This window comes from Meleagris gallopavo, chromosome 1, assembly GCF_905368555.1.
Source record: "Meleagris gallopavo chromosome 1, MGAL_WU_HG_1.1, whole genome shotgun sequence".
NCBI lineage: Eukaryota > Metazoa > Chordata > Aves > Galliformes > Phasianidae > Meleagris > Meleagris gallopavo.
Genome location: NC_139404.1, coordinates 12308154 through 12884869, shown reverse-complemented (window position 1 = coordinate 12884869; position 576716 = coordinate 12308154). Strand labels below are relative to the sequence as shown.

Genomic DNA, 576716 nt, shown 5'->3' with positions numbered 1-576716 from the left:
AAGACAGACTGAGGTAGCTGGGTTTGTTCAGCCTGGAGTAGAGAAGGCTCTGGGGAGACTTCCATTACTTCAAGGAAGCTTATAAACATGAGAGAGATTGATTTTTATTTTTTTTTTACATGGATAGATAGTGATTGGACAAGAAGAAACAATTTTAAACTAAAAGAGAAGGGATTTAGGTTAAATGTTAGGAGGAAATTCTTTACTCAGAGGACAGTGAGGCCCTGGCACAGCTGCCCAGGGAAGCTGTGGGTGCCCCATCCCTGGAGGTGTCCAAGACTTGGTTGGATGGGACCCTGGGCAGCCTGAGCTGGTGGAAGGCAGCCAGTCCACAGCACTGGGTTGGGGCTGGTGGGCTTGAAGGTCCCTTTCCAGCCTAAACCATTCTATGATTTTATGTTTAGTTCTATGTAATTTAGTTCTATGTAATAGTTTTCTTAGCAGTACCTTAGGATTCCTTCAAACAGTGTCCAGCACCAAGAGCTCCTAAGCAGATTTCCATAGTCTATAAGTACTGCTTATGACCAAAAAAGTAGGCCCTCCTTTGTGCTAAGAAGTTATTTCGCTGTTGGAAATCTGTAGAATGTTATCTTCATGAGCCTTCAGCTAGGTCTCACTGTTTGCAATTTCTGCTCTAAGCTCACCCTTACCCATTTAAACCCCAGCCTGCTGTGGGGATGATAATGACAGTGTGATACACAGTGTTGCATCTGAGGTTGTTAAGCCCATATGTTTACAGATGGCTTAACCTCCTAGTTTGTGGAAGTAATGAAGCTGACCCAAATTTCAAAAGCATTCTGTGTTTTGAGCATCAGCATGGCTTGCAGCAGAAGTTCCAGCTACTGTATTAAATACAATAGGTTGCTGTAGAAATTACTTTGGAAAATAAGTATTTTTTATATTGCTTTTTTTGCTAGTCATCAAACAGGTATTCTATAATTCCAATTGTCTATACGTATATTCACTGCAACTTCTGTTAGTAGTGGAAAGCTTCTGAAATACAATTATCGATTTGAAAGATTTAAATTCTGCACAGTGTTGCTTTTTTGGTATTTTGATCTTTAAAACATAATTTTGAAGCTGTCTGGCAGAGCTGAACTGAACTAGATTTGTGTAATGACGCTTAATTAGCACAGTGGCAGTGTCCACCTATGCAGACAAGGTAGGAGAATTGAGGCATGGCATTAGCACATCACCTCTGGAGCGGGAGCACTGGTTCCCAGCACAGCTCCTGGGCACAGTCTGGGCCTCGGTGCTGCAGCAGACAGCTGAGCTATTGAAAGAAATTGGAAGAAACATTCAAGGAAGGAGATGTGTTTTTCTGTTTGAGTACGACTTTTCCCACAATCACCTGATGATTACAACTCCTTTCTGGGAAATTTTAAGTACCCTGTTCCCAAACCAGTCTTTTCATGCCCATATGTTTAAGCCGGTTTCTAGGAGCTGACAAGTGTGCCAGTGCATGAACTTGAAATATCACACTGCACAAACACTGCAGAACATAAAGGCTGTGATTGAGAGGCTTGGTTACCTATTTAAAGCATTTGCAGAAAACCCATGATAAGAATTATGGAAATATTGAATAAACATTCAAGATTACATGGTCTTCTGTAGTATTCCTCTTGCTAGGGGGGAAGGGTGTATATTGTTTGAAGAAGTCACATTCTCCTGGTAAACCACTTTGCTAAACAGTCATTTAAGGCAGTGTTTACTGTTTTCTTTCACTTGTTTAAAAAAAAAAAAAAACAAAAACCCACAACCTAAAACCCAGCCTCAAATGAAAGAAATGCAGACGATTAACTTCAAAATTAGTATATAATGGTTTACTCAGTACTCAGTGGTAGTACAGACAGGTATTAAAAATGTAAACAGAAAATAGCAAATATCAGAATGAAGTTCCCTTGTATTTATGTTACCACTCAACTCCTGAATATATGATCGTTTAGATTTTATTCCTCGCATTCTTAGGAAGAATCAGAAATTTTTGTAGCATCCTATTTGTTGCTATGATTTGTAACATTTGCAGTCAGTTAAAGAATGTCTCATAAAGCACATGGACACCATAACATATAGGTGGCCTTGGCTCTGGGTTCTGTGAAGCACCAGCTCCCTGCGTCAGTCTCTTGCTGCAGTTTATTGCACGGTAGTAGTGAAGCAGGGTATTTATTATCAGTCTTTTTGCTGTTGGTATATCAGTAGCCCTGTCTGAGACAAGGATTGTATGAGCAAAAAGTAACAGTCCTTGTTTGCAGTCAAGGTAGATTTGACACGTATCCATATTGCTTATAATTTATGCTCTATGGACAAAAAAAAAAATCCTAATTAATTGTTCCTTCTGATGTGTTGGTTTAGAGGAACTATGAAACTATGAAGAAAAATTGCTTCTTTGCTGTTTTCCACTTCCCTGGATGGAGGCATTGTTGTAATGTCAATCAGCATTATGTGTAACATTCTGAAAATCACAAGCCAGTGTTTCATTCAGATCTTGGCTCTGCTTGTGTCCTATTTTGATGTGGTGCCCAGATTAACTCCTTCATCCTCTATGTTTGTTAATTTCCCAGTGAAATCAAGCACTATGCATGGAATCACTGTGACTCTTCTGAGTATAACCCCAAGCAATATAGACTCAGCTGATTGTGGAGAATTACAGTTTCCTTGTCTATTTTGTCTCACTTTTGTCTTTTTTATGTGGTGGCAATGCAAACAGAAGATCAATGAGGAATTCTGTGTATTTTCAGAAACATCGTTCTGGTCTAGCACAAAGTGTACTGTGATGAGGGAATGTTCAAAAGAGTTCAAAGCAAAGGAAGAAAATAATGATGGACAATGCAAGCTGATTGCACCAATTTCAACTCCTTAAAGGCTTTTCCAGTTTCAACTTTGGATAGATATACAGATATCTCTCAATAGGTATTTATGAGTGAACCAAATATGTCTAATTCCTTCAACAGTTAGTTGAGGTGCAATTCAGTTACAGAATTGCAGGCAGGTAAGACCTGACATCCAGTTTTATTTACATTTAGAGGGAGTTACATGCAGGTCTAGCAGGTTTCTCTAGCTCTAGTTGTTTCCTTTGGACATCTCAAGTTATTCCAGATGTGCTCAGGAAGCAGAATCAAACCCTAGGTCTTTGCTAACTGTAGTGGACCATTAGCTACCTAGTGTCCATGTAGACCTTTCTACAGACACCTAAAGGTTTTAGTCTGTATCCCACACAGACAAACTCAGCTGACTAAACATAAGTGCCAAATACCACATGAAGAAAAATTAGTCCTTCATTCCCATCACTGTCAATAGTCAGTATCTTAGTCCATGTCAGGAATTTCCAGTGAGTTGACTGCTCAATAGTGGGAAACTGCTAAAGTGTATAAGTAGAACAGGCAGCTCTGTAAAGTTCAAACCTTGCATTTTTTCTTACTGTCTGCTATCATCTTCGGAGAGTGACAATCCTACTAAATGCCCACTAGAACAAGAGGAATATCCAGTGCTTAACATTTTCTCCAATCTTGTAGAGAACTGGCCATTTGCTATTTCAGACTCCTCATGCTGCATAAGTACAAGAAAAGCATTATCAACAAAGTCAGGAATAAATGAACACGTGTTAAAAAGAAAAGCACATGACAATTCAATTGATAAATTAGTTGGGCTCAATTCAAAAGATGAGAAAAAACATAAACTTTCAACACTGGGTAGTGTCAGAATAGAAACTGAAAGATGGTATTATATTAGGATTGGGTTTTTTATTTGTTTGATACAAATTTAATAGATCACATACTTGTAGTGTATAATAGCAGAAAGCAACTCAGTATGGCCTTTGGCTACTCTGATAAGAATTTGGCATTGTTCCATATAGGACTCTGGCACTTTCTTCATGAAAGAAAATAAAATTCATTTCTGCTGGTATTATCTAAATAATAAAACAATCACTATAAGAATTATTTCCCTTCTTACAAATGTTCATTTGGCAATTCTAGAAGAAGAGACTAGATTTTACTTTCTTCCCTTTCTGTGCACTGTACCCATTATTTTCTGCACGAGACCATCAATTTGCAATCTTCAATACAGTTATCAGTAATTATGTTTAGAATTCTCTCTTGAATTTTGTTTTGTTCTCTCTGAAACTTAACTTCAGGGTTATTTTTCAGAGCATATTTTAGCTCAAGAGCATAAATCTTTGTTTCATGCAAAACGGTGCTTTTTCTTCTTCCCAAGATGTTTTAATTTTGAAAACATGACTAGAATATAAAATATATTACACACACTCCAACAGTTTGCTTCTACTAGTAGGTTTTCCTCTGTAACAAGAATTGAGTGAAACATCTTCTGACAGCCAATAATTGATTGATAACAAACCTTTTTAAATGAAATCTCGGAAGAAGTATGTTTAATGAAATCAGCATGAAATAGTTTTTTGTGAATTCTTTTGGAAATGTTGGTTATGTGAAGAGTGAGTTATTAACACACACAGAACTGTTCTGTCAGGATAAATATACAGTATAAAAAGCCCTACTGCAGGCATGGGCAAAGAACAATCATATCAGATGTTTTGGGAAGCTAAATTTCGGTACTGTAGGCGAGTTCTTACAACCGAACATTGTATGTGCACGGCAGCCTTTGTGGCTCTGGAATGTCCCTCTGGTTGACTGAGAGAGTCTGATCATTTCAATGCTGTCTCTTGAGTGGATAGTGCAACAAATGTCTAGTGCATGAATGAATTTGAGATAAGTGTATTGTCTGTATTCTTTGGAAAGAACTTCTTGCAAGAGGCTATTACTAAATAACTTAGTGAAAAGCTCAATTCTGCAAGATGCTGAGCACTGGCCTTGACCCAGCAGAGCAATCAGGCATTTCCATGCTGTCATCAAAGGCACAGACAGAACTTTTTGCATTTTTTTTTAATTTCATATCTTCAAATTATTTGTATATACAGAAGCCTAATTTCAAGCAGCAGAGGACATATTAGGATGTGCAGTCCTTATTCCTAGTTCATGCAAGCTTGACTTATTTTCTCTCCTTGTTTGTGTAGATGAACTCTAATACGGAAATCTACAAGGCATTATTTCGTGGTGCAGTAATATCCAGCAAGACTTCGTGTGTACTATATATGGAATGAGAAAAGTTAGGGAGCAGGTAACTATAATACAATATGACAAGAAAAAAATTTTTCTCTCTTTTTCAATACTAAGATGTTATTCTCACACCTAAAGGTAGCAGGAGTCTAAAAACAAAAAAAGAAATAATTCTTGAAGATATCAAAAACAGTAAATCAAATTCTGCTACTCACATCATAGGAGAAATTGGGTTTCAGTATTTAGAGTGACCATGAGCTCAAACTAAGTGACAGAGTGGACTCTGTCATATTTGTTTTGACAATCCTTGATAATTATTTCTTTAAACTGCACCCAACAATAGGGCATATACTTCCCAAATCTGTTACTAGTGATTAGATAACAAATAGTATCATAGAATAAATAATAAAATATAATTATTCTGTAACATCAACATCTATATTATAAAAATGTCATCAGGATAGAGCTGCAGAACTGTGAGCTTTATGGGGATAGGGACAGCACTGCGGCAGTAACTTTTCCTCAACAGCTCAGTCACAGGAGCAGAAGTCTCAAATACAGAGTGGCACCCACTTTCATGAGTGACATACGGCTGGCAGAGTGGTGGATGTCGTGATGATGTCATTATTGTAGCTGTTCCATTAATTGTGTTCCATTCACTTGTGATAGAGAAGAGCAATCACCTAGGAGAAGGCTTGGAGAAGCTGCACCAGTTCAAATAATAAACATTTCATTCTAAAAGGAAACAATTTAAGTATTTTACATGCTGTTTGCTGCCTGTTGTTGCTGCTTAATGACTTTTCTCATAACAATATTTTACAAACATGATACCACCACAGGTTTGTGAAAGTGCTTTCCTAACTAGCCATTGCTTTCCTTTATCCTCTCAAGTGTCTTGGGTCTTTCATTTCTCATAAAAATACAACAAATATAGCATGTTACATTGAACACCTCAAAATATGTCTCTTAGCTCAACATAAGCTGTTTGGTTTAAATTGTCGTGCATGTTTTCTTGTGATATTTTCTGTGAAATAATGCATTTTTGAATCCTTAAACAATAGGCACTCTGCAGCAGTCTCTGAGATTTCCCACCAATGTAGGGAAGAGTTTAAAATAGCAAGTTCAAAGGAACAAAAGGAAGAAAACCAATCGTTTTCTTTTTTTCCAGTACTTCACTAGTCTCGAATCTTGCCCACATATAACACATCAGTTGCAGACCAAAAGCGTGCCTCTAAAAGCTCACCCAGCTCCTATCAGCGTTAGTGTTTATGCAAAGGATTATAACTGATATGAACAAATTACTTTGCAGAACCTACTTACGCATTCAAAAAGCATGTTCTAAATGCCTTAAAATACAAAAGACAAACAGTAGAAACACTTTCAATCAGTATCACAGACTGCTTTGCAAGGCAGGGAAGATGTTAGGGCCATAATTTGACTGACGATTTTAACAAGCATATATGGAGAGAATGTGTATGTGCGTTAAGCTGCACAAAGCCTTTCTTCTAAATCCAGATGTAGGCATTAACGCGCATATTTGAGATGGCATGCTTATTTGCTAAGTGCAAAGATGGTTAGAAAAAGGCTTTCCTGACAGAGGATAAAAGCTGGAGTACTCTTTAATTTTGGTTACTGCCAAGCTTATTTCAACAACCACAATAGTTATTTGGCTCCGTACCAAAAAGTGGCAATACAGTACTTACATGTCTATGGATCAAAATTAGATGAAAAATTGCTATTTCTCATCTCCAAAGCCATTTGCTGCACATTTTATAGGCCTCAAGATGCCTTTTGTAATATGTGATAACAGAGCCAACTGAAGCATCTGCCCGGGAAGAGATTACTTTAATTATGGACTCAATGTCCTATTTTCTGCAAGTGTTCCCCAGAGAATTTCGTACTGCTGGATGAGAGGTGTTATGATGCACATTAAAATCTGCAAATCAAACAAAAGAGGTTGTAAAAGTGAGACAAGGACAGCCATTAAGTCTCCAGTCTTGTATTCATGGTTTAAAAAAAGTACCCCTGAATTCTGTAATGATAACTTCCTAATTAATCTAACACCTGTTAAAATAAATTTCCAATAGCATGGAGAAAAATGGATATTAAAGAAAGTTTTCCTTCTTTCATAATTCTATTATATGCTGTAAATTGATTGATCCACAAGTCTTTGAAATACTTGTTTTCCTTTTAATTTTTTCAACATAGTGGTAGTTACTAATGATGTAAGATGAAAAATCCAGCAATTAGGTTTCTTGTTAGCTCCTATTTTTATCGCATGTAATGTTTCTTGTCATTAAGAATTCATTTGCTTTTCACTGTAGTATCATTGATCACAATTAACTCACTTGATATTAAAGTGGATGTGCTGTATGCTTCTATAGAAACTGTGTAAAATACCATTGATTTAGTACTGTTTAATGGCTATTTAAAATATTTGTCATTCTCTCTTTATCAATTAAAAAAAAGAAAAGCCTAGAAATCTTCATTAGCAGCTGCTGTAATGATGAGCTAAAAGTTTTTTTCTTCACACAAAATATGATGGAAGAGCTCTAAAGGCAGCTTGAAGATGCTGTGACAGCATGTGAAGTACTGGGAAACTTCCCTAAAATTTGTATGATTGCCAAAATTAAAAGGGAAAATGACATTTTCAGAAAATCCTGAAGTTAAAAACCATAATTAAAAAAAAAAAATCTCAACCTATTTGAAGTGCATCTTAATCAGATGGTCATACGAGAAGATAGCATTTGGAAGTACTGTCTCTTTGATATGTAAAATATTAGGAAGGTTAACTCCCTTAAAACAGTGGAGTGAAAGCAATGCTTATCCTCTGTAAATAGCACTAACTGATATTAGGGCTTTTCCACTTGCTAATTTTATAGCAACTTTGTTTACTGAATCAAAATCAAGTATGGAAAGGATGTAAGAATGAGCTTATCATGCAGCTCCCAGACCCAGCAGGGGCTCCTTGGAGAGACAAGCTTGTTTTCTTTTCCTCTTGGTTTCCAACACCATTTAGGATATCCAGGGAATACCTGCCCCAAGTTGTCCCACTGCAACCATATAGCCTAAGCTTGTAAACCTGATCACAGCATGATGTGTGCTGAGTATGTCTTGGCAACCCTGCCCAGGCGGTGAGGTTGGAACTACAAGATCTTTAAGGTCCCTTCCAATTCAAGTCATTCTATGATTCTATGACTGGAGACACCTGATCTGGATTTACAGAATTGAATTAGGCTTTAGAAGATAATACCTACTCTGTCTGGACTGTGGGTATCCTCATTATCCCAAATGACAAAGATGGAGAAAGCTGAACTACTCAAGGCTGGCTTTTCACAGAATCACAGAATCACAGAATTGTAGGGGTTGGAAGGGACCTCTAGAGATCATCGAGACCAACCCCCCTGCCAAAGCAGGTTCCCTACACCAGGTCGCACAGGTAGGCGTCCAGGCGAGACTTGAATATCTCCAGAGAAGGAGACTCCACAACCTCCCTGGGCAGCCTGTTCCAGTGCTCCGTCACCCACACCATGAAGAAGTTCTTATGCACATTTGTGCGAAACTTCCTATGCTGCAGCTGATGGCCATTTCCCCTCGTCCTGTCTCCACGTACCACTGAAAAGAGACTGGCCTCACCACTATGGCTGCCACAACTCAGATATTTATAAACCTGGATCAGGTCCCCTCTCAGTCGTCTTTTCTCAAGGCTAAACAGACCCAGTTCACTTAGCCTTTCTTCATAGGGGAGATGCTCCAGGCCCTTCACCATCTTTGTGGCCCTCCGCTGCACTCTTTCCAAGAGATCCCTGTCTTTTTTGTACTGGGGAGCCCAGAACTGGACACAGTACTCCAGATGAGGCCTTACCAGGGCAGAGTAGAGGGGGAGGATCACCTCCCTCGACCTGCTGGACGCGTTCTTCTTAATGCACCCCAGAATGCCATTGGCCTTTTTGGCCACGAGGGCACACTGCTGGCTCATGGCCAACCTGTCGTCCACCAGGACGCCCAGGTCCCTCTCTGCAGAGCTCCTGGGTGTAGCCATCCTGGGCTGGGAGAAACTAGAGCACAGCTCTCTGCTGCACGTGATGTGATATGACATCCTGAAGCCTTTGGGCTGGAAGCATCCATGCAGACTCCAGCCTCATGGAGGAATTACGAGTTGAAACTCAGATATCTAATCTGTCGGCTAGGTTTTGCATTGCAGATTTTTTCTGACTCCTTCCTCTGGCTGTGAGAAGTTGCCTGGTGCCTGGGTGAGGGGCAATATGTGGGAAAATTCCTTGGAGATCCTTGGACCCAGGTGGGAACTTAATCAATACCAACTACTTTCAGGCTCCTTCTTTGCTTTTTGGTCTGTTACTGAAAAGGTGGAGAAAAGGATCACTAACAGCCATAGTTTACTGAACTGATTGTGGAGCCAGTGCTGGAAGCTGGACACAGGGTCATTGGTGAGAGGTAGGGGCACAGGAGTATGACTGGTCAGGTACCTGTGTTCCTAGATTTTTGGAGGGACTCTCTGCCTTGGTTGGGCTATGGAAACTCCATGTGCCTGAGTCTCTATGCCTAGGAGACTTTCAAGTGAGGGACTCTGGTGCAGCTGAAGCTGGAATCACTCTGCTTTTCTTCTGGGCCTGTGTGTCCTACATACCACCAGATCCCCTTGCGGCACTCAATTCATACTGGATATCATCTGAAATTTTGTAAGAACAGACATTCAGCCTTGAGCATCTTCCTTGCCAGCAGCCATGAATCTGTTTGGATATTTTCCTCCTTGCCAGAGATAGCTGACCTTTCCTTTAGGTGAAGTGCCCTGCTGTGGAGCCCATATCCCTTTGCTCCCAGAGCTGGCACCGTTCTGTGGGTTGCTGATGTTGTTGGCCAGATATTTCTGTTTTAAAATAGCATGGGCAATTAGGTCATCATTCCAATTATCTATGTGCAAATTTTTGTCTTTTAGTTTTGTTTTAGCAAGTCTATTTTGGAGTAACCTTACAAAAAAGGTCTCAAGAGGTTGGACTTCTGTTATTACTTAACATGATGAAAACATCTTTGTTTCAAAGAATGGTGCTGTGTCTGCTATTGTCTTTCAGCAATAGGTTTCTTCCTCTGTGGAGTCTTTAACTTGTTAGTGGAAATTTTCCATCGTTCTCAGCAAGCAGTAGCCAGAGTCAATGAATGAATCGACGGAAATCTGCTTCTGAGTTGCTCTTCGCAATACCATCACAAAATCATTAGGATTGGAAAAGACCACTAAGATCACCAAGTCTAACTGTCAGCCCTTCACCACCATGCCCACTAACCTATATCCTTCAGTGCCACACCTCCACATTTCTTGAACACCCCAAAGGATGGTGGCTCCACCACCTCCCTGGGCAGCCTGTTCCAATGCCTCGCCACTCCTGAGAAGAAATTGTTCCTAATATCCAACCTGAACCTTCCCTGACACAACTTAAGGCCATCATCTCTTGTCCTATCACCATTACTTGGAAGAAGATGCCAATCCCCACCTTGCCACAACCTCCTTTCAAGCAGTTGTAGAGAGTGATAAGGTCTCCCCTGAGCCTTCTGTTCTGTAAACTGAACCATCCTGGTTCCTTGAGCTCCTCCCCATTAGACTTGTGCTCCAGACCCTTCACAACTTTGATGCCCTTCTCTGGACATGCTCCCTACTCATGCTGAGTAAGAGAGGAGTTTAGCCTTCTGCTCTTGGCTGTCTCATTAGTTTCAAGGAGTTATGAAGGGCTGGACTGTGAAATCTGTAAGGCCATGACTACATGAAGATGTCACCAGATGCTGCACATGTGGAGCATGTGAGGGCTTCACTCCACACAAATTCACACAGGCACTCTCTTGCCTCCCATGTAACCATGCTGCAGAGATCTCAGCAACTTCCAGCCAGCCAAGAGCAGGTCTTGGACATGCTTAAGCCCACTAAGAGTAGCACATAGTTGAATGTTCTGCTTTCTTGTGACCCAGTTCCTTCTCCTCCTTTTCAATGCCACATGAGGGCCTCTTGTCTGGGAACTGTTGTCCATGCTGACAACATGATTTTACTTCTTAGGGTCCTCAAGAATATGTCATGCTTAAAAAAAAGTGCAAATTAATGCTAATTTCCTGAAAATGAATACAGCCTTCATGTATCTATTAGTACATTTGTTTGTGCCTTCAAAAAGAGGACCATTGGATTATGGAAACCAAATTTAAATCTAAATTTGCAGTGCCATATGGCACAACCTTCGGGCACTAAGACTCCAGGAGTTCATGCATTAGATTGCCAGACTGATGTTGTGGATAAGTAGATTGTCATAAAAGTCATTAGTTTCAGTGCATACAGATTGCACTTATCTGTTTTTACTGTTAAGCTTTTAAGGGCTGATCTTTTAATGCTTTGTTTGATGCAAAAACTAAGCATCGCAGGAGGACACTCTATGAGTACAAATTGTTAGCATGTTTTAGCTGAATGAAATACAAATGACAAAAAGATCTCACTCTTGCTACTATCTAGAATATGTCAGGAATGTTTACTTACATTTGTAAGGAAATTTCCACAGTTTATTTGTAACCCACCGTGGATCTAGCCAGTAGCTAGGATTACTGTTTGTAGCAATGTTCGGAGCTCTCAAATAGCTTTGTTGTCTTGGTAGTTTTGTTTCTCTTGTTCCCAGTGGACCAAGAGAAGAATTAAAAAATAAAAAAAAATAAAAAAAATATATATAATCAGAAACCAATATTTCTGAGACTAATATAAATTTTGTAATTGGTTAAAGATGACTCAGGTTTGTCATTAAGGATAGTTTAGTGACAATGGTTTAGGTTGGTAAATGTGATTTATTTGCATCTGCAGGCCATAGCCCTTAATGTTCACCTATTATCATAGGTAGTTAAGCTGAATCTCAGAAGTGGGGTTTTGTCCATTTTTTTTTTTTTAGTAGCAGCAGGATTTTTTTGCTGCATAATGTGACTTGCAATGTGAATTCTCTGATGAAGAAGGGGAGATACAGAGGTCAAAGCCAATGATTCCGGGAGCTGTGCCTGGAGCTGTGCATGCCGCAGACTCTCAAAGGGTTTTGGCACATGTCTGGGGGCTGCACAGGAACTTTGGAGAGTGGCTCATGGGTTGAGGAGCACTGAATGCCTCTAACACCTGAGGAGTAGAAATCCCAGTGGAACTATGAATGTTAACATAAATTTATGATGTTTTCATGACCTTCATTGGATTTTCCAGTATAGTAACAAGATCACAGGGCAAGTGAAGCCCAATGCTGGCCAATGCTGGAAGCTTTCTATGACTCGTAATCAGTGCTTTACTTTTAAATTTAACTTTCCATCTATCTTTGTAAAACTTATATATAGATTTTTAATAAACCTGGTTGGTGGGTTGTTGTTGTTGTTTTTTTGCTTGTTTGTTTTAAATTGGCAAAATAATTATAATGCTATTAGGATGTATTCTTTGTGTCAGAAGTTCAAGCAAAGAATACATTTCACAGTTGATTCATGAACCCTTCTGAAAATATGGTTTATAATGAAATTCTAACAGCTCTGTAACAAAATTAACATGACAAGTAGCAATGCAAGAATACCTTTCATGCTTGTGCACTCCTGCAGACTTTCTCTTGCTAAGCACTTGCCAAAGGCTGAGAGAACTTCCAGGTGCTCTGGGCAGCGCACAACAGAGTGCAGCTGAAAGCTGGCTGCCTGCTACATGCATGTGGAGTGTGCATTCAGGGTGTCTGTATGGGTGAAGTTAAATCAACAGTAGCGTTACCAAAATAGCACCAAACTAAGAATAGCTGCCTTCAGCTACAGGGCTAGTGCTGGTCTACTAAGGCAAAATGTAGGAGGTGTAACTTTTGCTGCCGGCAGTACTTTATTTTAAGGTTTTGTTGGAATCAGAAAATATAGCTGAGATAGCTGCTAGAAAAAGCAGTGATTATTTGGACTGTCATTGTTCATACAAATAGCCTATATTTATCATTATATTTTAAAGGTTTATTATGATTAATTTTACAGCTGAACCAGGTTTCTGCAGACTGAAACCCCGACGCTCTGCCTGTATCTAATATTTGCAATATACAAGATTAGATTCTGCTGCTGTGTGTCTTTGGGACCACTGTGCCAAAGCTGGATAACTGGGTCAGAATCAGGATTTTTAATGTGGAAAAGTCTGGGCCTTGGCCATCTCAGATTTAACGTGTGTAACACCAGTGGTTTGCCACTAGGAATTTTGAGGGCATTATGCTGACCTCAATCTGCTCATCTAACCACTGAAACAAATTAAAGAGCGAGAGCACTCTACAGCTGTTAGCATGCAAAGGGCTGTTGGAGATTGTAGAGAAAAAAAACAAGGAGATACTGCAGAGATGAGCATCATCTTTGGTCTTCCAGAGACTGATACACAGTTCTGGATACATGAAACTAAATTTTAACATTGAGGCTTATATATGTAGAATATAATTACACCTTTACTCTCAAAACATAGCTAAAACAATGTTAGACTTAAGTGGTTTCTTTTCAAAGGAAAAGTTAAAATAGGAGATATAATTCCAGATGGGATAGTTAGAAAGGGCTATTTGCTGCGTTTCCCATTGGCAAATTCTTAGGGTTATTTTGGGAAATGCAAAAATGCCTGGGAACAGAGAAAACAACCTGGGAAATCAAAAAGAAAAGAAAAAAAGGAGCGATCTTGTGGTGAGACAGTGAACCTCGTGAGGGTGTGGGCTTAGCCAAGCCTTGGGAGAGTCTGTGTGGACAATGAGCATTCCTGACCTAGGCTTGACACAGACCCTGTTCCAATAGCTCCAGCAATTTTATTGCCTGTTTAAGCACTGTTTGTTAATTAAGATTAAAAGAGATTATGAAGTGGTTTTATCGTGATGTGTACGAAATAGGGACAGTGGCCTCCTCGTGCACTCAGCCTCAACTTCCTCACTAAGATTTAGGAGTGGAATTTGTCCTTGCAGTTAATAGATTTACAAAGGAATAAAGCACACAATTTGTCAGACTGCTGTTTTTCCCTTTTGACCAGTTAGACTAAGTATCATGAAAGAGCTCTATTTGGGCACCAGCCAGTACGATTGGATGCATGGTACATTAACCAGATTTCTTGGGTTTACAATCTTGCTCTTTTGAGCACAATTACTTTTCTCTGATTGGGTTCTCTGTAGCTATTAGCAGGTCCAACAAGGACCATGAGGCATCTGTGCACAGCTTTATGAGAGGGCTTCCCTGTTGGGGTCATATGTCAGGACTGGGGTCCCAAAGTTCCTGGGAAAGCAAATTTCTTCTTTTTCTGGTCATTACATCCATCGTACCACTCATGGCCCACACAATAGGGTCACAATCCAGCTCTACAGTTTGCACCTCACAAATTGTGAAGGATATGAGATTGGATCCCTAAAGAAAGTTAGAATTGATAAGTACAATTAGAGGCATTTTAATAGCTTCTCAGACACAGACAAAAAGATACATAACTCATGCTATGCCACTACAGAAAACTAAGTTCTCCCAAATTCTAGAGATTGGACCTTAAGAAACAGCTTATCCAGCTTTCTCACCAAAGGCTTGTACCTTCACTGTCTCTTGACCACCTTCAATGCCATATGTTTTTGTTAACTCATTACTCATTGTACACCCACGGGATGAGCTCTCCTGGGCCAGGGCTGGTGGCTCAGGTGCTCCCCGCTCTTTGTGTGCAGGCATTTTGGCAGATGCCAGCAAAGTCACATCACCGATTCACAGCAGCAGAGGGGTGATTCAGAACTGTGGGCACTGGGAAGGGTTTGCTGGAATGTGCGTAGCATCGAGGATAATGCAGCTGCAGTATTTTCTTTGCAATTTGCTTCTTGATATAAAGAAATAAGTTCCCAGGTAAAAAATAATAATCTAAAGTTTGATATATGTGGTATCATTTGATAAAATTTCTTGGTCAGAAGTTTCACTTTTTTACAGAAATGTCAGGCATTTATAATTTGCTGCACAAGTAGTTTAAGTATTTTAGCATAATTTAGTGAGAATTAATGGCTGGTTATTTATTGCCTTGTGCTCTACAGGAGTGATTTATAAAGCCATGCTCTTCACTGCTTGTTACTTTGCATTCCCTGTGTTAGCTGTACCATCAATATCATTAAATGAATTCCCAGTGACATTGCTCTGGAACTATAGTTTTTGATACCAGGGTTACAGAACATAAATCAAGAATTATGTTTAATTCATAAGAGGCACCAATCTCTCATTTAGGTGTAAGTTGGGCCTAGAAGGTGTCAAAAATATACTTTACAATACCTCTTCTGATTGCATTCAGACTCTATATATGCCCTTATGTTCCATGTGAGAATAAAATATAGCAATACAGGGCAGTTTGTCAAGCGAATGACATTTGTGTTTTTATTTATTTGGGTACAAATTATATCATTATTTTCGCCACAAACTAAAAAGGAATATATTTATATGAATATATTTTAAATGATTAGTAAAGGAATTAATAAAACTAAAAATAAATATTTGCCTATTCTGCGTTATAAATGCTATAGTTGATTATTTAAATTACAATTTAAAAATCTAATGCTTTTAGTATTATTTGCTGTTATATTCATTTGTCTCCTCACAGAAATATAAATAAACACTCTCCTCGTTATAGTTTTTCTTTACTTGTCTCTTTAAATTCCTATTGAATTGCTGCATTGAAATCCAGAGCACTGAAAATCCTGTAAAAGCATTTATCTAGTATTTATTTACTTATTAATTTTATGTAAATATTTCTGACCCCTTTAGCTTTTGTTATATATATACAAATATAAACATTATGTATATGCACATATGCATACATTTGCAAAGCCTAAATTTGGGATCAGATCTTTGAAATGTGGTTTCACCTCAATATTATTCAAAGTGTACATGAACTCTTAATGATATCACTCACATATAAAGGTAATTTTGAACAAGAAGGTTTAACTCTTTGTGCTGTAGAGGCAGTTAATTACCACTGTGGGGTATGGGAGACCTGTGAATGACTCCAGGGCTGTCGCTTACTGTGGGTTTGTTCACCTCCTGGCTGTAAGATGAGACACATTCTCTCTTGGACATTTTTTGGAGTCAGCAAAACAACCATAACATGTTATGATCACAAAGAATCAAAAGCTAAAATGTTCACTGAACAGATAATGTTTGACTTGCCACTGAGATTAGAACATTTCTGCTAGAATTAGGGGAAAAAAATTAATTTAAAAAATTAAAATTCTATATACAAAGCTGGAACTTTTTTTCCCTCCATTTTCATATAAAGTTATGCAGGAATAAAATTTTGAATAACATTATCTTTTTAACCTAGTTCTGCAAATCAGGCTATTCTATCTAATTTGTAAAAAAGACTTAAGACAGTCTTCTTGAGGAAAAAAAAAAACAACCAACCAAACGTCTATAGGTGCAAAATAAAAATTACTTTTAATGTCTGTTTGCTTTCAAATCTTCCATAAAGACTTCATCTGGAACATCTCTTTGGTTCATTCTTCCCTTCAGTGATGGCCTATTGGCTACCTGACACGTGCAGCCCTTGCTCCTACTGTTGGTCTGGGTGACACTATGTGATGGGTGGGTTTTGGAATGATCTGTGGATCTTGAGGAATCTCTTTGTCTCACAGGAGAGGATGACTCATGGATTTCTAAGCTTTCCAGCACTCAAGCTGCAGCTTGGGATGATTTGGTGGCAGATCCTTCCAGGAAGGATGCTAAGAACTTGAAGGGAAGGGAGGGAAAGTGGCTTTGGTGCCTGGTGACCCCAAGAAATGAGACTAAAAAATAATAAGCTTAAGCCATTTCCTCAGTTTCACAAAAAAAAAAAAAAAAAAAAAAAAAAAGTCTTGTTAGTTCTCAGGCAGGAGCAAAAGAGCTATCATGGAGTTACTTAACGTCATCAGTGTGTTCGAGACAACAGAATTCCATTAGGATCAGGGGTTAACAACTGCAGGAACTAACTTCAAGCTCAGAATTTCACCTTGTAGTAGTTCTGAGATAGCACGACTAGGGGTAATTTTTCTTCATTATTTTGTGTGACATTTGGTTAGGAAAGTTATGTTTTAAAATGGGTTACTGCACTGCATGGTGACATAGTACAGAGCCAATTCCCGGGCAGCTGTCCAGTTTTCAGACAGGCAGTAACATTAAAATTTGCCATCACCGGCACCAAAAGGTGCCTGTGCTAATTAAAAGCAAGTAAAAAGAAAACATGCAGGGAAATTGAATGTAACATAGGGATGTTTAGCTTTAGGTACATGGTAAGAGTGATAATGCTGTCTGTCAATCCACCCTTCTCTCTACACAAATTATTTTTGTACTCATAGATCTGTTTCACTGAAAGCTGACAGCAGCTTAAGTGTCTTCAGTGTATTCACTTGGGTGCTTGAATGGGGAGGACCTTGCTAAAGGAAGCTCTGAGAGTGCTGTCAGTTGGGAGAGTCTCAGTTGGGAGATCAGAGACACGATGCTGGCGTGGCTGTAAGGGAGGACCATGGTGGAACCAACAGATCAAAAGTCTTATTTCTAAACTTTCTGAAAGACCAGGTAACAGCATGGAAAATACTGAAAAGCAATCCTCCATAGCACTCTTGGCAGCTGCAAAATAGAGAGATGTTTCTCTACAGCAAGGCAACATAAAAAGTTTTGCAACAAATATAAAAAAAAGGATTTGTTAATGAACAACTTCTGTTACCTAACGGTATCTGAAATATGATAATTTCTGTTTCTTTCTGTTTAGGAAGTCTCTCAGTTTTTCATAACATTTTGCTCAGAGTCAATAGTGCAGTAGAACAATGTTTAGGTTCATTATATATTGAGAAATAGAAATAAATATATCATTTAAAATTCTGAATTTAAAAGGTACATGTGGACATATGTCCACTGATTATGATTCTTATATAAACACATCTTCAACTTCAGTGCAAGGGTATGACTTGAGATCAAAAAACTCAGAAAAAAAAAAAAAAAAGAACGTGCAGTAATGTCTTGCAAGGAATCCAATCTCATGATGAGCAATTTGATTGAGGGCTCCCCAGAGATGAATGTACCTTGAAGCTAAAAGAGGTGGTTCACCAGCTATATTTTAAAACATTGTTTTTGTTGATGGCAATATATTGTTTTTCATGGTCTTCCTACTAGAATAACATAGCAGAGTTAATCTCTGCCAATGAATGAAATCTGTTTCCTCAGCATGTGCCAAACAAGTGGTTCTGCACAGTTAGGGCTGCTATTTTTACAGCATTGTTTTTAGATGCCGTTCTCAGAGATGTCTTATTTTCTTCTAAATGGATGATTGTATTTTCGTCATATATCTGCCTTTACCAGTTTACAGTTTGCTGTTGTTTCTGCCATCTGTTTGATGGGTATTGCTTCAAGCCTTTTGGCTCCCAGCCACATCCATCTCATCTATAGGGGTAAAGCACCTTATTTTACATTGTACCTTATGTTACATCATCTCTTTGTTGTTTTAGTTGTTCAGGATTTCAGCCATTCTCTGTGCAAACGCGAGTTTCTCTTTAGAGATCACTAGGTGTTTGGTAACCACTCAAAAAGGGACAATTCCATTTAAAATGGGAAATACTTGTGTTATATGATGTTCCATCAAATCTGGTCTCTGTTTTAAATCCATCCACCACAGTGATGCTCAGACATTTAATGTCAATTGTACATTGAACAGGAAGATTTAACTTCGAGATGGGATGTTATTGCTTACCATTGCCAGAGACTCTAATAGAGCCAGTACTCAACACATTTCTTCCAAAGGAACTCCTCAGAACTGCAAGGGTGCTAGAAAATCATTGTCTGATTTATCCTGACACTCTGGAATTTGTCCTGAGCAGCTTGTGGGATGTGTCTCTTCCCTAATGAAACAGGGCTTGTACCTAATGCAGTGGTGGACCTACTGCAAAGTTCCTTGGTTGAGGATGAGAGATTCACAAGAACAAATCCACCTTTTATGTTGTTTATTTCATGAAGACATAAAAAATAAAACCAAAACAAAACAAACTTAAAAAATGTGGCTTTATGAAAAACCATTAACATATTAGTTTTGAGATGAGATCTTATTTCATCATAAGTGTTAGCTCAAGTTTGCTGTTTTATTAATCAACCATAAATGTCTTAGATTTACAAATTAGTCAAGAATTTCCCTAATATCCAGCACCATTCTGTTATGTACACCACCAGATGTGCAGGTCTCCAATGAATGCCTTCATCTGGAATCCTTAGTATTTGGGATTCCAGGCACAGCAACTTCAGAACCCAAGCAATATTTCATATAATAGAGCAATAATTATTTGTGCGTATTTGAAAAGTTCAACTTCCTGGCTACACTGCTGAACTGAATTCCCAATGTATTCTTTTTTATTAGAAACTGCCATTAGCAAATAAATAAAGACTCAAAGTCTGTTTGCGTTTTACCCAATATCGCCTTTTTTCGTTGTTCATTTGGAACACAGGGAACCCAGAACTGCAAGTGTGCAAAAGAGTATCACGATATCATCAAGGTATTTTCCTGCTAAGATTTGTTCTAATGCTGTGCTTACTCTGCCAATAATTTCTGAAAACAAATCTGTGCTCAGAGGAAAAATGAGTCAGTAGTAAAGCACTGACACCATCTCCCTTGGAAGTACGTACATTATTACTTGCAAATTCTCTGTTTCTTTGGCTTCTTTCAAGGCAATGGTTATAGATCCCATCATTAATACTCCATTTTAAGAGAAGGGCTTTTAGAGCTTGATGTCCTTTTTTTAATAATAGGTTTAAAGAATTATTACCAACACAGTATCAAAAGGAGATATTATGGCCATGTAGCTTAGTGGGTAATTTATTTACGAGTGAGATAAATCATGGATTGCTTCCTAGTGAGAAGCATGCGTTCAGACTCATTACTGTCAGAACAGTATATTACATGGGATGTTGCTGTCCAAATGAGCTGTAAATTTGAAGTGTTTATGACTGTGCCAAGTGACTGACCAATTCAAGTTAAATTCACATAGCACTTTTTGTTTAAAATAAACTTGATAACTTTAGCAGTATTTCATTATGTAAAAGCATTCACAGATATCAGAGCTGTGAGTCTGGACATGCTGTTAGACATTTTGAGAAAAGCCACTGCAGGGCTGTGTGCATATGATTAGTGTGGCTGATGGCTCTGAGCAGGAGGTTGGCCTGGGGAAATCCCGAGGTCCCTTCCAACTTGGATTTCTTATCATCCTATGATCTTCTCTGGGAGTGATGATGAGTCTGCGTGGCCAGACACGGGCTCCTAGGTGGAGGAATCAAAAATTCTGCCTATGGCTCAGAAGTGGCATTACAAAAATGGGCATCTCTAAAACAAACATGTTTGTTGAAGAAACACCAAGCTGTGCCATGAGCAGCAGAATCCATAAACCTGTTTTGTGCCCCTTTGAGCAGTGCGTCCCCACAGCACCCACACCATGGTGCTCTCACAGGATATCTCAGCCCACTCTTGCAGTGCCTTCCGGACATCTTCCTATCCCTCCCCTGTATACCCAGATCCTATGATCAGTGCCAGACCTCCTCACTGTAGTCTCTCCAGTTTATGCCATATTCCTGATGTCCTTCCACCTGCTTTTTTTGGCTAGAGTTCTGCAATACTTAACAAATTTGTCATTTTTTTCCATAGCTGACGGAATTAATTACTCTCCTAAGGCAGTATTTCACTTGCCTATTTCTGTTTGTAAGCTGGTATGGTCTTACGGGATATGTGCTTTCTTCCACCACATAAATCTGGTTGAAAATGAAAAACCAAGGAAGAGAAATAACTGTCCTTTGTGTGATTAGTGACCCTGCTTTTTTATTCCAGGAGATCTGTTGTATTCCCCTCATGTAGGAAGCAATAGGAGCTGAAATTCCCTCTTCAAAATGCAGAGAACAGTTCTTCTTCAGTAATGACTGTAGCAGGTCCTACCATTATGTGGTTTGTACCAATCTGTGAAAGGTTTGTGTACTTCATTCTTTTCTCAGTCTTCTGAAAATATTTAGGACAGTGGGAAGTGTACAGAGACACATAAGATAAGGGGAACATGTCGGTGTCCAGTTAAGCTATAGGAATCAGAGTCGTGTACCATCAACCATGCACTGCAGCCTGTGGACATCCTTTTACTTAGTTTCCTAGCTTTGTAATCTGCCTTACATATTGTGGATGCACCAGTTGCATCTCTGTAATTAGTGCTGAATTGAGTGCTTGTTAAGAAATGGGGTTAATTTGGCTATGTGAGGATTTCCCTGTGTGGGTTGTAAAGCAAATACAGGGCTGAGGTTCCAGAATTTCATATGGTCCAGCTAATCTGCAGCTGCTGGCAGTGTCTTTTGGGGACTATAGGCAGCAAAAACAGGTTGCTGCTAAGACAGCAGGCTGCTCAAACCCAAACAGTGAAATCACAGAATCAATGAAGAGTTATAAAGGTTGGAAGGGGCCTCTGGTGATCATTTAGTCCAACCCCCTGCTAAAGCAGGTTCCTTACAGTGGGTTACACAGGAAACTGCCCAGGTGGATTTTGAATATCTCCAGAGAAGGAGACTCCACAACCTCTCTGGGCACTTCTATATATTTCATAGGATCACAGACTGTCTTAGGTTGTAAGGGACAATTAAGCTCATCTATTTCTAACTCACTGCTGTGGACAGGATTGTCATCAGATCAGGTTGCCCAGGGTTCCATCCAAGCTAGTCTTAACAAGTATTTACACTTTTAGAGATGTTGGGTACTTTGCAAATCCACAGTGAAGTTTCATTCTGTAATACAGGAAAACACACAGGTGCTTGTCGTTTTTTTGTTGTTGTTGTTCTTGAAGGATAATTTAGGCGATTGAAAGACATTTTGATTAAATATACACTTTAGAAGATTATTCAAGCAGAATTTGGTGAGAACACTTTTTTATCTCAAAAAGATATAATACGTCCATTAGGATAGAGCTAAATATAGATTTTAAGTGTTTATTAATTCTCAACACATTAGCAGCCCAAAATACATACAATCAATGTTTCACTAGATAATTAGGCACAATAGGCTGGAAAGCCTAAGACAAGGACAGAACCCTCTCCCAAACATGGGAAAAGGTGAAAAACAGAGACCTAGTTGTTGGCACTGTGTCAATATACAGACAATGGATGCTTGTTCTATTATTTATATGAACTGACTGCTTGGCAGATGCCACTGCAAAAACCTCTATTTTTAAAGAGTAGAAAAAAATAGAATTTGCTTTCCTTTATAATCACACAATGCAAAATACTAATGAAAATGTTGGGTTTCCTGTAGCTGGGAAGAAAGTATTGTCCTAATCTGCTTTCAGTCAATAAGAGGCTCTAATCATTCTAGTCACATCAAAGTAGATAGAAGTGAAAAAGCATCTTTTTATTCTTTTAGATACAGGGGAAAAGAGGATGGAAATGCTTGCATACAGTTGAAAATGGTAATTCCTAATATTTTCTTCTTTGATAATGCATATTTACTGTTTTGTTGTTAATCCATTCTGTACTCAGTCCTTGCAGCCAAACAAAAATGTGGTGTGTTTATAGTATTACAAAGGAAAATTCTCACAAATTATGTGTTGGAGCTGAGGCTGCCTGCACACCCTTCTGCTTCCAGTGCTGCAGCCGTAACTGTCTCTGTAATATTCAGGAAATGCAACTCTAGAATTAAATGTTCACCTAATTTATTTGTCTACCTGAAGACTTTTTTCTAGTACAAAAACTTGGTTAAAGAAAGCACTTAAATATGTATTTAAATCAACCCCTTAATCAGAGCAGCACTTCTTAAGTGCATGCAGTGTAGACAGTTTTTCAGTGTTAAACCATAAGAACTTAAATCTACTAATCAGCTTGTTCTTCAACTGATGTTATCATTTGACTGCCATATTATTCCTTTCATATTTTCTTCTAAATTTATCTACAGGAAAACATCATATTTTCATATTTTCTCTCTCTCTTTTTTTTTTTTTTAATACCAAAAAATGAAAAAGAAACCCACCTCACCTTTATTAGAGAAATGGAAATTGTTTCCAAGCTGGCTCAAAACTCATGTCTCAAGATGGAGGGTGGCTTTCTCAGCTCTTCCAACTACACTAGAAGAGACTGAACATGAAAAATTAATCAGTACTTTTGAGAAAAAATAAGATGGCAAAAATGAATGGCACATTATATCATTATTTCAACTAATATATTTGACTGAAACAGGAGGGAATTTTGCATGTTTAGGTGGTAGGCACATTACAAAATATGTGCAGAAGATGCTTAGGGATAGATCTTGGATCCCTGTTCTCTATATGTCTTGTAGGTGTGCACTGAACCATGTACACAGTTGGAAATGTAATGCACACATCAGGCCAACATACAGAAGGGAGCATGGACCACTGCACATTTTGAAAGTGCCTCATCTGGAGTGTGGTTGAAGTTGTAGGTTTAAAAATGCACATTTTGCATGGGGTGCGCTGAGAGAAATGTCCTGCAGGACTGTCTGCATGCAGGCTGGGGCTGGCAACAGGAGAAGAGTTCAGTGAGCCCCTTAGAGTGCACAGATGGTGTGTGGGAGGGGGAATCAGCCCATGCTGCACATGTTGGTTTGTCCCAACAAGTGGAGGTTTCCACCAGCCTTATCCACACTTTAATGTTTCATTAATAGCAGAGCAGTCTCAGCTAATGTTGATTGATATGGACACACATGCACAAATGCTGCCTTAACACCAAAGACATCCAAAAAATTGATATGTTGACAGTTGGACTAGATGATCATAGTGTCATTTCCACCCTTAATGATTCTATGATTCTATGAAAAGGAGACTTTATTTCCTTATTGTTTACTGGATTTTTCTGAGAAGACTTTTGACCTTCCTTCTGCATTTTCTTCTCTTGGACAGAAAACTTTCTGACTTTGTTGTTATTTTCAAAATCTCCACAAATATGCTCATTCTGCCCTTGTATTGGATTCCCAGTGCCTTTGCCATATGGGCCATCCCTGGAGGTAAATTCAGAGGCAGGAGATAACAGAAGAGGTCTTTGTTCCTCTTGTTCTGTATGTTTTGGGCACCACAGTAGAAAAAGGATGTAAAACTATTAGAGAATGTCTAAAGGAGGGCTAAAAAGATGGTGAGGGGTCTAGATGGGAAGAAAGGAAAGGCTGAGGTCTGCTGGGCCCAGATAAGAGGAGCTGAGGGGAAGGCTCATGGCGGCTGCACCTCCTCACAGGGAGCGGAGGGGCAGCACTGAGCTCGACAGGGCCCGAGGGAACGGCATGGAGCTGTGACAGGGGAGGGGCGGAAAAGGGGTTAGGGAAAGGGTCTGCACCAGAGGGCGGTGGGCACGGCCCCGAGTTGCCAGAGTTCAAGGAATGTTTGGACAATGTTCTCAGACATAGGGTTTGAATTCTGGGTGTTCCTGTGTGGAGCCAGGAGCTAGACTCAATGATACTTAAGGCTTCCTTCCAATTCAGAATATCCTGTGAGTCCAGGATTCTATGACTGTGGCCCACAGACTTCAGGCCAGTACAGCTACCCTGGCTGGGTTGGTTGTTCTTTTGCTTCTAGCATACACTGCCTTCTGCTGGCCATTTTAATCCTTCCCCTCTGAAGCTTTTTCACTTCTGATACAGGCTTTTAGAGCAAGCATGCTAATTCCAGCCTCTTGCACTAATGTTGACATAAATAATTGCATCTTACTTGCCAGATCTCCCTGGCAGTTCCCACTGAATATGGCCAGCACAGCTGACTTTTTTTGTACCTCGGGGAAGAAACAGTTGGTAAAAGGGTGGGGGGGAGGGAGGGGGAAGGCAGAGTCAAAACCGTGGTTTTAGAGTGCACAAATGCGCACATCTAACTCCTGTTCTTTAACTAGTGTGTTTTTATGTCAAATGGAAGCTGAAGTGCTCAATCCTTGAAGGCATTCAGGGGCCCTGGGCAGCTTGATCTGTTGGTTGAAAATCCTGCCTGTGGCATGGGATTGGAGCTAGATTAGTTTTAAGGTCCTTTCCAACCCAAACCATTCTGTGATTCTACGATTCTATAAGCTTGTTTTCCAGAATCCTGTTGAAAACCTGTCTGAATTGTCTGTCATGAAATGGGGTAGTTTACTGCAGGAAATCTACATTCCCAGTTGCCTCCTGAAGACCTCTCTGCTGGTACTTTCCCCTCTGAGGGAATGATGCTGCCAGTCCCTGTAAGAGCAGAGGGAAAATGGAAGTGGATGCGAACATCTCTAGACTTGTTTCTCCCAAACTGTCTGAGGGCTTGAACAATTTCTATAATTGCTCAGGGGACAAAATCATGTCACTTAGGCTGAGCACATGGGAGCTGGCAGTATTGCATATGAATAGAGATTTCAAACTTGTTAGTATGGTGGTCCTCCTCATCCTCCTTCACAGGTAGACATAGACTACATATAATTCAAGTGTGGATTCGGAAGATCATGTTTCTTTTCTCCTTTTTGGTGACAGTCTGAAAGTCTTTGTTACCACCTGTTTTTACCTTGAGGAAGTGAAGTTTATTACAGAATTCCTAGAGACAAAGCATGGAGTTGGTGATGTCTTGAAATGATAGCAAGCCTCTGAGCCAGATAGAGCATTCCTCTGCTCAGAGTCCTTTTGTCCTCTCTCAGCAGTTTATCTTCTCTGGCTACTGTTAAAAACACATTTTCCCTTCTCTCTTACATAGCCCCAAGCAGACAGATTCATCTAGGCTAATGGAGGTGTGAAGTTAATGTATAGAGGAATCTTATTACCTCTAAGTTGTTTTTCTTTCAAAGCACTCACTTACCATGTCAGGATGATCCTTTTCCCATCCATTTCTCTTTTATTATTCACCCCTTGGGAAAGACTGGTTCATAGCAAGGAGTTGCCTTGGGGCACAAGGACTGTGCATGCTGCCTTTCGGCTGTGCTTGGTTGGTCAATTGGCCATATGTTGGAAGTAGTTACCATAGAGTGACAGCAGGATTACAGGTGGTTTGGAGTAAAATCAATTAATATTTAGCAAGTGCTTTCGTCTAAGTGATATTTAACTACACTGAAGACTGTACAGAAACTTTTGAAAAACAGTACAGAAATCAGTTATAGGCATGTATAACAAGAAAACAAACCCCTGTAATTAATTATTGAAATAAATTTCTTTCTCTGCTAAAGCTGTTTTAGATGTTGCCAATGTTATTTTTATTATAATTCCCATAAACCTTATGTAGCTTTAGACCTGAGAGTCAGTCTAGGGACCAATATGGTTTTGGGTACATTACACATTTTTTAAAGATAAATATCCAAATTCATGATCTCTTTCTGTTAAGCTACACATCAGGGAGGAACTAGGTCTACTCTGGTCTACCTTGTGCTGGTGAGACCTCACTTGGAGAGTGTCCACATGTGAAGTCCTTTGTACAGGAGAGATATGGATCCATTGGAGCACTTCCGGAGGAGGATCACGAAAATGATCCAAGGGATGAAACATCTCTCCTACGAGGACAGTCTGAGAGAACTGGGGCAGTTCAGCCTGGATAAGAGAAGGCTTGGGGAAGACCTCAACACAGCCTTTCCGTATCTAATGATTGGGGGGGGACTGTAAGAAAGAAAGGGACAGGCTCTTTAGAATGTTTGGCTGTGATAGGAAAGGGGAAATTGCTTCAAACTAACAGATTTAGACTGATGTAAGGAAACAGTTTTTACAGTAAGGGTGGTGAGGCACAGGCACAGGTTGCCCAGAGACGTGGTGGATGCCCCATCCCTGGATACATCTAAGACCAGGCTGGACCAGGCTCTGAGCAACCTCTTCTAGCTGTAGGTGTACTTGTTCATTGCAGGGGAGTTGGTCTAGATGACCTTTAACGTTCCCTTCAAATGATTTTATGATTTTATAATCATCAACAAAGGCAATTCAATGCAGGAAAGGTACATCTTGCACTCCATTCTGAAAGTATTTTAGTTGCTGAATAATTGCACCACATTACTGGCATTTGCTCCATGTGTAATGCATAAATAGAGAGAAAAGCAAGTAGTTAGTGCTGGAAAAAAGACAGAAGCAATGCCCTTCATAATTCTCTGAAGCTGCTCTGGCTCTGGTGCAGAACTCACACATATCCCATTGCAAAAGTGGAGCTACCGTGAGTGTGTGCTGCAGGAAGTGGTGCCTATCCTGAAGAGCATTGCTGACGCTGGGCACGGATTGCTGCTGCTATAGAGCAGCAATAATTGGCTTCTGTCAGCTATCAAGCAGGGGATAATGGGCACAACAAGATTTAGACTATACTGGCTTCTGACTCTGTGTTTGAAATCCTAAAATAGTTCCATTATGAGCATGGTAGGGACCAAAACTTTATACTAGGAACATGATCCCAGCTCTGTGCCCAAAATAATATCACTACCTGGTGAGGCTTCTCTCCAGATTCTCCTATGCCTCTGAAAAGTCCAAGCTGCAGAAAAAACAACATGTACAGAGAAGGGAGTAGCCTGAGTGCCCTAAAAGCATCAAGTGGCCATAATATTACTTTTCTGGACATAGGAGTACAGGGAAATAGAATTTTCCTAATTGAGCAAGATACAAATTAGATCCCAATGGAGTTTTCATTTACTTCTGTTTGGTAGCTTGCAGATGGGTTTTACCTTGAGGATCCACTGTATTTGAAAAACGTAATATTAGATGTATTTTATTGCTCTACCCTGTCAGTGTAGCTGGCACAATAGCTGAGGAAAAAACTATATATGTTGAGTTTCCTCTACAGACCAAGACATTATGCTCTTTCCTGACAGTTTCATAAGCAAGCCAGGTGTGATCCATTAGAGGTGGCACAGTTGCCTGAAAAATCATTCTCATAAAGTTGCTTTCAGTATCTTACTGTTGGCTGAGACTGTTTCAAGGAATAATCTGTTAATTATTTCAATTACTGAGTTGGAAAGGGTGAAGAACATGTATGAAGAGTGTGTATTGAAAGGACTTTGGCTGCAAGAAACTGGAAATCAGAGTCAATACTGATGAATGCTGAAATGTTTTGAAATCAGCAAGTTGTAATGAAGTTGTAACATCACAGTTAGGAATGAGAGATGAATTAAGCAATTGGAAATAACAAATAACTAGTACTGTTAGCATAGCACTGTAAGAGAAGAACAAATCAAATTGCATTGGATTTCTAGCTGATTAGAAGAAAACAAAATTATGCATTTTTCTTCACAGTACATTAACTGGCCTGTTAGCTGTGAATTGTTAATTGGAAATTAACAAAACTGATAAGACCTCAAGTACAGAAACTCTCTGTGCAACTGCAGGTGTATCACTTCCTCAGAGATGAAGATAGAAAGAATGGGACAAGCAGAGACCAAGAAGGTGGTGTGTTGTTCAGAAAGTGAACAGTCAGAGGATGAACAGTGCAGATTCTCCTTATTTGGACAAGTTTTCCTTGTTTTCAGAAAGGATTTCTGGGAACCGTTCAATCTCTGCCTTTCCATCCAGCATCTAACAGTACTAACTGTAACTGTAACTCTAACAATATTGCTACAGCTCACTGGATCATGTGAATTTTAATTTTCAAGGGCTGCAACTTTGCAAACATTTCTTCTTTTCTGCTCTGAGGCAGATACTTTCTCAGGCAAAGCGATAAGCCAAGTTCTGTGATATGCCTGCTCTTACTCATGTCTCTCACTGAATGCCTGTGTGAGTGCTTTAAATTATGAACATAGCCATTTTGATTTAGGAATTTTTCTTTTGCTACATACGGAAAAAATCCTGTGAATTGTTCTACAAGTTTAAAAACAAGGAGTGAAGAAAGAAGAGCACGGGCAGAAAGTAGAATCGGACTTCTGATTTAATTACTCATGCATATGCATATATAGATGAGTATGCTACATTATTTATTGTTGTCTTTTTTTATGTCCACAGGGCTACAGCTACTCATAGGGGCCAAGTTATATTCAAGGATGCCTTAGCACAACAGCTGTGTGAGCAGGGAGGTAAGAGCAGCCATTATTTTAAAAATATGTGGTAAATGTGGTTTTCCATTGTACTTGCATGCCAGTGTTACTCATCACAAAAGGAATTTGAGAAAATTATAGCCAAGACCTTCCCTGTATTCTCAAAACCAACTCTTTCTGTGGTTCCACATCTCTGATTATTGATCTGGGAAACCCAGAATTCTGACCTGTCTGGACATTGAAGAATAACCAGAAGTTGAAGTACATCTTATTGCTTTATACCACTAAATTCAGCCTATAACAACTGTCTTTGGTTTACTGTCAGCACCACAAGCTGAGTTTTAACTATAGCTGCATTAACAAGAAAAGAATGCAGCATGCCTACAGCAAAAGCTTCATTTACCATCCTGCTCACGAGCAGCTTTGCGAAGAACCTTCCTTCCCTTTTTGTGAAAGTAGGCCATCATATTTTTGCCCTTCACCAACAACTTTTGATCATTTTTATAGCAAAACAAAATGTTTGACTTACACTGAAAATCTATTTGAAAATCTAATTGCACAGCTTATCATATATAGGCTTTTGATGAATAACCTCAAAATAAGTGTCCTGTTGAGAGCTGTTGCCTACCAGCGATGCATGGCTTTGAATGTGCTTCATTAAAGCAATGGGAAGTACAGAAGGTATCCATCACTTCTGGTAACTACTTCCATACTCTCCATGGATAGGAGAGAAAGGAATATCTGTGCTGTGTGATTTCTGTGATCCAGTTTTCTCTGCAAAATTTCAGTGATATTTCCAGATGAAGAGAGACGTAGGCCAAATCAGTCTAAAATAAACATTTCAATATTACAAATTTGTTGTCATTGAAACAAACGAGAAAAATTAAAATACATACTTTTGGGCCTACTTAGTATTTCTTTTTCATATGAGCTTGGGAATATCTGTGCCATAGTTTTGTAGCCAGAAGTTGTTGGACATTATTGAGAAGGATTTATTGAGGTGTGAGTAAAGTATGAATTGTACCTCTGTGACAGTGAGGGCAAAACATTTCAGTTTTCAGTTCCAGTATGTGAGTTTTCAGTATTTTAATATTTCAGTAGGAAATAGGGGAATTCAGAGAAGTGACTGAAGATACCAGCTAACAAGCTCAGAAGTTAGAATTAAATACGTTTTGAATAAATTAGAGCAGTGTGACACAGGTGTTGGCAATCAGAAGGAAGTGTGATAATGATGTGGATGGAAGGTGATTGGACACAGCAGGTATCAGTGTTTTACTGTGTGGAAGGAAAAATCTCTGGTGAAATTACAAAAAAGTCTGGTATTCAGAACAGGAGATAAATTGTACAGGTGTCATGTTTTGGTGGCTGGTATAAGGAGATTTGAGAATAGGAGTACTGTCAGGAATGCCATTTGGGATGTGTTAAGGAGAATGGTGAGGATATCTCACACGGGCTACTTGCTGAATAGACATGAGAGTGAAAAAATCTATATAGTTATTAGCATAAAATTGTAAGAAGTCTCATATGGAGGTGAATTTCTCTATTGTTGCTGCATAATGAGCCCAGTGCCAAAGGCAGGGCCTGCAGTGGTCAGAACAGGAAAGGAAAGGACACGTAAGTACAAGAAATATTGAGGGAAAAGTGAGAAGGAGCCAGAGTGCTGGCAGCACAATGAAAGCTATAGGCAAGCAAGACAAAAGGAAACATATGACCACCAGTATCAGAGCTGGCAGTGTAGTCAAGGAGAATATGGGCAAAGCAACAGGATTCCCCCTGGCAGAAGAAAATACCTTGATAAGCAGAGAGTAGTGAGTAAAAATCAATCAGTACAGGTTTTGACAGCCCTTGTTTCTGAGATGCTATACAAGGAGTCTTTGCTAGCAGAGCTGGCAGTGTACGCTGTAATTCTTTCCCTCTGCTGTTTTACACTTCTCCAATTTCGGAGCATAACTCAACCTTAAATCAACAATTTGACAATACTTGTGTGGATTAGAACAGTAACTCCTGATGATAGTATATGCTGTCTCAGAGCACACAGGGACTCCACAGCATAAAGAGAAAATGGGATTTGTTTATTGGCTGTGTGCAGGGTATAGAAGACGATGAGCTGTGCCAAACCTGGCCTTCACTGTGGCTGTGCCTTTGCCTTCTCCACCACACAAACACAGAGAATCATGTCCAGCACCATATCCCTCAAGAGGCCTCCAGCTTCCCCTTCCTTCGTGTTTTCATCTCCCAAATCCTCAACAACTTCTGTGTTGTTTTTTTTTCCATAATGTTCCCACCAATTTTCTTTACTTTGTACAAAGAGTACTAAATAACTGTGGATTTGTATTCTCCAAAATATTTGAAAATATGGTGGTAACTCCACTACCATCAGGTTTGTCTTAATCAAGGATCATCCCAAGGTGCAGTTTTATAAGCAGCCTACAGCCTATGGCAGCCATGAATAAGTTAATTCCTTTGAAATTCCAGCATGCCAGCTTCTCAGAGCTTTGGACAGATTTCTGTCCAGCTGTCAGTTTTCCTGACTCATCTGGTCAAAAACTCTGTTGCCTGTTGTCCTTCCAGTCCTGTCCAGCATCAGGCTTCCCTCTGCCCTTTTCTTATTTCCTAAGCAGTCAGTGTGCATTGTATTGGTCTTTCTTACCAGTGAGAACTATTACAACTCTTACACTATTAAAATTGATTTTCCATTTTAAAGAAAAGATGCTTTCTTTGAAGCAAACCTCACTTTAATTCCATGCAGACAATCACAGTCTCAGCAACTTTAGTAATATAAACAAAGGATTATTTCAGAAAGAATTAGTGTTTTTATTTAAAAATGAAGATAAAAATGCAAAACAGCAAGAAAGATTGACGGAAGTGGGGTTTTAAAGTCTCTTTCTGGCTCTAAGCATTACTTAACTGAAAGGTTGAAGTGAAAAATGTGGCACATAAAACCAAGGGGAAACTTTATAGATTTATTACAGAACATTTTTATAATAATTATTCACCAGAGGTGATATCAGCCTTCATAATAACTAGTACAAAGGATATACATGAAGACATGAAACAAGCACAGAATCTCAGAAATCATGATTGCTGTGGTTGTCTGCCCTTAGATGTGCATTAGTAAACCCTAATAGAGTTAATGGGATTTGTGCACTGAAGAGGAAGTGTGTTTCTTATTTGGAAGTGAATTAGAGGATGATAAAGGGTAGTGTTAAGGAATGGCAATGCCAAACCAGCAGCCCTATGTATAATGTAAATGGAGTAAGGAAAGACACCACAGGGAAATACACAATCACTTGAAAAGCTGTGTGTTCAGTGTACAATAAATATTTTAAGAAGCTAGAGAGATCTTTGAGAACTGATGTGTGCTTTAAAGTTTATATGAATCTCGAAGAAGATACTAAAGAGGAAAGGAAACATAAAAACAGACAAGAAAACAAAAAAATTTACAAGCCAAGACAGAAAATGTAGATGCGTTATAAATACTGGTAAGGAAAAGTAAGTGTGTTAATGACTGATGATAGTTATCATCATCATGATACTGTTAATAGTATCTTTAACAATATATTTAACTTGTTCATCTAATAGCAAAATGAGTGGAAAACAAGGTAACCTTACAGATTGGTAAGGTAAACTAGTACAGATTTATTCATATTTATTCTTGTCTTGTGTGGAATAAAAATCTTACACTAAAAAAACACTAGTGTAATTAAAATGGAGCTGGCAAAAGATCAGACCTGGCTGCACTGCGCTGTGGAACTCAGGGGAAACCATTAGCTCTGTATGAGAACAGCGATGGTGTTGGAAAGCTCATGGTGCAGGGATGGAGGCAGTTGGCACCCACATCACACTGACTGGTGTGGAAGGGCTAAGGGACCATTGTCCTGGGTCCTCTATATACCTTTGGGTAGTAGTACAGTTCTTTGGCATAAAGGCCATGCTGTGAGATTTGTGAGCATGTTATAGAATCATATTATAGAATGTCAGCTTGTCATTTAGTTCTGCTTGAGTGGAGGAGAATCAGAACCATAAAACTTATAAGATGGAAATGAAGAAGGGTATTGTTACTCCCTTCCAGTGCAGAAACACTCCTTTCAGAAAAATTTCCAGAATTTTATACAATCTTGTATTCAACACCACTAATGGTAGGAGTGATGTTCCTTTCGTAAGAAACCACTGCCTGCTCTGAGATATGTCTCCATGTGAAAGTAAATGATGAGAACTGGCCCAGGTTCCCTTTGATTTGATAGCTTCTGCCTGAATGTTTGCAGAAGATCTTTTAGGCATGTTTTGTACCTTGTAAATATGGATTGAAGAACACTTTGAAAAACAAATATGAAACAGATTGCAGGCTCTCCGGCCTGACCAGAGTAGTACTTTACAGAAGAATGAAGTTCAAGGCTGACATATTGCTCCTTGGCTTATGTGTCAAAAAGAATAATGCAGCCCTCGGGCAACACGCTGACTCTCTCTAGGGGAATGCTCTGCCTCACTTTCAACAGCAACTTTGCTTACCAGTGGAAAGTATTGTCAAGATTCTAAACAAAAATATTTGTGGCTTTTTTTTCATCTTCATCTGGCTGCTAATGAGCAGATTCGATTTTTCATAATCTGCAAAATATAATAAATCTTTCTGCACCTTTCATTTATGATGAATTGCTGAGTGACGTCTAATGGCTGCTGATTGTTGAATTTGGTGTTTGATGCTTTTCTGGGACATTTGTGTTTCTGTAATTAGCTTTATATTGAAAATAATAAAGTCCAAAATTTAAAAAAAAAAAAAAAAAGAAGTATTTAATTTGAAGGAGTTTTAGGAATGTTTTTGGAATATCTTCTTAAGCTATATTTCCTACCTATCTCTGTACACTAGGTTGACCACACAGGTCTATAGAATATGTGTGTCAGTGGTACAAACTGATGTAACTGGCACATATGTTTAATTTCTAATATGTTAGCTCTTCTTTTCAAGTTGAACATTCATTTTGTTTAATCATTAGCCATTATCATATTTCATTATTTTCATTCTGATTTTTCAGGCCCATCAACGAATCTTGTTTCCCTCCATATATACCAGTCCCTCTAGAGTGAGCTGACACTTCCTTGCAATTTCTTTCTTATTTTCCTCCCCTCTAGTTCATCCATACTAGGACATACTTTTGTATTATTTTAATTGTTGTTAACCTTTCATTAGCCTTACTTCATCCACAGAAAATGTTAACCTTTTACTCCAAAAGATGCCTTCATTCTCCATCATTTTATGGACACAGAGCCCCACAATGACCCCATTGACTTTTGAATTCCCCAATACTTTGAGTTTCTCACGCTTCCAGTTTGACTGTGGCCTTTCTTTCTCTGAATCACTTTGTATTGTATACTTTTTTTTCTGTGCTTTCCTTACCAAAAGGATTGCCTCGCCTTAAAAGGCAAGCATCCTACATTTCCTTACATTTTCTCGTATTGTATTTGTTCATGCCTCTTAGACTGTGAGCTCTATCGAGCTCAGTTTCCTTTCTTTGCCCAGTACAATTCACCTCTTGTAAAGCTCTGTATGTACCTTGGGTACTGGTTTAAAATCTAATCATAAATTTCTTTACTTTAAAATTTCTTAAAGGGATCAAATTCTCATTCAAGTTAATATACACTGTTAAGCCACACAAATACTGATTCTAAATTTCAGACCACCCAATCATGGATCACTATCTAAGTGAATCATAGTTTAAAATGTATATTACAATAGCCTTTTTTCCTCTCTCAGTCTGAAGTACTGCAGTTTTTTCTTTTAATTTTGATCTTTGCAGTTCTTGGTTACTGTGCACTGTATAATAGTTTTTTAGCTTTCTCATTTTATGCAAGGAAATTCTGTTTTATTTCAGTCATATTGTATGGCCCACTGTATAATCTGCACTGTTTTAAAACAAGTAGTTCTATGAATGGATGAAAAAAAGACAGAAGAAAATACTTCTAATTTTCTGTGATGTTCTACATTTATAATATTTTGAGGACCTTAACTACAACACTTGAGGACAAACATAGTGGTGTTTTGCAATGAAATGTAAAATGTAATACAGGAACTATTCTTAGGGAGATTAAAGTCTAAGATCATCACTCATTAAGTGGTAACTTCACAGTCTTTTGTTGTATTCAGCTCTAGAAATTGAATTACAAATTAGATGGAGGAATACCTGAGGCAAAAAAGCTTGGGCTTCTCAGATCCTATAGAGACTTGGGGAACAAAATCAACCTCCTCCTCATAAAATCTTTATTTGTAAGATCAGCCTTTTGTCCAACACCAAGTGTTTGATTAACTGCACATGTAGTTTTTTAAATGAGTGGTTAGTAGTAATATTACGTATGTGCACAATTTCCTTCATTTCAGCCTACTGGTAAGCAGTTTTGTTTTGCAATACACAATGCATATAATTGAAAAGGCCTTTTAGGAAAAATCAAATGCTGTACAAATGGCTAGTTATAATTTAAAAAATAATTTAAAAAAAATAAGGCAAAGAAATTTGTAAATATAAAAAAATACAAGTTTGTCCTGAGCCTGTACCTTTTGGCTGCATAATTTTGCATAAATTCAGAAGTGATAGTGTGCACTCGAGGCTCAGCTGCTTTCTGCAGAAAGCTTCCAAAGAGCAACACCAAGCAACCTGAGATGAATGAGAATTTAGTCTTTCATTTAATTTTGAGGTCTGAATTGCTTTTGTTGGAGAGGAACGTCTCTTTCAATTGAGTTTCTCTCGCAGGCTAATGAAATTTGCTCAGCCAGCTAACAAGTCTGTCCGTGACCTGGCCTGACGTGACCGTTCTTCTCGTAGAAGAGCACCAGCAGCGGCTCTCAGCCACGCCTGTCCTTACAGATCCCTTCTTGTGATGACCCAGAACTAATGAAAAGGGTTAATACAGAGCATCAGAGACAGAGGTTTTATTTTAGGCTTAACCACTAGCAACATCAAGAGTATTTCAAATCTCATCCCACAGTGTATTTCCTTTCCTGCAGGCAAAAAAAGAAACAGAGCAGCTGCATTGTTCTACCTAGGAAACAATTCATCTAATCCAAGTTAATCCATTTCTTCTATGCAGAGTTTCTAAAAGTCTTCTAAGAAGTATATACATGCCTCCATGGAGAAGAACAATGTTTGGGAGTGCAAGATACAAATGCTGCCTTTTCCTGGGCAGTATCCACCAGCATTACCATGGAAGCAGTGCCAAGATCTAGCTTGCAGTTGGTTCCAATTGCTCCACCTTGTATAAAGTAGTGATGAGAAGCCTGGGCCACTGCTACTCATAATTAGCATTTCTTCTCAGAAGACAAATTGGCTGCTTCTCACACCTTTACGTGGATCATTTTCTTCTATAAAAATACAGTGTGTTAGAATCATAAAATCACAGAATCTTTGAGGCCTTTAAGATCCTTAAGATCATCAAATCCAGCTATTACCTGACACTGCAAATCCACTACTAAAACATGTCCCTAAGCACCACATCCACACATCTCTTAAATTCCTCCTTGGTCAGATATTGTGACAAAAATTATAGTATTTCAGTAATTTTTTTGCCATATTATAAAGAAATCAGAACTATGATATGATTTAGGTCAGTGCTCAACAAGAAACTCAGAATCATCTTTTTTCTTTTACTTGTGTTCTGTTTTCTGAAGTACAACACACAGGTAGAAATATAGCCACTTTTATGAGGTACTGAGAGGCAAACAAGACAGCCGCTTCCCATGAGCTCACTGTTATGCACTCTTTGAATGACATGTAACATATTTGGGATTTAAAACTGGGTGAAGTCGTTGATGTAGTAGCTACTATGCAGTATCTAGCACTCTGTTCTACCTTTCCTGAATTCTTTGTTTAAATACGTATTTATGTTCTGTTTTCATTTGTGTAACTTTACACCAAGATTCCTGTTTCAAAGTGTTAGGAATTGACTACTCAATCAAGTTTAGTCATTTCAAACGCACATACCCATATATAGTGTGTCATTAATTTATTTTACTATTTTATGAAAGAATCTACCAGGGAATCAGGTCAGCAGTGCATGCAAAAATGTGCTCAAAAATAAGTGTTTGATTCACTGGTATGCTGAGATAATCCCTTTTTTGTTGCACTAGGTAAAGTAGGATTTTTCCTTCCAGCAATGTGCCTAGTAAAATGTTGTCTTGAGCAGCATAAATGGTCAAAGTATGGATTTTTTTTGCGTCTTCTAGACTGTATTTCTTTTATTCAACTTAATTTCCACTCTCCTAGTAAATTATTAAATTACTGAATCTTACTCTGAGCTGTTTCTAATATTTCATAATCCTTGACTAGAAGTAATCTTTCTTACCTTGCTGTACAGCAATTTATATATTTCATTTATTATTGGGTGCTTGTTTTAATTAGAGAATATTTATTTTTAGCTCCTATTATATTTGTATAACTCTTAATGTGTCATATTTTTCATAATTAAAATGTCTGAAGAGTTAACTTAGTAGAACATACTGCTAGAATTTGTTTTATGCCAAACTGATCTTTAATGCTGCAATTAAGCACTGATCACAGCAGATATTCATGCACTGTGTGTCTTTGTTCTCCACAGCTCCAACAGAAGCTCCATTACATCCTCACCTAGGTAGGTGATTTGTCATTACTACTAAAACTCAGAAACACTAACTTTGTTATAATAAACAATCCGTAAGGTCACATGAAACTAGCTCTGGGGAATTCAAATAAAAATGAAACTCACATAAAATGAATTGAATTATGTCTAACTCTGATTAGTTGCTTTTTCATTGTGATTTTTATTGTTGTTTATTTATTGCCTTTGAGCCTTTGCAGTGTGAGTATATCACGCTGCAGAGATTTTCTTTCTAGCTCTACATTAGAGCATCCATTTGAATAAGGACAAATAACCTCCACTGTAGGAGAACGCTGCCACACCAGCAAAGGGTTACTGGGAAGGTTTTATCCCTGTGCACCTCCAAGGTGCACCCAGCAGCAGGGCAGTTCCACAGAGCACTAACTTGCCTCATCAACAGCTGAGCCGTAAGTTGGTCATTGCAGGTGAGATTCCAGCACTTTTGCTCAGTCTGAATAGAAGGTGATAGTCACTTAATTTATTTCATGCAAACATTTGTAGAAAAAGTGTCTGTTTAATACAACTACTGGAACAAGTTTCAGGGTTTGGATGTTTATAAATGAAACAGTGAACTTAGGGCAAAAGCTGAAATCCGAAGCTTGCAGGTTAATGGTTGGAAACACTTGTGTAATCTCACTCACAGCTTAGGCATCTTGAATGAATCGGCCTTTACTTCCACCTCCACTGACTGCAGCAGAAAAATCCCAATGAACTCATGGCTTTTTGCTTATGAGTTACCCAAATGGACCTCCTGACTTTTAGAAACAGAGTACTCTCATGAGGACATCTCATCTCCCCTTGTGCCAGTGCTTCCAAATTCTGGATTTGGAAGTTGTTTTTTTTCCTGAACTTTCAGAAGAAACAACAGATGTTAAAACATTAAGCATGTATTTGTCAGAACTGGAAAACAAGAGGTGATTACACTGAATTTTTTCATATGACACTTTCTTTTGTTCTAGCTGAAATGCACAGTGACAGCATCATCCTACGAGATGACTTTGACTCTTACCATCAGCAAGAATTGAATCCTAGCATGTGGTGAGTTTCAGACTTTTTACACACATCTTAGTAAATTAAAACATTCCAGTTATTACAGAGTATTATTTTAATTCCTAGGTACCTCAGCTCACATTGTTATAACCTTATGTATGTCTTTGTTCCTTAAAGATCTAAATATACTAGCTTATTAATTTCTTGATTAATGATTGAGTGAGAAATTCTTAAGTCCATTGAAGTGAGCAGAAAATTCTTATTCAGTTCAAATTTTGAATTAATCCAAAAATGCAAGGAGTAGAGCACACATGATTTTGTGTGAAAATGTTGATTTCTTTAAATCAAAGCATTTAATGGAAAAGATAATGAATTTGAATGCTTAAATTTTGGTTTTTTTTTAAATTATTTTTTCATTTCCTGTTGACGTAATACGTGTTTCTGGTGAAGCTAACTATAGTAAAACTCATTTTAAACTGAGATAAAATACTTCCAAAATATTCAAAGTAGAAAATCAACTGGAGTTGAAATTTATTTCAGTTCATTTCAGTTCAATTCATTTCATAAATGTAACTAATTTCATTAATTTCATTCATACAAGACAAGGATATTTTAGTGAGTTACTTTATCTCTTTCAGACAAAATGTGCCTTTTAGCAGTTACTGCATTTGTTATTTAGGAATACATTTGTTCTTTTAAATCTGATTTAGTTTTCCTTTTTATTAAGGTCTCTCACAGTTTCCCATACGTGCAGGTCTTTTGCATTTCAACATCTCATGTGAAAAGATTATGGTTTATGAAATGCTACAGATATTTTTCTTTTGCATATATTTATTGTAACAGGTTTTAGTATGTGCCTACTATTTTTCCTCCTTTTGTTCCTTTTGTATTTTCTCTTTAAATGTTTTTCTGGACGGACGCATTAAGGACATGGAATGCTGCAATATAAAAAATAATAACCAACTCTTTTTTTTTAGGGGAATGAATAGATCAAGGACTCTTAATGGGTAACAGAATAGCTGCCAAGGTAGATAGCTTTAGCAGCAGCGTGTTAAATGGACTTGAGTGGAAGGAAATGAGAGGAGGCATTATTTCCCTGCAGATGTCTCATAACTCACAGAGAGCCTGTCTGTTGGGAGCCTCCATAATTTATTTATTCATTGCTCTCTTATCTTCAAATTCATCCTTGCTTTTCAGAAGTCTCAACAGAGAAATTTCAGTCTAAAAGAGGCCCTCGTGTCTTGCTCTTTTTGTCTCTGAGATTTGGATGTGATCTCTATGGAATAACCTTGACCCACCTTGGCTGGTGGGTCAGTGCATAGAGGTGTGTGCTTGGAGAGACTCCTAAAACTGACTGCAGTCCTGCATTGGGTGCCTTGATATTCTTGTAATGACACCAGAAAGGCAGTGTCTTCAGCAAGGCTCAATGGGAGTGGAGCACAAATAAAACTATAATGAGGTGTCATGAGCTTTTCTGCATAAAGGATTTTTACAGTAGCTCTCCCTCCAGTGAAGAGCTGCTTAGTGGCAGGAAGCTCACACTCATTTGGTTGTCTTGTGGGAGTTAAATCAGGGATTATTAGCAGTTTACACCATCCCCCCTAAAATTGCATTTTTCCCCTGGCAGCTGCTAAAATCCCATCTTTATCACAAACAATTGCAGTGAGTGCTGGAGCAGGATTTCCAGCCCCACTCTGGCCCTGCTCCTCTGTGCTCTGAGCGCAGGAGCAGCTGCCTGCTGCACCAACCCTCTGGCAGCGCCTTGTCACCAGGGGCCAGTTAGACTAAGCCCCTCTAATAATTTCTGAAGCCATTATTTGTGTAAAGATGAAAAGAGAGAAGTTAATATTTTCCTCTGGCCTTTTCTTCCCAGATCCTATGCAACATTGGCTTGGTGTGATTAGCATTGTCACAGCTCCTGTACCACTCTCTGCACACACAACTCCAGCAAGATGTGTATAGTCCAAGTGCACAAGCAAAGCCTTTTGTAGCTTATGTGTGTACTAATTCTGAGTCCCAGCAGAGCTAGAGTGCCACCCCACATCAAATAGCTATTTTGCACAATGGCACTGTATGATTTTGAGAGTGTCTACTTGTTTTAATATAGATTTCTGATCTTTGAAATGCATTACAAGACGCATTCTACCCAGCAGCCATTTGTCCCTTCATAGGCTCAGGAAAGGAGAGGAATAGCCATGGGTGTTTCTGGAGGTGTGAGGTGAAAAGAAAGGAAGGGATGGGATAGGGCTCTTTGTAATCAGAAAAATCACAACATCTGGAAATGGGTTCCTGATAAAAATCACAGTTTGGTAACAGAGAGAAAACAGGAAAAATTGAAGTGGGAAAGAAAGAGGAAAGGAAGAGGCAGCAGGCAAGAAAACATAAGGTGAAGGAGGAAACAGGGAGGGCTTCTGTACTGGGGATGCAGGAACTGAAACATCTTTCTTTTCTTTCATTTTCTTGGGACTCAGCCAGCATGGAGATTTCCTTATGGGGTGTGTCCTACTGAGTTTTCTACTTCTGTCTTCCAGCAACCAATACTGTCAGAATGTGGTTGTTTCTAAAGTTGCCAAACTTTAGAAGCATATAAACTTGTTTATTTAAGCAAAGATTTCCTTGCTTTTCCATGTGCTTTACAAAGATCTTGCTTCGTTCTGAAATAATATGACTCTTGGATTCATGAATACTCAATGTATTTAATGTCTAACATGTATTCGATGTGTAAGGTAGTTAAGTGAGTCCTACTCTGTCGTCAACACACCACATGCTAAGCAGTTCACAGCTGACCTGCAGAAGACCATAACTTGTATTGCATTTTTCAATGAAAAGTCTAATAGCACAACTGCTTTGTGGTCTATATGCTGTAAGCTGGCAGGAGTGTGTTAGTTCAGAAAGCCCAGAAACCATGGAAATAATTGATTTCCTCAGTAGATAAAGGAAATTTGCATCATGTAAATTTAAATACAGGAAGCTCTTGCACAGGGAAACCTGCTCTCTAGTCTTTAGGGGAGATAAGGCTTAGTAAAACTTTTCTAAAGGCAGAAATGCATGTTTTTGGAAATGTAATTTGCTTTTATGATGTCCTAGTTGATATATAAGATGAATACTTTGTAGTAGCGGCAGACAAAGAAGATTTTGGGCATTTTCTAAACACGTGGTCTGTGCCTTGGAAGATAAAAGGCCAAATGATATTCGGATGAGAAAAGGATGAAGGACCTATATAGGTGATATGTGAAAAATAGTCTAGCTCATTGGATACATGCTTTTATGATCATCTTGCTTCTATATAACTCATAACAGAGAAGAGTAAAAAATGATGCTATATAACAACTAAAACAGTTCAAACAAGAACAAATCTAGAAGATATTTTTATACTGAATGAATTAATCTTGAGACAAAGTGAGGGGGGAAAGCAGATGCATAAATTAATAGTGGTTCTGGCAACTCTATGCTTTAACAACAGGGATGTAGATAACAAAGAATTCAGTACATTTGAAAAAGAAAAACTCTACGTGGAAGCTGTTGCTGGCTAAACTCTCTCAATTTAGTGCCATGTTTCATCTCAGAGCCCATTGACACTCCAAATAGCAATCACTTACAAAAGATAAACTCCTCAAAGACAATTTGAAGAAAAGCTGAGCAAGTAAAATCAATCAGCAAGAAACAGACTCCATCACTTCTTCATAGCATATGAGAAATGAAGAGGTACAGTGATATTTCCAGTGGCACAGAAATGGCAGAGAGCTTTGTGACAGGAGAGAGAGGTCCTAAAGTGATTTCCAAATTGCACTAAAACTGTGGGATTAAACTTCAGAAAGATTTATGTTTTAAAATCTCGTGGCAGTTTGAGATGTTTACCTTCTTTATAGTCCAAACATCACAAAAGACATCAGTCAATATAATGTCCACAAACTCAGATATTGTAGAGGGAAACGAGATGACAAATAGTGATGAGGAAGCAGCAGATGTTTCCCCTTCAGCAAAGTGAAGAACAATAGCTGGGAGAGATGGGACTCTAGGCTGGGGATGAGAGTGATGGCAGTCTGCAGAGAAGACATCTAGATGAATATAACAAACGTCAACAGTGCCAGTGAGAACCAGCTGTGAAGAGAAAGCTGAAGTGATTTTAATGTGCTAAGACTTTATACCAGGCAGGTGAGAAAGCAAAAAGCTACACCTAGACAGAGCGATTAATACTGTCTCCTGGTTATATGAATGGAAAAGAAATTAACCTTACTGTCTGCACCAGAGAAGAATAAATTGCGTCATTTCTAAACACGTAATATGATGATGATGATGATCTGAGGAACACCAGATCAATTACCTTACTCTTCATACATTCCTGTCAAGCTGCTGGGCAATTTGTTGTCAGAAGTGATGCATTTCAAAGAGAGCACAAAGGTTTGAAGAAGGATTACCAACAGTCATACAATTTCTAATGAGAGGAGTCATCCTAGAGAAGATGAGTGGTGATGAAAGAGCTGTATTACATTTGTATATTCTACAGGAGTAGAATAAATTAACAGCTAAATCACTTTATATTTTTTGATATATGATAATGAAATAATTACATTATCACTTGGCTTAAATAGTATGTCCTTTTATTAGGGTGTAAATATTCCCTATGTAGTATTTGTAGGTAAGGTTTTCCTGCCATGTATGTGTCTCTGCACATATGGAGATTTCAGGCAGTTACTCTGCTATAAAACCTGAAAGCATAGGAGCACATAATATAAATAATAAAATAATGATTATAAGCAGCCAGAATACTACAGAATTCCAGGTATTCTTATTCTCGTTCCCATGTTCTTCAGTTACCAGAGTTTAGAGATCAAGTGAAATTTAGATAATGAGAAAACATACACACTCTAAACCTTGTTTCTTTGCCTTCTCCTAAGGCACGCTTCAGCTCACTTGTATACTCTCTTCTTGAGCTATACTGAAAAATAAAATTATGGGCCAGCTGTAGCTTATGTAAGTAAATATTAATTCATTGAAATCAATAGGAACTACATTACTTTATTAGAGGATTCAGTTTTGCTACTTAAATCCTAAATACTAAATGCTATCATTGTGATTTACATTGATGTGAATGACCTTAGTTAAATATCCATACAAGGAAAAAATCAAGGATGTTTAGAATCTGACTTTATTCTGGGAACTGGAAATGAAGTTTAATAAAATCTTAGAATAAGGGAGTGACTTAAGAAGTGGGACGAGGTCTTCATCTTTGATTTCTGTAATGGACTTGAGCACATTATAGCCAACCCTGCATTGAGTTGACCCTGGATCAAGTGAAGAAACCCAAAATAACAAGTGCAATCAATTATTCAGTACATCTGTGCATCTGAAAGTCTAACATCTATCCCTCAGCCCCAGCTCTCTGGGTAGATTTGACCCTTTGACGATGCTGCTGGACCATTCCCAGCAGTGCAGTCAGAGATTTAAATTGTCCTAACAGGGCCCATGGTGTGCTTATGGTTTTTAGACACTCAGGAATAGAAATATCCTGCTTCAAGATGCTTCCAGAAGGACTTGACAGAGGTTTGGCATGACATTTACCAATGAAAAGACAAACAAGCCCCATAACTTAGGAAAAGAAAAAGATCAAGGAAATTTATGTAGGAATTAACTGTGATCACTGCTATGATCACATGTATCAACAAGCCCCTATCTTGTTGAAATCTCTTTCTTTTCATCTGATTTCTGTTCATTCAGAAATTAGCTGGAGAATTAAAAGAGTGAAATCAAGCCTTTGCAAATTACTAAACTATGGGAATGTGTATTTTTGTGGCACACTGCATCAGAAAAGGTAGGCAAGCCAGAGGCATTTTGTGTGAGAGTAGCCAAAGAAGAAAAGGTCTAAGCACCCCTTACTGAAGTCCATTTCACTTTAGGCTGTAAAAATACCAGTTATCAAAGTACAGACAGAAACTGGAAAGAAATGAGAAGGTTTGGAGTGAATTCACCATTGCTTATAATGGATTTGTCCCCAGAGCAAATGTTGTCTCTACATTTGATTTGCAACAACATAGATGGCAGACATTGAACATTCCAAGCTCTCCTGCGACAGTGCCACCTCCCTGCTTGGTTCTCACCTTCAGCCTGCCTTTAGAATAGATAACCCTGCAGCTGGAGAGTTCAAGGTTTCAAAATCCACAGTGTCCATTCCTGTTCCTGTTTGGAGGAGTGCGACAGCCTTGTCAGGAGGAACTCAGTGAGATGCCTGAAGGCCAAGCTCTGTGCTAGGCCTTGGTCTCCATCCATGCTGCATGAGGATAATAGAGGACTGAAGGCACACTAAGGCTGGTTGTCTCTCCAGACCAGAGTGTTTTATTCTGTTCATTTCCATGAATGAGATTTCTTCCCTGAGAGAAAGGTTGTAAAGCCAAAGTCATGCAGAAGTGATGCAGGAAAGCAGGAAAGTGGTGTTTCGAGTTTTGCAAACTAGGACACCTCTGAATTACTTACTGTCCCTGTGATCTAAAGTGGCATCATAAAATCACTCAGCACTGGTTTGTTTCTCTGATCTGATCCTACCCATGTTTTGCAGTAAAGAGCAAGTATCTATCTACCTACCCACATGGTCCTTTATCAAGAGGCATATTTAGCACCCTGGACTTAAAGGTGCTTGACCTTGTGTTAGCGAAACAGTGTGATTTGAGTGCCAAAATATAACAGTCTTATTTTACAGTCTTTGTGCCTGATGCTGTCTCCAGTGTGTGGTTTCTTGTTTCCATTTTGAAAATGTTCTGTTCTTCCTGCAGGTCTGAATGCAGCAATTGTGAGATTGGAGAGCAGTGTGGTGTGATTATGCACGGCAGTGCCATCACTTTCTGTGAGCCATATGGTCCCCGAGAGCTGGTAAGTGCTTTGCAGGTTTAGTGTTCAGCAGACAGTCTCCTTAGCAAAGGTGATAATGCCATGGAAGAACACTACAGGAACATCCAAAATAATAGATAACTGATAACTGATAACCAAAAATTGTTGCAATCTTTTGCAAGGGAAAATCTCTTGATCCGGTGAATATTCACCGGAGGTTGTGGATGCCCTGTCCTTGGAGATGTTCAAGGCCAGGTTGGTTGGGGCCCTGGGCAGCCTGGTCTGGTATTAAATGTGGAGGTTGGTGGCCCTGCCTGTCATAAGGGGCTTGGAGATTCATGATCCTTGAGGTCCCTTCCAACCCAGGCCATTCTGTGATTCTGTGAAAGGTGATGTAACAGAGCTTTGTTATCAAATTATTGTCATCCTCTTTTTATTTCCAACAATGAAATGAAGACAAGGTTCATTTTTCTTCTTGTATTCTATTAGCTCCGTTCCCTTTTTTTTTTTCTTGTTGCTGTTGACAAATGTTAGTTTGGTTGTAAAGCAGCACTTGAGAACAAGGCATCCTACAGATTTAAATGCAGCCTGGAGCAAGCACCTGCCAGTCTAAGGAAAGTATATGTAGCAAATTGAGTCATGATGAAGGTGACAGAATTAATTTCATTGGGGTGTAGTTTGGCCATAAAATTGCTGAAAGAAACAACATGATGCAACTTGCATTAACTTGGGATCATCTGGGTGGGGGAAATTAATTGAAAGATATATAACCAATGCCCACATGCTGCAGCTGACACCAGCAGTTAGCTGCAGTGATGTAGATAAAATGGGAAATTCTGAAAGAACTGAAAAATTACAAGAGCAGCTCAAAGCCTGTATAATTCAAAATTAATTTTCATGTTTTCAATAGTATTCTGAATGGAGGGAGAGGCTAATGAGAGCTATTTGAAGAAGATAGATGGAAGAGTGCCATAAAACAGAAGTGGTTTTGGCCAAGAATCTTCTCCTTGTTTGAGACACTAACAATTCCTTTAATGGGATTAATTTTACATCTTTAAGTGAGATCAAAATTGCACAAATGCAACGAAGATGTTGCTGGTGACTCAAAGGCATAAACAGATTTAAAAGCAATTTATTTATTTTATGGGTAAAGGAGAGTTTCAGTCATTCCCTCCATAGCCAACTCCAGCAGGGAAATCCTGACAGTGCTGCTAAATTGCCTCTCTGCTACTTTGAATCCTATCTGAACATGCTAAGCTTCATTAACTGCCTTGAGAAGAGATGCACTGTTTTATGCCTTGTACAGAAATGAAGTCACAACACTAGGATGCTTTTTCCACACTAGGATGCTTTTTCCACACTTTTTTACTTATTTTAAATTCCAGTATTGCATGTAGGTAACACTTCTTGAAAAATAACTTACTTGCATTTAGCAAACCAAGGGCCCCAAGTAGTTCAAAATGTTGTTAATTAGATGTCTTCTTCCTGCTGATATGTAATTCAGCCTACCTTTATTAATCACAAATTGACTTAGAAATCCAGCATTGGACTGTATGTCTTGTACTGCCAAATGCAAAATGGCACTGTCCTAGCATCAGGAACTTGGGAGAAAATGTATTATGATGCCTAAGTGGTGTGATTAAATAATCAGCTGAAAAAATAATCATGCTTATAAACAGCTCTAAGCCTAACAATGGAATTATAAATATTATGGCAGTGTTGCTGAAAAATCAAATCCTTATGAAAGGTTTAATATTTGGGGTGAGCATAGGACACGCTCATACCACAGGTCTGACCTGGGTTCATTTTCAAATATGGACATATATTTTAATCCTAATATTCTTTGAAATGACTTGATATTCATGTGTAACCATCTTTCAGCATCTAAACAATTTATCTCTCCCTGTCAAAATTTTTAAAACCTTTTTTACTTCTCCAATCTTTATCTATTTTTTGAGTCCCATTCTTGAAATTGCTCTTGAAATCTATTTCTGTTCATGGCTCCTTTTTCCACATTATTGCTTTAAAATACTAAGTGGAGTTGAATTTGCAAAATGTATTGTATCAACAACTGTGACAGCTACTGGTTTTCTTCCTTGACTTCCGTCTCTGCTCCTTATTGCCTGTAGCTGCCTGCTGCTGCAGGGAGAGGTTTTTTAATACCAACTGTCTGTGTCTGTTGGTGAGAATTTACCACTGGTAAAATCCTGGAAAGATATTTAGTGTGAGGGATGTTACAGAGAAAAATAGCTACTAAAGACTCCCTGCCTGCTCAGAAAAAATGTAGGTTTCCTTTCTGCGGTATCTGAACTTACCAGTCCTTTACAAGACTTTTCAAAAGTTTTTTGAAGATCAAATGTTGTCATTTTGTTTTTTGTTTTCTAAAACATTACCTGAACAACTCTCAACATATTCTCTTTTGGTTTTTTTTCCTGAATGCCTTTTGGATAAATGATAACATTTAATTTCTTGGTAATATGAGCTACTGAACATTGATAAAGTGTTTCATTTTGAATTTAGAACTTGCACGACATAACATAATTAATTGAATGTAAGCTAATATAATAGGTACTCATAACTCAAGTCAGAAAGCACTTTATTACTTGGCATGATAAAAGCGATACATAATATTGAATCAATCCTGACAGAATGAACATAAATTGGGACAATTACAATTTTAAAAGAGCCGATATAAATGCAACCTCCTTGGTTTTGCTTAAAGACTATAATTGCTTTTTAGAAATATTCCAAGGAGAGAAAAATTGTATTTTGTAATACATTGTAATGTACAGATAATTGCAAATTTTCAAATAGTTTTGAAAACTGCTATTTGAGATTATTGTGATGGTTGAGAATCTGTCTCACCAAATCTGTTCACAGATCGTTAATAGCTGTGATTAATTACTTAAATTTTCATTCATCCTCCTAAAGCACTTGTAGCCTTATTATCAGTTAATCTTTAGTGCATTTCAGTAAAGATCCCATTTGTTAACACTTACGAGAAAATTTCCTCTGCATTCAGAGTGTATGTAGGAAAAAAAAAGACATCAAAAACTCATGCCAAAACAAGCCATTTCATGGACCTTTTTCTTCTCATCGTGGAGGAAGGAAAACAAAGATCTCTCTGATGTTCTTTGACATTCAGTGAAAAGCTGCTTGGATAGTACAGTCATGCCCCATGCTCACCTACACCCACTGGAACCCAGGATCAGGTCTCCGTCTATTATAAATTCACAAATACCTTAACTTGGTTCAGCACTGGACAAAGCTGAATCTCTTTTGCTCTTCTTCTGCACCATTGCCTGAAGGCAGAGATGCTATCCATACAAGCACTGGTGTGCTGCACAGTAAAAATGCTATTTGTAAATGAGTCCAGGTTAAAACTAACTTGCAAAAGAAGAAGACCATTTGCTTGACTGAAATCAGCTACTCAAGCTCATCTACCTCTTACCATCTAAATGCTGATGTTAATACATGGAAGGGAATGGTGAAAGCTGTCCTGTCACCCAGGAATTTGTTAATCATATAGATGTGAATATGCATACATATTCTGATCATGCATTGGCAAAGATATGGATATTTTTCTGAAAGTCGCCAAAGACAGAAGGGCAGAAACAGGGAGCTGAGAGACAGCATTAGTTCTGCATCACTGGAGTCCTAAGTAACAGTCAGAAAACATCTGCATTTTGGATTACCTTTTGTTCATTGTCATGCAGCAATGTGCAGGGAAATAAGGGAGTTCAGACATGAGAGATCTCTCTCCAGTTTTCATATATATCTACACAATAGATAATTAAAGCAGACAGGAATACCCGATAATGGAAGAATCTGTGCTTTTGCTGTGTGACTTGGGGAAATTATACAGAAAATGTGCTTTTTGCCATTCAGAAATGCTGACAACATTGCCTTTGTAATAATGCCATAGTAGGATCTTCCAAGTAATTGGGTATACTCTTTAATTGAGTGCTGTTTTTTTTTTAAGAAAATGACAGTTTGCCCATGAGCTCCATTTTTTATCTGTATTTTGTAGTTCAACAATTTTATTATTATTGTTGCTGATCTTCTATTCAATTTCCTCTCCATCACTCAGGGTATTCAAGTCCTCCAGGTATTCTACTTGTAGCCACCTTCATGCAAGTCCCCAGCTCAGCACTGGCAGCCAAAGCATAGAGCTCTGCTAGCCCCAGACCTTGCTTCTGGGATTGAGTTTGTTCTGAAGTTTGGCTTCTCTTTAGCCATATCCACATTATGATGATCTGAATGAGTGAGGATCACAGATTTCCTAATGGAAGAGTCCATCGCTACTCTAATGGGAAATTACGTGAAGTTTTGGTCTATGGGTTCTGACATGGGAGGAAAACTCCAAGGTCTTCAGATCCAAGCTGTAGGCACCACTGGCAATAAATATCGGATGAATTTACTTAGGGCATTTGCTGTCACTGTTCTTCTAATTAAAAGACATTTTTAAGATTGCATAAACTTACTGTCTGCTCTTTTTTTTTCCTTTTTTCTTTTGTTTCTTCCCGATGTGGTCTTTCATTTTGTACATTTTTCCTTTTTTCACTCTAGCCTACAATGTCTGCTTATAGTGACAAATCATATCTCTGCTGGGTCTTTTGCAAATGTGAATGAACCAAACTTTGAGTCTTTTCTTTTTGGGACAATGATCCAGTAGCTCTTTCTCTTTGCTAAATAGTTGCTATGATTTTTCAGCTCCTCGACAAAATAACTAGATCAGGCAGTGTCTTTATAGTAGTGCTTTTGGCTTGCTTCTCAAATAGCAGTAGTGTTAAGCTTAACTTTCAAAATGTATTTAAAATAATTTTGAAATAATACAGGTGGTTCTATCTTCTTCACAATACTGTAATTCTTTTTATCTCATAAAATTGTCCTAATTTGAACTACTGAAATATGAGGGTATTGAATAGGGAGAAAGAAAAGCAACACAGGTGGGCAGTGTCCTGAATACAGAGTGACCTACTTGAAGTTTTTTGCCTGTCTTTAGGTCTTGGTTGGATGGGTAGATGCTGCTACAAAATTTCATGGTATATATTATGCTGTATCACCAAGTTTTTGTTTGCTTTACTGATGAAGACTAAGATTATATTATTTCCTCTAAATATTTCATTTTATTATTTTATATTTATTTAATGTTATTTTCATCATTTATTTATGATCATTTTTGTTTCTTGTTCTGTGCTGAGAGAAGTAAATAAAAAGAATTACATATGCACATGTTTATCCAAGCTGGCCATAGATGATGACGGGGTTGTTTCATTTTTTAGATCTCCTAACACTGATCGAGTACCAGCATTTCACATCATTTGGCAGACATCAATACAGTAAAAAAAAAAAAAAAAGGAAAACAGCTATGACATGTGATGAGATATCAATAATCAAAATGACATAACAGCAGTGTCCACAATCACTCAACCTGAAAGGATAGGAAATTAATAGTTTTATTCACTGGAAATCTAGGTATCCAGAGACCTTCCATGCTTTCAAAGAAAAACAAGTGATGAATGTACTGTTTTGCTGAGCTAACACGATCTCTCTGCTGTTTGCTTTTCTTCCTGTAGACCACCAATGGCCTTAACACAACCACTGCATCCGTCCTTCAGTTTTCCCTTGGTAAGTTTAGCTCAGTCTTTCACCTGAGAAAGCGTAAAAAGTCATTTTTGCAATGGAAAATGACCCTCAGTTTCATCTTCATTGTTTTGTTTGGTATGGCACTTGACATGAGAGATTAAAATAATCTTGTAAAAACTACAGCACATTTATTCATCTCTTGATAATCCATGAAACTCCCAGTGCAAACTTTGAAAAGGAGCAATTCCAGTGGATACTCTGATGATGGGAGGTGTAGTCATGGAGTAATCTTTATCACATCTATTTTATAACCCAATGGCAAATGTTATAGTCACTTGCTCTTTCTCTAATGTGTTTGCTGTTTCTAAAATAGAACTAGCAAAACTGGATTTTTCTTCTTTAATATTTTAAACCCTTGATGTCTTCCAGGTTATGGTTGGATAAAGCTGTTTATAACACATCTATACAAACAGAATAGATAGCAGGACAGAACAAAACTAGATGCTGTCTGATTCTAATTATTTACAGGGGGGTGGCATGCTCTACCACCTAGAATGCCTGCTGTAAGTTACTGCAATGCGTGGTTTGGGCTTTTTGCAGAAGCTGTGGCTTGGACTGAGGGCAAATTCGGAAAACACTTACTTCCTTAACTTAGATCTCAGTGTTCAAAGTATGAAGTAAAAATGTTTTTATGACACAAATAGTTCAATAAAAAAGCAAGCAAGAAATATAGCTGCTTTCTCTGTGGACTCCTGGATATATATTTCCAAATTATATACCTATTTTTAAAAAAGTAAATCACTAGAAGTATCTCAGCAAAGATGTGATTAAAGTCCAGAAATCTCAGTTGGAAATAAGAGCTATCAGGCAGCTTGGCAGGCTGCTTCTTTTTTTTAATGGATCTGAAATCAATATCCTAGAAGGCTCAGAAACACATCAGTTACATTTGTTTCTACCTGAAGTCATTCATTTGACTATTTGAGGGCAACATTACTTGTCACTGTGCAGTTCACAGCAGTGTTATTAGTGCTAACGATTGGTATATGTGTTTTTATATAGAATTACCATTTTTAAAAAGCTAGCAAAATGTGTCTGTTCCTAAGTTAAATTGCTGCACAAAAATCCAACACTTCTAGCAGAAAAACAGCCTGGAGCTGCCCTGTAGCTTCATGCAACCAGTGGAAGGGCAGCAGTTCATTTGCTTTGTTAGGACATGCTGTTCACCCACATTCCTGGGGTTTTTAAAGCCACACATTTCTGTCTCATTCTCCCACCTGTGTTTGTACCATTCATCGTCAGTGAATGCTGTTCCAGCTTGGCAGCTGGGTCCTGCTACAGGTGGCATACAGAAAACTGCATTTCCCACACCCAGAATTTCTCTAGTAGCCTTTGGTCCTATCATCTAGGAAGGTCAAATAAAAAAAAGGTCAAAGAATGGCCAAGTAGGAAATATCATATATGGTAACAATATCCTGAACTGTACCAGTAGAAACCGGTAAAATCCCCCACATAATAGAGCAGGAGAGGGGTGATATGTATCTGAGTAAATAAAATTTCAGCCTAAGTTCAAATTGTATCACATTACCTGCATGCCTATGTAGGGCTTGAAATATAGCACAGATTGGTTTTGTAACTGATAAAAACCACTGTGAGCCGGGAGACTTCTGCTGTGCTCAGCAGTACTTGGCTTTACAATCATAAAACTGAACAAGGCATTTGCCAGTTTCCATCTTATTCCCAAATGTCCAGATTAATCATAACCCTATTTAGAGATTCATCCAAGAGAATTACCTTTTCTTAAAGAAGGTTCAACTTTCTATCTGCCACTGAATACCTTAAGCTGAAATCCTTTGGGATTGCCTTTATATTAGATTTCTCACCTAGCTGTGACCACATGAAAGTGCATATCCTTTGATTTCTGTCATCACTAATTATCAAATGGAATTCTGTATTTGCAGCTATATCAGCAGGTGAAGATTGGAAAATGAAGCAAAAAAATTGGCTTTGATTACATCACGAATCCCTGTATGGTCAGAATGGATAAGATACTAGTGAATTTTTCATTAGTTGATATTCTGTGTAGTTTTCTTAATGTGCTATGCATCTGGTAGTCTTGTACTCTGAAGGGCAATAAAGTTTAAAAGGAGCACTAAGGATGAAGCCTTAATTAGCATGGAAAGGTAGTTAGTAAGCCCTGTTTAGCACGCAGGACAGCATTAATGCACAGTAGCTTTTCTGAGCAAGAGCAATGTCTCTGCCATACTGCACTCACTCCATTGGCATTGCCTTGTGGTCCAGGGCTGGGGCGATGCTTACATTCATGAGCTGTAGGCCCAAGTGTGCAGAAGATTTCAATTCCTTCAGATATCTTTAATCACCCGTGACTACATATCTCCAAGATAAAGCACAGATATGGGAAAGACAAAATCTGGCAGTTTCCTCAGTACTCAATAGGATTGTTGATATTTAAAGCAATACCTTTGCACTCCCATGGGCCATGGATCGGCCAGGTATGTTCAACAACTTGGGATTGCAGGATATTACACAGATGTTAGCTTCAGTTATTAGCTGGAATATTCTCTATTACTTACTCCAAAGCTTAGGTTTTTCCCCTTAGTTAAGTCCCTAGATTTCTCCAGGGATGAACGTAAACTGTCATTCATGTAGGTCCATGTGATTGAAGGTGACTAGACAGTAATGAGAGATTAATAACTGAGGTAGAGGTGGGAAGAAAGTTACTCATGGAATCCTGTAAAGGGAATAGAAAAGGTTTTAAGGGAGAAATGCCAAGGTGTCAGGTGTGCAAGTGGCACTGTTCCTTGGGCATCCTCTTCAAGCATATGCTTCCACGTCTGTGATGCATGTGGGCTGTGCATACTCTGCGTGGGCGTTCAGCATTGTCAGACTATTTGCAGTCCTCCTTCTTCCGCAGAGCATGTGTCAAACACCAAGCTGAAGCTGATGAGCATCAACACTTAGCATGTCCTCCCATGCAGGTGCTCCTTGTAGCCATGTGTGTCTCAACATAAAAACTGTTTCTGGAGAACGTTCAATTTCCCTGAAAAAAATTTGTTCCATAGCTCCTTCTTCATGCTCTAGTATTGATGGGTCATTTTTGACTACTGAAAAAATATTGGAAAATAGGAATAATTGATAAGGAAAGCACTCTTTCTTCAGATTGGTTCATGAAAACTCTTAAACACTCCTCTACAATCAGGGTGTATTTGACAGTGTCATTGACTGAATAAATGCAAAATGTTTGTAAGGAAGGATCATATCTTAAAATTCTTTTCAACTTTTATGGTATTATCCAAAGATCCTCAGTCATTACTAAAGCATGTCATTAATTGTTCCTCCTCTATTTTCTAGCAATATATACAAATTGTTAATCTCTTTTAATATCTTAATAGTTCTCTGTAGAAACAGGAAGTTCCATTTGAACAGGATGCCCAGAGAGGTTGTGGGGTCTCCTTTTCTGGGGATATTCAAAATCCTCCTGGACACTTTCCTCTACAATATACTGTAGGGAACCCGCTTTAGCAGGGGTTGGACTAGATGATCTGCGGAGGTCTCTTCCAACCAAACCCAACAATTCTGTGATACTCCCTATTTTTTGCTTATTTATTTCCTAAGTGAAAATAAAATATTACACTTTCTGCTTTTACATGCATAAATATTTCATTGACAAACTCATCATTTAATCACAAAAAAACAAGTAGCAGAGCTAATCATTTCTCCAAACATGCTCAAAAGTGAAAGGTATTTCACTCTTTCAATTTTATTTGCTGGCAGAGCAGTCACCACTGTCTTCCTTTAGAAGTCTTGAGCTTTATAAATCCATCTGACTATGAACACTACTTAACTGAAGAGTAATTGTGTGTTGAGCCTGTGTTGACCTTTATATTTATAGCATCATTTCTTTTTAAGAGGAAAGGTCCCTGTGTAATGCACATATCAAGAACTTCTATGTGGTTTAGAATATTTACAGTCTATTTTTAATGCTTGCTCATTTCACAGTCTTTCACAAGTGCAATAGAGAAAACAATTTAAAATATGCTATTGATTGCTTTTGATTAGTGTATGAGTAAGGGTCATTGATTGGGATGCAGATCTTTGACATAACGGTTCCAAAAGGGTTTTCATGTCATGCCCTGACTTGCCTCAGACAGCAGGTTAGTGAATCATTAACACAGCAGCATCTATTACTCTTTTTGAACCACCAAGGTCCCTAGGGTCAATACCAGAGTTGATTTACTCTGTAAATCTACGTACTAAGGATCTCACTGATGTTTGTTGAAGACAAAGCACAGATCGTTTTCAACACCTTCACTGAAATAATGCATTTTTCTTCAGGCTTAGGTTTCTTCATTTTTGAAGTGGCAGTTTGTTATCAGTCTGAATCCTAGAGAATTAAACTACAAGTAATTGATTCTGTAGATAAGGGAAATACTTCTTTTTTGCTCTGATACATATTCAAACTAAAATAGTAATAGTAGTCGTAATAGTAGTTTTTAAAACAGAATTTATGAATGTGCCTTTTAGATTAGTAATGACTGCCAAGCTTTTATGCTTCAGCAAAGAGAAGATCATAATGGACACAAATTACTTTACAAGAATAGCCTATAAATATAAAATAGTGCAACTGACTCATTGACCCCCAGGTATGTCCATGGAGAAAATAGTTTCGCTGTGTGCTCACCTGGAGTAGTGTCTGCAGGGCTCTGCAGGACATCTGCAGGAAGGCAATTCCTTCTTCTTCCCTCCAGAATCATAGAATCATAGACTTGCTCAGGTTGGAAAAGACCTTAAAGATCATCAAGTCCACCTAAACCTAACCATACTACCCTAACTCTAACAACCCACCACTATATCATGCCCCTGAGCACCACATCCAAACAGTTTTTAAACACATTCCAGAATGGTGACTCAACCACCTCCCTAGGGAGCCTATTCCAGTGCTCAATAACCCTTTCTGTAAAGAAGTTCTTCCTGACATCTAACCTAAACCTCCCCTGCACAACTTGAGGCCATTTCCCCTCATCCTGTCAGCAGTGAGAAGAGACCAACCCCGTCTCGCTGTAAGCACCTTTCAGATATTGGAAGAGAGCAATAATGTCTCCCCTCAGCCTTCTTTTCCCTAGACTAGACAGCCCCAGTTCCTTCAGTCTCTCCTCATAGGGCACATTCTCCAAGCCCTTCACAAGCCTTGTTGCCATTCTCTGAACCTGCTCCAGTGCCTCAGCGTCCTTTCTGTATTGAGGTGCCCAGAACTGAACACAGAACTCAAGGTGCGGCCTCACCAATGCTGAAATATCCCTATACTGCTTGGTTCAGCAGCGTGTACAATGATGAACTCATTTGATTCCATGCAACGATCCAAAGACTTGTCATTAATATTTTTATTATGTTTTAGTTCATTTCTAGTGGCAGCTGTTTCAGCGACAGTACTGCTTTTACACCATCTATTTATCTTCTGCTTGGATTCAGATGACCCAATAGAAATTCACACATCCAAACATGTTTTGTTGAATATGCCACAGCTTCAGCTGGGAGGAACAATTGCTGACTACTTGATCTTAATTTTCATGTTTGCTTAGTTTACAATTAGCAAAAACTATCCAGTGATTGATAAATGCTGTAGTAGCCATTTTATGAGGTAGCACTGTACCTCAGCTGAACCAGGCATACATAGACATTTCTTTTCAGAATTGCTATGAAAATTCACTCGTGTGTCTCTAGAGAAATACTAAAGTGAAAAATAAGCCCCTTCTGAGGACTACGTGGAAGGGTATTTGATCTTTAAAATCTCTCACTACCTCACTGAACACACAGTTTTTGGGGCCACATGTTTTGGACATGTTGAGCCGCCTCCTTCATTTTAGTCACCTGTATGGATGACTTCCCTCAGCACACAGGTCTCTCCTTCTCCAACACCTTCCAGGAAACACCGGATTTGTGTGCTTGGTGCATTTATAAGGTCATGTTGACTGTGGTATAAACAGTGAAGGAGAATTCCTGAGGCACACGGTGGAGGAAGGGAGATGGTGGCCACAGGACAGAGAGATTATCTTGTGTTAGGCAAACAAAGGGCACTCCTGGGCTAGTTTTTGAAGGATTTCATACCAGGTAACTGACTAATAAAAATGTGTAAATGCTCTGCCTGAGTTGAGTTTAAATAGCGCATAAGAACAGCTTTTAACCTAGGTAATTTGAAGTACTAATTCTGTAAGAAATCAAAATTATAAAATGAAGCTCAGTTGTTGCTACATTCAGATCCATTCCTTTCCTAACAGTAATAACATGTTACATCCCAACACCCAGGTTGTTTTATCCTTATTTATTTCCTACCCATTTGGAAAAAGCTTGGAAATTTGATATAATTAAATGCAAAAATCAATGTAATTTGCCTTAGTCTTTCTTCTGTTTGCTTCATTTCCTATCTTCCACTTGATAAAAGAACATCAGGATTTTTTATTTGCTTCTCGATTTGTCATTTTCTGTTACCTGACATGAAACCCAGTAGCTTTCACCTTTCTGGCAGAGAAGTCCTTTGTGTAGATACACTGGTTATAAATTACCTCTAATGTGAAAGAGGAAGACAGATAAGTAACATCATCTAGCACACTTCACATAGCATGAGAGGAGATGTGAGGTGGTGTTTATTGATTTTGCTGAGTTATCCAAGAAAGGCTGCCTTGATAATGCCTAGGTCAAAAAAAGGGCTTAAAGTTAATGCCATATTGGAAAGACATTTTAATGGCCTCGTAGTGAAATGATTTGTGTTGTTTTGGCCAGTTCAAGGTTACAATGAAATATTGTTTTTATTATTTCTGTACCACAGTTTCTCTGCCACTGCTATGAATTAAACTGTGAGCACTACAGATTTATTGTGCAGTGAAAAGCAGCACAGATAAGGGAGCTGGGTCCTCGGCTCTGACCGAGGGCAAGTGCCAGAGCCAGCTCCACACAGTAAATGTGGGCCATTACCGAATTGGTTGCTGGAAATAATAAATGCCGGATTACAGGCTGACTTTCATCTTAATCCTGCTCATAGCATTGTATTAGGATAACAGTGGTGTACGATTAAAATTGTCCATTTTTGAATTAACTCCAAACCAAAGCATCTGCAGCTCCTGGGGGAAGGGGAATGGAAGCCCCCTGCTCAGCAAAATGCCCCTGGGTCTTTTTCTGGTGGAAAAGGGAGCAGGGGCATCACTGAAAGCAAAAGCAGATAAAAATGAAGAAAACCCATCAGGCACTGCAGAAAAAAAAAAAAGCTTTCACCCAACCAGTTGTAAGCCACCTACATATAAAGTTAACAACACGCAATCTGTTTTCTAGGCTTTCAGAAATGAACAACACCTTAACTCCAGACTTGGCTTGAGAAAGAAATATTTCCCAAATTTTCCTGGTGAAAGGAAATAAAGCAGGAAAGAAAACTACTTTCAAGTCTTTATATTCAAGTTGCCACTTTTCACACAGCAGTTTTGGGACCACTGTGTGCTTTCAGTACAGGTCCTCTGAAATGATCTACTATGGGATCTAAACAAAATGCTACATACCCTCCTGTATTTTCACATCCTTGTGGAGTTAAAGTTACAATAACTGACCTTTGCTCAGACTGCTCATCAGAGTTAAGCAATAGGTCTCTTCTTCTTATCAACACATGTTAATTTACCATTTAATAGCTACTTTAAGATTGAAATGGTGTAATTTAAATTTTGCCCTTCTTCATTGAAAGGTCACCCTTTCAGGGGACCTCTCCATAATCTGACATTAAGCATTTAATGGCACTAATATTGAAAAATGCAATAAGAGAATATGAGTAGAAAATGCTTACTTACCGTAGGGTTTACTACTTGGTCAGACACAAGGACCAGAAAGACACAAGAGTCTTTCTGGGGAGTTAATGACATTATTGTTTCAGTAGCTGTAATTAATGGGTGTCCATTACATCCAAATCTTAACAGATTTACTCACTCTGCCTTCAGCAAGGAAATCTAAACAATATTAGTGCATTTAAGAATGTGGTTAAATTTAGAAGCATCATTTAATTATTTATTTGACAGCAGACACATAACCCAATCATATACCTGCTGGCTGTAGCTCAGAAAGTTATGCTAGATTGTAGAACATCAGAATAAACTGGAAATTGGTAAAAAGGAAAAACAGCTTTCTGCTTAGCTTATTTTTCTTTTAACATTCTCAGCACAAAAAGCAATAAGAACTGTGGTCTATCTTGTTCATTAGAAGAGAACAAATTTTTGTGAGCACAGGAAGCGCATCGTATCTCTGAACATAAATAGACCAAGAGGAAATTGAGGCGGAGAAGTATTTCCTCAGACTTTTCATACTTAATAGCTGGATTACTTCACGAAAAGTACATTCACTGTTATTGATAACCCTGGCAGGACATGGATGGAAAGAGGCAGTGGAAGATTCCCTGCACTGAACAAGGCCGCCTTTTGGGTGGGTGCAGCTTGATAATGGCCCCATCCAGTGGGGCTCTGACCTTTATTTAATCTTTAGGACTTCAGTTCCAAAGTCCTTCTGATTAATGCGTTTACTAATTGAGAATGTATTTACAAATTTTAAACATATTTATTAATTTCTCTTCCAATTTACTAATTGTTCTTTCAGTCTTACGTGATTTCATGATGGAGGCTAAAAGCATGTTCATTTAATTTAGACAACAGCCCAAAGCTGTCAGTGGAATAAAGTTAGCTGTTCTCTGAATTCTGCTGAAAAGAACAGTTGAGACATTGCATCTCAAGATGCATAATTAAAATCAGAGTTAGAGTAGCTCTGATTTTTACCAAGGGCCAACACCAATGACGTTATTGTTTCCTCTGTTCAGTTGTTTATTCTGGATTGTCTGTCAAAACATACACAGTGGCACAGAGAGCCAAAATCTTGTAAGAGAGAAACAAGTAGTCAGCAATAATAGTATTTAGTTATTTTCAAGTAAAGAAGTAGACTAAAATTAAAACATAGAACCCAGTTGTTCTTGCAGTTTTTAATTTTAAGATTTTTTTTACCTTTAAAAGATTTATCTGTAAACTTGATTCTATAATCAAAGACACTAATGATCAGAAATGTATCCTAATTAAAAATCACACTTGAAACTAAGTTCAAAATTGTGGTTTCAAGGAAAAATAAAAATATTCTTATGACCTTCTCTTGAGAAAGTTATCAGAGGCGGTATGACATGAGTAGTGAGTTGCACATTTTTGTATCAGAGTTCCAGTATAATCAGGACAAAATATTCACTTTTTTTTAACATGGTTGAAATCATCTGGCTCTTGATTAGAGGCCAACATACACATATACTAAAAAAAAAAACCAGCACAGTTTCCATTGAGTGCTCATTGTACCAGACTGTATGGTTCATTAATTTGGAAAAAGACTATTAGCAAGCCAGCCAAATTCAGCCACTATATTATCCTGTCTGGCTGGCTTAATTCAAGCGATATCAGAAATCATAATTCTTAGCAAACACTAACCATTATTCAACACATTAACAAAATGAAAAAAAGCAATCTTCTGGTACTGGATAAACCGTATTCTTCTGAGCTCCCATTCAGACTACAGTTAGGACATAATCAAACCCTTCTACAAATTTTCATGTGAGTTTTTCTTGCACAGTTGCGCATTAGACTCATTCCTCTTAAAGCCAGCATTAGATATCTCATCTGCTTATCCACTGAAGCACTTGCAGGAACTATCAAGAGGTTGTCAAGAGGCAGAGGACGTCACAGTCTATAAAGAGGAAAAATATTGCTTCCTTTGCAGATGGCACTCAGTTTTATCTCAGCAAAACACCAGCTTCTAAACAGTGTTGTTAACAAATCTTAGAGACCAACAGCCATGTGACTCGGATTTATTTAGATCTGACACAGTCGAAGGCAAAGCTGTAGTGATTCTTGAATTAATTTTGCCTGCCATTGTCAGTCTGGATACAAATACACTAGTACCTGGTGGCAAATACCTGTCATGAAGTGCCTTCATAACATTCCTCCTTAAATATTCTTAGCACTTTACCTCTATGATATTTTAAAAAATAAACTGCATAAAATATTAACTAATAATGGCACTGAAAGCATTGAAAATGAACTTAATGAGACTTCCAGGAAAAGAAGCCATCTCCATCTCAGGTGGGTGCTTTATGTGGTCAGCGCTAGTCACGTCCTGGCTACATGTTATTAAGCCTCCAAAGCATGTAGGAAAGCAATTGGGAAGCATAGTTTTGGTTTAGGTAGGACTAATGAAGCAACAAGCAGAAGCTGCTCAGCTTTATTACACTATGCCAGTCAAAATCATCTCCTATCAGCGTTGGTGTCTAGATTCAACTTTAAGTAAATTTTATTTTATTACCCTTAGGGCAAAAGCATATAAAGTGTAGGCAAAATAAATTAATGTTTCAGATTATGCAGTGTATGGAAGTAGTTGGGGCTTATAATAGAACCTGTTTTACTGCTTATAGTTTCCACTAAGTCAAAAATTGTCAGAGCTTCAAATATATCACCTAAAATGATATCCATGAAGGTTGTCTCTACCTCAGCATTTTTCAAAAGTTTTAAAAATCTGCGAATTTCAGTTAAAAGCCTATGAAAAGGAGTAAAATCATTGCAAAAAGAAGAAAATACTTAGTTCCTCACACACAATCCTATAACTACGGAAATTAAAAATAGAGTAATCTGCACATGCATATACCTTAATATTGAAAGTATGACTGTAAGTCTTAGACAGTTAGATTTAGCTAACTAGCTGATTAGCTAAATCTAACTGGATTTAGTTTGATTTAGGCAGTAAACACAACAGAGCATTGGATTTACTGTGATCTACTTGCTTTAAGAAAGAGGCAGCATCTTGCTTTCATGCAGTAGTTTACTGATATAAGCTTCTTTATGGTAATCATTCTGCATGTTCTCTTACCTGTTTTCATGATTAATTCAAAACCTGAGCATTCTTAGTTTAAAATGACTAAGGTCTAGGCTCATTCATAAGGTCTGAAGTCATTTGTACAACTTTTTATTTGGAAGATGAGAGGTTGTGAAGATTTACAGTGTCACATACTGCAAGGGTGGCTGTGCTCAGTTAGCATCTTTTAGCATCTCTAGAAGTGGGGTAAATGATGCCTCCCCTTTCCTGGGCAAATTTGCCTTCAGTTTCTGCTATGTAACTGCTTGCATTTTAATCACCTGTTTGCTCATGATTGCTTTGTTGGTCAAGAGAGAAGCAAACATTCAAACTGCAGATTTAAAAAAGATATATTTTTAATATTTCTATTTTAGAATTACTCATAGTACAGTAAAATGGAGTAATAGGGATAACATTAATAATAATTTTGAAAGTCATATTGAAAATAATGACATACTGAAAATTACATGAAAAGACATTGTTTTTCAATGACATCTCAATAAATCCAGTTTTGGAGAACAGTTGTATTTCATCTTTCTCCCTTTCCTTGGGGAGAAGCTATTAATACAAGTTGGATTAATACTGGTTTTGTAAAAGAAGCAAGCACTAGATCCTTGTGGTTCCTATATATTTTAAAAAGACTGTTTTAATGACAAAGAATAATGCCTAAATGTATCTGACAGTTTTTCAGATGTGTTCATTTCTGTTTTTCTATTGTCAAAGTTTTACAGAATTAGATGCTCAAATAATAAATATTTTACATTCTTATGATTTTGAGAAAAGAATGTACATTAAAAAAAAATTGATAAAAGCAAATATTTCATCATGGTAGTAACTACTACTTACATTGACCTTACATTGATCACATTCCCAAACTAACTTACTCTTAGTACAACCAGACTGATTATTAAAATAGGAATAGAATCCCACTCTTGTCATTCCTCTTTGCTTTGTGTGTCTGCTCCTCTCTTTACAGGAACATGGGGGAAGCACCACATCTGCCTTGCAACTTTTCAGTGGTGTTTTTTTCTTAAAAGCAAGAACTTTTGTCTTCTTTGCACAGTCTGAGAGTGTCCAGATTTAAGAGAGAACATTCTTCATAATATCATACGGATGGTATTGTCAGCAAATATGTCCGTCTCCACTTTTTGGCAGGACATTTTGATTTGGCTTTCTTGAAGAGTGCTGTACCAAGAGCTGATTGCAACAGTAACAGATATGGCACGTTATTAAGTCTATATTGCTAGTTATTTTTCCTGTTTATGTTCCTGTCATTTTTCTATGAGTGAAAAGTCAGTATGTTGCAGCTTTGCCTCACAGCCTCCTGCCAACCAAAGTGGTTAAACCAGCTGAAGTTCATTGGTTTTGATGAGTGTGATTAGAGCCTGGAACTCCTAAAAGCCACAGAAGTAGAAACTGACAGCAGATGCCACTCAGTAGAGTAGACCATCTCAGCAGATGGGCAAAAATGAAATGTAAAGGCTTTTCCTGACATCATTTTGTTTTAATATGATAGAAATAAAGTGCCTTGTCAGTAAATTATACCCAAAGAGTTGCTTTGTAGTCATTTTGGGGATATGTTTGGTAATTCAGAGTCCTGCTGCCTTTGCAGGATTAATTATTCTTGCCTTGTTACAGCAGAATACGTATCAGAGCAGCTGAATGTGCCCCACACAGCTGTAGTGAGTGGATCGGAAGTATCTGCTGCTACGTTTGCAATATAACAGTAGTAAAAGATACAAGAAGTTGACTTCGTCGGTCATTTCCAGAGTGCTAGTTGGTGTATTAGCTGAAATTATGGAGATGAGATGTAATCCCACCTTTTGGTTATTTTTCCCTCTGTGCGTGATGTGTGCCACAGAGTGGGAAACCAGATGTGCAGCACTGCTGAGCTGAGAGCTATGATGGGAGCTGCCTCGGGGCGCTGGGGCTGCAAGCAGTGTGTGACATTCCCACTCAAATGTGCAGACTGATCCCTGATGCAGGTGGTTGACATCTTTTTAATCGGACCATTTCTTTTATTACAGCAGTAATGTATCCCAAGTTGCAAAATTTTATCTCCAGCATTTTCTTCATTTGTATATTTAAACGCATATATGTGTGTTCTTTATTTATGTGCATCTATATTTTATATAATTTATATTATTTAATATAGTACCTTTTCTATAATATATATTTATATTTATGTACATGTATATGCATGATTTTCATTGTGACCAAATATACCTACAGCACACACAAGCATAACACACCACATGTACCACCCATAATTCATACCCCTACTGTGAGCAAAGCTGTGTTATGCACCCAGCAGCAAAATGATGCGATCAGAGGTGCTGTTTAATTGAGAGCAGCTTCTTTTAATTTGGAAGGTAGCTGCTATCTGCTGCCTGCCCTCCTTTAAGTCTCATATTTCAACCTGTCTCTGAAGTAGACATGTTGATCTCTGAAGCACAGCTTAGGATTTATCTGTTTCATTGGGTGTTGAATTTCCTGAGGGATGAATTACTCCATATTTGAGGGAAAAAAATAGTATTTTTAGTGTATTTAATTATCACTCAGATTGTTTATCAGTTTGGTAGGTTGCATTGTTCAATCTCAGATTTTATTATTTTGACTGTTCCCGTTATTAATTGTTAAGCTTATCATTCATGACAGCACCCAGAGGCACCCTTTTATAAATCAAAAGTAAATATATTACCCTACCTTGCAGGGGTGCCATAGGGCTTAATTAGTTCATTTTTGTAAAGTGTTCTGAGATTCCCAGATCAGCATCAAATGTTTATCATTAATTATAGGCTCTAGTGAGTCTATGGGATGATATCTTAATTTAATTCTCTTTGGGCATCCTTAAAATAACTAATTTTGTAATATCTTTGTTCTTTCAAATTCCTGGAGAACATTTGCCTGTGGCTCAAGTAATTCTGATCTTCCTATCATTTACTATATTTTTATTTCTATTTTTTTTCCTATGTACCAGTACAAAAATCAGTCTTTTACTATTTTCCCTATAAATACTGCTATGTGGATTAAACTCTAATAACAAGAATTTGTTTAAATATTATATGGTGGTGGGTTTGGTTTTTTGTTTGTTTGTTTTTAGTTTTTGTTTGGTTTGGTTTGGTGTTTTTTTTCCTGCAGTGGGGGAGTGTTAAGCAATTTATTTTGCTTCCCTTGGGAAATCTGCAGAGATTACACAGCACGGCTGTGATTTATCATTCCCACTTTATTTCTGACTCATAAAGCATGCATTATTTTGTGTTTACCTGAAGCAACAGATTCCAGGGGATTACATCATCAATGCACTTTAAAATACAGAGAAGTGATGATGTGACAAATGCACAGACAGTAGTGATTGTTACTGGACATTTATTGTTTGAATGTATCATAACTCTTATGATTTCATCACTTTTCCTAGGATCAGGTTCATGCCGCTTTAGTTACTCAGATCCCAGCATCACAGTGTCCTACAGCAAGAACAGCTCTGCAGATTGGACTCAGCTGGAGAAAATTAGGTTTGTTACAGCTTTTTAATCACTTTCGTGCTTTCTGGGTGAGCAGGTGTTGATTAAGCTTCAATCTTTTATAACTTTTTTGATTGCTAACTTTTAAGTTCTCACTTGTTTAGGCATATTAAAAACTGAGGGATGAAATTGTGGCCACTAATACTAATTGCAGTACTGCCATTGCTTTTGGCAAATCACAGTTCCATCTACCTCCTGTGTGGGAGGTCAGGAAGGTAATGACTTCAGAGTTAAAATGCAGCTCCAGTAACCAAAAAGCTCAGTCTGTGCTGTAGGCTTGTGTTTCTGGGTCTCACCAATAGCCATGCCAAACCTTGCTGAAGTGAGGAGGTGAATGCTGGGGTGGGTAACACAATGTTTTTTATCAAGAGCGGGTTGACTGTTAAATCATCAAACTGTTCTTACATCAAAGGTTAGCAAATGCAGTGACATCCTTAAGAACAAACCATGAGTTGATAAAAACAAAAAATAAAGCACATTTCATAGCCATAGACACATCAATCTGCATTATGTACCAAACACCGAGAAATAGGGCCTGTTGTGCTCTCCTTGTGATTACTTCATTGCAAATCAACACGTCAATGGCTTTTGCATTTCAGCATCATTTTTAATCTCAGCAGGAACAATAATGTATACTGTTGCGAGTTTCTACTTTGGTAGGATAAAATGATCCATAAAAATATATAGTTTGATGTGGATGTTTGGCTCCTAACAAGATATGTTGAATTATGCCTTGTTTTTTAATAAACTGATTTACATGAAAGCACCAAGGATTACAAATGAGAATCTTATAATCTTTTCTTATGGGGCTCTTCAGCCTGGAGAAAAGACTCTAGGAAGAAGGACCTGAGAGGTGCCTTTCCATATCTAATGGGGGGTATGAGAAAGAAGGGAACGGACTCTTTAGCAGAGTCTGTGATAGGACAAGGGGAAATGGTTTCAAACTGAAAGAGAGGAGATTTCAACTGGGTATAAGGAAGAAGTTTTTTACCATAAGAGTAGTAAAGTATTGGAACAGGTAGCGCTGTGGTGGATGCCCCCTCCCTGGAGACATTTAAGGTTAGGTTGGAGGGGGTTCTGAGCACCCTGATCTAGCTGTAGATCCCCTGATCGTTGCAGGGGAGTTGGACAAGATGGCCTTTAAGGATCTTTTCTAATTCAAATGGTTCCACGACTCTATTGTGATGGAGCAAACACAAGCCTTTGAAACCCCAAATTTCTGAAATTAATGCTTGTGTTGTTTGAATGGTGTTGCTTTAACTCTGACAGCTGGAGCTGGCAGCAGAAAATAGGTCAATAGAGCAATGTCGTGCAAAGCAGAGAGGAAGATGAATTATGAAAGGATGCTCATCTCTCCTGTGGTTCCTATGAGTTATAGTGTTTACGTGAATGTGCTTCAGCAGCTTTCTCTCCACTGCAGGCAGCTCCAGGGAGCAGAGAAATTGGGTAGAGTGGAACAGAGATGCTGATGGTCAGTGTGCTGTGCAGGGACAGTGCCACGTGGTGCTGATTGTGCCATGTTGGTGTTGTTTCAGCACAGGCAGGGGAAGGATGTCTCTTGGGCAAGGTGGGTGCTGGGCGTGAACGGTCCCAAAGGCTTGGGGAGATGTGGCACATGAACTGTGACTTCCTTATCATTACCTTTTTGCCATACCTGCAAAATACCAGACACTAGCCAGTCACCTTGGAAGTGTGACCAGCATCAGGAATGAATGCTGCCATGCTGTATGCTTCTGCTCTCCAAACATCTCATTGATCTGTTCCTCACAGCCCCAGCCTGCAAGGTCTCTGCAGTGGGGCTGCCTTTGTTTGATCTGTACGTACACTACTGAGGACAGTGGGACTCTGCCTCAGGGCAGATATTTTCTAATCTCTTTATAAGATTTACCATCATACGAGTGATATCAGCATAGCTGTATCACACTTAGTAAACATGTTAAATGAGTGAAAAGCGTTCCTGGTTATGGCTTATGTTTGGTCTAATTCCATATCACTCTTTTTCAGCGCTCCTTCCAATGTCAGCACAATCATACACATCTTGTACCTTCCTGAGGATGCTAAAGGGGAGAATGTCCATTTTCAGTGGAAACAGGATTATCTTCATGCTGGAGAAGTGTATGAAGCCTGTTGGGCATTGGACAACATCCTGATCATCAACGCTGCTCACAGAAAAGTTGTGTTAGAAGATAATCTTGATCCTGTGGATACTGGCAACTGGCTTTTCTTTCCTGGAGCCACAGTGAAGGTTAGTTTGAAAATAAATAAATAAATATTTGTAATGGTTTAATTTCATTATTTTTATGTATGTGTATTATTATTTATTCCAACTCAGGATATTTTATGATTATGATCTAAAACTTAAGGACAGTTAGGCCCTTCCATCTGTTTGCAGAACTGAGTTCTGTTACTCTGTTTTTACCTATTTCCTATCCCACTGGGGCTTCCTAAAACAATGCAACTTTTCTGCCATTACCAAAAGCAGATGACAGTTTATAACTACTGCCATGTCAAAGATCATACAACAGAAAATGGGAAATGGCTTCCTTTTAGGAAAACAGAACAGTATTTTTGAAACAAATTCAAGTCAGGTATTTTGAAATCTACCTGTTAATTTATCTCAGTGTTGTTTGGTACTACTAGTTGATGATATTCAGCACTCTCTTTGTCACAAGTCATCATAAAAAGCTCTACTTTCCTCTTTTTCTGTGAATATCACCTCTGCTCCAGCACACGTTCAGGTAGTGAGAGCTTCTTAAAAGTCTCTGTTGTGGTGAGACTCTGATCTGATAAGTGGGATTTAGCAAGATCATACTACCTTTGGAAAAGCCCTAAGGAGATTTGCAAGATCTCTGTGCATACAGTTGCTCCAAATACGGAGTTCTTCTATATCCTAAAATCAGTTGTATCCTTGCTTTTTATGTTTCCAAGCAGACAGAAATTGAACAGTTAATGACGTTCAGTTTTCATCCTATTTTTCATTCACAAAAAAGGGCAGCTTTGTTGTCAGAGTTCATTTATGAAGCTGATAGTTGTTTTGGCAGTCACGCAGGAAATAGGTGTCGTGTTCTCAGGGCAGAACAATGTTGACTGTGGCTTCAGCCTTTTCCCACAGAATCTAACCTAAAGTTAATCTTCTTAGAAATAATCTCACTAGTCTACTCATAGTACCAGCATATCAATTTTTTAAAGACCATTTGAACTACAATGAAAACTTTTTTTTCATGAGATTTTAGATCAAATTGATCTTAGATCAAATAATGTACTGATTATTTAATGATTTTCTATGATCTTTTCATGTTTGTTCTGATGTCCATCTTACCTATGGATTTCAAAATCCAGTCCACAAGTGAGAAGGTATGAGAACAAAGTAGTGATTAATGTGCCATAGGTACAATCGCATCTTTCAAAATGGCAAAGCCCAACATCACTTGCTCCTTCTAAAACATGCATAAACAGCATCTATACTTCATCAAGTAAATATCTCTTGGTTTGGTTTGTTTTGGTTTGGTTTGTTTATTTAAAAGCCAATTTAGTGTCAGTACTCAAGTGTGGTCACTTGAAAGATGAGGGGCTTGAACATTGAGATCAGGTAGTTCTCCTGGACAGAAATATCTTTGAAACTCCAACCTTGTGTGAGATAAAAGCAAGGATTCACAAACCTGCCATTCCTCCAAGGCTGTCTTCTGTTCTATGGAAAACTGGAATGTGTTTTCTAAATATGTTTCTATACCTACAACATTCTGCTATGCTGAACTCCATTTCAAGCTAATGAGACCTTTCTCTAACATTCAGGACTGTTTGTGCCATACACATTTCAATTCATATCCACCTGTCCTCTGTAAATTAATATTTCACACAAATTATCTTTCTTGACTTCTTTTGATACTTTTCTTTGCAAGTTTCCCTGACAATGCTAACAAACGGTCACATTTCTGGATGTTATTTTTTGTCTAACACGGTTTTAACTGATGCATACAAAACTGTGGGGCATAAGCTCCTTTCCAAAGTTGTGCTATAAAGTAATGTCATTAAACCAAGGGAATTGTTCAGAAAAACATAAAGAAACAAAACAAAACAAAAACAAAAACAAAAAAAATATTTTTTTTTTCAACTGGATTTGTTTTCTACATTTATCCTCACTTGCTCACCACCTCTCAGCACAGAGAGAGAATGATTGACATTTTACTTTTGGACTATTCCAGTAGGCATTGTTCAGACAGTGCAGCCTTCTCCTTGGAGACTCAGGACAGTGAATGAGGCAAGCAAGGGATCTTTCACACCTTAGCTGGTACAACACTCCCATGCTTGGTTTTGGCTTGTGCTGTCTCCCAGATATTATTTCAAGGAATGCACAGGCATGGATGGGCCAAGATCTGTTTCCAGTAAGCAGAAGGAATGACTCCACTCTGCAGGGAGGAAAAAGTTTACCCAGCTGGATGCAAACTCTGCTGTGTCATTTGTTGTCAAGGCCTGAGAATGGTCCTTGGCCGAATTTGGTTGCTGTCACAACCCCAGCAGTTAAAACTGCCCACCTCATCAGTCCCTTCAACCATCCCAAATCTTTTCAGACAGTTCTCATTGAGTTCCATTGTATTGCCTTAGTGGATTTTTGTTAAGCACTTTATTCATAAGGATAGACATTTAGATAAAGTTTGCTGTAGTTTACAATAAATGTTGGTGCAGCTCACATAGGTAGTGATTGTTCAGTGAGTTCTCCCCCAGTCGTTGCCCAGGAGAAGACTTTGAGAAGTGCTTGTTCTGTCTGGTACAAGCTCATGTTGGATGCTTATCAAGCTGCAAATAAAGTATATTTTTTTCTGCAGGAATTTTTCTTTGGTAGTACTTGAAGTCTACAAAATTAATAGCAAACCCTATAATTCTATGATCTCTGCTGGTAAAAGTACTCTAATTCATAGCTGCTCAGACAAAATAAAAAGGCATTGAAATGAAGAAATGTGATATCATGAAGGCTACTATGTAGGTCCTGATTTAGGTTCTCTGGTAGATTCAGTCACTGGAGAGGACAGTGTAATTATACACTGATATGCTCACTCCACTTTGGTGGAATCAGGCTCATTTCCTAGATGAGCACTTGTGGGAACTTGCCTATGTCCAGTAAGAAGTGATTCCTTTTCCTTCTCCAATCTTTTGGAGCTTGTCAGAATTTTTGTTTTGTTTTGTTTCTTGCTGCGCTCAGGAGTGGTTGTTGCTCGTTTGAAAGCACATGGCTGGTTGCAGACGCAGCTGGAGCTGGCTATTGAGATAGGAGGCAAGCTGAGAGATAAGCCACCAAATTTGTGTGTTTCAGTTCCAAAGAAGACAGCAAAAGACAAAAAAAAGATGCTGTTAGCAAGGCCAAACACCCCTTAGGAGATTAATTGGATCCACTGGAACGTATTTATCTGTGTTGGACTGTAAGGAAGGGTGTTGAACAGGATAAATTCCTGACTGCATTTCAATATTTGCAGTGACAGCTCTGAGTGTGAGCATGGTGTTGCAAGCAAGCATGGCTAGGGTATAACACTGGTGGCCAAGTCTGCTAAACACACAAAGCACTGCTGTGCTCTGGGCACTGTTAAAGGTCTGTGGGCCTTAACACCTCACAGCTAATCAGGAGGAGAGATGAAATCTTCCTTCAGTAATGCTTCTTGGATATTTACTTCTAAAGAGCAGAGAGCAATCTCATCTTTCAGTGGATGCTTCATATATTTTGTAATTTGACCATAAATTATTGTTGTCTTTTGAGGTCACCCTCTGCCAAGTTTTCTTGTTTTCTCTGATTGCTTTGGTCTAAGTTTGAATGTGCAAGCTCAAAAGCTAACGTTGAGGTGGGAGCCAGCTTCAGTAGTCTTATAGTTCAAGTTGATTTCAGGCCCAGACAGTAGTATCTAAGATGTGTGATTCACCATCATGGACATTGCCAATAAATCCTGAAAATATCCCAATGCCATTATCCTGATAACATCAGCCTCTGTTGTAAAAGATGTGCTGAGGTTTGTAAACTCATCTTTTTTTTTTTTTTTTAATGATCCTCAAGTGGATTCCAAGTGTGTTTTGTCTCCAAGGCATCCAAGTCAGCACGATCCCTGTTTTAGCTATGTTGCCTCACTTATCAATATATTGATACCACGCAGTCACGCCTGCTTGTGATAGTTAAGCAGCACGTCATCACCACTCATTTCAATTTCTCAGAAACACAATAGAACTTAGCAGAAGAGGAAGCTTACAAAGAAGAGAGTGGGAGAACTGAACATTCACATTCAGAAAATACTCTGAAAATGTGTCCATAAAACTTTGTGACCTTTCACCATACTCTGAGCACATCAGGGCTATGAACATCCTAGATCTGTGAGTCCTTCCTGAACATGTGTTGCTGAGGGTGACTGAGCACAGGAGACATATGGGCAGGCCTAGAAGTTTGGCAAAAAGAAATGTTGATTAAGCTATTCCAAACTTCCAGTTCCAGAGCAGATTTCCAAATTTCTGAATACTCTGTTAATTAATAGGAATGGCATTGGATGGTCTTTTTTCAAAACAAGTATCTTAATATTTCTATATATTTTTGTTGGTTTTAATTGCTTGTACTCAAATGAACTGTTTTTTCCTCTTTTTATCTTGTTCTTGAGGAACTTATTGTCTGAAGCAGATAAAGAGTATTTGTCTGCATAAAGAAGGGTGATTCTCTAGCTATGCCAGTGTGAAAATGACAAATGGAAATTGCTGTGACTCTATGCTGGGCAAAGATACATGAACGTAGTTGTTTCTGACAAGACTCTTCTTTCTGAATAAGATATAGCAAGGCACGTTTTGCTTTGTGGGCCAAACCCAGCCTTCTAGCCAGCTGCTTTGCCTCGCAGGAGCCACTACCTACCACATCTTCCTGGGAAGAGATGAGCTGGCTTCCAGCTGCACCTCAGCTCTGAGCCTTTCTTGCTTCTCTGCAGATGGATGGAGGGGTGTGAGAAGGGAGGAGAGGTGAAGACAACAGAGTAGGGTGCAGAAAACCTGTCCACAGGCTCCCTTTAGTGAGAATGTGATCACTACATAATCACTAACATCTATAGGACTGGACTTAGCCCATGCGTGGAATTGTTCTTGTTTTGTTGTTATTTTTTTGGTGTTTTTTTGTTTTTTTTTTGTTTGTTTTTAATAATCACTGTTTTAATTAAAATAGTAATAACTTAGATTCAGTGGCTTGGAGTTCCTTGGAACTTAGTTTGATGGTTGTGCTGAGTTGTTCGGGCAGCTGAGCAGAGCTGTGGGCAGCAATGCTGAGCAGGCAATTTTTTCCATGCCAGTTCCCTGTGGCTCAGAAGTGTGGTGTAGTGTGGCAGGGAGCCAGATTTAGCACTGAGCTAGCATCAAAACACCAGGGGTGTTTCCTGCCTCCTAGAAAGAAAAAATTTGGTCTTCACAGGTCACTGTGAGATGCACATTAGTAAAAGAAGTGGGGATTGACCCATTAGATGCCAAAGAGTAGAAATGGCTTTGGCTGATTCTTTCTTGCTCAGATTTTACACTGCCATTGATACATCATTACTTTCAGAAGAACAGGTGAGGTTGTATCATGCCCACTGCAGAGTACTAGAAGCATCAACAGTTTCCAATAATATAGAGGAATAGTTCAGTGCATGCAAGTTAAATAACTCATTAAGAAAATCAGTCATCACCAGAGTAACCGATGTTATACAAACATCATGAAATGTCCCAGCAGCCAACAATGATACAAATTATACCATTTGGTCAAAAACAAGCAAAATGTTTTGAGCACCAGCCTTTCGATGTGAGTCTATAATTGGAAATGATTTGTAAAACCACACATTATAGACTGTTACTACATCACAGAACAAGTATCATCCCATTGTTTTTTTGCAAAGGGAAGGTGCAGAATAGCCTTCCTTGCACCTGGCCTGCTTGTACAGAAGCAGACAACTCCTTTTATTTCATACTATAAAATAATATTCTAATCTCATTGTGGTTTTTCCTTTGGTTGAAGAATGGACTTCAGACCAGAAGCCTTAGTAGCCAAATCCACAGAATTTAGAATTTTAATTTTGTCATTGTAACTTCACTTGCTAAGAAACTTCCTACAGGGAACAATTTTATCCAGACTGCGTCTATCCTTCTACTTGCTATCTTTTCAAAATCTAAAAACTTGGAAAACCTACAATACCCTTTCCCAGAAAGACACAATATCTAATTTATGGCTCCATTGAAAATGCTGTTTTAATTAATTTCCTTCATTTTATTTCTTGTTCCATTGCTTCTCACATTTCATCTGTTTGCATTGCCTAGATTTTAATTAAAAAACCCCTCCTCTCTGAGGAGCAATACGAAGTGGCAAAAATAATCACTTAAAATATTACAGTCATTAAAAAATTGGCTGCGGTCAAAGCCATGCATTTTCAATTTGCCGACAAACTATATTTTTGTTTCCTTTTAAAGCATGTTTTGTATTTGGATAGCACACGCCAACCAGCATGGCTATCGGAGATGCTCCTCCAGCTGAGTGGGCTGTGTGACAACTCCTTAATGGGGGAAATTGATGGCTCTCTGCTCATGTAGAGGTGAAGGCATACTGGGCAGATTTCTTTCCATCTGCCACCAGCCCTTCGCAAGCTGGCACTGTCCAAATGCCCAACACACTCATTCCAATGCAAAAAATGTTGCCAGAAAATAAATTGTGAGGCTACAGCTGTCCGGAAGAATCATCAGGGCCATTAGGCCCGGGAAAGATAATATGAAGAGGTGCATCAGTGTTTGCCTCTGATAAAAGCCTAATTAAATGATGGTAAAGATGACTGTAAATACTTTGAAGGCACAGAGATAAAACGCGTTTTCATGGGAATGTGGATGAACCTTGGGAAGATGATATGCAACATCTCAGCCAAAAGCCTATCACACCAAAGAATTTCATGCGGATGTTTCCTGTCGATGCTTTTCTAAATGGCACATTTATACCATTTAGTTGCCCTCTGTTTCTGCTCTCCAAGAAGTTCAGTACTGCAGAGCCAAAAGGTATTTATTGATTCAAAAATTTCACTTGAATAACTGGTACAGAAGCTGATTTTGATGAACTTCAGAGCTTCTTTTTACATTCCCAATCTGTGCCTTTAAATTTTCTAACAGTATTTAGGTCTGCATCCTCGACTGTGACTGCGGTGTAGACTGATCTGCTTGCAGAACTAGCTTGTGCTCAATCACATGGCAGAGGGAAGTGCAGACCTCCAGAGGTCCCTCCCATCCAACAGGTCGCACAGAGTACAGCAGATGTCTCCTAATGCAGTGCTCTCATGAAGTTCTTTAAAAATATGGACATTCTTCAGGCATGCCAGCAGGATGTAGGACCTCAGATCTTACTTAGGTCCCAGAAAACACTTAGATGCTATTGTAAATTAGTCTGATTTTATTTATGAAAACATAAGTGGGTCCAATTGGAAGGCATCTGCTTCACCAAATCCATTTTCCCTGCTTTTGCTTTCAGTCCTAATTAAAACCCTTCTGTGTCTCAGGTGATCAGCAGGCTTTCCTAAAAGCAACTACAGAGAAAAGGTAAAAGCTGGTGGTAGAAGATGTAGAATTTAAAGAGTATAGAGTAGGACAAAGAGGGTGAATCAAATGCAGACTTTTGACAAAAGTTAGGTTTTGAAACCATGCATCACTGTCTCCTATAGTCTGTATCTTCCAATTACGAGCTAATACCCTCATACTATATAGTAAGAGGTTCACTAGAATAATCCGACTTGCTGCTTCTCATAGAAATGTTTGCTAAGAACTATATTCACAGACTGGAAATACATATAGGTAATTTAATTATTTCATTTTAGAGGAATGCTTTCTCTATCTGATCTAATATTCGCTTGTCAAGCTGATACTGAAAGCCATTCACCAGCTAAGTGTTTGGTTTGTTTAAGGCATAGCTGCTGCACACTGCTTTCTTGTGGGGTACAGTCTGGTATTGTATAATAAAGCTGCTGAAATAGAAGGAATTGACTTAATACATCAATTTATCTTTAGTAGAATTCCAGAATGAAATCTGTTAAAATAGAAGGGAATAAATGAGCAATTTCATCACCAAAACCAAAAGAATTTCTGTACCATTGTAGCAACGAGGAGCCCTGAGCAATGGGTATACTATAATTGCCTTTTTAGACACAAAACAAAATGAAAGTGTGTCCCAGAAAAACTATCATCCATTTGTAAAGCAGGAGATCAGCTGAGGCTGGGAAGATGAGGGAATGAAAGGAAGCATGCAAGAGGGAACAATGCCCATCCTGGTAAGCAGTGTTATTTTTCAGTGTGATGATTGATAAGGTTTGTTGAGGGAAGTGCTAAGGAGATGCCTGAAGGACATCATCAGGTGAGGAATTTTCCAGGTAGAATGGACAGAATGGGCAAGGGCATACAGGTTTGGTCATCTCACCTGCAGATGAAGCAGCAGTCAGTGAAAAGTGAGCCAAGAGGTGGTGAAGGTAGGTGAAGGTAAGATATCACAGTGCCTCCAGAGTAGGTGAAAAGCAGTAATACTGTAACTATACAGCAGACAAACTTTAGAAACAGAAAATTCAGAGTGAACATTAGATAGAAAGTAAATCCAAGCATGCTGAGCTATGGGAATGCGTCCAGACAATTTTCATTTTGCTCTATTCATGATAAGCAATAGTTTAACAATTGCAGCTAGTGAATAATAGTACTGGTAGTGCCAGATTAAATTAAACTGATTTTTTTTTCCTTGGGATGACCACAGTCCCGGAACAGTTCTTGGCTTCTTTCCATTTGGCAGCAGTGAGTGTTGTTTGTTTAGGAATACAACAACAGTGTACTTATGGCAGGCTTATAGTCCCACTCCTGTTGCAAACAATAGGAAACAGCTACTCTTGTGAAGTGTCAACACTGAAGTGTCTCAAGGATCGTGTGCTCTGTTTTGTAGGTGATTTGGGAGAAAGCTTTGTTTAATGAAGGTTATCAGATTTGTCAAAGGATTTTTTCTCTAAATTAATTTTTCCTCACAAATTAGTTAACCTTTCAGTGTTGTAATTTGTGCAAGGACACGTTAAATGTTCCTTATGCTTATAATCCCTCATTAAATACAAAATTGAACTCTGCTGTAGTACTGGACCTTCAGCTGATGCTTCCATGGTAACAGGAAGAGAAATTTTCTACAAGTTGCTGCCATTTTGCCTTTTTAGTTACCATATTTTACTAAGTAACTTAATTTGTTCATACCTTTAAAATCATTTACATGTAAATAAAAATGAAACAGAGAGCAAATTGTGTCTGATATTCGTAAGAGAGAACGCTACGTCTGCATAAGAGATCTGCAGTATCTCCAGTTTAGGAAAGAACTTAATTGCATTAGTTTCAAAAAAGAGTACATGTTGATTTCAGATTTTTTATCAACTTTAAAAAAAAAAAAAGAGAGAAACCTGTGAAATTTAGTCCTTCAAAACTGAACAGATTACCACTGAAAGTGTAAAGTCATTAATTCAGGAAAAAGCACAGTACTTGAGTTCTTCATTTCTAAAGGCTTGGATTCAAACCCTGGGTTGAACCCAAGAGAAAATGAGTCTCATGGTTTCAGTTCAGTCTCTGATCTGTTCAACTCTATTGCAAAACCACAAAATAATCCAGCAATCAGCAGCCTCTTGGATGCCGAACAGGACTGACGAGGTTGTTGGGAATAATGCCAACAAGGAATCAACTCTTATGGAGTTTCCTTTGCCTCTGGAAGATTTTGATGTTGTTTGCCCCCCCTGCAGCCCATTGGGTGAAAAAGAGCAGTAAAAGCAGCAACAGATAGAAACTGCTTGGAAAATGAAAAGGAAAATATGGAAGCAGGAAGCTAAGTGGGACCCAGAGGGTGATGATTATAAAGACAGGGAGATGTGGCTGGCAACTGGGAAGGGATGCAGGTAAAACTCATGCAGGAGGGTGCTCCTCTCCCATGGGCATGCCCTTAGGGTCCCAAATGGTGGTACTGAGCAAAAAGAAAACAATGGCCCTCTCTCAGAACTTTGATAGAAGCTTTACGTGTGTTCTGAGCATCTTTCTTACCTCCTTTAAAGATAATGAGCTTCTATGACTGTTTTTGTTGTCATGTAAAATAATAAAAGCAGTTAAATTCCAGTTTGAACTTCTCCTCTGCAGAGCTGTTTCACATGAGGTTCAAAGCTAACTTGGTCAGAGGTTGATTTGAGCCATATGTTATGTGGTTAATTAACACATAAAATCAGCATAAAAATACGTATTCATTGATCTTGTGTAGCTTTTTACAAAGCATAAAGGTAATTTTATAGAACTAATGAAATAAGTTATGCTTCTGTATCCTTTTGAGCATTCATAAAATGTTGATTATACACAACTATACATAATTACATATTTGCCCTTTTGCCAAGCTGCCCATTGATTTATCTTGACAACCTAAGTGGAAACTACCAGACACACTTTGGTAAATATTGTTAGACAGCAGGACATACAAACGTGAAATGACAACAGGCCTGTATCTGTTTTGTGTATTCTAATAGGAGACTTTCATCAGCAAAAGATTACTAACGACATCTCCCAATATCAAGTAAACACTTACATATAACTGAGCAGCTGAGAAATAAGTACAGCCTACAAAGGATTTTCCAAAGCTTGTATGCAATTGTACATTGCTAGTTCCATAGGATCTATTTGTTTATTAAGAGATGAAGGGTTACATATAAATTTGAATTATCAGAAGCTTTACTCCAAATATTTATTCTTGGTGCATTTACTCGGCTGCTTGCAGGTAATAAGGGTTTTGTGGTAGATTGATTGACAGATGAAGGCTATTTCATTTCTGTTCAGCAAATGAAGAATATTCTGAAAACCAAGGAGCAAAATTATTTTTAGAATCATGATATTAGCAACACCTGTGAGCATTAATGCAAAATAGTGAACAAAAGCCATTTCTTAGTTACAGATAACTGCACGGTACACACTTTTTCAGACTGGAGTAAAATATAAAACTGTTTCATTATTTTTTTCTAGTTATAAAATATTTTTATAAACATATAGTAAGTATAATTGTGACAAAATCTATGTAATTTCCGATAATTTCTCAGCACTGCAACATCTTGCTATTGTTTTGACTTTCATGTAGAAGACAAATGCTTTAGGAGGGATTTGTTTATTTTATCATTTGAAACAGTCCTTACACTTGTATAGTGGGTTTCTTCAAGTGGTATTTTGTCAGAGCTATTAAATGCAGAGCTGTTGTCATACAGATGAAGACCAGAAAGTCTTTACATTCAATCAGATTCCAAGTACATAACTTTTTTTTCTAATAATGTGTACACACCTCTAAAAGAATTCACATTTCATTCCTAAGTATAAGTTTAATTGCTAAGTTACAGGCAAACATTTAAAAATTATCAACAGAAGAATTTCAGTTATGTTTTTTTGCACTGATAAATGAAAAGAGGAATAGACATAATGCAGCATTTTGTACTTTTCTCTTAAAATCACATAGATAAAGGTGCACTGGGCAGTTTTTTGCTTCTTGCTGCGTTTCTTTTTAACCGAAAATTTAATTATTAACTTATGTGGCACTGCTATGACCTTTTTAAACACAGATGAGGTGATCATCACACTTTCCCTTGGTGACTTCTGAAAGAGTTCAGAGACAAGAGCAGACTGCATAGATGGTGCTCAAAAGGTCAATGCAATTTGGCATTATTGTATTTCTTTTTCAGATATTGAACTGTGGCAAGAAAGGAGAATTAGTCTAATTAGTCATTTCTTATTCCAGCTCATAATTCTAATGTGACCAGATTTTCCAAAGAAGTGTTTGAGATAATTATTACTTTTATCAGTATTTGTTTTAATATGAACAGTTTAGTATAATACCAAGTTGTCTGTGTTAAGGTCAGTTAGAGCTTCTTTAGTATCCCTTTCAGCCATGCAAATTCCAGAGACTTACCAATTATCAGATAGACGTGAGGATAAGAGTAGTACTGGCAAAAGAAGACAATCCATATTGTAACCTGCATGCCATTTTGTAGTCTACGTGCAATATGACCTATTCACAGGCTCTATATGGAGTGCTGTGGTGGTCAGGGCAGTTTGAGCAGATGTGGGGCTTCATTTCATGCTGCTGAAGTCATCTATGCAGAAATGCAATATGAAAAGCAGACATGTTCACGTGGGCAGACTCAGCACCCTGCGATCAACATGTTACAAGAGCTATTTGCCTACATAGCTATTTCCTGTGCTATTTGCATAAAATTACAGCAAACAGCCTTTTCACTCATACATGTCAGCCCTGAAGTTTGCTATATGGCAGAGCAATTTTACCTTCAAATACCTCTGCTTGAAAAAATTCAAGCATGAAGATTTGACATGTTTCACAGCATGAAACTCTTCAACCAACAAAATATCCATATCAGTAGTGCTATTAAGGTTATTTGTACACACAGTTGTGATTACTGGTCCACGGCAGACATAATGGCTAGGCTTTAAAATAGGAATAAACACACAAAGGTTTGGTACGTATCTTTTCTAAGCAAACACAATTTCACAATGGTTTGAAGCGCATTTTTAGGGAAGTAGATATGAGGTTAGGATACAATCACATTGGGGTAGGCCAAGAAAGAGGAAAGGTGATAGTCCATTCGTTATCTGTATTTCATCTCAGACATTGGTGAGTGATTTGTTAATTTGCAGCTTGCTCTGAGCTCAGGCAGTGTGAGAGCAGGATAACTGCCTTTGCCAACCACTGTAACATCCCCTACTCTGTGCTCCTTTTGTCTACAGCACAGCTGCCAATCAGATGGAAACTCCATCTATTTCCATGGGACAGAAGGCAGTGAGTTCAATTTTGCCACAACTCGGGATGTGGACCTTTCTACAGAGGACGCCCAGGAGCAGTGGGCAGAAGAATTTGAGAGCCAGCCCAAAGGGTGAGTGCCTGGGTAGGGCTGGGAGCTCTCTGCCAGGGATTGGGAAGCTGGGTAAATGTTACTAGGAAAAATAGCAACACCGTAAGTAACAGATAATTGGAGATGTTGGGAACAAGCAAGTCAGGAAAGCCCAGAAGCAACAGCTTCCTGACCATTCTGTCACCAAAATTTTCAATGTTTCAATGAAAAAAATCGTGCTTGCATGACATTTTTTGAAATGTCTTTTGTTGCACCTGAGAGCCACTAACAATCTGTATCAAATCAGATTCCTCCCAAACTCAGCCTCTCCCTGAAACTGCTGTGGGTCACACTTTGGCCCCAGGACAGCACAATAGGAAGTCATGCCACTTTTACCGAAACATAAGTGAGCTTTTCAAAAATAAAAGTGGTAGAGAGATACAACTTTATATTCTGTCATTTTGTATACCTCACTGCATAAATTCTGACCAAATAAAAAGAAAATAAAAACTTCAATATGGTCTTAATTCTTTTTTATTTTTAAGAAAAGGAATTTCAGTAGTGGCTGTAATCCCCGAGAAACGAGAAACACACACTACTACTTTACGGGTCTCTGCTGAATGTTGGTTTTAACCTACAAAGTACTTCAGATCATTAGCAGCTGATTCAAATGCTGCTTGTGCTGTGCTGAAAGCAAAGAGCATCTTTTGAGAAATACATGCTAAAGCAAACTGTAAACTCTTGGATTATTTGGGACTTACAGAAACAGTATTCCTCATGGACTCCTTCGCAGTTTGGCGAACCAGCCCATGACATGCTGGATGCTGAACTATTGTTGCTATGTCCTTTCAGCAATTTCAGGCAAATAAAATGGATATGTGTGTGCTCTGCGTTAGGTGACCGTGTGGGATATCTCTGAGATGTTGTCTCAGTCTGTTTCCATCTTGAAAAAGCAGGATATGTATGTGACCTCAGAACATCTGCCCTGCCTATAGCTCCTTGCTCTGCTGGACCAAGTAGTAGTTAATTCGAGCCAGGCTCCTCCTCTTCAGTGGTTCCTAATCAGGGCTTCTCCTTCCTTGATAATTAGTAAACTATAAAAAAAATTATAGTAAATTCTGCATCTGAGTACAATTCTTGAAGTCAATTATTTGTACCATAACCCAGTGAGAAAGTGCACAATTTCTGCAAATTTTTGCATTTTGGGTTTCACGCAGCATTGGACTCCAGCTGCAGCTACCACTGCTCTCAGCCAGGAGCAGGGCAGATACTTTTTGCATCCCATTCACAGGAACTTGATCCTGATTTTGTTTTTTAATTTTCAAATTTAAAAAAAAGTGTTTTTTTTTAATTTTCAAATTTTATTCTATATGTGAAACTTCCTTTTTTCAACTGTTGTTATAGGAACAGAGGTTTAAATCACATGCAGCCATGAATAAACAAACACTGAATTCTATTGAGGTTACAGAAAACAACTTCATCATATAAAACTATTTAACATTGTCCCTCTTTGCACCATTTCTGTGGGGCTTTGTTTTGGGAACTGTACAGAACTGCAAATACAAGTGCTTCCTTGACTTCTTCCTAGAGAAATATTTCTGAATGCTCTTTGAACTGTATTTTAAATATTGTTCGCTGTATTGAAACTGTCACAGGAACATGAAGAACAGATTACAGGGTGCAATTATCCACAGCAGGCCTGAACAGAAAATAAAAATTCTGTTTTGTGAAAAAATGTGAGATTTAGAAGACTGGTGGTTTGTTTTCTGTATTGGAAAGAAAATAGGCTTTTCAAGATGTTGTTCAAAATAAAAGGGAAATAGTTTAGCAAAGACAACAGATTCCTGGGGCATAAAATATTCCATTTCCACCTCTGCTGGCAACAGGATGGAGTAGAAGTAGAGCATCTCTCTCTGACATCCAAACTGGATATTCAGCCTCCTGCATCTCTGCTCACAAACTCTTCATGAGATCAGAAGATATTTCCTCAAGAACTATGTCTTTGCAAAAACTTTTGTTAAAGGTAGTCAACATTTTCTGACCCAAATTCCCTGTTTCTATGTCATTTCTGATACTCAAGAGTATCAGATGTATGAGGGCTGCTCTGAAAATAATGCCCCCCATTTTATTATGTTAGCCCATAATAATCTTGATCAGAAGTGGATGTTGATGATACGTAGTAGAGGTTAAACCTTCCCATCAATATTCCATTACATGTTGTTGCCACGTGATAGATGGCAGCAGAACGGAAGTCTGACAAAATGGTGTCTGACATGGAAGTGCAGGTGACGCACAGGTGTTTTATTGAACTCCTCCATGATGTAAAAATTGCACTCATTGACATTCATGAGTGCTTGCTGAACATTTACGGAGACCAACCAGAGGATGTGAGCACAGTGAGAGGTATGTTTCAGCAGTGGTGACAGTGATGTGAAAAACAAACCACATTCTGCATTACCATGCACAGCTGTCATACCACAAAATGAAGATTGTTTTGATCAGCTCATCCACAAGAATCAGAGAATTATAATCATGGAACTGTGTACAGAGCTGAATGTTGGCTTCAGTGCACTAGAAATGATGGTGGCAACATTGGAATACTGCACTGTTTGTGCCAAATTGTTCCCACAAATGTTCATACAGGAACAGAAGGAACACCACATGCAGTTTGTCAGGACCTACTGAACCAATACCAGGCTGAAGGTGAAAGTTTCCTGGATATCATCATTACCATGATGAGATGTGGTGTCACCACTATGAGTCAGAACAGCAGTCCTTTAATCCTCATTAAAAAAAATAAATAAATAAATTCAGGACACAACCTGCAGAGGAAAAGTGATAGGAAAGGGGTGATCCTGACTTTCTTGGAACATGGACAACCATCAACTCTCTCTGCTACACCACAACACTGTCTAAGCTGAAGGACCTAACTTCCAGAGTCAGGCCAGAGAAAAAGACAATCTTGCAACATGATAATGCCAGGCTCCATGCCAGTTTGAAGACTGTGGAGCACACTGCCAGTCTTGGCTGGACGACCATATAGCCTGGATTCAATGCCTTTCAACTTCCATCTGTCCAGGCTGATGAGAGATGCACTGAGTGGGCAACATTTTCCTAGCTACAACACCATCATAGCATCGTAGTGGGTAACCTCTGGTGCAGATTTTTACAAGCATAGCATACAGGCTCTTGTTCATCACTGGCAAAAATGCACAGATAATGGTGGTGACTATGTTGAAAAATACTGTTTTGTTGGTGAGAATTTGTTCTATCAAACAGTGTTATTGTGCTTTCTGTATCTGTTATGGTTTCCATGAAAATAAATAGGAAGTGTTGTTTTTGGAGCAACCTAAGTATGTTTAGTAATCATAATATAAAGTGGAAGGAGCCTTACTGCCCTGCAGTGTAAGACTCCAGTTCAACCTAATACAATGTATTCCACTACTGACTTTTCTATTTACAGAATTCATTAGTAAATAAGGGTTCTTTTCTTCTTTGGTATAAATAACATGGTGGCTTGGTGGATTGTGCCTCTCTTCCCTTCTTTCATTTTGGGAATGTAGGAAATACCTGTATCAAGAGAAAAACATGTCATTGAGGACATTGTTTATGAACAGGGACAGCTGCAGGTAGCTTTGCCTGCCTCACCTTCCTCTCAAAGAAAAAAGCAAAAGCATCCCTCATATGAGAGAGCAAAGGGAAGCTCACGTGTGGATTATCCCCATCTTGCTCTGTGCCAAAAGCACTCTGAGGTGAGACATCTGAAAGAGCCCAACACTGAGGACAGAGAAGCTTATTATTATTCAAAGTGACTAGTACTTTTTACATTCCCAATATAGAATAATAGAATAATAGAAAGGCTTAGGTTGGAAGGGACCTTAAAGCCCATCCAGTTTCAACCCCCTGCATGGGCAGGGCTACCACCCACCAGATCAGGCTGCCCAGGGCCCCATCCAACCTGACCTTGAGCACTGCCAGGTATGGGACATCCACATCTTCTCTGGGCAGCTGTGCCAGTGCCTCACCACCCTCTGAGTATGGAATTTCTTCCTAACATCTAACTTAAATCTCCCCTTTTTTGTTTAAAGCCATTCCCATCACTGTAAGAATTCAGTTTCCCTACTGTTTATAAGCTCCCTTCAAGTACTGGAAGGCTGCAGTGAGATCTCCCTGGAGTCTTCTCTTCAGGCTGAACAAGACCAGCTCCCTTGATCTTTCTTCATAGGAGAGGTGCTGCAGCCCTCTGCATATCTTCATAGCCCTCCTCTGGACCCACTTCAACAGCTCTGCATCCTTGTTGTTCTGGGTACTCCAGGCTTGGATGCAGTACTCTAGATGGTATCATATGAGGGCAGAGCAGAGGGGAACAATCACCTCCCTTTCCCTGCTAGACACCCATTTTGATACAGGCCAGGATACTGTTGGCCTTCTGGGCTGCAGGCACACACTACTGGTTCATGTTAAGTTGTTCTTTTACCAGAACCCACAAGTCCCAATCTGAAGGGCTGCTCTCAATGAGTTATTCTCCTTGTCTGTACACATATCTGGGATTGCCCTGACCCAAGTGCAACACCTTGCACTTGGCCTTGTTGAACCTCACTAGATTCACATGGGCCCACTTCTCAAGCCTGTCCAAGTCCCTCTGGATGGCATCTCTTCCTTCTGCTGTGTCAATCACATCACTCTTGTGTCATCAGAAAATTTGCTGAGGGTACGCTCAATCCCACTGCCTATGTCATTGACAAAGATGTTGAAGAGAACCAGTCCCAAGATGGATCTCTGGGGACTCTTGTCACTAGACCCCACTTTCTCATACAGCCATTGACCACAATCCTGTGGCCATCCAACCAATTCTTTATCCATTGAGTAGTAAATACATCAAATCCATATTTCTCCAATTTAGAGATAAGAGTATGGTCCAAATCTATGTAAAAGGCTTTGCACAAATCTAGGTAGGCAACATAAAGCAGCAGGCTTCATGAATAGGATTTGCTATTAGTACTATGCATCTTTCTACTGTCATTCCGTTTCTCTTTAATTACATAAGTTAGGTTCCTAAAAATGAACCCTAAAAGTGAACAGATCTTCATATCTGAGGATAGAGATATCTCTGGTGCCTCTAGCACATGTACTGCTTCTTTGAATGTCCATGCTTATTAAATCTAATGTAGATCTGTGTATCATCCTGTAATTTCTTACATAGAGAAGAATTTCAAGAGTCATGTAAGGGATAAATGTATCCAAATGTACTGTTCAATCAAGAAGATCTGCATCTCTGTCATGCCATTACCAAAATATCTCTATTTATCTTTACAGACATTGTTTTCATTTATTTTTCTTTAAGAGCCAGTTATTTTATGTTGTAGAACTTTCTAGTTCCCATTATAATGCTACCTAAAAGGAAAGGATCCCTGGAAACCTCCATGATCTGCATCATTCATGACCTCAAGTTGTTTTGTGGGTCATCAAAGAGACTGTTTTAATTGAGCTAAATAGAGCATACAAAAGATCAATGGAGCATTGTGAGATTTTGTCATGTAAGTTAAAGTAAGCACAACCATGTTATTTTGTGCTTGTCTTTGGCCCAGGAGACCCATTTTCAAAATTGTATTTTGATTATATTGCACATTACTTTAAAATGTCTGCACAACTAAAATAGGGTTAGGTTAAACTCTGCTGCCATTAACATATTTATATTTGTGTCATAAAAGCTTTTCAGTGACGCTAATCTTGCTAATTCCTGTGTAAATGACTGACAGTTTTAAAGGAGGATTTTCAAGCAGGCACATTGTTAGTCTGTCACAGCTTAGGTCAATAAGAAAACTGGCAGCTCTTAAGAAGATCTAAAAATACATTTTGAAATAGTGTGAATGGTTAAATTGATAAGCTGACTGCTAAACTGTTGAAATGGCAGTTTTTGCAATCTTCCTACTCCACATTGGTGGTAGAGATTGTTTCTGCTAGAAGTGGACAGGAAATGGTTTTGTCATCCCTCAAAGACTTCAAATCGTAAACGTTTTCTCATTCTCTGAATCACTCTAAATGGTTGGGTTATCAGATATGAATGATTCTACATGTTGCATTGCTTTACTGCCTTATATCTTTAAAATACATCATTATTAATTAAAACTTCAATATGAATAATGATGTATTAGACCAAAATAATGTAGTTATATTCAAGTTTCTATCAAAATATTTTAATCAAGTTTTAAAGAAACCAGTGTTTTCATGATGAAAACATATTTTCAATAGAAATATTTAATTGAAAAATTCTGCAGCAGCTCTTTTAATTATCACTGAATAAAAAATAAGAAGAAAACTGACATTGATCATCTCATCACACATTAGAAGAAACCCAGCAATTTTTGTTTCATTCTCTGCTCATGTATTTGTTAAAAGTGTAACCCTAAGCACTCAAAAAGATGAAAAGAGTATTTTTTGTTATTACCTACATATTTAGTGGCTGGCATAGTAGATATGGAAGACGTGCTTTTTCATGTTTCTTCGCCTGTAAACATTCTATTACACAATATGAACAGAAGGCAGTTGTGTTTTAAACATTTTCATGCCAGAAAAATAATGAAGTAATGGAACAACAAAGCACTAAATATTTGGTAACAGCACTAAAAGCTTAATTTTTTTAGTAATTTTAACTTTTCTACCAGTTTGTTCATTATTATTTATATTAGTTTTGTTTCAGACTGAATTTAAAAATTACTATTGAATAAGCAAGTACATTTTTCAGTACCTGATTTTGAAAAGTGCACTGTGTTGTGATTTTATTGTACTTTCTAACAGTAGCATCAGATACTCCTTTTGTTTTGTTTGAATTTATCAGTAACACTGCACATTCTCTGCCCACTGTTGACCTCTCCAGGTGGGACATACTAGGTGCTGTCATTGGTACTGAGTGTGGGACGTTGGAGTCCGGCTCGTCTATGGTATTTCTCAGAGATGGGGAAAGAAAAATATGCACTCCGTATATGGACACTACTGGATATGGGAACTTACGATTTTATTTCAGCATGGGTAAGTGTGTATTCCCAATAAAATAGAAGTAGGATATGTGAGATTTAGATTTCACAGTGCATGTAAGAAATATTTTAAACACTTCTTGGAAAAGGATGGCTCAGATTCATCACAGTTTTGTGTCTACAAGGACGTAAGACAGACAAATCTTGGACTGAGGGTCTGTTCTTCTAACATTCACAGAAAATTGAAAACATGGTGAACACACAGATAGCCCTCCTAAAAATATTCTTCCAGATATCACTGATTTGCAGACCTTTCTTAGCAAGATGGGGCATTCTGGGTTTAGTAGTCCTTAATAGACTTCTTTTTCCATGGATATATGTAGCCAATTTGACTGGTATAAATAAATATTAGTTACATGAAGGTGTCTCTATGCGAGGTCAATGTCTAATTTTCCTCTGTAATTAGAGATGTGATGAGTAAAGTTACTGAAAAAAATCACTGGGTTCAACGTGAGACACTTGTGCTAAACCAGCTGAGCTATTCTCTGGACTCCATTGACTTCATGGGTTGGATATCCCGTTACATAAAAGGAAGCTTACACACTTGCTGCACACATAGTTGTGGGCTTACACTTTTTCAGTCCTCAAGCAGGGTTCACAATGCAAACACAGGTTGTTGTTGCTACTGGAAGTGTCCAAGAGTACCTGAAAAGTCAACATAGTGCTGGCAGATATAACTGGAGGCATGGACAGCCACAACCTGCTCGAGCACCTTCTGCTCAAAAGCCCTTAGTTTATTACTGTATTCAAAAGCATTTTGTTCTGATGTATTTACCCAGGGTGAGATTCATCTCTCGTGCACAAGATACACCATTGACCATTATAGCCTAGAGAAGGCCTCTCTGCGTCATCCCTTGTGGAAAGAACTGATGTGGTGCTAGCATCTTCTCTGGACCTTCCTTTTAGAATGAAGTGTAACTTCAGTGATTTACTAGGGCTAAAAAAGCATTTAGGAGCAAACTTGTGCTATCATTGCTCCTTCCCACTGCTGTGATCAGTACAGCTGCATTAGTTTGGTGTTGTAACTAACCAGAATTACTATGGACATTGTGGCTATCGTTCAGTACCTTACAGTGTTTTTCCACAACTTTTATTTTGCACATAAAGGAAATTGCATTATGTTATTCTCTCAACACCATGTTTAGAGTAGGTGAGGATTTTTGTTTAAAGGTAGAGAATAATAAAATAATAAAGGAGGAAGCAGATACTAAACTTATGACCTCCAGAAGCTACCTTCTGAAACAACAAGAAAAAACACCCTGTATTTAATGAGTGGAAGGCCTCATGTTATGGCTCTAAATTGTTGCACATCTCCTCTGTGTTATGTGAATTACCAATAACATGCAGGAAGAAAAGAATGCTATTTGCCAGTTCTCCCAAGCATTACAGCACCTGCAAGAGAAACAGGAAAGAAATTTGCTCAACCTTCTGAACCTACAGGAGAAGTTGTCAGCACATGCAGGCACAGAGGATAGTGTGTTTTCATTAGCAAATGTATTTTGTTTATTCATACGTTAAGTAGATCACAGTTTAAACACTCCAGCAAGCAGAGAATTTGAATGAACACGTGGATATTTCTTACTGCAGTATAATAAGCATAAAAAATGCACATCTTATCTAGCTTTCTAGATTGCTTTGCCTATCCTGTTCCAGGAGCTGGGCATCTTTAGTGAAAAGACGTAGAGAAAGTAGTTTGTTTATGCAACCTTCCTACTTTATGGATAGTTCAAAGAAACTTCCTCATCCTGTTTTTTGCTGCTTTTTTTTTTTTCAATACCTGTGATACCCACAGTGTACAGGAAAATGTCAGGCTTCCTGCTTCAGTTACAGATATTCTCTTTTAAAAATATTTTCCAGAACACCTGACTAGTTTGGTGATGTCCATTTTGTAACTATTATGTCATACTCACTGCACAAACCTGCCAATGTATCTGCTCTTCCAGAGAAGGTTATTAAGTGTTTTTAGATTCTACCAAATGAAACTGCATGAAATCGTGCCTCATTCCAGTGAGATTACCATATCACACACATTCTGCATGATACAATAGATTCAATTCATCCTATTTAGGATATGGTATAGACAATAGAAGAAGCAGCACAATGAGTAAAATTTGCAGCAGTCTCTCCCCTTTCCTACTGAGAGCAAATTCTCAGATGCCAAACTATCAGAAAATTATTTGAGGTCCTCATATATTGTGAGTGGATGCATGATGTGAGTACTAAGTAGCAGTTTGCTGATCTCCTTCAAGCAGGCAGGAACTCAGAAAGCAGAACATTTCTACGTAAACAGGATTTGAAACACACAGATAAAAGTATTGTTCTAGCCACAGCATTTTCTATTTGAATTGTTTTGATGAGCAGATTAAGAGAGCTGCTTGAGGTTTTCTTAATTGTCAACTCCCTTGATCTCTGACATGGTATATCAGATCAAGTAGTTCTTATACAGTATGTCCTTAGGGCTTGTCTTTTGTTTCTTAAGTTAAACAACGTATGATAGTGTTATTTTAGTAAGTTTGTCGGTGTAATATGATCCCATTTTCCAATAACAAGGACTTCAGTTAATTTTTTTCTCCCTTAAATGTGTGTTTGTATAGGGGGCACCTGTGATTCCGGAGAATCCCATGAAAATGATGTCATCTTTTATGCCAAGATTGAAGGCAGGAGGGAACACCTAGCTCTTGATACTCTGACCTACGCTGCATACAAGGTAAATCATCTTAAACAAAGTAGATGGATAGGATGGATAGATCAATCTCAGAGGTGTGCAGTGATGAGGATGAGGAGTAATGGCCTAAAACTTGAGCATAGGAAGTTCTACAAACTTCATAAAGAAGAAATTCTTCACAATAAAGGTGATTGAGCACTGGAACAGGTTGTCCAGAGAGGTTGTGGAGTCTTCTTTTATGGAGATAATCAAGACCCATCTGGATGCCTACCTGTGCGATCTTGCAATCTATTGTAAGGAACCTGCATTAGCAGGGAAGTTGGACACAGTGATCTCTTGAGGTCCCTTCCAAAGCCTGTGATTCTGTGATCTATTTTTAAACCATATCATTGTTGTTCTATGTTGAATTCCACATGGGCAAATATGACTTTTCCCTCATATAATTCATACATAGTTCTTGCAGTGAAAGGATGCCTTTGCAACACAGCTCTTTGGTTGTTGCTGAGCAATGCTGCATGTTGGCTAGTGCTAGGATAACAGGCAAATGGGCAACAGGCAACAACACTCCATCATCAGCTGAGAACTGTGCTGCTTGTGTCCCCTTGGCAATAATTACTCTTCTCTCTGTTCAAGGTCCTGCTAGCCACAGTCCAATATGCAGGAGCTCTGACCTGAGTGGGTCAATCCTGGTGCGCTCAGTGTCTGGGAGAAGAGTGATTCAGGAATGCCTGCTTGCCTTTCCTGCACCTGGCACAGAAAATGACATGTTTTATACATTTTCTTTCCATTTTAAATTCAGCAGTGTGCCCTTTTGAGACAGAGCAAAAATCAGTGTACAAATACACATGTAACGCATACGCATGTGGATGTGTTACAGTTTCAAATGCAATATGTTGTGGAGGAAATTTGGTGGTACATATGCAGCTGATTTTAGCCACATATCCATGTGCATTTTCACTGTAACCGTACCATTTAGAGAAGTGATGTTTACAGTTACAGCAGGGTTTGACCTGAATTTGGTTGAGTCATTTGCATTGTTTCATTGTACATAATTTCCCTCCTCTCCTGGCTCTGTGTGAAACACAGGGTAGGACTTTTTCAAAACTAAGGAAACCATAATTCTAAAATAATAAAACATTAATTGGAGAATTCAGGGAGAGACAGGATCTGAAATTACGCTGAATTCATTGTGAAGCTTTTTTTAAAGCAAGCAGTCTTAAAGCTGACATCCTCCTTTGACATAATAAAGGTCTAATTGCATTCCTTTCGGACAAAGGCTGGGCTTCATAAAGCAAAGCTTTCATTTATTTTAGCATTACATCCTCCCCACACGTCTGTGAACTCACACGGTTACTTTCTTCTCACGTACTCAGACCTGCAGTTACACTGCATTTGTTCTGTGAGCTGAGAGACTGCAGGACGAAGAAAAGTTAACAAACAAGGAGAGAAATGGGCATGTTTCATTCAGCATATTTAAAGCCACTTCTCTATTTTAAATAGGACTTTTCCATGTAAGCCTTTTTCATATTACTTCTTTTATTTAAGCCCGATTTAATTTCTTTTAAAGGTTCCATCTTTGGTTTCTGTTGTCATTAGTCCGGACCTGCAGACTCCTGCAACCAAGTTTTGCTTGAAACAGAAGAGTCACCAAGGCCACAACAGGAATGTCTGGGCCGTGGATTACTTCCATGTCCTTCCAGTGCTCCCTTCCACGGTGACTCACATGATCCAGTTTTCCATCAATTTGGGTTGTGGAACATATCAACCTGGTAACAGGTACAACAAGCAAGATTTCTCTTTCAATTATCAGCGTTCTGGTGCTTTTTTTTTTTTACAGAATCTATTTGTGTGTTTGTGGGGATTTGTATTTTTTTTTCCTCAGAAAGAATGAAGCCAACTAGTGACAAGTATAGGCTGCTTAAAAGTGAATGTTTCTCCTGATTTCCACAGGCCCAGGCTGATATATCTCCCATGCAATAAAGAGTCTGTTAAATAGTCCTCCAGGTCAAAGCATACTTTCTGTAGTCCATTATTCTGAAATATGCCTATGATTTCAAACTGATGTTTACTCCAGTTTCTAATGGCTATCGGATTCATTTCTTAATTAAGGTGGAAGGTGTTAAAGACAGCAGCCTACTGACCTCCGAAATATTATTCATGCCACAAGCATAAATAATTCTTGTAAGAGTGGTGATAAATAGCACTCATCTTTGAATGCCACCAGTGTGAGAACTGCTTGCAGCCTGACCACAAAATTCTTTTGTTAGCTGCACTTCCTTGAGACATTCAGTGAAGTTAAGGGGAAGTGAAAGAGAAAGAATGAAGTCATTTGCTTCTTTTTGTTTTATAAAATCATAGAAATGTTTGTGGAAAGTGACTTTCTCAGATCATTTAGTGAAACCTAATGAGATTACTGACAGTATAGGTCAGGTCAGACAAGGCATTGCCTATCCATGACTTGAAAATTTCCATGGATGGACATCACCTAACTTCTCTGGGAGACATGTACGAACAAAAAAGCTTTCCCTAATGTCCAGTCCAATACTCTGGAGCCACATCTTTATGGACGATATTCTTGCTATTTTGCCTGCCACCACTACTATTCTCTGTGCAGAGAAGCTGCGGATGCCCCATTCCTGGAGATTGGATGGGGCCCTGCGTAGCCTGAGTTGGTGGGAGGCAACTCTGGCAAGGTGATCAGAAATGAATGATCTTTAAGGTCCCTTTGCAACCCATGCCATTCTGGGATTCTATAATTCTATGTTGGGATCTCTATTAATAGAATTTCCTTCACAGTCACCATCACCTTAACCCTATATACATATGAGACTCTTTATCCTGATATTTTCTGAGGTTTAAGTTGCTTCATATATTTTTCAGAGTAAGAGCCAAGAAGTTAAAGTAGTTGTGTACATCTGCTTCCACATCCATGCCCCATGGCATCTTCTTCCATCTGGAAAGAGCTGCATTATTTATTTTCAGTTCTAGCAGCCATGCAGGGCAGCAGAATTCAAGGGGCAGCAAAACTGAAGGCAGCACACTTATTTGTGATAGGAAGGGAATACAGGAACATTTTTCCACATAGAATGTGAAAACTTTGACTGCAAACACTCCTAGCTTTAAGCATACTGTATACAAAGTCTCCATCTTAAATATTCTGTTATCAAATGGGGATTAGTATATATTAAGAAATATTAGTTTCTTTGTTACAAAAGAATCACTAGATTTCTGTAACCACTATTTGTATTTCCCAAATACAGCAGCATTTCCTATCCTCTGGTCTAAAGCATTATTTGTAATGCCTTCATTACTGCAAATGTGAGAGACTTGTTCTGCAGATATTCAGTAAATATAACCCTCCTAGGTATCAGTACGGTTAAATCTTAAATGAATTAGTCAAAAACTCTGTAAAACATTTCAATACGCACTTACAATATCACAGTGATGGTGTACATTAATGAAGTGATATTATCTGCAAATGATAATGAAAAGGACAAGTTATAATTTAGTACTGAATTTATGAATTATTACTTTTATAATGTTCCATTGATATTACTTAAAATAAAACAGAATATTACTAGCTAATTATGTGGTTGAAATTGCAATAGTAGAATACTAAGTCCTTAATAAAACCAACACTTTTTACATTACTTTTTCAAGAGCTTCAGAATGTAATATATTTAAACATTTGCTAATATTCCAGATTCTAAACACTATTTTGCTAAATATGTAGGGAAAATGGGACAGAAAATTTTAGTAATAGCTTTCTAAAAACAGATTTTCTGAACTTCTAAAAGTGTGGATTTTATAACTTTTTGTCATAGACTCAGTGGATGCTCTTATGGATTTTCTGCTTCTGTCATTATCTGCACACAGATGTTTGGGTTTACTGCTAGTCTAGGAAAGCAGAGAAGAGCAGGTTTTCCTGGAAAATACAGAGTTTTCTTATACAATTACAACCCTATGACTTATAAAACTCACCACTGAATGCTCCAGGCTCTGTGATGTGGAGGAAGCCTCCAAAGACCATTGTGGCTGGGCAGCGTGGAGGCTCCTGCATCTCCTGGGCCTCTGCCTCCCTTGGGGCTTTTTTGGAGGCGGTCTTCCCCAAGTTCCTCCACCCTTCCAGTTCTGTGCCAAACCTGACCATTCTCACTGTTCCATAGTTCTTTTCTGTTCTCCATTTATCCATGATGGGAGGAGTCCAATGGAGTTAGGGGAAGAGACAACCAAAGTATGAGTAACTTTGATTTTAACACCATTAGTAGCTGGCAATTATCAGCGTTCTCTTCTCACATATTTCTGTCCGAGTTTTCTCATTATTTTTGAAACTACCAGTATGATTCTAGATGAGATATAAGAACAACATCAAAAAATATATAAAAACACTGTCTAGATGGTGTCCAATCAAGGTCTAAGGGCTAGGAGAGTCCTCAGTTGTCTGTTTTTTAAACAGTCAGATTTGTTTTGTGTTTGTATTTTCAGGATTTTTCATACTGAAGATCTACTCAATATTAGTTCAGATTGAGGGCTTTCTCTGTAGTGGTATTTCTGCCTGCCAGTCTTTGCTAGGTATGCTCACAGTGCCTTTCTTCTTTCTTTCCTTCCAGTGTCAGCTTGGAATTTTCAACCAACCATGGCCGCTCCTGGTCCCTGCTCCACACCGAGTGTTTGCCTGAGATATGTGCTGGGCCCCATCTTCCCCACAGCACCGTCTACGCCTCTGAAAACTACAGCGGGTGAGAGTGTTCTCTGCAATCCTATCTGAGATGCAGGATTAGAGAAGGAAGTGAATTATGGGTGACAGGAGGGAGAAGCAGAGCACACAACCCTGTATCATCTTTCATTTTTGACCAGCTGAGCACAGCAAGGGAGGAGTGTTCTGGTCTTCCTGGCTGCCCAGTAATGAAATTTGAAAAATATGAGACTGCTTCTGTTGAATAATATTTTTTTTTCCTGATGCTATGGATAAATTACAAAAAGAAAAGGGGAAGGGGGGGAGGAAGACTGCATGCTGGTAATTAAAAGAAAAGTTATAGTCTGTCAAAGCTGCAGAAGTTTTCTTTTTAGTCAGAGGAACCATCAGTCAAAACCATATTTACATCCTCAGACACATTTTCTCACCTGGAATGCTGATGTTGAGTTACAGTAAAATGCATCGTCTTCAGCAGATGAAGTATCTTCAGTACTGCTCTGACTGTAAAATGAAACTGTGCCACCTTGTCATCCTACGGCTTCCCAACTTCCATAAACACTTCAGAACCACGGGTGTGACCTTAAGAAGAAAATGTAGCTGAAGCACAACATGAGGTGGTGACCTCATTTCTGTATCATCTTCGTAGCGACTGTTAGCCCTGGTGTGTGCGATAGGTGCAGAGCCTGTGGATGGCATGAGAAACAAGGCACAGCTGGACAGTGGGCCACATCCTCCATGTCCCGCTTTCCATTCCCAGGAGTTTCCACCCAACAGAATTCAGCTGCACTGAAAGGTTGAATTCAGTATGCAATTTAGGTGATATTCACTGGGATGGAGAAGTTGCTGTAGTGATATAGGTGAAGATCCTTACTGACTTCAGATATTCATAAAGGGGGAAAAAAAACTGGGCTTTAGAATCTAGTAATTAACATTCATATATTGTGTGAAAATATTGCAGGCCATGCTCTGTTATATTTTCATTTATACTTTCTAAAGCTGCAGTAACTTACTTCAGTGAGCAGATTTCAGAATTAAAAATTCTCACCAAGCTTTTGCAGTGCAAACAAACACATTCAATCACTTAATAACAAGTGGTGTAAAACATTAGAATTTGTGTCATATGTATTTCAGGTGGAACCGAATAACTACTCCTCTTCCCAATGCAGCATTAACAAGTGACACCAGGATTCGCTGGAGGCAAACAGGACCGATCCACGGAAATATGTGGGCAATCGATAACAGTCAGTATTCTTATCCACAATAATTCTACAACAGAAGAATGCATTTTTATATGCTGCTCCAAGAAAATATTTTCCAGAATCAGAGATCACATGATTCTCAGTTTGTTAAAATTGTTTTCTTCTCATGTTCACTCAGTAACAAGTGCATTTAAGGCCAGAGGGAAATTCTGTCTTTTGAAAAGACAATACACTAGTAGATTATTCTTTATTATTATTATTATTATTTTAATTGAATGCTTTCCAGGAAAATGTATTGGTAGCAAGCACTTAATATTTAGTCCAAATGACATAAATAGGTACTACATTGTACTATTAAGGACACATACTGTGCTAGCCTAAGTAGCAGTTACAGCATCTGAGACATATTTTTTCCTTCTGGATATAGAAGACCTTCATAAAGCAGTGCTGCTACCAAAGTACTGACAAAACTTACATTGTTTACACTGTCTTAAGGGGGAAGGGTCATCAGGGATTATGTCTTCTTTAGAAAATGATTTTTCGCCTACCTCTTTTTTAAATGGATGTAAAGTACTGAGAGGAGCTTATAGTTATTCATATAATTATAAAACTTACTGTAGAGGATAGTGTAGGAAAAATTTAAAGCATGGATAAACACTTAGGAATACACGATAAAATACATAAATTGTATTAAAAACAGAAATAAGTAAGAAGGAAAGAACTAAGTGTGAGAAGGTGCAAAGTTTTTAGCTTGCTCCTTAGCCTCAAATTTTTGAGACTATGTAAACAACATTCAGACTTTGTTTTGTTAGATATATGAAATATTATATAGTTAAGTATGTAATAAAGATTTACAGTGACGCACAGTAGGCTTGTGAAATTTTGTAGTGGTTCCTATTTTGATACAGAGCCTGGCAATAGTAAATATCATTACATTTTGCAAAATTCTTAAAATAGATTAATGCCTAGTTTTGATAAGAAAATTCTTGAAGCCGCCTGAAGAGTGCAATGCCACAAATGAAAGTTTTTCACCAAAAGTATAATGACTCTCTTAATCACTTTGATGGCATGTGGCACTGTCTTGACATTTTGGTTGAAGTATTAATGCTTTAGACATGATGATTTGCATCAAGAAGAAAATAAAAAAGAAGGGGAAAGTATTGATATGTATATGTAAGAAAGTGTCTGATCATCTGCAGAGTTGAGTTGCTACCTAATGAAATGTAGAATATAACTGCTGGAGGAATTTACAGAAGTTTACTGAAACAAGTGCAAGATAAAATCCAAGAATTTCAATTCTTTGCAACAGAACCAAACAAGAATTTGAATATTAATGTACAATTCATATATCTGCACTACCTCTGCTTATAAAACCAAATAGTGAGAGCTCTGGCAAAGAGTGCTGCCTGCTCAACTGTGCAGCATCGCAGAGGCCCCTTTACTAACCATCTGCCTACAATGTGCTTGCACCAGATTTTGATTGAGATGTAGAACTACTTTTAAGGGAATGAAGTGTTAATGATGAACGCCTTCCTGAGGTTTTGCATTCCTCTTTTGGTAGATACTAGTGGAACTGAAGCTTTAGAATGCATTGTAGAAAAAGACTTTATAAATATTGGCAAGCCACTGAAATTCTTGAAGAGAGACTAAAAATGTCAAGGATTCTGCACTCTGACTTTTAGCTTCACAACTGTTTCTTCTATGAATTAAGTTTTAAATTCAATCTGGAAGCTGGCCATCTTTTAGAAACTCTGGAAAACTGCCAGTTTTTGTAAAGGTTTTTTTATAGTAAAAGACATAATTACGTCTTTAACTCTTCTACTTTTACCATCCCCTCAAAGGAGGCAAATAAATCAAACAGCAGAATTTTTGCACACTGGAAAGTGAGAAAATCTAGAAATTGAATGAAGTCCGATAGGGAGTTAGTTACAAGGAGTGACTTGTAATGTAAATGGAGATTTACAGAGTGTCTGCCAGAGTGTCCTGACACATTGCTATAATTGAATCATAGAATGGCTCGGGTTGGAAGGGACCTCAAGGATCATGAAGCTCCAACCCCTCTGCCGCAGGCAGGGCCACCAACCTCCGCATTTAATACTAGACCAGGCTGCCCAGGGCCCCATCCAACCTGGCCTTGAACGTCTAGGGATGGGGCATCCACAAAATCTCTGGGCAGCGGAATAAGTATTGCTTGTTAAAGATTATTTCAAATTGGTTATTTGGGTAATGTTCCAAAACAGTGCAAGTAGGTAACTCCAGTGCTCATTATTCAGCAGGAAGGGTAACACTGAGTCTAAGGCTTGTTTATCACATTCTGCTGAAAGAACATTGCTGCTAAGTTCTTGTTTTGGGCTATACTCAGATTAATGCATTTCTCTGTAATGAGATGCAGATTATACTGAGATTTGCGAATCTTTCCACCCCTCATATGATTCACAAGATACCAATACTGTTGATTAGGAGTCATTGGGGGAAGATGAAATAAAAAACAAGTCTGAAATGTTTCTGAGTGCATATTATTTGGAATTTTATTGCATTTGTGCATGATATTTCCTTGTTACTTAAGACACATCAGGGCAGATTCCAATTCCAATAAATGCAATGAGGTTAAATGAGTTAGTTTCACTGAAAGAAGCAGTAGCACATTTAAAAAAATTGACGAGAGTACTAGTGGAATATACTAATACGTATACTGGACTATATGTCTAAAATAAAATAAAGATAAAGGAAGGCAATACATAGCAGCTCATCATATGTTTCAGCAATTCTAGAAAAATCAGGTACTTGATTTAGATCACTAGGGCCTCAAGCCACAGGCAGACTTTACCCATTACTTGGTTCTACAGAAAGGTATAATTAAATGCACTTTGTTCTTTTGTAGACCTCTTTCAGTTAGTGGGATTCAGATAAATGCAATACCTATATGACAGTAGTTTTTTGTATTCATTATACTCAATTTATCACATAACATAACCCTTCATTTGACTAATTTGTTTTCTCTGCAGTTTATATTGGTCCATCTTGCCTCAAATTCTGCTCAGGCCGAGGACAGTGTACTAGAAATGGCTGCAAGTAAGAGTTATAATTCAATACTTGTGTTCAATTTTTGTCACATAGTTCACTTGAAGATCTGAAAGTTGATTTCCATCTAAGCTCTTGCTTTTTGAGATGACTGAGTATAAAATAACATACCTCACAGAACACATTAAAGTCACTTGAGTGCTACAGATCAATCTTTCTTAACAGCAGCATATTTAATATCTTTTTTTATAATTTTCTTTTGGTAAAGAGTCTAAGTTCCACTTCACCTTAAACTGTGCTACAGAGCCCATTGAAATGTCAGTGATGCATGTTTTATACTGTTTCTTAGAGGTGATTTGGGGCTGTATCATTTCTATATTAAATTTCAGAGAAGAATCTATGTAATATCATATAGCCAAACAGACCTTAAGGTCAGAAGGTCAGCACTCCATTTTTTAGGAAGTATGGCTTTTTTTAAACTGTTTCAGCTGAAAAGTAAAATCAAGAAATGTTTTCCAAATTATGATGTCACTATTTTTAGGTGCTGCAGAGAGTGTGACCCACAGGGCCTTCTGTTATGTTGCACAGCTACTGGTAATCACATCTGACATGCTACAGATAAAATCATTTGACACATGAACAATTGTAAATTATGCCTGGAGTATTTTTGGTCTAAAAATGAATAGAAACATTTATATACTGCATATTATATGTAGATATTGAGTGGTTGGTGTTCAAAACTTTTTTTTTTTTTAATGGAAAAATCATTAGTTAGAAGAAAGCTGTTGGCCCACTAAATAAGGTCTAGAGAGGTTCTTGGTCCTCAGATTTGAGAGGGACTTTGTAGGTATGGTATCATCTGTTTTTGAGAGATTTCAAGCATATGCCAGGCCGCAAACCACCTCTAAGAGAAGATGGGTCCAAGAAGAAGGCATTAACTACACCATTGGATCTCCTTCACCCCCAGATGTGACCCTGGCTTTTCAGGGCCTGCATGTGAGACAGCGTCGCAGACCTTCCCAATGTTCATCTCAGAGAGCTTTGCCAGCTCCCGCCTCTCTTCCTATCACAACTTCTACTCCATCCGTGGAGCCGAGGTCAGCTTTGGCTGTGGGGTTCTGGCCAGTGGCAAGGCCCTGGTGTTCACCAAGGATGGGAGACGGCAGCTCATCACTGCCTTCCTTGACAGTTCCCAGTCCAGGTGAGAGCAAAAGAGCAGCAGCGTGAGGTATGGAAACAGGGGAATTGTGCTGTGACAGGAACTCCCCCCCTTTCAGAAATAGCATTGTGTATTATTAAGGTGATCATTTAGCAGGAAGAAAAGTTTTTTAAAAAACTCGCAGTGGCATAGTTTAATTCTGAGTTCATAGCTGTACAGCCTATTTTCATTCCCTGCTTTGTAAACAAGAGAGCCCAAAATAGACTGGAGGGAAGTTATTGTACAGTGAGGCTGGAAAATATTAAATGTTAATATCAAACTTGAGTGTCAAAGCCAAGTGCTAATTAATTATTTATAAGGATGTGTTTATTTGACAGCTTGTGGCAGCTGATTAGATCCATTCACTATCTCTCCCTCTTCTTCAGTGCCTAATAAATAATTAAATGCTGTACTGATTGGCATTTTGAAAATGTATGTGCCACACTGCATTACTTGATAGTAAAAACAAAATCCGCTCACAAAAGCGCATAAATGATATTTATCAAAATTTGTCTAAATTGAGAATGATCATAAATGAGCTAGTTAGGAACAACAACCAAAAAAGAAAAACACCATGTAAATGTTACCCTCAAATATATGTGTAATTCTGCTGCAGGTTCCTGCAGTTCACATTACGCCTGGGAAGCAAGTCTGTGCTGAGCACCTGCAAAGCTCCTGATCAGCCTGGGGAAGGAGTGCTGCTGCACTACTCCTATGACAATGGCATTACATGGAAACTCCTGGAACACTACTCATATCTGAACTACCATGAGCCAAGGTATACATATGAATGTGATGAAGGGTGTTATCTGCATGCAGTTAATGCTGGTCAAGGTAGCTGCTGCAGTGCTGAGTGAAGACATCTGCCCCAGCACAGGCACATGGTACAGGAGTGGAGTGACAATCTTTTATTGCACACTGGAAGTTACTGTTTTGGCTAAATATGTGCCACTGTTCTGAGCACTACTGATTTTTGTCTGCTTCTATAAAAATTGAGTGCATGGATTTGGCAGCAGCCAAGTCTCAGGTGACGCCGCAGAACAAGCAGTGAGGGATGACGGGGAAGAAATTTACTTGTGGGAAATAAGGATGTGTCTTATCCCATGAAAGCATCCACTTGTAAAGAAAAATTAACATAAATTATTTGTAGCTTTGAAGCCATAGATACCTTCACTACATCATCCTCTGGGATTAGGAGTTTGCAGGCAGCATAGGACAGCTGAGATGAAATCCAGTCATGAGGGCCTCTCTGGGTCAGCAGGGAAGTTGCTCCAGCTCTGTTCAGGAAAGAGATTATATGACAGAGCCTGTGCTGGGGGTTGGGCACAGGGCCCTGGGAGGAGCTGATGGTGGCTGTTCTTGGGTATTGTGCAAATCATAAAGAAGCCAAACAAAGGGTTCAGCTCATCTAGCAGCACCTGTATATGGCACCAGATTAGAGGGAAATGCATGGAAAATAAAGAGAAGAATATACTCTCTACTGTTACATTTGTGAGACCATGCAAAAGTTTTCATAAAGCACATGCAAAATTAGGAGTTTCTATAAGCATAACTGTATTACAAGACCAGAACTGCCCAGGCTGGCTCTTCTCAAACCTGTCCTAATCGGGAAGCAGCCACCCTCAGCAGTAAAGCCAACACATATTAATGAAAGAAGATGCTCTATGAGTGGGCAAACAAAAGGCAGAACCAAGAATGGAATCACAGGGCTCTCCCCACCACTCTGCTCTGCCCAAGGACAGCTTTGTACCATGCGTGAGCTATCTTCATTTTGTTAATACATCTATTACAAAATATTTTTTAAGAATATTGTAGTGGAAAAACAAAACAAAACAATCAACCTTCTAACCTTACATACATTTCTCAGGATCAATAAGAAATACTCAAAAATCTGAGAAGAATGACTGTATTTGGTAAAACTGTAGTATATGTAGGCTTTTTTTTCTGAAGTTTTAAGTGTTTCTGAAGGAAAGATCCTATGGAACACTCATAAACCTTCAGAATATCTTTTCCCCATCTTTTATTGTAGTCACATATATATTTTATATGGCCCTGTTTCTAATTTGTAGATTGAAGATTATAACTGTAAGACCTTTATTTCCCTAAAGGTTTTTAATATATAGCACTATTAATTTTTTATAACAAAAAGGAAAATACACATTTTAGTGACTGATTTTAATGGTGTTTAAGATATCAGTGTAGTAAATTCTACTAGTGCCAGACACTTCTTTTCCTCTTTGCTGTTAGGTATGAAAGAATATATGTTGTTCTCACAAGGCAGAGAGCTAAGCACAACATATGCAGATTAGAAAGCCTTTGCCATTGGATATATAGAAAAATGGCAGACATACAAATGCGAAGGTAACGCTGGCAATAATTATGATGAAGAACATGAAGAACACTTCACCATTTTGTATTATGTTGTCTAAAAATATCAGCATTTTTGGTAACATAAATGAACTGCTATGAAATTTGGCAATCAATCTGTATCCAGAAATTTAATTAATCTTCAGTCACACAAAAAATAATTACACATTTAATGTTCTGCTGAAAAGGCGCATTTAATCTGCTAACATTTGACAGCTGCATTTTTCTTCTCAGTAGAACAGCGGTGGCTTTTCAATATTAGGTATGCGCATAGCTTGAAAGAATAAGATCAGAGCAAAGGTCTCCCAGCTGGTTTTTAGGAAATCTAATGGTAGCTGGTAATGTTAGTAAGAACACTTTTCTTCTCTGCAGCAGAATAGTCATTAGCAAGGATCCCCCTCCCTCTCCATCTGTCTCCAACAAATCAAAGTCAGACAGGAGAAGCTGTTATAACTGGAGATGCAGTCAGGTTCTGCATACTAACATATGTACCAAATATGGTGGTTTGTACCAGTGTTTTTAAATTGTTTCTTTAATCCCCTGGGATGAGAAAATTGTTTTAACATGCGTTAAATATTTTAAAGTCCAGTAGGTATATCAGCGGTGTATGTCAATTTAGGATTTTCTGTAAATAACTGTCAGTGAGAATTACTGTCCACGTGGGAGAGTTTATGAGAGCTTAAGAGTGAAAAGAAAGTTGCAAGCATCAGTGACAGCCACAGATACAGAAATGTGTCCAAGGTTATAAGAGAGCGTTAGCTCATGTGAGTGCCAGCTGCCTCCTGGCACATGTTGGATGCAGTGTTCTTGCTAGCCAGGGTGCCAGTTTCCTCAGATTTGCCCTGTTGGCTAATGAAAGGCAAAACCACCAGCTCCTTTCAGCATCAGCAGCAACTTAGAGTCAATGGTGCCTTTAAAAATTGGTCACAAAGATGTAGAGTTGCTGCTTATTATGGAATTCTTGACAAAAAAAGGTTAGCCTTGTGGATTATTCACATACTGGAGAGAATTAGGATTTAGTCTTTCACTTAGAATGGTATGAAATAGTTCAAGCATCTGTTTATTTGAGTGGCAAAATAAATTCATCTGCCACTCACTAAGCTTGTGCCCTGCTGGTTCATTGCCATGGAGGCATGGCAGCATCTTCTCTGGCTGTCCCTTGACACTCCAGCCTATGGACAGCAGGAAGCAGCTCCTAGAAGTACCAGTCAGGACTTCTTGAGCCCTTCCCACTTGATTAACCGAGCCATTTAATTTTTCTTGCTAATTGCTTAACATATTCCTATTTAAAATCAATATGACATTACACAGGAGTACCATACTTTTACTCTTTAGAAGGCCAGTTTAGGAAGCCATTTTAAGAGTGTGATTTTGCACTAAGAGTGCTGAAGGGACAAGACTTTCATAGGCATTACAACAAGCAGCTTAGGATGCCCTAAATCTGGAAAAAAAACCCTTGGTTTTAAAGTATAAAATGATTTTTCCAGCTTACCTGATCAGTCATTTTACTCACATTTCCTCTAAAAGAGAAGGAAAAATATCAGCTACATGATGAGTTTGCCAATACTCCTTTTGCCAGCATGTAATTGTACAGTGATGGAGACAAATGTCCCTCTTGCTCTTGTGCTTTACAGCTCACGTGCTTTGCATGGGGCAGTCTGGCCCTGGTGATTTATGGAGCTTTCAAGAAAGTGTCATTGCTGTAGCAATTAATGTATGCTCCCTGCTGCTGTGTATGATAATTGCTCCTGGAAATCAGATATTACTCTTAATTTTCTTTGCAGTTTGTCAATTATAGGTTTGGTGACATAGGTGCCATGACAAATTGGGTGGCCTTGCATACCAGGAGAGCCTGTCCCTCACATCCAATAATATCTTTATGCAACCACACAAGAAATGCGTGTGCCATAAAAGACTACACAAGATCACACTGCCAACAAGAAGAAACTTTTCCACTTAAAAGTGACAATTTATAGAGATGGGTTCTTCTAGGGCAAGAAAAACACAGGCATGACATCAGTGCTGTGCAGAAACAAGCACAGATGTAAAGATGCATTTCTTCAGATCAGGATAAAATCTACTGTGTCTGAGAGGGTGGAGGCAGAATTTGTAAATCTTGGTTAGATGATCATTCTTTGTCAGTCTAAGCCCCTGACCTGCAGCTGGGTTTTTTCTAGCAAGGAAAATCAGCTTTAAAAATTGAACAGAGCTCTGATGTAGAAGCAAAATTTACATCATTTTTATAAATTTTCTTCTGTGGCTTTTTCACATGGCTCTCTATCAACATTGCCTACCAAGAGAACTAATGATCCCCGTCCCTGTCACTATACCAGTAGAAAGTAAGGATTTATGGGCTTCATTTAACCTATGTCTTTTAGGATTATTAATAAATAACCAAAAAAATACATCTCCATGGAATTATTGCCAATAGCGAGACTTTCTACAATAATTTTGTTTCATTTTTCAGAATAATTTCAGTGGAGCTGCCAGAAGATGCGAGACAGATTGGCATTCAGTTCAGATGGTGGCAACCATATCACTCTTCTCAGGGTGAAGATGTGTGGGCAATCGATGAAATTGTTATGACCTCTGTGCTTTTCAATAGCATTAGCCTGGACTTCACCAACCTAGTTGAGGTCACACAGTCTCTGGGATTCTACCTGGGAAATGTTCAGCCTTACTGTGGCCACGACTGGACTCTTTGGTGAGAGCTAATTCTGTTCTAATTTTGTTTTCTTTATCTATTTGTCCTACTGAGAACTAAATGTTTGTTAGTTGTGAGTCATTTTGGTAGCTATTCAGAGTATGTGTTTCACCATCACATTATGGACAAAATGACAGTCACTGATCTAATTGCAATTAGAAGTTTTTACACATTATTGCACAGAGATTTAGGTTTGATGGGAACTGTGAATGTAGTATTCTATCCCCGTAAAATATTAAAGAATCTCCAAATAGAAACAATTTGTAAAATTTCTATAATAATCACTTAAAATCCAGTTGGATTAATGTAAGTATTGAGATTGTAGAGTACAGATGCTGAATATTTTTTGTGTATGTTCATATCTGCTTATATGGCCATTATATTATACTTTAAAAAAAAAAAGGAAAGGCGGCATAAGGTTGGTAGAATAGCGATAGCCATTAGCCGTCATTTTGCCTGTGATATCCACTGTCACTTACACTGTGGTCAGCTTTATCACATATTACCACTAGAAGAACATTAAGGCCCTGGAATGTGTTCTGAAAAGGGCAACATAGCTGGCTGGTGAGGGGGTGGAGCACAGGTCTGATGGGAAGTGGCTGAGGGAAGTGGGATTGTTCATTATGAAAAAGAGGAGGCTCAAGAGACCTTATTGCCCACTACAGATGCCTGAAAGGAGGTTGTGGTGAGGTGGGGGTCAGCCTCTTCCCATTAACAGCAGTAGGACAAGAAGGAATGGTTTCAAGTTGTGCTAGAGGAGATTCAGGTTGGATATTAGGAAAAATTTCTTCTCGGAAGGAGTGATGAGGCACTGGCACAGGCTGCCCAGGGAGGTGATGGAATCACCCTGGAGGAGTTCAAGAAACGTGGAGATGTGGTACTAAAGAACATGGTTTAGTGGGCAACATTGGTGGCAGGTGGATGGTTGGACATGATAATCTTACAGGTCTTTTCCAACCTTAATGATTCTGTGTTCGGCATATTGCAACGATATCCAAAAATGTGCTGTTTATTTAGAAATAAAAAAGCAAGAAAACATCATTTGCCCCAAAGCAATTAGTATGTTCCTTTAACAGTGAGAAAAGAGAAAAAGCTGAAAAAAAATGGAAAAGAAAATTATGTAAGAGCTGTTTAAAAATAAGATTTTTTACTAAATCACGAACCTGTTTAAAAAAAAAAAAATCTGGAGTACATAAGTGTAACATTAGGAATTAATACTAGGTAAAGTCAGTTTAACTTCTGTGTTTTGATTAGGAGTTTTTTGCTAGTCTGACCAACATGTAAACCCAGTATTGTTTTAATTGGCACAGGTATATTTATTTGGAGAAACCTCAGTCACAGTAATTACAGAAATCCTCTAACAAATATAATTATATAAATAATTTTAGCATCCCCATGGACACTGAGAGAAACACCGTTGGAATTTTATTAACAAGTACCTCTGAGTAATCTGATTTGACTTTCTGATCATCTGTCAAACTAAAAGGAGTTGGTTTAGCAGTAGTAACAACACAGAACCCATTCTGACAGTGATAATGAGACAGTAGAAGCACCATTAAGCACTTTAATAAGGACGAGGAAGGTACTCTGCTTATTAAAATGAAACAACATGTTAGGGCTCAAATTGTTTACATCTTCTTCATCAAAGAGTTGAAATGGAAGCATTTTAATGACATAGTTTTTCCTTTGTTTTTCTAAGACTGGTTTATTATTGGGTGGCAGGTTATTTAAGACAGCAGAAGTTCCTGTTTTCCTCCTCTGGCTCTCAGACTTAGAAAAATAAACGCTATGCTAAATTCTCTATGCCATGTATTGCCTAGGACTTGAAGTGCTCGGTCATAAGTGGTAATGTTGAACTTTCCATGCATCAAATAAAGAAGTAATGCCTATGTAATATTCCCTTTCTACGTATGTATAAGTTTTCTCATTATCACTGGAAGACATGAACTCTATCCTTCACTGACCTTGTTTCTCTCAAGGGAAATATTTGAACTTATACAAAGTCTCTACAAATGGATTCTAGTTAAATTAATTATTGTTGGCTTTTCTCATTTTCTAACTCATGACTTTATATGAGAAGAGTTTGCAGTAGCACTGACACCATCCTCTTGAGAAAAGTCTGACAACTGCTTTTTCATTAGTAGAACTATGGTAAATACACCATAAATCACTCTACAGGGTGTCATCCCAAGGCCTATTTTTGCTGGATTTTCTTTAATTTTCTGCTAGGTCTTCATTTCCGCCTTGGAATCTGTAAATCTGAAATATTTATGCTTAAAATTGGGGAAAAGTTTTGAAGAGGGAGGTTGTTCTTTCCAGTATCTGGTTTCCTTCAGAAAGAGGGATTTGTTGATAAGTATGTGTTCTGAGCAAGGGTAATTTTTAATTGTTTTACAATGACTGATTTATAACTGGAACAGTCACTTGATTTGATTCTTATTGTCAACATTTGGTTTGACTTTGGTTCTAACTGCAAGCGTACTGTGTGTTCTGAAAGCCTGAAGAACACACTTAAAATGAAGTAATTAATGGTCTACAATAATTCATCACCTTTCCAAAATACTCATACACAGGCCGTGTTTTGACCCAAATGAAAGTGCATCATATAAATAAAACAAACATTCTTCAGTCAGACTATGGCATTATGATTGAACTTCATGTAACAGATGAGAGTGTCCTATTACCTCTGAGCTGTCAGGAGAAAAGACTGTAAATCTAGTTCACAGTAAACTACCATCATGGAGCAATACAACAGTCTCTGCAGCTTGATAGCTTGTCTTTTAGTTTAATTACTATTCTGTAACATGCAGGATTTTTCTTTCAGGTAATTAACTCAATTAAAATGCATTAATACATTTAGGAATTATCTAATGAAATAGGTATGATGTGATATAAAAAGACAAAAACTTCTGCCTTTGAAGCAAGCAGAGCTGGGGCCAGCATGAGCATTTGGCTGGCACGTCAACGTCCTCTGTTAGTGCAGCTTTACAAAATCAACTGCATCCACGTGGCTTTTCAGTATTCCTGAAAGTACTGGCCTTGAAGATGTGGTAACTCTGGGAATCCCAGAGCAGTTTGGAGAAGTGCAGACTGGCTGACATTCGCTGTGATATCATTCCCAGAAGTACCAATTAGTTGGCAGTGCTTGGAGGGAGAGCGATTGTTCTGAGGGTACCTATGGGTATTGTGTTCCTGCTCCTCCACAGGTCTAATTATATACAGGCTAGAAAACAATTCACAACTACATATTTATACAAAAATGTGACCTCTGCATTCTCAATTCCTGAAGGTGGTTTTTTTATTATTATTTTTTGGGTAGGGTTTTTTTGTTTGTTTGTTTTTGTTTTTTTGGCTAATTATTGCTATGCCAGGGACATTATTCTGGTTGTACAAAATCCAGAAATGTATTCCAGCTGTATGACTCCTACATTTGGTATTCCAGCAGAAAAGCCTACTCCAACCACGTACACAGAAGAGCTGGAGAGCAAAGAAGTAGCAAGTAGGGTGGAGGACCCATCTTTAATGCTACCTTTGTTCAGCTGGAGGCAATTTGTGGATGATAAGGGCCTTTGTGAACACATAATGTGATTTCCTCCCCTGAAAAGAGCTCCGTGTGGAGTATCAGAGATTGTCTTCATCTCCTCATTAGCATTCTTTTTCACATTTATTTAATATTTACTTTCAAGAGCTGTTTTGACTTTAAACTAATGCTCACTGAATGTACTGTGTACAATATCCAGAGGCTAAATTATTGCGTTAAAATGAATGCTGAACTTAGAAGGTACTAATCATAATTGGAATTGCCACTAGAAAAGGAAAGATACATTTTTTGTTGATTTTTTTGCCTAATTTTATGGCAGTGTTATTGAATTGAAGAATTTTTTGTGGTGGCAATACAATCTAAAAGCTCTAATTCTTTTTCCTAGGCTGAGTACTACTCCTTCACTTAAACCACTTTGGGAAAGACAGCTTCTAAACAGACTTCTTATCAAACTGTTTTGTTTCAACTTTTTCATTCTGTTTAGTAGAGCTTTAGGTAATTTATGCATTACCTAAGCACAGTTGTGTTGTTTTCAGAACTGCAGTGTTAAATCATTATCCAAATCACCGTCATATGTAACTTTCAGCTAACTATACTGCATGCAGCTGACTGATACCTGAAGAGCATGGTTGTTGTACTGGCTTTTTTAGAACTTTGATTTCCCACATCAGCCATGAAGTTCCAAACTGCACTGCAGAAATTAATAGCAAGTCAGCTTTAATTATTTCAATATTTTTATTTTAATTTAAACTGCTCTCTCTAGATAGAAAAAAGAGTTGGTCGGTGAATTTAGTTCAAAAGAGTGCTATGTAACTGGTTTCTAATCCTGTCTTTACACTAACAACTTTAAGACCTTAAATCTTAGAGAGGTGAAAGCCAGTAAGTTTTACTGTGCAGTATTGATAGTTCAGGAGTTTCTCTTTTCAGATGATAAACTGTAGTTCACTCAACCATAAGGATGTTCCTTAACAAGGTTATTGTCTTCATCTTCTCCATACAATATGTATGTCTTTATTGTTGCATAATGTTTTGCAGGGATTGTCTTTAAAAAATGTGATCTCTATCCCAAACTGTTTACATTTAAGAAAGGGCTTGGAAAATGCTGAAGCTGAACAGACTACAGTACTTCTGAAGATATTACTTGAACATCTCTAAGTGAGGGAGGAAGGCTGTTCTCATTCCTTCTGAACATTCTGTCTTGTAGGATAGTGTGCAGGATTTAAAGTTTATGCCATTATTACTTTCCCTTTACATCTCTTTCTCTCTACATCTCTTGCATTTGATTCTTTTTTTTTCTCCTTTTCAATGATACATTTAAAACAAATAAAAAAAGAAACCCTGCATTTAATTTGAAATTACCTTATAATTTTAAACTGTATATTGTGTTACCTTGAATGTGATAACTGGGTACCTTGTATCATAGATGAGGCCTGGTGTATTTCAAGCATTATTAATAATTATCCCCAGTCCACTGGATAATGTGTTACAACTCTTACATCCCACAGACAAGAAGCTGAAAATAAACAAAATTAAATCAGAAGCAGTCAAAAGTCAGTAAAGGCATTGCAAATGGAATCAGTTGAAAAATTAACGAAATGAAAAGTCTAGTTAATAAGAATATTTTAAACTAAATTCAGTGTATCTTTACTGTCCAGTGTTTGAATGAAATTACAGTTGTTACTGTGGCATGACTTTAGGCAACGGATGCTCCTGGGGAATGAGTTTTGGTTTTGTCGTGGGGTTTTTTCTGTATGTTATCCTTTGGTTGATTTTAACTTGATCCTTCATACAAAGAGCGTAGAGTAAGAACTAACAGAATAATTCAGTGTTTCACACTCTGGGATACATCAAGGCCTTCCTGGTAATTTACAAAAGTATCAACAGAAAGATCTTTCTGTGCATTGTCATATCCCATGTGCTAATCAACAGAACAAAAAAGTAGTAACACTATTTAATGCATACCTATTCATAATATTGCCTCCTGACTTACTTTGGAGATGGATCCTTATTCTTTCTTACATCTCTCAGTTTTACAGGAGATTCAAAGTTAACTTCTAGCATGCGCTATGTGGAGACCCAGTCTATGCAGATTGGAGCTTCATATATGATACAGTTCAACCTGGTAATGGGCTGTGGCCAGAAGTTTACTCCTCATATGGACAACCAGGTGAAACTGGAGTACTCCACCAATCACGGCCTCACGTGGCATCTTGTTCAGGAGGTGAGTTTGGGAGCATGGACCTTTGTCTTCCATAAACACTGCTTATTATTATTATTATATTATTCATCTGAGATATACTTGTGGCACAGGACAAAGGAAGATGTTTCTCTCATTCCCTTTTCTATGAAAAAGCCTTCAGTCAGAGTCAGTAAAAATGACTAATAGAATTGCTTTAACTATTATTCATAATATTTGGAAGAAAGTACCTGAAAGTCTGAAACATAAAATTGTGACAGGAATGGACCAGGTCTGGAAAAAGAATTGTTGTGCTAGACAGAGCCATAGATCTTTCCTGAGCTATTGCTTTGTTTTTCAAAGTAAAAGGCATTTACTGTTTCCTGGAATTTAAATGGATAGAAATTATTTCTGCCCCTGTGCTCAGATGTTTCATAAATGGAAAGCATATTCCTTCTGGGGATTGTAATGTAGAGCCTTTCATCTCCCATCCCTGGTTCAAACACAGTCCAGGGCAGTAATGACCAATGGTTTTCCCCCCTTCTCAGGTGAAGTGCAAATAGCAGTGTTCAACACTATTTCCCTGTGTGGCGTAGCTCTGTCTCAGCACAAACATGAATATCACATTTGGCTGTAATTTGTGCTTTTGTCTTCCATCTTAGGTGGGAAACTGGAGTTTTTCTGACTTCAGTTTGAACTAACAAACATCATTCAGCTACCTCTGACCAGGTTCAGAGAGTGTCAGGGAACTGGTCTTGATGCCTTTTCAGTGCCTGTTCAGTGCCTGAACATACATGTTCACAAAGGCATTTGAATATACAGTCCAACATCTTTTGTAACTAATTAAACCATTTCCTGCTTTGTGTTGTTTTGCCACATTTACTTTGGAGTGCAAAGTAGAGAAATGTCAATAACTGAAATTTTGAGCTTTACAGATCGAAGTAATGCTTTCTTTTCTTATACAGAATTAAGAGGAAAGCTATAAATACTGTATTTCAAATGATTTTCATCTAGCAGGCATCACCATGGTGTCTATGAATAGTGGTAGATGTTTGGGGCTTTACTTTGTCATCAATGAAAGATCAGTTGCCTTGAGATTTTAGTGCACTGTCTCAGTGGAACTGAATTCAGAAAGAAGGCCTTGCAGCCCAATCATTTTCCTAATACCATCCAGTTTGCTGTGATTAAACAGTAAAAAGAAGGCTATTTGTAGTATGCTTCAAGGATGTAATCTGGCCAATACACAAAACACTAACTGAGATATTTGAAAGCCTTGTTTGCTTCACACACACTGATCAGATCCTATTTTCTAAGATCTTTTATGGGAGATGACTCAACAAAATATATTTGAAAATGGTTGGAAAAGAAACTAATCCTTTAGAAAGTCTACTGGGGAAAAAAAAAACAGCAAAAACAACAACAACAACAGTAAAAAAACAGAATAAGATATCAGATCTCCTTCTAACATTCTAAGATATTTGAGCAATAATTTTTTTTGTGAAATAATAACATATTCTGCTCTTCCTTATATTTCACTATATAAATATTCCCAATTGTTTTAACTACCACAGAATATCATTGCTTTGTTATTAGTTTCATAGCAAAGCATAATACACAGAAAAGTGAAAGTTCCTTGTATCTGACACATCTCATGGGTATGAGTCCAGCAGAGAAGACTGTGGGAGAGCTGGAGATGATCTGGAAGCAGCTATACTGAGACAGTAGTAGTAGAATGGATTCCCCATGGATTCTGAGCCAGAAAAATTACACACAAGCTTAAATGCGTTACTAATACTTCATCAAAGCCGAACGACAAAAATCTGGGATGCTACTCTGATAATATATAAAAAAGTAAATGGAATATTGAAGAAAAATAGAGTAACAAGGAAAGAACAGTTCTAGAAAGTGGTTTAATGGACTGTGTTCATATTTATTACAATAAAAAATAAAAATAAAAAGATGTGTCAGTGATCAGATTTTCTGAAAAGAAGGAGGATTTTGGGAACAGACCTGTCTGGGAATCTCGAATTAAAGATTCAAGATCATAGAAGCAGAAGGAGCAAAATTGCATCACTTGCTATTGGTTTACAAAATGAATACACCTGCAGAGATAAGGGCATTTAGATGCAGTTTTAGTGGACTTCAGCTGGGTGCCTAAAACTGATGCTTTGGGGCAGCTATTGGTCCCTAATGCTCCCACTGCAGAGAGAAAGAGTGTTGTTCCCAGTTGAGGCTTTGCATGTAGATCTCTAACATGACTGCTGTAGAGGTAGGGAGGTCAGTTATATAGATTTATTTCATTGTACATTTGTAGACCTTATCCATTGTTGAGCTAGGTGCTAGGGTGAGAATAATATAAAAATGAACTAGACACCCTCATGGAGAAAAATAGAATATTACTAGACACTAACATGAAGCATAGCTCTCTAAATGGGTCATATGGGTTCATTCTATCCTAAATTGTCCATTGCTAGTTTTTTGAGAAATTTCTCTGGAGCATGCCAGGGTTTTTTCTAATTGTGGGTTTTTCACTCTGACATCTGGACCCAGATAAGCTTCCAGTTCAATGAATGTTTAAACATCACTTTTGTTCCTAAATCTGCCTCAACTTTATCCTGGTTTTGAAATGTGTTATTTCAAGGAATGTCTTCCAAGTATGCCGAGCTGCCAGGAGTTCACCTCAGCAAGTATTTACCACTCCAGCGAATTTACTCAGTGGAGGAGAATCACTGTCCTTTTACCACAGAAGACTTGGTGAGTCTCTTTCCCTCCCTCCCTCCTCCCTCCTTTCTTCCTTTCTTCCTTTCTTCCTTTCTTCCTTTCTTCCTTTCTTCCTTTCTTCCTTTCTTCCTTTCTTCCTTTCTTCCTTTCTTCTTGTTGGAGGGGGAGGGTGCAGATAGTTCATGTGCTTTGTCTGCTTTTACACTGCTACAAAGATGAAGTCCCATGTAGATCATTCTCAAGACAATGGGTGGTATAGGGGCTAACTCAAGTCACTGGTATTTAACATAAAATGCCTTCCTCATATCATTGGAATGAAATGCTGCTGAAGTCACTAGAAACTATTGTTAAGGATTGTTTTTAACGTATACTGTGACTTCTAATAAAATTCATATCCTTTCAAAAATAGTGGCTTCTCTATAAATGGGTCATTGGAGGAAGTGTTTATTTATATTGTTAATTTTTATTCTTAACATTCCTTATTGTTTACATCTCCAGACCAAAACCTTGCATAAACAATAACTAATTATTCATTTCTGGGTATTTTTTACCTTTTGTTTCTTTTTATAGCATGTCTTCAAAAATAGCTTTTTAAAAAAAGAATCCTATTCACCTTACTGTAATAAAACCTTTTTTTGCCCACCCTAACATTTTAATTTAACTAAGTTATTTCTTCTGTTATTTATTTTAAAAGCTTTCCTATAATGTACAGCTAGAAGGTTGTTGTAAATCTTGCTAATCTTCAGTCACTTCCTGCATTATTATTATTATTCCAATGAGCCGCTCCTCACTTCTGTTCCACCTAACAGCAACTACAATGAGAACTTGCACAGATTAAGTTGTCTTTGTGTTTTCTTTCTGTTGCCATTTTTTTCTGCACTCTCCACAGCCCCAGCATAACAAGCAATGTTACCTGCCTCCAAAATACTTACTATTCTTTCAGTACAGCCAATTTGCAGAATTTCATAATTACAGACAAAAATTGAATCTTTAAAGGATGTCAAGTCAGATAATACCAAATGGCATGCATTAACCTATAATTATTATGTACTAAATCTTACATGCTGATTTGTACCATCAGCTATAGAACCTATGGATCATGGAGGCACTTAGAAGTTTTTAAAAGTGTCTAGAATTTTTTCAGGATCTATTCCAAAGTAGATTCTGAACAGAACCCCAAAGGGTTCTGTTATTTTAAAATTAATTTAAATACTCAAGGTTATTATACATTTTATAATTGAGGCTAATACTGGTGTTGTGGAGCTTTTATTCTTTAAGATCTAGTAATTTTCCTCAGCAAATGCGTTGACAGAAACAAATAATTCCATTTTAATTTAGGAGACTGTGGGGAAAAATTATGGTGAAATAACAACCAGGTTACCATTTCATACTGTGCACAAATCATAAATATTTCATATTTTGTCTTGTATCTGAAAGGATTCCCATCTGTTATCAGAGTTTTGTTTATAATTAAGGTACAAATTACCACTGAACATTACTTCGGATTTCATAAAACACATTTTCAGTATGACTGTGCTGTGCTACTGAGTAGTCAGGGTGAGGAGGATGAATGGCTGCATAACCCCCAGCAGAAATAATCTGATTCACAAAGCTGATCTCAGCCTCTCTTCCTCTCTCCTCCTATCATCAGCAAGGTTTGGTCAGTCCTTGGGTTCTGACTGGAAGGAGAAATTTTTGCATTTTTGAATCTACTGTATACCACATGTACAGTAACAAACACTGGGCAAGTCTCTGCCGAAGGTTTGCTGGTGAACATATGACAATCAGATTCCCTCTGGCACATGGCTTCAGAACTGCCTCTCACTTCCTTCTGTTCCCTTCCTGCTCACTGCAACAAGCACCAACTTGCAAAACATAGATAATGGTCACAAAAAACAGTGCAGAAGTGCTGCCAAACATGGACCTGGACTTGAGGTCTTAATAGTCCCAATGTGATGGTGGCCTCAGTATGCCTTCACACTCTTACAGCTCCAGTACAATTTCCTGAGGTCTCATTGTTGCATGCAAGTCTCTACTGAGAGTTTGCACCTTTGGTGCATTGGAAGCATCAGGCTTCCTTACTGTGCACCAGAAATTCGCTTGTAACAGTAACTAGTTCTGTTGTAAAACTTTCTGGGTGTGTTGGTATTTTTGTGTGTTTGTAGATGTTCAGCATCTGGCACACGTGATGGTCTTCGTGTTATCCAAAATTTGGTGCAGTAGGAAATCTGCTGCAACTGTGAGAGTTTTGTTGGACAAATGAAACGTATGCACCTGCTCACTGAAATTGTATTGTACTTGAACTGAATATTTCTAACACTGATGAAAATTAATTTCAGTTTTATGGAAGACATTTACATATGAACAGGCTTTAATGAGATACAAGCAGCTGTCAGTTGCTGACTTCATAAACAAATCAACACCTAATGACTGAATGAGAGTTTCAGGATAATTGGGTAAATGTAATTATGGTAACTCAGAAGGTAGCAAATGTAATTGTATCAACCACAAATTTGCGTTAAATCTTCCGTTTTTTTAATATCAGGAGAGAAGACAATGATTTTATTTAAATCACATATCTGAAAAAAAAATTATAAGCTTCATTTCACTTGCAAGACATCTGGGACTCACCACCATTTCCTTTTGCTCATGTAAAATTACAGGCAACAGCAGTGACTTCCATTTGACATCAGTCCAGTTTAGATACGGTGTCATCAGAAGTCCAGAGAACCTTCCAGTAGCATTTTAACCTTGTAGAAAAAGCTGGGAGGAAATAGAGAATCACAGAATCATTTGAGTTGGAAGAGACCCTTAAAGATCATCTACTGCAACTCCTGTTGAAGTATTGGAGAGGTTTATTTTGCTTGTAATAAAATTATTTTATAACTCCTTGATACATGCTTCCCATTTGAGTAGATGTCCATCCAAACGGTGGCAGTCCAGAAAACTGAGAGTGCAGCTAACATTCAGCTTCTTTATTCCTTAATTAACATGGTCTTTTTAAATGGTTGATTACAATTTTTAACAGCATAATCCTCTTAAGCTGTTGTTCCTTTGCAATGCAGAGCAGTGCTGGAAAGCTCTCACAAGCAGCAAGGACTGGCTTTCCAGAAGAATTGCTTTTTGCAATGGAGACCTCAGCCCACAGACCTCACCTTCAGCCAGGCCTCCACCACCACCCTGTGTTCTGGGGGATAGGGATGTGTGGTGGTGAAGTTCTTTTTGGGGGAGACCTCTCTTTGCTTGATGCCCTAATTACCTCCATGCAACTCTGTATACCCCTGTGTAGATACTTCTGGGCCTGCAGGGTTGCACACCTCTGCCCACACATCGCCCCTAACAAAAAACAAGGAAGCCACAGCTCCCATTCCTTACAGACAACATGATGCTATTTTTTTTTTTTCTGCTGGGAGGTCTTTTTTTTTTCTTTGTATGCATAAAAGCCTTTATTTTCTTTCAGTATTGCTCTTTTCCTCAGTGCACACCAGATTTTATACCCGCTACCACAGCTCTCCAGAGCACAGTCTGTGCAGAGCTCCCTGAGGCACTGTTGATGCACTGTAGTGAACATGAGCAACAGCACTAAGGCAATGTGCTGGCTTCAGAGTACTCAGAAAACAACTGTGATCAGTGTTTACTGGACATTGTGTCTATTGCATGTTTAGGAAGTCCTTAGTGGGCAGATTGCTGAAATTGTGTACTTTTAATGAATAATTCATAGCTCTTGTAATGTAACCCATCAATGCATTGTATCCTGAGGGAGTATTTAATCTGTAGATCTGCCCTCAGATTAGCTCTATAATGCTGTAAAAATACTTACAGTACTTACAATATCAAACAGGTACTGAAAAAAGAAAACAAAGGTCATTGCAATTGAACATCAAGCCCTTGGGCAACCTTATTTCTTGTTTTTTAAAGAAGTTCATGTATTTGAATTCTAAAAAATTATCCAAGCATAGATTAATTTGATCTTTTTATGCTTCTAGTGTGTAACTGCCTGGGTAACTGCTATGCCATACTGTCCATTTTAGCTACCCAAGCCTCCCATATTCATTCTTCCTCTTCCAAGCATATGAGCAGGTGACTCAGCCACGTTTATTATGTTCATCTTAGCATCTTAATCTATATGATTTCCAGAAAGTGAGGAAGGGTTTTTTTCTTAATTTAGAATAAGAGCATTATATCTCATGCCATCATATCATAGTCATGTGGCTCAGAAACTTGCTTGGAAAAAATCTCCTACTTCTTGTAGAAATTTCCTGCTGCTCCTCCTTTACCTGCCCTGTCAACCTTTGGCCAGACAAAGCTCTGGGTAGCGTCTGAATTTTTTTTTGCTGCTGTTCAGCTTTGCTTTCCCTATCTATCGACTCTATAGCACTATAAGAAAGCTTCATTTCCCACATTGCCTCAGCCATCCCTTTCTTTCCCCAGATCTACCATGCAACCAGCACAGCTCCTTGTACTCCATCACAACAATTTCCCATTTTTGTTTCGCTTCATATGCAATATCTTTTCTCACACTCCCAGCCACTTCTGTATGAGCGTGGACAAGATTGCATCCATCCCACCAGCTGGTTGGTGTCACATTGTACCAGTTGGCAGTAGAGCTTGAGAAGGCTTGGTGGTGACAGTCTTTTTCAAAAACTGATGATGTAATGTCACCATAATGTCACTAGCATAATCCAGTTTAGTATCATTGTCTGTATCCTATCAAAAACTGTCAACTTTTTGAATGGAAATAGCCACTATTCAAAGAAGAGAAATGCTTAGTTGCAAGAAGTTTAATTTCAAAGATTATTTTTTGAATAAATATCATATGAAACCTTTTTGCGTGCATTATACCATATTAACCATCCAAAAATATAAAAATTAAGGTCACACTCTTGATCCAACTTTCTTGTTTTGCAACCTTACACCCTCACAGGATGGCACTTAATAAAAATCTGATAATATTCATTGATAGATTTGTCTTAAATTAATGTGGCCATTAAGCATAAAGTTTCTGTAGAATCTCTGTAGTCTTCCACAAAAACGTCATTATTAACAGCCAAGTCTTTTATGTAACCCTGTGCAGTAAGCACCATCATATAGAAAGCTCACTTGTAAGACTCTGTCTTTGGTTGTATTAGTTTTTACAGTCTGAGCAATGACTGCAATACCAATTTGACTTTTTATAGTTGTATTTTTTGCCTGCAATACTGTAAAGCATCCACATTAAAGCACTGTTATTGCTTTTTAAGGTCCAGTGCCACACGTTTCCGCTGGAGTCAGTGTTACTACACAGCACCGGATGAATGGGCCTTAGACAACATCTACATTGGACAGCAGTGTCCCAACATGTGCAGTGGACATGGCTGGTGCGACCATGGCGTTTGCAGGTAGAGAGCATTTGCCTATTTGAGAGGTTACTGCTATCTTGGTACTTAAGTATTCCGTTACTCTGTCATTTTGTGTTTTTTTGTTAGTTTGTTGTTTTCTTCTTTTCAGATTATAAAAACAAAACACACACACTATGAGGGCTAAGCCATTAAAGCGTCATTAAAAGCTGGTTGTTCCACACCCAAGAGCCCATAGCCTTGGGAGATGCAGGCAGTGAAAGGATTCTCAATGTCATGGGGATGCCCTGCTGCAGATGTCCTGGTGACTCTTTGCTCAGGACGCTCTAGCACAGGGCTGGAGCTGTTTCACTGGGGCAGAAAGAAATAAAGATCCAGAAGATCCAGCTCAGAGCTGCTTTGCAGACTCTCAGAGTTACTGGAATACCGAAGGCAGAGTGCTGCCTGCCAGCTTTAAACTTTCTGGACACTGCATTATTTTTTAAAGTAAAATATAGCTTATTTCCAGTTATCCAGGTATCCAAGCTTGTTTCTAGCATCCAAAATTCCAATTCCTGAATAACTTTTTCACATGCAATTTTAAAAGGTCTTAATTATTGTATCAGATAAGATCTTTAAAAGCTTGTTATGCTTATGCTTTCTTCCAGGTGTGACTCAGGGTTTCGGGGTACAGAGTGTCAGCCTGAAAATCCCCTTCCTTCAACTGTCATGTCTGATTTTGAAAACCCAGATGTCCTGAAGACAGAGTGGCAAGAAGTTATTGGAGGAGAGATTGTAAAGCCTGAAGAAGGCTGTGGGGTCATCTCATCTGGCTCTTCACTATACTTCAACAAGGTATCAATAAGGGACAGGAGACTGAGAAAGGCATGTGGTAATGTCAGTTTTAATGGAACAGGATGGGGTTATAAGGAAAAGGAAGGTAGCAGAAAGCACTGAGGCATAGCAAAGTGCAGAATGAAAAGTGCATTAAATAGCACAGCTGTGCTCTGCAGGTAAAAAACAAAGCAATCCAAAGAAATGGAGAGTGACATTGGATATCCAAGAAACACCAAATGTAATGGTAAAGCAAACTGTCAGCATGCTGAGAAGTTCACAAATTAATATTATTATTAATATTATGCACGTTCTGTTTTAAGATACAGTTCTTTCTCAGCAAACTCAACTTTCATTTTTTCTGTCATGTTCTGGATGAGGCATCAAGAATGGTTAGCTTTCAGGAGTCACTTTGAGAACAAAGAACCAAAAATAGTGAAAAAGCAACCCCTCTAGCATTTAGAAAGTGCCTGGTTAGCCTGCAGGAGAACTCTCTTGTATGACTTGGATGTGTTACAGAAAAAAATAATACAGCAAGAAAAAGATTTCTGCAAATTGATAGCAATTGTAACATAAAAAGAGATCTTTGTGATCAGATGTAAGATTATGGGTTATAATCACAGATTTGTTTTCCATTGTTGCTCCTCAGGTCTAATTCTGTTGGAATGGATTTTTTTTGTTGTTCTTAATTGAAAGGAAGAGTATAAGTACAGCTTCTCTTTTAAGGGTTTGATCAAACTGTCACTGCTGTCGTGAGAACTGGATTCGTCCCAGTAGAATAACCCAGTGTGCAAAGCTGTGTAATCACGTGTTGTTAACCTCATTACAAATATCTAACTCATCAAATAATTTTCAGCACTCCTACATAGTCTCACATCCCCCTCCCTTGAAAATGCAGCTCTGTGCTGAAAAATTCATAATCAACCGATCAGTCTAACTAGCTAATTGTGATAATTGGATTTTTTAATATAATTGTCTTATCTATTAAATGTTTCTCCTTCTGGCTCAGTTCCTTATGCCAGGTTTCTCAAAGAAGTTTGCTAAATTATAATTAACCTGCTATGATCTTTCTTCTGATTTCTGCTAAGGAGGAGTGAAAATCTCATTTAGAAATTCTTGGCTTCTTTCTATTGATGTCTAAGGATTAGGTTATCATTCATTTCTTGAGTAGTAGCACTCTGTGTGCCATCAGCTGAAGGTGGCTTATTTAATTTCTGTTCAGGTCCTTTTCAAGGTGTCTAGTGGCCATGGTGATAAACATTACAAAAATTATTTTCATAGCTGCCCGATAGTTCTATATTGTTTTGGGAGCTCATATTCACATGTTCTGTTTCTTTCCAGTTCCTCAGCTAGCCACTTTTTATTTCAGTGTCTAATGTTTGCTGCCATAGTCAATCACTGCTATCAGAATTAATGTTGCCTTTGTTCTGCCAACTCTCTATCTTTTGTTTCACAATTAACTGTAATCAATTATAGGTATGTTAGCAATTAGCCCCTGCAATTTCTGTGAGGTTTTAAGTAACTCATGCCCTTTCTCAGTTAACCTGGTTTTGTAGATGGCTCTTTAGCAGTCAGTGCCAATTTGGAGGAGGGATGATGTAGATCTGAAAAACATCCTCACAATACAGCCAAATCTCTGGCTCTCAGATGGGACGTATTTGCCCATGGGACAGCAACAGTGTTGGAACTTTTTGGAAAAGGTTGATTTGGTTAAAACAATTTTGAATTCCTGTGGGTCACTGAAAACAAAAAAGTTGTGAAAGCAAACTACCAAAACATTATCAGTGTCGTGTTGCAGTGCCTTGGGCCAGTAGTAGCCATGTTGGCCTGCACAGGGAAGCTTGGGACTGCATCCAAGGCTGTGCCCATCTCACAATCATGGCACCATGCAAGATGGCTTTATTCAGCTGGAAATGAACAAACAAACAACAAAAAAAAATGTAGACAGTATTCAAGACTCAATCCATATGGCTGTATCTTCAGCACGTTTTCCAGAAATTAGTCTGCCAGCGTGATGTGGCCTATTTGGTAGAGTCTGTAAATGAACTATGGCTGTAACACCAGCAAAAAAAAATATTCTGTGAAAAAAAGCAATTAATGTATCTTTGTTCTGAGTTTACCCTAAACTGAGTAGGAATGGGAAATAGTTAATAAGTGGAATATAATTTAAATTCATCTATCATCTTATAAGAAATATAGATTGTTTTTTAATTCTCAGCTCGTAAATCTTATTACTTATGACTAGGTAGATCAGTGCTATTTGTTTATTTCAGACTTGAAATTTGTAGGAGGATCATGGATTTACGAGACTGGGAAAAACATAGATATTGCTTTAAACAGAAGCATCATTTTTGCAGTTTAGTCCAATTTTATCTTTTTAATGCTTTTTTGTGCTTGAAGATGGAGAGGACATTTTAGCAGGGTCTGTTGTGATAGGACAAGGGGAAGTGGCTTCAAACTAAAAGAAGGGAGATTTAGACTGGATATAAAGAAAAAGTTTTTACACTCAGGCTGGTGAGGCACTGGAACAGGTGGCCCAGAGAAGTAGTGGTGGATGCCCTGTCCTTGGAGGTATTCGAGGTCTGGCTGGATGGAGCACTGAGCACCCTGATCTATCTGTAGGTGTCTCTCATCACTGCACAGGGGATGAGCTAGGTGGCCTTTAAAGGTCCGTTACATCTTAAACTATTCTATGATTTTTTGGCAATTCAAACCAGCTGGTGTCTTGTCAAGTCTGCTCCATTCTGAGAGGATGTTTTCACTGTTAATGCCAGATTGCAGCTAGTTTTGATGAATGCAGAAAGACGATCCCTGTAGCTCCTCTCCAGCTGCACACCGTGGTTTGTGGAGGCACAACTGGGGCTGGACTGGGGCAGGGCTGTGACAGGCAGGGTGTACGTGGGGAACTGGAAAGAAACTGCGCTTGTCCTCTGTCCTGTCTCACCGTGGGCAGCATTGTACGTGCCTGTTGTGGAGCCCACAAGATCAGTCTCGAGCTGGGAGTACAAGGGGAAAGGGAGAACTGCAATTACGGTAAAAGATTTTTGCACCTGAGAGCATCTTTTAGATGAATATCCTCTATCTTCTTTTGTCAGTAAGTACAGAGTGACCACATGAGCCACACTACAGATGCCCAAGCACTGTTTCCTGCTAGTACTCAAAAACATCCTTGGAAATGCTATTCACTAAATTTAATGAGCCTATTTTTTCTCTCTGCTCACATAAAACTGGAACTAAATCCGTAGGTTTTAGATGAAAGACCAGGGTAATACTAGAAAAACGTTGCTTTGTGAATGAAAAATCCTACCCATGTGAGGCATGAAAAGAAAATGCCCCTCCCTTGTTATTGTTTAGAAGATGAACTACACTGCTGCAAATCTTCCATGCACTGCTTTTGTAGAGGTAACTGGAAGGAAAACTGTCGAATGGGCTGACAACATGTGGGAAGGCCATTCTTCATGCGAATAGCACTGGATTAGCAACCAGAGAAACAAATGCCACAGAGACAATCACAAAACAAAGGACCTTGAATGCCACTAATACTAAAAGACTGAATAGAAAGTGAAGTCACCCATCTGTGCCAGCAGAGTGGACCAAAGGGAGAGTGGAGATAAAGTGCTTACGTGAAACAGAGAAAAGTGTATGCTTTTGGATGTTGTAAGGGTCTTGATGAGACAAGACCAGGTTAATCAGAGCCTAAGATGTATGAAGATATTATAATACACAAGGATCTGATCATAACTGAGTTTGATTGCTAGGCAAATGCAAGACAAAAAATAAATGATGGTCAGGCATCTGATGCATCAGCTGTACTTCCCTTCCCTGAAACACAGTAGGCATTAGTGATGGTATAATTCCAGGTGTCCCAGTAAAAAAAATGTGGTCAGAAATGCCTTTTTATTGCTTTATACTTTATGTCTCCTGAAGGCATTTGGTACCATCAAGGAGTAAGGGGGAAACGGAGCAATGAAAATGTTGTGTTAAAATTGTGTTTGAAAGTTGTGTGTTGAAATGCTGCATCTGTAATAGTAAAAAGGCTTGTTGGAATGCACCTGAGAGATTAAGCCCTAAAGGATGGCCAAGGAAAACCGTAGCTCTAGGAACAAGAAAAGTCATGTTAACACAGACTTCAGTGTCTTCTGTGTTCCTGTATAATATTCATCTGTGCTTGACTTTAAAATATGTCAATTTGGTGTGAAGGTGTCATATTTAATATTATTTTTTACACCTCTTTTCATTCAATTGTAGGCTGGAAAAAGACAGCTGGTAAGCTGGGATTTGGACACTACCTGGGTGGATTTTGTTCAGTTTTACATCCAGATTGGAGGAGAAAGTTCTTCATGCAATAGACCAGACAGCAGAGAAGAAGGTGTGCTGCTGCAGTACAGCAATAATGGTGGTATCAACTGGCAGCTGCTAGCGGAAATGTATTTCTCTGATTTCAGCAAACCCAGGTAAAATTTTTGCCTAAATTAAATCAGTTATGTTCATACTGCCTCATCTCTTTAAGAAAACTGTTTCTTAGTCTGTGTAAACATGAAGAATCATTTCATGCTATAGTGTTTAAAAGCTGTCCTTATGTGGAAACCCTTTCAGGCTGCCACAGTAAACCCTTGTCATTATGAAGGAAAAATCTTATTAAAGATAGAAAACCTGAAGATAGCTTACCAATGCCAAATGAAATTGCAATTGTCTGTATAGCTAGTAACATGATTTCTATTGCTATAGCTGATTTCTTGCAGTATATAAACATGTGAATAATTTTATCCTCCAAGCTCCTCATTTTGCCTTCAATACACTATGGTTTCAGAAGGACTGTTGTAAACTTGGAAAACTCTTTTTCTAAAAGTAATCTCAGCATTTGAAAGTATAAAACTATTTACTTTGCCTCTACTTTGATGAAATTACAGGAAGCTTCCAACAAATAAGGATATCCCCAGCTATGCCCTGGAATCTCCATTGCCTGGCTATCCAGTGCATTAGTTTTTGGCAAAGTATTTACCTCCCTGGAGTAAACAAGGGCAGTGGTCCTTACAGAGTATGTTGCTGTGTATGTCTATTATTTATACTGCTGCTCCAAATCTTATTTTCAAGTTACTTTCTGACACATAAAACTAGGAACCCTCTGAAAAAGATTCTACATGGCCCCAAATGATTTTTTCACTTCTATCTGCTGAAGAGGCAAGATCTAGGAAGTCTAATGATACAAAGTAGCATGATGTTAAGAAAGAATACAGGAAGGAATATACACATAAATGCATATATTTAAGTTGTGTGAAATAATACTGAACAGGTAACTGATAGTTGTGGTTTTATAACAGTAGGCAGCTCAGCACCGCATAGTCTGGCTTTCCCTAAGTGGGATGGGGGAGAGAACCAGAAAGGTAAAAGTGAGAAAACTCATGAGTTGAGATAAAAAAAAAATAGTTCAAAAGGTGAAGTAAAAGCTATATGCACAAGCAAGGCGATATAAGGAATTCATTCACTACTTCCCATTGACAGGCAGATGTTCTGGGAAAGCAAGGTCCATCATACTTAACAGTTTCTTAGGAAAAGAAATGGCTTTCCTGCTTCTTTTTCACATTCAGCGGTATTTCTCCCATTTTTCTATGATGTTTCCTTAGCATTCTACTGAATTTCTTTTCTCAGGTTTGTCTATCTGGAGCTGCCAGCTGCAGCCAAGACTCCTTGCACCAGGTTTCGGTGGTGGCAGCCTGTGTTTTCAGGAGAAGGGTACGATCAGTGGGCTATCGATGACATCATCATTTTGTCAGAGAAGCAGAAGCACATAATTCCTGTTGTTAATCCCACATTACCACAGGTAATTAGCAAGAACAGCCTGTGAGCATCAATGTGAATTGACAGTCATCTTCTCTGTTGGTAGAAATTTCTTTGAATTTGATTTTCTTTGAGAATATCAGGTTATACTTAAAGAAATATTTGTAATATTTGCAGCTGTGTCTCTCTCTACATGGCACGAACTTGGCTCTTATCATATCACTGTAGAACTCCTAACTTTTACAATAGAGAATGTATGTGTCCCTTCAAAAGTTGAAGCAAATTTTGAAAGTTACAGTTTTGAGGTAATTACAGAACATGTAAATGGCAAAATTGGAAAACTGATAATTTTGGAAAACTTCTGAAATCACGCTGCAAGGAGGTAGTACTTCTTTGTGTTGCTTTTCTCTTCATTTCTAACAGAACTTTTATGAAAAGCCAGCATTCGATTACCCTATGAACCAGCTGAGTGTGTGGTTAATACTGGCCAATGAAGGCATGACCAAAAATGAAAGTTTCTGCTCTGCCACCCCCTCTGCCATGCTCTTTGGTAAATCAGACGGAGACCGATTTGCAGTGACTAGAGATTTAACACTGAAGCCTGGATATGTCCTTCAGTTCAAGGTATTCTTAATATATAAGCTCCTCCAGATCACAGTGTATCAGTGAAACTCGTTTTTTCGATACTTGCAAGATGCCATTGGGTCACCATAAAAAACAAGGTAATACATTATAATGCTGTCTTGAAAGATGTGTGGAACACAGCTATGAATTCATACAGTATAAAATATGATTCTGCCAAAACCTTGGTGCAGGAGAGCTTTTTCCCCCTCTGGAGAAACTTTGAAGGCTTATTGTTCTTTAACAAGTTTCACAAGCAGGTTGAAGTGACTGTCAGTATATTTGAGTCAGCACTTGGAAATGGTAGGAAGTGCCTTGCAAGGGAAAAAAGCTTTGTCTCATCTGGGGCTCCATGACTACAAAAGCTCCAATGTGATTTGCGTACATTTTTTTATATTAAAGTATTTAAAGATTTACAAGCTTCTCTGTACTTCAGTGTGGTTTTATTCAACTAATTTTTTATTTTGTTAAGGAATGTAGGCTCCAATTAGCATTCTTATTTATAGAGCTTACAAGAACTTTAGTGGTCTGAAAGTCCATCAGAATATGGGCTCCAAATAAAGTGTATTTGCTTTCACAAGCTCTTGTTTCCAAACTCTAATCAAAATTTTATTGAGTTTATAGTGAAATCCCATTGGTGAATTCTGGAGGTTGGTTAAAATGCAATTTTAATGAGCTCACCACAAATACATGGTCTTTACATAATTGGCAGATACAGACACTGAATAATTTACAAGTAGAATTATTAAAGAGATCTGATGTTTACAGGCAGCTTTTCAAATATAATTCCCACACTTCTGTAAATAGGGAAGTTAGTTAGAAGTAATAGGATTTATTAAAAAAAATCACATTTCATCTAAAAGTTATGCTAATGAAATGCTATACAGACTGAGAGACTGCAATACAATTTCTGGATGAGTATGTTGTTCATAGTTTTATACCTTAAACTCATCTAAAACCCGAAATGCCATATATAAATACTATTTAGCTTGGAAAATATGTTATTTGCTTCTTGACCATTTCCTATTACTTATCATAGAATCATAGAATGGCCTGGGTTGAAAAGAACCTCAAAGAACATCTAGTTTCAACCCCCTGCCACAGGCAGTGTCGCCAACCACTAGATCAGGCTGCCCAGAGCCACATCCAGCCTGGATGTGTCACTTCAGTGACTAAGTCTTCATTCTCCAGGTTTTATGATCAACAACAGTTCAAAAATTGTTTAGTTTACAAAAGCAGTGCTTGAAAAGATTTCATGCACCTTCCATCACTGAAACCCTTGGCAACGTAATGTAAATATACAAAACATCAACAATGTGTTTCAGAAAACAGGGAGTTCTTCCATTATTTAAGGCCTTAATTTATACTCCTCTCTTTTTTGGAAAGCACAGAAATGTGTAGTCCTATTTGCATGCCTTAATTTTAAGCATATGGTTAAATGTTTCTTCAGTTTGTGAAATTTCCATTTTAAATAGATGCCTAGCATAATTTTGCATTGATAAACTCAAAGACAGTAGTTTGTCAAAAATGTTTCAGCTTATATGAATCATTTTGTTATACATTAGTTCTGCAGCTCAAGTAGAAGTTCTGCAATGGAACAAAACTAATATTTTTCTGAAAACGTAAAATGAAAAATTGATTTTTGTATTAGTTACGATCTCATTTCACATTTTTATATTTCTGCTACATCCAATTTTGCTCTTTACTGGGAGCAGAATTGCAGTGCCAGCTCTCAAACATTATTTTGCAAAGCCAGTGACTCAGTTGTGGTCAGGAGTTGCAGCCCTGGGGCAAGGGATACCTCGGAGTCATCAGGCTGATCCTCTGGGCACATCAGAGTGCACTGCAATGGGCTATGTCTCTGTAATTCCCTGAAACGAGGTTATAGTGAGGTGGGGATTGTCCTCTTCTCCTAGGTGACTTGTGATAGGATAAGAGGTAATAGCTTTAACTTTTGCCAGGGGAGATTCAGATTGGATATTAGGAAAAATTTCTTCTCAGAAAGAGTGGCGAGGCGCTGGCGCAGGCTACACAGGAAGGTGCTGGAGTCACCAGCCTGGAGGTGTTCGAGAACCATGTGGAGATGTGTAACTGAGGGGCATGGCTTACTGGGCATGTTGGGGATGGGTTCATGGCTGGACTATGTAGTCTTAGTCGTCTTTCCAACCTTAATGATTTTATGATTCTATAATTCAGGGGACACAGCTCTTCTCTATTTTCCTGGGCACGCAGGTGCTTGTGTAGAGTTTGTTCTTTGCAGCCTGCTTTGAAGAAGGACCTTCAAAAAGTGTGTTTTACTGAACCCATCAAGTTAAATGAAGAGAAGTGGTAATTTTTAGAGATAAACGTCATGCATGTGTGGGACTCAGACTTTAAGCATCAGTCATTGTTTGCCAGCATGGTGCAAAGGAAATGCTCAGAACTAAGCATTCTAAACTGAAAAGTGAAAGATAATAACAGGAATTAAAAACCAATAATATTGAATTATAATAATAACCAATCACAGCCAATAACTGCAAATAATAGCACAGGATTGTTTTTTTTCATCTTGTATCTGATACTCTGCTTTTTTTACAGCTGAATATTGGCTGCACTAACCAGTACAGCAGCTCTGCTCCCGTTCTGCTTCAGTACTCACATGATGCTGGGCTCTTTTGGTCACTTGTGAGGGAAGGCTGCTATCCTGCATCTCCAGGAACCAAAGGATGTGAGGGAAGCTCCCGCGAGCTGAGCGAGCCAACTGTGTATCACACAGGGGATTTTGAGGACTGGACAAGGATCACTATTGTTATCCCAAGGTCGCTTGCAGCCAGGTACTGTACACTGTAAGCCCGTGGTGCCAGTGGTGAATGAGCTGCCTGCTCTTTGTGACTATGTTAGGAAAAAGTTGCAAGCTGTGAATAAAATCAGTGTTAAAAATCTGAAGGTCTGGGAAAAAAATACTGTGCTCTCCAAAACAGGGAGAAGCTTTCCATTTTAAAGTTGTCAGAACCATATATAAAATTAAATTACAGGAGACTACGACATATTCATTTGACTTCAATCTCTTCATCATAGTGCTGTCTTTCTTTAGCCATGTCAGTTAGGTTAGAGGCACAAGCAAAACGGTGATAAGTCACTTCAATCAAATAAGCCCTTTCAACAGGATTAATTTTATAGTCCATACTGGGCAAAAAGGCCCTTGAAGGTTTGATTTGCTGTCTGCACCACCCTGAGACTGCTGGCTCCTGTTAATCTCTCTCTCTGGGCAGAAGTTCACATAATGCCCTAAGGTTTCAGTCCATCTTCCTGACACAATCTCCTTATCTCTGGGTCCCAAAACAGAGTTTCAGGATGCAGCATATTGTGTAGCAGAGAAGCTGGTACCTTTGCTGCAAGGAGCTGAAATAGCAGCATGTACCATAACAAGTTTGTCTTTTCTCCAGTAATTAGCCAATAAAAGCAGGTGCCAAATCGCACAGATCTGACACCAGCTGATTTGATTTCCCCAAAACAAGCAGTACAGAATCAATAGGAGCAATCTGTTTGGCATTATGTTTTGTAACGTGATCAGGAATAACAAGCTCATGGTAATGTATTAAAAATGTAAGTATTGGGAGTATGATGAGGTGCCCAGCATGCTGAAAACTGTATTAGTTATGGTTCATTTTGGAAATAATGGTTATCTTGAGAGCATCCCTTTTTATCTGTTGGTACAAAACACTTAGCACACTGATCATCTTACCTACCAAATCCCAGTGAAAAGTTTGTTTGTTTGTTTGTTTTAAAAAAAGGTGATAGGTATATTATACATTACACAAAGCAGAAAGGATTATCTTGGTTAATCCCTTGGAGTGAGAACCAAATTTTAAGCCAATTCCCCCCTCTGGAACACATATAAAATGATTCAACTAGAAGTTAAAAGCTTAGAATTAAAAATCAAAATATTTTTTCTTTAATAAATTCCCTGTACAGTGGGCCAACTGCAGTAACTTTGTGTAGGCTGAAGTCTCTGGAGCAGCTTCAGTTGCAGAGATTAAAAATTAGATCACTGTTTTTCAGGAATTTCATGTTGCCATCCAAGCATTATATCTTTGTGTTTCTGTCCACATATTCTTTAGGATTTTTTGTGTGACATTTTTGTAGATGGTGTATGATTTTTCCTATATCTACTTTATTCAATGGTTTTTTTAAAACCAAAATTGTAACATCCTATGAGCTGCATCACTGTCATTATTGAGTAATTTTCGTAAGTACTGTAAGAAATGTATTTCTGGGATTTTAAAATGTAATTAGCAATTTTGGTTGATCTGAGTACCAAAACTCATCTTTAGAGTCGCATCTAATCTTTCACTCTTGCTGATAAAACCATGTTATCTGTTCTTTGCGTCACACTGGTGGATATAGGCTAGAAAAATAGAGGAAGTCAAAATACATCAAAAAAAAATATGGAAAAAATGTTCATAAGCGAAGTCGCAGAAGCCATAGGATGTCAGAAATATTTTCGAGGCATCCACCTGCATCTTATTTGCACATAGCCAATTTAGGAAAAAGCTCTTTTTTCTCTTAAACAAAGAGCACGGAAAGTATGCAGTAGGTTTGAAAGCTGGGAATAGTAATACCGTGTCATTATTGTTCCTTTGCAGTAAGACTCGATTCCGCTGGATCCAAGAGAGCAGCTCCCACAAGAGTGTGCCTCCCTTTGGTTTAGATGGTGTTTACATTTCTGAGCCTTGCCCCAATTACTGCAATGGTCATGGGGACTGTGTCTCGGGAGTCTGTTTTTGTGACTTGGGCTACACAGGTAAGATGTTTTTTAGATATGACGATGGTAAACACTGGCTGTGTTGATGTTGAAAATCTAGCTCTGTGTTTTTCCTCTCCAGGAAAAATACATGTTGACATAAATTTCATGGGCTGCCAGCAAGAATATTTTCTTTCTGTTGAATAAAATTTAGCACAGGAGTCTAGTACAGATAAAATAGAGCAGCTGAGGACAGGAGACATCGGTGATGTTTCTGGCAACCACAGTCCATGAACATAGCCATCTGTATGAATGGAAAGGGACTAGCAATAGAAGAGAAAACAAAATAAAATATTTTAAACTAAAAAGTCTGTTTAAAAACCTTTGGACCATCTTCAAATGAATTGCTTCTGTTACTGAGTCCCCTGGCCATCAGATGGCATAGGACCAGGAAGGAACATATGTTCTGACAGGCCTTTCTGCGAAAAATTCTGCTCACTTGTGGTTTCTGGGGCTTTTCTGCTGCAAAAATAAAGGGGGGGAAAAAAAACAACAAACACAAAAAACGCATTCTTGGTTAAAAAAGAACAGATAGAGATTGACACTACCAGTTGCATACTGCACTCTTTTCGACCCTTTGTACCAACAAAGCAATAAGCTAACATTCTTCTGTTCAATTTATTTATAAAGGACTAAAAGAATCATATTTTTCTGTTTACATAAAATAGCTTATCTATATAAGGCATATGTTTTTCACCCAGTGAAATAAGCCATCTTATTGTTTAAAAGATGAGGATTTATTCTGATTACAGAAAAAATATGGAGGGCTTGAAAAGGTACAATCCTATCTCCTTGGCATTTCCTCAAAAAAAAGCACAGTACTTTCTCTTGTGTGGGTGCAATACAACTGTCTGCCAGTTTTCTATGTCTGACTTTTGCTCTCTTCAGCACAGTTTCAACAAAGCATCTTCCATATTTTTTTTTCTTTAAGCATCACATGGAACCTGTGTATCTAATGTGCCTAACCACAGTGAGATGTTCGACAGGTTTGAGAGGAAGCTAAGCCCTCTCTGGTACAAGATAACAGGAGGTCAGGTTGGAACAGGCTGTGGTGTGCTCAGTGATGGAAAATCTCTGTACTTCAATGGACCTGGCAAAAGGGAGGCGAGAACTGTTCCTCTGGACACCACAAATATCAGGTCAGTCATCAGTGCCGCCTCTCTTCCTTGTATATCTCTGCTATTATAAGCATGGGCAAGAAGATGTGGAATGTTTTTCTGGTAATCACAACCCATACAAGAAATCTTAGACTGATGAGTTAGTTTTTTCTCATTCTGGTCTAGTACTTCCTTTTCTGGAGAGGGAAAACTTAGGTTAGAAACAGAATAGCAGCACAGGAAACACAAACTGTTGATCTTTGTGGGATAAAGGCTTTGCACTGTGTTCTAGATGACCAAACTGAATATGTGGTCTTGAGACTGCACAAAAACTGAGAGCCTGCCAATAGCTGGACAGAAAAATTCCCTTTCCACTGTCTGCATTGAATTGCAGCATGCCAGTAGTGCAGCAAATGAGGTGTTGTTTACTTGCCAGATACTGTGAATTAGTCCACTTGTAAGAAGTGTAAAAAAAATGGAATATGAATTGTTTCTCTGCAGTCAAGAGGCTGACAGGCTTTCACCTCTCTCTGTGCTATCACTGAATTCTGCTCCACTGGTAGTAATTATCCTCTCTCTCTCAAATTGTCTAATTGATTCATGTAATTAGGATAAACTAAGGACGATTATTTCTAACCATTATTTATCCTAGAGTTTGCTGCTTCTTTGTCCAGTCTCATGAGGGATCATGCATCTCAAACCTTGCCCACCCCACAATTATATCCATTAGTTTAATAAAACATATGTCTCCTGTCAAATCCTGCTCCAAGAGCAAGTGATGCACTGATTTTGTTGCGTTATTTAATTTGTGGAAACATTCTGCAGAGTGGCCACAAATTAGTCTTCCCCCTCTTCAGCTCAGCCCAGCAGCTTCTTAGGGCAGGATGGGTGCTGTGGCTCTCAGGACATCCTTGGCTGCTCTCCAGCACAGTGTTACACAGCAGCTGCTGCGTTTCCTCTTCGTCCTGCCTGATTGACAGATTCTCCTCTGACAAATACTTGGTTCTTTTATATACCGAAAATTGCTTAATAGTTAAAGTAATTTATTGTTTGACAAATACACTTCTGACAAGCATATGTTTGTGCTTAAACTTTGGAAAGATCTAAACACATTTTCTGTTCCACTGTCCTTTTAAATCTCATGGTATCAGTACAGCAAAGTGTAATTTTGGAGTAACTATGTTATCAAGAAGTCTATGTTCAAATGATGGTTTGGGGTTATTCCTTCTTTCCTGCAGAAATTTTTTTTATAAAGAAAAGTATTTTCTTTAGCTTTTGGATTACTTTGAAATCATTTTCAATGCCAGATATTTGTATTTATAGATTTGCATTTTTATAGAGTTTGAACCACTTGAAACACCAACAAAAGTAAAATACTGAGTGATGCTCTTTCGGGACTATTTCCAGTCCATTTTCATTTTGCATAAGCACATCTAGGGTCAGCTAGAGTCTCAAAACTGCCCCAAGGATCTAAATGACCAGAGAGACACCTCCTGGTAAAAGAAACTAAGATCCCCCTTCTGAGCACATGCTCAGTGGGTGAGCTTTTCTACTGCTAAGAGTGATCATTTTAGCAAAATAAACCAACACTGATGCTTTTAATAAGTATCACAGTGAATATGCTAATTTCCTCCAACAATTAAAATTTGAAGATGCATCCGTGAGCAGTTTGCTAGAGAGAAAAATGATCTCAAACACGAATGGGACAAACATGATTTTGTCATTTTTTTCTCAGTTTTCTTGAGCACAAGTTCTCCAGAATAGGATCCACCTCATGAAGGTCATCCAGAACATAGGTATTCTAGATTACTGCAATTACCCCATGCTTCTTATATTCTCAAAAGAGATAAATAACTACTTCTAAAGAGCAATGCAGTTAATCCTAAAACAGCATCTAGCAAAGACCACTGTTTCGTATTTTTCCTTACTTTTATAAGGGAAGCTGGGATGGTCATATAAGACATCGATATCCAGCCTTTACACCTTTAGACATCTTCACCTAGAAGAGGTGAATACCCACTATAATGCTTGAGGCTGTCTCTAACATTAGCTGGATAATTTCTCCTAGAAGCTAGAGCAGACTAATTTTGAGAGAGTGTGAGGAGTAAACTGAAAAACCCATATCCTAAAAGAAAATCGTACTCCAGCCTAGAAATGTTTTCTGTTACTGGAGCTGAAATTAATGTCACTTGAAAGAGGAGATTAGAGTGAAGTTTTTCCCTTTTGGGTTTTTCTTTTTTTTTGAATTCAGTAATGTCTTGCATAGAATTAGGTTATATTATTAGGGGTCATCTTAGCCCATGCACAGTTATATTTTATTTATGAGTAGGTTTTTTGGCTAGGAGTGGCTTGGTTACTGAGTAAACAGGAGGAAAATGTGACATACTATTAAATACATGGATTGAAGACTGTGAATAGGAATGCTGAAACTCCTCCAGTAGATTTTTAAGCTGCTTATTTTTGGGGTTAATAATGTTTTCCCAGACCTTTTAAGGTCTTGTGTCATAAAATCAGGCATGGAATAGCAAAAAAAAAAAAAAAATATATATATATATATATATATATATATATATATATATATATATATATACAGCAAGACATTAAAGTTCTTTTTTCATTCTGAATTCCTGCACACCCATCTATTCGTATTTGTATCATTCTGTTTTAGTTACAGCTTTTTATATGCCTAGGGTATTTTTTATGTAAAGAACATAAATAATTCTATTTCATTTTTGTAGTAAATCTAGTTCATAATTCTAGTTCCAATTTTTGTAGGAAATAGAAAGATCTTTTCCTTCTTACCTGTATCTTCCTAGCAGAGCAGAGAACACCAGGACACAGTGCTCCTGGTTCACTCTCCTCCACGGGGGTCAAGATTTGTCAGCCCTTGGTGGTACTGCTAAAGGAGAAACCTAGAAAAGCAATGCTAAACTCAGCTTTAGTGCTGCAAACTTTTAAAACTAAAACTCAATCCCCAAGACTAGTGACCATTAGCATGCACTCTATGCATACACTGCACTGTCATATTCTGAAGCCTTATCTGCCCTTTCATCTTATTCCTTATGTAATTGATTACACTTTTTATAACAAACATAATGTCCCATAGTGCTAAGAGAAAACTGTCAAAATTCGTTTTGCCCAAAACATTTTCTGCTCCAAGCTTCAGAAACCCACTGAAGTCTCTCCTTCCTCCTCTTTTGCATGGTCCGGTGCACTAAAGATACAATTTTGCCAGCCCTGTTTCCATCCTCTTGACTGAGAGTACAATGCCTGGATTCATTTCGGTTAGAGATGCCTCCCATTTTGATGGCCTCTCCCTCTTCACTATTTGTTCAGTGAGAGCAATCACACACAGTGCCTACCTGGCAGCTAGATAAAAACTGTGCAATATATATTTTTCCAAATAGCGACATCTGGCTTGTTAGCTGACTTAGCTTCCATCTGCATTACAGACATTGTTGCTAATGACCATGCAACCATTTCAGAGAGCTGTTTTGGGTCAAACTCTTCCAGATCAGATGAGCTGATTCACCCTTCTGCAGAAAGAAGACATTTTTTTTCTTTTGTTTTAATTTTTTACTTCATCTCTACATTTGGCAGTCCAAAAAAAGAATTTCATCATAGAAAAAAATATTTTCAGCGCTGAGACTGCATTCTACTATTTTACTGCCTGAACACTGTGTCAGGTTGGAAAGGTGCAGAAAACACTAAGACACTGGCTAAGCAGTGTAACACTGAATTATTCTGTTCTCGATTTATAAGGTTATATTAAGAATGAGACTGATGAGTAAATTCTGGCTCGTTTAGACCCTATGGATATACGAAACATCTCACATAAGAAACATCAATTTCAGTGCAGTGCGGTTGGCCTTAGGATCAGAAAAGGGTCGTAATAATGTGTATGTAGTGGTGAGATAGAAATTGGAATCATAGCTGCATCTCACTGGCTCTGTCTGTAGTCCTGTGACTTGTCTGTGGTTTTTCTGATGTCGATACCAAATCCTCTAAAGAGAAAAGAGTTATTCTTGTGAGGAATTATCTGAGTGACAAATCAAGCCTTGTTTCTTCACACAGAGCCGTAAATCCACCTTGAAAACTAGTACTGAAAATGAAAAGCTATCTGCAAGTAGTGGAGTTAACAAAACCTAGTTTCCTTTCAGTTTGTGTTCTTCTCTTCCCCAAGCTTCTGCTTGGCAATAAGCCCACATCTCCCCATGTGCTCCACAAAGACACCCCCCAGCACAGGAAATAAGCAATTGCTTCTCAAAAATATCAGTGAGTACTACCATAACACAGCAGGTGGACATCAGTATAAATCAAAAGCTGTCTAGGAAACAGAAAGGAGAATGGTATTGCCAACTTTCAGTGTGCAAAAGCTCAAGATGGAGATGATTCCAGAATCTCTGCTCAATTCTGGCCCTGTTTCAGGTGTGTACTGCAGACAACCCATGAAGTAGGTGAAAGGGTGGTGGCTTTCTCAGTCATCTCAATGCTCTTTACTTTCATTATGGCCACATAGGACTCAGACGAATCTCAGAGAAATGTAATGAAATTTGATGAGAGACCAACAGGACATTAATTAACATAAATTGGTTTTATTAGCAAAACAGTGCACATCTAAGAGAAAAATGTGAACTACTCTGACACCACAGAATCACAATTAACAATTCAAGAAGTGTAGCAAGGTATTATTTCAGACTGTGATAAAATTGACAAGAGTTTAGAGCACAAGGATGGGTTAATCATTGTTTTCAGGGATGTTCCAGGCTTGTCCAAAATTCTGTCAATAAAACCAGTTATACTGTCTCAAAGGATGCTGCAGCTTTAGAAGGATCCTAGAAAATGGCTTTGGGAAAATCCAGGGGCATGGAGGAAGTTTCATGCAAATGAAAATGTTACCATGATTTAACGTCGAAAGGATGAAAGTAAGGAGGTGGTAAAATAAATAACTACAAGATACAAAACCAGCAGATCATAAATGCTTCTTTCCCTCATAACATATTTTTACATGAAGAATTTAACAGTCAAAAAGAGACTGGTGTTTTAGTGAGAATATAATAATTCTATTTAAACTCTAAAACTGTCTTCTAAGGCTTACACCACTTTCTAGTTAGAAGTGATCAAGGTAAGATCTGATGTAAATTGCAGATTTGGCTTCTTAAGCGTTTTTGCATCTTCATGTGAAGGAAGGAACTGTTAAAACATCCTGTTCAGTTCAACAATATATTAATTAGGCACTGGATCAGTAAACTACATCACCTTCTTCTGTTTTGGGTCCTCCACTGTTTACTATGGCAATGCTTGATTTTAGTGGGAACACCACCTGATCAATAAGCCTGGACTAATTACCTAATTGAAAATGCCACATCAGTTAAGGAGAGTTATTCTGACTGATTTTGTTCTATCAGTTGATAATTACATTTCTCTTCTACCTTGATGTTTTTTAACAGGCTGGTTCAATTTTATGTACAAATTGGAAGCAAGGCTACTGGCAATTCCTGCAACAGACCAAGATCCAGGAATGAAGGTAAAGCCTCTTTTCCTTATAGTAAACTTTTTGTATCTGGAGTCTTCTATAGCGATTTCACGTTTTGCTGTCTTTACAAAATCAAATGATTGTTTCATTTGATTAGCTGGTCACTTTTCATAAACAATAAGTCAACTTTGAATTTTAAAATGTAACAATAATAATTTAATCTATGTTTGCGTTTATATTTATTTTCAACATGTCCAATGGTGCTTTATCAGTAGCTATAGCTCTGTTGGATCTTTGTCGGTTTAAGAAAGATTGACAAGAATAGGTGAAATCACTTTTATTAAATTATTTGATAATGTTGGAAAACAGGTAAATTCACAAGTACACAAGTCTTCAGGTAAGAAAGAAGTATGTATGAAATGAAGTATGTATGAAGCAATGTATGAAGAAATGAAGTATGTATGAAGAATGTAAGTATGAAATGTATTCATTGTGAGGTGTGAATACAATGAATACATTTCAATTTCAGTATCAATTTTGCAGCTTCAATTTCTGACTTGAAGCACTGTGTGCCCAGAAATTTTTTTCATCTTTTCATCTCCATCAGAGGGTCTGATAAAAATTGTCTTTCAAACCATTCCCATTCATAATTTACCTGAAGCTCAAAATTATAAATCTGCAGCTGGAAATTTTAGTATGAAGAGGTTGATCTCTCCCAGCTGCATCCTCTCTTATTTTACCTACAAACTTAGAATTGCTGTGATGGAGACAGGACAGATATCTGGATTTGGGAAGGATCAGCAGAGTTTTAGGAGCAGTACAGGGGTCTAGTTGCATGAGGAAAGATCAGTGGTATTTAGAAGATATGACACTTTTTTTTCCTTTCAGTATAAACCATTTAACATCAATGGACTGTTTTTTGGTGCATAGCATTTATATCGATACTGATTCAGAACTGTCATCATTCTCTAATTTGCATTGATATATAAGGCAAAGAAAATCCGTTATTTGAAAGCACTCTAGAGTTTCAAGAGGAGAAATATCCGTAAGAAGTGCTTATTTCTTGTACTGTCCCCTGTGGTGAGCTCATAAATGACTTCAAAATTCTGCTACATGCTAGTATTTACTGTGCTGTGTGTACGATATGAATACTGTCTTAAATTATCTAGATATTAAGACAAATCACTCTTCAGGATATTTTGAGCATTGTGTGCTACTCCTTATTGGGAGCCCAGCTATCAGAATTACAATTTAGTGTCCTGCACAAACAGTAGGAATACTCCATAAGAAATAAATACTGATTATAATAAGAAAGTCACATTATTCCTATGGTTTCTGTGGTACAACCATTAGTTTCACTGAGGTTGTAGACCCTTCACTAAGTTAGAGATTTAATCCTTTGGGTTTGGTGAAGACAAGCAACATAATATGTAGCAGATGGTTAGACTTTGTCACCTTCGCAACAGGACTTTGTCCACAAAATGCTCCTGGACCAGGAAATGCTAAGTGAGAATGGAAGGCACAGTCACATCAGTGGTATACATTGGATGAGGCCTGACAACTCCTGACTGTAGGCTGAGGAGTTGGCCCTCTCTTTTCCACACAGCCTGACTAACTGCCTTGCTTAATGTTAACTACAGGTCTCGTCGTTCAATACACAAATGATAATGGGATCACCTGGCATTTACTGCGAGAACTGGACTTCATGTCATACTTGGAACCCCAGGTTGTTTCAATAGACTTACCACGGGAGGCCAAAACCTCTGCCACAGCTTTCAGGTGGTGGCAGCCACAGCACGGTATGCAGCACCATGCTAAAAATTCATTTAGTGCCTTTACCAACCCAGAACTGTCAATACTTCTCAGTGTGGGCATGTTCTGCAGAAATCTCTGGTTACAAAAAAATACATTGAAGTGAAGAATTTGGATGCTGTAAGTGTGTGTTTAGATATTCCTTAGTCATGCTGCAGGCATGATTTTCTTCTATAGCACCTGAGAGCATTAATATGTGAGGACTTACCTGAGTGTAAAGTGACTGGCATGTAAAATGGCCTACACATTTTATCTCATTTTTTGTCTAATTTTGGAGGAGAAGCATAAACTGACCTTGAATGTGCCTGCATAGTGGCTCCCATCTCCCTGAATTAACATCTCCACACACAAAGACTCCTCCTGTCATCTGTACCTTCAAGGCCCACTCAGGTATTTCCTGCATAATTAGGTGAAAGTAATGCCATGGTGCTGACTGGCATTTACAGCTCCTGCCTTGCACTGCAGCACATTATTACAATCGAAAGTGTCCTTATTAAATTTTTCACTCTGTGCAAAGCAGCAGCTCTGGATCCCTGCAGGTGTTACTCAGGCATATAGCAAAATACATTTTAGCAGCAGTTCCTAGGGGGAGAAAAGAACACATCTTATATTCATGTAATTATGGTACAGAGCTTCTTGGCTATCATCGTTTTGATGTCTGGTTTTTATTCATACATTTTTGTACAATACACATACTGGAGTTGATTGTCCTCACTAGACATGAAAGCATCTAGATGATGTCTTTCTCTGCTGAGAGTGATCACGGTAAGACTGCCAGCAGTCCTCTGAACCTCAGTAAGAGAGAGAGAATTTGTGACTGGGGGCTGAAATACAGCCTTCCATACCATTGCCCACTGGTGACAACCATTCCTCATTTTAGATATTAACTTCTTTGTAGATTGTTCTTTATCTGCCATAAAGTCAGTGCAGAGTGGCCCTATCAGTCATTACCTGTATTTCTCACAGTGGCAAGACAAAAATCCTGGCACATCATTGTGAGCTCACAAGTTAACAACAAGCTCTTTCCTTCTTCTTCTGTAAGGGCACAAGAGTGATTGTACAGTAAAATTACATTTTCAGCTTGCTAGTAGGAAGGTGAGTTGAGATGAAAGACTGGAGAAATATGCTGAAGATGATGTGACTGTAGGCCAGAAAGAGGATTCCAGGAAGAAGAGGGTGAACAGCATCTCTTTGACTGTCCTCTATATCGTCCTATGTCAAGAGCCTGTAATGTTTTCCCATGTGCACGATCCTCTTCCAATCAAAAGGTATTTGGGGAGCTTGTTAGAAGCCTTTCTAATTTAACTGTGAGGATTGACAGGAAAGTTGTGACTCATAGAATGAAAATCTTCAGTTTAAGGGTTCATGGAGTGTCTCATTCAGGCACAAGGAGAGTGTATAATGATAAAGACATTGAAGCTGAAATAGAAACATAGCTCATACTCCAGGTTCCTCCTTAAGAAAGGTGTTAGACATGTTTAACAGTGGTCAGTGTATGTGACTGACCACAGCTCACTAGGTCAGTGCAGAATGTGGACTAGGAAAAAAAAAAAACATCTATGACTCCACTAACTCACCCATTCTGCTTTTTATAGGAAAACATTCAGCTCAGTGGGCTTTGGATGATGTGCTTATAGGGATGAATGACAGCTCTCAGACTGGCTTCCAGGATAAATTTGATGGAACTGTGGATTTACAAGCAAGCTGGTACAGAATACAAGGAGGTCAGGTAGACATCGACTGCCTATCTATGGATACAGCTCTCATGTTCAGTGAAAACATTGGTATGTATCACCAAATACTGATAAATTTGTATGTGCTTATTTTATAAATCATGTATGGGTTGTGTTTTTACAAGATGGGAGGTGTAGAGAAATTTGAATGTATAGTAATCTGCAGGGTAGGGAAGCTGAAAAGAAGGTGAAAAAGCAGATAAAAAATCTGAACGAAAGTACTGAAAACACATGCATAAGGCATACAATTTTATATTTTTTTGGTTCTCTCTTTTGTTAGAAAAACCTCGTTATGCAGAGACTTGGGACTTTCATGTGTCAGCCTCTACTTTCCTGCAGTTTGAGCTGAGCATGGGATGCAGCAAGCCATACAGCAATTCTCATAGCATTCACCTGCAGTATTCTTTAAACAATGGGAGAGACTGGCACTTGGTGACAGAGGAGTGTGTGCCTCCAACGATTGGCTGTCAGCACTACACTGAGAGCTCCATCTACACTTCAGAAAGGTTCCAAAATTGGAAGAGAATTACGGTCTATCTTCCACCCATAACCAAGTGAGTGCTGTTCTGGCAGTTTAGCATGAATACAGAGTTTGCTGATTTAATTGGAGCAAATATCCCCCATCTTGGGAATTTTCTGTATGTCTTTTAAATTATTAAATGTGTGTTGTCACGCCATCAGAATTTTAAATTTAGCTTCAGAATATTTCATCAGATGTAATGTTAACTGCAGGAACTTAGCAAGTAACAAATTTGGACAAGTGAATTTGTACGTCTTGCCCACATACTGTGGCAGCAAGAACAAGAATGCTAAACCAAGCTTTTCTAATGTCTATCCAGTAAGAAACAAGAATTCATGCATTGACCCATCCTTTGATATAAGGTATTTTCTGTTATTGCACATAAGTAATAGGGTTATTTGTCATTCAAGAGTTAGGCACATTAATCACAGCATTCAGCAAGTTAAAATGCTTGCTACTAGATGTCCCACCTTCACACTTTTAACTAGAATTAGAGTTCTGCCTGCCTCCTGGTGATATCACATCATTGTAAATGAACGTGGCAGACAAGCTGGCATCCATCTTTCTGAATAAAACCATACTCTTGTTCAGAAATGACAGGTGACAATAATTTTACTTACCATTAGTCTGCATATTTCTATAATTCTTGATAACTTCCTCACAACATTGTAAATTCCACCGCCTAGAAAATAAGGTGGTAAAAATGGACACACATTAGAAGAATGGGGACTAGGATTCACATTTTAGTTTCTAATCCCATAGTTCATTCCCCAGGGCCATGCATCTTCTTGCAAAGAATCTTCCTCACAGATACAAAGATTGCCTGACCCTGTGAAAGTCAGAGGGTATTTCACTGTGCAGTGGTTTAGGGTCAGCTCCACAGAACGTCATACGTCATAGGATCATAGGATCTTTCATGGGATCATAGGGTTTTTCATAGGATCTTGAAGGATTTTTTCCCAAAGTACTTTCCCCATCTGAGCATAGCAAGACAGTCGGCAATTACAACATTGTGCATGCAGGTGCATGTTTGTACATATATTTGCATACTGTTATACATACATATGAATGTACGTGTTTTTTTTACATTAAGTTAAGCATACAGGAACATTCACTACTTCATACTTTACTGAAGCAATCATATTATTTCAGCACTACTAGAAAAATGTAGAACGGTTGAATGCTAATGTAGCTAGCAGTTTCTGCTCAACAACCCTGCTAGCCAGGAAGATTGACAGCAATGGTGACTTTCTCTTGTTTAACTTTGGGCATCTTCCTTTAGATCTGCTGGAATTTTTCCTGAAAACTCACCTGACTATAAATCTTCTAAATGCAAAGTGTTGTGCTTATTAAAATGATTTTATTCTCCTGAAATATACAGGACTTTATTATTTAGCACGTTGTGGAGCAACATTTTGTAGCCTGAAATGCATTCACTTTGTTGTTTCTAGCTCTCCTAGAACACGGTTCAGATGGATTCAATACAACTATGCTTCTGGTGTTGATTCTTGGGCTATTGATAATGTGGTGTTGGCTACAGGATGTCCTTGGATGTGCTCAGGCCATGGTATCTGTGATGCAGGTCATTGTGTGTAAGTAGTGACTTGCTTTACATGCATTATATAAAAATGTGTTTTACCCAGGCCAGATGGATAATACCTTTTCCTCCAAATTTGTTGCTAGGTGTGACAGAGGCTTTGGTGGTCCGTACTGTGTCCCTGTCATTCCTCTGCCGTCTGTCCTGAAGGATGATTTCAATGGTAACTTGCATCCAGACCTTTGGCCTGAGGTCTACGGTGCTGAGAGGGGAAACCTGAATGGTGACACAATCAAGTCTGGAACAGCTCTCATTTTTAAAGGGGTCAGAGATTCATTACATTGAAAAAAAAAAAAAAAAAAAAAAAAAAAGGATTAAAACCAGTAGAGTTAAGAAGAGAAAATAAATTTTTTGTTGTTTCCCCCAGAAGTTAATTTCAAAGTCTTTAGGCTAGAATTTGACATTCATTTTTCATGTGTTTTTCTATTCTAAATATGCACAGTGTTTGTCCAGATTGTTTTTAGGAGCAAATGCCACTTTTTGACTATTTTTTTTTTTCATGATGTAAATTCCTCCTTACCTTCCGAAGGAAAAGAACAAAACTGTGCAGTTGAGTTTCTTGAGGCCAAGTGAGTGATGTGGAAATACGGTACACATTACAATCAGTAATGTCTCTGTCTTGAAATACTTCAACAGTCTTTTGAATATTTTGAATGGCATTATTCACCTTAGTAGTCAGTGTTTGTGTAGTTAGAATATGTTTCACTTCTTTATATTTTTGTGAAGTGTTCTTTACTGAGTGTTGTTTTGTTTTTTTTTAACAAAAGGTCTAAAAAATCAGGAAATACTGTATTTTCTGAATATTCAGTTCTTCAACAAACCAGATAAATATCTGTACCCTTGAAAGACTTTTGTTCAAAGAAGTATACAAATTTTAAGTTTACATGAGTTTTTTCATTTGACATGGTAAATTTAGGTGGCCCAGAAAAGCAAACTTTAAAAACTTCATGTGTAGAAATGATTTCTTTTTAAAAATGTCTTTGCAAAACCTGGACTCCAGTTCAACCTCCTCAGCTAATCTAAATCACAAATCAGAGAATGTGAATTGTCTAAAACTTGAATTGGTTGTTCCTGCAGGTTCAACTGTTCATCCTGGGAAAGGGGTCTGAGAAAGAGGGAATCTCTTGTGAGGTGGAGTTTGCTAGATGCAGAACAGGGATCAGGTCTGTTTCTAGCATCCATAAAACACTGAGCTCATGAATAGAGATGGACAGGACCTTATAATGTCACTATGACATTACCTACCTGCTCCCTTTCCTTACTAAGGGAAAAAGAACACTCCCTTCCTAAGTCAGGAGATAATAATCTTGTATAAATCTTGTAATAAGATGTTTTCTATAGTACAGAAAAGAGTCTCCTCTTAGAGAGAATACTTCCTCCCTGGAAATTAGAGTGCTTGGCTGCTGTATAGTTTGCTGAAAGAATGTGTATATGAGCTTGAACTCAGTGTTTGAATAAGTCAGCTACAGTGCTTGCAGATCAGAAGACATCCCGGTGATTAAGAGCATAGGCTGAATGAGCTGTAACTGTTTCTGTCCCTGAGCACGTAGCTGTACCTCTGGTGTTTGCAGACCCTTATCTAGCACCTGCCATTACTATGCCAAGGTTATCACTATCACCATTTGTAGTCTGAGAGAAAATGAGGGAGGACAGAGAGCTACTTCTTTCACTGACACAACAGTCAATAACAGACAGCATCCAAACAATTGTAAGCTGCGGAGAATCTTTGATAATGGGAATTGTTACTCACAATCCATTCTGTATTTGCAGGAGGGACTGAGAATGCTGGTTTCAAGAGATCTAGATTGCACTAATACTGTGTACATCCAGTTTTCATTTAAGTTTATAGCCAAAGGTAAGATCACTGTTGATTTCCTCTGTTTCCACTGTTGATTTGCTACTGATGGTGATGATAATATCTGGTACTTGGGAAGAACAAGCAAATAAACACTGAATTGTCAAAAAAATATCTGTGGCATAAGGAGTTGTTTTGTTCTAATCTAGAAAATTATGGCAGTGAAATATGTTCTCATCTAAGTAAATTAACGGTTGTCTGTACATATAATAAACAGCAATGTATATTTACTCCCTAATTCTGTAGCAGAGAGGAAAGCACAGGAAAGCATAGGGATACATATGTTTAATACACATATAACCTCTAAAAACTCTAAAATTGTTATAAAAACATGTTTACACTCTATAATAAACACCTGAGTAAGCTCATTATAATTATACTTGAAGAAATGATTTTGAACTAGTACTTTTTAAAAATAGATTATAATGGACAGCTACACTCTTCATTGGATAAAGAACTGGCTGGAGGGGCAGGACTGGAGTGTGATAATAAATGGAGTTAAATCCAGCTGGCAAGTGGTCACAAGTAGCGTTTCCCAGGAGTTGGTATTGTGGCCTGTCCTGTTTAATGTCTGTATTGATGACCTGGACACCTGGATGAGGGGACTGAGTGCACCCTCAGTAGGCTTATAGATGGCACCAAGCAGAGAGGAAGTGTCAATCAGTCTGGAGATAAGAACGCCCTACAGAGGGATCCAGACAGGCTGGATCACTGGGCTGAAAGCAATGGAATGAAGTTCAAGAAGACCAAATGCCAGGTGCTGAACTTTAGCCACACCAATGCCAGGGTAAACACGAGCCAGCAGTATGGCCAGGTGGCCAAGAAGGCCAACGGCATCTTGGCTTGTATAAGAAATAGTGGTGCCAGCTGGATGAGCAAAGTGATTGTTCTCCTGTACTCAGCACTGGTGAGGCTGCACCTTGAGTACTGTGTTTAGTTTTGGGTCCCTCATTACAAGAAAGGCATTGAGGCTTAGGAGCGTGTCCAGAGAAGCGCAACAGAACTGTGAGGTCTGGAGCACAAATCTTATAAGGAGTGGCTGAGGGAACTGGGATTGTTCAGTCTGGAGAAGATGAGGCTTAGGGGAGACCTTATCACTCTCTACAATTGCCTGAAAGGAGACTATGGCGACGTAGGGGTCAGCCTCTTCTCCCATGTAACAAGAGGACGAGAAGGACTGACCTCAAGTTGTGTCAGGGGAGGTTCAGGTTGGATATTAGGAAAATTTTCTTGTATAAAAGAGTGGCAAGACACTGGAACAGGCTGCCCAGGGATGTGGTTGAGTCATATCTGGAGATGTTCCAGAAACGATTAGACATTCTACTAGGGAACATGATTTTGTAGGGTAATATTGGTGGTAGAAGGATAGTTGGATTAGGTGATCTTGGAGGTCTTTTCCAACTTAGTGACTCTGTGTTCCTATGATTTTAATGAACATAAATATACGTCCTTCTCATTCCAGGTACCCCTGAGAGGTCTCATTCTATTCTACTGCAGTACTCTGTCAATGGTGGCATCACTTGGCATCTGATAGATGAGTTTTACTTCACACAGACTACAGATGTCCTCTTTATCAATGTTCCTCTGCCCTACACAGCCCAAAGCAATGCAACACGTTTCAGACTCTGGCAACCTTATAACAATGGTAAGGAATCAAGGACTGTGGGACACCAGATCAACTTGCAAAGCTCATGTCTGTAAAAGGCTGGATTTTTGGACTCAGCAAGAATAGAGACTCTCAAATCTTTTTTCCTTGTATTTCAAGTCCTTCAGTTAAAATTGTCAGATTATATTTACAGTTCTTCTAAAGCTTCTGTATGCTTTGAAGTACCTTAACCTACTATCTTTGATGGTGTGCAGCTTTGGTCCTGGATGGCTTGGGAAGTCAAGCAACAGCAATAAAGTTCACACATGTTCTTATTGTTTTTAATGCACCTGATTTGCATTTACACTGAGGCTCCATTGCAGTGCTCAAATTATAAAACATGTCCCAGGTGTAAATGGGAATTGGGCCTACCTTGCTTGGAATTAACTAGGCATTAAAAATACATTTAGAAAGAGAATGTACTGAGCAGTTAATCTTTAGATTAAATTGTAAAGGACTGTAGAAAACCACAAGAGGAGCACAGCTTATTGGTCCTAATTAGAGGGCATGTGCCAGCTGAAGAAAACTCTCTTCTGCTCTCAGTTACTCTGAATATCTCTTAGCAGAAGCTATCATTAAGGACTATTAAGAATTCCAACAGCCATTCAGACCTGGTGATAAAGAAATTATTTATGCCACTCAGGCAAATTCCTACTGCAGCTCTAACAAAAAAGCAAATTCAAATCTAGACCTAAGAATCCAGTTCTAGTTTATGTTACCAATGGTCTTACCTAAAACATTTAACTAGATTTTTCTTCTAAATATCATCTTTAAATAGGAATTTCATTTAAAAGAAGCCCTTTAACTTTCTCTGAGCAACACGACGATTTTTAGACAGATTGAAAAAAAAAAAAAAAACAGTTCCACAAAAGATCTGGCATCTAATCATTCCACTCCAGTTTGAAAGCACCAGTTCTGTAACACATTCAAATTCATGATCCATTTGAAAAAAGGTCACTCAGAGTTTTCTTCTCTCTTGAAGAGCTCTTGGCTGCCAAACATAGGCTCATTTAGATGATGACACTGATGCTATAATTTCAAAGCAAATGTGATTTCAGCAGGAGATATTCACTCAACATAGGTTTTTCAGTCTTCAATTTGTTGAGACTTCTATAAATTTTAGAGGAATAAAGTTTAATTTGGTAGAGCAGTATGGGCAGTATGGAAAAATTGCCTGTGGAGTCTCTCCTTTAGCACCTTTTTTTCAATTTAATTCACAAATACAGGTTATTAATCTACTTTTTAGTAGTAGTTTTATTAAGTTTTAATAGAGGTGTTCTCCTTTTTTTTTGTAGGCAAAAAAGAAGAGATCTGGATTATAGATGACTTCATTATTGATGGAAATAACCTGAAGAATCCTATTATACTTTTGGATACCTTTGACTTTGGTCCCAAAGAGGACAATTGGTTTTTCTATCCTGGGGGAAACATCGGGCTCTATTGCCCATATTCATCAAAGGGAGCTCCGTAAGCATCTCTCAGCAATAAATTAGTAAGAAAAAAATGACTGGAATAAACTGATTCTAAGATATTCCTTTCTTGTTTTTTTCACAGGGAGGAAGATTCAGCTATGGTATTTGTTTCAAATGAAGTTGGAGAACACTCCATTACAACAAGGGATCTGAGTGTAAATGAAAACACTATAATCCAATTTGAGGTACTTGTCCTCAGAAAATTACTTTGCATTTTACTCTAGGAGTTCTCGTTGTTCAGGTTCTTTGGTGTATTTGTCCAGCTATTATGATTACCAAGCAGAGATGTCTCTCTAATTTCCTTTGTAATTGCTTTGATATTACTTTCCCTCTTGTAGATGTATCACAAAGCTTTTATCAGAGGGAAATTTCTGCCTCAAAGTCTCCTGTTTTCTTGTCTAAATTACTACTTTGTCCATGCATATATACTTGCACTCTTAACATAATGTACTACAAGCTGGAAATTCCCACTGGTAGACAAGATGATGAACACCACAATACACAAAGGTGTAGATTGCCACTTCACAACCTGCTCAGGATAAGTGTAGTTGCAGTATTTCCATGATCTGACCCAGTGGAGAGCTACAACTTTCTGTGTCACTAGAAATTATTTTCTTACAGGCTGGCTTTACCTTGTCCTGCTTTCCTTTTGCTTGCACTTGTGCTTTCATTGAAGCTCCTCTGGAAGCTGTTCTTTGCCACAACAGTGTGAATTCATTCCATCTTAGGAAGTAATCTAAATGTCATGAATAAGGAGCATGTTTTTTGTGCTTCCCATAAAACCATTAGAAACCAGAACATCCAACAACAGCATGTAGTCTAAACTAAATTGTGTTTCTGGTTTATCCTAAACTCTAAATTGTGCACTGGTTAGAACAAATGCTGTGAGAAGTAACCTTTTAACCTATCCTGTATTTGTTTAGGGAAGTCATTAAATGACCATTAAGATATTGTAAAATAATCTTTCTTGTAAATGCCATAATTACGAAGCTGATTTCAACAAAGATGTAGCAGGCTGTAGCATTAAACAGCAAATGATACTGGTTTATAAACAATTACTGAAATGATACTAATAGTTATCCAAGAAAACTTGGTTTAGCTATGTACTCATGCATGCTTCAGTTTGTCATGCAACTAGTTCATAAATTATTGAAGGCAAACCATTTTCTGTTTTAAAATATAGATTACTGCCTGTAGAACAAAAATGTTTCAGGTCAGTTTAAGATATTCGTAAGTCTTGAGAGCATTAACTTCATAAAATCTCCATGCACACTTCCATATGTGATAAGAACATTGTTTTAAGGAATTTAAATGACTTTAGCTGACGTTTTTGAGGACATTAGTGTAAATGAAGAAGCTATACATAATGCAGAAGAGTTTCTTTCTGTGTCTCAGGAGTCAAGAACTATATTGGGTCAAGCATGTTTCTGAGCTTCCAGATGAGTAGACAACTATTCAAATGTAGATTGATGGCTCTCAAGTGTGCTGAAGAATGATGAGGGACATTCAGTGTAGGATATATATTTTCAACATTAATGCATAGTTCTGAATATTACTGGCTATAGTAAAAATATTTTTGTTGTGGAGCAGTATGTTAAAAAGATACCTATTTTGTACTACAAAGATGCATGAACATACAAAATGTGTCATATTTCAGCTGCAATGGGTTTTTATTTATTGGATGGTATATATAGTACATTTTTTTAATACGGTGTAGTCATCCTGCAAGGGAACTAATTCTTCCCTTACAAAAGCAATCTGAAGCAGAATAAACATCTTAATGTCATCATGACAGAAAAGCAGACCTTTGCAGTAGAGGCATGCCAAAAATTGTCTTAAAATTTCTCAAAATCTGTATAAAACATGTCTTATTTATTACGGGCAACTAGTATTAGCACAGCTGATCATGTAGATTTTTTCTTTCTTCATCTTTACTGTTCTGGACATCAGGAACCTTGTCAGAACACCTGACATTTGATTCTACCAAATTATGTTTTGGTTTGACACTCAATCTAAATCCAGTCCAGCCATGACACTCTTCTCTGTGCTATCTCCTCAGGCTTTGTTGCTATACATGAGTGGAAAGAGTAGTGAGCATTGAAAGCTAAGGAACATATTGAAATGAAACAGCACATGGCCGGAAGTGTAATCTCTCTGACATAAACATTTTTTTTGAAATGTAACATAAAGGAAGACTACAATGCAGCTCAGTAATTTAAGAGAAGTTTATGTTTGCACATTTTGGTTTAATATTTCTGTTTTTAAAAATACACATTTTTTTGGTGCTATGCATTTCCTGACAGAGAACTGCATAAGCCGATGCGTTTGTTCCAACCACATTATCAGCTTTCTTCGTTTGGAATTTTCTCTAATTAATTTTCTTTTTAGTGGTAGTATTTCAGAATTCCGTATCAGATTAATTTTACAAAAAGACAGAGTGCATTATGCCCATGGACAGGTAGGATAATGTTCAAGAGTTCATGTTTATATGCATGGCCAGAGTTTGTCATCACAGTTGTTAAATTAATTCCTAAACTACCATCTTCCTGAGCTAAATACATACAGCACCAGATAGGAGAGGCTGACGAAGATGAGCAGTGATTAAGTGTCCCAGCCTGCCCTTTGTCATCCTCTGCATTTCATGTCTTGGACTCCAGATCAATATTGGCTGCACCACTGACAGCTCTTCTGCTGACCCAGTAAAACTGGAGTTCTCACGAGACCTGGGAGCAACCTGGCACCTCCTTCTGCCCTTGTGCTACAGCAGCAGCAGCCACCTCAGCTCCCTGTGCTCCACTGAACATCACCCAAGCAGCACTTACTACACAGGAACCACTCAGGGTTGGAGAAGGGAGGTCATTCACTTTGGAAAACTGCACCTCTGTGGGTAAGTGTCTGGCTTCTGTGCCACCCACCTGCATTTCTGTTTTTCTTCTGTTTTCCATTCAAAATATTCTCCTAGAATTACTGATCCATAAGAACTGTGGCATTAAGAAAACCAAATGACAGGAGTTTCTCCACTTTTTGCCCTGAATGGCGGTTAAAGTTTAGCTGATTCTGAAAAATATGCTGTGCATAATGCTAATATTGAATGCTAGTATTTTCCATTTATCCTCATATCTGTTTGGTGACATTTTTATGGAAGTGGATTGCATAATAAAAAACTCACTGGCTTTAAATGCTTTGAATGCTTTTACTGAATGAGACATTTGAATTCACCAAGGATTTTTTTTTTTTTTTGCATTAAATCTGATATTTAGTAGAAAATACAGTAAAAGGTAGGCTAGTACAAACTAGATTCTACTCCAGTGTAGGTTTTCTTATAGTCACAAAGTTCTGTGATTCTATTAATTACTTGCTGCTCTCATTTAGGTACTTCTATGTTCATGGGACAAGTTACATTGGATGATAAGAGATATACAGCATGGAAAAATACTATGTGTTAGCAGGAATGTTAATGTATAACTTTTCAAAGTATGTAACAATACCGTTCACTTTTTCAGAGAAAACTCTCTGATAGCATCAAGACAGTTTGTGTAAAAGATCACATTCTTAAGGATTAACTGTAGTATGTATGAATGAAAATGAGCTATGCAATTATGTTTATGAATCTACTGCATGCGGTGGTTCTTCCACTGAATAAGTGGCCTTAAACATGCCTCTGAAAGTATGAGAAGACCTATATAAGAGATGAGAACCAAATTTGGAAAGCCTAGATATTTAATAATTGAAGAAAATGTTTAATTTTTAAACTTGAATATTCTATTTCATGACAGTTAACATTTCAAACATGGAATAGTTAACCATCTCTTGCAGCAACTCAGCTGTCTCTTTTTTAGCCCCAATTTATTTGACCCTTTACCCAACTACCTATGTAACCCTCCAAATGAGAATGTTGACAATGCAGACTCCTAACTCTTGTAAACTTTCCAGTTATTTTGATTCAGTCCTCTGTCCCATTTGCCTGACTTCCTTCCTATTCCTTCCTTATTGATGGGTCAGAAATTAGTTGTTGATAATCACCTGAACTCAGCATCCATGGAGCATTTAGTCCTATTCTATTCTAGGGCCAGAGGGCTGAAGAGGAGTTTTCTCCACCAGAATCCACCAAAGTGACAAGAAAAAATACCAAACATGACTCTTTGTATAATGCTTAAAAGAACCAGTGTTTTCATCCCCAAGGTGTCAAGTGATTTATTTAAATGAAGATATTTTCAGTTATTTCCACTACGCGTGCTGTTTTGGGAATCAGTGTGTGCACCCAGCAGATAGCTGTAACTAAGAATCAGTACTCCAGCTCGGCCCTGAAGGAAAACTGACCTGTTGGGTCAGTGAAGAAACTCCTGCCGACTTCATCAAAACCAGCATTTAATCCTCTGCTTCAGTTACAACACACACTTCATTCATACCAGCAGGGAGCCTGAGACAAGGAACTCACTTGGGGTGCAATGAATCCAACCCAAGGGACAGAGATTTCCTCTAGAGAAGGGTTTAAAACATTTTCAACTTCACACTTACATCCTTAACCACAGGGCACAATAAAAAGAATGTTTTTTTACTCCCAGCAGGATGTTGGTTTATGGGTTTCTTTCCTGAGACTGCTAGCAGTACCCTCTTACCACCTGAATCACATCATCAAGATTCCTTTTTAGCAAATAAAAAGACAAACACTTGTCAGCTGCCTGTGCTATTGATTCATCTGCAGCATTTAAATGTTTCTAACAAGCTGTATAAAACACATAATGCAATTAAGCTCTTTTCCCTTCTAACTCTTTTAGTTTCCTTCCTTCTTTGAAACGTTTTCTCATGGGGAATAAAATTAGTCTCTCATGTACTTTTCCCCTGCTCAGTTTGTTTTCCCTCCTTCCCCAGTCTCTTTACATGCAGCATTGATGCAAGTAGTACTTATGCAGCAAATTAAAAATGACAGGCCAGCACCCAAAGGAGAACGTAGTTTAAATTAACAACTTGCACTATCAGTCTGTTTTAAGATTGAGCTGTATGAAAGCAAGCTGAATACCCCGTGACATGGCAGATCATGTTTTCTGTCCATGTAATTGAGGGTGAGATTTTACCAGCCCAGTTCCACAGGTGGTCCATTCTGGAGGCAAGGTGGCAGTGTAAAGCAGGATTTCATTCTCCAAAGGAGAATGGAAGTTGCCTGGTCTGACCCAGATACTGTAAACCAAGGCAGAAGGAAATCCATTTGACCATGGCCAGTTATCCTCCCCAAGAATGACAGAGAGAAGAGTGGTTAGATTTCAAATCGCATTTTCAAGTCTGTCATTCAGTTTTGGAATTACAGCAAATGAAAAATGTTATTTCTATTTCTGTCAGTATTTGCATTGAATGTCAACATGAAGATGACAAGATGAAGGAATTAGATATAGCAGTCCGTTTCTAGAATTAAATTATTTATTAAGTCAGCTCCACCAAAAAGACTGCATGCATATATATAGTATAGTATATACATATAGTATAGAAAGAAAAAAGAAAAAACTATCACTTGAATTAAGTACACTCTACACCTTTTCAGGTTGGCAAGGTTCAGATGGTACCAAGGATTTTATCCTGCTGGATCCCAGCCAGTGACGTGGGCCATTGACAACGTGTACATTGGTCCACAGTGTGAGGAGATGTGCAATGGGCATGGCAGCTGTATCAATGGCACAAAGTGCATCTGTGACCCAGGGTACTCTGGGCCAACCTGCAAAATAAGTACCAAGAATTCTGACTTCCTTAAGGATGATTTTGAAGGTATCTCTTTTTATTTTTAGCCTGAATTTTGCCTGTATATCTTAGTGGAATTAAGGTCTGAAGAGATGAAATAGCACCATCTTCCTCACCTTCTGCATGTTTCTCAATCTGATTTATTCTGTGGGACTATGAACTTCTTTAAATGTAGTTCTCAAGCATGGCTTATGAGTGTCTGATGGCTACCACTTGCCTTTTTTGGAGAATCTGACCCCGTGCTTAGTTTTTCATGCTGGAATATAAAATCTTTGCTGAAACAAATTTTCTTAAAATTCTACATGTGAAAAAAGGATCGTAGAAGGAAATGTTGATACACAAAATTTTTTGAAAGAGGTATGTCAGTCTAATTCTAGCAAAACGTATATTTATTGTTCAAGTAAATATGATTGGGTAGTTTGACTTTAGCACAGACAGCACACATGCAAGTGAAGGAAACAGAGAGGCTTCAGGGCTATGCAGTTTCTCACTGCAAGGGAAATTTGAGTGGCCTTCACAAGGCAAACATTATTTCAGAAGAGACCTCATGCCTGAGCATGAATAGCAGACCAGGACCCCAAGTGGAAAGTGCCAGGAAGAAACTCAAAGCCCCACCAGTACATGAGTGTAAGCAGCATCCATGCAAATACCTCTAAAAACACCTCGAGGTTTCCCTTACTAACAAGCATTGCGAGAACGTTGAATGAAATAGCACCTGGGAAGCAAACTCCTCCATTCATAGGTGCTACTGTTCATTTCAAGTTTCTCCAGCCCTGGATCGCATGCTAGCATATGGCATGCAAAGTTTCCTTATAGAGGTGGATACATTGCTGTTGTCGTGCAAAAAAAAAATGAAAAGAAATAGGAAATCCTGTGAAAAACTAGAGACTAAGGTCCCAAACTTAATACTTCTGTTTACAGTTTATTTTTGGTTTTGAATTGTGGCAGTTTTCTAGAAAGCATTGACTCAGAAACACTGGCATGAATGTTTGTTCAATCTGCATGTAATGTTTAATTTAGCTCTCTTCCTCTGGAAATAGTACTCCTGCAGTAGGAGCACTTCAGAGTAAATCATAAATATGTATTTGCTGTGTATTCAGGTCAGCTGGAATCTGATAGATTCCTTCTTGTGAGTGGTGGAAAGCCATCAAGGAAATGTGGCATCATGTCTGGAGGAAACAACCTTTTCTTTAACGAAGAAGGTTTACGTATGCTGATGACTCGAGACCTAGATTTGTCACAAGCAAGGTAACACAATTTAAGTCCTTTCAGAATGTCATTGAAGAAATACTGTACTGAAGAATAAGACATATGTGATACTTCTGTGGTAAGGACAAGCTGATAGTCTGCCTTCTTTACTCTAGCACATTCTCCTTTTTAAACACTGTTACCATTTTAAATTTAACTTGAACTTGAATGGGATTAACCATTTAAATGCTACTTTTTTCCTTGTATAGGAACTCCAGGATCTGACACCACATCTTCAGTAGTTCATGCTTTTATTTCTTAAATGGATAGCATGAGTAATTGTTTGCACATTGTACACTCTGCTTGTCTTATGTTTGTTGTATTATGAGCCATTGTGAAAACAGGAGGATCTGCTGCCAGTGTAACTGTTACATTCATCAGCTCATAATTCTTTCATTTCTGAAGCTTAATTTCTTCTTATTGTGCACATTTGTTTCCAATAATTCACTGAGAAATTCCCATCAAGCTGTCACCAACTATACTGTAGACAGCAACAGAAAAACAAACACTTTTACTGTATTTAGAGACCATGTGGTATCATTACCAGTGAGGAGATATTTAATGAGAGAGACATGCTAAGCAAGCCACATTAAAAAAAATGTTACACTCATATAAATTCAATCACATCCTAATTGCGTGTGTGCTGACAAATAGGCATTGTTTTCTGATTTATTTGGTATCTTAGCGTCTGTCCTAATTTTATTACTTTTTACCATGGGTGCCTTGCAAACTCCCTTCTTTCTAAAGTTGTGTGGGAAACACTTCAATGGGCAGTTTATCTCTTTTTGCCTTCTTGTCTTAATTAGCATTGAGCTTCTAAATAATAGTTTCATTGAAGAGCCTCATGATCGATAAGGAAGCCTAATTTCAAACCATTACATTTTTAGATAAGCAATTAGCTGACCTTCAGTGAAGTGCAATAGTTGAGATCCCTGTATTGAGTTTAGGAGATTACTCAAAGCAAACTTCTTTCAGAACTTAGTGAACACAGACGTCAATATGCTGCAGTAATTTGATTTCCTAGTTTTCCTAGTTCTGAAATTAAAAGATTGTTTAACAAAAGATACAAGGGATCCTGTAAGTTGCTCCGTTAGACTAAATGACATGTTTTTGTTATTGCTCGTGTTCAAAGGGACGTAATTTATCTCTTTTCCATGAAATCCTGTAGCAGGATTTGCATATATTGACCTCAAGGTGTTATATGGAGATAAATGGCTCCTGTCCTAATAAAAGGAAAATAGAGCATTATGTTCCATTTTTTGTGTATGCCATGAAAAATAACAGTTATCAACAAATAACTGTATGTCTTCCTCTGAACAGCAAGGTAGACTGTGAAGGCGTTGCTTGGGACTGCTCTTTAGAAACGTAAAGGAAATGCAGTAGGATTTACTTAATTTTCAGTCTGACTTTATCAGCCACCTGCAAAACAACACAGCAGATTTGGCTTTGATACAGACATGTCAAGTTCTGCCTGGGACCTGGGGAGAGGTTTCTATTTATGCCAGAAATGACAGGAACCAGCGAGAACCAGCATTTCTAATAGATCTTTTAAAGAGTGCCGGACTCAGTAATCACATTAAAAGCCCTTCGCTTTTCTTCTTAGAGATCCCCTGAAACACGCAGCTGAGCAGTGCTGTCAGTCCTGTGTGCCACTCTGCATGGGGGAATTTAAATCGAATGGACTCTCCAATCCAGTATCTGCCATCATCATCTCTACATTTTAAAGAATGTAACGGGGACAATATCTTGCCATTACAGTGATAACGGCAGCTGAAACTACACAGCATGAAGTATCAGTAGGGATGGTTATTTTAGGTATTACGTCTGATCAAATCCCTTTCAGTTCTGAACTGCTGGAATATCGATGAATTTCAGCATTATTAGATCAATAAGAAAACTTTGCTTATCCTTTCCAAAATAGGCAGAACCTTTGCAAAATATCTTTGGGGTGAGAAAAGAGATATTTAAAACTACTAGCTTTTTAATAAAGATAGTTAAACAGAATGTTACCTATGATGGAGAGAGTTATTACTACGCTAGTAGAAATTCAGATGAAAGAATATTAACCCATTGAGAGCAGATTCAACAGAGAAAAGACCACTTGGGTTTATTTCCTTTAAATAATGTGTTGAATGTCAAAGAGAGTCTGTAGAGGAACAAAGGCTCGCCAGCAGTGAGTCCAATCCATTATAGATGCTGTGTTGATCCATGAGAGTCCCAGCACTGCTTTGCAGCAGAAGCAATATGTTATGTCTGGGATATGGAGGTAGATATAATCTATAGCCAAAGAAGTTATATATAACTCCGAGAGAATGGTGAGTCGCAGTGAGCACTAGAATTAATTGACTTGTGGATCTGGTATTTTGCTGAGGCTTTGTCTCTTTAGCACCTCTGCAGCCCTCACTCCCAGGGGATATACCTGCAGATCAAAACTGAACAGCACTTTTGATACAAAACTTGTTCTGCTGGGTTTCATTTAACCATGAGCCAGGTAGCTCTAATGCAATCATAATTAGAACAGATGGAGTGCTTTAAAGCTGTGCAAGAGATGTGCAAACATGAATTAATACTTGTAATATCCCTGCCAGTCAGATGGGTAAATATCATTACAGCAGTGGTTCCTCCACTCCAAGTGCATTGGAGTGCTATTTATAAGCACCAACTAACAGGAAGAATTTCACAGTTTGATACAGGTCTATCTATTGTACCTCTTTGGAGCAGCCAATTAAAAAGAGGATGAAAGCATTCCTGTCCCTGGGTGTCTACAGCTGGCTTCAGGGAAGGCAGCACGTTTAAGTGGTGTGATTTAGACAAATTTCCCATGCTGACTAAATGGACAAAATGATCCCTGAGTGAAACATGCTTTGTTCTCCTATACTGTTTTTTGCTAGTTTACACCACTGGAAAATCAGTTTTTATTTTGCATTAAAGCATTTCAGCAAATTCATAGCAAAATATGATCTGTGAGGGCTGCTCTGAAAGTAATGCCTCCTGCTTTATTCTATTGGCCCACAACTTCAGAGGTAGTATGGCAGTAGAGGCTGAGCTCTCCTACCAGTATCCCATTTCACATTGTTGACATGTGATGGATGGCAGCAGAGGGGCAGTCTGACAGAATGGCGTCTGACAAGGAAATGTGGATGAAGCAGAGGTGTGTCTCTGAATGCCTCTACGTGGAAATAGTGGCACCTATTAACATTCGTTGACACCTGCTGAACATTTATGGAGACCATACAGTGGTTGTGAGCACAGTGAGGTGGTGAGTGGTGCATTTCAGCAGTGGTAGAAGTGACAGTGGTTCATCTCTGCTGGTGCAGAATTTTACAAGCACAGCACACAGGCTGTTGTTCGTGGCTGGCAAAAACACATAGCTAATGGGTGGTGAATATGTTAAAAAATAGTGCTTTGTAGCTGAGAATTTTCTCTATCAAATAGGGTTATTATGGTCTTTGTATCTGCTGTAGTTTTCATGCAAATAAATAGGAGGTGTTACTTTCAGAACTACCTATGCACTTAGGGGACTGTCATTTTTCTGCCACTAAAATCTGTACTCAGAGGTTACAGGATAAAAATTTCACCCAGGATTACGTTTCTGGTATTTGCAACACCATCTGCTACACACACAAAAGCTCACAACATAAACAACCAGCTTTGTTCAGCACCTGACAAACTACCAAACAGGCAAAATGAATTTTTGTCATCCCACCTGCCTGTCTAAAACCATAAGGTCTCCTAAAGTTAATTCTTATTCCAAGGAATTATGAGGCTTATCTCTCCAGTTTGCTGCATAGGATGTTGGAGAAAAGAAACCTTTACAGTAATTCCTCCCACTGTTAGGTTTGTGCAGTTCTTCATGAGATTGGGATGTGGTAAGGGGGTGCCAGACCCCAGAAGCCAGCCTGTACTTCTGCAGTATTCTCTCAATGGAGGTCTCACATGGAGCCTTCTCCAGGAGTTCCTCTTCAGTAACTCAAGCAATGTAGGACGATACATTGCCCTGGAAATCCCCATGAAGGCCCGTTCCAGCTCCACACGACTTCGCTGGTGGCAACCATCTGAGAATGGGCATTTCTACAGTCCCTGGGTCATTGATCAGGTAAGCACTCTTTGTTTTGTTTTTAATATAAGTTTATTTATATAAATATATACACAGATTGTGAATATATTTATGTATATAGCAATTATGCGATATAACACATGCTGTGTTATCTTAATGTTTCTCTTTTGTTGGTTTATGTCATTTCTCTGGGTCATCCAAAAATGTGTTTTAGAAATATATTCCGAGATTATACTAATCTGTAGTATAAGCAGAATTACTGTTTGCTAATTTTGTGTTTTTAATTCATAGTTTCCAAGTTGGGTACCAAATGTCTATTTTGGAGCTAGGAAGGTCTTATATCATATCATTATATACATAGGTAGAACCACATGGTTACATTACATTAGTCCTTATCATGCAAAATCCAGGTCTGATAAAATAAAACTATTTCAAATCTATAGAAATATGGAATTTCCTTAATAGAATGTAATAGAAAAAGCTATAGAAAAACTTCAATTCATATCAATGCAGTAAAAGTTTTCTTTCATATTTGAGTCCAGTACACAGTATTACATCGCTTTGTATGACTTGGTGTAAATCTCAAGAAATTCCACTGAAGTCTTTGCACTAAAAATAGTGTTATTGGGCTGTCTCAGTTGAATTTGTTTAAATATTTATGAATATTTTTCACAGCCTTTAGTTAGGAAGAAAACAGATGCTGACCTTCTAGCCATATTTAATGGTGTTTGATTTTACTTTCCATTCATCCATTTAAAAACGAAAAAAAAGTCTTATTCTTTCATTCCTCTATCTTCACTGAATTTAGTTAGTCATATTAGTCCAGGACAATCAGTAATCAAATGCAGAATAGCAAATTAGTTCTGCCTTACTTATTCAATAGTAAAATCCTCATCTCTGAAATCCACTGGTAAAACAGAATGTTTCCCTATTTCAATCATCAGATGCAATCAGATAATAGTGCTCCAGATTATGGTAGAGCTGAACAGTCAGTAGGAAAAATGTCAATGTAGTCATTTTGCTCCTACCAACACTCATTTTTATGAGTAGTTTTGCTTCATCCAGGATGAAGTACATTTCCCTAAGCTAAGACAATCTCTTTAGGATGCCTCTATAGGAAAGATCTATTCCCCTCCCTTACAACATAAAACACAAAGTAAATCTGTCCATTTTGGACCAATAGAATACATGTGCATGGATCACTAAATCTTTTCCTCCTACAGGATTTTCTGTCACGTGCATTTGTGAAGACTTCTAAACACAGTTTCATTTCAATAACGATTCATTATATGACATTTCAGATTCTTATTGGAGGAAACATCTCTGGCAATACAGTATTAGAAGATGACTTCACTACACTGGATAGTAGAAAGTGGCTGCTCCATCCTGGTGGAACAAAAATGCCAGTCTGTGGGTCTACTGGGGATGCTTTAGTGTTCATTGAGAAAGCTAGCACCCGCTATGTTGTAACTACAGACATCGTCGTCAATGAAGACTCCTTCTTGCAAATAGATTTTGCAGCATCCTGCTCTGTCACAGACTCCTGCTATGGTAATGAATTCCTAGTATATCCTGCACTTTCTCTTCTTCTCTTGCACAGGAAAATTCACTTGTTTTCTTCTTCCATTATCCATCATAACAAGAACTAAGAAACAAAGGAAAACCACATGTTTCTATCAGGAATTGTAACATCGGCATTTATGGCTGGTGTCTGAAACCTAAGACAAAACTAAAGCGTGTTTTTCCCACTAAGCAGTTAAGTTGCAGTTCAACTCATTTATGAAAACGACTATCAGCTGTCTTACTCCAATCCCTTTGCCACAGTGCTGTATCCACTGCTTGGGATGTTGTTCTGGTCTTAATAGTAAGCAGCTAGGAGCTTCCCACACATGTGTTTGTTCTGTGGGTTTGCATTTCTTGCGAAGTCTCAGTTCACATTTCATTCTCATCTGAATAACTAAGAGATCATATATATCAGCCTACATCTCACACAAGTCAGCATCAATTATGAAAATGTGTATAATCCATAGGAAAGAATAAGCATGAATATATATGTATGTATATATGCATGTATGAATGTGAGCATATATCTATGTGCAGCATGCACATATAAACACATATGCATATATATACATATATGTGCATGTAATAATGCAATTTTTAATAGCTAGATTCCTGTTTTGTCCATTCAATGCATATTCAGTGCAGTGCATGTTTTTACACATATATATGTACGCATACACTAACAGTTATATACATACATTTACCAATATAAATTAAAACCTGCTCTGGATTGAATAGACATCACAGGGAAATTAAAAATTGTGTTATTGTGTGGATTTTAAGGTACACAGAAATGGGTATTCCTAGCTTTTGTATGCTTGCTTGTATACATAAAATGATATTCTTTAAGCATAGTTTTTTGGGGTGTGTTTCTTTAAGAGAAGGTAAATGTAGTATGATGGAGCATGAAGCATGTGTAGATTGACTGAGTTGCTGGAATTCTCTGGAATTCTGCATAAAAATGGAAAACAGTTTTATGTGAAGTCTCAAAAGTGTCGTTTCCATTTTTGCTATTCTGAAGCCTATGGAATTAACCATGGTTTTCTTCACATATTTGAGATTTGTTGTCTTTTGGTATTACAACAGCATCCCTAAGAACATCTCTGCTATGTTTAAAAGTGCTTTGGCTCCTTAATTATGTGCTAACCAAAAAAGTTTCTTCTTTTTTCATGTTATTTCTTCATCTACTACACTTACTGTTATCTGACCTTGGTAGAAAATCAGGTAGGGCTAGGGCTAACTCCCTACTACTGGACTGACTCCCTAGTCATGCTTCCAATCGTGATGAAGATCTAATAGTAAAAATTCACTTACCCTCATTTGTATCTGCTTATCCTTGTGTTTCTATAGCAGCGTTCTGTGGTTAGACCTGAAGTAGAACTGATTGGGTGATTAAAGGTCATTCTCTGTGTACGAGAGTAGGAGAAATGGGCCAGTAGTAATCAAGAAAGATAGCAAATTTACCACCCCTGTCACTGAAACCACACTCCGTTTTTTACTCAGCTAGAATGCCTGGCAGCTGGAACATTCACTTCAAGTTCTGTGCCTATTATTTACTTTTTAATGACTGCATAAAAGTTTATCTTGGAGTTTTTAGTGAGCTTGACTAATCTTTGTTTTTCATGATAAAAGTTTATAAGCCCTAAACTGCTAAACAAAGAAATTGCTGATTCTTGGTGAGAAATGAATACATTAGTTTAATATGGCTAGATTGTGTCTGAATGAAAACAAGCTCACTGTCTAACAAACTCATTTTAAAATTGTTTGTGCTGGATACTGAAATGATCTGGTCTGGAGTGGATTGAAAATATGACTAAACTATCTTGTTGAAGAGCCAAAAGTTTGAATTTGAGTATTGCTATGCTTTACACAAAGATTACAGCCAGCTGAATCTCATCATTCAGACTGAAAAACAAAAAAGTTCCTGGTCATGATGCTGTCACATCACTTTCTTGTACACAGCAGCTACAAGAAACTGGCTTGAATTAATCCTGGTGACTTGACAGATTATCTTTGCACCTGCAGTCCTTTGCATTGGGTGGCTGCTGTATACTGCAGCCTTCTGAGTTGTACTTGCTCAGCACCATGCAGCACATCCGTCAGCATTGCCACTGAAGGGGTTATCTTCATGCTCCTGAAACGAAGTTTTGGAAAGCTTTGAGTGGTTCTTTTGTCAGCATAGTATTGTGACTAAAGATCTCTGGGCTTACCAGCTAACCTGTTGATGCGGGCCTCTACATTAGCTAACTTACCAACTTTCCACCTTTAGCCATTGAACTGGAGTACTCCGTGGACCTTGGAATTACCTGGCACCCAATTTTGAGAGACTGTCTTCCCACTAATGTGGAATGCAACAAATACCATCTCCAGAGGATTCTCATATCAGACACTTTCAACAAATGGACCCGGATTACTTTGCCTCTGCCTCCCTATACTAGGTATGTCTTTCTGGTTTTCTGCAGAATAAATCCAAATACATGACTATGTATCGTAGTATGAAATATTCTAGTGTTAAAATAATTGTACCTTGCCATTTTTTGCAAAGTTACTTTTTCTAGTAACTTAGAAATAGGAAATTCTTGTCTGCCTTGTCCTGTGAAGGGCAGGAGCAGGGGGAGCTCTTAAAAGAATCTCATAGTATCGGCATCCTCACTATATTTGGTTGTTTTGATGGCTAATATTAATTGTCTGAATCCCCACCTGCATCCTGTGCTTGCCGTTGTTGGCTATAAGCTGGTGTTTTAAAAGTAATGCTTTGCAGGCTTCTTGTTTTTCTGTGCACTCCTTGTAGCCTTTGCATCTCTCTCAACTTCTATGCTCATGTTTTTACACATGCCTCGTTTTCACCTTTTATTCCTTGTTGTACATTCTTTTGTCTTTGGGGTAAGAAAACTTAAGGGATTTGCTGGGAGGCTTCATTTTGTGCAGTGAAAGGAGCACTGACTGCTGCTACTTGGAGTGCAGTCACTTCACAATTACACCCTGAAAACAGCTTGATATTTTGTTGGTGGTGGTTTTCTCTCTGCCAGAAAGATCTATACAGAGCTAGCTGGGTAGTTCAGACTTCCAGTTCATGTCCTTCTTGATGCACTGTTTTGCAGTGCTAGCTGTGACTGTCCCCCATGCGGTCATACCTGATAAAACCAGGGCAAAGCTAGCCCAGGGTAGAGCTCTGCAAACAAAGGCAGTGTGGACATCAGGCCCTCAGCACAGCTTCATTTTCCAGCTTCTCTCCTAGAGTTGAGCCCCGTTTCCTAACACGAGCCTAGGCTGAGCTAACTGCAGTCACAGTGCAGGTGTAGCTTATTCTTACTTTCTTACTTGAGAAGTTCAAAGAATGCCAACTACTGCATATACAAGTTTGGAAACAGAGACCTGTATTTTTCAGAAATTGTACTGAGAGCATCTATGCAGTTGCCACAAGTTTTGAAACTGGCAGTCCGTGTTCTGCTACTAACTGTTTTGACATCTAGACTCTTCCCTATCTCCATTGCAGTGCTTTATGTCAACTAATAGTACATGCAGGGCTTGTTCCCCAGCAGTGATCTCCTCTGCTAACTCATTTACACTGCTTCACTATGTACTGTCTGTAAAGTCCATTAACATGGCAGTCTTTGTAAGAAATCTGTAAATATCCATGCAGTGAGGGCTTTCTAGGGCTTCACAGGATAAATAAAAACTGGGAGTAGTACTCCAAACCAGTTGAATTTGGACCTGAAAGGAATATACCACCAGATATTTACTTGGGTTTATGCACAGTGTGCTTTTACGGCTGAGATTTTTTTGGCTGCCATATGTCATCAAAGAAGTCTGATGTCTTTCTGAGGCAAAAAAAAAAAAAAAAAGCTGTTCTCTCCAGTCTAATAACTACACATCTGGGCTCAAGTAATATCATTTCGCAAAGACTGTAAGATAGGGATTGTGTGAGAGAGGTTATTACATCCTTAGCTCACAAGCAAGAAAGATATTAAGCTTTAGTATAAGGAATAGTACAGCTAGTAGTAAAGTTAAGTGCATCTTTAGTAAAAGAGCAATGTAATTTTTGTGCTATTTAATTACTTCAGGCTGTGAAATAGCATGTGTATTTCTGACTACTTGTATCTATATATTTTAGGGACCTGAAGGCTACCTGGTGAACAGCTTGGACTGGCACACAGCACACATAATGGCAGAGCTTTTTAAGGCTCATGTTCCCCAGAGGGCTCTATAGCCTGTGGCCTGCAGAACACAATGAACGTTTAGTTATATCTTAGAGCTGATTTTAAAATGCAAACACAAAGCTTCTCCCAGCAGCTGTAAACTGTTAGTAAAGTGCAAAACCTAATGTAGGTAGAGTGAGATATAGGTCCTTCACTCCTCAAGGAATTCTTCATGATTTAAATATTTCTTTTAAAAACACTATTTGGTAAGCACGGCAGTAGATTTATTTTTGGATAAACTTGTTCTCCATTCACTTCATCTAATAAGCTTATTAAGAAATAATTCATAGTGTAACACTGACCTTATCGTAAAGAGTCTACTTTTAGGCTGAATAAATTTGGGGGGTTTTGCTGTTTCTTTCTTCTGAGATTTGCAGCTGAGTTTTGAAAGAAAGCAGACTATACAAAGTTCAATGCTGCCATCTAGTGCTGTACTGCAAGTCGTCGACTACTTTGAATTTGTATTCTTGAAAAGTTACAGAAGCTCATCCCTTCAGAAGTATTCACATATAGGTGTATGTGGCTGTGTGAGATGAGTAGCTATTTGGTGTTCCCAGACTGTTTTGGCTGGGTTGCCACCATTTACCCTGGGAGATGAAATATTTAATATAACTGTATCAAAATAAGGTGTTAGAAAAGAGACCTATATTCTATCTTTAATCAATAAAATGAAAATGGTTTATTGAAAGAAGTCAGGATCACACCTAAGATAATTTTTTACTATTTCCAGCCAAACCCAGGATGGAGGACAGGGAGGAAACGACAAAGCAGGGTCACACCACCACTGGCCTCACCAGTTCCATACAGGGCTTACCTACCCCTGTAGGTTTATAAATACAGCATCTAGTATAGGAGCCAACCCTCTGTCTACAACTGTACTATGTGACTGTAGGAAGGAGCATTCACAGAGGAAAAAGTCAGGTTAGTTCATTGCCAAGAAAGTGAACCTCAGGCTTGGGGTAAAACCTGGAAGATTAGGGTGATCACAGCTTGATCCAGTTCTCAGCCTCAGATTTGTGCCAGAACCCAGCTAGGAGGCCCTCCTTATCTATTACACATTTCAGGAAGCCACCTCTCTGTCTATTATTATGCCAGTCAAATCCATTTAGCTTTGGTGCAGCTCAGTGGGAGCTCTCATCTTTGCCTTTGAGGGACCTTTCTGCTGCCAGGAATCAGCCCTAGGTTATGCTGATATCAAATAAATCTTCCAGGAGCAGTCTAGCCACAAGACTGACAGTTCATTTCAGTCGCAATAAGGGCTTCTATTGCCTAGAAGTATTACCCTTCTGTTTTCCTTTCTTTCCCAAAGGTCTCAAGCAACTCGATTCCGCTGGCACCAGCCTGCTCCTTTTGATAAGCAGCAGACATGGGCAATTGACAATGTCTACATTGGAGATGGTTGTATAGACATGTGCAGTGGCCATGGGAAGTGCACACAAGACAACTGTGTGTAAGTGTACTTTTTTCCCTGTCGTACACAGCACTGCAGCATTTCACTCCTCTGTAATTATAACAAAATCACAGAAAAGGTTAAAAATTGTATCAAACAATTTTTAAGTGGACTTAGTTAAAACTGAGCAGGGCATTGCAACCACTTGGGAACAGAAATTTCAGGAGTCTGGGTAAGTGCTGGGGTTAGTTCTGGCACATCTCTGCCTGTAAGCACACCACGAACAATGCTGCTGGTCCTTTCCTCACACACTGCCTCTACTATTGGCTACACTGCAGCTTGACTCTCCTCTCACGAAGGAGGGAGAAAGGTCTGCTTGAGGTCACACGCCCTGCTGGGGATATACAGTTCCAAAGCTCCCCAGAAGTAGTCCCTGATTCCTAAGGGGGTTGTCCCTTTGCCCTCATCCTGCTGCTGGATGCTCATCCTTGCTGGAGCTCCAGGGCTGGTAATGGAACACGTGCTAAGTGGAAGAATATATGCCAGCTCTTCATAAGGCCAATTTTTGCCTTAGAACTAGTGTTGGCTTGATGGCCTGATGCCTTTGCTTCATAAGTGAGTTTGCCCATGGCAGCAGACTGATTTGATCCTCAAACTATCAGCCTAAAGGCATACATAAAGCCTTGCAAAAGTACCAAACAACAACCAGACCTCCCCAGATTTTTCTGTTTGGCAACAGAGAAATGTCGTCCAGATGGTTGTATTGCTTTTCCAGTCACAAATGGTAACAGAAATGGGAGAATGGTGGTATAATTTTACTGTGACTATGTGTACTAGAAATATATTCCACTGCAGAATAGGTATATTATTGTGTTGTTCTCTATCCCAACAGTACTGAAGTACCAAGGCATGATCTTTGTTGAAATACACATAGTAGCAAAGCACATTTCTGTGCTTTTATCCAGATTTCAAGACATTACAAGGTTTTTCGAAGAGGAAAAAAAAATGAGGACTGTATAAGGGAACAACAGGAAATTATCTATCCATTTTACAGAAACTCATGTAAATTTAACATTAGTTAAATTCTTAGGCTTGGCACATCCTTTTAGTTTAGTCTATCAAAGTAAAATCTTTTTTTTCTGGTAACATGGTGTTGGAGTACTTTCTATTAAGAAATAGAGTGGGAAAAACATCTACATAATCCTATCCTTCCTAAAATCAATTTTGTTTCATACTAACAACTTCAAAAAGTGGCAGATGTTTGAAACCCCTATATGCAAGTTGTGAGCTAGTGAATGACACAGACAGTCTCTGTGTGGAATAACATTGCACCTTGATGTGGGATAACACGACATGGATCAAACCTCTGTGCATCGCCTTTGCCAGCTGAATTTTGCATTTGTTTTCCTCCACAGCTGTGATGAGCACTGGGGGGGGCTGTACTGCGATGAGCCAGAGACTCCCCTTCCGACACAACTGAAAGATAACTTCAATCGCTCGCCATCCAACCAGAACTGGCTGACAGTGAATGGAGGCAAGCTGAGCACAGTGTGCGGAGCAGTGGCCTCCGGGATGGCTCTTCACTTTAGCGGGGTTTGTATTCAGCACAGACTTGCTGCTTTCGATCTAAAAAGTTAAATAAAGAGCAGTGTGTTAAAAAATATTAACACAGTAAACATAAAACATATTAAAAAAATTATACCCTGTTGCTAGCTGAAGTGCAAAGTCAGATAGGTTCTATAGTCCAGCGCCAGCCAGATAAACTCCAGCAAATCAGATAGCATGATCTGGGCATTTTCCAGCTTTTCTGCAGCCAGGAAAATGAGTAATGGCATGGAGGCCTCCTGAAAGTAGCTGTGGTGGGGCCTGAGACAACAAAGCACAAAATTTGTTGACTTTCAGACCCACCCAGTGATAATGGCCTCCCTGTAGTACTTAAATTTTCCACAGGGACTACAGTTCGGTGCTGCTTCTGATAGGCCACAGAGGTAAATGAATAGCTAGATATTTACGTGCTCTTACCATGCACTTATTCCATGAAAATACATCCTTCAGATATTTCATTGGCTTTTTATTTATTTTCAGTGTAAACTTGGAGTAAAATTACTTGTGCTTTAGCTGCATACATAGCTGCATAACCCGGACTGCTGCTGAATTGCAGTTTGTTTTAGATAACCTCAGGGCTATAAAAATGACTAGATGGAAATTTAGAAACATAAAACTTGTGCTCTTTCATGCCCATTTATAACTAAGTGCAAATTAATGCAAGTTTTCTGGAGTAAACTAATGGAATTATTGCATTTCCAATTCCTTCCAGTATGACTAAGTAGGCACCATTAATTAACAGTAAGCAAAGTATGTGAAATATACAAGGCATTATTGGAAAGCACATATATTAAAATTTACTGTTCTGTGGTAGCTTTACTGTTGTTATAATTTGTAGAAGTTGTACTATTCTGGAAGATATTACAATATGTAATTTTACTAACAGCAACTGCATAATCTTACACTTTTTCTAAGTCTTACCAGATAGCACCAGCCAATATAACTTTTCATTGTTTTTAAGGGCTGTAGCCGTATGTTAGTTACAGTGGATCTGAATCTCACCAGTGCAGAATTCATCCAGTTTTATTTCATGTATGGTTGTCTGATAACCCCTAACAATCGCAACCAAGGAGTGCTGCTGGAGTATTCTGTGAATGGTGGAATTACCTGGAGCCTCTTGATGGAAATTTTCTATGACCAATTCAGCAAGCCTGGGTTTGTAAATGCTTTCTTTTGCATATATAATATCCTACACTAGGTCAGATGGTCTTGAATGTTTTATAACAACTTATTTCTTGTATTACTGCTTTTGTCAGATCTTCAAGAGACAGAGTCTGTCCAGCGCTGCAGAAATTTCTGAATGGCTTTAAAGCATGTGCTTGAGCAGCAGCATTAGTTCAGATGCAAAGCCATAAGTGTAGGGAGATAGCTACTGCAATGATCCTGTTCTGCAAGTTACTTTCACTTACAATCATGCTCCTTACTGACTGGCTCTTTGAACTTGTTAGAAAATGGTGTATAGAGGAGAAACTGAATTTCTACAGATAGCCATTAAGATGTCTACACTGCACTCAAACACTCTTTTCAGACATTTGTGAGTTTCAAAGCATGTACAGATATAGGTGAACCCTTTCCTCATTTATTAGTTTAAAAGACTCATAGAAACGGGGCTGGGAAGGACATATGGCTTGACGTTTAATTTGAATACATAAACAAACCATTAGCATTTTAATTGGACAAGTGATTTAAGTGTGCCATTGACTACTATTGTAATGGAAATAAGAAAATTTCACTGAATGGCTTCAGGCTGAAAATAGTAATTATTATTCAGCGCTTCCCTTCTTAACATTTCCCTGGGATCTTATGTTCATAGACCATTGCATTTTGTTCCTTAAAGCAAATTTGAACAACTCATGCCATAGACTGGCTGCTGACCCTCTTCACCTTACTGTGAGTCTCTGGGCAAGGGATGACATTGGGATTTATGAGGGTTCTTTATTTTGGCAGTCTCTCATGGGAGAAGATAGGCTAGATTACCTAACCTTCTCAATTTTCCCAGTTTCCACTTGCTCTAAGAGACAACAGGAGTGGATCCAGTCAAAGTACCCAGTACAGAGCATTGAGAAATGGCCTTCCCCTGTGGGTTTCCTACAACTAATTTCCACACTGTATTTCAGTTTTGTGAACATCCTCCTTCCCTACGATGCCAAAGCTATTGGGACGCGCTTCCGCTGGTGGCAGCCTAAACATGACGGTCTGGACCAGAACGACTGGGCTATCGACAACGTGTTGATCTCTGGCTCAGCTGACCAGAGAACTGTGATGCTGGACACCTTCAGCAGCGCTCCTCTGCCGCAGCACGAGCGCTCCCCTGCCGATGCAGGGCCCACCGGGAGGATCGCCTTCGATATGTTTATGGAAGACAAAACCACAGGTAAAAGTTTTACATGGATCTGAATAAAAGAGGAAGCAGTCAGTACAGAGATTTCTGGTTGTTGCTGCACCTCTGAATCTTTGTCCCCTATTACAGATGTCATAGACAATGCTGTCTCTATGAGTATCTTTGCTTCTTTTTTTTTTTTTAGCTTTGTTGTTATTGTTGTTCACAAAATGCAAAACAAAAATATGTAATGTAACTTTTCCTTTTTCTAATGAGTGAATTTACTTAGATGATGAATTTGTCTACAAAGAGAGAAAAAAAAAAGGATGGAAAGAAGCCAGGTTATTCTAGGTAGCTTTCTTTACCTATTTGTTTCCTATTTGCTAACTGGCTTAAATATCCTTTAGGAAGGTTAAGTTACATTTTACAGATAAATTTCCTGGAAGAGGAAGTACTTCAGAAGGCTTAGCAACTAGCAATGCCGGGTGCTCTTTGTGCAGGCATGTAGTCAACAAACATTAGAAAGTTCTTCTGTAAGATGCAGTGCAACAGAAGTTCATGTTTTCAGTAAATCTCAGACCTGTACATCATGAACATTAAAAAATAATGCCATGATGCTTATGTAAGAGAGTTGTAAGAGCAATGAATGTAATAAGTGTATACAATTGGGAAAGACATTAACATTCTCAGAAGTACTAAATAATTTGCATGTAGGCTGAAAAATAACATATCATTACTGTTTAACTCTACTTCCTGATTGGTTTCTTAACCCATGTTGTAACTTACTGATGTCCTCATTTATTTTCAAGTGAATGAACACTGGTTGTTCCATGATGATTGCTCAATTGAGAGGTTTTGTGATTCTCCTGATGGTGTTATGATCTGTGGGAGCCATGATGGCAGAGAGGTTTATGCAGTCACCCATGACCTGACTCCAACAGAAGGCTGGATTATGCAGTTCAAGGTAAAATCACTGTCTTCTACATAAATATTCTAAAAATCATTTTTCTCCAAATCTAAGTAGATTTTTCAAGAACTGAGATGATGTCTATACCTATTCATGAGCCATTCCCTGCAGGGGAAAGTGTTAATTAGCTGTCTTCATTTGTCTCATCTGTTACTTCTTGGCCAGCTTTAATACTGCAAACCTTTCTCAGAGGTGGCACACTGTTCTCTTCCAGCACAGAAGTTGTATGGACATCATGTAATAAGGTTATTAAACATGCATAAGGTGCCTGTTTTGTTTTAGCTGCTTGGTGAAGTGAAAAAAAGTCAAAAATGGCCACACCTCTCCTATGTGGGCATGCATTCACATCAAAACTGCAACTAAACCACCCTTCATACATCCCTTTACCTACAGAGAGGAAATAATCCAGCAATACATGAAAGTTGTAAGATCCTTTTGCACTTCTCTCTTAAAAAGAAGGTCATAAGGATATAAGAAGAAGGTCATAAGGACATAACTGACCTGGGTGGCCTCCTCTGAAATACTCAAATGTTAGACTTTATGGGAGAGGAGAATATCAATTATGAGGTACTGGGCTATGAGGCAGAAGTGACAAAACCTGGATATCCATAAAGATGAACTAGCAAGGAAAAAAAAAAAACCCCAAACTCTGAATTTGATGACTGTTCCCAATCTTGAGAATACTGGGATGAGATCTGCAGGTGACAGTAGCATACAAGAACTGTTACTGCCATAATTTCAAGCAAAATTCTGCAGCCTCTTTCCAAGTTCAAATATTTTATAAACTCTACTCACTACCACAATTCTAATTTACGTATGCTCTCTTCTTTATTAGGTTTCTGTTGGATGTAAAACCTCGGAAAAACTTGCACAAAATCAGGTCCATGTGCAATACTCCACTGACTTCGGTGTTAGCTGGAGTTATTTGGTACCTCAGTGTTTACCTGCTGATCCAAAATGTTCTGGGAGTGTTTCACAGCCGTCTGTCTTCTTTCCCACAAAAGGGTGGAAAAGAGTAACTTACTCTCTGCCTGAAAACCTTGTGGGCAAGTAAGTATGAGTTAGCTTCTCGTTTTATCTGAGATTCTTGGATTTTCACCTCCTGAAAAACAACAGGGGGCACACGTACCTATTCATTTTCTTCCGAGGAAAGTACAGAATAGAAACATTTACTGCCTAGTTTTGTTTCCTGTCAAGATTGATCATGACTCTTGTTCTGAACAAATGGAACAGTCATCCTTGCTTTTCTGAAGCCTACTTCAGTGTAGCGTGTTCTGCTGTGTTCAAACAGCTGCATTCAATTAGAGAGTAAATTTATGGCCCTACTGAGTGGAAACGTTCCCCTATTGTCTGCAGTAGTCCACACATATGCAAACTATTTGGGTTGATTTTTTCTGCAAAAGTGAAAATCTCTTGTATCTTTGAGTAATTTGCAAAGAAAGTATAACCAAAAATGAAATTCAGGGAGCTGAAATAGACTTTTCCTGCTTTCATGGTGTCCAGATATCGTAGTACACTTGTGAAGGAGAAAACATGGGTATGTTATTTCAACAGACACTGCCAGATATTACTTTTAGAAGTTTGGAGAATAGTACAGTCATAAGTACATTGCACTTCAACTACTTGTGTTGTTTGAGTAAAGTTCTTTCGCAAATGTTTGTTTTTCTTTGTTTCTGTATAAAAAGTCCTGTGAGGTTCCGGTTCTACCAGAAATACTCAGATATGCAGTGGGCCATTGATAATTTCTATCTGGGCCCTGGTTGTCTGGAAAATTGCAGAGGACATGGAGACTGCCTGAAAGAGCAATGCATCTGTGATCCTGGATATTCGGGTCCAAACTGCTATCTGACCCAAACACTGAAGGTAATTTTACTGCACATTTTAAAGAGTGAATTTAGATATGTGTTTGACTGAGAGAAGGAGGTTGAACACACTGGAAATTGAACTTTGGTTTCTATCAGTCTGAAGATACTCAAGTCCATTTCCATCTCTTTTATCACTTTTTTAATGAAACTATTACTGCAGTATCCAAGAACTGTTTTTTTCGTTTTCACATAACACTGCTTAATAAAGCCACTCATTGTTAATCCTTAGATTATCATTAGATAAAAATCACAATTGCCCATGGTTATAATTGATCAAGGCCTGTAGAAGGATCATCTTTATCATGAAAGAGCTTACTGAAGCAAAAAATAAAGAGTCTTGACATTTCATTGCAGTACAACTTTTGCTGGGGAGAAAATGTAGAGTAACAATATCTACACATATACTGGCTACATGCTGGAGTGGCGCTATATAGTTTTAAATGACCACACTTATGAAATAGACCTGTTCCCTTCCGCATGCAAATTCCGGTGTGCTGGATTGGCTCCCCAGTATGTTAAAATCTAGCCCTAAAATATTTGCATGTTTAGTCAATTCAGTTCACTTCTGGTCATCCACTCGGGAGAAAAAAAAAATCTTTGCAGTCTTCATGAGCCTTTCAAGTATGTTTTGAATTTCAGTTCCAGCTCTGTTCGTCAGAAAGGCTTAAGACCATAACGGCTTTTCCTTTATGTTAAATACCTTTGTTACAGACTTTCCTAAAAGAACGCTTTGACAATGAAGAAATTAAGCCAGATTTATGGATGTCCTTGGAAGGAGGAAATACTTGTACCGAGTGTGGGATTCTAGCAGAAGACACAACTCTGTATTTTGGAGGTCAAACTGTGAGGCAGGCTGTCACTCAAGATCTGGACCTGAGGGGCGCAAAGTATGTCATATTATGTCATGGGGAACTCTCTTAAACTCTCTTAAACACTCACAAAGCAGCAGGCAATACCATTTGTAGCTCAGGGAATTCTTAAGCAGCTACAAGCTGCTCTTGGCCAATCAGTCCTCAGCATGTACCATTGCAGGAGATTAGTCCTTTCCATAAGGAGGATTTTGTGTTTGTCCTTGTTGAATTCCATGAGGTTCCAGTGGGAATTATAAAACAATGTTTTTTGAAACCCTTTTTCTACTTCTACGTTGGTGTTCCAACATGTAAGAGTTTTTGTATTTGGAACATTTTCAGCATATTTGTTAACAGAAAGCAAATTTCTAGATCTATGAAGTGTGTTACTAGATGTAAATCTGTACGTTTACTCTTAGATTTCTGCAATACTGGGGAAGAATTGGGAGTGAAAACAACATGACAACATGCCACAGACCAACTTGCAGAAAGGAGGGAGTGCTGCTAGACTATTCCATTGATGGAGGCAAGTACATCTAAGTTTCATCTAAACTGCAGCCTTGTTCAGTATTCAAACACCATAAATATCTGAGAAGTCATCAGAAAGACACAAATCAGTAAGACTCTTTTTTCATTGAAAAGGTATTTTTCTCCATCTAAAATTTCCATCTCTTGCTTGGGCGAAGTTTCCCATAATCCTCCTGCTTGACTTTATTAACTGGTGGCTTCCAACCAATTGATTGTTTTATACAATTACAAGATTATTCTCGTAATGAATAACAGTCACCAGGCTACCCTTAAAAGACCATAACTGTTATTCCTGATTTCCTATTATCGCCCTTCAATCTTTTAGAAGATTCTTACACTTGTTTTTATTACAAAATCTGCATCTTTTCATTCTAGGAATAACTTGGACTTTGCTTCATGAGATGGATTACCAAAAATACATCTCAGTCAGGCATGACTACATCCTTCTCCCTGAACATGCTCTGACCAACACAACCCGCTTGCGGTGGTGGCAGCCTTTCACCATCAGCAACGGGATTGTGGTTTCAGGCCCTGATCGGGCACAGTGGGCTCTGGATAACATTCTGATTGGTGGAGCAGAGATCAACCCCAGTCAGCTGGTGGATACGTTTGATGATGGTAAGAAAGGCTGTGACAGATATTCTGTTGTCTGCTGTGATTTTATTTGAGAAAAGTCCTGTGAACTTGCAAACATACTTTTTCTCCTTTTTGAGCTATGCAAATTTTTCACGTTGTAGACAACTACTGTTTATATCCTGATGTGTAAATACATATATGCACATGAATTCAGGTGTGTTTGTGTATATGTATGGATATACCTGTAAGAAAGGCTTTTTTTTTTTCAGTCCACTTCAATTCATGTGAATTTTTGAACAGGGAAATATTATTTGATCATATTTTCTGAAATGCTATTATTTTAAAATTGAAATTAGCTGTCTGGAGCTGATGTTTTTACTGTGTCTCTTAGTAGCTTACTTACTGCATGTCACAACAGTGAGCAGAGATTTAATGTTTATAACTAGTGATTCTGTGGATTCATTGCTAAGCCTTGATATTTACCAAGACAACACAGTAATTGCATTTAACTCATGTTAACAGAAGGCACCTCTCATGAAGAAAACTGGAGTTTCTACCCTAATGCAGTCAGGACTGCAGGGTTCTGTGGAAATCCTTCGTTCCATCTCTACTGGCCAAATAAGAAAAAGGACAAAACACACAACATCCTGTCCTCCAGGGAGCTCATTATACAACCAGGATACATGATGCAGTTTAAAGTAAGAAATGTTCTCTCTCTACAGTATAAAGTATGCAATGAAAAAACCATCTAATTTCTCTCCAGAAATTCTCCTTCTTCCAGCTATGAAGCACAATTGGATGAATAAAGTATGACTTTAATTATTAGAATTTAAGAGAAATGTTCAAGTGTAGGTAATGAGTACCTGAAAAGTTGCATGAATGCTAAATGACAGATAATTCTGATTGCCTGTATCCTTTGGGGGTTACTGAGAGAGACTGGCAGTCTAATCCCTTTCTCCCCACATTACTGGATCATCAGATACAGTGAGAGTTATTTTCTAAGATGAGAATATAAGACATGCAGAATAAACCATTTCTCCAGCTGGTGAATAAATAAAAAAAGCAACACAGAATTGGACTGGAAACAAGCTGGCTTACTAAAAACGCAGAAGTGCTCAGTGTAGAAGAACACCTCTGCTTATTTGTGTAATGGACAGTGTTCTAAATAATCAGAGTAACGTTTCTGGATATTTTACTTTGTTAAAGTAGAATTCTGAATACAGACAGTGGCAATAAGAAAATACTTCTGTAGTTGTTGCCTGGAAATGTTCTAGGTCCTTCCCCAGTCACCATCTCTTAAATGAGCTGAGAAATAACATGAATGCCAAGTTGTAAAAATAGTTGTCTGTTTTCTTGTTATGATTTTTTCTTGCTTTTTTTTTTTTTTTTTACAAGACAGCTCCAGGATTTCCTATTTTCAATCAATATTTTCTCAGCACTGTTGCCTATTTTATATTGACTAATATACTCCATCAAAGCATTGCTGTGACCACTTACACACAGTATGCTGTCTTTAAAGAAATTATATAAAAGTGGAGTCTGACATGCTAGATCCTATGGCATGCCAAGACCCCTCCGAGCTGCTGCTTATTTTAGCCAGCGTATCACCTTTTTCCTCTATTTTGAGGGCAAAAATTAAGATAACCCATGAGCATTGAATTTTTTGCATTATTGAGTAAAGTGTTTTTTTCTCCAGACTCTCTCCTCTTTTCTCTTCCCCAGACACTGCAAGGATTTTATTTCTAAACTAAGAATGCAGCTCTAATGCATGGCTGCCATTTGGTTTTGAAATACTTAAAATTTAGCTTTGTGTTACCTCTTCAGTACTACATAAAGGATGCTGTAATCTTTCTATTCTAACATGGCACAAACATGGTTACTTCTATATACATGCAGGATAATTCTGTTCCTAAATTGGACTGGCTTGATTGCTCATCCCCATTTTAATCATTATGATTTAAAAATTTCATGGATAATTAATACGAAGTTAGGTATTTCACTTTCTCAAATGCTGAGGTACGCCCACCTCACTGTGTGCCAGAAACAATGTTTGTTTAGGTAGCTATTTGAAATTTGGGATATCAGTGTCAGGATTCTCTTTGAAATTAACAGCGCGGCACAATTGAGCAGTACCTGAAGTGCTGTGTCTTTTGTTATCCATCCGCTTTTGATGGATTTTCTCAAAGGTCTAAGTTTGCAAACTCTTTTATGCAACCTGTAAGAAATAAAAAATAGAGCAACACTTCATCACATATCACATTAAATGTCTACCTGACTTGTTACAGGTATTTTATTTGCCAATTTTATTTGTGCTATAGATCGTGGTTGGCTGTGAGGCATCATCTTGTGGGGACCTCCACTCTGTGATGCTGGAATATACGAAGGATGCGAGGTAAATGAGAGCAGAATATACAGACTTAAAAAATACTGTGCTATTAAAAACTTCAAGAGCTTATATTTATTAAAGCATTTGCTTTGATATTCATCTTGTAATAGGATCTGAACAAATTCTGTTCGCAAGCACTGGGATTTCTGTACATAACTCCCATAAATTCTCTTTATAATTTATCCCAGATGTTGACAGAGCTTGCAGTTGCAGTCATGCACGTGTTACTGTTAAAAATATGTTCACAGAAAACCACATTCATGGGATACTGTTGTTTTAGTCTTGTACAGGAGTGTATATTTAGGACCAAACTGTAATCAGGCGGAGGTTATTTAATTCTGATTTGGTCTTTAACTGACAATCAATAACATTATTTCTGTAATAACACTGTGCTGTAGCATAATCGTGCATTATAATTTGTAAAATTGATGGCATATTCTGTACTTTAATGCTTGTAAGTAAATACACAGCATGGAAAGTCTTTCATGGCTGCACCAGGCTTTCATCCTCTCAGCTCTTGTCTTTCTGTGGCTGCAAAGTGTACAAAAACTATTGCTGACAGTACTTTGGATTTGTTTAGTGAGATTGGTGGCATCATGACCTTTAGAGATTCCCTGTTTCCCTTTCATTATTCTGTCCATAGTTCTAAAAACATAATTTTTTTGTTTCTTATAGGACAGATTCATGGCAACTCGTACAGACACACTGTCTTCCTTCCTCATCTAATAGCATTGGCTGCTCCCCATTTCAATTCCACGAAGCTACCATCTATAACTCTGTCAACAGCTCCATGTGGAAAAGAATAACTATCCAGCTGCCTGATCATGTCTCTTCCAGGTAGGCTACCAAAAGGTCAGCTCACTGTGGGCCTATGAAATGTCAGCTGTCTTGCTGGCACTGTTAGCTTTGGAACAACTGGTGAATTTAAAATGCTTCTTTATTGCTGGATTTAGATCTGATGTAGAATTAATGTTTTTAAGAAAGCTTATTTAAATAGAAGTGGCTACTGCCAATAATATGGTTGCAACCCATTCAGGCTGGCTCTTTCTGGTTATTAAACTCACAACCCTTTCATGCAATTTTTTTTTTTTTTTAATTTCATCTTCTGCTGGCAAATTTGAAGTTCTCTGTACAAATGTGTTTAACTTTTAGGTATCATAATATCATATTTGGGTTTTGATATTTGCAGTGCAACTCAGTTCAGGTGGATTCAGAAAGGAGAAGAACTAGAGAAACAAAGCTGGGCAATCGACCACGTGTACATTGGGGAAGCATGCCCTAAGCTCTGCAGTGGTCGAGGATATTGCACAACTGGAGCTATTTGCATTTGTGATGAAGGATATCAAGGTTTCTTTTCTTCATTTTCTTTCTTATACAACTGCTGCAGTCTAATATAGCCCGAAGTTAAACAAAAAGATAGAGTGATATATCCTGTCTTAATTCATCACAGGAGTGCTTGATAACAGACTTTAAATTCATAATTTAACAGGGCTGCAGGTAACATCTCTTCCCTTCATTTATTCTTCCTGGATGGAATCAGTAGTCTCTGCTATCTGGCACTGTATTTAAAGCCATTCAATCTTCATTGAAGCTAGGAGGTGGCTACCTGCTTATCCAGATATGGCTGTCAGCCTTCTACTCCTTCCAAGGGTGCAGTCACTCCCAGGGGAAGTGTACATGGGATCCAGAAGTTGATGGCACCTGTAGGAGATTAAGCTCTGCACACAATCACAAAAGGGTATTCTGCTTTAATGCCTCAATCCAGATAAGCACATGTCTAATGGTACCTGAGTGTCCTCATTACATCGTAACTGCTTTATGGGAGTGGAGCCAAAGTGTTTAGAGCCTTCCAGGGCAGTCTCATAAATTTATGAGGTCAGATTCCTTCTGAATTTTAAAGACATTTCCCCTCAAGCATCAACTTGAGGTTTCTTATGTTGGCACCAATGAAAAATGGGGAAAGCTCTATTGCAATCCTTGAAGTTGTACTGCTGTGAAAAATAATAGATTGGCAGCTTCAGTTTCATAAAAATGAATGCTGTGCAGCAATGTGCACACTATTAATGGATCTGCTGAAACTTATTCAGCCTGTAGTCACCCTGTGTATTGAGCCAATAACTTGCATGTAATTACAATGGATTGTAACTGAATTTTCTCAATTATTTTCATTTCTTTGTGCTTTATAACTTTGTTGTTTCATTTTTAGGTGATGACTGCTCTGTTTTCAGCCATGATCTACCCAGTTATATTAAAGATAATTTTGAATCTGAAAGAGTCACTGAAATAAACTGGGAAACCATTCAGGGGGGAGTGATAGGGAATGGATGTGGACAGCTGGCACCCTATGCCCATGGAGATTCACTCTATTTTAATGGATGTCAAGTACGACAAGCTGTGACTAAGCCTCTGGATCTCACCCGAGCAAGGTAATACTTTGAGCATAAAATGTTCCTTCAGCAGCTCATGAGAAAGGAAATTCTTTCTATGCGTGTGGAGCCATGTGAGGCAGTATTGAAGAGGATAAACTAACTTGGCTTTACCATGCAGTCAGATGTGGTTGGCAGATAAACAGAATGCTTTGTGACTTTGATTTGGGAGATAGAATGAGGAGGAAGCGATGTCAAATGAAAAGGTCAGCTGTTTTCATCATGTCCAACAGAGAGTTGCCTTGTAAGCCAGAACTGACGATGAAGCCATTGGCAAAGACTGGATACCAGACTGCCTGGACCAGTGCCTGATCTGATAAAACAAATGCCACGTTTGCATGTCTTCCAATGGCAGTCATGAGTGAAGATGCTCTCAGTAATTACGGACTCATTTTCCTGTTTCAGTTGTCAAATAAAATTATATTCACCTTGAAATGAAAATGAGTATCTTTTTCTTCTGTTAAATCTCTTTAGCCACAGATAAACAAATGTAATCAGTCCGTGCTGACTCTTAACAGAGTGACAGCTTTCTGGACTGGTTTTGTCTTTAACTGTCTAAAGAATTATTAGAAGCAGAGTGAATCAGCAAATGGGCCAGATATAAATCAGACTCTTTGTTTCTTATTTGAATGCCTACGTAGAACATTTGAAATCCTGTTGGTACTTTGTTCAACTTTTATTTGCCCCTTTTCAGCTTTTCATACATTCACTTGCATGTTCTATTTGTATATCTCATTTGAGTGCAGGTACATTGTAAAATTGGATCTATTGCCTTCAAATATATGGAAATATGCTGTACCCAACAAATTATTACTTTGAAAGAGGACCTGTGTTTTAGATGTGAGAAAACTTATTTTACATATTAAAAGTAATGATTCTTGAGAATCCTGAAATTTTTAATAACTGCAATATACCTGGAAGTACAATTGTTCTTGTCTGGATATTTTTTTGCATATTGACAATACCTTTTCTCTCTGTGTTTTACAGCAAAATCATGTTTGTTTTGCAAATTGGAAGCATATCGCAAACAGACAGCTGCAATACCAATCTAAGTGATCCTAACACTGTAGACAAGGCAGTGCTTCTCCAATACAGTGTAAATAATGGAATTACATGGCAAGTAATTGCACAGCATCAGCCAAAGGACTTTATACAAGCCCAAAGAGTGTCTTATAATGTTCCCCTGTGAGTACCCAGTCACATTTCATTATGTCTAAATGCACAAGATACATTTATGGTAGGAAAGACTCTATTTTTGCATCGCTGCAAGAAAAAAAAGGTTGATGAGAGGGTAAGCAAAAAAGGAAGTTTAAGGGGAAGGCTGATTAAGAAAGAACAGGAGAGTGCTTATTAAATACTTGGGAAAAAGCATAATATGTGTTTAAAGGATAAGAGGAAAGTATACTTAATTCTTCCTTTTGAGTTTGCAATTGTTCACCATTGAATATTTTGTGCCTACAGGCTGTTGATGTTTAGGGATCTACAAATAATGCTTTGTCTTTGCTCTCAGCTCCTCTTGGGGGGAGACAGAGAAGTGTAAGCCTTTGTAGTCTGGAGCTCTCACAGGCTCTTGTGTTTGTGATGACAGGGAGGCACGAATGAAAGGAGTCTTATTGCGCTGGTGGCAGCCCCGTCACAACGGAACAGGTCATGATCAGTGGGCTTTGGACCACGTAGAAGTCGTCCTGTGAGTATCAGCTTCACCTCATCCCACCCATCTCAGAAATACCTCCAGCATGGCACAAGTGTTAAGCTCAGTAAGAATCATTTCGGCCCAGGGAGACCTTTGAGAATCAGTCTTTGCTAATGCTTTGCCCTGACTGCAACCAGCAGCAGCTAAGATGGCAATGAAATACATGGCACAGCAGGCGTAGGTGTTGTGCCTCATGGAAAAACAGGAGGGAAAGTGGGGCTTTATCACCACCAAGTGTTTGTGTGTTCCTGTAGTGTAGCAATGACTGTGAGATATATTGTGCTGGAGCATTAAAAAAAAAGGATATTTCTGTTCAATACTGTGCTGCCATGTAAGGCTGATTTATATCCTTTCAAAGATAAAACAGTCTGCTGTATTGCTCTTTGCACAGAGTAATGTTGTTGTGCCTCTGAAAAGTTTGCATTAGCAACTAATGCCTTATTCATTTCCTTTTTTAGTAAGAAGGATACTGTTCAGAAACAGGGTTCACTATATCAGGTTCCTATGGTCCGAGCTATATTCATCCCCTTGTCAAGATTTTACCAAGTAAAGTGTCTTCACTCTCCTGGTTCTCCCACTATTAAGATGGGTTTCGCTCGCAGCTAACCCATTTTCCTGTGTTACATCACGAAGAGATGACCTGCTTTTTCTCTAACAATTTAGTTCCAGTAGAAGTGAAATGCTAGTGGCTTCACGGGCGGGAACTCATCGCTGACAGTGGTTGGCAGAGAGAGGCGTGCCTGCTCCATAGATAGGTTCAAACGTTCCTTTTATTGAATAATTCACAAACCAACAATGAGACATCAGGCTTGAATAACATCCAGAATGTGTAATTATAAGGTTTTTGTCTTTAAATCTGAATTAGCAGAGAAACTGCAAGTAACATTTTGTAATAGTAGAAAAGTGGATTATCTGATTGCTAGTTAGCCCTGTACTTCTTTCCACCAAGCAGCACCAGCTTGCATGGCACTCATATCAACCCCAAGCCAAACTGGTCCCAACACTGAGTAACTGCACACGCTCTGCTGCTTTTACACCCTGCTGGGCTCTGCTTCCATAACATTAAGCTTAGAGCTTGAAGGAACAAAGGGATGGATGTGATTCCTGCTTTAGTTAATCAGTGGCTGTAGGATGCTGCACCATTAAAGACAGAAAAAATCATAAACCTGCAGGAGGTTCACAGTGTTCAAGAAACCACAGATAACAGAATTGCTGGTTATGAAATATTTCAATTTCTTTCTGCCTTGCAATTAAAATAAAATAAAAAGAGAATACACATGTGGGGAAAAAATAGTGACTAATATTACCCATTAACCTGGGAAGCATAAGTAGGAATGTGATAGATTTATAATAAGGAATTCTTAGGCTGAATTCTGAAGAACTTCTTTGACTATGAAATTGCCAGGTTATAAACAAAACAGACAAATTGACTTGTGACAATTCAGTCATAAGATTTGTTTTATGTTAGAATGGAAAAACAATAGAAATGTTATAGCAAGCAATCACACCTTGTCTAGGGAAGGAACCAGGTGGACAGGTAGTGCCTCTTCCCTTTTTTTTTTTCTTCTGTCTGTTAGTCTGTTAGCACTAGCTCTAGCTGATCCTGTACACACCAGGGCTATCAGCTATGTTAAGACATGTCCTGAATCGCAATGATAGGACTTAGCTTTAATTCTTAATATTGCTTCACTTGCCAATGACCAGTGTGGGCCTTAATCTCTGGATTTTCAATGGTTGTAAGAAATAGAAAAAAGTGGGCAAGGAAGAAGAATCGTCTTAGAAAAACTCATCAGAGGCAGCTTGAGCCTTCAAGCAGCAGATGCTTTGCCATTGCCAATCTCTCTACCTCTCCCCATGAGTAGTATAAGGGCCTGAAGATACCTAAAATACAAAGTAAGATGCTGTGAGTAGAACCAACATGTCAGCAGTTTTCTGTTTTCTGGACACATTAGTCTTCCTTGCCTGCTCTCTTGGGCTTTTTCCCATTCAATTTAAACTGGAAAAGAATTAAAAAACAAAACAAAAACACAAACAACAAACAAACAAACAAAAAAACCAGAGGTTTAGAAGTGAAAGTGCTAGAAATGTCACCGCAGGCACAGAAACTCCACAGTCCTGGGGCAAACAGGCTGACTCACTGAGTCAGCTCTCCATCTAGAGAGGAGGCAGTGTGTTCTCCTCTTCACCCACAGCAGAGAGGCATGGCCTGGACTAAAATCATTTAGCAGGGTGATGTCATAAAGTAATTTTCCATTGATTTTAGAGGGAGTCAGTAAGTTTCTGCCTGGCTTATTTTTCTTAAAACTGAGATACTTTAAGAAACTTCTGTAGTTCTCAAACTGGAAGTTACCTCTGCTGGCACTCTGACCTTGGCTCTGGGAGGTGTTGGTGCTCTGTTTCTTACACAGCCCGCTCTCTGTCCTCTCATAACCCTCCCACACCTCCACTCACCTGAGGGACTCCAGCTAATGTACACAGACGTACACCCCTCTGGCCACCATCCAGATTATCCTCTTTGGCCCTGTGTGATGTCTGCTCACAGATGTTGTGGGTTTCATGCTTGTTTGTGCTCTACAAACCCACATCACCACAGCAGACACCTGTGTGGCATTATAGCAAGAAGCTGACCTGTAACTGGAGGTGTGGTTTTGGCCACAGAGAAATCCCTTGTTTTCCATACAACTCATCTTGTCAGCCCAGAGAGTAGTGGAAGAATCACAAACATTTTCCCATATTCCCCGTACCTCTTTGGCTTGGCTGCCTGCAGACCCAGCAGTGTGCAGAGTTCTGCCAGTTTTCCCTCAGCCCAAGGGCAAGTTAGCTGTGCTCACCTTGGGCAGACTATGGGCTGGAGTAGGAAGGCAAGAAAGGAAAGCACCTGCTGCAGATAGAGCGGGTCAGTAGGGTTGTAGTACTGCCCAGGATTTTCATGATTTTATTCCCCAGTTGGTGTGAGGAATATCTCTGCTCCTCCTTACAGTCCTCCCCAGAGACTGTCCACCTAGGGACAACTATGTGATACCTTTTTTGCATGCCTCTTCTTAGCTATCCAGAGATTTGAAATTAATTCTGTCATGAGCCCAGCTGCCATGCCGTAGCACAGATGCAGCCCACAGGTGATTCACAGCCAGTGTCACAGCACTGTTCAGTCTAATTGATTTCTGAATCAAGGGACATCCTCCTCTTACCAGCAAACATTTTCAGGAAGCAGTCTATTTGCTTCCTTTTTTTGCTGGGGGGATTGCAGATTATCTGTCCATGCAAAATAGATAGCGATGATAAGAAATGGATGAGTGCTTTTGTACGTTCCTTAGAATCACCCCACGTTTTAACTAATTGTTTGAATCGCTCATTGAAAAGCAGTATTTTTAATGCTGTACTGCAGCTGCAAATAGTGCTCACATTGAGCACCTCTTTCCAACACAGTACCTGCTTTGAATAAGGGTACATAAATCGATCTTTCCAACTAACCATTGGCCAACTTATTTTAATAACGGTTCGTATGTATCGTATGACGGAAGAAGACATTAGTTAGCAAGAGGTCCCTTTAAAGCTAGTGCTGATAATTCCATTTTAGTGCCACATTTTTTCTCTGCAGCTGTAAAGAAAGCTTTGGGCACAGCCCTCACGTGTTCCATGACTGTGGCTCTTCTTAGGATAAAAAAATGGATTTTACTCCACACTTAAGAGTGTTTTTTTGTGTCCCTGTATTTCTGCCCTAAGAACAGCCCATTTCCAACTCTGCATTTCATCTGCACATTGTTCCTCTCTCGGAGAGCTCACAGCCTGTCTGCTGCACAGATACCACACCCTTCTTTGCATGTGCACTTGAACTGCCATTTCTTTGTATATAGGGAAGGCCTTTATTGACTTCTTCAAATCTGAATTCTAATAAAAGATATTGAGAATAAAAGGACAATGATAAACTGAATACTAATGGTCTGGTGTTGCTTTCTTTGTACCCCAAAACTCATGATGTAAACCATGGGAATTGGAGCTGTGCAATGAATGCAAGTAATATTACCCCACCTACTTTATTATGGTTAATTGTTGGGAAACAGAACGAATCCCTCCATGGCCATCACTCCATGCTCTTCATTGTCAAGATATTCTCACACTTTTGGCACAAATGATTTAGTGAGGAACTCAGTTGTATTTGGTGCAAAGGATGCTTATCCTTGTTTTGCAACATTAAAATATAAATTATATATCCCAGCTCTAGCAAAGAGTGTTTATGTGGAAAAGCGTTTTCATCTGCTTTATTTTTTAATAAAAAGCAATTATTTGAAAAATGCATCTAAATTGAAGTACAAACGCAGTTATAACAGAGAACAGAAATACTAAAACATTAGGTAATTATCTGAATATTCACAACATTTATGCCAAATTTAAACTGATGCAGTCTGTGCTTTTATGACATTTTTATTATGTTTCTAAAAAGTGCATGCTGAATTTTATAGAAAATAAAAATGTAAGCATTGATTTGAAATATCAGGAAATAATTTGTTCAATTTTTATTTTCAAAAGAGATGAAAAATCCTATATTGCCTCTAAACCTCATCAGGGTTTTATGACTAATCACAGTGCTGCATGCATTGAAAGGCATTTTCTAACTTGTGTTGTATTTCATTGTTTGCTGTCATTGGTTTTACACTAGAATAAGGTAAGTACTTTCCCTGAATCAATATGAAATATAACTTGCTGCTACAGCTACAGTACTTTCACAAAGTTTTGTGGGTGATGGGTCCATGGAAAATCCTTTGTGTTCTCTGAGATGTGCCACACCGTTCTCTAGGGCCCTGATCCTGCAGCTCTGTCCCAGGGAGTATCAGGGATAGCTAACATTAGCCAAAGGTGTTCAGCATCTCACCACTGGACAACATCCGTTTTACTGGAGCTGCAGCACAATAAGCTGTACAAATGGAGGACACCCGTCCTATTGCATGGGCAATCTCTCAGCTCCAACGGGGAATTCCCACTTTTTTCTGTAATTAATGACTACAGAGCAGAAGCCTTGGCCAGGTATCATACGTCAGTGAATCTGTCTGGTGCCTAGGCATGCATGTCTCTTGGACACACAGTAAGATTGTGCCTGGTGGTTCTTGTTACTTGTAGTTATGCTGCTGCGTGCTGCCTCAGTTAGATTCTAATAGCCAACACCATGACTGAGCTGTGGGTTCAAGTCTTGATCTTACTAGAGCCAATGATCACATCGCTTTTCTCTTGACTCTCCTAATGAATAATTTGTAATTCTGCCACAAAATTCAACAGAAGTGTAGTCCTGAGACCATGCCTTTGCTGTTTTCCTTTCCTTTGCTATCCAAATATTTTTGCTTCTGTTTCGTTCCTACTGTGCCCTGTCAATCAAAAAGAAAAACATGAAAAATGAGAAAAACATGAAAAAATAAGTGACATTAGATAAATTAATTTTTGACTGTATTTTTCTCATTGAATTTGGCTATGTCCTATTTTCACAAGTTTTAAATTGCAGGCTTTAGTTCAGACGATGCTCTAGAAAATATCCAATAGTCAGAATGATCTGCTAAAGAGGCAGAGTGACTCCTCCTCATAAACTGTGCTACAAGTCTCTGTAATCCAGTGCTTCTTCTCCTACCAGTAATTAAAATTAATTCAGAGAATGTATATAGAAATTAATATAGAGAGAAATTAATGTGGACTTATTTTGTGAATATCAGCCTACACCTACAATACGATACTGTACTGTATTGTATAGGATACACTAATTTATCTCTAACAAGAGTGAAAACCATGCTGCTTTCTATAGCAGACATGAAGTTTTTATGTATGTACCATTCAATCCAGCAGTTGGGAAGCCTACCTCAGGTTTTGGAGAGAACAAGTTTGAACCATGTCAATACAAGCAAAAAAAACCAAAGCATTTAGTTCTAGGGAGTTTAGATTTTTCTTGTTTTTCACACATTGCACTGCTGTGGTGTTCCATGCAAGACGAGGAATATATATTTTCTTTGTTTGTAACATCTTGATCATCTCATAAAATAACAAAAACAGTCTGAATATACATTAAAAAACGATCACTTTTAAATTTTAAGTAACCCTTTATTCCTTTTCTCATGTATTTCTTTTCCTCTCTTTTTTTGTCGTTTTTGTCTTTGTTCATAGTTTTAAATGTCCTCATCACAACATGCGTGCCAGTTACAAAATGGTTAGGCACTGCAAGAGAAATATAGGTCAGACATAGCTAGAAGTGTCCAAAATGGTGAAAACCTCCGTTGAGCTGCAGCTGAATGAGAGCAGCGAAAGGCAGCAGGGTACCACGTGGGGCCAGGACCAAGGACAGCAACTCATTGTGCCCGGGCTGCTTGAGGGTTTTTTTTGTGACTACGCTGAGGATCTCACGGCCAAACTCAGTCCTGAATTTAATTAGTTCCAAAAGGGGCAAATGTTTCAGCCAGACACGTTGCCAGGCTCCGTTCTGTGCCACGTGCCCGCAGCAAGGCCAGCTGGGGTTGGTGTGGGGCACTGAGCACACTGAGGGTGATGCTGCATAGAGTATGTGATTAGAATAAACGCTGGCCTTTGATGCTTCGTTGCACTTAAGCTACCAAGTAGCATTAAAACCATACAAACTGACCATTGTCACTCTCTCACACATAACTTACAAATTAGCACAGAACTTTTCAATTGAAAAAGTCATGTGAAATTCAAGGACAAGTCAAACTCAAGTGCTCTAGAGCACTAACTTAAGCAAGAGTGCAAAAAGTTGTGTTGGATGCATCCATTGTCATCAGGAGCTGGGCTTATTTCATTCTTGTATGTACGTTCCAGTGGCAAAAAAAAAAGTAGTTTCATTTTTCCATAAAATTGGATGAAGAAATTTTCAAACTAGTTGGGAGACAGCTTGCAATTTATGGGTGGCTTATATTCTAGATTTTGACCCAACTGCTTTTATTTAATTTTATCATTGAGATTCTAGATTAGCTGTTGAAAAGGGTATAATTTTGCTACACATATTTTTGTAGATGACGTTATCATGGTACAAAGCATAAGGTATCTTTGCCTTTGGAGGATCATACTTATTTTGCAAAGCATGCAATTTTTCTTTTTCCTAAGGGCCATATTCACTAAAAATAAGCTTATGCACTTGAATGTGTAACCAATTACAGCATGTGTATTTACTTTTTACGGACTGGGAAAACTCACAAATGACAACCTACTGAAGGTAGGATCCAGCCCTTTGGCATTAGATAGGTTTCAGGTATCAAAGTCCCAGGCTGAGCAGTCTTGTGTGCTGCTGCCCTCTCATGGCTCTTTCTTCCCTCAGTAGAAGCAGAAAACTTAACAAGATGACATGATTCTTCTCCACACAGGTGTTAACACATGTCTCTCCATCGGTCAGGATGCAGTCTCCTGCCTGCTCTCTTCCCATGTAATGATGCTGACTTCCCAGATCTTTTTTCAATTTGAGATGAGGAGTACAGGGGAGGGAAATATTAAATCTGCATAAAAGCATTATACTTCATTTCCTCTGTGGTAAAGGTGGAAGATAATGAAGTAAAGCTTTTCCTCTGTTCTCAAGTTACAGCAACCAATGTTCTGAGACAGAAGGTGACTGGAGTATAAGACTGCAATAGAGAAACACCCTATATTGAGAGGGTATGAAGTGCATATAGCTTTAGTGAATATGGCCCCAGACATCTCAAGCTTTAATTAGCTGAAAGCTCTTAACCTTTCCCCAAGATAATGAACAGTAAATAAAAAGCAAAGTGGGACAGATTCTCGATTGCCTTGTACCTTGTTGTACCAAGGGTGTGCTTTACACTACTTTACACAGGCTTCAAAAATTATGCAAGAAACAAGAAGAATCTGTCCCACTAACTCATTGCTCCAGAAGAATTCAAGTACCTATAACAAACTGACATTCTTCTCTTCCTCCCCTCGCCTTTTGATTTTAACAGCACTCGCAAACAAAATTACATGATGAATTTTTCACGGCAACATGGGCTCAGGCATTTCTACAACAGAAGACGAAGGTCACTTAGACGATATCCATGAAGAAATGAGAAATTTATTTTTTCCTCCCAATATGTGATGTGTTGCTTCCCATTCTTTAAACCTAGCACTGCATCTGATTTCAGGACTTTTCTGCAACTGGCTTGATGAATAACTGAAAGCCTTTCTCAAGACAGAGTGTACACCACTTTTTCGCACTGTGAACTAATGAGAAGTGACTTATTTTCTCATAGGTAAATGTTTTAATGTTGACGTGTCTGTGAAAATTGTGATCTGTTGTAATATCAGTTACAGTGGCAGTATTGGAAGTAAGCAACTAATTCTGTTTAACAGGAAAAAAAAGTTTAAGCACAAAGACTTTTCAGATTTTATGTTTAAGAATGTACATACTAAGTACAGAATTTAACATTTTTTGTCACATAGGTATTTAAGTGCACTGTATTTCAGCTCTGTGTCATTTTATATGATTAAGTTATCATTGTTTGTCCTCTTTGTATTCTACAAAATGACACATTGGCACTGTATTTACTTGTTTTGTTGTTGTAATATTTTTGCTGCTGACTTTTGGGCTATTTACCTTCTGACAAAATGTATTAAAAAATCAAAGTACCTAATCAAGAAGATAATTGCAAAAGTAGTTGTAAAGACGTTGATATCTTTCAGTCCTATTCTTTTATATGTCTGTTGGTTAGCATTGTTTTGTGGATTAAAAAAAGAATGCTTGACATGAAACCTTTTTCTACTAAGCAGTTGTGGATGAAGCCCCAACCAGAAGTTCCGTTTCCTTCTCTAAATGTAGTCAGTTCTCTGCAGCTGATTTACTTACAGTAACTGCCATTTGGTGTCCGTAGTAATGAAGTGGTTTGTAAACAGTGAACGTTTCATTGTGTTCTCTTAGGTGTTTGTTTCTCTTGCGGGTCATGTTTGTATCTTCTGATAAAGTTGTATTTACACCAGCAACGTTATAATGCCCCTATAGCCCTAAACTGTCTATTATCATAAATAAAATGCTTCACTTTATGGTGAACCAAGCTAAAGATCCATGCTTCAATAAAAATAATGTCAACAAATGACTCTGATGTTAGACTTCTCGAGCCGTGTGGGCTTCCCAAGAAATCATAAACCAAACTCTTTTACTAAATATCTGGGCTGTAATACAAATATTGATGGTATTTTTTTAAATATATACTTAGTACATCACATCACTTTGAAAACAGCAGTATCTGCAGAGGCAAACAGAGAGATCTTCCCAGGCTTGCTGGAGCTTGTCCCAGTGCAAGGAATGAAATAGGACCATGGACCAATACACACACTCACTTTTCTCTGTCTTCAAACCCAACACAGAGGTGTCATGCACCAGTGGCATCAGTTTACACCTCACAGCTTTGTCCAAGCATAATGCCATTCAGGATGAAAATACGACACAAGTCTGAGGACAGATACTGGTGTGAATTGGTGTTTCCAAGCTCTGGGTACCACATAGCACAAAAAGGGCTCAAAAGAGATAGAAGCCACTATTTCTTCACACAGAATTAGAAATTACATACATGGCAGGCCTTGATAAATTGTGTTGCAGTTATGAAATGCTTTCTGAGATTCAAGAGGAGACTAACAAGTACTTGGAAAAGAAATCCATGCACGTTACTAAGTAAGCAAACCACAATACATTCAGGAAATCTCCTGAACTAATGATGGCAGAGGCAGGTATGGGCAAATATCAAAACAAAATATCATACACATGTTATGCCCTTAAATCTTCTTGCACATCTGCTTCTGGCCACTAGTTTTGGCACTATACTGGTTTGAACGAGTACAGCATTTGTTATAAATCTATGCCAGATAAATAAAATGTGTTTAACCTTTGAGTTTTTTGGTCAATAGAACCTGAGGAGTACAGAAAAAAAAAGCAGGTCATTCAGTGACCAACAACTCAAAACCTTGGCTTGACCTAAATTATGCAACCAGCCTTTGGCAAAACAGGAAACTTGTGCAAGAGCCCAGCTCATGTGTGCTTCCAGGACTTGAAACAAGGATCTATTCAGGGAAAGAACAGGAAGAAATAAGTGATTTTATTAAAGGACATAATATCTTAATATTTGTGCAAGAGATTTTAAAATATTGTAATAGAAAGTTTCACCCATTAAACAAACAAAAAGGCAAGATATTAACAAACACTCATATTTTTTAAGATAATCTTATTTGTCCTAATATGCCAATACATGAGTAATATGTCAAACTAAATTTGTGTGCAGCTACTGTGTTGGTAGGGTAAGGAATTCATTTATTTTACAGACAGCAAGATAGATAAAATGAGGCAAATAGTCTGAGTTCACTTTCCAGAGAAGAGGCCAGCATAGCCAGAGAAGCTGCTTTTCACAATTGTATTTATTTCTCTTGAATAGTGTTTGCAATCATGACCACAGAAGGATCCCTCAATGCATCTCATTAGAGCTGACTATAAACTATAGACATGCTTATCTCAAGAAAATCATCCCCACTGGTAGACTTCCAAGTGATTTTGTTGTTTGTCCTTTCCAAATTCCATGAAGTTAATCCTTAATTTTCTTCCATTCCTACAGCACACAGAGCAGCATGCACATGCGGTGTACTCAGTATATGCACTATTTTATTTTTCCTCCCATGTGACTGAAAGTAATGAATCATCTGATGTTAAATAGCTTGCGAAATAGCAAGGGTGACACATCACATAATCAATGGCAATAAACCAGTGACAGTGCTATAAAATGTACTGACAAGCTTATCTACTGATATAAAACTTTGCCATGTGTAACTATGAACACTGATACCTTCAGGATGCCTTATGGTCTTTCCCATTTCCCCAACAGCACATGAACTCATATTCCAGGAGAATAAGGAAAATATAAGAGAGATGAAATAAAAATATAGAAGAATGACGTTCTTGCCTGCTGGTGTTCCTAGAACAATGGAAAACCAAAGTTACCATAATTTTGCCTCTAAATAGTCTTCTCTTGATTTTGCTTCATTCAAAGCTGGTGACATTACCTCAGCCATAAGAAAAGAGTGGAGCACAAGTTTTCTGAAGGACTGAATCAGGCTTTGCATGAACAGAACAATTTAAAGAAATGGCTAGGAATGAAATAACAAACTAAATACAATGAAGGACAGTATGTTGTCAAAGAGGAAATGAGGTACCTGCACACTGAGTAAATACCTGGCTTGACAGCAAAACCAGGGGAAGAGAATCAACAGCATACAATATATTAAAAAAATGTCATTTTGCACTGTATCAGTAGAAGCATTTATGGTAAAATACAGGAAACACACATGCAGCTGTCAGTGCTGCTAAAGTAGACAGCAGTTATCAGCTGCTGAGCCCTTCGCTTAAATATAGATGTAAACAAACTGAAGAGATTTCAGAGTACAGTGGTAAAAGCAAGATCCATAGGACCGCAACTTTCCAAGTAGAGAGTTTGTTTAGTCTAGAAAAGAAAACACATGGGAAAAAACATAAGAGCAGCTATAAACATGGTTCTGTTTCATTCAGTTGCTAACCCATCAGAGCAAATGCCACTGGGTAGACTTGCTGCCCCAGCACCATCTCATTATTTATTCATCAGTGAGCAAGCAGGATCTGCATGAGGCTCCACTGCAGGACGCTCGGTAGCAGCCACACTGTCAGCCATCAGCAGCCATCCAAAGGGCTGCAAACTACAGCATCTGGCAGAAAAACCCCATTTAGTTCAGCTCTGGAACCACAAGGCTTAACCAGGTGTGAGCTCAACAAGGGCTTGCATTAAGAGAAGCATGACCAGCAAGTTGAGGGAGGTGATTCTACCCTTCTACTCCCATCTGGAGTGCTGCATCTAGTTCTGGGGCCCCCAACACAAGAAGGACATGGAGCTGTTGCAGCAGGGACAGAGGAGGGCCACGAAGATGACCAGAGGGCTGGAGCACCTGAAAGAACTGGAGCTCTTCAGCCTGGAGAAGAGAAGGCTCTGGGGGTCCTTATAGCAGCCTTCCAGTTCATGAAGGGGGCCTACAGAAAAGCTGGGGAGGGGCTTATTGTACGGGCAGGTAGGGACAGGACAAGGAGAAATGGCCTTAAACTGGAACAAGGCAGATTTAAACTAGATATTAGGAAGAAATTATTCACTGTGAGGGTGGTGACACACTGGAACAGGTTGCGCAGAAAGGCTGTGGATGTCCCCTCCCTGGAAGCATTGAAGGCCAGGCTGGATGGGGCTGTGAGCAACCTGGTCTAGAGGGAGGTGTCCCTGCCTATAGCAGGGGGTTGGAACTATGTGATCTTAAAAATCCCTTCCAATTCAAACCATTCTATGATTCTATGATTCTATAAAGGAGTGACCTCAAACCCGGGCTGCTGAGGGAGTCTCAAGCCCAAATTAAACCAGTAAGGGACTGATCTGGCAGCTGCCCTAAGAATGTAGGCATGGCTCATTGTCCTGTAGCCTGATGGGAAGAGTTTGAGCCAGTACCCAACAGGCAAGTGCCCAGTAGAAACAGTGTTCCAAGAGTGGAGGAGTTCTATCCAGGAGGGCATCAGTAACTGCTGGATTAATAGTCTGAATCTGTATTTATTTTGAAAGAAAACAAGTTGATAAAACTTCCTTAGTGGAAAGGAAAAAAAAAATAGAGGGAGTATAGGGTTTGTGCTTTGTACCGCTCAGACGAGATTTATCAAAGAGTTGGTGGCAAAGAAATTCTTGCAGAAGGGCATGGCTTCTTTCCTGATTGCTTCTGGGCCAAAGGCACTGGGCAGAGTGATGGATTTAGTGGGTGCTTCTATGTTAGGCTGCTGCTGACAGCATGAGCTGGCTGGTAGCCCCAGGTCCTCCTTTTCTTATGCACTGACAGCCTTCTGCTGACTCATTGCTCCAACTGTCTAGAAGCAGCACATGCAAAGCTACTCATCTGGTTTGTATCCGTCACTCCATACGAACTAACAGGCATACAGCTTTGTTTAAAATCCAGTCCTTCTCAGGGGACATTTTAAAGCATTTGCACTTATACACTTTCAAGGAAGTTTTCATGGTGAAGAGGGAAATATCCTCATGTGCAAGCCTCCTCTAGGATACCTGCTATTACACACAATGATAAAGCCTGACATGAGTAATGTATCTGTACAGGACACAGGTAGTCACTAATTAACAGGAGTGCTTGGAGAACCAAGCCAACTGCCACTGAAATCAGGAAAATACCCATCAATCTTAACATGCTTTAATTCAAACTAATCCTCTAAATATCCTCCTCCACTTTACTAGTTTGACCTGTCCTAGCATGTTCATGAGGCTCCACAACCAAAAGCATGAGTCTTGTTCTGCCTTATGAAGTTGAACCAAGAGAAGAGTCCTGGGTCTAGAAAGGGAGAGGACAGTTTGCCATCTGTCCTGCGTGGGAAGCCCACCCCAATGAGAAGTGCCAGAAGTCTCCACTCCCACCCTTCTGGCTCCCGGGACCACAGTCCCCTTCACTGGTTGCTTGAAGAAGAAGGAAGCTGAGAATGGCATGGTCCCATGCCTGAAGCTCCAGACAGGGAATGCTGGGTCTGACCTTCAGCAGCACCTTGCAGCTCCCTGTGTCCTCCCACTGCTCTGCAGCCCTTGGTGCTTGCACTGGGGCCCTGTCACTACCCAGCACAGATGGTGTGTGCCATGAGCTGGCTGCCCATAATAATCCTCCACAGGAATGTTTCAGACTCTCCAATTGCCCATGTTGTTTTTCCTGTACTGACTTCCCCTCCCATCTTCTGCTTTGACCAAACATCTACTTTTCATGTTGTTTCTCCTGCGTTCAGCACTTCAGCATTGAAGCGTCTCTTACGAGTTTGCCAGACAATGCTGGAAAGAAGCAACAAAAGGAACTATTAACATTCCCTTGGGTCACGCTGAAATGCACACAAGAAATTAAAACCAGCTTTAGCTCATGTATTTAAATACAGCTATTGGCACAATGAGTTTAACATAAATCTCACTGTGGATTACTGTAAGGTTTAAAATGATTTATACTCTTGTGGATTTTCTAGCAGGAAAATTTTTACACTGCTATTTCCCTGTTTAAGTTTTCTACTTTCCCTCTTCTTTGTGCAATATTTATTCTGTGCTAACTCCAGTTCTACAGCTCTATCTGTAGTGTGTTACTGCAATGCGTGCTTTATTGGTAATAAAGCAGTTCAGAACTTTAGTACATCAAAGGTGATGTCACACTTCCCTAAGCTCATTGCATCTCTGCTCTTACGCATTCTACTGATGTCCCAGTACAAAAAAAGACAAACTTTTGGGTAAGTAAAACTGCATCAGACAGATATCTTTCCTGAAGTACCTCTATTTACTCCAGTTCTGTATCCCCAGCATCCAGCACCACCCTAAATGAAGTCTGTTGAATGTGGTGCATTTCTATTACTCTGATTTTTTTCCTTTAAAATGCCTTTTTGTTACACTCTCTTGGGGAGAAGACTGCTTATAACAAACCTCTTACTTAAAAAGCAGCTTTTGAAATGTTCAGACCTTGAAATTTTGCAGTTTGACAAAACTGAAAGGACCGTACTTCAGTTTGAATTAATTTAATTTATAATTTCAAGCTACAAAAAACAACATCAACAACAACAAAACAACTCTAATTTGAGAGGGAATCATTTTAGGTTTTTCAAAATAGTACATTCCAGTGGACACTCATTTCTACATTTTTTTGTCATGGTGTCAGTGTCTAAGAACTTTCAAACTTTTATCATCTTCCATCTCAAGCTAGAAAAACAAGTCTCAAGGAATAGGAGAGGGGTGAAAACATTCTCTCCTGTGTAACAGAGAGATGTATATTTGTGCTGTAATGCATTTATAAATCAAGGGCTAAAGGCTATGATCAGTGTGGACATCTCACTACTATTCCTGCTTATTCACAAAGCAATCACAGAATCACAGACTGGTTTGGGTTGGAAGGGATTTTTAAGATCACGTAGTTCCAACCCTCTGCTATAGGCAGGGACACCTCCCTCTAGACCAGATTGCTCACAGCCTCATCCAGCCGGGCCTTCAATGCTTCCAGGGAGGGGACATCCACACCTTTCTGGGCAACCTGTTCCAGTGTGTCACCATCCTCACAGTGAATAATTTCTTCCTAATATCTAGTCCAAATCTTCCAGTTTAAAGCCATTCCCCCTCATCCTGTTGCTACATGCCCATACAAAAAGTCCCTCTCCAATTTTCTTGTAAGCCTTCTTCAGGTACTGAATAGCTGTGAATCCTCTACAAACTGTAATGAATACAAAGTCACATCCTGTCACCCAGACTGCTTAGATCTGGCTGGAGAGGTGCATTCCTCAGACAGGGGCAGCAAAAATCTGCACCTTAAAAATGAGAAAAAGAAGTGTGTCTGTGAGTGTTGAAGTGTTCGACCAACAGGAAACACTTCAGACCTTTTTTCTGTTGCACTGATTTGCATTACTGGCACATGTTCCTGATGTCTAATGTATGTAGTACACTTCTAAAAGGACAGAACCCCATGTATGGCTCCAGGCTTGGGGCAGAGTGGCTGGAAAGCTGCACGAAGGAAAAGGATCTAGGGATATTAGTTGACAGCTGGCTGAACATGGGCCAGCAGTGTACCCAGGTGGCTAAGAAGGCCAATGGCATCTTGGCTTGCATAAGAAATAGTGTGGTCAGCAGGGTCAGGGAGGTGATTGCTCTTCTGTACTCAGCACTGGTGAGGCCACACCTTGAGTGCTGTGTTCAGTTTTAGGACCCTCACTACAAGAAAGACATCGAGACTCAGAGCATGTCCAGAGAAAGGCAATGAAGCTGTGTAGGTCCTGGAGCACAAGTCTGATGGGGAGGAGGTGAGGGAAGGGATGGTTCAGTCTGGAGAAGAAGAGCAGGGGAGACCTTATGGCTCTCTTCTACTACATGTAAGGAGGTTGTGGTGAAGGGGGAGGGTGGTCAGACTCTTTTCCTGAATAACAGCAATATAATGAGAGGTAATGGCCTCAGGTTACACCAAGGGAAGTTCAGGCTGGATATCAGGAAAAATTTTTTCTCAGAAAGAGCGGTGAGGCACTGGCACAGGCTGCCCAGGGGGATGGTGGAGTCATCGCACTCAGACTGCTCAGGAAAGTGGAGATGTGGCACTGAGGGACACGGGTTAGTGGGCACGGTGGGATGGGCTGATGGTTGGACCAGATGGTCTCAAAGGCCTTTTCCAACCTTAATGATTGCATGATTCTAACACTGCTGCCTGCTTTTTTCAAAACAACCCTGGAAAACAAAAATAAACCCTGAAGTAAACCGGGGCTCCCAAAGCCAGCTCCCTGCACTTGGACACTACTGCTCCCGCACGCTGTGGGCGCCATCCCGCACCTGCTGTGAGGGCTCAGCCCGCCATTTTCCGCTACCGACAGAGCGGGGAGCAAGAAGATGAGGCAGGTTATTAAAAAAAAAAAAAAAAAATTAAGTAAAATAATAATTTTTAAAAAAAAAAAAAAAAAAAAAAAACAGGAACGGCAGCAGAGCGGTGAGCGCCTGGCGCTGACGTCCCCATAGCGCCCGATGGCTCTCCCGGTGACAGCCGCCCACCGCAGCCCGTCCCACTCCCGGCCGAGGACGCCGGGCACCCCTGAGGCGCCTGAGGCCGCGGGCACCGCCCGCCCCGCGGCACGCCGGGACGTGTAGGCCGCAGCGGGAGCGCGAGCGGCTCCGGACGGCGGGGGGTGGACTACGAATCCCAGCCGCGCCCGCGACCGCCCGCTGCCGGCAGGAGGAGGGGCGGGGGCCGGAGTTGGCCGCTCGCCGCCGCCCGCCCCGCGCCCCAGGCGCTCACCTTGGGCGCGCGGCTACCGTGCCCAGCCGGGCGGCTGCGAGGAGCTAACGGGAGGAGGTGAGCGGAGAGCAGGGAGGCGTGACCGCGGGGGGAGCCCGAGCTGAGGGGCAGCACCGCCGGGCGTCGCGCCCTCCCGGTGCCCGCGGCTGCCGCTCGGCCGTCCCTGGGCGGGGAGGAACCGCGGAGCTCCGCGGAGCCCTCTCGCCCCGGCCGCCGCGGTCGCCGAGGAGATGCGGTGCGCGGTGAGCTGTGAGACCGGCGGCGGTGCGCCGAGCGCGGGCGGACCGCGAACGCGAAGGGGGGAGACGGAGGGGGTCCGTCATTTCCTCGTGCGCTGCCCGTCGGTGCGGGCCGCGTGGCTCCGAGCGGCCGTGCGAGGAGGCGTTCGGCGGCTGCGATAGCTGCTTTGCTTCCTAGCGCTAGCTTCAGCACACGCGTCTTCCCAGCTTTGCCAGCAGCTCGATTGATCTGTGTTTTATCCCGTGTTCTGGCTAAGCGCAGAGCCGTGCCTTTGCCCACTCAGCGTTTCTCAGCTTCCAGTCTGAGAGCTTTGGGAGCGTTGGGACCCCGTCGAAGGGATGAGGGGAAGCCGCTGCGCTGTCTGCATCGCGCCCTGCCGTGCAGAGGGCCAACAGCTGCGGCAGGACGTTAGATAGTACTAAAGTAACGGTAGATAACTATGAAAAAAGTACTCTTACTGTTGTTACTTAGTGGTGACTCAGCAGAAAGTACCTTCATAATTCTTGTATCTGTTGCAGTCACACGGTGTTGGTCTGGTTGGGGAAGGCTTGCACCCAGGTCTGGCTGCTGGCTTGGTTTTATAGCTGTTTTTTGTTTTGTTTTGTTTTGTTTTGTTTTTTTTCATGAAGTTTTCATGAAAGAAGACAGATTTTCAGAGAGACTTTTGAAGTATCGTCTACTCAGTGTGTAATAGAATGTGTTCTGAGTGAATAGATGTCTTTATGTCTCTTACAGAACTTTCACAAGTCATATGTTGCTTCGTTAGCTGCTGCAGGAATAATAAAGGTAAGGTGATTAAAGGTACGGCTTCAGGCGTGTGGCTTATACTGAATGAACTCTCTGGAGATAAGCTCTGCTCTCAGGGTTCCTCCAGTAGTCATGCTCACATTTTGTCATACTTGGCTTATGGCAATTCCACACATTCTCAGGACACAAGACACTTGTTCCAGTGCTGTTTCTGTCAGTGTTTCTGAACTGAACTGTTTTATTGATTGATATGCAGAGCACTGCTAAGCATCTCTGAAATGGAAGGAGTGTAGGGAGAGAGTGGAGTTTCACCCAAGCAGAGCAGCTGTTGGTAGCTGATAAAGCATGTTGATTTGAGATAGCATATACTTCATTGTATAGACCTGAGGGCCTTGGCTCAGCAGGATTGTGCTAAAAGCTTCATTAAGCTTAAAATTAGATTTGTGGGGGGAACTGGGGCAATACTGGGATATTAATGGAATCACATTTCAGCAAAGGAAAGCTCTAAGTCCAACAGGAAAAAATCTACTGACAACTTCAAAGCTTAAGCTCCGATCACTACATCATACTACTGCTGCCTGAGTGATCTGCCTAGAGTTGGTGTGCCTTTGTTAGTCATGCTGTACGAAATTCTGTGGGCAGGGTAAGTTTGCTTGAAGCTTGTTTAATATAGTTTGAAAGGTAAAGATGGCTGAGCACGATACTGTGAATTCTGCAGGAAAGACTGAAGTCTTCCCAGCCTTTGTCACAACTTAGCCTGGTTCTCTGAGGTGGGTGCTTCTTAAGGGGTTCTGTTGGGTTCTGGCCGTCAGATCTTAGACTTAGGGCACTAAGCAGCCATCAAGTGTTGCCATTTGGTAGGCATTCTGATCTCTTGCTGTGGTTCAAATCATATTTTTAGTACATTGCTTTCCAGAGGTGTAACATTTTGTCCTCGAGGGTGCTGAAATATTCCAAAAACACATGGTTTGCCTGCTCATCTACTTAAACCTTTCACTACAGAGGAGTCTGAGGTCTGGAGCCCACTGCTTTTCTGCGTCCCAGGGAACTCTCCCCTAAGGAACATGAGCCTCGGTGCTAGTGTTGATGTTCTGGTTTGTTGTTGTTGTCTTGATTTCCCTACACAGGCTGATCTAGCTGAGCTGGTTGATCAGCTTTCACTTTGGTTACACCGGTTGTTATTGAGCTGGGGCTGTAGCCGTGTGAGGCAGTAGCAGCCATAGGTAGCATAAACTTGACAGGCCGCAACTAGAATCATTTGGGGAGATGCTGAGACCCAAACTGTGTCTGATTTATGTAATGTGTAGCTAATAAGGCTTAAAGTACCATTGTCCTTGAGTCTCCTGTTTGAATACATAGTGACTAAAGTGTTTATGTTGTGGTAACTTTCCTGGCCACTTCTTGAGTGTATCCAGACAGTCTGTGGTAACATCTGACCTGTAGCTGAGTAATAGAAGAACACTGGACCTCAAGGAATAACACAATTATGATGACAGTGTGTCTGTGCATGTACAGTAGATGTCAGTTTGACTATTGAACTGGAGTATCCAAGATCCCTAGGAATTGAGTTATTTCAGCTGCCCATTCTTCCTCCTTTGACATTAACGCACAGGGAGAAAGCCATCAGGACTTTCATTCCCACCAGTCTCTTACACTCCTGCAACACCAGAGCAGGTTGCCCTACTCTCATGGGTCCCCTATTAATTTACATGAGGGTGACTCGCCCATGACCCAGTGTTTGCATAATTCTGCATGTGATGAACTGCTGGCTGCTAATTTTTCCTATATTTCATTGCTGATAGAGTTTTTCCATGAGAACTTGTTCTTCTAAAGCATCAATCTGTGACTTCGAGCAGAAGCGTGCGCTGTAGCTACAGTTCTCAAGCTAAAATCAACCTATTAATTTGAACCCAGTGGAGTTTAGTGAAATAACTGCCATCCTTATCCTGATGAATCCTGATTTGAGAGCTTCTCAAATAATCTTTCAGTACTAAAACATGGACAGAACTTTCTGCTCTGAATAAGAGTCTGCAGTGTTTGTTACTTGAAACAAACATCATTGCTGGAGTCCAGTCCATTGGGGCTGGATCAGATTAAGGCATTACAGATTAAGGGTTGGCATTATAAAATTTGAATTCTGGGCACCTGGTTTTCATGGAACAGAATTAAAATCTTATTATGCTATGCAGCACAGGGCTTGGATTGCCTGAGATGTCTGTCAGGGAATGCTGCCTGTTCCAGTTGTGGCAGGAACACTGCTGGGCTCAGGCATGTCTGAAGAGATGTGTAAGTCATGGCTGGAACAAAGCCACAGGTCGTTTTCATAGATGCAGGGATTTGTAATACCTTCTTTAAATGCTTAACTTTTGCTGCTGCTTTCAAACCTTTTTGGCACAATGTGCTTACAGTCCTTTTCTGGACAAAGCTAGAACTGAGTCCAGTTGCTGCTTCCTCACATTGATGTTTAGCCCCACGTATCCTGCTCACTGGAACAGTGCCCTAGCTACAGAGTTCTGACTCCAACATTGTTTTCTAATACCTTCTTTTTTTCTGTTACTTTCCTTATCTCCTGTCTCTGGTCTGTTTCACGGTTCACCATGGAATTTTGCACAATACTTATTTGCTCATTTTCTGATCTGCATTATGTTTGTGTTTCTTTGTTTTTCTCTAGTTTCGTGTTTAAAATTGGTGCTTATGATCTTTTGATGTTGCAGTGCTCCAGATCCTGCTGTACTTGTGTCCATACTACTAACAGATGACCTGGGGCTTTTGTATTTGTACTGAAAGTACATTCTTGTAAAAGGAAGTCAGGCCAGAAAAATAACTCGATGAGCCTTTCTTCTTTTCCTTTGATGGTCCTCACCCAGGGATTCATATTGTTCTTTCAGTTCCTTGGTCATTGTGTCCTGTTTGGGTTATTTCTTGAAGGAATCCATTTGTGCTGGGAATCAGTTGGAGGACTCTTCTACCATCTGTACAGATTGATATTTTTACTGATCTGGTATAGATGACGATTCGATAGGTGGATGCCTGGCCTTCCTGTGTGCTTGAATGGTGAGCACCACTATTTTCTTAATCTTCTTCTCGCAATATACGTATCTTCAGTTCTACCTTATAAATGCTGCTGATTAATGAAGACCTCATCAATGCTTCTGAAAAATCAGTGCTTCAGTAGACTCATCAAATCAAAGTACAGTGGTGAGTGCAAGAGTTTGGCAGGTTATTTTATCATTTTTGTTCCCTTCACTGGAAAACCTTCCAACATATGAAGGTGTTCATCACAAACTGATAATGAGTCAGTCCAAGACAATTTCTGTATGTTATCCCATCTTAACTGCACTGTTGTGATTGTGGAACCACTTTTTTTATGTGGATCAAGTTTAGTAGGTACCAAAGAGCAGACATACACTGTGACATACTTGTTATATGTCAGCTGTTGTTTAAGCTCTCAGGAAGCTTAGACATTTCTTTTTCTATGAGCTATGTAATCAGCCACAGAAGAAATGCTAAGGCATAAGGTGAGTCTGCAGGCGCTGGTGTGAAGCTCTGAAAAACCTCTGTCCATCTTTGGTTTTCTTACTGTGAATTTTAAGTATTTCAACAACAAGCAGCATTGGCCATTGCACACTTGTGGCCTTTGTGCATAACCCTGATGTCAGAAAGTCGAGGAAAGTCATTTCCACTGACTGGCAATCTCCTCAGAGCGTGAGGCAACACCCTTAAGTACATAGGAGTCAGGAAGACGCTATCGCTTGGGTAACAGAATCTCAGCCAATTAGCAGTTGCATAAACTGGGGCAGAATATGTCATAAGTCAAGTCCTGCTTGCTGCTCATACAGGATTTAGTTTGGTACCTAGTGCACAACATACCCTGAAAGTCTGTGCTATAATATCAGCTGACAAGGAACTATCCGTTTCTTCTGAATGCATCCTCATGTGAATGCAGAATTTGAACTTCTCTCTCAAAACTATAGGAAGAGAATTGCAGCTTGATTAAATAGCTATCAGTACCACTTCCCAAGAGAATATCTGCGCTGTGCTGGAGCTCTACATTGGCTTTTTCAGAAGCAACAGTTCTTTGGGAATTTCTTCAAGCACGGCACTTGTTGTACCCTGTTCTGCAGAGGGGCAAATCCTTTCTGAAAGCCCCAGGAAGAGAACCTCCCTACAGGATCCTTGGAAAATTCAAATCCTTTGTTAGTTAATAAGAGTTATTTCATGCCTTGTTGTCAACCGTGAAACTGGAATATCCGTTTATACATTTGAAACCCTCTGTTTTCTTCCCTCTTTCCAACTCAGTCATTTATTCCTGTAACCGCGGTGTGATTCGCTATCCTCCAGCTTCCCCTCTGGCTTCAGACATTTGCACTATAAATATGATCACTGAAATTATTGTGGTTATAAACAGCAACCTTCTGCTTTTTTTTTTGTTTGTTTGTTTATTTTTAACTTGATGTAGTCAGTTAGGAAGCTAGTAGTGTGTGCGTAAGCAGGTTTGATGAATCAATCTATGATAGGAGGACTTGTTGGGTGCTTTCTCTACTGAAGAAAGTGCAGCATGTAACTGTACCCCGCTACATGATCAGGCACTTGTTTGTTGTGTGCTTGTTCCACTTGGCTAGAAGAAGATGGATGAAGAGTACCAGGTCATAAACAGTTCTAGTATTCAGCTGGAGACCATTAGTATTCCAATGCTACATGCACTGTAGAAATGATTCTGGATTAGCTTGTTATGTTGATCCATGTTTTCTCTTCTGATCAGCATTTGGATGGCTGCAATGAAGCTTGCTCCAAAGCAGTTTTTTTGTCAGTGGATTTCCCCCACAGAAGTGAACCTAGCTAATGGTTACCCAACCTGAGGTGCACAGAGGGCTGTGCATCCTTATCAGTTGGCACAAGATCAACAAAGTGGTCTTTGGCCATGATACCATTATGATTAACTTGTCTGATTTTACTGTCTGTAGCTACTGCTTTTGGAGTTCAAAGGGAAAGTTGTGAAGGGGTGGATATCGCAGATTCATACCCAATGTCACTAAAGCCACAAACACAGAGATGAGAATGATGTCCTCGAGAACCCGTGTAAATATGATCAAAGCATATGCACTGGAAACAAGCCATCCCTTATCTATATCTGGCAGGGGAGACCAGCTCCTCATAGTGCCACAGGCGTCTGCCTTATGTGAAACTGATTAAATAGTTCAATCACAGGTTTCCAAAATGTTATCTTGTTGACAAGTATAAGATTGCTGTTTGATAGGATATAATGTTAGATACTAATAAATAATCTATGGAATAAATCCTTAGAGGCTAAAGTCCCGAGTGTTATTTATTTACTTTTTCTCTAAGGAGCATGAGGTATAAAATATCTCTATGCACAAGGGGTAAGTTTCATAGTCTTTTTAAAATTATCTAGCTAGTTACTGTTTTCTGAGACAAGGATCTCAGTGCCTCACATCTTATGATTACATCCTTTTCACTGAGTAAAACATCAGTTTGTTAGGGGAAAGTTATGCTGAACACAGCAGTCTGAGGCAGTGAGGCTGTTGCTGCTGCTGCACATCCCCAGGTCCCATGAGTAGGCACACAGAGCATACACAATATATTTATATGTGTGACCAGCTACATAGATTAGACAGACAGCACCAACCATCTCAGTCTCCTTCTCTGTTTGAGTAGGAAGGAGGTCCACATTGATAATAGGTATAAATTAATAGATATGTCCATATATGTTTGTATCTCCAAGGTGGATCCCTCTAGCAATTGCACTTAGACACTGAGGTCCTGCTGCTAGCTGCTGCATCCCTGTGTCCCCAGTTGCTGCCAGCTGGTCACATATGCCCCAGAGCCTCCTCCAGTTGCTGGAAAAGTTATCTGTATACACATATGTTTGATCAGGATTCTCCAGCTCCTGATAGCTGTCCTGCACCAGGCCCCACTGCTCTCATCCCCCAGAGTGGGCCCAGACTCCCCTCGTCCCAGTGCTGATCCCTGTGCTGCTCTGGGCTTGTGCAGTTGGGCTGAGAGCTCCTGTGGTACAACTGGAGTGGGTGTCCAGAGGAGCTTTTGACACATATGCAACACTGTGTATGCAGGCATCTTCAACCTTTCATGTGGAAAAGAATGGAAGTTTTCTGTCTGAAAGCTGGATTGGTCCTGATGGTTAGATTTTTTTTTTTTAAAGTCTCCCATGAAAACTTCTGCATTTCCTTCACCAACACAGCGAAAGCTCTGTTTGGTTCACAAGTTATTTCTGAATTTGTGAAGCTTTACCAGAAGACTGCAGTTCTAAGACATCTATTCATTAGTGTATTTAGTGGGAGTAGCAAAGGAGAAACAAGGATGATAAGTGCAGTCCAAGGAAACTAAGAAAACCCATTCTGTACAACCCCACCCAGTCATTTTACATCTGCGTTGTGCTTGTTCAAAAAATAATTCAATTCTAGCTTGGTATCATTTTATAATTACTTAAGATGATAAGTAAAAGGGCATAAGGGCCCTGAGGAATGAGGTCAGAGAGAGAAGAAAGGAATGAGAAAAGTCGTGGTTCTGAAAATTGGCTCCTGGGATTTTAGCAACAGACCCTGCAGTAGCTCTGCTCTTCAGTGCCCCTTTGGTGGAGCGTGTTTTCTGAAGAGTGAATTCCACAAGCCCTTTGGCTGATGGCAGTCCCCTTTGTCTGTAATCTTAAAGGTTCTTAAATACTTGATCAAACTTGGAGTTCCTCAGCACAGATGCATTTCTCTAGTGTAATACTGTATTAGTAATTTCACCCATGCTTTTCCAACTTCCACCAGAAGGAAGGCTTTCTGCTCCTTTAAAACAGGCAGGTCAATGGATCTGTCATCAAACGCCTTGAGTTGTAGTAGGCAGATTCAGGTACATTCATGTTAGATACACGAGGTTAGTAACAGGAGTGCCCCATTCTGAAATTATAACCCTCTTAAGGCTGTGATGGTGGTGCAGTATGTCGTTCTTCATGTCTCCAGTTTTTTGTTTTTTTTCTTTCATACATTGTATTTTGAATATAAGGAACAAGCAAGTATCCGCTGTATGTGTTTGAACGTCCACAATAACCAAATATAGTTCCTTATAAATTTGATGGCTGTATTCTCATTTATGTAAACTGGATCAAAAATTACTGTCATCTGCAAGATCAGTGTAGGTGGCTTTACAACTCTTCTTTATCACCTATGATTGTGAAGAGAAGTGCTTGATTACTAGTGATGGTGTTATAAAGTGATATTTGCTTCCCTTTTTTTTTTTTTTTTCTTTGACACCTTCAATTTGATAGTAGCAGTAAAGACATAAGAACAGGTCTTTATCAGTCAGATAAAGAATTGCTAACTCTTAAGTCTTTTGCATACAGCTTTTAGCTACTTTAGCTTAACTTTTATCTGCCTGATAAGATTACTGGCAGCATTTCTTAGCAGCATGTTAATTTTATCCTTGCTATGAAGTTCAAAGGTTGTCCAAGAACAGTATTCCACTATTAAGTAAGGCTCACAAATGCTGGAAGATCACCTTTCTCTTCCTTAAGCTGAGGGTCTGGGAGTTTTCAGAAATCAATGTGTAATGCTGTGTCCTCGTGGGAATGACTCTCACTATTTTTCTTCTTCTGTGAGCATGCTGAGAGTGAAGACCAAGTCTGAATTTGTTAGTCCTGTATATCTCTATTGGCAAATCATAATATTGGTGGTCAACAGACATTTGGAGGGACACAGAACTAGTCACAGAATGCCGCTCTCTCTGAACTCCTCAGCTACTCAGTGGACAATGTATATTATCTATTATAATATTGTCTTTATCTGCACAGCTTCTTTCCAGATGATTAAATCCCAGCATTTACAGGTGCATGGAGTAATTTCTCTCACAGGCAGGACTTTGTGCTTCCTTGTGTTGAACTCAGTGAGGCTCCTGCCTGCCCATTTCTCCATCCCATCAAGGTGCTTCTGAATAGCATAGTGGCCTTCTACCACTCTTGCTTGAACTCCTGTTTATTGGGATGGACAATTCTAGAATTTGGAGGAGGTGATCTTCAACAATCAGCCAACTCTCTAGGATCCTTCTCTCTGTGACCATATCCCATGGCTCTTCCAAGGCCTGGGACTGTGATTCAGCTATATGTCTTGTTCCATTCAGGATCCTTTTAGTGAAGCACTGGAACAGGTCATCCTGAGAGGTTGTTGATGCCCCGTCCCCAGAGACATTCGAGGTCAGGCTGAACAGGGTTCTGATCTTGCTGTAGGTGTCCCTGGTCATTGCAGGGAGTTTTTCCAGATGACCTTTAAAGGTCCCCCTTCCAACTCAAATGGTTCCATGATTTGATGATCCTGAGCTCCCCTATCTCATGGGCACTGCAGCCAAAGCTTCTCCCAAGCTTCATGTTTCTGACAAGTTCTTCCTTGTTGGTAAGCATCAGGTCCAACAGGGCACATCCCCTTGTCAGCATCTCCATCACCTTTATCAGGAAACTGTAATCACTGCATTCTGGAAAGCTTCTGGGTTGCTTGTGTTCTGCTGTGTTACATTAGGGCAGTTAACATTTCAGTTATTTTAGAGTTCATGCCTGTCTCACTGTCTGGAACAGAGCAAGATGTGTAATGGGAAGTGGTATTTGTGGGTAGGTAAACTTTGGTGCAAAAAAAAAAGTGCTACAGATGTATATTTGGCTAACATCTTAATATGGAAAGTAATTGCTTGCAGTATGTGATAAGATACATCTGGTATCATGAAGGTGGTAGAACAATCCTGTTCTAATGTTGACTGGACTCAGATTTGAGAGCAATAATGTGAGAAAATAAAGTGTCATTCAGACTTCTCAGTGACTTGAAACTATGTAAAGATGGGAAAGAAGCTTAAAATGCATTTCAAGAGTATATAAAGCTAACATGAGCCTTGAGTGGAAAGTTCTAGCACCTTTGTCAGACTAAAGGCTCTGGGAGTAATATTGATGCTGGGCAGACTGTATTTGCTGAATCAGGACGTTGGACTAGTCGTGGTTCGCTTTGAGCATTCAGGTGGAGCTTGTTTAATTTCTGTGCAGTAACTCTTTTCTAGGAAAGTATTGATGTGCAGTCTAAAACAAAGTACCTCTGGGTTAGCTCCCTTGTTTAAAGGCAAACATGTGCTTAAACACCTTGCTGGACTTGAGCCCAAAGATGTAGTTCACAATTAGGGCTTTACCCTATTATTTAAAGGGATCAAACCATATGTAACATCTCTACCCAGATTAGAATAATCGTGGTAAGATTCAGTTTAAAATACATGTATTTTTTCCTTATTAATTCACAGTGTATCAAAAACATCAGTGTCATCTCTTCTCAAATTCTGGGTTACAAGAATTTAACTGAAATCCATCTTTTATTTTTAAAGGCAGTTTGGAACTCACTTTTTCCTAGGCTTCACTTCACTGTATTTGTGTGCACTTTCTGTCTTTAAACGTAGTGGTAGCCAGCACCCCTACTTAATGATGTAGTGATTCTGTCGTTCTGCTCCCATAAACATGGGGTACAAGATGACCAGGGGTATCACCCTGGAGAGAAGAAGAGTCCAGGAGAGCTCTGAATTATGAGTCAGAGTTCAGATTGTGAATAACAGTGATTCAGAGTTACGTTTATAGAAGTAGCCACCACAGGACTAAGTAATGAGCAGAGCATGTAGCATGTTCTGGTGTTTATGGCAGTGGCACCCCATTTTAGTGGGTGTAGGACTGAGAACAGCAGTATCATAAAATCATAAAGTCATTAAGGCTGGAAAAGACCAGTAAGGCCACCTAATCCAACTGTCAGCCCGTCATCACTGTGCTCACTAAACTGTGACCCAAAGTGCCATATCTGCACTTTTCCTGAACATCTCCACCATCTCCTTGTGCAGCCTGTTTCAATACCTCACCACTCTTTCTGAAGAAACCGTGCCTTGAAACAACAGTTCTTTGAAAGCAGTGAATTGTATGTCCTTCAGATACTTGCTGTCTGGAAAAAGAAGCCTCTGAAAGAGGGAAGAGGGAGCAGGGTGGAGGTGCAGGAAGCACTGGTTATCTGGAAAAGGAAGTAGCTTTTCATTGTTAAAATTGAAGTTCTGTGTTCTGGAGATGGGTGTTACAGTTTGTGAGTAAGCAGCAATAAAATAATCTCTCTTCAATATTCGCATTTCCTTTAGAAGCTGAGGAGGAAGAGGGCAGATAAGCCCGAACATACCCTTCCATTTTTGCATTTCTGCAATTATTTACAGAGTAATTAATGCAAAAGCTTTCTTCACATAGGAGAAGCATAAAAATAATGGTTTCCCAGTAGTAAAGATAATGAGTGTAATTTTTTTATTTACTGTTGCTGACCATCTAATTAGTGCTTTTAAACTTTATTCATAATTCTGCTACCTGGCTCGTCAAAGTGCACTCTCAGAAAGGAAATTCCAAATGAGAGGTTCAAACAGCAACGTTCACTGACCAAACCTTTTTTCTCTATTGCCAGGTTTTGCCTTGGAGACTGTAGAGCTCTTCTTCCTTGGCTCCTGTTCAGTGAGATCAGCTATGGAAGATGCTCAAGAAAGTGGAGGCTGTCTTGAGCAAAACCAGAAGTATTGTGTGGAGAGACCAATATATAACCAAGAGATCTTGCAAGGACAGCTGCACAAACGAGAAAGAACACATCAGAGTTTGAGGCAGAAAATTGAGCACTCTTGTCGGTAGGATTTTGCATCTTATCTTTGTTTTATTGGTTAGAACCATTCTAATTCTCTCTTCTTTTCATACACGTAGGTGGTAGTTCCTTCAAAGAAACCTGCAAGATAGAAGCAATAGCTCTAGTTTGATTATTCATCAAGACTGTGATGAAGCTGTATACGTGTTTTTATACGTAAATATGTAACTGTATTACAAACTGCTGGATAAACTAGTTGAATTACATTCATTAAAGTGAAAAGGAAAAATATGCAGAATAGGAATGCAACACATAAATTCATAGGACCCAGAAAAAGTCTGTCCTTTTTATGTGGAAATACAGCCAAATTTGCACTTCACATGAGCATTTCACGGAAGAGTTGGAGTAAATGACAGCTATGTAGAACTTAAGTTTTTAGCTAAATGAGGATGTAATAGAGGTACTTTGAGCTTTTAACTAACTGCCTTGCAATCTAAGTATCAGATGGTTACATGTAAAATGCCTTTAACTGTGCAACTCTAGCTTCATAGTGCCTGAGGATAATGAAGAAAAGCTTCTTATACTATAAGTTTTCATTATCTTTATGTTTATCAGTGCTTCATCTGCAGAGTTGACTGTTCCTTGCCAGAATGTTGTTCTTCCTGACTACTTGTCTGTAAAATATTTGTGTCCCCAAGATTTGATGCTTAGAGGTCTGCTTTGGTTAACTGAAGGATTATTCTAATGATATTGGGGCACCTAAATCCACTCCCAAAGAACGTCCCAAGTAAAAATTATGTAGTTCAAAATCTACAGAGGAGAGGGAATTGCAAGAAGTGTGCATGATTAGTTTTTCCCTCTCCTTAACAATAAATTTCTTCACTATGCCATTTAGTCCCATGGCAGTTTGGGATTATTAACAAATTTCTGCAGTACTCTCACAGTTCCTCTACACAGAGGAGCATTTATATGTTTCCAGTGTTATATTTTTACGCAAGGTTAAACTTTCTTACCACACTGGAATCAACATATGGTGCATGGTAGTGCTGGATAGAGAGAGATATTTCTTGGCTCTATTCATTTGTCATTGGTCAGGGTTTCAAAAGGTTAATAACTGCTGAAAGACACAAGGATCAGTATTGCTAACTTCAGTGCTTTTCCTTTCATGGTAAAGGAGGACTATATTCTCAGTTAGTTTTAAAATCAGTGTATTGGTAAAAGTGATAGTAAAAAGAACTAGTAAAATAATTTAGGGGGAAAAAAAGTGTCATAATGTCAAAAGTTATGATAAAAAGTATAAAACATCCAGACTGTAAGTAAGAATAAGAAAAAAAATTACAAAGTATCTTGAGATCTATGAGGGAAAAACACTATCTGAAAGCAAGTTATCCTCAGGGATTGTTAGTAGACAAATGATCTCAGACAGAAGTGTTGTGTGACTGCCCCACTGTGCATAGACTTGAACAGTTTCACTTCCTCAGAATTCCAGCCTCACAAGATAAGGCCAACATGTGATAAAAGGCTGAAGTAACCGGAGTCATGATTGTTTGTGCTTAAGCTTTGTACAGAAAACACTGTAATCAGGAATCTGAGTCTGTGCTTAATGGAGTTGTTTTCTGCATAGAGAATAAAGATCTTAATTTTTTTTTTTTTTTTTTTGAGCTGCTAGTGTCTAACTTTTTCTTTCTGCTTTGTCTTTTCAGTTGTTCTTCTAAGAAAGCCAAGTCTCATCTTTACAGTTTCTTACCAATTTTAAAATGGCTTCCCCGTTACCCAGTGAAGGAATACTTATTAGGAGATATTATCTCAGGTATAAGCACTGGAGTTATGCAGCTTCCTCAAGGTGAGTATCTCTCTGTATCTATTCATTCTCTGCTTTTCTTTTTCTGTGTTTGCTTTTATGCTAGTGATTGGCTTCCTGAATGGGTGCCCATGAAAATGGCATGGGTCTTTCAGGTGTGTGTCTGGAGGTCAGTACAGCATTCAGCAGACCAGTCAGTAAGGAGGATGCCCTCAAAATTGCACGTCACTGTAAAATATACAGTGAACTCTGAAAGAATAACTGTTTAGTTTAAGTGCATGTTTAAACCTGTGCTTAATGCACCTAGTTATCTTCTTATCTCCTCATCATGAAAGTTGTTGGAAATTCCCCACAGAGCGTTGCAGTATCCAATGGACGTAGTAGGAATCATACTTCAACAGTAGTTCTGGCAGGATATTCCATAGAAGAGCAACTGTTGTAGAGTAACCAAACTAAAATAATTCAGAGAAGAATGTGCAAGAAATCAGAGACTTCTGTCTTAAGGATAGAAGCCACCAGCTTAAGCTACTACCACCTATTAGATGCATCACTTATTAGATACATCTCTGCACTGATGTAGTAGTGGACAACAGTTGGCACGGTGAAAATAAATCGAGAGAAACTTACGTAACAAGAATGAAAATCTTTGGACTTTCCATTAAGTTAGTTGGACGTTTCACACCTAGTACAGCCAGGCTTTTAAGCTGGAGCGGACTCTGTAGAAAAATAAGAGGGAAACTATATTCATTGTTCTTTTTTGTTCTTGGTGACTGGGCTAGTGAAGCCTTTTGTTAAGTCTGACACTATCAGCAATTTCAGAAATGCTGCACTGTTAAAAACTGGCATCATTTTTATTGCATTGTATGCAGTATGGGGTGCCATTACTTTCTTGGGAATGGCAACATCATGACGACAGCTACTGTCCCAGTAGTTCTTGGATTAGAGAGGATCCTTGATTTTTTTTATAGAGCCCCGTCCAGCAGGATCCTCATGTTAAGGATATTAAAGTATACATAAGTTTACGTAAGTTTAATTAAGCTTTGGCTTATTTCCTATTTCTGCCTCACTCATTCCCCTTTAGGCTGAGGCAGGTCTGAAGAATGAGTCTGTAAATCTTAGAAATCTAGATTTTTATGGGATGATCCATTAGGGTAATGAAATATCCTAACTTAGTGCAATTGACCTTTTTAATTTTGCAGCTTACCAGATATATGCTTTTTTTTTTTTTTTAATAATTAAGGATTCTTCCTACACAAACATAAACATCACGTAGCAGGGGGGTTGAAACTAGATGATCATTATAGTCCTTTCAACCCAGGCCATTCTATGATTCTATTCTATGATTCTATCTTAAACAGATCAGTGCTGTGGTAAACTGTTAGAGAAATCTGTCATGCATTAGGCACAAACATCACCATGTGTATACTGAGGCACAGTTTATGTGATGGACTAGATAAGGGCACTAAAATGTAAGTGGTCAGCAGTGAACTTTAAACTTAATGTTGTAACTTTGTTTTAAACTAAACATTATTCTTTTCTTCAGTGATTGCAGTCATACCCTTGAACTGCTCTTGATCTTTCCCTTTCTGAAAAGGCATAAGTTGAACTCCTGTTTTTCTGGAAAGGATGTCATTATGGCAAGAATGAGGTCAAAGAAGCCTGGGAATTTTGCCAGGTTTGAGCAGTGAACTCCTCTCATGTCAATATCTCTTTATTTCCTTGGCACTGACGATATTTAAAAAAATGCCAGTACAAGTGAAAAGGAAAGAGAATAAAAGGCTATTCATAGACCCACCTTCCTACTTTGACACCACTGTTTTTTAGTTCTAGCCACTTTTACTGGTAAGTTCATTGCAATATTAAAGGCCAGGATGTTATGGTACAGGATGTTCTGTTGATGCTCTTGGTGTGAAATAGCCCCTGGGACAGAGAGTACATGTGAGGTGAGTTTCAGAAGTACTTAATTAAAAGCTCATTGCTGCAAGAGAATAACAGTATCATCAGTCCAGTTCTGTTAGGAATATGAATTCTTGAATTGAATTGGTAGGTCTCAGACATTTTGGGCATCAGCAAGTCCCTGTGAGCTACTGCATTGTGCAAGACTACTTGGATGGCACAGAAAATTCCTTCCTGGTCTGTTCTTTTAGGATAATCTCGTGCTTTGTCTCTAGATTTAAAAATACATTAATAGAGAGGTGTTATAGAGTGTCACTAATTCTCTTTTATGGGCAAAGCACTGAATCCTTTAAGTGTGATGGACTTTTGAACTTTTCAGACTCAGACTGGAGCAGTTCACCAGAATGTGGTAGCAACACACAGCTTCTTTGTGTGTTGTGACTCTGCACTTGTCTAGGTGAACTGGAGAACAAATCAAGCCAGGGTACAGCATGTCATACAGATGTAAAACTCATGTAAAACTATTGGATTTGCTGAACTGCTCAGGACGGTTACTCTCCATATTATGAGATGCACACCATTTGCTAGTGAGCACAGTCCCATGGTAAGCACTCATGCAGTCCCATGGAGTGAGAGCACTGTGAGAGGTGTTCCTCCCTGGCTTCCCTCAATGCTGTTTTCCCACAGCTTTATCCTCATGCTTGCCAGCTCCATCAACAAATGGGAATATTGTGGATTGCACTTAGACTGCAAGGGATTGCATGTCTTAATAACAAAGCAATTTCATTTACTGACTATACTGGAAGGAATACGGACTGTAAGCTCTTTGTCTTAATGGATCGTAAACAATACTCCCTTGTTTCTTATACACTCAGGAACACGTTTTATGGATATGTGAAGCGTTATGTAATCCCACACATTCTGGGAAGAGGAGAGGAAGAAAGTGTTTGGTCAGTTGTGAGATGCCATGAAAATCATGTCTGATTAAAAAGGAGGAGAAAAATTAAATGTGTTCTGGATTTATAATGATGGAGTGTTCACTAATTTTTTGAGAACAAAAGACACAAAATGTGTTTGTTAACTGTTTTGAAATACTTCCAACCTCAAAGACACGTGCACACAAACAAACATACTCATGCACATCTGCAATGCCTGTAGTTACAGACTTGTGGTTTCCTGAATTAAATCATTCAAGTTTCTGGGCACTGTCTTAAAGTATTATGTGTATTTATTTAAGAATATTCTCTGCAAGACTTCTCTTTACCTGTGATAAATCTCTAATGCTCATATTAGATGAGTTCAGCTTCAGTAGACTTGAATCCTTTTGCTTGAAATTGTTTTGTTCTGCTAACATACGTATTTGTGTTTGTTTTCTAGGTTTAGCTTATGCTTTGCTGGCAGCTGTTCCCCCAGTATTTGGCCTATATTCTTCATTTTATCCTGTCTTTCTGTATACTTTTTTTGGGACCTCCAAGCACATATCAATAGGTATAACTGTATGCATAACTGAAATTCTTTGTGTGTTTGTGCCTAGCAAAACTCTAAAAATTAACTTATATAAATAGAAAGTGTAGTGGTTTTCTGTAAACTCACATTTAAGTGAATAAGCGATACACAAATGTGTTGAGCATGAGCAAGTTTTTTTATTGCTAATTTATCTATCCTGCTTAGGAAAGAATAAAGAGCTGGGGGGAGAGGGATGTGGTTACGTCTGAAAACGTGTGTTATGAACTCCTGAACTATGATTTCATCTCTGTTGTCAACCATCTGTCTGGCCATGGGTCTCTAATTGCATAATAGAAACTGAGATAGAAAAATGGATGATGTTTTCTTACCATAGAGGTCTGCATTCAATATCTAAATAGCTTTAGTGATGCTGAGTACTGGAATAACTTCTGGGATTAAAAAAATATGCTATTTAGATGGAAGAATCTATTATCAAATTATTCCATGGATCTTTGCAGTAGTAAGGAAGCCTATAGTAGTAAGGAAGAACTGTTCCTTACACCTGCCAGAATTTTAACTTATTATTTTCCTTTCCCCCTTATTTCAGGCACTTTTGCTGTGATTAGTATGATGGTTGGTGGGGTTGCTGTGAGACTAGTGCCTGATGAAGTGACCTTTGTAGGCTATAACTCAACTAACACTACAGATGCCTCAGATTACTACAGTCTTAGAGATGACAAGCGCGTACAAGTAGCTGTGACCCTCGCCTTTCTTTCAGGAATTATCCAGGTATGTGCATACATACCTGTTTGTTGTAAGAGCTGCTGCCGGACTTACAGCTGCAAGGGGCAGCGGATCTTAGTCAACAGACTTATGCTTCAGTGTGCTGTGTAGAATGCAGGCTGCTTCACGGCAGCCATGTAGCAGAAGTGGCTTGCAGAGAGATGCGTGGGAAGCAAGTCTGTGTCTGGGCATCTTGGCTTGACTGGCAAAAACAGGACCTCCCCTTTCATTTTTTCCTATCTTGTCAGAAAAGAACTCTACATGATGTTTCATAAATGCATACAAGCACCTGTTTACTTGTGTCTTGTGTTGTACCTGCCAGTTGAATGGAAGATTTGGTGCATTCATGGCTACTTACTGAAACGAGGTTATGAAAGGGCCTGGTTCAGGCCTGCCTCATTTGGTTTGGGGATAAGAAGATCTGTCTGCTATGTTGTGCTGAGATTCAGATTACAATGAGAGTCACACGGTTCCCTTTTCTCTTCTTCATTAGTTGTGTTTAGGCTTCCTTCGATTTGGGTTTGTCGCCATCTATTTAACAGAGCCTCTGGTGCGAGGATTTACTACTGCTGCTGCAGTTCATGTCTTCACATCACAGTTAAAGTACCTGCTTGGAGTAAAGACTAGCCGATACAGTGGACCCCTCTCAGTTGTGTATGTAAGTAACTACTTTCACTAAATATGCAAATGCCACGTTGTCGTGGTCTAGTACTTACGTCCTTTTCTATTAAAAAAAAGTATTTTGGCACTGAGTAGAACAGTGCCTTAGTATTCAAAACTGGGTATCAGATCCTTAAGTGTTAAAGCAATATTTGAGCATCTTAAAGTGTATCTTGGGTGAGAATAAATCAGCACACTCCAACATGAGCAGATAAAACTCATTGGAATGGGTCTCTTATAGGAAAACATCTGTTCTCCTAGTGAAAAAGAAGCCTGAAGCTTTGTATGACACGTTTTACTGTAAACCAGAGATGTTTTGCAAAAGTAGGAAATGTTGTTCTCAGAACCTTGTCCGGTCTGTATTTCTTTAATTTCACACACTGTTCCTGATGGCTGTATTCTTCATTTCCTGTCTGTAAGCTGTTTTGCAGTGTGACTGGACATAAAGTGCTGTGCCATCATAAATGTACCTGTTCTTTAAAGCAGTGGAAGAGAACTATTTTTGAAGCAAGGCACTCCGTGTAAAAAGTACAATTTATTAAAGACTATAAACATTAGAACTGATTGTTTGGAGCATACAGTGATCCAGTATTTGGCATAGCTCATACATAGCCTTATTTTCCACACACCTTCTGTCTAATGCACAACATTACAACATTTGATTCATAATTATAGAAGAGAAACTATGCAGAGTAAAGCTGTTAATTGGTTAATATGATTTCAGTAAATCCAAATGCTTTTGTTCACTTAAATTTAAAATTGACAGTTGTACTTGGAAAGAAACTTAACAGATACCTTACACAAAGTATTGTTTAAAGGGACATTTCTAATAGAAATCATAACCAAAGCATAAATTAAAGCTTTAGTTATGATTCCAATTAGAAATATTGACAGTGACTGAGCACTGGCTCAGATGCCCAGAGAGGTTGTGGTGTTTCCTTCTCTGGAGATATTAAAAGCTACCTGGACACAGTCCAGGGTTATGTGCTCAAACGGAACCTGCTTGAGCAGGGAGAATGCACTAGATGACCTCCAAAGATCCCTTCCAACCTCAACCATTCTGTGATTCTGTGATTACTTTTCTTGTTGTTACGAACAACAGAGTTGAAATGCATCTAGAACTGATTTACCTACCATTCTAGGAAGCTCCAAGTTTACATAATCAGTGTTCCAATTTTGCAGACAAAAAATCTTGAGTAGAAGGATAGGGAAAGTCTGAAGTATCTATGAGATCCAAAGCTTTTAAACAGATTGAAGCTTTTTTATTGCTGAGCAATCAGTATTTCAGTATTTCAGTTCAGTGGTGAAGGCTGTAGGAAATGTTTCTTGGAAATCTTTCTTGTGTAATTGCTCAGATTCAACAAACCTTTTGGAAACAGGGCCACACAGGATTGCTAAATTATTTTGCTAAATAATTACTTGCTGAATTTACTGTTTAGTTCAGTAATATAGATATGAGAATACTAACTGCCAAACAATTCGGAGGGAAGGTGTGCATTCAAAGTGAGCTGCCAGGACTCTGATAATATTCCGGTAGTTGCTGTAATTCTCCTAATATCTAATGCAGGATATGTGTCTCTTCTTTCAAAGACCTCTCCAGGGGTCATTTATGTCATCTTTTTAAAATGCTGTGGAAGAAGATGGAGTAATGGTTAAAGGATTTATTTACCCTCTAGTAACTTTTGTGTTTCAGAAAGCTTCCTTTTCTAACACCCTTTCTAATAGTGTTTTTCAGCTGAAAGAACTTTGCAGTAATGGCCAGTTGTTGCAAGATTGTTGTTATTTAATCACATTGCTATAGTAACTTCAGTGGTGGTATCAGCAGCTTTATCCTTTAGAAATGGCTTTTGCAGCTCTGAATAGATGTGACTTGCCAAAGAATACTTGAAGGTATTAGAAGAGATTGGTATTTACTCCTTTCAGGTCGATGCCTGTATGAAATATGTGTGAAAATGCTGAGCATAAGAGATTTTGGACTTTTCCCCCCATGATAGCAATTGTTCTCAAAGTTTTGACCCATTTGAGTAAGATTGATACTATAAGTGGTTGCGAATCTATTTCCCTCATTGAAATACTCTGAACTTCTGTATTTTGTTGGAACAGTGGGGATTTGGGTGAAGCAATGATTGGCTGCAGTTATAGATGTAGAATAAAAACAGCAGGCAAATACCCTAAGAAAATAAATTTGAATAATTATGATCTTCATGGAGATACTCCTATTGTCTTACAGAGCCTAGCTGCTGTGTTTTCAGAAATAACAACAACCAATATTGCTGCATTGATTGTTGGATTAACATGCATTGCTCTATTGCTGATTGGCAAGGAAATCAATCTCCGCTTTAAGAAGAAACTGCCAGTTCCTATTCCTATGGAGATCATTGTGGTAAGTCAGTTGTGAAATTCTGTAGCTTAATCATATACCTCTTCTAAAGTTGTAGAATTGATCTCATTTTTTATCAAGTCTTGTGGGGCTTTCGGGTAACTTCTGTGGAATGTAATTTGTTTGAGACTTGGTCCAGTTGAGAGTTTGGGTGCTCCTGAGATTTAGGCACTGATGTACCCAAGTTTTAGGCAAGAACTCCCAAATAAGAATTGAGCTTTGGCAACTGAGTGAGTCTCGGCATGACATGCCTCTGAGCAGCATGGAGTACAAGAGTTCAGAATCCCCTCCTGTTGAAAGGTGCTTACAGATGCCTGTTCTAGAGATTCTGCAGGGCTTGCTTTCTTTTTAAAATGCAGTGGTAGAAAGAGGAGCAGGAAACAGCGGGACTTGTTCCTTTCTCTATTTCTGAAACTGCTCTATGCATGGATTTTAGTGTAGTTTTTAAAAATACAATCAGTCCTGCAGTCAAGTATCAGACCATCTTACTAGTCCACATCTCACATTAACTTTCACCTTTAAAAGTGTTTGGATTTAAAAATGAGTTCTCAGATAACTAGAGCTAGCAAACAACCTGCACAAAATCACAGCCAAGGGAGTAGCTGAAGGCATGGATACAACCTGCATGAGGAATGAAGAAAAGAGGTGCTTCTCAGAGATGATGGAGGAGATGCTTTAGAGTATTGTTTAATAGTAAGGCAATAGCACCACAATCTTAGACCTGTAGCTTTCATTGCTCCCGCACCTGTTATATTTGCATACTCTGCACAAGAAAATATGGCAGTGGAATCCTTCTCTTGCACTGAGTTTCCTAATACATGCTATTCTGTGGTGCTATTTGCATTTCCCAATACATGCTATTCTACCTGGGCTTAGCTCAAGCAAAGGGTGTTTGTGTGATTTGGATCATACCACAACATGATCCATTTAACTGTCTCCAGCAAATGAAATCAGCAAGGGTTGAAGGTGATGAATGGAAAACTTTAGAACTTCCTCCTTTTATCTGCTTCTATAACCACTAACTCTTAGAAAACTGATTGACAAATGAATGTTATCCTTTGTGTATTACTTACAATAAGCTATTATTCCTTCAGACATATTTATCTCTTCTTAGCCCTTCATGCATTTGCGGGTTTTTAGGTCATTATCGGCACAGGAGTTTCAGCTGGAATGAATCTGACTGAGTCATATGGAGTGGATGTTGTTGGGAAAATTCCTCAAGGGTAGGGGTGTTATATTCTCATTCAAACTATACCTTTTTCATATTACGTGTAGCTTTTGTTATAGTAATTGTAACCATTTATTTCTTCTCCAAGGTTAAGTGCACCATCAGTTCCTGAGATTCAACTCATCCCAGCAATATTTATAGATGCAGTAGCAATAGCAATAGTTGGATTTTCAATGGCTGTATCTATGGCCAAGATCTTTGCCCTTAAACATGGTTACACCATTGATGGGAATCAGGTAAAAGTATTTGAATTTTTCTATGGAAAATGTTCACTGTCACCTTCATTTCTTTATTAAAGCAGAAAGACATATTGGACAAGAATGGGTTTTTCTTTCACTGTGGAATCAAGTTTTTGGCAGCCTACACAATTAAATGCCAGGAGTTATTTTAAGCTCTTGTAGCTCTGTTTTAATGACTAGTTACACTTATACCTTTGTTTTGGGAAACTTTGGTTAAAGTTGGACGTGTGCACAAATAATAATTGTTGGGACAGTCATTACTTAGGCTACTTTCCTAATAGGCGCCTGTTTTACTTCTGCATTCCTTCACAGTGGAACATTGAGTTCCCATGTGATAATGTATCATCTTCTGTACCAAAGAACTATTATATATGGTTTTAGAAATTCCAGTCATGTTTTACTTTTTATTTATCCATTGCAAATAGTTGGTTTGTTTCCTGTGGGTGGTAATATAGTTGTTGTTTGTTTTATTCTTAATAAATAGATATTTTAGAGTAGAAAGCAGAGAACATTATTTGTATGATAAACATTTTTGATGCAATTTTAGCATTAAAATTCAAGTTATCCATGAGTTGAAAAAAATTCCTAAAAACAAACAATTCTATCATTCATTTTAATTTTCAGTCTCACTAATCACAGTAACGCTTAAGGATGAGAAATGTCTCCAGCACTTTATCAAATACTTCATTTAACAGATGATTTAATGTGCATTAGCTTGTACTTGTGGTTCTCTCACATGTACAAGGTATGATAAGGTAGCTATAAAAGCACTGTAAATAAGAGGTAGTTGTTATTATGTATGGATAGATCCACCTTCATACAGTTGCTAGGCATAACTGCCTCTTGTTTTGTTCTGATTTTTTTTTAACACAGGAACTTATTGCATTGGGAATATGTAACTCTGTGGGGTCGTTTTTCCAAAGCTTTCCAATCACTTGCTCAATGTCCCGGAGTCTTGTTCAGGAAAGCACTGGTGGGAAAACTCAGGTATGTAAACCCAAATTTAGAGCCAAAGCTTGCTTTCTTTTTTCCTTTTTTTTTTTTTTTCTTTCCAATTTTTGTGCTCCAAAGCTGAAGACTGGAGTTTCATTAGACTGCCTTTCTCTGCCTTGGCCAGAAGAAGTAACTGCAGTTTCCCCTGTTTCATATCCTGTCTGGGTCAGGATAGGAGGCTACATGACAGTGAGAATGGACAAATTTTGTGGGAGGGATCAGAAATGACTCAACCAGCCTTTTGGGAAGCACAGGAAGCGTTAGCTCATGAGTAATACTGCCCTTTTGGGCCATTTCTGGCTATTCAGATGTCATTTCTTGCTTATTTTGTTCAGATTGCAGGTGCACTCTCTTCAATTATGGTTCTGTTGGTAATTGTGGCAATTGGATACCTCTTCGAGCCACTTCCACAGGTAAGGTAGTTTTGCCTACTAAGCACTGCATGTTGGTGAACAGAAGCCAGCTAGTATTGCTTACAGCAGAGATTATGGAGTGGTTGATAAGTGAGCAGTCAGTTAGAGCTTGGTTCAGAAACCCTTCAATTTTGTGTAGATTCTTGCTGTAAGTTAGATTGACAATTAATAAATATTTTGAAAAATACAGCATGCTGTTGTTTTGTTATTGTTTTTAATATTGAGCATTCTGGACTCTGGTTTTAAGACATAAAATTAATATCTTCAAATGATTCCACTTTTTTTTTTTTTATTTTGCAGGATAGGAAGGCTGGAAAGTTAAATGACAGTTATAAATCAGCTGGAGAGGGTTGGGGTTTGGTGATGGCTCAGCATAATGAGTTGAAGTAAAACCAATTTTACTTATTTCTATTAAATTTTATTCATGTGAATGGATACACACTGATTAAAAAAACCAACATGATTCTGATGACATGCATGGGATGATATACAATTCCTGTTTTGCTGTTTTTTGTTTGTTTGCTTTCTTAATACGAGATGTATATTGGCTCACACCCATAAGAATTTTTACAAGATATTGCAGAGAAACTTGAATCTGAGATTACAGCTGCTTCAAGTACTGCAGGCATTATAACTGCAGCAGCCTGAAGCTCAGGGATACACGATTTCTCTTGCTGGGAAGGAGAGTAAATCAAATTGTACTGATTCTGGCTTGCCATTTCTGTAACAGGAAGAAAAATATATCTCCACTGAATACTTGAAAAGTTGTTTTTTAAGCTGAACATCTGCAGTAGACTTACATCAGTTTTATGAGAACAGAAAACAGTTATTTTGGATGCTTTGAAGCAGGTATCTTTTGCTTCTGAAAATAACATTTTTGTAATTTTCCTAGACAGTGCTGGCTGCAATTGTAATGGTGAACCTGAAAGGAATGTTTAAACAGTTTGGAGACGTCGCCCACTTCTGGAGAACCAGTAAGATTGAATTGGTGAGTAATGGACAGCTCAGAGCATATATTTAACTGTACTAAAAGTTTTGCTCCTCCCTATCCTCCAAAACAGTGTAGAAACTTAGCAGGGAATTACAAATTGCATTGTAAGACATTAAATACCCTTGGAGAGTGATCTGTTGCAGACAAGAACGTTTTTGTGCTTGTTCAACAGCATTTAGCTCAGGTCAGGAGTAGTTTAGTTGTGGTAAAAGCAAAGCTTTTGCAGTGTTGCTATAGGAACTGTACTGAAGGCTGTAGTAATGTCTGAAAGGAATTTGAAACACAGAGTAACAGAAAACTACATGAAAGCATTTGTCATCTTCTAAGATTAACCAAAAACCTGTCCGTAGTGATTTTCTGGATTAATGTTAGTTTGTTACTGACTTGAAGTAAGACGATTTGTGATTTGTAGCAGTGTGCTTACTTCTGGGGGAACGTGGAGATGTGGCAGAGACCTCAGTGTACTGACATATAGGTAGTACTTGACCCCATGGGTCAGATACCCAACCTCAGGAGTTAATTGCAGCCATATATATATATGAGGATTTCCAAAATTCTGGACAACCACAGAACTAAATCCTTGAGATCATCAGAATAAAATGGTATGTCCCCATTATTGGCTTGAGCTGCTCTTTGAGATCTGTGAAATAGTTCTGCTGGCTCAGAAATGCAACTAGTTTCTATATGGTATGGCACTGAGTTCTTCCTTTTTTAGTAGCAAGCTCTTCTCAGTATATGTATGGAATCAGGTGTCTCATCCAGGCAAAGACGATTAATTGTTCAAGAGTTCTTAGGCCAATCCTTCTTTGTGTGTTTTATTTATACAGCTTACAGTTCACACTGCAAATAGCAGAGTTTGCAACAACTGCTCTGTAAAAGATGGAAATAAATGAGAGCTACTTTTGCATACTTTATGTGTATCTTTATCCTTCAGCATTGGGAGTCTCCTTCAGTATTCTTTGGAGAATAGGACTTAATATATTTATTAATTTTGGACAATTTGTCAGATGTTATGTTAATGTGCCTTGAGCTTTTACACCCTTTTCAAAAGTTAAGGCAATTACAGTCTGCTATCATGATGAATTACATCCTAGCCTGTTCCTGAGCAGAAGAGATATATAGACTTCAGGCTGAACTATGCTATTGTTTTTGTGTTAACAGGAGATGCATATTAATTCAGAACTTTTCTTTGTTTTAGGCCATCTGGGTTGTAGCTTTTGTGGCTTCTCTTTTCCTGGGACTAGACTACGGTTTGCTTACTGCAGTAGCATTTGCAATGATAACTGTTATTTACAGAACACAAAGGTCAGATTTCTTCTTTATTAACATCAGTGTTTGTTGGACTTCTGTGTGGTTTTGTTTGTTTAAGGGATGCAAATAAGCAGCAGACCTTTCCTCTCCCTTCAACTGCATACAGTATAGAATCTGCTTCATAATGTAGTTCATGCAGGACATGACCCATGGCCCTGATCTAGGGTTCAAATTTTATTTTTCTGAGAACAAAATTTCAGTCATAGATGGGAATTTTGATTTCTTACTTAATTTAATCTTGTTTGTATTGTTTTTAATGCTTGGAATTCAGAACTTCAAACCTGTTTGGTGTTAGATTCAGTAAATGATTACCTTTTCTGTGCACTTTCACAGTCAAACTAAAGAAGCTGTGTCAGATTATCACTAGCTAAATGTTTAAGAATTTTATAAAGAAGTCCTAAATCATCAAAAAAGTATCCATGCCCTTCTAGTTTTTCAGATCACTTCTTGCTCTCAGTACAAAGCTTTTAGTTCACAGTAAAAGTTGTCTTCCAGATCTAGAGCAGAATGATTTCTAGCATGTGTGAATAGGACTTCACCTGTTACACAAGGTCTCTGTGCTCAAGGTGTTGGTTATCTAGATGGAAAATCTGTAGAAGTCTTCATTTCCATCTGCGTTGGAATGAAACCAAATCCTGAGATTTCCACTCTGCATAAATAAGTGTATTCTTCTGCCAGCTGTACGTGGTTTGATCCTTGCAAACTTCACAGTTCTTTGCTGTCGTACTGCCTCTCAGTTGGGAATGTTCATCTTCTCAGGCATGCTTGACCTGGCAGCAGGCTTTTTGGAGCTGCAGCATATTTTGTGCCAGTCCGAGCTGCTGTACTTATAAGATAGTCAATGAAGTTGCACCAGTTCAAACCAAAGAAAACTTACTCTGTAACTCCGCATGCTGTGGCCAATGCTATTCGGAAAATGGCAGCACTACAGTGCTAAGTTTCGGGATTGTTTCTGCATTGACAGAAGCAATTGACATGACTTATCACTAAATAGCCCCTTAATGGCCCCTTGGTTTTGTTTCTTCCACAAACCACCACTGCATTTGAGCACATTTAGATAAAATTGTGGCAGACAGAACGACTATTTAAAATAAGATTCAAAATATTTAAGTACTCACTTTTCCACTTTTTAAGTGATAATAGTGAAATGTTTGCCTCCATTTCCCTCCAGACCTCAATACAGAATCCTTGGTCAGATTCCTGACACAGATATCTACTGTGATGTGGAAGAGTATGAAGAGGTAGGAGTGTATTTTTGTGCGTGGTTTTACGTATTGGAACAAAGATGACTGTGGCAGTTGTCTGATATGCACCTGTGATATCTTTCAGGAAGCAAATAAATGTTAATAGGAAAAGCCATGTTGTTTAGAATGCTACCTTCTTGTCCTGCATATATGTTTGACTAGGAGCTGATCAAAAGTAACCTTTACACTAATTATCATTGCACTGGCCTAGTACAGAATGGTAAGATTTGTAGAAATGTAAATGCTGAACTTCCTGTGTACACAATTGCAATCAAGGCCAGCTTCTTTAATTGTGTGACAGTATTAAATGAAACCTATAAGCACCAGGACTGTTCCAGTACTGGAAGGCTGGAACGCCAGGCTGAACAAGCCCGACTTCCTCAACCCTTCTTCACAGGAGAGGTGCTCCAGCTGTTTGATCATCTTCATGACCCTTTCCAACAGCTCCACATCCTTCCTGTACCGTGGGCCCCAGGCACAAGCTTTATTAAACAGCATGTCCCTGCCTTCATCCTATCCCCTGCTCATTAAACAGACTTGATTAATGGCATAATTGTTTGCCATGTGCTTAGCTTCTTATAAATGTGATATTGTTCAACCAAAAGCCTGGCAAAAGCAGTATGTTTTGTAAATACATAGGATCTAGCAATAATGGAGCTAAGCATGCTGCATTTATTCACAAACCACAGCTACAATTTCCTGTATGCTTTGCCATGTTCTCATAGGTGCTGCTTTGAAGGCTACATCCCTCTTTACTCAGGAACCAGTTGATAAAAACCCATATGAAAAGACCATGCAGTAACCTAAAAACATTCTCTCACCAGTAGTTCTGGTGATGGAATGGGGTGGGGTGGGTTGGGAGGGTCCTTAAAGATCATAGAACTACAGAATGGGATGGGTTTAGAATATGATGCAAAGCAAAAGTATATACGGACATGCTTAATAGCCATATTCAAAGAAGAAGAGACTTTGTTTTTGTTATACCGAGTCCAATTTGCTTTTGCTACTCCTGTATAAAGATGAGATTGGCAGCATAGGATCTCTGCTGCTGGTCAGGTCGTTTTCATGTAAAATGTCAGAGTGCAGGCTGCTCAGAGATTACTTAATTTAAAGTAAAGGTAAGAAGTGATACTGAGACCTACAAAAAGGCCTGTTTACAACCAAGATTCTTAAAGGCTAAAACTATAGGCTCTTGTTTTGGTAGCTGAGGACACAGGAAAGAAAGAGAAAGAAAGAAGGAAATCATGCCCATATAAAGGGAGGCTAAAAGGAAGCGTTCCTAAATCTGCATGATTTCCTCGTATTAATATCAGCTGCAAATAGAATCATCAGAGAACTGTAAATACTTCATTCCTTTAGATGGCTATATCTTTCTTTGAAACAGAAGAAGTGTCACATGATGTTGATTCTGTGCAGTATGACACCTGAAAGGGAGGCTCTGATCTTCCAGTTGGCTTTGCTCACAGCACTGCTGACTATCCTTGATACATGCCAATAGCCATTCTGAGTTGGCTTTTCGGCTGTGTGTTTACAGGTATCCTCATGTCTTGTACTTATGCAGGCAATATTTAACACATCAATGTTTGTTTTTTTTCCTTAGGTTAAAGAATACCCTGGAATAAAAATATTTCAAGCTAATACGTCACTTTATTTTGCCAATAGTGAGTCATACACAAGTGCACTGAAGAAAAAGGTGATTAAAGCAAAATCTTTAATACCCATGTCTTGAAATTTCAAACTTTTTTTTCTGAAACACGTTCATCTTTCAGGGCCTTCAGTGTAGCCCCTAATGCAGTGTTTCTCTGGTGCCCTCCGGTCATCAGTAAAATATGAGAAGGTGATCTGCAGCCAACTGCACATCATTTTAGCAAACAGCAACATGGGGAGGGAATAAACAACATACAGAGTATGCTTCACCTCCTGCCTAACCCAGGTCTGACTGAGTGGAAATGGCAGTAACAGAACTAGCTAAGGACAGAACTGCCTGACTGGTAACAATTACATCCTTACTAATTTCTGAACCATTTTTCTGTAGCTCCCTTGACGAGTCTTACACAAAAGAGGTGGGTGGTACTTCTTCAGAAAGCAAGAGGTATTAGCAATTTGTGTCCACGCACACTTATCTCCCCTTCACTTTCTGCACTCAAATCAGCATTCTGTTGAAATATGGCACCTCTGACCTCAAGAGAGGAATGTTATGCATCTCCTCCTCATCTTAACACAGTGCTTGCGAAGATTATTCCTTCTTCCTTTATACTGTTCTCACCACCACCAAGGAACACTGAATAATGCAGGCTTCTTCAAAATTTATGGCAGTGACGAATTCAGCGCTAATTGATACTGCAGTGTCATCCTAACAAGCTGAATCTTGTCTGATCGTGCTTTCTTTTCATGCCAGACTGGAGTGGACCCTTGTGCCATATTAGCAGCAAGAAAAAAAGCCCAGAAGAAGCATGCCAGGGAGGTAAAGAAGGCCAATAAAGTCAAAAAGAAAGCTGTACTGAAGCTGGTGAATTCTCCGGTAAATATTTACCTCTACTTTATCATGATGCTCTCTGGTGTTACCATTCTTGTTTATACAAGATACTGGGTGTTACTCAGGTAGGAAAGCTTGGAATACAAGCACTGTAAAGTGTTGTGAAGTGTAAAGGACAGACTACTAAGGAATACTGTGGGTCAGAGGATCATGACTGGAATGGATAATCATGTTGAACCTTAGTTACATTCAGGTGCAGCATTAGTGGAGCAGAGCCCTTCACACTGTCATACTGTAACAGCAGTGCTGTGAGCAGAAGATGGAGGATTCTACTTCTGCCCCTCTCTCCTTCACGCTTGGAGTAATCATGTGGAAATAGGATATAATAAAATTAATTCAAATGAGAAGCTGTAATAAATAGATACCACACTGTTGATTCTGGCATCTGGAAGAACGTGTGTGGAGAGGAAGGGGATCTACATTGGATGAGTGCTGGCTATCATTTAATTGTATTTATCTTCTCTCACAGACCAATGATGTGGAAGCGAGCGTAAAACATGAGATAGCAAATGACGGGTTACCTGTAAATGGAAAATTTGCATTTGTGGATGCTGGTGTACAAGATGGGTCTCCTGATGAGCTTGAACACTTTGTGGAGCCCAAAACAAACATCCATTCTTTAATTCTGGATTTCACCCCAGTGAACTTTGTGGATTCAGTTGGAGCAAAAACATTAAAATCAGTAAGTCTGTTTGTTTGTTTGTTTGTTTTTCAAAAACATAGTTAATATGTAAATTAAGTACTTACCAGGAAGCCTGTCCTGGGATGTAAATGTCAGCTGGGATACAAGACCATATCTCATATAATCATGACTTTAATTCTCTAGCTCTGTAAGTTTCAGTTGAATACTAAGGAATGTGGAAAGTGCAGCTCTCATGGTAACAAGCTTACATCTTCCAGAACTGCTATGTGCACAATGATATACCCATGTTTAACTTCAGTTTAACTCTTTTGCAGGTTATAAAAGAATACAAAGAAGTTGGTGTCTGTGTCTGCATTGCCAGCTGTAGTGGTGAGTTGAGCTTTTTGTGTGCCTTTGTAGGAAAGACTATATTTCATCTCTTTTCCTCTGGCCTTGAATTTATTTTCTGCTGCCAGGTGCCTCAGTAGTATCAGTGCTAATTTTGCATTAAAATTGGATTTGGGAAAGAGCAAGCTCCTAGAGTCTTCACTTCACTGGAAGTGAAGCATTGATGTAATGAGTTCTCTGAGGACTAGATCTTGCTCTCATTTTTTCCAGCTGGCAAACTGTGAATGACACACATTGTAGTTTGCACTTGTTCTAAATAATGTAATAAGAAAAACTTGAAGTGTTCCCAATATTTGGAACTGTAGCATCTTCAGCCAATAACAGACCTCTCTGTATAGCTAGAAAGGAGGAATACTTTCTTTTGGAATAGAAGAGTAATGATTCGTCCGGATGTTTTAAATGTTTTAAGTAGTGACAAGTAGCACTCAATAATTCTTGTCAGTGTCTTCCTGACAAGAATTATTTTTTGTTTTCCATCCTTGTACTTTGGTTTGTGCACTGATGCCGTGTTTGTGGGGTTTTTTTATTTTGTAGGCCCAGTTATGAATGAGCTGACCAGACTGAATTTTTTTGATAACACTGTAACAAGAGAGTTGGTGTTTCACAGTATTCATGACGCTGTCCTTGCTTGCCGAGTGAAAGACAGGTCTGCTTCACAGACTGCCCTACACCACTGAAGAGTGGCAACTGGCAAAACGGACATTGGATTTATGCTGATAGAGACTTTGAATATTCAATTTGCACAGGTTAAAGAGTATCTAAGGCTGTCTGTATCTACGGGTATAGAGTGGGGCTTACTTTCTGTAGGAAGAGTGGACAAAGAATTGGAAGCCTTCATGCTCCTGAATTTTTTCCTTCAATCAGGGTATTGCCGTTCAGTGACATGACCTTACAATTATGCAAGATGAGAAAAGTTGTTGTATTATGCTACAATCTGATAGACAAGGTGACATTCCTACTCCTGTTGAGAAAATGGGCACTTTAACTCACTTGCAGAAGATAACTGTTCTGCAGTTCCAATGTACTGTACCAGTGTCTTTACAGAATTTTCTTAAACAGCTTTTAAAGCCTGATGTCAACATCTGCATACCACAGATTTTATATAAACTAGTACTCTGCCAGCTGGATCAATGAATTCACACTGGTAACATTAGCTGCTGTTCTTTTTAAATCTTGATGGTACCATTTTGTTTATTTTAGATATCTAACCTGTCTCAAATGTGCTGATCTCTTCATTGCCCACGTGTTTTCACTGTGAGTTTCATATTAGAAAACCATTGTTTAATTATTATGTTATCAATATGGTACTCACACTGCCAAAACCTAGTTATACCTTCTAGAAAATAATATAACACATTTTAAGCAAAAATTATGTTGTCCTCATGTTTGAAGACAAGAGCTGTTTATGCCAGGAATGAGGTCTGATAAAATGGACTTAAGAACTGATGCCCTATATGCAGTCTCTTAAGCTGGAATAGAAGGTTAGACAGTCCGAAGTCTCAGAGGTCCAAAAGAGGAGTACTTTTCCATTGCCTGAGATGTCTTTCTACCTACCAGCACAGCTGCTTCTGCCTCAGCTTTTAAGTTTTGTGAAATAGATTTCAGTAGAAATCAAAAATGCATTTGGCTATTTTTAATGAAAAAGTAGGTTTTTTTCTTTTTTCTTTCTTTTGTCTTTACAACCTGGCCACTATAGCACTGTTTAACTTCAGGTTAAAACATAAAATTTGGAAACACTTCAAGCAAAATAATGCCTGTTATTCCCTGAACTATCAGTATGAATCTGATTAGAGGTAGGAGCCTGGAAGTGTTCCTCTGTGAGCTATTTCAGTAGCACATGGGCAGTAGAGGAGGATCAGTGCCATTTTGTTTTGCACCCTCAAAGCAAAGGTCCTGTGCATGCAGCAATTCAGATGATTTCCTCTCTTCTTAGTGCAGAACTTGCTATTTTTTATTTTGGTTCACACTGTTGCAATTATGGTTTGCTTCAGGCAAACCGAGTTTCCCAAGAACCAGGGGCAATAGGAAGATGTTTTCTTTCCTCCAAATCCCCTGCCACCAGGGATAGGAAGCTTTCTGCATCAGAAGATACTGCTTAGCTGGAGTTCAAAGTATGAATGCACGTTAACACAGTGTGTGTTTACTTAAACAACTTTGGGTACATTTTATAATGTTTACTAGTTTAACAAGCCTTTGTATCTGCATACAGTGTATATTTTTCTACTTCAGCTTGTTGCAGCTTCGGTTTTTAACTATGTAGTCTCTTCTGTTCACATCAAAATCCTGTCGAATTCTAAAATAAAGTAATTATCAGGACTTGTCGAAACTCTCCACTTTGTCTCAGCAAGACACTGTATGTGGGACAAGCCAACACTGCAGAACTGATGTCTGTTGTTAAGGAGTGGGCTGGGAAGGGTTACCACTGGTATGCAGCTCCTTCCAGGCATCAAATCCGGCATGGAAACATCAATGCTTCTGAAAAAGAAACCTAACAAAAATCTCTCTCTCTTGCTCATTTTAGCAGCCATGCACAGTCTAAAGTTGGTCTGGGGAAGTAGCTGGTGGTGTTTTTCTTTCCCTTCCTCCTACTTGTGCACATCTTCTGTTCTTTGACTGAGACTTTCAGAAAAGCTATAGAAAAGTTATGCCTACTTATGGTTGTACTTTAGTAATCTGTAGCTTCTGGGCAACAAGTGCTTTTCTCAGGCAAGATACCTTTCCCTACAACTGGTCAGCTGTACTTTGTGACATCAAATGAGCAAACAAGTGCGCACATGTATGTGGGATTAGGTTAAAACAATACAACTGTTTGTACACCAGGCCACACCATGGTGCAATTAATGCTGCTTTGCCTGGGGAACTGCTGAAAAAATGGATCAAAAGCCTTTGCCAAGACCATCCTACATGCCGGCCTGTGCAGCACTAATACTGTGCAACTTGCTCCTGATTATTACCAGCACTGTCAGTAATCCATCCAGCAACATAAAATCTGGAAGCTTTTGTTGAGTCTCACATTCCTGTGCTTTGTTGCTACCAGCTGACCCAGCGCTTCCTACTCCAGCCCATTACCTACTGAAAAGCTCATCTTCCCACTGCTGTTTAGATAGGATTTAACTTTCAGTTACCTTAAACTTGTCAGTGCAACATCAAACAAACTCACATCCTTTAAACTCAGGAGAGGACTCCGCTCTTTCTCCTCTTCATTACATTTAGATCCTCACTGCTGCAGCCTCACGACAGCAAATAGCACTGCACAACCCAAGTCTCAGTTGATGCTGAGATGCTACTTAATTCTCAGAATATTCCCTTCCCCCTATTCTCTGCAAAAGCACTGATTATACAGGATACCTGATCAGCTCCAAATTCTTTGAACATCCTTCACTCATCCTGCTAAAGTAGAAGATGCATTTAATTTCAAGCACTGTATTGATAATCTGATATTGAATCATTGCTACTTTCTGAGCCACTTTACTTTCTGGCTCAAAATGGCAACATTCTCTTCCTACCACTAAATCTGCACCCCCCTCCAAAATGTTCTTACAAAAATAACCACTGAGATCAGTTTTTGGATCAGACATGGGCAAATACACCAGAATGCCTAAATTTGTTTATTAAGGCACTGATGCTTTGGCCAAAAGTCTAACAAAATCCATTCACTGCATACACTTTCCCTACTGCAAACACTTCTTTTGTAAGAAAGCCTGATATAACTTTTCTCACATTTAAGATGTAACAGTTCCCCATAAGGCTTTACATTCCCATGTTCCTTCAAGCTTTTTTTCTGTTTTCATGCAACGCTTGAAAAAAGAGAAAATGAAAGGCTGCTTTTCAGTGACCAAGCTGCAAGAACATGGTAGATGAATAAAGATCACCCTTTTAATGCTGTCTGCTACAAAAGTTGTCTAACTGTAAGCTATGAAGGATGAGTACCCAATCAAGGTCACCCTCTGTGTAATGACATATCAAAACTTAGGAAACACTGCACACACTTTAGGAATGCTGTAGTGCCTCTACAGCAGAGATGATAGGTTTGGGGGTATAAACAGTGACTGGGGACCTAGCTCAAGATTGCCTTGTTTCATGTATGTACATGCTTTAAAAAATATATTGCTGTGTTATCAGACTTCGAGATTTCTATAGCAGCAAGACTCCACTAAATGCAAAACACATCCATAAGGAAATCCCACCTGTTGTTCGGAACACTTCATTTATTTCTAGCTTCCAAGAACAAGCCAGGAGTTACCACATACGTACAGATTTTGGTTTCACAGAAATTTAACTGCAGAAACAGGAAAAGCACTCCAAGATATCAGTTGTAGGTCATGTAGCGGGGAGTAGCACTGAATTTTGCATAGGATTTAATGACTTTGTTCACTGCTTCTAAGAAGTCTTTCTCAGTTGCAATTTTTCGGCGTGCTCGGATTGCAAACATGCCTGCTTCTGTGCAGACACTGCGAATCTCAGCTCCTTTCAAAAAAAAAAAAAAAAAAAAGGACAAATAAGTTCAACACTGACCACCAGTGGTGACGAAGCATACACAAAATGGCTAAATGAAAATTCAGCTTACCTGTGCTATTAGGACACAGTCGAGCCAACAGCTCAAATCTTATGTCCCTTTCCACACTCATGGAGCGAGCGTGTATCTTGAATATGTGAGTCCGCCCCTGGAAAAGCACAGAAGGCAGAAGAGTTCACACAATGAAAGAGGTGACGACTTGACCTGCTCTCAGCACAGCTGTCCTCTTCCCCAGCAAGGACAAATGGAAAATAAAATTCTTACTTGGTACCTGACTACCGTTTCCTACGTCTGGACTAGAATAACTGAGCAATAAAATACTAGTTGTCCATGAAACTTAATTATGAAAATACCTTACAGAGTTCTACTGGGAGGAGTATTTCAAGAAACCTTTAAAAAAGAGATAAATAAAACAAACTCCAGCTTAAGAACTAAATTATAGAACCAGTTAATAGATTACCTATCTATTGAAATAGAAATATACAGCAAACATAACTACAGGTTCTCTGCCAGGGATGAAATCTGGGCAGTGTGAGAAAACTTTCCTTGGCACATACTGAATCCCCCAAATTTCCATGGAGTTTCACATAAGTTAGGAGCGCTGCTTTCGGTAACTCTTGTAAACTGCATCCAGACAGTAATGCCCCAACTGAAGAAACACTCTGATATCAGAAAATATTTGGCAGTGAAAGAAAGCATTCTGACCTCAAGATCAGGCAAGCTAAACTCTATCTTCCTATCCAACCTCCCAGGCCTCATCAGAGCTGGATCCAGAGTATCAGGCCTGTTTGTAGCCATCAACACTTTGATATTGCCTCGTGGGTCAAAACCATCCAACTGGTTGATCAGCTCCAGCATCGTGCGCTGCACTTCATTGTCACCCCCAGCACCATCATCAAAGCGAGCACCTGGACAGAGAGAACACAGAACAGCAGAGAGACCTTCAGAGCAGGCAGATATCAAAGCTGCTGCGTGTGAGAAAGCAGGAGAAGTGTATTTAAATTACATACAAATATTTGTGATGAGTTGAAAGAAGATATGAAGGAATTAATTCAAAACGATACACTTCAAATAAAAAGTGAGTATCTGTAATTATAATAAGCGCCGTGTTTAGTGGGAAATATTAGTGATAGGTGGACAGTTGGACTGGATGATCTTGGAGGTCTTTTCCAACCTTGGTGATCCTATGATTCTATGATTCACCCTTAACATTAAAGGGCCCACTTCCCTGCCTAATAACAGGCCAAACTGCTGAGATTTATAAATGGGTTGGATTCCTGTTTTAACATCTCCCCTCAACCACAGTCTACTTTCTCAGGACTGAAGTACTTCTTTCTTCAGGGGAGAGAAGAGAAAACGTGATTTTTAGGTAGTAGTAAACGTTTGCTAAGTAGTCTAGAACCTGAAGGGGGTTTAAGTTAACAGTACTTCTTCCAAACACAGATTTATTTTTTTTTACTAACGTGCTGGTAGTAGTTTTGCTAAATATTTAGAATATTTAGGTATTTACAAGCATAATTCTTGAAATGCAGCAACCAGGATAAAGAATTAAGGCACAAAAGGAAAATCTGCAATTTCTCCCATGAAGTCAGAGCTATGCATACTACAGACATACCTCCAATGGCATCAATTTCATCAAAGAATATAAGACAAGCTTTTTTAGTTCTGGCCATTTCAAAGAGTTCGCGAACCATTCGAGCTCCCTGAAAGCAAAATGAATCAAGACTTTGTTACAGACTCAAAGCATGTTAAAAGGAAAACTTTCACGCCTCCAAACAATTCTAGTTTCCAATGATAAAACTCCTTTATTAGTATAAACCAAACATAAGATATAAATCTTATAGCAATTTATAGATGAGAGACAGATTACTATTCTTGAACTCAGAAAAAGTACAGATGACATCAGGGCCAACTGAAAAATAAGTGGTAGAGCTGGAAACAAAATCCTCATTCCGGAGTCCTCCCAAAACACAGATTACACTCTAAACTGCAAAATTCATTTCATTGGTGACAACATAGTTCATGTTTTGTAACTGACTGCCCAACCTACACCCTCTGCCCCCCTGTATCTTCTGTACGTTCATCCATTAGACTTACTAGGGTGTTTCATCCCCAGGACTACAGGCCTGTGATTCACTCCACATTTCATTAAGAATTGGCTCTTACCTCTCCCACATACTTCTGCACCAGCTCAGATCCAATGACTCTGATGAAGCAGGCATCAGTCCTGTTAGCAACAGCACGGGCACAAAGTGTTTTGCCTGTACCAGGAGGCCCAAACAAAAGCACTCCTTTGGGAGGCTCAATTCCCAGGTTAACAAATCTTTCAGGCTGCAATGGTGAGAAACAGAAGGCATCAGAGATTAATGCAAATTCAGAAAATCATCAGTGAAGAACAAAACGAACCAGGCTAGACTGGATTTCATTTGTCAGAACTAGACCTCTTTTCCCTTGACTTTTTACACACTCTTTTCTTGCTTTTTCAAATGCTAAAAGATGATCAGCATAGCTTTAAAACAATTAAAATTCCAATCTGAAGGTTACTTACATGAAGAAGAGGGGTTTCAACCACCTCTCTGAGCTTTTCAATCTGCTCTTTACAACCACCAACATCACTGTAAGTGACATCTGGTTTTTCTTCCACCTGCACAACAAAAAGATAAGCGAGCAGTTAACACCTGGATGCAGTATATCTCTGTAGGCTTTCAACTGCCACGAATAAAACTGTAAGTAATCAAAATTAGTAGAGAGAACAAAGCAAAGTAAAATCAGCAAAGGCAGTTCTTACTTGCATCATGGTGACTGTGGGATCAATCTTTGGAGGCAAGGGGATGTGGATTTGATACTTGTTTCTGTCCACTCTGGTGAGAAAGCGTAAAGAACATTTATTTTAAAACCAGTTAATAAAACTGTCATGAAAAAATAACTGCAAATTAGAAGAAGCTGAATTCTTAAACCATTCTTTTCTCTGGCAACAAGATAACCCAGCCCTTAAAGCTAACAGAATGGCTAGAGACTGGAATTTCCTCTGCAGAGGATCTTAATATTTCAAAATATATTAATTCCAAAATATTTTAAAAACTAAATATCAAAATATCCCAGAGAACAAGTTGGCAAAATATTGATTCTCAAGATAACTGGCTTCATCTCTTCAGCAAACATTTCCTGCAGCTGCTCTGTGTGTATCTGCCAAGACAGCCAAGGTGGAAGCATGCTGCTCAGGCTACCTGAAAGTGGGGACTATTGAGGCCCACACTGAAAGGTTTCAGTCTCATGCACTGAACTGACTTTCACCAGAATGACATCAAACTCAAAATATCCTAAATAGAGCATGCAGATTAGCAACTGTCTTCCAACAGAAAGACCTTACTGGTATTTCAGCCCCTGTGACAATACCAAATGACAGTTGCTGAGCTGTCAAACTAATGGATCAGATGAGAAGCTTGAGTCTTCAGTAAAACTGTAACACAAAGGATTTTGCTTACCCAACTCTCATGCCTTCTTCTATGTCAGTAGGTGCCACCTGGTCACTGAGATCCACCACAAATTTGGCAAACTGCTTGACGTTGATAATGTACTTGGGATCCTCAGAGTCTGCATTGATTATCTTCGTACATCTAACACACAACATACAATTAACATCATCAGGAAAAGAATTAACTGCCTATTTGTGTAAACATCGGGATAGAGATGGTGGATATATGCTCCCAACACATTAAAAGAGCTACAGAACTTGTGATTCTAATATTATAGCATCATACAACAATAACAGAAGCACAAGTATGAAATAGATCTGTAGGGAAATGGTTTAGTCAGGGCTTGAACTGGTAACTGAGCACCTGGTGAAGGGGTGTGGCTGGCCTAGGGAGCAAGGCAAATTGTTTGCACTTGTGCTCCCCACATGACCAGAAGGGGTGGAGCCACCCTGGGTTCAGATTCGGGCTAGGCACTGAAGGCAGAGCATCTCTTAGACCTAGGCTGCTTCCTGAGAAGGAGTGCTGTACAGCCAGAGAGCCCCTTCACCAGCTGGATGAGTTTAACTTTTCTTTCTGTATGTGACTGTTGGCCTACCTGCCAATACCTTGCCTGGTACTGCCAAGAACCTGTCAGAAGCAACGCTGCTTCTTTGTAAGCAAAACATCATATATCACATTTTATACACATTTTGTATGCTTTTTGATACAATGATAAAAAAATACTTTCAATTTGCACAAAATATGACTCTTCTTCAAAAAGAAAAACAGTATGTGAATTATAAATTGCTTTTCTAACACTATGCAGCTCTACTGTAAGGTCAAAAAAAGAATCCACCCACCTGGCAACCTGTAAAGGCTGCTCACTTTGGAGAGTTTGCTTATCTGCAGCCAGATCCCAAAGAGCAGGAGGAGCCAGGCCAGTGTCGGATTCCTTAATTCCTGCGTACAACACAAACGAGGTGAGAAGGAAGAAGCAACTGGTATGTCTTCAAACATCAATAACTTTACACACAGGCCAGCAGGAAACTTCCTGAGATCTCTAATTAAATGCAAATGCACAACATTAATGAACTTCAAGATTCCTAAAAGATACAAGACTGTGCCAGCTGAATATGCAAATGCCAGGCTATCCACGCCACTAAGCTATCTGTTCTACTATGCTTCTCTTCATTGGGCAAGGAGTGGCACCACTACTTACTGATAATTTGTTGTCTTTCTGCAGTACACAGAAGTTCACTCATGATTCAAATGTAGTTTGACACAAGCCGTAAGTTAGCTAGTGACAGAGAAAGGGATTTGTTCCGCACTACTGTAATGAACAGGCTTACAACTTTAAATGCAAATTTGTTAAACTACAAAACTACAGATGTATATGTGCAGCTTAGCTCTGCCCAATCAAAAGCAAGACCATCACCTACAAAATAAAAACTGCCTGTTACAAAAATAAAGAAATGCAGCCTTTGGCAAAAACTAAAAATCATCAATGAAGAAGTGGTTTGAAATCAGCTTCTTCAAATACTCATTTTCGTGGCTCTTCTACTGAATGCCATGTTAAGAAAGAAAGATACCAGTGAGCTCATTGATTTTCTTAAGCAGTTGTTGAATATCATCTTCTACTTGCTTGATCTGCCTGGAGTATGTGCTCTGGCCCTGGAAAAGAAACATCACATTGATTTTTGCAAATCAATAATTTCATGTTTAAGAAAAAGTGCCAATAACTGCTGAGCATCAAGATATTCAGTAGATGGGTTTGGTATAACAAAAACTACTGATCACAACCAAAGACAACACTATGAAGCTCATATAAACACATTTCTGTTAATTACGAGCAGTGTGCAAGTGGAAGTTTTTTCACATCTTTACTCACAGATTTGTTTTTCCTTTGGAATTTGTTTGGTTTTATGTTTTTTTTAACCATTCTTAAGTTTCAAAACAAGTCTTAGTAAAGATTAGGTCCAGGAGGAGTTCTGCAAACAGCACAGAAATGAAAAATCCTATTTGCATGAGTGCTTTTATTTCCTCTCCAAACTCTCTACCATCTCCAAATCCAGCAGAATATTCATGGTGCAAATCAGAAGCCATATTCTCATCTGTGATAAAATATTTTACTGCATTGCCCTGCCAAACACAGGCAGACCTGGATTTGCTTTACAAGGTCCCCCTTGTATCAATTTAGCAAAAAAAAAAAAAAAAGAAAAAGAAAAAAAAAAGCCATAGTGGGCTCAATCTGTAGTTCAGGGCCCTTACGCAGTTGCAGGGTCATGCAGTCAATAAAATTCAAACTTCTGACAAGCATATCCACGTCCCAACATACACTAAGTGGCAAGTTTCTTTATTCTGAAGAGTTCTTTTACAGACCCACTGTAGAATCATTTACGGCTGGGAAATATCTCTAAGATCATCAGTCCAACTTATGTCCACTAAACTACATTACACATTTTTTGAACACCTCCAGGGATGGTGACTCCACCACCTCCCTTGGCAGCCTATACCAGTGCCTCCCCACTCTTTCAGAGAAGAAATTGTTCCTAATACAACTGAACTTCCCCTGGAACAACTCAAGGCAGTCCCATCTCGTCCTATCGCTGTTACCTGGGAGCAGAGACCAACTTCACCCCCCCCCCACAGCTTCCTTTCAGGCAGCTGTAAGCAGTAGTAAGGTAGTAAGGTCTGCCCTGAGCCTCCTCTTCTCCAGACCGACCCATCCCAGCTCCCTCAGGCGCCCCCCATCACAGCTGTGCTCCAGGCCCCTCACAGCTCTGTCGCCCTTCCCAAGACACCCGCAGGGCCTCCACGTCCTTCTAGCAGTGATGTCCCACGCAGCACTCGAGGTGCGGCCTCAGCAGTGCCGAGCGTTACTCAGTCAGCCAGCAGCGTTCGTGCGTTACTCACGTAGGTTTTCAGCAGGGCGATATCTCCTTCATCCAACGCTGAAACAAGACAAGAAAGGCTTAAGTCGCCAATCACAAAGACAAGACAGAAGCTCGTTCCGAGGCCGCATCTCCGTCTGTGCCTTTGCTGGCGAGGATCCCCGCGCCCGACGGCCGCCCTGTCCGCTCCGTTCCCGCCGCTTACCGCGGATGGGTTTGTCCTCCTTCTCCTCCTCCTTGGTCTTGCGCTGGTCCGCTCCCAGGTAGTCCGGCATGGCGAAACCTCCCAGCTCCGGAAGGCCGAGCGCTGCTGCGTAACGCTTCCGGGCCGCGCCGCCGCCTTGCCGCGGGCCGGGGCCGGCCGTTCCCTCCTCGCCTCACGGCGCGGCGGCGGATCGCGGGCCGCTCCCGGCCCCGTATCGCACACAGCCGCGCTCCCTCCCCCCGGCGGCGGCCGCTCCCCTCGGCGCCGAGCCCCGCTTCTCCCCCGCGCGGCCCCGCGGATCCCTCTCGCCGCCGCTGACCCGGAAGCGCTCCACGGGCGCCTCCACGCGCCGGCTCCCGGCAACCGGCGAGGCCAGGCCGGCGGCTCCCGCGGTCCAGGCCCGGCGCGCGCTCCCGCCGAGTCGCCATGCTGCGCGGGGCGCTCGAGGGGCAGCTGACGGCGGTCACCGGGGCGCTGACGGCCGGTAGGTGCGGGGAGGGCGGCCGTCCCGCGCGGCGCCGGGCGCCCGGGAGAAGCGGGGGCCGAGAGGGGCGGTCTCGAAGCGGCCGCCCGCGGAAGCGCAGAAGTTGGGGTTTAGAACCGAACGGGGGGGGATTCGTCTGCCGAGCGCTCGGGGCTTTCGTCGGGGTTTGCGTGTGAGGCGACAGCAACAGGTGCGGCCGCTGCGGAGGGAGCGGTAGCGGTGCCTGTGAGAGCCGAGCTGCGTAACGGCTGTTAGCTGGGAGCGGAGGCGCTTCTCGGGGTTTGGGAACACGGCCGGGTCTGTGGGACGGAGCGCCCGCCGTCCTTACAGCTTGCGCGGCTAAGCGTGCGGTCTGCGGCCGAGCCTGGGGCTCCCGGCATCCCAACACGGGGGGATGTCCGGCTGGGCGCAGAGGAGGGCCGCGGGATGCTCAGAGCGCTGCGGCGTGTCTCCTGTGTGAACAGCCTGAGGGAGTTCGTGTGGAGAAGAGAAGGCTCCGAAGAGCTCCTCCAGCCTTCCCTTGTGTGGTCTTAGAAGCAGGAGGGGAAAAAAACTTTTTAGCGTTAGGATGAGGGGGAACTGTGTGAAACGATAAGAGGGGAGATTGGGGATTAGAGGTTAAGGGGAAATTTTTCACGGATTGGGTGGTGAGGCACTGTCTGCCAGCGAAGCTGTGGATCTCTGGAGCTGTTCCAGGCCGGGTTGGATGGGGCTCTGGGCAGCCTGAGCTGGTGCCTGGTGGGTGCAGTGCCTGATTCGGCGGGTACCGACCTACCTGCAGCAAGGGGGGTGGAACTCAATGGTTTCCTTCCAACCTAACCCTCTTTGTGATTCTGTAACTTGGCAATCTGCAGCGTTATGTCATGTAGTACTTTGATGGTACTTTAACAACAGCAACAAAAAAGTAAGCCACAGAAGGTGAAGTTGCTTTTGTGTTTTTGCTTATAGCATCAGTGCTCTGTCAAGTGGAACCTGTGGGAAGATGGTTTGAAGCATTTATTAAGAGGAGAAACATAAATGTTTCTGCCTCTTTCCAGGAGTTAGAAGATGAAAAGGAACTTTCTGAAGAATCAGGGGATGAGGAATTGCAACTTGAAGAATTTCCTATGCTCAAAACCCTTGATCCCAAGGACTGGAAGGTATTCTGTTGGCAGTGATAATGTTGATTTGATTTTTGTTTGATTTGTAGGTGTTTGTTGTTGTTGTTGTTTTGTTGTTGTTGTTGTTTTTTTGTTGTTGTTGTTCCTGGAGCTCTCCTGACCAATTTACCTGCCACTCCCAGCTGCTTGTGACCCCCTCCTTACCCCAGTCTGAATCTCTCTGTGTCTATCAGCATTAGACTTGACTGGTTTTGTGTTTTCCGTGCGTAATCAGTTGAAGACAAACTCAAGACCTCATGGGGTGGGGGTTTACTCTTCTGTGTTCTGCAGTTTTGTTAGTGGCCTTAGTATTAACACAGCAATTCAATCAAACTTTCTAGGATCCGATCCAATACTTAAATACTATTTGGGTTGAGGTACAGTATAGCAACCTCTAAAAGAAATTGTTCCTATGGGCTTTTTCAAATGTTTATTATGAAAGAGAAAAATCCTGCCTTTTGCTTTAAAGATATGCTTTATTAAAGATGTTGCTTTACGTGTGTTGTGCCTTCTTAGATCACATATGTCAGTGTTTACCAGAGCTCTTTGTTCTTCGTTCCTCAGAATCAAGACCATTATGCAGTTCTTGGGCTAGGAAATATACGATACAGGGCTACTCAGAAACAAATCAAAGCAGCTCGTAAGTATCCTTCCCTCATAAGCATACTTTTCTTTCAGAAGTACAGCTTTGTTTTCTACATACAAATACAAACGTGTCACAAAGAAGTTTTTTACTATTTTTACAGACCTGCTCTTTGATTCCAATTGCTTACCAGTCTGTAATTTCACTTCACAGTTCTGAAATCCATAGGTCCAAAGCGAGTGAAATGGAAAATTCCACTGAGTACACATCTTGTTTTCTTATCTCAAGATTTTTGGTTAAAAACAAACTACAACAACAAAAAACAAGCAGAGAAACAAATCCCAACACAGGCTGTAACTGTATATTTCTGCAGCCAGGCTCAGTGGAAGGTTGAGAACTATGTCTGGCCCTGCCCTGCCTGTTTCTACAAATTATTACCTTCAAGCCCCCTTAGAATTGTTAACTGCCATGTTAATGCTACTGCATGTTTAGGAAGTATAGATACTGCTGTTATCTTCCCAAGTGGTAGGCTCAGGCTTTCATGGGAACGGAGTGATAACTGTTAAATTTTCATGCATTTAAATATTGTACTAAAAGTAACTCAGACCTCTGAGAAGTTCAGTTGTGCTCTTCTTTGGTCATTTTGCTGTAAGTGTGGAGTTCCTGTTGCTGAGTGCTGGGGCTCTTATCAAGCCGTTAAGGATGTGTTCCTGTAAGGTTGCATTCCCTTGGTGTTTCAGATAAGCAAACAATAGCCCTTGGAAGTGCAGTGTACTGCTTAATGGTATCATGGGCCTGTGTCAGAAATCATGAAATGTGAAGGTTTACAAGTGCATTTCCGTTATCAGGGGTATTTTTTGATACTTACACACCAAGAAACATCATGTCAGGCTTCAGAACTTTTATTTCTAGAAAGCAATGTGACCAAGAGCTGATTGCAAGTATTTGTTTGAAGATTGAAGTTGATTGTTAAATTCCCTATGAAATAAGCCATCAGCTTTGTGAATTGATCATGCAAACAGTTACATAAAAAAGCTGTCCCTGTATGAGTAGAATCACTGTCCTCAGTTAAACCACAGGTGAAGGTTAAGTTACTTGCAAGTGGGTAGAAGGACTCAGTTGACTGAGCTAAGGCAGTGTGCCAGCCTGTCACCTACCAGCAAAGCCATGGCGAGCGACTGTGTGGTCACTGAGAGCACAAAAATAGAAATCATTCTTCGCTTACAGCTTGGTCACATTACCTTATGTTTGGAACTGGCTTGGGCAGCACATGTAGCAAGTTACTGACTTGTACAGAAAATTATGTTGCAGTTAGTACGTGGTCATATGTTGGAGTTCTTAGCAGTGCCACTGTGAGTCCTGTGTTAGTACTGCATAGAGCAACACCTGGCCTTGCTAATGTTCTTGAGCAAGAACTGGGGCATCTCTCTCCTGGTGACTGTAGAGCTCTAAGACAACTTTGATAACAGATGACGTTCTGAAGATAACCAGAAGTTATCTCTTAGGATTTAAGGCCTGAGTAGAGAACTTGACCAGAAAGACGTGTGTGTGTTTGTGCTGAAACATTTCTCAATGTTATGCATCTACTTGCCAGATAAATCCATGGTTCTGAAACATCATCCAGACAAGCGAAAAGCTGCAGGGGAGCAAATAGGAGAAGGTGATAATGATTATTTTACGTGCATAACTAAAGGTAAGTCATTGACCTCTTTTATGAGCTTTGTCTCTCTTGCTACTTTTAAAGAACTGTACAAAGCCAAAGAAGTTCTCTTCTGTACTGGCAGACTTCTTTACTCAGCAGCCATCACTGAAGTGTAACTTCTCTTTGGGTGGAGGCAGTATGGAAATACAGCTGACCGACCTTTGCCACTTGGTGACAATGCAAAAGTTATTGTGAACTCTTACAGCAGTGTATGCAAGGGTGAACCACTAGAGGTTGCCACATGCCTAGAATAAATGAAACGCTGTAAAATAACTCCTGCAAGATGCCAACAGCAGTAGAAAAAGTCAGAATTCTAATGCTCTTACTCTGCCAACAGAGTCTGTTGATTTCATCTGGGATATCGGTTTTCTCAGACGCTTGCTTTTGCACACAGATGACCAAGTGTGACTGAATGACATTTCATTCCTGCCTACAGTGACCTAGAATGCTGCTGCTGGCTAATGGCAGAAACTTAGAGATTAGTTTAGGTATAGCCAGATTTATGCTTCTAGTAGTGCTTTTATTTTTAAACAAATGTTTTCAATCAATAAGGGTAGGGGAGAGTATCTTCTAATCCTTCTTCTAAGTGACTTGTTAGTTAAAGTGTTAGGAAATGTTACGTTAGACGAGCTAATGATGTTTACAGTCTTCTATAGAGTTGTGCTAAAACTTTTCAAAAATAAACAATTGTGTTGTTGAGGCTATAACAAAGAAAGAGACAGGCTCTTTAGCAGGGTTTTTTGTGATAGGATGAGTGGAAATTGTTTCAAACTAAATGAGAGGAGATTTAGACTGGATACAAGGTGAACATTTTTTTCACAGTAAGGGTAATGAAGCACCAGAACAGATTGCCCAGAGAGATGGTGGGTGGCCAGCCTTGCAGGCATTTGAGATCAGACTGGATGGAGCTGTGAGCAACCTGATCTAGTAGTAGATGTCCCTGTTCATTGCAGGGGGGGGGTTGGGCTAGATGACTTTTAAAGGTCCCTTCCAACTCAGACAATTCTGTGTTAACAAATATCAGAATAATTGTGACTTTGTTTCAACTTGAAACAGAAAAAAAAAAAATACTAATATCTGAAAATTAGTAGGGAAACCTGTTTCCCTTCTGTTCTAATTAGTTACTCGCCTGTTGTCAGCTGTTGGGAAAAACAGCTTCAAATAGAAATTAAGATCTTCAGGCAATATGGAATTGCATACAAAGTTCTGCTGCTGCCTGATTAGTCCGAGAAACATTTTGTCCATTTGTTCAGTGTTGTTGCAAACTGTCAGATGTGAAATACAGCATATTCCTGAATTCAGCCACAGGTGCCACTAGGGAAATGGTCTGAGGGTTGTTGAAGCTCCCATCTTGTAATGCAGAAGACAACTGATGTCATTTAGAGTACTGGCAGAGGCAGTCCCTTTCCCTGGGGGCAAGGGAAGATTGGCATGCAGCAGTTGATTGTTGTTTCCTTGCATTCATTCCTTCCTCAGTTTACAGAACCACAAAGCATCAAGGTCTCCAGCTTATTATCACTTGCAAGATGTGACCTTCACGGTGTAGCATTCTCTCTCCAGGGAAACAGTCAGAGAAGCCCACTAATAATTGCAATATGACTTTGATTTCCTTGAATTTCTACTCCTAATGAAAAATAATAGGTATTGTAGATCTGACAGACAAATTCCATGCTTCCTTGAGAGAAAAAAAAAGCAGAGTTTACTGGAGCTGCAGAGTATGATTTCCAGGTTATAAAGTTGTGATGTGCTGTTCCCCCAACTGCAGGACTTAGAAGACTGTTTGTTAATTTGTCTGCAAGGATTTGGTGCAAGATAAAAGCCTGAAGATGTCATGCCCAAGCTATCAGTGACAACTGATTTGAGTGCTTTGATTTTTTTAATATAATCTGTTACATTTTAATAGTTAAATATGTTGTTTTTCATAGACTTTTTCATCCTGCTTAGTTAAACAGGAATTGCCAGCAATACAAGTTGAGATGCAACCAAAATAATTAAATTTCTGGCTGTAGAGAATCAAACACAAATCTGGGTGCACATTTTAAACATGTAGAGCCTTTTCTGTTAGCATTCCCACATTGCCAGGAGAACTCATCTCAGTCTCGTGTTTGATGTCTGGTAACTTTTCAGCTTATGAGATACTGTCTGACCCTGTGAAACGACGAGCGTTCAACAGCATAGATCCTACTTTTGATAACTCTGTACCTTCCAAAAGTGAAGCAAAAGAAAACTTCTTTGAAGTTTTTTCACCAGTTTTTGAAAGAAATGCCAGGTAAGCCACGTCCTACTGCTTTTGAAGCGCAACAGAGTCAGTATTTGCAAACTCTTCTGGCATTGTGTGTAGCAGGTGCAATTTTTAAGGGATGCTGGGAATTTGATGCTTCTCATCAAATTAACACAATTAAAATGGAGCATTCTCAATGATTTCTTTTTAAAATAATCTCCAGTGCCACACCAGTGACTGGGTTTGACCCATGAGATTTTCTTAAAAAAGACAAGACTCTTCTCAGTTCCAAATTACACACTGTCCTGTTTGTACAACATTGCTTCATCTTCAAGTAATTTACTATGCCAAGTGTGTGTATGCTACTGCCTAAAAATTCCTTTTTTTATGATATTCTTATGAGGATGAGACATTAACAATAGTTATGTTCACAATTAAGCTGGTTAGGAGAGAAGATATACATAAATGTCAATATTTGGTGATTCTCTTTTGTAAGGTGTGTGGCTTTTCCTGCATTTGATTCATGCTTGCCAATTAACTTTGTATTAAGGCTGTCACAGGTCTAAACTCAGTTTATTTAGCTTTTTTTTTTTTAACATGAAAAAGTGTTTTATGATATGAGGCACTTTACAGTGCATTCTCAGTGACCTACTGCTTATTTTAGGTAGATTTATTAAGTGTCTTAGTAAGCAATCCAGAGATTCAGACCTGGTTTAAGGCTGTCAGATGATCTCTTCTCTGTTGGGACATGGATTCTCTGTCATGCAGTAACAAACTCTAGAGCCTATGGAATAGTTCCCTCCTTGTAGGAAAGAAATTGCGTGCAGGCAGGGCACGTGTTATTCTCTTGTACTCTGTTAGAAAACATGGGAAGGTTGTTGTAGCTTACCACAGAGCTGAGTTACTCACAGAGCACCTGTTGTTCGTTCTCTGTAAGCTCCTCTACCAGGAGGATGTGTGTGGAGAATTGAGGCCCTGTTGCTAGTGTGGTAGCTTGTGCTCCATCAGGTCTGCTTCTGTATGTGCCAAACCTGGGAAGCAGGAGGCTGTTTTTCTGGGAGAGTTCCCCAAACAAGGCACAATCTGGAGGATATTTAGAGCAGACAATCATGATTTCTTCCTCTTTCCCCATGATCCATTTGTGTGATGGGAGGGAACTCACTTTTGGCATTTTGATTTGTACTTAACGGATGCCATTTTATGAAATAAGATTGCATCTATATTACTTCTTGAACATTTCCATTTATTTTCAGGTGGTCAAATAAGAAAAATGTTCCTAAACTTGGGGACGTGAACTCTTCATTTGAAGAGGTAGATGCATTCTATTCATTTTGGTAAGTTAGATGATGACCTCAGCTGTTCTTCATAGTGTTCAGGATGTGCAATATGAAGGGTTTGCAGACCTGTTTGTATGTAGATAGTTGCCCTGTGATTTGTTCTGGCTGTGTAAGGTCATGACATTGCTTCACAGCTATTTGGTGCCTTCCACAAACCATGCTAGATTTATTCTAGCTAGAACACCTTTGTGTGCATTGTGAATTTACGGTTGCAGAGGGCTTTTGGACAGTGCTTGGCCAGAATGGCTGCAAACTGAGCTGTCCCAGCCAGTAGGAGGGGGGGTTTGTTTCACTTGTGTTTTCATTCGAGGTGTTCAGCAGGTATTTAAGCTGCCCTAGTTAAAGAGGGTCTGATTAGTCTGAGAAAGTCACAGAGCTTCTGGCTTGGCTCATCTGCTAAATATGGATGCCTACATAAAGATTAAATGATTTCTCTCTTAATGCTGCTGTACAACTCCACTGCCTATACTGGGAGCTTAGACTGTGAAGTTGATGGTCCTGCAGGAATAGGAATTATTAGTTTCGATAGCATTGACTTAACACAGTGGTATCACTGTAGATGCAGTATAATTATAAATGATACCTTATAAATTGTAAAAGCTGTGTAAGTGCCTACCAAAAAAACCTAAATTTGAAGAACATTCTTTATTTCTAATAGTTTTGCTGTTTTCTTTTATATTTTTTAAATTAATTCTTGTTATTTTTGTATTTAATTTAGGTATAATTTTGATTCCTGGAGAGAGTTTTCTTATTTAGATGAAGAAGAAAAAGAAAAAGCAGAATGGTATGTAAGTAAAAAGAAATTTGGTAGGAGAGTGAGAGACTAATGGCAGATTGGAAAGTCTTGCTGTATTCAGACTATAAAAACAGAAGAGGAAAGGCTGCTGAGCTGAGATGGGGTTCTGCTCTCCCAGCTCAGTAGTCAGCTGTGGACTTGAACTGGACTGTGGGCTTTTGGGTTTTGTTTTAGTTTGCTTTTTCAGTTGTGAGATTGAATAGTTCTTGGGGTGTTTCTAACGTACTTTGAATTTGTTTTGGTTGGGGAAAAAAAAAGTTTAAAAGCATCTCCTGTGTGTTCATTGAAGTTCTGGCTTGTTATTCTTAACCTGCCTGAAAAGTTGAACCAAAACAGAATAGATGAGTAAGCAGATATTGTTTCTTTCTCCAACTTCATGTTAAACTGTGCTAGGACAAGCAATGCTTTCTGGAATGTAGAATTATTTTATATTAGATTAGATTAGAATAGGAATATTAGAATTATAGGCTTGATGTTAATAAAAATTGCCTACTTCTTGGTATAGCGACAGTAGCTGAATTACCCAGACTGTGTTGCTGTTGGAAAATACATTCTAATTCTATTCTTATAGACACAGAACATTTAAAGTAAAATAAAGCACTGAATCATTTAGTCTGACCTGTATTTCACAGGACACAACCTTTCACTCAGTCACTCCTGTATCTCCATAATTACATAAACCTCCTGTTCCAAGTCTGAACAGAAACCAGTTTTGTAGTTAGCTGCAGCAGTTAGCCAGTTCTGTCTCTAACACTGGTGCCATACTTAGACTCTAGCTTGTTTCTCTTATGCCTTTTTCTGCACTTAATTTCTTTTTTCTCTTTCTGGACTCAGTGTTCTCTTCTCCTGTGAAGGTTCTGTGAAGGCACTGTAATCAATTCTATACCAGTTGCATTTTTGATAAATTATTTTCTAGGCTTCTTATTGGAAAGCTCTTGAATTATTTGCATAGCCCTGTATTGTACTTAATTCCAGTCATTCAGTGTCTGCTTTAAAAATGTTTAGACCAACAATTCATAGCAGGCTTCCTGTTCTTCTTTTCGTGATTCTTGTCATCCTTTCTTGGCAAAGGTTATGTTGCACATCTGTTCTCATCCTTCAGTCTGTTACTGACTTCTGTACTCTTAGGGGAATTGTTTCCTTTGTTCTAAGGGATATTTATCTGCCTTTGGTTGTATGGATGAGTAATTCATGGAAAGAGTTCTATACACACACGTTCACTTGACACAGCCTATTTTCTGTGAAATGGTGATAATTGGCATTAATTATACCACTGCCCTTTAATTAAACTATATACTAGCATTTCAGTTGTTTTGCTCGGGCTTAATGTTAGGTCAGCAAATGGATTGTATTTTGGAAACAGAGTCCATGAGGCCATTCCCTGTAATGAGAGGTGAGACGCCTGTTTTGTCAGGTGTTGGGAAGGGTTGTTTGATTGTTTAAACTCTTGGCACTTGGAACACTGTCTTGGGGCCTGGAAGTTCTTTTTTTGAAGCTTGTTGTTGAAGTATTCACAGAAAAGCATTTTTGTGGGGAAACTCTGAAATAGTTTGTTGCTGAATTTCTGACAGTTACAGATGCTGTGTTGTGCATTAGTGCTGAACTAACTACGCTCTCCCTTTGCAGTCGAGATGAAAGAAGATGGATTGAGAAGCAGAATAGGGCCGCCAGAGCACTGAGAAAAAAAGAGGAGATGAACAGAATTAGGATACTTGTTGGTGAGCATACAAACTGCTCTTGTAAAAGAGACTTGTTAACTAACAGCAGAAAAGCTCTGTTTTTCTCTTGTACGTGATGTGTCCTGTCCTCTGCCAGACAATGCATATAGCTGTGATCCCAGGATAAAAAAATTTAAGGAGGAAGAAAAGGCAAAGAAAGAAGCGGAGAAGAAAGCGAAGGTAGAAGCAAAACGAAAAGAACAAGAGGCAAGAGAAAAAGTAAGTTAACCACTTGGTTTATTTTGTTGAAAAAGCCTGGTTCATTCACAGCTGATCTAGAGGCTCCAGCTTCCAGATGTGTCAGAAAGTTACTGTTAAAGTTGTATTAGGCTTTACAGATGCATTGTCCTTGATCCCAGTGTAACAGGCAGTAAAGGCTGACAGCCTTCTGAGAAAGAGATGAAAATAAGGAGCCTGGATCTGAAATGAAAAACTTACAGAATTGGGTTTTGTTATTGCATACGCTCCCTCTGTCTTAAAGGCAGTCACTAACTTCTGTGACCTGCCTTCCTCTAACATAAAGCAAGCAGCTCTATCCACTTTATGGGTATGGTCTGCAAGCACTTGCTTGCTGTGAAACACTTTGAGGTAATATTACCTACTTGATTAATATTAACAGCTTGGAAAATATGTCTCTGGAAACAGTATTCAGAATGAAAGGCTTGGGAATTGTAGGGTACTAAAAAGTACTTTCAAAGACAACACTGAAGTATTGCTGTACTCCAAAATATGGAAACTGCAGATTTTAATATTGAATGAGCTTATAACAGCATGACTTTGCTTTGAGTGTATTTTTGTGTGTTTGTTTTGTGTTGTTGGTTGTTTTTTCTTTTTGATTGCAGCAAAGACAAGCAGAATTAGAAGCAGCACGGTTAGCAAAAGAAAAAGAGGAAGAAGAAGTTAGGCAACAAGCATTAGTAGCAAAGAAGGAAAAAGAGATACAGAAAAAAGCAATCAAGAAGGAAAGGCAAAAATTGAGAACAACGTGCAAGGTACTTCAGTGTTACCATAGTGAAATACAGGTTATGTGAGTGAAATTATTATTCTTGCTTAGATCAGAGCTTATCATGCGCTTGTTCTTGTGGTCAGAGATGGGTATGGAGAGTGGGTTTGCTAAACAGCAAAATGCTAAAATGCGCACTTAGCGTGCAGTTCTGAGTAAGGCTGACCGAATAGGCCGAAGCACAGCAGAGACTGAAGAATGCTGTGTGTTAAGATTTTGTCTGAAGGGTCAGGACAATAAAGTTCAAGAACTTTGCAGAACATGTATTTCTGCTTCCAGAACTGGAATTACTTTTCTGATAATGAGGCAGATTGTGTTAAAATGATGGAGGAGGTGGAAAAGCTTTGTGATCGTCTTGAGCTAGCAAGGTAAGTTTTCTTGCTCCCTATTCCTGCTCGTTTTGATATCCACCTTTCTACTAGCGATGCATTGTAACTTAATAATTTATTTTTAGTCTGCAGTGCTTGAATGAAGCACTTACATCCACAACAAGGGAAGGAGGAAAGGCAGCTGTAGTAAAACAGGTAATTATGTATCCCCTAGGAGGGGAATGAGAGCAATCTCAACCAATTCTTTTGCAAAAGAAAAATCCTGCCTCTACTATCCGTGACCTGGGACTGGATCCACAGAAGTTTTAAGATGCTGTAGACACATGGAAGGGCCAGAGGGTTGGATGCCAAAGTATAGGAAAAGCAAGACACTTGTGCTCAAGATTCACGAACCTCCACAAGGATCTGCTTCAATTTGCCAGGAAAGCAAATCCATTTAGAGTAACAAGGCTGAACCCATGTCTTGCAGAGAGAATAAGATGCTTTCTCTCATCTGCTTTTGAGTCCCCATCCCAGGGTTAGGTTTTCTCATCAGACAACTGAAAAATTAAGACTAAAATCTCTCCTGCATTGCGTATGATTTAATCTGGTTTCTCAGTATCCAGGAGAGTATTCCAAAATAGGATATTGACCTTTCTGTTCCTCTTTAAAGCTGTTCTGCTTTAATAAAAATTATCTAAGGTAGTTTTCCTTTTGCCAGGAAGACTTAATTAAGAGATAGTGAGCATTCTTCCAACAGGTGTAAGCGTGTAGATACGTGAATGGTATTTAACTGCTGTCTCAAGATGTGATTACAGTTCACAAGGATGTGTGATAGATAAATTCAGTTCTGCTTGCTAACAAACTGTACATAGGCCACCTAAGCCTGAGTAAACAGTGAGTAGCTGAAGTCTGTGTTGTTGCAGTCAATGCTAATTTAGCTATCCTATTAAAGCTTTCACTTGAATTATAATTGTAATAATTGAGAATTTCTGGCCTAACCAGGGTTAGGTAGCAGTTTTACTGGAAGCTTTGGGAGTTACTGTACTCAGAATGGATGTTGGACTGCCCCACAAGCCAGTTTAGGTTCTTAATCCTTTTGTGGATCTGTCTCTTGGTGTCAGATGTTAGTGTGGATATTCCCATTGCACTCAGAAATCTTGCCTTAATCCTTGGATGGACTTCTACTGTTGCTGCTAATCTGGGATGTCTACATTTGTGCACACAATGGAGGGAAATAATGCTGAATCAGATGAGCTCTGTTTCTTCCTGCATCATGTGCAGAACAGAAACTAAGCAAAATTCAAGGCTCAAAGCAATTCCAGAGAGGGGGCTTTGTAGCAACATATAATGTTTCTTTCTTAAAAATGAAAATGCTCATTTACAACCCCTCAGATAGAAGAAATAAATGAACAAATAAGGCGAGAGAAAGAAGAGGCAGAGGCTCGTATGCGCCAAGCAACAAAGAGTTCAGAGAAGTCAACGACAGGTGGCGGAGGTGGGAGCAAAAACTGGCCAGAAGATGATTTACAGTTATTAATTAAAGCAGTGAACCTCTTCCCAGCAGGGACTAATTCAAGGTACTTCTTAGTTTTGGTGTTAAAAAGCTAACTAATAATTTTAAGTAAATAACAAGCATAATACAACTTATTGTCAGACCGTACCAAATATGTCAGTAGGACTCTTTAAGTTTCCTTGTTTTCCTTGATTGTTGAACAGCCCCCTTTTCTTCTGTTAATACTGTGCTGTAAATGTGTCTAGAATTACTTCTGGGCCCATTTATTTCACTTAACTGGACCTCAGTCCATAACAAGATTGTGCCCTGCTGCACGTTTGCATAGGGCTCATGACAGGCGCCAGTCATTAGAACCAAGAACAAAACTGGAACAGTGACTGTGATCCAGCAGGATGGGAACACAAGTATGTAAGCTACTTGCAGTAGTTCCACAATGAACGTATTTCTGTTTCTCTTCTACGTGTTAGGAGGAAAACACATAGAAAGAGCTAAGTGCCTCTTCTCTCTTTGTGAGAGAGCTGGCAAAAAAGGAAAGGCTGGGATTGACAGAAAGCAGTGCTGGTGATCACTTTCTCGTGCCTTAAATCCTTATCTTTCCCAGGATTGAAATACCTTCTTTCACTTAGGATTCGCAGATTTGAAGCCTCTATTACCAGATTTGGATTTCTACTTTAAACCAAAAAAAATCCAAAAAACTGAAGCTTTCATACTTAGGATAGTGATAGGTATGGCACCAGTATTTGTTTCTGCACTGTGTATCAGCAGTCAAGAGCAGCAGGAGCTTGATAGGCCTTGATCTGTGATGCTCCTGTCTGATCAGGTGCACATCTTCTCCGTTTTCTAAGATGCACTTTGGATAATTCAGGGGCTGGGTTGTTCCAGCTTTCTGCTGCTGAATCTCCTTTATCTGGTGTTTAGGCCCTCTTTCAAGGGGCATTGGAAAAAGTGTTAATAGCATCCCTGCCATTTCAGTGGCAGTGCAGTATTTTATGTTAGAGTTGTTTAGGGAATTCAGGTAAGCAACAGCCGAGCAGTCTCAAGGACTGTAGTTTTGCACTTCCACACCTGCTTTCTACCCCCATGCCTTTTATGTCTGAGAAGCCAAGAACCTCACACAAGCTGACTGAATTCTTAACAGAAACATACTATTTAGTGACTAAAAACTTTCCATATTAGTTACTGAAAGTTTTCATGTGTTTAAGTACTAATAAATTTAACTTAAGAGTTGGTATATGTTCAGCTGCATACAGAAGCTTAATTGTTGCTTGTACAAAGATAAGCAACTATATTATGTGCTGTTTTCCCCTTTTTGTCCTTGCTTTAGGTGGGAAGTTATTGCCAACTACATGAACTTGCACTCTACCACTGGAATAAAACGAACAGCAAAAGATGTCATCAATAAAGCAAAGAGCCTCCAGAAGCTTGGTAACTGTATTTGCTTATTTTTGTACTAAGATGCTCTGCACGCTTCTGTACAGCTCGATCTTCTTCAAACAGCACAGTGTGTCTCTTGGGAGAAAATGCTCTGTATATCCCAAAAAGAAACATAGCTTAGGTGGAAAAGTTAGAGGAGCATTTCTGTGACTCAGTATTTCCATCCTAATAGCTATCACATCAAGTCTTTACCTCATGAGTGAATCCCTGAAATTCTTTTAATTTAACTCGATGCACCTGTAAATGTCTAGGCCCTATTTCTATACTTTGGGTGAGAGGAACTGTCCACCCAACTGTGAGATTCAACACCAGTCAGACAGCTAAATTAACATAGCTTTTGTGGGCTCTGAGAAAAGGCTTTGGATTATGTTCTCAAGGAAAAGCAAAACGTGCTACTATAGGGAAAAAAAAAAAAAAGAAGAACAAACACAAAATAACAGCATTAAAGTTGTTTCTCTGTGCCATGTATCTAGATAAGGAGGCAGGAGACTGTCTGTGTTCTGACTGCCCCTGCGACACAGGTAGTCTGGGTAAGGCAGGAGATCTGTGCTGCAGTCCTTACACTAGACAATCCCTTTCAATCACACTGAAGCAGCACTTTCAGGCTTAAGTTTACATGGAGGAGGTATTTATTTCAGCAGCATAAAGTGAAATAGGAACTGGAGGGCCTGACACTTTGAGAAAAATGTACTGGGCCCTGAACAGTATTTTTGTCTACCAACTTCTTTGCCATCATCATAAAGGAAGCATGAACTGGGGCTTTTATTTTTTGTTATTGTGTGCCTGTTAAGATATCTGCTACAATGTTTTTACTATTATAGCTGGCTTCTGTTTTGTTGCAATAACTATTCTGTTTCTCATAGATCCTCATCAAAAAGATGATATCAACAAGAAAGCATTTGACAAATTTAAAAAGGAACATGGTGTGGTGCCTCAGATGGACAGCGCTGCCCCCTCAGAACGATTTGAAGGTAAAGGTGAAAAGGGAGCCCTTCTTGCAGAGCTGTCTCCTCTGTGCATCTTAATAAGAAAGTAATCTATAACTTCAGACTTGCTTACAGAGAAACTTTAGTAAGAAGGTGATGCAAGCTCAGTTACTAGATCTATTTGATAATTTCTCGTATGTTTAGTACAAACCAAGGTTAACTAAACAGTGACAGTTTGAAATGCTTCTTTGTGAGGCAATAGATTAAATCTGATTTTGAGATCATCTGCTCCTCATTTTCAGGAAACAGTAGGCATGAGGGGATGTCTTGAAATATAGGATCATCCTACAGCTAAGCTTTGGTTTCCTGCAAAAGCCCAAACACCTCTAATCAAACCTTCCAGGGTCTTGCAACAGACTCTTCCCTTACTGAAAAACAAAAGGAAAAGCAACATCGCTGCCCTAAGGATGTGATTTCACAGGACAGCTATGGTTATCTAGCAGCTGCTTATCTAATACCTTCCAAAGATTCTGTGCTGTATCCAGAGATCACACATGCCACTTGGCCAGTACTATAAGGATTTAAAATCTATGATTTTTTAATGGTATTATGCATATCTCAAAAGTTTGTTACTAAACTTTTTTTGTCACTTTTGCGTTTGAAAACAGGATCACCTTTAGATTCATCCCCTTGGACTACAGAAGAACAAAAACTTTTAGAGCAAGCACTGAAGACTTACCCAGTAAATACTCCTGAAAGATGGGAGAAAATAGCAGCAGCCGTCCCAGGCCGGTCAAAAAAAGACTGCATGAAGCGATATAAGGTAAGGTTTTCTTACCCTGTCATCTAGGTCTCATTAGAATCTATTGTGTTTACTGTTGTCCTCCCTCCCAGGCACTGTACCACTGTATAAGAGGAAGTTAGCACAAAATGGAGCTTTAGAGAGAATCATTTTTTTTGTAATTTGGCCCCAAAAGAGCAGTAAGGACTAGGTTTTCTTTCCCTGCAAGTAGTGAAGGTGGAAGCTGGGAACAAGAAACTTGTCTTAAATGTGATAACATGTTATTAGAGATTCTGAAGTCCAATCCATAGTCCCCTTTGTATTTTGTGTTGTACTACAAGAGAAGTGGATGAGTGTTGACCTTCAACACCACATCAGTATTAATTGGTTTCTTTCTAGGATAAATTGTATTAAACTGTCCAGATTGCTCACTATCACAGAATGGCCTGGGTTGAAAAGAACCACAATGATCATCTAGTTTCAGTCCCCCTGCTATGTACCACATCCAGCCTAGCCTTGAATGCCTCCAGGGATGGGGCATCCACAACCTCCTTGGGCAACCTGTTCCAGTGCATCACCACCCTCTGTGTGAAAAACTCCCTCCTACTATCCAACCTAAACCTTCCCTGTCTCAGTTTAAAACCATTCCCCCTTGTCCTATCACTATCCACCCTTGTAAACAGCCATTCCCCCTCCTGTTTATAAGCTCCCTTCGAGTACCGAAAGGCCACAAGGTCTCCCCAGAGCCTTCTCTTCTCCAAGCTAAACAATCCCAGTTCCCTCAACCTTTGCTCATAGGAGAGGTGCTCCAGCCCTCTGAGCATCTTAGTGGCCCTCCACTGCACCCATTCCACGAGCTCCATGTCCTTCCTGTACTGGGAGCTCCAGACCTGGACGCAGTACTGCAGATGGGGCCTCACAAGAGCTGAGTAGAGGGGGACAATCACCTCCCTCTCCCTGCTGGTCACCTCTCTTTTAATGCAGCCCTAGCAGAGTGTTTCAGGCTGCCTGCATAGTAGTTAAGCTGAACATTTCAATAAGTTGTGTGTTTTTTTTTTCTTCCCAACTCTCCAGGAACTCGTTGAAATGGTCAAGGCAAAGAAAGCTGCTCAAGAACAAGTGATGAATGCTACTAAAGTCAAGAAATGACTTTTACTGACAATCTTTGTTTTATAATAAAAATGCAAATACTATACGTTTTTTCATTACTTCCTTAAGTATACAAATATGCAGGACTACAGTTGGTGTTCGAGTTTTAATCTTTTCAAATGCATTTCTCCCAGCTCAAAAGCTATAAGGAGATAGTAGTATCCTCTTTACTTTATTCTTTTTTTCTTTTGAAGCTCAAACATACTGAAAGTTCTTGTCATCCACTACTCACGAAGCCAATACATCCCACTGCAGATCTTGTTATACTCCGGAAGTTGTTCAATTGGACCTGGAATTTAAAGGAAGTTGACCATGAGATGACACATTCTAAACTGTTAAGGAAAGCCGTAGAGGGGGTTACAATAGGGGAACTTGGCAACGTACCCAGGGCAGCAACTGCAGGATGCTTATTATAGATGTACTTTGTGCAAACTTCTCTAATAGTCTGGGCATCAATAGCCTAAAATAATTAGAGATTATCAAAATCTTCATTACCAACCCTAGCCAAAAAGTTATTAGCAGCCCAGAGGAACAGGCAGCAAAACAATTAAAACTTTCTGAACAGTCTAACCTCTATACTGTTACTTCCTATAACAATTAAGAAACTTAATTACTACAGTAGGGGCCTAATTAAAAATTTACAACAGGGGTGCCACTTACTTCAATTCTTGCCTCAAGTTCTGGAATCGGAATTCTGCGCTTATAGCACAGCATTTGTCTTCCGATGTCTTCACAGATTGGGGTGGAGCCTAAACCAGGAGAAAATAAGCTTCAGTTATCAGCATAGAAATGCAGAAAAGTTAAAAAAAAAAAAAAAAAAAAAAACAACACTAAGTCTCACCATCAAGTTGTAGCAGCATATTTGTCTTCAGAAGATTTCTTGCTCGAGCTACTTCATTTTCTGTGACACTTGTACAAAGTCTTATCCTGAAAAATAATTTGGATCCAAAAGCATTACTTAAAGCTGACCTGAGGCGTGCAAGAGGGCTGTGTGCCTCTTTACTGCAGGCAATCTACCCAAGCACATTTTTTCTATAGGCAATGCTGATAAGAGTACTTGATATGAAAACAAGCCACAGGATATGCAGAAACAGCATGATAAAAGTAGGGAAGGTTTTGGAAGCATACCAGTATTCAGCCTAAGATCAAGCTTTTCCCCTTAGATGAGCTGTTTCCTTTTATTAAGTGAATGTTTTCAGCCAAGTGTGGTCCATGCTTGCCAGTTTCAGAATGGCTGCTGGTAAGCTACCAGGAGCCAAGCAATTAGAGGTAATTAGCCCAGAAGGCAATCCATTACTTCCTGGCTTTTGGTAAGATAGCAAACAGTGTAACTACATCACACTACACAGAGAAGACTCTTAGAAGGACAGAAGGATGCAGTACTCTTAACCCATTACTCCAGCACAGTAAGGGCTCACAGCTTCTCTGGTGTTAAGCTGCAGCATACAGACAGCTAAAGCAATGATGTTTTTATCTATGAGCTGTTTACAGAGATCTCAGTAAATAACTAAGTGCTACACGATGGAAAAAAACTCATTTTGTTTTCTTTCAAGTTCACCCACTTCAAGCCCTTAAATAAGATCTATCTCTAATTACATCTTCAGTTCAGGCATTAGAATTGCAGCTACGATCATGTTTTCAATTTAGATATAAGGTTTTAGATGAATTAAATTATCTGTAGTCCCGTGTTTCAAGATACTGTATATAACAGCTCAGCTACTTTTCACATCATTCTCCTAGGTACTTCTAACGCCTGCTGCGTCATGTGGGACAGTAACTGCAGGATCATTAACTAGTAACAGTATTTAAAGGTAACTGCCCATTCATTATGCTCATTCATTATGCTGAATATTTACTCTTTCACTTGTCAAACATGCAGTTCATGGCACTGCATGCTGGCTTAGCAGCATTCTAAAAAGTCTGACATACATTTTCATATCTGCTCTCACATGAAAGTCAAAAAGAAAATCATTGCCATTATCTTCCTTGTAAAAGCACTGCTACTACCTACAGTTCACACTTATTTTTCTGGGGGAGAAAAAGAAACCTAAACCCAGAAGTGTTCATTCTAAATAAAAGTGCCAGAAACTGCCTGCTGGGACTGTGCATCTCATGTGCCCAAGTTCAGAACCAGATCCAGTTGTTTTTCCCAGGCAAGCCTAAGCAGAGAAATAGAAATATTCTCTTCAGAGAATGCCTTTTTCTTCTAAAGTATATTTGTCCACAGCAATGTTGTTCTTAGGCAAACAGTTGTTTGCTTACCATTCTCTCTGAACAAAATGCACCATGTCCTGTACAGTCGATGGCTCACAGACCATATAGAGCCCCCACAGCCCTGTGTCAGTGTAGCAGGTGTTGAAGGACTGGAAACTATGACACAGGTTACCATGGCAGGCAATCTGAGCAAGTTTACTGGATAAATTCTGCTGAGACAAGAGAAAACACATTTCATGAATTTTCTGAAGGCTCTTTAGTGTCTTGTTTTCATTTCTATCATGACAGAACATGCAATGGTATCAGAAGGTCCAGCAGAGGCTACATAGTCCAGTATCAGCTCTTCATTGTCACTTCTTCCCTTGCACGTAATCTCACACTTCCAAATAATAGCCCAGATTTTAAGCCAAAATCATAAAGCTACACAGGTTCAAGAAAGGGACAACTGGCAATAGCCACACATTCTGATAATGTGTAAAGATGAACCATTCTGCTTCTGATGAGGACTGGCAGGCCTCAAATCACCTCTATTTTAGTGATCTAGAACCACTTCTTAAGATTTTCATAGATCTTGGGCAACAAATCCTCTTTGACTTCCAGCTGGGTCTCCCTCATCCTGCTTTAATGAAGGACCTTCAGAAACAATATTGTAAAGTAACAGCAACACCCTCAGATATGCTCAAATCCACCTGTCCTGGCAGAACCCCATCAGGCAAGTCTCACCAGCCTCATTATAAGCAGCAGGGTGCTTGCAGGTCCACTTACCACTCCTCCTCCAAAGGAACGATCCCAGTTACCTATCAGAGTGTTTGCTACCATAAGGGGAATGGTATCGGGGTCAGACCAGCCAGCTGCTTCTACAGCGATGGCAATGTGTGCCAGGGGCATCTTGTCATCTCTTATACGAATCTGTGGGAGCACATGAAAGCAGATGTTGTACAACCTGCACGTGGTAACGGACGTGAGAAGTTAAGCATTAGGACACAGACATCTCCACTACACCAATATCGCAAAGCAGGCACAGGCAGAACCAAAAATTAAAGGGCACAAAGTTACATTTAACATCAGCCTTAACTAGTTGCACTCTGGACATTTTGTAACACTTTGCCACCTACAGACAAAAGGCACTACAAATTGTTTTATAGAAAGAGGGGGAAGGAAAGATAATGCCTTTTCAGGATCTGAATACAGTTGGGAATGTAACACACGTGTCTCCATGTAACACATTCCTCCATATCCCCAACAAGAGGAAATGTTCCAACAGTGAAGGCAAGGGAACAAAAGGAAAGAAGCAACAGGAGTAAGGGAAGTATTCTTCCAGGAATCGATAGGGCAGAGAAAATGGTGGAAGCAAGGCTTGCCAAAAAGAAGTTGGTAAGTAAGTGCTGCTTTGGAAACTACGTATTCCTGTTGCTGTCACTGTGTGCAAAACAACTGAGCTCTCCTCTGCACGTGTCAGTAGTGCTCCAATGGGATAAAGGGCGGCTCAAAAAGCCACCAGACAGCTTACCTCACTGCCTGTGAAGCTACATGGTGGAAGGGGTGGCAGTCCTCCTTCTGGAGCAGATGGCAAGTTACCGAAATGGCATTTTGCTAGGTCAAGTAGCTCCTCGTGACAGACCCCTGAACAAAGGTTTTTCACATACTTTGTAATGCTACTCTACAAACAGTTCGTTTAAATTGCTATACCAAGCAGTAAGGTTCTGCCCTCTAATCCCACACTTTCAGATTGCTCACAGCACTGTTACTCAGCATAAAATCACAATCATATTCCAAATCAAACCGCTCTCAACTTCAAGCCTAAACATTTTTTCTCTTGTTTTTTTTTGCTACTCCCTTTTCACAATGACCTCCTCCTCCCAGGCCCTTCTTTTCAAACTCACATAGAACAATGACCTCACCCTCCAATTCAATTCTCCTTATTGATTCAAGAATGTTTCTGGAATTTTACTGAGGGAAAAAGGGAACAGAAGTTCAAAGGCTACAGAGGCACAAACTGAACAGGCAGGGCTAACAATGAGCATCTGGGACCTACTGAACAATGAGCAATTCACCGTGTTGTTCCCAGGAACTTAAATAACCGTGGTTTTAAGCACAGTTTCACATGATCCAGGGTGATAACTCATACCAACCTCCAGCAGCAGCCAGGACTATTCGGGGTCCTTTGTAATGTGTTGTTATGTACTCCACCAAGTCATTACGGTTTATGGATCTGCAACAGTCAAGGAATCATCACTACCATGTCAGTAAAGTTTATGACAAGATGAAGAAAGTACAGAATGATATAGTATCAAAATAATTATAAGTTCTGCCAGTGTACAGAGCAAAAAGCTACAATAAGGGCGACTTCCTAAAAAGGAAATAGGAGCTTCATATATTTTGTCTTTCAAAGTTCATACAGCTTCCTGATAAGGAGTAAGAATTACAACTCTACTCCAAGTTGATCTCTGTCAGGTGGAGCCAGGATCCACCAATGATCTCATGTCAGTTTTAAAATAGCATGTTTGGTGATCTCCTCATCTGCACTGCTGTAAACAAATGCAGAAAAGAACAGTGTAAACACAGGTTTATTTACAGCAGTGCCTAACACCCGACTGATGGGAAAAAAGAGCACTTCCAATTTTGCATCAGGTGTATTTTTAACAAATAACAAATGGCACATAATGGAGCTGTGCAGTAGACACGTGAAGTTCACGTACACTTTTATGACTGCATAAAGGGGCAATAGGGAAGTTCTTACAGTCACATCCAGTGCAATTTCATGCATCTTCCAAGGCCAAAATTTAAACTAAAGTCATTCCCTGCATTTTCACAGGAATCTTTTAAATATAGAAAAGAGACCCCACAGCTGAAGATGGCCACAAACTTGGACATACTTGATGTTTTCAGTGGGTCCTAAAATTGTCCTTCCGAGGGCTGTTTTCTGATAGGCTGTGGCATGAAGGTAATCAAAGACAACTTCCTGTAAATTGGTTTCAACCTCCTGCATCTCTCGGAGTATAACTCCTCGCTCACGCTCAATCTCTGCTTCTCCCAGGGTGCTGTTCTGGATTATGTCAGCAAGGATTTCCACAGCTAATTGAAAACAGAGATGGGAATAGAAACTGAATTTTCAGACTACGAGAAAAATCTGGTTCCAAAAGTAAAACTCAACTCAAAGCAGGGGTGGCCCAACATTCCCTAATAAGAGCTGTGGTTTGGAACTTGAAAAATTTTAAAAATGTACAAACTCAAAAGGCACTTCCAAGGGCAAGTCTAGCAGAAATACTTGTAGTACCAACATCGCTTCTGCCACAACCCTTCCCAAACCTGCACTCTCACATTCCTATAAGTTTAAGAAAGTACTTTTTGCCCAAGAAAGGCGGGATTGTCAGGCAGCAAAAGCATCGTTCTCATGCTCCACCAGGAGCTGGATGTTTGTTTTGTTCTTTGCTGCTTTTCAGATTAACAAAAGCAGTTACCTCTTGGTAAATCTTTTGAAAAAGCCTTTGCATAATACACTGTTTGTTCCCTTGATGTATACGCATTCAGATGAGCTCCCATGTTCTCTATCTCCAGTTCAAGGTCTAACTGAGATCTCTTTTTTGTACCCTGAAACAAAACAATAAGGAAGTCAAACTAAATCTTTGAATCCACTTGCTGACTATTAATACTGCTTGTCTGCAAAAGTCAAGGTGAAGAGAAAGAGTCTTCTGAAATGAATACTGGTACACTAATCTCTCCAATATTTAGGCAGATCTAAATCCTACTATGCTCACAAATTAAAATGAAAAGCTGGATCTTCTACAAACATTTTTAAAAATTAAAAGCAAGTTAAAAGTAGACCTGGTACAAATCTATAGTTCTGTATCAGCTACACAGGACTAAAAATTTGGCTCTGCTTTCTATGTGGAACCAAAATCCAATCCCCCTGATTTGTAAACTGTATTTAGAGAATTCTGACTAAGTTCCTATCACTGATCTCTAAAGATAACTAACTTAGAAATTTGTTGTAAATTTTAAGCCAGTACTCATACTCACCTTGAAAGCCATATGCTCAAGAAAGTGAGCAGTTCCATTGTTCTTCTCATTTTCATATCGGCTTCCAGCATCAATCCAAAGTCCAACCTCAATAGGGATAATAATTTTATCAATCAATAATGCAACTTTGCTGTTTTTCCTCTATGAACTACACTTAAGATTTTTTAAGACCTACTTTTAAGTTGCTTTTTCTTTAAGTGAACCAGAAAAAAGATCTTCGCAAAAAAAAAAAACACTTGCAAAAGCCTTATGAATCCTATTTCTCTGCTCCTTTTAAGAACAATTGCTAATAAACATTTATAGACTCCAACAAAGTTCCATAAAGAAAAAAACAAGTAGTTATGAAAACATGTACGAAGTTATGAAAAAACATCCCCTTTACAGGTTACCTACTGTGCATGTTGAAAGCCCAGAGTCTTCAGAAGCTACCTGCAGACCATTCTCCAGAGGACTCACACGAGTCTCAGGAACATTTAAGACTACTTCTGTTGCTGCTTGGGCAGCTCTGAATCTGCCTTTTCCCACATGTACACACTGTAAGAAAAAGACATCAGTCATACTTAGATTATAAGTTATACGACAGACTCGTTTCAGTTGGAAGGGATTCTTAAAGGTCATCTGGTCCAACTCCCCTGCAGCAAGCAGGGAGACCTACAGCTAGATCAGGTGCTCAGAGCCCCATCCAGCCCTTGGGTGTCTCCAAGGACAGGGCATCCACTACCTCTCCGGGCAACCTGTTCCAGTGCCTCACCACCCTTACTGTAAAAAACTGCTTCCTTACATCCAGTCTTAATCTCCTTTTTAGTCTGAAACCACTTGCCCTTGTCCTATCACCACAAATCCTGCTAAAGGAGTCTTTCCCTTCTTTCTTACGGCCCCTCTTTACGTACTGAAAGACCACTCTCAGGTCTCACAGATCATTCTCTACTCCAGGCTGAACAGCTCCAGCTCTCATAGGGGAGATGTTCCAACTCTGGGATCATTTTTATGACCCTCCTGCTGGCACGCCCCAACAGGTCCATTTCTCTCCCATACTGAGGGCTCCAGTCCTATCCTATCCTAGAATGCTCTTCCTAAAATGTATTCCTGAACTTAAATGTAAGTTCATGGCTCCTTCTTTAAAACATGCATTTAAAAAAATATTTTTCTCTCAAAATTATTTGTCAGTACCTCACACAGGAATACATTAACCAACTCAGAACTAAAAAAAAAACAAGCATCACAGAATATCCCAAGTTGGAAGGATCCACAAGGATCACTGAGTCCAACTCCTTGATCCAGACAACGCCACCCAAAAAAACAATCATATGTCTGAGAGTGTTGTCCCGATGCTTCTTGAATTCTGGCAAGCTCTGTGCCTTGACCACAGCCCCACTGAGCCTGCTTCATTGCTCAGCTACCCTCTTGTGAAGAATATTTTCCTCATATCCAACTTGAGCATCTCCTGTTGTAGCTTCATGCTGTCCCCTTGGGTCTTGTTACTGTCACCAGAGAGCAGAGATTGGTGCTGCCCCTCCGCTCTCCTTATGAGGAAGCTCTCCTCCCATTCCCTGGGCTGAACAAGCCAAATGACTTCAACTGCTCCTCGTACGTTTTAAGGCAACTAAAATGGATTAGATTCCACCTGCTTCCCTCCAACTAAATGTTGGGGCCTATGCCTAAGACTGCAATTCACAGTCATCTGCTGTCCAGAATAAAGCCAAATATTGAAATTGCCACCTTGTAGTTAATCCAGAAGAAAAGTTATAAGAAATTAACATTAAGAAATCATTAAGAAGTTACAGAAGAGTCTTGGGTTGGAAAGGACCTTAAAGCCCCCCATCCCCACCCTGTGTGTGGGCTGGCTGCCCCCCACCAGCTCAGCTGCCCAGGGCCCCATCCAACCCGGCCCTGAGCGCCTGCAGGGATGGGGCACCCACAGCTCTATGGGAAACTGTGTGCCAGGGCCTCACTGCCCTCTGAATAAAAAATTTCCTCCTTACATCTGATCAAGATCTCCCCTTTTTTAGTTTTAAAACGCATCACTATCTGCCCTTGCAGGAAGTTGATTTCTCCTGTTTATGAGCACTCTTTAAGTACTGGAAGGCCGTAATGAGGTCTTTCCAGAGCCTTTTCTTCTCCAAAGGGAAGAAGCCCAGCTCTGGTTTGGCTTTGTTTGCTCAGTTGGTCTCAAAAGCCTCCTGGGCCGCACAGAAAGCAGACAACCCCTCCCGACACCCCCCGCCTCTGGGGGCAGGCAGCCGGGCGCTGACATTCCCGCCATCTCAGAGCCTCAGCTCCCACGCTAAGACTACAACTCCCGGCGTGCGCCGCGACACGCGGCCTACAGCCCCCCGCCCCCACCGCGGCGGCCCGAGCAGCGCAGAGAGCCGTCGAAGCGCCGGTGCCACCCGGAACTCCTCCCTCTATCCCCGCTCCGCCGCCTACCCGGTTTCCCGAGCCGGACGACCGAACGAGGCGAGCGCACCAGGGCAAGAAGATCCGCCGCGCCGCTAAGCGCCCAGTAGACGCCGCCATCTTTGCCAGCCGGCGGGGCCGAGGCTCGCTTCCGGCGGGCGCTGCGCAGGCGCAGGGCGCCCCGGCTGGTGCTGCCGAAGGCCGGCTCGGCGCGGGGAGCCGCTTGGCAGCGTGGGGCGCTGGCGGGTTTGGGCGGGCTGCCGGTAGCCAGTAGTCTGTGTTCCTCACAAAAGTAATGCTTCGTCGTAGTTAATATCAGTAGGATGCTCGAGCAAGCCATGTTCAAGGTCAGCTGCTCCAGAGCTGGTCAGCTGTAAACTGTGAAACAGGCTTATCTTAACCACTCTCCCAACCAGTGCTGCTCCACAGAACTGCACTGTTCAGGACAGTCGGTTTTCCTCCTAATAAACTATTATTGGCAGTTTCTCTAACACAAAGTTGGATGTTTTCTCTGTGCAGTGCTGTGTGTAGAGCTGATGCCTGCCGAGCTTCCTGTCGCCAAGCAGCACTGAGTTAGGATAGCTCGTTGTGGCATTTCTCATCAGACAGAATCAATCCAACTAGGAAAAGCCAGGCTAATAATCTGAAATCTTGTTTTACGAAGTGTTCTGAAAGTAAGGAACATGTCCAAGAGGCTGGACTGCCAGGAGGCTTCATCCATGCCAGGAGATGCAGTTCCTGACACAGGGAGCAGCCCCGTGCAAGCCGTGCTGCAAGCAGTCCCTGGGCACTAAGGGCACCAAAGCTGCCCAGCACTGGGCATGGCCTGCCGGAAGGGACCTTGGCAGGAGCCAGGGTTGGGCTGGGAAGGGCTGTAGCAGTGTGATAGTACACACAATTCCATCTCAGAGCCACGCATTCCACGTTTCTGGGCATGCTTTGGGTGTATGGGTGTAGATAAACATGCACAGACATGCAGAAAGCAGTGCTGTCAGTTTTCATTTCCTCTTTAAAATGCTTACTTTTTCTGCTGGATTTAAGGGCTTTTTACTTAGCTTATCAAATTCTCTCTCAAAAGTACACTTTTTTTTTTTTTTTTTTTTTGTACTATTTTCCTAACTCAGGATCTCCCCTCTGCCTCACATTGAAGCACACTACTTGTCACAACCTCTGCCTCAGTACAGACACCATAAAGCTTTTCTACTGCTGTTCTGTGCTGCTCCAGAAAGAAGGCCATTCATGCCTGCATTCTGTGCCTCGTATTTTCCTTTTTAATATATACAGCCAGTGTCTGAAAGAGCTGAGTGCTAAGAGAGGGACTACAGCCCTCAGTCCCTCTGTCTCTTGCCCACAACTCTGTGAGCATGTTGAGTCTCAAAAGTGGTGAGAACTGAGGATCTCTGTGCTCAGTGTAAGCTATCTCCTACATCTACCAAGATCCTGTCATTCAGAGTTAATTCATAAGAGTTGTCAGAAGTGGTGTTCCTTCCCTGCTGAAATGTTAATTTTAATGTAGATTTTAGGTCACACTATTACCAGAAATTATTGTCACAGCAATGACAATTGCTAGTAGTTCCTGAACTGTCTCAGAAGCTAATGATTGAGAAGGCTATTGACAGTTATTTACATTGCCAGACTCCAAATCATGGGGCAATGCCAGAAAAGTCGCCATATATAATTTTTTGTTGTTGTTCTGGAATATTTTTTGCGTGTAGGCAAATCCCTTAGCAGTTCATAGTGAAAATATACTGAATGCCCTAAGACCTTTGCACTGTCACTGCATGTGCTGTGTGCTTAAGCGGAAGCCTTGATACTGCAGGGGGGATCCAGTTTCTGTCACAAGGACAGAAGCGCACAAGGACTGCATTATAACAGTAAAACCAAAAGCACAATGTACTGCACACATTTAAAAATGAAAGTGGAAACTGTTGTCAACACATTTATTAAAATACAAGCCTAAACACCAAGAAACCAGGTGTTTCTGAATTCGACAGGGAGCCCTTGATTGAATTTGTAATAGTCTCTGTGATTTAAATTCTTGCTGTTACTGTTATTTTGCTGCCCATACTGCTTTAGTACCCACATAACCTATGTCAGAAGCATTTTCAGCTGCAGTGTAGGCACATCCTTTCAACAGAGAATTTGCATTGGAGGCAAATTAGTTTCCGTGGAATAGAAAATCCATCTCTACATGAAGCTAGCCACACTTTTTTTTCTTTTTTCTTTTTCCCGTTTGGTTTTTCCCTTTTTAGTTTATGCATATTCAAAAGATCCTTCCAGTTCCAGCATTCCTTGTTTCAGATGCATCTCTGTCAAGCTGTAAAATAAAAAAGCAAAGCATCAAACTGTGCATTTGAAAATTAAAATTAAGCTTCTCTTCTATTTTACAGTTAGATCTAACTGATCTCATTATGCTGGGATTTATCTCAAAGATGTTTTACCAGACTTCACTGAGCCATTAGCTATCCTACAAATTTGAATCCTTGCTAGACAGAGAATTACAGCTTAAGATAAACTGATTATCCTCATATTATGTCTCCTACTTAACAAAATAGCAATGTCTCATATGTAAATGCAATCTAAAATTTAGCATTCAGCAAAGGTCATTAGTGAGATGCAGCTTCAAATCAAGAAATGTTGCTATTCAGCTAAAAATGCAATAAAAGAAATCAGATACTGGTGCTTTAACTGTATGATCTGAATATACGAACACAATCTAAGCACCTCTGAAACACTACTTTTCAAATGGTTTTAACAATATCTTTTTACAATTAGACTGCTATTATAACAAAGGGTGCTCACAATATCCCTATGGTTTAGGCAAACAGTATTAACTGCAGCTTCCAATGGAGAAACCTTCCTTTATATCTCTTAAACATCTAACTCAAGCAACAATGAAGCAGGAGGACCGGGATTAGCAGGGGAAGGTCTGAATAAACAATGTCCTTGTAATTTATCCTGCATTTATCTATGTGGTACATAAACAGTTCCATGCAAGTTTCAGGATGCCATGTAGCCTTATGAGGTGGGTAGATGATAGAGATGAGATTCTCAGAATGACAGTCTGGTTCTTTCAAATTCAGACTGCAGATTTCACCCTAAGAAAGAGCAGCTTTGCATTTTACACTAAGTAGCTCTTCTAGATCAGTATTCCTCGTGAAAAGTACAGCACTTTTGGTTTTTGAGCAGGCTTTAGTGTCCAAACTGGTAGGAATTACACCAAAACCTGTAATAAAACATGGTCTGAATTATACAATTCCAGCTAATTTTCTGGGGAAATGAGGTTTCTGTGCTCGTTACTATACAGTAGCAATCAAACTGAACACAGAGTACTCAAAGATAATGTCATTCCTATGTTTCATGAAAATGAGTGGCCAGGAAACTGCAGCCGAGGAAGAGGCTGTGGTATCAACTCACATTGTTTTAGAACCCACACTGGGGAGAGATTGTGTTACAAATATCCAACTTAAAAAAAAAAAAAAAAGATCCAGCTGCTCCCAGTGCCCATATATCTGACTGGTTGCTCACAGAGAAATATTTCCACCTCATAAAAAAATGCCATTCAGTAGCAGTGAAAGTGATATAAATTGGAAATCTACATGTTCCTACCTGATTCATGTGATAACCAGATGTCAACACAGAGGCTGAACACCACACTTTGAAACCAGCACGGCTTTACTTCTGAACTAGAATGACAATCTTGATATGAGTAAAGTATGATTATACCAAAGGGATTTTCTTTCAATTGTATAGATAAAATACTTCTTTTAAAATAAAGAAGTGCCTGTCAGCAGGACACACTGTCACGATCAGGTTGCTATGGAGGTTGTCTGGAAGCACTGTCCTGACTTGCAGATTGATTCAACTTCAGTCAGCAGGCAATGGCAACTCAGCATCAGAACAGCACTGCTCAGGAGAAAGACCTTCAAAACTGCTGAAACCAGCACACAGTAAAAGCATTAACGATTGAAATTGCCTGCAGCTAAACTACTGGTTAGTGCTGGGTTGGCTTTTGTGGAGTCATCATGTTCACTGCTTATTTACAATTCACTATGTTTTTAAAGCAATGATATAGTATTGCACTTAATGAACATGCCGAAATGCTGCTGCCAGGAATTGCATTTAGCTTAGCCAAGCAAATAGAATTCAAACAAGCCTAAAAACTTGGGCTAAAAAATGATACTTTTTTGGAGAGGAAGTTGCTATTTTGTGTGTGAATAAAGCTATGCTGAGTATATAAATCAAGCTCTATGTATGATTTTCATGTCAGCTGCTCACTGGCACCGAGCTAATTATTTTTATCATTACTACCTATAGATTATCCTCCAGCTGATTAAATTGCAAATAACTTTTCAATCCCATGGCTTCTGGGCAATAAGCGTAAGTGCCTACAGGCCATTGACATCAGTCTTTTGCGCTCTTGAGCTGTAAGGAAGTCTGCAAATTCAACATGAAAGCCATTGGCTGAATTTACAACATTTCATTTGCGCATTAAGAGAGCAGCTCCTTTGAAGCTGCTGATTAAAAACTTTCTTCAGGGAATATTATAGTATTTCATCTGACTGAAGTTCTTTTTCTCTTAATAATATTTGTGCTCTGAAATAAGAAAGGAGGATCTGTCACCAACTACTAAACAACTCACTACCTGAGTTCTGAAGACTTTTATCAGAAAGATAAAAGGAAGGAGTTTGGATAGTTAATAACAAAGTTCTCTTTCCAAGAACAGTATGCCAAATTCAGTCTGATACAGCAACCCAGTAGGAAATTACTGTGAGTAAGTTCATCTGATTTAGCAAAACAGATACGTTTCTTCTCAGCTTTTAGCAGGCTTATTACAGAATCTTAGAAAACAGTTCTTTTTTTTTTGCTTTTGTTGGCATTCTATAAAAGTGTTGCTTCTGCACCTTTCCTTGGCTACAGACAAATTCAGGTGAATTGTTTTATATCATTATTTTAATTTGATGGTGGATAACTTCCCCAAACTCCAACATTCATTTCAACTTTTTGCCAATCTTATGGAAAAGTCACTTTAAAAAAATATTTTCTCCAGAAAGTAATCAAAAGGGCACACAATTGCTAGAATAATTCAACAGCATTCCTTCTATGTTCAGACACCATGCAGGTATCAATGTTGTGAGCATCTTTTCTTAAGGATCTGTGGAAGGAATCCTACATTTTTTAGGAAAAATGCTGTTAATGCTACTCTTCGCAGCTTATGATATAGCACTTAAACTTTCAATCTTTGATCTCTGTAATCTCAGTAACGTTTAAGAAAGTGTTAGCAATCATAAAATTCAGACTATATATTTTAACATAGCTAATAATACAGCATGAATACAGACCTATCCATAGTAGCAACGGATTCAAGGCAATTTTTGTTTAGCTACCACAGTTCCCCATTGCAACTGAACTGGGGAAGCAACATATATAGGTATTCTGCTTCATATCTCTATCCAACTTCTTAGCTAGTTTAAACCTTGCACTGATTTCCATAGTGTTGTAAATTCTCTGAAGTCCATGATGCCACTATGGACTAGCTGAATTTAATATCTTTATTGATTATCTGGATGAGGGAATTGAGTGCACTCTCAGTAAATTTGCAGATGACACCATGTTGGAAGGAAGTGACAACCTACCTGACAATAAGAAAACCCTACAGAGGGATCTGGACAGGCTGGATCACTGGACTGAGGCCAATGGGATGAAGCAAGACCAAGTGCCAGGTCCTGCACTTTGGTGACAACCTCATTCATTACTACAGGCTTGGGGCAGAGTGGATGGAAGACTGTGCAGGGGAAAAGGTCCTGGAGGTGTTGGTTGATGCTTAGCTGAACATGAGCCAGCAGTGTCCCAGGTGACCAAGAAGACCAATGGCTTGTGTAAGAAATAGTGTTGCAAGCAGGACAGGAAGTACCTGTACTCAACTCTGGTGAGGCCACATCTTGAGTACTGTGTTCAGTTTTGGGCCCATTGCTACAAGAAAGACATTGGAGCGTGTCCAGAGAAGGGCAATGAAGCTGTGAAGAGTCTGGAGAAAAAGCCTGATGAGGAGCAATTGAGGGAACTGAGATTGTTTAGTCTGGAGAAGAAGATGCTCAGGGGAGACCTTCTTGCCCTCTACAACTACCTGAAAGGAGGTTGTGGCAAGGTGGGGTTCAGCATCTTCTTCCAGGTAGCAGTGATAGAGTGAGAGGGAATGGCTTTAAGTTGTGCCAAGGGAGGTTCAGGTTGAACATTAGGAAAAACTCAGAAATTGTGGTCAGGCACTAGAATGGGCTGCACAGGGAGGTGGTGGAGTCGCTGTCCCTGGAGGTGTTCAAGAAATATGTAGATGTGGTACTAAGGAACATGGTTTAGTTAGGCAATTTTGGTGGTAGGTGGACAGTTGGATTAGATGATCTTAGAGGTCTTTTCCAACCTTAATGATACTATGAATAGGAGTTCTCATCCATCCCTTTGCACTGGACTAACAAGCTCTTTCAAACTAGTTCTCCACACTCTGAGTAGCCAACAGGTTAGAAACAAGACAGCTCCAAAATGTGGTTATCCATTGTACTCTGGAGACCTCTGTTAGGATGGTTACTCAGAAATGTCTGCTGGTGGCACTTATCTCTGAACTAATGAATAGTTCAACAGGTAAAGATAGCCAACTTCAAGGCAGATGCCTTTGGGCAAAGCAAATCTTATCCTGAGCTTCAGGCTAGTAGCGCATTCCAGACCTCAATTATCTGAAGATCAGATCCATACATTTTATTAAATTATTAGAAGGTATTATACAGACTGTAAATGTATTTACTTAAGGGCACAAAAGGCTGAACTTATATTTTGTAAGGATCTCCAGCAATGTACAATAAGCTGGAAATTCAGTAGTATCTTTATTAAAGTTCTTATCAATAATTAAATATAAATTAAAACAGTTGAGTATTTTCTGTGATATTTATCTTTACATTAAGTTTATGTTTTGATGCTTGCACATATTCAAGATAATATAGCAATGGTATTTTTTGCCTTTTTTTGTGTGAAACAATTAACCACACTGTAGAAACTATCAAGAGAAAAACTAAGAGTGTTGACAGATGCCTGGAAAAGAAAAAATTGAGATTTTTGCCACTTGAAAAGCCAGCAGAAGGAGCTTGAGAATGTGGAAGAAGATTGGTTAGATATTTCTCACATACTCAAACAGCTAACTCATTGAAGTTGATATTTCTAAATTTCAGTTGAACAATCGAATCGCACTGAGTTTATTGGTGCATATCTCCTAAGGTCTTTTTGTAGATTTATTTCAGATTCACTGGCCATTTTTTATAGCTTTCTGAAAAAAGAAAAATTGGAGCTTTTATAATCTACCATGCTCTCATGTCCCAGATAGATGCCTTTCTCAAACCCTATTACAGCCCAGAGTGCCAGGCCAACCACTTTTTGTGGGAGATGACTGCTTTTGCTGATTATTTTCTTCCCTACCATTTTCCCATGTTTTTCAAAATCCCAGATGTTTGGCAGCCAGTGCAGAGCAGGAACAGCAAGCAGGCTGCCAAACATCTACATGTCCCACACACTGTGTATGCAAAGGCTTGCTGTGTATTTTATGCGCACTGCAATTCTATAGAACGCATTCCATCTTCTCAGAATCCATGCAACTTGAGTTGCATATTCTCATAAAATTCAGGTCTGCAATGCAAGAATTTCAGTGCCTACACATTACTGAGTTGAGCTGTAGACATGCAGTAAGCCTGAAATACCCAGGACATGTTCAAATAGATACACATGTCTAAAGATCCAGAATACCTTAAGCACATTTGCTTCTTTTCACCTCTGGAACTTGAGATAGTGATTAGGAGGTAGAGAGAGTACCTGTGTATCCCTAGAACATACTTTTCATACATCCCTAGAACATTTCTTTTTTTGAAAATCCAATTAACTAAGTATATAAGGCAGAATTGGTTAATAGAAGAGGCTTTAGAGATCTACCTAAGAAGCATTTTTAAACATGACACAGTCTTCATGGCAGATGAGCTGCAGTATGAAAACAAAAAGGCTTGGAGTAGGAATCCAAGTGACAACTACTAAGTAGTTCAGCAGAATGAGGGGATGGGACTGGCAGTTATTCTTCAGCTGGTTTTAGTCACTGATTGCATTGATTCTATTCCATCAGAATTCCATTAGAATAGTATTCTATATTTTAAGCTTTAGTGATAATCTTGTGTGTTTCTGACCACAGCTATCAGTCATCCTGCTAGTCTGTTAATGAAGGCAGATCTTTTTTCTATATTATATAACATTCATTTTATTCTGAGACATTTGTCCATGGTCAGATATAAAAAATAAAACCAGAAAGCCTAGGAACTTGCTGCCAGATGCAATGAGCACAAATCTAACCGCTATTCCTTTTAATTTCCCCACTTTTCTCTTTTTTTCAAGCTATAGAAAGTATAAAACCATAGAAGTATTTTCTAGTCTTGGCTTTTTAGCAGTGAAGTTATTTACATCTCTTCTTTTTAAATTACATGTTAAGCATCGGGATTACTTTTTAGTATAATGGTAGATATAACATGATTTAAAAGTATTTTTTGAGAAACTGAACTCCCCAGAGCTTCTTGAAACTATTCTTTTTATTATTTTTCAAGGTTTTCAGCAGGCTCTGGATGAATAAAAGGAGTATGTGGCATTTACATGAAATTTTTATTTCATCCATATAAGGTCCTCATAAATTTCTCAGAAATGTATGTATCCTCTCTCTTTTCCTACCCCAAATCATGCATACTTGAATATGGAAAACCCATCCTCCCACTTTGCAATAAAGCATGAGGATCTATGTGCATAGTTAAGATTCACTATCTGGTCTTCACAGGCAGAGATTTTAAAGGCATGAATCAAAGTTCAGCAGAGTCAATGAGACATTCTGATGTAATTCAAAGCAACCACATTTAAACAGACAGATTGCATAGGATGGTGGCTGACTTACAAACCAAGCTGTATTCCCAGTTCCCAAATTACTGATTAACTTTCTACTAAACCCCAGTGTGACGTAAATTTCTTTTTTTTTCCCCCCATTTGTGTTACTGTAGAATACTTCAGCCTTGGCTAGTGTCACATCTTTATTGGGCTTCTGCTGTTATATTTTCAGTGTATGAAACTCATACTGATTTCTTCCATTACAAACTTTTACAGATTTCAAATACAGAGAATAAAATTCTGCCCAGAAAGTTTGTCCTTTTGTATCAGAGAGGCTGCAGATTTTTATCCAACACATCCTACTTCAGACTCCTAATTACTTCATGTTAGACCATATGGTCTAGCAGGGCATTTTAGTCTAGTGAAAGAGTCAGGTCTGAGTTTATTTCACCTGCCTTTGAAACATAAATAAAACATAAGAGCTTTGTGTTGCCAGTAACATTCTTCAGTAGTCATTGAAGAGAGAAGAAATCCTCTATTTCATGCATTAACAGTTCCCATTTATACAAAATGGAAGATACAGTCCTGGAGGAAATGCCGTTGTGATTCTGTCACTGTGTTGTGAAGTCACAGAGATCTGCGTTTTTCAGACAAAACAAATTACTATTCTGTAATAGGTAGGGAACCATTGACATAGCGTGGACCTTAACCACAGCTTATACTTGAGGCTGAGATGTTTTTTTCTTTAAGAATTAAGTGGAAGGTACATTCTGTGCGGCCCTTCACGTAAGTGTTTTAGCAAACGTTTTTCACCCCAAATATAACCGCTGTTTAAGATACAGGAAATATCAAGAAAAACCATAGTGAATCATGTATAAGACTGTGATTGATTTCTTAGTGTGAACTAGCCCATTATCCTCTTGTCTTAGTCTCAGCTGGGATGGAATTGTTTTCTTGAGTGTCTGGTATGACGTTTTGGTTCTAGGAGAAAAACAATGTTGATAACACGATAACCCACCAATGTTTATAGTTGCTGCTAAGCAGTGTTGTTCAGAATAGAGATCATTCTCAGCAAAGGGCCCAAGGAGCTGGGAGGGAGTAGAGTTAGGACAGCTGACTTAAACTGGTCAAAGAGATATTCCATACCACATGACATCAAGGAAGGAGTTTTGACGGGAGTGGGAGTTCATCTCTCTCTCTTCTGCTGCTCAGGGGTTAGCTGGGCATTGGCTGGGTGGTGGTGAGCTTGTGCATCACTTGTTATGTACATGTATACACACATATATATTTGTCATAATTATTATGCTTTTCTTTTTCTCTTTTAGTAAATAGTTTTGTCACAAATGAGTGAGCAAACAACTATGTGGTGCTGAGCCACCTGCTGGATTAAACCACAACACCTCTTTTACTGAGAATCTGAAAAATGCTAGTCCTTATCCATATCACCATTCCTGTTAAGTCTCATTTTCACTTTGACTGAAGCCTTCCTCTACAATCACTTCTCCTACTATCTATTGTATTTTTTAATTATTTTCTTGTTTTTAACCTTTCTTTACCTCCTTGCTTTGACTTCTGCAAATGCTTGCATATCACATATTGCTTTGATATATAAATTAGAAAAGAAGGGAATAAGACTTCCAGGTAGAAAAGAAAAGAATAAGTAAAGACATCATAGATCAATTAAGAGCTCTAAATTTTGTCAGATTGATATAATTCACCTATTCATTCTCTATTATTTCTCAGAAGTAGCTGTTTCATTCCTGCTCTAAATAAGGAATGACTAAGAAGAAAGGAAATGATCAAACATTCAAATAGGAAAAAAAAAGAATTCAAAAGGCAGTTCTTTAGCTTCACCTTCTAGTTCCCTTTCCCATATAACAGAAAAAGTAAAGCATTCCTAAGCATCTATACAAAGAAAAGATTATTAAGATGATGGAACTGGGCTCTACAAAGTGCTGTATAGTGGGATGGTGATAGACTAAAGGCATAAGTTCATAGAAGAGATAGTTGAACTGGAATTAAGGGAAAACATTTTCATCATGAGGCAGTCAGAAAGTGGTAGCCCAGAGAGTTTGTGAAGTCCTGAAAGTTTTCAAAATCTAACTATCTAGTATAAAGTCTAGTCTGAACCCAGTCTGACCCTGCTTGGAACAGAATGTTGGACTAGAGACCTCCTGTGGTCCCTCCCAAACTAAACTATCCAGTGATCCTATGGTGATAAGTAACAGATAATACAGTTTTATCAAATACCAATCTTGTGAAAGGAGCCTTCTAGAAGTGGGAAATGGGGTCTGCAGAATAAGGAGAAGTAATAGATACTTCATATTATTATGCCAGAAGCAGTTATGGCTAGCTAAAGAAATATTCTGGATCTGTCTAGGGAACAGATTCAATTTTCCATCGAAATTGTCCCATCTCATGACCCACTCCTGTTGTCCTCTCCTGGGGGCCACACAGAAGTGGGCAGAGTGGCCCTGACATACATGGATAATTCCAGTTCTGTACACAGCCTTTTCTTGGGGGACAGGGAAGTGAACAGCTCACTCTCTCATCACACTGATCTAAATGTTATGCTGCACAGTACATCACATCTATCCCAGCTGTGAGAATGGGATCTGTGAGCCCAGGGCTGAGGCTCCTGGCACAAGAAAGGTGCAGAGCTGTTGGAGCAGGTCCAGAGGAGGGCTTTGAAGATAATCAGAGGGTTAGAGCACTTCTACAAAGAAAAGTTAAGGGAGATGGGCCTGTTTAGCTTGGAAAACAGAGTCTCTGGGGAGACTTCATTGTTGCCTTCCGGTACTTGAGGAGAGCTTATAAGCAGGAGACTTACTTTCTACATGGGCAAATAGTGATAGGACAAGGGGTAAAGGCTTTAAAAGTAAAAAAAGGGAGATTTAGGTTGGATGTTAGGAGGAAACTGTCTGTTCAAAGGGTGGTAAGGCACTGAACAGACTGTCCAGGGAAGCTGTGGGTGCCCCATCCCTGGAGGTGTTCAAGGCCGGGGTGGATGAGCCCCTGGGCAGCCTGATCCAGTGAGTGGCAACCCTGTTCACAGCAGTCTACTCAGAGGCTCTGCAGCCTATACTGGATAATCTGGCTGGTGCTGATCCAAGTCAAAATTACTGTAAGGTAGTTACTTATGAAGTCATTACCCCATGCTCTCTGTCAGCTGTAAGAACATGGCAAATGGAGTTCTGAAGAAGCCTGTCCTGCACCTGGCACTGTTAAATATTTGAACTCTTGGCTTTGATTACAGGGAAGAAAAGATATTTAATAAAGTTTAGATGACCCTTGTACATACAGAAATTACTGGAATTCTGAAGAATAGGATCAAAATTAAAAAATGGTAACAGACCAGAGAAATCATCTGGAAAAAATAGGATGTTGTTCAGAATGGAAGACACTACTTAAAAAATAATCAGCTGCACAGAAAGATGATGAAGTGATACTAACAAGCCCCTCCGAAAAGTGTCTGGGGTACTATTTCACCGTAAACCCAACAAACCAATGCTGTTATGACACCTCATACTGTTGCAGCTGGCAAATGGGATATGTAAACAGGTGTAATAAAAGACACACAAAGCAACATCCTGTTCTAATCAGCACTGATAAGAAATGGAAAAAGATTTTGGATAAGTCAGTATTGTTTTATCTAGTGTTAGTGTACCCCTGAAGTGAAACATACATGAAGCTGTGTTTTGAAATAGTTGTTTAGCTTAAATCACATAAGCAGTAGGGATAAAAGAACCCTTTGATTTGTAACTACTCATTTTGTTTAAATGACAGGAATGGCAGAGATAAGAGAACCCTTTGTTTATCTTTTTCTGTGCTGGAGAACATCTCTTACTATTGCTCTGTAATCATTTTATCCAGGTCAATTTATGCTTTCTAAACTTCCCAAAAATCTCCTTGTGACACAGGTCCACTGACATCAGGATTTAGTTTCCTTTCAGCTAGCCTTGAAAGCAAGATCACAATCTGACTTCTTCATTTCAACTCCAAAGAAATTTGGAGGTATTTTCCTACCTTTGTGGAGATCTTGGTGAAACTAGGGGAAGTAGCACTTGAAATTTCCACTACTTCTATGATTAGACAAATAGTGGAGTTAAAAATCAGTAAAAGAACACTAGTCACTCACTACTTTTCCACAAAGAAGTAAATCACTTGGTATTCATCTACCTCCAAATCCATAACATTGTGGTTTCTATCAGCTTCCATCTCAGGAGGAAGAAAGCTTCCTATTTAGAAGTATTTTTTGTTTCCATTTTACACGTAGTTTTATCCTCTGCTTATGTTGTTCAGCTACTTTTAATACCGATTCTTATCATTCATTAATTATCACAATTATTTTATAATCTGACACCAAAAGAATTTTCATTGAAAGAAGCTTACCATTTTGCAATACAGTGCTGTACTCCTGAGTCAATTATAAAGTTTTTGAAGAAAAAATCTATACTAGAATATTTAAAGAAGCATGATTCATCTCACAAGTTATAAATAAAATACATAATCATTACATCCCATTAAAAAAATAGAGAAATAGAACGACACTAATTACCTTGAAAAACTATTTAAGTTACCTTCATGGAGTTTACTTTGCCCATAAACCAGCATCAACATTTATTTATGCATTTTAAATAATGACTGTGCACTTGTGTTCTTGTTTTGCAGATACTAAGTGGCTTAGTTCAGATTCATCTGTTTTCCAGTGATATCTATGATTGCCTTCTTTCACTTATTCAGTGAACCAGCTGTGTTGACTGATGTCTGAGAAAGTTCACTCCCAGAAAAATTCCAGTCATCAATTTAGTTGCAGCAAGAACTAGTTTGACCCATGGAGCTCAGTATATTCTAGAAGGTCATGCAGCTGTCAGTAGCTCAGGCAGGATTTAAATAGAGGATCCTCCCAAACCTCAACTCAAATGAGCCTCTTTTGACATCATCATCATGTCTACACATAAAGTGACATTTTGTCAAATGCTACTCTGAGCATTGCTCATCTGTTGGCACACCAAACAGTGACCTTCCTGGCTTTTGTCACATGACCTCATTCTTCATTTGCATTTATTTATAACCCTTCCCTCTGTTCAGTGCCAGCTGTTAAAGTCAAAGCTGATTTCCTTTCCCTCTCCCTCCTGGGAGCTGTGGATGAAGGAGAGGTTTCAGCTTCATTTCAGTAGGGAGGTCAGCCTGGGAGCCCAGCAGCTTCCATCGGTGCCACAACAGCTTCTTAGCAGCTGAAAGCAGTTCCTGCAGCACCAGTATGCCTGTGTGGTGTTACTGACAGTTATAACACTCCAGTTACATGAAAGAGCCTTGCTGAATGGAATGGCTTGGATTACAGAATGACTTGAAGTCTCTTCTAGCCCTGTATATATGTCTGTGATGTATGTACAATAATGCTGCAAAAACAGTTTGCACAGGCAAGAAAAAGGATGGTCCTTGACGGAATATTTACAGGAACTCTCAAGGAAGCTTTGACTTACCTCACTGTTTTACACATTCTTTTGTAACTCACATCTATTTTCCCTACAGTAACTCTACTGAATTTAAAAAGTCATTGTTTTCTCTTGTTTTTCATTTCACTATATAGTTTTCACTGCAGTATAAAAACTAACTTGAAATTACACAGAAGTTCACAGCATTAGCTGATTCTAACCAGGTCAGACTTTCCAGTCAATTTCAACAATATTGAAAAGAAGGATTGAAATCTGAAGCACTTTTAATGGATTACAGAATCCTAGAGCATTCCTTTGCTTCTTAGTAAAAGTGGACAACTCAGCTACCTTCCAGATCTTACTGGGATTTCTTCATATTGGTCCTTTTGCCTGTGGGCTGGCTTTCAAAGAAAGTAATCATAAAAAATGTGTGTTTGCTGGGTTGTTCTAAAACATTTGTTCTGGTGAGTCAAATGACCAAAGCCTCATAACACACAATAGTGCATTCCAAAAGTAAGCCTAATACAGTCACAATTATTTAAATTCCTATTATTTTCTTCAACATCAGTAACTAGACAGTGGAAGGAGACTCAAATTATTCTCCAAAGATGAAAAATGTAGGTAGAAAACAGCAGTGTGTGTTATGCTTAGAGGCCAATCAAACTGGCTGGGATCATGCTGCCAGCCAGTTTACACAGGTGACCAACTGGATTAGCAACAGCTCGTGCTCTCTCTTGCCCAAGGAGATGGTGAGGAAGACATGGAGAGGGGTGAACTCGTATTATTGCATTGGCAGAGCGAATGTACAGAGCACTGAGTAAAAGTGAACAGAAAATCCAGCTTCCCTAGCTTCATTCTTTCTGAAATAGCCTACTTATGTAGGACTCTATGGTTTGATCTTTCTATATAAGAAATATAAGATCTTTCTATATATCTAGAAGCATACCAGTAAAAAGTAGCCCCAGTTCTTCCATAAACATCATTGATTTTATTCTGCATTGTTGTTAGAGGTACTAAACTGGCTTAAGTTCAAAAAAAGAGAGACAGCATATTCAAGTTGTTCCAATCCTAGGCTCCTGGAATGAATATGTCACTATTTAGCAGGAAATAAACATCTGTAAACCTCCAAAACAGAGTGTCTGTAAGACTTACAGGTGTAATGTTCAAGTATGAGAAAGAAGAGGGTTCTAGTGCTCCACAGCTTTATAGGTAGCTCCTACAAATCTTGTAGAATAAATAGCTGAATTGACCTGTCTCACTCCCAGGCCCATTCTCTTGGCCCTCTGGAAATCATCATGAGAGCAATCTATTTAGGACACTGCTGGTGAAAGTTCAGGCCTACGCACTCTTCAGGCATCTTCCTTGGTCGGTCTAAATATTCCTTCTGCAGTCTATGTATTTCTTCTGCAGATGTATGCAGCCTGGAATACCCCCACCAGCACATTTTCACCATGAAGCATGTCAGAGTATATGCTTCCACAGACCCATACTGTGCCTCCTTCCTTTCCTACATATCTGTGTTCTGTCCCTCCCTAAGCACTTCATAGCACTTCCAGTTCACCTACCCCCTCATTTTGCAGTCTGGCCAGGCTAAACTTGGCAGGATGTATTTTTCTCCCACATCACAGAGGACTGTCTACAGGCCAAAGAGTTACACTCACAGCCATTGAAGGCAGCCAGACCATCTCAAGGATCCATGCCCCTCACTCCTTTGCTGATGAGGTTGTGGGATGACAAATATCTTTATTTACCACTAGTAAATAGAAGCACAGAACTAAGGCCAGGTATTTCTTAGAGCCACACATCAAAAACAAACAAACAAACAAACAAATCCAAACAAATAAATAAACAAAGTTCCTGCGAAGACATAAGTGACATGAGAATAAGGTTAATAAGGTCATTAAATGTACAGTGATCCAATCATACCAGAAATCCATCTAGAGCATATAGTTAAGATCTTAGCAATTACTGACATTCACGTTCAAGCCATAAGAGTAAATGTAAAAAATATTTCCTGATGTAAAAGATAGATACAAGCTCAATCCATTACAGTATGAGTCTAAAATAAATGTCAGAAGGGCACCTTCCAGTGATGCATTTAGACACTAAAAACAGTTTGTTGTCATCTTGCCTACTGTGAAAGCGGTACAATGATCTAAGATTTCTAATTCATAATTGAAAGTCAAGTCACTCATAAAAATGAAACCAGGCAAGGAGCTAATATATATATTCTTAATGTTTCTTTTTTTTTTTTCTCCCCTTTTCATGCCAAATGTACTTTTTCCTATTTATTAAACACGTTAATATATCCTACTCTAGTTACAAATTCAGTCACAAAAGGACAAGGACTGTTCTGTATGCTTAGTGCCACTGAAAAAAGAATGCAAAACTGACCAGGCCTTTTAGACCCTGTAATAGAATTTTCTAAATGAATTTTAATCACAGTTATTTCAAACAAAATGTTAAGCAATGTTACAATTCATTACAGGTACTAACCATAACAGAATAAAATCCTAGTGCTGTGTGTTTGCAATGAAGTTGCCAAGCTTCACTGATTTTGGAAACAAATGCAACAGTTTTAAGTTCCTCTAAGATACAAAGTTAAATTTTAAATCAGGCATTATCTAAGACAAGATGTGTTCCAGTACAAAGGGGCAGGACTTCAAACCATCAAACCGTATACATTTATGTTTTATAGAGTTTGAGTACAACTCAAAACATCTATAAGTCCTGCTTATCTTTAGACATGCTGATAGGAAACAAAATGTTCAGGAAAAGTCAGGTGAGAAGAGTCAGGAGGAATGAACTGGGATTTTCCCTCTCATAAATCAGCAGCAAAACTGCTTGACCAAAGGTAACCAATAACACTGGTTTTCCTCATTCTGAACAAGATAACGTGGCAGTATTAGACTTCCTCACCTTAGAGAGGTTAAGGGAATGACAGATTAAGTCAAGATAAGGCTTGTGTTTCTCTTCCCCCAAGATGTTTAGACCTTCACCTCTGATCCTATGTGAGATTTTCCAACAGTCTCATCATTGATTTCTGAGCTTCCAGATAAGGTGCATATAAACATGTCTGAACTCCAGGTAGCCTCTGAATTCATATTGCCTCTAGATATAGTCTCTTTTGTATCATACATACATAGCTCTGTTCTCTACCTTCCATTGTATTACATCCTTAAGGAGGTATGGAAAGATTGCAGAAGTACCTGTTCTACTTCTCTGAGCTCCTCATTTCTCTGGACTGGTTCCTCAAAACCTCACACTTCCCACTGGAGCCAGGGATGGGAAGGTGTGAGGCAGTGGTCTTCATCCACTGTGTGAAGAAACTGTCAGGAGAGGAAAGAACAAGGGCAGTGCACAGACCTGAGACCTGTGCTTTGAGATGCAGGACTATGTGGCTGAGCTCCAGCAGTACTGGGTTCAGGGAGCCCTGGTTTTCTCTGATAATGGTTGGCACTACTCCTGAGATACAAGGTTAAGTTGCAAAATCAGGTATGGTCTAAGGCCAGACGTGTTCCAGTAAATAGGGCATGGATCTTGAATTCAGCTGCATTATCACTAGGAATTATTAAATCACTACCAAGGCTTAACAACCTGCATTTTTGCTCGTGCCAACAAACACTCTCCCATATAGTGCCCAATTACAGCTGAGGCATTAGTGGGGTGAGGAAACACTGAGCAGCAAATGAAGCCACCTGCTCTTCTGGGCTAGGAAAATATATGCACTGTACAATTTGGCTTCAAGGCTGAAAGATGCTCCTGGACCATTACTAGTACAGATGCAATCTAAATGTCTCTATTATGGTCCCAGTTATTGTCTTCCTCCACTCATAGTTTGGCAGCCCTGCCTGTGGCAGAGGGGTTGGAGCTTGATGATCCTTAAGGTACCTCCCAATTCAAGCCATTCTATGATTCTAGCTATCTTCTAAGTAGAAAGTAAAGATACCAGCTCATCATTAGAGAGTATTTCACTTAATAGTTAGAAGCATGGTGATTTTCTGGTTTTTATTTTTTTTAGTAGTTCTCTAAATTCCTTCTCTGTAGTCTCCCAAATGGTCAGCTTCTTCACCATGGAAGAAGTTTGGATCTGTAACAGTAACCATGACATTTACAGTTACTTCATTAAGTACTGTATATTGATTCTGCATCAATTTTGTGACTGTGTCAATTTAAAGCTGCCATTTAAACTCTAACAGGCTCTTTTGCCAGGTCTGTATCCACTGATCATTCTTGAGTTCTTGAGCCATTTTTCTTTCTAGTTCCTGGAACATCTTTCAGCCATCAGGCTTCTGAAATGTGGAATAACTCAGAAAGATTTTCTAAAACACATCTTAGAGCTCAGTGAGAATGTTAACTTAACTATTTTTTAAAGGGCTATGCCTAGATTGGAGAAATATTTTATGTTTAGGTGTGTTTTAATTATACGTTACTGTAAAGCACTCATTGACTTTATGTATATGCATTAGGTGGCAGTGTACCCCTCTTTCACAGGATAACTTATCATCCAACATGTTCTGAAACTGCTTGCCTCTGCCTGCACCATGCCAAATATCTTTTCTTCTTTGACTTCTCTCCAAAACAGCATGGGTACCATGAGAATGGTTTCCTCCCCACATTATAATTAGAAGGGCTAGGTTAAATCTTTCCATTTTATCCCAGCATGGGACCAGAATTTCACCAGAGAGACTTTTACTAACCTAGAAGACTTCCTTTTGGTGCAACATTTATATGCCAGTAAGAAATTTAGTAGAGACACTATCAGAGTGGTGAAAAATGTCTTTGCTGGGACAGTTTATTTCACTGAGAGATCCAGCTCAGACTATTCCAGCGAGTGTGCTTTCCGATGCTACAAACTGCATCTGCACTGTCAGAGAAAATGTTGCCTAGTTTATAGTGAGCCTAAGTCTAACAGGGTTTGATGATACCAATATTCTAATGTTAACTAGAGATGACAGAACATGTTTAATTTTACTATCTTTGAGGGTTTTCACAATCAAGATAAGACACTCAGGTACAAAGCTATAAAAATGTTTCATTATAAGAATTTTGTGTTTTTTTTCCTTCTTTAGACTGTGCTTCCGTTACTGACCAAAACAGTAGCTACCTTCCTCTGACACAGCTCAAGTCAACTAACTAAATTACACTTTGTGAATAAGATATTAATTCTACACTTCTGAGTTCTAAACAAAATATTGACAAATTTCTGCTGCATTGAAAGTGAAACCCTTCATCAAGAGAAGATTTATAGTCAAGTTAGTTGAGCTATCTTGCTCATGATTAATTCATGCTTTATCTCCAAGGGAAATATACCACTGTGGATACAATTCATGAAATACCAACTGCATGATTCTAATTAAGATATAGGTTGTTGTATTAAGCAGTTTAAGCTATGTTAAGGAATATCTCCTTCCAAATGGTTAATGGAATGATATACCATAAAAACTTCCTCAATAAAACCGGATTCTATTTCAGCTGTTAAATTTCACTGTGAGAAAATAAAATTCACCGACCCAGTAATAATCTGTTTGATTGATATTCCTCAGTATCTGTGCCTCTCCGCAGTACAAAGTGGCTTCCCAATCCATTTATAGTGGACATACATAGGGCCAGCCTGAACAGTAAAATTACCAGAAATGCGTGCCACTGAAGAAAATAAAATTATTACAGACTAGATATCAAGAAAAACTCGTACCTCATTCAGATGCCTGGAGCCTCCCCATCTGTTAGTTACTTCTGGCCCCCAACTTCTGCAGAATCTGAACATCAGTCCTCTAAGCACATTAGCATGTCTGTGGTATTTTACAAGTCAGACTGATCTCTGCTCGGAGTTTGCACAACTTGTTGAGCACAAATGTACCATTGGGACTTTTCCTTGGTTTAAGTGCATACGTGCACACAAGACATTGAGAGATCAAAACATACCAAAGCAGCAGGACCAGACTGAGATCTTAGATGGCTTGTGGAGGTAGTGAAACAGGAAATTAATTTAAAATTCTGGTTCTGCTGTAGAACACCTCTCAACTTTAATTTTCTCATGTTGTGCAGACCGGTGTGGCAGAGTAGGTGATACACATTAGATGCAGGCTTTCAGCTGTGCCAGAACATACTTGAACAACACTAGAAAAAGAGATGTTTCCCTTTCAAATTAAACACTGTGAACACTGTGTGTTGTACAGACACCAGTTGTCTTTACTTACAGCCTTCAAATGCTGACATCTGTATTTGCAGTAGAGATAAAACATGATAAAGCACAGCCTCCTTCAGCATGGCTTATGTAGCACTGGTGATATAGAAACAACTTCCAAATGACATGTGCATGCAGATTTGCCTACAGGGAGACATTCAGCTGACCTTCAGGATAACCATCCCAAATCCATTACTGTTGGCAATCAGATACTACCGGTCTGGAGGCGCTTGCCTGCTGGATTGCACAAATTGCTATGCATAGGCGTTAATTATTCCTAACCTAATAGGCATTGATTGTAGCTATGAAGAGCAGCTTTATCATCTAACTCATGTAGTCAGCCTTAGATTCTATAAAGTAAGAGTAGAAATAACTTCAATCTATATACATTTATGTTGAATGAAGTGTGAATACAAATCAAAACATCTATAAGGCCTGCTTATCTTTAGACATACTGACAGGAGATGAAATGATCAGGAAAAGTCAGTTGAGAAGAGTCAGGAGGAATGAACTGGGATTCTCCCTGCCGTAAATCAGCAGCAAATCTGCTTGACCAAAGGTAACTAATAACACTGGTTTTCCTCATTCTGAACAAGATAATGTGGCAGTATTAGCCTTCTTTACTTTACAAAGGTTAAGGGAATGATAGATTAATAATAAGAAAAGTAAGACTTGCATTTCCATAGAATCATAGAATGGTTTGTGTTGGAAGGGACCTTTAAGATCTTGTAGTTCCAACCCCCTGCTTTAGGCAGGGACGCCTCCCTCTAGACCAAGTTGCTCACAGCCCCATCCGGCCTGGCCTTGAATGCCTCCAGGGAGGGGGCATCCACAGCTTTTCTGAGCAACCTGTTCCAGTGTCTCACCACCCTCACAGTAAAGAATTATTTCCTAATATCTAGCCTAAATCTGCCCTCTTACAGTTCAAAGCCATTTCCCCTTCTGTCACTACCAACCCTTATAAAAAGTCCCTCCCTGGCTTTTCTGTAGGTTCCCTTCTGGTACTTGAAAGCCATTTAGCCTTTCCCTCAGACCCTCAGAGCCTTTACTGCTCTAGAATGAAAAGCCCCAGCTCTTTCAGCCCATCTGCACAGGGGAGGTGCTCCAGCCTTCTGATGATTTTTGTGGCTCTCCTCTGGACCTGCTCCAACAACTCCATGATCTTCTTGTGTTGGTGGCCCCAAAACTAGATGCAGTACTGCTGGTGGTGTCTCATAAGAGCACAGCAGAGTGGCAGAACCAATTCCCTCAACATTCTGGTCATCCTTCTCTTGATGCAACCCAGATACGGTTGGCCTTCTGGGCTGCAAGTGCACATTGCTGGCTCATGTTGAGTCTTTCATCAACTGACACCCCCAAATCCTTCTTCACAGGGCTCTCAAGCCATTCTCCACTTAGTCTGTATCTGTGCTTCCCCCAAGATCTTTAGACCTTCACCTCTGATCCTACGTGAGATTTCCCAACAATCTCATTATTGATTCCTGAGCTTCCAGATAAGGTGCATATAAATGTGTCTGAACTCCAGATAGCCTCTGAATCCATGCTGCTACTACATACAGTATCACACACACATAGCTTTGTTCTGTACCTTCCATTGTCTTACATCCTTAAGGAGGTACAGAAAGATTTTATAAGTACCTATTCTACTTCTGTGAGCTCCTCGTTTCTCCAGACTGGTTCCTCGGAACCCCCCGCTTCCTTCCAGGTGAGGACTGCTCATAGGGGCTTGGCAGCGGACTAAACTCACTGTGTGAGGAGTTTTAATTTCCTAAAAGCAAAGGAAAGAACGAGGATAATACAGGGATGTGAGGGCTGCTCTGTGCGAGGAGGGTCCGTGCGTCCCTGTTCCAACGGTGCGGGATTGAGCGAGCACCAGTTTAACTTTGGCAGCGGTCGGTGGCCAGGCTCCCAGTTCCTGAAAGAACCAACTTTAGGAAAGTTTTCGCTACGGCACCGGTGAGTTAGCGCACGCACAGGCTCCCAGACGGGGAACGTTTACAAACTATCGGGATCAAGCGCAGGACTTGGCCGGCTCCCAGCCCGACGCCGCCCGCTTCAGGCGCCGGGCCCCGCCGCCATCTTGCTATCAGCGCCGTACACGGCCGGGCGGGGGCGGCCGTGCACGCGGGGCTGCTGCGGCATGGTGCGGGGCAGGGCGCTGTGGAGCTGCTGCTTGCAGCTCGGTACGCTGCCCTCAGCGGTACACTGCGCGGGCGGGAAGCCGGAGCCGTTCGACAGCTCCTGCTGGAGAGCCGCGGAACCGCCGCGGAGGGGGTGGAGCGGCACCATGGAGGAGGAGGAGGGAGAAGAGGACGGGACCGCTCAGGGGCAGCGGCCCGGGAGGTGAGCGGCGCGCCGGGGTGGGAGCCGCTGCCCCGCGCCTTCCTGTGGGCAGGGAAGACTCTGCGGGCGGGACCGAGCGGAGCCGGCATTCCGGGAGCCGTGCGGAGGGAGCACCTGCGCGCCCCGCCGCCTCCGCAGCCCGGCCGGCATCCGAGCGGCCGCAGCGGCGCACCTGCTGCCGGGAGGGCGCGGCGGCACCGGCCGACGGTCCGGTACCGGGGTCCCGCCGAGCGGGGAGGGAGCGGGGCAGGGCGAGACCGGGCGGCCGCTTTGGCGAAGTTGGGCGTGGGGGGAGGGTCCTCGGGCCGCAACCCTACCGCCGGCCGCGCTCCGGGCGCGCTGCGGTGTCTGCCGGCGCGGGGCCGGGCTGCGGACGGGTCACCCCGGCTGGGGGTGCGGATGCTGCCACATCCCGCCGCGGGGCTGCGGACCGCGTTCTCCCCGAGGAGGGTGACGTGGAAGAAGAAGTCCTACTTCAACCCCGCCGCCCCCGTGGCCGTGCTCGGGTTTCCCGTGAGCGGACGGGAGGTAACGCTGCAGCATCGCCCCCGGAGCGACGCGTTATGTAACTTCCCGGCTAACGCGCTCCGTGGAACTGACGCCTCGGCGGCCGTTCCCGTGGAAAGGGACGCACGGACGGGCGTCTGAAGCCGGCGTTCCTCCTGCGCTGTGTGATGCAGACGTGAAGTGGTAGATATTAACAAAGTAAGCTAACGTAATTAGCTCAGACAAATAATCTGAATGATCGGCAATTATCTCTAGTAAGGGCTTAGGCAAAATATTCCTTGAATATCTTGGCTGCATGCGGTTGTGTCCGTGTTAGACTTCAGCTGAAGAGATTTTTCTAGCGATGATTGTGATTTATTTTCACTTACCGAGTAAGTCACATATCATAGCAAGTCTGAAGCAAGTTCTCATCCTCTCATTAAAGTACTGTTTGCATTTAGGACTTTGCTTTTTATTTTTCAAATGACACCAAAGAAATGACATCAAAAATTAAAGATCAGAAAAGCAAAGTAAGTCATTTCATCACTTTTCTGACAGAAGGCTTTTAAAAATGGCCATGGATTTTTCTTCACAGTAGCTACTTTGCCAGCTAATGAGGTAGGAAGCCTGATTAATTTTACAGATATGAACCACAAACCACAAATAAGATAAATCCCATACTGCTTTGAGAATCGTTGCAACAATTGCTTGAGAAATGCCTGAGATAATCTGAAAATGGAATCCCTGTCACAAGAAGATAATGGGCGGACTGGGAAGCCCACTCTGATGTACACAGTGTGGTGAGGAGGAGGAAGTTAGGGTTGGAAGTGGAACTGATACAAATAGCAGGAATGGGGCTTTGGCTTGGTTCAAATCGAAAGAGATCTGTGGCCTTTTGGAAAGGAAGCATTCTGGTATTGTTATTTTCTTCCCTTGTATAGGCTAAGTGGATTTGAGGAATTACCTCAGCAGAAACCTACTGTTCCCTTAACCTCTGTAAGCCCAAGATTGCAACAGAACTGCTAATTCGCAATTCAGGTTTTTTTTTCTGTAAATAAGAAGGCAAGTGTTTTATCTGCGATGAAGAAAATGCTAATGCTGTCATATTAATTAGTGCCTTTATGTATAACACATGCAGTAAAATTATTTTTTCCTTTTGGTTACATCTGTAAGTTCGTGATATCAGTTTAATTTTTTGATCGATTGCTGTACGTTTTTAGCTTGTAGTCAGGATCCTCATTCTAACATGCTCAGAGCACAACTGTGATAAATCACTTGGTCATCCAGCCTCTACATGCAGTTGGAGGCTTGAATGAAAGGGATTTTTCTGCATGGCAGACATTGTACATGGTTTGAATATTCTTAGAAAACCTTGGAGTTGAATCATATTATTTGTTGTTTGCATGTAATATATTAGTGCATATATTAGCAGCTATAAAAAGGAGGTATAATATGGATTTAGATAGCCTATAACTGCACCGAAATGGATAGCTCTCACAGAGTTGTTCAGCAAAGAGAACTGGATGTTACCAAGTGACACCATGAGGACACCTGGCTGTAGTCCTCTGGTGTCCCCGTTGTGAGAAATAAGGTTTGGTGTGGTGTTATGCAAGGGAGTGATCAGGTGGTGAAGAATAAGGCTGTGGATGTATATTGAGAGATTTTTCTTGGGGTAAGACCTGCCTGCGCAGTTGGTACTGGTGGAACTGTCTGCTAAGCAAGGTTTGTTGTAAGGTATCGATTTTTCATTGCTTACAATGTTTGGAAGTAATTTAATTTGTTTACGCTGACGGCTCCCATGCTGTGGGCTGGTTTTTGAAGGAAGTTTTCAGTGCGGTTCAGCTATTTCTGATGATGAAATTGTGGCAATAATGAGTTGTTTGTGAGCATCTATTTAGACTTGTTAAAATGAAACACTTTGTCTCCTGAAAACTCCTACGTATTTAGAATGGTGCCTTGAGAATTAGTAATCTCACATTTATGTTGGAAATGTGCCTTGCCTCCTTCAGAGGGGGAAAACAAACAAACAGCCTTAACATGAATGCTTTTGTTATTGACTAACAACAGAAGCACTTCGCATTTCTTTCAGGGTACTTGGAGAGGCCTCACGACCTGTGGTTGTAGGGATAGAGAAAAAAGCTGTTTGTATATGGGGGAAAAGGCTGATGCCTTGTGATGTTCTCCATTTCCTTCCGTATTTGTGTTCTTCTGTATCTGTGTTCTACTACTTATCATTCAGAAATTGTGTGTTTGGGAAGGCTGATCATCTCATAGCTTAACTCTTGTGAAAGGTGGTCTTTGAATAGTTTCATTCAAGAAAAACATTTTTTCAGTAAAGAAAAACTTTATTTTCCTTTCATTAAATGATGCGAAGATGATTTATTTGGATTTCAACACATCTGAGGTCAAATGTTATAGTTTTGTCAAATCCATATGGCTAATGGGAATGTGTATGTACATAGAGAGAAAAGATGTTATTTGGATAAGCAGAAATTGAGCATATGATGAAATCCAAGTGTGAAAGTAGATTAGAAAAGAATTTGAGGAAATATTTTTATATTACATAGAAATCACATTGGATACTGTGTGCTTAGACTTTGAACTGAAGAGAGGGAATTAAGTGAACCTGCATTTAAATATGTATATAAACAAAAATGCGTGTCTGTTGACTTAGCAATGAAAACTTGTTTAATGCTTAGGCATTGCTGCACTTCCTGGTTAACTGAGGCTTTGCAGGCTTTAAAGGATTATTTTCATTGTGTGCCTAGAGAAAGTTTGCGTAGCAGTTTGTTCCTTTCTGGCATGGAGAGAGAGAAGGAAAAAAAGAAAATTAAAAGGCTTTGTAAATGAGGTGGGGATAGCAACTGAGGAGCTGCAGACATAAAAATACCGGCACTGAATTGAAATAAACTGCTTCAGGTCCTGCTTTGCCATGTGGATCCTATGGATGAAGGTGTTGGCAGGACTTCTATGTGCACTTCTATGGAACAGTTCTTACCTGTCTTTCTTTCTACCATAGTATGTTCAAATAGAGCCTTAGTCTCGTTAAGTGTGCTAGTGTGGTGTTGTTTTGCTTTAGTCCTATCTAATTGACATAGGATGTTAGGCAGGGAGCCCTCTGCCCTTAGGACAGAGTGCAAGCCTTTAAAACTTCATTGTAGTTGAGGAAAACCAGTGCTAACAGCACAGCATCAGCATCACATAATGGGTTAAAATACTAAACCCAAGCTGTGTTGTCTGTTAATGCATCTGAGTGGCTAAAGTGTGTTTGTAAATACTGAACTTTAAAGTTGGATCATTTCTTCTAACTGTAAGCTTCGTGCTGGAAGGGTTTGTGTCTGTGATTAATTGTGTTCACATCAGGAGACCAGCTAATGAACAGCTCATCCACTCCAGCAGGCATTTATGCAGAGCTGATGCCAGAACACAGAGCTGGGACTGGATCCTGTGGCTGGATGGGTACAGTGAAGGGTTTGCTCGTTTAGAACAGCTTCATTAGAATTCCTTGCAACTGTGAGTGGCTGTCCATGGAGATTATCCTTGCTGCTGGAGTCCAAAGGTTATCTGTACTCAGCTGTGTGCATGGGCTGTCTTCTGGTATTTTTCTGTTGACTTTAAAAATCATCTGTGTTTTGAGTCACCATCCAGTGGTTGTCTTGCATGCCGTACTGCAGCCATATTGCATGAACTTTGCTTCTGTGTGTGGTCAGCTGGAGGCCTGTGTAGCACAGCAGGCAAGAAAATTTTAATTACAGCTCCAGAATGTGCATCCCCCATTCTTCCTAATGCATTAAGTAGAAATAGGAAATGGGTTGTTTAGAAAGAGAGAGTACAGTAAAACACTTCACAGTAAAAGGAGAATTGATTCCTACTTTCCTTCTGCCTTCCCCAGGAACAGCACAGAGCAGCACTGCTCTTACACTGAATCTTAACAATGGCCCCACGTGTGTCCAACCCACAGCTTTATGTTTTTGTTGCCCTCTATTTTTCTGTGTGTGTGTCTCTCTCTATAATGCATGCTTTAATACTTACATACATTAACTATATTCTGTATTTTATATGTGGTCTAAGACAGTTCCTTTTCACTCATCATTGTCCAGGCAAGCCAAAAAGCTGACCACTCATGGTAGACCGAGTTTTTAAATGTGATAGCCATATGCCTGTGCTTGGAAACAGAGATTCAAAAGATGAGGCTAGAGAAGGAAATAATTAGTTTTAATAGGCATGTGTAGGTAAAGACACTGGAGGCTGAGTCTGTCATCTCTGTTCATATGCATGGTTCTTATAGGCAACTACTATCATGTAGAATCATAAACTGTAGAGAATGCACGTGTTGCAGCAAAATTCTGTAATGTTAAATACAAGGCATGAACATGTCAGGGGCTATAAAACCCTGTCCGTGTTGGACAGGGACAGTCAGCCAGCTGGGGCACCTGGATGGCAAAGCGATGGTTGCTGCAAGTTATCTCAGTTCCAGGAAGAGGCAGCTTCATGCAGTTTGTGCAAGTCCAGAGCTGATCACAGCACAGAGAAATAGCTGGCTCCAGGTACTGCTGGTGGATCTGACTAATGCCTGTTAGCATTTGTATCTGAGGGCACAGGAGGATGTAGCTGATAGCACCTGTAATTGCTGTGAATAACTTCCTGTTGGCTTGGCACTCTCCCCTGCCTGAGCCAGTTTGTTGGTGTAAATCCTTGAGTTCTTATGCAGTGATCTGGGTGGAAATAAGGGCTTCTGTAGGAGACTGGATGGTAAGAAGTGACTGTCTGCTGTATCAGCTCCTTGGGGGGTTCACCATGTGGACATGTGTTTGTTTTTTTGTGTTTTTGTGTGTGTGTGTGTTTGTTTTTTTGCAAGCTAGAGGAGTACTGAGGACAGAGGTGGGTTGGCTGGCAGTGGTGGCTGCTGAGACAATACAGTTATTGTAAGTTGCATCAAACTTGCTTTATTGGTAATTAATTTTTTTTTCTCAGTAATGACTAAATTGTATTTTTGGTCCTCACATCTAGATTCATCCTAGTTAGAGGTTTTCGTAGAGAGGGCTATTTTTGCTTCTGTTATTAACTCAGTTATTCGTCTTTCTGTAATATCACACAAAGTCATGATAGTCAGGATACTTGCAGGTGGTTCATAAGAGTAGGGAAGGAACAGCTTGCAGCTTACACCTGTGCGTGCAAGAAGGGAAGAAGGCTATGATAGCATGGGTTTGGGGGAGGATTGTGGTTAGTTTGAAAATAACCTGGGGAACAGGATGTCCCACAGAATCTCTAGCTGGGTCTTAAAATATCAAATAGTTTGAATAAAACTTCTGCAGCGCTTGTTCTTGCTTGCAACTTTTTACTGGGAATCTCAAATAATAAAAGTAATCGTAGATCAGCTAGTTGCAAGATTGAAATCTTTGTGTGAAATCTTAAGACCAAGAAAATCTGGAATAACTGCTGTTGCGACTGGCCTGGACAGCCTGAAGTACTTAACAATAAAGGTTTAAAGGCATTCAGAATTTTCCAGTCTCAAACTGTTCATTAATTAATGCAGACAATTTCAGACTTAAAGGAAAAATAAAAGCACAGCCAGAACTTAGCTGGCAGTGACTTGATATTTTAGCATGCAGAAGGCTTTTTTTTTTTTAACTAGTGTGCTGCACAGTGTTTGCAAATACCTCTTAGTTGAAATCCTTTTTTCAGTTGCAAGCCAAAAGCATACTTTTTGCAACCATGAAACATGTATATTGAAAAGCATTTTCTGAGTTGTGTAGCAATACACAGCTTACAGAAAGTTCTCACTTTGATAAGACTGTAGTTGTATGATAAAAGCAGAAACCAACTCGGTTTGCCGAATACTGTGCACTGTCCCTTTTAGGTAATGCACAGTGCAGCCCAATTCTAGATGTGATCTATATAGAAAGACAGCAGTTAGAGATGAACAAAGATCAATTCTTCAGAAACAGAGATTAGTAAGGATATTTGAAAAGCTGGGGAATGTTTGCAAGGTAAGTATGATGTTTTGTTGGATTCCAGTAAACCGTGGTTTCATAGTAACTCTTTCTTTTCCTTTGTGGCTTATGAATTTGTTAAATAAGGACCACGTTTCTGTGTAGAAAGGGATGAATTTGTTCCAGCAGCCTTCATAGTTGGCGTGTCATGTACATATAGTACCTTGTCACGTAGGGACTGATAGAGAAGGCTGGCTGGAGGAAGTGGAGACCTGTGCGCTAGTTTCTGCATTGATGCTTTTCTGCTAATCAAGTTAAAATGATGTGGCTCTTAAATCTCTACAGAGAGCATTGTAAAATAAAAGTTTTAATGACAGTGCTTCTTGTAACTTCAGTGTATCCTGCTTTCAAACTTCTTTTGGAACAAAACTGAGGAACTATTAGAATGTTTACATAAGCTGTTAATGGCTTTCCTAAATATAGAAAAGGCTGAAAGCCAAAATATTTCTATCCAAGCTTTCAATTATACAAGCAATGCTAAAAGAAACAATTGACACCAAATCCACTGTCATAAGAGCTTTATCCTTTTTTTGTTTTTCTCCAGGAACAAGCCTGTTTATCAGAACGTAAGGCCTGATTTTCCTTGCCATGTCCTGCCTCATCTACAACTTCTTTGCTTTGTGGGTTCACAAGGGCCCCTTAGTGCTTGCTGCTAGAAAACCAGTTGTGTGAGCTTTGCATTTTGATTCATGTTATGTTTCATCCTATTCATCCAAAAGGGTTGTTCCCCTCTGTCTAGGGTACCTTCTGGCACCATGAGTTTGGCGTGACTCATGGGCTCATGCACTAGTTTGTACGTGATGATGTGTTTCTTTTTCTGAGTGAAGCTAAACTGGTGAAGCATCCCTGCGTGTGGAGGTCACAGAAGCACAGAATCATGGAATGGTTTGTGTTGGAAGGATCCTTAAATACCATGTAGTTCCAGGCCACTCTGGTGGGCAGGGTTGCCGCCCACTGGGTCAGGTAGTTGTGGGATGGTCGTGTTTCTTCCTGTCTGAAACCTCTGGGTCAATCCCTTTACCCTTTTTTGTGGTAAGTCACCTCATCCTGAAGGATGATTTTCATGTGTTAAGAAATCAGTTCAGTGCTTCTAAGTAGGAGCTTTCCTCTCCCCTTAAAAGCATGAAAAATAAAGATTTCTTATAGGTCACATGATCAAATACTCACCAAGAGCACAAGCCCTTCCTCCTGCTTCCTTCTGCCCCCACAGCTCCAATTCAGTTTGATTTTGTAGTACCTCTGTCCTCATAATTTGGTTGGCAATACAGTACTTAAATTCTTTGAAGCTATTTGCCAAACCATTATTTTTCTTGGAGAAGAATTCATAAAAGCTGGTTGAAATATCAGCTCATTCCTGATTGCTTAATTTTTAGCATTTAAAATATAACTTCAGAATCTCTTTGTTAGAGGCTTTCTTTTGCAAAAAGAGTATGAGTCTCCTTAAACTAATGACTGATTGAGTTTCATTTTAAGCTAATAGTTGAAACATACGGGCTTTCTAGAAATGAGTCTATGTTTTAATAAGAAAAATCAGAGTTTTTCTACTGCATTCTTTAAATATACTTGGAAACATTTTACCAGTATAGGTGAAACAGAAGTGATCTGGTGAGACTGAAAATTCAAAAGAATCTGTGGTTCATCAGGAATACTTTGTCAGTTAATAGCTGGTAAATTTGTCCTTATGCATCTAGAAGAGTTTGAAGTATTCTGTGAGCACTGATGTCTTTTCTCCCTTCAGTTGCCAATGGAATACTAATGAAAGTAATGTACGTACATCATGTGGAAAATATCTTGGCAGACATATACCTGCAGTGCCTTAAATGCTTTGGCATTTTCTTTGTTTAATCAGCATCGTTGATCCTTTCTTCCCCTAGAGGCTTATTCTTTCAGAATAAGATCAAAGGTTTTATAAAAATGTAAGCAAAAGCAGAATTCAACTATTTCAGAGATGAATGAATAGATAAACAAAAGCTTGAAAATAAAACCTTAGGCACTTTGCTCTCTAATATAAAGTGTCTTATAGGAATAATAATTACAGTAGTCATATATATTTAAAAATCAGACTCCAAGATGTTAACAAAAGAATATTCCTGGAATGAAGTATCTACCTGATTAAACTTCTGTGGGTTGTTTTTACCACGTGTTGTGGAAGAGTAGATATGATATACTGAGCCTGTGTGCTTTGCTAAATTAATAAGTTGACTGGGCACTGGAAATGCTCTTTGAAGAATGGCACAAAAACCCTCCCAAGTTAAAGCAATAGTTAGTGTATCCATTACAGTTTCCTCATATATTCCATTTAGCAGTTTGTGCTTCTTACCACTTATATCTGTTTAAAATGGCATAGAGAAAGCTGGACGGCTGTTGAAACGAAGGCTGATTCCAGCAGATATTTTATGGAACAGAGAAGACAGCTTGGGAGTATCAGTGGTTACAATTAATGTTGTGATGCAGATGTGATACTATTGCTAATAGAAAACACGTAATAAAGTGGTTTCAGTAAAACTACAGGGAAACCATAATAAAAGGCAAATTAGTTAAAATGTGGTTATGACCAGGAATGTTACTTCTCAGAAATGCGATCAGGAATGTTGTCTGAATGTTGATTGAACAGTTGTTGTGTATTCACAACTGACACCTCACCTGCTGTTTTTCAGTTGATCCCTGCTGAAGTAGCAGGGAAGAGCTCTGCGTTTGAAGTTGGTGCATCACAAGGAAATGCATTTGAGTTTAATTTGATGACGCTTCTTATCAGTTAGCAAAAACCAAGCTGTAACGTTGCAGTAACAGTCTATTTTTTTTCTGTGATTATGAACTTAAGAGGGATGCAGTGAGTCCTTCCTATTCAACTACTTTAAAAATACCACCTTTAAGGAGTAATTTTTAGGAAAACCTCTGTATTTACTTCTGTTCTCTGAAAACTTTGAGTGGAGTGACCTTGGTGCATCTGACTGGTGCTTCACATATGAGTATACCTGCTGAAGCCTGAATAGCTGAGTTAATGAATTATTAGACAGTCTAAAATGCGTGCTGGAGAAAATTTTCCACAGAGCAGACTTCATAATTTCTAATTAAAACTTGAAAACTTCCAACATGTAGGCAGCATATCACACTGTCTGTCCACTACTAGTCGTCTTCTAGTTCTTAACAGATAGAATGTGTAACTACTTGAAAGGAGATGACTTTTTAAAAATAGCAACTTGTTTTTTAAATATTGTCAGGATACTGAAATGTTGACATTAAATATAGAAATGGAAGCATTTAGCTTGATTGAATTCCTTTTAAAGTAAAATCTGAATACTTGTTTTCTCCACCTTGGACACACAGAGGTCAATGGAACTCAGTACTCCTAAGCTCTCCAACAGTGCAGTGCAGTCTGGAATAAGAGCTTCTGACTGCCAATGTGAAAGTTTTTTAAGAAACGCCCCACATGTATGGCTTCAGAAAAACAGTCTTTTCTGTTATTTCCTCACTTCTTTTTTTTCCTCTTCATTTCACAGTGGGATTAAGAACAGGCATTGCAGACATAATTTGTGATATTCCAAGCTTCTGTGGCCTTTCATATGTCAGTTCAGTCAAATTTTTATGAAACTTTGAAACAGTTAATCTTGCTGTTACTCCACTGAAGTTTACCTTTGTTTCAGACAAGATAGGACCAAATAACTCTTGTTATTTATTTATTTATTTATTTATTTGCATGCATGTGTGTGCATGTGTTGACACATCTTGTAGTCAGAAGCAGTGTCATTAGTGCTACATGAAGCTGCTGCTCTTACTACACAGCAGTCACTATGTGGGCAAGTCCTAAGGTGCTCTGTAGTTCCAGCGTCTCTTGGACGTGCTTGAAGGATCACATTACATCAGGCACTAAATGTCAGAAGTGGCAGGACGGACTTAACTATTCTTCCCACATGTGAATTAAGGACCCTTCCCCCAGCTCTTTGCAGTGGGTAGATAATAACACTTGTATCCCAACCGGTGCATACCAGGGAGTAAAATTCTGCCTGAATTACAAAGAGATCTGATGTCTACTTGCCACGGCATGTTTCTGATGTCTTTTGTGTAATAGCAACAGTTCAAGAAGCTTATTTTGTTGAGAAAAATACAGTAGATCATAAAATGGGTAGGCTTGTTTCTAGTGTATGAGAACATTCAGTCTTACAAATATTGATGTTACTCCAGAAAAATATTGATTAATTTAAAATGTATTTTAGTTCTCAAAAAAATATGGATAAGAAAACAGAAGAGCCTGTTCCATCTGCATCCAGCCAATACCCTAAGGAAGCAGTGAGGAAACATCACAACTCAGACCGAGGATCCAGGGGCAGTGACTCTTCCAGAGCCTCCAGGAAAAGCTTCAGGCTGGACTACAGGCTAGAAGAAGATGTAACGAAATCAAAGAGAGGCAAAGATGGGAGATTTGTCAACCCATGGCCAACATGGAAGTCACCAACCTTGCCCAATGTTTTGAAATGGTGCCTCATGGAAAAAGATAACAGCAATGTGCCATCTTCGAAACAGGTAAGCGCTTACATGTTCTCTGCTTGTGATTCAGATTGTTTTTTCCTCTACTGTAACATCTAAAGCAGGACAATTTCCAACTAACCCATTGGACAGCTTCAGGATATTCCTCGTTGGTGTTGTTTTTCTGATTTTGTAATTGCTTTCTTTATACTTTTCAATAGGAGGGATAATCCTTTTTGCTTCTTCAACTTTTTGCCTTTCAATTAGTTTCTCAACCTTTGATTTAGTTAGTTGAATTTATGTTTATGAAAACAACAAAAATAACCTGACTCAATCATAAACGACAAACAAGTGTACTGTTTCCATTTTAATGGGCGTTGCATTATGAATCATACAATAAAACATCATTCATATTGGACAAAGTAGCTGTGGTATGTATCATTACAATTTTTTTTTTCAGACTACCTTTAAATAGATCTTTTTTTTTATATATATACTTAATAATTCCTTTCTTTTACTTATGAAGTGTTTGCAAATTTATGTTTCTGTTTCAGTAAACCAAGAGAAAAAAATGCATATATTAAAACTAACCAGAACAAGTAATTGTACTGAAATATTAAAGGTACAGTGCCAGTTTACTGGGAAGCATCATTATTTGTTCTTTGTGCGTTGCTTCTCTCAGATGTGGTGTATAAGGAAGGCCTTAAAAAGCAGAGGCTGGAGAAGAAACCTCTGAGAGATGCTTCATTGCCATGAAGAGAACTGGATACTGGAAACCACTGGTTATCTATGTGGCCACAACAGTGTTAAGGTTCACAGTGTTATGCTAAGGTTTTGACAGGGTTACTTCTTTGTATGTTTTCTAACGTGTTTTCTTGACCTACAGAAAAGCTGTGCAAAAGGGTACACAACTAGGGAAAATATTTTTGAACCAGCAGGAGTTAGTAATGCTTTTAAGCATCCTAGGAATCAGCCATAAGCTATAAATCTCCCAGGCAGTGTTCAGCAAGTAGCTTACATTTTTCATTTGTTATCTTATGCGAATTACCTATGAAGGAAGTTATCTGATCAGGTTTCTGACTGGGAATTTGTGTTACTTATTAACAGGGCCCTGAGAAAATTTGAGATTTCTTTAAGGTTATGTGGCACAGAGCATATTTAAGGGAGAATTAATCCTGGATGTAATTGTTCTACAGTAATAATAATTCAATTTCAGAAAAAAACACAACAAACCTATTTTGGTCTTGGGGTCCCCTCCAGTGATTTACTCTTTTTAAAATGGTATCCTGCTTCTATACATTATCTGTATTAACAGCAGTTGTCTGAGTATGTTGAACTTTAGTCACATTTATGTACAATTCACAACTTGGCTGGTTTCAGTTGGCTTTGACTACTGCCCTGTTCTGTATGTGTGCAGTAGCAGTAGTCATTGCTTCAGCTCTTGTCAGCACAAGTGAGAAACCTCATCAGTGACTGAGCTACCAAGAAGGCAGTGCTCAGGTTTACTACCAAGTGCAGAATGCACAGCTTTGATGGCAGTGGAGGCCTGCAGTGCTCCTCTTTAATTTACTCGTTATCCCTGCAATAAAGGATGATTACAAAGAAATCTGCACTGTCCCGGTTGTAAAACTCACTTGTTCTCTCTGACCCAGCTGGGATTAATTTTGGACTAATTTTCTTGCTTTGCATCTGAAATTGTTGGATTAAGTAACTCTAATTATTTAGTAGCTTGGTGAAATGCATCAGAAAAACCCAGATAGGGATCAATTAAATGCACTCTTTCGGTCCTCAGCCATTTTGATGCTTGTTCCAGCTACGTTTTGTCCACACCTAAATCAAGCTGTAAAGCTCTTTTGAGCTTGTTTAAAATTCAAACTAGGTGCTCCATACTTTATTTAACACTGCTAGATAACAAAAGCCTTAAAGAGATTCCTGCTCCTGTTTCCAGCTTTTAGCATATTTGGTGTCTCCTGTACTGAGCAGGTTCAGTTTATCTGTACCAAATGCTTTGTGTGTGTTTTTAATAAGTAATAATCCAGGTTCTTCACTGTTGAAAAACTGTGTATTATAATCGTGCTTTTTCAACAAGCTTCTAGCATTATCCAGAATTCCAGAATGAATATACTTTGTGTATGTTTATTACAGCCATTATTAAAAGTTCATTCTTTTTTTTTTTTTTTCCCCAATGCCATTGAAGTGCCTTTTAAGTATTTAGGATTTGGATTAAAAATATAAATTGTTCTTATTTCTGTAAAATCCAGTGGTATTCCAGTATGTGCTAAGCACCAAAAATCCTGAGCTAATTAGCTAGTCTTACTGAGACCAGTCATGTGTTTCTCCTTGTAGGAAGGAAGGAAGAACTTGGGCTGGGGAGTATGACACAATGAAAGAAAACATTGTAGAAACATTTTCTTATTCTAGCAATGAAGACAAGATGGTATTAAGCACATCTGCCTCTGCTGGTAGCTGACTTGAAACTGATGCTATATTTTAAAATTCTGTTATAATTCTTGTAATATTGCTGTTTCTGGTTGGTTTGATAGAGAACAAAATGTGCTGTAGCAGGATAAAGGTTCTATAAGATTGTGTATTTTGTTTGTTATCCCATTGCACAAGTTTTAAGAATTTCATATGAAGTATACTGCTAATAGAACTTGTGGTTTAGTTTGTTCTTACAATTTGAGAAGTGGTTACTTTTACTACCTGTCTCCTTCCCTTCTAGTTGAAGTGAAGATGGCCCTGAGAGGAGGAATTAGGTCTTGTAACTGAGTCTCATCTTGGTTTGTTCAGAATGAAAGTGAAAAAAATTTATAAGCAGGCAGCTCCTTGCTTAGTAAAATCACAGAGTCACAGAATCACGGAATTGTAGGGGTTGGAAGGGACCTCTAGAGATCATCGAGACCAACCCCCCTGCCAAAGCAGGTTCCCTACACCAGGTCGCACAGGTAGGCGTCCAGGCGAGACTTGAATATCTCCAGAGAAGGAGACTCCACAACCTCCCTGGGCAGCCTGTTCCAGTGCTCCGTCACCCTCACCGTGAAGAAGTTCTTACGCACATTCGTGCGAAACTTCCTGTGCTGCAGCTGATGGCCGTTTCCCCTCGTCCTGTCTCCACGTACCACTGAAAAGAGACTGGCCTCACCGCTATGGCTGCCACACCTCAGATATTTATAAACCTGGATCAGGTCCCCTCTCAGTCTTCTTTTCTCAAGGCTAAACAGACCCAGTTCACTTAGCCTTTCTTCACAGGGGAGATGCTCCAGGCCCTTCACCATCTTTGTGGCCCTCTGCTGGACTCTTTCCAAGAGATCTCTGTCTTTTTTTGTACTGGGGAGCCCAGAACTGGACACAGTACTCCAGATGAGGCCTTACCAGGGCAGAGTAGAGGGGGAGGATCACTTCCCTCGACCTGCTGGACACGCTCTTCTTAATGCTCTCCAGAATGCCATTGGCCTTTTTGGCCACGAGGGCACACTGCTGGCTCATGGCCAACCTGTCGTCCACCAGGACGCCCAGGTCCCTCTCTGCAGAGCTCCTCTCCAGCAGCTCATCCCCCAGCCTGTATTGGTGCATGCAATTATTCCTCCCTAGGTGTAAGACCCTACACTTGCTTTTGTTGAACCTCATCCGGTTTCTTACTGCCCAGCTCTCCAGCCTGTCCAGATCTCGCTGAATGGCAGCACAGCCTTCAGGCGTGTCAGCCAATCCTCCCAATTTCGTATCATCAGCAAACTTGCTGAGGGTGGCCACTATCCCCTCATCAAGGTAATTGATGAAGATGTTGAACAAGACCGGACCCAGCACAGACCCCTGGGGGACACCACTGGTTACAGGTCTCCAGCCAGACTCTGCACCACCAACGACGATCCTCTGCGCTCTGCCAGTCAGCCAGTTCTCAACCCACCTCACTGTCCACTCATCTATCCCACACTTCCTCAGCTTTGTTATAAGGATGTCGTGGGAGACAGTATCAAATGCCTTTATACTTAATACTGTCAGGCATTACTAGTACTAGCCAGAAAATTGGTTTATATAAATACTGAGGCCAATACGTAGAATGACTTCACTTTTACTCATCTGATGGGAAAGCCAAGTAGTGAAACTAGTCTCCTCTCCAGTGCAAAATAATTTGTAGTCCAACTTTAAAAACAAGTACCTAAAAAGAATGTTGTCCATAACAATGCATTTACTGACATAAATTGTGTTACAAGAATTATTACATTTCATACCTGGCTTTAATTTCCTTGACATAAACTGATGTATTGGCTTAAACACATCTAATTTCATGAGTTTGACTAATTCCTGTTCTTGAGATTTTATGCTGCTTCTGTGTACTTAGAAGAAAATGTTTCTATTTCTTTCTTAGGGAATCAGTGGCTTTTCTCAGTCTAATAATCATACTTTGTTCATTCTTGTATGAGTTAATTGACTGTTCTGCACCAACCATTCAGTTTTGGAGAAGGTTATCTGTACAGTAACTTAGTATATGTCTCTTTCCCAAAGGCAGTAGTGAAACTTTTTCAGTAGACATGTCTCATCCATTAGCTCTCAGAAAAGCAATTTCATGAATATTTAATTACTTACAGTAAGATTTCAGTACCTTCATCCCAACGTATGCCCTCCAAATCAATAAAATATTGCAGGGAAAGTAACTTCCCTGAAGCTCTCAAAACTGTTTTAGGAAAGAAAACCCTAGATTCCTGAACTGTCTCAATGTCAGCTAGGCTTATAAGGTAGCAGGAGCTTAGCTCTGTATAAGCTATCTGATAGTGTTAATCTAATGCTAGAGACAGAAGACAACAACCATCACAGGGAGAATCTAACCAGGATCCAGAAGTGCTGGGACATCAGTATCAGCATGAGTAGGTTTCTTAGCCTCTCTTGAACTCTCTTCTCTTGAGAAAGGGAAGTGAAAATGTGACCAAATAAAAGATTAATTTAGAAGGAACTTGCTAGGAAAACGGCCATTAAAAAGACATCTGTGTTGCAGTTCTTAAGTTGCCTAAAAGCATAAGCAAATCACAAGTCTTGACTGTAATGATTTGTGCCTTGTATGAAGTTTTTGTTTCGCAGCCAAGTACATTCTGATATGTCTCATATTTTGTTCTGTTTTCTGATAGGAACTTGACAAAGAGCTTCCAGTGTTAAAACCATACTTTGTTCAAAACCCAGAACTTGTTGGAAAAACAGGAACTGGTATGCGAGTCACGTGGTTGGGACATGCCTCAGTTATGGTGGAAATGGATGAACTGGTATTTCTCACTGACCCCATCTTCAGTCAGAGGGCTTCTCCTGTGCAGCTGATGGGCCCCAAGCGCTTCCGACCACCTCCGTGCACAGTTGACCAGCTCCCCAAAATAGATGCTGTTGTCATCAGCCATACCCACTACGATCATTTGGACTACAACTCTGTAAAAAGTTTAAATGAACGCTTTGGCAGTGAGCTGCGCTGGTTTGTGCCTCTAGGGCTCTTAGACTGGATGCAGAGATGCGGTTGTGAGAATGTGATTGAACTGGATTGGTGGGAAGAGAACTGTGTCCCCGGTCACGATGCGGTGACTTTTGTCTTTACCCCTTCTCAACACTGGTGCAAAAGGACTGTGACAGATGACAACAAGGTTCTGTGGGGCAGCTGGTCTGTCTTGGGACCTTGGAATAGATTTTTCTTTGCAGGAGACACCGGATACTGTGTTGCTTTTGAACAGATAGGTAAAAGATTTGGACCTTTTGACCTTGCAGCAATTCCCATTGGAGCTTATGAGCCAAGGTATGAAAACCTTATGTTTTGGTCAAAATAGGCAAAAGAGACAAATTGCCCATTTTTCTTAGTTTTGTCATTCAGCAACCAAAAGGTGGAACTGAAATGCCTGATTCACTTGCCTGTGTATTTGCATTTCTCAGAGATTTTATTCTTCAGTCTTAAGTATAGCAAGGATGAATCGGCTGAGTTCCATGAAAAATGTTGAGTCAAAATCTGGAATTACTTGGTGGCTTCTTCTCTTAAATAGCATTTCTCAATCTATGTCATTTAGGTGCATACAGGTTGCTGCATTTTTCCCTTGCTGAAGTCCTTATGCTGCTTTTGCAACTTATCTGGAAACGAAGATGAATCCTTCCTAGTGTGTGAAAGCACTATTTGTTCAGGAATCCTTATCCTATTTACCATGGGGTATCTACATTTTTTAGATGGTAACATTCATATCATGCTGGAAGCAGATCACATATAGTCTGGGAAAAAAAGATAAGAATCAGAACATGGTAAAAAAAAAATATATAGTGTTTTTCAAAAATGCCTAGGTCCCCTTCTCTACTTCCTCACCACTCCCTTTGGCTATCTTTTGAAGCACATATTTTCGTGGCATGAAATTAAGTGTAATTTAAATCTGTGGTCTTAATGCCCCCAGGTATCAATAATATGTCCTTATGCTATTAAAATTATAGGTAAGAAAATAACTTTCTGGGGAGTAAAGCTGATGAGCTGATGTTTTGAGAGTATGTTGGTATTTTCCAGCCTGTTGATTTTGAGTGTTCTGTATATTCTTAAGACATGTATAGTTTTTGGGCAAATGTATATTTTTAGATTTCTTGCAACTTACTCCATGAAGGTAAAGAAGAAATCTGGTGACACAAAAAATTTACGTTGTGTTTTGGTAGGTGGTTTATGAAACATCAACATGTGGATCCTGAAGAAGCAGTAAGAATCCATATTGATGTTCAAGCGAAGAAGTCTGTAGCAATTCATTGGGGAACCTTTGCTTTAGCAAATGAGGTAAATTTAAGCACTACATATGAGCTCAGATTTTCTAACTACACAATCACTACTGTTACTTCCTTCATGCAATTTAACCCATGTATCTATAAATGTATAATTAAAATGTAATATGAGTGAAAAGCTGTTACTATGTGTACTGTGCATCAAAACAATATGTAGTTTTTCATAACTAATGTGTAAAATAGTTAAGATTAATTTTAAAGTATAAATATTAAAACACCTGGAGATCTATTGGCATTATTTTTTAGTGGTTGAATTTCTTTCTGATAGAAAATCTTGCCAGACAGAGGAGCATACTGGGAATCTTATGCTATGCAGCATCTTTGAAGTCCATTCTTTGTTGTGGAAGCATTTAGATACAAAGAAATAGTTACAACTATATTCCTTCTGGTTTAGAGAAAGTAAATATATTGGGTAGTAGAGTTCTCCGATTGAGCACCTTATTAGTTAATTTGCCTACTTTTTATTTAGCATAAAGTTAAAAAACAAAACAAACAACACTATAGTGGGAAACATGGGGTAGAGAAAAAATTGAAGCAGACAAGAAAGTTAGTCTGTAATCTGGCATTTCAATAAGTTTCTCTTCTCTGAAGTTTGAACCTTTGAGTCATAGATTGATTCTTATGACAGCTCCTCTGTGTCCTTTCATCTGAAATCTGTGAAGAGAAATCGATGCAGTTCAGAAACCTATGAGTCTTTGGTTCTGAACATTTCATATTGAAAATAAAGTAGATATGATAGTGCACTAGCAGTCGTTATAGAATATTCAGACAGAAAAAAAAAATCAGCAAATATCTTCTGAAGAAATAGTGTTTTATAGGGATTTAAATAGCTAGAATATATCCTGTAGAGTGAATAATAAACCCGATGTCTGACAGCTGAGGAACAGGGTAGACAGGGAAATTCATTACCAAGTTTACTTTTTTATTGCATACATCTCTTGGAAGCCATAAGAATTGAGTGCCCTTAGTTCAGGATAGTTTTTATGCACCTTGTCAGTCTAGTAAATGCATTGAAGGCTGTTTTTGATTCATGATTAAATATCAGCTTCTTTTACTGGCAAAACACGGAAAAACTTGGTTATCCTGAATTGTTGCTGATTTCTGCCCTTGCTCTCTATCACTTGTAGTAATTAGTTACCTGAATACTGTAACAGTGACTAAAAATGAGGTGAAAGGCAGGAAGTCTACATGTACTTGGAGGCATCTTGTCTGGTAGCTGTTTTTCCACCTTTCTTTGCAACAGTTGCACTATTACTTCTTGTAACTTTCTTCTGCTTCTGTTAACTATGTTTACTTGACTCCTAACATTTTCTATCGGAGACACTTTTAATGCTCTGTCATTAGTACTTAAAAAACAGATCAATTACCTCAAAACTGGATTATTCTCCCTTAAGATGCCTTTTTAAAAATGTAACAAATGCTGTCCCCCTGAACTTATATTTATTATATTGAAATGGCGCTATTTTGTAAACATTAAGACTGACAACTTTGTTTTACTAATGTGAGAAAGCGCCATCTGCTGCCTACTAGCATTTCCTTCTTTGTGTTAGGAGTGAGTAGTGACTGTTTTTCTTCCAAGAGATCTATTTACATTGAAAAGGACTGAATTTTGGATGATAAGTTATGCTTTACTAGATACTGGATGAGTGTAAATCAGTATTCTTATTCTTTAAAATCTAAAAATGAAACAAAACATTTCAGTTCAATTTGACAAATGTATTCCTTTTCCTTTTTAGGTCATAGTTAATATGTAAGGCAGTCTTTTAGAGTAATGATACTCCTTTTCATTTTCTTGCCCACTAAATGTGGTAGTGATGTTTTTTCCTTGTATTGTTATTTTTCTAGTATTACTTGGATCCTCCAGTTAAACTGAATGAAGCTCTTGAAAGATACGGCTTGAAAAAAGAAGACTTCTTTGTCTTAAACCATGGAGAGTCACAGGTCTTGAGTACAAACGATGGGTCTGAATAGTAAACCAGCAGCAATTCCTTGTAAGCCTTGTTTGATTTGAATGAGTATTTAATATTACAAATGTTAATTTGATGTACTTACAGAGTAGGTTGAGTTAATTGGATTTTTAGATTCCAGGTTTGTCAGTTTCATAACTAAAGTTCTCATAGAAATTTCATTTTACTGTTGTTTTTGTTTTCATTTTTCAGTTATATTCATTTTAGAAGTTTGTTTACAAATTTTGGGAAGTGATCCAAACACTGGTTAATATATGAGATATTGTTTGGATACAACTTGCAGTTTCAACTCTTACCTGCACCAATAATAAACATTTATTTTTTTTTTAAACTCTTCATCTTGCCTATAACAGCAATAATACCTTCAGAATAGGACACAGTCTCATAATTAATGGCTGATATTAATTATTCATTGTTATATCTCACTCCTTAATCATTGATTTTCAAATTATGTCCTGTTCCTCGGTAGCTTCACAACACGTTGTATGGGGCATCTCCCAGTACATCTGTGTTATTAAAGCACAAGCACAGTAAAATCATTATTTTACTGTGTGCTTCTACATTTTAATTTACTGAGGAACCACAAAAGCTGAATTTTAAAATGATCTAAAGGAATGTGCCTTTAACAGAGAGAGAGAGCTTCGATATTGCAACATCCATGTGTAATGCTTAATGATGACCAGAGTATCTGTGCACTTTCATTGTTAATGTTTTTAAGTTAGGCCTGAACATGTCTAAAATAATTTCCTTGTCAAATATTGTACATGAAATGGAAGAGTCCATTAGTGGCACTTTGTCCTTGCATCAACTCAGCCAATTAAATACTTTTTTTTTTTTTTTAAAGTGAAAAGTGTTAAGGGCTGTGGTAATTTTTCTTATAGCTTCCTTATAATCTTCAAGTTGAATGAGAGACTACAAAACTACTTACTATTGTAATACGTTGCTGAACGTCTCTGTATCACATCGCCATGCTCATTTACAGAATTAAAGCCTATTGTTGCCAAAAACAAAAAGTAATAATGGTGGTTGTTTTGCTTCATAACTCATAAATACTTTGAGATATATATATATATATATATATATTTACTTTTGTGTGTTATGTTTTATGTTTATACTCCACCAAGATCAATGAAAACAATAAATTCCCTGTGATTTTAAGGCATTGACTTCTGCCAACTAATTAAAACCACTTGAGGAGATCTCATGCTGCAAGTAAGCTTCAGTTTGCAAAGTTACCTTTTAGAAGCCTACAGTAGGAAGTGCTAGAAATCTTAAAGAACTTAATGCCAGCAAAGAACAGCACAAGGAGACAAAGATGAATTAGCCTAAGTTAATGCTGAGGAAGGCTTCTGGAGTAGGTAATTAAACTATATGTAAGCAAAAGTATCTTATTTTCCTGTAGTGTAATTCATATTTATCAAGATTTCTTTATTTGAAAAGGGATTTTTACTATGAATCTAATAACCAGAATGTGTTAAAAACTGGTTTAAAACTACTGCTAATAGTTCAGTGTTGATTTCTGCAAGCATGTTTCAGACCAAGTCTGTGTTGGGCCTTTTATTTACACAATAGCTTCAGTAATGACTTGGATATGTAGTGTCTATTATGTGTAATATTTTGGAGGAGACCAAGTTGCTGGATATCTTTGAAGGATATTATTAAAACTCAATTGTTGTTTTTTTTTTTTTTCACTTCAAAACTATTAGACTGCATTGTGTAAAATTCTGTATTTTAGAAAGGAAAAAATGAAACTAAAGGAGTGCCTATTGTATATAGATAAGCAGCAAGATACAAGGATCGGAGCCTTAAACGTCAGCAATGGCATATGTTTTGGTTTAGATGTACTCATTTACAGTATTTGTATGTACAACAGTGATAGCTGTTCTGCTTGGTGCTGCTAAGATTCCACCAGGTATAGGGCAGGAGATTAAAGAAAAAAAAAAATTAAGACTCTTTCATGAAGACGCATTAGACAGTCTTGCATTATTTCAAAACACCTCAGCAGTATTGTTCTGTGAAGAATAGATTTTAAAACAGGTATGGACCAGAAGAAGACTGAAGCAACAATGCAGTGTTTCCTTGTATTTTAGATAAAGAGGACAATGGTCGTTTGAATTCATTCGTATCCTTTGGCGGTTGACAGAAACTGATTTTTAAGTTGGAGAAGGTAGAGAGGAACATCAAGGCATCTCCACTGCTGAGATTAAGAAAGGAAATGTTGATAAAATCAGGTGATATATCAAGAATAGACTGATATCTTCTTGTCTCAGAAGACAACGAAAGTGGAATAAGTGACTCTTCAGTGTCTGACCTAGACTTTATCTTTGCTAAATACAAAAGAGTAAGAAATATATATATGTATTTTTATATAAATATATATTTCCATTTGATATATATAAAAAACTAGCAAAACATTAAGTGATTATAATAGAATTTGTGTATTGCAAAATGGACTGGGTTTGGACCAGGGGGAGGGAGAAAGAAAAGCTCACTATATGTGCAGTGATGGACAGAGTTCTATTTGGGATTCCTGTTGATGTTACTTCTGCCTTAATGGTATTCCTGTTGAGTTAAAACTACTTGTACAGGCTTTACCTGCTCATTGATCAGGGCACAGATAAAAGGTATTTTCCAAGTCATGTTTTTCTTGCAGTTTTATCTATTTGGAAAGTGTTGTCTACTGAAAATAAGTAAAATATCTAGTGAATATACAGAAAGAAAAAGGTAGTACTTTATTAACAGTTAAGTGTATGTATTATCTTAAAGATGAAGCATTTGGTAACAGCTTAGGTAATGCACTTCTCTTAAAAGAAATAATACAAGGCGTCTTCACAATGTGGCATTCTGGAAGTTTTAATAATTTTGTTTTAGTGTACAGTATTTTCTACTACATGTTCTTTGTTCATCAATGAAACTTCCTTCAGTTTCCTTTGCAATGTTTTGATATATTTCATTTAACTTTGAATTAATGCTGCAGAGATGAGTGAAAATGTATGGGGGCTAACTCAACAGAAGCACTTGTTCTGATACCATTCCAGGAACAGAACTCTCCATGAGCTCTCATAAAGCCTCTCCATGCAGGCTTGAGGGCTGCTACAGAACAGGAAGCTTTTGTAAAAATGTGCATGATACTGCTCTTCCTGGCTTCTTTTAACAAAGATAATTGAGTTGCATTTGCAGATTCTTTGACAGTAATATAATTTGAAAAATATGTATGCTTTCATTTAAAGCTATCAGTCCTCCAAAGGAGATAAAAATCCTTTGATTTTGTTGAAGTATAGAAATGTTTCATGTCGTGTCTGACTGCACTGTAGTTTAACTAAATGGAGTAGAGGTACTAAACATATGGCTACATAATTTTAATATGCATTTTTCATTGAAAATACTGTTTCTACAGGAAGTCAGTGATAGTTTGGCACTGTTTTTCAGATTTTCTAATATTTGCCTGCAGCTGTTTAACAGGTATCAGAGTAATAAAATGAAAACAACTAAGCACTGATTGCTGAATCTTTAATGCATCATTATATAGATGCTTATTCAACAGCTGTAAATATCTAAGGCACAAAAATTCTAGCCTTAAGAATGTAGATAGACTTTATTCATGAATTAAAAATGTTCACTGTACATGTAAAAGATTCATGCTTTAAAATGTGCCTCCCTCTGTTTACATATACCAGTTGTATAGTGGTTTCTCAGTGCTAAGTAACCTGTTTCTTATCTTGCTTTTTACAAGAAATCTGTTATACTCCACAATGTGTTTAATATAGAGTCTCTTGTGATTGATTGCCAAGTACAATAGCAATATTCAACATTTTTTTAATATCTAATCTTAAGATTAGACATTTTTCAGTCACTAGTAAATTACTACTGTGTTAGTAGTCTCACAACTTGCTCTTTCACATCTGTGTCAGGGTGATGCAGTAAAGATGCCAGCTTCTGAGCAAATGCAGTAGAATCCCTGCAGAGTATAGAGAAAACGGAGTCTTCACTGTATTCATCCTCCATCATGATGCCATCTTCACTGTTCATGTTCTTTTTCAAATTTGCTGCAAATACCAGGGCTCTGAGCAGAATATCTGTGTTTATACAGTTGTCAAAGAGTAACAACAGCGATGGCACCTAGGACATTAAATAAATGATCCATATTTAATCATCAGTGTTAAGTACATCTAGCTAAATCTAACTTTAAAAAATAGAAAAGAAATCTGCACCTAAACAATCTAAGTCAGAAATCTTGTGAAATACCAGAACTACATATGCTGAGATATCGAGCAGGAAACCTGCACAGCATTCATGTTTACTCTTTTGAAAAGATGTGTGTCATAAGCTAATTAATACTTCATACTTTCAGTTTCTAAAATAGAGTGGTGTGGAAGCTTTCTGTCTGTAAGAGAGCCTGTTTTTCTTCAAGTAATGTTACTTTTGCCTTCTGTGGTAATCTAAATGTTTGTTAACATCTCTGATAGAACTGAACATATGCCTACCCTAATCGTGTTTTAATTGTGAAAATCCAGTAGTATCTAGACTAGCTCTGCTTCTGGGAAATACCTCAGAAGTAAAAAGTTTGCTTTTTAAAAATCAGCCACTGCATATTTTAAGAAACATATTTTAGTGAGGAGGAAGAAGGTGCAGAACCATTCCAGCCCCAAACCTTTTGTTTTTGGTATGAGAAAAGGATGTAACTGAAACAAATGTGTATGTTAAGCCAGCAATGGGAAGTGTCAGATAAAGTTCTCCATGAAGACAAGTGATGCACAAGATAAGTTAATTCATAATGCCTAGAGAAAAAGATTTATGGGTGCATTTGAATAAAGAGGTGGGGGATTTCAGTGGAATTTAATTTTATTAGGTGCATTAGCAATTGAAAAGGTGAAAAGGGAAAGTGAGAATGGGCTTCTCCACCTTACCCCTGTTTGGCTCTAAACTAAAAGAGGTTTGGATTAGACACTAGGAAAAAAATCTTCGTTATGAGAGCAGTAAGGCACAGCTGCCCAGAGAAGCTGTGGATACTGCATCTCTGGAACTCAAGGTCAGGCTGGATGGGGCCCTGGGGAACCTACTGGTGGGTGGCAAGGGGGCTGGAACTCTATGATCTATAGAGGTTCTTTCCAACCCAAGCTTTTCTGTGATCCTATGATCTGGAATATTATACAGGAAGTATGACTAAGTGCTTTCAAGTACATATGCCCTGTACATTTGCAAGTAATGTAATCTGTAATATACCACAACCTAGAATGCTAACCTGTGAAAGAATGTATACTTCTAATTATTTATATGAACCAGTTACTTACTAAAACTTTACTTCAGAGTTACATATAAGCTTGGATTAGAAGAATTTAAACATATTACACGTACACATCTACATACATACACGTAAATAATTGCTAAAAAAAATAAACTAAAACCTTACTTGAGCTTTAAGAAAGTGTCTTGTTGTGGCTGGGTTTGCAGACAAGTTCACAAGGACTTTCAAAACTTGTATCTGAAATGAGGAACATGCATGATCATTGCAGTCTCCAGAACCGGAATGTGTGAGCAGAGATTAGTGCTCCCTGGCACCTTTGGCATGCCTCTCTACTCCAAGCATACCCACCACTTTTTAGTGTAGCCCACTAACTTCTGGTTTCCTTTATTCTGATAATCTCAAACAAATTCTCACCTTCTTTCAGAGAATCTGGATTTTTCACTAAAGCAAGGAATTTCATGAAAATCATTCTTTTAACATGGTCACCAGACTGTAAGGACTCCAGTATAGTCTGCACTGTCTTCTTTTTTTAACATGAAAAGAAGATAGATTTTGTTTTTTTTCCAGGATTTAAGCTTTCACACAATTACATCAGCAAGGCTTATATAAGTTTGAAATCTAGGACTGAGCTTCCTTAGTATTTTAAATGTAGGAGGTGAGACTGTGAAAGGAGATGTTAATCTAAAGTATAAGCAATAAGGAACAGGATGCAGAGCTAAAAAATAAACAAGCGCTTAAAACGTGATCAGAAGCACACACAAACACAGCTTTGTCCTTTCCTGGACTTTGTGGCACTAATCTTTTATATAAACACTGGAAAAAGGCCAAATACTATTTATTGTACTTCAGTGAAGTATATCTAGTAACTTTAGTGGAACTTTGTACTGCTGAAAGTTATTTTTGATCTGGTAGAACAATTCAGTGCATTGATATTGATGGAATATCGCAAGAATTCATGCATCCGTGAGGCCTTTCAAATGCAGATCTTTCTTGCCCTGTTGTGCAATTGCAGTGTTTGGTAAGCAGAACTCTAGAGCTGCTGTAGTAGATGAAGTGAGCAAAAACTGTGCACACAGTAGGGTTTTGCTAGCTACAGCTCTAGCCCAATAACTGCGCTATCAAGATTCTCTTCCTTCCCTCTCTCCATTCTTCCTGAATTTATGTGGAGTAAGTAATATAGATATGCATATGTCATTTTTTATGGACTGTCAGCTATTGCCAATAAATCCTTATTTTTCTAAGCACACTCTAAACCATGTTACAAAAACAGTAGAAAGGAGGCAAGTAAAACAGCTTCATAAACGGTTTATAACAATACAGTACTCAATACCTGTGTCCTTTCAGATCCTTCTGAAAGCAAATGAAGAAAGCATGGAATCTTGTTTATCATCTTATAATGATAGTCATTGGTAACAGACATATTTGTCAACAATCGGAGTCCAGCTAGCTGCAGATCAGAGTTCAGAGGAGCTGATTCAATGTTCTTACAAACTTGCATAATATATACCTTGGGAAAAAGAAAAGATGAAAAGGAAAGACATTTCTTTGAGACAAGCAGATTTTCTATTCACAAATAGCATCAACAGTCTAGCAACAGGAACGTAAATACCTACTGAACACTGCTTGTTGAATACATAATCTGATCAAGGTACTTAGAAACAAGCACTTATGTTTTGTTTCATTTTTAATACATACAAATTCTGTGACCTGATAGAAGCAGACAGGCCAGACTTACACTCCTTAACTTTCCTGAAGCATAAATTACTCTGAAAACTTAAATTGCTTTGACACCATCTCAGAAGTGGCGCATTTGCTTCAAGGGGTTATTTTGAAAATCACCTACTTAAAGCAACTAAGGTCTTAAATGTTCAGAACAAGCCAAGGATAAGGCTTGGAAAGAAATCCTTCTTTCCAATTACATGGTCCATTCACTGGAATACATCTCAAGAATGGTGATGACAACTGACACTGGCAACTATTATCTACAAAATTTTTTTCTGAATGACATCACACAGTGAACTTTGGAGCTCTAAGAAAAAAATTACTTTGCCTTCGTCAAAGGAGTTGTTTTCTACCTGCATGTCTATATAAATATTTGCCACGGGCAAGCACTACTTTAAAAAAAGTTGCTCAGCTCTAAAGATGCTATAAATGACAGTGTATAATCAAAGTGTCTTTCTATCATGCTAAAGAAAAGGCTTCCAAAAGTCTTCAAATCTGCATGTAAGCTCACTGCTTGGACACTTCTTGATCAAGTAATGCCATAAGAGGCTTTTTCTGATGGCTGGTCCCATCTCATCTGTACCATCTACTGTATTTATCAGCAGGACTTACTACCATTATTACAGATGGGTTTTTTTAAAGAGTAAAACACCACAGACAAGCCCAGAGGATCAATTACCATTTTCTCATCCAGTTCCCTTGCCTAGGGAGTCATGTGAGACTCAGACTGCTACCCGTCTTATTGCACGACCTTACTGATGTTCTAGGGATATTTCGAAATCACTTTGCCTCACATTATTTCCCTATAAACCTAACAGCAGTATCTCTGTTTAGCAGCACTTGGTGAAAGCTAAATACAGCCTGCTTAGTTTCCTTGGTGCTTTTTCAAAAAATAAATTGCCAGTGATACAAATGCATTAAGTTATCCATTTGGCCTTAGGGTGCACAGATCATCTACAACTGATGACTCTTATGTCTAACCTCAAGACATTTTAGCATTCTCCCTCATATTTTAAAAATATGCTGAAAGCCCCACACTACTTCCTGTGTCTCAACTACTTGTATTTTTTCCCTGTAATAAACTTACCTGTATCTCTTCCTGATTTTTAATATTCATACTCAAATTATTAAGTGCATTTAGTGCTTTTTCTTTAACTGTGGGAACACAATCCAAGAGCATCCCTCCAATTACAGAAAGGCCATCCAAATTTCGAATTATATCCTGAAATATAAAAGGTACTCAATAAGACCGTTGCAAATTTTAAATTAAATGCTGAAAGCTTTACTCAAAGTTTCTTTTTGTGCAAAGGAAATTGTGTGAATTAAAACTTTCGGAACAGACTACTCTGTTTAAAGTCTTAGTTTGTTATTTTTTGTATTATGATTGCATATAAAAATAAACTATGGTATTTATTTTAAAACTGCCACCAGCTCATAGTCTCAAAATTGCATTGGAATATAATTTCATTTGAGAGACACCAACAGCATACAACCTTCTATAGAGTTGCCCATAAAATAATAGAATTTTGAAGAGCTTGCAAATTAAGCAAGCTCCTAAAGCACTCAGAATAAAACCCATTTTGCTAGTGCTTAATTGAAGAAGGATTTGATACAGCTTGTTAATTGTAAGACATATAATCTCTAAGATGCACTTTGACTTGGAATCTATTAATTCAACTGAAATTTCGAACATGCCTGCTTAGAGCCAAAGCTTTTCTGCATCATATTTCCAACTGAATCAAAGAGAGCTGGATGGCAGGGAAGCTGCTGCAAATGGCACACAGCTTTGTAAACATCAAAGCTACTTGAAAATATTTCTGTAGTTTTCAGATTGGATCTGAGATTATCTAACCTGTCTCAAATTCAGCCTTTTAATTAACATTATATAACTGAAGGCAGCAAAAGACATATTTACAGCACTTTGAAAATACAGGACATTGTACAGAGTTTAAGTACATTTAATGTATACAAATATTAAGCACAGAAATCTTGTGAGGCTGATTAATTGCATTCTTTGGACTAGCATGAAACTAAGGCATAAACATAAAACAAAATTTAGAATACAGGTTAACCCAGCTCTCAATCTTGTGACACTCGTAAGCAAAACAGCGTCCTTCATTTTCCATACTGATCGGTAGTGAAATGCTGTTGTTTTCTACAGAACAATACTTACTTGATTTACAGAGAAGGCAGCACTGTTACTGAGAGTGATTAAAGCTTGCTCCTGAATTAATGGATCATCTGTGGCCTTGAGCAAATGAATAAGCTTCTGTAGAGCGTCTGCATCCATGCTGTGGGGTGATGGAGGAATTTCTTCCATCACTGTTTAAAAATTAAATAATACTAAGTTTGAGACATTTCACTTAGTTCGCAACGAATGCTTTTTTAGCAAGTTGAGTTTTAACTCTGTTCCAGTTTCTCCCTATTGTCCCTTGTTCTATTGCTGCACGCCACTGAAAAGAGTTTGCCCCCAGTGACTTGACTCCTGTACTTCAGATATTTATACACAGTGATGAGATCCCTCTCCAGCGTTCTCTTCTCCAGGCTGAACAGCCCCAGGTCTCAACCTTTCCTCACACAGGAGGTGCTCCAGGCTCCCAGTTCATGACCCTCCACTGGACTCTCTCCAGCAGTTCCCTATCTCTTGAACTGGGGAGCCCAGAACTGGACCCAATACTCCAGATGCAGCCTCACCATGGCAGAGCAGAGTGGAACAATCACTTCCCTCGACCCGCTGTCCACAAATACATACATAATCTATGTTTGATTGTACCCAACAACCATATAGTGGCAAAAAGATTTTTCTTTACCACAGCACGACTTTCATCTTTTTTCCTGAATGCAGTGACTACTTCTTCTCAAGGTATAAAAAGAAGGAAAAGAAAAGGAATGCGTAACAAGAGCTTGAGGTGTATTTCTCTAAGGTTAATTAACAGCAAACCTTCCTTACAAAATTACAGGGAATGTTCACTGAACGTTAACTTTTTCCTTGTGTTCCACAAGATGAAATGTGGAGATCTGTCTGGACATTGCAGGGAAAGTGAATAAGCCTTCTGATTTGCAGCCTACTGCTTGCAGAAATCATGCTGGTGACGCTGTGCCCGCGTACTGCGCTCCTCTCACAAAGCCACAGCCCAGATGTCAGGAACGGCGCTGCTCCGTGATGGAGTCCCGCGGTGAACAGAGAAAGGCCGTTCTGTCAGGATCACAGAACCGCAGGGGCTCCAAGCCCTGCAGCAGCAGGCTCCCTACACTGCGTTACACGGGAAAGCGTGCAGGCAAGTTCTGACTTTCTCCAGAGGAGACTCCGGCTGTAAGCCCGCCCCGCAGCAGCGGGCCTTCCCGGCGCTCACCGCGCTGCCGGCCCTGCCGGCCCCGCCGCGCCGCCCGTCCTCCTTCTCCTCCCCTTCCTCACCTGAGGGCGGAACGCAGGGCGCTGCCCTCCGCCGCCCTCGACCCACCGCCCGCCTCCAGAGGCGGTAGCAGTAACAAGCGCCGGCGCCGAGCACCAGCCCCAGCACGGCCGCTCTCACGATACGCCGCTCGCCCATCTTCCCCGCCCGCGGAAGCCGATGCCGCATCCGGCGCCGCCCCGCTGCTCTGAGAGCTGCGTGCCTGGCTCGGCTTGTGAGCCCGCCCGGTTCGGCCGCGGCTCGGCTCCTGCTTCGGCTCGTTCTTACAACAACAACAAAGTGAAAGTAGCGCCGTCTTAACAAAGTACAGCGCCGTGTAAAGCGCATGTCCCAGGGACACGCGTGAGCGCTGACCAAAGCGAGAGGCACCGCGCTCCCTCTCCAAACACGGACACACCCCGAGGGCTGCTCGCTGCCGTCTTTTTTTCACGGGGAACCAACGCGTGTGTGGAAGGGGCGGGGCGGGGCGGGGCGGGGCGGGCAGGCCCGAGGCAGCACCTCCATGCCGGCCCGTTGCTACGCGACCGGCGACGCCTTGCGGCCGTGGAGGCCCTCCGCAGCGGCGGCCCCGAGCTCCGCGCCTGGGGCGGCACGGCCTCGTCCAGGTCTACGAGGTAAAGGCCTCTGCGCGGCCTGACGTGGGCCGCGTCTCAGGTGCCGTGTTGGGACGGGAGTAAAGAAGCTTCCGTGAAGCGTTGGGGAGTGGGGCTGTGGGGCACACAGCGTTTTCGACTTCGGTATTCTTCGCCATTCTGTTCTATTTGTTTGATTTCTTCCCGTTTTACCTAGCACCTGTGTTTCAGTCTCCTTGAACAAAGATGACGCACAAAGGAGTTTCAGAGGCTCCCTGATAGTCCTCAGGTACCAAAACAGACCCGCTTGGAGGCAACTCTTACAGCCAGGATTCCCATGGAAACATTCGTAAGGAAATCTTGAGCCATTTAGAATAATTACAGAGCAGCACACCGGGCAGATTGAGCACTTCTGAGAATCTTTCTCCTGATCATTCCTTTTGGGTTGTTTTTCTTTAAGCTCAGAAAACCAAAAGAAGGTGAAACCAAAAATGAAATAATTAAGGTTCAGAATAAAAGGGGTTACTTAAGGGAAAGAACTAGTTACAAAATCAGCCTCAGTAAGATCTTTTCATCCTTTTTTATTTTTATTTTTTCCTTGTTTCTTAGGTGTTGATGCTCACTGGTACCTATAAGAATTTTTTTTGTCATTGTCATTTTTTCTGAGGTTCCAGTATGCTTTGTATGGAGATAAATGAGATGATACTGGTCTCGTTATTAAGGCATACCATAGCTAAGCTGAGTTCTATAAACATTTATGTAAACATTCTCAAAATTTAGAAGGATATGGAGTTCTAAAGTGGACATTTGCTTAAGTCATTTATGGTTATGTTGTGGTTTGGACATGATCCACGCACACTTGGTGTCCAAATAGTCATGTCCAAATAACTCAGGATTCCCTGCTGCGTCGGATTCTTTCATTCCTGTGTGATTTCTCTTTTTCAGATCTCATCCAGATTTACTTTAATCAATAACCATAAAACATCAGGCAAAATGAAATCCAGCAAGTTGTATGCTTAACATGACTTCACTGTAGCTGTGTTCATGCAATGTTTAGATTAAATGTGGATGCATAGCTTTTCTACCATATGACTCAGCTGAATTTTGAAGGATAGGTTGCTACACAGTTAGGAATAGGAATGGAAAGGTCAGGGATTACAGCTGGAATGGAGAAGCTTGTGAGAGAAGTCAGGCATCTGGTCAGGGATAGCGAAAGACTGAAGGTCATGGCTAGGCCTCGTGGTTCATACACCCTCCTTTTTCCTTTTGTACTGACAGGGATAGCAACTGTAGGCGAGACTTTGTGGGCCGCCAGAAGAAACAATGTTGACCGTAGTTGTGGCACATTTGTAGATCTATTTTGGAATCGGTGTTGCTTTAGGCTGCAGCCCACCTACTTGGAGCTCTTTCCTGAGATGCAAGCTTTCACTGGCTTTGCCAAAATGCATCCAGTGTACAGTGTAGTCTTCTATTGCAGGTAGATCTGAAATAATAACATGTAACATTTATGATACTGCATTGACATTTAAGCAAGGTGTCATGGCGTATGTAAAATGTAAATGTTAGTGTAATTTGAATACGCAGTGAACAGCAGATCTTCAATAATATATATAACAAAACTGCTGATTGTCAATAGCTGTGTATTCCACACAAGGTTATTGTGTGGAATAGACTTTAAGGAGTAAGAATAAATTTGAAGGTAGGAGTGTATTTTTATCAGTTGTCCAATGTATGCAGAAAGGGAGAGTAAGTTAAAGAGAAGCCTTGCAGACCAGCCTGTATCACAGAATCACAGCATGGCCAGGGTTGGAAGGGACCTCAAGAATCATGAATCTCCAACTCCCCTCCCACATGCAGGGCCACCAACCTCCCCATTTAATACCAGACCAGGTTGCCCAGGGCCCCATCCAGTCTGGCCTTGAACACCTCCAGGGACGGCACATCCACAACCTCTCTGGGCAGCCTGTTCCAGCACCTCATCACTCTCTCTGTAAAGAACTTCCCCCTGGCATCTAACCTACATCTTCCCTCCCTCATCTTAAAACCATTTCCCCTTGTCCTGCAGTTATCAACCCTTCCAAACAATTGACTCCCTTCCTGTTTATAGGCTCCCTTTAGGTACTCAAAGGCTGCAATGAGGTTACCCCAATGGCTGTTGTGGATTTTCTGTGTGTTAGACCTTTCAGAACATGAGAGGAAAAAAAAGCTGTTGTATTCACATCAACGCAAAAAAGAAAACAGCATGAACTAAACTTTATACTAATGACTGGAATTCATATGGCAGACAGGTACTGGGTTGATCCAGGAGGGGGAGTAGCTGAACAGCTTTGGGATTGGCTTTGGGAAATCTGTCCATAGGAGAACTTTCTAGGAAAGTTATTTAAATGTCTAGATATTATTAAAAATTGTATTATTTGTCATGAATGACAACAGTAACTGTTAGATTTATAATATTTTCTTAATATATTCCCTCATCAAGGTATACATAGAAACCTGTGTTTGTATTAAGAACATCATGCTAAGGTTGTAAGTAGTGGGTTGATAAGTATATTCAGTGTGTAAACTGAAGACAGTTACCCTTCATTGTCTGTGCATTAAAAAAAATGTTTTGTTTTGCCTTATTATAGTGGTCTTGACTTCTAGGCATGTAAAGAAACAGCACAGACTCATGGCCAAAAGTCTCCATTATTGTGCTTCTGTGTTATAACTGTCAGTGATCTCTCTCCTGACTGCTCTGCAGTTACAAATCCTTCTCAGTTGAGTTGTACAGTGAGAAAGCCATTACATTCAGATATTGAGTTGATCCAGCACTGTATGGGGCTGCTGAATCATGGCCTGAACCTCTGATCACCTGAGGCGAGCAATGAGTCAGCCATGGGAGCACAGGTGAAGGCAATTCACCTGTGCTTCAGGAAGGGGTGGAGCCTGGCTCCACCTCTCCTAGACCCATTTAAGAGCTGACTGCCAGTGGGGAAGGATCTCTCTGGAGATCCACTCCATCAGGAGTTCATCTTGTGAGCTCAGGACAGGGTGAGTGGCTTTCTCTCATTACTCCGATATAAATTATATTAGCCAAGCTATACAAGGGGGGTGGGGGTGGGGGTGGGTGGGTGTGTACATATACATGTGTGTGTATATATGTATATACACATACATACATGCTGTCTGTGTATCTATTGATTAAACAAGCACATATATAGCAGTTGCTTCAGATGCATATATTTTAAATATATAGTAAGATATATATATTTCTAATATAGTTATTCATTTATGCATATCAGTTGTTTTATAATAATAACATGAGAAAATCAACATGTATGTTGGAAAATGAAGTATTTTTACCCACAGGGTACATATGTATGAATAAATGGTTTGGAAAAAATTAAAGATAACTGTCAGGGGAGTTGAAACTTAATGATCCTTGGGGTCCCTTCTGACCCAATCTATTCTATGACAGTGAGTTGCACAGTCAGAATTTGGGTGATGGTCTTCTGATTCTTAGACCAGATTCTGAATGGCAGAAATTAGACAGAGAGAGTTAGCACCATCCAGCTGCATCGAGGAGAACAGCAGTAGTGGGAAGTGGGATGAGACAAAGAAAAGCAGATTTTTAAGGGTCAGGGCTGGAAGAAAATCTAAAAATTCAGATGCTGCTTTTGTGATAACTGTTGAGAGCTATTTTATTGATAATCAGCAGAGGGAACTGTAAACATAGAGTGCGTCCCAGGATAACTTCTTTTGCTTTAATGTGGATTAATATCTCATTAAAGATGCACGGTCATGTTCTGAAATTTTTGTCTGGAAATAGAAGCTTTCTAGTTCATAGTATTAATTTAAATAACCAGAGTTTGCTCATATGCTTTTAAATATAATTTAGGAGATATGTCTGTATGTGAACTCACAATCCAAAAATAAACGAGCTATAGATTTTAGATGAAGATAGCTGAACACAAGTGAGAAAAACTGTTCATCAGTTATTCTGCAGCATTACTAAAATGCAATGCAAATTTGAAACTCTTAGTATCCGTATTTTGTTTTCAGTATTGATTACTGGATTGATATCTGGTTGTGCATTCTAATTCAACATATTCTATGCTGCACAGAATTAATCTTGTTTTACATTCTGTTTTTCATTAGATAAATGAAATTATCCTGTTTTATGGATGTTCTTTCTTGAATAAAAAAAAATGAAATTTTTAGTAGGAATATTTATGGAAATACCATGTATTTTATTACTGCCCTAAACCCAATGCTTTGAAGTCTAGCAACTGAAATATTCTGATGTATGCAATATTCTATTTAAGATATAAATGAAATGAAATGTAAGTGATAAAAAATTTGCTTTTATTTTACAGTATTTTAAAAGTAAATTTTAATCTTGAGTTTATTTTAATGGTTTCACATCTAGATGATCCTTTACTGTTACCATGAAGGCATTAACTTACAGTTTCTTTTTCAGGCTCTACTTTGTGGTGTAATTGTTATGTGTCCAGAAGACCCACTTATATTTTTAGAGGAAAAGCTCAGAGAAATAATGGAAAAGGGAATAGATGCTGTTTTATGGTATGTATTAAAAGTGTGCGTGTGATGTGGTTTATAATGTTGAACCTGGCCTTTTAAACATGCTAATGCCACAGCATCTACTGCTGACAAGAAGTTAAAAGTAAATATTAATGGCCTATGATATAGCAAATGCAGTGGGGCCAATATTGGCAGTATCATGAAAACAGGATTTGGTGTTTTGCACTAGTTTTGAATATTTAAGGTTGTGTGTTCTTACTCTTTTTTGGAAGTGGAAGCTCATGTACAGCTCATGTGGAAGCTAGTTTCTCCTCCTGTTTTAGCTTTCATGTATAATTAATTAACTTCATGGTTCAGATGTGTTTCTGTAAGCATACAATCTCTGAGATTACAAATTCCAATCTGATGAAGGTTTTGAATGTTGGGAAAACGTCTTCAATTGGTGTAAAGGAAAGAGAGCAAGCTATACTGATACTTACTTTGACAAGAGTCACTAAGAAGATAGAGTACCCTCTTTTTTACTAACTGGAATTCATTCATGCAGTTCATTTGTAGGTGTCACAGCTGTGCAAAAATTGCATGGTATCATCAGGGTTGGGCCATGAGAAAAGCTTTGAGTATTGAGGAGAATTTCTGAGATTGTAACATAAGGGAAGAGGAAGAGAGGAAAAAATGAACAAAAGTTTGTAGCAATATGAACAACCAGAGACAAAAATTCAGGGAACGAAAGGAAGGAGATGGAAAATGTTAATGAAATATGAATTAAATTTTGTCTTACATGAAAAGCCTATGCTATATATATATATTTTACTTTATTTTCAATTTAGCTGAATTGGATTGTCTGCCATGGATATAGCCTTTTAGTAAGGAACCACTCTGTCGATATACTGAGTTAAGCAAAATGGCTCATAGTTGTCAGAAAATTGCCACTGAGTATTTGCATTAACTCTGTACTGTGGACAAATCTGCCAATCTACCGAACCAGTGAAGCATTCAAGAACTTCCTCATATATTCTGTGCATGTGTCACTTCATTACAGGTTCTTTGTACGAGGTGGATCCTTACTCATTAGGCCCACCTATGAAGGGATCTCAGGCATTGCCTGAAGCCCAGCCATTCTGAGTGCTTTCGGACTGACTTTGGTACCTTATGATCACAGATGAAGTCACTGCAGTGAGTGATGCAGATTTGTGCCCTTACTGTGTCCTTTCCACAGCATATCAGAATTCCTCATATCACAGGGTATGTCAGCAGCCTGAACTGCAATGATGAGATTTTTATTGCTAATGTTTATGTTGTCTTTCCTGTAAGTTGAAAAATGACTTGATTTATCCTTTAATTTTGGTAAATACTTTTCTATGTTTCTCCTGAACATATAATGAACTGTGGTCTTTTAAAATTTATTTTCACTTTTGATTGTGTTGTCTGCATTTTAAAATGAAAAGAGAACACTTTACCTGCCTAGACACACCATCGTCTGTCTGTAAAGGAAGGAAACATTACTCCAAGTATTGAAAGTTTGAGATGCCTGTTAATTCAATACTAAGATAAGAAACAAAACAGTATAATCTGATTGAAAATGGCTGACGTTATATTGAATGTATTAAGCTCTGACTTTCACAGTATTTCAAAAATTGCCCTAAGAGTAACAATAAAGTATAGTCATTTGTTTCTGTATTCTGTAAACATTTTAAAATGTCTCCTATAGTCAATTTTAATTAAAGTGATACAGGTCTTAATCTTTTTATTAATAAAGTGTATTTTGTAACATCTAGTAACTACAGAGAAAATATTTGTTTTCTTTTCAGGATACTCGTATGTTCAATGTAATTTGGTTATGCTTAATGTAATGGTTATATTTAATGTAATTTCTTTCATTTTTGAAGGTATCTGTACTGATTCATCTTTTACACCCAAAATTAAAGAGGATTTCAGAAACTCACCTGGACACACTTTTTGGATTAGATGCACAACTGGTAAAAATCATCGAATATATTATATGCATTAACCCTGTACTGTAAACAAACCTTCTAATACCAAATAACTCAAATTCTTTTTTTTAAGATCTTATGTTATTTTTGTTACATCTGATGTTGGAAAAATGATCTTTTGTATTTCTTTCTATTGATACTGATTTATTTGGGGAGATATTCTTAAAATAAAAGATCATTACTCCTAGTCTTAAACAACTTTGATTTTTTTTAGAAGTTCAAAGAGGATTATTAAAATAAATATGGATTAAAATCATGTAACAAATGGTGTACATTCTAATGGATCAAGGGAAGATTTATGCAGAGAGCGTTCATTTAATTTGCTCAGTTGCTGGATAAAGTTGATCAGCTGAAGAGAGGATATGAAGGATAAAAGACAATTTCAGTTAGATTGAGCCTTCCTCAAGAAACATATTATTTTTGCTTCACATGTGAAGTTAGCTTTTCCTTTAATTCCGTGTATAAAAACTGGTATGATTTGGCAATGGACGTACTTCTAAGTGTAAACAGAAAATAATGTGAACATTATTCTCTTTAAAAATAGATACTTTAATTTGCACATAGAGAATATTAACATAAGATTTTGTATTTTTGTCTGATTTTTAAATATTCATAGTACAGAACTGTTTTGTGTACTACTGCCATAAATGAATTCTTTAGATGACTGAAGAATTATGTACCAAAGCATGGAACTTTTAAAGCAGAAACTTAATGAATTTTGGGTAAGTATTGCTTTTTACATATGAGTCAGGAACATCTTATGAAACATCTTTTATCAAAAGTGTGCCTATGTAATTCCTTTGGGCGAGAAAATGGTTTTCATTTTAATGGAACAAAATAAAGAGAGCTCAGACTTGAATTTGGTTTCACTTTTCTTCAGCAATGTTATTTTATGTTAACGCTAGTAAATGTCATTTCAGACAGGATCAAAGTCCACTGACACTTCTGTATTTTGATCAACTGTCTTTGTTAGGGATATGTTAATGCACCCAAGAATAAAAGTATCGTTTGAGTTTTGATCTGACCATAATATATCTGGGTTCTCTTCTGCTCTTTATTCAGTTTCCTTTGTGCTTGGTGGTAGGTAATTTATGCTTTTGGTAATCCCTCTTTTCCTCTCAAAGAATGAGGATGGTACATAGGTATCTTTTAAAATACAGTAATCACAAATAAAGATATTCATTAGTTTCTTTGTTATAGACATGTGTATCAAAATTTAATGATCCTTCATTTAGAATAGATTAGATCAGAGATTTAACAATGCCATTTTATTTTGGAATCATAGACTGCTAATTATATCTGATGTACAGCTCTGGAAGCACTAGTGTAAATTCTGACAAGGGGTGACAGCATCATAAGATTGGTAGGGAGGTCAACATTTTACAAGCTGTATCTGGATTAGGCTTGGTGAGTATTTTTCTGGGCTGATTTTAGTGATCTTAAAGATCACAAGTGTTGGAGACATGACAGTCTCTGCTGGCAGTTTATTTCAGGACTTCATAATCCCTTCTACTGGAAATATTTCCTCATAACTAAATTTTCCTTGCTGCAAGGAAATTTTTGTCTTATACACCAGGGACATGGACAGTTATTCCTTTTTCATTTATGACAGCATTTTGAAGATTGTCTGAGCTAACAGTTATTTTTAATTATAGAAGTTGGACAGGAGCAATAGAACGTTCCATTCATTAATGCATCCATTATATATTTTAACTGCAAAATGAGAGAGCTTTTTGCAAATGGAAGTGATCTGATAAGATCTAATTTATTCAATAGCCCTTTCAGAAAATCAGATGAGGAGAAATGCTACATTTTAATGTATCAGCGACATTAAATGTAATCACATCTTGTTACTTCACATGGAACAGAAATGAGATTTTTAGCAAAGTTCAAAATTGGTAATAACAAAAAATAACCCTTTTAGTTGCCAATTCGGAGGAACACTTAAGCAAAAGCTTGCATTTATAAGTTTATTTGTATAAATACTCAAGAATCCTTTCTTAAATATGGACCAAACATTAAAGAACAGGGGCTGACAGCATTCTATATGATGGTGAAAACAAGCAGGATTTTATTGTGTGATAATGTAGAAATTAAGAAAAAAACAATTTATTAAAATGAATAACCAATACATATTTTATTTAAATTAAATAAAAAAACAGCTTTTATATTCAGAAATTTATATCGATGAGCTTGACTGCTTTGTGTTTCCAAGTAAACTGCAGTTTTATAGATTTTACTGCATTCAAGTTGAGTTAGCCATGTTAAATTATTCATTCTGTTTCATAATTCAGAGGATGGATAAAATACAGTTTGCTGAAAAAGAACAAAAGAAAAAAGGCAGAACAGAAGATGGCTCTGGCAGTAGTTCATTATGACATCCAAATATTAAAAACAGTTACACAGAAGTGGAGCATGTGGGTTCGGATTCACAAGGAAAAAATTGCATGCAAGTCTACACAGTTATTCTGCATAAGGGAAAAATCCATGTCATATAAGAGAAAATAAATTAAATATGCTTGGTCCAGTGATGTATTTATCTTTTTGCTGGGTTGTATTGCAAGATGCTGTTTGTTGACTGGCCTGTGGCTGCCTGGTTCCATGAATGCTACGAAAGGCAAAGTTTCTCTGAATTGCTTTGCTGGGACAAGTGATGGTGGTACACTTCTGTAAAGACTGAGCAGTGATGCTGATGAAAAGCAGGCGTGGGAGGTGGTAGGAAAGTGGAGTGTATGTCTAAAATACAGGGTGTTGTGGGCCAGTATTCTTTTCTGGGAAGAGTACAGTGATAGGGATAAAATGGGAGGAATCACAGATTCCTTATTATCTTGGCTTCAGCTAGAGCAAATCTTCATGGGAGGTGGACAAGGAGTGAAGACCAAAATGAAATGTCAGAAAACAGAAAAAAATAAATGCTTTATTTGCTCTGCCTGAGAATTTATGTTCCACAGATCCTGTAGGTATATTGATTGATTTTTATAATGTTTCCACACAACAGCTACTTTAAAGGTAGATACCGTTAACATTAATCTTTTCAAGTAAAAGTTCAGTAAAAGTAAAGATTGGGCCAAAAGTTCCACCTGTACCTATGGGCTTATGCTCAGGTAGTTGTGTATGGCTCACATATTGCTTTTACAGAGTTAGAGTGCCATGCTATTGTCTCCCCTGTTCTTTCCTGTTACTAACTTCTTTCTTCTCTTCTAAATATTACTTTCAAACAAGGTAGCTTTTGTTAATTCCAAATTCACAGGAGCAGGGGAGTCATCTATAGGGCGTAACTACACCATATATTCCCTCTATGACATATGGATAAACTCCATTCAGTGTGCCGGTACCAACATAAGTGTCGGGTTGCACTGTAAACAAGTTAACTGGAATGACTGAGAATTAAGAAAAAGAGAAGGAGGAGTAGAAAAAGTGCTGATTTTTTTTTTTCGTTGGATAAACGTTGATGACTTCTGGGGTCTGTTTATAGTAGAACTCTGTTACACTGTGACCCAAACCAAGGAAGGAGTGACATATAGAAAAAGTTCAAGAGTGAGCCAGGTGTTTTGAGAAAGTGTTAGAGGAGGGTGCCAATGTGCTGTTAGACCCTGACTGATTAACACCAAAGCATGTCAATGTAGGTGCAGTTTTAACTTGCTTTGCAGTCCTGAGAGTTTTTGTCTGCCTCCTTGGGTCTTCTAGATAATGAAAGTTTGGCATTATTTTGCAGGAATTTGGACTGCAAATCTTTCTGGTTTCTTTAACTGACAGATTAAATAGCATGAAAAGGTAGTAAAGTTTATAATTAAAGTGTAAAATGTACACTTGCTGAGGTATATAACTAAGTAGTATCTTACCAGAGATTTCCTACAATGCATTAGCGTATGAGCATGACTCATTTAACAGAAAACAGATTGTTAACATTTTGTCAGATTTCAGACACATGGGTAGATTTTCCACAAACAAAAATGGGTCTTAAATATTACTTTGTCATTATTTAGTTTATTTTAGTAGAATTTCAAGACTTTTTTTTTTGTTGTTGTTGTTAAAATAATAGTAGATAAGTGATTCTATATTGTCTATTTAATGTAACCAATTTTACATTTTACACCTCGAATGATGACTGACTTTTTTTTGGCAGAAAATTGCGCTAATCTCACTTATCTTCTCTCACCTTTTAGTGGCTATGAAGAGCATTTTTCCGTTGCATTTGCAACACATTTTACATACAGACTACTATATGGGTTTGGTTTTTTTTGTTTGTTTGCTTGTTTTTGTTTTGTTGTTGGTTTTTTTTAGATTTGTGCCCTGGACTAAAGAAAGCTCATTTTTTTTCAAACTTTTCTTAAAATTACTTTTTTGTTGTTATTGTTTGCATTAATTCAGTATGAACTTGTGATCCTTCATATACTGCTTTACTTGACCTTAACATCCTCCATTCTTTTTGTATGTTTAATATTTTAGTATAACACTTAGTACCTACTTCTACTGTATTTATTCTTTTGACTTGAACTTCTATGCTATCTGAAATATTATTAAAGTTTTCTTCATAGTATTTGATTTCATAGAGATCTCTATGTATCTTGCAGCTCCAGTATGAAATCACTGAATAATGTGGTAGTTCAGACTGTAGATCAATAATGTCTTACACACAATTCTGATAAGTCGGGATTATGTCATGTTTATGCTTTGCAATCAAACTCAAAATCCTATTGCAAATGTGTTAGTTGTATCTATTGTTGAGAGTTGTTACTTATTTCCTTACAAAAGCTGAACTGAATGGTTGGGGTTTTTTTTGTTAATTTGTTTTTGGTTTTTTGTTGTTGTTGTTGTTGTTTTTAATAAATTTCAATAGATGGTCATTCATCTAAAGCATTCAAATGATACCCTTCTTTTTACTTATCTTCAAACTGATTATTTATATTTTCAGTAGCAGCAAGCAGACTGCAAGATATCTTTAACAAAATAAGTTTAAGTGCTGTCTTGAAAGCTTGGCATGCAGAGGCCCACAGCTCTTCAAAAACAAATGCACATTTTGCAGTAAGTAATGGCACATTTTAAATATAAGCTCAGTGATTAGTGATTACCTCCATTAATTCCAACTGTTACAGAAAAGCAGCTAAATTATTATTAAATGAAGTAATTTACTGTACTACTGCTAGTACCGATGTTTAGTAATTGTGATGTTAGGGAAGCAGAACATTACCTCTGTGATCTAGATTATCATCACATGAGCAGAAGTATACTTATATCAAAAGCAGTAAAAAGAGTGGACTGTTGTTGTCTATTATCAGTGATGTCCCTGGCTTAGATCAGATTGCTGATGTCTTAGGAGAGCGTTACCCACTGAGATGATAATCAGCAGTGAAGATGCTTCTGGACTTCAGCCCTAGAATCCAAGAGATGTATACACATAAAGAGCAAGGAAAGGCCTCCGGAACCTCCTTCACACCCCAAAAGGATGTGGTAGCCAGAATGGGGAATCACCTGAGAGTAGGCAGCACATGAATAGCCCAGTATGCCTCACATTCCAACAGCCCTATCTAATCTCACTGTAAGAAGTAGAGTCATACTTGTTATTTCTGGGGAGATTTTTCCTGTCAAGAAGAGAATGCTATAGTATGCAGTGATGCTCAGCAGGTACTGCATGTGGAAGGAGAGTGATGGGAGCTGTAAGACCCAGTCATGGGTGGTAGCATGGAGATTCCAAAAATCGTGCTCACACGGATAGAATTCTTCTACTGTTTGGCTCCTTTTGCTTCTCCACTTGTAGAAGGATTGGTCAGAATGGAAAAAAGCTTTTGACTATTTACGCACTGCTGGCTACCAGGCACCAGTTGCCAAATCTTTTCTGGTGAAAGCCTATCTTCAATCTGGATTCTTCTCTATTATCTCAAATTAGTTAGCCGACTCTTGCTTTTATATTTATTTCTTGTCCCTCCCATACTTCTGTTTTCTAGCTGATATCTTAACATGCTTAAAAAGTTTGTCTGTCTGGATTGCATGCACAGAAGACGTCCTGTTTCTGGGCTGTATCAGGGCATACTCAGGACATAACATTCTTGTAATTCTTTCCTAACATTCCATTTGTAACAGCAGATATAAGGACTGATTTGACATCCATAATAGAATCAGAATGCATATAGCAGAAAGCATATAAATGAACCCAAGTATTTTGATTACTGTAGAAGTTTGTATTGTGTGCAATACTACAAACATTTTGGGTGCAATTATGTTGCCTAAATGTAGACTTCTGATGTAACTCAATATGCCTTTGACATTGGGAAATACTTCTCCAAAAGAGTGGTCAGGTGCTAGAATGGGCTGCCCAGGGAGGTGGTGGAGTCACTGGGCCTGGAAGTGTGCAAGGAACATTTGGACATTGTATTGAAGGACATGGTTAATGTGAACTATTGGTGATGGCTGGATGGTTGGACTGGATGATCTTAGAGGTCTTTTCCAACCTTGGTGATTCTATGATTCTGTGATCTCAGGCAAGACTAGACTAGACATACCTCCAGCTCTGTGCTCCAGAAGTGCAAGAATCCTCTATGAATCATGTAGATTTGCAGAACACCTTTTTTTTTTTTTTTTTTTTTTTTTTGGTAGGTAGGTATTTTGGGTAATCCAGGACATCTGAGATGATCCTGATTGACTTAAAAAGTCAATTAAGCATTAATGATTATAATACATACTAAATTTAATGGGCCAGAAGGACTTATTCCTACTAAGGATCAAAAAAATGTTCATAATGAAAATGACAGTCTGATTTTGATTCTCTTTGGCTTTCCCTTTCCACTCTTTTCTTCCTTTGCATTTTCTTTATTCCCGAATTTTCTCTTCTTCCATATTTCCTCCCTTTTTTTCCCTCATCTTTTCCCTGTAGCAATATTCAAATGAAAAAGAAACCAACCAACCAACAAAACAACACTTTATAACCCCTGAAGCTATCCTGTTTATAGAACTAAAATATGGGGGGGGGGGGGGAAGATTAAATGTTACTCCTATGTAGAGATTATAGCTGTTCAGAAAGAGCATTTCATGTTGATCTTTTCTTGCATTATATGTTGTTGGATACAATATAACAACAGAGAGATTTTTAGTAGTGTTATCTTTTGAAGTCTTGTCTTAAAAATGTGCATGATTCTGTCACGTTGTACACACAAACTAGTTCACAATGTTATAATTTGGAAATGCAGATTGTTTCTTGTTTGTCTATACTGCATTATTGCTGCAATGCAAAATCATAAGGTGTGCTCTAATATTGTAATTATTCTCAGTAATAGCAGTTAGAAAGTTTCACAGTAACCCTTATGTTACTACATCTAATTATATCTAATTAATTAACTATATCTAATTTAGCAGATTTCATTTTTTCATTATATTTCTGAATATCCAGAAGTATTCAAAAGTTTGAACCTGCCATTATAAAACTGTACTTCTCTTGTATCGTCTTTTTCAGAACCTGGCAAAGGAAAGTCAGAAAGGCTTTTCTGATTCAAATGGTCTTACCATCAAACATAAAACATACCATTTCCCAGAAAAAGCCTTATTAAAGGTTTGTGATTAAATAGAACGCTTCTGATGTACTAATTAATTTTTATGTGTATATTTAATTTTTGATGATATTTTTTATTTTAATTTTGTTGATATGCTTATGTGATGGAAACAAAGCATCCTGACTACATTGTTCTAGCTGCTTCAGTTTGAGTCAGGTGCAACCTCTGAAGGATGGAGGTATTCTTTTTCTTCCGTGTCAGGTGAGCATGTATTGCACGCCCCATTCTGACATCCAGAAGCTTCTACAAACTAAGGAGGAACAAGAAATCAGGAAATTTGTCAGGGAGATGGAGACTGGAACTCTTGAGAGAAGTAAAGGAGTTTGTTTACAATGGGTGGGAGCTCTTAATCCAAGCCCAGAAGATGATAAAAAGCAGTTTATTTTCTCAAAGATAAGACTGTATGGAGATTATGCAGCTCCGTAAGACTGTGTAAGTCTTGAAAGCAAGATTAGAGGAGTAGAATCTACTGCAAGGGCACAGCTAATAGGGAGAGATTTCTTTGAAAACATTCTAAACCAGTTTGTTTAAATTTGTTTGTTTGTTGAAAAGGTTGCTTTGTTCATTATTTTTGTGCCTTTACAAAATGTAGCTTGTTAATATACTAACTTCTAGAAAAGGAGGTAGTTCTGTCCAGATAAAAATGAGTCTTTATACTGGTAACAGTGTATATAATCAGTAGTACTTAATCTGTGGCAATATTTAAGAAAAACATCAAAACTATTAAATATTAGATGTAAGGCCTTCAGTTTTAGAGGACAGTTTGGCTACGTTACAGATTTGTTACTGCAAGTAATTGCAGTTGGGTGATATACTGTAAGTGCAGGTAAAATGTTTTTTTTCTGTAGCTTATGTAGAAGCTTTTATTTGTCCTATCATGTCTCTCTGCTAATTTAACACTGAGAAAACATTTAAGTGGTATTTCAGTAAGACAGAATGTGTTTTTCTTTTATATATTGTGGACTGTGGCCTATAGTAAACTCAGAATTTGGTTTTTGTCCAACAAAGCTTAAAACTCAAAAACAGATACTTAATTTTCATCATGTGCCTAAGGCCACTGAAGTCACAGGAAACTTGAATCTGTAAGCCTTTCCTAAATCGTGTACGTAGTTCTAGTGCTGTCATGCACATACAACACAGGGGGAGACCTTAGTCACCACAAAACAAGATACTTTAAGTCTTATTGATGTCATCTGTATGATTTCCACTGTTGGTGCATATGGTTTTCATGAACGTGAGATTGGTTTATTTTGGCCAAGTCCATCAATGGAGTCCATCTGTGCTATTTTCTTACTACTGGCTCATTCAGTAACTAGTGAATTTCTGCTGTCAAATGCATCAGCCACGGGCCCCATCCAGCGGCAGTGATATGTCTCCTAAAGAACTTGGGAATCATAATACTCATACCTCTAATTTCTCAGACACTGATGCGTGTTAATGAAGACTCTCTAATCTGAACTCCTCTTCCAAAACAAAGCACTCGAAAGGAAATGTTTCCTCCCATAGAAGTGTAAACTCCAATAACACAGAGGGAGAGATTAATTTTTGGTATGAGAAGTAAAATGAACAAAATTTGGTCTACAGGGCCACATCATAAGTTTCCGTTTCCTAGTAAGATAATGTGATATATGATAATAATAAGATTATATGCCAAAATGATTATATATACTACCACAACAGATAATAAAGATAATATTATATAAGATAATATAGATAATAGATAAAAAGATAATAGATAAAAAGGTAATATTATATGAGACATTATATATTACATGTGTCTACACCTATCAGACTTTTCATAACTGTGAATAAGTAATTCACAGTTATTATCAAGTTCTCAGAAAGACTGAGGTCTGCAATAGCATTTTTTCTTATTAAAAAAATTCGGTGGTAATGTAATCTTTCTGTTAGTTCCATAATGAACAATAACAACAGTAGCCCTCCTTATTTTCCAGTCTGGGAGGGAGTTGCTTCTTTCTTCTTAATCCTAAGCCCTGTTTTTTCAACATCCAAATCATGAGGTCAAAGTGTGTTATTCTTGTACCTCTTCTGTTTTGACTTAGAGGCACTTATCTCAAAGCAAAATTGACAGCAGTTACTTATGGCTTAAAGTTATTTACAGCTATACTGGACAGTGTATGTAAATCTCTGTCACAAAATGTGGGATTCAGCTTGTAGGCTGAGACCTCAAAAGACAAAATTCTATCAATAAGCTGAGAACTAGTCAGCTGAGCAAGTACAGCCGTTGGTGTGACCTGCAAATAAGCAGCGTGGTGTAGTGGTTTTAATCTGCCAACTGCATCTCGCTTGAGAAGTAAAATGATTGTTATTAACAGCTCAAACAAGAAAGAATAGCTATTTATCATACACTGCCTGTAGTTCTTTGGAGAGGATAATGTTGATGGTGCATTCTTTTTCTTAGTTTGCTGGGATTCTCAGTACTTGAGGGCAGGGTGGAGGAGTGGTGAAGACTCAGTCATATGTGGGTGCTGCTGCTGCAGAGAATTAGATCACACATAATTAATATCTTTGCACACAAAAGCCAGAATCCACATACAAAATTTCTAAGAGGGACAACTACTGTGTGGTATGCAGGCATTCTTTTTGATTAATGCTACAGAGCAGCTGTAAAAATACAAAAAATAAGATTTATCTTCTGTTTACATATAAAATTAATTTTATAGCCATTATAAATCAAAAATACTGTCAAGTGTTACCTCAGTGGCTTAGCAGAAAACATTAATGTTTTCCACTTCTCATGCAATTCCAACTCTGAGGTCTGGATCTGAAAAGCAAGGTAGTTTGCCAGCCTAGACATTGGTCCCAACATAGAGAATGATTTTATGTGCATTTGTGAGGAGAATCGAGTAGAAGATGAGAACAATACTGATTTTTAATAGGAAAAAACAAGGTGTAAGAAAAAAAGTTGAATAATTTACACAGTTTTAACCCATATTCCCATGACCCATATATGAAGGTGTAACTGTAGAAAGAAGAATTATTTTTGTAATTATTTAAATAGTGTTTGCATATCTAAAATCCAAAAGAGATACTTATTAAAATTGTATAATAAAATAAAATCATAGAATCATAGAATCATTTGAGCTGGAAGGGACCCTTAAAGGTCATCTAGTCCAACTCTGATGCAATAAATAGAAACATAAAGCAAAATTACTTCTATCAATTGAATTAATTAAGATCCAGCCTCTAAATTTAAAACATATCCATACAGTGATGGTTTAGTATTGCTTAACCATGGTCAATCAAGTTTTCAGTATTCAAATTCCTCAGAATGTCAGGTTTGCTGAGGATCATGGACCTGCAACTGTAGTTGAAAGGAAACTGTCTCAGCCCTTATTCTCATTCATTCATTCTTACCCCAGTACTGTTCTCCCCTTCGTGTTCATTATGGTTGTTTATATGGCTTTGTAGTGATCTGCATTGGGGAACAAGTGTGTTCAAAAAAACAGCCATTTTCTCCATCCATTGAATCAGTTGATTCAGTTCCTTAGTCCAGCTGCACAAGCACTTACTTGGTACAGGGGAAGAGATGGTGCATGAGTGGTGAGGAAATGGGTGAAGGGGTGAATCTGCATCTTACGATAGCAGCTGCAGATTTTGCTGATGGAAAAGTGTGTGTCTAACTTAAGCTTATTGGGATCCATCACTGAGACATTTCTTAGTAATGAGGCATGCTGAGCTGTAGTGGGCTGTGCTGTGATGTGTGGGAGCACAGCTGTAATACATCTTTCTGAGTGTTAACCCAAGTGAAGCTGGGACGCAGAGCAAGGGAGCCAATTCTCTCAGTTTTTGGTGTAGAGAGGGTTAAGGACTGGAATGAACAAATACAGAGATATGGAGGCATTCCAACTAGATGTGCCTAGATGTGACTTGGAAGTGTGAGGCGTTGGGTTGCACCTCTTGCAGGTTGTCTTAAAGCACATATGGAAGGACAGATGGAGACAGCTGTGTTGGAAGTATTTTTGCAAGTATATTTTGTGTGTGTGATGTGAAATAAATGGTACAAGCTATTACATAAGTGCTCTTGAAGGTGCCTGTGCCAAAAAATAATGGCTTTATTTATGTGTAAATTGTAGAGGGAACAAAAATTATTACAGAAGAACTGGGAGCTGTCCATATACACTGAGAACTGTTGCTATGGAGAAAGAATACCAAATCCTAATTTAGATGCTTCCATTTTGTATTTAAAAAAAAAAAAAGAAAATACAGCTTTCTGGTTCCAGAGAGAAGTGCAAACCTGTATTTCTGTCACCTAGTTGTTCTTTCTTCAGCTGTGTTATATTCAGTGCAGTAAATACAGAAAGAATTCTTCTGTTTGCTAGCAACAACTTCTACTTGCTACATATCTGTGACCATTTGACACGGTGGAAGGAAGGGATGCCATTCACAGGACCTCGACAGGCTAGAAAGGTGGGCCTGAGTGGATGTGATGAGTTTCAACACAGCAAAGTGCAAAGTTATGCACTTGGGCTGGGAGAATCCCAGGCATCCATACAGACTGGAAGGAGTGGTCCTTGAGAGCAGCCCTGTGGAGAAGGACCTGGGGGTCTTGATAGGTGGAAAAACTCAACATGAGCCAGCAATGTGCCCTTGCGGCTCAGAAGGCAAATGGTATCCTGGGCTCCATCAGAAAAGGGGTGGCCAGCAGGGACAGGGAGGTGATTGTCCTCTCTACTCTGCTCCTGTGAGGCCCCATTTGGAGTATTGTGTCCAGGTCTGGAGCCTGCAGAATAGGAAGGACAGGGAGCTGTTGGAGAGGGTCCAGAGGAGAGCCAGAAAGATGATCTCGAGACTGGAGCACCTCATCTATGAAGACAGGCTGAGGGAACTGGGCTTGTTCAGCCTGGAAAAAAGAAGGCTGCAGGGTGACCTCATTGCAGCCTTTCAGTACTTAAAGGGAGCCTACAGAGGGAAGGGGAATCAACTCTTTGAAAGGGTAGATAGCGGCATGACAAGGGGAAATGGTTTTAAGTTGAGGGAGGGAAGATTTATGTTGGATGTCAGGGGGAAGTTCCTTACAGAGAGAGCGGTGAGGTACTGGAACAGGCTGCCCAGACAGGTTGTGGATGCCCTGTCCCTGGAGCTATCAGAATAGCTTTTACATGTGGTGTTTTAATGTAGATGAAACGAAACAGCTGACAGTCCATGGAAAACATCAGTTTACAAACTCATATCCATCTTTCTCCATCACAGTTTTTGATTAAAGCTATCTTTTCTTATTCTTTTTTAAGGCTGTTCATAAGAGCAATTATTGACATTCTGCCCACATTTAAAGGGTGTTAAAGAGCTTAAGAATACTAAGAAGTATTTCATTTGAAATTAGCTCCTGGTTGTTTTTCATCTTTTTAGAATAGATGGATGTGTATGTATCATTTACTGAAGCTGTGCTTCCTAATGAATAGCTTTCAATACCATGTTTGTCTGTTTTTCTGACATAGATTTTCCATTATGTAAATATTGCTGATCTAGCAAGATGTGCTCAAGTTAGTCAAGCCTGGATGCTACTAACTCAGAACAGTTAGTTATGGAGTGATGTAAGTAAGATGATAATTGTCAATATTTTATTGCAATTTCATTTACTTTTTTAAAAGAATATAAAAAGGAGGCAGGTTGTTTTAAGAATGCTGAAGGCCTAGGATATAAATTTGATCCCACAATTTGACCTATTCTACTTGGCTTTATGAATAAAAATGTTGGAGCAACTGAACCAAAGTTGCTTGTGCAATGTCATTACGAAACCAGTGGAACTGAAAGGACAATTGGCCACTAATTCTTGGCTACAGTCTACTAAATTTAGACTTTTAAGTGAAGTATTTTAATCTCCATCAGTTGTCTGAACAGCTGCTTGCATTTCCTACTTTCTGCTTCAAGGCAGCTGCCTGTTATCTGTGTAAGGTGTTTTTTTTTTTTTTTTAATTGAACTTCTGATGTGTTTTATTTTTGTGTATATTTTGAAAAGTGCCTGTTCAAATTTGAAGCACCAACACCTAAAAGACATTGCAATGTCCAGCTTCTACGTGCATGTAGCCTTTATTTGGTCTAATCTTAAATTACTGCGATGACTTCATAATCTTAATGAAAAATATTAAAATTCCTGTTAATTTTAATGTAAGAAGAACAAAATCCTAATAAAGAAGTGGAGAAAATTTGAAATTGCTGACTTTCTGACCTGATAATGTCTTCTAAGTATTATCCACAAAAATAATGGTGATTAATTTATTGAAGTATTTGGGTAACAAGCATGTATTATAAAATACACAACAAGCAGATGCAGTGTAGTTGTAGCAGATTCTACAAAAAGGGAAGAAAGAGCTTTCCTTTTTTTTTTTTTTTTCCTAAATGAAAAAGAAGGCATGGAAAAGTCTCCTCCAAAAAAAGAAACATTTCTTCTTAAACTTTTTTATGTTGTCTTTCCCACTATTATTTGAAATACTTAGTAGTAAAACAATTTTTAGCATTTTTTAAAAACTTCTTCAGCTTGAACTTTTCATAGACACTACGAAATATAATGTTTTTAGTCAAAGATCTAGTTATTCCTAGCCTGCAGCTTAAATCAACAAAGGATTCTTCTGCTAAAACTGAGATAACAGGTTGCCGCTTCTTGATACCTCAATATATCAGTAGGCCAGTAATTAGGAAAAATAATCTTAAACAGCACTAGGATTTTTTTGCATCTTAAAGACAAAAGATAAAGTAACAATTCAACTTCTTATTTTTATTATTGATTTTCATACTTATGTATATTTTGCATATGCACACATATTTAGTACTGAATTACATATGAATTGCTTAAATTTTTAGATCAATTTTTCATCAGTAAAGCATAAGATTCGGGGAAAAATAGTAGTAAATATTATTGCAGAAGAGGCATCCTTCTGTACTGTGCTTGAACCTTCGAGGTTGCTATTCTCTTCGCTGGCCAAGCTTTAAAACCATCAGTAAGTACTACACACACACACATACATATTTATTTATTTTCACTCTTTCTTTAAATTAGGTTTTCACTTTAGCTCATCCCATTTCGCAGCCTGTATTCTTTTCTAGAGGTCGAGCCATAATGAAATAATTGAGTATGGGATCTGTAAAATTAATTTAAATTTGTCTTCTCAACACAATCTGTAAGCCCAGAACTATCCAAATGGCTGAATATTGCAGAGTAGTTTCTATTACGTGTGAAATGCTGTAACATGACAAATAAGATTTAAATGCAAGTGTATGCAAATATCAGAGTGCCAGAATCCAGCTACACTGAGATAACAGAATTGCAGAATCTCAGGTTATCTGAGGATGGCAGGGAGTTGTGAGTCCATCTGGCCCAACCTCTGCCCAAGAAGGGACACCCAGAGCAGAGTGCCCAGGGCCACATTTAGCAGAGATGTTTTCAAGCTGTGTGGCCCCCAGCATGTCCTGGTGCTGGGACTGTTCCTCTCCAGGTGCAGGACTTTGCACTTCTCCTTGCTGAACTTCATGAGATTCTTGCCAGCCTCTTTCTCCAGCCTCTCAAGGCCCCTCTGGATGGCAGCACAATTCTCTGTTGTTTGCTTGGGGAGGAGTAGCTGGAAAGCTGCCTGATGGAAAGGGACCTTGGTGTACTGATGGACAGTTGGCTGAATATGAGCCAGCAGTGTGCCCAGGTGGCCAAGAAGGCCAATGGCATCCTGGCTTGTATCAGAAATGGTGTGGTGAGCAGGGCAAGGGAAGTCATCCTGCCCCTGTACTTGGCACTGGTGAGGCCTCACCTTGAGTACTGTGTTCAGTTTTGGGTGCCTCAGAACAGAAAGGACATTGAGGTGCTGGAACAGGTCCAAAGAAGGGCAACAAGGGCTTGGAGAATGTGCCCTATGAGAAAAGATTGAAGGAACTGGGGTGTTTTAGTGTGGGGAAAAGGAGGCTGAGAGGAGACCATATTGCTCTCTTTCCGGTACCTGAAAGGTGCTTACAGCGAGAGTGGGGTTGGTCTCTTCTCACGGGTGACAGGTCACAGGATAAGAGGAAATGCCTCAAGTTGCACCAGAGGAGGTTTAGGTTGGATATCAGGAAGAACTTCTTTATGGAAGGGGTTGTTAAGCACTGGAATAGGCTCCCCAGGGAGCTGGTTGAGTCACCATCCCTGGATGTGTTTAAAAACTATTTGGATGTGGTGCTCAGGGACGTGATTTAGTGGAGGGTTGATAGTTAGGGTAGTATGGTTAGGTTGTGGTTGGACTTTATGATCTTTAAGGTCTTTTCCAACCTGAGCAATTCTATGATTCTGTTTCTATGATTATTCCAAAGTTCAGATGATAGCTATGTAACAACCTAAAGTCAAGGTCAGGAGATGAAGTTCACAGAAAGTTTTGATTCCTCAAATACATTCCTTTTTTTTACCCCAAAGAAATAAGAACAGATGCATAAAGATCCGCTGAAACTGTATGGTAAGAATTCATCCTTGTGTAACTTAGAGATGATAACTGTTGGAAATCTTTTAGAGAGGTGACTGTGGAATATTTACAGTACACTATGCTTATGGCAGTTTAAGATCAAGTCAAATTTTGTCTACCCTAGATCTTCAAGTGTATTTTTCTAGACTAGAAGAAACTGAGAATCCCAGAGTTGGCCAAGATATTAATGTAGTGCTTGAACTTTTGTACAGATAATAGGTACTTGATTCTGCTGCCCAAAGAGTTCCTCTGGATGTGGAAAAATATCTTATTCCTTCCTGATAATATACATTGGAGTACCTATGACCATGTGATCAGAAGTTAATTCTCTTTGTGATAGCATTTTACAATAATTTCAGGCCAGTCATCTTTTTCCCAGGGCAGCTGATGTCTTCATTAAACAGGTAAATGGGCAGGGAAATAAAAGCCTTTATGATCAGTGTTAAAGGTTCAGTACTAGCTGTGAAAGTGTGCTTGGTTCATTAGGAGTTACCTGCATCTTAATCACTATTCAACTATTTTATCATGAATAGTGCTAAAACATCTTTATAGTGTTTCCATGGGAAAAGTAAGTCCTCTGTTGCAACTTTGTAAAACCCCAAGTGATGTTTTTGATTGCCCTTTTCTTCAGTGTTTCTCTAACAGTAGAGTATTACCAATGGACTCTTTCCTAGATTGTGCTTTAATTGAATACATATGCATTAAAAAAAAAGGAAAGGAGAATGTTTTTATTTTCCAAAAAAGTATAATTTGATGTTTTGAGACTACATTTGAGTGCATTTATTATTCTGTCAGATAATACATTATTTAAATTGTTGATTTCAGTGTGTTTTCTTTTCCTTTAGAGAGTGATTGTGTAACTGTGGATGAGAACAATTTGCTCTGTCAAGTGGTGATGGAAAAGAACAGTTGGCCAGGAATAAAAAAATATTTGATCATGGTTTTGGCTTTTAAATCAGAGGATAGAATAACATTCTCGATGATATCAGCCTACAAGTTACTTAGTAAACTAATTGATTTAATTATTATAATGAACTTTGGCAGATAATAAAGCCAGAAAGCTAAAATGAATTATACACAGCCACACTGTTTCCTTTCTGGGCACTGCACTTTGAAATGTTACATCCTTTTATGATGTTGTTTTCCTTATGCATATGAGTACAAAACTGAACCATAGTAGGGTTTATTGTATGACATTTCCTACACTCTAACATTTGCTTTCCAGAGTGTCTTCTGGAAAATGTGTCCATTAGTATCCTATAGTAATATATTCTTTTAAATTTTATGTGTCATTTCTGAATTCTCTCTGAGTAAAAAACATTGTTTCATACTTTGCCTGTATGAAGTTCTGGGAACTAATCCTTCAGTGCTTGTCATAAGAAAGACAGATCTTCAGTTAAATTTTCACGAAGAGAATAACAGAACTTCTCTTATTCTATTGCTATTTTAGGACACTGTGCTATTGTTAATAACGTGTGGGTTGATATAAATCTAGAATTTCATGGCATTAGAGTTGTTCACAAATGTATGTAATGCCAAAAAGCAATGACATGAGTAAGGAGTGGCTGTAAAGTGAGAAATATTTCTCTCTGCTAAGAGAGGGATTATAAAAGTCTGGTAGACTGACATGATCAGATTTTTGAGTTGAATACCTGATTGTGACATTAACTTTCAAAATTTGCAGGTTATATATTTCATAGAGTCATAGAATCATAGAATGATTTGAGTTGGAAGGAACTTTTAAGATCACGTAGTTCCAACCCCCTGCTGTAAGTTGGGACACCTCCATCTAAATGAAGTTGCGCACAGCCCCATCCAGCCCAGCCTTGAACAGTGTCTCACCGCCCTCACAGTAAACAATTTCTACTGTCTAGTTTAAATCTGCTCTCTTCCAGTTTAAAGCCATTTCCCCTTGTCCAGTCACTACATGCACTTATAACTGAGTTGACTGAAAAGGGAGTCACAAATAAACAAAAAAAAAAAAGGATAACTTTTTCAGCATTTTTGAAATGTATTCTCAAATTCCTTCATGAGAATGAAAAGCACAGCTGCATATTCTTTGCTGTTCACAGGACTATGATCAACCAATGTTGATCATAGTCATAAAATTGAGCTGGCACTACTCTGGGCCCTATGCCATGGCTTCAGCCCAGACAGGGTTCATAGTGCACCAGTGTTTGGTTGGTACTGAGGCTCAGTCCAGGCTGCTTGGTGGGGCAGAGCTGCCATCATGATGGCTGGGACAAGGGGCAGCCACAGTGTGAGGCCTGCTGGCCATGGGTTGGATATGCCTGCTCTAAGGTGAGGTTTGAAGATAAAGGCCTGTATTAAAAACAGCTCTCCTCAAAGCTAAATCCATATGTTGCCGTAGCATTAAACTTCATCTATGCACTGCCTTTTCTATCACATGGCTTAAGTGATTCATATCTAGATAAAACGATTGAACTTAGAAACATCAGCACGTTGGTTTTATCAGCTGGAAAATCAGTATGGTGGTTGCCATAATATACAAGGATCATTATGTACTTCCATCTTTAATAGGTTCAAAATCAAATATAATGTTTATTTTCATCTACTCAATGCTGTTTATTTTAAAGTAATCGTGGTAAATCATGGTCTGCAGGGCTTTTAGAAAACAGTGAAGCTGTTTCTTGTAACTTTGAAGATACCCAGTAATTCCTTCTAAGAACTAAAGATATTTGTGTCAGTGTACTATTGCCAATTAGAGTAATAACATATTTCTTCCATTAAAAATCATTAATATTGATCATACATCCTATTCAATGCCATTCTTTTGAAGCTCTTGTAGGTGACTTAAAATTGCTGCAGAATGATTTCTCTCTTTCCTTTTAGTGATTGAATATCATATTGAAATTCTCTTCCTTTGACATTTCTTCAGCTAATAAACTGCCTTGAACTGTCTGTTCAGTTATATGCTCCAGATGTTATGATCCTTTCCATTGGAGCATCCCCCAGCTACAGTTCTGACCTCATATTTCTGAATAAATCCAAGATTACACAGATTTTGGCAATGGATTTTTATTGTTAATGCTAAAATCACAACGATGTTAGCTGCTTTTTAGGTCTGTTTGCCTTGGTAAATTTTTTGTTTGTAAATTAACTGCAATTTTTAAACATTGTTTTTATTTAAAGCAACTTTGTTATGTAGTGTATGCACATAATGCTAATCATTATTTAATGTCTACATATGAATGTTATGTGATTCCAGCCCAGACTGTCTTTGGCAAATGAATGTGTTGCTGAGCCAAAGAAAAATGAGTACATGAAATACGTGGATTATAGCTCAGCTGTTTGTGGTGTTACTCCACCCACTCAGGGATTTTAGAGAATCGTTTCACCTCCATGCATGACTGGGAATCGTGTTTAAAAACTGCCATTCATGTTCATAGTGCAGGATCTGGGATTTCCTCAGAGGAATATGAAGTGATTTATTCCCATTAGTGGTCAGAGTATTGACATATGAATTCATTTTTCTTTCACCTGGTCACAGCCAAAAGCAATGCAAAATAATCCTTTTTGTGTTTAATGTGTGCTGTGCAGAGAGGGGCCATGCTGCTTTAGAGTAGTGTAATTGTTTCATCTGGACAGCACTCCTAGTGTATACCATATTTCAAGAATACTAGCAGCACTATTGTGCAATTATTCCCTGGGTATAGACAGAGAAAGAAGGGGAGATTACCAAAATAGACTTAAAAATCCTGCAAAGGAAGAGAAAGATCCTTGGGCTGCTTTTAGATATGAAGGTGATCCTGGAGCCTTTGTAATTAAAGAGTAGGGAGATAAAGAAGTTTCAAGATTAAATTGTGACTTGTGAATGTGTTGTTTCATGAGAGTATACTTTCATTTACAGTAAATTCCAGAGAAGCTCAGAGGAATAAAAACTAGGCCTGTAACGCTGACTTGCTTATCAACTGTTGCTTGCTTGTATTTTTTTCAAATAGATTTTTGTTTCTTACTGTGGGCTGCTTCATTCTCTACTATCTTCATAGTTCCTATATATTTTTCCTGTTCATGCAGTCTCTTGTCCAAGAATTTGCTACTAGGCAATGTCCAGAGAACATATACATACTCCGCATGTGTTCTTGCTCTTCTCTAATATTTCCATTCCTCTATTCCACTGTCTATTTTGACACTTCCTCAATATGAAAATGCTAACGTATGGAAAATTGCTTTTTTTTCAGGCCCTTTTCCTCTCTCTCCCTTAGCTCTTTTTGTTTCCCCAGTGGGTTGTACTTAAAAGTGTACAAATTCTAGTTACTTGTTTGAAGCTCTAGAGGCCATCTATGGAAAATAATGGCTGTGATAGAAGTTCCGCATTCAATACTTCAGTCCATCCTTTGATCCACTCTAGGTACTTGAACGTCAGTTTGGTATAATTGCATGAGTCTTTCTTTACTATCCTCCTGGAACTTGTGGAATGACACTGATTTCACAATTACACACTGAAACTGTTATTTGCAAGATAGTTGTTGAACCCTGATCCCTTCCTGTGTGCATTAGTATGTCCTTCACTTACACACTGCATGTCTCTGAGGCATCACTAAACATCTGGTGCAGATAGATACAGACAGCATGTTCAATTGATTACTCTCTTGAATCAAGGATCAGCAGATGCAACATTTTCTGGTACCAGTGTTTGAGAACTTGTTATTTCCAGCTATTACACCACTATTTGTGGTCTTCAATCTTATTTCACTGCTTTTCCAACTGTAAACAGCCTGCTGACCAAAGATCAGAGAACTCTCACTTAGCTCTCCTCCTATACTCTTTCCCTGGATTGCCTTTCCCTCCTCTGACTTTGGCCTATCTCAAGCTTCTTTTTTTCTTTTTTTCTTTTCTTTCTTTTTTTTTTTTTAGCACTGACTCTGTGCAGAAATTATCCTGACATGGTTTATAAACTCATTTTTTCCTACTCAGCTTTTCTCTCTTGGCTGTATTGCTGCTAACAGATGTTCTACTGTGGTTCCATTGTCTGTCCTTTTCAATCATTCCCAGTAGTTCAATTCTGTACTGAAAAAATCCTCCAGAATTTGAGAGGAGGAGTTTGTTAGTTAATGCTGACCATGATAGTTTTCTTTCTTTTGACACTTTCAGAAGTTTCTAGAAAATGTCCAATTCAGTGAATATTATTGGCCAAATGGGAATTTCATCAGTGTTCTATCTTCCTAGGATCATCCTTTAAAAATTAGTATAATGCTTAGGATATTCCCAGAAACAGAGAGGGAGGTAATATATTGTTGTATTTCCTATACAATTTTTTAAAGGTATATGCAGATACGATGTCTACATTATTCAGTTTATCTGCACCATTAAATAGATTTTATCTCAATAATGGAGATAATGAACAAATACAGTTAATAATAGCATGTTTTTACTTAAGAATTTTTTGGAATTTTTACCACGTTTAATTTTTTTCTGAAATTTTCCTTTATGCTGTGCTTTTACTTCATGCAAGCATAAAAGTGCTGAGTACTTTGTATTACACTTCTAAACCAAAACATCTGACTTTTGGATTGTTGCTGGAGAACCAGAGGAGCCCACAAACACCACACTTGTGTGATGAGCTTTAAAAGAACAAGATTTCTCTCTGGAGTGTTGCAGAATTTCTTTTATGATGGCCAACAGATATTTAAAGTTTTGGTCCTGAATCTCTATCCTGCACTGCATACTTATTACTTGATCTAGGATTTCCTTGAGCTAGGAATATTGAAGTTTTAATCCAGCATCCCCCTACTTGTCTGGGGAGTTACTTATCCTTTTTATGTGTGGAAGAGTTTATAATATCTGTCTTTAACAGTAGGTCTAGTTCAACATTAAATGGTGCAGAAATTAAAAAAAGACAGAGGCATTATGTAAAAACTAGTAGGAGTCTTTTAGTAAAAGTAGCTCTTTTTGGTAAAGGAATACATAGCAAGGAACTTTAGAGATACTGGTTAGCCAGGGCATTTCCATGGCTAGAATAATCACAGGTTTTTAAGAATATGCGTTCACATAGGCAGCTGTGTGATGAAGAGATGCTACAATGTGCATTTTTACAAATGAGTTTTGGGAAGGGTAAGCTGTGAGAGTGCTCTTCTGCGAGCACTTAGATGCATACTCACCTTCAGTTTGTGTGGGCATCAGCACGTGGGATGCAGACTGCAGCAGCCTATGTGCTCTTCTTGATCTAGGAGGGAGGTTGTGTAAGCTGATATGACCACTGAAGTGCTTCCTAGGAAGGCTTCAGCAATACGAGCATGTGGAACTGCATCTTGGAAACTAACCATGCCTTGGCTACTCCTATTTTCGGGCAGCTCATATACAGAAGAGGCAGAAGCTGGGTTGTTGAGTTAGGACAGAATAGGAACACAGGTAAATCAGCAAATAGAACCCAACTTCTGGGTTTGAATGTTAATTAGTATAACAACTACCATTCCTGTTCTTCTAGAACCGTATTTATGATTTAAGTCTTCAGTTTTGTTGTTGTTTGTTTTGTTTTGGTTTTTTTTTATATATACAGTAAAACAACAGGAGGCTGATACAAAATCTTAAAAATGTTTTCTGGGAATATTTTAGGAAACTGATAGATACAAAGAACTGGCAATGCATTCAAGAAAGTTGAGTGTTGGTCACAATCCTGCAGCGACTCCATGTCAACACATAACCTGCATTCATACATAATGTTCATGCACAGCTCCTCCCCCACATGTCTACATTTGTGTCTATCTATTTTTAATGCATAGTTTTGAATTTCTACCAGAAAATTTCACAAGAGAGTGCAGAACAACCTGTCAGAAACAACTACTTATTGAAGGATTCTGTGTAACTAATGCCATTCTGTACTTATTTACTGCATTAAACAGAAATCCTTGTAGGTAAATAGTCTTGCAATCCGTATAATTAACAAAAATGTAAACAGTGTGTTGGGTTCCTTTTTTTGTCAGAGTACCAAATATTTGAATTTACTAAAAAAAACCAACAGGGTTTCCTTATTAGCCTAGCACCGTGACAATTACACTGTGCTTTTTAACTGTTTGAACTGACTTTTCTTTGTGTCGTTCCCATTCCTCATCATCTTTGTCCAGATCAAAAGTTTCTGGATAAATGGGCAGCTTGTCTTTTGGGCACTCCTCGTAATAACTCCGAACATATTTTCCAACAGACCATCCTTTGTATTCCTCAGGCATTTTGCATTCTAGGCCATTGTAGTGGACGTTGTAGTGATGCTTCAACCAGTAGAAAAGATAGTGAATGTTGTAATCACATCTCCAAGGATTCTCTCTCAGCCACAGAACTTTCAGAAAGTAAAGATCTTCCAGTACTCCATATTCAAAATTCTGCAAGCTGTTGTTAGATAGATCCAGCTCTTCTAAGTTACTGAGCCCTGAGAAAGCAGCTTGTCAAAAGATAGATATTTATTTGTAACTTGTAAAGATGAATTAGAGAAGATATGCTTATTTGCAACAAGAAATAACTTTTTCATAACTTTGTTTGTTTTTACTAAGGGCTACAAAAAGACTTTTCAAACACAGATCTTTATTAAATGGTTTGTACCCTGAGCATTGACAGATATTATCCTGAAAATTAGAGTGGTTGTATTGCTGATAAAGTCATAAAATGCTTATGAAAATGCATGAGTGTAATATAGTGCCAAAGAAGATGAATGAATATTTGATTTACTCATAGAATTCTTGTGTTCTTTCCACGACAAAGAGTTCTGAGTCATATTTCAGAGAGCACTTCATACTTTTTGCAAGTTTTTTCTCATGATAGAAGACTTAATTTAAATAAGCATGTTGCTAAACCTCAGAAATACCCTTCTACTGATATTACCAGTTTCTCCTATTTAATCTCTAAAATACTACTAGAGAAGGCTCTACTGCTTCATTATTTCTATCTCTCCTTGTGTCTGCTCTCATAATGAAAAATCAAATACACATATACAATAAGCAAACTGCTAAGCAAGGTCACTTGAGGTCTAATAATACATAACTTAAGAGCAACTATGGGTAGCATTTTTTGATCAAAAAGAGTTTTAATTCTTTTGGTCTATTACTTCATATCCATTATTATTTAAAAGCAGCATTCATTGTATTACAGATTTTTTTTTAATTGGAAATCATAATTAAGGATATTCAACTATTTGGCACTTTGGTAAACGGTTAACCTTCAGAATTCTATTTTTGCATTGGCTTGCTTAGTGTTAAAGAGCTGCTGAAATCAGTCACTCTTCATTGACTTGATGATTTATATATCCTTTGTGATGATCTATACAACCTTTGTGAATTGAATGCTACATAAGGTTAAATTTGCACCAACTCCTAAATTTTTAGGTCCTTTTTTCTTGCACATTTTTGTATGACAGAGACTTTACCAAAGTTTACAGTTTATGAAACACAAATAACTGTAAAATGAATATTTAAAATTATTCTTACCAGGATCAATGTACGATATTCCATTACTGTTTAGGTTTAATATCTTCAGTTCACTGACGTCTTCAAACTCTTTGGGTCGTAGCTGTCTAATTTTGTTGTTGGACAAATCAAGTTTAATTATATCTGGAGGTATGTTACCTGGAACTTTCTTTAAATCTTAAAAAATGGAAAAGAGAGAATTTGTATCATTTTTAGGCTATTCTTATTGCTTAGGTTTCACACTTGCACACAGCTTTGTTGGTCTCACGTTATTTCTTTCCCTTTCTTTTCCCCCATTACTTCTATCAATATTTTTTCAGCATCTGACTTTGGCTGCCTTTTTCTTTTCCATCTTTACATTTCATATGAAAGTTGCATTCTTCACTAGTGTTTATAGCAAAGCCTCATTTGGTGTTTTTTATTTTTATTTTGATAGTTACCATATTATTCATTTGTGTAGGAATGGGGTAGGTAGTAAAGACACTAATGAAAGGTGTGTGTGAAACTTGTAAATAGAGAAAACAATATGCCGAGTAAATAAATGTTCATTGCTATGGGAACATATTCCATAATCAAATTACAATGTGGTCTATTACATCTTTTGTTTTGTGTTGCCAAGAGGTAAAATTTCATTAGCAATAAAGTGGTAGTAATCCTAGTATTTAGTAATAGGTGTAGTTATAATTGTACTTCTATAATTATAGTTGCTTATTATTTATAAAAATACATATGTTTTGTTACAATACTTATAATTATTTGCCCAGGTGACATTTCTAAGTATTCTGTCTACTTCTCTACCCTACTTGTATCACTGGCATTTCCGGAGTAGACAAGCATGTCTCAGTCATTATTTTTAAAAGTTCCTTTTAAAAGAGTTACAGGAAGAGCAGCTCCTAGGTTGGTAGTAAGGGCATGTCCTTGAGAAGTGCCAGGTGTGGTCTGAATCTTCCCCAGATAAAGTTATTAACCTTATCTCCAGGCTTTCTGTCTACTAAATGTAGTGTTCTAATCCTGGGCTGTTATAACAAAATGAGTGGTAGTACCCCTTCTTTAACTGTCTTTAAATAAAAGTATAATCCCCGAATCTGTGCTGAAATGGTGTCAGTACACTTCAGAATTTTGAAGACGTCTCAAGCATCAGCATTCTTGAGACTAAAGCAACACATCAGAGACTTCCTGCATTATATTTGAATTTCAGTAGAGCTTTGGTATGATAATACCTGTATTATAAATATGTAAATATTATAAATGCTCCTGCCTGCTCTGGTTGGAATGTTTCCTGCTTGTGCAGATGTCAAAGTTTAGGGTCTAATTATTGCCAAATGAATGAAAATAATGCTTGAATTTATAGACATTAACATACTTTTCATGTCTGTGCTTTAGAATGCGGATTTTTTCAGCTGTTTTTGTGAGTCCAGATAATTTTGCAGAAAAGCAAACAACTTTTTTTTATTTTTCTTTTTTTTTATAACAGTCAAGGACACAGGATGTTTTTGTTCTGAAGCGCTGTCAGTCCTGGTGTATCACTGATCTGATGAGATACGAATAAGAAGTTCTTCAAAAAGGAGGAAATATATGTATTTATATATTTATTTTTAAGAAATATTTACATTTTTGACATGTCTATTGCATGAGCTTTCTGGCATTAACTAAAAGCTCATGACCTGAGGAACAAAGTGCAGGCCTTATAATTTCTCTACAGAAATTCATAGTAATGCTATTCTGCTTGTCTCTCTGTCCCCTCAATTGTAAAGAAATAATGCATTTCAGCTTTTGGGGGCATCTTCTGATTTGACAGGTGATAAACTCTCCTCCTACTCTGAAATCTTGTTCATATGGATTTAGAAGAAATTTTATTTTTTGCCAGGAATTTGAGTCCATCATACTCTTCTTTCTGATGAAAATTCCAGTGAAATTGTGCATCTGCTGCACAGTAATCATACGCAGGGACAGATAAGTATGATGCTTTCATCAAAGATTACCATATGTTCAGAAATCCCAAATTTTCATAAGATTTGTGCATCCAGCTGTCAAGCATATGCACCGTAGATCTGGTACTTCCTAAATGAGACTTACTCAGGGTGTGCATGCTAGACATTCAGGAAGTCCAGGAGTGATAGAGCTAGCTCTTGACCTGAAGGAAGGAGTCCTGTACCCTTATACACCAGGACTGTAGTACACTCCTGTGGGTGTTGATTTAACTTTATTTCTTCACCAGTAATTTATTTTTCATATTCTGTGAAGCTGCCATGAAGAGCAGACATGATTGAAGGTCACTATGGAATTAGGGAAAAAAACGTAACATTTTTCTTGCCCAGAATTTTTGAGTACATTAAGGTATTCAGCTCATCTCTTCTATACCACTGAATGGGAAGAGATAGAAAGTCAGTATTATATCAGTATTTATATTATAATAAATGTATATGTATGTATGTATATGTATGTATGTACATGTATAATATATGTATAATATATGTATATAGTGATGAATATACATAATAATATATACCTCTTTTTGTTCAGCTTTTGTTCAACACTGTTTTCTAGAAACTTGAAGTAATTGATGATGTAATTAAGATCATGTGAAGGATAGTTAAGATCATAATTTGTGTCTAATAACTAAGCTCTTATTCACAAGAGGAAAGATAAGGGAATATCAAGAAATTAATAAGTGTTAGCCAATAAAAACATAAATAATTAATAAAAAGACATAGTAAGAGAGGAATTTAGCAGTGAGAAGAAGGTAAAACCATCAATATTTTTTATAGCATATGTAACAGACGAACCATGTCATCAAATGCTGAAATTATTAGTTCTTTATATTTAGGTAGCATCTCCAACATTGAAGTTCAAGAGTAAGAACTCACTAAGAGTTATATAAGTCTTTGTTAAATAAATAGAAGTTTAGCAAACACATTGCAAGATACAAGTAGACAAAACTGCAGTGATCTAATTTTGCAGGATATACTTTGCAAAAGTTGGGAAAATAGTTCTCCCAATTTGGGCTACCTCAGGTAATGCTTTTTAGTTCAGATTTTATAATGCTAACGGACAACTCTCTTCAGAATTGTTTTGTACTGTATTTTGTTTCTTTGTGGTATAAAATATAAGAAATATAAAGCGTGAATAAATGTGCATTTTCATTTTGACACATGCCACAGCTGGTTTACCCTTAGGGCTTAACTATGGCTTTTAGGAGACGCATTTGGGAATGGAATGGATCCAAGAGACTGAAAAATATTTCTTAAAGACACTTCAGCTTTGAAGTTGGGTTTCAAACCCAAAGTTTGTTGGGTACTGAGAGGAAGAACACAGAGGAGATATTTCTTTATGAAGAAAAGTATACAATTTCTTCCTTCAGAAGAAGAAATCATGCAAATACACGTGAGGCTGCAGTGACCCTTCTTTGCGTTTAGGTTCCTATGGGGATTGTTAGCACAGCTGGCTGGTCCAATCCTGTTTCACAGTTAACTTTTGTGAAATCTTTGTGTTTATACACTGGAAAAAGAAAAAAGAATGCTCCATGCTTATTTTTATCAGTGCAGTGATTTTTGCACAGCTGCAATATGACTGATTAGTATGCTTACCATTGTAGTATCAGACAGTTGAGGTGCTGATGGTTCAGTAATTTAAGCATAGACTTAATTTTAACTACTGTTGATTTTCATTGGATGTGTTATACTAGTGAACTAAAGAATGTTTGTGAGAAAAATATTTATGGTAAACAGACAAAAAAGTATTAGTTAAAGTAAGTCAAGAAAGAACTGGTGCCATATGGATTTGTCATAAATAATATGTGCAGCAGTAAGAGGGCAAGATTATGAAAATAATTCATTCAGTTAGAAGAATAGATACAAACCTTTTCTCTTGCAGTTCAGGGTTGGTACAGGAAACACATACATGTGGCACAAAGAAGAATCAAATTCTGGTTTGGTAGCTTCAGGCTTCTGTTTTATGTTTCGGGGATCTTGCCTGTCCTCTTCACTACATAGCTGGTCAGCTTTTATCTGTTTTAGCTTCTGATTTTTCAGTTCTATTGGGTATGCACACTTGGCATAGTTTCCCAAATTTCTGTTTGTTGGAACCTGTAGCATTGTAACAAGAGTTTCTAGTTCACAATTGCAATGCCAGGGATTATCATAAAGACGAAGGTAGTTTAGACTGGGAGTATAAATAAAAATCTCCTCAGATAAACTCTTAATTTGGTTATGCTGGAGTAGGAGTGTGGTAAGTTTATTCAAACCAAAGAAAGCCTGGCTCTCAATTTTTGATATGTCATTCTGCTGTAAATCCAGACTTTTCAATACTTTATATTTAGAAAACATATTATTCTTCAATTTACGAATCCTGTTTCTTGCTAGCAGCATGTGCTTCAAATCCTCGGGCCAATCGGGTGCCACAAAAACCAATTTTCTTTCCTGACAATCTAGATATTTCTCATGAAGGTAAACATATATATCACATGGTTGGGCTTGGGCGTTGCGCTTAACGGTGCTAGACGCTCTTCTTAAGATGTTTTCCTTTTCATTTTTTCTCAGGTTCCTATTCCTTGTCTTCCTAAAGTCAGATGCTTTACAAAGAAGAAGTAGTATTATAATAGTAACGACTTGCATCCTGACATTCAGCTTGCCCACTTATTTTTTTGTGACAACTGGGAGAGAAGAAATTTTTGGTTGTCTTAATCAGTGTCGTCCAGATCTGAATAGGCACAGCTGGGGTATGTGGTATCCCTGTGGTTGAAGAAAAATAAAGTATTAGAACAGATGAAATAAGCTTTTTCATGGAGGCTTGTGCATAGTGTGCAGCTTTCAGTAAAGTACTCAGTCATTATACTACTTAAAACTTCAGTTACTTTGATAAAGTTGTGTCCTTTTTCATTGCTCTTACTGTCTGTGACCTACTGTCATTTATTTTGCTGATGCATGGAAAATTAGGCAGACTACTTGATAATTGATTTTTGTCACAAGTTTCTCAAGTGTTTAAGAAACACTATCGGACAGAATGTTCTTTGTATTTAAATTCATCTTGGTAGATAAGCTTGAAAAAGGACTTGAGGCTGGTATTTTCCAGCTTTTTGGATACTGACCTACTGGATGTTCCAGTAGGAAAAACATCCAGTAGGATGTAGAAATTGACCTGCATCCAGTGTTTCTATCTCACAATATGAAGTGCATTTGTTTTCTGGTTGACTCCCATTTTATCCCAGCCAGCTCTGGTACAACCAAGTGTCTCTCATAGCCCATGTCAGGTAGACAAAGTTGCATAGACTGTTCTGTGAAGGACCCAAATGTAGTAGTTTTCAAAAGCATATGAGGTTATTGCGTCATCTGAGGGTAGGCAGGATGCAAAGGAACCTGAGGAACCTTATCTGCATGCTGCTCCATAGTATCCCAACCAGCTCTGATACTATCAGGTGTCACTTATGGCCCATGTCAGGTAGTTAAAGTTGCATAGACTGTAGTTTAGAGGGGTATACTCTAGACCGTGGGACCTGTGTCAATATCAACTTTGAAAACCCCTTAATTGGATTCTCTGTTTTTAATGCTATACTTGCCAGTTCTCTATTGGCATTCAGATTCTGTTAATTTGTAGTGTGCATTACTGTCAACACATTAACTCTTTAACTCCCAGTGCACTACATGATATGATGTGGAATACCAATAGCCAAAGATCATAAAACCAAGACATTTACACTGATGACTTTATCCCTCACATGAAAAATGAGATTTTTTTCAGACTACTTTTCAGAAGTTATATACTAGTCAGTCTAAGTAGTGCGTTTTAGTAACATCAGTCATAACTGGGATCCTCTGTGTTATTTTAAACTTCTCAGCATTTTTCAATATTCAACATTCATATCCATGAGCGCTTGGAATTAGAAAAAGATAAGAACTTGATGAGGAAAGATAATAAATAATTATGAAATATTCTTTCTTATTCCTTTCCATCTCCTGAATCTGAATTGGCATTTGTTACCAGTATTATTCTGCCATCCAATTAAATTTTGCTCAGCTGTAATATCAAAACAAGCAACTCTTTTCAGTAGCATTTACAAGTTCACGTGTAAAATACGTCTCCTTTAGTCTTAGGCCAAGAACCATGTAAGAGGTATGTCATTTCTGTGGCTTAGCAGGCTTAATGATATTTGAACTGCTTAGACTCTTTTGAGTTGTGCAATCCCTGTCAGGGATCTTGAGGGATCAAGGTCCTACTCTTGTAGGACAGACCTCTGGTTGGTCTAATGCTTGACTGCAATTGAAAACTTGTATTTGCTTACCATGTGAAAGTGTTTTTTAAAAATAATTTTTATGTACTTCTTTTACCTCTATAAACATTTCATACTGCATTTTCCATGTTAGGTATGTGTATCAGGCCTACTTTTTATTTTCATTTTAGTTTAGTCAGATTGGTTATTATTAAAGATTGGATTAAGGTAAAAATCATTATTACATAATTACCTTTGAGGATAGACTTAAAATTTGGCAAAGAGAGTGGTTGAAAGAATGTGTAAGGGCTGCTTCTAGTGTCAAACATCCACATTTCATTATATAGTTAAAATTGCAAAGATCTCTGCAAAGTAGTTGTTATAAACAAGAAATTAAATGGACACAGAAGACAATGTCTCAACTAAATTCTCCTAAATTCCATAGCTGCAGAATATAAGGAGAGCAGTTTGTATATTAAGTCTAGTTACTGTTCCTCTACTTGTTCAAGGAAAAAATAGTTCATTTATATAATCAAATATTGGTATCACCATGTAACAGTGGGATGGAACAGACACATTTAGAAAACTTTATTCCATCATTTCCTAACACTAAATTTCTTAACTAAAGAGCTTTCTTATCTTTTGGTAATGTAAGACAAAAAGCAACTTGATTCCTAAGCCAGATATTGATGAAGTGTTAAGAAGACATTTTTCCTCTGGACAACTTCAGCTTTGTATACTATTTTTTTTGTTTGTTTGTGTGTGCTTTCTTCTCAGTAATCTGATATTGCAATAGTTTTAAGTAGGATATTAGCCTAGATGGACTGAATCTGTAATAGAAATTCTTAAGTTTCTATGGCACTCAGAGAATTCAAACTTTTAACATTCAAAATGACTTTGTTTTTTTTAGGTGAATGTAGGAACTTACAAGATTTAAATCTCTCTGAATGTCAGGGGTTGAATGTAAGTAACACAGACTTTATCCACATACCTATTACAGATGAACCTGGCAAATCAACCATCCACTGTATTTTTTTCAAATGAATTAAAAAATAAGAAACTTTTCAACAAGAATCAAAATTTCACAATAACTATTTTAGGACTATGCTTTTCAGGATTATCCAATTATCCAGAGGCTAAAACTTATACTATATTAAATTAACCTTGTGAATAAATATGTTCTTGTCATGTTCAGAATGCTCATTTGGTATGGTCTTAAAATTTCTGATTGTATGCAGAATTCACATAACATAGACCTCAACCATCTCCTAGATATGATTAATTTCAGCATGTCTCTGCAAAGAGCAGAAAAAAATTGCAACTCTTCATTAAAATTTCTGTCATCTTTTTAACAGGTATTAAATGTACCTGCTTATCTGTATTACTTCAGATGTGTAGTTTGTCATAGAATTTGGACTACTTGTTCTAAAATGTTAGAATTTTAATTATGCCTAATAGGGCAGTGGCTTCTTACCAACTATTACATAGTAAATTTTGAAAGAAAAAAGAAAAAAAAGGAAGAAATCAACAGTAATGACATAACCACAGTAAACTTCCTAATATTGTATTTTGGGAAACTCAGAGGACTGGTAAAATTGGTGAACTGTTAATATTTGGAAGTAGAAGATACTTAACAATATTTGCAAGGAGGAAGACATATTGACCCTTGAGGGATGTCAGTTGCCACAAGACACTAGTGGTACTTAGCAATACTGGTGACAGTGCTTTGGCCTAGCAGTCCAGGCAAATTTTCAGTCACTTTGAAATCCACTTATCCAGCCTATATTTTTCCTTTTGACTATGAAAGATACTGTGTTGAAGGCCTTGTAGTAGTCAAGATACACAAACTACTGTTCTCCTCTTATCCAAAGAGTTTGTTATTTCACCATAGAAAGTTATTACATCAGTGAGGAATGATTTGTACTCAGTAAATTCTTGCTGGCTGTTCCCTGTCACCTGTTTATCTTTCATTTGCTTGGTCACGGCTTCAAGGAGGATCTGCTAAATAAACTTCTTAGGGACTTTGGTGAGGCTGAAAGACTCTTGTTTCCTGGATCCTTCTTCCCATTTCTGAAGGTGAATGTGACATTTCCTTCCTTCCAGTCATTTGAAATCTCCTGTTATCCAGACCTTCGAAAAATGAGGGAGGACTCAGTGACAGTGAATATGCAAATCTGATATGCTTCAGCAGATGTGTTAAAAGTCCCATGTGCTTAATTCAACTAGGTAGTGTTAAACATTTGCTTGAACTGCAATGTTAAATTCATCTTCATGTGAATTAAAGTAGTATCATATGTTTCTTAGTATTCTGCTTAGAGATTGAAGAAAATGACTTTCATTTGTAATAATAAATATGATGATTTAAAAATTCTTGTTGAGGTGGGGTTTTGTTTTTGCTATTATATAAGGGCTCTTCTGAAAGTAATGCCTCCTACTTTATTATGTTGGCACGTGACATCAGAGGCAGATGTTGATAGTATGACAAGAGAGGCTGAAAAATATCCAGTTATGTTTTATTGCCATTCTACTCCTGATAGCAGGGGTGCAATCTGACAGAGTGGCATCTGGCATGGAAATGCATAAGAAGCAAAAGCATGTCACCGAATTCCTCCATGCAGAAAGAATGGCACACACTGACATCTCTGTCAACATTTTTGAACGTTTATGGAGATCAAACATCTGTGCAGTGGGTGCAGTGAGGTGGTGGGTACTGCATTTCTGCAGTGCAATATTGGCAGTGGGTCACCTCCGCTGGTGCAGGTTTTTACAATCGCAGTGTTCATCACTGGCAAAAATGCAAAATGCTAGTGACAGTGACTGTACTGAAAAATAATTTAATAGCTTTTTGTAGGTGAGACTTTGTTCTGTCAAATAGGGTTACTGCACTCTTTGTAAGTGTTGTAGTTTCCATGGTAATAAATAGGAGGCATTACTTTCAGAGAAATCTACGTATATACAAATGTAAGATAAATTAATGCAAATATAATTTTAATGTACATTCGGATTTCTTTTATTATGCAGGATGAATCAATGAGATTCATATCTGAAGGTTGCAGATCTCTTCTCTATTTAAATTTGCCATATACAAATATTACTAATGGAACACTACAACTTTTGTCAAGGTGAAGTTAGAAATAAATGTTATAGTATGTTTGTTTTACTCATACAGTAAGCTTAGAGGCATGTATTGTAGAAATACCCTTTTAAAGAGATTTACAGATTCTGTCTGTTAGATAAAACTTACAAAATACTCAATACATTTGACTTAGGTGACAATTCTTTTTTCTTTTTCACTTTTTATTATAATTTTATTATAACTAATATATTCCAGGCCACTCTATATATTTCACACATGTCTGCAGAAACTTTCAAGAGAACATGGTATTTAAAATATTCTGTGGCATGTCCAGCTACTCCTGATGATACAAGAAGTTTGCACAAAGGAATGTTTATAAAAATTCTTTTTTGTGAGAGAAGATTGTGGGTGGGTCTATTGTGTGAGCCAAATAGCTTTGTGCCAACTGCAAGAGAGTTATTCTAAGATCTAATTTGGAAGATCGGTGTATGGAAGACAAATAGTTAACATTGTTAGAGGTCTGTCGTTCCTGTTTCGATGTGTCCCTCTGTAAGACATGAAGATTTGGTGAATAAGAGGTTGGTTGCTGCATTAGAAGCTGACATAAAGGAAAAGCATGAGGGTCAAGGATGTGCCTTCACAAAGATGTATACAGATTCTGAAGATAGATGTACAATATTTCTCTTTCCCATGAATAAAATTAATGCCATCCTTTCAGCGACACCCCACAAAGTCCAAAAATCTCTTTTTCCTTTACACTGTCATCACAGTTTTTATTCTTCTCAATTTTGTGTGCTTTGGCGAAAATTTCTCTTGAGTGTCTCCAGTCTTGCCAGTCACCTTTTCATCAGTATTATTTTCATTGTAATCTGTGTTTTGTCCACAGTGGCTGATATTTTGTCTTTTTACATTTCCACATATTTTTGCTGTAGTTTGGAAAAGTTATTCTATAGGTAATCCCAGTCTATTTTATTCTAGTTATCTAAGTATCCTATTACTATCAAGAGTCAGAACCATATATTTCTTTTGATGTGTAAATCACATTTACAAAAGAAAAATGTCTCCAGAGTAGACAAAACTTTCAATGCAATAAAATGAATAAAACAAAAAGGCAACTTCAAATACTAGGATATATGCAGTTAAACTTCTACCTCATAAATAGTAAATTTTCCTTTTCACACATGAAGATTCTGGTTTGAAAGTATAAAATACCACTCTTTCTAGAGACCATTTTTGGGCAGAAAGCAAGGCTCACTGTTTCCAAGTTTACAAGGAGATAGAAAAAGATGCTGTCCTGTGAAAGATTTGCTAGAAGACACGTTTCATAAACACTTCATGTGCCATCTGAAAAGGCACAGCTCGCCACAGGTCTTGTATAATAGTGTAACTAGTACAGAGTTCTTAAAGGTGGCAGTGTTGTATTTTGTAGTACTGCACATGAGGTTTGCCATTGGATATCAAATGTCCATTACTGGAACAAGGAACTAGTGTAGGCTGAATGTGCTGAAAGCTATTTGGTGATTTTTGATTCTCTCCTACTTTTCCATGCTTTTCCTCCATATTGACACTGATTATTGGGTACATTTTCCCTCTGAAAAGTGCTTCTTTATATGACAGGCATGAATATTAGCTATTAAGAATAAGCATGAGATGGTGATTTTATCAGATTGCATTAAAGAAATGAGCCTGAGACTGTTAATACCAAATTAATTTTTAAAAAGCCAGTATGAGAGCATTTCTGCAGATTTCACACAAAACAAGCATTTGTAAGGAGTCTATTGTGCTCAAGCTTAAATTCTAAGAAAGCTGTCACTTTACAGATGGCAGAAACAGTCAACTAAAATTCCCAAATCATAAAAATGAGTCATATGACCTATGAGGAAAATCATTGTCTCTTCAAGAGTACTGGATGGTTTTGTTCACAGGTTTCAAAATCCAGTAAGAAAGGCTTCCCTGTATCTTAAGTTATGCAACCTTGTAGCACAACCTTGTTTATAGAAGTCCATTACTTTATTATCTGTTTTGTTAGATGCATTTGGAAGCATCTAATCACTTGTAGTGATTTTTGCACTAAAATGCAAAAAAAGAAATATATTCTGTCAAGAAATATATTTCTGGATTCAAGAAGAAAGAAATGTTTCTGTTTAATAAAAAACAAAAAATCAAAACGAACACATAGCCTCATATTCTCAGATCTGGCCTTGATTTACATTGCCTGTCTTCTGTAGTGTTTTCATGAAATATAATCTTACATTTATTTTTAAAAGGTTTGTTATTATCTTTTTTTTTTTTTTTAAGGTTAACATTATTTTCCAGCTTCCTATATTTATATGTGTATCTATCTATATATATGTACATCTATACATATATATACATAATGTATTTGCAGTTCAGTTTAAGTTACCACGTTTCCCCACTCTATGTGGAAAGCATAAAGTCAGCTCTGAAAATCAATGCCACTCCCTAGGTAGTTAACTCCTCAGTGGGTGTTCCTGTGTTTCTTCAAAATGCTAATTTTTGCTGACTTGCAGATCTGCAGCACTGTATGCCTACAACTAAATATCTACCAGAGCAGTAGGTCCTAATTCTAGCCTAATTCTAGGCTCTGATTTTCTATATACTTTCATTTGTGGTGCTTGTGGTAATAGTTATTTATTCCAGTTAGAAATTTAGTTCAATAAAATGAATGGTTTTCAGTGTGCTATAAACCAGATCCGCAGATGGAAACTTAAATTTATCCCAAGTTTAGATTCTCAGTTTTTACAGAGTGCTGCAGAAAAACATTTTCCATTTATACAGTTTACTTGCTTTTAGCTAACATTTAGTATAAAGCAATGTTTTCCAAAAGAACTGGTTAAAACTTTAGAAAGCATTGAAAGATGAAAGATGTAGGTACTTAATTCGCTTTTGTATCTCTATCAGTTTTTCAGGTTCTTTTAGTAGTATTCTTCTAAATAACTGCAGGAGCAGAGAAGTTCTTACTGTGCGTTTTTATTGCTAATGTTCTTTGATAGAGCTCTGGCTTTCATTTCCACCAGGCGCTGCTTGTAAAATCAATGGCAACGACAGTCCAGCAAACTTGCACTGAAAAGCCTATTAGTTTTCAAAGTATGCATACAAGAATCACAGTTAATTAAAAAAGGTTTTGTAGTTATTCAAAATAACTTTAAAATGATATTGTTTTCATACAGTGAAGTATGTTATATGATAATGCTACTCTCCAATAAACCGGAGTAGAAAGTGCAGTGGAAAAAAGAAGAAAATTCTATTAAATGTCTAACACAATTCCTTTACAGTAACTTTCAGAATAGTTTAGCTCTGCTATTTTGTCTTTTTCTGATTCTATAACATACTCTTGTGATAATTTTCTCTCTCCTCTATTTTATCTTGAAAAGGAGCTTTCCCAATTTGCAGTATCTCAGTTTAGCTCACTGCAGAAAATTCACAAAGGTTTACAGTACCTGGGCACTGGCACAGGATGTCACAAAGCTCATCTGCTTGGACCTTTCAGGTTGCATTCAGGTTCGTACTTCACGTCTTTCTTCCATTCTGTGAAGAAGAGAATCCTTTATATGACTGGCTGCATCCTGCATTCATGGTATACTGAAGTAGAACAAGCACTGCAGCAGTCTTCCAGGGTTTTGAATTACACGACTACAGCTGTTTAAATTTTACTGAGGCACTATAGGTTTGGATCGCTTCCAACAAACTGTCAGATCTATAAACAGCTAGTGCTTACTGCATAATGAGAACAAGGCTTGCTTTTTGTGGCTGTAAATAACTAATTCTATGTTATGATTAGTTAGGATTTTAAATCAGGAGATTTGAAAATGCAGTTTTTACTAATACGTTAAAAATAAAGCCACCGTGCATTGGAAAAATGCAAAGTTACACTTGAATTTCTGAGAAGGAAAGTGATTCAAATGTAATCTTTTGTTACTATTTTATAACGATTTGAAGTAGTGTTTATAATGATAATCTAAAAATAGTTAGTGTTTTGGATTATTTCAGTCTCCAACTAAGATTCTAAAGATGCCCAGTGTTTTAGAATCTGGTACTATTCTAGATACTTTCAAATATATTCTATATCTCAAAACATACTATAAAAGCAATATGGAATACTAAACCATAAGGCACTAAAAGCTTGCCAATGTCTTAATAAAAGCTCCCACATACATTCTTGTTTATACTGATAGGCTTCTCCAAAGTACAAAATATGTGGAAAATGTTGAAGAGTTGGAGTCTGACAAACAGAATGGTTTAGCTTCCCATTTGACAGAATCTTTCCAGAGCCAAGGATGAGGGCAGAGAGAGCAGTAGCCTTCTTCTGACTGCTTTTTGCTCTGAGGTCTCTTTCCTGCTTTTTCAGAAGTGCAATCATGAATTGTAAGGATCTGTCTCTAGGAAGCATGATCTAACAGCAGTCAGAGAAAAGTGGTCATCATTGAACTAGGAAAACCACAATCTTTCCACTTTCCAGAAGAATGAAGTGGGTTTGCTCACCAGTGTATTTGAGAGCTCTGAAAGTCATTCCACAGCTTCCTCCATTTTGGGTTTCCCTCTGATTCTGGAACAGTATTTAATGATCATGACTGAGCAATTAAGTAAACAGCTAAAACTAGAAAAAAGCATCAAATTGCATCATTGTTGCTGAAAGCCTTTCAATAGGACAGAATGGTGGGTGTTTTTTTACCTCATTGGATTAACTAAGCAAAAGGGAACTTCTGTGTGGATAACATTTCAGAATTAGAAATTAGACCAGAAAATATGTTCTGTAGAGCCTTGTTTTTTTCCTTCATTTTAACATTGCTGTTCTTTTTAAATGAGTTCTTATATTACCCTTACCGTTGTAGTGTTTAAACGTCTGTTTGGAAAACCCATCTGTAAAATAAGTGATTATGCTAACGGTCTTAGAGGTGGCAGTTCGGGGACCCGAGCATTTAAATAACTCACTAGAGCTTAATTAGGCAGAAAAAATAGATATTAAGCAAATATTTTCTAGACTATTGTAAAACATGACAGCCTTTGTTTTGACTGATTATTATTATAATTCATTGTAATAATATATGGTGAATTCTAGCTATGGTTTTTTTGCATAAAATTTCAGAAGTTAAGGTTGTGTCTTTATGACATGGATGGTAAACATTTTCATTAAAAAGTTTCATGCTTTTGTTGTGAAACAGAGATTTCCTTATGTCCTACTCAAAAGTGTCCTAACATAGCACTAATAATCTCAAAGACATACTCAGGAAACCTTATTGCTTTGTCCTGCTTCTGGAGCAGAAGGGTATAGATGGAGTATTTTCTGCTATTAGTCACAAAACTAAGAAAAAAGGTGTAAAGGAATTGTATGTCATTTACTGACATATTATACAAGTAGAAAAGTTTAGTGAGAGATATTTTCATTAACATTAGAAACGTGGAGATTTTCAAAGAAATTGACTTATTTTTGGAGCCAAGATCTTTGGCTTACTGATTTCTAGATGAACTATTCTGGCCCAAAATATTTTAGAGCAGCCTATCAATTGCTGTAATTAACAACAGCTGGCTAAGAGATTACAAGGCACTGGGGAAACATGAATTTGACCTGTTCATCTCTTGACATGCTGTAGTGTCTGTGGGGATGACAAAGAAGCAGCTAGCAAATGTAGAGGCTTCACCAGAATTCACCAAGTTCTTTCTGCTCTCGCTTCACTGAGAGAATTCTCTTTTTGGCAGCTACTATTAAATTTTGGCTACTTCAGACATATCAAGCAAGAAAACAGGCCAGTGCTTAAGAAGAAAATCTGAACTGTATTTATTAGTTATCAAAGAAGAGGACTCATTGTTTATATTCCCCAATTACAACATTGTGTAACTGAAGAATAAATTACACATGCACTATTCTTTATTATTGGAAATGTGATCGTTTGGGAGTACATTAATATAAGCTATTTTGGGTAGTGGAAAATATAAGAAAAATAACATTTTAATCAATGTAAGAAACCAAACATCTGAATGTATGTCACAGTTATTGTTCTTGATAAATTTGAAATAAAAAAAAAAAATGATAGCCCCTTGTGCACTGCAACAGTATTTCCTCAATGTGGAACATCGATTTTCAAGATTCCTCTTTCACGATGTGTTGACAATACTGGAGTCACAGAATAATGATTCTTTAAAGTATCTTCTGTGCTGTGGAGTGCATTTTGCCCTGCAGGGTGGATTCCATAAAAACAATCTTTTCAGAGTGAGAACATAGGAATTTTAAAGCAGTGATGGTGTGTGATAACAAATAAGCCAAAAGCCAAATAAAATTTCTGTGTCCCCATTGTTTGGAATTAAGAAAATATTTTTTAAAAGATGAAATGAAATGAATTTTGACATTCTCACAAATATTTTTGCATTTCACTACATTTATTTTCTAAATCTCTGGGGACAGTTTATTATGTCTTTATATTTAGCTGTAGTTTGCTCCATGTTGGTTTTAACGTACTGCTTTAGATAACAGTATATTAGCATACAGTTAAGGAAAAAAGCAAACCAATCATTTATTTATCAGACTGAGAACTCACAGTCAAGGAATTATGTTTTATGTAGGATGATTGTGTTGACTTCTGGTCCTATAAATGATAAATGTATATATAATATCATACCGAGTCAAGCAGCAAAATTCTGTTTTGCAGGATTTTATAACATCTTAGACTCAGAATCTTCTTTAATTTCAGAACATCACCCCTCACACAGTTCATGTGAAGAAAAAGGTTTAAGTAGGATTTTCTCATCTAAAGCAAAAAATATGGTATTAAATTCCATATATGTTCTAGTGATGATTCCATGGTCAAACTGTAGTTCTTGAGGCAATCTTCTAAACACTGAAATTCCAAGTGAGTTTAGAAAGCAGTTGTTCTACTAAAATGTCCATTAGATTTCACATTATCTCAACACCTTATTTTCAAGAGTGCCTGATGTTTCTTAGATAACCCACAGTAGCTTTAGAAAGGAAATTCGAGATTAATACTCATGATATTGCAACAGCATCTGAATATTGAGTAATGCAACTGAATCTTATCTGAATGCATGAGATCTGTGTTAAAAAGCAGTTTGAGTGAAAAAATTTGAAGCAATCAGTACAAGAGTTTTATTAGCTGCTTCGGTACAATTGTTTTTGGCTTACATGGAGGAAAACACTAAATTGCTGCTATTTGTGGTATTAAATTGCTATGTTAAGCAAGCAGTGTTTTTCCAGGCAAAGAAATAAAAAATTCTTTAGACTACAGTTGACATTTTTGGTCTTTACTGAATTTCAGAAACAGGTATGCTACCTCTGTCCCTAAACATTGTTGAGTTTGACCTGATTACCTGCTACCTATTTATCCTTTTAGAATGGGAATCCCACTTAATTTTAGGTACCATACAAAGGGAAAATGACCATTTTGTTATGCTTGTGAAGACACAAATTTCTGAGTTTTTCTTACTCAGATTTCAGTTGATGGCTTCAGAAATATTGGCAATGGCTGCAGTGGGATTCAGGATTTGCCAATCAATGAAATGCCAACTCTTACAGACAGATGTATTCAAGTAAGTAATTGAAATCTGAATTTTGGGGGAATATCTGATGTTAGACCTGGATTATCCTCTCAAGTGATTTTGAAGAAAGCATGCAGTAAAGATGAAAATTTCTTTCCTAAAGCATTTTTGAAAGCTATTGTTTAATTGCATCTTAAAATCTTACTAACTCCTGTTCCCTAACAGAAAATTTCAATTGTCTTGTCTTCTTTTGATACATAGGTATAGCTGAATTAAAATCTTCTAGTTTACATGGTTTTTCAGTGTTGCACCAAGTATAAAATATGGGAACATTCTGCTGCTAACAGCCCATCACAAAAAATTTTTCAGGCTTCTCAGAAGTGGTTGTTAACTATATCATTATCTCAGGTGTTTGCCACACTTCACATCTCCAGTTACTTCTTCGCTTTTTGTTTCCAGTGATAATAAATATATGCAAAATTTCAATTATATATTTTTAGAATTCACATGTTATAAGTTACTGTTGAAATGGGTTATAACTATTTGTTCAGAATTCTAACTACCAGTATTATATGCAGAATGTTTGCTGATCTTTTGTTACGTGACCACATAAGCATGTTAATAATTTATTTCACCTTTCACTTTAAAGGCTCTGGTTAAAAAATGTCAAATAACATCTGTAGTGTTTCTTGTCTCTCCACATCTTTCTAATACAACTTTTAAAGCCCTTACTGAATGTAAACTTGTTAAAGTCAGGATTGAAGGTTAGTACAATATTTCACAAAATTATTTTGAATGATTTTAAAAATTAATCCACTTTAATCAATAAGAAATCAAGAAGAATCTTTCAACTGATTTTACTGAGTATTTGGATCCGGCCCTTAATGTATGCCAGATGTGTAGCTTTATCTTATGTGTTTCAACAGGAAATAACCAAATTACTGACCTGAGTTTTAAGATGACGAGTAAATGCTACCAATACATCAGGCACATTCATTTTGTGGGATGCCAGGAGATAACAAACACTGGTCTGAAGATGATTTCAAAACTGAAATATATTCTTGTCTTAAATGTGGCAGACTGCTTAAGGTACTATCTCACATCCAGTTTCCTATAAACCATTCTAAAAAAAATTTAATAACTTTAACTGTACTCATAATAAGTCCTGTTAACATTTCTTTCAGTTTTAAAAATATATACATTCTTAAACTATTAATACATATTAATACATATATATTAGCATTTAAATATATTTACATATAAATAGTTTTTTTTTGTTTCTGTATCATGTTTTCAAAAGTCCAATCACTATTACTCCAGTTCAAGCAAAGTAATCAACTGTAGAAGTAACATGACTTAAAAATTAAGGCCTATTTTAATGGAGCATGGCAAGTATCACAGCTCTATTAATATTTGAATATTGTTTATTTTTGTGAATATTAAAATAGTACATTCTATCTATCTATTACTAATATACAAGCAAGACTGCCTGTTTTTGACAACTACCAGGACAATATACTGTGTTATCTTGTAGAGGAACAATATAGTTGATGTGGAGACTTTTCTATATCAAGTGCATCATGTATCAGCAGAAAAAGGACCAGCGATAAACCTTCCGAAGTTGAAAACCTATTCCCACTTTATGGCATGGTGATGGAATTAAGGGTGGATGGGAAAAAGAAGGGCAACCTCCCCAACATTTCAAAATGAACAAACTTATAAAATATTATGAATAAAATAGAATCGCTACAGCTCTTAAAAATTCTATCGTCATGTTAAGTTTTAAGGATTCCGTTTTAATGCATAAAAATATGTATAGAAATCTGATAACATTGCAAGTAGATGTGCTGAGAAGGGCTGAATAAAACTGCGACATCATTTTGAAAGTTCAGTTGTGAGGATGGGATAGCTGCCTGAATATTCTAGTTTAATGTTTAGAAGGATGGATTTCTAGTGTGTTGGCTTCCTGTGCTGTGATCGTGCCCATACACTTGTTCACTGCCTCTAATGCCAAAAATTTACTGAATTATATTAACAAAATTTTAAAAACAATTATAAAGCTATTATAAAACTGTATTTTTAAAATTATATTTGCAGTTATTTGTAAAGTTTTCACCATTAGCAGAGCTATAGATTATAACAAATATAAACTTTGCAAAGTGTTTCTTAAGAAAAGAGAGACAAAACTATAAAAGGGAATTACTAGCATTTATTTTCCTCTTATTTGGATAGTATGTTGCTATAAAAATTCACTCTGAATCAGCAATATATAAGAATTCATCACAGAAATCAAAGGGAGCACCATGGTGGTGGTAGAATCTTAAGAACAGATTCTGAAATATTTTGTTTATAAGATATTAATACTCCTAATCAGTTCCCTTTTTTCGTTGTCATTTCATCTTTGTCTGTCCAACTTCTTCTAACTTAGGAGTCCATGGAATTATTATTATTATTACTATTGTTATTATTATTATTTGAGAAATGAATGGAACAGAAATAGCAAATCTGACAATTCAGAATTCTTAAAAGTGTTTGACTACATGTAAAAATGAAGAAAGAAACTTGTCATGATTATTAGAATTAAGGAATAATAGAGATGTGTGTAAAAAGCTGACTAAAAGCACAGGCAATGCGATGATTCAAACTGCTGGCATATTTTCTCCACTTACATATGTTGTCTTCTTGTATGTTAATCCAAGTAAAGCAGTGTGTGATTTGTGTTCTTACATGATTACTCAACTGACAAAAAACTTCACATGTGTTCACTGCACAGTTATTTCAGCAGTGCTGTTCTTACCCGTATGTTTCAAATACTCTGGGATTTGCTGTGATTTTTCGTGCTGCAACAAGCTGTACAAGCTAGAATATGATTCTGTCCCACATACATTTTGGATATTTTGTTTGCCTATTAGGAAACATAGAAGAAAAACTGAGAGTGAGTTGGAAAGCTAAGTGTGCAAGTAGTATTAAAAGTATCAAAGAAAGGAACAGTACTGGAGCACTTACCAAGTTGTAGTTAGCCTTCCAAGCCTCTCAAGTTGAATGACGGATTTTCTGTTTATCTAATCTTTCATAACTTCTTTGTACGCTAGGAGTTGGAGAGTTGTGTGTCTGACATGCAGTTGATTAAGTGGAAGTCTCAAAGAAATGCATATACAGAATAGCTGCTACGTGCACATACGTGTACAACCTCTGTCTTCTGCTTCTGTACTGGAAGATTATTTTTCATTTAAATTATTTCTATTATTTGAATTTTTTAAAAAAACAAACAAACACACAACTAATACCAAATATTATATCAATAACAAATATTACTCCGAAATAAGGGTGAAAAGGGTTCTGATACCTCCTCGGTAAGTTTTCCAAGCTGTCCTTTGAGGTGCAATCATATCAGAAAGATGGAAGTAATGCAAGTTCTCATAATTTCCAGTTGACTTTATTTCAGTAACTTCTGTTTTTTAGCAGTCAAAAAAAGCAGCTGAATCAAGCCATAAATTATTCTGACTTTTTTTTTAATTTAAAAGGGTATTTAAAATTATCAATATTTATTTTTCATTATCTATAATGTAGGCTACTGAATTTAAATTAAACGTTGACTTGTATAGAACAGTAAAAATACTTTCTATGCATATTGTTTTCATTTCTCGTTTAGAATCAGTGATGGAGGTGTACGACCATTTGTACGAGGTTCTTCAGGAGCTAAGCTGAGAGAGCTGAATTTGGCTAACTGTATCCATGTCACTGATGCTTCTGTCAAAGAAATAGCACAAAGGTACCATTGTCCAGTACAATATTTTTCTGATGTGATTGGACTTTCAATATGTTTTTAATTTCAAAGTTCTTAATATGCTAATAAATTGATAAAATTATACAACTGATTATATACAGAAGTTTGCACTGGTCCCTTGCTAGTTTGTGCTAGATCCTTGCACTAGCCCTTCGCTAGTCCCTTTTGTTATTGTAAGTCTCTTAAAATGATACAATGAAGAATTCATCAATATAAATATGGAAACCTGAGACATCTTAATTTTATGAAAAAAGGGCTTAAGAGATTGTTGTCAGTAATAAAACTGCATTAAATGATTAGTATATCTGTCTCATTTTTGTAAGCTCAATAAATAATCATGTCTGTACAAACAAAAATTATTCAATTGCTAAAGTTCTTCATTTCCTGGTTCTCAGAAGGAGTATTGGTATTGGCAATCAAAATATAATTTCTAAATCTCAAGAGAAGTTTGGAGTCAGTTGTTCCACTCATTACTTGATATCTCAGCAGGGCCCTTGTTTATAGTTTCATAACATTAGTTGTGAACAATTATAGCATGCTTGCTTGTAAGGGAATGCCATCTCTGTTTTTTTTATGAAGTCTTGCCCCTAAAGCTCTAAGCACAGATGCAGTAACTGTTTGAAGGGGTACACTTCTTAGACCTTTTGGTTTTGTAATGGGAACACACAACGTAGTTTTTGAGGAAGTAAAATTCTGTCTTCTGTGTGTGCAGATTTGCAGAACCTTGCAATGTCTTCATGGTTTGAAGTATTTGCAATACTTGCACGTTATGAATATAGGCTCTGGAAGTACCTACATAACATAGATGTCAAGAGTATGGTACAATCCCATGGGTCTAGGGAGTCTATTCATAGGTACCCTTAAAAAAATCATAGGGGTTATTACAAAAATATACTTGTTATACTAAATTTCTCTTTAAAAAATGGAAAGCCAACATTTCTGTTTTTTTTTTTAATTATTATTATTATTTTAATTTAATTTAGATGTCATCAACTGACTACCTTAATCTACATCACTGTGAAAATGTTACTGATGCTGGAATTGAAGCTTTGGGAAATATGTTGTCAGTGATATCCATCGATCTCTCTGAAACATCTCAGATATGGTACATATATATATAATTAAAAAATAAAATCTGTTTACTATTTATCTAGACTTCCAGAAAAAAATAGAATCATAAATCACAGAATCATAGAATGGCTTAGTGGGAGGGGACCTTAAAGATCATCTAGTTCTACCCCCCTGCCACCCAGCAGATGAGACTGCCCAGGATCCCGTCCAACCTGGCCTTGAATGCCTCCAGAGATGGAGCACGCACAACCTTTCTCAGCAATACATTCCAGCATCTCACCACCATCTGAGTAAAAAATTTCTTCCTAACATCTAACCCAAATCTCTCCTCTTTTAGTTTTAACCCATCCCCCCTTGTCTTGTCACTATTAGACCATGTAAAATGTCAATCCCCTTCCTGCCTGTAAGCTCCATTCAAGTACTGGAAGGCTGCAATGTGGTTTCTCCAGAGCCTTCTCTGCTCCAGGCTAAACAAGCCCAGCTCCCTCAACCTTTCTTCATAGGAGAGGTACTCCAGTCCTTGGACAATCTTTGGAGCCCTCCTTTGGACCTGCTCCAGCAGCTCTGCAACCTTCCTGTACTGGAGGTCCCAAACTTGGACACAGCACTCTAGATGGGGCCTTACAAGAACAGAGTAGAATGGGACAATCACCTCCCTCTCCCGGATAGCTACCACTCTTTTTTATGCAGCCCAGGATACTCCTGGCGTTCTGGGCTGCAAGTGCACACTGCTGATTCATGTCTAGGTTCTCATCCATCAGGACCCCCCAAATCCTTCTCCTCAAGGCTGCTCTCAGGGAGTTCTTCTCCCAGTCCGTACTCATATCGGGGATTGCCTCAACCCAAGTGCAACATCTTGCACTTGGCCTTATGGAACCTCACTGGACTCTTGTTGCACTCACTTTTCAAGCCTGTCCAGGTCCCTCTGGATGGCATCTCTTCCTTCAGTTGTAGCAACTGCACCACTCAGCTTGGTGTCACTGGCAAACTTGCTGAGGGTACACTCAATCCCTCTGTCTGTGTCACCGGTAAAGATGAAGAGCAAAGTTCCCAATACAGACTCCTAGGGGACACGACTCATGACCAGCCTCCACCTGGACATAGAGCCATTGACAACACTCTGGCTGTGACCATCCAACTAATTCTTTATCCAGCCTTCAAATATGTATCTCTTCAATTTAAAGATAAGGATGTGATGCAAAACATGTCAAAAATGTTGCACAAGTCCAGGCAGACAACATCAATTGCCATTCCTTTGTCCACCAATGCCATCACTCCATCACAGAAAGCCACTTGGTCAGGCAAGATCTGCACTTGGTGAAGCCGTATTGTCTGCGTCAGACCACTTCCTCATCTCTCATGTATCTTAACTTCTCTTCCAGAAGGATCCACTCCACAGTCTTCCCAGGCAGAGATTTGAGGCTCAGCAGCCTGTAGTTTCCCAGGTCTTCCTTTCTCACTTTCTTAAATATGGGAGTGATGTTTCCATTTTTCCAGTCACTGGGGACCTTGCCTAATAGCTACAGTTTTTCGGATGTGATGGAGAGGAGCTTGGCAACCACATCAGCCGGTTCCTTCAGAATACTGAGATGTGTGTCATCTGGCCCCATTGATCTCTACACATTCAGCTTTGTGAAGTGGTCTCTGACTTGCTTTGCTCTTACGCTGGGAGGGATTTTGCTCCCCCAACCCTCAGTTAGAAGTTCAGGGACACGAGAGGCCTGGAAGGCCTGACTGGATTTGAAGACAAAGGCAAAAAACCCATTAAGCACTTCAGTTTTCTCCATGTCTGATGAGGCCAGCTCTCCCTTTTTTTTTTATCAGAGACTGACATTCTTGTGCCTGCCTCTTCTGCCCAATATAACTAAAGAAACCCTTGTTGTTTTTCACATCCCTCAACTCCATATGCACTTTGGTGTTCCTAATCTGATCCCTTCATAAATGGACAGCATCTCTATATTCTTCCCAGGCCCCCCATCCCTGCTTCCACTGCTTATATTTTTTTTTTCCCCTCAGCCTGACCAGTAGGTCCTTGCTCAGCCATGCTGGTTTCCTGCCTTGTCTGCCTGATTTCTTATTTTGGGGGGATCAAGAGCTCTTGTGCTCTCAGAATGGCATCCTTAAAGTACGGCCAGCTCTGTCCTGTTCCTTTGTCCCTAAGGACAGTTTCCCAGAGGATCTCATCCAACAGTTCCTTAAACAGTCTGAATTTTGGTCTCTTGAAATTCAGTGTCCTGACTCTGTTCTTTGCCAGGCCTGCGTTCCTTGAGATCACAAACTTAACCACTTAAAAACTCACATGTATATGAAGCAGTGGAGTTCCAATATCATTAAAACATATTTTAGAAATGTGTAATACAATATTTTCCCATACAGAGAGGCAGTACCTAATAAAAGGTACTTCTCACTTTGGATATTTTTCACATTTGAAAGAGAGAAAAAGAAAAACAAGAAAGATATTTGACAGCTCTGAATCTGATCCATAAAAAATGTTCACTAAACAGATTTTTTTTTTTTTTCTCCAGGATGATTAGGCCTGAGGAAAGCTGAAAAGTTGATGTTTTTAAATGTTAAATTTTCAAAAAATGTATTTTCCACAAGACAGATTTTATGATTAAAGTATTAGTTCTAATAGAGGGACTGCACTATGCTGTGGTCTAGAAAAATAATCGCTCGTGAATGAATTGCAAACAAGGTGTCTTCAAACTGTCAAGTTGCTAAGACTCTGGAAAACAATACAGCAAGAGTAGGAGCCAGGTTAAACATAGCATGCCTCCACGTAAGATGTTCTTGGCAGATCCTGCCTTTTGTGCAGGGCTTAGAGCCAGCTCTGCTGTTACTTTTGCATTTCAGGCAAACTCTTCACTGAACACTGAAATCTAGCAGAAACTTCATGAAGAAGTGAATGATTCTATGACTTCATAAGAAAACTGTTGCTATATTCATTCAGTTGCTGTTCAATCAGAGTTCTGATCTAAAACTTTACTGTTAGTGCAAACAGTAAAGTTTTGTTTTTGTTTTTTTAAAAAAAGCCCTTATCCCTTACAGAGGCCTAAAAATAATATAAAAAACAAAAACAAACAAACAAACAAAACCAAAAAACACAAACAGAAAACAAAATAAGCCAAAAAAAAAGAGAGTTGGGAAATCCATGGAAACTTTATTTAATGTCTTGTTTTAAATATTACAATATATATATGTATTAAATTTATAGTGTCTTCACAGGCCTTGAATTGCTATCCCACAGTCTTTCGACACAAATGTTTTCTTTCTCTCTGCAATCCATACACAGCCTCTTAAAGTGCTGTATTGTCTCTTCCTCTAGTTTTCACATAGCACAACCCATGCCGTCGGCAATAATCCAAGCTCTTCTGCTTACACTGCATTTTTAAGGCATTCAGTTTCTTCCCTCCCACAAGACAGATAAACTAAGCTGGAAACTGACCATTTATCATACTTGTCATTTCTGATCTCAGTGCCTTGCTAACTAGAAATCTATTAGGTTTTCGCCATTGCTGTGTTTAAGTGTATGGCTCACATTTGTAATAAATACATTTCCTAATCTTACAACATGAGTTGATGGAAAGAAATACATTAATCTGCTTTGTAAAAAAAACTATTTGTATGTTTTGACTTTATATTATTCATTTTATTAGCATATAAATGGAGTTGTATTAAGATTCTTTTTCAAGTGCTGTATCCAAATTGCTTGAAAAATGTAGTAGAAAACAGTTTTTTATGTTCAGTAATTGACTCTATTACACTATGTTGATAAAGAGAAGTTGTATGACTCTTTTTTTTTTTTTTTTTTGCTGTCTTGGTTTGTGATACATGCAGAATGTACAACATAAGTCTGCAGTATGCAGGAGAATGTTCATTTTTTTGTTTTTTAAATCATGGCAGAATCACTCAACCCACCAAAGCAGAGTAGAATTTACTGTAATGATAATACTAATATGTACTTAGGGGAAGAACAAGGGAGAAAAGATACATTAGAGTTAGATTTTCTTACAGATTTGTGCCTCGCGTATGACTGACTTAATTAAGACTTTAATCAAAATGGAAAGGTTTTTTTTTCCCACTGTTGGTGTCTTTCTCTTCAGTAGTTTCTTTGGGAGAGAAATGTTCCTGTTGAAGTCTGTCTTTCATTTAGAGAATTTGTTGCATTTGGAAGAAATATATTGGCTCAAACTTTTGCCTGACAAGAGAACTTGTTAATATAGAAAAATACTGTAGACTCATTGCAGACCCACAGTAATAATAAAATATAGTGCTTAGGAAAAAAAAAAAAGGTAGTCTCTCATGTTTGCAGAAATGTATCCTATTTCTCCAGAATCTATCAGTCAATAGTGGGATAAGTCAAGAAATTTCATCACATACTTAACTTTGTATGTATGCCTAAGTGTCTTGGTAAGTCAAAGCCAAAGACCATTCATTCATGAAAACAAATACCATCCTCAGAAGAGGATGTCAGCTTTATGTGTGTGAGGGACTGCCTATTCTATTACTGTGATGGGAACAACTGTCAGTCAGCTCCAAAACCTATTTGTCATATAAAAGCAGTCCCAGTGATACAGTGGAAATGCTTCCATGAGATAGTGAAGCAGTTTTAGTAATAAGATTTGTTCTTTTACTCTCCATATTTTTATTAAAATGTTGTAGACTATTTCTGATGTTTGATGTGATACAGCTTTGGCAGTTTTGCTCCAACTGTGAGTCTGAAAGAGAGCAGCTGTGCAGTGTTCATTCTGACACAAGTTGCTAATGCACATGGACCAGACCACCCATCTTCTTTTGATAGAAAAAGTCATTAAATATTGAAATATTGGGACTTTCAAGGAGAATTGTTTAAGTCAAGGAGGATTTAGACAGTCAGAAGAAGCATAACAAGGAATAAAAAAGGAATGGTTAAAGTAAATCACTTGATTCCTGACATACAAATATACACTCTACAACAAGAAAAACTGTATATGCCCATCAGGGAAACTTGGTATCACTGATAAATTACACGCTGTGTAATAATGAGAGGGAATAAGATAGCCTTAAGTATAAAAAAAAAAACAGAAAAAATACTTTAAAAATTGAAAGAACTCTGATATTCTTCTAAAATCAGAAGACAAAAAGTAAATACAGAGTTTGTGAAGTTTTCTATCACAGTTGTTTCTTCATCTTCTTCCATAGTGGCTGTTATGCGTGAAAGTCTCTTTTTGTAATGACACAAGGTCCCATTCTCTATTCCGGTTGTCAATCCTCTTCAAGAATCATATGTGACATCAAGTCACTTAATCAGTCACAGATTTTTTGCGTCCTGGCCATGTCAAATTGGTCTTTACATTTGAGGGTAAATTGTAATCCTTGGGAACTATGTGGTTACATGATGGCTGTATAAACAATTAGTTCTACTTTCTTTTCCTATGTTTTTGTACGTAATGATTTTCAGATACTGGCTGCGCCTTAAGGCCAGGCTGCAACATAAATATTTACTAATATATTAATAAAATGTTTCCAAACAGATCACAGGGGGAAAAAATACATCTTGGCTTTATGTGGTTATTTAGAGTAATATTTTTTTTTTTCTTTTTGCAGTTTTTGTGGGATTCTGGATTTATGGTGTCTTGAATCCATAGCCTGGCTCTACATTTTGGTCTGCTAGAAAATTAGAGTATTAGGACTGAGGAAGAGCCTTGTGAAGATTAGGAAGAAAATATTACCTATAAGCAGCAACAGACTGCAAATGAATTGTTTGCATTTGATTTCTAGAGAAGAGGAAGTGACAAATCACACATCCTTAAGGCAGGCAGAAGGAAATGATAAATATTCAAGCAAGCTCCAAATTCAAATGCTAGCAGTCCAGTTTTCTTGGGAGAGCAGAGGAAGAGAATTTGGCCTGAAGAATTAGTAATTTAGTTCTGCCTAGAAATAGGAGACTACCCCAGGGAGATATTGCAGTCAATTGTTTTGGGCTCAATGTTTTGACAAAACAATAGTCATAGTAGAAGTCCTGTTGTCTGGACTTAGTATCAAGAAACAATGCAACTGTATTTCACAAGTCAAGATTTTGTCTAGCCACAAACGGTGTTAGATACAGAAATTAAGTAATAATACATTTAAGGAATGTATTATACACAAAGTCATATAGGGAGATTTCTGCACTGCAACTAAAAATGCCTTTACTGCTCCTCTAAACAGATCTGACACACCTTTATATTAGCTCAGGTACTGCAGACAACATAGCTACATTTGTTATGAACTTACCATGTTTCCAGAAAGTGTTATCTGAAACAGAAGAAACAGAACTCAGTTCTGCCATCTACATATTATTATTAGCAAAATGATACTGCAAGATCTCAGTTACGTTCTTCTCTACTAGTAAGTGCTTGAAACTGGTGCTAGAGCGTGGCTAGTATGTGCAAAAATCTAAGCATTTTAGAGAATGAGCTGAGCCATTTCAAATTAAATAGCTCTCAAATGGAAAGTGGAAGCTCCTTCTTAAGAGCTCTTCCAGGATAGGGGTGACTTTGAAGTCAGTCTCTTTGATTTAGGGAATGCACAGGAAGAGACATCTGTGTGTCTCTGGAACATGAAGACAAAGATACGTTACAGATGCTGACCTTTAGGGTTACCAAGAGATATGTGAACAGAAATCTCAGAAGTTGAAAATAGCATAGCACATATTCATTGCGCTCTGCAGTTGGAAGGCATGTACTTGCAGTTGGTGAATATAAATAATAAAGAATTGTTCTCTGGTAAGACATAGGTGACTTTCATCTCAAACAATGAAAGACCCTCACCAGATGTTGCAGTAGATTTTCATCCTTTCATCTACAAAACTTTGGTGAAATAATAACAAATGATGTTCTGCAAGTGTTTGTAGGCCTTACACGAAGTAACTGAAATAGAACAATGCTATAATACTCAGCTGTTTGAAAAAAACAGCTACTGGTGAAGGGTGTAATATTTCTTACAAAGTTGTTTTCTAAATAGAGATGGCAATAAATATGCTATACAAGAGACGCAGGACAAAATCTTCCCTTTCTCTGTGGCATTGGAGCATTGATCCAAGAGACATGAGGAGATTTCTTTATGTTGAAGAAGGATGGTTTTGAAAGCCTGTAGAGCAGAAGTCATATTCTGTATGCTGCATTGTATTTGTTCTGCTAGCATATGTTTCCAGGAGTTCTGATGATAATATCATAGCTCTGACCATATCTTGTAAAAATGTCTGGAGGCTTAGTATAAGAGACAAAAGTCTCAGAAATAGGTCAGTATCCCAGATGGGAATCCCTGATGTTCTTTTTCAGAGAATACTACTGACTAAATCAGGAATTCTAGAAAAACTAAGGATAATTAGCTACTCTATACCTCGGTTAGATTTAAATCTGATAGTTAAAAACTTCATATAGATTCCTGCACTGAAGAGGTTTATTGCACGAAATGTCAGTTTAGTAATTTCTCTGTGTGATTGACAGTTCGTAATGACATTCCTTGTATTCCATATCTTCAGCCTTTTTCCTTTCTCTAATCTGCTGTTATTAATGAAACCCCTCAGAGGAGACCTTGATTGTTATCATAAAAATAATTTTATTGTGACACAATGCTAGTATTGTCACATAAAATTATTGTAGGTTAGCTTTGAAATAATAGCAGCATTCATTGTCTTTTAGCAAAAATAATTATTTAATATTTCATTTCCAAATACCATAAAGTTGTGCTACTTTTGGATAAAGAGAACTGGACGAAGAAATTTTGTTCACAAGGTCACACCTATCACTGTCAATCTCTTCTGTAAGGATTTCACATTTTAACATAAACATATTTGGGGATAAAGTACATAATCTTTTGTTGCCTTGAATAGGACTGCTCTGGTCCACAAAAATTTGAAATCTGTTGATTTTCATGAAACTGTTGAAAGCAGTGCTTACCATATAAATGTGTCTGCTGAGGAAAAATGCAAATTTCTCTGTTTTCATAAGCAGCCAGGATTGGAAATCTATTTCATTGTTCCATTTTTTTGTTTTGTTTTTATTCAGCCTGTGAGATTTTAGGCATTTGCAAAATTTGAACTCCAGACGCACTCTCCCAGCATTATCATTGCAGTGTCCACATCTGGGTTCCAGACACTATTTACATGTGCTTAGTTTTTCAGTATGATATTTCCTCTGTGCAGCGCAGTTCACTGCCTAATTGTAGATAATTTTTTAACCATACGAACTGAAGCGATAACTTTTGTTTTTCAGTAAAGTTTGTTTAATGATATGAAGAACACAGATACTCTGCTGTAAATATCAAAATACATTTTACAAAAATCAACAGTAAATTTTCCTTCAGATTTAGAGCTGAAATTCAGAACAAGGTCTTGTAACCTGGTGTACAAGCAGTGAAAAAGACAAAGCAACTTCTGATCCTTTTGCACTCCTGAAGTAGGAATTTACTGAAGTTGCCATCTCTCAATTGTCTTTAATATGGTTTCTGTTTTTTTTTTTTAAGTAGAATTTACCTATGAGTGTGACTCCACCATTTCAAGTATTGTCTTTTTGTAGTCAGAATTTGTAGTTGTAATTATGGCTGTAGTCCTAAGAGCCCACTGAGAAGCAAATCCTAAAGGCAGCAATTTTAAGATATTTTATGGTTGCAGCAAGTAGTATTTTCTTTTTTCAACAAAAGCAAAAAGCAAAAACAAAACAAAACAAAACAAAACAAAAAACCTATGAAAAGTTCTTTCAAACTCAAATTTTGAAGGAGATCTATAAATCTATTTTGTTTTATGATTGTGCTGTGTCCCATGGAAGTATTTTTCACGTTGTACTATTTTTCTCCAGTTTTTTTCTTTCTGAGCATTTTTTTTTTTTCTTTCTCCAGTGCATTATTTCTGTAAAGAATTCTTGACCTTTTTGTGTACTACAGGAAAAAATCAGAAGATAAACTACATGCATTCTGCTGAAGATGCTTACAAGGACCTAGCATTTATTTGTTCCCAATAGAAGTAGATAAAATAAGACTAGCTGTTCCATTGGATTCTACTGGATCTATGAAAATCCTTAAGAAATGCTTCAGAATCAGAGGTTAACTAGAAAACAATTAAAATTACTTTTATTTTGATTTAAAAGAATTCCAGCCAATAGGAAAGTTATTTTCAATATCTTAGAATGGAAATTCAGACTATAGTTCTTACTGTGTAAGCATTTCTGCGTGTAACTTCAGGCAGCTCATTTATATAACATCTCCAATCCTCTTTGTAAAAAGGTGTGAAGTTCTGTGAGGGTACTCTGTGGGATTATTTTTTTTGTGTGTGTCTTAAAAGATGCTATAATTCTTAGATAGAACATTTAATATGCAAACATTGAATGTATAAGCATATTAAAAGCAATTATATATAATTGTATGTTTTGATTTTTATTTTTTTCTGGAATTTTTTAGGGTTTGAGAGCCCTTGGCCGCCATGGAAAAATCAAGTAGCTTTCTCTATTGGAATGCAAAAACATCAACGACACTGGGATTCAGGTAAAGCTTAACCTCTTCTCTTGATGCTTCCTGGAAGCCTCTCTATGCTTCAAATCAACCATGTCCAAACAGATCATATTTTACTCTGTGCAACATCGTTCATTCTTCATTACACTATTCTACACTTTTATAGAGTAATAGAATCATAGAATGGCCTGGGTTGAAAAGGACCACCATGATCATCTAGTTTCAACCCCCTGCTATGTGCAGGGTCGCCAACTACCAGACCAGGCTGCCCAGAGCCACATCCAGCCTGGCCTCGAATGCCTCCAAGGATGGGGCATCCACAACCTCCTTGGGCAACCTGTTCCAGTGCGTCACCATCCTCTATGTGATGTGATTTTCTTTTTGCAGTCCTTTTCATTTTATTTTTCTTTACTTCCATGAATTTTAATGAATTTCAAATTCTGCCTTCTGCATTGACTCTGAACAATTGTAAGAGAGCTTTACATTCTACTGCACTGTACTGCGCAAATTACAATCTAACTTGCTACTATTATTCTCTTTCCCTTGCTCTACAAATCCCTTACTAATTTCTATTTATTACATATTTTTCCTGCTGCTAATGTGGGTTTTCAGGTAAAACTTTCTGTTTTATTAGTCAGCCTTTAGTTGAATGTCATACTTACATGACCAAGCATAGCTAGCTCAATGGAATAGTTAAACTTCTTTTATTCTATTACATGAGGTTCTTCATGTGCTGCTGATATATTGCTACATGCCATTGTCTCTTAGAGGCACAACGATATGCCTCAATGTAATTCTGAAGTATATTTCTTACCAACAGAAATCCTTAAAAGTAATAACTTATGTTTCAGTGATATGCACATGTGCTTTCTCCAGACTGAGCAGATTTCGTAGCTGTTTTATGGAAAGAACAACACAAATTGTACTGTGTCATTTTTCAGAAGAAAAAGCCTGAACATTTTAAAATGTCCTATAAAATCATCAACTGAGTAATTTGTTAACATCTAATGATGAAATTAATCTGTTAGAAAATGGACTACGTGTATTTTAGCTAGATATTGTTATTCTTAGGATTTCATGCTCCCGGTGGGATATCTGTTGAACCTCTGTAAACTTCATTTTTACACTGTTTTTCTTATGAAAATTATATACCTTCTTTTGAAAATTTAAACAGCGAATCTCAACAATATGAAGCCAGATGTTGTTCTTAAAATAAGAGATTAGCCTGAACTATGCATTGTTTAGTGTTCTGACCTTAAACTTAGCAATAAACTGAGAAATTTTCCAGGTCAGTAATCAGATAGGAAAGACTTTATTTGTTAAAAGAAAACATAAAAATTGAAGTTGCTGCAGAGGCAATTATTTACATTGATGATAAGTTAAGAAGTTATACAGAAAGACAATATTTCCTCTTCTAAATAATCAGCAATTGCAGAAATTTTTAATATTAATATAGTATTTGAACTCCATTTACAAGTCTTTTTATGGGTAAAGCATTGACTGAAGACTGGAAGAGACTTGGAGGGGAAGCAGGGATCATCAGACGTATGGTCCGCTTTCCATAAAAGGAGCAAATAATCAAGCACAGAACCGGCGGTCAGGAAAGGAGATGGCTGATGAAATACAGCTGAGATCTGTACAATCACAAGTGTCACAAAAAGTGTACATGGGGTCAACATTTTGCTGTTTGCCTTCATATGTTATCTGTTGGGCATGAAGTGAATCTAGTTTGAGGTCTGAGAGGAAGAAAAGTAGATGTCTCCAAAATGTACTGTTAGGCTGTGAAGTTCCTTATCAAATGTTGGTTCAATATGCTTGAAGCTTACTTAAGGAGATTTTACAGATTCAGTACTATTACATAGACTTGCACCTTCGTGTTTCAGAACAGTGCAAAAAAGTAGGCATTAGTTGGTTATTTGTCAGTGGAAGAAGAAATTATCTACCTTGCTGGAAAGAAGAGAGGTAGAATTTACATCCAAATAAGAGCCCTTTTTTTTCCTGCAACTGAGAATTGAGTCTAACCATATGGAACAAAAATAATTAAATCTTGTTGCTTAGAGGTACCAATTTCGTGCCCATAAACCCTTGCAGATTGTCAGGCAAGGTACAGTGCAATCCTAGTTTTTGGCCTCTACATTTTTTCCATTATAAGGCTCCAACATCCATCATTTTATAACCATATATTATACGCATGAGTCAGTCGTTGTTTCACCACAAGGGATGCATCTGGTTTGAATCTTCTAGGGGCATATACATCAGGCCACTAGAATTTGCTTCTTTAGGAATAAATCTGACTATCATTCATGAATGTTCTGTGTAAAGGTCTGTATTTCCATGTTTTTGTTTCCATGAAACAATGATCAAGTACGTACACTTTTTCTATTTCATCAAAAGTTGGTGCAGAGCCAGCACTGCCTCTTTCAGAGGAGAATGTTCAGTTCTATGTTCTGCTATTATCATTCAGTATTTCACTATATACTCCAAAAAAAGAATGTGGAAGAAAAGAAGCATTTACATTTTCTGTATCTGCAATATGAATTTGACTTCACTCAAATTGATCCATCAGCAGCGAGCACATGAAGATGTAGGTGTAACAGAGACCATGCAGTCATGGATCTAGGAAGGGCAGGAGGAAGAAGAGATAAGAAAGTAACTCAAAACAAAATGGCACATCTTTATTTGAAGATGGAATCTGAGTTTATGGAAAAAAAAACGTAGAGAGGAACCTCACTGTATGCTGCACATCGTGATTATTCTTTGATTACATAAAGTATACTTAAATTGTGTGGAAAAAAATGTGTATGGAGAGGGCTTTAATAACACAGTCAAGGTAAAATGCTGAGGGTTATAAAATGGCACAAAATAATGCTGACCTCACAGTGTAAATTCATTTACTTGTTCATAGGCATTATGACAGTAAACTATAATCTGATCACATATTTTGTAACTGGGATTTCTGCTCATTCATAGCTCAGACAATGCTCACTTTATGTGCAGCAATTCCATTTCAGATTTTCATTAATATTTGTGTGCTTTAAGATCTTATTTACACAGAATTAAAACAGTGCAAAAGAGATAGAAAATTATATTTCCTTCTTATGCTATTCATTTATTTTAATGTTTTGCAAACTTTATTTATTTTCATAACCTCTTTTGGAGGTCTTAGGTATTAGGTCCAAAGATACAGAGATGAAGATAACAAACCAATCTCCATTTCCTTTGATTGAAAATTATATCCTAAGTGCTATTTGCAAAAAAAATAATGTAGGGGTAGACTTTAAGAGCAAATACAGATTCTAACTCTGAAGGATATATTAAGTATGGATGTAGGCAAACTATGCCAGTATAAACAAGATAAACATATCTCTCAGGCATTGAAATCTTGGCTTCAGCTTGTGCTGCATACCCTAGCTGAGAATGTAGTGATTAGATCAGCATGTCTGAGGCTAATTCTGAAGGGAGTTCAGTTTCTCTTACGCATGGAAAAAACATATATCAGTTTTGGTGTTTAGAATATTTCTATATTGCTGTTAACACCCTGTAAAGCTAGAATTTAAACAGGAGAGGTACAGAAGCCAATTTTTATAAATTCTGACTTGTTCACTCTAACCAGTTCTATTTTAAAATACAATCAAATGTTTTGTAAGACCCCAAACCCAAGAAGCATTGCATTGGTACAGCTATGCTGATGGAAAAAAAAAAACAACAAACGAGTTAGGATACAGATGAAAAATGATAAAAAATTTGGTCCATGAAACAAATTTTAGACTTAATAAGTTTCTTCGGATCTGTTAATGAGAGGCATTAAAATCACACACCTCTTTGTCATCAAAAAGCTAGCATTTGCCACTGATCAACCATAGGTTGGTGCCCAGGTTCCTGTTTGATGCAAGGAGAAAATGTCCGTAGTAAAATTACAATGGACTTTTTTTCACAATGATAAATAAGTAAGTGCATTTATGCATTTATCTGTGTGCATGCACGTGTTTACTTACCCATGTAGTCTTAGTCAATTTTCTTTGGAACTAATTCTAGAAAGTTTTGAAAAGCTTCAAGCAGCCAGTATTTTCTATAGAGGAAGATTCTCTATAGAGGTAAAATCTCCATTGCAATAAATGCCAAATTGCACTGCCTTTAGACCAGGTATGGAAAATCAGCTCAGTGACAGGTTTAAGTTATCTTACCATGGTTTTCGGCTGGAAATGATAGAAGAGGAGAGATATTCACTGAAGCTAATTCCACAAAAAGTTCTGCTGCACTCACTTCATAGAACTATTAAGTGAAGAAATAGCATTTTAGGTTACTCTGTTCTTGAGGAAACAAATCTACAGGCTCATAAAACAAAGATTTCAACACACTGAATTAGAAGAAAGGAACAGAATTTTATTCTAATGACCACATAGTTCATATCAGCTCCAGCAGTGGAAATAACCTCTTAATACAGCTCTCCTTTTTCCAGTGAAATTCCCAGACTATGGCTGAGAGAATTCACTGCTATGAAGGCTACATAGAACAAATGAAGTGCTTAAGGTGGACCACAGGATGGATATAAATGTGTTGTGCATTGAGAAAAGCAGAGTGGACACATTTCTAAAGAATGACTGCTCTGTTTGTTGCTCTTTCAGGTGTTCTGCAAAGGCACTAAGCAGCTGGAATATTGTCATGTCTCCTGCTTCCATCAGCTGACAGATGAAGCTGTGAAAGCTTTGGCATTTCACTGCCATGAACTAACATCTGTCAGCATAGCTGGTTGTCCAAAGGTATGTATGAGAACTGGGACAATAGTTTTGGGGTTGCTATTGCAAAGGAATACACAGTATTTCATTCAGGAATTTGGCCTGCTGCCGTCTATATCTTGCTACAGTTCTACAGTGCATTCATTTAATTTAAAAATCAGAGTCTCAGTTCAACTGGTTTATATTCTGAGGCTTGGTTCTTGAGTGTGTTTGGCATTCTTCTAATGGTTGCGGTTAGAACGTAAAGATGCCTGCACTGGGTTAGGCACAAGCCTGTCTCAAGGAGCTGATGTCTGGGAATGAATAAAGAGAAGGGCTTTTAGAGATGCTTCCTGCAGATACTGTCTGAGCTTCTGGTGTTCTGGATGCTCCCAAAGCAGGGAGTCTTTGTTTTACAAAATCTCCCTATTTTCATGCTTTGTTATTTCTCCAGTGCTTCTTCTGAAGGAGACTGCTAGTCTCTACCAACTTAAACTCTTGATAGTGTCCAAATCCTCCTAATGCAATGTATGAGAAAAGCTAGAAACAGAGGAGTACTTTTTCAGAAGTTGGCATTTAAGTGGAGAGCAAGCTTCAGAAGCACTGTTTGTACCAGATGAGCCTATAGAAACTGGCTGCTGAAGCACGGTGAAATGCCTTATGGACATGTTGTTGTGTATCTTCATATCCTCTCTAGGATGTAGGCCAAGGATGTTGCTCCATGTCTTAGAATAGCCCTTAGATTCTTATCTTAGGGATATTTACTACACAACATTAATTATTATATGGTTCCCACTGTTCTGTATTCTTTGTTTTTTGTTAGATACTAAGCAATTTTTTTCAGTAATAACAGTAATAACAAAAATTGTGGATGTTTATCTTGCCAAAGTAGTTGAAGTTATATATTGTTGAAAGCCACGCATTTCACTGCAACTTTTAGGCATCTCACACACACATCAAAATTAGCATAAAATATCAGTGGATGCGTCTAGGCTGGAAATTGGCTAAGTGTTTGATTACCAGAGCAGTGAATTGTAAAACAGAATCCTGGGAAGGGAGACACGGACAAAGTATCAGGTAATGTTAGGATGGCTCTTAATAAGGGAATGAACTGGGTCATATTTTGTAGTTCCTTCAAATACGAACAAGAACTAAACTCAGTGATCTAGTAATCCCTTTCTAGTGCTTTGTTCCTAGATGATATCTTCCTCGTTAAATGGTTATTAAGACAATCCGTTAACCATTGTATTCAGAAAAGAACATCAAGGCTTTTTCAAATAAAACTACACGTAAGTTTACAAGTCTTCTTTTGACTTGAATCCAAATTTACACTCCATAAAATGAAACTAATGGGTCATTCAAATCCTTTGGCAAATTCTAGTACAAATTGAAGCGGTCCAGCTGCTAAGTAAGGAAACATTTTCCACTCAGAGACTATTTAAAAATGGCTGGGAGATTAAAGTAAGAATGAACCTTTGCAAAGGGTAGATGTTAATACATCTAGATCTAGTCAGTCATGTCATGTCTGACAGTCATGTCCTGCAACAACAGGACCCAAACCCAAATGAATTAAGAAAAATCATAGCAAAAGAACATGAAAATACAATATAGAAATGTGTATGCAATAAGAGTGTTTTGGCGTGTGCTAGGCAGGTTACTATAAAATTAGAGTAAATTTTCACTTCAATTATATTTTGGGGGCAAATTAATTGTCTTTAAATAAACCCCACTGGCTTCGGTGAGCCTTTATGTCATGTATCTGCATACCCCCAGGAGATAAAATTTATGCTGATAATATAAAATGTTCAGCAGTGCAGTTCTGAGTCTTACTCAAGGAATGAGCCTGATTCAGAAGTAATTCTTAACTTACTTCATAGGAAAAAAATGAAGTTGCTCTGGGAAATATATCTTATACATGAAAAAATACAGAAAGAATTGAAACTCAATCTCTGATTGAGTGATTCAGGAAATTGAGGTATTTAAATAGCAAAGTTCTGAAGATGCCATTCAATGGACAGTGAATTCAATAATTCAGTCCGGTGGCGGGATTAGCATTTAGAGTTTGATGAATGTGGATTTCCCTTAAACTTATCTGACAGTGAAGTTCAGTTAGCAAATTCTCTTTATTTCAGTAGGAATATCAGTCCATTTATTAACCTCTAAATCTATTTGTTAATCTATTTCAGATCTTATCACTGAGCACATAGCTAAACTTCAATTTTCAGACACTGAAATTGTGTGCTATTAAGTGTTCTTTTTTTTGTTTTTTTTTCAACTTTTTTCTAACTTCAGGATCCCTTTTGCTTCATTTACAGTTGACTGATATCTGTATCCAGTACTTGGCCACAGCTTGCAATTATCTTCACTTCTTAGACATCTCAGGTTGCATTAATCTTAGTGACAAAGCACTAAAATGTCTTCGGAAAGGGTGTAAGCAACTCCAGATTCTCAAGATGCTCTACTGTAGAAATATTATCAAGTTAGAAGATACTTCCTAATCTTCATTTAGTTTTAAACCTCCAAGCATAAAATCTGTCTTCACTGGTATTTTGCTGCTCCTTTCATCTCCATCTTTCTCCTTTATCTGAGGAGTGGGAAGGATGGGCAATGCCCACATGGCTGCCTTAGGATTCTTATGGCTTGGTGTAGGTATCTACATGTCCTAGTGTCAGCCTGAAGTGAAGGGAAATAGGGAATCCATCTATCTTTATGGCAGAAAATGCTCTGTTAGGAAAATTTACGCAGACATGAAGGAAACGTGGAATGTGAGGGAGAAAACCTGGCTGGGCCTCCTTCTCTTAGCCATCATTTTGACTACATACTTGAGCTCACTCAGTGTGTTTGTGGGAGCCTGTGGGAGCCCACATCCCAACAATTAAATGTCAGTGCAGGGATGAAGTGGAAGTGAGCATTGATGTGGGCCTGTGCTCATAATGTAGCATAGTAACAGTGAATGAATCAAGGTATCATAAGCATAGTTTCATGAAGTATAAGTGAAAGATACTACAAATGGAAAAAGCAGGTCACCTACAACCATGTTTCCCTCCTGTTGTAAATGGACCTGCTCTGTTGCTTCTCCATGACATTCAACACCAGTCCACTTTGGTCAGGTTTAGATTTGAGTTTTCAGCTCTGCGTGTCCAAGATGCACACTTCCATTGTGTTTAAGAGCCCTGCAGAGTAACCACCTCACAGCTAGAGCTGCAAAGTGGCCAGACACACCAAAGGTGCTGACACTGCTTGGAAAAGAGCTAAAATCCAAGTACGGTTGATATATCTGGGTATACAATTTTTTTACTTAAATAACATTAACAATATATATATTAGATTATAGAGAGTATCCAATAAGAAAGAGGGTTAATCCCCACATAAAACATTTACAGGACTGCTGTAGATTGAGCACTCCCAGCTAAATCATTCCAGGGTTCAATAGTCACTTTATAGACAGCAAAGCTAATGCAGATCCTTAGCAACTTAAAAGATATCTAGTGTGCTTCATGCTTTCCAAACCCTCCTTGGTTTATTTTCCTGTTCACCACAGACAATTCTGTTCTCATTACTTTTTTTTTTTTTTTTGCTTGTCAGGCCTCATTTTTGTCTCTCTCACTTAGTTTTCTTAATGTCATCTTAGAATTTCCTTCTCAAAATCTCTACTTGTAATTAAACACATGTTAGCTATGGAAAGTGTCTCAAAGGATTGGTATGCAACAGTAGTGATTGAAAAAATCATTCTAAATGAATTACATTTTATTAAAAAAAAAAAAAAAAGTATGTGAAATACTTGTAATTTCTTCATATGTTTCCAATCTACAGTTTTTCCCATGTTAAACCTCAGGGGGTTTTCTCCTACCCACAGATTACTGTTGACTTGCTTTTTCTTTCTCTTCATATCTCTCTATGGAGCACTAAGCACTATATCAGCCCTCTGGGGCTCTGGTTGCTTCTACATCTTTTTGTGCAAACAATATGTAATAGTAATGAAAATTCAGTGCCTTCTAATTGGTTTGGTGAGCCACAAACAAAGGGCTGACTTGATTTCTCAGAAACTCACTTGCAGCACTGTAGCTTTTGCAAGATGATGAGGACTGTGGCTCTGCCTCAGAGTCCCCCATGCCACGGATTCACTGACCATCTTGATTAAACTCTCCTGACTCAGCCAAGGAATTTCCCAATTAGCTATTTTTACTGTAAAGAAAGCCCTAGAGAGTTAAAGATTTTTACAAAACAAAAAGCAGCCATGAGACACGTATCTCCACCCAGTGTCATCTTTCTAGTTTATTTGACTTTTCAAACCAGGAAAAATACCAATTTTATTTTCTTGATCCTGACATTTTGGTATGTGACAGCAGTTGGTTCTTTTCTCAGCTATCCTCAGTCTCTGATCCTTTGCACGTACATTCAATGATAGGAAAGTCTTATCCTGTTGCAGCTTGAGTCAGGGACAAAAGCTTGAGTCAGGGACGAAAGCTATCACGTGGCTCCACGATGTAAAATAATTCAGCACTGATGCTTTTCTGCTTGTTCTTTCTAACACAGCCAAATAGCCTCCCTAGACCTAGGCAGGCTGCAGAATGCACTGAACCTATTGGATCGGAGTGGTTTTTCAATTGCTATTAGATGGGATGATATGCAGAAAATAGAAAGGGGATCGCAGTCAGATTTAGATATTTTCCAGATCCTGTATGTGTCACACTTTCTAAAAAATCTTTTATTGTAATTCAAGGTCAATGTTGGGAAGATAACAGCTTTCTGCCAAAAATCACATCAGAAGCTTAGTAAAATATAATAATGATTCTGCACTGTTAGTCATCCTGCAGCAGATTTTTACTGGTGACATCAAAAGCAATGACACTACTGTCACTTACATGTCACCTTATATATTTATAAATTGTGTTTTTTAGTCACAACCAATATTACTAATGAATTGTAAGCAACAGATTGACATAAAAATGAACAACAGATCCCTGTTCCTTGTTTTCAGACTGGATCTTAAAACCTTCTGCTGGCCCTTTGAGTCACAGAATCACAGAATCACCAAGGTTGGAAAAGACCTTCAAGATCATCCAGTCCAACCATCCACCTATCACCAATAGTTCTCACTAAACCATGTCCCTCAACACAAAATCCAAACATTCCATGAACACCTCCAGGGTCAATGACTCCACCACCTCCCCGGGCAGCCCATTCCAGTGCCTGATCACTCTTTCAGAAAAGTAGTATTCAGAAAAGAGTCTCACAGAAAGTGTTGGAAAAGTCTGTTTTAAGGTGTATTTTGTATTCTGTTGGTGTGAAACACACATTTCAGAGACATCTCATTCCATATTCAAGGAGACAGAAGGGATGGATCTGGAGAACCTGCTAAAGCAATAGAAAAAGTATCCTTTTAATTTGAAGCTGCTTTGCGAAATTTATAAATCATGTATACTTCATTTTGCCAAAGGAATTCCCCATTATTAAACACTACCCAGTCCTAGCAGACATCTCTTAATAGACTGAGCCATGCAAGCATTGAGGCATATCTCTCATACTGTGTCATAGACTTTTTCAGAGCTTTGTTTTTACTCTTTCCTGAGATTTATATAGAAAACATATGGAGCCACTCTATATGACTCTTGAAGCTTTGCAATGCAGCTTCTTTGGAAACAGTTACGAGCACAAAGATTGTCCATTCTTGCCAGTACTATATAGCATTTGAGATTCTATTTGCCAGCATAGTAGTCTCTGGTGCCAAGTTTAAAAAACATTCTACGAACTGATAGCCTGTGGCGTTCTTCAGTATCTGGAGGCAAACAACCTTCTGATTAATGCCACAGAGGATCACGGATGATCTGCTTGTGGGATGAAGTGATGATACAATTTCTTTCTTCTACTAGAGGAAAACAAAGGTAACTCACTGCTCCTTAAAAGGTGGCTTCTGTAGAAAAGGCCAGCTTTGATGTGCTTAGGAGTAATCCTGGGGGAAGTCATTGGTGTCTTTAGAGAAACACCACTCTTCATTGTAACAGTCTCCTTAAACTTCATAACTTTGCAAGTACCATATGAAGTCAGCTAAGAGCTGAGAAAGTTGTAGGTCTCTATTAACCTTTCTGAGTGCAGAATGAATGACGAAATCTGCCATTGCCATCTGAATTCCTTGCCAGCCAGTATAGTGCTCTGAGCAAAGGGTATGTTATATTCTGAAGAAGAGCAAGAATAAATGCTTCTTTCTTTCTTGTCTGCTCTAATAAGGAGCCAGTTACATTTCTTTTAAAGTCATGACCATTTTGTTAACAAATGACTCACCAACAATTAAATTTTTTTGTCTTTGAAATGGAAATGGCATTGATTCTTAATAGCTGCAATACATCTGACACTTGGAGAACATTCTGGTTTTTGTTTTGTTTTGGTTTGGTTTCTGATGGCTGCTGTTTGTTAGTGAGCAGATTGCAAGAGCTCTATTTTCTTGAAAAAGCAAACACTTTCCAAATACTATCCAAATATTCAGGCCTCAGGAAGGATTTGGGCATCTGACAGCCTTGTAATTAGAAATGAAGGCAGCCTACACATGAGTTGGTGATGGACTAAGAGTACTCTTCAATTGAGCAAGCAACCAAAAAATATCATAGTGCTGTCTTCTCACTCACTGTTAAGTTGGTTTTCAGCTGTGACCTGAGTAGAAACTTCAGTTAAGTGGGGGCTCCCGGAAAACTACATTTCAGCTTTTGTGTGCACTTGAACTGGATACTCTAAAATAACTCTACAGGGCTGACATAGACTTTGGAGCATTTTGGATTGTATGTGAATTTATCATGTTGTGTAACCTGAAGGATGCTTTCTGCTTTTCTTGCCTCCATTTGCTTCTGTAGCTTCACTACACTTTGCCCCTGTTTCGGTTTTTCTTTTCCATCACATTTTCTTGTTTTTTTTTTAACCTTACCTCATTACCTTGAAATCTCTGCTTTTAATTATAATGGACCTGGTAAAAAATTTCTGAATCTTGGAACAGTTCAGAATTCAGACCATGAGGAAGAACTGTGTAGCTAGCTCCTCTTAGTAAAAGGGATTGAAACTTTGGATAAGGATTGAATTATGTATTCCAGTACTGCTCAAGCCATGTCTGTGGTCTGAGTTTTATACCAGGAGACACTTGCTTCCAAAGATAATTGTAATTATTCGCTGAAAAGATTTTATTCATCAGTGCATTCATTTAAGACTTTGTATGAATGAATAAAGAGGCTCTATCATAGTACAGCACATCTTAAGTAAATGATGTATTTTGCCATGTGTTGGTGATTAACGAGTGGCTGTTTCTGGCAAACTAATCAGCTGTAGCTCCAGGCATGGGACAGCATAAGTTTCCAAAAAAATAGTAACAGCTCCACTCATACATGCTTCAGCCAGCCACTATACATTGCAGTTTCCATGAAAAACAGGAATTTGGACTTGGATGAGTTGATTTTGTTTTATAGCTTGCAGCTTATAGCTCACATAATTTGTGCACACATTCCTCAATGGCAAAGGCCTCCTTAATAGAAAAACAGTTAGAGCCTAGTGTTCATGTGGGTGATACAGCGTGTCAGCGTTGGTTTTTAAAAAATACAAATTCTGCAATGGTGGGAAAGGAGCTCTCCCATCCCACTGCTCGTGTCCCTTTTGCAGCCCTCCTGCTTCCCCAGCCTGCTGCAGGGATGTGAACAACACAGCTGCGCATGGCTGGGGCTGCTGTAACCAGCTTCATGGTTTTCACTTTGGAAAAAGAAATACCAGAATATTACTAATATTGTAGCAGCATTAGTCAGATAATTTTAATTATCTATCCACTTCAGTTTGGACTAGTACTGTCTAGATGCTATATATTATAATCTCTTACAGGGCTCAGTGGTGAGGAAGGCAGCCTTGCTGTGGCCACGACACATAGATAGGTTGGCTGCCTGGAGGCGATGCAGGGCTGGCCCTTCCCCAGCAGCACATGAGCACGCTGGGCCCCAGGGAGCTTGCTGGCACGCAGGCAGTGAGGGGGAAGCCAGGGGAGGGAGCTGGGGGAGTGGCTGCTCTGTGCAGCTGGGAGCAGGCCAGGAGCCAAGCTGCAGAAGGATGGAAAGAAACGGGCTTTCAAAAGACTGCAAGCATTGGGTCGAGTTTCTTCAGCTCAGGAAGCCAGTGGAAGCTGCTGGGCTGATAGACACCGTATCCAGAAAGGAGGGAGTTGGTCTTGAAGGTCAGCCAGCAGTCCTGATTTTGCCCTGTATCTGTGTCACTTTGCTCATCTGCAAAGGGGCATGGCCACAGAAGGGACAGACGAGTAGGAAATGAGTGACAGCTACTGGAAAGGAGGGACGTGACACAGTCTGTGCTTTTGGACACCATAAATGATTCCCTCCCAGTCCAGCTGTCACAGGCTCCCTAGCTGAGCCAGACATGGGCACGCCTGAACAAATCGAGATGAGGGCCACCAGGACTGCCATAGGGCTGGAGCACAGGCTGGGGAAGGACAGGCTGAGAACTGGGCTGGTCAGTCATGGGAAGACTTGGATCAGAGTGGGAGATACCATATTGCTGTCTGTGACCCTCTGATGAGAGGATACAAAAGAGAAGACAAGGCCAGACTCTTCTCAACAGTGCATACTTCTAGGACAAAAGGTTACAACCACAAGCTAGCATATTTGAAGCTCTGATTACACAGAAGGAAACCATCTTTTAACTGCAGGCCGGTCAAATGCAAATCCCAGAGAGGCTGTGCAATCTCCAGCCGTAGAGCTATTCAGAGCTCACCTAGTAGAGCCATACCTACCAGGTCTAGCTGGATCTGTTCTGAAAAAACAGAACTACCATGACTTCCATGGGCCTCTTTCAACTTGATTTATTCCATGACTCTATGATCTAACCAACTATCTTCTTTTCTAGTTTCCACGACACCTAACATCAGGAGATTCAATTAAGATAAGGAAACTAATTTTAGTGTTCTTTGTAGAAACAGCTTCTGCAAAATATTTTTTTGTCTTCTTATTTTCTTCTTTATTGCAGACAAGCTGTCTTGAAATATACTGCCAAATTGAAGCAACAAGACTATAGTAATGCTGACCCTCTTTCCTGGCTTGGCTGTGACAGGGATGGTAACATACCTTCACCAAAAAGCACAAGTGAGAACCTGGTTGAATGAATTCTTCAAAATGAAGAAACGAAAAAACTATGCACCATCTAGAGTTGAAGGTTTGGATTTGTTTTTTTGTCTGTTTTTCACAAGAACATGAAAAGAACACTGCATTATTTTTCTTGAAATTAATCAGACTTCAATAAAAGACCACATTGAATTAATAAGGATGTTCTGTAAATCTTTCTCACAGGGGCATGCATGCCTTCAAGCAATACAGCTGCACTGAAACGACACTGCTAACTTTCAAACGTTGATTCAAGCTGTCTTCATTTTTCAATATTAAGAGGTTTTTGTAGTCCCCTGCAGAGTAAGCAATAAATAAATCTGTATGTGTTTGGGGCTTATTTGCCATCAAGGTTTTCCAGAACATAAACACTTCCACAGAACCTCCGCCTTGACGCGGCTGGTACTCATCAAGTGCTTCTTGAACATGGGAGAGTGACGAGGAACGGTGTCCAGGTAGCGACAACCTGTTTGTTCATACACGACTATGCATGCACATTTAACCACTCTTCTACTTCTCAGCAGTCAGTTGCACACTCAGAGCACTAATTCTTACGAAGGCCTCTCATGCTACGAGTTCAGCTCTCTAAGCAAGCCAGTGCCTATACTTTCAGTTCTGAACTGCAGGCTAGCTGGCAGCTGACAAAGTCAGGAGCTTCAAAGGAAAGGGAGCACAGATGGGAAAAGTGTTACAGCCTCATTTTTCTCCAATTGTAAGAACTCGTCTTCCTATCAAAAGGACAAGAAAAATGAGCACACGTGGGGCTTGCCATTTAAATCTCGATTACTGATAACCCATTAATCTTTTTTTTGTCTAGAGAAAAAAACCGAAGTTTCACCTCATTATTAGAACAAGACATTACTCAGATGTCTTTTGGGTAATCTCCCAAACATTTATTCTTCTTCAGCTCATTCTTGGCCTTAATGTTAGAATTCTAGTGGTCTCAACAGTTATTAACTTAGAAGTAATACCACCACAGCAGCTCTACTGGTAGTGTAACTTTTCTAACGGCTTATTTAAGCAAATAACTAGCTATCCTAATGTTTCATCACAGCAAGTTTTAGAATGCATTATTCTGCTTAATTCTGAACAGAGAGTATATCACATGCTTTCTTACTATGCCCTCCCTTTGATAGCCAATAGCAGTACTCCATAACATGATCTTAATCACAGATGCTGACAGGCTTTGTAATTATGGTGAATAATGGAACCAATAGCAGACTCAACTCTGTGAAATATCTACTACATATTTTATTTGCAGATACAACAATTTAGGAGTACTTCTTTCTTCTTTCACTTTGTGTCTGCAGCTCAGAAACTATTAGTTTCAAAACTTTTTGAGGAAACCATTACAACTGTATATCTTTTAACAGTATAATAATATTTAGTAATATTATATTCCTTTTAGTAGTGACATTACTGTTTTATATACTAGTGTATTAAATATATATATACATATAATTTGCCATAGACAACAGAACAAACTGAACACACAATGGGAAACAATGTGGAATTTTTAACCACTCTCAAAGTAAAAAACTGCCCTTGATTGCTGCAGAACATTAGCGATGGGCAACTAATAGCCTTGGGGAACCTCATTTTATAATGTTATGGTCTACAAACACATATACATAATTTAAAACCTGAACTGACATTCCGAACTCTTCATTTCTTCTCTCCATCACTCAGTTGGCAGGTAGTCCTGCATTTCAGCTGTAAAACACAAACTTCAGTACTTCTGTTATAAGGGGCCATATATAAACAGAAAGGCTTTTAAAAGCTCTTTTTAGTTTAGTGTGCCTCCACTAAACAAAATCCTCCACAAAAATCACTGTCTCTTGTGCAGGGTGCATAAACTTCCCTCGCCTTCCTTCCTCCTCTGTCATTCTGCCTCCATGAGCTGACAGTCCTGTCATGCAAGGCTGATGATAAATGGAAATGTAGTAAGGAGATTACAGTTCTCGTTTATTAGCTCAGTAGCTTTTACTTTGGGGAACATTCATATGGACTCCTATCCAACATCCTGATTGGTGGAGTGTTTCTTTCTTGAAATCAGCCATACCTGTTGCACTTTGGAGTATTTACATTAAAAGCTTTTCTTTGTAGAAAAAACTGCAGCATACATCGAGTTGCTGAATCAGTCCACAAGGAAGTGGTTCAGGACAACATGGAACATGCTTCTGTTTCGTAGAAGCAGTTTTACACATACAGTGCCTGCTGACAAAGCAGAAACAGCTCAGGGGTTAAAGAAAAAACAGATAAACCGGTGATGAATTACAGTTTGAAAGTGGTTTTATCCTGTCCACAATACACATAATCTGACTGAAGAAAGAATTCTATGTTTTGCATAAACAAGAAAGTCGCACAGTAGAAAGATATTTTGCTAAAAAATACAAAATAGGTGGCAGAGCACAGCTCCTTGGAAGTAAATTTTCATGTTTCCAAAGACCAGGAGGTGAAAGTGTTGGTTTTATTTCTAATTTTCTTATTTTGTTTGAAAGTTACCAGCTTTTAAGACTGATTTGGTGAGTGGGTCAGGTCATACAAATTCTGCATATGTAAGGCCTTGTAGTTCCTAAAAGGCACAAAAAGTAAACCAGACCCATTAATCACCAGCCACTGTCACCAGCAAATCTTGGGTTAAAAAGTCCTCATTTTTAATATCGTTTCTCTCTTACATTAAGAATATGTATCAACAAAGTTTCATAATTCCAGAGAAAATATTCCTTTACAGTTTCTTGACTGGATTGTTTTGACTGTTTCGCCTTTAAGAAATCTTCAGTTTGACAGACTGAATCCAGCTTTGGCTTTTAAGATACACTTTGCCACTTTGTGTGTCAGCTTTAATCCATTTGTCTTTTTCATTCCTTTGATTCATGTGACCTGGAAAAGAGAGTCCTGTTTAGTTTAATTTGTCACACAGTAAACATATCACCTTCACACCAAGCTCCCTGGAAACATTTCAGATTGTACCAAAATAGTCTTTATGCATTTTTAGCTCGGGCTTCTAACATTTCCTTTTTGATTCTTTATATTCATCCCATTTCCCATAATTTGTTGTTACATTTTTTACTGTGTTATTTATTATAAAATATCATAGGCTAGAAAATATGTCTACATACAAGGTAATTTGAAGTTGACATCTCTTCTGTAAGCATGGAAGAGAGATGCTGGTAAGACCCAGTGACTCGAAGGACAAAACATGTTACTAATATCACTACTTTCTTATGCCAATGGCTTAAAAACAAAACAAAACTGAGATGTCTGTCTTCTATGTTTCATCTAAACTCAGTGAGAAGGGTCACACTCTGAAAACCTCACTCTGTAACAAAGAAGAAAGTTGAACTTAACCCCATTTTACAGATCAGAAACTGAGGCCAAGAGAGATTAAGTGACCTTCCAAATTTATGCAGAAAGTTTGTGACCAAATTGGGAATTAAACTGAGATCTTTTAGTCACAAATCTGTGCCTTTCTCAGAAGATCAACCTTCATTTTGGTTTATTTTTACAAAGTGCCTTTTATTGTTATTTCAGCGTTCGTGTAACTGAGTGAATTCTAAGTTTAGAACTAATCTGAGCTTGGAATAGCATGTGAGATGGCAGGGAAGCAGATTCTGAAGCAACTTTGCAAACATGCTCTGCTCTGACCTGTAACAGAGCTGAAGTAAAATTCTGGCCGTGTCAAAAGCAGTGGCAAACCTCCAACTTACATCACTGCATTGGTTTCTACAACTCAAGCCAATGTGCAGAATTTTTCAATAGTATTTCAGCTTTTTGGTACAGCTAAGTGGGATTACTTGATGGCTATGGGCCAAGGCCAATACTAGCAGACTGAAGCACGGTTCAGCAATACAGGATTTTCAGAGGAGTCTCACACTGACCAAGTTCTCCCACTGAATGAAGAAGGATTTCAGTATTCTTTCCTAACAGACTGCATTGTGCCTTCAGGGATCCCCGTGCAGATGTCCCAGTACAACTTCCGCCCTCCCGGTTGCACGAGGTAGCAGAGGCCTCAACTACACCACATGCTTACTGCATCCTTTCTACCTGAAGGCACTGGCAGCACGGTCGAATCCACAGTTCTATTCTCCATCTAATCAGGGACTTAAAATACATCTACGATGATCACTACAAAGCCATGCAAATGCACTGTATATGAAATTTGGTAACATCTGAAACAAGGAGAGTCTCCATATATAAAAAAAATGAACCAACAAATTAACACGAAGGAGAATTTCACCTGATCACTTCACAGAGTTCTGGAGCACTGAAAATGCAGCTGTTTTTCTGAGAAGAGAAGACACAACATTTACAGGACAAAGACGTTTTCTCAGAAAGTGTCTACTGGAGGACTTGGCCACAGCCATTTTCTCTCTCATTTTTTTGTCGCCATGTCATGTTGTTCTGTAGAAGGAACAAAGGCTGAAGCACAGAATGAGCCCTGTAGATGATTTCACCCTGCTACATTTCTGCTAAAATTTTAACAGAGAGTTTTGGAGAAACACAGAAAAAAATTGAGTCATTTCAAAGCTCAGTTGTAGTCTGAGCTCTGTTTCTCATTTTGTATTTGCTATGTGAACTTAGAAAAATGTTTTGTTCCTTGTGCTTCTTTTGGAGATTTGCCCGTGAAGGGAATGCAGGAATATAAAACTGCCTGCAGCAAACTCAGTATCAAATTCCATTCCTCGGGGATGCAGATCTTCAAAGTATCTTAAGTTATTAATCCTATTGCCAGTAGCAGGTTCAAATCAAGCTTAAGATACTTGAATTGTTTTGTGAAGGAGGTGCTAATCAAGCAAAAAGCTTAAGTTGGAGATTTCTTGATCGCAATTTGATCTTAATGATACCCAACTGCCTGTACTGTGGGAACATTAAGCGGGTTTTGAGGATGACTTTTAGCATGATTAAATCACAAAAAAAGTATTTCATGGTGTTGCCTTGACTGGTGGGTTTTGAACTCAGGGAAAGACCATCTGTCTTCATGGCCACCTTCTCAGTATAAAACTTAGGAAAAAGGAAGTTTTTCCACATGTGTCTAAGGCAGAGAAGGTCTTTGCAAAACTTTACGCAGTCAAGTATTGATCACTGATCCATATGTCTTACTGTAGGCCAGAGAAACTGAAGTAGTTCTATGTTCACATCATAACACGTACAAAGATAAGCAGATTTAAAATGCTTTTCACTGGTTTTCTAAACACTGTGGTGCATCCCAAAAATGCTGCGTACAGCTTGAGTTAAATACAAGCTGAAACCAATAAAAATCCGTAGGATAGCATCTCATCTAATGTGTTTTTTAAAAGTTGGATGAACTTCTTATTTGACTTAAAGGAATGTAATCTTTTCCAGATACAACCTGGGCTTTTGTCTGTTTTTTAAGATACTGCCTTAAGGATCAAGGCTTCACAGAGGGACAGTGTTTAGAAGGACACTGTAAATCTGTAAAACAAAGCTCTTCCCACTCAGACCTAGTGGCAAAGATTCAATAAAAAGTGCTTCTAGAAAAGAAGGGAAGTATTAAGGAAGTGCCTTGAGAACAAAGAAAACAACAAAGGACAAACAGCTAATAGGGTTACTCTTGGGATCAGAACTGAAACTTCGAATGCAACAGAGACAAGTCAGCTGCAGAGTGGGGAAAAGGAGTGCTCTGCTTTCACAGCTGTTAAGTTTCAGAAGAAACTTAGGTTTCAGCTGAGGGCTGTGATACATGTTCTTTCAGTTATTTCCCTTTTAAAGGCAAGTTGCTTGCCTCATATTATTCACTGCCCCTTCTACTGTGTTTGTGTTTAACTTTGGAATTCAATGCAGCAAAAAGATTATCTTAAATAATACAAATTTCTGATAACAATAAATACATCCATGAAGCTTTGCACATGGTATACAAGGTTCATGGAGCTCATGCAGTAAGCTCTCTCCTTGCATCCTGGATAAGCCAATCCTTGAAGCAAAACTAAAGGTAAGCCCACAATACTACATAGGCAGCTCTCCCACTACTGCTGGATGAGGAGTCATACTGTGAGCAATGAGAAGATCTAGGCAGGAAACAATCCGTCTAAATCCAATAAGGCCCAGATAGGGCCTAACCTCAAGCAGACATGAAATCCTTATTATTTCACTGCATTCCCAGTTGTTCCGAAGGTAAAGGTGCTCCTCACCACAGTCATCTTGGAGAACCAGGCAGGATAGAAAGACATGAACTAAGTTATAGGAGAAACCTGAGAAGTCAGAAATACCAAAGGGATCTGGTAATCGGACTCACTTTCTCAAGAAGCAAATGAGGAAGGCGGCTATCTAATGTATTCCTAGTGATGAAAGAGTAACTAGAGATGGGTCAATGCATACTGTACAGGCAACATGTATCTGGAAGCTTTTACAGAGAAAGATTAGAAAACAGGAGATTCCTCTCCATCACCAGGACAGATGCAATGGGAAAGGCATAAGTTAACATGAAGGAAAGAGTCCTGGTTACTCTTGTGCACGGTCAACAGGTGACATGGCTCAGAGAAGCACCCTTCAGATAAGGCTCAGCAAGGTGTTAGTGCTGTAGACTGATAAGATTAGAGCCCAAACTACAAATCCTGTTAACTCTTGCAACTGTTGTCATATTGGTTAAAATAAGGGAGCAGATATGCTTCTAGACTTGAGAGAAGATTCACAAAGTATATATTTGTTATTAGTAAAAGAACAGAAAAGAACGAAGGGACTGGCTTGTCAGCTTGAGAAAGTAACAGTGGGATGTGGTAAATACAAACATCCACAGCCACTGAGGAGCACCTGTGACACTGTGGGACTTGGACCAAAGAAACTTGGTGCTGAAAGCCAAATTGAGCAATTGACCACCAAAGTTAAAAGCTCACTCAGCTCCAAGTAGATGCATGGCACCATGTCAAAGGTTGCTGCTGGATATCAAGTTGGCACTAGAACTGGGCCGGGGGAGAGAAAGATCTGGAATCAGATGAGTTGCTGGCACCACTCAGAGACAGATTTACATGTTGTAAAAGATGGATAATATTCCAGACAATTCGATTTGGAAATTGACACCATCAAGGAATGACTGCAAGACTTTTTTTCCAGCAAACTTACAATTGTCAAAACATAAGCTTGCAACGTAAGCTTGCCAATAGCTGCATTCATTTACTCCCCAGATTCATCCATACACACGCTTCATAATCTTTCTTTGATTTTCTTTGCAGTTACTTTGAAGTTGAGGGGAGCAGATGGCCACATCAGCTTAGAAGAAGAGGAAGTAGAGCTGAAAGCAGTCTCCAATGTATTTTAATCTGACATGCTTGCCTAGGTTCTTCTTCAAAACCTGCTACAGTGCAAGTACTGTGACTTCTCCAGACCGTTACTTACTTTATCCTGCTATTTAGCTAAGCTTTTTTTACTGTAAGATCAAATCATAATCTCTAGTTCCATCACCAGTGGACAGAGGACATTTTCTTTCATCTCTGCAGCAATTTCTGACATAGTAGAGAAGTTGCGTCTTCCCTCTGACTCCTTTTCTTAAGAAGAAAACAATACTTTTCTTTTTTCCTTTTTAAATCTCCCTCCCATAAATGATGTTTTCGACCTCTGAGCATATGTTCTCTTTAGGAGTCCCTACAGTTCCTCATATCCTTTTTGAAGTGGATTACTCGAAACTGGACACGTTCCAGCAAAGTATTACTAATGCCAAGTAAAGCCAAAGGATTATTTTGAGTTTTACAGAACAGTCCTGTTAATATACTATTATGTTTGGGTGGTTTTGTGTTTTTTCAACTACATAACATTATTTCTTCCTGTTTACTCAAATACTCTTCATGTTAGGAATGCATACGTTCCTACCTCCACACTTCAAACGTAAAAATGATAAACTGGAAAAATGGCTTAAAATGTAAACAAATCAGGATTATTTAAATGTTCATCAGTTCATTTAACATGTTTCTAACTTCTTTGGCTTGAGAGTCTCCTAATTACCTTATCTGCTTAAATTTCAGAATCAATTACTAGCCTGCTACCTCTCCCATTACCACACGTAGTTCCAGATATAGTTCATGGTCTCTACAGGCCATGATGATGAGCTGATTCCCAGATAAAGGCAGGCCTAGAGAAATGGGGAAGGCACACACATCTGCAGGAAGAGCTATGAGTTGCAAGAAGCTACAGAGCCTACTTGACAAGGACAGTCCTCTTTTCCTACCCCCTTTGCTATGTGAAGGAAAAAAAAAAGTCTTGACATGATTACTATTGTAAATTACTGGATTTACTTAAATATTTTCAAACTAGGCAAGAAAAGAAAAGCTTTCACAGACGGAAGCTGGACCAATGCTTAGCATGAAAAATCTGTTTTTATAACCTTCATTGTACCACACTACAGGAGTGCCTACTGATGGCAATGGAAACAGATCCTTATTCCCGCAAATTACTCTGAGGAATAGAATACTCAGCATGTTCTCTGGTTCCATCCCTTCCCTGACAAGCACGCCAGCTTTCTAGGCAAGTCCCTCACCCTTCTGAAAGAGAAGACACCTTTTGACAGTTTCATCACACTGCCTCTGAAGTGCTCGCTCCTTTCATCCTTTTTCTTTGATGAAATCCACATCATTTTTTCTCAGCTGCCTTGCAAAACCCTGGATGTGATTGCTCTCAGGACCATAGTGTGCCACCTTCCTCACTCCTGTGGAAGCAGGAGCCTTGAAGCAAGGTGAGGACACAGGTCACACCTGCCCTAAAAGCAGGAGGGAAGGCTGTGTCACATAGTGCAGGTGCATATTTACTCAAGTCACAGAGTTCCCACTGGAGAACCTCCTCTCTCATATCTCACACAACACTCCCAGATGCAAGAACAGCTTCCTCAAAGCAGCCAGTTCCCATCTCATTTTTAACTAACCTCTGAGCTCAGAGCTGCCATGCTTCTTGAAGTTTTTTTTTTTTTTTTCTCTAGTTGGCAAAACTCCTATCCCTTCCCCATTTATGTTTCTTTAGTTGCAGCAGAAAGACATCTATGATCTCCGTACCTAACACTTCAACAGTAAACGTTTTCATGATATAGAAACAGCATTAAATCGTTTTTAATTATTTGAGAATCTACACAAAGAAAATTCTCAAATATCAGCTTCTAAAAGAGATTGTTGAGAATGAGAGGACAGGTGCTTGGCTGCAGAAAGAATGCAGCATCCCTATGACGAGAAGTAGGAAGCTTCCCCCTTGCCACGTCAAAGGAACATTACTGGCTTAGCAAAGAAAGGGAAAGTACAATTTTCAAAAGAGTAAGAAAAGGAACCAAGCATACCTCAAAACAAATTAATTCATCTTCCTTTAGGTTTGGTGCCTTTTACAGAGAAGAAAAGGGCAGAAAAAAATCACTGGATATATGAGAAAATATTTAAGAAAGCTAAATGCCCAGTGTAAGGCAGCTGAAGATGTGTCACTTCAGCCCAGCACTATACCCTGCAGAAAATCTGTTCCAGGGTCTGTTTTCCATTTACCTGTATTGTGACAAACTTATATGTACATTTTATAGACTTCTTGTGCAACTCCTCTTTGAAAGCAATCAATGAGCAGTGACCAAATGCTGCTGCCTCTGCTTAATTCCTGATGATTTCCGTGGCTTTGGGATACGTATATCTGAGAATTAACTAGTTGGAGTTAATCTGCCAGGATCATTTAGATATGGTATGGTAGGCTGAAAAATTGCTTCTGCTTCAGTGTTGATGGCAGTACAGAAACACTGAGTGGATTGCAAAACCAGAGAAGCCAGTGAGCTGTGCATATCTGAAACAGTAATTTTATCTTTAATGCTGCCAGAGTAGGAGGATGATTGGCAACAAGGAAATGCACTGCTTTGCTGCTGAGGCACTTCATCACCTAGAGCCTTGCTGGAATCCAGGTCCCTTCCACAAGTTACTGAGGAGTTTTAAACAAGGTTTTAAAAAAAATTATATTTAATAACCAGTAATAAATTTAGAAGCGCATTACTTCAATGCAGGAGGAGATATGTTCATACACTTCAAGAGTACAAGCGGGTTATGTACTATTAACATACACTTCTAACATTTCTTACCTGTGAGAACTCGGGAGTTATTACTTTACATGGGCAAGGAAAAGAAATTTTGAACAGATTTTCTTAGTTTTCAAACAAAGGAAAACTTAGAGCCTTACTCATCTGTTACTGTATCAGGTCACACTGACATAATGCTTTCAAAAACAAAGCTGGAGCCTTCAATACATTATATTAGCATTGCCTCTTGAGCAAACTAAGTAATTGGTAACAGTAAGAGCCTTAACTTGGAGATGGACAAAACTGGAGGAGACGTACACACCTAGACAATGAAAAGTGTAATTGCTTTCTAAAGCAGGAATCAATAAGACTTGGGATTCCCAAATCCAATTTTAAATCTATTAAAAGAATGTTCCCAGTAACCACAGACACTTTTCACAAATCCTTTATACTCCAACTTCTGTTCCTAGCCATCTCCCACCCATCACTTCTCAAACTACCCCGCCCTGTTTAACATTCATACTGTACATTTATAAACATACTGTATGCACTTTTTAATTCATCCTCCTACCTATGCAGAGAAAACATTTCAGTGTATTTTCAATTGATATTCTCTGCCAATTTATTACATGAGTTTGTTTAAGGCAACAAAGCCCTGGCTTACATCCCACAAATTCAATGGAATAATGCTGAGAGTGAGTTTAACATCTAAGATGTTAAAAAAGCAGTTGTTTGCATTCACATTCATTTACCAAACAAAATGAGAGAGCCACCTAGAAACAAGAAGAGTTCAATGGCACAAGCAAATATCTGAAATCTGAAACAGCTGAAACAAAAAGGGGCCAAGAGCAACAAACTCATAAGAAAATGTGGATGTCTTCAACTGATGCCAGACAGACATTTAATGGTAGCCAAGCTTAGTAAGCCTTACCACTTAAAATTACGTGATCATCTTTGGAGGCACTCCGTGTTTCTTTTAACTCGATCTCTGAGCTCACATCCACTTTTCTTCCAGACAACTCTAAGTAGGCTTTGAGAGATGCAGGTACCTTGACTGTAATAGAACCTGACAGATTTAAATGAAAGCTTGTTAGATTGACATTGAGATCAAAGCATGAAACAGGCCATTATATAGCTAACTTGAGGCAAACAGTCCTTCAGACACTGTAACCTCTTTTTTTCTGTCAAAAGATTAACAAAGATAACTTCATTTCTCATAATCAGAATATTGTATGTCACACATAAAATAGAACTGTAGTATTTCTTCAGGCAGCATGAGAATTAACACTGGCATACACTGCCAGAAACAGCTCTTGCTAGAGGACCTTACTGCAAGGAAGGCCAAGGGAAGCAAATAAAACAGATCTCACAATTATTATGACTCTGTTTTCATCTTCCAGTGGTGTATTTGCACTCTTGAGCATGGACACAGGGTTTGATTTAATGAGTAATCCAGCTACTGCACGCAGCACAACACAAGAATGTTACAGAAGAACTGTTCCTCTGCAATGATGGGATCCTGCTTATGTACTGTTAATGCTAGCAAAAAAAAAAAAAAAAAAAAAAAAAAAAAAAGGATCTCTACATAGGAATCCTTTTTCCTCTAAATAAGTGCTTCTGTGCAGCAGATTGAAGGCAAATACTGGGCCCCCAACCTGCCAATGTCCATCATATTTGGAAGTACTCAATTGCAATGTCTGGAAGCTGAGAAACACACTGCACACTAAAACAAAATACTAGCAATAATCAAAACACATATTCTACATACATACTTCTTAGTTTCTACCCAGCTCTAACATTCACTTTAGAAAAAAAAAAAAAGACACTTTCTTCAATTGCATCCAAAAAGCTGAAGCAGATTACAGTTACAAAATTGATGTAATGGCTACGTAGCAGACTGAAAGCAACCCGAGCCATGCAGTTTACATTCGCACGAATCAATTGCCTGTCAGACTCCTGAAGAAGAAATAACTGCCAAGGCTTTAGGCCTAAATTTTGCTGGATACACAAAAGCGTTAGGATAAAAGAGGGAAAAAGTTTTTTCCTTGGTCCTTCCCTCTGGGAGCAGCTCAGTGATGTGACTCATAAAATCCAACACATGCAACTCGTTTATCACAAATAGGACATTTTCTACTCGGCAGCTGTCAGCAGTTACTCCAAAGTTACAGAGTAAATGAAAACAGAACTTTATCAACTTTGCCTTAACTAAACTGTGCTGCCAGAAGAGCCATCAGGCACTGTTTTCAAAATAACACTAACTAGCTTTTGTTAAATACATTCTTTTTTGCTACTAAATCAAAGAGACATAACCTAGTGATTCAAAACATAACTCAGAAATAAAAATAAGTTTACTCGTACCAATTAAGCCAGAATGGCTTATAAAGAAGAATGGCATAAATGATTCCAATCCATTTTTTTCATTATTTCCCTTGTGATTAACTGCTACATATAATAGGGCGTATGATTATCTCTCAGATAACCAGAGGAAGCTACCAAATACCACATTCATTTAAAACACCTCAACTATCTGACATCATGTTAACATAAAGAGTGCTGTAGTTTTGAATTTCTTCATTTGTTTTGCAAAATTAGGGCTAACAAGATGTCTTTAGTGCTTAGTTATTCACAATATCATCTCTTCTGAATGGCAAAAATGATGAACTCTAGAAGTGAGCAAAGTTACAATGAGTAATCAGGAGGGAAAAAAAAACAGGAAGAATGGTTGAGGGCACTCTCATATTTATTGTTCTGTCTTCCTGTTTCAATAACAGGACATTTCATCAGGAAAAGGCAGGGAAAAGAAATGTTAGTGCATGGTGGTCATCAGTGAATATGTATGTAATATATACCAGCAACATGGGTTACACCGTTCTCAAGACAAAGATCATAACCAAAGTCAACTCTGCAGAATTCTACTGAATAGATCACCAAGAAAAAGTATTTAAAGAAGTAAAAAACAAACAAACAAAAAAAAAAAAAACACCAAAAAAACCATAATCCATTTTAAAGCATCATTGTACCTTATTGAGTTTACTGCACTATAAATATCACTATACATTTTTTAACCAGGAGGTAAAAAAGAACAAGTTGCCAAAAATCATGTAATAATCATTTTAAATAGACAAAAAAAAAAAAAAACACACCTCTAATCATCTTTATTTTATTTCATAAATTACCATTAAAAAAAATATGTGCTGGAGTTTTCTAACCTTTCTGGGATTTCAGATCCACGTCTCTTAATTGACTGACATAAACATCTATTGCCCCATGAAGTGTAGAAGCTTTTAGACTTCCATCTGACGAATCTACAAAAGAAAAAAAAAAGATGAAAGGATATGTGTACATTTAGAAAGGTGCTGTAGTTCATTTGCAAAAAAATTTGCAAGAATCTTATTTTTGCTCTTTGAACTAACTTTATAAATTCCTATATGTTTAAGCAATATTGGCTGTTAATTTAATGAATCATCATAAAAAGGCTTGGGTTGGAAGGGGCCTTAACGCCCACTTATTCCCACCCCCTGCCGTGGGCTGGCTGCCCCCCACCAGCTCAGGCTGCCCAGGGCCCCACCCAGCCTGGCCTTGAGAACCTCCAGAGATGGGGCACCCACAGCTCTATGGGCAGCTGTGCCAGGGCCTTGCCACCCTTTGAATAAAGAATTACCTCTCAACATCAAACTGAAATCTTCCCTTTTAGTTTAAAAACCATTCCCCTTTTTCCTGTTGCTATCTAACCATGTAAAAGACTCCTTTGAAGCACTGAATGTCACTTTGCTGAGAAAAACAGGTTTCTGATCAAAACTTCTGTTCCCAAACCAGAATTATGACATGGGCTGGACCCCTGCAGTTGTTACTGGACTTTGAGGATCAGCCAGGTCTCAACAGCACTGTTTCTTCATCTGTATAAGCACATCCACCTCCTTCTACAAGGATAAGTTCATATTTGTATGGACTATCTGAACTATTTTGTGGGAGCTTTACCCACAGAAATACCATAAGCCAAAGATCAGCAGTTGTGCACTGCAATGTAGTGACAAAAGAATATCTGAAATAACTGCTGCAATTTAATATACATAAGAAATCAACATTCATTCTTTGCCCTGGAATAAACAGGCACACACTTTCTTCTATAGCTCACTAGCTGCCATTCATGAAAACAGAACTTTCTGAAAAGCCCTATTCTCAAACAGAAAACATTTATTAAAGGCTACTTCTCAGGTATACAAATAATTCACAATCTATTCCAATTGGATTTATACAGTTTTCCACAATACTGCCAAACAGACCTATTGCTGATAAAAACTGCAAAAGAATTACAAAGCAACTCTGGAGAAGTGTGAAGAAAAAGCACATAATGTAAGTGAGCAAATTAGGAAGACTGCTGGAAGTGAAAATATTAACCAAAAATACCCTGAAACACAGAAGAAGGTTTTCTTTAGTTTCCACTAAGTAAATAACAGAACAAGAAGCAGTCACATTTTCAGAGGTGGCTAAAACAACAAAATCAAACCTGACTGAAATTTGTCATTTCAAAAGTGAAAATATTCACTGGGGAATAAACTTGATTAATTGTAACAAGGATGTCCACCATTAATGCCTTAATCTCACATCTGGAGCAGATGTAGAAGATCAGTGCATTACAAGCAAACATGGAAAGGGATTATTATCCCTCAGATAGAACTGAGTTGAGTTCTTTGGAGGGAAAAGCAACAAAAAAGTGGGCAATCCTGATTTAGTCAGCTGAAAGACTGACACCATCTTTGGCCAACAAGAAACCTGTAACAGCCGGAACTGGATGTGAATGCTTTTCCCATGCAGTGGATTGTATGTAAAAAGAGAACTGTTCCAGCTCTGAAAGAACAAATAAAACTCTTTGTTACCTGAAATTAATTAAGTGTATAAGAGATTGCTTGGGTAGGTCATAATTAAGCATTTTTTTGGTAACTTTTTAAAAGTGTGTTTGTAATACTTAAGTTTGAAAATGATAGTCACAGTGAAACAGTTAATGTTTACATGAGTCAAACTTCTAATAAAAAAAACTGGTACCAGCAGATAGACATCTTCCCATAAAAACTATTTTATTTTTTGCAATCAAATGTAGTAACAGCCTATCACTGAATATCCATGAGTACAAGGGTGAATAGTGATAGGACAAGGGAGAACGGTTTTAAACTAAGACAGGAGATGTAGGTTAGATATTAGGAGGAAGTTTTTCCACACAGAGGGTGGTGACACACTGGAACAGGTTGCCCAAGGAGGTTGTGGATGCCCCATCCCTGGAGGCATTCAAGACCAGGCTGGACGTGGCTCTGGGCAGCCTGGTCTGATGGTTGGCAACCCTGCACATAGCAGGGGGTTGGAACTAGATGATCATTGTGGTCCTTTTCAACCCAGGACATTCTATGATTCATATAACCCTGACAGAGAGTTTGTTGTCAACAGATACAGGAAATATCCAGCCACTAATTCTTCTCTTTTAAACAAAGCATATTATTAGTTCTTTTCTCTGCAGTGTGGAGAACGACCATCCTGCTGTGATGGGATGCTGTTACTCCAGGGGGAGCTGCTCGCAGTCTGGGCAGTACAGCTGGCTGATGGAACTTTAAAGAGACCAACAGAAACAACAGGAAACATGTTTTAGGTGAACAACCAAGTGTGATTGATGGAAAAAGTTTTATGGACATCAAATCAGACACCAAAAGATGTAAAGTTGCCCATGACTTCTACAAAGACTATCTTTTTTTAATGCTGCTTAAGGTTTGCATCTCTGTATGTAAATAAGTGAGAAGCAGGAAGATGACAGACCAGGAAAAAGGGTTAAAAACAGATGACAAAGTTCTACAGCTCAAATAGGTGAATTCAAATAAATCAAGATTTTAACAGGAAAAAATACCTTACATTAAATAAGAGAGTCTGGAAGGACAGAACAGTTAGAGACAATATACAATTCACAATTTTCACAGAATAGAAGTCAGACAATTAGTTTTTATGTCTAAGTATATACCCATCATTAACTGGGGTTTAATGCAAATAACAGAGTAAAAACAAGAAAAAGAGCATACTTTAAAATTCAGTTTCCTAGGGATTGACAGCTCAAGAGGAAATACAAGGATGAATTGTTCTGCTGCAAAAAGAACAGATGATTACTCCTGAGCAACTTCAACTACTTAAGAATTTACTACTACTACTACAAAAAAAAGTTGTTAAAAGAAGAATAAGAAAAATAACTCTGTTGTAGTAGACATCAGCTATGCTACATTTATAACAGCAGCAAAAAAAAAAAAAAAAAAAATCACACCTGGAGACAACTCTGTTGCTAACAAAGCTATCCAGAACATTTTTCAACCCCCAATTTCCACACAGATTTTGTAACTGTAACCATTGCTCTTAAAGGCCATAGTCTATTGTGAATAACCTGTTCTGCTGGAAAAAAAAAAAAAAAAAAAAAAGGAAATAACTGCACTCTTCAATCCAGCATCGCAGTACAATGTGCCAAGTATGACTTCATCTTGATAAGCCTCTGACCTACTGTAGGTCAGGTAGGATCTTCTTCCAGAATATCCAAACTCGTGAGAGAAGAAAACAATTAAAAATATATATATCAATTGTTTTTCCATTTGTGGCAATTATGAAAAGCTTTCAGACATTGTATCTGAGGGAAAATATTGCATGTAGGAGGTTACCAGAATTGGATCATACTTGGATGCCTAGTTTTATTTTTCCTGCCTGGAATTTAGACTAGTTAGCTCTGCATTGGAACAAAAGCATCCCTTTGTGGATGAAGCGATAGGACAAGGGGGAATGGATTTAAAGTGAAAGAGGAGAGGTTTAGTTTAGATGTTAGGAAGAAATTCTTCACTCGGAGGACAGTGAGGCATTGGCATAGCTGCCCACAGGAGCGGGTGTCCCATCCCTGGAGGTGCCCAAGGCCAGGCTTAATGGGTTCCTGAGGAGCCTGATCTGGTGGACGTTAACCCTGCCCATTGCAGGGAGGTTGGAACTAAGTGATCTTTGACGTCCCTTCCAACCCATGCCACTCTATGATTCTATGAAGTGTGTAGTATAAATACTTCATTTTTCACCTATGGGTATGGGTATTGACAACTGTTGCAAGATATACATTCTGCAAATACATAATCTCTTATTAAAAGTTCTAAAAAAATATTGCTTCAAATACACTAGGTACCTAAAAGTTAATATTGTAACAGTATTGGGAATTTTCATTGTCGTTACGTAAGAAGCTATGAATCATCGCAGCATCATCAACATCGCTTAATGTTTGAACACATCCATAAGAAAAAAAATTTGTGGTTTTCTAAGCTGCAAGAAAAATGCTACTACACCCAGGCAACACCTACTTTTACTGTATACTCAAAACCATTAACTGTTCTCTCCAGTACATAAGCTCTGTCCAAAACACACTCTACATTCAACAGGACATAAAGAAGGGGAAGAGGAAAGAGAAAACAGAGGTTATAACTCAGTAGGTATTAACTCATAGCAGACTAAGTTTTGGGGTTTTTTTTGTTTTTTGTTGGTTTTTTTTTTTTTTTAATAATTTGGCACCTGAGGGATGAGAAAATGCAGCTGACTCCAGTCTCTCTCTCTGGAGAGCAGGATCCTTTGTAAAAGATGGTGTGGGGGGAAGCATGTGCACAAAGGAAAAAGAATTTGCCATCAGCAGAGCCAAGGCCAAGTTCTAAGATAGGAGACTGGAAGACAAAGGCTGCTTATAATGAGGACAAACACATTAACACGTTTCATGTAGATGGCAAAGACAAGATCAACTGAAGTACTGAGACACAAGGGTGTGCATGGTTAACACATATGTATTTTAAAGTATATATGAACGGTACTTTAGGATGGTGCAAAAAAAAAAAAAAAAAAGGCCTCAATGGAATTCTGAAATAAGATTTTTGATTTAAAAACTCCTTAGAGCAGATTTTAAAAATCAAATGCGCAAGGAGAGGGGAAAAAAAAAAAAAAAAAAAATCAGATGCAACATTGCTAAATAAGCTGTTCATTGTTTAATTTTTCAGTTGTCAAAAAAAAAAAACCCACAAACATTGTTTTTCACATTCAAAGACCTCTGAAAATAAGATTCTGGTATTCTGCCTCAATGCTAGAGAACTACCTTATGGAGAACATTCTTAAATCAGAAGTCTTAGGCACTTCAGCTCACTTTCACGTGAGGATCATTCAGAAATAGTAAACAGATACCCTGCATGTTTTCAAGAAAACTGAAACTTTGCTGCAATTGCAAGATTTCAGGTCATTTAAGACAGTGAGTCTACGATAGGAAGTTACTGAAGCCTTTTAGTCTCCAGCATTGGTTGCTGAAGAAAGAACCTGGCAGAATAATGTCAATGGACACTGGCATCCATAAAAGGGAAAAACCAAAAAGATAAGGGATTTCTTGGATGTTTATATACATTCCTGCTTTCCAGAGTAAGCTCCTGCTGCTTATAAACCAGTGTCAATTTGTCGTCAAACCTGTAAGTCGTTTCCCCTGAGTTAAAGTAATACCATAAGAATTTTCTCCTTATTTTTTTTTTGAGCTGGTAGGGGAAAATTTGGTCTGGCAGCAGAGTAGAGAATACATAGATAAACGATAACAATAACATTGAGGAATAAACAAGTTTTAGCTGGAGTGAACACAAGTCAGCCTTGCACCCTGGCAGAAAAGAAGGCCAACGGTAACCCTGACAGTATTAACTTCAGCATAGCCAGTATATCAAGGGAAGAGATTATCTCTGCTTCTACTCACTCAGTACTTGTTAGACCACGTCTAGAATACAGCATCTAGATTTAGGGCTCCTGATAAAAGAGAGACATCAATCAACTGGAGAGAATTCAGTGGAGGAACACCAGATAGTTGGGGTCTGAAGTATTTCTCAGTCAGTAGAGGTTGAGGACTTATGCAGCCCATAGAACAGGCAGCTTCAGAACCTGACAGTAGCTCCCTACTATCCACAAGGCAGCGATGAAGATGACGAAGACAGTCCTCAGAATGGAGAATGACAAGAACACAAGGGGCAAAAGGCTTAAGCTGAAACATGAAGGATTTCATCTGGATATACGGAAAATCTTTTTCATCCTGAAGGCAATTACATACTGGAACAGTTTGCCCAGAGAAGCTGTATAGTCTGCATCCTTGGAGATCTTTGAAACTACAAGATAAAGCCCTGAGCAACCTCACAGTCAACACTGCTTTAAGCACTTGGGTTGTACAAGACAACTTCCAGAGGACCTTCTAACACTCAGCCATTCTGTGACTGACTTCCTGAAGACTCTTCCAACCTCAGTTTTTCTATGAACTTACTAAACAAGAGTTTTAAAACATCAAACAAATTCCTTAAAAAAAAAAAAAAAAAGCAGTCCACTATTTTTTTGTAGTTTGGATTTCTAATAGTTATTTTAAGTAGTAACATACAGTAGAAGTAAAAACAGTTGCTTCAAATTAAGAAGTCATCCAAAATCCACAGAACGTACTAGAAGTAAAATGCTTCTAGTGAAGGGTTGGCAAACAATTTGTCAGTGAGTAACAAAGCTCATGGTATGGGAAAAGGCAGTGTCACTACTTTCATATTTTAACAGTAACAGTGTAGAACACTAACACATGCTAGATACTTAAAATTACACTGAAGCTTGGAAAGAATCTTTGAAGATACATATATTTTTACACAAACATTCAAAAAAAAAATAAACTGGATAAAACTAGTCGAAAAACAACAATAAAAATTAGAGTGAAAGACAACATTGGTTTGCTGTTTCAATATAGGAGTATACAAGAGATTTCTCAAAATTGTATTGTTCTTTTCCTTGAATAGTTTGAAAATAAATGCAGCTTATAAAATAATTCTCAACTGTGCTTTGCCTATTAAATAAACCTTCCAGGAGGATACATCCTCAAGATCTATAAAAGGTTGTATTGTTCAGTTATCTGATAGAATTATTACTGCAGAGAATAATTATGTACGTATGAAAATCCAACTGAGGATGTCAGAAGATGCAAGTTTTTCTTCCTATTTCTATCAGCAAATGTCAGCTTGTTGGACAATCAGAGAGTTATCTTGTGGCATTCATTCCTCACGTGCAAAAATCTAGCACTTAAACTTTACATTTTCAAGTTTTCAGACTTGAACCACTGAATCTTAAAAGCCATTTGCCTTTAGAAAAGTTCATACAAAATTAAGGGGCATAATTCTCTTCAGGAAAAGGTTAACTGTAACCAACCAGAAATAAAATCTGAGAAATAACGTTAGTTCAACAATCACAAAGCTTCTAAATGTTTAAGCTGAACCAGGTTAATTAAGGGAAAATAGTCATCTGTTGGTGGAAAACACTAGCTCCTGTGTTAAGAAACCTTTAAGCACTCTTCATATTCTATGAGTTTATTTAATAGAAGTAAAAACAGACTAGCAAGCTTGATTTAATTCTGTGGTTTAATGACTAACTCATGAGAATGTGTATTGCATTCATTTTCCAGGAATATTAATATAGACTGTTCAGAAACATAAGAGGACTTGTAACAGGACTGTGTGTCCCTGCAAGATGTTTACTGAGTGACTGTAATAACCATCACTAGCCTTATCTATACCTTCTGTTATTTCAGTTTAGTACCAGAAAAATAACAAGAAAATGGTCAAGAAAGTGAGAAACTCAATATATAGAACATCAGGTTCTATATATCTCTATCTATCTATATCAGGTTCTACACACACACACACACACACACACACACACACACATTTTCTTAACATAATGCAACTGATAAGGTGTAAGAGTTATTAACTGAGAAGAAATTTAAGACCTACTTTCTACTTCTGGAGGGAAAAGAGTCATCAACGTAATAGTTTGGAAACACTCGGTTCTCACAAGCTTTTTTTTCCTACCTCACAATACATAATGATTAATGTTACATGATATGAAAATTAAACATAGCTAATTGCTGATAACAAACATAAGACAGAACTAGATTAAAGGCAAAATGATTACACTTGACACACACTTAGTGTTTTCTCATGCCCTTTTGTCCAGTCTTATTCTAAAGATACTTAGATTCAGTCTAATGCCTAAAGCACAGGGATACGGTGGCTTGGCTGCAAAAGGCTGTTAGAGCCAAGTTTGGAAAATATCTTTCAAATACACACTTGTGAATGCTGCTCTTGAAAATAAAAGGAATGAGGGCAGAAAAATTTGAAGGTAAGAAAACTATCTACTTTCTTTTCATGTGAATAATCATATTTAAGAAGGAAAAGGGAAGAGTGAGAGAAAAAAACATTATCTTAGATAGTAGACAAAACGTACCTACTGTGATACTCCCTGTTTTTGTCTCAAGGTTGGTGTTACCTATTAAGGAAAGAAAAAAGATTGTAATATTAAAAGTGGATTATTTGACTGGTTTCTCAAATCTTACTAGAGATTAAATAATGTGATCTCATATTGAGATATATGCTTTGCATATAAAAGCAAAAGAGTAAAAGCCAGTTATATTGCTTCAATATTACTGCTTTACAAACAAAAAAATCTCAACACGTGGGAAAAAAAGAACTGATCCTGGATGAAAAAACTGGTCTGAGTAAAGCAAAAAAGGAAGAGAGGCACAGTATTTTTTATTTTATTTTATTTTTTTTAAGTTGGTCAGATGCCCACATCAACACTGTAGGTTATTTTAGTAGTTTAATAGGATGACTAACAAAATACGAAAAAAAAGGAAAATAAAAACAATGAGTTAATATGTATATGTCCCTCATCCTCCAACACATGAATTTTTGCTCTATATTCAAAGGTTGTTTTCTAGACAATTGCCTAAGGAATCACTGAACTTTACCTACTCCCTCCAAACTTACTTTTGTTACATATATAACAACCCACTGACAATGCTCTTCATTGAATTCAGCGAGATCAGAGTGTGCTGGGCAAACTGGAAAATCAAACAAGAGTGCAGAATGCCTACGACACAGAATGGTCTCTTACTGACCCTGCATTATAGAATCATAGAATTCCTCAGGTTGAAGACCTTAAAGATCATTGAGTCCAACCACAACCTAACCATATTACCCGAACTCTAACAACCCTCCACTAAATCACGTCCCTGAGCACCACATCCGAAGAGTTTTTAAACATATCGAAGGATGGTGACTCAACCACCTCCCTGGGGAGCCCATTCCAGTGCTTACTTTGAACTGGCCCTGGTGTATTATCAGTAAATCTCAAAATAAACACTCCTTTCACATCCCATTAAGCACCAAGAGAATCTGGAAGGATGGAGAGATGTACCTCATAACATCATGATGGCTCTTCTGTTAACAGTCTAAAAGTTGGTAGAAGATCTCCTATTTCCATTTATGCCATGCATACTACATCAGAAGAAAAGCTTTAAGCGAAAAAACTGAACCGTGACAGTTCACTCTTGCTACTCCCTCATTGTCCCAGAAGGATAACAAACCAAAATAGAAAGAAAAGCTGATCACAGTAATTTAGTCTAATTTAACAAGGCATAGTATTTACAAGAGTTTCCAGATCCTGATCAAGTTCTGCTCCTGTCTTCTGTAATCATACAGTAATTATACAGTCATTAGGGTAGAATGCATTCCACTGTATGATCTGTAATGTTTTCTTTAGCAGCCCACAAACTGAAAGCAAGAAAAGAATCCTATCATCAATAGTCTTGAATTCATTGTTTCAACACATACTGCATAAAATACTGAGTTGTTCTGCAAATTACATTTGAAACAAAACAATTTTTCAGTGGATCTGAAAGAGGTATGGCTTCATTGTTTGGTTTTTGTTTTGCTTTTTTTTTTTTTCTTTTTTAGAGCACACAATAATTACCTCATCCTTCTTCCCATCTTATCATTACTAGTATTTTATACAACCTACAAAACAACCCTAGCATTTCATCAACCAGTAACTCCCAGAGATTACACACAATCTGAATGTAGCACTTAGGACTTGTGGATTTGCTGCTCTGTTTGTTTTTATGGTTTTCCTTCTCCCTTCTGTTCTGTTAAACAGATCCTTGAAGAACATTAAACATTTAGAAATCAAAATCATATCAATCACAAACATTGCATATGACTAAAACTGCATAATGTACACATATTAGAGTGACAGGCTGATTTCAAACATCTAGCTAGAACAGAAGTTACTTTTAAAGCAGATGGGAGTTTCCTGCTGTGTCTACAAATAGTGCAGAGAAGTGTATTTTTAGTCAAATAATTGTTCAGTGTAGACCAACACTTACAATTGAAGTTAGCCATCTATTTTATGGATATATCAACAGCAAAGAAGGAAGAAGGTAATTACTGGCTTGATTTTAATGTTCTGTTGAATTCAGTATGGTAGTGCAACACTGAAAAGTCTAAGACCTAATATTTCAACAGAAAATTCATTACAGTGGCTTAGTGGTTTTTGATTTGTTTTTCTTCTTCTGAAGAGTTATCTTTTCTACCACATATGAAAAGCTTCAGACTATAGTTTTGCAAGACAGGGTCAGTGCAAATCCAAGGAGAAAAGACAGCTTTGGGAATATAAATAAGGGCATCACTTTAAATTATGTTATTTCTGTTTCTTCTGTTTGTTTCAGTGACTCTCAAGGAGGCTGGGTTACGCTGATGAAGCATGCAGAAGAGCAATTAAGAATGCCTACATGCATAACATCCTAACCTCTACCTTTATGTTTCCTTGCAAGACTGATTAGATTCAACTGGGACCATTTACTCCCTTCCCTTCACTTGTGGCTTAGACAACAGAAACAAACATGTATATTCACTGATATTTCCATGCAAACTGAAATCCCCCATTCTAAGCGCATCTTAAATAATAGTGACATCAGATCCAAAACACTGTATAAGAGCACATTTCTGGACACTTCATTCTAACTGTCATTAAATGAAGGTTATTTAGCTTTTATGTAAAAAGGTTCAATGACCTGCAAAATCATAGAATTATAAATTGGTTGGGATTGGAAGGAACCTTAAAGATTGCCTACTTCCACCTCCCCTGTCATAGGCACAGAAACCTCCCAATAGATCAGGCTGCTTGAAGCCCCATCCAACCTGGCTTTGTGCACATCCAAGAATGAGGCATCCACAGCTTCTCTGGGTAGCCTGTGCCTCACAACCTTCATACTGAAGCATTTCTTCCTTATGTCTAATCTATATCTACACTTCTTTACTTGAAGGCCATTACTCCTTGTCCTATCACTACAAACCCCATAATACAGCCCCCATCCAGTCTTCCTGTGGGCCCCCTTTAGGCAGTGGAAAGCCAATACAAAACCTTAGAGCCTTAGTTTTTCCAGGCTGAACAACCCCAACTCTTAGCCATCTTTCATAGGAGAGGTGCTCCAGCCCTCTGATCATCCTTAAAGCCCTTCTCTGGGCGTGCTTCAACAGGACTACATCCTTCTTGTGCTGGGAGCCCCAGAGCTGAAGGCAGTAATGCAGGTGGGGTCTCACAAGAGCAGAGCAAAGAGGAAAAATCGCCTCCCTCAACCTGCTGTTCACCCTTCTGATACAACCCAGGATATGGTTCACTTTTTGGGCTGCAAACACACTGCTGGGTCATGCTGAGTTTCTCATCAACTAACACCCCCAAACCCTTCTCCTCAGGGCTTCTCCTAACCCTTTCTCTAGCCAGCCTGTATTTGAGTTTGGGATTGCCCTTTCCCAGCCGCAGGACCTTGCACTTGCTCATGAGCCTGGCACAGGCTCACCTCTCATGTGAGTCAAGATCCCTCTGGATGGCATCCCTTCCCTGCAGCATATCAACCACACCGCACAGCTTGGTGTTGTCAGCAAACTTGCTAAGGATGCACCCAATCCAACCATCCATCTTGTCAACCAGGATGCTGAACAGCGCAGGTCACAATACCAGCCCTAAGGAACACCATTTGTCATTGGTCTTCTCCTGGCCATTTAGCCATTGACCACAACTCTGAGCACAACCATCCAGCCCACTCCTTATCCACCAAATGGTCCATCTGTCTATTCTGTAATTTTGAGATAGTATCATTCACATACCTCCTAGCACGAGTGAAAATACACACCTCTTCAAACAAGCATCTTTATGTTAAATTAGAAGTTATGCTTGTGGTATATAACTAAGTAAAATCTGAAATTCTATTTAGATTTTTAATAGCTAGAAAAGTACAAACAACAGTCTTGCATTGAGAGAAGGAATAAAATTGTACAGACATTAAGAAATTGAGTCAATAAATTAGAAGTCAGGTGCTAAAACTACTATTTGTATTCATCCTGCTAATAGTGATACAGGTGCTCTGTAAAAAAGCAGTTTTCATTCTCTAGAAAAACCACCAGGTAATTTCAGCATTGTAAGACATACGTAGACATAATACACACAGTTTGTTTAATTAGAAAAGGCCAAGACAGACTTTTGCCTGCTGCTTATTTGCACTATTCCGGTGATGTATTTTTTTTTGTGTTTGTTTTTTGTGACAGGAACTTATCTTCTGACAACATGCTCATGCCTCCATAATCTGAAGCACTGGAGAGCAAAAGTACTGAAGACAGAATTACCATTATGGGATTGCTTGAGGTCTATAATACAGAATCACCGTAGTATTTCTTTAGAGTTGTTTCTAGTCTTTCAGTTCCTAATTTTAATTCAGTTCAGGCCCTTCCAGAGCGAAGGTTTCCACTCAAGCCTGGGCACCAACAGAACTAGCATTATACAAACCAGGTTTCAATTACAAAACAGGACTCACGCAGGTCTGTGAAATTTGGGTTGTGTGTGTGAAAACCATAAGCCATTTTTTAAAAGAAACAGCTAAAATACTGTTAGGTGTTCCAGACCCATTTAGTAGACTGCTTGTGAAAATAACTCTGAAGTAATGTTAGAAATATCTTGTATAATTTTCAAACAGTTGAGCTTGTTTTCACACTGTTCCTTAGTGAAATTACAATGAAGCATTACAAAGGAGGTATGTCAATAACAGCTGTTATTTCATCTTTGTATCAAGATAAAAAAAACTTACGGATGTGCACAGAGGCATGAACAAGCACACAAAATGATTATTCCACAGAAGCATAACTGACAGAAGTCAGAAGAAAAAAACAAAAACAAAACAGCTTACTGGCTAGAAGTACTAGTAGCAGAATAGCCTACATGTTACAAAAGTACAACAAAAAAATCATTATTTCTGCCTATGCATGCTGAAGTGAACTTTACTTAATGGGTTTAGAAAACTTTTTCTACTATAAATGGACAATAGAGAATCTTGTCTGGAACAAGATAACAAAACTGCTAAAAATTGCAGCAAATAGCTTATAAAAATGTATAGCTGGAAACTTGAACTTGGATGGGCCTGAGTAATTTTCACAGCCTGTACATCTTTCACTTTGCTTTACTTGTTAAACCATCACAATTGCATTATGGTACAGTCAGGGAACTTCATTAAATTAGAAAAAATAAACATTAGATTACAACCCTGACTACTGTTTATATCAAAAGACACTCAATTCGATTAAGTTCTAAATAAATGACAGTAAAGGGCAGATGGATGAGAGACTCCCTCCTCCATCCCCCCAGATAACAAAAGCTGTTACCACTCTGTTACTATACAGTGTCAGTACACACATAGACTATTTCTGCTAAAATCTTGACATACAGCCAAGTTCTACAACAAATCTTCATAGAAGCTGTAAAATCTACCTTACCTATCAGTAAAATAAAGCAGTCTCTTTTCTGTCTTTAGTATAACTGTCATTGCTTCTTTGAAAAATATTTTGACCTCATTAGTATATGTTTTATGTTTGTTTCCTATTTCATATGCGTGCTTACAAAATTCTTTTCAAAAATAAATACAACACACTATATGGTAAGTTAGCTCTCCTCAATTAAGTACCCGCAAATACAGGATTGCTTTGTTCACATACCATGCACAGCTGACTATATAGAATAGAGTACAGCATTAGTCCTTTCATTACTGTGAACATTATGAATATCTTCAAAGCAGCTACATTTTTGAGAGAATTTCCCTAGCTCAGCTCTTACCATGAATACTTCCCAGCAGAATATCACCAGCTACTGAAGAGAGAGATGAAGATTCTGCATAGAGATACTTAGTTTTCAGGAGCCCGTCTTCTGTGGATATGTTGATAGATGTCCCCTGCAGCTTCTCTATATTCACACTCTAAGAAATAAAAGTAATGGAAAACATCATAGTGGTTTGAAAAGGCAAAGTGAAATAACAGAATTAGGAGAAACAAATGGATAGTTGTTGGTGCAGAACAAGCAAAGCTCCTCATTACAAATATTGTCATCTAAGAGCTCTGACAAACAAGTTCGTAATTCTTTACAACATTTCTATGAATTGTTCCATCCAACTGACAAGCGAAGAACTGAAACAGATAAATGGAAAGAAGAGGTCAATTTATTAAAAAAAACAAAAACAAAACAAAACTTTGCTTTGAAAATTAGCTCTTATTATTAAAGCTACTACTTTCATGCACCATGAAGACACTTAAGGCACTGGGAATCAGTTTTCTGGCACTAAATACCAAAACACCCACTGGCTTTCTTGTTAACATAAAAACCTGCACAAAGAGCTGTAATTTGTTCACTCTGTAGGTACAGCTTTGGCGAATGTCTGAGATTACAAAGGAGTCACAGCTGCCCTTAGCTGTGGCTAATAATCAGCAAAACCATTGATTTTACCGTCCTCTATATTTGGAGGTAAGCCCCAAGCTATAAAAAGCCTCAAAAACAAGTGACAGCATCTGTTTCTTTTCAGAAATGGAGAAAAGGGAGAATTAAAAAGTTGCACTGTGGATAGATTTGGGGAATAAAAGGCGATAAAAGTTACCTACATACAAGTAGCTAGTCATGTGATATAATCTAAGCCCATTTGAACAGAACAGAATGAGTTGCATTCTCATATGTGACTACCATGTAATTTACTTCTATTCTTCTTCAGTTAAACTTGATTCATGATGGAATCACGTGACAGGTCATACTTAAGCATTTTGTTGTTACTTTGCTTATACCAAATTCAAGTGAACTGCACAAAAATTATTATCACATGAAACAACATATGGCCTTCTTGATCAAGCTCTGCCTTAAGTCAATTGAAATTCATTTTGTCAATTTAACATTATCATCTTCTGGGAAAAAAAAGTCAATACAAAAAAGGCAAGTCTGCTGCCCCTTTCCTTGTTACGTTATATACAGAGCATGCTCTGGATGAAGTAAGAGGTATTCTGACTAACAGCAACCAGTATTACACAGATTCCACATAATACTGTGTTACAAGAGATCAGCTAAAGAAACTGATTTGGCATGGGACTGCATCACAGCTAAATTATACTGTGATCATAGCACTCCATACATAAAAAGCTTTGTGGGGTCTTTTTCCATTAAGCAAAGTTACAGAATGGAGTCTTCCAGTAAGACATTTTACATGATATAATACTAGAATACACAGTACATCTCACATAGTGTAATAAACAGTGTTAATCTGTAAGAAATTCTGATTACAGAAGTGTAGTGCTAAAATTATAGATATGTGACAGCTAGCATCTACAATCCCTGTAGATACTGCTGCTTATAACAATGCTACAGAATCTAAGCATCAATAGCAAACAAAATGATATTAAGAAGGCATAATTTAAAGCTACGCAACTTATTGCTACAGAAGTGACAGCAATTTGAATTTTGACACTTGTAATAAAATTTTAACAATAGACATTGAAAAAAAAATTAATCACATTCTTCTCACCAGATACTCCGCTATTCCCTTAGTCATTGGCCCTGAGGATGACAAAGTATAGAACAGCTGAGGCACAGACTCAAAGCAAAAAGTAAAAGAAAAGCCACTATCACGTCCATAATCAACAATCAGAATTAAGAACAACTTGCAATGCACAGAACCACTTTTTGCAGAGCCATTTCTGCCATCGTCAGGACAAAATTAAGAGCTAGCCATGACTTTTGAAAAAAAAAAAAAAATTAAAGAAGTCACTCAGAAAGTAATGCCTCCTGTTTATTTCCCAGGAAACTACAACAAAGAGCACAACAACACTGCTTGAGGGAGCAAATTCTCAGCTGAAGAACACTATTTTTCAGCACAGACACCACCATTAGCTATGCATTTTTGCCAGAGATGAACAAGCGCCTACATGCCTCCCTCATAAAAATCTGCACCAGCAGAGGTGACCCACTGCTTCACAGCTGCTAGGAAAACATTGCCATGCAGTCATCTTTCATCAGATGGAAGTCAGAAGGCGCTGAATTGGACTACAGCCCAGGACAGCCCAGTTAAGGTTGGCAGTGTGTTTCACAGCCTCAAACTGGTCCGGGGCATGGCATTTTCTTACTGGAAGAGAAAGGCTGTCTTCTTCTCTGGCCTTGTTGCAGTTCAATCCAGCAGGCAGCTGAGCATCACGCAGTCATTGGCTCACCCTGTCCCTTCCCAATGTGTTATCAACATTGGTTTTTTTTCCCAGAACTATAAGCATAGTATCATACCAGGCACTACAAACTAAAACAAGTCTGCACCAGCTGAAACTAAGACAGGGCTGACTCCAGAATTTCAAGCCTTCAGCTTAGCCAGTGTCACAATGCAGTGGTCAGAGTTGACGGTTTGTCTGAGTTCCAGGGAATCCAGAAGGATCACCGCTTTACTATCCCAAAAGACAGTGCAATCACACACTGAGTGCTGTGTCTGAAACATTTTCTTCCACATGTCACTACTCCACATGTTGCTGTTTTGGCTCCAGCTCATAGTGGAGAAACCACATCTCATCACTGGTAATGATGTGATCCATGAAGCTGTTGCCTTCAGCCTTGTATGGTTCAATAGGTCCTGACAAACTTGCAGGTGGTGTTCTTTTTGCTCCGTTGTGAACATTTATGAGACCCAACACAACCTTTGTGATACTCCAACATTGCCACCATCATTTCCAGCACACTGAGGCAGATATTCAGCTCTGTACACAGATCCCTGGTTGTAATCCAATTCATGTGGATAAGCTGATCAAGATGCTCTTCATTTCACAGGGTGACAGCTGTGTGTGGCCATCCAGAACACAGCTTGTCTTTCATGGTGCTGCCATCACTGCTGAAATGCACCACCCACCACCTCATTGTGTTAACACTGTGTTTGGTCTCCATGGCCAAAAGGGTGCAATTTTATCCACACGGAGGAATTCAGTTCACACCTTTGCTTTGCACGTACTTCCATGTCAGAGGCCATTTTGTCAGATTGCCCTTCTGCTGCCATCTGTTGCACTGCAACAACATGTAACAGAATATTGGCTGGAAGGTTCAACCTCTACTGCCATACCACCAACATCTGCCTCTGATGTTGCAGGCCAATGTAATAAAATAGGAGATATTACTTTCAGAGCAACCCTCAGTTTGGGTGCAAATTGACTGCCTAGTGGCAGTCTTGAGCAGGAAAAGGAAAGTTGGAAGAGCAAAAAGGTACATCTATTGCCTGAATATTAATATAGCTAAAACCATAACATACTAAGGTAAATACCTTATGAGGCACCTTATTATAAATAAGCTCACTGATCAACTGATAGATCAGTTGCACCTATCTTTCTTGAAAATGCAAAGCAATGAGATAATCTAAGTACATGATAAAAAGAAGTAACTGGATAGCTCTTCACTGAAAAAAAAGCTACTAATGCAATGAAAATTTGCTTTAAACTAAGTCTGGGGAAAAAAAAATAAGACTGTTCAAAAGACAAAATATTCTAGATAGGGAAAAGTGAAAAAAAAAGAGGGAGGTCTGCTTTTTACTGAGATTGAATGTTTTCAATCTCAAATTATTCAAGTCCTATGATTTTTTGGCAGAACACAGATGTTTGACTGTTAAATAAGTGATAGAGGAAAGTCCCTACAGACAGATTAGCTAATGACTCCCCAAACAGATTTCATTATTTTTGTCCATTGAGCTGCCAGGTTTTCTGGGAAATCTCCCTCCCTTCAGGGTAAAACCTTGGGAGTTACACTTACTGACCACATACTCAAGTTCCATCTGTTTCTTGACCTTTAAAGAAAAAAGCCTATCCTCGTAAATCTAGTTGAATATGTTTTCACACCTGAATATATTTTCAAGATGAAAACTAGCACCTTGCTATGTTACAATAAGACTAACAACTCCTTCCTCACATATTCTGTTTTCCTTGGCTTTGCTTCTTTGTGCTATTCTTGGTCAAACATTTTACAAATATCTTCTCCTTTTCCCCATCTTAAGAATATTCTCTCACATGTGTTCAATGTCTTCCACCACATCCTTCCCCTCCCCAGCTCCAGGAGGGCCTGGAAATGCTGACAGAGCCATAGCTACACAATGACTGCAACTGAGGGAAGAAACATCTCATACAATCACACATGGGAGACGTAATCTAGGCTAATTATTAACTGAAGTGGCCAAGTGAGAAAAGAAATCCTGATATCCTAAGTATGCAACAATTTTTTTTAAAATGAGTTCAGTAACACTAACTTAAGTTGTTCCAAATGTCACAAATTCTTGTTAAAAATTACTTATTGCACTCAAGTGACTTCAGTTTTGCAAACAGAGGACTAACTTCTAACAATATGACTTGCTATATAAACACTTATGATCACAAATAAGAATTTCAGATTAATCTTCATGAAGTTTTTTATTTTTTTCAGAACAGCGTGTCTGAGGGGGGGAAAAAAGGCAGATGAATGATTTTAAGAATTAAAAACAAAACCATTACACATACTTCCACGTAGCTCTAGGTCTCATTTCCCTACATATTTTGATCAGCACGATTAAGCTGCTATTTGAAATGAACTGCATGGATTCCAGTGGCATAACAAACTAGTTTTGGGACAAATGTCCAGGCAGCATGCACCTAATTGAAAGATGACCACCATGCTAGTAGGTTGTGAGGAGCATTAGACCACAGTGGCCAAAACACTCTCTAAATAGCATGAATACTTTCCACTGGTAAGTAAGCATTTCAGTTTTCAAATCCTTCCAACAGAAAGAAACCCTCTGTAGGAAAACATAAGATACATTAAGAAGACTAAACTAATTCTGCCTTCTTCCATTTCCTGTGGTCACCAGTGGCGTAGGATGAAACCTAACTCCATTGACTTAGTAAGAAGGCCCAAATGGACTAGTAATTATCTGCACTGATCAGTCCAACAGTGGCAGTGACAGTGCACATTGTAGTCAGAACCTACCCATGCTGCTTTATGCTGACAGGTTTTGCTAGGATGAAATAATGTTCATAAATAGCAATAGCTCAGCTAGAGCAGCCTTAGGGCTCCTTTCTACATAACAGGAAGGCTAGCATCCACTGCAAAGAAACACAGGTAATTTAATGTTGGCAGTCTACTTTTCATCAGCAGTTCATAACAGCTCACAGCTGGCTCTACCTAAGTGACCATAGAATCCAACTGACCAGGTGTGCAACAGCATCAAACAGCACCTCAGAGGCAATTTTGGACTGTGAAATCTTACCAACTTGGTCTCAATTCTACCCTAGGCTAGAGAAGGCTACCTGAACTCTTTCTGATTCCTTTCAGTTCTGCTGGTTTTAAGGGTACTCACTAATTTTGACAAGAGTTCTGCAAGCAACCAAGCTACTTCCAGAACTGTCTCCGTGTTTTCACATAGCAATGCTTCAGATCTAATGAATCCTAATGCAGCCAGTTGTACAGATACTACAATAGCTTGAATTACAATTCAAATTGAGCCTAAGAACCAGATCAGGTGTGAAAACATCACATGGGGATCCTAACTCTGCATTATCCTAAATAACGAAGAATCAAGCAGTAGTAGTAAGAAAACCAAATTAGTGTAGTATCAGGCTTGTCTCATGCTGCCATCTGCTGAAAAAAAAGGTTATTTCTCTGAAACTTCCTGCTCTCAGGGTTCTTCTCACTGCAGGTCACAGTAGGATTATATGTGATTGCTTCCTCTGATGCAAAGAAATATACAGAACTTTCTACTCTTCAGTTCTTGCAAATCATATAATGCTGGAGATGAAAAGTATGTGCACATGAATAATGACTTGATATGAGACATTACAATAAACCTAGGTGCCTACTGCAGAATCCAAGTGCCTAAACATCAGCCAACTAAAAAGCTCAAGAGTCCAGTTTTAATTTTGTAGGCCCTCACAGATGTGTTGTATCTGCTAGCCCAGCCTCAAGTGGCGACAGAATGTTCACATGTTCATTACTCCCCTTTCTACAGAGCCTTTTTATAGAACCTTCCCCAAACAAAGCATAATATCAGGTAGTGCAGTTAGACAAATGTAAGTTATCAGTGAAATGACAATCAGCCAGTGATGATCATTAAATATTCCTCAGTGTACGCCCTTAAAAATGTCATCATTTTGCAATAGACAAGCTGAACAAGTGACTGGTGAGAAAGCCTCAATTCTTACTTACACCCTTCTCCGTTGCATGAATATCTGTATTTCCATAGAGCGTTCCAAGACCAATTACTTTGCCACCATTGGTTCGTATATCGATTTTATGGCTCTGAAAAAAATAATTAAATTCACATGGTTAGAGCAACTACAAATTACCTCCTTTTTCAAGTTGTATCACAACAGCAAACTTAGATTGAGAACTTCTATCTTACTGGTTTCTTCTGAACTAACTGCCAGATGTGTTGCTTGCTTCCAAAGCATTCAAGCCTAAAAACATGTTTTATTCTAACCAGAAACACAGGTGAAAGAAGGCTGACAAGTGCAACTTTATTCTCAGTGCAGTGCTGCATTTGTGTTTTTCTGTTTGTTTGTTGGAACTGGCTGCAACCCTCAGTTCTTATGCTTGGAGTAGTTTGTACAGCCATAAATCTGTACAATGTAGTCAAGTGCTAACTAACTTTAGGCCTGCAAATAGAACCAGATCCTGCTGTGTTTCACTCAAATACACAGTAAAGTTCAGTATTTTACAAGTATCTGGGTTACTGTCTCAAATCTTCCATAAAGAAGCCAAGAAGTCAAAATGCAATAACCCTTATACTTCTGATTGCTGCATAAAATCAGACAAATAAAAATACCACAAAATACCCTCCCAAAAAAAGGGAAATGTAAGCAAACTACATTCAAACAAGAGATCTACCACAAATTACAAGACTCTCAGAAAGTCTGCAAATAATAAAGTGGTCTTCAGAGTAGAAAGCAACTATTTTAAGAAGGGAGAAGGAAGAAAAAAAAATAAATCACAATTAAGTAACCTAACTGTATTCAGAAACCATAGCTGCTGCAACTACCTTGACTTGTCTCAACAGCATAATTCCTATAGACAATATTTGATTTACACTGCTATGAATTGACAATCAAACATATCAAAGTTTTCAGGATACTCTGATAAATAATATCTGCCTGAACAAACCACAGTAAGTTGCATTAACTAGTTCTTACCAAGAAGCAAAAAGATTTAGGGAAAAAAATGAGGAAAAAGAAAAAAAAAAACCAAAGTTCCCAACATGGAATTCATGAATTCTTATTGTTCCTATACAATCTGATGAAATAACTCTATGCGTGTGGCAGAATCGGCTCTTGTACTGCAATGAAAAATCCAGCTTGAAGCACTTTCAGAATCTTGGGGAAAAAGCCCATGAGATTAAGAACTCTGTTTTTTACTACAGAATATAATTCTTAAACCTACACCAGAAAACCGAGTTCAGCAAACTTATTAGAACTATAATGGTTCTTAAAAATAGTGTTAGACAAAATTGACTGTACACAAAAAGACGTTGTAAACAGAATTGTTTGCACCAGCAAAAACCAAGATGATTGGTAATTCTCATTCAAAATCTTTAACCTGTTACTTCATAGCCAAGAAACCAAGAAGACTGGCAACATCTTCTGTAGTAGAAAATGCTGAAGCAGTCACAGTGACCAGAACAACAGGTAAATCAATCAGAATCCACCTACAACTCACAAGAGCTCTTAGGGTAACTAATTGAGAAAGCCCAAATCTTGCAAGGTACTGAAGGTTCATTTAACAAGTACTTCAACTGAAATCCCCAGTTCACTCTTGATTCTTTGCATTTTAAATGATTTCTGCCTTCTGGGACAGGGTTGTTCCTCTCATCTGAGGCCTAAGGGAGCCAAGAAGCTTCCTGTGGCCACCAACACTGCAAACACACAGGAAAAGGAATATTCTTGCTACTTGCAGTTTTCCCTCACATTTTCCTTATTTTCCAAATCAAGCAGGCTCAGTAAGATGATGGAGAAGAAACAGCAACACTAAGCTCCTCTAGACTACAGTGAGGACACAGAGGAGCAGGGCTCAGAAGCCTCATGCTGCCTACCTCACAGTGTTCTTTTCAGTTCATTAGCGAGCATCACTTCACTGCTGCTTGAAGTCTCTTAGAAAATAGGACTGTGATTCTTCCACTTTTAAAATTCAGCTTTTCTCAAGTCTCTTATCTTTCAAGTATCCGAGAAAAGATGCTCATCACATGTAATAGAGTTTTGAGGAAGGACAACTTTCTCCTCAACAGTATAAAAACTCTTAGCAATTATGACAATATCCTGCAGTTACCATCAATATGCTGGCTAAAATTGCTTTGTTTCTTATATTATGCAGTTTCTCTTTTTTTTGTTGTTGTTGTTGTTGTTGTTGTTGTCGTTAATATACAGTCCTCGTTTTTAACCAAACCTTTAGAATATCTCTAACAAACAGCACTGTTAGCTTGTCAGACTTTAGTTACTTTCAAAGATTAACACGGTCAATTAGAATCTGGAAGATACAGACAGACTGTAGTTCACTGACTGTGGAGTAAGTCTGGCTCTATGGTATGCTGAATTACCATGTAACCTAAACTTCACACTTATGTAGCTGCATGCTACATAACTACCTCTTATTGTACAGAAAAATGTTGAAAGGCTTTTTGTATCTCAGAAATACTTAAAGGAATTACTCTGGGGGGAAAATGAAGTAAAAAAATAAAAATAAAAAATAGGGTGCAATCTCAATTATTCAAGTGAAATTTATTCCAAACAGCACTTACGTTGGATATTCTTCGATTACTTCCACAAAAGCACGTCAGCAAACGTGAAGTTGAAAGATCAAGAAAAGCAAGGTCCTTCACGGCCATGTCACACGCAGTGTTTATCAGTATATTCAGTTGGGTACTTCGGACATGTAATTTCAATTTCAAGTTATACATTAATCTAAGGAGCTTCAATAGCACTGAGACATCAGAATTCAGAAAATAATATCCCACAGGAAAAAAACAAATGATGAGGCATACAACGAAGTACTTCATGGTGCCATCTAAGCAAACATAACTATTAGGTCTGTTGTTCAAAGAAGGGAATTCCTAGCATTTTTATTTTGGAGGGAGAATGCAGTAGGGGAGGAGCACAGCAGAAATGAGGTTCACTGCTTCCACTGTTTCAGTAGCTTTCAGCTATCAAAGGTGCCTGGACTTCTTACTTCATGTTATTTAGAGTCATTGACTTAGCACTGTAATGGTATGCAATAGATGAAGGCACAGTGCTACACACACACAGTAATACTTAGAAATACCATAGTATTCCTCACCCATAGAGCTGGCAGTCAGCACTTTGTTATACTATAGTCCATCGCACAGTGTCTTTTAAAACACTGGTGGCATAGAGAAGGGCTCATCATACCTTTATTGACTGCAAGACACTAGTCCCCTTCTCAGTTTCTATTCTGCAGTTATCACATTCCATTTTCTGAACCTTCACACAGCCCGTTCCTGATGTTTTGATATCCAAATCTAGAATTAAAAGAGTTTTATTAGCAACAGAACAGTAAGAATCAGATCTGTTAAATACAGCACTTGATCACAATGCAGAGCAACTATACACAGTACGATAAAGATAGTAGCTTCTCTAATATAAAGAATCTAATAGCTAAGTTCAGTCATCCTTTCAACTGTACAACTAATTACTATCAGCAACCAATAGTGAAAATTGGCTGAGCATTACAAGTGGCAGAGTGACCGGCAAGGAATCAGCAGTGTGTGGCCCAGTAGTGAAGCTATAATTTCACATACATGAACACACACACACACACACACACACACACACACACACACCCCAAAAAAAAAAAAAAAAAAAAGCACCTTCCCATACTCCACACTACCATATAGCCACACTCATCACCATATTTACTAACAATTCTACCCAGACATGGGTAGTTTTGGGATGGGAAGGCTGACAAGTTGTTCAAAACCATACATAGAGTAACAGAACTCAATTGCAGATGCTATATTTGTACTGTTAATCTTCTTAGATCCATATTGTTTCAACAGCATAACATAAAAACAGGTATAGAAGAATTCACATGCATCATTCCTCCCTAGCCTTCTGGAAGGCCTGACTTATCCTCCTGGCATGACAGAGGCTGAATCACCTTACCTTACTAATGTTCATTGTCTCTCATAAAGAAAAGTTCCTGAATCTTGTAGATAATCTGATTATCAAGTAAGTAATTCATGGGCTCAGAATGTTCCACACAGATCAGCATTTTTGTGCCACTTTAGATCAAGGATGATCTAAAGGACAGGGAGAAATGTGAGAACCTACAGTCAGGGGATTCTGACTGTATTAACAATCATTTACATTAATGACCACCATAAACTCTGGAGTTTATTTTGTTCTAAGAAAAACGGAAGAAAAAAAAAGTGAGAGTAAAAAAAAATTTTAAAGAGATAACCTCTTAGCTTGCTGTGGCAATTAGGTTTAATGAAGGATACACATGCTATCTGAAGGCACTGTTTCATCAGAAAGGGGCCAGCAGAGCTGGACAGATAGTCAGGTTTCCCAGAAAGCCTTTTGTTTGTACACCTTTTTTCCTTAGCCTACTCACAGAACAGGGAGATGTACAGTCCTCCAAGGTAGAGATACAGTGACTGAGATTTTATCTAATTGAACATTTCCTTAACTTCAAGTCAATTTTAAAAGAGGTTTTGAAGCATGTAAAAGCATAATATCTGACAAGTGAGATTGGTGGCTATCGTCAGAGACTGCAGAGCCAGCACCAGAATGTTTGTATGGCCATAGCCTAGACATTTTCACCAGACTAAAAATATCAGAGCAGTATTTGAGCAATTTTCATCTGATCAGTGCTGATCGGCTGGTTCTCAAGTTGCCAAGGCAGACAGATAAAACTTTTCCAGGATGCTGTATTTCCTGGGGAGCAGCTGAATTGTTTAAAGGCAGTTCCCAGAGAAACACCAACAGAAGCACTTTCCAGATAACTGAGCTTGAAACAGCATGTCCCTGCACGGTACAAACCTGAAGACAAAAAGGAAAACAAAATGGTTTTTGAAATACAAGCTGTCTTGCTCAAAACTGCTCAATTAACTCACTGGAAAACTGCATGGTGCTTGGAAGGGCCTATGTGCAAGACTTCTGCTACTTTGCTTTCAGCGAAGAGAGGGGTCACAAAAAGTGATTTGCTTATGCAAACTTTTAAATTCTGTCAGCATGGTAAGCCTCCAGCTCTTATCCCTTCTGTCAAAAAGACTGTCAGAAGTCCTTGGGGCCAGACAGGATCCACCTGAGGGTGCTGAGGGAGCTGGTAGAAGTGGTTATTAAGTCAGTTTTAATAACAAAAGATTATGATTCTGCAAGGTATATTCTGGCCGTTATTTGAAAACTGTAATCCTAGATGTCTATTATATTTCCTCTTCTGGCATGGATCTTCAGTACTAGTCTGAGGGTTCAAGTGTAAGTTGTCAAGAAATAGGATTCCTGGCCTGCAAACACATCATGTCTTGATCCTTCACAGAGTCACAGTACACTGCTAGCCTTGATCTAGGAAAAAATTAGCAGGAATGGAATGCTGCTGTCTTGTGAACAAGCTTCCTATGTAAGAACAAATGACTCAAAAAAAAAAAAAAAAAAAAAAAAAAAAAAAAAGGCAGGCTAAGAGCTAGATAATATTGCTAATGAAACCTCAAACAAGGAGGAGGATATGATTTCAGTGCCAAAGCTCCAAGAATACACTGACTGCTAACTTCCACCATTCAAACCTTGAGGAACACAAGTATCTCTGAGGTGCAAACAACTCACACCTGGAAATAAATGTGCGCAGGGAAAACAGACCACTAGCACGGGAGTGTAGGCAGGCATACCCAGTAACACCGCCTTTAGCTATCATATTTACACATTTTACCAGCCTACTTCCAAGTGACTCAGCAGCACTGAACCACTGGAAGTACTTTATGGTACTGATCCAATTCTCAGCTCACAGAGGAAGCTTACCAGTACATGCACGTACATGTTAAAATCATTCAGCTCCATTTATTGTGATGTGATAGCCTCAGTATTTTCTACTCTGAGGTTGCAAGTCTGCCACATTTAGTAGTTGTGAACAATCTTTGCTTCCCTACTCAATTATTGTTTATGCTTAAGAAAAGCACGATGTGGATAAAACATTCATATCTGCTTTCCATTAACATTTATGGAAAAGAAAAATAATTTACATTATTTAGCTAAAACTGAAAGTGATCCTATGGGCTTTCATAAAACTAATGTGGAAGAGTTAAATTCTCTGAGAGAGAACTGACACCACAACAAAAAACATCACAGTGGCTGATAAAGTGGTCTAGCCCCAGAACACCCTTGAGCACAGAGTGCTGGTATTCTCAGTGAAGCTTTGCTACCATTTCAAGCTTCACGGTTCTCCTACATGACTTGGCATAGAAGCCTGTGTTGTAAGCAGGATGTAACAGAGAAGAGCATCGGTACAGTCTGCTGAAGGAGCCTGTATAATCTTCATTCCTGGAGATTTTTAAAACCTAGACATGCCTGAGGTCCCTTCCAACCTGAATTATCCTATGATTCTAATAACAGAATAACTATACAGGAAGAGAAGACAGCTTGTTTACCTGAGGATACTACACAGGAAGAGATGATTTCAAGGTTAAACAGTACATGCAATTCTAAATACCAAGACACTGAGTTCTCTTCACACGCAGAGCAGACTCACAACCTAGAGCTGTATACCAACACTGCCCCGGAAATAAACAACTAAAATATAGGTAAGCTAAGCTGAAGTAAAATAAATCAATACAAATTCTGCTAAATGGAAATTAATTGGCATCTGTCATCTATGCAGGCTAAATGTGTCAGAGACGATGATCAGATTGTGTATTATATTGAAAGACTGCCCAGCACAAGACTAGACATTGAGACAGAAACAGAGGCTCACTTCGTAGTCAGTCCAGTAAGGCTAAGTAAGTTACCTTCGGTTTAAAGTATGTATTTAAACTTGTAATCTAGCACCTTCTGCACATGTTCTTTGGGTTGTGTTGGAGCTTCCTGGATAAGCTCCAACCTAAACTGCTAAAGCCATTATGAAATACTTCCAAAACCAGAAAGCTAGCTAGAATGCTGGAAAGACATAATGTAAAGACTACTCAACTTCTTATAGTTGAACAGATGAGAGCTGAGATAAAAGAGTCAGAACAGGCTGCTATCAACATCCTCATGCACTCAAGGAAGGACGGAGAAAAGCCAGAATGTTCACGTGGACTTGATGATCTTGAGGGTCTTTTACAACTTCAGTGATTCTGTAAGTCTAGAGCCATCTAGGATACATTCTAGATTGAGGCACACCTTCCAAGGAGTAAGATCTTGTGCTGATGCACTGATGTTTGCTTAAAAAAACACTTCTTTCCTAAACACAGGAGAGGAACAACCCCAACATAAACTCAGAGGACCCCAGAAAATCAAACCAGAACCGAGAGGACACGGAGGGGCACCTTACTGACATGCACCAATTCTGCTTAACTGGGTACAAAAAATATTTGCATTTTAAGAAATGTATCTCTGAATATCCCTGATTAACAGCATGATGAGACAACAATAACATCATGCTAATTAAGATGCCACTAACAGCAAGTAGTAGAATTGGACTATAATCCAGACTGCGTAGGACACTCAAGTTGTATGATCTTCCCACAACGTTAAGTGGAACAATTAGCTTAGAGACCTAAAAGTTAATGAAGCCTATTTCAAGAATGCCAAAAGGAAAAACACTATCATATAAGACTGTAGGGCTGCAGAGCTGGTGATGTTCCAAATATAATATTGAATATAATATCAAAACAGGACAAAGGCTAAATGAGTTCTTTGTATTAGAATTCATTGTTGAGAACTTTAGGGAGGCTCCACATATTGAAATTCTTCATCAAAGCTGAGATTCTCCAAATCTTAACACAATGAATTCTCTCCCTGCACTCCACAAGGGAGTAACAAGGAGCAACACAAAACGCCCTGGAGAAAATGAAGTATAAATGGAGCCTAATCAGATGAAGGATCTTGGTTTGACTGTACTCCTGGAAGGAACCCTATCAATGAGCTATAGAGAAGTCAAAATAATGTTTGTAATTGCCAACCAGAAAAAGGGGAAAAAAAAAAAAAAAAAAAAAAAAGCATGAGAACATAATAGACAACTCAACCAACTTGGATTCTCAGAAGGCTTTGACACCTGGGTGAAGCATCATTTCTGTCTGCCCTGTTCTTATTCTGCCCTGAGTAACTGCTGGACACAGCAATGGGCCAGCTGTACTCATCAGAGCAATCAGTACGGCTGTCCTGATACAAAGTAACAGTAAAACAGATTAAAGGTTCAGCACATCTTTGCCATAAAAGCCTGGAGAAGTGGTAACCAAAAAAGCATTAACACAGTGGCCTAGAAACTCACAGGTGACACGTACAAAGCTTAGATCGGATGGGATCATTCACCACCTCCCATAGCACAACTGCAGCAGGGCATCAGATGACACAGAGCCTTGAATAACCACTCGAAACAAAACAAACGATTTCTTTTTTGGTACGCCGAGGAGCCGTTGTGAATCTCAGCTCCCCGCATTAGTTACCCTACAGGCGCTCCCGGCAGCCCAAAGCACGCCGCATCACAGCCCCGCCCCGGCGGAGCCCCCGCCGCCCCGTCACGCACCGAACTTCCCCGGCGTCCGGACGTCCACGGCAGCCTTGCCGTCCATGCCCTCGGCCGTGATGGCCAGCAGCTGCAGCGCCTCGTCGTAGCGCACCCTGACGTGCTCGAGGTGGCGGCGGGCGCTCCGCTCCACGCCGCTGACGGTGACCAGCACGCGGTCCGCGCCCGGGTAGCGCTGCGGGTCGAGCGGCCGCACGCTCACCTGGCACGGCAGCCGCACCCGCAGCCGCCCCCGCGGGCCGACCACCAGCGTCCATTCCTTCAGCGGCTTGGGGTTGCCGAGCTCGGCGGAGCCGCTGCAGCCGCGGCACCACCCGCCCGCCGCCCTCAGCACGGACGGTGCCCAGCGCGGGGACAGCGCCTGCATGGTGCCGGCTACGCTTCCCCGTCCGGCGCCGCTTTGGTAAACAGGCGGCGGCCGTCGGCAAACGCCCCGCCCGCCGCGGAGCCTACTGGGAGTCGTAGTTCGCCGGCGGCTAGAGGACGCTGCGGGTTCGCCGTGCTCATTGGCTGAGGAGAGAAGGGGGAAGGCGCAGCGCAGCCGTGTTCTTCTCGTATTGGTCAGCGGGACGAACGCTGCGGCCAATCGGCAGCCAGGATGAGAGGAAGGCCGGCACAGGGAGCAGGAGGGGGCGGGCCTGTGTTGCCGTAGCAGCAAGACGCCGCGAGGCGGGGCAAGCCGCGCAGGTAGGGCCGGGCTGCGGCGGTGGCAATTCGCTGTCCCTGCGGGGATAATTTACTGAGTTCTCTACAAATATGTCGTGAAACAGTTATCCCGAGAGGGCGTGCAAGCAAGTGGGGAGTTGCGGAGTTCAGTTATAAAAGCTTTTTCGGGATTCAGTGCCTGCAGTGTAGGATAGTTATAACGGGGAGGTGGGGGTGCGGGCGTTGCTCCGTGTTTCGTCTCAAAAATCGTTAAACGAAGCACGGAAAGGTCCAACCTGCCTTGTGCTGGTTTAGTATAGAGAAATAGAGCTCTGCCGAGACGAAAATGCAGCAATAAGTATCTTGGGACGTGTGGAAGGGTATGAGTTAATTTTTCCAAGTTTTGAGAAATTGCCGATCTTTGAAAAAAGGAAGGAGGGAAGAAGGAAAGGAGAAAGGAGAGGAAAGGGGAAGGAGAAGGGTAAAGGGAAGGGGAAGGGAAAGGAAGGGAAATGAAGGGAAAGGAGAGAGAGAAAAAGAGAGAAATGAAGGAAAGGGAAGGAAAGGAAAGGAAGGGAAGGGAAGAAAGGGAAGGAAAGAAACAGAAGAAAGGAAGAAAGAAAAAGCTGTACGAGTTGTCAGGGAAGCCGGGACAGAGCTGCAGTGTGCGGCACTGCCGCTAGGTGGCAGCAGACGCAACAGGTTGGTCGCCCCTTTCCGATGGGGCGCCGCTCACACATCGCTGCTGGAACGCAGCACCCGCCGCCTCACCGCGCTCACCGCTACTTCCGTGTCAGGTGCCATTCTGACAGACTGCCCCTTTGCTGCCACGTGTTGCACAGCAACAAAATATGACAGAATATTGGTGGGAAGGTTCAAACTGTACTGCCATACCACCAACATCTGCCTCTGACCATTGTAGGCCAACATAATAAATTAGTAGGCACTGCTTTCAGAGCAGCCCTGGTCTATTTTGGCTGTAACATTGATTCCATTTCATATTGAATGCTCCCTGCAGGAGTATTCTTGCTGGTGCTAGCTCGTGCTGAGGTTCCTATCTGTCCTTTGAGTTAACACCCAATGCTTGGGCAAGGTTAGCCTCACTCAGAGCTGGCTGTTCGTTTATGTTTCTTCAGCTAAGGCTTAAGAATTTTAGTGTCAGGATATAAGTTTTTAAGCTTATTAAAAATTCCATGCATTTCCACTGTATAATATTTGCATGGCATTATTGTAATCTATTTTCGGTGGTTGATAATTTATATTTTTCTACATCTTTCCGAACTGCCACTTTTCCTTGAGCCCTCAGATTTTTCAAATCACGAGTAGCGCTTGGTGGTTAGGCAGAGATTTTTTTGTTTGTTTTACACAGTGTGTGTGTAGTGATGGAAACGGTTTCTTCTTGGGGTAGAGAGGGCAGAGAGGCTTAGATTTCAGGGTTGTTTTTTGTTTGTGATGCTACAAGAAATCTTCTGAGGAAATCAAGTTCCTCATGGAAACCATGTGAAAAGGGAAGTGATAATTCTCACCATTCAAATCGTCCCTATCTAAGCCCTATCTAACTATGGCTCCAGCAGCTGAAGTCTATGGGTGGCTCAGGGTGATTCCATCCTAAACAGCAGGGACTTGAAAACAAACAGAAATAATGGAATTCATAACAGAATTGTTAAGCAATTGAAGTATGCAGTGTGTTATCATCTCCCCAAAATAGTTGTCTATGTAGTCACATGTCTAATCAAACAAAGTACTCTGAATTGCGTGGAATAATAAATAACCTATTGTAACTATGTAATTTTAATTTCAGCTCTTGCTTAATGTTAGTATAGCTTTGTGTTTTAAAGACACAGCCTTTAGTGCTGAAGCTTTGCCCAGTTAGTACAGAGGTCCTGCTATTTACTAGACTGTAAACTTTAATTATAGGAAAGAAGCATTAGGAAATAAGATGTTAGGAAATGAAAAGAAAATCACTGTGCCACTGAATAAATCCCCAGTACTCCTGTGTTACCAATATTTTCTCCTCCTTCTCTTTGAAGAGGATATGATACAGCTGGAAAAGACTTGGAGAAGGATGACAAAGACAGCAGAAGGCAGAGAAGGACTTTATTACCAGTAGCAGCAGGTAGGTTGAGTTCTTCTGCCTAGAGAAAGGATTACCAGAGACTGTGCTGGAAAACAAGTAGCATTGAAAGGTTGAGATTATTCAATGACCCATCCAGTAAAAGAACTAGGAGACATCAAGGAGCCAGATTCAAAACAAACAAAAAGAACTGATTATGCATGTCATGCAGAGGTAAGATGAGAAACTCCATTCTGTCAGATTTTGCAGATACTGAAAGTTTTGCACAAGTTCAGGAAAATATCACTGATGGATTCTTCAGTCTGCCCCCTGGCATCCAGCGCTGGCTGGAGGTATGATGAGCTCTGGTCTCTCTAGGTATCATTGCTCTGGTGTTCCAGCTGAATTGTATAACTTTTTTTCTGACTAATTCAGTGTAAAATGCTAAGCCAGTTGTCTCATTCTCAGAGCCGTGTTTCTTTTTTTAACATTTGTATGCAAAACTAAGCAGCATGGAGATGCAGATAAATATCCTGTGTCATGCCCAGTAGCTTGGCTGAGGTCCTGTTCATTGTCTCCCTGCTCTGTATGCTGCCTCTCAGCCAGCAGGACAGATGGGAATGTGCTCTTCGGCTAACTTCCATCAAAATTAGCCATTTTATCTCATACCATTGACTTAAAAATAGTAGGCTTCCTTAGCTGATTTTGCCTGAAAAAATGGCCCTAAAGCCATTCCTCCAGCAGGTCAGCATTGAGGGAGAAGAAAGGTATCTCCTCCTGCAAAGGAAGGCAGTGATACCCAGCATCCACTGATGTCACTGGCTTGGGTAGGAGACCCGTGTCTATGGCCTTGGTTCAACTTAATGTGGATTTACATCTATTCTTTTAAACTTGCCTAAACCTTAGCTTTGTGCTCTTGTATGAAACAAGAAAACCTTTAGTGGTTTGGAGCATTTACATGTCAGTCTACACCAATTTAACTAACTTGGCTTAACTGCAATGGATCTATTTTCTGAGATAACACAATTAAGACAAAGTGTGAAGTGTTAATGAAGAGTAGTTCCCCCAGCAGACTTCTATGAATTTGGTGCTTTCTTAATAAGTTTTAAAGCTGATTCATCTTCATACATAGAGCTGTATCTCTTCATGTTCAGAATTAAATTTTACTGCTTTTACTAATGTTACTACTTTTTGCAGTTCTCATTTTAGAAAGAACCAATACAACTAAACATGACCTTTCTGTACTCTTCTCTGGCTTTTGTATTAACACTGCTGATGGCTGGAGAGGAACTGTAAGGTTGCTGGAGTTCGTCATGGGAATCTGCATTCGGACTTTTATTGCTGTCCTGAAACTATTTCACAAGATTTGACCCAGATTCTAAAACAGACTTGTAATTCTATGTGTTGGTTCAAGGTCTCAGTGTTATTTGCAGTTCTGCTGTTTAAGAACATCCATATTCATTGAACCATTCTGTAAATTTAGAAATCATTTCAGCTTTCATTTCTATTTGAATTAAACTGTTTATCAGATATGGCAAAAATACTATTTTTCCACTTTGTTTTTTTTTTTGACTCTATGTATGCGATTTTCTCTAAGTTGGATTTTAAATGTAATTGTATAGTGGATAGTTGAAGAATGCTAAATGTCACATGTTTTTTGTTACAGTACTGCTTGCTAATATTTTGAAAAGGCAAATCTGCTCTCTTCCTTCTTGAAAAGCAGTGGAGACTAGTGTTTATTACAGTAGCCAAGGCTGTCTAGTTGTTTTCCTCTGTCTGATGGGTGATGATTTTTATCTTATCATTATATTACAAACATTTCAGATTCAGGAGATTTTGTTGTCCTTTTGCTCAGCAAAATGGAATCTCCGGTGAAAACATTTTTTGTGCTGTCATACTGTGAAGCAGTGTTAACCTGGGTATTTTTTAACTTGCATCAAGCCTGTTTCACATGCAATTATAAATAAAGATGTCTGCATAGGTGAAGCTCCCAGTCTTTTGCATTGCTCTGCTTTAGAGCTTTTTCCTCTTGTGTTTTTCACTTTCTCATTTCTTCCAGAAATTTGTGCAGAGGCACAAATAAAGCAACAGCAGCCATAAAGATGAAATGCGTATTCTCAAGTATTCAGCAATTTTGAGAAGCAAGTCTCATTTTATAATTGTGTACAGTGCTTCAGAGTTATTTCTTGGCCTTGGTGATGTTTACAGCTGTTTCGCAATGTTTTGACTCCTTCAGGAGTGACCATGAAATTACTTTTTCTTTTTTTTCCATAAGCAAATACAACTGCTGAAATGTCTCTAAAAGTCAAACTATTCTTGAAGGAATTCCAAACAGCGCTGAATAAAGTGTGGTTTATAGACAATTTGTGGTCCACCTTTATAGACAAGTGATTTTTCAAAAAGTGGCTATGCTAAACAAAACATTTTTGTATCACTTTCCCATCACAGCTGTAAAAAGAAATCACATTCTGCTGTCAGTTTTCTGACTTTGGAATGCAAAACTCTTGTTCTTTCATTGGAGAAACCTGATGTATACTGTTAAAATATTCACAAAACACTTTCCTTGTTTTTATTGTGGATTTTTTATTTATAATAAAAAGGATTTCTTAAAGGAGAATAATGACTAGACTAGATAATTTAATACGAGTTTAGCATTTTATCATCTGTCAGGATCCTGCTCTATCATTACTGCAGCAGAAAATGATGTTCTCTGCAAGTGTTGCTTTACATAATAGTTACCTTAGAAAGAAAGAACTGTCGGGTGAACACTTGCAGTCATCATCAACCTTTTTCCCCACATTTTGAACTGAAATACCAAGATAGTGATTTGTCTGTCCACTGCATCTAAGGCCAACTATAAAATACTTGTGGAGAAATGCTTGACTTCCTCCATATGTATTCTGTCTCCCCTACCCTCTGTGTTTTGCTCTACAAACAAGCTCTGGCTCTCCTGTCTTGCTATGGCACAGCAAGACTTCTGTGTGCCTGATTTCACTATATATCTACCTCTGGTTCTCAGATATTATATCATGTTTTTGCATTTTGTATAGCTTTGCTGTTTTGTTTTGTCTTTTTCTTTCTTTTTTTGTTCATTATGACCATGCAATGACTTATGAACACGAATAACTTTAATGATATTACCCACACATGTCAGACTACGTCTTTTCCTCAAGAACTCTATGTTTTGCAATGGGGGTTCCTGTTCTGTGTGTTGGTACCCCACAAGATCAGGAGATGCAGCAAAGGGTGGGCATATATGGCTGGAGAGTAGGGGAGACAAGTTCTTTGGTTAGTACTATGGAGACATCAGAAATGTCATAGGAGTTATACCTGCAATGGTTCTACCTTGGGATTTTCTTAATAAGGCAGAAGCTGAAGTCTCCAACAGGTTTTCAAAACTCAGATAATCAAAGCCCTAAAGAACTTGATTTAGGTTTGAAGTAAGCCCTGCTATGCGGAGGAGAGATGACTCCTGAAGCATTTTCCAACATAGAGCTATTATTCAATGCCTGTCCTTTAAGAAGTATTGTTTTACATATTCTCAAACGCTTATATAAGGAGAACGTAGCCAACTGTTTGAGGATTTTTAAAATACTCCAACAATGCTAGAGAGATAGTCCTGTCTGCTCTCTTTCATGAACCTACAGAAAATCCCGAATTGCTAACATTCTGGTTTTTACTGTTTGAATGTATGAGTCTCGCATGTAGACATTGTGTTCTCTGCACTACATATTTATCTTTCATAGTCACATGTATCCCAGGACCTAATTAACCAAATTTTGGTATTTTTGTTACTTCCTAGATCTCCAGAGAATGAGTCAAGCTGGTGACGAAAGTTCCAGTTCTGATGAAAAAGAATTGGAAGTCGAGAAGGAGCAACCTATCTGTGCCTTAGCTCCAACAGTATATACCCGAGATGAAGGATCCACTGATGTAACATCAAGTCCTGCATTTCAGTGTTTAGATGAGGTATCATGTACTCTAGTTTTCTTAGCTACAGCGGTGCATACTGTGTCAAAATCAAGTAATTGAAAATGTGTATTTTTTTGTTAATAGTTGAAGCACGCTACCATAGGCTATCTATACCTTTCTATCTTCTCTAATTTTTGTTCTAAGGCATAAGAATGTTTTATGAAGAAGGACCAAGCATATACTTCTTGCTGGAGACGGTGTGCCTAATGGATACCCGTGTTGCTCCTTTCAGGGAGTGTTGCTTTAAAAGGTCACCGCAGAGGTTGTTGCATCGATACTAGATTAAATCTTGGAATATCTTTCAAAATTTTTCCACACAAAGTATTTTGTATTGTATTTTCTCTGAATTACTAGCTAGTCATTTATACCTTTGTAGCAGTAAATACTTATCAGAAGGAACACCTTTTGATGTTAAGATTTATTTGAGAACAAATATAGGCCTTCTGGCAGTAAACCTTCCAACCAAACCAGTCTTGTATTTCTCATGAAAATAGCAGAAATTTCAAAAAGTCAAGCTTGCAGAACTTTTTCCTTCATTTTTAATAACACATAGTAACAGTGTTTAGTCATGTGGAGTTGGGAAAATTATTAAAAGCTGGCTAGAGGTTTGAACAAAAGCCCCTCAGTCCATCATGACTTACTTTTTTCATGAAGCATTTTTATTTATCACCAAGATGACATCAAATATAACTCAGTACTTCCACTGCTGTTGGTTAGAGGACTGTCATACATTCAAAAAATGAACTTTTCACTTCTTTTAGCCTTTGCTATTATGTCCTTGAAATAAAGACTTTTGCTCTAATACTTCTAATTGATTCTCTTGTCTTGTGTATCTTAACTCATAATCCTGTTCTCTTCTAGTATATACTTTTAGAAATAAATAAATCTGTATGGTGTGAATAAGTTTAATGGAAAACTACACATTCTGGTACCTACTTTATGAAACAAATATACCACTTAGATAAATTAAGATTCTATATACTTTGCTAGTTAATTTTGAATTTTGTGCATTATGGACAAGGTATATGCAACTGTATTCTTAAAAGCAATGCAAATATATTGAATTTTGTCATGTCCATTATCTCAATTTTAAGATATATTAACAAATTTATAAAATAAATATTCTATTAGTAACTAGCTTCATCAAAATGGTCTGAAGCTAGTCTTCCTTTCTTTGCTTTCTAATTGCTTTCTTTTCCAACAGATGTTACAATTATACATTTCACCTCTGTCTGCAACTCTCTTTATCCTTATGTCATCATTGTTACTTTACTTTCACTGCTATATCAACACAGGAGATACTGAAATTGCCATTTGCAGTGAAAAATCTACCAAACATGACACAAAACTGGTGTAAATGCTCAAAATGAAGAGAGCAGGGGCAATGGAAATAAATTACAACCAAATTGCCTCCTGCCTACTCTCATAATTTCTCTCCTGATAATTTTGGCTCTTCCCTGTGCTGTAGCAGCATTATTTCCCTCTAATTATTTTCCTCTCTTCCACCCAATCCAGGCTCCTTTAATAAGAACATAAATGAATAGAATAAATGTCTGTATGTCTGTTGTCATAATGATGCTGCTGGTATTCAGTTTGTAATCTATTATAATCTCCAAATCCTTTTCAGATACTTAGGCTTTTTTTTTTTTTTTTTTTAACCCAATTAAGATTAAATCCTAAATATAAAAAAGAGCCCTACTCTGTACATCTTTTCAATTCAATAGTGAATCATTGACAGCTACATTCTAGGGACAGTTTTCCAGCTACTATATCTTTACAAAATTACAAAGGTTTGATAAAATTGATTATCTGCTTACAAAATATGTTGTTTCATCTTTCTGATTGAAATGACTATCCAAAACTCAGTAATCTTCAGGTTCTTTCAAGAAGAAATTAGTTTGAGGGACTAATATCTTTTTTTTTCTATCTAGTTAATGCTGTTTGTTTATAAATACATACAGACTACCTGAAAGGAGGATGTGGTGAGGTGGGGGTCAGCCTCTTGTCCCATGTAACTAGCAAAAGAATGAGAGGGAATGGCTTCAAGTTGTGCCAGGGGAGATTCAGATTGGACGTTAGGAAATACTATTTCTAAAGCGTGGAGAGGCAGTGACACAGACTGCCCAGGGAGGTGATGGAGAGTCACTGTCCCTGGAGGTGTTCAAGAAAAGTTTAGATGTTGCACTGAGGGGCCATGGGTTAGTGGGAAATATTGGTGATAGGTGGATGGATGGACTGGATGATCTTAGTGGTCTTTTCCAATCCATGATTCTATGGAAATCCTGTTTTTCCTGGGAAAAAAAAAAAAAAAGATAAAGGATAAAGAAGGTGAGAGGGTAACTTCCCCCAGTTTGGGGTCTTCTTCACTTGTCAGCAGTTCTTGTTAGGTTTTGTTCAAGAGTAATGTCACTAAGCGTTTCTGTGTTGTGCTTTCTCTTTCTCTTCCTTTTGCTTGTGTGCTCTTGGCTTAGAAAGATACTTGTCAGCTCTCTCAAAGTCACACATCAATTTTTAAAAGAATTGTAGAAAAAGTATTCTACAATATTTATCATGCATATCTTTGTAGAAGGCATTACAAGAGAGTTATTCATTCTGTAAAATGCTTCTGAATAAAAATAACTTTATTATTTACCGGAGTCAGTGAATTGGTACCTTATTTGGAAGTTACCACAGTAATCCCTTTCTGCTAATGAACACAGTCCATTTATGTGCTCAATCTGAACCTGTGGAAGAACGAAGTCCTTTGGGAGATTTCTCTGATTGATCTGATGCAGACTGGTGTATTGTAGAATGATGAAGTGTATTCTGCACTGTATTTGAAGGCAGTACCGTATTTTGCATTTGCACTGCTTTTTTTAATGGAAATTGTCACTATCATGTGATGTTATTTTTTGCCAGTGTCCAAGCGTCCTATTGCCACCGTCCATCAGGAAGGAGAAAGAGCCTTCCTCAATACTCCGTTATCGACTAGCACATACTTTTCATCACTATTTTGAATCTTTGAAGTCTTTCTGAGGTTAAGGAACTGAACAGTCAGCTACCCCTGACTGCCAAAAACAAAGAACTGTTATTAAAAGTGTTAATGTCTGTTAACCAGATTCCCGGTTCTACTGGAAACATAGAGCAAAGTCTCTGTGCTTGCAAAAGATGGAATAATGTAGTGACAGGGAATTCTCAAACAAACTTCACTTCTGCTGATGTGAGGCTAATTCATATGGGTCTGTTAGCTGGAAGAGCTTTAAAGTCACGGAAAGATGCATAAGTTCAATGCTTGAGTATGCTTCTTCTTCATCTGTTATTTGAACTTCAGCTACAGCTTTCAAATATGAAAACTAAGATCTAATATTTTACATATTTTTTAATAGTATTCTAACATTTGACAATGCCACTCTAGAAAACAGAGCATTTTATTTATTTTTTTATTTACCTTTGTTTAAGAAATTGGTTTTTAATTCATTCTTAACTCAGGTTAAAAGGCAGAAGTAAGCAACTTTATTTTTAGATACAAATGTTGGTATAACTTTAAATGGAACTTTTCCTATAAAAGCTAGCTTGGTAGACTAAAATAGACTCAGAAGTATATTTCTGTAACCACAGCAGTGGCTAATTTGTTTCAGTACTCCCTAAATGTATATATGCTATATATATATTAAAAAATCTTAACATAACCATTAAATGCAAACAACACTTTATAATTTAAGCCGATCCCGGCGTACTCCACGTTACGTGCTTCAAGGGCTTCTGGCACAGCAAAAGAGCTATATAAATATGTTGGCACAGACAGGGAGGACAGATGTTGTCTCCACCTCCACCCACAGGAATCTAACTGTTAATTAAAGAAACATTTTTTACTTTGTTGATACGGTCCCTTGGAAAGTCAGTTAGGGATGATAATGTGGCTGTAAGTTTTCAGCTAGTAAGCAGTGTTCTGCATAGTGAACGTTACTCTCATTTGTGACTGTGATGGGAAAACTGATTGCTCTAATTGCTGGTAATACCTATTAGAAGCTGCAAAAGAGTGGATTGAATTTACAGATGCCTTTAACCAACACAAACAAGAACAGACTCAATGTAGTATGCTCTCTCTGTAGAGAGATTCTTTTTGTCAGTTGAAATTGAGTACAAATAAACCCAGGAGGCTGCTGAATATAATGAGGTTATCACAAAACAAGTAGTACTTCTGTTGATTATCAAACAGCATGTTTGAAAGTGAGCACTCTTGTCAATGTGGTGTTATTTTTTGCTGTCAAGTGCAGATCTTGTGCTGCACAGAGGAAGTAGCTACTGAAAGCAGTGAGGCTGAAGGAAAGAATAATCTGTAACTGTATTCTGCTCCTGCTCTTTCACCTCTCCTCTGAAATTTCTGAGACTCTTGAAACTTAAAATGACAAGTTCATTATTGTCTTTTGTTCCAAAACTATCTCCCTCTCCCTCTATTCTTACTCTAACTATGCATTTGAGACCAGATACTCCGAACTAGGGCACCCTTGTGCTAAAATCTATCTGGCCTTGGCTTAAACCACTGATGTCAGCACAGCTGTGCTGCAAATGCTCACTTCAGTTGTATGTCCAGCCATGGACAGTCATCACTTTTGTGGATCTGGTTACTTACAATGTTGACAAGTTGATTTCTAGTTTTCTAATTCAAAAAAATCTATGTATCCAAATAGTCCTAAATGAGCAGTGCCTTTAAGATCTGTGTTAAGAAGAATTAATTATCTTTTATGCTGCAGGGTTATGCACGGGGGCTTTTTTACTCTGTCTGCTCTGTCCGTTTTATGCTCTGTCTGTTTAGAGGGATGGGAATTTCTGTTTCTCAGGGTGGATCCTACTTCTCTGTAAAAGTCATAAGTTCTGTGTAATTCTTAGAAATCAGCACGTAAAACATACTTACAATTTTCTGTTGTGTAATTCTGAATGCTGGCATACTGTTTGGGAAGAAGTGTACCACTAGTTACACTGACAGTTTGTCTTAATTGTGTGGACATAATTAGGTAATATTGAGATCAGAAATAGCAAACAAGGACTTAAAAAATAACTGATTCACATCCTAATCTCATGACTTGCTTGAGCGTTGGATGTGACACATCATCTTAAAACATTTTCTGTTTCTGGTTAACACTGAGGCTGATGGCCAAATTCACTTCTAACAGAAATATTATAACACCACAGAAGTTTCATGAAAGCTGTGAATGCAGCTTAGCTGCTTAGTAGGTGGAGTGTTTGCATTTATCAGGGACTGTGAATGGAATTTTTCCTTTAAACGTATGTCAATGTTTTCAGGCCCATGTATACCATATTGCTTTTATTTTATCTCTTGGGAAAAAAAAGAGGACAAAACACATTTATAAGAATAGATTATATATATATATATATTTTTTTTTTTCTTGGAGGTCAGTTTATATTTCTTGTCTTCAATCTCTATGAAAACTTAAACACCTTTGCTGTTTTTTTTTGTTTGTTTGTTTGTTTTTTATGACTTGCATGGCATAGAAATTAACTTAATTTGGCACTTTTAAAACTGATCTTGCTTTAGGTCACAAACATGGGTTCTAGGTATGTGTTTGAGAACCATCTGAATTTCCTTCAAAATAATTGTACAACTGCAAATTTATTTTCCACTGAAGTGTCAAACTACAAGTTGCTCTTAAATCTTACAGAAATATCTGCTGACTGCTGTGTTTCCCCAAAAACACAACTAAGGGAATATATTTGTATAAAAAGGACAGAAAAAAATATTTAAAAAACAATCATTTCAGATCTTCAGCTCTTCAGATCAGGTTTTGCACTTGAGTCAAGATAATCCTAGATATGTATACAAGCTGTGAGAAGAACTCCTTGAGAGTAGCCCTGAGAAGAACCTAGGGGTTCTGGTTGATGAAAAACCGAACATGAGCCATCAGTGTGCTCCTGCAGCTCAGAAGGCCAGTGGTATCCTGGGCTCGATCAGAAGAGGGGTGGCCAGCAGGGACAGGGAGGTGATTGTCCCTTTCTACTCTGTCCTCGTGAGGCCCATTTGGAGTACTGTGAACAGGTCTGGAGCCCCAGCTCAAGAGCAGGAGAAGCTTTTGGAGAGGGTTCGGAAGAGGGCCATGAGGATTGTACAAGGGCTGAAGCACTTCTCCTATGAAGTTAGACTGAAGGAATTGGGGTTGTTCAGCATGGAAAAGAGACAATTGCAGGGAGACCTCATTGCAGACTTCCAATATTTAAATGAAGTTTATAAACACAAGGGAAATCTACTTTTTACATGGCTAGATAGCGATAGGACAAGGTATTAAACTAAGGGATGGGAGAGTTAGAGTAGATGTCTGGGGGAAGTTTTTAATGAAGGAGTGGTGAGGTGCTGGAACAGTTTGCCCAGAAAGGCTGTGGATGCCCTGTCCCTTGAGGTGTTCAAGGCCAGGCCGGCTGGGGCTCTGGGCAGCCTGGTCTAGTGCTTGATCTAGAGGCTGGCAACTTTGCCTGTGGCAGGGGGGTTGGAACTTGAGGATCTTTAAGGTCCCTTCCAACCCAAGCCATTCTAGGATTCTATGATATGATTGATTCTTTTCAGTTCTTCTCTGTTGTTTGTTGTTGCTGCTGTTGTTGTTTAAATGTTGCACAGAAAAGAAAAACATAGCTTGCTTTATTAATTATACAATTATACAATTATCAGATGGATTTGTGCTTTTTTGGGGGAGGGTGGGCGGGAGGGGAAACTTATATGAATTTTGCTAGCAAACCCACTGTTGTTAATCTTCTTTACTACTACTCACATTTTAAATATTAGCAAGATCAAAGCCACAAGGTTTTCTTGTGATAATCTTCATTACATAGATGCTTTCTGTACATTAAAATACATGTTTTTATTTATAAAACCTCAGAGACCAGTGCTCTGATTTGTATATAAAATTGTATGCTTTAATTTTGAGTATTATATCTATCCTCACGCTTTCCTGAAACTTGAATGTTTTCTGAAATGTGCATAATTAAAAAAGCAGATGAGTTTCTGTCTCCTTTTTCATGACAAAGATTGTCATGAGTGTTGTATAAACACTTGAGTAGGAAATTGATTTTTTCTCTTGCAAAATACGTATAGTCTCAAGAAGAGCCTATGCATTATCTGGCAGCTGAATGGATCCGTTAAAAATTATTGCTGACAGCAATTCTGTAACTCTCCTGTCAGATGGCACATGTATCTTTGCAGGCCATCTGTAGTTATCTTCCTATACTTGTGTTTTCTGACTGCTTCAATTTTTACAAAAAATCAGTAAACCGTTTATGAGAACTTTTTTCTTAATCACCATAAAAATTTATGACAACAGTATAGCTTTAATAGCGTGACAATTTTATTTACAACAAGGAAAAATATAAAATAAAGCTTGCAACAAACAGATGGAGTTACACTTTGTAAAACTAGTACACATTGCTGGAGATTCAGCTACAACAGTTCCAGGCAGGCTTTCTTTTTTTTTTCCCCTTTTTTATTTTATTTTAATTTTTTTTTTTTTTTAAGAAGTTGATCAAGGCTTTGTAGGTGACATTAGTCATATTTGTTTATCCTGATGAAATTTCTTTTTTACAATTTTTCCTTTTAGCACGATAAAAAAGAAACAGTTTCCCTCCCAACAAATTAGCAGGAAAAAGACATTTTCAAGTAGAAGTTTATAGATACTGTAAATCATACAGAGCTAGTTAGCACGTAATGAATAGGAGAAAATTGTGCATTTCGTGCAAAATTATTAAATACAATCACATACAATTAGATATTTGCTCTTCTAACCAATATTTCATAAATTGTTTTTTTGTTGTTTTTTTTCAGACAATCCATTTTATCACAAAATAAATATTCTATGACTTCAAAACATTTTCAAGCACAGGTTATACATCTTACAATTAAAATCTTCCATTAGTCTTTAAAATTGAAATACAATAAACCAAATTACTCTTCACACTGAAATATCCTTCAAAGTATTTACTCTCTCAAATATATATATTAATACACTGCTATTTAGTAATTGCCACTTTTGCTCATGTTCATAGCTTGTAACCATGATAGTTCTGGATACTTTAAAAACAATTAAGGTCTGATTTGTAAAGTTTTAGGCCAGATGTGTGCTCACAGGTTTGTTAGCACAGTTCTGTTGTTTACCGTTACCAACAAATGGCTCTTCTAGCAAAAAATGCTATGCCAGTAAAAACCATACTTTTACCAGTAAAGAAATACAGTCTTTGTATAGTTTATCTGCATCTGAGAATTGCTATTAGCTAGATAGCAAAATACCTCATGCTAAGATAATTGGCATCTCCTCTCAAAATATTAGTCACCGTAATTACAGACGTCTTTTCTAGCATAGACAATAGGTATGTGTAGGCAAATTTGTGCTTGCTATCTACAATGTGAGATATAATAACAGTTTCTTTAAATTTCACTTCCCAAAGTATAAGAGAAGTGCACTGGTTTTTTTGTTATGTTTTAGAAGAAAAAAGCCCTCTACATATTCTCTTTTCAGCATCTAATGGCCAGTGGATTACTCATGATTCTTTGATTGCAAAAGCAGTACTCAGAAAATGGGGAGAATGTAATCTTGTGTTACAAAATAAAATTTATGTATAATTTAAGACCTAATGATACATATAGTGAGAAGTACTTGAATAAGAGCTTGAGTCTCTACAAGTGTCATCTTGCAATGTTTGGCTCACCTAAAGGATTCAGAAAAGAAAGCAAAATGTATTTCTTATATGTATTTAGAGGGATTAATACAAACACATGGATTCTTCTTGATGTGTCTTCTTCCTACCTGTCCACTCCCCTATATAAATATGCGATCAGCTACATGAGATTTACTTTCTCCCACATAAGATGGAAAGGATATTGAGGTTGAACAGAAGAAAACAAGCATGAAAGGTCATCTTTCATTACATTCTCTATGCCTTATTTCCACTTGCTTTTATCCAATTCTTTCACCAGCTTGTTTGAATAGTTTTTGACAAAGGAAATAATGTTTGAGGAACCATATTCACAGACTAAGTACTCCTCAAGCTTTTTTCCGCGTCTTTGTGCCAATCATGTGGCCCTCTATTCCTTTCTTCTTTTAAAATAATAACATATTGTACTTTTCCTGATTTATTTTAACACTCCCATAGTACGTCTTTGAGGTTGTGAAGGAAAGACAATAGAAAGTGTTGGACAGTATCCGAGTTATAATGTTTCCTACTAAGTGCTTAACAAATTAGGGTGTTATCAGAGTACCTCTGAGTTATATCCAGGCAAAAATGCAGGTGTTCATTCAGACACAATTTGTAGAAGATGTATCACATACAGTAAAAGCACCAAAAGCAATGCTTAGAATATTTAGGTTACAATACCACAACTTAACCTATGCTAAGTTTTAGCAACAATTGTTGTCATATGTTATACGGGAAACGCCATCTCTAGAAATGCATGTGGAAATACGTTACTTTGTGTAGAACTATGTTATGTCAAATATAACTGCATATTTGAATTCTGAATATAATACTGCGTAAGTATGATCGTGAGTGCAATCCAATGCAAATTAGTTAAGAAAAGGTTTAAAATTATGGTGCAAAACTTTTGGGTCTGATCATTATTTTTACTGATTTTAAGGACTGCTTGTATCCACTGGGAGTATCATCAGAAATACCATGCCATGTGCCCCAGAAGATCCCATTGCGAACGCCTTTGTATTTCTTGTGGTAGTACTTGCCATTGAGGTTGGCTGACAAGCATGCATCGAACCACCAGCCAGAGCTGTAGAATGCACCACAGTTCCCTGATGCATACCTGTCATTGTCCTTGTCAGGAGTTGTGAAGAACTTCTGATCATGGTTGTAATGCCTGCTGTAGAGGAGAGCATCTCCTGCTGTGCCGCTATAGCCGTGAACGCTGAGACGATACTTCAGGTACTCGTTGGCCACGTAGAAATATTGGTATTTGGCATACTCTTTGATACCATTGAAATCTTCAAGGTCAATTCTCAGCTGCATTTCCTGGCTTTTTGTCAGGAGGTGAATTTTGTCGTTCCCCAGCCAAAACTCCCTGCTGAGGTTTCCAAAGCCATGTTTGTAGTCATTCCATGTTCTGTTGAAGTTAGTGCTACCATCCTGTCGCCGTTGCAGCACCGTCCAGCCACCTCCCTGTGTTTCCATGTCACAGTAGACTTGGAAGGTGCTGTTTCTGGGGTCAGGGGTAATTGGGTAGATACCACTGCTCCTTTTCCCTGCTGCATAATGATCGGCACAGTCTCTCTGCATTACTTGTATAACTGGTGGAAAAACAGAGATTGTAAGTTTAAATGCAGCATCAATTTAAAAACAAGCAAAAATTTTATCCAGACTGATGTGGCCTACAGAACATATTAAATGCTGTGCAGACTCTATTGTTACCTGTTCTTCATATAGGCTCTTTTTCTTACCAAGTTCATTATTTCCACAGCTATGGTTAAATAAGAAAAGTCAAATATTAACTAAAGTTGTCTGTTACATTGCCATGATTTTCGTCTTGGATCTACTTTTAGTACATCTAATGAGTGAAGACCTAGAAATCTGTTTGGAAGAGTGTAAGCATATGTTCAGTCTTTTGGATTGGAAGGACTTCTAGATAGGAAATAGTGTTGCTGCAGTTTCAGTTCTAGGAACAAACTTTTTTTCCAAGTTTATTCTGTAATAGATATCAGCTAGGATCTCTGCATCAAATGACTACCAGAAACCATTTAAATGATGTTGTTTGTTTTTAACTCAAAACTGGCCATTGGGTTCTATTTTTCTCCTTTTCTCTACTCTTTTCCTCATCCTTTCATTATATCCAATAAATTCATATTATATCTTCAGTCCATGTTTCTAAATCTTGCTCTTTGGTTTTTTTTGTTTTTGTTTTTGTTTTTTTTTAATATTCCACTGTACACCATCACTCTGTGTCTATAATTCAAATCTTTATCTGGCAATGTGTCAGAGAAAATCTTCGTTCATATGGAAATAACTTTAAGCTGGCTGTTTTTCAATAGCCACAGTTTGATTCTGAACATTGCATCATTAGGAATCTTTCATGTGTTAATATTACAATAATTAAGGAAGCAGGAGAAATGTTATAGAATTATCTCATCTATTGTAGTAACACTGCAAATTCCTAGAAAGATGAAGCTAGAAAAGTTATGTGCTTTCCAGTGCATGCGGCACTGCTGGCCTTAAAGCAAGGAAAAAGGTTTGGCATCTGCCATTAACACAATTTTTCCCCTTCTCAATGATACATTTTATTCAGAAGAAAAACACCCCCAGATGTTTCCTGCAGAGTAAAAATCCATTTTTGATCTACTAACTTAGTAATGACATTGTGTTCAATAGCATTCAGAATGCACTGTACTATAATTCCATGTTCCTAAACAAATGATGGAGATCTTTCCATCTGTCAGTTCTGAGTTGAGTCAAAACCATTTAGACACTGTTCTTCTCTATGGTAGATTTGAATTTAGGAATATGTTCATTTGTAGAATTGAATTTCATATTTTTACAGGAAAAGTTAAACAGTTCAACTACTTCTTGTAAGGGACAAATGTGCTCAAGCTGGAGTGGGGGATGAGGCTCCGTACTCCTTGTTTGTTAGTGCAGAAAACTGAACATCTATGAAAGCATAAATTGTAGGAATCAGAGACTTAAAGACTAAATCTGAGTTCACAATAGATTCTCATTTATTTCACTGAACTTTGTGTAAGATCTTTACTGTACTAAGTTTCAGAGTAGGCATTGACAGGGAGCATTCATTTCAGCTAAAATGCATTTTATAATCCAATTCAACTCGTATTTAAATAAAGTTTTGTTGTAATTTTCAGAAGAGCTAGGAAAAAACTTTTATATGGGAAAAAGTTGTAGCTAGTTTTCTACCTATAACATCAGTTGCTGTAAAATATAAGGAACATCTACATGATTGTGTGCTATGAATAGTACCCAACAGCTCAGTAAGAAAGAGAAACATCTAAAATGAATTTAGCCCGTCAAGAGCTACTGTGCCTGATTGTGATTCATTGCCCATTATCAATAGACTAGAAACCATTTCATTCGTTCTGTGAATGTTTTATATCTGAATTACAGTAATTAATTTATACTGATTTGTATCTATTTGAAGCTGATTGTTGGTACAGGTAAAGCATTACCTTTGTTATTATTCATTTGCTCTTTTTGCTCTTTTGGGAATTTCAACTGTACATACACTGTATCAGTTTTCAGTTTTTCACTTTTTTATGGGCAGACAGAAGAACAGTTTCATTTTGAAGTGTGAATGCTAAACCACAGGGTTTTAAAAACTGAAGTGCATTCTGTCTATTTTGTCTGCGGAGACCCCTATCTTCACATATATGATATCTAAGAATACACTTATAGTATTGTGGATATTTCTTGTTTGCAAAAGTTCTTATATGTTATAGAAAAACTATATGACTTTGCAAAAAATATTTTAGTCATACTTTATGAACAGTGAACATCAGGAAGAAATACTGTTCTTTATTTTAATTAGAGCAGGTAAAAAGTGAAAGAAAAAACATTTGTCAGTGTTAACACTTCTCGTTTTCTATTTTATATTACTTAAATATTGGAGTCATACTAAAGGTTACGCATTAAAATGGTGGTATATGTATTACCCACTTGAAAAGTATAGTTAATAAGCTTTCTTAGTGAAGCCTTTTTGATATTTGCTGTGATGTTAGAAAACTTAATTATCCATCTCTTAAGAACTAAACATTTTACTAGATTCACTTGATATTTAATAATAGACTCGCAGACCATTTCAGAATAGCTGCAGTTTCACATTGAAAAAAGCATGCAGTATTATCAGGCATACCTAAGGAGGAAATTTACCCCCTGACAGCCAAAGAGAAAATACAGGTAGTTCACTGATATTTGATATCCTTCATGTATGGCGTAAACTAATACCCTCATTTTTCATGTTTGCTTATTAGAATGGGGGAGAAAAAAATGTCCTTTAAAATGTTGTGATTTAGGTCCCGGAACAGCCACAGCAGGAACTGAACACCTGCAACTCTCAGTAACCTTCAAGTGGCAGGTGGAAAGTTGCACAGAAATGTAAACAAACTGTAAATGGGCAAATACTTATTTTGTAAAGTTAGAAGCACAGATACTTAATTAACACATATTTCATTTCTTTACCTAGTATTTGTAAAATGCACAGAAAGCTTATGTCACGGCATTAAGAGGAAACAGGTTACATACCAGGGCTTGGCTGCATTGCTGGACATTGAGAAGAGCACTTGTTATCAAGACTGTTCACAACAAACGTCAAATTAGCAACTTTGCTGTCTACATAATGTTCTACATTGTTCATATTCACGAGGCTCATCTTCTCTAAACGGCCCTGCAGTGTCTGAATCTGGTTCTTTGCATTTTTCAGACTGGTTGCCATTCTGTTCACTTTGCTTTGCAGTTCCTTTACTCTGTTATCTTGGATTTCTGCTGGAGTTTCTGCATTAGGTGGCAGGAATTCATTACTGCTGTCTCTTTCTTGGTTGTCATCTGCCTGCAGCTTGCAGTCTTGGCAACACTTCTTCAGCTTGTTTACTGCTTCTTTAAGGGTCTGTACTTCCTTGAGAGTCTTCTCAATCAGTCTGAATTGTTTGGGTAGCTGGATGGTCATTGGCGGCAGATTTATCTGATACGGACAGTCCTCTCCTTCATCACAATTCCCATTAGTTTTGAGCTTTATAGGGCAAGTACCGGTAGTTTTTTCTTCCTTAGCATCCTTTTCTTCTTCTAAAATAACTGCAAACACATTTGTTAAAGCCAGGAGAGCTGTCTTAAGCAAGACTAAGTAAACAAGCTGCTTCATCTTTGCAGAGAAACTCGCAGTATGAGGAAGTATGCAAAAGTGGAACAACTTTATAAGGGCAGCTTGAAGCCTGTGAGTTATCAGACTGCCTGCACTGTTCTCAGAAATGGGTGGGAGTTCTTGCATCACAAGTGATATTAATAGCAGAGCAAAGTAGGTAGTGCTTGGCAAAAGTAGCATGTTTCAGTGATTACTTCTGACTCAGAACTTGTGCATGTAGGCAAAATGATGAAATGCATGTGTGCTGATCATTTATGCAGTGTAACTTCTCGTACACAGATTTGTTTGTTTGTTTGTTTGTTTAGTGGGATTATTAGCTATGTGTTATAATATTCTTTTAATCTTCTTTTGATATCTGCTTCTTAATATTTGAGTTTCTAAAACTGTTCTTGAAAACCAGACTCTAGTTCTACCACAGCAGGTGGAGAAGGTGAGAATTAACCTCTTTTCCAGTTTGAGCCTTATTACAACAATAGTTTCACTTACACTGAGCCCACTTCTTCCTAAATTTTTTTAAATTGGTTAAAGTATTCAAGAAAATTAAATTCCACAGCATGTTGAAACACATATAGTTTTGGTTCCAAGTATTTTTCAAAACAGAGTCTCTATAAAAAGAGGACAAGAAGCTCTTTTTCCCAGTTCAGCCTAGCACTGCTTAGAATATCTGGAATATTCATTATTTGTATGGGGCCTCACAGTTAAAATTCATTGTTATCTTATTCTGAGAGCTGCTTATTGAACATTTCTATGCAAAAGCAAGAGAATTTTAAACCCACAGCACTTCCTTGGGATCCTAAGTTTTGGCTTAGATATCCAGAAAATCCAAAGCAAAACCTGGTGATCTGAATGATGCCCCCCCAAATTCTAAATCTAAAGCCAGGCTGACTGCTGAGGAAGGAGCTCATACGGGCCTGTCGATCTGGAGGATTCTTTTCTGTATTCCGCCTTTTTTTTTTTTTTTTTTCTCTTTTATTGTGCTTTGTATCACCTTTAGGAGTTATTCATGTACTTTGCCTGATTAATCAAATCAAACAGAATATTTCAGCTTCAGGTGACAGCTTACATCTACTTCCTTGTTTCTGTTCTACAACTGCCTTTACAAGTCTCACATGGTCCTTACTCAGTTTTAATGATTTAGGTCCTTTTCCTTGTGCCTGAAAGTAGGGCTGAACGGACATGTCTTTGTGCTGTCAAGAGCCAAATAACTTGCATGAATAAAGGATATTTACACCAGTTCTTACTGAATTAGTCCAACCCAAATGATTTATTTTCCTAAACCATATTTTAAATTACTCATAATGCAGATTAATTATTAACCAGACAATCACACACATGCCCCAGAAGTTCATGATCTCTGAAATGTTACTAGTTTTTATAGAGCCCACAAGCAAATATTGACAATTTAGGAGGGAGGCTTGTTTTTTTGTTTCTTTTTAAAGCACAAAAGACTCACTTGCTAAAGCAATTCCTTCCATTCTCTGCGTAATGCAATTATCTGTGCATTCTGCTGGGAGATGTGCTTTAAATCTGTCTTCCTCCAGTTCCCCAGCAGTGAGGTCCCTAGGCAGTGGATGTGAAACAGTGCCATCATTCTGATTTTGTTAAAGATACATCAAACGGAAATGAAACAGAAATATATGTAGCAGCTGATGAAATTAAGGTTTCTAATTAGTGAATAAAAATTTAAAATTTTCGTTTGCTTGATATGAACCTACATGTTTCTCTATCAGACTAAAATTAAGTATTCATAGAGCCTTACTCTCCTGCATGGCTGCTATTGCCAAGCTAAAGAAAGCTATAGCAGCCTTTTTTGAGGAGCATTAGAAATACAAAAGAATTCCTAAATCCTTGTTATATGGGATGCCATATTCGCTTTGCATATTGTTGTACATTCAGTTTGCAGTGAGCTCCACAACCTGTTGTGTGACCTAAGATTGAACAAATATATCTGTCTGTAAAATTAATAATAATTATGTTTGTAGACCACATCTTATGAATTGCCTTGAAATTGCTTATATAAATATTAAAGATTATTATAGGTCTATTATGCTGCATTGAATGTGTCATCAGGGCTGAATGATTTCAGGAAGGGTAGAAATTTCTAGGAATGTTGAATGTCAAAGGAAAGGAAGATCAGATAGTAACATAATGGTATCAAACTCTTCAAACATTTTTGTCTTAAGACATTAATTCCTTGCTCTCTTACATGCCATTATTTTGGAATGTTTACGTCCTTCTTTGGATGAGATTTTTGTAATCCTGAAATGCTTTGCTATCATCCTCATGTTATTGTTAATTTGGTGTTCTATTGCTATACTACTAGCAGTCTGTTTGGAGTGTGAAAAACTCCTTTCCATCAGGTAACTGTATGCTTCTCCTATCTGTAAAGTTCTTGTTATTAAGGACCAGACTTTCTTCCCATTGTATGAGAGAATGTCCATTTCCAACAATTCAACTGGAACTTAGAGTGCTATATAAAGGCTTTTTTTTTTTTTTTTTTTTTTTGCTCCATGCCTCTTATTGTCCTTGGAATAAAAGAAACAATCTTTAAAAACTCAGATTTTCTAAGTCTTTGCCCCTAGAAGTGTTACTTTGCAATCTTACACTGCAAAATGCTGAAATAGCTTAACTAATGGCAGAAGTAATTAATGAGAGAAATGAAGACCAGATCAAAACAGAGCTGCAGAGTTTATTTATGAACAATGTTCCTCTCCTCAGATGGGGCTTTCCTAGATCCCTAGAGTGTTCTGTATAATAACTACAGTTTCAAGTAGTTAAGCAATCACAAAATCCAAACAAGAATCTTTAAGACATTTTTTCCAGCTGTATAAGGATCCAACAGAAAAAGCTCATGATCACAAGTGAGAATGTTCTATCAAGGTTTTTTGTCTGGTTAGAGGTCTTTCTTGTAGCTTTTAATTCCTTTTAGTCTTCTTTTCAAGAACTTATTTATCTCTCTGTGTACTGAAAAGAGTTCTTAATCTTAGTGACATGTCTTCCTGAAGATAAGGAAAATAACCAAGAGCTCAGGATATTTTTAAATTCTACTGAAGATTTTAATTCCATTCCCAGAGCTACCCAATGGTTGTGAGGTTAAAGCAGTAATATATTTTGGTTTGACAAACTTGTCTTACTTAGGGCTGTTTATTCATAATTTATCAAAATAGAATAACCATTTCCCATGATTTTTTGGAGCAAGTTTTGTTGCATTTTCTGGCATATCGTGGGATGTAGGTCTGCAAGCAGATGTTCATTGAGCTGGTGACTAAGGCAATTTAAAACACTGCAGCTTGCCGTGTGATTTCTGGCATTATTCTGGGACCTACCATCTCCTGCAGCAGAGCTGCATAACACCCTGGTTTGTTTAAGCAGAGTGACTAGTAGGTATGAACAAACCTGAAGCACATTTGAGCTCATTCACATAAACCATTTTTGTGGAAGAGTGGGAGGTGTTAAGATTCATCTTCTGCAGGAATTTATTTTACTTTATTTTATTAAGATTTCAGTGGTTCTTTGTTAGCAGGATATTGATGAAGAGGCTGAAAAGTAATTAGATTCATCTTCAGTTTTTCCCACAATGTGGAATACATGCCAGAACTCCATGCTAGAAACAAATTCTGATTTAAGATTCTTTTAAATTGTTTTCTTTTTCAATTCAGCAGTCATTCTGTATGAAAGCAGACTATATGTTGTCCAGTAAATTGACTATGACTGGCTATTCAACTTCCTCATGTGTCTGGGAGCACAAATCAAAGCAGAAAAATGCAAACAGTTCTATGCCTTTTGATTTTAATTTTTAATATGATTATTCAGATGCAAGTTAGGTAGAACAAGTAGCCACATGTATTACCATTTTTAATTGATCTTCATTTTTTGTGTAAATTCTGTTAACAAGCAAAAAGGTGACACTGACATAAACATAGTAGATATTTATATATAAAAAAAAAAGTAAATATATCACATTACCAAATTCATGTGGTCAGAGAACATCACTCCTTCTGTTGAGGCAAGGATCTTATTTATAAAGAAAGAAAAATCCCTATGAAACTATGTTCCTGTGTCTTCATTCTGTTCATTCTGCAACATCTGCAGATGTGATTTTAATTTATCTAATTCCTCTCCCTGAAACATCCTTTCAGGAAAATTCAGTTTTGATTCCTATAAAGCCCTACTCCAATAAAACCAGCCAGTGTTAGTGTAAGACTACCGGATACTTGGTATGCTTCTTTCAAAATTCATGGCCAAGCAGGCAAGCAAGCTGCCTTTTCTCCTAGAATGCCTACCTAAGCAGTCTGGCACCCACCCTTTTAGTGAGCCACAATTGACAAGCAAGACACAATTGACCAGCAGATGCAATGTTTTCTCATCCATTGTAGCATACTGATAGAAGGTAATTCTGATATTTTCCATGCAGAGAATGCCTTCTCCCATGAACTGGGATACAAATTACTGTTATGAATTATGCTTTGAGAAAGAATATATGCTATTATTTTTCCTAGTTGTTATGTTTTAGTTTTAGAAAGCTCTTTGGCAGTTTATTATTCATTGGAGGATGTCTGACAGATCCATGCATAAAAAAAGTATTAACATTGTAGAAATCCTGCATGAGGAAATGTACTGCTTTACCTACCATAGCAGGGTATATTAATGTATTTAATTTATGCCTTTACATGACCTCAGCTCTCAGTGTTGTCTGGTTTATGCAGCAACATCTGCGTATAGCTTTTCTGTATCTAGTACACTGTAGTAGACTATGAGCCTTTCAGTGGCATATTGCTATAAAAGACCCCATATGAAAGCAAAGAATGTAGCTGTTAATCTTTTCTTCAGGTTCATCTTTTATAGTGTTTGACTTTCGTCAACTGAGTTACTGGATTGTTTTATGAGTAACCAATGCAATTCAGTCACTTTCTTCTAAACAAAGTTCAAAGAAACATAAATTTTATGCATTCTCTTAAGAAATAATGATACGCCATATCTGAAAACAGCTGTATCTTCTTATTTGTTGCATTTAAAGTTTTAGAGAAATAAAAAAGGGCAAAATTTTGAACCATTTCATGAAATACAAAAATTTTTTTTCTTAAAATACTTACATTATTTCAGCTCTCAAATATGGGCAGAACCTGAAAAGAAAGCTTTGAGTCACCTAGTGTGTTGTCATGGGTCCAAGCATTTGTCTAATTTATTTGGAGGTATCAGACACAAACAAGTAAAACACCAGCAAATATCCCTAGCTCTCTTCTTCTAAAGGATTAAATTGATTCTCTGGAAACTGTTAACCAGCACTGTGGATAGAAATCCAAGAGTCACAGCCTGGTTTCAGCACTCTTGTACCTGTTCTCGCCCTGCAGTGTGGTGATAGTCTCTGAAAAACCATTAGGAGACAGCGCTGCTTTCTCCCATGTTAATACCAGCTGTGTAGTAAGTGTCCAAACAGTGTGGACATAAAAGGAGTTGACAGAGATACAGAGCTTTCCTTTCAATGTTGAACATTTGCCCTTTTTCTTCTCTAAATGTTTAAACATTTAAATATTAAAAGAACTAAGAGGAGCTCTTCAAATAAACAGCTTAAAAAATCCCAAACCTCACACAGCAGGCTGGCAAAAAGAGCAACTTGCAAAGTGGCAAATACTGTACTGAAATCCTGTGTGTACACAAACTATAAAATATCTTAATCCCCAGATTTTTTTCTGCTGTCTCATAATGTAAGACAGAATACTTGTTTGTAGAGACATTTCAGATGTTTGAAATAAGAAAAAAATAATGTAAAGCACTGGATTATTTTATGCAATAAAATAACAGTAAGCGTAGTCACAATGCCTTGCTATAACTAAACAACCTTCAGCTTGGAATGAAGAGGTGGAAAATGGTATTGTCTTGTTAAAGCTTGGAATACATTTTAGTTATTTTGCAGTATCTGCAAGCTTAATTAGAAACATATGCTGGCTTTTTCATTCCTCTGGATGATAGGTTTTAGGGAATATTGGAGTCTTTTCTAGGAAGCTTGCAAATAATTCCCTTTCTTTATGTTATGAGTAATTGATATTAATCACTATTACCTTTGTGACTGATACATTTAACCTCCATTCTTTTCTTGATGTACTTTCTTCATAAGCATGTGAGGAATTAGTTCAGTATTCAAACTGCAGAATCTTAAAGCATGGCTTAGTTTTATTTGTTTATGGAGAGTTCTGAAAGAAGTTCAAAACCTTTCAAATTCAAAAATAGGAAAGTCAAAGTTCTTACAGTTCTTACTTACATCATATCGGAGTGAAAGAAAATATATTTTAAAATCACAGGTGAGTTTCTTGGTGTATTGCTTTGAGGTGGCTCACAAAAACATTGAATATAGTCTACTAAAACTAAGAAAATAATTGTGGACAGTTTAATGAACTTAGAGATGGATTTCTCTAGTTTTGCTCACATTAAAGTGCATCTTATTTATCAAGTGGATCCTCTTCTTTCTACACTCTTATTTCCCATTTATATTCTGTTTCTTATCGACATCTTATCTACACCCACCTACTGCCTCAGAAAAACTAGAGTAGTGCTATATGAGGGGCTAGTGCACCAGAAGTCAAGTTTAACGCACATGAAAGGACTCCCTGAGATCCAGTGTGCTCTTGGATGTTGCCCACTTTTTCCTGGAATTTTCTGCAAGAGGTTTTCAAGAGAGCTCTGATGAGAAACTGTTGCTAGAAAGCTTATTGCTAGTAAGGTTATAGGAAAAAGTTATGCAATTGTACAGAACAGCTACTTAAGCAGAAGTGATTTTGTTTTTTGAGCATAAGCATTCTTCTGTTTCAGTCATGGATTCCTGTACTTAAAAGGTTCCTGTCCTTTTCAGCAAAATCTGCATCCATAATCTTTATCATAGGGCAGGATTATGCAGTAATGGCAGTGCATTTATTTCATGGACAAGATGAAATAATTTGTTCTGTTTTGCTTCAAATAGTAAAGTAACACAAAAGCCATAAAATTAGAAGATTCCACTCAGTGCTGTGTAATATGTTAATTAGTTAGAAATAAGTAAAGTAAAAGAAAGGGTAATGTAATAGTATAAAGTTAACATAACAGAAAAATTAAGTCAAAAGAGAAAGGTAAAAATAAATCCAGTAAAAAGATACATGCTTTCCTTTTTTTTATGTAATTACTTTTATGGGAGTATGGGGAAAAAAGTAAAAAAGAATTTCCAGGCAACCACCTATGAGCAGCTGCCAAATCTTCATCCAATTTTCCAATTATCCCCTATTTAGATAAGAAAAATTTATTTTAGCTTACCCAGATTATCTAACAAGTTTGGGTGTGTTTGATAATGTATGAAGTTCTGTTGTATTGTATAATGAGAAAAAAAAGCTGAGAAAAGCAAAATACAATTTAGAATAACTGATACAAACAGGGACTGGAAGACTAAACAGTTACAGAACTGGCTGTATGCCAGACTGCAGACTTCAGCTTCACTCTGGCCAGCATAACCAAGTGATCTCAGTTCTTTCCAGAGCATTGTGGTTAACACAAAACTGGAAAAAGACACCTTCAGTTGTCATTCACAAGCTCTTTTTCTTTCTCACTACTCCAGCTTCTCACTCATTCTTTTCCTTAATTTCAATATAGACCATTATTAATTCAGCAGAAGACAACTACTGTATTAGTTAGCAATGTGCGATCTTACAAGCAGTAAAATGAGCTGTGATTGCATCTTAGGGAATGGGAACCTTAACTATAACCTCTTAAGCACCGGACTTCTGTCTTGTATGCGTCTTCTTGCTTTCTTTTTTTCTTAAAGTGGCCAATACGGATCCAACAAACTCAAAGAAAATTATCACAGATCTTTGGTTAGAAATGTTTGTATGTGTGGAGGAATGTAAATACCATTGTCTATTTTATCATTAGTTGCTTTGATTGTGTGTTGTTGAGTGATGACTTTCCTTGAACAAAGTTGTGACCTTACTTCCCTAAGTTTGAAACCTGGAAACTCACCTACAGTTACCACTGCTGAAGTACACTGCTATTTTTGTTGTGTCTGTTGTTTATAGAATCATGGAATAGTTTGAGTTGCTACTAGACCAGGTTCATTGTAAGATGAACTATCAATTATTTAAACAAGTGATTAACTTTATTTTGCTTCCAAAATGATATATGAGAAACTGTAATGTCTTTGTTCAAAGTCCATCCATATGTATATATTTAGTTTAATAGTAAGTCTTACTAAGCTTTGTTAATCATTTTATGTAAAATCCTTGCCTGCAAAATCAAATTTAGCCTGAATGAGCTGAAAAGCATCAGCAATGTGAGTATTTGTTTAATCCATTTCAACCAAATTTTTTAAAATTAGTTTGTATTATGCTGAATCTTAAAACATGGTCGAGTTAATGATTGTATATGCTTTTTATAATAGGTATTATGGAAAAAGTATACTTTTATTTAATTGCTGATAGATATAGTATAACTTGATATAATTTTTACAAAACTAATATAATCAGATCAATATCAGATGCAGATTTTAATTATGCAGTTGAGCTACTCTCTATTTACCCTACTTCAGCAATGTGTCAGATTACGTGGAACGGTTGTTACTGATCAAATGAAATGGAATAGGGCCTTCTCATCTGTGTGCAGAGGCAAATTAATGAAAGTGTATATGCACTTAGGATTTGTATATAGCTGTGTATTTAATATATGTTAGTTGTCTGAAATTTTTACCATGATATAGAATCCTGGCTAGGAAAGAATAATGTTTATACTCCATCTATCCCCACAACCAAGATCAGTTTGCTATAGAAAACAACATTTTTACACTTAAGAGTTAATTTGTTACTTATCCTGTGTTAAAACATGCCTTTTATGATAAAAAGACAAAGGTGACCCTAATTCGAATTAGACAGACTCTCAAAGGAAAATATGAGTCATCCATTGTCAACATTCAAAAATAGAAGTAAAAAGAAATATTTATGAATTCTAGTTCCAATTTAGCTTTCAGTGTTTAAAAAAAGACATAAAAGAAAGAAATCTAATGCTGAAGCTGAGTAATAAAGCTGTAGAAATGTTTTATATTATGACATCTGGTTATAAAAAAGACTTTTTATATACTTCTCTGAGATCCAAATGTGAAACCTGTAGTTTAGAGGGGCAGCTGGCATCCAGGAATTCAATATATGAGTTTAATATTCCTGGTTGAGATTTTAACTGTTCTGACTTAGGAAGAATTACTGTTATACACCATACAGCTCTACAGGTCCTGTTAGAAATATCACCCATGTCTCTTATTTCAGAACAGAATAAGTCTGTGAGCCAAGGAAAGGAGGACTATTTATATAAAATTAACCATCAGATTAAAGTATGTCAGGACTCATGGCAGTGTTCTAAACTCTATAAAATACAGTTACGTGGTACAGGATTTTCCTTCTCCAAATAAATATTATTCAGTTAAGAATTGCTGAGCCTTTCTCAAATTGTTCTTTCTTGCAATAAATTACAAACAGGTCTTTGGTACCGATGTATGTGTATCAATATAGGCTTTTTTTTTCCTTCCACAGTTGTATTTGTGCAATCTGTAAAAATAAAATGGTGGAAAATTTTCTTTGTCTTTATGCAGAGATAGGTAACCATTCCTAGTACGAATAAATGGAGTTTGTGAGGCAGGGAAATTTTTCAGTTTTATTACAATTCTTCTGGACTTTGTCTACAATGTACTTCTTAAAGTTGTATGCTGACTAATCAGTTCAGAGCTTTATGTTTCAGCTAGATTTGTTTAATTTTTTTTTCTACTGTTGATACTTCTTATATTGGCTTCACCAGAATTCAGAATTTTTTGTTAAAAGGTAAAATAGAAAAAGAATGCTCATTACATCTTATACAACATTTGGGACAAAATCCATTTTAAGCCCAAACACAGAAAATTATCAACATGACTTAAATTTTGATTCCAACAGCTTTTTTTAAAGCCAAATGAAAGCAAGCAAAAAAAGCTAGATGTAGATTTTTGTATGTTTTGATTTGAAGGTTGTATAGTAGGAATCAGTGTATTAACCATTAGCTATGCAAATAATGCTCACTCTTTCAAGTATCCCCATTTAAGTCAGTTTGTAAAAGTAAAATTTCTCCTCATGAGTACGGATTTGTTCTGGATCATTGCCCTCAGATTTTTCCATGTGGTATTTTTTTTTGGCTAAAAATAAACTTAGAGTATATTGTTCTCCACCATAAAAATTTTTGCCCTTGTAAACAAAAATATGGGAAAGATGTGTGATGAGATGACCTGGAATGGAATGTCAGGGGCAGAAGCATGTCACCGTAGAAGAAGATATGCAAGGACTGCAATTACAAGCCATGAAGGAAAAATGTCCTTGTTTCTGTACCATGGAATAACAAAATATTCTATGAAACTCTGGAGAAAAACAAAAGTATGGTTACCGTACTTAAAATTTGAACTTTTTGTGAATCCAAGATCATTTTCAACTTAAGTTAAACCTATGAATCAGGTTTTGACATTGGGTAAATCAAGTCTTTAGCAATAGCAGTGCACATGACTAAATACTATTGGAATAAAGAGTAATTTGAGATCATGTGCTGATGAGATTTAGCAGGGAAAATACTTTCCTGAGAAATAGAAAACAGTTTGATAGGAGTGAAAGTTTGGTAACAAAAGTTAGTTGACACCAGGTCACATCCTAAAATTCCTTTGCTTAAATGAAGGTAATTTGGCTTTGTGCTACTCCTGTAACTCAATAGCAAATCCTATAGCTATATATATCATATAGACATATATCTATGTCTATAATGAAGACTAAATTTAGGTGAGTGTTGTATACATGTACGCATTATCTTCTCTTTCTTTCTATTTCCTGGTGTTTGAATGAAAACAACTGTTTGAAGTAGTCAATCATTTTATGTCATTTGTCAAGAGTTTCTGAAGAAAGAATCACAGATGTTCAGTCAGACTAGCAAGGTAATAAACATGTGACTTTGCCATCTCACATTAATTGCAGGAAACTCAGTGAAAAACATATCCTCAAGCAGTTAGAAGCATAGTTAAGGTCACTATGATTGGCTCCAAAAGACAAATATTTATGTTCAAGGTGGCTGTACAGTCTTTCATGACTGTGGCCATATTTATGTTTGGGTTTCAACATGTACATTCATATTTTAGAATTTAGCTCATCCTTGGTTATGCCAGTGGTGTCCACCTACAGTTGACAGAAATAATCTGCTGTTTTGCAGCTATTTTATAATTCTTTCCATATCTCATGACAACAGTTAAGTACAATGTGTATGCCCTTCATGATTATGCAGTATATATAAAAAATAATATATTTTCGCCTCAGCCCTTCATTGTTGTCTCATGCTGCTGACATTAAGCTAGAGTATGTCCATGACCACAGGAGATTTGCTTCAGGGTTGTTAGTAGCCTTTCCAGAAAATGAAGGGACAATTTCTCAGCCCTGTTTCCATTCCAGATGCTAGGAAGAAAAGCCATTCCAGCTGCAAAACTGCTTACATCTTGGCCATGTGAATGAGATGTACACAAGAAAAGGACAATAATGAGATAATACCTAATTAGAACAACATGAAGCTAATGAGAGTAGAGTTGGGGAAATACTTTCTTTCTCACAGAAGAATTAATCAGTACTGTGAACTCAAGTAAACAGCATCTTTAGCTTGAAAAAGATGCCAAAATAAATAACTGAGAGTTGCTTATCTTTAATCTCATGCAAAGAAATGAAAACCAGATTAGATCTTCTTTCCTTTTCTCAGGGCTACATAAAATAATGATTGTCCTTGTTATCCTGAAATATTTTGCAGCAAATCTTAAATAAATAAACAAATCAAACATCTATCAATACAATATAAGCTTCCTCCGGTACATTCACATGATGTCTGCTTCCTAACTGTAGGATTAATTCTGGACAATTTCTCTTGGGTATTCAAGAAAAAGGCATCTATAGAAAGGCCACATATGAGTCTCTTAAATAGTCCTTAGCTCACATTGGGAAAAGGCATTTCTCTGTGGGCCTGAAGGACTAGAGGACGTAAGTACTTTTGGGTTTCTTCTCCTGGTGCTGCATCAAAAGACAACTAAGATTTGTTTCTTGTTTCAGAAGATCTGCACAACCAAAATTTTGGCAGATTTCTGGGAAATTGCATATTTGACTTGCTGCCCCAAAAGGCTGACTACGGCCTCCATGAACTCAATACAACTTTAATAGAGCGAAATCATGTGGCATTGTATTGCTGCTGTGGTTTCTCCCATTGGCAAAATTGGGCCCATATTCTATTTCTTATTTACACTAAGCATTGGTTCTCTGGGCCAAATTACTTCTTGAAGACACCTGAAGAATCTTCATGAGATGTCTAAGCTCCAGCTCAGACACACGGCTTTTGTAGCTTTGGGTTAGTGGAGCAGTTTGATCTTGGAATTTGCTGAACGTCTGCATGGATACATAAGGCAGAGTGTTCTGTGGCCTGGTGTAGTCTAGGTTGAGCCAAGCTGCTTTTTTTTCATAACCAAAACCTCTTTAAATTAAAGGAGTTAATTATGGTTATAAAAATTACAGCATAATGAAAATATTAGTGCTTAGCAGATCTCATAACTGTTTGTTTCTCTTTCCTAGCTATTTTCTGCTGGAAAACTTACTGGCTCCAGAGTAGCTGAGCTGAAGGCAAAGTACACCTTGCTGCATGAAACTGTGAGAAGGTACAATATTTACAGTTTCCTAAGTATATCCTGAAGCTTCAAAGTCTGAAGTTAGGTGCGGTAGCTGTGAGCCTGCCCTGCTCTGGTGAGACAAGAGAAGGGATTGTGGTTGTAGTTCTGTGCCAGGCTTGAGCACTTCCTTGAATAGAAGGAAGAATAGATAGTACTGTGTTACTGGGCTGAATAGAGTGGCAGGACTCCAATATTTGCAATAGTCTTTGTGACTAATATATTTGATCCTGAAAACACAGGATCCTAAAGTTAAAGGTCTTATAGTTTCATCCAAATAAAATGAGAAGCTAGAGCAGGCTTTGGCTGTGTAAAAAAAGTCATTTGACTTTATTCAGATCAGTGCACATCAAATATTTTGGAGAAACAACATTTAAAGCAGCACTTCTAAACCAGTTCAATGCCGTGGAGGCTCCAAGGCTTTCAGAGCTAAACGTGATGTGGATTTTGGGTTAAGTGATTGAAAATGTTTCTAGCACACCAGTGTTCACTGAGATGAAGGAGAAATCTAGTAGCTACTAAACATGATTTACATTTAGCCAGTGTTAATTTGAAACCAGTTTTTGGCTGGAAAAAATGCAATCATGTCTGTACTTACTTTATTTTGTATATTTTCATAGCATTTTTTTAATATAAAACGTATTTTTTTACAATGGTAACTTTTGTTCAATAGGTAGTATAGGTGAAATATTGCCTGAGAGAAAACAAGACCAAACTCTTTTCTTTCATACATAAAACTGCTTTAAGCCATGCACCAGAAGTGTGTTGGATGATTGATTATAGCCCTCATTCTTTTCACTGTTCTCACAGAAGTATGCAATTGCTATATTTCTGCAAGAAAGTCAATTGGAGAGAGTCACAAAGCACTCTTTACTTGGATTAGCCATGTTTCAAAGCAAAACACTTACACAAGAATACACTAATGCTAATTTCCACAGATTAATTCCTCCTACTTTTGGAAGAAAACAAGGGAAATCAATAATCAAAAATTCTTCACAATCTCTGCTATATTCTGAGGACTTTCCAAACAGTAAAGGCGAGATTTGCTTGCCCGTATTTCTGTAGATACACACAGCTGAACTACGTACCTAGAGGCGATTAATTCTCAATAACAGGAGCCATACACTTTCTTCTTAGACAGACATCTCCAGGCATCTGTTTTTGTCCATTGACTATAATCAGAGTCCAGATGATAGGATGAATATGTGTTTATACTGTTGGTCTCAGTCAACTGAGGTGAAACCCTGCCTACCCTTCCAAAAAATCAGACTTCGGAAGGCAGACAAATAATTAAACTTCTAGTGTGCTTATGACTCATGTCATCCTCTTTTCAGTCTGCACTGAGCACGACTTTTTGGGATCATCTGTGAGTCCTTTTCTTACAATCATTAAGAAGAATCAATACAAATTTTTAATTTTTTAGTTATTTGGTAAAACTCTGTATATCAGTAACTCATTTTTTTACTTCTTATGGTTGAATTTCATCACTTAACTGGTCCCCAAGGCAGAATGTCTGTTGTTACCAGCACTCTTAAATGCTGTGCAGAAAGTAGTGATGCTGGGTGAGAAAGTCTTCAAACTGAGTGTAGTTCTTTCTTTTAGTCATTGGTATAACCTAAGGGAAGTTCAGACTGAATATTAGACTGGGCTAGACTAGACTAGACTAGAGTAGAATAGTTCAGTTAGAAGGGACCTTCAGAGATCGTCTAGCCCAACTGTCTTAGGGGCTAATCAAAAGCTAATGAGGATATTATCCAGATGCCTCTTGAACACTAACAGGCATGAGACATCATCCACTTCTCTAAGAAGCCTGTTCTATTGCTTGTCCAGTCTCACAGTAAAGAAAGTTTTCCTAATGTCCAATCTGACCCTCTCCTACTTCGTACCATTACTGTGCCTCCTATCATTAATTACCAGGAGATGATAACTAAGAAACTTAGGAAGAAGTTCTTCACCAGAGGGAGGTGGGCTTGGAAAAGGCACCCAGGGCAGTAGCCATGGCTCCAAGCTGTAGGAGTTCAAGAAGAGTTTGGACAGTGCTCTCAGACACTGGGTTTGAATTTTGGATGATCCTGTATGGATCCAGGAGTTGTACTGAACGATCCTTGAGGGCCCCTTCCAACTCAGGATGTTCTGTGGTTCTACATCTATCTCAGAGGGAACAACCTGAGATTTATGCACCATGAAGAGTGTAGATCCCTGTGACAGTTCTGTCAAACTATTCATAGAATCATAGAATCAGAAGGTTGGAAACGACCTATAAGATCATCTAGTCCAACCGTCTTCTCATTACCACTGCTACCACAGGCACTAAACCATATCTCGCAGCTCCTCCTCCAAACGCCTCTTAAATACCGCCAGGGATGGCAACTCCACCACCTCCCTGGGCAGCCATTCCAGTGTCTGACCACTCTCTGAGAGAAAAAGTTTTTCCTCATGTCTATTGCAAGTGATCTCTTGGTTTATAACGCAGGTCTGTCTAATGTGATGAGTGAAATTAGTAAGTGTGCAGATCGTTTTAAGGCTGCTGATGGAGTACACACTGGCTAGCGCATACTGTGGTCCTTTCCTTAGTGGTAAATACTTCATTATTTCTTGGTTTCAGTTTTACTTAATTTGGTATTCTGAAAAGTTGAGAAATGTAACCTGGCAGACAAGATCCTTGACACACTGAGTCAGGCTGTTACATGTTGCTGAAAGTCTGCTGCACTACTGAAATTCTGTGAACAGGCTGCCTTCCCTTTCTGCTGTTGTCTACCCATCTGCTTTGCAGTGAGGCTGAATCTGAAGCTTAAGTACCTTAACTCGTATTTCATCCTAGAAAACCTCTTTGGCCAAACAGACGTGTGGCTTAATTGTGAGTTGCACAAAATGACAGAATCATAGAATGCTTTGGGTAGGAAGGGACCTTTAGAGATCATCTAGTCCAGCTCTCCTGCCTTAGGCCAGGACATCTCTCCCTAGATCAGACTGCCCAAAGCCCAGTGAGGAACCAAATACAAATATTCTCTCACACAACAAGCTGTAAGAAAGTAATGATAGTTCATGGACAGATTTGGAATCCTATCTTCTTAAGTCTATATGAAATCGTTAGTCATTTCACTAATCCAAAAGCTGCTACATCACACTAGGCAAGCATATTTTTGCACACATGAGGGTCTAAACATGTACATTGTGTAGATTTCTTATCATTTCTTCATTGGAATTTAAACCTTCACATGAAAAAATACTGTTGGTAACTATGAGGTACAAAATCTGGTATAGATTCAGTACTTTATTCTGTTTTTTTTGTATTGCTTTTTCCTTTTTATTACCTTGAAAAAAATAAATCATAAGAGTTTTGTTTTTATGGAAGAACTTTTAATGTAATTTTATATAAAATTATTACTTATATAAAATTTATGTTTAATTTATGTTTAATGGAATAATTATTTTATAAATGAGTGTGTATTATTGCATCCAATTATATTTTCTCCCCAAATCAGTTTCATTATTTTTACTTATTTAAGTAAGATCTAAGCATTATTTAGGATCTTGCGTAGGTACCTCAAATTATTTTTTCTCCTTGAAATATTATTATATAAATACATCAAAGCATGAAGTTCATGATAAAGACACATCTTGTATCCTGTTTCTCTGTGGTTTTCTTATTTTCTGCTCTAAAAAAGGAAGTGGTTATTTAACTAGAAATGTTACACAAAACAAAACTCTTCCTTCTTTGCTATGTCAGCCATGTTCATACCACGTAGTTAGTTGTGTATTTTATATTTTACAGTTACCATCCTAGTTCTGTTATTTGGTGTGATGTAACTTTGTTGTTACTTAGCTTGTAATGTACTCACAATTGTCACCTTTGAGCTAGAATTTGGTAGAGAGATTTTTTAATTAATAAAGGGCAAGTGATTGAGTTCTTTACTCTTCCTCATTACTTCTGATTAACTGTAGCATACCATTGTATAAAGCTTACAATTTAATAATATTGAGAAAGCATGTACAATGATAGGAATAGCAAGAAGATTAAGTTAGTCTATCAAACAACGTATAAGTATTTTCATGCTGCAGTTCAACAAGACTCTTCCATAATTACCAGTGTAATTTTTAATAACAACTCTTAAGATACATTATTTGGCTATCACCATGCAGGCTCATAAGCATATTATGAGTACTAGTCTCTTAGCACTATCAGAATATTACAATTTGTTGTTTCTGTGAAGCCAAACTTTGGTGGCACTGGTGATTTCAGATAATCCATCAGTTCCACTAATATTTTTCCATAGAAGTCCACAAATGTAGGTGCAGCCTGAGATCATCAGGTGAGCTGCTTCAGCTGCTGGTAACACTCCAGTGACAGCAACACATAGCTCAGCACTGGGTACATGTCCAGGCATTAGCTAAGAACATTGAGGCATTGCACAGCCCAGGCTGGGCCCTGTACTGGTGAATACTGCCCTGATACTGGTCAGCACACTGATGTGATAAAAGATGTTGTACTGTAGATCAAATCCCTTTCTTGTTTAGACAGTAACTTGTGCTGAAAGGGGTGCATTTACTCTCTGTGAATGGGACTTTTACTACTGAATTTAATTGTTTAGGATTTAACCTTAATTCTGGTTTTCATCTTCATACTTGTCTGTTGTAACTGCTGGTCACGTAGCAGAAAAAGTGCATTTTTCTTATGCCAGGAAACAAAGGTTCCAGATTTTCACTTCCGTCCTTTTCTGTACACTGTGTAGTTAGTGAAACTAAGCAGTAAAATGTTGCTTATCCCTCCATAGTATTTCAGTTATTCAGAATGCTTTCCATGTAATTCATGAGTTGAACCACTACCTGATACCACAGACCCCTTGGGATAAAAAGAATTGCTGTCTCTTCACTGATTCTAGGAGGCGCTAGGTGAATAACTTTGAATAACTAAGTGACCATCTTCCATCTGGTTAAAATTAAATGAGATTAGATGCAGAAAATCCCCTTTTAACAAGTCTGACTGTTCTCATGAGACCACAGAACAACGCAGGTTTGAACTGACCTCAGGAGGTCTCTGGTCCAACCTCTTATTTGGTCAAGGTCAGCCATGAGATCCAACAAGATTGCACATGACTTAATCCTGTCTCATCTCCAAAACATTGCTTTATATACTACAGAAATGTAAAGAAATGTAAATATAATGCTTGTGCTTCCTATTGCTTACATCTAAGTTTTCCTACTTAATGTAGTTTACAGGAATCTGAGATCCAGCTGTTGCAGGAAGCCAAACGTCTTAGTGTAGACCTGGAACAACAGCAGCATGAACTGGAAAAAGCAGAACAGTTCCCTGAAGAATCTTCCAGTGAAGTCTGCCGAATAAGGCAACAGCTTCTTAATTGCCAAAATGAGTGCAACGCTATTAAAGAAAGAGAGCATGAAATTCAGTTCAGGATAAAATGGTAGGTGATAACAATCAAATCTCTGCTTCTTTTATCATAGTTTGTCTAAAAAGATAGTAACAGAATGTAATTCAGTTTCCTCTCCACAGTACATGGATGTATTTCTTGACAGCTATTTTTAAGCAAATTGCAACAAGCTTGCCTAGTAACAACATTTCAGTGATTAATAAAATTACTTTCCGCGTGTGGTTTGTAGATAATTTTTATTTTAGAAGGTATCCTCTGAAATACAACTTCAGTTTTATCATATCGTACCATTAATGTTTAGAGAGGCAAACTTTCAGCACCAATTCTAGTCTAGGACAACTTCAACACTAAAGACACCTTCAGTACTAATGGCTGAAGTATCTCAGAGCCCTGGTGACTGGGATTTTATGGAAACAATGTCATAAATAGACTCAGCGCTAATTTTAACATCAAAAACATTTTATTCAGGATTTTCGATTTAGTTATTTAAAGTAGAAAAAGCATTTCTATGCTCTCACATCTGAGAAATGAGAAATTTGCTGTGAAAGATGTGAATATTGAAAATTTTATAGAAATTTATTACACGATATTATACTGAATCATTTATAAATCAGTATATTGTATTTGGTGCTTCTACAGTAAAATTACAAATTATTACTATTGTACTTTTAAAAATACATACCTATGGAGATGAGCTCATATTTTCACTTTGTGAGGTGTTCACTATTTTTACCCATCCTCAAGCCAGCAATACTTCAGTTGGCACATAAAACTAGATAAGTAATGTCAGCAACTCAGCAGTTAAAGCTAATCTTCTACAAGGAAATCAGGAGCACTGTATGAGCTGCATGGAGTAGATTTTTCTGGCAGTTCTTCCTTGATATTTTTTGAAGAGCTAAATGTTTTCTCCAAAAGGGAAACTTGAGAAGGAAACAAATTGGGAGTGGGAGAAATAGAGAAATCATCTGGAAAAAATTATTTGCTATGAGATAAGTAAGCATCATGAGATTTCCTGAAATAATTATTAAATACAGAATGTATTGAAATTTACAAGCAGTCTAGAAACACACTGTTCAAAATTTCATGCTTTTTGACCCATTTCCCCTCAAGCATTACAAACATTTCTCATTATTTGTATTACATTTCCAAAGAAATGGTGGGTTTTGTATGATCAGGGGATATCTACTCATACTCTATTTTTTACCTTTAGTCAAAGGGAGATTTCTATGTCCTACAGAAACACATTTTAGATATTCAATTACCCTTGAACATTTTCTTCACTGATCCTGAAATATGAATTTAAAATCTTATAGCGTCAATTAAAAATATATATGGTTTGGGTCAGCAATAGTGGGGAAAAGTGTTATTTCACTTTATAAGAAGCTTGGTGAAGCACTGGAACAGTTTGCACAAGGAGGTTCTGGATGCCCCATCCCTGGAGGCATTCAAGGCCAGGCTGGATGTGGCTCTGGGCAGCCTGGTCTGGTGGTTGGCAACCCTGCACACAGCAGGGGGGTTGAAACTAGATGAGCATTGTGGTCCTTTTCAACCCAGGCCACTCTATGATTCTGCGATTCTATGATTCCTCTCTGTGTTCTTATGCTTTGCATGAGATCAAACCCAGCCGTACGGTCTGACCTGAAGTCCATATGGCTCAGTACCTAAGAGCGACCAAAAGCACAGCAGCCATCCATTTGTGAGAGAGAGATTTCATGAGCCAAATGCATTCCTCTTTATTTAGGAATCCTCAGATGATCCTTCTTCCTTTAACTTTTCCTGTCTCCTCTTAAGCCAATATAAACTTCTGGCATTGCAACACTCTGGGCGATGAGTTCTGCAGATTAACTCCACAAACACTTCCACTTATCTGTTTCAAGCCTAACTCATCTGTTTTGACTCCTAGCAGCTTCATTTCATGCCGGTAGTTGTACTGGATGAGGCCAAACATCTGGACCCCTATTCGTCTTCACTGCTGCAGGATGGTTTGATGGATCTCTGTTGCATTCCCCCTCACTTATTCACATTCTAAAGTGAAGAGCCACAGGTTTTTAAAATATTCCTTATTCAGCGTTGTGCCTCATGGCAGCACCAGGTCTTGTGCCTGTTGTGGGGCTGGTGTGAGGTGAACATGCCTCGGTTACCTGTGGGTTTGCGTTCCGGGAGAGAATACACTAACTTGCCAGAGATGGGAAGGATTTTTTTGCTAAAGAAGGGTAGAATGAATAGGACTGGCAGAGTAACATATCAGTGTGAGGAATGAATAAACAAATCTAGATGTGGAAACAAAACATGCTATGGAGAAAAACAGATAGCAGATGTGAATATGTTTGTAAAGAAGGAATGTCTTGGTTCGAATAAAATAAGTGAAACTTATTTTAGGTTGCAGAATAGAGTAGTGAGTAGCAGGTTCTCTAAGAAAAGCATTGATGTAAAATGAAGAACTCTGTGCCTGAGTTTTATTATGTGTTTCTCCACATAATAAAATTATACCTTCTGACATGTAGGTTCGCATGAGCAGTGTCATAGCCTGGGGGCAAACCTCACCAAAGATACTGTGAGGTGTCTTAGAATCATCTTAAGGTGTTAGATGTCTGCTTAGTTCCCTTCATTTTTCAGAAGGATAGAATCTCATCTTGCAGTCCGATCTCTCTTGGCCATCGATCTCTCTGGAGCACAGTTTCCCTTGTTGTCCAACTGTGTTAATATAACAGTCCCAGCTGTGCTTGGCACTTACAACAAAATTTCGGGAATTATGACTAATGGCTGTTTAGCCTGAAAACAAACATACTGCTTATTTACCTTCTTGAATGGAACGTGAAGGAGAAAAGCCCTTGAAGGGAATCTGTCTCTTATATATTGCTTTATCTTTATCTTAGAAGTCCCAACTAAGATCTTGCCTGCTTAGATGGAAGCAAGTGAGAGCCCCTGAGGACCTTCCATTTCCTTGTTTCTGTAATCCCTTCTTTTTCTCTTGAAGAGTGATAGTGATATAGTATAGCACTGTTGGGGTTTTTTGTCAGTTAAATATTTTGTCTATGTTCTTCAGTGTTCTGTGTTCTCGCTTCCATCTTTCATTTCCTGTCTTCTTGCCTCTGTAAACATTTTTTTTTCCAGATCAGATACATTTTTCAACATCTGAAGGTAGTACTTCATCTTTTGTTTTAATTACTTATTGTTTTGTACAACTGCAAGTGCCTCAGTAAGAATACAGACTGAAAAAGGATCGATATGATCAGCAAAGATAGGTTCTGTCTTGAAGAAAAATTTCATTTTAGTGCCCATGTAAGGTTTGGAGCCCTGGCTTTTGAGATAAAACAAGGAAGTGCTGCTTTGCTTTATTAGATCATAGCAACAATTATTGCTCATTACTGATAAATAATGAAATTGTCATGTAAATGAATATATGACCTAAACTTTAAAAAGTAAGCAATTAATTTACAATTAAATTATCTATACCTCGATTCTGTGTGGTTAAGTGTGCCTGATTCTTGAAAATAATTTTCTCCCAAAGCCCCAGTCTAACCTACAGCCCTTATAGCCAGTTACCCAGCTCGCAAAATGGCTACTCACTCAAGTCCTATGTGCTATTGCAGGCAAATCAGGATTGCAAAACAGATTTTGTCCTTGTACAAGCATTGCAAGTATGGAAAATTACTTCAATGCTTACAATTATTTCAGTATTAGTCACTGAGCAATTAAAAAGGGAAAAGTTTTTATCCATAGTTTATCTGATAAAGAACTACAATTAATAAACAAATTAGATTACAGTTTGAAGTTGGTACCAGCTCATCTTATGACTGCATTCTCTAGTGTGTACAAACTAAACAGGGTTAAGAGCCTTATAGGAATGCCATGCTGGCAACTTGTCAGCTCTGATATCTTCCTGTGGTCACTAGTTGGGAGGTTAGTAGCTGTGAAGTCCTGAGCACTTCATACTTTCTATGGTACCTCAGCAGTCCCAACTATGTGTAAGAGTAGTTGAAGGAGTTCACTTCCTTGTGTGTTGCGATTCATGATGCTGAGAATGTTCTGGCTCTTTTGCTTGCTGAGGAACTGAAATGGACCTCTGTTGACAACTACCACTGCATTTCTTAATCTCTCTGACCATTTTATTTTATTTCTGCAGCAGTTTGCAGCTGTAGACATCTCTGAGGGAAAAGTCTGGAATGTATTTTCATTAATGGTCCAATTTTCCACATGCTTTTTTTTTTTAACTCATTACATCTGCATCCGTGATAGCTTTAAATGCACGATACTGCTATTGAACTTCACAAAAAATAAGTACAAGAAGGTAAGAAACACTCACAAACACTCCTTTCCTGCTGCCAGGTGTATGCTCCTCTCCCCTTCCATTGCCCAAGTCCACACCCATAAATCACTTCAACTCTGAGAACCAGTTAAACTCACTAAAAGAGAAAAAGAAGTAAAAAGTCTGATTTGGTGAATTTTAGCTGTTTTAATGACTTGTGTTGGCTCTCAGAGTAGTTTCTTAGGAACTCTGGAGCTGCCTTGAGGGTTCTGTGGCCAAGATCTGAGGAGAAGCCTGGAGATTTGAGATGCTCAATATTTATAGGTGGTAATCTATTAAACTGAGTCATAACAATTCATGAAACCATATCCTCACAAGGGTAAGATAAATCACACCAATAGCACTCACTGAATGCACAGACAGAGTTTTGTTTTAGCACCTAACTTAAGTCTAGATTTGAAACATTCATTTTAAACTTGAAGTGCAATTTTTAAAGGCAGTTTTTCTAAAGGGCATCCAATGGAAACAATTTTCAGAAACTAAAATAATGTTTTGCCAAAAAACTAACAATGTCAGGGAGAAAATACGAATTTTAGCAAAACGAAATTTGAAAAGCAATCTGCAAAAGTGAATGTTAAGTATGCAAAACCAATGTAGTAAATTCTTTAAATGTTCACGTTTTTTGAAATTATTACATGGTAACATTCCAAAATAATATTTCCCTTCTTCATTTTTCTATTCTTTTTACCCTGTCTTTCACCTCTTCCTTCTGCCCTCGTTTTCATCCCTTCACTGTTTTTGTGTAAAAGAAGTCAGCATGCCAGCTCCTCTGACAACTTCACTTGGTGCTTGCAGTGTCCTGTTGCCCTTGTTTATGTCACAGAAAACGAGGTGTTCAAATCATTTTACTTTTGATGGATGGTAGAGTCTTTGTTGTGAGGTTGGAATGGCTCCACAGGAATCTGTCCTCATGAGAGAGGAATGTGACAAAAGAAAAACAGTGTCAACTGTGTTCTCCTCCTAATTTTTTGGATTGTTCTTTTGATTGTCTGGCATGATATAAAAGAAGGCACAGTGCAGACTGATGACGACCACTGCAGTACCTCTTTAATCCATTTGAGCAGGACTTATTTAATCAGGTTCTGTGGCAGTCAGACAGTTGTGGGTATTTGTGCAGAGTGAACATTCATTACAATTAGTATGATTATGCCAGTCCCAAGGAGTCCTGCTAGGAATCCTGCCCAAACATGCTGGGAATACAAATTGTCACTGTTAACTTATTAATACACTCAGAAAACCTGTCAGTAGGTGGAAATATTGAGTTTGACCAGCACAGCATTTCAATGTAGGCCTCAGCTGTAGTTCAGAGGCATAGTACACAGGAACAGATAGTCTATCACCAAATCGAAGTTAGCTCAATTTTCATCAGTTTGATTCCTTGTTGTCCTTAACCAGTGGGACATAAAAGCAGTGACTCCTGAACTCACTTCAGCAAAGAAACCACCTGATGTTTCTGTCTGCTCAGTTATACTTGCACCATACACTGCAAGATATGCCTGTGTCTGTCTGCAATCTTGTTCTGTGCAGTTTCTCAATTTTGAAATAGAACTTTCCTTTATAAATATTTTTATCATTTTGGGGAGGAAGATCTATCTAAAATTATCTGTTTTTCTTTGAAAAACTTTTCCTACACTCATTCTTTCTGGCATTCAGATCAGTTTTCAGACATAGCAGTTCCCATGGAGGTATTCTTGCAGTCTGCGCAAACAAATATACGTATGAACTGTAAATAAAAAGTTCTACTCTTTGTCTTTATTTCCTCTTTGCTCTTCATCTGAGTCAGAGCTTGTTCTTCATGAACATTTGAATTGCAACACTGTCAGTTCAGTTCTCTTTTAACTGTTTTATTCCCTTTACCAATTGAAAAGTCTTTATCTGGGGCTTATGCTTATAAGTTTTACTCCTTTTGTTTGAGGAAAAAAAAATAAGAAACCAATTTTTGGGGAAAAAAAAACAAACCAAAACAAACAAACAAACAAACAAAAAAATACTGACAAAGAATTGAACAAGAGGTCCAAAGGACTCTCCATGAGGAGGAAGCCACCAGTCAGCTGATCTCTCCCCACCATCGCTACCACCCGAAAAGCGAATGACCGCCTTGCAAAGACTGAAGGTGCCCCTGGAAGATGTCGAAGAAATACTGATGGGTGGCTTCTCTTCAGTGTGATCCACATTCAGGAGAGCTGTAGTATCTACCTGCTCTGGGCAGTCAGGGCTGCTCCAGGGTTTTCTTACCACAATTTACACCTTCAAGTGACGCAACTATTTCATGAAAGCCTATCTGCCTCTGTTAATACACTCTTTATTTAAAGAGAGATAGCAGATTCTTGCAGTCAACCCTGAGTCTCCAGGAGAACTGACCAGCACATCCTCATGTTGGAGGAACAAAACGCAGATTTATTGTTTGAAGTTGATTCTTTTGTATATCTGGGACAAAGAATTTTGTTTCACCTGCTCCTTAGTTGTAATCACTACTCATTTATAGCTTGAGACTCAGAAAGTGTCATCACAAATACTAATTGCATTGAGAGAACCTACTTACTAATTCCTCTGCCAGTGCTACAATGACTAAAGGTCAATTTGGTTGTGCTAACATGCAATTTGCTGTAGACTATATACCTCACTTAGGTTCAGAGTTGTTCATTGCATGCACTGGGGTTGTATTGATGTATTCCCTACTAATTCCAAGGCTAGTTTGTGATATTTGGCAGTTTTTACCTATCTGCCATCAAGAAGCTCCTGTTTTAAAGTCTAACATGCTTGCTCACTCAGCTCCATTTTTGTTGCCACTTCTTCAACTTTCTCAGGGCAATGTGGCTAAAAACACACCCAGAGCTCTCCTGTATTTCCTTTCCTCTTTCTGCTCTCCTTCATCATCTGTCGCTGTTGCCAGACATGAAATTGCAATGGTGTTGGACATAGATGATCTTTAAGGCTCTCTTCAACCCAGGCCGTTCTATGATTCTGTGATCACCTTGGCTCTTCAGTATAGTTTGCTACTATGTCCCATTGCCTTAGTCTATGTCCCTGGTCACTTTTCAGGAGTATTTTGTCACAGGAGCCCATTTTAGATTTGAGGAACTTTACTTTCAGCTGTTTACAGTGTGAATGTGAACAATCAAAGGAAGAAAGCTTCATACCCCCAAGTGCACTTTCATTGGCATGTGATCTCTATGTGGATATACATTCCGCACCTACTCTTTTCCTCAGCTCCATGTTGAAGTGTTGTGCTCTGCAGCAGAGAGGACCTGTGGGTATAGCATGTTTCTGATCCTCTAACTTTGTTAGTGTTAGCACAGGAGTGAAGGAGGCACAAAAGCAACCCTACAGGAGGTGGTAAGACTAAGAAAGTCCAGATCAAACGGTTAGATATGTGAACTATAAAAAATGCTGCTTGTGTATGACCTATCTTTTAGCAGAGAACAATCTCTGTTTAAATCTGAACAACCTTAAGATGTCCCTGATGATAGCTCACCATATGTGTTAGTGGAGCAAAACAGAGGCTTCAGTACTTGTTCCTTGTTTGGCATGTTACTAATACATCTAGCTCTGCTTTGATTCTCCTGCAGTTTACAAGAAGAGAAAAGACTTCTGGAAAAAGAATATGAAAGAATTCCAAAGCAAGGTGTAAGTATGAAATGTGAGAAAGGACACATTTTCTGTTCTGTTTACTAACATACCAAAACATCTCTGAAAATATTTTCACAGTGCATGGCTATAAAGTTCTTTAACTTACATAGAAAGATCGATAGCTTGGTTTTATAAGAGAGATGATAGAAATCTTTCAGGTCTGATGACTGTAGGGAAAGCAGAGCTTATTTGGTTCATAAAAGATCTGGATATTCCTAAGTTTACTAAGTATTTTTTTACAGTATGCAGCATATGGGTAATGTAAAGATAGCTACAATTTGTAAGTTTGAGTATGCAAAATACTTTTGCAGTCAAATTCTGATGAACACATGCATATTTGTTGGAAATAAAATTCTGCTAATTATTAATGGAAGAAAAGATCATATTTCATACCTTGCTGTAAAAAATGCTAGCATCATTCAGTGTCAGTGAATTCTGTAATATCTGAAACATCAAAAAATGTAAAGGGAAGAATCTCATCTCCTACTTCATTTTTCAAGGAAGCAGATAAGAAAATTAAAAAAATGGAAGAAGACTGTGATGAGCTCCACAAAGAAGTAATCCAAAGGAAAGCAGAAGTTAACGCAATGAAAGAAGACATTTTATCCAAGCAGAAGCTGATGTTAATAGATAAGAAAGAAATGGAAAAGCTTCTGGAGGTCCAGGATAGTTTAAAAGTAACACAAAATTAATTATGCACATATTTTTGTGTTTGTGCGTGTCTGTGTGTGTAGATGCCTGCTTTTGTCTAAGGATGCAGTGAATCTACTGGATGTTGCTTATCATTCCAACTCATTTAATGGCATTACAGTATGGATTTCATCATTTTCCAATAAGCATGAGATATACTGCTGTCCCATATTCACTGTTATTCTACTGCTATAGGAAATAGCAGTAGTCATGGTTTTGATTAAAAGTACTTTCCAGAATGCCATGTTTGCTATGTTGTGTTATTGTAAGGCTTCTCTAACACATCCAACTCAGTACAGATTTGTCCAGAGAATTTTAAACAATGCACCCAGGTCTTTGCAGCTTTCCTTTTCATGATATAGATGACATATGCTGACATATTAATTGCATCCAAGTGTGAATCTTGTTTTTCAGACGTAATGACATGGTAAATAATACAGTAATTATTTTCAAAAGCAGCAGCTACAGTTCCCTGAGATAAGCTCAAATAATTTCAAAATACGTTTCTTGCCAAGTTTCACAGCAGTTCTATATGAGTATTAATTCTGCTAAATCACCCAACATTGTGAGGCTATGAACCTAACCTTTGTCTTTTGTTGCTAGGATGAATTAGTTAAGATCCTTGGTGTTCCAGTGCAACTTAGAAAGGAAGCTGAGAAGATAAATCAGAAAAAAATGTATGCTTTTAATAAATAAAATAAATATATGTATATATGTATTCCTTATTTTCGTCCATTTGTTACACAGGCATTAGACAGTAGCTGTTGATTAAAATTAGGATCATAATTTAAAACAGTGTTGATAATCCACTCAAAATCAATGCACCCTTCTAAAAAATGTTGTGTATGCAGTGAAATACTTTCCATTTAAATACTTTCATCTATTGGAAGATGACTCTGTCCATGTCAGGGGGCTGGAATAAGATAATCTTTAAGGTCAATTCAACCCAAACTATTCTATATTTGTATATAATTTAAGTACAAAAATGAAAAATAGAGAACAAAACTTAGCTGATAATTATTTAACCATCTTACTGCACTACAGTATATATCAGATCTGCCTAGTAGATTTTCAATGGTTAATGTTAAACTGTTGTGTATAGTGTGTAGCAATTAGCCTGTTTTACATGTTCTAGATCTCAGTGAGTGCACATAAGTTTATTTACATTGCCCTCAGTGAAACTGCAGCAGTTTTCACACAGGTGGAGGTCTGACCCAAAGGAAACAAGCATTTTCCCTCCATGCGTACACAGCAGTTTGTCAGGCAGAGGCTGTTTACTATAAGCTCCCAGTGTGAACTCCATTAAATATTTCAGTTGGGAAAGCAAGCCAACCAACAGCCTTTTCTTTCTCTGTTTTCGTGGCTGTTTTTTCCTCCATCAGAGCACGATGTGCTGCTTTCTGCATGGGTAAAATCTATCTGGTACCTGCAGTGTCAGCCTGGTTGCTCCCAGCTGCTGGAAGCCAAGTGCCCATGCAGCTGAACAGAGCACATATGCCCTGCTAGCACACAGGGATACACAGAAGGTTTTGTGTTGCCTGCCTGCAGTCCCTGTCAGAAATAAAGTAACTAGTTGACTTTGGTAAATTTCTCAATTTTAAAATTTACGTGATAGTTTTCTTTTATTTTCTCCTCAAAACTCTGCTTAATGTTTAATGTGACTCTGCTATTGTACATACAGGAAGTTTTAAAGAGTTTTAAAGAGTGCACTGAGTAGATTATTAACGGAGTATTTAAATTAGTCCTTCTACCTGAGACAGGTCAGAACAAACTCAGGGCTTCCAGCCTTGGAATGAGGGCTGGAAGCGTCACAACCCTGTATCCAGTGATGCTGACAGAGCTCCATTACCATTTTTTAACACTGTCCTGGTGCTAAGATCCTTACGATCATTTTGTAGCTTGATGCAGAACTGTCTTGGAATGTGAATATTTTCACTGTCTGTGGCTTGCTATTGTACATATTGAGTAGATAGCTGTGGCTGTGTAATAATTTTGTGCTCCCATGAACACTGACAACCTAAATTTTGTCATTTAAGTATACACATATAGCAATGTTAACCTCTACTCTTTTGTTGACACATATCCACAGTGATGCAGAGAAGAAAAATGAAGAACTTAATAGCCAAATGCAGGAATTAAACTGTGCCCTGAAAGACATTGACAAAGGGACAGAAAATATCTTGCAAGAAAGAGAAGATGTAATGAAGGAATTGGATGGAAAACGAGCTTTGCTGGAAAGCAAAGAACAAGAATGTGCTGCTTTGACAAGATTGCTAGAAATTGGCAGAGAAAAGGAATTGGCGATCCTGGTAGAAAGGTAAGAGCAGTAGATGTAAGCCGTGTAGAGTGAGGGAGCACTTTGTTCTGAAACATCTCTTTTTGTATTGCATTGCTTATGTTTTCAACCATGATGGAGCAGAAATATCAAGGTTGGTTTTGTCTTCAGGAATGTTTCTATAAACTGCTGGTCTCAGAAAAGAACATCAAGAAGTAGAAACGTTTGATAAAATCCTGGGAGGGTGAAGCTCTGCATTTTGCTATGAAAGGGAAAATGGTTCTCCCTCCATTGAAAATATCTTTTCAATCTCTGAAATTCTCTGTTGTCTATATAGAGACTCTCTGAACCGTGCATTAAAGGAACGAATTTTTGAGAAAAAACAACAACAGGCAACTCTCATGCACATGCAAGTAGAGAAAGATAAAGAACTGAGAAATCTGAAAAAGATGGAGCTACAGCTGAATATGATCTATGAGTCCTTGGAAGAAGATAAGTCACAGCACAAAACATTCAAATTAGAGGTCTGTATGAACACACTGATCATAAGAATTCCAAACTTTCTTCCAGAAAATTCATGTATGTTATATTTGGACTGATCCTAACAGAGGGAGTGGGATAAGACTTTTGTAAGTCTTATGCACAGAGAAGTGTTAAAAGTGCCGTGGCTACTGACTAAGGATGCTCTCAGTTTTTATAGCTGTAATGAGAATACTGTGTGAACCCATACTGGGGCTCTTATTAAGAAACAGTAATTAAAGGAGCATCCTAATCAGAGCTGGCACTGATTATACTGGCACTGTGGCATATGTCTTCCTTTGAGGCACTGTATCATTTTCTATGTTCAGTAGTGTAGTGGCTTGCCTGCTGGCATCAAAGAAGTTTGTATCAGGCAAATAAGGCCACATAGCTACATATTACCCAGGTCCTGGGTTTCACATCAGATAACAAACAAAAATCATCTTTATTAAGTTTGAAGATTACTTGAACATTGCTGCAAATAATTTATGATGTATTTAACATTATTCTGGGAGCAGGAAATTAGCACTCTGTATAGTCTGGTGAATATTTCCTTATGTTTCGTTCATTTCATAACTGAACTTTCTCTTTTCTCAGCTTCCTCCTTGCTTTAGTGTATCACCTGTTATTCTTGTCATACTGATTTACTCTATTTTTTGTGCCTTCTACTACATTGCTATTAAAGAGCAGTTTTAGTTTGCTTGTCTTGAAACATTTCCTTTCTTTTCTCCTCATTCTTTCTTAAAACATTATTTTGTCTGCTTTTTCCCAATAGCTTCCTCTCATCATTGGTTCTTCTAGTCCCTCTTTCTTAAGATTTTTCCTACATTTCTTTCTAGACTGTAAATCACTCATAAAATTCGCCTTTCTTAGGTTTTTTGTGGTTTTTTGTGTTTTTTTTTGTTTTTCAGAATAATAATATATCAACTATCTGATTTGGAAGTGCAAGGAGTTGATGTTTCTTAACTTGACATTGTATTAGCACCATTTTTCTTGGTCCTTCTAAGCAATTCAGGCAGAAAAAGGAACTCTTGTTGCATCACTATAAAATTGTGTACATAACTTTACGATATCAGAACCCACGTATACTTGGCTTTGCTATTTTTCCAACTCTAACATCACTCAGTAATATTTAATCTTTGTCAATCAGATTTTTTTTTTTAATGTCTTCCTCTATACATCGATGAAGATGACATTTTCTCCTGAATTCACATGTGCATTAATTACCTGTAGCACATTTGGGAAGAGGAAAAGCTCTATATAACCACACCTAAACTTTTAAACTGAATTTCCTGAGCTATTGGTTAAAGGGATGCACATATTCCAGACTTGGATCTTAAAGATCATGCTGTGTTTCTATTTGGTATCAGCTCAGAGAATCTGGGAAGCTGGATTTTGTCCTGTGTTGCTATTGAAGAAAGAATTCTGGAGGGAGGATCACAATTGTTCAAAGTCATGTGATACTAAAACCCCGTAATTCACTGATAGATGTGGTTAAAGTTCACTGAGCTGGGTGAGATCCCAACCCAACCCCTTTACACTGTGTGAAAGGGCCAGAGACCTGCAATGGAACCATGCAGGTTTAGTTGCATTGCAAGGGATTCCCTCAGTGCTAACGCCGAGTTATACTGCAGGCTTGAATTTGTGTTGCAAGTTGCAGCACCACGAGGTGTGGGGGAGAGGGAATGCCAGCAGAGATGAAGGTGGAGCTCAGAGTCATACTCCAGAAGCTGCAGGATGCTGCTGTGCGATAACGTGAACAGGCTAGGACAATGCAGTCTTTTCAGCTCATCACTCCCATTGTCTGTGTTTTCTCTGATTGCATTCTTTTAGGCTCTTTTAGAAGAGAAAATGTGAAATCACCTCTCCCCTGTAGCACAGTCAGCTCACATACAGTACTGGAGTGAGAAAGACTGCAGTTCAAGCTCAATTCTGTTTTCATTTGCTATCTTGAGATGATTTTCATTTGAAAGATTTGGGAGCACAAAAGCTGACGTATTTTAATATTCAAGTGGATCAAGGTGATTCCAACCAAAAAACTCACCAGGAATAATAGCCACTGTAAGAATGTGATTGCAGAGGCAGCAGTCCATCAACATGCTTCCCCTGATTTCTCCTAGTTTAAGTGATGTGCTAAATGCAGAGCAATTGGTTTGTAGAATAAGGAAATCGCATGAACACTTCCTTCAACTTTTTTTCTTCTCAGTAAGTGTTCTTCTTTTCAGTAAGTTGTGAAAGGTCAACTATTGCTAAAGTGACATTCTGTGTGAAAGAGAACTGGCGGCCCTGGCTGCCTCCAGCCCTGGGCAGGGCTGCTGCTCCTCTCCTTGGCTGTGTCTCCTCCTGCCAAAAGTGCCAAACTTGAGTCTTGTCTGATGCCAAAAAAAGCCCTTAATGGATGAAAGATGTCGGTATGAGCTTTCTGCTTTCAGACACAAGAGCCTGATGGCACCTTTAGAATCCCATTTTGGAAATGTGTGTCCACATCCACCACAGCCAAAAGTGCACAGCAGAAGTGGTAAGAGCACAGCAGAAGTGGTAACTGATGTACACTCTGCAGAAATGCTGTGTTCGCTCCCTCCATGAAAGCAAAAGCAATTTGCTTAGTGTGGGTTATGTTGACATTTTAGCAAATCTAAGTCAGATCTGACCTGTCCACAGCTGGAATCAAATAGGAAATAACCTCAGAGCTTGACCCTTACCATGCCATGTTATCCTTTCCTTTAGTGCAAGTGAACAATATCTAATTTTATAATATTACCACTTGACTGAAAATCATGAGTGCAGAACATCTCATTATTGATGTGAAGCTTTCCTAATATCTGGTTGTGATCTGAGAAAGATAGCACAGTGCTGTGAGGCCAAAAAAACCTGGTGCCTCACAAGATCTATCACACAAACGGTTTTAGTTGATTTAATTTAATCAGATTTAATCAGAAAGTAATTTCTTCCTTCTCGCATTTCTTTTTTAAAATCTGGCTGAGTAAACAGGTTCTCCCATAATGCACAAGAAAATTTGTACATAGCTCTTTGCTTGGACTTTCTGGAGCCTCAGGGGGAAACAGGAAAATCCTTCGTAACTTAAAGCCAATAACATAACACTTATTCATTCCATCACTTAAACTGGGTTTTGTAACGTTTAAGAAAACCTTCAGAAACTTGGACATGGTGTTGAGGAATTCTTCTCAACCACCAGTAACTCTTGGATTAAGAGTTGCAACAAGACAGAAAAATAATAATTTCATCATGTGTATAAGTAATTGAAATAGATTTTCTGCATTTTACATTTTTCACAACTCTTGTTGCCATCACTGAGAATGCCTGATTTATTTTCGTAGGCAGAAGCTATCCCTAAAATTAATGGAGTATTACTAGAAAGAAGACGAGAACTGCAGAAGGAAATTGAAATGAAAAAGAGATGTTTAGCTAAACAGGTGACGAGTTCTTCATTCTCACATTAATTCCCTGTAATGGTTGGTTTTTTGTCATGAGAATAAAGGAACCTTTTTTTTTTTTTTTTTTTTTTTTGAAAAAATGGTGATAGTTTCTAACTGATCTTTATGGAAGGGACCTTAACGATCCTCTAGTTACAGTTCCCTGCCATAGGTGCAGACATCTTTCTCTAGATCTGTGGATGTCTGTCGATATTCACCGTGGTCAAATATGCTGGAAATGCAGATGTCTCATCCACAAGAGTATTGCTACTTGCCACTATATGGATGACTTTATAATAAGCAATAAATTTTAGACATACTTTCTTCCTAAGTTCATATTCTCTTATCTTATTCTCGTATACATTTTCTTTTGTGCTGTCTTTGAATTCCTTAGGATTGTCAGGTGAGATTCAGCTTGTGTTTGAAAATGCATAGGTACATACACGTCACTGTTTGTGTCCTTAATGGTCTGCCATAGCTGGTGGAGCTCAGAAATCCCTCCATTCACCTCATCCTGAAATAAGCTGATTTGAAGGTTACATAAAGAACCGTTCTGAATATTTGAACTGATCACCAGTACAACACAGATCATAGAAGTTCCCTGAATAAACTCTCCTTTGAACTACAGCAAAGACTTAGGGAAAGTCCAAATCTTGATTTCAAAATTACTCTGGGAGAGAAAGGACCAGCTCCTGCCAAATTGTGTAAAGGGTTAATCCACGTTAAAAATGTCTGGTTACTGTCATCAGAGTTTGACTAGTTTCAGCTTTCAGTCACTCTATTTTATAAGTGTTTGACCTTTGATTTGAGGAGTTTGTTATCAAACTTCTGTTCACTGCACGGCTACAAAAAAAAAAAAATAATAATAATAATAAAAAAAAATCCAATCTTGTTATACTGTTATCTTGCTTTAAGGAGACAAAGTTCTTTGAGATTCTTAGCATAGAAGGTGTTTTCCAAGCCTTTTGCAGCACAGTTTACTGCATGCTCTGATTCTGTTGCTTTTATATTCAGCAGCTGGGAGTGCTGCTGGATGGAGGAACAGAAACTCTGTAGGTGCTAAAATATTTTGATGTTACCACGGGATTGTGCGTGGTGCTTCAGATGGTACTTTTAAGTCAGTTTTGTTATTCATTTATTTTTCAATCCATGTATGGTATGTAAATAAACCCAAAGTGTTTCAAACGCTGGGTTTTCCAACGCTGATAACACGTCAGTGCATAAGGAGCTGAACTTGATTTCCTTCAGGAGCTGGTATCGGGTATGGATGCCCGCACATTAGAGGAATGCATTGCTGAAGAAGGCCGGCTGTTCAAGGAGCAGGAAAAATGCCGCAGTGAGTCATCCAGACTTGCACAGCTGACTTGGCTAAAAGTTGAAGAGAAGGAACAGAAATCTAGGGAAGTTCAGAAAGTCCAGGTATCAAAATATCTCATATAATTGAAAATCTGCTCTAAAGCAAAAGCTGCTATATGAAGGAATTATATCACTAATGAGAAAAACCTTATAGGCTCTCATTCCCCACTTTACCTGGAAGTTCCATTGCAAATGTTCATCACAACTGTCCCTGTTCATTGCAGGGGAGTTGGACCAGATGACCTTTAAAGGTCCCTGCCAACTCTAAGGATTCTATGATTAACACAGGAAGCTCATAGTACTCTGTTAATTGATGGCAATTTATGGTGCAGTACAACAGTGCACTAAAATATCACGCTGCAGTTGAAATAAGGTGTTTGAAAGGATGTTTTCTTTCAAGCCTACAGAATAAAATGAACAATTGCGGAAGAGGCAGAAAAGCAGATAGCCTCAACTGAGATCCTTGGAAGTACAAGAAGGTTGTTTTGTTTTGCAAATATATGGACATCAGGAGATACTCAGAACTACTATTCACTCCAAGGAGAGACACCAGTTCTTATTTTCCTGATACACTTCCATATGTAAATCATTCTATTAATTTGAAGGAAGAGGGAAAAATCCCCCATTCTTCTGGCTGAATACCAGGAACAAACTGTTTACACTTCCACAATGTATGTCCATATTAAAATATATCGGGTAGGCTATCCTTATAGCGCATTGTGAATTTTTGACTGTCAATAGAAATAGAGTCAAAGCTGCAGTTTAGGCTTTGCAAATTGAATAAAAATAAGTCCATAAATGGACCAAATCATTAAGAATATAATTTTGCTAGTAAACACTCCTGTTCACAACTGCAACCAGACATCCACCAGCTTTTTCTAATACCTATATCGTCCTCTTGATATCAGTGGGAGGTGAGAGAAGGTCTGTCTTCTGAATGTTAAGGACACAAACTAGTAAGAACTGAACAGAATTGAAATCAGATGTGCAGAGCCCTTATGGAATGTAAGTGTGCCATGCTACTCAATCACCAGTGACTACTGAGAAGGCAGAAAAGTAGAAAAAAGTGCATCATAAATTCAAGGTAAAACTTCAACAGTGCATATACACAACTACTTTGTGAAGGAACTGGGAGGCTGTTTAATAAAAGCAGAACTACAGGTAGCAGGGATCATTCATTTCAAGATGAGCATGAAATAGATTATCTACATTTTTAGCAGTCACTGTAAGACTTGTAGTATACATAGAGAGACTGGGTTGCTTAGTGTTATTACAGTAAAAGCATTTCATTGTATTTAAAACAAATTCTTGGAAGAATTCTGCCTATATTTTCCTCATCTAGGAGAGCGGTTCTGTTTCTCCTTGAAGACATTTCTTTGAAAAATCTAAAGCACTTATTGAATTCTATTTAAATTTCAGATACAACTTCAAAATATTATTAAAGAAATAAAAAGAAAGGATCTTGAAATAGAAGAGTATAAAAAGAGGAAAAAAAGAGTCCAAAAACAGTAAGAAAACAATTGCACAGTATATAAAGTAATTCTTATCCAGATAATATATGCATAAACTTATAAAAATTATTTCTTTTACACTTCTCCTCAGACTCCAAGGAGTTGCTAACATGTGTGATATAATCCAAAGTGAAAGGAATAAATGTATACATTTGGTGCATGTTGCTCAGCGGAAAACAACTGAAATTAAAGACCGGATAAAAGTAAAAGCAAGTGAAAGAGAAACTTTAAGGAATACTCTTACAACCCAAGAAAGGTGAGTTTTAACTAAGCTGTAAATCAGAGATATAGAAATGGAAAATGTTTCTTAGAAAGAATCCTATTCTTGATTATTACCCTGATTTTTAATATCTGATCCAAACAAAGAAATATTGCAACACCCTTATAGAATCTGCTCCAATCCTAACAATTTACAATTAGTTCTGGCATCATTGCACGGGAAGGAAACATTTTTGAAGTTTGTCTGCTTCTTTCTCATTTTCCTATCCTTTCAAGTGAAAAACTGTATTTATACTGTCTTCATATAATTGTTCTCAAGCCTCTAGCATATGAGTATGAACAATTGTGTTGTACTCATCCTTTGGCAAAAAGAGGTCCGTACACAATTCACAATAGACTGGATGGTACCAGTAAATGAGTCACTAGCTAGGAATATGGCCAATTAATTATTAAATTAGAAGTGGGCTTCTTGTTTCAAACTCAAATTGTAGTCTATTGTATAATATTTATTTCAGATCATACAAAACATGGCTTCAACTTCTAGTCAAGCCTGATCAAAATGAAAGCTTATACTGACAGCTTAGGAGTAGCAGCTGGTGTGTGTGATTCTGTTTTTTCATCAATTGTTACTTGGTGGAGATGTCTTTTTGCCATCTTTTTGTCATCCTAGTGGTGATTTTCTGGTAGGTGCTATACTGACAATGACAGTGTCTCTGAAATCAGTAGCCAGGAAAGCAGGGAGCTAGGAAAGGATTAATTCTGTAAGCAAAGCAACACAGCCAAAACTAAGTTTAGAAATAATTTGTTTTGCCCAAAACTTTGTTTTCTGGCGTCAAAAAAAATAAAAATAAAAAAAGAAAAAATTGCACATCCAGGCCTAAGAATGCATTCAGGATAAATTCAATCTATATATGTAGTTAATCTCCTTGTACCTTGACTTCAAAGCCATGCTGGAGCAAGCTGAAAAGAAGTGGCACTTCGTGGACTGAAAGGATTCTGATGACATATGCAAGCTGATGCTTTGTGCTAAAATTTTTTAGGCCTTCCCAATAAATTACTTGTGAGAGGAAGAGGAGAAAGAAGGGTAAAAATCCATCATGCCACCCTGACTTAACTGCAAGCTACTCAATTTGGAAGATGGAGTATCAGTCCAAAAATATAGTTTTTTCCATATTCTATTAAATAATACACTGCATTTCTCTAATACTACCATTCTGTCAATCTGAAAGTTGACTTACAAAAGCAGAAATGAACCAGAATCTCACAGCTTTGCACAGAGTAATTCAACAGCTTCATGACGGAACTGAGAATGGGAGGCAGGGCATTTCGTCTGCAGTTCATATTTTAATCGGAGACAGTGCTTCTTCTTTCACTACCTCATTTGTATGCTAACAAGTATCTTCCCAGTGTAGACAAAGTAGCCTCAGTCCAGAAGTGGCACTTAGTGCAGTTTAAATGCAGTAAGTCTGAATCCCTGTTGTTACCAAAGGAGTGCTCCATGTGGCAACAAGAGGCTGTCTTCTCAGCAAGGCACCGTCATTCAGCAGCTGGCAGTCTCCAGAAATAACGCCTTTTCTCCTTCATTTTCATGCATAGTTGTGACTTTGTCCCTAATCTTTTGTTATGATGCTTTTCCACATCTTTCAGATAGGAGGACTGATAACATTCTATCTCGTGTGAATGTTGGGATACAGTGTATTATAAGCTTGGAGACCTCAGTCACAGCCGTTATTTAAATATTGTACTGTAAATGAAGAGAAGGACAGGGTTACTGCACATTAAGGATTTGCAGTCCACACTTCTACTCTTTAAGTTTTTTCCCAGGGCAGAAGAGCTGTGGTGCAGGCTCCAGTTATAGCATTTCACTGGGCCATAGTCCAGATGTGTTCAAGTTGGAAAGAGCTCATACAGAGGCATTCTCAGAAAAGGATTCTACCTCTTGTCATGCTTCCTCCAAGCAGGGTGACATAGAAGATTCTTTGTGCAATTGAGCAATTAGTTTAAGCTCTGCTTCTTTGTGCTGCAATTGCTTTCAAGTTGAAAGGACTCAAAACTTTCCTACTTTTCTGTTACATTAAAGAGAACTGCAGAAACAACACATGAAGAATAAAAATAACATAGCAATTACGGAGAGTCTCAAAAACGATTGCTCCAAAGTCGTAAAAGTCATGTATGAAATGAATGAGAAGAAAAAGCAAGAGGCTTTGGATCTTGACAGACTTACCAATATAGTTATCCGCATTGAAGAGGAAATTGCGCAGCTGCACAAAAAGTACAAAAGAGCCATTGAGGAGCAAAATGAGAGGTACGTGTGTAAATGTGATGCAATGAAGTGGGTCATTTTGAAGTTCATGAAGCGATACTTTTCAGTTTCTGAGCAAGTCTAACAAGAATATCAAAGACAACTTCACTGCAGTGCCTCGCAGGCAGCCTGCCCCACTGCAACGCCAGTGCTGCTGTGTGTCATGGATATGTGTGCTGGTTCTCCGCTGCTGGAGCCATTCATTCTTCAGAACTCTTACAGAACAGCGCAGTACCTTGTCTGCTGAATGCCATGAGAGCTTGTAGCCTCTGCTCTCTGTGCTTTGTACACCACTCTCATATGGAAGTGCAGAGAAAAGCTCTCTGATCATGTTACTCCACTTTCCAAATGAATGGTGAAGAGGGCAAAAAAAGCTTGTAGCAATGGCATGAAGCACCAAAGTAATCTTGGCAGCTGTGTTCTCCAATTTTTCAGCTTGTAATTCTTCTGTTCTCTTTTGAAAATGCTACAGTGGTATTAAAATAACATCTGTGAAATCTTGCTGTATTTCCCAGATTATTGCTATCATTTTTTAAATTTGCCTTTTATGTTCTTGAATGGAATACAATGAATATCAACCAAAATTTTAAAAAATCTACCTTTTCATTTGGGGCTTATTGCAGTGGCCTTCTGCTTAGAAGTCGAGAAGAAGAAGTATGTATTTTATATGAAAAAATAAATGCACAAGAGTTTTTGTGTAGAAAAGGAGATATTGAGATGCAAGCTATGGATGAAAAAATCAGTTTTCTGAAGATGAAGGTGGCTGAGAAAGAGAGACAGATTAAATTCTGGCTCAAAGCACTCCCAATGAAGAGAGCCCTGGACGCAGAGTTGGTCATACTTCAGATCCAGGTTGGTGGGAAAGAAACCCTTTTTTTCCCCTGCTGATTTCTCTAATTCTGTATTTAACAACAATTATCATATAAAATATAAGCCAGCATGTACAAGGCTTATTAAAATAGAAAGTTCACTAATACACCTGTCCAGGAAAGCACCGATGCTTGAAATACGTTAGTTTCTAGCTCATGTGTAACTGACTCCATTTGCCATGCACATATCCAACGCTCCATCCCAGCTAGCACTCCCAGGGCTGTAAATGTCAAGATGACTAAGCTGGAGAATGGCAGTCATGGGGAAAATATGGGAACAGAGATAAAAATTGTTAAAGCTGTATTGATGGGGTAGGTGGAGAGCTGGGGAATATACTTAGCTCTTCACATTTCTAAAATAACAGCCCAATTCAACCTTGACCCTGAGCCTACTCTGGAAACTCTGCTGCCTACAGTGATGCCACATACATTTCCTTCTACACAAAAACAGAGTAAGTTTTAGTTCTAGTTACAACGTGACATTAAAAAATTAACAAACTGCAGCGTTGGTCATTGTTCTAGGCATTCTTTCCTTGCTTTCTGAAATGGCCCATTTACTTTTGACCTTATCTCCAGATGGTAATTTTTTCCACACATACTCTGTTAACGTCTACACAAAATTATGGTGTACCACTGCCATCTTGATGGAGTCTGTGCCTCGCTGTTAAATAGTGCTTGCACTGTTCTCTTATTTCTGGTCTTTTAAAGAGATTGTATGCTCAGTTAATAAAATACAGTTTTGTGCAGTACCTTATCCAAATCATACCTCAAAGAGCTTCACAGCACAATTACAGACTTAAATGATGAATAAAAAGAACATAAAAAGAGATGAGAGACTGAAGAAAATAAGAAATGCTTCCAGATAAGACTTAGAATGAGACTGAGAGTCGCAAACGCAGTAACAAAGTGCAGATGATTTCTGTGTTAAGTTTTCTGTTCTGCATTCCTGAAACTTTCTCCTTTGAGATGACGGTCTGTGTTAAGAGCTGAAGGGAGGCTGCTATTACAGGCTTTTTAAGTCTTTTTGCATGAAGTAAAACAGAATGAAAATAGTGTCGTGATATGGTCTCTATGCAAGTTCCCGAGTCGGGGATTTTTGAGCAAACAATGGCAAATAATCAGTTGTCACTGGATAGTGTGGTTATGGAATATTAAGTGGTTCAAGCTGGCTGCCAGCCCAGCCATCTCCCTGTGCTGTCAGGTATTCTAGCATTAATACTCTTCCTTCTACTGGTAATAACCATTATGATTACTAAGAAATCGTTCTAAATCATTTGGCTTTATCACCTTGATTTAAATAGAAGTCATAACCCTACACTGAATTTTGGCATTGATTAGATCATTAACTCCTGTCCTGATTATAGATCTGGCCCCATGTTGATGTCCAACAGCATCACTTGATTACAATATGCGAAGTCTCTTACAGCAATGCTCATTCGCACATGATCTTGACTTAATGTGGTCAGTACAGGTCTAAATCCATCCTTCCTGTGAACCCAACTTCTGATGCCAAGCTGAAGCCTAAAGAGGTGGTAACAGGCACTCCGACCTGAAGTTAGAGCCCACTGGGCAAATTATACAGATCAATGGTAAGGGCTCTGTACTAACAAAAAGTGTTTGGTGTCTTTGCCTTTGGAGGAGATCCTGACAACTCTTGGAGGTCTTTGTCCTCAGGGCACCTGCCTCTCCTTGTGGATTGCACAGAAATCTTTGAATCATGTAGGAAAGGTGTTTCAGAAGGCATCTACGTTTGAAATACAGTTTAGACTATCTGCATTCAGCAGGACAAATCCTGTCTCTGCACCTTTCACATTTTCTTTTTCCTACACTGCCTGTCTCCTTAAATCTCGGGTATTTTCCAAATTTTGTCATCTTATTCTTTTCTGTACTGCCCTACTTCTCTCCCGCATTTCCCAGCCTCCTCATTACCCCAGAACTGTGTCCCCTTTTCTCACTCTAGATGTGAATTAAACTTTCTGGCACTGAATGCAGAACAATCTTCCATCCACAGATACAGTTAGAGGCAATACTTCAAACATAGGGAGCCCTGAAAACAAACTGGAAGGAATTTTTTTTTTTTTTTTTGGAGACATCATTTGAATCTAAGCCTCCCATATTCTTACCAGATGCTTTTACCAGTAAATTAACTCTTCTGAGATGGGTTATCTACTTCCTTAGAGACGCATCTCTGACCAGAAGGTGAATGAATGCATCATATTCAATAGACTACAGCTGCCAACCCCATGCCTGATGGCTGTGGTACCCACTCAGAAGTGGGGAAGCACAAATTGGGGCTGTATGGCAAGACAGGAAGAACAAAAATGTAACGTGGTCCTCCTGTATTCCACACAAGTTGCTCGATCATCAAAGCCACGCTTTCCATTCTTACGCTTTCCATCAAATGCCATATAGTTTCTCAAAAGAATGACGTGTTGATAGATTTTATCTCAAGCAACACCAGATCTGTTCTAAGCAAAAGCGCTGCCAAGATGGACTAGGTATTTTTGTTACATTCAGCGTAAAGCAATAAAATCAGAAATATTTAGAAGCACTTCCTCTATCTGACACAATAAATACCCGACAAGATTTTAAGATGGGCATCAAACTTTTACTTATGACTGCACATCACGTTCCTGCTGACTGAAACAACCCATGAGAACTAATCTACCTTCAACAGTGAGAAATACCTGGCATTAATCGTTAATTAGTCCAACAAACAGACCTGCTGAGCTCACAGTGCTCCAGGTGGCACTTTCACGCCTCTGAGCTAAGCTAATGCACAGGGACTGATAATTGCACGGAAGCATTTGGCATCAGTTTATCCAAGTTTTAATACATCCTCTGAAAATCTATGGACCACAGCATCAGTTGTAGAAAACCAGGGCTAGCAGAGAGAAGAGCTTCGTGGCAGTCCTGCTTGTGCCACAGGTGGGGCTGCCTGCCATTCATGAGGGCAGAGCTGCTCTTTCCTGGTGGAAGCTCCTATTCCGCAGGCAAGCTGTCCCACCGCTTCCTTAACACAGGAACGATTTTCTTAACCTTTAGCTGAGCCATTCTTACTGCAGTGTAGGCCTATAGACTTCTTTTCCATCCACCACGGACATAACAAACAGATCATTCTCTTCCTTCCTACGGCAACATTTCACATTCCTGGAATAAAGTCAGCCACGTTCCTCTTCCATGCCCTACTCCTGCACAGCCCTACTGCACAGCCCTACCCCTTTGCATCAGCCCTTAGAGCTTACACTGCTTCAATCCTTCTTTTCTACCTTCCTTTCTTTCTGCCTTCAAGTACAGCACCTAACAGCAGTGGCTGAGAGCAAAGGGATTCATTCAGGCAGGTGGCATTTCTGCTTACATGTCCTGGTATGATAGTAGCCCTTCTTGCAACAGTATGATTCACGTTTGCTTTGTGAGTACATTTCCTGATGTAGTCCTTATCTTACCTTACATTTTCATCAAGAACCTGTTTCCTTAGCTTGTTTATGATGAGATCATATGAAACAATATTGAAGTTCTGTAAAGATCAAACTGTATGATACCTACCATTTCTCATCCATGCTCAGGTTAAATAATAGGAGATCAGACTGTTTGGCATGACTACGTTAGCTATTATTCATAGTCTTTTATTTTCCAACTATTTACAAAGAAAGCTTCATGATTTCTTTCCATATTTATTATTCGGAAAGTGATTTATTAATTACATCTCTATATATTACATCTATAAATACTAATAACATCTATACTCTGCAGCTCCATTTCCCCCTATTTTAAAAACCAGATGTGATATTTGCCTTTTTTAGTGCAAGAGGTACCCCCCCTACATTCCCTCAAGTTTCTGGAATCAGCACGAGCCCTCCCCTCTCCGAGCAGCCCTTTATCTGCCTCTGTGTTCCCTCTCATCTTTTCATTCTTCAGCAGTTCTTCCTATCTACAGTCAAGCACTTCTTGTAGGGCCTTTTCCCATTCCCTGTATCAAACGCACTCCAAGAAAGGGCTTTTCTGGTTTTAAGACTTACCTATCATTACATTGTTTAAGCAGACTCATGATGTCATGGTTATCTCCAAATGTGCTTTGCTTTGCATATTTTTGGTTTAGCTTCTATTTAATTCCCATGACCTATAACAGTGAGCCAAGCATTTATCAGGAAACCTGATTTGTTTTTTTCTTGGTTCAGACAGTGTTTGTTCTGCATCAGTCCTTCTCTAAAGTAACAACTCAAACCTGTAAAACACAGCCCAGGGAGCTGTGCTAATCCTACAGAGGTGAGGTGCCACCACCTCCAGCGAGGTGCCTGCAGCTGCACTGCTGCTGGAGCCCTTTGGCCCCGGATCTCTGGCAGCAGCACTGCATCCTGTTGTTTGTGCTCACCCTGTTCTTGCATTCTTCCGCTTGTAGTTCTCAGGTACTGCTGGGTTCCATTTTCAGCTGTTTAAAATTAAAATAAACCTTTAAGTACACCTGAAATGAGTTGCATGCAGAAGGGCGTGCATTTTATATCAAACCACAATTTGACAAGGAAGCTGCTCAGCACAGATATTGAGGGCTTTTACTCTGTCTGTTCTTAGACAAAGTGTAAAGGAAAGATTTGCATGAGCCTTTTTCCCAGAAAAGAGCTGTTTAGAGCAAGTGCAGTGCTGACGTTTCATTATCACCTGCAAATAACTGTCACTTTTCCCATTTGCAGTTGAACACGAATTGTTCTCTTCCAGTAAATAAACCCTGTCCCTATAGCAATGGCAAAAACAATCACTTTGTATTTGTGGTGACCCTTCCCAGAGCTGTGAGCATCATTTCCTTGACAATGTCACCACCCCTAGCTGCAGGTTAGCGCTAACAGGGAAGTCACCACACTTGTGTTCCAACAGATGCAGAGGGTGTGACGGTGTGCTGACAGATAGCCAGGTGCACATCAGGCACACAGCCATCATGGCCTACCCCGTGAGTCCAGACATGAGGAAATGTTCCCAGTCACTCCTTCAGCAAGCAACTGAGAGGCACGTGGAGTTCTATCTATGTACTCTGGGAATCATAGGATGGCCTGGGTTGAAAAGAACCACAACGACCATCTAGTTTCAACCCTCCTACTATGTGCAGGGTCGCCAACCACCAGATCAGGCTGCCCAGAGCCACATCCAGCCTGGGTACAAAACACATTCAGCATTTCATTGCCAGCAGTGACTTGCCTGGGCTCACCTCAAAACCACCCTTGAAGGTGCAGACACTGTGCTCTGGGCTGGGCAGCTGAACCCCATCCAGCCTGGTCCTCAGGGCTCACTCTCCTCCCTGAGGGTTCCCGTTCTCCTCTGCCCAGAGCTGCAGCCATCTGCAGCACAGATAGGCCCTGCCACTCACTAACAGCAGCGATGGAGGGCGGCCCTCATCCACACCCTTGCGTTGGCCCAAGGGATGTGACTGGGCACAAACCAGTTCCAGCTTCCCATCGTGGCTGCATGGCCAAGGCTGACCATCTCCCCCCAGGACTGCTGCTTTTTCCCTAACTTTCAGAAGGTAAAAAAAATATCTTCCAGTCAAGGCACTTTTCAGGATACCTGGTTCAGAGAAAAACCCTGGTTGGCATGACTGCTGTACTGATACACAGGTTGCTGTGTTGCACACATAGTCAAAAGAACAAGAGCTCAAGAAATCATTGAGAGGAAGTTGTATTTATGTCTTAGAAATAAGACCTGCATAGAATCACAGAATGGTTTGGGTTGGAAAGGACCCCAAAGCCCACCAGCCCCAACCCCTACCGTGGGCTGGTTGCCCCCCAAGCTCAGGCTGCCCAGGGCCCCATCCAACCCAGTACCTCGAGGCATGGGGCACCCACAGCTTCTCTGGGCAGCGCCTCACCACCCTCTGAGTAATTTTTTCCCAGCATTTAACTTAAATTTCTCCTCTTTTCTTTTAAAACCACTTCCCTGAAAGAACCCTTCTGTGGCACAAGCTCTCACATTCACTGCCACTAGGACAGGACAATGCCATCTTTGACAGTGTAGGGAAACGTTCTCAGTGTTGGACCAGCACAGACTGACACAGGCCTGTGCTGCCAGAGCATCTCAGGCACTCCCAACAAGGCTGCAGTCCTGCTTCTGAGCTCGGGCAGTGCAGCATGGCCACGAGCTGTGCACCTGAGCACCGACTGCTGAGGCACAGCACACCAGGCACACCAGTACCTTCCCTCCCTCATCACTGCAATAACGGGGCTTTTTGCTTTTGGTCAGAAAAGTAACCCTTGCATGTTTTTGTTTGCCAGTATTCCCAGTGCAAGGACAGGATTAAAGAGATGGAGGAAATCTTTGTTGACCCCACGAATGAGAGCAGAAAGCGAGACCTGGGAGGGAAGGACCCGTCTCCACCTGAACTGCAGAAGAAGATTGAACAGGTAGTGTCAGGTCTCACTGCACAGCTCCTAAGACTGCGGGTTGAGTTCTTTTAGAAAAAGCAAATGGTGTGCAAAATAATAAACCATTAATGCATGTGAACCAAAGGCAGGCCTATCATCCTCTCATTATAAAACCTGCACACGTGACATAGGGTTAAACCAGCATTCTCCACAGTAATTGGCTTTTTCTGCTTTGTCCCCGTTCCAAACACAGCCCCTAAGAGATCGGTACCCAAAGGCACCCAGGCCAGCTGAGGGGCTGCACTCCTGGTGGTGCTCTCCCCCTGGGGCTGCATAGGAAAACATTAAGTCCAATACAAAAGCCAATTTCAGGGCACCTCCTGTATTGCATAAAGTCAGAAAGGGAAAGGGACAGAAGGAGCAGCCATGATATTTTTAGTTATTGTCTATCTTACTTACAGGGAAAAAAACCCACCTGCTCTATTCTGTGCTTCAGGTGGGTCTGAAAATCCCAGTGCACTATCCCCTCTGCTCTGCAGGTATTCAGGTACCTGCAAGCACAGTGCAGTTCTCATCCACATCCTCCTACTGAAGGGCTGATTGCAGTGACTCAGCATGAACACTTCCTGGGGCCCCTTGCACTGCTCCAACCTTTTGCTTTACTTCCCTGTGTCCCTTGACAGGGGAGGGATCTCAACAGGGCTGGGTGGGCACAGGGTCACAGCCCACCTGTACCAACCTCACCAACTCCAGAAAATTGGATTTTGTGAATGTGTAACATAGATTTAATGCTCCCAATCAATCTCTCCTTATGCTTTAAAGTCCTTTCAGTTGCACAGTACTTTCTTTGTATTTGGAGCTCACATTTAACAGCAAGGTGTAAAGGGAAGATTACTGCAAGCAAGAGCTGAAACTTTTAATGCTGTAACTCAAAAAACCAGAAATTTTAAAAAAAAGAAAAAAAACACTAGAAAAAAAAAATCATGGTTTTCACTAGAATCATGGCAAAGCAGTAGTAATGCTGATGTAATTTGGGAAAACTGCTGGTGAAAAATATTGCTGCTTGGTTACACTAATTCTGAAGGTGTCTCCAAGCAGTCACAGGAACACCTTCCATTGCACTTTCCCCCAGCATTTACCTGTGCCGTGCACATTCCTCCCACTGCAGCTGGAGGTGGAGCTGGTACAGAAGGAGGAGAAGCTGCTGGAGACAGACATAATCTACGAACACGTTGCCCAGCTCACGGACAAGATCCGTGCCACAGCAGAGAACGGGAAGCAGGGCACTCTGCTGCTAGCAACAAAGGTAAGGAGGGCACACTCTGCTCACTGGCCCATAGGAAACAAAATTCTATCTGGGCAGCAGGTGAGATGACTTGCTTGCAAATTACTAAACTAGCAGCTGGAATTAGTGACAGGCAAGTTATACGTTAGTTTTAAGAAATGATAGACATTTGGTAATAACAGTAATAAAGGCACAGCAAGTGCATTAGGAATGGACTGAGTGGACTTTCTTTTTGAAAGAAAATTGCAGCATCAATTGATTTTTCACCAAAATGTCACTGAGTTATTTCTCAGGTCAAGTGCTTCCAGAAACGAGATCCAAAGCAGGAAGGGAAGCTATGCAGTTGGCATATACTTTCATCGAGCAAGGCATTAAACAAAAACTGCAAAAAATGGAAGGAGGCCTGATCCTTAAGTAAATTACTTGAGACTGCTTAGAAAGTGTATAATAACAGAAAGGAAATCGAGAAAGCAAAAGAAAGGACAGAGACAGGAAGTCATTGACATTGGCCATAGCAAAAGAAACACAGTAGCAGCCAAAAAAAGAAGAAATCTTCCCACCTCCACCTCCTTAATGAAAAAGTTCCAAATAGCTCCAAACCCAGTGAGAGAGAAAGAAAAAAGAAAAAAAAGAAAAAAAAAAAAAAGTGATGTAATTAACATACAACAAGGCCAGGGCTGACATTCTTTTCTTTGTTATTATCTCTGGCACTCAGGCTTAAAATCAGAACACATCTCTAGAGGAAACCTTTCATTTTCTACAGAAAGAAATAACATGGCTGCCATTTGCCTTTGTGAAACTACAGCCATTGGCTAATAAATTACTGTACAGATGGCAGTGTGCCAGAAGTTACATGCTCTGGCTCTACCAATTCCCTATTAGTTACTTTAAAAACAGCATTTCAGTTCTTTTATGCTTTTTTTAATTTTAATTTTTAACTTTTCTGCAGTCAGAATCACAGATTCCCACTCTGTCCCCTTTCTGTCCATCCCCCTGCTAAGAGTAACTCAACACCTCACAAAACACCCATGTCATGTTGTCACTATCTTGCGAGGACTGGACTTAACACACTTGTTAATAATGCAGTAATTGTGCACAGGGTCAATGAGAATCCAGGCTTAATACCTTCCTTTGAGGCAAATGGAAATCTTGTTCGTCATCTGTGAAGAGCAGGATAGCATTAAGAAGTTGATATTTTCTAACCTTACGTTGGAGTAATGTGGCTTTTTATACTTATACATATGATTGCATGGTTCCAAGTATACACAGGAAATAGACAGTGTTTCGTTATTTTCAAGAATAATTTTTGAAACACAGTTGATTTCATCGACCTTACTTACACTGAGCACCGCATCCAGTAAGTGTCTACAGATGTAGGTGTTACTAAATATCCAAAACATACTTGGTTTCTGATTCCAGATAAATGAACTACAGAAGAAAATAAAAGACAGGACCCAGAAGATGATGGCTCTTGTCGCAGAGTTATCCATGAAGCAAGCACTTGCCATTAAACTCCAGCAGGAAATGAGAGACAGAGAAGAGTTTTTGATGATTGTTTCATCAAGGATAGATCAAGGCCTTCCTCCTCCTAAAGAGACAGAGATTGAATGGTTGAAGGTTTTACGCAATGAGAAGATGCACAAAGAAGCAGCAGAGGCCAGAGCTAGAGTAAGTTTTTGCTCTGTGTTACTTTGGCTCCTCCTTTTTTCCTGCTCTAACTTGTCCTTCTGAAAGAGCAGCACTAACTCACTGCACAGCTGCTCACTGACAACCATGGGCTCCAGGAGCTGGTGGGGATGATGGGACAGACAGAGGCAACTACAAAACCAGTTCACTGTGGATTTCTGGAGTTACAAATTGCAGTATGGCACACTGCTCAGATAGAACAGGTCATCAAACCTTAAGTAAAGGATATGTTACGCTCAGATTAATAATCAAAGGTAGATCTTGCTTTATGTGACAATGTTTTGAGCTAACTGATAAGATAGCCAAATACAACTGAGATGTATATAATTGAGGGAACACCTGCAGGTAGGAACTGGCTTTGCTATATGATCCTTCCTCCAAAGAAATCTGAAATGAACACAAAGCTGGGAGATGAACACACACAGTGCCTACATTTTTAAAGAGCCTGAAGGCATGAAGAACTGTTGCAGGTAACCTGGCTTAGAATAAGAAACTTCTGTCACTGATTCATTTCATATTATGTTTCCTTCCAGTACAGTGACAGTATTCAAGAAGAGATGCTGTCAGCATAAATGCAAACTTGGCTTTGAAGCATCTTAAGTATTATCTTGTTCCTGAGATGGTCTGTGCACACTTATTGCAATTACTATAAATTCATCTAATTTTCTTTCTCAACAACAGCATTACGGCCCAGACTACACAGTATTTAAAAGGACAAACTCATACCTATGTGATCAATAAATCATGCTTTCCTTTCAATGAACATTTAAATACCCATCTGTGTTTTCTTGTTTCTTGATTTGCTAAGAATTAGACTCATTTTATTTCCTCATTGGGCATCCTCTATTTTGGCTCAGAAGAGTACTGATTGCAGTCTTAAAACATATAGGCACGATGCGCTCACAACGCACTTCTTTTACAGCAGGCTGCAGAAGAGGAACGAGCTGCAGTGCCTGGCCATGTCCTCACAACAGCTGAACCACGGCCAACTGCTTACGTCCCAGATGATGCATACAGCCTGCCAGTGCCACGGCCCTATGGCGCTTTGGCTCCTTTCAAGCCAAGCGAACCTGGTTCAAATATGAGACATTTCAGAAAACCAATTATAAAGCCAATTGAAATCTGAGAAGACAACACAAGGTGGAAGAGAAGCCCATACCAGTTGCTGAGGATCACAAATCAATAGCATTTAGACTACATGAAATGCCCATTAGAGTATAGCCAACTTCCACACAGCAAACAAAGTAGTACTTAATGCCAGAAGCACAGCTAAATACTCAGTGATACAAGTTCCTTCCTTCTGACTAGGTGGAGTCTGGTATGCCAAATGCACTGCAGTATTTTAAAATGAGTAATTATCATACTATGCTTTTGTTTTTTCAGGTAAAGTTTTATTGCATCTATTTTATAGTACATTTCATTAAAAAGAATAGGATAGAAGATCTTCTCTGGTTATCAATAGCACATGAATGAAGTCTCCACATATTACACAAATGCACCACCCCAGCTTTCCACAGTCCAAGTCTGAAAAAAAATTATTCAACTGGCAAAAATTTATGTCACTGTTCAAAATATGAAAAAGTGCACACCAAAAACCAAACCCACTTCAATTATTCATAAGTAATAGTTGAAAATGAGGAGAAAACAACCTCCAGCAGTTCTTCCTGAAGCTGAGTTTTGAACCGTAATTCTAAAAGTTGGAAGGAAAGAATTCAGTAAAACTCATTTCATGCTGCTGTGAAGGTACATTTCCAAAGAATTTTCTTCTTGTCCCACATTGCATTCAATATATTATAAGCATCTTAAAAAAAACAAACATAACATAAAATCCCTCTCCCATATAATTTAAGGAGACTACGTTTTGTGCTAATTACATAGCTGAATATATTAGAATCCCACTCCAAAGGCAGAAGTACGTAAGACAATACATGACCACAAGGAGTGAGTATCATTATTGATGCATTATATACAAAGACTGATGCCTCATTTGTTATTCTTACCTATTTTACATCATCACATCAAGAAATGCCTTTATTAATCTAAATGAGTAAATAGTGGCCAATTTTTATTACTGTACAGCTGGACTACCCTTTCCAGCATTGTCCGTCTCATTAAAACTGTTGAGAGTAATATCATCTTTCACAGCATGTTTTGATACCCACTAGTTCCACTGATTTGACCACTTCAGACCTGAAACCCCAGATATGTTGGAAACCTAGGTCTGCGTCAGATGCATTTCTCTACAATTTACCTAGAGGTCAGTAATTTCAGCCTTAGTGCACTGGACAATTGCTACTTTGAGAAGCTGATGTCAGTAATGGTGGCTACTCAAAACTGCAGATTAATTAGCAAACAACACGACATTTAAGTTTTAAAAAAAAAAATCAGAGTTGGCTGCACACTTGTATATGAATGATTTTGAGTACCACAATTTACATGCAGTTGAAGAAAGCCATTTCAGGAATATCTGAGGCCCAAGAGCATCATCGTGTGTTTCAGTGCTGCGTCCTCCACAAACCTGACATTAATATGATCTTGTTTTTCATACGAATGCACACCTAGAAAAACATCATTAGAAAATCAGTATTTGCAAATCTAAGTGTTGTTGTACACTGAGTCCTGTGGTCTACTAAACATCCTGACCCACAATATCAAAAGATAAGGCATTAGATGGAACTATGTTTTCATCTAAATAAAATACCGACAGCTTTCAGTGCAGTTGTCTGATGCTCACAATGGCATACACTTTCCTGTTAGTAGGATATCAGTAAATCATGCCCCATGTGGAAGAAAGCTAGACTATCTCTGGAGGCTACTAGGAATTTCCATACTAATTCTACATTGGAGAGTCAAAAAAGATTTAAGCATGGCAGCTGTTTGTGCTAGTACATTCTTATATGCATCAGTATAGTTTAACTTTTTCCTCCTCCAAATAGGCTGATATCCATACATGAGAATACTGTATTAGCACTCAGGTCCCTATCACACCTTTACTTCATTTAATAGTAAAAGTATAGCAAACTACACTAAGCAGTGTAATGCTTCCTTAGGGCATTTTGCTTTTTCAGTGGAATTCAAAATCTTTGGATGCATCTGTTTCACTGCATGAAGCAAATACTGTGACTAATTTGAATTTCATTTCATAAAAAGGAACAGCTTTGAAATGCACCCCCTATCGGAGCATTCTTCTCTGAAGTGAAAGATTTGACTTGATCTACCTCTACTTACTGGACAAAAGGCAATGCTTTAGCTATATACTGTATAAGTAATGTACAAGCCCTTCTCTCCATTTAAACACAGAATAACAGCTACCACCACTCTGTATCCCAGTTTGGCAACTGCATTCAACACAGAGAGGATTCTGAATGAGAAGATATGCAGTGAGGAAGCACTCTGATGATTCCTGTCAACAACTAAACCTACATGTTCAGACATCACTAGAGTTTTATAGCAGTGTGAGCATTAAAGGGTAGCAATTACCAATCTTCCAAAGTACAGAATTAAAGTTACCTTGATTCTCTATCTCTGCCAGCACATTAGTCAGGTAGTTAAGAGGCAAAAATTCTACAGGGACTGGGTGTCTCTCAGGGACAGGCCTGCTACACTGTAAGTGAAAACAGTTCAGATTAATTTGCATGGTACCAAGTTTCAGTGTTATCTTCAGTGCATTATGGCAGACAGCAAGGTCAGGAATCTCAACAATGTCTTACCTGCCTATTCCCCAGCTTCTCAAGCAAAAGTTTCACATACTTCCGTGCAAGGAAATTAGCATTTGTTGGATGATCCCAGAAATGACGGGCCTTTAGACCAAGAGCCTAGTAAGTAAAATCCCCAAAAAAGTCAGTAACAAAACAGAGAACAGTGGAAATATAGTGGGGAAAAAGTACGAGGGGAGAAAAAAAAAATGAAATCTAGGCTTTAACACAGACTACTTTGCTAGTAACTAAGAGATTATCATAAACCCCCAAAACATGGGGAATGATCAAATCCTTGCTACTCAGCGCCCACTGAGCTACTCACTAATTTCAATCAGTCAATCAGTATTAAATCTGTCCCACTTTGCATGTGTACTGAAATATCAACTGAGGCTTAAAATGACTATTTATTTTTTACTGTGACTGTGGCTTAGAATCATTCTTCTCACAACGAATAGCAATAATGCCCCATTTGTCAGTGCTGTGTTCAGAGCAGGTTCAGTGGCAGAAAGCTTACAAAAACAGAATGCCAACAAGGAGAGACACTGGGAACAGAATTTACATCCCATTATTTAGGGCACTGTCTGGAAAATGGCAAAATTGATTCACATTCCCGAAGGCAAGAAATTCAAACTGAATTGTTCCAAAGCTTTCAATCCTAATCAGTAAGAAAGCAAATACGAACACATCGTGAAATTAGCTTTTCCTGCTGTTCTCCCAGTCTACATTCTTTTTCCTCTCACTTCCAATTACAATGAAATACAGACTATTGAAAGAGTTCATTTAGGAAACGCTGAAGGGTTTTCAGTGTTGCTGAAATACTTGCTTCTGAAGTCATCTAGTGAATGCAACCTGAACTCAAAATAGTCCAAGTCACCCCAAAGTGTCCTTTTAAGCAAACAAACTATTCTTTGCATTTTTTCCCAAAGCTGTAAATAGACACAATAAGGCACTGAGCCTACTGTGTGTAACTAGCAGTACATTTCCCCTAAAGCACAAGTCAGAGCACTTGGAATGGTGTTCCCCACCCACCAGGCTTGGGCTGACAGCTCAGAGTCCCCACAATGACCTCAGCTCACCAACCCCTGCCCAAAACAAGACACAGAGGACAAAGAACGCTTTGTAAAGCTCTCCTTCCCTACCCCTTCTCAAAACTGCTGCCAAATAAAGAAGCCCTTGTTAGGGGAAAACTCTAGCAGCACTTCTGGCCATTTGAACTACACATAACAGTCCATAATGAACAACAATAAGCAATTTATGGCCAGAAAAGCATGTTCTACAGCAAGGCACTCCCAAAGGGGGATCCCTGGTTTTCTTCCACTCGCAGATGTTGTGCTTCCTCTGTAGTATTGAAAAGGGAAAAGAAAGAGGCAATCTCCCATTGTTGTAACTTTCAAAGGAGCATCAACAGCATGTGCCCAAACACCTTACCAATGGGTGAAGCCAAGATCTTGTAATTCAATCACCACAGATCTCTGATTTGATCAGAATTTATACCTTCTACTGTACCAGCTTCTGAAAGCATTTGATAAAATGAACAAACAATGCCCAAGAAGGTTTCAAATGAGAAAGACATTTGTGAGTACTAAAACTACAAACAAAAACATCCAGAAACTCTCTCTAAACCCTCATTACTATTTTATGTGTGAGTACTCAGAACAGCATCATTCTTGTCTGTTTGACTGCAGCAAGGAACTGGACACATTGAAAACACTATGGACAAACCTAAAATTTAAGTTACCAAGGTACTCTACAGATTATGAACAGCAGATGGAGAAGCTTTGGAGGTTCAGGCTGTTTCTGTGTCCTCTGTGAGTCACAGCTAAGTCTTCTGTTGACTGGATCTTATGCACAGAGAGGAATTTCATACCCACTTCCAAATTCCAAGAACTAACAACCAAAATCACCTCAGGAAGCCTTGTCACAATACTGAATTTCAGCTTTTCATTCTTCTCATTGTCATCCAGATCTGCAAAAGAAAGGAGAAAAAAACTCAAACTCTTTAGTAGCAAACACATAACTTTCAAATTCTGCTGAAGACATACCAAAAAATACTATTTCTGTGATGAAAATTTTAATTTTACATAAGGGTTAGTAGGAATGTTACTTTTACAGTTTATAAGAATATTCTCCTGTGCTCTTGCATACAGCTTCACTATTTTAAGTAATGATTTGTACAATAATTCAGATTATATTTATCAAAATCAGGCATAGATTTATATAAGCATTGTGCCCATTGTGATTCTAACTGCACCTACAACTGCTACTTTGTACCACTCTCCATTCTGTTCCAAAGCTTCATGCCCCAATTATTCCTACTGTATGCTAGTTTGCTCCTAAGCCTCATTTGTGGAAACAAGCTGCTTACCTCCTGCTGAGAGGAAAGTCACAAACAGCTGCTCCTGATGATACAGAACTGGTTTTAACCCCTGCCTTTAGTTAACATATTAACACATTTAGAATAATCATGTTTAGAGTACATAGAGTACATCCCCCAATATTTCTTTGTTTACCACAGTAAGGGTCAATCATAGAGTACAAACCTTAATTTTCTCCTTTCAGCCAAGCAACACCAACAGCTACGCTCCTCACTGTAACAGCGCTCACAAAGAAGAAGAGCTGAGTCTCCTGATCAGTATACACTGGCTGTATCTGAATGGCTGAAAGGACATCACACCCAGCAAGCTGGCTGTTAAGCAAATGAAACATAAGAAACTCACAGTACCTTTCAGCAATTTCCTGACACAGGTTTCAGTCAAATGTAGAACCCCATTATCAATATAGTGCAGGAGAGTATGAAGGGGAAGACATCGAACACCAAGCCCCAGGTGAAGAGTGTGAAAACCTAAGAAGGAAGGACAAATTTGTTTGGGAAAAAGAAATATCTTTCAAAGTTTGTAGCATTGACCGGCATTACCGTAGCTAAAGCCAATGCTCTCCTCAATTTCTATGCATTTCAAGTTGGTAAGGAAATGAATTTATCTTTAAGTCTTGTCAAGCACAGCCCTGTCAAAAAGATGAAAGCTAAGGACTTGAAAACAATCATTAAACTTCTCCAAGCTTATCATTGGCTTACATCCAAGTTGTGTCATTAATTTATCTCTCTCTTTCTTCCCAATTTATCAAAGCTGAGGCCTCGCCACACTCAGTATGTGGCTGCTACCAGTACATTCCCACAGGCCATGTTAAGACTTCAGTTTTTCACTGAGCATCAGCCAGAAACCACAAGACACCATCATATAGCAGCATTTGCCCCTCACACACTGTAAGTTCAAGACACAGCTTCATACCAAAACCAGATTGAAACCAAATCCGAAAATACTAACTAGAAAGAGATTAAAAGAGAATCAGAAAGCAGAAACAGACTGGAAGCTACTTTTTTCTAATAAAATTCAGAACACTCTTCTGTTTCTGTCATTCTGTAGTTACAGGCAGGCCAGGTCTTGGTCCTACAGCTTAACAGCAGGACAGCAAGCTCAATGTTTCTCTAAGAGCATTCTTAAAAGGATTAGAATCCAGTCCAAATCTAAAGCTTGGCTGTACATTCCCTGTCTGTATTGGCAAATTCAGCTACAGAAAACCTAAGCACTCAATGTTATAAAGCCTTGTCCTAACAAAAATAATCAAGTGCTTTGAAAAGAGTGTAAGCAATTACAGATCATCTCCTTCAGAAAGACCAGGGGCAATTCGTTCAGGATAAAACTGAAAAATGTTAGCAGAGCAACAGCATGAGAAAAAACACCCTGGTTTTGCTCCAGGACAGGATTTTCCCTTGTAGCTCTTGACATTGGAATCTAGCTGTCTTATAAAATCTAAGGGAAAGTCATCTACATCTTAGTTCTGAGCTATGGCTGTGCCCACATTCTCCACTGGAAACCGAAAACCTCTGATTTGTTGTCTCTATTCTATCAAGTATTCAGCTATGTTTCACTTCACTTGCACACATTTATGGAGGACCTTTCCCTCCACAAATGTCTTGAAGAGATTTAAATACTGCCAGAGCTAACCTGACACACATGCTACAACTTGCATTCTCCTGGGAGGAATTGATATGCATTACAACAACAAAACATAACACTTACCAGGAGGTAAAGGCATACACATGCCATTTGCAGCTTCCAGAATTCGACTCATGATGTGAAACACTCTGAACTCTGCTTCACTTCCTCTCTCATCACTATTTAACAAAACAGGAACATACTAGGAATTGAAATGCTCACATGCCAGAGTATTGTGGTCAAACAGCATGTGCAGCAAACGTGCATTTTCATTTAATCACTATGGAATGCTATCTGTCTTACTTCAGCATCTATCACCCAACAGCACTAGATGTTCTTCTAAATGTTCACACAAAGTCTCTGTGATGCCCTCTCCTCCATCCCCCACTACTGCATACCTGCAAGGCTCTCAGTAATACCTGGCATCAACAGGTGAAATATTCTGGGTGCTGCTGTGAGTAACCTAGCTTTCACAGCTGTTCAACACCCACTGCCCAGCTGGAGAGCACTGTGAACCTGGCAGCTTTGAAATCTAGTCATAAAACTGCCTGTATGATTAATATCCTTGTTGGCTTCAATAGGGCCAGCAGGACCATCAGCAAGACTAAATTACAGTCATACTGACATTCACAGCACTGACTGTTCAAGGCCAAAATTATTATGACCACATTTTGAAAAGTTAAAAAAAAGACTTGCTTACAAGCAGAAGATGCAGGAATGAAGCTGATATATCTTCCAAACTTCTTTCATTATTCGATGTACCAGATTCAGCTAAAACAAAAAAAAGATCAAACATTTCTAGGAGCCTGTATATAGCAGGTCCTCAGCTTTCATTTATTTCACTTACTAGTTTAGATTGTGAACTTATCATAGGACTCCTCCCACTAAAACTTCAGCATTTATATTTTTATTTTTCTATGGGGCTTAAAATGATGAACTGTTACATTTGAACTGTAGCTGGATTGCTCCATTCCTGAAGTTTACAGTAAGTGCTCTCAGTTCATCCAAGCGTTATGCAAGATACACAGCATCCTCACACATTCTGCTTCTCAGGAATCAACTGATCTCACGCTCTTGCATCAAATTCTTAAGGAACAATTTGCCATGGAAGTGAAAATCACATGTCCAACTGACTGAGCAATTGGCAAGGAAACTTGCCTATGGCTCAAGACAGCATTGGATGCTGCTGAAACTGGTAGAATATTCAGTCTGCTGAAAAAAAGTCTACAGGGTGAATCATAGATCTAGCCCAGGCAAGGAGGAAACATGAGACAAGCAAATGCTTATCTGGCTCTACTGAGTTCTTTTCTTGTTGACAGTGAATTAAAACAATCTCTTGGCCCACATTGTTGATCCTTGTGCTCCCAGGCTGGCTTCCAGAGCAATGTCAGCATGCAAAAGCTACAAACTTGGATTTTCTAGCATTCTGCAGCTGAAAGAGAGAAGCCACGCATGAAAGAGTTGAAATAACTCCCTCCAGCCAGCCCCTTATGGCTGTCATATGTAATGACTTCCACATCTCACTAACACAACTGAGACACTTCCTCTACACCTTTTATCTCTGGGCCTCAAAGTGCTATTAATCAACCCCAGGAAACTCTCAGGAAACAAGGCTGATCCCTGTTTTGCAGACAGGTGTCACAAGAAGTAACAAACCTTCTCCCTTCAAGATGGCCAGAATCCAGGAATGCTTTTTCCCATTCTTTTTTCTCCTTCTACAGAGTTTTTTTTTTCTTTTTTTCTTTTTTTTTTTTCCTTCTAGCCCATTCTAGCTTCTAACTTGTCACAGGCTCTGAGCAAGATGGTGAGCAGACACAAGAGAAGTCAGTGAGAAGTCAGTATCAGAGTAGGAACACTGCTCTTCACTACCACTCTCAAGTGCTCTCCTCTGCAGCACTGGCCAGAAAACTCAGCATTTTTTCCCTCCACCCTTCAGAACTTCATCTAGCCTTGCGCAGCAGGTACTGAGGTGGCTATCTTAGAACAAACACCTGATACTTTCCATACTTGGTTTCTGGACACCATGGAAAGCTTCCATTTAATATCCCTGGAGAACGGCAGGTTCTCTCCGTTTTCCAGGAAATAAGTGATTTCCACTTTTCAGAGAAGGATCATAAGAACCACACCTGCTGCCAAAATGACTTCCCTCTGCAGCCAGCACACAGCGTAGTGAAGGCCTCTGCTGGAGTTTCAAATGGATCTGTATATAAACATCTGAGTGGAGGAAAAGCTTCTTAAACACCAGACTCACTCCTTATTATTTGTGTAACAAAATTATTTTCACTGTTTGCTTTAGGACACAGCCAATCACGTATGTATGGGGCTGCTGAATCACGGCCTGAACCTTTGATTGATCACCTGAGGCGAGCAATGAGTCAGCCAGGGGAGCACACGTGAAGGCAAATCACCTGTGGTGCAGGAAGGGGTGGAGCCTGGCTCCACCTCTCCTAGACCCATTTAAGAGCTGGCTGCCACTGGGGAAGGATCTCTCTCTGGAGATCCACTCCATCAGGAGTTCATCTCGCGAGCCCAGGACAGGGTGAGTGACTTTCCCTTATTTTGCCAATATATATTATATTAGCCAAGCTCCTGGATATATATCTATACCATCTGTATATCCATAGATTAAACACCATCTGTATATCCATTGATTAAACACATGTAGCTTTTGCAGAATACAGAAAGAAAGCATCTTTTAAAATCATAGTCAATCTACTTATTACAACTTGCTTACATCTCAAGTACTAACAACTTGTGACTTGACAACCTCATCAAGAGCACAGCTGACTGGAATCAGCCACAAATGACATCACATAGAACAAGAAGGCATATCCTGAACAGTTTTCAGCATGCTACCCACAAGATAATGTACATACAAGAAAGGAAACGTCTCTTTTAAATAAGGAATGCAGGCAGCCTCCTGTTGAGAGTCAGTAGCAGGTCTCTGGAGGAAGAAAATGAAGCTAAACCAAAGCCTTCATTGCAAAACCATTTTTCATTCAGCAAGGAGGTACAACAAGAGGCAAGTATCAGAAGCCATTTCCCTTTGACTACTCAAAACTAGCAAGAGAAACCATGATCAACAGTGAGACTGGGCGCACAGCAGGCCCTCAGCTGACATTTGCAGAGTACCTTGCTATCTTGAACATCTACATTTTCAGGTGAAGGTGCTGAGTGAACGGAAGTTTCATTGAAGTCATTTGGAAAAAACAAATCCTCAACTCTTATGGCTGTTTCTACAGAAGTGACTAAAAGAGAAGGATCAGGAGAAAAGGGAGTGTATGGGGCTGCTGAATCATGGCCTGAACCTTTGATTGATCACCTGAGGTGAGCAATGAGTCAGCCACTGGAGCACAGGTGAAGGCAATTCACCTGTGCTGCAGGAAGGGGTGGAGCCTGGCTCCACCTCTCCTAGACCCATTTAAGAGCTGACTGCCAGTGGGGAAGGATCTCTCTGGAGATCCACTCCATCAGGAGTTCATCTTGTGAGCCCAGGACAGGGTGAGTGACTTTCTCTCATTACTCCAATATAAATTATATTAGCCAAGCTCCTGGATGTGTGTGTGTGTGTGTGTGTGTGTGTGTGTGTGTATACATATACACACACACACACACACACACACCATCTGTATATCCATTGATTATACAGGGAGAAAAATAAGGTCTTGCTGTTTTCTAGATCCTCTTCCTGGGAAGGGAATATGAAACAGATGTTCTTCTGAGAACAGTCAAATACAAATGGTGTCTTCCTATTACTTGTCTGCAGTTGAGAACACATCTGATGTCTGTGGCTGGTTGTCTACTAAAGAGGTGCACCCACTGCAAAGTCTTACAGAGACAGAGTTTATCCTGATCCATTTCTTCCCTATGTCAGTAGCCTGTCTGACCATTACACTTCCTTTGAGAAAGCAAATAGATGAGCAAATCTTTTTTTCATGTCTCTTCCTGCTTCATTGGCTCAGTTACACACTGCTGAGGTTATGGAAAACTTGAAAGAATCAAAACAATCCATTTTCCAAAAGAAATTCCCAAAAGGTAGGATATAGTTTCACCCTTGGGTGAGAGGAAACCCAAACCTCAAAATTAAACCATTTTTTAAAGATGTCAAAGGAGCACCCAGCAACATGTACCCATCGAGGACCAGAAGTAATTTTGAGAGACATATGATCTTTGTTTATAGCAGTTTCTCCAAGAATAAGAAGTCTGTAATGGAAATGAAAGAATCTTGCCTTAAGAGAAATTTAAAAGAAAAAATATTAATCCTAAGATTTCACTGACAGTGGGGGTGTGAAGGGCTGAGATTTGTTTTGACTGTAAGATTAGTCTACAATAATTTTGTCTAGCAGATCAAGGCTGCTAAAGTATTTTAGTAGGCTTTGCTTTTTTAATTTTATTTTACTTTAGATAAATAATAAACAAATGATAACTGAAAACCAAATAAAAGGAGAACAAGCATTCCAGTTCTGCTTCTTTCAGCACCGCTATCAGCTATGAAGCTTTTGTTCAAGCTGCCCTGTTCCTATTTTCATCAGCCATTAGGTTTTTTTTTTTCCTATAAAGACAGGGAAAATATACTCTGACTATAAAGCTCTAGAGCAAGGCCTGAATAAAAAAAAAACAAAAAAAACAAAAAACAGAAGTTGCAGTGGTTCAGAGAACATTGTAACATTCACAACATAACTGATTTGCAAAGGACTTCACAAAAGATGTAAGCACCACAGCACCCTGAAAGTTTCCTGAGCTGCATGGATCAAATTCTGAATCTGGTGACAGGACTAGCAAGACAAAGAACATGATTTCCCTGCTGCAACATGAACTCTTACAGATTCTGCATTGTGTACTTGAAGGATTTGATACTGAGACAGATAAAAACAGGTATGATAATTTCTATGCACAACAGGCTTTACAGCTTCTTTTCTTAAGTTTCTCTTAAGATAATGAAAAATAGAGAATCTGGAAAGTAAGTTTTCAACATAGTTCATATGGATTCAGGCAAAATTTTGTTACACAAAAAGCCCAGTGAAGTCAATAGGCAGGAACAGCAAATTAACTCTCATTTCATATTAGAATGAAACTTTTTTCCTAATTTCTATTTCCTCTGATCACATTTTCATTTCTTAAAGCATGCATCAATGTACTGCATAAGAACCAAAAAGACTCCAAAGACCATTCTTCCAACTTTCAGAATGAGTTCAGATTTTCACTCCCAGGAGCAGACTGTATTTCTACAATCTGTAAAGGAAATTTTCTTTTGTATTCTGAGAGTCCAAAACAACTCTTTTTTAGTTTTAAGTACTATTTACCTTATCAATATACACATTACTGAGCAAAAAAAATATGGTTTAACATCTTTAGAAACAACCCCCTCCCACTAAAGCATACAAGATACACACACAGCACATACCCAACAACACACATCCCCACCCAGCAATACATTTGTTCACACCAATAACAGCAAAATAAAACTAACCAGGTATGAAACATAATCCAGCACTATTTGGTCAATCTTCTTCTTTCCTACATACTGCAGATGTCTCATAAGATGATCCTTTAGCTGAGCAAACATCTAGGAAAAGAAGCCAACAGTTCAGTGTTGTGATCTCTTCAAAAAGATGGAAAAGCTCCACCAGTTGCAGGTGGAGCAACCTGCACAACCCTCTTCCTGTGACAAAATTCCAGCTTGGACTGGCAAGACTGTGTGAGAATTTGAGGTTTCAAAGTCAGATCTGAATATTCAATACAGTTACTTGGTGCAAATTCAGGAAAATGGGTGCTACTGTCAATGATGAAGAGAAAAAGCTAACACTTCTTAAATCTCTCTGGGTCAAACCAAGGAAACAGGGTGAAATAAAAATTTTAACACCAACACTATTATTTATTCATATGAATAAATCTGAGGGATTTTACAATAGAGAAAGCTAGCACAAGTACAATTTGTGCTAGCAGTGACAGAACATGACTTAGAACATGAGTGAATAATGACAAACTTTGTTAAATATTCATTGCAAAGTGTTTAAAATCAGCTACTTGCTACCATACAGTCCATGCCACTACCTACCCTCTCCTTTCTGAAATATACTCTCTGACCTCACATAGCCTGATCATTACAGGGTCTTTGGCAGTTCTTTGTTGAGAATTACAAAGTGGTTGTTTGTTGTTTTTTTTTTCCCCGAAAAACTGAGGTAAATAAACTCTCAGACTTAAGGAATTTAAGTAGACTAATCTCCACACATCAAGAAAACAATATAGGTGGCAGAAAAACACAAAGGACAGCGATGATCTGCTTTTTTGGATCTCACTGAATTTACTTAAGGTAAGAGATGTAGAGAAATTTCAGAGGATGAGAGGCAAAAATTGGGAAAAAGATAGCAAGACTGCAAAGAATGAGAACTTGCCTTAGATTTGGACTGACAGAACAGTGTTGATACACTCTTCAAATGTGAAGACCTTCCAATGCAAGCTGAGGAGCTGTATTTAGATCTGACAGCAAGAGATAAGCAAAGATGCATATTTAAACAGAGGGAGGATAGGTAGCGATTTAAGAAAGGATTTAGTACCCAAAAGCATAAAGATGGTAGATACTTGGTGGAGATCATCAGGGGGGAAAAAATCAAAAGAAGAGCGACCTCTGAATAGCCATAGCAGTCCTATAGTGAGGCAGAAGGAAAGGGAGACAGTAAAAGGGTGTTGAGAAGCAAGATCTGTCATATTTTTGAGGGAAGTAGAAGGTAGAGAAAGTTAGAATGACGTGAAGTAGTCCCAAAATAATTGACAGATTAAGATGAAGTTCAGGGGCACTGAAAAACAGTTTTTAAAAAAAAAGTTGTAGTGGAGAAAAATCACTTGGACAGATCAACTTTCCATTCCTGTTATTCCCTTATGCCTAATGATATCAGGACCTATTAAGATCATATTGTGATATCATGATGATGAACTCCAAAACTTAGGAAACACTGCTTTTGTCCCATTGCTGCTCTGAGTGAGCTTCCACTCAGCACTGGAACTGATTGTCTTACTCTTTACACTTGTTGAGGTTGTGCGTCCCCTAGTGCACACTGTGACAAAAGCACATACCAGTCCCATTAGTAATTGCTGCTGATAATCTTCCTCTTGAAAGAGAGGTACCAGTCTTTCCTCTAAAATAAACAGAGCAACAGTCATTCAAGGGCATGACACTGAGAAACACGAATCTCCACCTTCTGTTAACATATCTACTCACATACGGAACTAACACAGTGACAGAATCAAGGACTTCATAAGAGAAAATTCCACCAAGGAATGGAATATAACTCCTTATTTGCCATCTTTGCACTTAACAATGAGCATGGAGGAACACAAGCTGTCAAACTGTTTTACACTTTATTTTCATTACTCTTTTATTTGATGTTTAAGGGAGAAGTATTGATCTGTGGTAATTTTGTAGAGAAGGAATACAAAGAGAATCTCCCAGCCACACAGTGCAAATGCATATGTTGCTTAGACCTTGTCATTTACTAATAAAAGGCAAAAGAGTTGCATGGGTTTTCTAAGGAAAGGGATAGACACAAAGTAGAAACACCACAGAATCACCTCCCACTTGCCTGGTTCTCTCCCAGAGTTGCTTCCATTACTCAGATTTCACAGAATTCACAAACCCCAGAGCTCAAGGATCATGAATCTCCAACCCCCCTGCCATATGCAGGATCACCAACCTTCACATTTAATACCAAACCAGGCTGCCCAGGGCCCCATCCACTCTGGCCTTGAACATCTCCAGGAAAAGGGCATCCACAACCTCTCTGGGCAGCCTGTTCCAGCACCTCACCGCTCTCTCTGTAAAGAACTTCCCCCTGACGTCCAACATAAATCTTCCCTCCCTCAACTTAAAACCATTTCCCCTTGTCCTGCTGTTATCTACCCTTTCAAAGAGTTGATTCCCCTCCTGTTTGTAGGCTCCCTTTAGGTACTGAAAGGCTGCAGTGAGGTCACCCCGCAGCCTTCTTTTCTCCAGGCTGAACAAGCCCAGCTCCCTCAGCCTGTCTTCACAGGGGAGGTGCTCCAGCCCTCTGATCATCTTTGTGGCTCTCCTCTGGACCCTCTCTAACAGCTCCCTGTCCTTCCTGTTCTGGGGGCTCCAGACCTGGACACAGTACTCCAGATGGGGCCTCAGAGGAGCAGAGTAGAGAGGAACAATCACCTCCCTGTCCCTGCTGGCCACCCCTTTTCTGATGGAGCCCAGGATACCATTTGCTTTCCGAGCTGCAAAGGCACACTGCTGGCTCATGTTAAGTTTTTCATCCACCAGGACCCCCAGGTCCTTCTCTGCAGAGCTGCTCTCAAGGACTGCTCCTTCCAGTCTGTATGGATGCCTGCAATTCCCCTGGCCCAAGTGCAAAACCTTGCACTTCACTATGTTGAACTTCCTTAGGTTTACCCAGGCCCAACTTTCAAGTCTGTTGAGATTCCCCTTTTGCAGACCACTAAGGAACACAACCCTCCAACTACACGGAAGGAGACTATAATAACTACTGAAATTTAATACTCTAAATTTCCTCATCAGCTCTTCCTGTACTGAAAGCAAAGGAAGAGAAACAAACTCCTATTTCACCACATAACATAAAATCAAGTCAGTACTTTAGAGAACAGCTAACTTTTTATAAAGCCCTTTCTAATCATCTCTGCTCACCCTGAAAGACATTTATTTCGCCATTTAGCAGCTTAAATGGTGGGGGGAAAAAAAAAAAAGCTTAAAAGACTTCCATTGCTTTATTTTTAAAGGACCTGAAGGAAGATCTGCAGGCAAGATGCACTACCATGATGCTTATTACTTGTTGGCAGCTACCTAGAAATTCTTTATAAACAGCTGAACATCATTATCAATATGCACCTTTGGAAAACATGCCAGTAGTTACAACATGAGGCAACCAAAGTTGATACAGGGCCCTAAAAATCCGAGCTCACTGCAATAATCAGCAGCAGCACAAATCACACATTCTACAGGCTGGCAATGAACACAGTGAAAATTCTTTGCAATAAAATATGTGATCAACACTTAAATCAATATAATTTCACAGCACACAGTAGCAGATCAGATAGAAGGCACTGATGGATGAACAGGAACACAATTTGCCACTAAATTTAGTTTTCCTCATTTGTGACAGAGGAACTGAATATCACTTATAATCTCAGGTGTTCCTGGCCTAGGCAAGTCCATTACATGCCTCCATCCTTCCCACTGTGACTTTCTCCTACCATACACAAATTCCATATTTGTGAAGGCAGCTTTAAGTGGGCAAGATACAACAGTAACATCATGCCACTGATACTCTCAGAAAAATCCTGGAGAAGAAATTCTTTGGCAAACAAGGGCTTACTGCTCGTATTAAGCTAGATCCACTAGGAAGGAAGAACCTTATTTTGAAAGGTGTTCTAGCCAGCATACAGCCTTAGAGGAAAGCTTTATAGTAGAGTTTATTTAAGAGCTGCTTATACTAATGCCTCAAACTCTGGCAACACACAGTATTTACTTTTAGCTGACAACAGCTAGATGGAAATATCCTAACAAACACTAGAGCTAAGGCCTACATCAACAAAAGTTTTACTTACCAGAGTCCCAAGCATCCAGATGAGAAAGCACCCTGGGGTTTGAAACAAAAATCACTTTATTTCACAACCATTACTCTAAAGGGTTTTGTAAGGACATTAAAAAGCTTAAACAACCTTTCAAAGGTCTTTCAAAGGTAGCTAATGAAATTAAAGAAATCTACATTTGGTCACATTTACAATAAATTCCTAAGCTCTAGAAACCTAGATATTTCAGATCATCCTGCAGTGACTACAAGGATTGTCATAAATGATCTTCAGCTGGACTCATCTTCGGAGCAAGATATCCAATCAGATACCAGATCAGCTATTTAAATGACACATCTAAACTCTTTCAACATTTCAACAAAGAAAGAAAGAGTAAATATACAAAACGATACCTACTTTTTGGCGTTTTCAAATATATTCCTTAAATATGCTGTGGCTTTTCTCTCTTCTGGCTGTTTTATAAATAAATAAAAATCCCAAAACAAATTAAGTAGAAGGTCAATTAAAATATTTCCTGATAAAATGCAGACAAGAAATGATGCTGACTTTCATTTCGAATGGAAATAACACTTACTGATTCTTCAACCCACCTCCCAAATACCAATGCCCACAGACAACATAACTGACCCACCTAACAACACAGGTATTCTAAGTTCTGCTTTTGTTTACTTTCTCGCATTAATTTCACAAAGTAAGAGCTACAGGCAACCACCTTATAAGTAAACGATTGCAAATCTTTGCACTTCTCATAATCAGATTTCCATACTTTTATTCCTGTAGTAAAAAAACAAAAAACCTTTCTGTCTTTGGGTTTTAAAACATCCACCCTTCAGGAGCAGCTCTGGAGACTGCTTCAGTGCACACATACTTACCTCTTCCAAGAGATTACGCCATTCCCTCCTGAGCACATTATTGTGGTAATGCAAGTGTGGCTCTGCATACTTCACACTCTCCAAGTTTGAGTCGAGTTTCTCCCAGAAGCCTTTAGAGTTTTGGATCTGCAAAATATTGCAGGGAAACATAAGTACATTGTTGCACTGTTAAAATATCTATTAGAAATATTAGAAACTATTAGAAATATCTTATCACTATCCCACAAAGTAATTGGAAAGAACTGCAATAAATGTAGCTTCACTGTAATTGAAGGGAAAAGAAAATTAAAAACAAAATCAGCTGCACTTTTTTTTTTCCAATAGTTTTATTTCATTAATTTGACAGCAGGAGTAGCACTTATCTACTTGAGCTCATGCCTGCAATGCACATATCTAGCTGCTTTAGAATTCTATTAAATTACTGGGAAGACATGGGTACTTCTAGGTCCTATTTCATCTGATGTACTTCTGATAGCTGGTTTTGGGTGGGAAGAACTGCACTACTGATTACATTGGCTCTACTGTCCAGAGTTCCACTTGACTGTAAAAGGAGCCTCAGGCACCTGACTCAGAACAGGAGCGTTTCCATTTGGTCAAATAAGCCCCAGTCTGGGTTTCTGTTCCATGACTCTGGCGTCTGGATGGAGGCTTCCACTACCTTCAGTTTGCTCAAATACTTCAATTACCAACTCCCATTTGCCAGCCTCAAGTAACAGAGCCTTATCCTCAGAAAAGAAATAAAATCCCAACATTTCCACAGCAATTTCAAAGCCTCTGACTGTAAGGCTGGAATTAATTTAAACTCAACTGTAAACAAAGAGGAGGAAAAAAAAACTGAATAAACCCACACTGTCTTTCTGAGCTAGTTACTGAGCGGGTATAAAGATTGAGGCCACTGTTTATTAAGCAAGAGCAATGTGGTCATCGCTGAGGAAGAGATGAGATTAAGGCACTTCTTTGTGGCAGTTTTTTAAAACAACTGATAGTACCAACAGTTCTTGTCTCTTTTAAACACATTTATCTCCTCAATACACACATTACAGTATTGATATTTGAAGGCAGAAAGGTTTTTAAAACTACACAGTCCTCAGTATTCCTCTGACTTGCTAAAGCATACTGGATTTTGCTCTCTTCTCCAGTTTTCGACAATTACAATAACCTTAGAAAAAAACCTCAAAAGCCCTTCAAACCACTTCCTACCATGAAATACAATTAACCAAGGAAAATAAAATGCAGAGATTCAATTCTGCTAGCCACTTCTCTCTTGCTGCCAGAACTAACTGTTGTTTTATTGTTGTAAATGCAGCAGAAAAATAAATGTACTTTTTGCTCTATGTTATACTAAACAGCTGAAAACTAGGCATGCATATGGCACCACATGTTCACCCTGATGGAGGCAACTATCAGATCTACAACCCACTACAGCAGCATCTTGCCTATGTGCTACCTCTCAAAATTAGACAAATATCAAGAATACAGTGTAAGGATATCATCTAGTGACCAATTCATGCAATTGCAACAGCAACACCACAGCAAAACTGCTTTCAGACCACAGTGAATTTTATTTGATGTGTGATGGGGGAGGAAGTAATATAGCGTATTTCTTTAATACATTGACTCTGTAACAGAAGTGGTAAACTTTAGAATTAAAAACAGACACCACATTAAAAACAGACACTCACAACAGAAAACCTGCACTGAATTAGATCTTATTAAAGAGTCGAAAGTTTAAAATACAAGATTATTTTAAACCTGTTTGTTCTTGAGAATCATCAGTCCAGAAGCTGGAAAGAGAAGGTCCCTTTGTCTTAGCTGGTACTTATTTTGCAGACATCTCAAGAGTCTGAGTTAACACCTAAGCACCTTGAAGATACTGTACTATCATAAGTCAGTCAGGTCTTTCCAGTTTGCAATCCATGAAAACTTCCATGAAGCCTTTTTATAAGCAGTGCTGCTTCAGCTGGAGACAGAGCAGTCTGCTGTACATCAGTGAACACGGGCACATGTGCTCTCCTAAGGAACTGCATGGACATGTCTACCTAGCAGCAAAGGTACTCAGAGCCACGTAACTAAGCATTTAGCTGCACTGACAACTACACTACAAAGCTTCACTCTTAGCCTCTGCGGCTCTCAGTCTGCTCTGATCTCTGTGACAACAGCTTGCACAATACATCTTTACTCTTCTAGACTTCCTCCCATTTTCTTCCCTTCTTTCTCCCACCCGTTTCTTCTCCCCTTCCCATCAAGCCTACTTGCACTTCTTTAAATTTGGTTTCTGTGCTCAAAGTTAAATATCAGGCTTGCATTAATCATAATCCTTATGTAAAGCTTTCTGACAATCTTATTCTGTCACCTCTTTAGAATCACAGAATCATTTGTGTTGGAAGAGACCATAAAAGGTCACCTACTCCAACTCCCCTGATCTCCTTATCACTTGATGAACAGGAACTTGTGATAAAAACACTTTCATCCAAATAACAAAACTTTTGTTGTGAATATTAATATAGACCTCCCAAAGGCTCTCAACAATTCATAGGCTTGAGGATACTAAAGAACTTCTCAGGTCAACAATTCATCACTGTTTCTCTGCAATACCAGAAGATCTGCTGTGAAAGAAATAATACTTGTATAGAACCAGATTCATCACCAACACCTGACTTCTGACAATGACTAAGTGAACCCACCAGCTATGGTGGCTCTGGAATACAATGCAGCCAAAGCATTAAGCCTTACCGTGTGTACTACCATAATTGTACTTAGTAGATAGAGCAATTTGCAGTCAAAAGTAGCAGGAAATACTTGTCTTTAGTTCAACTCTAACCTTTTAAATCTGTTTAGGTTTCAGACAAATAGGAAATGAGTTCCACAATCAGGAAGTATAGCTGCTAAAGGCATTTGCCCCCAGGGGCTTGAGGTTCAATCTCAGACAAATTAAGCACATACTAACTTTGACCTCAGCAACTGACAGGGATTATCTAGAAACAAAATTTCCCAAGATCTGATTCTCCCATGTGACCCACCTCTCAGGGCAGCCTTTCCAAGCAAAGCACACAAAGCCCAATTCCCTGATAGCAGTCACAGGAATCTGCAGCAGGACAGCTGTGGCACTGTTGAAGAGTGAGTGAGTAGGGGGGTAATTTCACCAATTTTGAAAGATATTATGAAAACTTAAGCTTTTTGAGCTAATTGCAAGGGTCAGGTAGGAAACAGTCTCTCATCTTTCTAAAGTGTTACAAGGAATAAAATTCTCATGTATCCAGAGTCTACTGCTGCATGCTGCCAGTACTGCTGGGTTCAAGCACTGACTCTTCACATTAGTCCCCCACGGCATGCTGCTTATTAAAAGCATCTTTCAGATCTTGTGGGGAGCACTTAGGAAGATTTGAAATGTTTCTCCAAACTGGATCTGAGGCAGTGGAATGGAAGACAGGAAGAATCATTCATCTTGTTTTCAATGGAAAATAGAGTTTCCTACACATACAGCATGTGCTCTCCCCATCCAGCACAGCACCATTTCCACACAGTGTAGGAATTAGTCTAGATTTAGATAGCCAAAGCCCTGACATCGTTGCAATCACAGGATGCTTTGGACAAAAAGTCAGGTCATGAACCACTGGTACCAACAAGCAGCACTCTGAATTAACCCTCCAGCACATCAAAGTGGGGCTACGTAATCCTACATGTTCATCGTGTCGAGGTTGCCTCAATCTAACGAAGTCACAAATGAAGAGGTATCAATTAAATTTTAAAAGAATTAATTTTCGGAGAGCCTTCTCTGGTGAATGGAAAATTTCTATTCAGAATAGGCACATAAAAAACCCCACCATTTTGAGCTAGCAAACATCAGTGTGGCTAACCAACATCTTAGTAAACATATAAGCCATTTCAAACAGCAAGATTCTGCTCACTTCTATTTTTGCACAGAGCTGTGGTGACACTACTTCATTAGTATTTAGCCTACACCCACCACCACCATCATCTGTTTTTCCTCCCCACCCCCAAGAAAAGCAGCTCATAACCTGCAAATATGAGCAACGGTGGTTTTGTACTAGAATTTACCTCTAACACAGGTAGAGAAATAATGTCTGTTGCACATGCTACTCCAGGGATAACCTATTAATAGAAATGATAGGATATAAATAATTTCACACAGTACATGCACCTGTATATATATATATACACAAGTGAATATCCATTACTTGTTTCCTTTGCAAAATCATCTAGTTAGCTAAAACTGTACATTTAGTTTGCCAAAAAGAAGACAGGAAGATATGTCTCTCATTTATCCCATCTAGAAAAAGATAAAACTAGAACAGTTATAGACCAAGAAAAATCAAGTTTTCTATTTGTTGTGTCATTTGCTCTTGCCTAAAGTTACCTATCTTAACTTTAGTGATGCTGGTTGCCTTGGAAGCAACTTCAGGATTTTGCTGGACAAGCATGTTGTGTATTCATTATAAGCTTAACAAAATCATCCCTAAATTAGTATTTCATTACGAAAACTGATAAATTTAATTATCCATTCCATTATGGCAGCTCCTCTCATTTCATAAATGCTGTTTTTTGTTGACAAAATGCAGGATTCATGAAAAACATCACTGGGGTTAAGACTTGACAATATAAAATGTGCATAAAACACAAATGTGAATTCAGACCATGTCTAAGAAAAGGTGATGTATACAAGTAAATTACAGGTTTTATTAAAGCAGGAAAAAAAACAAAAAAACAGCTGTTGTCTCACCCCAGTCCAGTCAAGCAGTGATGTGTAGGGCAAGAGTTTATCCAGGTTGTTGGTTTCTGGACACATTCTGCAATACAGGGAGGCTGAATGCAACATAAAAAGATTTAGAAGGGTGAGATTTCTATGAACTACCAGTTATCAAGAAGAAGCTTCATAGTCAATTCCTTATCTATGTAACACTTGTTCAGGGACCAGCCGTGCAGTCGTCTCTGAAACAGCTTCCTTCATGGTGGAACTCATCCCATTCTCTGCACAAAAGGAGGAAGGGAAGTCCAGATGGCTGCAGGGCCCAGTCAGCTGCTTGGCTACAGCTCAGCACTGCAGGGGTTCTTTGTATGTGGGCTCAAGGCACACAATATACACACTAGATAGGCTGACAAATCAGCTATTACAGGAGAATGCCATGATATGCCAAATCCTTATGAAAAAAATGGTTTGGGCTGGGCTGGAAGAGATTTGTTCCTCCTCTCCAATCCCAGTTATTTACACCCCAGATACCAGACATAAGCCAGATGGAGAATTCACTCTCCAGTGACCTTAAATTTTGATAAATCTATTTGCATCACTAGACAGAAAAATGCACTTGAAAAGTTATACTACCATTCTCATTTTGAGAGGATGCATAACCTTCTAAACTACTGAAATTGCCTCCAACACCACAACATGCAGGTCAGCTAATGTAGATCATAACAAACAAATTGGAAGAGAATCAGTTTATGGCACCGTGGCTTCTCCTTAAGTCATAATTAGGTTACGCAGGAAAAGTTAGTATACAGGAAAAGGAATACCTTACCAATGATAAATTCCTGAATAGGATCAAAAGAATGACACGTTGATAGGTTCTCAGAAAGCCACCAAATAATCTGTCAGAATGAGAACAGAGGAAATGTTCACATTTCTCTGTTAAGCTAAGTAAGGGACTTGAAATGGACTGCAGAAACCTTGGTTTCATTACTAACACATTGCATGAAGTCATGAGATAAACGTTTTCATGTCAGCTTTGACCAATAAAGCACCTTGGGTAGTCTAGGTGACGAGCCCTTGGCACCAGCAAAAGGTACACATGAATGAGAATTTTTCTTCTTTCACTGATATCATAACCCTGACCCAATGACTGAGACCATCAGTCACTAAAAGAACTCAGCAAAAATTCTTTCCCCACCTTCATTTCCAAGTCTGTTGTACTTCTGACACACAGAAGAGCACAATGCAGAGCTGCCAACCTCTCACTGTCTCGTTTGCTGTTCTGCAGGAACTTCAGTAAGGCACTGTCACTGATGCTCACTGCATACATTCTTCCTATGCAGCAATCCAAAACTGTTGACACGAGTGGGGACTGGATGGAGCAGTTTGGCAACATGTCAATTCTTGCATCCTCACCTGGATAACATAGGTTTGAGAAGAAAAAGGACTAAAAATATAAAATTTGCCTGCTACCATTATTTCTCTCAAGAATCCCAGATCCCCAACAGTAAGAAACAGTTTGCTTCTTGCTCTAATTGGCTGATATTGTGCTAGAGAGAAGATGGAATAGTTCTGGCTAGGTAAAGGAACTAAATCAGGAGCCTAGTCCACATTCAATCCTTTATTTCCCTGCTGCTGAAGTGGAGATGCACAGGTTTGAGGCTCACAACCCAGTCATAACAGAAATCGGAGTACACAGAATGGAACAGAGTAGGGTACAGGGTTACTAAAAGGGATACAGTAGAATTGGCACTTAAGCACAGTTCAGAACTGCCTAAATTCAGCATCATAATATAACCATGTGCTGGTGGACTGCTTACTATGCTTCCCAGTGGCCAGAACAGAAAAGTTCTGCACTGCAATTACTTAATGAACTATCAGACAAAGCCACTTCACTTATGCTAGCTCCAAGGTTCACCAACACAGCACTATAAAGTAGGTTTACAGACCTTATTCATCAGAGGGACTGGGCCCACCACGCAATAGTCATGCTTTGTACTCATCTCTAGCAGAATACTTTTTAATCAAGTATTTACAAGTAGTAGCTCCATTTGATACCCTTGTGCCAGTCCCCATTACTTACCTTTCATTCACCCAACTAGAAGAATGGATTTCTGTTTCCAAAAAAAGTCCTCCATTTCCAAAAATAACCCACTTCCCATAAAGATATGTTTATTGGAAGTGAAATAACATGCCTCTCAGATGAGACTCTAAATCCAATTGCATCAGCCTGATCAGGTGAAGGAAACACAGATTTCCTTTCCCCACATCCTCCAAACACACACATTTAGAGCAACTCAATTGGAGGAAGGAAATGTAAAATCAAATTTACATCTCCATGTGAAATTTGAGAACAGCAGAGGACTGAGAAGCATGTGCAAAGATGGGGGAAGGGAAACTATGCAACTAAAGCAAAGAATTTCTAATTCAGTGAAAGGTCTCCTTCCATTTCATAATCAGCAAGAAGTATGTAATCGATGAATTATGAAATGTCATTTCAGAAACACTTTTTAAAATGGAAAGTGGCAGAATGTCAGTCAGTCGTTTGTCAGTCTCCCTTTTTCAGAATACTGTGTAATAAAGCAAGCCTTGACCAAATGCAACTTCCCTATAAAGAGATTTTAATAAGTTTCCTCTAATGCAATAAAACTTCACATAGCAGTCGTACTATACCTGTCAGAAATAAACTATAGCACAGCAGGTCAGGATGCTGAATATTCAGAAGGTGCAGGAAGTGTCCAGGCAAATAAGCAGCCACATAATAGTCTGTTTAAAGAAATCAGAGCGGTCAATTTAGCACTTAGCTTCTTAAAACAAACAAGTGAATGTTTCACTTGATTCTCATCTTAGCCCATTTCTCCTTTATGGATTGATTACATCTAGGAAATACGAAAGAAATTAATTAGAAGCTGCTGTTGTATTAACACAGGAAATACTAGCAATACATTCAGACTTTCAAGGGAGGTTTCAAGAGGCTTAAAACACTCAAGAACTCAGCAGCTGATCTCCTGAGCAGAAGTTGAATCAGTTTCAAAGGAAGATGCTTACTAACAGTGAGGTAGTGCAATATCAAATGCCAAGTAATGTAATTACCTAAGAAAGAAAAAAAAAACCCTTTTCTTCTAGAAAAAGTTTAGTCCTTTGTCTCCCCTACTGAGGACAGACAATAACAAGCAGGGAAGTAACATGAGTAGCTTACCAAGATTCAAAAAGGCCACTTCCTTCAATTGAGGAGTTTCTGGTCTTTCTAAAGAAACTGTAAAAGTTTTGCTAAACCCTGTGAAAAATAAATAAATAAATGGAAACAAGAAACACCATCTGTTACAAGCCAAGTATATAGAACTTCATAGATTGAAATTTCAGCAGTCAATATACCCAAACAGTGATATTTTAAGACTGTTTTACAGGCTTATCTGCACAGATGGATTTATTTCATACTAAACAGAGTTGCTGTATTCTTAGTAGACATTCACCCACACAACACAGTTCTCTGGAATGAGGAAACTGGCCACACAATGAACAGCCTATATTCCTGCTTAAAGAACCATCCCAACCCAGAGCAAACCTGTGTAAGGATACCACCCTCTGCAAACAAACAAAACCCATCAACAACAACAACAAAAAACCCACCACCAAATACTTCAAATAGTTGAGCTTCACATTTTGGTGACCTTTCAATTGTTTTAAAAAATTTCCAGTTTGATCATGTTTTATTGCTATAGTTTACTTAAGATTTGTTTAAACATATGCGAATTTCAAACCTTCCTTGATTGCATGGGCTTTTCATCAGCACAACCATTTATTTTATTCTAGGCTTGCACCAAACTTCCTCTGGCATCCAGTAGGAATGACATACATCTCTTCCACTTCCTCAGTCTCTCAAAAAAGTTAGAGATTAAAACAGTCAAAGAGAAAATGACTGATCTCCATGCAGTGACATCCTAAACGCTGAATGATGTCATGATCAGGATGCTACTAAATACTGCATGAAAGTTCAGGGTCCACAGTTTACAGAACCATCAAGAAAAAATATGAAAATTATCAAGGAGACAGATTTTTATTCCTGATCATAGTACAGAAATATGCTTACTCTCTGCTGAAGAAAAAAAAAAAAAAAGTGAGATCTCCAAGACCAACACTGACGCTAAATGTGAAGGGTTTTCTAAGAAAAATAGGTTTTCATACAAGATGCCAACTGAAGTTTGCTTACCTCACCACCCTGTTCTGCTGCTTGCCAGCCTGAACACACATGCAAACCACTGCAGAACTGTGGCATCACTTCTGTTTTCATGCTACAACAAGAAACTGAGAGTACACCTGTGGGGGCAGCATCCTTCCCCCAGCCCTCCCTGACCTTTTACTCATCACCCTGCTCAGATGACAATCATCAGCAGTGTCTGTGATGGAGGTGTGTGGTCGTGACCGCTGAACCAGGCTCAGGGTGGCTCTGTGGGAAACAGCAGACACTCACCACACATGGCTGGTATGCAGATAGGACTGGTAGTCAGATATCTTACTCCCTGAACAAGGGACAGCCCCGAGCTTATTAAGCAATCCCTGCACATCCGCATGCCAGGATCTTCCCCTGGAGGCAGGGATGCCTCTCAAGGTCACTCCTCAAGATCAAGAGATTCCTTGCCACAGATACGGATGACCAATAGCCAGCTTTTGAAACTTCAATTTTGAAAGACTGATAGACTTATCTGCTAATAGCTTGCTAACTCGCTACTCAGTATTGAATGATATGAAGGAGTTATTGCACATATAATGGGAGGTGATTCTTCCCCTCTACTTGGCCCTGTTGAGATCACATCTGGACTACTCTGTCCAGTTTTGGGCTCCTCAGTTCAAAAAAGACAAGAATGTCCTAGAAGGAGTCCAGTGGAGAGCCACAAAGATGACCAAGGGCCTGAAGCATCTCCCTCATGAGGAATGACTGAGTAACCTGGGTATGTTCAGCCTGGGGAAAAGACGATGGAGGGGGATCTAATTGATGCTTATAAATATCTGATGGGAGGTGGGAGATAAATGAATGAGGGGAGGATCTCCTCAGAGCTGCATAGCAATAGGACAAGTACTAACGGCCTAAAACTTGAAGATATAATGCTTTAGACATAAACAATTGGCCAGATGGTCCATCCTAAACCTCGAGACTCAGCAAGAGGGTTTTCCTTACAATTCTGTCAGACTTTGTTCTCTGTTCAGTACATTATCAAGTAACCTTGTTATCACAAATTTGTTCAGTTGAAAAAGCTGCTCTGTTAAATCACTACTTAGGGTAACACTCATCAGCACATTGCTGCACCTCTCCTACAAGTGAAGTGTATAGCCTCACCTGCAACGCCTCCTCCAGGTGAAAGAGGAAAGCTTCCAGAACAGACTAAAATAACTTATGTTTTCAAAATGCTCTAGTATTCTGCTGCTTGTACACATCACCTCAAGAGCAGTCTTATAAATCCCTTCCATGACTGGTGATTCCTACATGAATCTACAAACAACTCTGCACCAACAACTCCATTTCACGAAGATCATTTCAGATGCAGCTGGTCAGCACTGCAGTTATTTATCCTCACTCTGTTCCCAATACAGATACAGATGTAATAAGGGCCGTGATTGACTCCAAGCAGTGCAACGCCCCTTCAGCTACATGTGAAGGACATACACCTGAAGAGGCCAGTCCTTCACAGGAGATAAGCAGCAGCAATAATGCAGAGTACCGTCACACAAAAAATGGACTGTTCCAATTCGTTAATGCCTTCAAGAACCAAAAAATGCAGTTTGCCCAATCCCACAACATTCCAGCAGCAAAGTGACGTGTTAGAGGAACCAACGACGGAAAGTTTCCTCACACAAGAGAGCAGAAACTTAAAGTAAAGCAGAAGAAGCATGTTTTCACTTGAACGTGGTTACCCCATACTATGCAGCTTCTCACTCGAGATATCATCCACCTCTGTCCTCAAATGAGAAAGAAATCTTGCCAATCAGAAGTTTCACGCTCTGATCAGAACGTTATTATTTTCAAGGAAAAAAACAGATTTTAAAATTAAGAGCTGAAATACCACTTACATAGCTACCATTCTTAAAACCAGTGGGTGTTGCACCTCTTGCTGTGAAAATGACATGCTGAACTAGAACTCTAAACCCACATTCAAGCTAAGAGCTGCTGGTTCTGTTTCCCATACAAATGCCTCTAGGCATCAGTACAACACACCTGCAGCTCCCACAGATTTAACTGATGTTGTTTGTGCTCAGCATGTCAAAAAATCTGGCTAGAAGTAACCCAACTAATAACCACTCATGAAGTCACTGGTTTGAAGCTATTAGCTCAGCATCAGGCAGGAAGTCTGCAGCAGGAAAGATGAGTCTGCAGACAAACGCAGCTGCAGTCTCTAAAACATCAGCTACAGCAGTTTATTGTCTGCAGATTTCAGTGGTCGTTTCGCAAGGCATTCTGCCACTCTTTCAGCAAAATGTCATTCTCCAAAACAAAGTAAGTATAAATTAACAAGTCAATTTTACCTTTATGTAAAAAATACACGGAGTATGTTATTTCCCCAGGAATATCCAAAGCAAGACTCCAACACACACACAGTCCTCCTAAAAAGACAAAAAGGAAAAGGAAATTGACTGGTCCACTGTCCACAGTGGACAAAACTAAAGCAAGACTGTTTCAATTTAGAAACTAACAATAACAACCTCTCAAAAAAAGTAACAGTTACAGAAATATAGACCACGTATCTCTAAGCATCACTTACCTAGTGAAACACAGTAAGGGAGAAGAGAGGAGGCAGAGTGGCACAACGGAATTCAGAGTTCTGACATGACAAGTTCTTTTTAGAAGTGGCATATTTTTAGACCTTGTCAGTAGAAACCTTGCTTGCAGCCAGAACATTGACCAAGCTTTTCTCTCCACAGCCTGCCTTAATATCTAAATATTTTCTGTTAAAGGACTGTCAAATATGCATGGAACACAGCAAAACACAATTTGTTTACTTTCCAATCAGTAGTTCTATGTTGGCAGCAGCATGGCACGTTAGTAGAGCTTTCTGACTAAAAATCATTGGCACTTCTTCCCTTTCCAATACAAAAAGTTTTTACTTTCTTTTTATTTATTTCTTTTTTAGGGAAAAAGTCAAAGTTTGTCTCAATTTTATTTCAGTCAGCATTTCAGTACAGTACTCTGTGCAGGATCGGTTCCCTCTACTCCATCCACCTTAATTCCACATCAGACTGACAGACTGTTTTGATTCCATTGGCTGGTAGCCCTTCATCCACCTCTTATGAAAACTTTAATCAGCTGTCACCAATGCTTGGCAAGCTGCTTTGGCATTCGTACCAGAAACAGCTTCTTAACCACATTATCCCAGTACAGCTGGGAAAGAGAACTATAACTGTTGGCTCTTTTACCTTTGCTGAAAGTTTATGACTTAGGACAAAATAAATAAATAAAATTAACAACAAACAAATACAATTTTGTGAAAAATAAAGGCTTGTATATACAAGGAATACACACATGCACACAAGAAAAGCACAAGAAAGAAAAAGCACAAGTACAGAAGCACAGTTACCAAGGTATTCTATTGGATAAATGCCTAGTACTTCAGACTGCAGAAGCACACCACACTTCTAGAGAAGGTAAATCCTTTCCTGAGGTGTCATTTTTTTATTCTTACCTGACTGAATATTGTTGGGAAGCTTGATACAGTTTTGCTTGGATGTCTGAGTCATTTAAATGGACAGGGCATGCTGCCAGAGCACTTGGCATTTCTCAGAGAATGCATAATTTTTAAAATAGCAGCATCAGGACTTATGGGGAAGACTGGAAAAACTCCAGCAATCCACAATGCTGATTTATTACCAACAGTTCCCTTCCAACTGCAAATGTCTTTCTTCCATGCAGAAGGCTACTGTATACATTGTTCTCTAAATTGTACAGCAATTGTATGAGTCAATTTGTTCAGACTGAAGTGTCAGTGAGTGTATATGCAAGTTGATCACAAAAGAGTGGCTATGGCCAACTGTTAATGAGATGTATATATTCAATACCAGGATACTGGTGAAATATCAATAAGTTGAACTACAAACAATAGGAAATACCAAATGGTGCTTTATTAACACAGATGAAAACATAAACAACTCAGATCAGCAACTGTCCAAGCAGTATTACATCTGATACTGTCCTGACAGTCCTATTAGTGCAGTCAAAGATTGAGAACATGAGAGAAATTCCTTTCTTACCCTTACCAGTGATCTCTGCAAATGAGAGTTGGGATGTGTTGATGCAGGAAAGGCTTGTTTTGTTATCCTATTGCATCTCTACGGTTAAAGCTTTCTGCCTTTGCATAACTAAGTCTCCTATACTATCAACTTCAAAATCCTTTGCAAACAGATGAGCCACAATATTAGAAGACTCACGTGAAGGCATACTTGGACAGACTCACATCTCAGAAATAAAGGGGAAAATAACTCAATCACAACAAAGGAAAAAAAGCAGTGTTTAAGGCTTTAGGTAGCAGCGAGTTACTGCACTTGGCAGTATTAAGAAAACAACAATTACAGCTCTGCCATTTCAGAAGCAAACATGATACCACTGAAACAGCAAGTGTCACACAAAGAACACACGAAGACAGATAGTTTTCTGTAGGAACCTTAACTTCAAATTCGTGATTCTGGTTCACGCAGAACAGATGTAAGGCTGTAAGAATTTCTCAGCATGGCATTCGAGCTCCACAAGTCGAAGACAATGCTGCACTTGCACATTGCTTAGTCGGACTGCACAGGAGTGACTTGCTTTGCCTAACTTCAGCCATCCATCAGCTCTCATCTAGACTTCCACTACACAGCTAATGAAGAAATATGGATAGAAGCAACCATACTCCAGAGACGCCTATTTCTCTCCTTAATTACAGTCCAGATGCTTAGCTTTTAGGCAGGTAAATTTCGGTGAGAGCAATTCTCAGTTTATGCCATCTTACTTCCTGCATTGTTTTCCGAACCAAACAAATTCAATTGAAAGGTACTTCTACAGTGTTAAAAGAAAACTTTACAGTCCAGTGCTGTTTAAATAACAATTGAACTCTGAACATACAAAGGTAATTTTGAGATCAGAATTGCCTTATCTCAGCTGATCTGGAAGTACACAGGAGATCTTATCTGGAGACATTTTGTCTTGTGCGTGCTAAGGAACAGAGCTACTTTTCTGTTACTGCAGAAGTTTGAGAAAGAAAGAATGATTTAATTCAGAGGTCAACTTGGTGGTGCTCAATAACAATTAAAAGGGAAATTACACTGAGTATTTCATTATGAAGCTATGCCAATTATTTTCAGCCAAGGATATCTAAATGATACAAATAGGGATATCAGCATTAACAGTTGAAGCATGCTAGCAGCTCCACAGAAGGCACAGTTTGTGCCTCAAAGAGCCTGCAGTCATCTTGTAAGCTACCAGAAATGAGAAATACAAAAGGGAACTTCAGTGTGATTACCCACACTGTCCTTCAACAACTAGATATGGTCTGAGTATCAAAACCATTTTTTTTAAATTGTCATTACTCAAAATGAATTGTACAACGTAATCCTCACTTTCAAACAACATTCAGCAAAGAGCCAAACACAATGAAGTGATTCAGTAGATGTAACTGTCAAATTATGTTTTACATTAAGCACAATGTTCAGCCTGTGAAAGGTTTCACAAAGAACTTAAATACGGCGTTGTCTGATGGAAAAAAAAAAAGCCTTTTACTTCAGGGTAATCAAATAATAGACTAGAGGGAAGAAGACTGAATTTCATCCTGATCTAAAAGGTAGTGCTTGAATCTAAAATAACCTTAGCAAACCGCAGCTTGAAAAGGAAACACGAACACACAAATCAATAACTTCTTCCATTATTGTACGTGCAGTCTGTACATGAAATGCAACTGAAAAATACTTTGTCTTGCTAACAGAACAAAATTAACCTAACCTGTGTTTGGTAAATGGAAATGTGGTTTTCTCTTACCTCTAATTCCTCCCCTCTAATCTTTTTAACTGTATCATCTGCCTTTGTATGAAAAAAGGAAACCGTATTTCACTTCATTTGCATTGATAGGCTCTTCAGTACAGCCTCAGCAATTCACCAGCATAAAAGTATCCTTAAAAAGCAAGATGTGAAAGCATTTCTGCAACACATCGCACCTCTAGATTACTCTGCAGACCATTTAAAGGTTAATCATATACCATCTCCGCTTGGCCGTGTGGTCTAATTTAGAAATTGAAATTGCAGGCAGCTGTGGTGAACAGATATCTCTTGAGTCCACTATTTAATTAAAAAAAAAAACACCAACTCATAAACATGCATTAGGATGCAGGCAGAGTCCTAAATCCTAAAGGCTTCAGGAACACCACAACATTCACATATTAAACCATTAAGCATAATGTTCTAAGTTTAGTATCACATGCTTGGACCCGTTTTGCTGTATGGACACACTACATCAGCTTTTTGGAGCTAGGCTACCAGAAAATTTCTGGATGATTTCTTTATTATTAGTGATTGTTAGTGACCAAGTTAGTCTCCAGTTCAACTTGCCATGAAGTTTTCAGAGGATAAATAAACTCAACAACAACAAAGTAATGCACAATTGTTGCCTTCTCCCCAGTTTTCTGTCAGGCATAATCTAAGGAGTAAACAAGTCTCACACTTGCAAAAAAAAAAAGAAAAAAAAGAAAAAATGTATAATGCTTTACAAAGAAACTTGTAGTTATCAATTATGATTACACTATATAACAATTACACGTGGAGATGACCATAATATCACAAAATTTGCACTTATTCATTACCTGCTTTACTTGTAAAAACCTGAAGATTCAAAGACTTGGATGCAACATCTTGGTCTTTACAGTCGTCATATCCAAAATTCACAAATCTAGGAGCAAATAAAGATCACTACATAAATCAGTCCTTCATCCAAAGGGATTTATCACAACAATGAGACCATGAGAACAGTCATAATGTAATGAAAACGTATTAATTGAATTATAATCAAACATTGTCTAATGAAAGTCAAATCAGGCTTCAACCAACGATCTCAGTGTTGCCAGAAATGAGAATCGTAAGGTTGCACTGTAGTCGAAAATATTTTTAATACAACTGCATGCTTTCATATTCAGTTACTGCAGTATAATCCAACTATTATTCCTATGCTTGAAATGTAAGTTAGTTCTGACGAAGCATCCAAAATCTAGTAACTCAGAGTGCCTGAGAATTCAGAAGGTTTTGCAGCCCAACTGCACCATTCTTGTACCTCTCAAGCTACATTTAAATCTGCAAATAAGCACACCAATTTCAGTGGGTGTACTTGAAAAGAAAAGGATAAAATCATGCTCACAGAGAATGTTATGGTAACATAGGATCCTTTTCAATCTTGTGCTGGCTGTACTTTAATGGCTTTTCATGGAATAACAGAAAATCCCAAGTTGGAAAAGACCCACAAAGATCATCAAGCCAAATTTCTGGCTTCACACAGACCTACCTAAGAATCAAACCCTACGTTTGTGAGGGTAGTCCAAACACTCCTTGAATTCCAGCAGCTTGGGGCCGTGACCACTGCCCTGGAAAGCCCATTCCTGAGCCTGAACACCCACTGCAGAACTTTTTCCGAATATCCAGTCTGAACCTCCTCCCCTACTGCAGTTCCATGATGTTCCCATTTTCATATCTTTGAAAGAAACAAGTATCATGTTTCCCATGGAACATGCAATAGAAAACTGCAGTCCATCTGCTTTGTTGGTTTTTATTTTTGTTGGGGATTTTGGGGTTTTTTGATTGGTTTGGTTTCCCTCTGCCCCTCCCAAAATGATTTTGCTTCTATATGGATATTTATACCTTTCTGCAAGAACTTAAATATATTTATATATACACACATATATATGTATTTACGTATAAAACCACATGCATATACATAGTATTGAAGCTCTTACAAGACTTGAACTTTTTTCAGTTCTAACTGCAAAATATATAGTACTCATTCAGGGCAACCTACTGCAGCAGCACTACTGAGCTTTCTGAGATGCTCTGTTCAGGATGTAAGACCGTCAGTTACTGACATCTGAACTTGTAGCTTTCACCTCCATTTTTACTGATGAAGAAACACAGGCCCTTCTGAAACATAAATTCAGCTGCATGTAGAAAGATGAGAATGAGATGAGTATGACTGAGTGATACTCTGACTAGATCTTCTTCACTTCAAAGGAAGCTTCAAGGAGACCAGCTCAGATGCACCCATGTGCACTGCAGACATAGACAGAATCAGAAGTGTTTTTAGCCTTTGGAACTGCAGGCTGCTTGGAAATAGCACGCTGGAGAATAAAAAGAACACAGGTACTGCCTCGTGGACAACAAAAAGGAGCTACCAATCTGGTTAACTCCCCAGTAAAACATGTAACAAAACAATTAAAAGAGAGAGTTTCCCTTGACAGGAATCTCAGCATCACTAATACAGCATGTCCAAGAATGAAGCAAATCCCTTTAAATAGGCATCAAACACTCAGAGAAAGGACTCTTTAGCCTATGGCTAACTCTCCAGAAAAATTATTCTCAAAAATAGTACCAAAAAGCCAGTCGAGGGCAGAATTATATTTCACTGCTATCCTTGGGGAAAATACGAGGTTCGGAGGTTTGGACAGCATTCCTATAATTGTTATGTACCAGTCCCACACAGCTAACTCCAAACACAGATACATGGTTCTAGCAGTAAATTTACCAAGGTTTATGAAGTATTAGACCATACATTAAAAGGAAAACAAAACAAAAAACGCCTTACTTTACTCGTTTGTCATTTACAGAAATATCCAGTTGTGATTCCAGCTGTTAAAAAAAAAAAACCAAAAAACTGTCATTTACTGAGGTCAGTATAATTACTGAGTTATGATTGATACTTCATCCCTGTGAAATGTGTCACACACATTTCAACAGATTGAACATTTTAACAAAGAAGTTTATCTATCCGCTAATCACCATCACAAAAAATCAATCTGAAAAGAAATCCTTTAAAAATATATATATATCCTTTAAAAATATATATATCAACTGCAAGTAATTTGCATTAGAGTGAATTTCAGCTGCTGGGATGGAAGTATATTAACAATTTTATGTTTAGTAACTGTAATTTTTATGTTCTGCTCTCTGCCTTTGTATAGCTAAAAACTGTCACAGTAGTCCAGTTTTTGTCTAGTGAATTTGATAACCCACTTTTCAACACTAGAGTACAGTATCAGCATAATGTAACGAATGTCACTCGTAGGTCAATAGCTGTCCAGTGGCACAGAAATGACCTTACGATGGCATAACCTGAATCTGAATGTATTTTCGTAAATAACATAAAACAAGGACAAACATCCTCCCAAAAGGCAAATCCAAAACCAGTCTCTGCAAACATCTATTCTTGGAGATTATACGCACACTGAGATTGATCTCATTACTAGTATTTGGAAGACAAAATTACAACCAACTCAAAACTATCATATAAAAAAATACCAATGACTTACTGTCGAGTTAAAATCTTCATCAGGGTAGAACTGGACACATTTTAAAGTACTCCTTGATTCCTACAATTAAGAGGATACGTTTTGTAGCTAATAGAAAATTAAGTATATCTCACAGACGAAAAGTGACTGGACAACCCACTGTTCCACACGCACACTTCTTTGCTAACAAATATGTAGAAATTAGGAGACAAAAGAAGACATTAAAAACCACATATAACCCCCCACAATAACACTCTGACAAACTTCCTTCCTGTCCTAGATCATTATCTACCAATCACTTCTAATTGCATGGGCCTTCACTTGAAGCATGTCTCATACACACTCTCTCTCTTTCTCCAGCAGGTTAAAAATACTTTTCCACAGCTACCTATGAGAAAAAAGGAACCATAATCTGGCTTTAGTCAGTTCAAAAAGGGTATCTCAGAAACAAAACCAGGAATATGTTTCACAATCGCAGTTTGCTTCCTGTTATTTCCTAACACACATATTTGGTGGCTAAGAGGTGAGAAAAGCAGATTTCCATGTATGCAGAATACATCAAGTGCAAATAGTTCTTCAGTCAAATTGAAAAGAAAAAAAAAAGTGAGGAACTTGGGCATTTCTAGCCATGAACTTGTTCTCATTTGGACTCAACAAGTCCGTGTACAACATTCTTTCTCAACACGAACTCTGTAGAAAAGAGGGAATACATTCACTGTTTTTTAGTAGATTTAGATCCTTTTGAAGACTTCTTTAAAGCAAAGAAAACTACCAAATTCACCAATCTTTATAGGAACCACTGAGACTATCAGACTCCGTGCTGCACACAAATGGCAGTTAAGGCAAATGTTGCTTTTGATTTGGGTTCTTTGAGAGACTGATAATAAAGACTGCTTAATGAAAGCCCAACTAGCTCTATTATTACCCCATACACTCAAAACTTTGCTGCCATGAAACAGGAAAAAAAAAATGGAATGACATTTAGTTCACCTTTGGAACAATGTAGAAGAGTCTTTGTTCTGTCATATCCCACTGTGCCCAAATGAGATCATCTGCAACTCTGACTCTTGGAAGCTGACCTGAGTTCTGAATCACCTAAAAAGAAAGAAAGAACATTAGAGGTCATCAAGCACAGTTCTCTACTGATGATTACACACAGAGTTTGCTTTAAAGAGAAAAGCAACAACAGTAGGGCTCAAATACTATGGTGCTTGAAGGGAACATGTCACTTGTTAGTAGCAGCAGAACCACCTTTGCTGTGTGCAAGATGCTCAAGTTCAAGATCAGTTTTCAGGGTATTCCAATTGTCAAATATCCTGAGATATCCTTGACTACAAGAAACTCACTGCTTTTGCTGCGCAAAGTGCATGAAGAAAAACAGATGTCAGTCTTCATCAAAGAGAAGGGGTGAAGAGTGAAATACCACAGCCAGTTTAGAATCAGCTACATTAACTGTTCAGGGAAGATGGCTTAGCTCTGAAAAGGATTTCAAACTAAAATCTCACTCATGTGACAGAGAGGAGTACTGGTAGCAGAGTACAAGCCAGAATTTTGGACAATTTTTAGGACTGCATGAATTCTCTCTTGAAAGATGGAGAGAGATTTCATGTCATCACAACACAGATTTGTCATTCCACTGTCAACTACCACGCAAAATCCATCTCCTCTAAAAGCAATGATACACTTTTAGAATACCACGAAAGACTTCAAAATGATGAAAAATCAGGACCTTGATATTTTGCCATCCAAAGACTAGTTTTTCCCCATAAAATGAAACACTGGATTTTATGACGCAATCTGTCACTATACTAGAAGTATGCTGACTAATAATTTAAGCAGAATATCCACGATCAGTTTGCTGAAAACTAACTGATGTTTAAAACATAAAAAAAAAAAGATTACAGGTGAAAAAAAAAGGTTGAAACACTCACAGTACTTAGTAGTACCTAGTACTACTGTGTTCTAAGGGTTTGTTTTAAATAAATTATTTCCTGGGATATGTGGGCATTCAGAAGGAAAAATTAGGAAGGTGATTTTACAAATGTATTGAATGATTTAAAAAGAAATATATACAATTTCTTCTTCCAAATTCTAACATCCTGACAAGTTGAGATCAACAGCAACAAAAAACCCTAACTTTCCTCACAAATTACTTGTTACATAGTTTTTTTTAAATCAGCTTTGTGGTTAGAGGAATACACTGTCAATACAATTACAAAAATAATCAGCTAGAATTACAGGACAGACCCTTGAACTGTCAATTAAAGCAAAATAAAAACCCTCAAACTCCAAGATTTTTCAAGACTTACCACTCTGTGTTCTTCTTCTGCAACAACGTCGATATCAAATTGTTCAATGTCTTTAAAACAACACAAAACATTTAAAGTTAAAGCCATTCATTTTCATATGTTTTTATATAGTTAATTAATCTAATCTGTTGGAACCTATAGATGACATCTAGGTTAGCAGCAAAGATGGGTTTTTCCAAAAAGACAGGAAAAGCCATCTCATTCTTTGATATGAGGGAAAGGTAAGAGGGAGGAACTGCCTTTTGCAAGTGTCCCCCTCTATCCACTCACTTTCATCAGAGTGAAGTTCCCACTAGATTAGGCTGAACACACACAGTTATAGCTGGATCCAAGGTGCTTTTGTCCCATTCTTATCCCCTCTGTTATGCTATTAAATCATAAACCATCTGTCATAATGAACCGGGCTGTTCTGAATTTATACAAACAGCTACAAAAGTCTAATTCAGCTTTTCTAAAAATTAAGATGACCGATGAATGCACGAACTAAGGGGAAAAAAATGCAAAGTTGGCCATTCTGCTAACACTGGAAAAAAGCCTCAGTGAAGCACACAGGTTTTGAAAGACATTCAGGATACCGAGAATGGTTTTCTTCTCATTGTTTTTTTTTTCCCCTCAATAAAAGGTTATGAAAAAATAATCCATGATGATCACACTGAAGTAAAAAAATGACAACGTATTCTCAAAATGTTAACTCACATTTATCTTCTGAAACGAGCAAAAGATGACTTTCTGTAGAAGTATTTCTGCCATCCACTGGATAAAGAAACTACACAGGAAGATTTACAGAAGTAAGTAAATAACCAAAGTTGTTTCCAACACTCATCTACAATATCTATTTAGCCAAATAGTTACATAGTTTAAATAAAGCCAAGCACATGCATGATATTCAATTAATAAGAAGATCTAGTATTACAGACTACAAGTTATCAATCACTATTATTGAAGGCGTAGGTGGATTGCAGAGAGAGTTAAAAAAAAGTAGGCTTCATGTTAAGAGAAATGTTTGAAATAGAACATTTTATGATGTTTCTCATCTTCTCAAATTTCTGAAAACACTGGCACACACTCTCTGTAACAGTTCCAAGAAACATGAGACATTTCTGCACTCAATCACTTTTGCACAGTGAATTACTAAAGTTTGTATTTCGATTATTTGAATGATTTACCTGCACTCGAACGCAGCTGTCCACAGCCTTTAGGACTCTCACATTATTAACGGGATGAATTTCAATCAGCAAGGTTAAATACTTGGACACTGCAAAAAGGACATGTTTTAGATAACTGTCTTTTCTTACAATACAAAGTTGTATTGCTAACGGAGAAAAAAAAGGAAAAAATACCTCTAACAGTTTAAAACAATGCACTTGCAGTACCTGACTGTAACAGCTGAGTCACTCTTTCTTCCTCTGTATACTGACGGAAGCTGACTGCTAAGCAAGAGAAAAAACACAGCATGTTTGCTATTAATGTTACTGAGCATTCTTGGAGAACAAATATTCCAAAACTTCTACCAAATAAATAAATAAATAAATAATCTGTATTTTAAGGACCAGTTTAAGGTCCTTAAAAGGAGCTCCACTACATGTAGGAGGCATATATAAATGCAAGTGAGGGAAGTAAGCAAAGGGTATTTTACATTTTTCTTTCAATAAAACAGCAAAACCAACAGCTGTACTGATTGTACATCAACTACATTCTTTGGTGATGCATCCATTCAAATGCACAGACTGCTGTGAGCAACATATGGCTCAAAAAATATGGCTCAAAACTAGACTGACATAATTCAAGACACAGATACAACATACTACTAAACTAAATTATCTTTGCCATGTCAAAAAAAAATGATGAAACATACTTACCCAATAATGTCCTTTCACTGTTGATTGAACAACTGATTATGCGCAGATCTTTCTCAAACGTATAGAGATGCTACAGAGAAGTACATGAATGATAAATTATATATTAACTATATCAAGAAAAGTTTTTAATTACTCCTCCCTGGGAAAACACTACTGACCAGTTCTTTTTTTTTTTAATTTCAGAACCAAATAATTCCAAGGCCAGAAAAACCATATTTTAAGCCTCAATTGTACCACTTCTCCTCATTTGTTTGTTTCTTACTAGCTCTTCTGAGCTCCGTGTTGTCACTGGAGCTGCACAGCAAACTAACAGCAATATGAAACTTCAACCATTTGCAAAGGACCGTCATCATGGTTCCAGCCACAGAACTGTGGTACCTTCCATTTTAGAACCATAAATAGAAGCACCAGAGAGACTGAAGAGGTACGCATAACAAAACAGAAGAACATTTATTTTTAAGGACATGTGCTCAGAGAGAAAAGAGGTCTTCAATTAGTTGTACAGAAACAAAGACTCAAGGCACGACACAGTACTGCTCCCAAGTCATCCAGAGGTTCTTTACTTTTAATAGCACTCAGTAAAATTTGAGAACCTTCCCGTTCTCTCCTCTGTTTCAAACAAACCTATAATTCCTTATGGACATAACATACTGTATTGTAAGGCATCAAAACCTAAAATGCTACAGCGCTGTCCTTACCAGGCAGAAGTATTGGACTCACCTCATTTTCTTTAGTTTGAAGGTCATACAATCCAATATGGGTACTCTTCTGATTTCCCTATGGATGAAAACAAATCAACACTGCCAATGCATATACAAATTTAAACACAATCTTTGATAACTTTTTTTTTCCTATCCTCTCTCCTCTTTTTTCTCCCCTTTCACTGACACACATCCACTTACACTTCCCTTGATACCTAATTATCTCATTCCAACAAGAGGAGGTGAGAACAATTTTTTTCTTTTCCTGATTGAGAATTAATACACGGGGCAAAGCTGAAACACAGCCAATCCACTGCCAACAAGCTGTGCTATATGCCATGTGTCCCTCTCTCAATTTGGTTCTCAGTTGTTTTTAGTTATAGGCAGTATGGGAAGGAAGAGATAACTCTAAGAACAAAAGGGGATCACAGAATGCTTGAGTTAGAAGGGAACTTAAAGATGAGGTGTGCCCATGCTGTGTCAACATACTTGGTATTTAAAAAGTGCATCTGAGATCACAGAACCCAAAGCCCTGAGAGCAGCACCAATCACACAGCCAACCATTCACCTGAAATTATGCTGGCCCCAGGAAGCCTGCAGGCTGGGAATCCAAACCTCACTGCTCCAAAATGGAGCACAGAAACATCATCACACAACAGCTTCCAGTGACCTCACTGCAGGCTGGAAAAAGGATTTCAGCTCTGCCTTAAGAAACAATTATTTGAAGGTCAAATATATTTCATGAGTGCAAATTACACCGCTAGCCTGCTGCTTATTGATAAAAACATACAATGATTTTTTTTTTGTTTTGGATATTCCTAAAGCTTTACAGAAGACAACTTTCTTCCTGGTACATTTTACTATGCTTTAAATTTTCAAACTACATTTTAATTTAAAAAAATTCACTTCTGCCCTACAGTATACATTTCATTTCAAACGAAGCTGAAATTCACTTGCATGCTGTAGGTACATGCGCTAAACTGAAATGACATCCATCCACATAGCCTTGTACTCAAACAGTAAACATCTTTGTTTTTAACTGCTGCTTGAGGAGTGGGTGGAGAGAGTAGAAACCTATGGTTATTTACAAAGCATCTGGCTTTGTGATGTTAAAACAAAAGTGTGAGTATTCTCTTTCTCAAAGGTCTATTTGCAAGTATCTCATTACTGCTGTGGCAATGACAAAATTCTCTGACTTCTAATTTAAACAAGGAAAACAAAATGTCTTTATGTTAAGATGCAAGCCTCATGCCTACTAACTTAATATCAAGCAAATGATTTCACAAACAGTCATTCTTTCCAAAAGTGTCTGAAACTCTTACCCACAGTACTTAGCTACTGAAAAATACACTTTACAAGATTGGTAGCAGCACTGTCAGTGCCCATTTCTGTGCATAAGCTAATACACTTGCCATCAGCTTCTCTGCAAAGATTCTTGCTACAGCTTTGCAAAACAGAAGCATATCTGTTAAAAATATCTTCCTTTAAGCCAACCCTCAGTGTAAGGAAAGACAGACACTTTAAATCTACGGTATTGTGCAATACTCCAAAACATGCTTGACATAAAGCTCATTCTCCACCTATTCCTGGTTTTAGGGGAATGCAGTTGGTTTTCTTCTATTTGGTAAAGGCTGTTTTCCATTTGTGTTTATTAGGGAACAAGCCAGCTTTGCTTAGTTTACATCCTTGCGTGTGCACTGTCCTCACCAACAACATCACTGATAAAGTTTGCTGCTACAAAACCTAGAGGAAAGAATCACTTATAGCTGTTCTTGCAACAGTGGTAGCTCATGACTTATAAATAGTTTACAGAGAAAGGGGGAAGAGAGAGAAAAAGAGAGAGGTTGAACTTCATTCAGGAACTGCAGTTGGTTGTAGTTGTAGTTACAGTAATAATGATTTCTCCAAAGTAAGTTTAAGGAAACAAATAGTAAAGGCAGTCTGTTTTCTCCAAGTAAGCATTCTAGTTTGATGACACTCATTAATAGAACAAAACAGCCAAGTGCAATCAATAGTTATCACTTAGAAAAGCCTGTAACAATCTAAAAGAAGTGTCAAACTGGGGCCTAGAACTACTCCTTGTTCACAAAGATGCATACACCAACACTCTTTTCCTTTCTTTATAAATATGAACAGATACTCCTTCTAAAAGGTAAACTCCAGAAGCATAGAAGTGCATGCATACATTATCAATGGACTGTATCAGTAAAGAAAACAACTGGATTGAATCCTTGTTAATAGTAAAGAGTGAAAACACAAACGTGGCCACACAGCCCCACCGACACCTGTCTTTTGGTTTTCTCTCATGAAGAGACTCTTTAGAAATACCATTCTAATCTTGAAACAAAAAGATCAGCCCCAGTATTTCAGTCCTGCTTTAGAGTATCACCATCCCAAGGTGCTCCTGCAGCTAATTTAAGAGAGCACAGGCATCAGAGAAGGCTCAGCGTTAATAGCTCAGCTCCCTGTCTGTTCCACTCCCAACCCCTTCCCAGTAGAGGAAGAACCTAGCTGCTGGTTCTTCTGCCAGCTGATTCACCCAAGAAGAGAAAGATCTGATTACTTTGTAGCAGTAAAAGAACAGGAAAAGAAGCAAAGTGGCATCTCCTTCTGGCTGATGTGTGAGTGGTAACAACTGCACTTCACTACCTTCAGCTCTGGGACTTTCTCATCCAACCACGCACATCACACCAGCTGCAGAGATCCCTTTATTCCTCAGATCAGGAAGCCACAGCAAACATGTCTGTAACTCCTTGTGTGGACTTCATTTCCAGATTCAGGGAACTAAGTTTACACATTTGAATCTTCCACCGCATCTCTGGCACTTCAGTCAGTGGAGCCTAGTGAATATTTGTCTGCCTCCTCCACTTTGTTCAGCTTCTCCCAAAGACTGTGGGAGATGGGATGCTACAGGTGGCCATTTCTCTAAATTCCAGCTTCTGGCATATCTGCACCAACTACAATAGCAGCTCAAACATCTAGCATGCAAGCAGACATCCATGCTGAGATGGGGTGTCCAGCTACATCTCACCCTTTTCACCAGCTGCAAAAGCCCAAACAACACTCAAGGCAGTTGGACTCTTCTGTCAAAAGACCAAGAAAGGAAGCAGTCACTCAAAGCTTAGTGTGAGATTCCACTGGGACTGGAAAGCAGCAACATCACACATATGCAGGTCTTCTGTAGAGAGCTAGATGGATCTGTTTCATTAAATCTTTATAGAACTTCAAGCAATGCAAAACTTGATACTTTCTTCAGTATTGTTTTTATGATTACTGTTGTCTTACAGATTTTCCTCCCTCTGCTTGTACTAAAGGAAACAGCCACCCACAGTTAAAGTCTGTTATACCTTGATGAAGGCCTCACCTCTTCCCTTAACCCTAGGTAAGCTGGAGAGTTGATAGAGAGGGGAATGAAAAGCAGCTCTATTCTGCTGGAGCCTGCTGTCTCCACTTCATGCTTTCCAAGAGCCAAGACCCTACAGAATCCACTCGAGTTTTCAGATTGCTCTGAGCTGCACAGCAAAGAACCACAGCTTGTCTCCTCAAGGGGAAACCTTCCCAAACCATTCAGAAATTTCTTGGAACTACACAAGTTTCAACCTGATATGAAAAGGACAGCTCTAGTACTTCAATACATTGAATAAGCTAAGGTGACTTGAGTCTACACGCAATGAAGTGCATCTTAAAGCAACAAAAAGGTAGTAGCAGAGTTAGAGTTACAAATATGGCATCTTCACATACACATTGGTACGACTGAATATTTAGTTGAAGCAGTCCATATGAATCTAGCAGCCAGACTTCCCTAAGAAAATCTCAGGGTGAAAGAACATGCTGGTTAGGAAGAGTTTATCTGTTATGGAAATGGTTTTTCATTCAAGGAGAGATTCTGGACCCAAAAAAATCAACTGCCTTACTCTCCACTTCATTACTCTTAATGTTTGTCTGAAGTGGAGATGGGTATTTTCCCATTGCCCAAACGTCCAAGCTGCAACCTAAGTTTTCATGTTCTAGTTCTTTTTGCAAGAAAAATAAATAAATTAATGCAAGGACTCCAGGAAGTACAGGCAAATACACAGTAATATTCTCAGAAATACTTTCACAAAGCTCTGAGACAGACTTACCTTCCAGGTATAAATAATTTTTCCATTTCTTTCAACATTTACAATGTAAAGTGCTGATGAATTCTCTGAAGTATCTGAAATTATAACAAAAGGCACAAGATTGTCACTTTAGTTCCTCATACACAGACAGTTTTAAGCAAAGATACCAGGTACATTTTACATATGTGTATTTATACATGCCAGAAACTACTACCTTTTGAAAAAAACAGATCAAATAGATATTATGCTGTGATCTAACTCTCAAACTTCAAAACAAAAGGTCCTCAGAACACTACACAGAGATAGATGGAGCATGAGGAAAAGTGTCAGCTGCCCCAGCTCCCTAAGGAATGCTTAGAAATAAACGATGCCTTCAGAGATCAGCTCTACAACAAAAACAAGAGCCACAACATTAAACTGTATGTACATGCAATATATTTACAGGTACAAGAGAATTAAGCAATGCAGAAAGGAAAACACTGGAGGACAAAAAAAAAAAAAAAGATATAGCACAGATGATATTCTTTGTATTCTTTGTATTCTAATCACAGTAATCACCAAAAGTGTATTTATCTTGGATGGAACTTATATTTAAAGAAGAAATTTTGCTCTTATAAAGCTTGAGAGCTGCATGATTGGCCTTGATTTTAAGATAAAGGTAATGTGTAAATATGAACAAGAAGAATTCTCTGCAACTCTAGGCAAGCATTACTTTGCAGTTACCACAAAGCCTTGACTGGAGAAAGCAGTGCGAAACTTAGTTTCACAAGCCTAATACTATGAACCTTGCTACTGCAGATTGTGGTGGTAAGAAAAAAACTGTTCAGAAACATTATCAGAGGTGAATAATTTTGATGTGGGAGGACAGAGAAAATCCTCAGCCTATATTTAACAATATATCACTTTCTACTGGCTTGGTGTTTGATACAAATTGCACATCGCCGTAATATACGTGGGAATGTGTAACCAAAGGAGAAGTGGCAATGATCCCCAGCTTGGGAAATTCCTGCAGTAAAGTTTTGCATGCAGAATTACAATTTCTTCCTCATCTCACAGCTTCACCAAGCAGATGAAGGGCTGCAAACAAAGCCAACCCAACCTGCCTGCCCAGCAAACAACTCTTATCAACATGCTCAAGACAACCTGTTTTGATTTCCTGAAAGCCATTATATGGAAATCATACAAAAATGAGTGGAATTAAGAGAGCTGGGCTGGTTCTCTTCACCTACCACTCCCCTCCCTTGATCGCAGCTACTCCCAGCTCTCACGCCATTAGAAATTCTCATATGCTATCACAGGGCTTTCAAGTCTTCGGGAAATGAAACAGTAAAGACAGAGAACTGAAATATCTGAAATCACTGACACAGAGGCACCAGGACACCTAAAAATGGCTTGCTTTCTGCGAATAGGTATTTCTCTGATGTTTAAAGTAATCTTTAAAGATTCCCACCTCCCATGTACACATTCCTAATACATCAGCATCACATTCAGAGGAAAGAAAGAGTATACACAAACAGAAGTTAACATGCAATGCAGAAATCACAGAATCACAGAATTGTAGGGGTTGGAAGGGACCTCTAGAGATCATCGAGACCAACCCCCCAAATGTTAGTATTGTGTCAGACAATACTGCCTTTCAATCCAAATTCTGATTCTGTGTTATCAGGTGCATTTATTGAACAAAAAGTCTGTCACTTTCCCAAGCACAGGTGTACACCTTCCTGCTACTTCCACAATGAACACAGAGATTAATTGATTACACGGGTTTTCAGAATTTTACCTCAAAACCCTCAAAACCCTCTGGGGGGAAACCCTATACCTCGCAGCTCCTCAGTAAACTTTCTAGTGTACATGAAATAAATGCTAACAGATTTTGTCACTGCAGCGTGGGAAGCACTTTGGTTTATGAAGCCAAAGGAGTGATACGCTCTGACTTACAGCCACACAGGTTTTCTGTGGGACAGCAGACCTCTAAAGAGGAAGGTAGGTTAGTTAACTAAAAACAACCAGGGAACGTGGTCACAGTGCACAACCAGCCCGTGTTCCTACTACAGCCACGGTTGTTGTGCTGTTCAAATCTACGTTCAGACAAAGGCTTTCAGCAGTTTCAGAAAAACAGAACTCGACCAGCTTCCTTGCAGACAGATGAGAACCAGGAGCACAATAGCGATACCACAGGACCACCAACACGGCACAGTCACTCTGTTTCCAATCACCTGCTCTTGCCCGATTTTAATTAGCACTTATTTAGCACACACACAGAAGTGGAGTTTTGGCTGTTTTATTTTCGGTTAGGTGGTTTGTTTGTTTGTTTGTTTGTTTGGTGTGTGTGTGTGTGTGTGTGTATGGCACATTAAAATTCCTTTAGGAACAAAGAGAAAAAAAGTGCCACGCGTGAAGAAGCAAACGATGTGCGAGGAGCACCACAAGTTCCTTCGGACGTGAGAAGTGCCTCGAGGGCACCCTGGGCCGCACTGACCGAGGGCAGAGCCCCACACAGACAGACATACACAGACACACACACAGCGGCAGGGTCAGCCCGCAGAGCTCGGGGCGGCACAGCCCCACACAGCAGCAGGACAGGCGGGCTCAGCCTGCGCAGCTCGGGGCGGCCGTCCGCCCCGCCGCCATTTCCCGTCCCCCTGTGGCCTCGAGGCGGCCCGGCCTGACGGAAGGAGCGGTGAGGCCGCGCAGGGAGCGGCTCGCGGGGACTCAAGTCCGGCCCGGCTTCTCCGCCCGCCGGAGGACAGCGGCTAGAAGTGGAGAAAGAGGAAAGGAAGGAGCGGGCTCTCATCGGCGCTGCCCCGCGCCCGCCAGCGCAGCGTTACCTAGAGCCGCAGCCCAGCCCTGCGCCGCCAGCCAGGGCACCACGTCCCTCTGCAGGTCAAACTCGGCCGCCAGATGAAGCAGCATGGCAGCCCCGCCGCCCAACCCGCCCGCTCTCCGGCGGGCGCCACCCGCCCCACCGCGCCGGCTGCCGCGGGGCGGCTTCCGCCACGGGCCGGCCCCTGCCATGGGCCTTAGGGCCCGCTCGACGCTTATTGGCAGGTGTGGATGTCAATCAACCGGCGGCCGCGCGGAGTAGCTGAGCGCGGTCCCGCCCCCCCTCAGTCGGGGTGATGGTGCGGATCCCGGTAGCGGTCTGGGTGCTGCCAGCGGCCCGGCGGCTCCCGTTGCCACCTGCGGGAGGGACGTTGGCGGCGGGAGCCGTGCTTGTGAGTCTCCGCGCGCTGTCTGCAGCCGGCTGGTGGCTTCAGGAGGTCTGGTTTGACCGTTCGAGATGAGGGGCTGAAGGAGATGTTTCTCCTGAGATGTGCTGCGAAGAATAGTGATGTTTCAAGCTTTCCTCGCAGAAAGATTCAGAGCACGTTAAGCAGTTGCCTGTTGAGGGCTGGTGTCAGAGTTGAATGTGGAAGCGGTGACTGACAGAACGCCCTGCTTGTGGATCTGCAGCCCCACATTTGGGCTGAGCAGTGTTCAGCATTTCCCTTCCCCGCACAGTCCCTGTTTTCTCTGATTACACACCCTGCAGGTGTGTGCTGGGCACGTTGAGCCTCTCGGCACAGATGGCTTTGATAGAGCAGCTCGGAACTTGGGATGCACCCTGAGACCAGGCCTGGCCTGATCCTACCTTCTGTCCAACTCAAAACAGCAGAAGAGGAAAAGCTTGGTGAGGTCCTCAGGGTCTTCAGGCGGAGTTACTGGGTTTTTGTTTGCTTTGGTGGGTTTTTGTGGGGTTTTGTTTGTTTTTTGTTTTATGTTTTTAGCATTTGAAAATACTTGTAGCACTGATAAGATGCTGTTCATGGCTATCTATAGTCTGCCTGTAATTACCATTTCCCTTCTGGCACGTACTGATGTCAGCAGCTAAAAGTGGCACAGATGTGGACAGGCTGTAGTAGCACGTACCAAACCGCTGCACTGCAAGGACAAAGCAGCTTCAGCCAGTTCTAACAGCCAGTACTGAGTTTTTACCCCCCTTGCTAAGCTTGGGCTATATAAAGACCAGACCAGAATCAGGTACATCAGCCGAGTGCAGATGAGAAGCAGGTTGTCACTCAAATGCAGACTTCTTTCTCTCAAACTACTGATAACTTTTACAATTCTATCACAAGTTTCAGGATCGGCATTTTTCTTAAAGAAAATTGAATCAATTGATTGTACAAGCATTTAGCTGATGTTTTCTCTATTTTGAAATAGATCTTGACTGGTATATTTATTTTAAAGGTAGAAGCAGAGAACAGAGATAAGATCCCAAACTGATGCTTTTTCTAAGAGATGAGGTAGGGATAATTCATGGTTATGACTATTTGGAGTTAATGCAAAAATGTTTGGAGTTGATTCAAAAAGAGAAGAAAGCAAAGGAGGGAAGCCAAGCCCAAGAAATGACTGATTCTCTAACTATGTGCAAAAAGGAAAACTTTCACATGGAGAAAATCTGTGCCATGAGCTGTAGAGTTCAGCTAAGGCTAGGATGAGGCCCAATTTTACATCGTCCTACTATAAAACAGAAAACGTGGAGGTGGATAAGAGTCTGCTCTCCAAATGCAAAAGGGGAAAAAAAAAAAAAAAAAAATTAGACAGAACTCCCCAGTTTGATGTTTGTTTGTTTGTTTGTTTTAAGGAAAGAAAGAACAACTAACTCACTGTGCTTTTGTTTCAAAATCAATCCTGACAGTACAGTTCTCAAAAGACAGCCCATGAAGCTGATGAATAAATTATTCTCTAACATCTACAGACTGAAAATCGAAGGATGATGCTGTTCTTCTAAGGTATGTTGTGCAATATGTGAAAGGCAGGAATTAGCCATAACTGCTGAGTGTGCCATGGAACTTAAGCTGGTCAACATAATAAAAGAAAAAGAAAAACGTTCTCATATGATATAAGCAGGTGAGTGGCTACAAAAAAAGTTGGGTATAGAAGAGATCCATTCATTCACTTATGGCTCGTACTTGGGATCCATTCCACAGTCCTTACTCAGTAAAACTGCTGTTAAAGTTTGTACAAGGCTTCACAGTCAGGTTTGAAAGGAAAAGCCTTTCCTGTTGAGATATTTAAAACAAAATTTCTACTGAGTCTGCGTTCCCACTGCAAAGGATTTGCTCTTCATTATTTTTGTACGACCAATATTTGTATTACCTCCCTAAAGTTAACACATATTTTTTTCTTGAGACTGCTGGGATAGAGTGGGACCTTACCTCCTTTGCACTGTCCTGGGAGCTTGGAAGCATCTCTGATATTTGTCTCTGAACCCAAGAGAAGCGCTCCCAGAACTTACCAGTCTTTGCAGTGAGACACAGGAGGAAACGGTAGCTTGACAGATGAAAAGATTTGAGAAACAGGAAGGGATGAAGTGATACATGACTGTCAGGCTTCAGAGATACAGAAGCACAGGAAAAGCAACAAAGAAGAGCTGGGGAAGATGGGATCCACAGGAGCTGAAGGAATCAAAAGGAGCATGGAGCCAGAACAGAAGAGAAGAAAGAATCTGAAAAAAACAAGACATAGGCTTATAACCTGTTTAGAACTAAAGTCAAACAGTCCTCCCAGAAATTAAGTTGGAGTTCCTGAGTTTCTCTGTTGATTAGCAAACTATTTGAAAACCACTATTTTCCAGTGGCTTATCCATATAAAAAGGCATGATATTACTTCTGCCTGTTTTGTTTTTTGTTCCAGTGAAAGAGGCTTCCTTGTGACTCTTCAAGATCCAACACTGCTGATGATCCTTGGGAGTGTCATTTTGATTCCATGGAGTAATTTTGCTGTTCTTTTTGTTCTTCCTCAAAAAAATTACACAATTGTATATGAAAAAAATGACAATTTTTTGGTTCAGAAAACACTTTCATTTGTTATATCTTTTTTTTATTTCTAAAACATAACCCACTCTATTAACAAAATAAAAGTGAAGTCTGAAGGAGCAAGAATTGTATACTACAAGATGAATGATATTTCAAAGAGAGTTATCTAGTATAAGCAATGTTTTTTGGCGATTTCTTATTTTTGAATTTTAACTTTGTCATTATAATTTACAGTAATGATGTACATTAGGACTATCTATGTCTGCATTCGGTTCCAAAAACATAGTTAGGAGAAAACGCATATGGTTTGCCTGCCTGTTCATGTGTTTATCTAGCACAGATAATACCAGAAATACTTCAAATAAATGAGCTTTGCAGTAAATTCAGAAAGTAATGCAGTTTCTGATTTAATTTTTTTAAATTTTTATAGGAAAGATCATAAAATTCTGAAAACTCATGTCAGCGTTAACCTGAAAGTGAAACTCAGAGTGCCTGATTACTGACATGTAAAAGATAGCCCATCTTTCAAGAAACAACAGACAGTTGCAGATTTGGGATTTTTTGTGCAGTCTAACATGTAAGGTGGGGCAGAGCAAGCAAGCTATCTTGCATGAGAATTTGCAACACCACAAAGGAAGCTACATGTGCTCTCTCTCCTCAGGATAATCCCTAAGTGTTCGCTACAGCAGCTGTCACCTGAATAGTGCCAAATACTTTTAACTGGGATGGAGTTTCTTCTTTCTCTTCCAGTGTTCCCCTTGTTATCTGATGCTTTCTTTTTCTTCTCACTTCCACCTTTAATGTTCAAAGCAAATATCTATTTCCTTTACAACTGTAAAACACAATTCACAGCTTTTGATCTCATTATATAAAACTTGTGATTTCCTGAACTGGCAATGTGGTTATACATGTTATAGGCCATATCTGCAGGACCAAATATCCAGACTGAATTCCTAGAAGCACAACACATTCCTTGGAAACCACAAAACTGACTCATTCAGTGTACTTCAAGTAACAGTGCAGTGTGTGATACCACTTCAGTCCACATACAGAAAAATAAAAGCTTGACACAAAAACCATAGACATCTAAAAAAATAACCCTTAACATTTTCTTCTGAGCTTTGCATTAAGGCAGGGATCCTGATATAGTCCTAGTAACATCAGCATTGCTAGATAGAGGAAGAAGCTCTTGTTTTTAAGAAAGAATGCTTATTCTTATCTCTGCCAAGTGAAATTAGTGTTATAATCCATTTCTGACTTTTTCTTCCTTTTTCTTTGTATTGTGAAACCAAACCAGGAATTTCACTTTCTATTCTGTTTCTCTTAGAAAAAGCTCTTAGAAAAAGATGACAGATTAAATTTTTCTACTTTTTTTTTTTTTTTTTTAATCAGGAATCTGTTCCTTTCCTATCAATGGGAGGACCTCCCTGGAGTTTTTAGCCAAAGTGGTTCTTGAACAAAGTCAGCATTAATAGGCACAGCTATCATCAAGGGACAGCGGCCCTACTGATTGCACTGCAACCTGCATCAAGATTTTCTGCCACTGGCAAAAGTTGTTGTGCTAATTGCACATGTGCCTATCATCACTTTACAAACAGTTCATGAGGCAGGAATTACAAAATCATACCTTTAAGCAAGTGTGAAGCTGATATGATTGACTGCCAACTTGGCATTAACCAGTCGAACATGCCTTTCAGCTCTCAACAGAATAAAGACTAGTTCATGCCTATCAATGAGAAGGAAAAAACCATACACAGAGCCATAAATCATTGATGTGTTCCACATCAGGAAATTATACTTAAGACTTCTTATCTTAGTGGGAGCCGACAGAATGAATATCTGAGATAATTATTTAAACTCATGACAGCCTGGCAAACAGCTCATAACTTCTTTTGAAAGTGCTGCTTACCAAGGCCACCCTCTTTTCCCACCGCTTGTGCAACAGAGGATTTATTGTGATCTTGTCTAGACAATTGTTTCCTTGAAGAACGTTTTAAAGCGGTTGAACACAAAATGTAAGTCAGTTGGTTTCCTCAAGGAGATGGCCAATATGTTTATTAAATCCTCTAGAAAAAAAAACAAATAAGATACCATTAGTATTTTGTAGAAAGAATTAAAGCTGTGATTCAAGAGTGGTAGAGTAAAAAATCCTTATCTCAGCATATGAAAAACATTCATTATCTTTCATCACAAAATGTCAACATAAAACAGAGTAGATTCACAGAAATCAGTCAGTATCCATTACAGACCCAATGCTCCATGGACATGTTTTTCTATGCTTTGTTTAATAATTAATCATAGGATATACTCTTCTAACTACTAATGATAACATTTCTGTTGTGCTATTCATGCTTCTATTGAACAATACCTTATTCTTTAAATAGTTTAACTGAAGTCCATGACATGCTCAAGCCAATAACGTGTTTCAAGTTGAGGAGACTTTGCAAACAATTAAGGTATTCCTCAAAACAAGGCAGGAAAACAGACCAGGGCCTAACACAGTCTGTGGCCATATCCCAAGTGGCCTTTTTTTTTCCACCAGTTCTCCTCACGGCCCAGGCACTAAGACTCCTTTGTTCTTTACGTAGAATAACCCCTACTAACACTGATGAAAGCTCTGTGAATACACATGGTCTCAACAGCTGTTGAAGGAACTCTTTGCTCTGTTTAATCTTCCAACTACAGCCTCATTAGGTCTAATCAGCAGCATTTTTTGAAGCTTGCTCTGTTTTTTCCTTTCTGATCTTTCAGTTTTGACTTCATTTTGCTTTGCAAGAGAACACTGTCAATACTCTGCAACAGATTCACCACTGTTAAGGAACAGATATAATAATGCATTTATCAGCATATTGATTCCAATTAGCTTTTAGATATGCTTTTATTTTCATTGTTGTGTTCATTTTAAAATATAGAAGAAACATTTAACACACTCTTTCAAAAAACAAGGTACACTGGGGACTATAAACATGGACAGCACAGGATGAACATACTGATTGAATTTACCCTCACTGAGCTTCACCTTCGTGAAAATAGGATTCTGGTGTGACTACTTTTTCTAGTCTACTGCTAGTTAATGAAGAAAGATAAGAACCCCAGAGAGCAATTGATACAGCCCAGGACTAGCACTTATTTTAGGGCGCATTTTGCAGATGGGCCTCCTACTCCTCCACCTGCAGTCATACCTACCAGCCACATGCAGCTGGAGGGAAGCAGGGCTGCAATTAGAAAATATGTTTGCAATTAGATCACAAGTGTAATTTGAAAAGAGTCCCTGAGGGTGTGGTTTGATGAGCAGCTGATCTAAGCACTCATGGCCTTGAAAGGAGGTGTCACACTTCCCCCCGCCTCGCTTGCTTGCTTTTTTTTTTTTTTTTTTTTTTTTTCCTCCTTCCCTCCTCCACAGGTCATCCTGCCTCTGTTTACCAGCCCTGCTGTACATCTGGTCCTTCTGTGATCCAACTCTACTTGTTAACCCACAAAGTCTGTTGATTTTTATTTAATGATTTAATTTTCTGCCACATGATTAAGGTGTTTCAGGTCACAGAAAGCTTTTACAAGTGCCAGTTATTGTAGAAGGAACTACTGTTAATGTGCAGCTGGCAGCAGGGAAGGGATCAGAAGAATAGGAGACCTCCCTGTACTGGCAGCAGTGAAGTGGCAGAGCCGCACAGCACATTCAGAGCCTTTGCTGGAGGTTGACAAACATTTTCCTTTTGCTTTTGGTGTGAAAGAAACAGTCATTTTCACCCAGCCTTGCTCTTGGCCGTTGCCTGGCCACCACTGGCATGGCTTCCAGACCAGAGAAGTGATCCAACTGAAAAAGAACCCTGGGAGAAGAAAGCAGAAGGTGGTTTCTGTAATATCACCTACCCATCAAGTTTCCTCCTTGACGGAGGAAACCCTTATACCCACAAAAATATTGTATAGAAGTGGGAACAAACCACTGGTGCCAGGCAAAGGGCCTTGGGGCAGCGCAGGTCTCAGTGCTGCAGCACAGTTAGGACCTCTTCCACTTCTGCCAAACCACAACTTGGGGATTGGGTTAGTTGCCCACAGAGCATGTGCTTCTTCCCACTTACAGTAAGCACAGTCCAGGTATTCACTGTTAGCTGATTTAAGTTAGATGACAAAATCCCATACTTGTATCATTTGCCTGATTTCCTGTTTCCACTGGAATCTGTAGAAACTAGTTTTTAATACCTTATTTGTATCTCATAACAACCTTTCCTTTGATACAGTACAGAAATTCAAATATATTCAGATTAGTCTCTCAAATCTGAATGCATTTCCCTAGTACATGCTAAAAATATCTTTAATTTATTATACACATTAGTTCCAATAAGTGCCACATTAATAAACAAAGAGGGTGTACTTCATTAGTCACGCAGCGATTTCTTTTTCCAAAATACATTCAGAATTCTATCATCTGACCTCTTTTAACAAAGAGGTATTTATAGGATCCGTAAGGGCCTTATCCTCCAACCATGACTCAGCCAAAACTCACAACTGACCTTATCACCTCCTGCAGTCTGTTCTTATAGCCTTGTTCATGTGAAGAGCTTTTATTCACTGACCTGGCTTGGGGAGCATATTCTCGTCAGTATGATGTTGCAGGCTTGATGCCCAGTTCATCTGCACTTGGTAAATGTCATAGAATCAAGTCCTAAGCATGCATACATTATTTTCACAATGTTATATATACAAAAACAAGGGAAAAATATGCAGCCAATTTCGGCTTCCAGTACCACAGGGATAGACTGAGTCTGCGTACTTTAGATTTTCACAGCTACAAAAAAAAAAACAATTGAATTCTCCTTATTTTGGAAGAGAGTGCATTTATCTTTAGAAGAAAGCAGTTACCAAGTTTCTGAATCATAACAATTATTACTAAATAAAATAGTAATGTTTTTCAATGATACGTAATTATTTTAAAGTAAAATACTGTTGCAGTGTTAGGCGACTGCACTAGCTCAACATGACAACAGTGAATTGTATTATTTAATGTCATAATTATGCCAATATTCCTATGTTAGAAGAGCCAAATTTTCTGAAAAAAAAAACACCCAGAAGATTAAATTTTGAAGATGCATAACAGCAAATGATTGTAACTGCTTAAAAACAGTGTATCATGTGATCATGAATTAGCCAGTAAATCATACGTAACATCGTTAGAACATTTCTGCTACATTGGGTTAGCTCAGTTATCTACATACACTGGTATCACAGACGTGGATACTATTAGATGTTAAAGAAAAAGATGCAAAGAGTCCATAGCAAACAGAAAAAAAAAAAGAGCCGTCATGATCTTTAACTACTATTGTTCCTAATAATTATTTTTCTTTATGATATAGGATGATAACCTTTCTTACAAGCTAATATCTCATCATTAGTGAACCTGAATAGAAAGGTGGGTCTCAACTGTCCTTCAGTTTGTTTGAATGATTCTTCCATTTATAAAGGTTCTAAATAGATAAAGTTCAGATACCATCTTTCCAAAATATATTGTTACATACCTATCTCATTTTCCTATTTTATCCTTTTAAGGTGGAAGAATCCAACATTTCAGGTGCTTTTCTAAGTCCCCAGTGCTTTTTTTGACTCAGATCTGAAACAATTCTATTTCCCTGCATTGAATTATAGTCATGGCAAATCTACATTTATTAAATATATGAATCATTATTATATTATGCGAAGGTGTTTTGTAGCTCCAGTATTTTACTTGTTCTTTTGAATATGAGTGAGCAGTATAACAGAGTCTTCAGTTAGCTGTCTGTTACAATGCCTAGGCCTTTTTCTTGAGTAGTTACAGTAAAGGTAGAATCAGTTGTGTTTGTGACGAGTTGAAGCAGTTCCTTCAATCAGCACTGTCATGTATTTATCAGCATTTGACAGCATCTGTTGATATTGCCAGTTGGGATACTTTCACAAGCCTTTGGAGCTTTTTTGTTTTCTTTTATAGTTCAAATTAAACTTAAAAAACAACAAACACTGGCTATCTGCAAATGTTACCAATTTAGAGCATGCTTACTTTTCCAATTATTCTAAAATATACATTGATATCTCTCCAAAACTGCATAGTAGCACTTCATCCTACTGTAGTTGCCTTCTTCTATGTACTTAGTGGGATGTATTTCATCACTGTGATAATAATGCAACTTCTTTGAGGTTAGCTCGGAGAAAATGTATAGGATGATTAAAGGGTATATATAGTTTAGCATCCTTCCTCCTCTTGTTGTTGTTTTGGTTTTTTTTTTAGTTTCTTCACATTCACAGTGTAACTGCTACTTTCATGAAAGAAGGCTTGCAGGTACATACATCCTTCCTTGATCTGAAGATGCACAAGTAGGAGCAGTGGCAGAAAGGAGAGAAAGGAGCAGGCCCTAGTCAGCCATGCTGCAAGCTGAGATTGAGCATTTTTTCCCTCCCAAGAACGGTCCATGGCCATGGTGGAAAGCGGACCATGTCTGCCCTGACCATTCCATTACTAGCATCAGAAGAGATCTCCAGGGCAATCTTTTCAGCTAATACCAGCAACTTCAATACTCACAAGAGGTATGGGACCTACAATGGGACCTGTTTATTTATCAGTTTTATGAAGGCTCCATGTGGACAAATGTTAGTTTTAGATCTGGTTTCAGCTCTTTTATTCATTCCAGCTCTCTTATATAGTCCTGTTTAATGACAGAAGTCACTGAGCCTGATGTCTGAAAGGAGCAGTCTTTATGCCTTGTCATTTTTTTTCCCCCTAAGGTCTCCAGGTTCACTTCCTTACCTCCAAAGCACTGCTGCTTTAGATTGCAGTGTAAATTTCCCTACAAGCATGGACCAGCCAGCTTCCTCCTTCATCTATTCTTTTGCACTCCACTCCTTGTGCCTTCAGAAAAGGTCAGTTCCAGACGCTGCACAGAATGTTGCAAGAAGCACTGTGGTTGTCAACTAAAAATATTCTGCAACTGTCTTCGAAGTTGAGTTTCATCCTGATCTCTAAATTGTCAGATTTCCCCAGAAATAGACAGATACATGGTACAAAGATGAACATTTAATATTACAAGATGTTCTGATTAATTAGAACTCTGTGTCTTCTTGTAGTCCATAAAAATGTATAATTCCTTTTTAAATTTTGGCCGCAGTGATCTTTTTTATCTACGGCCTAATTAGTGAGTACATGAGATGTAAGAGAGAGGTACAAAAGAGAATTATTTAAGAAATATTATCGCCTTCATTTAATCGCTTTGAGTTAAATTCAAACTCCTGCTCTATCTTTCCTATATAGCACTTTTTAGTCTTCTAGTGCTCTTTTCAATCTTTTCTAAGTTAAATACAGTCTTTTAAATTTGTCTTCTGACTAGAGGCTTTTTATTCTTATAGCCTTTCCTGGATAACTTCTGAATAAACGTTTTGGAATACTTTCTTTAAAAGACAGAAATAAGATATCTGCATTTGATTTTCCATTTCATCATCACACTCTGATGATAAAGAGCGTAGTTCTTTATAGAGATGGAGCTGCTGTCTCATCATGCTGTGTTTAGGTTTATTTAAGTCTGTCATTAGAGATCATCAACAACTTGACCAAACTCTCACTGTATAATTCCTAGAAATCTTTTTAGTGTTAATTTTGTAGATACACACACATGCTACACAGCAGACTTATGATACTATTAGAAAATTAAGTAGAACATTATCTCATTAGTTTTTTCATTCTTAAAAGTGAAGTTGAATGTATTGTGCCAGTTTCTCATTTTTAATTGATCAGTTTATATTAACTTTTGTGTTATTTACTTTGCAATCCTTCTGCTGTTGCCTTATTTGTATTGCAAGAAAAATGTGATTTTAGCCATTGCGCTCTCCTGGGGGAAAAAAAAAAAAGGTGAAATGGAAGTGATTATTTGTGTTGCATAAAACTTCAAATTAACTGAATCCGAAGGTGTTAGATTAGATTTAATTCCATCTAAGCAGCATCTTGCTTCTGAGAGTTGTCAGTGTCCAGTGCTAAGAGATAGCTATAAAAAAAACATGAAAGGCTGTGTCTACTATCTACTTCTGTTTCAGAAAGGATCAAAACAATTTGGAAACTATTGATTATTTTAGCATCCAGAAATTCCTGTGACAATTAGTTTCATGATATGGTCAAAGTGCAAAAGTACATCTGTCTGTTTAATTCTCCCATCTGATAATCCTATTCACTGTACCCTGTTTTTTATTTTAAGAAAAATAGCGCGTAATTACACTTTAATCAGGATTTTAAATATATTTATCACAATTTCTTTACTTGTCATCTTTATTTTAAGGTAAGAAATCTGTTTAATGTTTCTTTACAAAACCTATCCTCTACTTCTTATCCTCACTACTCTTCTCAGTGCTTTTCTATGACTGCATATTATACAGAGGTTTAATCCTTTGTAGTTGTTGTTTTTTATTTTGCTGGGAAACTCATGGATCCAAAATTTGTATCTCTCCCATTGTAATAAGATTCCCTGTGACTTGTCTTTATAACACTGCCTATTTGCTTGTCAAATTATTTCCTAAGACTTCTAATTTCCATTTACTACTTTATTTTCCATAAGTATCTTTTATGAAGGCATGTAAATGAGCCATTTGTTTTTCACAGGCACAAAACCCATATAAGGTTAATTACCAATTAGAGATCACACACTGCATTTGTGCTGCAGTTCCCGTGTCAGGAGCTGGCAGGAACTGAAAGGAAGCTCTTGCTAGGGCAGCAGGCTGGTGTGAACAGCTAAACCGCTGTAGAAGCAAACTGCACTTGGTGCTCTCCACACCAAAGGCTTCAGAACGGTGACATGAATAGATTTCATCAGTTCCAATAGGAAGCTGTATAGCATCACTGCTTGCCAAACCCATTCTCTTGCCTGCTTGTGGCCCATGAGGAAGAGTGGCCACACAGACCAATCGTGCCTGGCAGTTTCAATAGAGTCAGAATATCCTGAGCTGGAAAGAACTCACAAGGATAACTGAGTCCAAATTCTGGCTCTGCAAAGCACCACCCAAAAATCAGATCCTGAGAGCGGTGTCCAAACTCTCCTTGAACTCCAACAGCTCAGCATTGTGCCCACTGCTGTGGGCAGCCTGTTTCGTGCCCACCGCCCTCTGGTGCAGACCCTTTCCCTAACCCCTTTTCCCGCCCCTCCCCTGACACAGCTCCATGCCGTTCCCTCGGTGCCTGTCGCTGTCACACAGAGCAGAGCTCAGCGCTGCCCCTCCGCTCCCTGTGAGGAGCTGCAGCCGCCATCAGGCCTCCCCTCAGCTCCTCTGCTCTGGGCTGAGCAAACACAGGGACCTCAGCCGCTCCTCACAAACCTTGCTCTCCAGACCCTTCTCCATATTTACAGCTCTTCTTTGGAAGCTAATAGTTTTATGTCCTTATATTGCGGGGTTTACATGTTCGCATGGTCCTGGTGGTGCTGTGCAGAGAGCTATGCAGGCAGATGCTGGACACACAGGGAGTGGATCTTGCTGTGGGGAGCAAGATGCTCACCCAATGTTTGTCCTCTGAATTATTCAAGGGCTTCAGATGAGTTGCTCTGAACTGCTTCTGCACTGAGCCTAAAGAGAGTGCTGCTGTGCAATACTGTGCAGGGTGAATGTTTCTTCGCAATTTTTATTTGTAAGGACTCCATGAATAATAGCTTCAAGCTGTGTTCTTGGCTGGAAAAAAAATTACATCCAAAAGTAAATACAGCATTAAAAAAAAATTTTTTTTTAATTATTTAGGAGCTAAAACACCAAAGAATGTTTTAATTCTAATGAGTTGATTGCTGAGTGACTTCATGCTGAAGTGAGGTTACAGTCGTTAGGGTACCTTAAATACATACTGCTATTTTTTATTATTATTGTTGTTGTTATTTCTACTTCACCTAACCTGAACTCTGAATGTTCTGGGCTCCAGACAGCTTTCCTTTTCCATAATTACACAGTCTTTTCCTTTATTCTAGATATCAATTCTTTATTCAATTTCTTTATTTTAGATATCAATGTCATCATTGACATTCCTTCTTCCAAATAAACCAAGCTATGATAGTTTTTTAAAAAAAATGTATTAAAAAAAAAAAGCAAACGTGTATCAATATTAATCTCCTTTTCTAAAAATTCTGAAATGCTATTATTGGCTCTTGATGTTAAGATCCGATTCATAGTTCATTTTAAAAGTCAGCATAACTCCATTTACCTGAACTAAAGCTAGTGAAGTCAGTGGAAAGTAATTCAGCCCACTGCTGGTATACTGTTTGTCATTTCTGGAAAGGTTCAAAGTTGTTTGATGTATGGAAAGTTTGCAGACGAGTAACTGTTCTTCAAGATGAAAGTAGAAAATGTGCTGTTGTCCCCACAGTACAGCATGATGAAGCCACTCTGAAGGGCAGGCAGTGTCCTGCAGAGTCGCATTGCCAACCCACAGACTGGGCTTTGCTCACGCAACTGAGGGTAACCTGAGAGCACTGAGCAAACGCACAACGTGCAGACCAGAGTTTCATCCTGTGTCTACTGATCTAAAGATGGGATCCCCAAGGCATCGCGTTCCCCAGGCCACAGAGATCCCCCCAGTGCTTCGTTTTAAGATGTGGAGGTCTGTAATGCCATACCTTCTCCAGCACACAAACAGGCTCACAGGGTGAGCACTGTATACTTCTCATTTTCAAACCACCAGTATAAGAATAGCTTTCAGTGGACTGAAAATACCATATGAGTATATTTGCTTGTGCCTGCTAGCTTCAGTTATGTCCAGTTCTGCAGTTCTGCTGTAATGACTTCTCTTTGAGCACAGCTTTGATAACAGCCTTGTTATGTGCAGGGGAAGCTAGGAGTTTTTAAACACACCGCTGTTCTTGAAAGACCAGTTTTATCAGAGCAGACTGGCTCTTTCGGGTGAAATGCCATGAATTTACTTATGAATTTTGGACACACAAAGTTTGCAATAGCTATGTGACTGCTTCAGAGAGCAAAGCAAGAAGCAGTCTGTGGTTAAGGGGGAGGAAGAGCTCTGTGGTTAATGTGAGGAGGAAGGCTTTGTCTTCTCCAGGCTACAAAGGAAATTTTCAAGAAGTAGCCAAAGGCTAACGAAAGCATCCAAGCAATTGAGAATTACCTAGGAAACTAAACCTCTGAAGCTGTTTAGCCAAGAGAGCAGGAAGGGAGAGAGTTGTTTCCTCACAGCAGCTTTATAACTAGCAATTTCATAATGTAAAGCCGTGCAAGCAATGTGTGCAAATAATGAACTAGCAAAACTATTGCAGCCATGAGTAGGGACTGCTGCTGAGCTAAACTGGGCTCAGGCTCAGTAGTTTGCTGAGGGAGTCGTGTTTGTAAAGGTGAAGGGGATTGCATTCTTCGTGGTTCATTGGGATTGGACTAGATGGGTGTATAAGTGGTGCTAAAGCAAACAAGCATAAGAATTACTACTGGCTTGATGGATAAATCTGCAAGTTTTAGCACAAACTTGTGTGTAAGGCATGTATCAGTTTTGCTTAAAGCAGGTATATTTGAACAGTAAGATGCAGCTGTGTTAGGATCTGCAAATACCACACATTATCTTCTATTTTTATCTGTCCAACAGTAAAGCCGATGTCATAGTAATTTAGTTGGCTTATTGGTCTCAGAATGTCCCAAATGCTGTTGTCCCACAAGTATGTAGCTGCAGCTACAAGAATTTAGATTTGACAGCATAAATTTTAAATACCATAATCAGATCTGTCTTTAGATTTTAATCTTTAAGAACTCATATAGAATACAAAGTGAATGCAAAGAAAATTAGAAGCAGGTATTAAGGTCTTGGAAATACAACTAATAAATATAAAAGCTGGAAAAAATTGTATGCAACAAGAATAATTTGACATGATTAGTGCAGTATATGCAGGCTTTCTTTTTTAATGGAAACAATGCCAGAATTAAAGTCACTTACAGCTTGTCTTCAGGCCAGACTGACTGGAAAATGCTTCAACTTCAATAAAATGCTTTGGTTTAGTCTAAAACTAGTAGGACATGAAAAACCTCAACAAAATCTCATTTAAATATAGTAATGTCCAATTTCAGTAATGTAACATGTATAAACAAGTTGTCCATCAATTTGGTTGGCAATTTTGAAAGATTTCCACTAGATGCTCTGCAATCCTCTGAAGCATGTGAGAACTACAGATACTATGCACTTATTTTGTCTGCTATTTAGAGAATAAATGTAGCTTACTTTTACTGCTTTTTGTGCTAGTGTATTTTAGTCCTGCTTCAGTGCAGTTGGTGCAGCAAGCTTTTGCTCAAAGCTCAGCTAGAGTCTTCTATCCTCATGGCTACTGCTTGTGCTTTTGACCTGTACTGGGGATTTTCTGGTGTGAAACTGGAACATAATTCAGTTTTGATGTGGATCAGAATTTTGATGCAACATTTGTAATGTTTGCATTCCTTTTGCATATTCACAGGCTGTACTTATGGCAATAGTATGGAAGCACATTTAAAATTAGCTGTTAGTTACCCAGAGCCTAGATAGACAGGTATTTTCCTGGTGGCAATACAATCATATTTTAAGGGGAACGTGTCTGAAATTTATCCACTGGTTTCTTTTTTTTTTTTTTTTTTGTGGTTGGGTTTTTTGTCGATGGTTTTCCTTATTGGTGTTGTTAAGTAATTCATCTAACTTAGAATAACTGAGTATTTTCAAATATGTCATTTCAAGTTTCAGTTTCTAATTTTATCATATGTAGCAGTCAAGACTGTATTTACCTCAAGAGTTGAGATTTTTACCAAAAAAAGTTGTAAATTTGTGAAAGCTGAAGAGAGCAAAAGTCAGCTACACAGCAAAGGAGTACCACCAGTGAAGAATTTGGTTCAGAGGCTGAGTGAACCAAACCATTTGATGGGTTTGTCCTGCCTAAAGGGTGATGCACACAAAATAGCTGCAGTAGGGCGGCTGTTTTCGGTTTTGTTCATTTCAACCATGTATTTACCAGAGCTGTAGGCAGTTAGCCGTAAGAGTGGACAAAACAGGAGTGTATTGTTCAAATGTTTGTACAATCAAAGAAAACAAGCAGAAACCCTTTAGCTGGCTTGTCCCACTTTGTGAAAGTCCCCTCAAGTCTCGCAAAGATGAGGTGGTGTGAAATGTGTTGAATTTATGATAAAGCATTCCTTGAGAAAATTCTGAGGGCATAAGCCACATTTCTGAAAATTGCAATGACTCAAATGACCTCTTGTTCTGACAACTGCAATTTTAAGCCTCTGCTGCTCAGATCTATAATCAAGATAGGGGGGAAAGAAATAGTGATGTGGGTAACACAGGCAGAACTGGATTGCATCAGAATATGGTATTTGTTTTCTTGGCTGACCCAGTATAATATGCAACCTTGAGATAAAGAGTAGGAACAAATCTGTAAGGGCATTTCCTTTCTCTTCCTCTGTCTGTGGACAGTCCTACCCTCGTGCAACGACAGCTCAGAAAAACTGAGTGGGATTTCAAGGATCAGTCCTTGTCTGTCCCCCCATACTGCCCTGGTCAGCTCTGTCCTAGACTATCTTCAATAAAAGTGTGCCCAACCATTCTTAAAACCTCTGGTTCTTAAATCCTTCCTCATCCATAGCCTCTTGAGGTAGCCTGTTTTGGTAGAATTTACACTGGAATTATTTTCCTACTGTCTATAATAAATCTCCCATTCTATAAATTAAGTCAGTTACTTCTTGTTTTTCTTTTTGTGAACAGAAATAGTATTTCTTGTTGGTGGCAAAAACAGCACCCAAGGTCTGGTCTCACCATGACATGAATGGTGGCTCTTCCTGGTGGCAGTAGTTGTGCTGCAGTTTGTTGTGGGGATATGACATGGGCATTCAGGAGAGGAATTGCTCAAAGCAACTCAGCAGGGGCAAAACTAGCAAAGTGTGAGTATTCCTGTCTTTCCTTAAGCCTCCTTTGTACCACTTCAGTAGCAGTGCTGGATAACTATTTAAATGCTTGGCTTGATCACTGTACAAATCCTTCTCCAGTGTTACCTGAGATGAGATTCGTACAGCTGCAAAGTACAGACTTGCAAATTCTGCATTCTCTTAACCTTTCTTCAGCTCCAAACCTCCCTGCTGAGATGAAACATCATATTCCTGAATGTGAATTGGTGATGGCACCTTCCCTGAAGGGACACAGGCAACAGAGTCTTCTCTATCTATTTACCACAGATCTAAGAATTCTGTTTAAAATACAGTGGGACTTTTACAGAAAATTCAAATTAAGCACATATTTTCACGTGGGTTGGAAGAACAGGAACAAATAAAAAATGTTAATAACTCCACATCTTGCATTCAGTTCTCTAATGGAAAATCCAAGCACTCTGTTTCCCAGCAAAATTTCTTGGTGCTAATTTTCCTGCAGACAAATTAGTACTTGGAGTGCTAATGTGTGTTTTGCTGTGACTTGTGAGACATGTTAAACTGTTTTATAATATTCTTTTGTAGGTGCAGCAGCAATGTATTGCCTACCCAAGATAAGCATTTTCAAAATGTAGATTTTTTTTTGTTTATGCACCATTATTCTTTATTATTCATTATTCATAATTTGAATTGCATACAGAAATTAGGATGGACTTTTGCATTGTAAATTGGCTCCTAATATGCAAATTATAGTTTATACATGAAAGTTTTTAGTTAAAACATTGGGAAAATAGACATATAAGATGCATTTTTTCAAATGAATCAATAAGAAGTTATGTGAAATACACAAAAATATGTTGAGGTAGATAAAGTGTCAGCCTTGACATTTTTGACACTGATCATGTACATTTTTCAGAAATGAAATGAAGTTCAATAAAATGCCAGATATGCTTTTCCTTACTTTGAAGAAGTATTTTTTATGGTTAAACAACACTTTAAATAATTAAGCTCGTGCATTTACTATCTGGAGAAGAATGGTCTTCTGTGGTCCTAACTTTAAGCGGTAACTTTCAGTGAAATCTTCCCAGAGTAAAGACTTGGAGATTTGGTTCCCCTAAAAACGTGACATAGGGTTCATGGAAAAATTCTTACTGCTTGGTATGGGCTTTCCTTTTCAAAACAAACAAGCAATGGGATGATACATCTGTGTTCTGTGCCCACTGAAGTCATTTGAAAATCTGATATTAACAGAAGGGAGTATTATAACCAGTAATTAGCATTTTCTACAGCCCAGCCTGAACTGTAAATATTTCTTTGCATCGAACACACAGTCACCTAAAGACTGCATTACATCTCTTTGGAGTTGAAAGAAAACCTCACATGTAGGCTATGAGTTATTTTCAAGCAGCCTACAAGCCTATCTCTACAGTTAAACATATATTTGGAGCTCTGCAAATTATTTTTTTAATTAAAATTATCTGAGTCAGTATGCACACAATGGAAAAGATTAAAAGATAATTCAATAAACAGATGAATAAATGATAATCAAATATTAATAGTCTTTCTTACTTTTGTTATTAATAGAGGCTACAGAAGACAAGTCTTCAGGTTCTGTTCTAAAACACAGGAAGGCCATATGGGGAGACTGATAGAAGCTACACAAAATAATACAAAAAAGTAAACACCTACTTAAATATGTCGGAGAAAAGTCAACAAAACCTCTGTAGGTTATTAGAGATCCTAGAAGACAAGAGTGGTCCAGTGTTTCTAATATCTTTATGTTTTAAGATTTCAAAATCTGAGACTCCCTACCAAGTTTTTAAATTGAGGTATCATATAATAAAAGAAAATATTCTCTTCAGGGTTCTCAGCTTCCTAATGAAGGATATTATGAGCAGTCCATGAAATGAAGGTGGATACTACTCAATAGCAATCATAAGACTTGTATGAAAAGATCATGGCTCTCAAGACTGAAAATGGTGAAAAATTATCCAAGATAGCCAAGTCTAAGGATGGCAGCTATAACTACAAATACTGAGCAGCTAGGATATCTTCTATATGAAGAAAGAGAAAATAGATTTGGACTCTCCAGCTTATGAAAGAAAATTTAAGAAGGGATTTGAGAGAACTCTGAATTTGTGAATGCAGAAGAGTCTAGTCACCATTTGCTGTTATGCAGGGAAGGAAATCAAATTGTATCCTATCAGGTAACAGATTTTAATTGAATGAAGCTCATTTTACTTTCTTGTGTTACATAATTACATCATGGAACTGAAATTTTGGACATGAAACAGTGTCAAGAACAGAAGCTGGCCAGTTCCCAGATGCTGTTCGGTAACCATAGCATGGGACGGTCACAGAGCAGGATCCCCTTCAGCTGCAGTGTGCCAGTGCCTGTGGAGGAGTGCTCTGTGGAGGTTTCTCAAAGGACTGGGATCTGACCAGCTGTGGCTGTAACTACAAAAATGTTCTACTATTTTCTTTACTGAAACTTTAGAAAGAAACAGAATTAAATTTAATATGTTTGAGTTGCTGAAATTTTTCCTTTGATCTCTGTGTCTACCAAATACCATTACAAAAAATAATGAAGGGGCATAAAAATAAACAAGTTGATAATTGTAAGGCTTTTACTATTATTAGCAGACTGTTACCTAACTATTGTGCTGAGGCACCATTATCTATAGCATGTCCCACCTGTTGAATTTGAGAGGAGAAGGAAATGGAGAAGAGGATCAATGGATGTCACCTGTAGTTACATGTACACTGATGTGTATCAAGTGCATTCAGCAAAGCTGTACTTTCTGTACTTAAACTGAATTCCTAATCCTAATTTTATCCTATTCCAACCAACATCACTGGAAAAACTCTTTCTCTGTTAACTGTTTCTCCTGGTAGAAAAATTGACCAGAAGATATTCCTCTCTGCCTGTCTCGTGAACAGCTGTTTAAAACTTATAAAGTAAGACCTAAGCTTTTTAAAACTTGGCTTTAAAGTAAAAGACTACATTTAGTTATCATCTACCGTAATCCATTATGAATGATCGACTCAAAAAGTGGCAAGAAAGTAGTAACAGAAAGTGTATTGCCATAACCATTGCTAAAAATCAGCTTTACCTGTGAAAAACATCTGAGATCACTGTCAGGGTGGAACAAAGAAGTTTGCATTAGACAAGTTTGTGATGAATAATGCACACAGAAGAAGTGAGAGGATGAAATCCTTAGTGTTCATAGGCCATAACACACACCCAACCAAATGAAGTAATAACATTCAAAAATACTCAAAATAATTATTCAAAAATAATTACCTTCAGAAAAGGCCATAAACACTATCCCCACACTGCCCTGGAGGGGCCTTGGCTGTGCAAAAGACCTGGCATAAGTGGGAGGGGCTGTTAGCAGCATGTTTGTCATTCGGGGCATTTGTCTGCTTAAAACATGATTCTTTGTAAACTATGAATTAGTCTGTTCAGTATTGATGAATTATATTTGTTAGGCTGTCAGCGATGAAATGAAAGGAATCTGCAGTGAAAGTGTATTCACAAATATAATGCTTCCTTTCAGAGAAGCCAAGCATTTGAAACCAATGCAGGCCCAGCGTTTTAGTGTTGGAATTCTTACACTGGGCTGACTGCTGAAATCAGAGGGTATGCAGGAAAGCTTGCTCACTCCTGAGTGAAACTAGGAGAAATGCTGCAGGCATCTGAACTGCCTCATAAGCAGCCCTTGGAGCAGCCTTGTGGCAGGAATGGAGCAAATGGAGGACACCAGTGCTGAGGGAGCAGAACTGTGCTTGAGCGGAGAAAGATTTGGTTCACCTTGTCCCCAGAAGGTTTATCTGTTGTCATGCAGCAGCTGGCAAAAGCATCAACCTCCTCACAAAAGTAGGAAGTCATATTAGGAACAGTAAGGAAATTTTCCATGTTTGGTTGTGAGATGCACGAAAATCACAGTGCATCTGCAAAAAGCTTGAAGTCAGACAGAATGAGAGTGACAGCAAAGGTAACAGTCTGGGCCAGCCCTGGATAGGTGAATTGTGAAACAAACACCTCAAAAATATTTCGGAGGAAGGTTTAGCTTCTCTGCTGCCAAGTTTTCAGGGAGAAAGCTTAAAAGATGAGAAAATACAGCATGTAACCTTACGTAGGCCTAGAAAAGAATTTTGAGGAACAGGCCCTCCCTTACTCAACTGCAGATGTAGAAAATATGCAGACAAGAGCACAATGCACTTAACTTGATCCACAAATGACCTATCAGAAATAGGCACAAATATTGCTAGGATTTAAATGAAGAAAAAGGCCCAAGTTTCTGGATGGCTGGTAGAAAACGCATCAATTCTTATAGCATTTGAGAGAAGAGAGAATGAACTGTAGGAAGTGAACCAGGCCTAAAAGAAAAAAAAAAAAAAATGCTTTTTCTGAGGAAAATGCACTTATCTGGAGAAAATCCCACAGAACTCATGTTGGTATAGCGTTGACAAAAGAACATACAAGAATGATTAAAAGAAAATACAATATGAGGCAGAAAGAAAAAGATTCCTTCACTCTACAGAGAATACTAAGGATAAAGTCCCAGTAAGCTTATGCTGATGTGTGAGGCTAGTAGAGCCTGAAAGTGTTTGGTAATGAAATTATTTAAGCACACTTGTGACCAGGAACTACTCAGAGTGGACTATTGCACTGCTCTTACTGAAGAAATTCAGCTAAGTAACTTGTTAGTCAGCAAGGAAATGAATCACAACAGGACAGCATTAGCAAATGACATCCATGATAAATGTATTTCAGATAACAGGACACATTAAATACCTCAGGAATTGCAAATATTTGAAAGGTATGGAGATTTCATAGACACACTTGCAAGCCTGTATTATTCAGAGGTCAGTGGACTTTGAAAACTGTGTCGAAATAAAAAGCAAACACTAACTAAGCCAAATGAAGATGATTAAGACCCTATCTATCTTGGTTTACTTCACTACCAAGCCACACCTCTACCCTTCGTGAGCCTTGTTCATATGTATAACAGAGACCAGAAGGATCAGTTTGGCAAAAATGCAGATGTATGAGCGTGTTCTCATGACCTGAACCACCTAAAATTGGCAAGGTTAAAGAAAAGAAATCAAATTAAACCCTAGGAACCTACCACCAAGCAGAGAAAAGACAGCTCATTTGCAGACAATGAAAACAACCACTAAATGATATAAAACCTGTCTTTCAAGTCAGAGAAGCCTCATTCACTCCAGATTAAAATGATATTCCAAGTAGAACTACCATCCTTCTGTTTTCTCATGAATGTATCTTCTTTCTCACTTGGAAATCTTGTCTGGTCAGATGCAGAGATATATTCATCTCGGATTTTTAGGTGTGCAGCAGCTCATTTCCCTGTACATCTGATGACAAGCATGCAGCTGAGCATGTAGGGTTGACATGGACATTCACAGAATATTGGAGATATTGGGTCCAGGTGAACAGTAGGTTTGATGTTTCTCTGAAAACAGCAGCCATGCCAGCACAGTTTGGTTAGACATACACAAAAGGAATGGCACAACCCAGAAATTTCAGGATCATTCTGTAGGTCCTGCAGGAAGCTCTTAGTTTATAATCCTAATTCAAACTGTAGCAATATATATAAGATTAGGTATTTACCTGGCCCTGCACTTTGTTTCCAAGAGTGAGCACCAAGTGAGCGTCCCAAAAAGGT

The 576716-nt window shown here is 38.6% G+C and overlaps 13 protein-coding genes and 1 long non-coding RNA gene across 34 annotated transcripts in view; 7 read left to right on the top strand and 7 right to left on the bottom strand.

Annotated features, from left to right (window-relative positions):
- RELN (reelin) overlaps positions 1-190648 on the top strand; it is a 271996-nt gene extending 81348 nt beyond the window's left edge. The window contains exons 4-64 of one of the 2 annotated variants that reach the window (XM_085216903.1): positions 28948-29018; positions 37560-37592; positions 38558-38636; positions 45356-45452; positions 50990-51041; positions 65338-65434; positions 67448-67688; positions 80222-80367; positions 87203-87354; positions 89954-90066; positions 91592-91800; positions 94635-94763; positions 95852-95961; positions 98925-98991; positions 99908-100141; positions 100755-100916; positions 104973-105209; positions 110779-110971; positions 113568-113680; positions 118888-119025; positions 119631-119817; positions 124045-124250; positions 125446-125617; positions 125998-126198; positions 128773-129008; positions 130821-130978; positions 131910-132117; positions 137526-137602; positions 139192-139350; positions 140959-141147; positions 141377-141650; positions 143068-143208; positions 143300-143477; positions 144984-145068; positions 146531-146713; positions 148009-148180; positions 148268-148370; positions 150843-151072; positions 153722-153942; positions 155016-155163; positions 159001-159259; positions 160522-160771; positions 163053-163221; positions 166292-166432; positions 167788-167965; positions 168939-169132; positions 170095-170351; positions 171107-171261; positions 172100-172314; positions 172950-173127; positions 173841-174016; positions 174397-174503; positions 174881-175123; positions 175604-175779; positions 177400-177473; positions 178143-178304; positions 178657-178814; positions 179674-179893; positions 180881-181078; positions 181482-181580; positions 189524-190648. In XM_085216903.1, the coding sequence (XP_085073029.1) occupies positions 28948-29018; positions 37560-37592; positions 38558-38636; positions 45356-45452; positions 50990-51041; positions 65338-65434; positions 67448-67688; positions 80222-80367; positions 87203-87354; positions 89954-90066; positions 91592-91800; positions 94635-94763; positions 95852-95961; positions 98925-98991; positions 99908-100141; positions 100755-100916; positions 104973-105209; positions 110779-110971; positions 113568-113680; positions 118888-119025; positions 119631-119817; positions 124045-124250; positions 125446-125617; positions 125998-126198; positions 128773-129008; positions 130821-130978; positions 131910-132117; positions 137526-137602; positions 139192-139350; positions 140959-141147; positions 141377-141650; positions 143068-143208; positions 143300-143477; positions 144984-145068; positions 146531-146713; positions 148009-148180; positions 148268-148370; positions 150843-151072; positions 153722-153942; positions 155016-155163; positions 159001-159259; positions 160522-160771; positions 163053-163221; positions 166292-166432; positions 167788-167965; positions 168939-169132; positions 170095-170351; positions 171107-171261; positions 172100-172314; positions 172950-173127; positions 173841-174016; positions 174397-174503; positions 174881-175123; positions 175604-175779; positions 177400-177473; positions 178143-178304; positions 178657-178814; positions 179674-179893; positions 180881-181078; positions 181482-181580; positions 189524-189620 (9907 nt within the window). In that variant the 3' untranslated portion in view covers positions 189621-190648. The other variant, XM_085216905.1, reaches the window with a different exon arrangement.
- Positions 190649-198291: 7643 nt separating this feature from the next.
- Positions 198292-231277, top strand: SLC26A5 (solute carrier family 26 member 5). Of its 3 annotated transcripts, none has more exons than XM_085216872.1 (20): positions 198297-198443; positions 199362-199412; positions 209843-210056; positions 211714-211853; positions 215085-215195; positions 215761-215942; positions 216430-216594; positions 218827-218979; positions 220117-220199; positions 220293-220440; positions 221317-221430; positions 221772-221849; positions 222742-222837; positions 224039-224145; positions 225323-225392; positions 226996-227088; positions 227794-227916; positions 228401-228613; positions 228889-228943; positions 229496-231277. In XM_085216872.1, the coding sequence occupies exons 3-20, from the start codon at positions 209902-209904 to the stop codon at positions 229636-229638; spliced, it is 2229 nt and encodes a 742-aa protein (XP_085072998.1). In that variant the 5' UTR covers positions 198297-198443; positions 199362-199412; positions 209843-209901; the 3' UTR covers positions 229639-231277. The 3 variants fall into 3 exon arrangements, with proteins under 3 accessions (XP_085073000.1, XP_085072998.1, XP_085073003.1); XM_085216877.1 differs by lacking the exon at positions 198297-198443 and adding an exon at positions 198490-198628; XM_085216874.1 differs by lacking the exon at positions 199362-199412 and having other exon boundaries at positions 198292-198443.
- A 1872-nt stretch (positions 231278-233149) lies between these two features.
- PSMC2 (proteasome 26S subunit, ATPase 2) lies at positions 233150-240140 on the bottom strand. The gene is made up of 12 exons (XM_085216898.1): positions 240029-240140; positions 239846-239883; positions 238522-238603; positions 237793-237892; positions 236963-237094; positions 236266-236338; positions 236026-236121; positions 235644-235808; positions 235093-235180; positions 234183-234385; positions 233529-233625; positions 233150-233428 (listed from the first exon to the last, which is right to left on the bottom strand). The coding sequence occupies exons 1-12, from the start codon at positions 240096-240098 to the stop codon at positions 233271-233273; spliced, it is 1302 nt and encodes a 433-aa protein (XP_085073024.1). The 5' UTR covers positions 240099-240140; the 3' UTR covers positions 233150-233270.
- Positions 240141-240372: 232 nt separating this feature from the next.
- DNAJC2 (DnaJ heat shock protein family (Hsp40) member C2) lies at positions 240373-257169 on the top strand. 2 transcript variants are annotated; one of them, XM_085216886.1, is made up of 17 exons: positions 240373-240512; positions 241550-241651; positions 242216-242291; positions 243829-243927; positions 246064-246205; positions 247411-247491; positions 248213-248278; positions 249917-250008; positions 250106-250227; positions 250851-251000; positions 251291-251379; positions 251466-251535; positions 252715-252899; positions 254160-254260; positions 255133-255240; positions 255864-256018; positions 257051-257169. In XM_085216886.1, exons 2-17 carry the CDS (start codon positions 241619-241621, stop codon positions 257123-257125), a joined length of 1644 nt encoding a protein of 547 aa, XP_085073012.1. In that variant the 5' UTR covers positions 240373-240512; positions 241550-241618; the 3' UTR covers positions 257126-257169. The 2 variants fall into 2 exon arrangements, with proteins under 2 accessions (XP_085073012.1, XP_085073008.1); XM_085216882.1 differs by having other exon boundaries at positions 240378-240512; positions 241461-241651.
- On the bottom strand, positions 257100-265938 carry PMPCB (peptidase, mitochondrial processing subunit beta). 3 transcript variants are annotated; one of them, XM_085216889.1, is made up of 13 exons: positions 265787-265937; positions 263753-263893; positions 263360-263446; positions 262801-262930; positions 262216-262414; positions 261472-261551; positions 260850-260962; positions 260105-260248; positions 259388-259551; positions 257967-258052; positions 257786-257874; positions 257510-257585; positions 257100-257414 (listed from the first exon to the last, which is right to left on the bottom strand). In XM_085216889.1, exons 1-13 carry the CDS (start codon positions 265874-265876, stop codon positions 257350-257352), a joined length of 1464 nt encoding a protein of 487 aa, XP_085073015.1. In that variant the 5' UTR covers positions 265877-265937; the 3' UTR covers positions 257100-257349. The 3 variants fall into 3 exon arrangements, with proteins under 3 accessions (XP_085073015.1, XP_085073016.1, XP_085073018.1); XM_085216890.1 differs by having other exon boundaries at positions 259388-259548; XM_085216892.1 differs by lacking the exon at positions 257510-257585 and having other exon boundaries at positions 265787-265938.
- A 21899-nt stretch (positions 265939-287837) lies between these two features.
- On the top strand, positions 287838-309320 carry NAPEPLD (N-acyl phosphatidylethanolamine phospholipase D). 4 transcript variants are annotated; one of them, XM_085216825.1, is made up of 5 exons: positions 287838-287978; positions 299310-299616; positions 304680-305326; positions 306214-306328; positions 308179-309320. In XM_085216825.1, exons 2-5 carry the CDS (start codon positions 299323-299325, stop codon positions 308302-308304), a joined length of 1182 nt encoding a protein of 393 aa, XP_085072951.1. In that variant the 5' UTR covers positions 287838-287978; positions 299310-299322; the 3' UTR covers positions 308305-309320. The 4 variants fall into 4 exon arrangements, with proteins under 4 accessions (XP_085072951.1, XP_085072940.1, XP_085072946.1 ...); XM_085216814.1 differs by lacking the exon at positions 287838-287978 and adding an exon at positions 288361-288616; XM_085216820.1 differs by lacking the exon at positions 287838-287978 and adding an exon at positions 288637-288823.
- Positions 309321-311009: 1689 nt separating this feature from the next.
- On the bottom strand, positions 311010-319026 carry ARMC10 (armadillo repeat containing 10). 2 transcript variants are annotated; one of them, XM_085216848.1, is made up of 6 exons: positions 318683-319023; positions 317441-317589; positions 316355-316489; positions 314876-315052; positions 313711-313782; positions 311877-312419 (listed from the first exon to the last, which is right to left on the bottom strand). In XM_085216848.1, the coding sequence occupies exons 1-6, from the start codon at positions 319005-319007 to the stop codon at positions 312165-312167; spliced, it is 1113 nt and encodes a 370-aa protein (XP_085072974.1). In that variant the 5' UTR covers positions 319008-319023; the 3' UTR covers positions 311877-312164. The 2 variants fall into 2 exon arrangements, with proteins under 2 accessions (XP_085072977.1, XP_085072974.1); XM_085216851.1 differs by lacking the exon at positions 313711-313782 and having other exon boundaries at positions 311010-312419; positions 318683-319026.
- A 155-nt stretch (positions 319027-319181) lies between these two features.
- FBXL13 (F-box and leucine rich repeat protein 13) lies at positions 319182-395291 on the top strand (the record flags this gene model as incomplete). The annotated part of the gene is given in 28 exon segments (XM_085216855.1): positions 319182-319263; positions 319266-319294; positions 323712-323819; positions 325660-325749; positions 326425-326486; positions 328059-328213; positions 330680-330789; positions 333212-333307; positions 338768-338863; positions 340131-340184; positions 340186-340267; positions 357279-357331; positions 359390-359490; positions 362840-362886; positions 362889-362929; positions 362931-362966; positions 366906-367004; positions 367603-367717; positions 367880-368042; positions 370606-370725; positions 371724-371734; positions 371737-371845; positions 377705-377717; positions 381229-381312; positions 385905-386039; positions 388310-388473; positions 394998-395089; positions 395092-395291. Coding segments are annotated over 28 exon segments (2373 nt in total), but the record flags the coding sequence as incomplete, so codon positions are not given.
- On the bottom strand, positions 344773-363121 carry LRRC17 (leucine rich repeat containing 17). 2 transcript variants are annotated; one of them, XM_010725494.4, is made up of 5 exons: positions 362906-363121; positions 358325-358498; positions 354023-354893; positions 350185-350340; positions 344773-349145 (listed from the first exon to the last, which is right to left on the bottom strand). In XM_010725494.4, the coding sequence occupies exons 3-5, from the start codon at positions 354774-354776 to the stop codon at positions 348742-348744; spliced, it is 1314 nt and encodes a 437-aa protein (XP_010723796.1). In that variant the 5' UTR covers positions 354777-354893; positions 358325-358498; positions 362906-363121; the 3' UTR covers positions 344773-348741. The 2 variants fall into 2 exon arrangements, with proteins under 2 accessions (XP_010723796.1, XP_010723730.1); XM_010725428.4 differs by lacking the exon at positions 358325-358498 and having other exon boundaries at positions 362906-363120.
- A 1067-nt stretch (positions 395292-396358) lies between the features above and the next one.
- On the bottom strand, positions 396359-437487 carry FAM185A (family with sequence similarity 185 member A). Its single transcript, XM_085216854.1, has 8 exons — positions 437031-437487; positions 431726-431835; positions 428517-428609; positions 422130-422268; positions 416418-416459; positions 408320-408415; positions 406042-406176; positions 396359-398014 (listed from the first exon to the last, which is right to left on the bottom strand). Exons 1-8 carry the CDS (start codon positions 437395-437397, stop codon positions 397899-397901), a joined length of 1098 nt encoding a protein of 365 aa, XP_085072980.1. The 5' UTR covers positions 437398-437487; the 3' UTR covers positions 396359-397898.
- Positions 437488-437581: 94 nt separating this feature from the next.
- CCDC146 (coiled-coil domain containing 146) lies at positions 437582-508191 on the top strand. Of its 6 annotated transcripts, none has more exons than XM_085216791.1 (20): positions 437582-437717; positions 439706-439791; positions 443531-443697; positions 470146-470228; positions 475451-475660; positions 483506-483563; positions 484067-484243; positions 484860-484933; positions 486346-486573; positions 486869-487055; positions 490389-490484; positions 491733-491903; positions 493260-493348; positions 493443-493607; positions 495651-495875; positions 496496-496724; positions 502999-503127; positions 504257-504394; positions 505793-506041; positions 506982-508191. In XM_085216791.1, the coding sequence occupies exons 3-20, from the start codon at positions 443542-443544 to the stop codon at positions 507183-507185; spliced, it is 2868 nt and encodes a 955-aa protein (XP_085072917.1). In that variant the 5' UTR covers positions 437582-437717; positions 439706-439791; positions 443531-443541; the 3' UTR covers positions 507186-508191. The 6 variants fall into 6 exon arrangements, with proteins under 6 accessions (XP_085072917.1, XP_085072912.1, XP_085072908.1 ...); XM_085216786.1 differs by having other exon boundaries at positions 504221-504394; positions 506985-508191; XM_085216782.1 differs by having other exon boundaries at positions 504221-504394.
- FGL2 (fibrinogen like 2) lies at positions 451010-457675 on the bottom strand. Its single transcript, XM_003201889.5, has 2 exons — positions 456922-457675; positions 451010-453968 (listed from the first exon to the last, which is right to left on the bottom strand). The coding sequence occupies exons 1-2, from the start codon at positions 457658-457660 to the stop codon at positions 453262-453264; spliced, it is 1446 nt and encodes a 481-aa protein (XP_003201937.2). The 5' UTR covers positions 457661-457675; the 3' UTR covers positions 451010-453261.
- Positions 507429-554398, bottom strand: GSAP (gamma-secretase activating protein). Of its 2 annotated transcripts, none has more exons than XM_085216801.1 (31): positions 554197-554398; positions 551390-551463; positions 547288-547344; positions 546568-546637; positions 546082-546135; positions 545875-545963; positions 545405-545474; positions 544709-544758; positions 543390-543494; positions 542421-542480; positions 541697-541740; positions 539715-539800; positions 535419-535496; positions 532099-532176; positions 531573-531665; positions 530098-530315; positions 529729-529798; positions 528936-529018; positions 528254-528307; positions 524195-524320; positions 523719-523774; positions 523338-523369; positions 520827-520888; positions 519223-519318; positions 514453-514523; positions 513837-513931; positions 512480-512599; positions 511662-511723; positions 509770-509874; positions 509570-509663; positions 507429-508617 (listed from the first exon to the last, which is right to left on the bottom strand). In XM_085216801.1, exons 1-31 carry the CDS (start codon positions 554381-554383, stop codon positions 508517-508519), a joined length of 2640 nt encoding a protein of 879 aa, XP_085072927.1. In that variant the 5' UTR covers positions 554384-554398; the 3' UTR covers positions 507429-508516. The 2 variants fall into 2 exon arrangements, with proteins under 2 accessions (XP_085072927.1, XP_085072925.1); XM_085216799.1 differs by having other exon boundaries at positions 546082-546138; positions 554197-554397.
- A 61-nt stretch (positions 554399-554459) lies between these two features.
- Positions 554460-557556, top strand: LOC109363958 (uncharacterized). Of its 4 annotated transcripts, none has more exons than XR_014881262.1 (3): positions 554460-555038; positions 556052-556140; positions 557045-557556. It is a non-coding gene; the product is annotated as an uncharacterized LOC109363958 (long non-coding RNA). The 4 variants fall into 4 exon arrangements; XR_014881258.1 differs by having other exon boundaries at positions 556047-556140; XR_014881257.1 differs by having other exon boundaries at positions 554519-555038; positions 556052-557556.
- The last annotated feature ends 19160 nt before the right edge of the window (positions 557557-576716 follow it).

What these genes read in the sequence shown, in the direction of transcription:
- LRRC17 (XM_010725494.4), bottom strand. Translation starts at nt 354,776, where the DNA reads ATGCAAGTCGTTACTATTATAATACTACTTCTTCTTTGTAAAGCATCT. An exon ending in CCTGAACTGCAAGAGAAAAG is followed by an intron (nt 350,341 to 354,022) that starts GTTTGTATCTAT and finishes CCATTTTTTAAG; the next exon opens with ATTTAAAGAAAGTTCCAGGT. An exon ending in AATATCGTACATTGATCCTG is followed by an intron (nt 349,146 to 350,184) that starts GTAAGAATAATT and finishes TCTTTTGACAAG; the next exon opens with CTGCTTTCTCAGGGCTCAGT.
- FAM185A (XM_085216854.1), bottom strand. Translation starts at nt 437,397, where the DNA reads ATGCAGGCGCTGTCCCCGCGCTGGGCACCGTCCGTGCTGAGGGCGGCG. An exon ending in TTCATGCAACGGAGAAGGGT is followed by an intron (nt 422,269 to 428,516) that starts GTAAGTAAGAAT and finishes TTTATTTCTTAG; the next exon opens with AGTGTGAATATAGAGAAGCT. An exon ending in TGATCACGTAATTTTAAGTG is followed by an intron (nt 398,015 to 406,041) that starts GTAAGGCTTACT and finishes TCTCTTTTCCAG; the next exon opens with GTCACATGAATCAAAGGAAT.
- SLC26A5 (XM_085216874.1), top strand. Translation starts at nt 209,902, where the DNA reads ATGGAAGATGCTCAAGAAAGTGGAGGCTGTCTTGAGCAAAACCAGAAG. An exon ending in AGTTATGCAGCTTCCTCAAG is followed by an intron (nt 211,854 to 215,084) that starts GTGAGTATCTCT and finishes TTTGTTTTCTAG; the next exon opens with GTTTAGCTTATGCTTTGCTG. An exon ending in GTTATTTACAGAACACAAAG is followed by an intron (nt 224,146 to 225,322) that starts GTCAGATTTCTT and finishes ATTTCCCTCCAG; the next exon opens with ACCTCAATACAGAATCCTTG.
- ARMC10 (XM_085216848.1), bottom strand. Translation starts at nt 319,007, where the DNA reads ATGCGCTTTACACGGCGCTGTACTTTGTTAAGACGGCGCTACTTTCAC. An exon ending in GCCCTGCGTTCCGCCCTCAG is followed by an intron (nt 317,590 to 318,682) that starts GTGAGGAAGGGG and finishes ATTTTTAAACAG; the next exon opens with TGATGGAAGAAATTCCTCCA. An exon ending in CTGCCTTCTCTGTAAATCAA is followed by an intron (nt 316,490 to 317,440) that starts GTAAGTATTGTT and finishes TTTATATTTCAG; the next exon opens with GATATAATTCGAAATTTGGA.
- PMPCB (XM_085216889.1), bottom strand. Translation starts at nt 265,876, where the DNA reads ATGGCGGCGTCTACTGGGCGCTTAGCGGCGCGGCGGATCTTCTTGCCC. An exon ending in GTTCCTTTGGAGGAGGAGTG is followed by an intron (nt 259,552 to 260,104) that starts GTAAGTGGACCT and finishes CTCTTGTCTCAG; the next exon opens with CAGAATTTATCCAGTAAACT. An exon ending in CATTTTGTTCAGAGAGAATG is followed by an intron (nt 258,053 to 259,387) that starts GTAAGCAAACAA and finishes ATTATTTTTCAG; the next exon opens with GATAAGACTTTGTACAAGTG.
- PSMC2 (XM_085216898.1), bottom strand. Translation starts at nt 240,098, where the DNA reads ATGCCGGACTACCTGGGAGCGGACCAGCGCAAGACCAAGGAGGAGGAG. An exon ending in TCGCCCTGCTGAAAACCTAC is followed by an intron (nt 238,604 to 239,845) that starts GTGAGTAACGCA and finishes TTTCTTTTCCAG; the next exon opens with GGCCAGAGCACATACTCCAG. An exon ending in TTGAAACCCCTCTTCTTCAT is followed by an intron (nt 235,809 to 236,025) that starts GTAAGTAACCTT and finishes TCACCATTGCAG; the next exon opens with CCTGAAAGATTTGTTAACCT.
- CCDC146 (XM_085216782.1), top strand. Translation starts at nt 443,542, where the DNA reads ATGAGTCAAGCTGGTGACGAAAGTTCCAGTTCTGATGAAAAAGAATTG. An exon ending in AAAGAATTCCAAAGCAAGGT is followed by an intron (nt 483,564 to 484,066) that starts GTAAGTATGAAA and finishes TCATTTTTCAAG; the next exon opens with GAAGCAGATAAGAAAATTAA. An exon ending in GGGAAGTTCAGAAAGTCCAG is followed by an intron (nt 491,904 to 493,259) that starts GTATCAAAATAT and finishes TTTAAATTTCAG; the next exon opens with ATACAACTTCAAAATATTAT.
- DNAJC2 (XM_085216882.1), top strand. Translation starts at nt 240,455, where the DNA reads ATGCTGCGCGGGGCGCTCGAGGGGCAGCTGACGGCGGTCACCGGGGCG. An exon ending in GAAACAAATCAAAGCAGCTC is followed by an intron (nt 242,292 to 243,828) that starts GTAAGTATCCTT and finishes TCTACTTGCCAG; the next exon opens with ATAAATCCATGGTTCTGAAA. An exon ending in AATTGAGAACAACGTGCAAG is followed by an intron (nt 251,001 to 251,290) that starts GTACTTCAGTGT and finishes TTCTGCTTCCAG; the next exon opens with AACTGGAATTACTTTTCTGA.
- FGL2 (XM_003201889.5), bottom strand. Translation starts at nt 457,660, where the DNA reads ATGCAAGAACTCCCACCCATTTCTGAGAACAGTGCAGGCAGTCTGATA. An exon ending in AGCAATGCAGCCAAGCCCTG is followed by an intron (nt 453,969 to 456,921) that starts GTATGTAACCTG and finishes TTTTTCCACCAG; the next exon opens with TTATACAAGTAATGCAGAGA.
- NAPEPLD (XM_085216814.1), top strand. Translation starts at nt 288,414, where the DNA reads ATGGTGCGGGGCAGGGCGCTGTGGAGCTGCTGCTTGCAGCTCGGTACG. An exon ending in CAGGGGCAGCGGCCCGGGAG is followed by an intron (nt 288,617 to 299,309) that starts GTGAGCGGCGCG and finishes AATGTATTTTAG; the next exon opens with TTCTCAAAAAAATATGGATA. An exon ending in ATTGGAGCTTATGAGCCAAG is followed by an intron (nt 305,327 to 306,213) that starts GTATGAAAACCT and finishes GTGTTTTGGTAG; the next exon opens with GTGGTTTATGAAACATCAAC.
- GSAP (XM_085216799.1), bottom strand. Translation starts at nt 554,383, where the DNA reads ATGGCAGGGGCCGGCCCGTGGCGGAAGCCGCCCCGCGGCAGCCGGCGC. An exon ending in ATGAAGATTTTAACTCGACA is followed by an intron (nt 541,741 to 542,420) that starts GTAAGTCATTGG and finishes TTTTTTTAACAG; the next exon opens with CTGGAATCACAACTGGATAT. An exon ending in CACTGCTTGACTGGACTGGG is followed by an intron (nt 528,308 to 528,935) that starts GTGAGACAACAG and finishes TTCTATTAATAG; the next exon opens with GTTATCCCTGGAGTAGCATG.